The sequence below is a fragment of the Bombina bombina genome, chromosome 7 (genome assembly GCF_027579735.1).
Source record: "Bombina bombina isolate aBomBom1 chromosome 7, aBomBom1.pri, whole genome shotgun sequence".
NCBI lineage: Eukaryota > Metazoa > Chordata > Amphibia > Anura > Bombinatoridae > Bombina > Bombina bombina.
This window is the reverse complement of record NC_069505.1, coordinates 388,348,075-388,790,574: the sequence shown is the minus strand read 5'-3', so window position 1 is coordinate 388,790,574 and position 442,500 is coordinate 388,348,075. Positions and strand designations below refer to the sequence as shown.

Here is a 442,500-nt window from a genome sequence, read left to right as displayed (position 1 = left end):
CGGCATCCATTGTCGATGGCGTCACTTCAGGGTCTGGGCACTTATGGTGACGTCACTTCCGGAACCGCCATTTGAGATCTGGTAACCAAGCGGTAGGATCGTCTCCTCCTACGAGGTCCCCAGGTAAGAGAGGAGTGCCTCGGGGGGGGGGGGATGAGGCCCGCTGGGGGGGGCGCGCGAGGCTCAGGGGCTCTGTGCTCGCTGGCAGATGAATTTCTTGCAATGCCTGGGGGGGCATGATGTAGGAGCGCACGGGAGCATTTGTAGGCCAGAGGTTGTGGTTCATGTGATAAGGAGGGCATTTATGAGTAGGCCGCAGGCCTGATCGGGGGTTCCTTTTGTTTATCAACCAATGGCTTTAGATAGTCAGCCTTTTATTTGGCAGTCAGTCAGTGAGGATCGGGCGCAAGGCCCTAATGTTAGCGGCCAATTGAGGCCTAGTAGGAATTACGCCGTGCATGTTGCGGTGCATGAGAAACGCATCACATAGGGCATGCAGGCGTTCACCTGGGGTATCCCCCTGTGGGACGCATTTGGGGTAACATTTAACGTTTCGACCAGGAAAGGCCCAGGTGTTTTGCTTAGTTTATGCTCAGCAATGGAGATAGCACAGAACAGGGCTTCTCCAGAAAGATTGCAGTGTCTGAATCACAAGAGAGTGGCATGTCTGATTGTATGGAACAGTGTGTGGCGCAGTGCGCAATGTTCTTGGTCAAGGGAAGCTAGATTCTACTTTGACTGTGGCTGGGGGGTCCTTGTCCTCTCCTCGTGGTACTCCTCTCTCGCAATTCTCATTTCAGGAGAGCATGGAATCGCAAGAAGTGGTGAATCTCATGGAGCCACAGAATGCTTTGGTGCCAGTGCAGTCCAGTCCAGGTGATCGTGGCAAGGAAAAGCACAGCCGGGAGCAACCTTCAACTTCCTTGGATCCTTTGCCGGTGCAGAATCCCCTGGAAGCTGGTAAGCCCGTTTTGTCTACTGGGCATAGGGGTTTTTAGTTCATCCTCTAATAACTCTGGGTCCGAAAGTGATAGATCACTGGGGTTGGAGGCCAAGGGTCAGAAGAGAATGTATAGAACGGTGAAATGGTTAGTTGAGGAAAGGAAGGCCATGGGTTTGCCCCCCCTCCCACTGGTTCATCCTGCATGGAGCCCCATGTTCCTTTGCCGACACTTCCCGCACCAACGGGAGTTGCTAGCCCTGAGGCAACTAGTAAGCGGAAGGCGGCTATGTATGGGGACTCGGATCCGGGGGCCTGCATTTAGCATGCACGAGCATCTTAAAAAAAATAATAATTTTGCTTGGTGGATTCAGGAAGGGTAATATGTGCACGTTCGAATTCTTGGCCGAGGCCTTCCATCTGAAGGAAATGGCAGAGGTCGGTATTGGCCCCAAGAAGTTCAAAAGGCCAGATTCGTATGATGAGTGGCGCAAATATTTTCGGGTATATGCGTCGTGTTATATAACTAAATTTCCGATCATGCATTGGATATCCTGAAATATCAGGATTCCATTGAAACCATGTACGAGCAATGCAAAGAAGGGGCGTGGCGGGTATACGATGTAGCGTTTCGCAGGAAGGTTGGTAACCCTCTCCTTTCTTGGGGATATAGATTTGCGGCTGTGGGCACAATTGGGGCCTGGAAAGCAGGTTGTACCTGGACAGGCTCCCGCTGGTCTCTCGGCACTCGTGCCTCCCAGCGTTCTCGATGGCGGCCTTCAGGCGTATGCTGGCGATTCCAGGATAAGCTCTGTGCTAGGGGAACGCCGTGCGCGTTCAGCCATGCCTGTAAGCCACTTGGGTTCCGAGTGTACCAGGTCCCACGAGGCAGGTCGGTTCCAGGAGTGGCCGGGTGTTGGTTCCAAGCCTTTCACTTCTGGAAAGGGCGGCCACCCCACTGAGGGTAGCTGTAACTGAGAAATGGCTGCTTCTTTATCCTGATAAAGAGGCCACCGATTTACTTTGTGACGGTCTACTGTGGGGATTTATTATCCCTGTCAGTTCTACTGTTGTGGGTTCTCCGGGTCACAGGAATCTGAAGTCCGCATATCAATTTCCCAGCGTAGTAAGGGAGAAATTGAACAAAGAAATTGCATTGGGTCGCATGGCTGGCCCGTTTTGAGAGATTCCCATTCCGGGGTTGGTTGTCTCTCCTTTGGGGGTTGTCCCAAAGAAGGAGCCGGGTAAGTTCGGCTTATTCAGCATCTGTCCTTTCCAAAAGGTTGATCGGTTAACGATGCTATACCTCCCGAGCTTAGCTCAGTTAATTTTCAGTCCTTCAATGACGTGCTTGCGCTGGTCCAAAGGGCTGGGGTTGGGGCTTGTTTAGCGAAATTGAAGTGGAATCCGCGTTTCGGCTCCTACCAGTTCACCCCTCCTCCTTTCGGATTATGGGGTGTTGGTTTGAGGGCAAGTGCTTTGTGGATAAATGCTTGCCTATGGGTTGCTCTATTTTTTGAAGCTTTAAGTAGTTTCTTGCACTGGCTGGTGCACTATTTGGACAAATTTTTGCTCGTAGGGTGTGCAGGTTCTTCCAAATGCGCTTTCTTGATGAAAGTCACTAGACTTCTGCTGACCAGAATGGGAGTTCCTCTGGCTGAGGACAAGGCCCAGGGTCCTTGTACGTGCCTCACTTTTCTGGGCATTGAAATTGACTCTGCGGCAAGACAGGGTCATTTTGCTGCAAGATAAGATTGTCCACATGCTGGGGGCTGTACGGGCCATGAAATCGGAGCCTTATGGGTTAGTGAAAGACCTTCAGACTTTATTAATTTTGCCGGCAGGATTATTCCTATGGGTAGGATTTTCCTTCGACTGCTCGAATGACAATTGTGCGGTGAGCGGTCGCAGACGCACAAGTTTTGCGTGTCGCCTGAAATGGTGGATGACCTTATTGTATGGGAGCAATTTTTTAAGCCACTTTAAGGGTATTTGCCTGTGGCCGAAAGGCTGTTCCTTCCAATGCAGTGATTCAATTACTCACGGATGCGGCAGGGTCCCACGGGTACGGTGCTTACTTGTCCGGGCAATGAGGCGCCGGCCCGTGGCCTCACTCCTGGGTCGAGGAGGGGCTGGTTCGGAATCCGTGCTTTGGAGTTTTCCCATCATAGTGTCCCTTGAGGTTTGGGGTGACCTGCTTCGGGACCGTGAAGTGGTATTCTGGACAGATAATATGAACGTTGTTTTTGCTATTAACAAGCTCTTGTCTGGATCTCCTCCTGTGGTGCGATACTTAAGGCTGTTGGTGCTGAGGTGTCTGCACCTGAATATTGTGTTCCGTGATAGGCTTGTCCCGGGCGTCCAGAATAGGATTGCGGATGCGCTTTCCCGTTTTCAATGGGAAGCCGTCTATGCGTTAGTTCCTCATGTCAACCAAGAAGGGTGAGGAGCTTGGATATCTTTGCTGGCCCACGAAGGCTCAGCTTGTTGCCAAGGCATCAGGGCCTCCATGGGTGGGCGTCCGCAGGGTTCGTCACAGTTCCTTGTTCATGGGGATGGTTCCCCGTTGACAAGATTACAATTTCGGAGAGTTCTGGGCTGGGCAGCATCTCGAGTGGGCCTTGACCCGAAGGCCATTGTTCCTCACTCATTCATGGTTGGAGCGGCTACCACCTGCTGACCTGATCAGAGCACTGGGGAGATGGAGGTCTAAGAGGTTTTTGTTGTATGTTAGGCCTGGTTAACTCTGGTTTCTTTTCAGGGCCGAGGGACGGTCCGTTGAGAGTGTGGATCACGGGTCACTCCTACATTCACTGGGCAGAGCTGCGAGTGATCGCGAGACCTGATGGGCATCAGCTGGGGTTCCCCTCATCTAGAGTCACCATTATATGGTTGGGGCATAGGGGCCTGACTTGGCAGGGTCTGCCTGAGTTGCTGCATGGGGCGTTAAAAATAAATAAATAAATAAATAAAACAAAAAAGGGTCCAACATCATCCCCAGAATTGAGTGGCGACATATGCAGTCCCACAGGGCAGCCTTCCAGGTCCGAAAGAATATTAACAGGGAGGTTAGGATCTTCTTAGACCAGAAAGGAGGTTTTGTTGTGGAACACGGGAACATTACAACGACTGAGAGGAGCCTCTACAGGAGGGACGGGGTGCACCTCTTTGAGAGGGGCATTGACCTGTTCCTATGTAATTTGAGGAGTGCTATTTTGTTACACCTATGAGTGTGGCGGCAAGAGCTGTGCCTGTTGGGCTGTCTCTTGTGGCGGTTTGCCATCAGAGGTAGAGTAACGGCTATGCAGGGGAGGGTGGTCTCTGCAGGCGCGCGCCTGGGGCCCCTCTCCCATTCTAAAGATGCAGAGAACTCCCTAAGCCTTTTGCGTGTAGCTAAGCTCTGCTTGTGTAGGCATTCACGGGTGCGGCCCTTCTTCCAAGCAGGTGGTTGATTACTCTCCTAGCTAGATTGCCGCCACCTGTTATAGTTGGCCTCATTGCCTCAGCCGGTTCTCTTGTTCTACAATAAACGTGACCCACGGGTCTTTTCCCACACTCTGTGTTTGTGTTTTATTTATTGAAAGTTATAAATAAGTTATTATTGTTATATAGTTATGGTTGAGTCAGTTTTATGGCTCCTATGTTATTACAGCAAGCCAGGAGGATAGGGCATTTAATTACTTAAGACAGTGGAGGGCAGCATAGCCCGGAACAAACATAAGAATTAAGGCCCTTAGGAGTGTGCTGCTGTGAAGTGGCAACAATGTTGCATTAGTGAGGGTGGGGTTTAGCTTACCTTTAAGAAGTCAGGTTGAAGGCCCCAAACCCTCTTTCCAGCTCGTCTTCACAGCTTCCCTCCCTCCCTTCAATTTGATACTGCGGCAATCTTTAGGCTTGGCATCACTATGGTGTTTTCAGCAGGGTGTCTGAGGCAGGATGAGAGCTACGCGGCTCGTTTCCTTAAGTCTAAGGACGGTAGTTTTTGACTCCCCAGGTAGTGGCATGCACACGCGCCTAGTCACACCTGGTCCTACTGGTTCGGAGTTCTTTGTCTTTACACCCTGGTTAGGCGGTTGGCCCGCGCCCGGTTTGCCATCAGAGGTAGAGTGACGGCTGCGCAGGGGAGAGTGGTCTCTGCAGGCGTGCGCCTGGGGCCCCTTCCCCATTCTAAAGATGCCGAGAACTCCCTAAGCCTTTTGCGTGTAGCTAAGCTCCGCTTGTGTAGGCATTCACGGGCGTGGCCCTTCTTCCTAGCAGGGGGTTGCTTACTCTCCTAGCTAGATTGCCGCCACCTGTTATAGTTGGCCTTGTTACCTCAGCCGGTTCTCTTGTTCTACAATAAACGTGACCCGCGGATCTTTTCCCACACTCTGTGTCTGTGTTTTATTTATTGAAAGTTATAAATAAGTTATTATTGTTATATAGTTATGGTTGAGTTAGTTTTATGGCTCTTATGTTATTATAGCAAGCCAGGAGGATAGGGCATTTAATTACTTATGTCAAAAAAGGAGCTTTACAAAACAAAATATGGAATTCTGATTATCTTTTTGTCAAGGAAGATGACAACTATATGATGACAACAGCATGCAGTGACTAAAAGGAAGGGCCTTGAACTGCCTAAACAATATTTTAAAGGTTAAGTGGTGGATTGGTGACTTCCAGAAAGGTTTAATTAGTCTCAAAGTCTGTAGAAAGATGTGAATAATCAGTAGTAAGGTCAAAATGTCCTAAAAAGGAACAGACAATGGACACACACACACACACAAACACAAACTTGCACATACACCCAAGAAAACACCCACAAAGACAGCCTCAGAAAACACAGAAAGACATACACACTCACAGACACCCACAGAAAACACACAAAGACATACAAACACACAGACACCCACAGAAAACACACAAAGACATACACACACAGAGACACCCATAGAAAACATGCAAAGACATACATACACACACACCTTCACAGAGACATTCACTGAAAATGCACAAAGACAGACACACAAACCCTCACAGAGAGATCCACAGAAAAAAATACATACACGCTCATAGAGACATCAACAAAAGTACAAAGACATAAACAGACACCCACAGAAACACTCACAGGAGGTAAAATGTCTGCACATTGCCATCCCCTAAATCAACAGTGTGTGACATGCAGGATAAAAAAAATTAGCAGAAATGAAGAGATCACTTTTTAAAGAATCATAATGTAAATGTGCAAACAAAAATACTTCTGTGAATTCAAAATTGTACATTATTGATCTGTCAGAATGGGTAGATGAAGAAACGTACTTTTGAAAGGTTAACATGTGTTTGGGGTCCCCCCATTTCGCCCAGCCAAGAGTACCACTTCAAATCTGGTGTACAAATGTTCCCATCTATCAGCTGTACTTATGGATTTTGAAAATGCTGTACTCTATATGGTCTTGGTGGAGCCATAAGCTGTGGCACTAGGTCTCATACCATTAAATCTGGTTAAATGCATGATTTAGGCTTGTTTGTATGTATTTCAAAATTAAGTCAGCTGTAGTGTAAACTGAACAGTGTTAAGCTAACCTGTCTCATTTCAAACACTGAGCAATCTTAATCTGAGAGTATAACATTTTAGGCAGATTTAAAAATCTTAGATAAATGCCTCCTGGCATCGGGAAAGTCCTTGCATAAAGGAGCAGTAAACTGGAATGTAATTTATATATACTGTATATAAATATATATATTTATTTATATTTTTATGTATTTCATTTCTGGTTATAGGGTACTTATATACATCACTATTTACAATGAATTAGTCATTTTATTTTTAGTGTTATTTTTTAGCGCTGAGGTATTTGAACAGTTACCCCTTCCTTCACAATATATATATATATATATATATATATATATAGTGAACAATCAGAAAGAGAGCACTCGCCGTGTTGAATAATTCATATTTATTTAGACGTGTAAACGTTTTCAGGGAGTGACCCAGTCATTAGACAAGTGACAAAACACTTGTTTAGTCACTTGTCTGATAATGTTTACACGTCTAAATTAATATGGATTATTCAACACGGCGAGTGCTCTCTTTCTGATTGTTCACTGGATATACTTGGGATGCACCCCGGATTATAAATATAAGTGAGTGCTGGACTTTTGCATTACTATATATATATATATATATATATATATATATATATATATATATATATATATATATAAAATGTGTGTGTAAATATATTATATATATACATATATATATAGATACATAGAAATGCAACTGAGCGCACAACGGGACCGCAATAAGGTAACTGTATATAGAAACTTGTTACCTGTAAGAAGGCTGTGAGTCGGTATATCCGTAGCAATGGAGGTGTGGATGATTTCTTCTTCCCGGAGACCTGCTGCTGATTGCACTCCAAGCCCTGGTCTGTGAACCAGGTCACATGTAACTAGGTATCCAATGGTAGGCGGAGTGTAAGAGAAGCGCAAGGTACTCCTTGTTAAATTAAAAATTCCATTTATTAGTAAGTACAGGGTAAAAACATATAACAGCCACAGTGGCTGTGTAACTTAGCACTATAGATAAAACAAGACACAATGTTGCAAAGATCAGGACCTCATGCAGACATGTTTCGTGCGTTTGCACACTTGGTCACTGCAGCGACCAAGTGTGCAAACGCACGAAACATGTCTGCATGAGGTCCTGATCTTTGCAACATTGTGTCTTGTTTTATCTATAGTGCTAAGTTACACAGCCACTGTGGCTGTTATATGTTTTTACCCTGTACTTACTAATAAATGGAATTTTTAATTTAACAAGGAGTACCTTGCGCTTCTCTTACACTCCGCCTACCATTGGATACCTACATATATATATATATATATATATATATATATGTGTGTGTGTGTATATATATATATATTTACATACAGTATATATATATATATATATATATAAATGTGATAGTGCGCAAAATGATATGTTTAAAATGTCCCAAAACTGGCAATCACTGTGGGTCTTTCCAGGTGAACCTCAGGGAAAAAAGAAAACACATATAGTGAAGTCCTGTGACTGTAACTTATTCAAAAGCAGGCAAAGAATGGTCCTCACATACTCTAGAGCCTGGTTTCTCAACAGCCGGGCCGTGGCCCAGTACCGGGCCGTGATAGCCCTGCTGGTGGGCCCTGACCTGTCATGCCCCCACTGCACACTCTTACCCCACTGCACACAAGGGGCAGACTGAGACCAATCAAGGCCCCAGGAAAACTGTCTCACACTGACCCAAATGTATTCAAATTTATGCAAATGAACATGGTAGCCTCCCTGCCCTAACCCCAACAGGCCCATCAACCTCCAGAGCCAGGACCCCCAACATTAAGGGCCAAAGAAAAGGCCCCCAACCTCCAGGGCCAGACCTCACACTCCATGGCCCTCACAGCGACAGACCCTCGGCAGGACCCCCACACTCCAGGGCCCCCACTAAACCCACACTGAACTGCTTAGTTACTGATAGGGCAAATCCATGCTGCTTACTATATATATATATATATATATAAAACTACCGGGCCCTGGACATGTCCAGCTAAAATTTACCGGGCCTTGAGGCCACTTTGGTTGAGAACCACTGCTCTAGAGCTTCAAAATCAAGCTCTAGATTTTCAGGCACAGGAATACTCAAAAGTAGGAGACTCAGGCAAAGATTGAGATCCCAAATGGGTTAGAACTCCGTATGGAAATAACTCAGAAGTGGATAAAAGAATAAAACAATTTATTATAAAATCAGGAGGTCACGTAGGAACGGTGTGACGTCACATGAAAGGCAGAGTCTTGCACCATACTGAACAGATAAAAGCATTCATTAGACATTGTGAAAACACGGTTTTTGTTTGCAGTGGTTTTTTTATTTGGGACAGTCTCATATATATGCCTTGTGATCTCCTGATTTAATAATAAATTGTTATATTCTTTTATCCACTTCTGAGTTATTTCCATATGGAGTTCTAACCCATTTGGGATCTCAGTCTTTGCCTGAGTCTCCTACTTTGGAGTATTCCTCAAATAAGTTACAGTCACAGGACCTCACTATATGTGTTTTCTTTTTTCCCTGAGGTTCACCTGGAAAGTTTTGGGACATTTTAAACATATCCCTTTGCACACTATCACATTTTTGTTTTGTTTTGTATTTTATTGGATTGTGATTTGAGCAAGTTTATATTTTGTTTTGGTTTATATATATATATATATATATATAGAAAAAAAGTCTTATGTTCTGCGCCAATTTTCTTATGAACAATAATAATATATTTGCAGGGATTGGAACTCCCCTATATCTAAACACTTACTTTAAAATACCTCAATCGATATGAGGTAAGTAATCACCCTTAAAAAAGAATCCTTATAGGCATCTGCAGCTCCGTTGTCCTGATTTGTTAGACTGGCAACCTGAAGCTGTATTCACAAAGTGCTGTATATTGAGGCAGCATAAACGATCCTCACTGGAACAGTCGTTGGCTCATAATATGTGAAAGGAGACAAAAGCAAAAACAAGGGTCCCAGAATAGTGAAGTATGTCTTTTATTAATATCCCCACATATCAGGACCCCCAAAGTCAGCCCACTCACACAAAAAAAACTCAATCGATATGAGGTAAGTAAAAGCTCATAAACAACAACAGTGACAAAGGATCATATAAACTGGCCTCAGTAACCCAGAATGTATCCGCACATATATATATGTGTGTGTATAAATATATTTTATATATATATATATATATATATATATATATATATATATATATTGCACATGATACAAAGTGGTGTAAGGTCATTAGGTCAGTGCAAGATGAAACTGCTTTACAACGGGATTTACAAAAGGTTGAAGAATGGGCAGGTAAATGGAAAATGAGATTTAACACTGGAAAATGCAAGGTTCTACATTTTGGAAGTAAAAATAAGCAGGCAATTTAAATGGGTATAGCCAAATAGAGGAGGAAAGGACTTTGGGAGTACTTATAGATAACAAGCTAAAGATGGGCGCACAAAAGCAGGGCAGCGGCTACAAAGGCTAATAAGACACTAGCATGTATTAAAGAGGCATTGATGCAAGGGAGGAAATCATAATTCTGTCAGTGATGTAACCATTTGAGCCAGTAACGCACATCAATTTTTTTCTTTCAGGATTCAGATAGAGCATGTGGGGCGCGATCACATATACGGCGCATGTTTTGGCGCAAGCGTGGGAACCCGCGCCACCCGTAATTTCACCTTGCACATCGGGGTATTACATATATTGCGCCGTTATATGCTAAACTGGAGTAAGTAGGACAAACTGGCGATCATCGGAAATGTGCGCAAATACACATTTTAGTCGTCACAAGTAACTTACGCCAGTATTTTGTCCACGGAAAGTGTCAATAAAGAGTAGATTTATGCAAATTAGGCTAACACTCGTAAAAATGAACCTCGATTTCATATAAAAATGCAACACGTAATTACGCTATTCAAAATTCATATATAAACCCATGCGCAGCCGCCATTTTGCATACATACATATACAAATACACCACACTTTTTTTTTCTAACACCTCACACATTTTATTTGAATTTCATAGTGTGATAGGCTGAGTGTTTGGTTTTGATTGTGTGTGATTGAACTGGGAGTGAGTGTGAGTGTGTGTAGTGTGATTTAGTGTGAGGATGGCAGGGAGAGGTAGGCAGGAGGGGAGGAGGGGAGAGGAGTGGCAGGGAGAGAAGTATTGGAGAGGGCAGGAGGAGCAGTGGGGTCCCCGTCAGGGAGTATGTGGAGTGGGGAGAGGGAGAGCTAGAAGGGATGATGGGAGGGGAGATGCCCGAGAGCCCCAGAGAGCAGGCACATCTAGAAGAGGGACAGAGGGTGCACATGTGGACAGAAGGGGGGAGGAGGGAGAGGATAGGGAGGAACCCACACCAGGGACATCACAGGGAGGAAGCCAGGTGTCCATGGAGGATGAGAGGCTGAGATGTCCCAACTTCTCATTTGAGGAAAATGTTGCCCTAGTCCAGGCCATCATGGACAATTACAGTGCCCTCTTCGGGCAGGAGAAGGGCAAAGGCATTGCCAAAAGGACAAAAACAGCATGGTTGGCAGTAGAGGATGCCGTCAACAGTGTGGCCCCGCAGAGGAGGACTGTTGAGGGCCTGAAAAAGCGGTGGAATGACTGCAAGAGGCGGGTCAAAGAAAAGATGGGGCAGGAAGCTATGCCCAGAGGGGAACAGGCGGTGGTCCATCCCTGGATATTGAGTATAACACCTGGCAGGAGATGATACGCAGGTCCCTTAGTATCACAGCAGTCCGTGGACTTCCAGGGGCTCGTGACTCAGGGGCTGCACCCACAGCACATCATGCTGGTGAGTAACATCACACACACCAGTATTATATGTATTGGAGATATAACATTCTTTAATATCACACATTCATGTACACAATGAGGAGCATGGTATTTGGCCTACTAACAAAAACATTGACAATTATACTTGACATTACAGCTACATAACACAATGCACCTCATTCATGATATGAGGTGGAATAGTGCAATACTAACATGTCTCAGAGTAACACAGGCCACAAGCCACATGTAGAGTTTTCAGTAAATGGACACTATAGCCATCACAATACTTTTAGCTCAATAAAGCAGGCTCTGTGCCTACATCAGGCTAAAGTGAATTGTGTGACCATAGTGTCACTTAAAGAACACATTTTTTCCATCATCGACATGTACACATAACTATTGTATGAAACACATACCTGTATACTGTGCATATTCAAATCCCTCATAGAACAAATCACAATGTGAACATGCATGTTATAGAGTTTGACATGAGAATCAGTATAGGCCCTAGCATGTATCAATGTACATTGTATGCCCACATGGACATATATCTGACTGAACTAATCCCTCTCATCATTTGACTCCTCCACAGAGCCTCCTGTCACGAGGATACAAACAGGCATGCCGCCACCACCACCACCAGTCTTCAGGCAACCACATGAACAGTATGCTCCCAGGCATGAGCATGGTTGGATGGCTTCAGTTGAGGACCCGGGAGTGATGCCACCACCATTGCCATATGACCCCTGGCAAGATTCCTGGCCAGAGGAATATTCTTCTTTTGGCTTTGAGGGGGAGCCAAGACAGCCACAAAGGGTCCATGTATTTACCCCCCCCCCAACACAATCTCATGGCAGTCATGGCTTTTACCCACAGACTATGTCACAAGAAGTGCCAAATGGACAGGCTGAGTGGTCACACACTGGTCATCAGTGGGACTATCAATCAACCATGAGAGCTCCACCATCCTCATCACTTGGGCGAGTTCCACCATCCTCATCACTTGGGCGAGTTCCACCATCCTCATCACTTGGGCGAGCTCCACCATCTGCAGATGAAAATATAGCAGAAACTACTCAAGCACCAGCAAATGCAGCTGAACCTGCCCCACCAGAAACATCAGATGCAGCTGAACCTGCCCCACCAGAAACATCAGATGCAGCTGAACCTGCCCCACCAGAAACATCAGATGCAGCTGAACCTTTCCCACCAGAAACATCAGATGCAGCTGAACCTGCCCCACCAGAAACATCAGATGCAGCTGAACCTGCACCTCAAGCAACTAGAAGCCCTGCTGCTCAAGAGCCTGTGAATGCATTGTATTCTCCCCTTGGTGAGGAATACATTGCACTCCAGAAGAGGCTCATAACAAGCTCCGAGAGCATACAAAGAGGCCAAGAGAGGTTCCACAGGAGCCAATAGAGTTTCTTCAGGAGCCAAGAGAGGTTACACAAACGTAGCATAGAGCTGCAGAGGGACATGGCAGCATCATTAAGTGGAAGTGTTCAAAACCAGTCACAGATGATGCGAATTCTGTCTGATATACAGCTACAGATGGACAATAGATGGCGAGAACAAAATCAACTCTTGGGTGTGTTGGTTGAGCACTTTACACACCAGCAGGACACTACCTCCAGTCTATCATCTGTTGCCAGCACACCAGCAGAAATACCAGAATCTGCAAGAACAAAGAGAACAAGGCAATCCACTACAGGCACCTCAGCTCCCTTAGCCAAAAAGCCCAAGAAAAATAAATAATGTTATAGTTCACCCTAAACATTGTCCTTTGTTATTTACCATGTAATTGTCATACATATCAATGTGATGTGTGTTTTTTACACTAATACTGTTAAAACATGATAATATGACCTGTGTTGAAATAGCCAAACAAAACAGGTGAGATTATCATGTTTATGACATATTCATGTTCTCTAAACCACATCACATAGTTGTGTATGAAGGGTACATATAGTAATATTCACTTATAAGATGTAAATCAAGGTTTCTCAAATCCAATATAAATTGACACATGGGTATATATATAAATAAAAATGTATTTACAGAAGGTGTAAACATAAGGTATAAACATCCATTTTCATTTTTCTTAATGATAGTCAATAAATCATAGTGACCTAAACATGAATTAAACAAATGAGAAATTTTCAGTAATTAGGGTGGTTAATGGAAGGGGGGTGGGATGTAGTAGTTTCACTTACATGCAGTGGAAATCCGCAGTATGTAATTCTACAAGACATGATATATACACATTCAATGGTTGGTGAGGTACAGTCAAACATAATACATGTGAATGTTACGGTTTACTCTACTTCACTTACAGGTGAAGTATTGACGGATGACAAAGTCCCTCACTTTATTCCCCCTCAGTGTCCCCCTGTCCACATACTCAGATGCAGGAACCAGCTGCTGATCTTGGTCTGGTTCTATGTCCCCCAAAATACGTGTGTCCACAGCAATGTTATGTAGAATACAACATGCATTGACAATGGAACGCACTTTGTTGGGGTTATACTGTAAAGCTCCGCCTGTCAAATCCAGACACCTGAATCTGGTTTTGAGTAGGCCAAAGCTCCTTTCTATGACATTTCTGGTACGTATGTGGGCCTCCTGGTACCTGAGTTGTGGCTCTGTAAGGGGGTGTGCCAAGGGGGTTACCCTGCATCATCTGTCATGTAACATATGTATTATGATTACTACAGGTTCATCATGTGCTTAAAGGGACATAACATGGATTTAATTTAAAAGATATATTTTACAAAAACATTAAATTGGTGCATTGTAAACAATATACTTTTATGCCAGGATCAGTCTAGACAAAATTCTATTTTCATGATTCAGATAGAACATGCCATTTTAAGAAAATGTCCTTTTAAGTGAAAAACTATTTATAGTATACTGTCCCTTTAAAGGGACATGAAACACACATTTCTTCTTTCATGAGTTAAAAAGCACCTGCAATTGTATTTAACTTTATAATTTACTTCTATTATGTAATTTGCTCCATTCTATTGATATCATTTGCTGACAAGCATATTAGATATGCTCATTAGCTGCTGATTGGTGGCTGCACATCGATGCCTCATGTGATTGGCTCATCTATGTGCATTGCTATTTCTTAAACAAAGGATATCTAAAGAATTAATCAAATTAGATAATAGAAGTAAATTGTAATGTTGTTTAACATTGTATTCTCTATCTGAAACATGACATAATTATTTTTTGTTTAGTGTCCCTTTAGTAGAAATATACAGACAGAATGAAGGTAGTGCATACTCACCAAGCAGCCAACCTCCCGAGAGTGTTCTAGAATCAAAAAGCTGGAATAAGGAGGTCTGGCGCAGGATGTAGGAATCATGGGCACTCCCTGGAAAGCCGGCATACACATTTGTGAATTTCAGAGTGGTATCACAGACCATCTGGCAATTGAAGGAGTAAAACCCTTTCCTGTTAATATAGAGGAATGGCTCCTCATGTGGGGCCATGATATGCACATGTGTGCAATCATGGCATTGGGAATACCCCCCAGTCGATAGAAGCCTTGTTTAAGACAGTTCCATTCCTGGAGGGTACGGGGGAAATTAATGTATCGCTGTGTCTGGTTATCTAGAGCAGTCAAAACCTCCCCTAGGAGCCTGGAGAAGGTGGACTGCACTAGGCCAGACACAAGGCCCTCTGTTGACTGGAATGAGCCGGATGCCAGGAAGTGTACAACACACAACACCTTCTGCATACCAGTCAGAGCTTGGCTTGAGGGTCAATATCATCCTTCAAGACCTCATATAGGTCAATGAGGCTTGCAGAAGTCAAGCGATACCTTTCCCTGACCTCCCCTTCTGTCATTCCAAACAAGGTGACCCTAACCCTGTGTATCCTTGGTGCCCTTGCTCTTCCCCTCTGCTGATGCCGACGTCTTATAGGCCCTGCTGGCCTATGACCAGCTGCAGCAACAACAGCAGCAGGGGCAGCACCAGGAACAGGGACAGCAGCAGCAGGGACAGCAGCAGCAGGAGCAGGGATGACTACAGCACCATGACCAGGGACCTCAGCAGCAACTATATCATAAGCAGGTATATCCTCCACAGCAGCAGCAGGTATATCCTCCACAACAGGGGCTTGTAAAGCTTCCAGCACCCCTTGTGCCCCACGATGCTGTCTCTCTAGGTATTGGAGATAAAGTAGGGGAAACATGGTGGCTAATGAGGGCGTGCATTGCCAGGTGTTTTAAGGCTGCAGGTGAGAGGTTGTGCTGTTTGTGATTGGTTTGACACACTTGCAGGGGCAGGAATAATAAATGCTTAGAAGAGGTTTAACTGTTTGAGATCAAGCGGCTGATATGTATGTGATTGCGCATTCGTTTGTTAGGCCTTCAGAGAGTTACATTGGTTTTTAAGTCAGTGCAAGGGTTCCTGCGCCTGCTTAGAATAAGAATGGACTAGATTCTCTGAATTCTCTGAATTCTGAGCGCGTAAGTCCTTACGCTGTATATTGGATACCAAATTGCGCGTCTGTTCTATGTTAGTCTATGGGTAAAAAAAAATACGTCCGAAGGGTGAAATATACGCGCGTAACTTGTATGCTACGCCATATATGTAATACCAAAATAGCGTAAAATCTGGCGGCGGAGGATTTTACGGGCGACGCTGCATATGTAATGGAGGCCGTGATTTTAACCCCTTAAGGACCAAGGCCATTTTTCAATTTCTTTCCCTTAAGGACCAGGGCTATTTTTACATTTCTGCGGTGTTTGTGTTTAGCTGTAATTTTCCTCTTACTCATTTACTGTACCCACACATATTATATAACGTTTTTCTTGCCACTAAATGGACTTTCTAAAGATACCATTATTTTCATCATATCTTATAATTTATTATTAAAAATATTATAAAATATGAGGAAAAAATGAAAAAAAAAAAACACTTTTTTGAACTTTGACCCCCAAAATCTGTTACACATCTACAACCACCAAAAAACAACCATGCTAAATAGTTTCTAAATTTTGTCCTGAGTTTAGAAATACCCAATGTTAACATGTTGTTTGCTTTTTTTGCAAGTTATAGGGAAATAAATACAAGAAGCACATTGCTATTTCAAAACCACTTTTTTTTCAAAATGAGCTCTAGTTACATTGGAACCCTGATATCTGTCAGGAATACCTGAATATCCCTTGACATGTATATATTTTTTTTTAGAAGACATCCCAAAGTATTGATCTAGGCCCATTTTGGTATATTTCATGCCACCATTTCACCGCCAAATGCGATCAAATAAAAAAAAATGTTGACTTTTTCACAAACTTTAGGTTTCTCACAGAAATTATTTACAAACAACTTATGCAATTATGGCATAAATGGTTGTAAATGCTTCTCTGGGATCCCCTTTGTTCAGAAATAGCAGACTTATATGGCTTTGGCGTTGCTTTTTGGTAATTAGAAGGCTGCTAAATGCCACTGCGCACCACACGTGTTTTATGCCCAGCAGTGAAGGGGTTAATTAGGGAGCATGTAGGGAGCTTGTAGAGTTAATTTTAGCTTAAGTGTAGTGTAGTAGACAACCCAAAGTTTTGATCAAAGTTTTGTTGACTTTTTCACAAACTTTAGGTTTCTCACAGAAATTATTTACAAACAGCTTGTGCAAATATGGCATAAATGGTTGTAAATGCTTCTCTGGGATCCCCTTTGTTCAGAAATAGCAGACATATATGACTTTGGCGTTGCTTTCTGGTAATTAGAAGGCCGCTAAATGCTGCTGCACATCACACGTGTATTATGGTTAGAAGTGAAGGGGTTAATTAGGTAGTTTGTAGGGAGCTTGCAGGGTTAATTTTAGCTTTAGTGTAGAGCTCAGCCTCCCACCTGACACATCAGACCCCCTGATCCCTCCCAAACAGCTCCCTTCCCTCCCCCACCCCACAATTGTCCCCGCCATCTTAAGTACTGGCAGAAAGTCTGCCAGTATTAAAATAAAAGGTTTTTTTAATTTTTTTTACATATGCTGTGGTGTAGCATCCCCCCTTAGCCCCCAACCTCCCTGATACCCCCCAAAACAGCTCTCTAACCCTCCCCATCTGCCTTATTGGGGGCCATCTTGGGTACTGGCAGCTGTCTGCCAGTACCCAGTTTGCAAAGAAAAAGTAGTTATTTTTGTTTTTTTGGTTTTTTTCTGTAGTGTAGCTCCCCCCCCCCCACAGACCAACGCCCACCACCTGCCTGATCTTTTTTTTACTTTTTTATCATTTTTTTGTAATTTGTACTCCAACTTTTTCTGTAGTGTAGCGGTTCCCACCCGCTCCCTCCCCGTGCACGCGCCCGCCCTCCCATGCACATGCGCGCATCCGTTCGCGCCCCCGGTCATCCCCGCCAACGATCCCGCCCCCCTTGGCCATCTCTCTGCATCGGATGGCCAAGGGGTGTTATTGCAGGATGCCTCGATATCGAGGCATCACTGCAATAACCGGAAAGCGGTTGGAAGTGAGCAGGATCGCTTCCAGCCACTTTAAACCCCTAATGTCGTACAGGGTACGTCGCTGGTCTTTTAAGACCAGGTTGTGTGCGACGTACCCTGTACGAAATGCGTCGTTAAGGGGTTAAACAACTTTCTAATTTACTTCTAATATCAATTTTTCTTTGTTCTCTTGCTATCTATTGCTGAAAAGCAGGTAAATATGCTTAGGAGCCGGACCATTTTTAGAGCACTAGATGGCAGCAGTTTTGCAAGAATATTATCCATTTGAAAGAGCACTAGACGGCAGCACTATTTCGTGCCATATAGAGCTCCAGACGCCTACCTAGGTATCTTTTCAACACAGAATATAATGGGAACAATGCAAATTTTATAATAGAAGTCAAATGGAAACTGCTCAACTGAATCACAAAAGAAAATGTTTGTGTTTCATATCCCTTTAAACAAACCTGGACATATAAGTGTTTTTTTTTTTTTTTTAAATAGATTAAACTGGGCAGCTTGTTGAAATATCTAACAGCCCATTTCAGTACTGGACACCTGGTGCCCCAACCCCACATCATTGTCTCAATGCCTCCTCAATATATTATAAAGTATTTGCTTTATCACCTGTTCCCTTATATATATCATTATTTATTTTGTCCCCTTCTTGTGCAATTTAGCTCTGATAATTGAGCAATTTGTAATTCTCAGAACTTGAAATGCATCCTGCTGACGTCTCAAGGCTAACTCTGCTACATATCTATTCCTAATCAGCTTCATCAGATAACAACTGCAAAACAATGCACTTTATATTAACTTTAGGAAAAGTGACAACCCTTGTTGACTGCAGACTAAAGCCCTGATTGGCCACTACAAATATGGTAAATAGTGGGTGGAGTTTGGGTATGGATAAATAATTGTAGTAAAAAGGATGTTAATTTTGTTTTAAAAACATTAAAGGGACATTATACACTAGATTTTTCTTTGCATAAATGTTTTGTAGATGGTCCATTTATATAGCCCATTTGGGAGTGGTTTTGTAACAATGTATAGTTTTACTTATTTTTCAATAACATTGTGCTGATTTTCAGACTCCTAACCAAGCCCCACAGTGTCAGATGTATATTGATGTCTACAGACTCTTTGTTATGTAATGGGTCTTTTTATATGCAGGGGAGTGGGGGTCTGCTCTGCTTGCTTTCCCAGTCCCTTTCATTGGGTGTCCCAGCCTAACCTCATCAACAGTGCTAAACTAGGAGCTTCTAAGTAAGTTTTTAAAAGGTTTTATTCTGGATTTTACATCAGTATCTGTGTATATTCCTCTTTATAGTAGTGTCTATTACCTGCAGTTGTATGATAAATGGTGTTTACTGTCCCTTTTCAGGTGAGACAAGCCCAGTGCAATCTATCCCTTTAAAACTTGGCTGATATGTTATTCTATAGCAGCACAACAGAAATGTCTTGTAATTACAAGGTATTTACCGTCCCTTTAATCTCTTTGGTTTAGTCTACACCTAGATCCCTTGCTTTGTGCACCCCCTGTGACATTTTGTTCTACGCCTGATTTATGTTTCTCCCATCTACATCGTTAGCTAACATCACTTTCTGTTGCTGTCTGTACCTCCCCCATTGCTCGCACTCCCTGTCTTCTCAGCTGTATACATTTTCCATCTTAGATATTTCGCCCACCACCAACTCTCTCAGTACAGCCAATGCCTGGCTCCCTCACACCCCCACCCCTCTCTGTATATATATTAAGAAAAACAAATTACACATATATATTTTGGAGAGCGTCTCTCAGTATAGATTTATAGCAGAGCTCAAAATATCTAACAGCATAATAACATGATTCTCTCTGCTAATTGCTTGCACACTTCTAAATCTGTATTACAGAAATTACACACTGTTCAGATTAATACCAAACCAAGACAAAAGAAAGGACTTTGCTTTAGAGCATATTGACTATATTTTGCTTTTTTTATTTACACCAATATCTGTTTGAGGATATTCACTCCCGGTATCAGGATCATAGTGGCCCATAAACGGACATTATTATTGGAAAAGTTAAATTAAAGCATGTCCGATTTGCATCACAATATGCCGTTAAAGGGACATTAAACCCACATTTTTCCTTTCATGATTCAGATAGAGAATACCATTTTAAACAACATTTCAATTGACTTCTATTATCTAATTTGCTTAATTCTTTAGATATCCTTTGTTGAAGAAATAGCAATGCACATGGGTGAGCCAATCACATGAGGCATCTATGTATATCTATGTATAGTTACCATACTGTAACCTTACAGGAACATGAAAACAAAAATTAAAGGGGCATGAAACACAAATTTTTATTTAATGGTTCAGATTGAGCATAGAATTTCAAGCAATTTTCCAATTTACTTCTATTATCTATTGCTTTATTTTCTTGGTATCCTTTGTTGTAAATCATACCTAGGTAGACTCAGAAGCAGCTGTGCACTACTGGGAACAAGCTGCTGATTTGTGGTTGCACATATATGCCTTGTCATTGGCTCACCAGATGTGTTCAGCTAGCTCCCAGTTGTGCAATGCTGCTCCTCCAACAAAGGATAACAAGAGAATGAAGCAAATCTGATAATAGAAGTAAATCAGAAATATGTTTAAAATTGTATGTTCTACCTGACTCATGTCCCTTGAAACTTTTATGGCTCAGATAGTGAAAGTAATTATTAGAGACTTTTAATTAACTCCTAATGTTACATTTACTCTTTTCTTTTGTTATCTTGTTGAAAAACATACCTAGGTATCCAAGCAGCAATGCACTAGTGGGAGCAAGCTGCTGATTGGTGTCTACATACATATGCCTCTTGTCTTTGGCTCACCACCAGATGTATTCAGCTAGCTCCCAGCAGTGCATTGCTTCTCTAGAGCTAGCTTTAACTATATGTTTAACTCCTTAATATAGCCACCAACCAGCTTCTGAACCTAAAATGGGCTGACTCCTAAGCTTACATTCTTGTTTTGTCAAATAAAGATACCAAGAGGACAAAGAAAAATTAAAGGGACACTGAACCCAAATTTTTTCTTTTGTAATTCAGAAAGAGCATGCAATTTTAAGCAACTTTCTAATTTACTCATAATATCAATTTTTCTTCGTTCTCTTGCTATCATTATTTGAAAAAGAAGGCATCTAAGCTTTTTTTTGGTTTCAGTACTATGGACAGCACTTTTTTTATTGATGGATGAATTTATTCACCAATCAGCAAGGACAACCCAGGTTGTTCACCAAAAATGGGCCGGCATCTAAACTTACATTCTTGTATTTCAAATAAAGATACCAAGAGAATGAAGAAAATTTGATAATAGGAGTAAATTAGAAAGTTGCTTAAAATTTCATGCTCAATCTGAATCACGAAAGAAAATTTTTGGGTACAGTGTCCCTTTAATAATATGAGTAAATTAGAAAGTTGTTTTAAAGGGACACTGAACCCAAATTTTTTTCTTTTGTGATTCAGATAGAGCATGACATTTTAATCAACTTTCTAATTTACTCCTATTACAAAATTTTCGTCGTTTTCTTGGTATCTTTATTTGAAATGCAAGAATGTAAGTTTAGATGCCAGCCCATTTTTGGTGAACAACCTGAGTTGTTCTTGCTGATTGGTGGATAAATTCATCCACCAATAAAAAAAAGTGCTGTCTTTTCAAATAAAGATAGCAAGAGAACGAAGAAAAAATGATAATAGGAGTAAATTAGAAAGTTGCTTAAAATTGCATGCCCTATCTGAATCACAAAAGAAAAAAAATTGGGTTCAGTGTCCCTGTAAGTTACATGATCTGTAAAACAATGTGGGCTTTGTATCCCTTTAATTCTGTTTATATTTCTATACTAATTGAAGTGTGTAAAGTAGCTTTGGATAGACTTTTATTTGCTTTTTTTTCATAAGGAACATGACACATAAAGGATGACTCATTCACAGGAAAAACCACTGGTTAAACATATTACAATACGTTTGCTAACAGGACATGCTTGTTAGGCGCATACATCCAAATCCAAAAGCATGAAAATTATTTTAAAAAGCTGTCTTATTAAAGGGATAGTCTAGTCAAAATTAAACTTAAATGATTCAGATAGAGCATGCAATTTTAAGCCACTTTCTAATTTACTCCTATTATCAATTTTTCTTTGTTCTCTTGGTATCTTTATTTAAAAAAAGCTGGGATTTAAACTCAGGAGCCAGCCCATTTTTGGTTCAGCACCTGCGCAGTGCTTGCTGATTGGATGGCTACTTTTAGACACCAATCATCAAACACTACCCAGATGTTGAACCAAACATGGGCTGGCTCCTAAGCTTACATTTCAGCTTTTTTAAATAAAGATACCAAGAGAACAAAGAAAAATTGATAATAGGAGTAAATTAGAAAGTTGCTAAAAATTGCTGCTCTATCTGAATCATGAAAGTTTAATTTTTACTAGACTGTCCCTTTAATTTGGAAACATTAAATAAACCAAATAAACGTAACTACCTTTTTTTAGATACAAAGAAAAATGAACATTTAAGGGATATGAAACCCAAAAATTTTCTTTTATGATTCAGACAGAGCATAACATTTTCAATAAGTTTCCAATTTACTTCTATGATCAAATTTGCTTTATTCTCATGATATTCAGTGTTGAAGAGATACCTAGGTAGGCATCTGGAGCACTACATAGCAGGAAATAGTGCTGCCCTCTAGTGCTCTTGCTAATGGATAACACTCTTACAAAACTGCTGCCATATAGTGCTCCAGACATGTGCACACATCCTTGTTTTTCAACAAAAGATACAAGAAGAACAAAGCAAATAGGTAATAGAATTAAATTAGAAAGATGTTTAAAATCACATGTGCTATCTGATTCATGAAAGAAAGGGTTTAATATCCCTTTAATACAGCTCAATGCGGTGGTTGCAGCAGTAGAAATATAGCGATGGGTTTGAACAGTTTATTTGTACGATGCAGCTATGTGACCTCTGCAGAGTTTGCTCTTATTGTCTGGGCACAGCTGGCCTTACATAATCACAAGTTGTTACAATTAATAGATGATAATAAATCTAATTATTTCAGGGTTTTCTGATCAATGTTCTAGTTTCTTTTAACATTTGTGTCTTTTGTGTGTGTTTCTGATAATAAGATTACAAGCATGCTTCTGTACAGTGGTGAGGGAAAATATATTGATTGTATATTGAATAGACTCCAACAGGGGTCGTTAATATTGAGTACTAGTAGCATTTTATTCACAACACATCTGGATACAGGAAACCACCACCTTAAATCAATGGCTTATACATAGACATTATCCCTTGCACCACCTATAACCAAGAACTTACAGGTAGACATTATTAATTGCCCCACCTATAATAAAGAACTTACAGGTAGACATTATCAGTTGCACCACCTATAACCAAGAACTTATAGGTAGACATTATCAGTTGCACCACCTATAACCAAGAACTTATAGGTAGACATTATCCGTTGCACCATCTATAAGCAAGAACTTATAGGTAGACATTATCCGTTGCACCATCTATAAGCAAGAACTTATAGGTAGACATTATCAGTTGCACCAGCTATAAGCAAGAACTTATAGGTAGACATTATCAGTTGCACCACCTATAACCAAGAACTTATAGGTAGACATTATCAGTTGCACCACCTATAATCAAGAACTTACAGGTAGACATTATCAGTTGCACCACCTATAACCAAGAACTTATAGGTAGACATTATCAGTTGCACCACCTATAAGCAAGAACTTATAGGTAGACATTATCCCTTGCACCACCTATAACCAAGAACTTATAGGTAGACATTATCAGTTGCACCACCAATAATCAAGAACTTACAGGTAGACATTATCAGTTGCACCACCTATAACCAAGAACATTATCAGTTGCACCACCTATAACCAAGAACTTATAGGTAGACATTATCAGTTTTTTTTTTTTCTCTCCTTTTTTCTTTCCTCGTCTTTCCCCTCTTTTTTTTTTTCTTCTTCTTCTTTTTTATCTCCATGTATAAAATGTGCTGCCAAGGCTAAAAGAAAAAAATTTTTTTATATGATTTTTTATGGCAAAATGGATAATGTGGATAAATGATGGCTATATATCATGTCATTTTTGTAGGTTTAATATTGTATCCACTAATTTTGTTTTGGAATATCAAAGGCATATTATGTTTTCATCTGGTTTGGTGTTTTTTTCTTTGTAACATGTCTAAATTGTAAGATTGTTTCCATGGCAGCATCAAATAAATAAATATTTAAAAAAAAAAAAAAGGTAGACATTATCAGTTGCACCACCTATAACCAAGAACTTATAGGTAGACATTATCCGTTGCACCATCTATAAGCAAGAACTTATAGGTACACATTATCCGTTGCACCATCTATAAGCAAGAACTTATAGGTAGACATTATCCGTTGCACCATCTATAAGCAAGAACTTATAGGTAGACATCATCAGTTGCACGAGCTATAAGCAAGGACTTATAGGTAGACATTATCAGTTGCACCATATATAAGCAAGAACTTATAGGTAGACATTATCAGTTGCACCAGCTATAAGCAAGAACTTATAGGTAGACATTATCAGTTGCACCACCAATAATCAAGAACTTACAGGTAGACATTATCAGTTGCACCACCTATAACCAAGAACATTATCAGTTGCACCACCTATAACCAAGAACTTATAGGTAGACATTATCAGTTGCACCACCTATAACCAAGAACTTATAGGTAGACATTATCAGTTTTTTTTGTTTGTTTTTTTTTTTTTCTCTCTTTTTTTCTTTCCTCGTCTTTCCCCTCTTTTTTTTTTTCTTCTTCTTCTTTTTTATCTCCATGTATAAAATGTGCTGCCAAGGCTAAAAGAAAATTTATTTTTTTATATGATTTTTTATGGCAAAATGGATAATGTGGCTAAATGATGGCTATATATCATGTCATTTTTGTAGGTTTAATATTGTATCCACTAATTTTGTTTTGGAATATCGAAGGCATATTATGTTTTCATCTGGTTTGGTGTTTTTTTCTTTGTAACATGTCTAAATTGTAAGATTGTTTCCATGGCAGCATCAAATAAATAAATATTTAAAAAAAAAAAAAGGTAGACATTATCAGTTGCACCACCTATAACCAAGAACTTATAGGTAGACATTATCCGTTGCACCATCTATAAGCAAGAACTTATAGGTACACATTATCCGTTGCACCATCTATAAGCAAGAACTTATAGGTAGACATTATCAGTTGCACCATCTATAAGCAAGAACTTATAGGTAGACATCATCAGCTGAACGATCTATAAGCAAGGACTTATAGGTAGACATTATCAGTTGCACCATATATAAGCAAGAACTTATAGGTAGACATTATCAGTTTTTTTTTTTTTTGGTTTTTTTTTTCTCTCCTTTTTTCTTTCCTCGTCTTTCCCCTCTTTTTTTTTTTTTCTTCTTCTTCTTTTTTATCTCCATGTATAAAATGTGCTGCCAAGGCTAAAAGAAAATTTATTTTTTGATATGATTTTTTATGGCAAAATGGATAATGTGGATAAATGATGGCTATATATCATGTCATTTTTGTAGGTTTAATATTGTATCCACTAATTTTGTTTTGGAATATCGAAGGCATATTATGTTTTCATCTGGTTTGGTGTTTTTTTTCTTTGTAACATGTCTAAATTGTAAGATTGTTTCCATGGCAGCATCAAATAAATAAATATTTAAAAAAAAAAAAAGGTAGACATTATCAGTTGCACCACCTATAACCAAGAACTTATAGGTAGACATTATCCGTTGCACCATCTATAAGCAAGAACTTATAGGTACACATTATCCGTTGCACCATCTATAAGCAAGAACTTATAGGTAGACATTATCAGTTGCACCATCTATAAGCAAGAACTTATAGGTAGACATCATCAGCTGAACGATCTATAAGCAAGGACTTATAGGTAGACATTATCAGTTGCACCATATATAAGCAAGAACTTATAGGTAGACATTATCAGTTTTTTTTTTTTTGTTTTTTTTTTTTCTCTCCTTTTTTCTTTCCTCGTCTTTCCCCTCTTTTTTTTTTTTTCTTCTTCTTCTTTTTTATCTCCATGTATAAAATGTGCTGCCAAGGCTAAAAGAAAATTTATTTTTTTATATGATTTTTTATGGCAAAATGGATAATGTGGATAAATGATGGCTATATATCATGTCATTTTTGTAGGTTTAATATTGTATCCACTAATTTTGTTTTGGAATATCGAAGGCATATTATGTTTTCATCTGGTTTGGTGTTTTTTTTCTTTGTAACATGTCTAAATTGTAAGATTGTTTCCATGGCAGCATCAAATAAATAAATATTTAAAAAAAAAAAAAAGGTAGACATCAGTTGCACCACCTATAACCAAGAACTTATAGGTAGACATTATCCGTTGCACCATCTATAAGCAAGAACTTATAGGTACACATTATCCGTTGCACCATCTATAAGCAAGAACTTATAGGTAGACATTATCAGTTGCACCATCTATAAGCAAGAACTTATAGGTAGACATCATCAGCTGAACGATCTATAAGCAAGGACTTATAGGTAGACATTATCAGTTGCACCATATATAAGCAAGAACTTATAGGTAGACATTATCAGTTTTTTTTTTTTTTGGTTTTTTTTTTTCTCTCCTTTTTTCTTTCCTCGTCTTTCCCCTCTTTTTTTTTTTTTCTTCTTCTTCTTTTTTATCTCCATGTATAAAATGTGCTGCCAAGGCTAAAAGAAAATTTATTTTTTGATATGATTTTTTATGGCAAAATGGATAATGTGGATAAATGATGGCTATATATCATGTCATTTTTGTAGGTTTAATATTGTATCCACTAATTTTGTTTTGGAATATCGAAGGCATATTATGTTTTCATCTGGTTTGGTGTTTTTTTCTTTGTAACATGTCTAAATTGTAAGATTGTTTCCATGGCAGCATCAAATAAATATTTAAAAAAAAAAAAAAGGTAGACATTATCAGTTGCACCACCTATAACCAAGAACTTATAGGTAGACATTATCCGTTGCACCATCTATAAGCAAGAACTTATAGGTACACATTATCCGTTGCACCATCTATAAGCAAGAACTTATAGGTAGACATTATCCGTTGCACCATCTATAAGCAAGAACTTATAGGTAGACATCATCAGTTGCACGAGCTATAAGCAAGGACTTATAGGTAGACATTATCAGTTGCACCATATATAAGCAAGAACTTATAGGTAGACATTATCAGTTTTTTTTTTTTTGGTTTTTTTTTTCTCTCCTTTTTTCTTTCCTCGTCTTTCCCCTCTTTTTTTTTTTTTCTTCTTCTTCTTTTTTATCTCCATGTATAAAATGTGCTGCCAAGGCTAAAAGAAAATTTATTTTTTGATATGATTTTTTATGGCAAAATGGATAATGTGGATAAATGATGGCTATATATCATGTCATTTTTGTAGGTTTAATATTGTATCCACTAATTTTGTTTTGGAATATCGAAGGCATATTATGTTTTCATCTGGTTTGGTGTTTTTTTTCTTTGTAACATGTCTAAATTGTAAGATTGTTTCCATGGCAGCATCAAATAAATAAATATTTAAAAAAAAAAAAAAGGTAGACATCAGTTGCACCACCTATAACCAAGAACTTATAGGTAGACATTATCCGTTGCACCATCTATAAGCAAGAACTTATAGGTACACATTATCCGTTGCACCATCTATAAGCAAGAACTTATAGGTAGACATTATCAGTTGCACCATCTATAAGCAAGAACTTATAGGTAGACATCATCAGCTGAACGATCTATAAGCAAGGACTTATAGGTAGACATTATCAGTTGCACCATATATAAGCAAGAACTTATAGGTAGACATTATCAGTTTTTTTTTTTTTGGTTTTTTTTTTCTCTCCTTTTTTCTTTCCTCGTCTTTCCCCTCTTTTTTTTTTTTTCTTCTTCTTCTTTTTTATCTCCATGTATAAAATGTGCTGCCAAGGCTAAAAGAAAATTTATTTTTTGATATGATTTTTTATGGCAAAATGGATAATGTGGATAAATGATGGCTATATATCATGTCATTTTTGTAGGTTTAATATTGTATCCACTAATTTTGTTTTGGAATATCGAAGGCATATTATGTTTTCATCTGGTTTGGTGTTTTTTTCTTTGTAACATGTCTAAATTGTAAGATTGTTTCCATGGCAGCATCAAATAAATATTTAAAAAAAAAAAAAAGGTAGACATTATCAGTTGCACCACCTATAACCAAGAACTTATAGGTAGACATTATCCGTTGCACCATCTATAAGCAAGAACTTATAGGTACACATTATCCGTTGCACCATCTATAAGCAAGAACTTATAGGTAGACATTATCCGTTGCACCATCTATAAGCAAGAACTTATAGGTAGACATCATCAGTTGCACGAGCTATAAGCAAGGACTTATAGGTAGACATTATCAGTTGCACCATATATAAGCAAGAACTTATAAGTAGACATTATCAGTTGCACCACCTATAAGCAAGAACGTATAGGCATACATCCCAACTCTCCCTGAAGTTCAGGGAGCCTCCCTGATTGTAATAGGGGCTCCCTTATGCCAGCAAATGGAATGCAATCTCCCTGAAACTCCAAGTACCATGATCCAATGTGACCCAAATCCGGAAAAGTGTTTCTTTAAGGAATGCCTTTAGTTGCTGGGATGTTATAGAACCCTCAAAGCATGCATCAGTAACCAAAAAGCCCCCACTGATTTTAATAAAATAAAACACAAATACTACCTTATTTACTGCACGTAATTAAACTTCGTATTCTAAAATGTTTATGCATTCAACAAGCGTACGATCACTGGAAAATATATTTGTTGTATGTGGTTGTGCAATAAAGCAACTATAGCGGGAAGCTATTTTAATGATAAGTCTCTATCTTATTTAGGTTTTCAAGGTGTCCAATATATAACTGGGAGTGGGGGGTGGTGGTGCAGTACCGGGTGAAGCCACCTCCCTGAAATGAGTTTTTGCAGGTTGGGATGTCTGTATAGGTAGACATTATCAGTTGCACCACCTATAACCAAGAACTTATAGGTAGACATTATCAGTTGCACCACCTATAACCAAGAACTTATAGGTAGACATTATCAGTTGCACCACCTATAATCAAGAACTTACAGGTAGACATTATCAGTTGCACCACCTATAACCAAGAACTTATAGGTAGACATTATCAGTTGCACCACCTATAAGCAAGAACTTATAGGTAGACATTATCCCTTGCACCACCTATAACCAAGAACTTATAGGTAGACATTATCAGTTGCACCACCAATAATCAAGAACTTACAGGTAGACATTATCAGTTGCACCACCTATAACCAAGAACATTATCAGTTGCACCACCTATAACCAAGAACTTATAGGTAGACATTATCAGTTGCACCACCTATAACCAAGAACTTAAAGGTAGACATTATCAGTTTTTTTTTTTTCTCTCCTTTTTTCTTTCCTCGTCTTTCCCCTCTTTTTTTTTTTCTTCTTCTTTTTTATCTCCATGTATAAAATGTGCTGCCAAGGCTAAAAGAAAATTTATTTTTTGATATGATTTTTTATGGCAAAATGGATAATGTGGATAAATGATGGCTATATATCATGTCATTTTTGTAGGTTTAATATTGTATCCACTAATTTTGTTTTGGAATATCGAAGGCATATTATGTTTTCATCTGGTTTGGTGTTTTTTTCTTTGTAACATGTCTAAATTGTAAGATTGTTTCCATGGCAGCATCAAATAAATAAATATTTAAAAAAAAAAAAAAAAAAGGTAGACATTATCAGTTGCACCACCTATAACCAAGAACTTATAGGTAGACATTATCCGTTGCACCATCTATAAGCAAGAACTTATAGGTACACATTATCCGTTGCACCATCTATAAGCAAGAACTTATAGGTAGACATTATCCGTTGCACCATCTATAAGCAAGAACTTATAGGTAGACATCATCAGTTGCACGAGCTATAAGCAAGGACTTATAGGTAGACATTATCAGTTGCACCATATATAAGCAAGAACTTATAGGTAGACATTATCAGTTGCACCAGCTATAAGCAAGAACTTATAGGTAGACATTATCAGTTGCACCACCAATAATCAAGAACTTACAGGTAGACATTATCAGTTGCACCACCTATAACCAAGAACTTAAAGGTAGACATTATCAGTTTTTTTTTTTTCTCTCCTTTTTTCTTTCCTCGTCTTTCCCCTCTTTTTTTTTTTCTTCTTCTTTTTTATCTCCATGTATAAAATGTGCTGCCAAGGCTAAAAGAAAATTTATTTTTTGATATGATTTTTTATGGCAAAATGGATAATGTGGATAAATGATGGCTATATATCATGTCATTTTTGTAGGTTTAATATTGTATCCACTAATTTTGTTTTGGAATATCGAAAGCATATTATGTTTTCATCTGGTTTGGTGTTTTTTTCTTTGTAACATGTCTAAATTGTAAGATTGTTTCCATGGCAGCATCAAATAAATAAATATTTAAAAAAAAAAAAAGGTAGACATTATCAGTTGCACCACCTATAACCAAGAACTTATAGGTAGACATTATCCGTTGCACCATCTATAAGCAAGAACTTATAGGTAGACATTATCCGTTGCACCATCTATAAGCAAGAACTTATAGGTAGACATCATCAGTTGCACGAGCTATAAGCAAGGACTTATAGGTAGACATTATCAGTTGCACCATATATAAGCAAGAACTTATAGGTAGACATTATCAGTTGCACCAGCTATAAGCAAGAACTTATAGGTAGACATTATCAGTTGCACCACCTATAATCAAGAACTTACAGGTAGACATTATCAGTTGCACCACCTATAACCAAGAACTTATAGGTAGACATTATCAGTTGCACCACCTATAATCAAGAACTTACAGGTAGACATTATCAGTTGCACCACCTATAACCAAGAACATTATCAGTTGCACCACCTATAACCAAGAACTTATAGGTAGACATTATCAGTTTCACCAGTTATAACAAGAACTTATAGGTAGACATTATCCGTTGCACCATCTATAAGCAAGAACTTATAGGTAGACGTTATCGGTTGCACCATCTATAAGCAAGAACTTATAGGTAGACATTATAAGTTGCACCAGCTATAAGCAAGAACTTATAGGTAGACATTATCAGTTGCATCACCTATAAGCAAGAACGTATAGGTAGACATCATCAGTTGCACCAGCTATAAGCAAGAACTTATAAGTAGACATTATCAGTTGCACCACCTATAAGCAAGAACGTATAGGCATACATCCCAACTCTCCCTGAAGTTCAGGGAGCCTCCCTGATTGTAATAGGGGCTCCCTTATGCCAGCAAATGGAATGCAATCTCCCTGAAACTCCAAGTACCATGATCCAATGTGACCCAAATCCGGAAAAGTGTTTCTTTAAGGAATGCCTTTAGTTGCTGGGATGTTATAGCACCCTCAAAGCATGCATCAGTAACCAAAAAGCGCCCACTGATTTTAATAAAATAAAACACAAATACTACCTTATTTACTGCACGTAATTAAACTTCGTATTCTAAAATGTTTATGCATTCAACAAGCGTACGATCACTGGAAAATATATTTGTTGTATGTGGTTGTGCAATAAAGCAACTATAGCGGGAAGCTATTTTAATGATAAGTCTCTATCTTATTTAGGTTTTCAAGGTGTCCAATATATAACTGGGAGTGGGGGGGGTGGCGCAGTACCGGGTGAAGCCACCTCCCTGAAATGAGTTTTTGCAGGTTGGGATGTCTGTATAGGTAGACATTATCAGTTGCACCACCTATAAGCAAGAACTTATAGGTAGACATTATCCCTTGCACCACCTATAACCAAGAACTTATAGGTAGACATTATCAGTTGCACCACCAATAATCAAGAACTTACAGGTAGACATTATCAGTTGCACCACCTATAACCAAGAACATTATCAGTTGCACCACCTATAACCAAGAACTTATAGGTAGACATTATCAGTTGCACCACCTATAACCAAGAACTTATAGGTAGACATTATCAGTTGCACCACCTATAACCAAGAACTTATAGGTAGACATTATCCGTTGCACCATCTATAAGCAAGAACTTATAGGTACACATTATCCGTTGCACCATCTATAAGCAAGAACTTATAGGTAGACATTATCCGTTGCACCATCTATAAGCAAGAACTTATAGGTAGACATCATCAGTTGCACGAGCTATAAGCAAGGACTTATAGGTAGACATTATCAGTTGCACCATATATAAGCATGAACTTATAGGTAGACATTATCAGTTGCACCACCTATAACCAAGAACTTTTAGGTAGACATTATCAGTTGCACCACCTATAACCAAGAACTTATAGGTAGACATTATCAGTTGCACCACCTATAACCAAGAACTTATAGGTAGACATTATCAGTTGCACCAGCTATAAGCAAGAACTTATAGGTAGACATTAGCACAACCTATAACTTAAAGGGACATGAAACCCCAACATTTTCCTTCATGTTTCAGATAGAGCATACAATTTTAAACAGCTTTTCAATTTACTTCTATTATCTAATTAGCAGTGTATTTGTATTATTTATTTTGCCCTATTTTCCTGTAATTTAATTCTAAAGACTATTGAGTGGATCCAGCAACATTCTACACAGTGATTGGTTGACCAGTGCTGGAGCTCATTTATAGCGGTCTGTAATTGGCCACAGCAGAGGAGATAAGATAAACATACTGAAGAGGTTTTACAAAAATTATTTTGTTATTCAAACAGAGCATACATTTTTCAAAAACAAAATGTGCACAGTCTTTTTATATTTACACTTTTGAGTGACCAGCTCCTACTGAGCATGTGCAAGAATTCCCATAATATATGTATATGCATTTGTGATTGGCTGATGGCTGTCACATGATACAGGGGGAGTGGAAATAGAAATATCTTTGAAATGAGACCCATATTTTTTCCTTCATGATTCAGATAGAGCATGTAAATTTAAATAACTTTCCAATTTATTTCTATTATCTAATTTGTTTAGTTCTCTTTCTATCCTTTGTTGAAAGGTATAACTAGGTAAGCTCAGAAGTTGCCAATTGGTGGCTGTACATATATGCCTCTTGTCATTGTCTTTTAGCTAGCTCCCAATAGTGTATTGCTGCGTCTTCAACAAAGTATATAAAGAGAATTAAACAAATTAGATAGAAGTAAATTTGGGAAATTGTTTAGAATTGTATGATATATCTGAATCATGAAAGAAAAATTGGGGGTTTCATGCTTCTTTCAGACTTGTATGTGTGTGTATGTATATGTGCGTGTATGTATCTGTGTGTTTATGTGTGTATATATATGTATGTATTTGTGTATATGGATGTATATATTTGTGTGTATGTGTGTGTGTGTGTTTGTATGTATTTGTGTGTAAGTATTTGTGTATATGTATGTACAGTATGTGTGTGTGTATGTTTGCATGTGTATGTATGTGTGTGTGTATATGTTTGTGTATGTATATATGTGTGTATGTGTATGTATGTAAGTTTGTATGTATTTTTGTTTATGTATGTGTGTGTATGTTTGTATATATGTATTTGTGTGTATATGTGTGTTTACGTGTGTATGTATGTGTATGTATGTATGTATTTATGTGTATGTGTGTATATGTATGTGTGTGCGTATGCATGTATGTATGTGTGTGTATGTATGTATGAATTTATGTGTTTGTGTATGTATGTATGTGTGTGTGTATATATATATATATATATATATATATATATATATATATATATGTGTGTGTGTGTGTGTGTGTGTGTGTGAGAATGTATGTATATGTGTGTGTGTGTATAAATAGTGGATATAAAAAGTCTACACACCCCGTTAAAATGTCAGGTTTTTGTGATGTAAAAAAATGAGACAAAGATAAATCATTTCAGAATTGTTTCCACCTTTAATGTGACCTATAAACTCAATTGAAAAACAAACTGAAATCTTTTTTTTTTTTTTTTTTGATTTTCAAATATGCTTTATTGAAACAAAAATGTCATACAAGGTATTCAATAGCATTTTGTAACAATATACATTCATAGTTATTTTAACATTTATATCATCTAAAGTCTCTCAATTTAACCACACTGGTGACACACACTTTCCAACACAGTGCTTGCTCCATTTCTCTTGCAAAGTCCATTGGAGAGAACATCAAATTAAATGAAATCGATCTAGCAACTAGTATAAATCTCTTTCCCACAATAGGGTAGAAAAAAGGGGTTTTGAGACATAGTACATACTTGTTCCAGGAACACAAAGTGTCACCTATCTATAAGTTACCTGTTTCCCTGACATACCAACCGCACCCAGTCTCTATCGTCTGCATCTGCATCTCTACCCGCCCCAGCTACCAAACATGTGTGTGAGCCTTATAAAGGATACCTAAGCTACTTGTGTTGTGATATCTTATTTTAGTCTACCGAGAAGTGCTGCTTCCATAGGAGTATCATTAGTTTGTGTCGGCTAGATTTGGAGTTTTGTCGGTAAGGACCCGCGTAGCTAACGCGTAGAGCATTTTTAACGCAACTTCAACTCTCGATACCAGAGTTGCTTACGGACGCGGCCAGCCTCAAAAACGTGCTCGTGCACGATTCCCCCATAGGAAACAATGGGGCTGTTTGAGCTGAAAAAAAACCTAACACTTGCAAAAAAGCCGCGTTCAGCTCTTAACGCAGCCCCATTGTTTGCTATGCGTAAACACTTCCTACGTCTGCACCTAACACTCTAACATGTACCCCGAGTCTAAACACCCCTAACCTTACACTTATTAACCCCTATTCTGCCGCCCCCGCTATCGCTGACCCCTGCATATTTTTTTTAACCCCTAATCTGCCGCTCCGTAAACCGCCGCTACTTACATTATCCCTATGTACCCCTAATCTGATGCCCCTAACACCGCCGACCCCTATATTATATTTATTAACCCCTAATCTGCTCCCCACAACGTCGCCTCCACCTGCCTACACTTATTAACCCCTAATCTGCCGACCGGACCTGAGCGCTACTATAATAAAGTTATTAACCCCTAATCCGCCTCACTAACCCTATAATAAATAGTATTAACCCCTAATCTGCCCTCCCTAACATCGCCGACACCTAACTTCAATTATTAACCCCTAATCTGCCGACCGGAGCTCACCGCTATTCTAATAAATGTATTAACCCCTAAAGCTAAGTCTAACCCTAACACTAACACCCCCCTAAGTTAAATATAATTTTAATCTAACGAAATTAATTAACTCTTATTAAATAAATTATTCCTATTTAAAGCTAAATACTTACCTGTAAAATAAATCCTAATATAGCTACAATATAAATTATAATTACATTGTAGCTATTTTAGGATTAATATTTATTTTACAGGTAACTTTGTATTCATTTTAACCAGGTACAATAGCTATTAAATAGTTAAGAACTATTTAATAGTTACCTAGTTAAAATAATTACAACATTACCTGTAAAATAAATCCTAACCTAAGTTACAATTAAACCTAACACTATACTATCATTAAATTAATTAAATAAAATACCTACAATTACCTACAATTAAACCTAACACTACACTATCAATAAATTAATTAAATACAATATCTACAAATAACTACAATGAAATAAACTAACTAAAGTACAAAAAATAAAAAACAACTAAGTTACAAAAAATAAAAAAATATCTACAAACATAAGAAAAATATTACAACAATTTTAAACTAATTACACCTACTCTAAGCCCCCTAATAAAATAACAAAGACCCCCAAAATAAAAAATGCCCTACCCTATTCTAAATTAATAAAGTTCAAAGCTCTTTTACCTTACCAGCCCTGAACAGGGCCCTTTGCGGGGCATGCCCCAAGAAGTTCAGCTCTTTTGCCTGTAAAAAAAAAACATACAATACCCCCCCCCAACATTACAACCCACCACCCACATACCCCTAATCTAACCCAAACCCCCCTTAAATAAACCTAACACTAAGCCCCTGAAGATCATCCTACCTTGTCTTCACCTCACCAGGTATCACTGATCCGTCCTGGCTCCAAATTCTTCATCCAACCCAAGCGGGGGCTGGCGATCCATCATCCGGTGGCTGAAGAGGTCCAGAAGAGGCTCCAAAGTCTTCATCCTATCCGGGAAGAAGAGGCGATCCGGACCGGCAACCATCTTGATCCAAGCGGCATCTTCTATCTTCATCCGATGACGACCAGCTCCATCCTGAAGACCTCCACCGCGGACCCATCTTCTTCCGGCGACGTCCAACTGAAGAATGACGGTTCCTTTAAGGGACGTCATCCAAGATGGCGTCCCTCGAATTCCGATTGGCTGATCCAATCAGCCAATCAGATTGAGCTCGCATTCTATTGGCTGATCGGAACAGCCAATAGAATGCAAGCTCAATCTGATTGGCTGATTGGATCAGCCAATCGGATTGAACTTGATTCTGATTGGCTGATTAAATCAGCCAATCAGAATATTCCTACCTTAATTCCGATTGGCTGATAGAATCCTATCAGCCAATCGGAATTCGAGGGACGCCATCTTGGATGACGTCCCTTAAAGGAACCGTCATTCTTCAGTTGGACGTCGCCGGAAGAAGATGGGTCCACGGTGGAGGTCTTCAGGATGGAGCCGGTCGTCATCGGATGAAGATAGAAGATGCCGCTTGGATCAAGATGGTTGCCGGTCCGGATCGCCTCTTCTTCCCGGATAGGATGAAGACTTTGGAGCCTCTTCTGGACCTCTTCAGCCACCGGATGATGGATCGCCAGCCCCCGCTTGGGTTGGATGAAGATTTTGGAGCCAGGACGGATCGGTGATACCTGGTGAGGTGAAGACAAGGTAGGATGATCTTCAGGGGCTTAGTGTTAGGTTTATTTAAGGGGGGTTTGGGTTAGATTAGGGGTATGTGGGTGGTGGGTTGTAATGTTGGGGGGGGGTATTGTATGGTTTTTTTTTACAGGCAAAAGAGCTGAACTTCTTGGGGCATGCCCCGCAAAGGGCCCTGTTCAGGGCTGGTAAGGTAAAAGAGCTTTGAACTTTATTAATTTAGAATAGGGTAGGGCATTTTTTATTTTGGGGGTCTTTGTTATTTTATTAGGGGGCTTAGAGTAGGTGTAATTAGTTTAAAATTGTTGTAATATTTTTCTTATGTTTGTAGATATTTTTTTATTTTTTGTAACTTAGTTCTTTTTTATTTTTTGTATTTTAGTTAGTTTATTTCATTGTAGTTATTTGTAGATATTGTATTTAATTAATTTATTGATAGTGTAGTGTTAGGTTTAATTGTAGGTAATTATAGGTATTTTATTTAATTAATTTAATGATAGTATAGTGTTAGGTTTAATTGTAACTTAGGTTAGGATTTATTTTACAGGTAATTTTGTAATTATTTTAACTAGGTAGCTATTAAATAGTTCTTAACTATTTAATAGCTATTGTACATGGTTAAAATAATTACAAAGTTGCCTGTAAAATAAATATTAATCCTAAAATAGCTACAATGTAATTATAATTTATATTGTAGCTATATTAGGATTTATTTTACAGGTAAGTATTTATCTTTAAATAGGAATAATTTATTTAATAAGAGTTAATTTATTTTGTTAGATTAAAATTATATTTAATTTAGGGGGGTGTTAGTGTTAGGGTTAGACTTAGCTTTAGGGGTTAATACATTTATTAGAATAGCGGTGAGCTCCGGTCAGCAGATTAGGGGTTAATAATTGAAGATAGGTGTCGGCGATGTTAGGGAGGGCAGATTAGGGGTTAATACTATTTATTATAGGGTTAGTGAGGCGGATTAGGGGTTAATAACTTTATTATAGTAGCGGTGCGGTCCGCTCGGCAGATTAGTGGTTAATAAGTGTAGGCTGGTGGAGGCGACGTTGAGGGGGACAGATTAGGGGTTAATAAATATAATATAGGGGTCGGCGGTGTTAGGGGCAGCAGATTAGGGGTACATAGCTATAATGTAGGTGGCGGCGCTTTGCGGTCGGCAGATTAGGGGTTAATTATTGTAGGTAGCTGGCGGCGACGTTGTGGGGGGCAGATTAGGGGTTAATAAATATAATACAGGGGTCGGCGGTGTTAGGGGCAGCAGATTAGGGGTACATAAGTATAACGTAGGTGGCGGTCGGCAGATTAGGGGTTAAAAAAATTTAATCGAGTGGCGGCGATGTGGGGGGACCTCGGTTTAGGGGTACATAGGTAGTTTATGGGTGTTAGTGTACTTTAGAGTACAGTAGTTAAGAGCTTTATGAACCGGCGTTAGCCCAGAAAGCTCTTAACTACTGACTTTTTTCTGCGGCTGGAGTTTTGTCGTTAGAATTCTAACGCTCACTTCAGACACGACTCTAAATACCGGAGTTAGAAAAATCCCATTGAAAAGATAGGATACGCAATTGACGTAAGGGGATCTGCGGTATGGAAAAGTCGCGGCTGAAAAGTGAGCGTTAGACCCTTTTTTGAGTGACTCCAAATACCGGAGTTAGCCTAAAACCAGCGTTAGGAGCCTCTAACGCTGGTTTTCACGGCTACCGGCAAACTCCAAATCTAGGCCTGTGTTTCTGTGGTGCCTCATTGTAAATGATGGTATCTTTCCAGATGGAGCAGGTTCTCTACCTGTCCTTTCCACTCCTCTACTGTGGGCGGGGTGTCTGATTTCCAGTGTTTCGCAAACTGAAATCTTTTAGGTAAAGGGAAATAAAAATAAAAAACTAAAATAATATGGTTACATAAGTGTGAACACCCTTAAACTAATACTGTATTGAAGCACCTTTTGATTTTATTACAGCACTCAGTCTTTTTGGTTATGAGTCTATCAGCATGGCACATCCTGACTTGGCAAGATTTGCCCACTCTTCTTTGCAAAAACACTAAATCTGTCAGAATGCGAGGGCATCTCCTGTGCACAGCCCTCTTCAGATCACCCCACAGATTTTGAATTGGACTCAGGTCTGGGCTCTGGCTGGGCCATCCCAAAACTTTAATCTTCTTCTGGTGAAACCATTCCTTTGTTGATTTGGATGTATGCTTTGGGTCGTTGTCGTGCTGAAAGATGAAGTTCCTCTTCATGTTCAGCTTTCTAGCAGAAGCCTGAAGGTTTTGTGCCAATATTGTCTGATATTTGGAACTGTTCATAATTCCCTCTACCTTGACTAAGGCCCCAGTTCCAGCTGAAGAAAAACAGCCCCAAAGCATGATGCTGACACCACCATGTTTCACTGTGGGTATGGTGTTCTTTTGGTGATATGCAGTGTTGTTTTTGCGCCAAACATATCTTTTGGAATTATGGTCAAAAAGTTCAACTTTGGTTTCATCAGACCAGAACACCTTTTGCAACATGCTTTTGCGAAACTTCATGGGCTCGATCCGATATATGGCGTAATTTCACCTCGCACATCGGGCTATCCAATATACGGCGCCGTCAGATGCTAAAATAGCATAAGTAGGACAAACTGGCGTTGTTCTGAAAAGTGCACAAATACACATTTTAGTCGTGGCAAATACTTACGCCAGTCTTTTGTTCACGTAAAGTCTCAATAAAGAGTAGTTTTATGCAAATTTGGCTAAGACTCGTAAAAATTACCTGATACTCCATCTAAAACTGCGCCACGTAATTACGCTATTCAAAAGTCATATATAAACCCATGCGCAGCCGCCATTTTCTTTAGTGTGTTTGGATGGTTCATTGAGCTACAGCACACTACAGTGAGTTTAGGATTAGTAAGAGTAGTGAGAGAGGTGCAGCATAATAGTTAAGTCGGATTGTTGTTTGGGTAAGCTTGTACATTTACTTACACTTATTTTCAGATATTGCACACATTTTGCATACATACATATACAAAATACACAACACTTTTTTTTCTAACACCTCACACATTTTATTTCAATTTTACAGTGTGATAGGCTGAGTGTTTGGTTGTGATTGTGTGTGATTGAACTGGGAGTGAGTGTGAGTGTGTGAGTGTGTGTAGTTTGAGCATGTCAGGGAGAGGTAGGGCGGAGGAGAGGAGGGGAGCGGAGTTGCAGGGAGAGGAGTATTCTAGCGGACAGGAGGAGCAGCGGGGTCCCCGTCAGGGAGTTAGTGGAGTGGGGAGAGGGAGAGTTAGAAGGGATGATGGGAGGGGAGATGCCCAGAGACCAGGCACACTTAGAAGAGGGACAGAGGGTGCACAAGGGGACAGAAAGGGGGAGGAGGGAGAGGATAGGGAGGAACCCACACCACGGACATCCCTGGGAGGAAGCCAGGTGGCTACAGAGGAGGAGCGCATGAGATGCCCAAATTTCTCATTTGATGAGAATGTTGCGCTAGTCCAGGCCATCATGGACAACCACAGTGCCCTCTTTGGCCAGGAGAAGGGCAGAGGCGTTGCCCGAAGGCGTAAGGAAGCATGGTTGGGGGTAGAGGAGGCTGTAAACAGTGTGGCCCCGCAGAGGAGGACTGTCGTGGGACTTAAAAAAAGGTGGAGCGATTGCAAGAGGCGGGTGAAAGAGAAGATGGGCCAGGAAGCCATGAACCAGAGGGGAACAGGCGGTGGTCCACCCTTGGAAGCAGAATACAACGTATGGCAGGAGATGATACGCAACTCCCTGAGTATCACAGCAGTCCGTGGACTTCCAGGGGCTTGTGACTCAGGGGTTGCAATCACAGCACCTCATGCTGGTGAGTAACATCCCACACCCCAGTATGATATGTATTTGAGATATAACATCCTTTAATATCACACATTCATGTACACAATGAGGAGCATGGTATTTGGCCTACTAACAAAAACATCTACAATTATATTTGACATTAATGCTACTTAATACAATGCAATTCATGATATGAGGTGGAATAGTGCAATACTAACATGTCTCAGAGTAACACAGGCCACAAGCCACGAGTTGAGTTTTCAGTAAATGGACACTATAGCCATCACAATACTTTTAGCTCAGAAAGCAGGTTCTGTGCCTACATCAGGCTAAAGTAAATTGTGTGACCATAGTGTCACTTAAAGGAACAGTCTAGTCCAAAAAAAACTTTCATGATTCAGATAGGGCATGTAATTTTAAACAATTTTCCAATTTACTTTTATCACCAATTTTTCTTTGTTCTCTTGGTATTCTTAGTTGAAAGCTTAACCTAGGAGGTTCATATGCTAATTTCTTAGACCTTGAAGGCCACCTCTTAAGAATGCATTTTAACAGATTTTTCACCACTAGAGGGTGTTAGTTCATGTTTTTCATATAGATAACACTGTGCTCGTGCACGTGAAGTTACCTGGGAGCCATCACTGATTGGCTAAACTGCAAGTCTGTCAAAAGAACAAATAAAGGGGCAGTCTGCAGAGGCTTAGATAAAAGATAATCACAGAGGTAAAAAATATATAAATATAACTGTGTTGGTTGTGCAAAACTAGGGAATGGGTAAACAAGGGATTATCTATCTTTTAAAACAATAACAATTCTGGTGTAGACTGTCCCTTTAAAGAACACATTTTCTCCATCACTGACATGTACACATAACTACTGTATGAAACACATACCTGTATACTGTGCAGATTAAAATCCCTCATATCACAAATCACATTAAGTACATGCATGTTATAGAGTTTAACATGAAAATGAGTATTGTCCCTAGAATGTATCAATGTATATTGTATGCCCACATGGACATATATCTGACTGTACTAATCCCTATCATCATTTGACTCCTCCTCAGAACCTCCTGTCACCAGGCTGCAAACTGGCATGCCGCCACCTCCACCACCAGTCACAGCCATGCAGCCACCTCCACCACCAGTCTTTAGGCAGCAACATGGACATTATGCTCCCAGGCATCAGCAGAGTTGGATTGCCTCCGTTGAGGACCCAGAAGTGATGCCACTACCATTGGCATACGTCCCATGGCAAGATACCTGGCCTGAGGAATATCCTTTTGGCTTTGAGGGAGAGCCAAGTCAGCCACGAAGGGTCAATGTCTTTACCCCCCCCCCCCCAACACAATATCAGGCCAGTCATGGCTTTTCCACACAGGGGATGTCACAATGTATGCAAACTGGACAGGCTGAGTGGTCACACACTAGTCGTCAATGGGACTACCAACCCAGACTGAGACCTCCACCATCCGCTTCCCTGAAGCACCAGCAGCTGAAGTTATCTATGAAGCACCAGCAGCTGAAGTTATCCATGAGGCACCAGCAGCTGAAGTTATCTATGAAGCACCAGCAGCTGAAGTTATCCATGAGGCACCAGCAGCTGAAGTTATCCATGAGGCACCAGCAGCTGAAGTTATCCATGAGGCACCAGCAGATGAAGTTATCTATGAAGCAGCAGCATCTGAAGTTATCCATGAGGCACCAGCAGCTGAAGTTATCCATGAGGCACCAGCAGCTGAAGTTATCCATGAGGCACCAGCAGCTGAAGTTATCCATGAGGCACCAGCAGCTGAAGTTATCCATGAGGCACCAGCAGATAGAGCAGAACCTGCACCTAGAATCACTGCTGCTCAAGAGCCTGTAGATCCACTGTATTCTACCCTTGGCGAGGAATACATTTCACTCCAGAGGAGGCTGATAAAAAGCTGAGAGAGCATTCAAAGAGGCCAACAGAGGTTTCATAGGAGCCAAGAGAGGTTACTCAAGCGTAGCATCGAGCTGCAGAGGGACATTGCAGCCTCATTAAATGGAATTGTCCAAAATCAGTCTCAGATGATGAGAATCCAGTCTGATATGCAGATGGACAATAGATGGCGGGAACAAAACCAACTCTTGGGTGTGTTGGTTGAGCACTTCACACACCAACAGGACACTGCCTCCAGCCTTTCATCTGTGGCCAACACTCCAGCAGAATCATCTGAAGCTTCCCAAACCAGGAGAACCAGGAAATCCACTCCAGTCACCTCTGCCCCCTCATCCAAGAAGCCAAAAATAAATAAATATTCTTATAGTTCACCATAAATCTTGTCCTCTGTTATTTACCATATAATTGTCATCCACATCCATGTGAGGGGTGTTTTAGTACACTAATATTGTTAAAACATATAATAAGGCCTGTGTGGAAATGGCCCAAAAAAAGGTAATATTATCCTGTTTCTAACATATTCTTGTACTATAACTCTCATCCACAATAGTTGTTTCTGAAGGGTACATATAGTAATATTCACTTGTAAGATGTAAATCATTGTATCTCACATCCAATCTAAATTGACCCATTGGTATATATAGTAGTGATGTTACTGATAGGGTGGGCATTATCAGGTGTTTTAAGTCTGCAGGTGAGAGGTTGTGGTGTGTGTGATTGGTTTAACACAATTGCAAAGAGGCAGCCTTCAAAAAGGTGTTAGAAATGATCATATGAGCCATCCTAGGTTTTGCTTTCAACTAAGAATACCAAAAGAACAAAGCAAGTGTTCAAATTAAATCTAAAAGTAATTTGAAATAACATGCCCTATTTAAAAGAAGAAGGTTTTCTTTGGACTTGACTGTCCCTTTATATATTTTGGCATCAGTGCTAAGTTGTGTTAGCATTAGAATAAATTACACTCCAGTGGGTTCTAAAAAGATGAAGGTAATTCAATTGAAAGTAAATAAGCAAGTATATGTCCACAATGTGATAAAGTACCTACAAGCTCAATCCATTTGACTATTTCAAATACACAAATAAACCATAAAAAAGCAATATCATAGTATACTGTACCTTTAACTTTGAGATGCTGCTTAAATGTATGTGTTTGTTAAGGCTTCCAGGGAGTTACGTTGTTTTTTTAGTCAGTGCAAGGGCTCCTGCGCCTGCAATTTGTGGCAAGATGAGAATGGAGTAGATTTTCTGAAATCTGCGCGCGTAAGTCCTTACGCTGTATATTGGATACCAAACTGCGCGTGTTTTGTATGTCAGTCTATGGGTAAAAATAATACGGGCGAAGGCAGAAATATACGCGCGTAACTTCTAGGTTACGCCGTATATGTGATACCAAACTCACGCGAAATTTGGCGTTGCCGGCTTTTGCGGGCAACGCTGCATATCGGATCTGGCCCCAGATGTGTTTTTGCAAAATTTATCCGGGCTTGGATGGTTTTTTTTGTAAGAAAGGGCTTCCGTCTTGTCACTCTACCCCATAGCCCAGACATATGAAGAATACGTGCGATTGTTGTCACATGTACTACACAGCCAGTACTTGCCAGATATTCCTGCAGCTCCTTTAATGTTGCTGTAGGCCTCTTGGCAGCCTCCCAGACCAGTTTTCTTCTCGTCTTTTCATCAATTTTGGAGGGACATCCAGTTCTTGGTAATGTCACTGTTGTGCCATATTTTCTCCACTTGATGACTGTCTTCACTGTGTTCCATGGTATATCTAATGCCTTGGAAATCCTTTTGTACCCTTCTCCTGACTGATACCTTTTAACAATGAGATCCCTCTGATGCTTTAGAAGCTCTCTGCGGACCATGGCTTTTGCTGTAGGATGCGACTAACAAAATGTCAGGAAAGACCAACTAGAACAGCTGAACTTTAAATGATGACAGGTGTGTACTGACTCCTATTTAACATGATTTTGAATGTGATTGCTTAATTCTGAACACAGCTACATCCCCAGTTATAAAAGGGTGTGCACACTTATGCAACCATATTATTTTAGTTTTTTATTTTTATTTCCCTCCACCTAAAAGATTTCAGTTTGTTTTTCAATTGAGTTGTACAGTTTATAGGTCACATTAAAGGTGGAAAATGTTCTGAATGGATTTATCTTTGTCTCATTTTTTTTACATCACAGAAACCTGACATTTTAACAGGGGTGTGTAGACTTTTTATATCCACTTATATATATATATATATATATATATATATATATATATATATATATATATATATATATATATATATATATATATATATGTATGTGAGAATGTATGTGTGTTTATGTATATGTGTATGTATATATGTATGTGTGTGTGTATGCAGCAAGATTATGCAAGAGCAGGGCTTGTCTATCACCCTGGTCAGATAACTCTGGCGTTGAGATTGGATTTAGGAAGGTGCAGTTAAAACTGTTGCTTCATAAACAGCATAATTGCATTCTTTTTTCTCAAAATGAAGTGCTGTTATCTGTAATAATATTTCTCTTCAGATGAGTAAGTGAAGGCAATTAAGTTATAGCTTACTATCATTTTAAGGGGGTGGTAGAGGAACAGTAAACATTGCCATCACAAGATAAATGTTCTCGTTTATCTAGGGTAGAAGACTTTGGAGGTGTGACAGTGTGCATGCTCATGGCTCCCGTTATGTCAAAGAAATTATGGGCAGCTGCCCAATCCCAGCCATGACCATAACACCTCTGTAGCCATCAGTGATTGGACTTAAATAATGAGTCTCACAGAGGGTTTGGAAATGTTCTAAAATGTATTGCAGATTTACCGGAAACGTAGAATAAAAAGAGAAGTAATTGCAATATTATACTACTACACAAAAAGTTTACATTGCTGTGATATACATTTCTGGGTTTCATGTCCCTTTAAATAAATATTAATCACGTTGTTCCTCCCTCCAGAGGCTTTCCAGGACCAGGACAAGGAGTTGAGGGGAACTTATTGGGAGTGTCAGTACCACGATGAGAACCTAGAAGGGAATGGGTATATTGGGCATATTTTATTGCTGCCCTTCTTCTACAAATGATTGTACCCCTAAATAATATATATGTCATTTGTTGGCATTCTTAGCAATTAAGCTATTGCAGCCCCTCATCTACAAATTATTGCATATTGGGCAGAGTCTGGCATTGTCATGAGCAGAGCTGCAGGAGGCACAGTGGGAAGACAATGCAAAAAGGTAAGAGACGATTAGGAGGGCTAAATTTATAACTGTCTCTAACTGGCCTCAGCAGAGGAAATCAGATAAGATACAACATGGCACCCATTGGTAAAAAAAATTGCACTTATTTCTTCAAAACCTAAACAATTAATCTAATTTTAAAATACATCTGCATTTATTCTCAAGTAACTTTAGCTTTGAATACATTATTATGTTAAGGATTTATTAACTGTGTAATGCCCCTTTAATATTGCATTTAGTTAGGATAAGCTATGTCCAGTTTGCAAAGAGAGTTTCTGTGAATTTTAAGCCCTGAACATTCCATGGATCAAAGCAATTTCCCAGGGACCCATATAGCAGACACACAACAATATCTGATATCACAAACACCCGTGGGCTGCTGATCAGTCACAGACAGTTATCAAAACAGAGAACATGAAAAACAAGCAGACTTCAATAATACTGAATGTATGAGGAAAATAAAAATAGGAAACGTACTCAGTACATTTTCCAGTCTCTCGTTTTGTGCTGGCAACTGTGCCAAACTTCTGTTGCTGACAATTCAAAGTTTAAAACTTAAATCATAAATTAAGCAATAAGAAACGGGTTTTTCACAATGGAAAAAAAGAGACGGTAAAATATATTAATTAATATTTCTTGGCCTAATACACAAGGTTATTTAGGGCCAGATTATAAGTGGAACACAAAATAATGCTTTCGCTAAAGCGATATTTGCGCTCCACTTTGTAATAGCAGCGCACGCAAATGTGAGCTGGTATTATAGGTGAGGTGCAATGCATTTAAGCATTGCGCTTCTCATACCATAAGACACAGCATGAGAACAAGCGCAACAAAGGGGGTAAGTTATACAGTGATGGGCATGAATTGTAAATATATATATGTATATGACTATATATGACTATATATACACATATTAACACATAAATATATATAAGCATATACATATATATTAACAGGGAACACACAGTTCCCATAGACTACAATGTAAAGGCACTTTTCAGTGCCATTTTGATTCCAACACCCCCCACAGCCGTCGACTTTAGCCCCCTAAAACTGCAGTTTTCTTTTGTTTGTTTTTTTAAATGCTAAAAAAATAATAGAAAAAGAAAATTAACACTTACATTTGGGGGCATTTAGAATATTAACCAGAGGTCTGACCTCTTACATTTGGGGGCACTAATTGCTCCCGCGAGCTTGTGGTAGCAATAACCATCCACTTGCAATGGCTAGTTATTTATTGCCTGCCCGCAAACGGACAAATTTGTCCATTTGCGGGCGTGCAATAATTTAGCGCTCCGATTGTAATCTAGCCCTTATTATCTAACTGTTGTTACACAAGGCTGATTTCCTATTGTTATACAATCTGAAGTATGCTAGGAAGCCTGACCGGTATACAGGCGATTTACAGGGGTATTAAACTACAAATGTAATAGTATTTCTTGGGTGCCGCAGAAAACTGATGATCACCAGCGGTAGTTTTACAGCTGGGTCTTGCGACTCCACCTGCTGACTGGGTTAGACAGTGGCAGTGGCAGTGCCAGTTGAGGGCCTTAGGGGGACAAAAGACCCCCAGACTAATGGCTGCACCCTCATGGGGCCCACCAACTGTGATCACCTTTCTTTTTCACAAAACACCAGTGCACCTCCGGGAAGTGCCCCCTTGTATGTATTTTTTCGAGACTCCACTGGGGTCAGACACCAATTCTATGGGTCCTTTTACTATATCACCGATGCTATGGGTCCTTTTACTATATCACAGATGCTATGGGTCCTTTACACTACCGCATACAGAAAGAGAAGCGCTCTACTAGGAATGCACAGCAACTCAGTAGCTTGTTCTATGGTGAGTTACCGCCTAGGAGCAGGCTCTTTTAGCCCTAATGTGGGCATATCAGTTTGATCCCACCGAGTAGGGTCAGTCCAGCACCGAAATACCAGGCAATCCTCTTCTGAACAAGGAACATGACAACCCTAGACAATAATTTCAGCCTTCATTAGGACTCATCAGTAAGGTGCAGCTTATTCCTCTAAGTACATTGGGCAATGGGGTCCATGCCTGATTTCCCCATCACCCTTAAGGATACTTCCCCAGGGTCCTAATACAAATACATACAGAAAGAAAAGTGCTCTACTAGGAACAAACAATCGTCAGCAGCTTGTTCTATGGTGAATTACCACCTGAAAGCAGCCTCTTTTAGCCCTATTGTGCTTTTCACAGAGAGCATGAACATCATTATCCAAAAATATTATTTAAACTGTCTGGGAATGTAAAGTAAATTTCAAAATTCCAAATAGTAGAGTAAATAATAGAAAATATTATAGTATGGAATAACCCATTCCTAACATTTCACGTTTTCACACTGTATCACCAATGCTATAGGCCATTAACACTGCCACTTATGCTATGGGCCTTTTACACTGTATCACAAATGCTATGGGCCCTTTACACTGCCACCAATGCTATGGGCCCTTTACACTGCCACCAATGCTATGGGTCCTTTACACTGTATCATCAATGCTATGGGTCCTTTACACTACCACTAATGTTATGGGGTTTTTACACCACTGCCACTAATGCTATGGATCCTTTACACTACCATTAGTACTATGGACCCTTTACACTACCACTAATACTATTGGTACTTTACACTGCCACTAATGCTATGGGTCCTTTATACTACCAATAATGCTATGAATCCTTTACACTACCACTAATGATATGGGTCCTTTACACTACCACTAATGCTATGTGTTCTCTACACTGCCACAAATGCTATGGCCCCTTTAAACTACCATTAATGCTATGGGTTCTTTACATTACCATTAATGCTATGGGTCGTCTACACTACCACTAATGCTATGGGTCCTTTACAATACCACTATTGCTTTGGGCCCTTTACACTGCCACTAATGCTATAGGTCCTTTACACTTCCACCAATGCTATGGGCCCTTTACACTGCTACCAAGGCTATAGGTTCTCTACACTGCCACCAATGCTATGGGTAATTTATGCTACCACTAATGCTATGGGTTCTTTACGCTACCACTAATTCTATGGGTCATCTACAATACCACTAATGCTATGGGTCCTTTACAATACCACTAATGCTTAGGGCCCTTGACACTGTCACTAATGCTATGGGCCCTTTACACTACCACCAGTGCTATGGGTTCTTTACACTACCATTAAGGCTATGGGTTCTCTACACTGCCACTAATGCTATGGGTCCTTTGCACCACCACTAATGCTATGGGTCCTTTACACCAGCGGTCGCCAACCAGTGGTCCATGGACCATTGGTGGTCCACGAGAATATGTTGGTGGTCCTTGACACCATCAAGCAGGAATTAATCTCCTCTGATGGTGTCACCCCTGCCGCGCCACAACTCCCTACAGTGCCTGGCTGGACATCAGTGAAAATCGACGGAGGAGTTAAATTACAATTTCCCTACGCACATTGCGTAGTACTGCGCAACTTGCGGAGCTAGATTGTATTTTTAACTTCTCCCGCCCAGAGGAAGATGCTTCCATTCTAAAGCCAGCAGAGAGGTTGGTATAGTATCGGCTTGAAATAGTGGAATTAAAGTATATAAAAAAAGAAAATCTTAAAAACAAAAATTCTTATATTTCATTTATTTTCTTCCCTTTACCTGTCTCTTTGTAGTAGTTTTCCTAATTCCTTCAGATGGACTTACATCACTGTTTGTCTTCCTCCCCTCCATCTTTTTTTTTTTTTTTTTTTATTAAATATTAATTATTTTTCATTCTAATAATTTACCAGCGCACAAAGCCATTCCACCTTAATTTCCAGTAATTGCCATCCAGCAGATCAGCCATATCCCACCAGTATTATATTAAGTGTCAGTAACCAGAGGCGTAACTAGAAACCACAGGGCCCAGGTGCAAGAATCTAAGAAGGGACCCCCATCGCCTCTCCCCCCTCCATAAAAAGGTGAATTTAATACATTTTTTTTTTTTACCTTTAACACAGAAAAAAAATGTGAATCAGATTACATGTCTGCAAAAGGAGGTACCCTGTGCTCACAGTCTGTGAGATGGTCTGACCCCCTATTACTGTATATATATATATATATATATATATATATATAGTGACACTATTTAACCCCAGTACTGTATATAGTAAGTTAGCGATATAGTCTGTAATCTGCCGGTGAGATGGCTGGCCTGACCCTACCCACCCAGTACTTTATAAAGTGACCACAGTAGTCAGTGACATGGTCCACCCCCCATACTGTATATAGTGGTACTGTATAGTGAAACTGTTTACCCCCTGCCCCCCATACTGTAGTAATAAGGTCTGTAATTTGCTGGTTCCACAAACATACACAAACACACATACATGCATAAATACACACACAGTCACATACATACACACCCTACACACACACATAAACACAAATGGGTAAAACACTAACCCCTGTAGTCATGTCACACTCACGTGATATCAGTGCAGGCAGTGGTAGGTTAACTTTTTTTATTAAGAAAAAAAAATTATAATTTTTTTTTTTTAAGATGGGTCCCCCACCCTCAGGGGCCCAGTCGCACCTGCAACCTCTGCACCCCCTGTAGTTTCTCCCCTGCCAGTAACATCAGTCGTGGTCAGCTCACATCCATATTGAGAACTTTCTGATATAAATTTAATTTATGACTCCAATGTCTGTCCATGATCATAAGTAGTTTTGAATAATTCCTAACTGGGGAGGTCACTTGGAAGTCTTGTGGTCCATTTAAACATAATTATTTTTTTCCCCAATTTCTGCCTCTCTGTTTCCAGCTCAAAAGTTGGCACTCACCCTTCATCTGTCATTTGGAAGTATTTTCTCAGTTCTGTCATTCATTTAGTTAAAGGGCCATAATACCCAGATGTTTAAACACTTGAAAGTGATGCAGCATAGCTGTAAAAAGCTGACTAGAAAATATCACCTGAACATTTCTATGTAAAATAGAAAGATATTTTACCTAAAAAATTCCTCAGTAGCCACATCCCATTGTAAAGGACTTCTAAGCAGCAAATCAGTATGTCTGTCCCGGGACAGCGGAAGGAGTGAGCTTACGTGCACACTCATCATATTTCCCTATTCAGTGTAAGGAAGTTTACAATGAAATCTCATGATAGTTGTTAAATATCATGAGATCACAGTAAAAGAGTTCATGACCTAAGCACTGCTGATGCTGATTTTTTTTTTTTAATAACTTTATTTATTAATAGTGAGGACAAAATGATTCACCATATACATAACAAGTTGAACAATAAGAAATGCTAAAGCACTTGTAAGATTTGCCAAGTCCATCATAGTTACTGATGATATAAAGGAAGATTTCCTCCTGCAGAGGCAGGGAATCAAACCGTCCACACAATTTTCATTTTTTCCAAGTGAACAACCAAAAATAAAACAAAAACAAAAACAAAGAAAAGAGACAAAAACAGAAATATGAACAGACAATTCGCAAAGAATAACATTAGCACTTACCCGGACCCTCCGATTCGCCCCCCACAGACCAAGCAGCAAGATCCAGTAATTGTACAAATGTCAAGACCTCAAGTATTCACAGATAAGCGAGACAAGTCAGTCAGTCTGTAAGCACCATTTACCTCGGAGGTTCTCATTCAAAATGAAAAGGCTATTTCTAAATGGGTATATAACACTGTCTCTTACTCTAGGTGAAAGAAATAGAAGGTAAGCCTCCCACTTGTGGATAAATTTCCTGACTCTTTTTTCCGGATCCCCCTTTGTATCCGCCTGCTCAGTCAACATTTGGTTGTGTACTCTGCCAAGCAGCTGCCCGAGTGGGGGTGCTCTATTGCTAGCCCACCCCTTCAGAATAACCATCCTAGCCAGCATCAAGACAGTCGTGAGAAAAATGTCAAACTTATAAATTCTGTCTTTGGGTATCAGAAATATAACATGTTGTGCTGTAAGGGTCACCTGTTGATTTGTTACTTTTGTCAACCAATAAGAAACTCTAAACCAAAATCCTCTCAGCTTGGGGCAATCCCACAATAAGTGAATCCAATCTGGGGATGGGTACCTACACCTATTGCAGATATTCTCCGCCCCCGAGACCCATCTGGCTCGAATGCCAGGTGTGATGTAGGACTGGTGGATAAATTTCATATGTGTCTCCCTTAGATTGGCTGAGATTGTACTAGCATGTACCTTCCCGAGGCTCCCTGTAATGAGGTCAGAGTCCACCGTCAGTTCTCTACTGTTTGCGCATTTCGTTACAAGTCCCTGTCTAGTAAGCCCTTCACAATGTTTAAGCAATAGGTCATAAGTGTGCGATATCTTATAAGAGCCCTGCTTAGCTAGAGCACACAATTTATCAATGTTGGAAGGCTCGGTAGTCAACAGCTTGTCCGAGATGAGTTTATACAGATAATGCCTGCATTGAAAATACGCAAACCTATGTGTCCCTGGGAGATCGTGCGAGCTTTGCAATTCAGAAAAGGGTATGATGTCTAAAGTGAGTGGGTTAAAAAGTTGGTGAAGTCTTGTAAGATCCAATTTCACAAAAAGAACAGCACCAACCAAAGATGAGTAAAAGTGTATCTTTATTGGGACATCTCCAAACACAGCACAGAACACGTGTTCTGTGCTGTGTTTGGAGATGTCCCAATAAAGATACACTTTTACTCATCTTTGGTTGGTGCTGTTCTTTTTGTGAAATTGGACATTATTGGAGGTCATTGGCAGGACCTGGGTACGTGCACCTCCCTGCAGATTGATGCTGTTTTCATTCTTCCATATATTTGAAGTCTTGTAAGATGTCGGTGGTGCCATGTAGCAAACACTTCAGTCGTGTAACCAGGGATGAACTGTAGATTGCCCTGAATCGGCAAATATTTAGTCACTAGATGTTGTGTCCCCCATAGCTTACAAATCCCGGACCACGCCCTCAAAGGATCTTTGAATAATATATGAGATTGTATGGATAAAGGAAGCGATTTGAGAGGTGAGTGGGGCAGGAAAGCAAGATGTAAAGGCCTAATAAGACCACCCTCTAACTCAGGGACGGTGAAATATGTATTCCCTACCATCCAGTCCAAGACAATCTTAGACAATGTGGACCAGTTGTACCAGATAATGTTTGGAAGGCGGAGCCCACCCTCACTCGAGGACATAAATAGATACTTTTTACCTATCCTATGCTTTTTCCCTTGCCAGATAAAGCGACCCAATGAGGTCTGGAGAGAGGCAGCATCTTTATGTGTCAATAGAAGAGGCAGCATCTGTAGCGGATAGAGGAGCTTAGGAAGGGCGATCATCTTAAAAAGCTGAACCCTCCCCGAAAGGGACAAGGGGAGCCTTGTCCAACCTGACAATAATTGTTTGATGTTTGCAATGACTCCTGTGAGGTTGAGGTGGTATAGTTTCGTGGGATCAATGTGTAAAAGGATCCCAAGATATTTGAAGGATCCCTCTGTGACCCTGAGGCCACTGCCTGACAGTGTGGTGTCACCGAGGTTCTGCAACCAGGTTACCTCCGATTTATCAACATTGATTTTATACCCCGAAAAGGACCCGAATATCTTGATGGTATCCAGGAGGGGCTGGAGGTTGTTACTGGGGTCACCCACAAACAGGAGTAGGTCATCTGCGTATAATGAGAGATGATATTTATGTCCAAGCACATCAAGTCCTGCACAATGTTGTCTAATGTATGAGGCCAGGGGCTCTATGGCCAGATCAAACAACAGGGGGGAAAGGGGGCAGCCCTGTCTAGTTCCCCTTTGAAGTGTAAAAGAGGGGGAAAGCTCTCCATTGACTATAAGGGATGCCATAGGGACCTGATACAGTGTACGGAGGAAGTCAGCAAAGCAACCCGAAATTCCGAATTGTTCTAGGGAGGTGTGCAAATGATCCCACTCAATCCGATCAAATGCCTTTTCCGCGTCAAGTGCCAAAAGGCACGCATCTGGCAATTTGGATGGGGTTTGAGATGTTGCATTATACCAATAATGTGAAGAGATGGCTAGGACTTTCCGGATATTAAGTACCGAGGACCTCCCTTTTACAAAGCCTGTCTGGTCCATGTGTACGACAGATGGCAAGACCGTCGCTAGACGGTCAGCCAGGATCTTTGTAAGAAGTTTGTAATCCCCATTAAGAAGGGAGATTGGGCGGTATGATGAGGTCTGGGTATGGTCCCTGTCAGGTTTAGGAATCAAGCAAATGTTCGCTTCTGAGAAACGCTTATCTAATCGTGATGCCCCTTCCAGGTATGCTGAGAACAGAGAGGCTAAAGTGGGAGCCATTTCCTCACTCAAAAGCTTGAAATATTCAGATGGCAGCCCATCTGGGCCTGGGGCCTTCCCTAATTTGCTATGTCGTATGGCTTTGATAATCTCTTGTACATGGATCGGGGCATTAAGGGCCGATTTTTGCTCCTCAGAAATAGTGGGTAACTGCACCGAGCCCCAGAATTTCAACTTTGCCTCATGGTCTATTGTCTGGCTAGTGTATAGTTCCTTGTAATACTTAACAAATTCCGACATAATGTCTTTATTATCTGAAGTTAGTTTGGACTGGGAGTTTAAAGCCGCTATATAGGATTTGGGGCGGTAAGAATGAACCAGTTTGGCCAGGAGCTTACCAGATTTATTACCCTGGCGAAAGTATCTACCCTGCCTATGTATGTCAAATTTGAGATGTTGTTGAGTTAAAAACGTGTCCCTGGCCTGCTTAAGCTCGTAGTACTTTTTTTGAGATGCGAGGGAGGGGTCAGAAAGGTAGTCATTGTACGCCGCGGTTAACTGCGCCAGAAAGTCACCATCAATTCGTCTGTTGTTTTTGTTGTATTGGGCCGTAAAGGCCGTGATACAGCCCCTCATTACCGCCTTAGAGGCATGCCAGAATAGGTCGGGGGTATCTTTATGTGTATTATTGTCTGATGTATAGTGTACCCATGAGGACTTTAGGTGATTGCGAAAATTTATGTTGTTATAGAGATACGTGGGGAATCTCCAAGATTTCTTAGGGGGGGTCCTTGGTGTAGGTTGCAATAGTAGTATGATAGGGGCATGGTCCGAGATTGTAATCTGTGCTATGGTACTAGTGTGAACTTGAGGTGTTAATGTTGAAGAGGTAAGGAAATAGTCTATCCTTGACATTGTGTGGTGTGTCTTAGATAGGCAAGTAAAGTCTCTTTCCTCTGGATTTTTTGTTCTCCAGACATCTACCAAGTCTAGTGTCTCTTTGAAAGAGCTAATTAGAGTTACCTCTCTACTATGTGGGGCACGTTGTGTCATGTGACCTAGCACTGATGGATCTTTAAATCTATCTAGAGGAACAGCCTGGGCCAGGTTAAAATCCCCTCCCATAATCATCGGGGCATTGTAGGTTAATAATTTTGCCAGTAAAGTTGACCAGAAATTAGGGTTAACCTCGTTCGGGCCATAAATATTACAAATGGTGTAGGTAAATTGATGAATTTGCAACAGAGCTATAATATACCTGCCTTTCTGATCAATGTCAACCTGCGAGAAGGAAATTGGGAGACCTTTCCTCACCAAAATAGCTACCCCTCTCTTTCTGCCCTCTGTTGGAGAGTATAGTGCCTGACCTACCCAACGCCTCTTTAGCTTATCGTGTTCGTCTGCCGTCAGTCTAGTCTCCTGAAGCAAAGCTATGTCAGCCTGTAGTGAATTTAAATGTTGCAGGATAGTACCTCTCTTTGCAGGTGATGTAATGCCTCCCACATTCCAAGAAACTATTCTAACAGGTACTGCCATAGAAATAGTGTAAGAATGCTAATATTAGGCAAAGAGTTACCTTATGGTCGTGTGTTAGACTGTAAAGAGAGTGTGCTCTATTGTCGTCTTGAGTGGGGAAGGCAGCGTGTAGTGCGTTCCTGTAAAGAAGAAGGAATAGCAGCCCCCAAGCACCATATTGTACCCAAGGTGACTCACTGTGATAAGCCGTTAGTTGTAAGAGTATGTCAGAAGTCCTGATGAAGTGGTCTGCGGAGGGCAAGCCCAGAGGGGCCCGGGACTCCCCATGATAGAAGCTGGAAGGGAGACAAAAAAGAGGCACATGTAAGCAGTACAGTGACATTTCTGGCATAAACATTTTAGTATGAAACAGTAACCATATCGCATGAAGAACATGACAACCAAGATAAAAAGACATTAACAGGGTATGCCCTAAGTAGGGTATGGGGCATTTAGGATGCTGAGCCAGAGGGTGGCAGTGGCTCCAATGAACTATAACATGGGATAGTAATTCTAAATGGGCAATAAAAAGGAACTGGGGTATGTTAACCAGCATGCCTACCAGGCAGAGAGGAGAAGCCCTGTTCAGGCAACACAGAACTATTAGGTGCCCAAAGCTAGAGGGGGGGACCAAAGGGGAATTAGCGTGCAGAAAAGGGCACCCCGGGTATTCTCCAGGAAATGGGTTCAGCCAAGGTAGATAGGAGAGTTCAGGCTGGCAACTTTGGGCTGAGAAACCTAAGCCAAAATTTGGTATTAGAGCATGGATTTGATCTCCCTTGTCTATAATAACAAGGGGAAAAAGAAAAAGCAATACCTGAAAAAGAAAAGTACACATCATGTAAAGACACACGAATTATGTTTCACAGATACAAAATACAAACTATCATTAGAGAATATTTCAGCCATTGTCCTGTCTTCGTTCAGACGATAAATAGGCCTGTACCGCTGCAGGGGAATGGAAAATCTTAGGCCCAGAAGACGTCTGCAACCTAAGCTTAGCTGGGTACAGGAGAGCAAACCGACGACCCTTTTCATGAAGGAGAGAGCAGAGTGGTGCAAAGTCTTTGCGTCTTCTAGTGACTTCCACAGAGAAGTCTTGAAAAAGTAAGAGACGATGATCCTCATATTTGACTTCTTTTGTACCTCTATAAGCGCGTAGTATCGTGATCTTGTCTTGGTAGTTTAAACACTTGAAAATCACCTGACGCGGCCTTTCTTTAGAGTTCTCCAGATGTCTGTCAGGACCAATGCGGTGGGCTCTCTCTATGTCAAGGGGCAGGCAATCTTGAGGCATGCCAAGAAGTGCGGGGAGGGTGGAGGCAGTAAAATCCAGCAGGTCTTTATCTTTAATCGTTTCTGGTACCCCTACTATGCGCAGATTATTTCGCCTGCTGCGATTCTCTAGGTCCTCGACCTTGTCTTGTAAGTATTGGTTTTGCTTCAGAAGATTCTTCAGAGACACTTCGGATTCCTGTTGCCTGTCCTCCACCTCAGAAATTCTTTGCTCCGCATTATTCAAGCGAGTAGAAAAGGCACGCACTTCAGTAGTAAGCGTGTCTACCCCTGCCTGTAGGTTGTCCATTTTAGGTAAGAAAAAAGCCTTCAACTCTTGCAATAAGGCAGCATGGTCACTTGATGAGCTCCCCTCACCCTCCTGTTGGGAGTTATGAATGATGGTTTCAGCAACCTGTTTCAGCCGCTTTTCTTGTGTTTTTGACCTGCAACTCATATTGTCTGTCCCAGATTGGGGAATTCTGTGGAAATAGTCGTCAACTTTCATAGAATAGAGCGCTGGCAAGCTGTGTGTGCAACAGGAGGTCTCAATGAGCCCAATTTAGGAAGGGCGAGGTATAGGGCCCACACAGAGTGAGATACGATTAAGGTCTAAGTCCTTGTGTCTAAAACAATGATGTTTAGTAAGATTGTAGTATTTGTCCACTGTTGTAGGTAGAGGATGTGAGGTTAAGCCACTAGATGGTGTCTGATGCTTGCATAAATGAGTTGTTATAATAAATTTAAAACAGCCATGTGCGCCAGCAAGTGGTAAACGGACAAATGCAAACTTCGTTATCTCTCCAAATTCCTCTGTCTCACTCCCTCCCTTTAAGTTAGCAAGGAAAAAGACAAAAGGGGGAAGAGGCATACAGTGCTACTAAGTCGCACCCAACACAGTGGTATATATATGAGGCAAGTCTCTAGGCAGGTGATGTGTGCATTTAACTCCAATGATGCAAAGAAGGAAAAACAAACAAGCTGTTGGCAGGGTTATTAGAGTGGTCAAAATTAGCAGATCAGTCCCATCTCCTTAGCTCCTGAGTGTTTACCTATCTTCAGTAGTTTGTGTTTGAGACAAGGTAGCCTGCAGTGTATTATGTGCGTACTCACAATTATCCTCTGGCTCCGAGGCCCACAAAACTTGGGAGCAAAGTTCTGAGCCCTAGGGCCATTCACCTCCGCCTGCGGTGCCTGTCTGTATTCAATTCTAGAAGGATTGATGTTGCCCAGGGGAGAGGAGCTCTCTGCTGCACTGCCAAAGGCCGAGGTGTCAAGATAGTTGAGCAGGGATCAGGAACCAGACAGCTCTGTGACCCCCGCAGTGATGGCGTCTGTTCGCGCCCTTTTCTTTTTTCTTTAAATTTGCCCCCGGGGACCAGGACCGGATGACAAGTCCTGCGTGTGGGAGATCAGCCAAGGCACTAATAGTCAGCCCGGCAAGAAAAGAAGTCACGGGGAGTGGAATATCAGCAGCGGAGACACTTATTATAGCTGTGTGTATACGGAGCTCTTTACCGCTGCTGCTACTCGGTCGTCCCGCCCACCGGAAGTCCGCTGATGCTGATTTTTACCTGCAGCTGAGTATAACTTTTTACACAGAACTTACTCTGCTGAACTGAGGAAATTGTGAGGTAAAATATCTTCCTTTTTTACATAGAGATGCTCAGGTGATATTTTCCTGTCAGTTTTTTACAGTTATACTGCAAGTGATTTAGCATATGAGTATTATGTCCCTTTAATTCCAAAAAATAATTCTTAAAAATATGTAAATATATACATAATGTAAACTTAGCTATGGTTATACTAGTTATGTACAGTATGTGTGTGTGTGTGTATGTATATATACACATTATAGAGGTTTGCACCGTTTAAAAAAAAAAAAAAATCATGTTAGTGGTCCACGGGATTCAAAATTGTTAGTTTACTGGTCCCTGAGGTCCGAAAGGTTGGCAAACCCTGCGTTACACTACCACTAATGCTATGGGTTCTTTACACTGCCACTAATGCTAAGGGTCCTTTACACTGTATCACTAATGCTATGGGTTCTCTACACTGCCACTAATGCTATGGGTTATCTACACTGCCACTAATGCTATACAGGGCCGCCATCAGGGGGTGACAGGGGTGACTCCTGTCAGGGGCCCAATTGGCCAGGGGGGCCCCATGAGGCAAAAACTAAAAAAAAAAAATGTTGGCAGCCACTAGTGGGTACTACGGCAGAGTGCTAGGAGTAAAATATTAGCATTTGAGAGGATTTCTGATAACTTTCATTTGCAGAGGAGGTAGGACTTACTTAGCAAATGTTTTTTATTTCTTTGCGCAATTTCGGATTGTAACTTCAGTGTGGTAGTAGTTGTATGGTGGGGCCAGGGGTCCATAAAAACATTTTTTTTAGCAGCAGTGTATTTATGATTACTTGACAATGCTGTAGAAATTACATATTTAAAACCATGCAGAAATGTTTCCTCCTCAATACACAAATTGTAGGTGCCCTTTTGGCAGATATGCATTTTATATATATATATATATATATATATATATATATATATATATATATATATATATTACATTTCAGTTTACTGCCCCTTTATGCAAGGACTTTCCAGATGTAAGGAGGCATTTTATCTAAGATTTTTACATCTGCATAAAATGTTATACTCTCAGACTAAGATTGCTCACTGTTTGAAATTATACAAGTTAACTTAAAACTGTTCAGTTTACTTTACAGCTGACTTAATTTTGAAATACATACCAACAAGCCTAAATCCTGCATTTAACCAGATCTAATGGTATGAGTACCACAGCTTATGGTTCCACCAAGACCATATAGAGTACAGCATTTTCAAAATCCATAAGTACAGCTGACAGATGGGAACATTTGTACACTATATTTGAAGTGGTGCTCTTGGTTGGGGAAAATAGGGAAAAAACAAACAAACATATGTCAACCTTTTAAAAGTACTTTTCTTCATCTAGCCATCTACCCAGATCATTAATGTACAATTTCAAATTCACTGAATTATTTTTGTTTACACATTTACAAATATGATTCTTCAAAAAGTGATCTCTTAATTTCTGCAATATTTTTATCATGCATGTCACACACTGTTGATTTAGGGGATGCAAGGTGCATAAATGTTTCCTCCTGTGAGTGTTTCTGTGGGTGTCTGTGTTTTGTCTTTGTGCTTTGGTTTGTGTCTCTATGAGTGTGTATGTATTTTTTCTGTGGGTCTCTCTGTGAGGGTGTGTGCATATGTCTTTGAGCTTTTTCTATAGGTGTCTCTGCGAGGGTGTGTGTATGTTTGCCTTTGTGTATTTTCTCTGGATGCCTCTGTGAGGGTGGATGTGTATGTCTGTGTTTTCTGTGGATGTCGCTGTGAGGGTGTGTGTGTGTGTATGTATGTATGTCTGTGTTTTCTGTGAATGTCTCTGTGAGCGTGTGTGTTTTCTGTGGGTGTCTTTTTGAGGGTGTGTCTATGTCTTTGTGTGTTTTCTGTGGATGTCTCGGTGAGGGTGTGTGTTTTCTGTGGATGTCTCTGTGAGGGAGGGTGGGTGTGTATGTCTTTGAGCTTTTTCTATGGGTGTCTCTGCGAGGGTGTGTGTATGTTTGCCTTTGCGTATTTTCTCTGGATGCCTCTGTGAGGGTGTGTATGTCTGTGTTTTCCGTGGATGTCTCTGTCAGGGTGTGTGTGTGTATATGTATGTATGTCTGTGTTTTCTGTGGATGTCTCTGTGAGGGTGTGTGTTTTCTGTGGGTGTCTCTGTGAGGGTGTGTGTATGTCTTTGTGTGTTCTCTGTGGATGTCTCAGTGAGGGTGTGTGTATGCATGTCTTTCTGTGTTTTATGTGGTTGCCTCTCTGTGTGTGTATGTCTTTGTGTGTTTTCTGTGGGTGTCTCTGTGTGTGTGTTTGTATGTCTTTGTGTGTTTTCTGAGGCTGTCTCTGTCGGTGTTTCCTTGGGTGTATGTGCAAGTTTGAGTTTGTGTGTGTGTGTGTGTGTGTGTCCATGGTCTGTTCCTTTTTAGGACATTTTGACCTTACTACTGATTATTCACATCTTTCTACAGACTTTGAGACTAATGAGACCTTTATGGAAGTCACCAATACACCATTTAACCTTTAAATTATTGTTTAGGCAGTTCAGGGCCCTTACTTTCAGCCACTGCATGCTGTTGTCATCATTTAGTTGACATCTTCCTTTACAAAAAGATAACAAAACATATTTTGTTTTCTAAATCTACTTTTTTACAAAACTGTAGTCTACCTCATTACTTGTCAGGTCAATGTAATCAAGTGCTGAGTGTCTGTGTGGGTGTCTGTGTCTGAGTGTGTTTGTGTGTTTCTTTGTGTGTCTGCTAGAGTGTCTATATGTGAATCCTTATGTGTGAGTGTGTGTGTCAGTGTATGAGTGTGTCTGTGTGTTTGTATGTTACTACCTTTACAACATTTCCAAGTTTAAATAGACACTTAAGAATAAAGTGCATATATATTTTAGTCACTTGGTCAAAAATTGCACATGTCAAGGGGGGGGGGGGGGCCGGATCAATGGTTAAGTCAGGGGCCCAAAAATTTCTAGTGGCGGCCCTGATGCTATAGGTCCTTTACACTACCACTATTGCTATGGGTTCTCTACACTGCCACTAATGCTAAGGGTCCTTTACACTGTATCACTAATGCTATGGGTTCTCTAGACTACCACTAATCCTATGGGTCCTTTACAATACCACTAATGCAATGGGTCTTTTACACTACCACTAATGCTATGGGTTCCCTACAATACCTCTAATGCTATGGGTCCTTTACAATACCACTAATGCTATGGGTCTTTTACACTACCACTAATGCTATGGGTTCCCTACACTACCGCTAATGCTTTGGGTCCTCTACCACTAAAGCAATGGGTTCTTTACAATACCACTAATGCTATGGGTCATCTACACTACCACTAATGCTATGGGTCCTTTAAACTACCACTAATGCTATGGGTCCTCTATACTACCACTAATGCTATGGGTCCCCTATACTACCACTAATGCTTTGGGTCCTTTACACTACCACTAATGCTTTGGGTCCTTTACACTACCACTAATGCTATGGGTTCCCTACACTACCGCTAATGCTATGAGTCCTTTACAATACCACTAATGCTATGGGTCTTTTACACTACCACTAATGCAATGGGTTCCCTACTCTACCGCTAATGCTTTGGGTCCTCTACCACTAAAGCTATGGGTTCTTTACACTGCCACTAATGCTATGGGTCATCTACACTACCACTAATGCTATGGGTCCTCTACGCTACCACTAATGCTATGGGTCCTTTAAACTAACACTAATGCTATGGGTTCTCCACACTACCACTAATGCTATGGGTCCTCTATACTACCACTAATAGTATGGGTCCTTTAAACTAACACTAATGCTATGGGTTCTCTACACTACCACTAATGCTTTGGGTCCTTTACACTAACACTAATGCTATGGGTTCTCTACACTACCACTAATGCTATGGGCCCTCTACACTACCACTAATGCTATGGGTCCTCTACACTACCACTAATGCTATGGGTCCTTTAAACTAACACTAATGCTATGGGTCTTTTACACTAATGCTTTGGGTCCTTTACACTACCACTAATGCCTTGGGTCCTCTACACTGCCACTAATGCTATGGGACCTCTACACTAGCACTAATGCTATGGGTCCCCTACACTGCCACTAATTCTATGAATCCTTTACACTACCACTAATGCTATGGGTTCTCTACACTGCCACTAATGCTATGGGTTCTCTACACTGCCACTAATGATATGGGTCCCTTACACTACCACTAATGCTATGAATCCTTTACATTACCACTAATGCTATGGGTTCTCTACACTGCTACTAATGCTATCGGTTCTCTACACTGCCACTAATGCTATAGGTTCTTTAAACTACCACTAATGCTGTGGGTCCTTTACACTATCATTAATGCTATGGGTCCTTTACACTACCACTAATGCTATGGGTCCTTTACACTATCACTAATGCTATGGGTCCTTTACACTACCACTAATGCTATGGGTCCTTTGCACTACCACTAATGCTATAGGTTCTTTACACTACCACTAATGCTATGGGTCCTTTACACTACCACTAATACTATAGGTTCTTTACACTACCACTAAAGCTATGGGTCCTTTACACTATCACTAATGCTATGGGTCCTTTACACTACCACTAATGCTATGGGTTCTTTACACTACCACTAATGCTATGGGTCCTTTACACTGCCACTAATACTATGGGTCCTTTACACTATCACTAATGCTATGGGTCCTTTACACTATCACTAATGCTATGGGTCCTTTACACTACCAATAATGCTATGGGTTCTTTACAATACCACTAACGCTATGGGTCCTTTACACTATCACTAATTCTATGGGTCCTTTACACTATCACTAATGCTATGGGTCCTTTACACTATCACTAATGCTATGGGTCCTTTACACTACCACTAATGCTATGGGTTCTTTACACTACCAGTAATGCTATGGGTCCTTTACACTGCCACTAATGCTATGGGTCATTTACACTATCACTAATGCTATGGGTCCTTTACACTACCACTAATGCTATGGGTACTCTTCACTACCAAAAATCGTATGGGCCTGATTATGCTACCACTAGTGCTATATGTCCTTTTGCACTGTAACCAGTGATATCTGTACTATTTGTGCACTCTCTGCTCCCTGAGCAGGCATTGTGATGCAATCCTGACCCTCTTGTTACACAAAGGATATGTGCGTATGCCGCTGAAACTGTAATAACTTTTTGCCAGAAGCCTTTTTGCTAATGGAAATATATTACAAAATTTTTGCTATTTAAAAATTAAATGTATTTATGCACAGTTCAATGATGACCTTTATATCCCTTTAACTAGGGAAGCGCCTAGGGCAGTGGAATTTAGGGGGTGGGCAGTAAATGTTAAGAAGTAGTTCCATGGCATTATGCATTCCTGCTGCTATGCCCTCCAGTACCTTACCAGTGCCTAGGGCAGCACAAACAGTAAATACATTACTGTTACTTCTCTTTATATCCATACAAATACCCAATATATATTCTGTTCTTTAGTTCTGCAGCATCATATAAGGAAGCATTAAAAGAATCAGGAATGTTGAGTGCAACAAAAGACACAATTATAGTGAGATAACGCAAACTCCCCCAGCATTATATGAGCAGAGCGATGGGAAGGCGATTTTCCTAGTGTGTCCCCCTGCCTCTGTAAAAGTGTCATTCATGAGTGACAACGCGCAGAGACACGCTGCACAGTAATCTCTGTTTTTTCACGCCACAAATCAAATTTAGAATAACGCTGGCTTTGAGCCTTTGCAATACAATTATGTTTATCATATTTTGCAATATTCCTGCTCCATAACCAAGTTACTGTATCTATTGCTAGTGACATTGTTCTATCCTGGCAGTGGTTTATAATATACTCAGCAGAAGGGGACAATACAAGTCTACTTTGACATATATATATGTGTGTGTGTGTGAGAGAGTTAGTGAGTGAGTCAGTTTATGTGTTTAGGCATATATATATATATATATATATATATATATATATATATATATATATGTATATATATATATATATATATATATATATATATATATATATATATATATATATTTATATATATATATATACAGGTATATATATATATATATATATGTGTGTGTGAGAGAGAGAGTTCGTGAGTGAGTCAGTTTGTGTGTTTACGGTGTATATATATATATATATATATATATATATATATATATATATATATATATATATATACAGAGAAAAGACGATATTCATTTAAAGGGACACTGAACCCAAAATTTTTCTTTCATGATTCAGATAGAGCATGCAACTTTAAGCAACTTTCTAATTTACTCCTATTATCAGTTTTTCTTCTTTCTCTTGCTATCTTTATTTGAAAAAGAAGGCATTTAAGCTTTTTTTTGTTCAGAACTCTGGACAGCACTTTTTTATTGGTGGATGAATTTATCCACCAATCAGCAAGGACAACCCAGGTTGTTCACCAAAAATGGGCCGGCATCTAAACTTACATTCTTGCATTTTAAATAAAGATACCAAGAGAATAAAAAAAAAATGATAATAGGAGTAAATTAGAAAGTTGCTTAAAATTTCATGCTCTATCTGATTTACAAAAGAAAAAATTTGGGTTCAGTGACCCTTTAAGTTATGGTGGAGATAAAAGCATGAAATTAAAATCCTCCATTTCATAAAGGTAAGAGCCATAGAATTATTGTATAGACAATTAGCACATCTAGGTAAGTATCCCTGCTTGCTTTCCCCCATTGTGGGCCAGATTACAAGTGGAGCACTAATTAATACTCCCACTCGAGCGTTAATTGCGCTAGAAGTAAGCTTTCTGTGCGCAACAAGTTAGTTCGTATTATGAGTTGAAAGTAAACTGTTTTCGCTCACGAGCTAACCCGACAAACGCTAAAAATGTAACTTAAAAAATTGCATGCACGTTCATGTATTCCCCCGTAGAAGTCAATGGGGGGAAAAATTAAATAAAACCAAACACTCTCGCGCAAACCCTATCGCATATTCTCATATCAGCTAACCCAACATGAAAATATTTCTCTCTCTGTCCAGGTGACCCCATACTGTCTCTTTAATATTCAGGTCGGGACTCTGTGGAGGCCAGTCCAAGACTGTCATTGTTTTAGGAACTTTTTTACACTATGGGGTATATTACATTCTAATTGAAGTCCTGTGTGAATTGCCTTGTGTGGAATTTTGCAGGGAAACCATTTCAATTAATTACCTTTTCCAACTTCCCCACATAGGGTCAGATTACGAATGAGTGCATGAGCAATATTACCCGGGATGTTTGCAAGCTGAAAGTAAGCACCTTTGCTTGAGCACAATTGAATTTAAAGGGACATGCCACCCACATTTTTTCTTTTATGATTTAGAAAGAGAATGCAATTTTAAACATCTTTCTAATTTACTTATATTATCTAATTTGTTATATTCTCTTGATATTCTTTGATGAAAAGCATATCTAGATATGCTCACTTGCTGCTGATTGGTTGCTGCACATAGAAGCCTGGTGTGATTGGCTCACCATGTGCATTACTTTTTTTTTTCCAAATAAGGATATTTAAAAAATGAAGCAAAATAAATAATGGAAGTAAATTGTAATGTTTAAATTTCTATTCTCTATCTGAATCATGAAAGAAAGATTTTGGCTTTAGTGGCCCTTTAACGTGTGTTGGGTTCGCACGACTTTAGAGCTCTTGAATAAAAAGTGTCACAAAAAACATCAAAAATACATTTAAGAGTACAGTTATACTTATAATAACACTGTCTGATAAAAATTATTTTAAAAATTACAATAAAAAGTTACATGTCTAAATACTTATATGTATGTGTATATATGTATATATGTATATGTTTGAGTACAGGGCCAGTGCTTCAATAAGGCCAGCTAGGTAAACACCTTACGGCACCCCAGCAGGGAGGATGCAAACTCAGTTGTTGTTTTTTCATGTTTTTTTACTTTTTAACTCTCAGAGGTCATTGGTGCAGCACAATTAAAATTGGGAGGCAGGCATTGCATTAGTGCACACTGCACACATTGCGAGCCCCCCCCCCCCCCCCCCCCCGCCTATGCTGGCTCCTCCACATCATGCTGAAACACTACCCAATCACAGCCCAGTTGAGCCCGGTCACCACTATGATTAGGTGAGCCCCAAATGTGGGTAATAGTTGGGCTTTACACATACAGTCAGTATATACTCTCACAGAATGAATTACCACAATTATTATCACAAAAAGGTTCAAGCGCTACAGACTTACTCCGGATGGATATGAATCAAATATAACAAAATTAAAGTGCACACAAATTATTCAGACATACCTCAGCAACCAATCGGTTAGATTACGAGTTTTTGTCGGTAATGGTGTGCGGTGCTAGCGCACAGTTTTTCCTTACCGCTCACCTACAGTAACGCTGGTATTACGGGTTTTTAGAAACCCGGCGTCAGCTGCAAAAAAGTGAGCGTAGAGCAGAATTTAGCTCCACATCTCACCTCAATACCAGCGCTGCTTACGGTAGCGGTAAACTGGCAAAACGTGCTCGTGCACGATTTCCCCATAGGAATCAATGGGGCAGATTTGGCTGAAAAAAGTCTAACACCTGCAAAAAAGCAGCGTTCAGCTCCTAACGCAGCCCCATTGACTCCTATGGGGAAATAATTTTTATGTCTACACCTAACATCCTAACATGAACCCCGAGTCTAAACACCCCTAAGCTTACACTTATTAACCCCTAATATGCCGCCCCCGACATCGCTGACACCTGCATTATATTATTAACCCCTAATATGCTGCTCCGTACACCGCCGCCACCTACATTATACTAATGAACCCCTAATCTGTCGCCCCCAACATCGCCGACACCTACATTATAGTTATTAACCCCTATTCTGCCGCCCCCTATGTTGTTGCAACCTACCTACAATTATTAACCCCTAATCTGCCGCCCCCAACGTCGCTGCCACTATAATAAAGTTATTAACCCCTAAACCTAAGTCTAACCCTAACCCTAACCCCCCCTTACTTAAATATAGTTTAAATAAATCTAAATAAAAATACTATTATGAAATCAATTATTCATTATTAAAACTAAATACTTACCTATAAAATAAACCATAAGATACCTACAATATAACTAATAGTTACATTGTAGCTATCTTAGGATTTATTTTTATTTTACAGGCAACTTTGTTTTTATTTTAACTAGGTACAATAGTTATTAAATAGTTATTAACTATTTAATAACTTCCTAGTTAAAATAAAGACAAATATACCTGTAAAATAAATCCTAACCTAAGTTAAAATTACACCTAACACTACACTATAATTAAATAAATTACCTAAATGAACTACAATTAATTGCAATTAAATTAAATAAACTAAATTACGAGAACCCCCCCACTAAATTACAGAAAATAATAAAATAATTACACATTTTTTAAACTAATTACACATAATCTAATCCCCCTAATAAAATAAAAAAGCCCCCAAAATAATAAAGATCCCTACACTATACTAAATTACAAATAGCCCTTAAAAGGGCTTTTTGCGGGGCATTGCCCCAAAGTAATCAGCTCTTTTACCTGTAAAAAAAAATACAATACCCCCAACATTAAAACCCACCACCCACACACCCATCCCTACTCTAAAACCCACCCAATCCCCCTTAATAAAACCTAACACTACCCCCTTGAAGATCACCCTACCTTGAGACGTCTTCACCCGATTGAAGTTCAATCCTATTGGCTGATTAGAACAGCCAATAGGATTGAGCTTGCATACTATTGGCTGATTGGAACAGCCAATAGAATGTGAGCTCAATCCTATTGGCTGATTGGATCAGCCAATAGGATGTTTTCTACCTTAATTCCGATTGGCTGATAGAATTCTATCAGCCAATCGGAACTGAAGGGACGCCATCTTGGATGACGTCATTTAAAGGACCCGTCGTTGTTCCAGTCGCCGTCGAAAGAAGAGGATGCTCCACATTGGATGTCTTGAAGATGGACCCGCTCTGCTCCGGATGGATGAAGATAGAAGATGTTGCCTGGATGAAGACTTCTGGCCATCTGGAGGACCTCTTCTGTCCGGATAGGATGAAGACTTTGGACCGTCTGGAGGACCACTTCTGCCCGGTTGGGTGAAGACGTCTCAAGGTAGGGTGATCTTCAAGGGGGTAGTGTTAGGTTTTATTAAGGGGGGATTGGGTGGGTTTTAGAGTAGGGTTGGGTGTGTGGGTGGTGGGTTTTAATGTTGGGGGGGTATTGTATTTTTTTTTACAGGTAAAAGAGCTGATAACTTTGGGGCAATGCCCCGCAAAAAGCCCTTTTAAGGGCTATTTGTAATTTAGTAGGGATTTTTATTATTTTGGGGGGCTTTTTTATTTTATTAGGGGGATTAGATTAGGTGTAATTAGTTTAAAAAACTTGTAATTATTTTCTGTAATTTAGTGTTTGTTTTTTTTCGCAATTTAGTTTATTTAATTTAATTGTAATTAATTGTAGTTAATTTAGTTAATTTATTTAATTATAGTGTAGTGTTAGGTGTAATTGTAACTTAGGTTAGGTTTTATTTTACAGGTATATTTGTCTTTATTTTAACTAGGTAGCTACTAAATAATTAATAACTATTTAATAACTATTGTACCTAGTTAAAATAAATACAAACTTGCCTGTAAAATAAAAATAAACCCTAAGCTAGATACAAATGTAACTATTAGTTATATTGTAGCTATTTTAGGGTTTATTTTATAGGTAAGTATTTAGTTGTAAATAGGAATAATTTATATAATTGTAGTAATTTTATTTCGATTTATTTAAATAATATTTAAGTTAGGGGGGTGTTAGAGTTAGGGTTAGACTTAGATTTTGGGGTTAATAAATTTAATATAGTGGCAGCAACGTTGTGGGAGGCAGATTAGGGGTTAATAAAATTTAACTAGTGTTTGCGAGGCGGGAGTGCAGCGGTTTAGAGGTTAATACATTTATTGAAGTGGCGGCAATGTCCGGTTAGGCAGATTAGAGGTTAAAAAATGTAATATAGTGTTTGCGATGTGGGGGGGGGCCTCGGTTTAGGGGTTAATAGGTAGTTTATGGGTGTTCGTGTACTTTTTAGCAGTTTAGTTAAGAGTTTTATGTTACGGCATTAGCCCATAAAACTCTTAACTACTGACTTTTAAATGCGGTATCAGTATTACTCTTGACATGAGAGGGTGTACTGCTCACTTTTTCCAAGACTCGTAATACCGGTGTTAGGAAAATCCCATTGAAAAGATAGGATAAGCAAGTGGATTTGCGGTATGCTCGAGTCGCGGAAAAAAGTGAGCGGTACACCTGTACCTGCCACACTTGTAATACCAGCGGGCGTTAAAAAGCAGCGTTGGGAGCTCTCAACGCTGCTTTTTAAGGCTAGCGCAAGACTCGTAATCTAGGCGAATGTGTTTATAACTAAGGTAAAGTGTTTGATGAAATAAATTTTTTTTTAATATTAATTAATGGTCTTAGAATATTTCTTTCTTTTAAACTCAGATCCCCAGTGAATGTGCAAGCAGCACTTTTAAAATGATTCTTCAATTGAGATGAAAATGCTTCACAAACGTGTTTGTTATACAGACTGCTCAGGGAAAAAAATAAGCTTAGTATCAGGGTATATGAGAATTATGTTGTAATTCTTGTTAGAAGCTGCTATTGTACTATACTTAGACCTTTAGTTCATTTCACCTGCAGCTATAATGGAGTATTTTCACACACTAGGGATTTTTCCTTTTAACTTTTAAATGCTTTGGATAAACCGAGTTTTTTTGTTAATGTAACGCATATTTAGGTATTTGTTATTAAAATAATATATATTATTAATAATAATAATAATAATAATAATAATAAAAGACTGGATTGCTAATAAGTCTCCCTGAAAACTTGTTAAAGTGATGGTAAATCCAAGCATATAACAAACACTAAATAAACTTTAGTTTCTCTCATCATTTGTAGAATTACGATGTTAAAGGGACAGTCAACACCAGAATTTTTTTATTGTTTTAAAAGACAGATAATCCCTTTATTACCCATTCCCCAGTTTTGCATAACCAACACAGTTATATAAATATACTTTTTACCTCTGTAATTACCTTGTATCTAAGCCTCTGCAGACTGCCCCCTTATTTTATTTTGACAGACTTGCATTTTAGCCAGTGCTTACTCCTAGGTAACTTCACGTGCGTGAGCTCAATGTTATCTATATGACACACATGAACTAACAGCCTCTAGTGGTGAAAAACTGTCAAAATCCATTCACATAAGAGGCATCCTTCAAGGGCTTAGGAATTAGAATATGAGCCTACCTAGGGTTAGCTAAAATTGGTGATAAAAGTAAATTGGAAAGTTATTTACAATTGCATGCCCTATTTGAATCATGAAGTTAATTTTGGACTTGACTGTCCCTTTAAACTCACCCTATCTGTAAGGAAAGTAGATCGACAACACAGCGCCTCCTGCCGCCCACGGCAGATAGCGTTTGTTATACGCTTGGGTTTACCATCACCTTAAGGTTTAATACAAATTTTATTAAATTAACTTTCCTATAGAAAAAAAAATAGAATTCCAATATATAATTAATTAGATTGTTATATGTAATATTGTTTAATAATATACACTGTGGATCTATTAATGGATTGGAACGGAGAAAACAAAGCAGAATATAACAATCCATTTTCCTATAGGTGTGAATTTGCACACAAAAAGCATTGTATAGCAGACTGGATGTTTTTTTCTTGACTTCAAAGCAAACTAATTAGTAGTAAAGGGGTCTTTTTAATTTGCAGATAGTGTTGAATTAGCTCTACGAAACAGATGAATCACAGGACTTTCAAGTGGGTTTTTACAACAAATTTTAAAAGACCTTTAAAGAAGCGAACGATATGTAGTCAACGAGAAGGTAACACATGACAGATAACTACAGGTGTGCAATTAATCATTTCATAATATTTAAAGTAAATTATGACACATTTAACCCCCACCACCCCAGGACACTTTATTGCAATAATAAATTACAGCACTGAATAAATACGTGGTCAGTAAATTGTAAATTGATAGTGTCACCGATGCCAGACAGCTAAGGCTACCCCCCACCCCCCTTCTACATGGCTCACTCTCTGATACATTAGATTTGGCCATTTCATGGCTTATGGGATTTCTCAGATGCGTGCTATGTGTTGTTTTGCTGTGTACACTTGGTCATGGAAGAGCTGATCTATGACCGGGACAAACCCTCCTAGGCTGACCGGGCTCCTGGAACTCCTGGTCGGCCACAGAACAGCAGGAAACCCGCTAAATTTACCCCTGGACACTCCAGTGGCCCTTTGCCCCAGAGCTCCGCTCTTTTAGGGTTTGGTAGCCACTAGGGAGGACAAGAGGTGGGGGGATTACCGGAAGAGGAGATTCTTTGGGAACCAGGGTTTTTGGGCACCCCTAACCTGATAACTTCAACGGCTGTATCTTCGGTCCCCAGTAACGAATCATGCCACTTTTTGGACTGTGGCATCTGGGGACCGAGAGCTTTCAAATGACACACTGGAAGTGCTGTCGCTCCCCCGGGATCACCCCAAAACCGTCACACCTGGGTCCTGGGATTCTGTGGGACTATGGCTGCTATGGAGGCACCAGTCTGTCTGGAGGGGTGGGAATGGTGGGAAAATTGTGGTATTGTCCAGTGTCTTATCAAGATGAGCTTTGTGTATAAAAGGAGTGTATGTTTTAAAATAAAATCTGTTATGTATGCTAGTTTGTCTAGTTATTTAGGTGAGCTACTGCTAAAATCACTTTCCTGGGCTACATATCAGCCTGTTCCAGGCAGAGGAAGGACCCTCTAGCAGAGCTATCTAGTCTGGGTAGCCGGAGTCTGCCACAGGGTGGAACCCTGAGGGGTGGCTACAGGCTGTGGTTAGTTGCCAGCTACATAGCTCCAGTCGGCAGGGAGGAAGCAGGACCCATTTGGCGGAGCTACCCAGTCGGGGTAGCCGGGGTATCCGTCACAGATAGTATTACTGGAAGAGTATTGTCATGCTCTGAAGAAACCACACACCGCAGCACTACGCGCCAGAATCGCCAAACCAGAGATGCAGGATATCCTAATGGAAATTACAATACCCAGGGAGCTCGAAGTTTTATAGGTTTTTAAAATTGTAATTTTAACATTATTTCTTAATTTATTCAACCAAAAATATAGTATGTATTACCATGTGAACAAAGCATGAGCAAATCATTTCAATTAAAAAGAAAGTCAAGAAATTCCAGTTGAAACAGGCAAAAATCTGTTTTCAAAATATAGAAAAATAAAAATAAAAAAAGGTGTTTTCTTATTGATTGGAATGCCATGCTGAACCGCCCCAGATAAGATATAGTGGCTCTAATGTCACAAATGTATTAAAAAAGCATAAGAAAATATGTTTTTGTGGGGTCTTCAAATCTGAATTCATTCCAAATCCAAAAGCCATGCTTTGTTCGAGCTGCAATAGGGGTACATTTATATGAACATGAATTCTAATATATTGCACATAGGGCTTACGCTTAGTAACTGACAAATCAATGGTATTCAAAGCAAGGAGATAAAGCGGTTTAGAGGTTAATACATTTATTGAAGTGGCGGCAATGTCCGGTTAGGCAGATTAGAGGTTAAAAAATGTAATATAGTGTTTGCGATGTGGGGGGGGGGGCCTCGGTTTAGGGGTTAATAGGTAGTTTATGGGTGTTCGTGTACTTTTTAGCAGTTTAGTTAAGAGTTTTATGTTACGGCATTAGCCCATAAAACTCTTAACTACTGACTTTTAAATGCGTTATCAGTATTACTCTTGACATGAGAGGGTGTACTGCTCACTTTTTCCAAGACTCGTAATACCGGCGTTAGGAAAATCCCATTGAAAAGATAGGATAAGCAATTTACGTAAGTGGATTTGCGGTATGCTCGAGTCGCGGAAAAAAAGTGAGCGGTACACCTGTACCTGCCACACTTGTAATACCAGCGGGCGTTAAAAAGCAGCGTTGGGAGCTCTCAACGCTGCTTTTTAAGGCTAGCGCAAGACTCGTAATCTAGGCGAATGTGTTTATAACTAAGGTAAAGTGTTTGATGAAATAAAAATTTTTTTAATATTAATTAATGGTCTTAGAATATTTCTTTCTTTTAAACTCAGATTCCCAGTGAATGTGCAAGCAGCACTTTTAAAATGATTCTTCAATTGAGATGAAAATGTATTGTCCAGTGTCTTATCAAGATGAGCTTTGTGTATAAAAGGAGTGTATGTTTTAAAATAAAATCTGTTATGTATGCTAGTTTGTCTAGTTATTTAGGTGAGCTACTGCTAAAATCACTTTCCTGGGCTACATATCAGCCTGTTCCAGGCAGAGGAAGGACCCTCTAGCAGAGCTATCTAGTCTGGGTAGCCGGAGTCTGCCACAGGGTGGAACCCTGAGGGGTGGCTACAGGCTGTGGTTAGTTGCCAGCTACATAGCTCCAGTCGGCAGGGAGGAAGCAGGACCCATTTGGCGGAGCTACCCAGTCGGGGTAGCCGGGGTATCCGTCACAGATAGTATTACTGGAAGAGTATTGTCATGCTCTGAAGAAACCACACACCGCAGCACTACGCGCCAGAATCGCCAAACCAGAGATGCAGGATATCCTAATGGAAATTACAATACCCAGGGAGCTCGAAGTTTTATAGGTTTTTAAAATTGTAATTTTAACATTATTTCTTAATTTATTCAACCAAAAATATAGTATGTATTACCATGTGAACAAAGCATGAGCAAATCATTTCAATTAAAAAGAAAGTCAAGAAATTCCAGTTGAAACAGGCAAAAATCTGTTTTCAAAATATAGAAAAATAAAAATAAAAAAAGGTGTTTTCTTATTGATTGGAATGCCATGCTGAACCGCCCCAGATAAGATATAGTGGCTCTAATGTCACAAATGTATTAAAAAAGCATAAGAAAATATGTTTTTGTGGGGTCTTCAAATCTGAATTCATTCCAAATCCAAAAGCCATGCTTTGTTCGAGCTGCAATAGGGGTACATTTATATGAACATGAATTCTAATATATTGCACATAGGGCTTACGCTTAGTAACTGACAAATCAATGGTATTCAAAGCAAGGAGATAAAGCTGTATGAAAGTTCTAATGCAGAGAAACACGAATATGAGTTCACTTGACCATCTGATCCATATATTTAAAGAACAAGAGGAAATTTAAAGGTACTTGGTTTCTATGGTTTTCTCCTCTTAACAATTTCTGTGAAGAAATTCTTATCTACAAATAATAAAGACTAAGTCATACACTGCACAGCACACAGTGGCTATACTGCAGAACATTCACCTATTACGGGCTAGATTACGAAAGGCGTGCTAACTGTTGCATGCAAGCGATAAGGGTTATTTGGTGGCTCTTTGCGTGTGTTGGAAATAGCGTATATATTACGAGTTGAAAGTGAACACGTTTGCTTGAGAGCAATTAAATGCGCGTCAAATTACGGCGACTTTAGAGCTCTGGTTAACTGTTAAACTAGACAAAAAAGTGGCACAAAAAATACATTTAAAAGTACAATTACACTCATAATAATACTGATAAAATGATCAGTATTTAAATGTGTGTTTTACTGTGTACGTACTGTACATATTTCACATTTTATTGTTCTTCACTTATAGGATAATGTCCTTTTTATTGTAAATACATATTTGTATATATTTCTGTATATACCTACAGGGAGCGCAGAATTATTAGGCAAGTTGTATTTTTGAGGATTAATTTTATTATTGAACAACAACCATGTTCTCAATGAACCCAAAAAACTCATTAATATCAAAGCTGAATATTTTTGGAAGTAGTTTTTAGTTTGTTTTTAGTTTTAGCTATTTTAGGGGGATATCTGTGTGTGCAGGTGACTATTACTGTGCATAATTATTAGGCAACTTAACAAAAAACAAATATATACCCATTTCAATTATTTATTTTTACCAGTGAAACCAATATAACATCTCAACATTCACAAATATACATTTCTGACATTCAAAAACAAAACAAAAACAAAAACAAATCAGTGACCAATATAGCCACCTTTCTTTGCAAGGACACTCAAAAGCCTGCCATCCATGGATTCTGTCAGTGTTTTTATCTGTTCACCATCAACATTGCGAGCAGCAGCAACCACAGCCTCCCAGACACTGTTCAGAGAGGTGTACTGTTTTCCCTCCTTGTAAATCTCACATTTGATGATGGACCACAGGTTCTCAATGGGGTTCAGATCAGGTGAACAAGGAGGCCATGTCATTAGATTTTCTTCTTTTATACCCTTTCTTGCCAGCCACGCTGTGGAGTACTTGGACGCGTGTGATGGAGCATTGTCCTGCATGAAAATCATGTTTTTCTTGAAGGATGCAGACTTCTTCCTGTACCACTGCTTGAAGAAGGTGTCTTCCAGAAACTGGCAATAGGACTGGGAGTTGAGCTTGACTCCATCCTCAACCCGAAAAGGCCCCACAAGTTCATCTTTGATGATACCAGCCCAAACCAGTACTCCACCTCCACCTTGCTGGCGTCTGAGTCGGACTGGAGCTCTCTGCCCTTTACCAATCCAGCCACGGGCCCATCCATCTGGCCCATCAAGACTCACTCTCATTTCATCAGTCCATAAAACCTTAGAAAAATCAGTCTTGAGATATTTCTTGGCCCAGTCTTGACGTTTCAGCTTGTGTGTCTTGTTCAGTGGTGGTCGTCTTTCAGCCTTTCTTACCTTGGCCATGTCTCTGAGTATTGCACACCTTGTGCTTTTGGGCACTCCAGTGATGTTGCAGCTCTGAAATATGGCCAAACTGGTGGCAAGTGGCATCTTGGCAGCTGCACGCTTGACTTTTCTCAGTTCATGGGCAGTTATTTTGCGCCTTGGTTTTTCCACACGCTTCTTGCGACCCTGTTGACTATTTTGAATGAAACACTTGATTGTTCGATGATCACGCTTCCGAAGCTTTGCAATTTTAAGAGTGCTGCATCCCTCTGCAAGATATCTCACTATTTTTGACTTTTCTGAGTCCTTCTTTTGACCCATTTTGCCAAAGGAAAGGAAGTTGCCTAATAATTATGCACACCTGATATAGGGTGTTGATGTCATTAGACCACACCCCTTCTCATTACAGAGATGCACATCACCTAATATGCTTAATTGGTAGTAGGCTTTCGAGCCTATACAGCTTGGAGTAAGACAACATGCATAAAGAGGATGATGTGGTCAAAATACTCATTTGCCTAATAATTCTGCACTGCCTGTATACCTAGACAGTATATCTATTCCTATAGATTTATAGGTAAATATATATATTTTACCTAAACAGTTTCAGATAAATATAGAAATATATATTTAATAATAAAAAGTTCATAATTTTTTTATGTGAAGAACATAGGAATGTAAAATATGCGTTTTGCGCATCGTGTTACGCAATTTAGGTTTTAGCACACATGAAAACGAAGTAATCTTAAGACACGTTATTGAAAAATTAAAAAAACAAGAAAAATTATTAAAAATACTGTAAAATACATAGATATATTCTATGGATTATTTAGAATATTTTACATTATCTTTAATAATATTAATAATAATAATAATTTTTTAATATTTTATATTTAATATTTCAATAATGCACCTAGGATTACTATATTTTCATGTGCTCTAACCCAACTGCATTAAAACTGAAATTGCAAAACACGATGCGAAAACGCACATTTTACATTCCTATGTTCTTCATATAGAAAATAATGTACTTTTTATTATTAAAGGAACAGGAAATTCTAAATTAAACTTGCACGACTCAGATAGAGCTTGTCATTTTAAGACACTTTTAAATTCACTTCTATTTTTAAATGTGCTTTGTTCTCTTAGTATCCCTTGTTTAAAATGAATACGCACATATCATACACTTGTGGGAACTAGCTGCTGATTGGTGCCTGCACAGTGCACATATTTGTCTCTTGTGATTGGCTAACTAGATGTGTTTAGCTAGCTGCCAGTAGTGCAATGCTGTTCCTTCAGGAAAAGATAACAAGAGAATGAAGCAAATTTCATAATAGAAGTAAATTGGAAAGTTGTTTGAAATGGTATGTTTTATCCATGGTGAAAATGTTGGGGTTTCCTGTCCCTTTAAATATATATTTGATACTGTTCATGTAAAATACATTTACACCGTTTCAGAATAACAACCTTTTTTCCAGTCATGTGACTGCTATTGAAAAGCATTGAGAAGCAGTGCATTTATTAAAATAGCCAGTAGTTGGAGCTGCCCGCTTGTGTTGCAGCAAAGCCAAGAAAGCTGAAATTAATCAGTTTAACCAGACCTGAGCTATCGAGCAGATTTCAAAGGAACAAGATCTTCCTGTCTATAACTCAGTCCAGATTGGAATGCATAGAAAGAACTGTTTGCAGAAACATGCAAGTGAAGTCTGTGTTGTGTGATTATTTTATTAGGTTTATAATGATGTTTAGCAAATGTTTTTGTTCATTTAACTTAGTTTAATTATATATTCTGTGTTGTGTGATTATTTTATTAGGTTTATAATGCTGTCTAGCATTTAAAGTCTTCATTTCAAAGCTTTAAAAATAATGTATTAGGTGTTACTTATGACAATTCTGAGAGGGACCTGGAACCTATCTCCCTCACTTCCCATTGACTTACATTATAAACTGGGTTTCAATTTACAACGGTTTCAATTTACAACCATTCATTCTGGAACCTAACCCCGGCGTAAACTGAGGGCTACCTGTATTTAAGAATATGTATTTAAGAATAAATAGAACATATTCTTCTATGTACAGAACATTGGAATGTGAAATAATAATATTTCACGTCAGGTTTAGCGCTCTTGAATATACGTAGTTGGGTTAGCACACGAGTATGAGTGTTAGCTAGTTTAACCAGGTTGCGATAATTTTTTTGTGCACATCGTTTTTTTGCTTGTTCGCAAACTTTTTATTTTCAACCCATAATACCAGTGCAACCCAGCATGCCTAAAAAGCCTCCGTCTAGCGATGTTACCAAATGAGCGGGAGCACTAATTTGCACTCTACTCGTAATCTAGAGCGATGTGTACAAAGCACATCTAGATATGTATACTTTTTTTGTATTGTTCTGCATATTTCTCTCTTATCTTGATTTATATTACTTACTATTTTGTATATCATGATATTTGGTTTACTATCTTTTTTATACTTATCTCACCTTGCTATCTCCATAACTGCTTGCGTGAATGAAATTGTGTTCTCAACTAACAGTTCACGCTATTTGAACATTGTCTAAGTACTATCATATTGTATTTTCATTATAATATACAAGGGTGCCCCTTTCTTTCAGCCTCAAATCACTTACTTTTTGCGTGTCAGTATTTCTTCTGACATTACACAGCTCAAAAGAATGAAACCTAAAGTAACATTCATTGTATACATGACAAGAACTGCACTGGGAAAACTGGTATATGAAAAAATATCAATGGGAGGGGCGTGTCCACGAAGTGACTCTGAGCGGTCGCATTTTTCTAGTGCTCCTGGGAGAAGAGCTAATAATATGCCAGTTATTGCTTGATTTACACAGCATCAAGAGCCCACATGACTGGATTCGTGAATATTACTGAACATTAACAAAAATTATACTTGTTTGCTGTATTAATGACCCCAGGGTCGGAAAAGGACACCTGAGGCCTGTAGTCGTGGCAAACTTACAGGCAGCGCCTCCCCCCCAGCTTCTCTGGGGTGTTTGACCAGAGCTGTTCACACAACTACTTATTGCTGACACACGAGAGTGCTCGTAACTTTATACAACATTGCTGTTGACAGTGGACAACTACGCAAAATATTAGAAAATATAAAGGCTGCCGAACACCATAACTACCATGAGAGGTAATCCCCTTCCAGACAAATGGGACGTATTTCTTATAAGGCTAGAGAGCCTCTTCCAACCTCTCATTGAGAAAGCGCTATCTGAGAGTGAACTGCAGCTTCTTATAGACAGATTACCACAGACTACATCAACGATGAAAACTACGCAGCAAACTATTGCCACACAAACCTGAATCTTACACGAGGCCCATGAAAGTTGAAACATTTAGCACTCAGATAAAGAGGGAGCCTTCTCAACGAGCTGATACTCTACTTTACATATCTCTACCAACAGAGCAGAACGACTGGGCAGACAAAGCTTACCGGGGCTCTCCTGGTGCAAAGCGGCTTTTCCCGGCGCGGAGAGACGGGCTACAACAGCATGGCCTTCAAGTTAAGATGGCGCCTGGTAAAATAGAAGCATCGAGTAGCGGTGGTGGAGGCCGCAAAGAAGGCGCGAAGGAGCCACCTTATTATCGCACGAAGACAGCTCAGCTATTACACCTAAGCGGGCACTGGCTGAGAACGCTGGAGTTGCCTCTGAGCCTGGGGGGTGACCCCGGAAGGTCAGTGACTCCAGAGATCCTAAATCCCTCACTATACGGTGATTCTCCAGAAATCTCCAAGACCTATACCCTGCAAAATGGAGCATCGCACAGCGATCAAAGAACCAGCTACCGAACAGGCCCACTGGGTAAGCATTTCAGCATTGCTCTGGCCGCGCCAGGATCAAGATCAAAGGCAGGACATTTAATAGGGGGTCTAGCTGTTACCTAACAACCTCTGTAAGAGTCAAGCAGGGATAAGACCCCTAGGACTATAGCTAAATATTACGATCTTACTATGCCTTAAGTTAAAGAAAGTTTTGTTCTGTTTGAGAATATGGTTCTCTTTGTAGATGTTTTGTTTAGGAATGTTATTCATTATGCACATAGGGCTCAAATTCGTTCATGTAGCATTGTATGATATAACCAGCATACTTCAACTCTTATGTATATAAACCCTCTATAGCTTCATATGCACAATAATTAGTTAAAGGAAAGTAGAACCACCAATGGGATGTCTGTATCACATATATTTATTTTAATGGGAGTTTTTAAACAGTATGTCGCTGGGTGAAGTGTTATCATCCTTCCTCAAACTAGGTAAATAGGTGTGTGTCATGGGGGTTAAGGGGGGGCCCCTAAGAAGACACTGCTCAAGTCATATAGAAGGAGAGGCACTAGATCCTATGAAAAGCTATGTCATCAGGTAGTGCAGACTCACATAAACTGTCTTGTCGGGCGGTCCGCGGCCGGGACCGCGAGACAGACACAATGTACATAGCATTTGGCATCCATGATAACACTACCAACTTTAGGCATATATATATATTTTAATAGGATAGTAAACCACCCATAGTTAACCACCTTTCTCTTTTTCCTTTAATATTCATTCTCTTCAAATATGGTATCCCAATCTGTACCTCCAGACTGACCCCACAGATAAACTTGCATAAAAGGGAAGTTTTGTTTTTTCCAAAGGGTTTTGTACAACTTTCTTAGGATAAATACAGTAGGCGCAGTTTCTAATTTTTACACTACCAGGTCACAATAGTTTATTGTATTAAATTTATATTGAAGCTGTTCAACGGTTAATAGAATGTGTCAAGATGTTATGCCCATACATTATGTTCAGCTCAGGTCTAAGTATCTGGAATACAACTTGTTAATATCATACTTGTAATGATTTTGTCAATGTAAGATACTTTTTGTTCTTTGCGTAATAATATCCCCTGAAAGGTCCAAGAGTGACCTAATATATTACAGACGGGGAAGGAAAATGAGGACTCTAAAGCAAAATATTCACTCTTGCTATAAAATGTAGATATTATATTGCATACTGTTTATAAATATTGTATGTTTTCTCTCCTCAATAAAAAATAAAAAAAAAAAGAAAAGGAAAAAAAAGAAAAAATATCAATGGGTTTTTCTCAACTTAAGTTAGAAAAAAAAATGTACGGCCTCTTTAGGCTTCCGTCGGGCTGTTATTTTCAGAATTTTGACAATACAGAGACATCCCTTGTTTGTGATTTTTTATTTTTATGTTGCAGTGAAGGGTTGTAGTGGAGGTTTGTGTAGAAAGAGATACACTGAATGGGTTAAGGGGTCATGTTATGGGGTCTTGCCTGCTTGGGTAGCTAGCCGTATATCTGGGGTTGTGGCAGTGTAGATAGGGTTAATGGGGTGGGTAACGGTCACAGCAAGGTAGTGCTTGGTATTAAAGGGACAGTAAAGTCATAATTAGACATTCATGATTTAGACAGAGCATACCATTTTAAACAACTTTCCAATTTACTTCCTTCTCTTGTTATATTTTGCTGAAAGGTTTATCTAGGAAAGCTCAGGAGCAGCAAAGAACCCAGGATCTAGCTGCTGATTGGTGGCTGCACATATATACCGATTGTCATTGTGTCATTTATTGCTGCTCCTTAAATAAATGACACCAAGAGTATGAAGCAAATTTGACAATAAAAGTAAACTGGAAAGTTGTTTAAAATTGTATGTTCTACCTAAATCATGGAAAAAAATTTTTTGGGTGTTATGTCTCTTTAAAGGAACATGAAACAAAAAAAATTATTTGATGAATCGGATAGAACATATCATTTTAAACAATTTTCCAATGTACTTCCATTTTCAAATTGGCTTCATTCTCTTGGTATCCTTTGTTGTAGGAGAAGCAATGCACTACTGGAAGTTAGCTGAAGACATCTGATGAACCAATGAAAAGAGGCTTTTATGTGCAGCCACCAATCAGCATCTAACTCTCAGTAGTGCATTGCTGCTCCTAAGAATACCTAGGTATGCAACCAAAATAATGGAAATACATTAGAAAGTTGTTTAAAATGACCTGCTCTGTCTGAATTATAAGAGTTTAATGTTGACTTTACTGTCCCTTTTAAGGTTTATACTGACTCATTAATAAAATTATATAGGGTTTATCGGCTGCTTATCAACAGATCACAATTAACTACATAATAAAAACAAAATGTATGCTTACCTGATAACTGTATTTCTTTGATGGTGGTGAGAATCCATGATCCATTACTCCTGGGATTTAACTCGTGGCCACTAAAGGTTCCCAAAACTCTAAGAACACTCAATTCCTCCGACACCTCTTTTATGCCATTCCGACATATAGCCAAGCAAGAAGAACTAGAAAGGTAGGAAGGACAAAGCAGGGAAAATGAAGTGCAAACTAGCACTGCCGCCAGGAAAAAAAGTACATTTAATGAAAGTGGGCAGGCCTTGAGGACTCTCAAGCCTTTCTATAAAAGGACTCCAATTTTATGTTCATAGGGTCTTTGCACGATGTACTATCCACTAAAGGAATAGCAGTGTGTTTCCCAAAGCTCTACGATTGAAGATGGTAATGGAAACATCCTTTTAAATTTTGAGGCTGGATTAGAATGGATACCTGGCTTGTACCACTCCTTTACTGGAAAAATATAATCCAATTGATTGATAGATTTTTTCCTCAGGTGGTTTAAGGTCCTGGACACCTAGGGGTAGATTTATCATAGTGCGAGCGGACATGATACGATGTAGTGTACCATGTCCGCTACACATCATACGCTATCGGCATTTATCATTGCACAAGTAGTTCTTGTAAACTGCTGGTGCAATGCAGATTTGCGGCCCATCGGCCATTAGCAGGGGGTGTCAATCAACCCGATCATATTCGATTGGGTTGATTTCTGTCCGTGGCCTCAGAGCAGGAGCACAAGTTATGGAAAAGCGGTCTTTCGCATGGAAACAGGGGCATCAAGCTCCATACGGAGCTTGATCAATCGGCCCCCTAAAGTACATAAAACCACCTTTAGTAGAGTATGAAAATGTTCAAGCTTTAAGATAAAAGAGGAGGATTCTGTGTCTTGATCAGTGACTAACTCCCAGCCATCCAAAATTATTTCACCTTCAAAAGACAAATCTTAGGTGTCAGAGCCTGATTCATTGAGAAGTTGTTAAGCTGATCTGATCTTGTGAGATTCAGAATTGCTAGATAAACTGACTGTAGGTGAAAATCTGACACAATCTTTTTGAGCTTACTTGGAGGAGGCATAGCTACCAACATCTCAGAAATTGTTCAGAGCACAAAATATTTAAATCCTGGAGAAATATCTGAATAAACCCCTTGTACAGACAGTGGGAGGAAAGTCTGGTTAGCATACAAAAAAATGATCCATACATTAACTGCAAAGCTGAGTTGGAGGAGTTTGCAAAAAACATATGCTTACCTGATAAATTAATTTATTTCATGGTGGTGAGAAACCACGATCCATTACTCCTGGGAATTACTCTTCCCTACCATTAGGAGGAGGAAAAGCTTCCCAAATCCTAAGAGCTCTATAAAACCCCTCCCACCTCAAAGGCACCCCAGTCTAATGTATAGCCAAGAAAAATTAGGTAGGGAAAGAAACAAGAGCAAAAAATAAAAGGAGCAAGGAAAAAAGATGTGCATAAGAAAAAAAAATAACACCACCAAAAAAATGCAGGGTGGGGTCTTGTGGACTCTCACCACCATGAAATAAATACATTTAACAGATAAGCATAAATTATGTTTTATTTCATATAGGTGGTGAGAGTCCACAATCCATTACTCCTGGGAACTAATACCCAAGCTGTGGAGTCCACTAGCAATGAGACATAAAGAGCAAGAAACATCTTTTTTCACTGAATAACTAAATCCACAACCCCACAAAAAAACAAAAAAAGGGCATTTTTAAATGCACTTAAAATGTAAACAACAGGCAAAAATAAATCAAGCTGATACAACTCTCTGAAGGACTTCCCTACCAAAGGCTGCCTCAGAAGAAGCAAAGCCTTCAAAATTGCAGAAATTAGTAAGAGTATGCAAAGAAGACCATGTAGCTGCCTTGTAAATTTGGTCAACTGAAGACTCATTCTTGAAAGACAAATAAGTGGCAACTGATCTTGTAGAATGAGCAGTAATCTGTTTAGGTAGAGGCTGACCTGGTGCCTCCAAGTAAGTCGTATGAATCAAAAGTTTGAATCAAGAGACCACACAAACTTTCTGTCCTTTCCTAGTAAACAAACTAGAACTTTGTCTGAAATCCTTAGTAGCATCAATATAATACTTCAATGCTCTACCAACATTATGCAAATATCTCTCTAAAACATTCTTGGAATTAAGGCACAAAGAGGGGACAACAATTTATCTACTGATTGTCTGAAGACAACTTTGGGCAAAAAAAAATTAAATTCCGTCCTTAAGATGAAAGATGAGATAAGGAGGGTCACAAGAAAGAGCAGACAAGTACTTCCAGCAGAAGAGATAGCCAAAAGAAGCAAAACATTTTCCAGAAAGAAGCTTAATATCTCCTCTAGGCAAAGGCTCAAAAGAAGGAACCTGCAACACTTTTAACACCAAGTTAAGACTCCAGGGAGGAGAAACGGGCTTGAACACAGGCTTAATTTGTGTCAAAGCCTGAACAAAACCATGAGGGCCAGGAAGATTATCAATCTTCCTATGAAACAAAAATGAAAGAGCAGAAATCTGCCCTTACACAGAACTGGCAGGAATTCTAAATGTAGCCACCAATCAGAAAGTGATATCCAGGGTGCTGAGCCAAAATGGGCCGGGTCCTAAGTTTACCTTCCCCTTTTTTCAAATAAAGGTACCAAGAGAACAAAGAAAATTTAATAATAGGAGTAATTTAGAAAGTTGCTTAAAACTGCATGCTCTGTCACAAACCAAGCCCCCAGACTAAAAAGAAAAGGTCTTGGAGGCATTCTGCTCAAAAGGGCTGTGCGGGTATTTCAACCTGTGGCTCTGTGCTTACTACTCTGTTTGCTTGTATGTTGAGCCACAGCCAGTGCTAGCAGATTAGGAGTTTCTAATGCAATAGCATGCAACTTAAAAGATCTGTTAAATGAGTATTTGCCTTACTTGTAATTATACCTGTGCAAAACACATGTGCTCTCAATTTTGGATTTACTCAGAACCAATCCTGTGCAAAACCTCCCCATTTAAGGCTGGCTGTTAGGCTGCACATTGTCTTCACATTGTTTCTGTTTTGTCACAAGCCAGAACCTGTTTCCTGTTATATATTTGGAGTAAGACATCACCTTTGCACCTGTTTACAAGGTTGTTTCCTGCTTTGTGCAAATCCTGCACTTCAGATATTACCAGGAGAAAGACTTTTACCTTTAAACCTGTTACCTGTTTACAAGGTTGTTTCCTGCTTTGTGCAAATCCTGCACTTCAGTTATTACCAGGAGAAATACTTTCCTTTTGAATCTGCATCTCTTTCTACTTGTTTGTTCCTTTCCACTCCTGGCGTATGTGGACATAACATACCGGAATAGTATATATTTAAAATACCCTGCAAGTATTTGCTCAATCAAAGTATTTTGTTATTTAAATAAATCTGATATATTTTCAATCTATATGGCTTCTACTAATCTTCATTTAAAGCAACTGTTCCAGACAATGAGGCTCTCACAAAATATCCTGAGACAGAACATGACAGAATGTGAAGACCCTAAAAAAGAGCCCTTTGGGATTATTGCTGTATTGAAGTTTATCAAGGACATACTTTCTAACTTTATGAAGCTGGTGGAAACGTTATGTCTCCCAACCGAAACCTTGTCTTAAGTTACCTCCCGAACAAGGAAAGGTTGTAAAGAACCCTTAACAGAAGAGGAAAAGACTTGGCGAAGACAACTTAACCTCTGTTTCTATTGAGGGGGGAACTAGTCACCCCATCTCAGGGTGTCTAGTAAGACCCCTTAGAGGATCAAGTCGAGATATAGCCAAGTCTTAAAAGGACTCTGATGCTAAGGGAACAAATGATACTTCCACTAGCAAACTAAAAAATTGCCCTGGAGATGACCCAGCTACCGTGAATACTTCTATTCTACAAGCAACCATTTCTAACGCGCTACAAGAAAAGGTACCTGATTTGAAACAAATGGTCATTGGGAGTACAACTCCAACTACAACCACTACTCATGCCACTCCCTCTGTTTCTGCATCTACCACATTGGGGAACTCTGCAGAAATACCTACTGGAAATCCTGCGCATTACCTTGTCTCTGCCCTGGCTAGAGATCCTTCTAATGAAAGTCACTCATCAGACATAAAAGTGAAAAACCTTCCAGATGAATCAGAGTCTGCCAAATCAAAAGATCCACTCCTCCCAGCCCCTCCTTCACCCAGCTACTCATTGACTGAGAAAGAATCTACCACATTGGAGGACTCTGCAGAAATACCTCCTGGAAATCCTGCGCATTACCTTGTCTCTGCCCTGGCTGGAGATCCTTCTAACGAAAGTCACTCATCAGACATAAAAGTGACAAACCTTCCACCTGAATTGGAGTCTGCCAAATCTAAAGATACACTCCTCCCAGCACCTCCTTCACCCAGCTACTCATTGACTGAGAAAGAATTGGATGATATGGTTGATTTAGGTATATATGACACCGATAACAAATTCCTTGACTCTGAAGGAGAGGTCATAGCTTACCCGGAGGTACTCTACCCATCAGCCAGTCCATTGCAAACCTCCAAATCAAACCGATCTCTGTATTTCAACTCTCTCTGTATTTCAAATCTTCTATGGGTTCCCAAACGCAGGCTGCTGTTCCAAGGAAAAAATCAACTTCATCTGAACGTATTAGGGCTTCAAATGGAACACTGGTTCATAAAACCCATCTTCAAATGTTTGAACAGGCTTTGAGCGCCCGGAGTGCGCTCTTTGGAGGGGGCGTCTGTTACGAACCAAGACTCCAGACTAAAAAGAAAAAGTCTGGGAGGCATTCTGCTCGAAAAGGCTGTGCGGGGACCTGAACCTGTGGCTCTGTGATTACTACTCTGTTTGCTTGTATGTTGAGCCACAGCCAGTGCTAGCAGATTAGGAGTTTCTAATGCAATAGCATGCAACTTAAAAGATCTGTTAAATGAGTATTTGCCTTACTTGTAATTACACCTGTGCAAAACACAGGTGCTCTCAATTTAGGATTTACTCAGAACCAATCCTGTGCAAAACCTCCCCATTTAAGGCTGGCTGTTAGGCTGCACATTGTCTTCACATTGTTTCTGTTTTGTCACAAGCCAGAACCTGTTTCCTGTACTTAAGTACATATTTGGCTGAAAACTTCACCTTTGCACCTGTTTACAAGGTTGTTTCCTGCTTTGTGCAAATCCTGCACTTCAGTTATTACCAGAAGAAAGACTTTAAACCTGTTACCTGTTTACAAGGTTGTTTCCTGCTTTGTGCAATTCCTGCACTTCAGTTATTACCAGAAAGACTTTCCTTTTGAATCTGCATCTCTTTCTACTTGTTTGTTCCTTTCCACTCCTGGCGTATGTGGACATAACATACCTGAATAGTATATATTTAAAATACCCTGCAAGTATTTGCTCACTCAAAGTATTTTGTTATTTAAATAAATCTGATATATTTTCAATCTATATGGCTTCTACTAATCTTCATTTAAAGCAACTGTTCCAGACAATGAGGCTCTCACAAAATATCCTGAGACAGAACATGACACTATCTGAATCATGAAAGAATAAATCTGAGTTTAGTATCCCTTTAATATAACCATGTTGGTTATGCAAAACTGGGGAATGGGTAATAAAAGGATTATCTATATTTATAACAACAATAATTCTGGAGTAGATTGTCCCTTTAAAGCTTAGAGTGTCAAGTGGTTATGTCTGTGTCTGACAATGTCCCCTGGCTATAATATAATTTACATAGAAGTTGTACCTGCTAAGAGCCTGTTGGCTATGTGAGTGCAAGAAAATGTCAGTTACTAACGTGAAATGCATCCACTCTACCGTGCTTACCAGTTGCAGCAATGACTGCATCCAGTAGACAGTCCATCCAGTGCTGTGCACACGACAGCAGAGGATCTGAAGGTGGAGTATATCAATGACTCAACAGTAGGAGTCTAAGGGACTAGTGCATGCAACACCTGTAGTAGGCTTGTGACTAACTTCTCACTGGGTGTAATTGTGTCACTGCCCAGTACTCTAAAATTCCACTGTGTCCCAAGTAGCAGCTGTCCTAGAGAGAAATTGGGCCTCAAATTGGTCTGAGGACCCTTCTCAATGAAGAATCTGGAGCACCTCTATTTTTCACCTTCCTCTTGCGGAAGAAGATTGTGGGAAGGATTAAGTGTTCTTGAAACCTTTGCCTCCTCCTAGTGGCCAGGAGATGAATCCCAGGAGTAATGGCTCATGAACTCTTACCACCTTACGAAAGAAAATGGGTTTTGTGGCTCTCTTAAAAAAATACTGGCAACAACAAATAACCACAGTTATCATCATGCAGCTGCTAGGATTTTTCTAAACATCTGGGAAGGCCCATGAAGACAAGTTGATACTGGCAGGGAGATTCATGCTTAATGGATCCCCTGCTATTTATTCCATGCAGATTGTAATTCTGGCCTCTGTGAATTAACTATCTTTGGAGGAAAAAATAAAAAAATATATCTTCAACAAAACTAAAGGACAACATCTGTGTAGGGTAAAAATAATAATATAACAATATTTGGAGAACTAAATTCAACATATATGGAGTAATCAGATTGTTGCAAACAGGACATTGTTTTCCAGACCTTGGAGATCTGTTGAACCGTCATGATCAATGGCAAACTTCCACTGAAACAGAGAAAACTAATACACAAACCTCAATTTCAAACTAGGTGCTTTGCCACACTTTGAAACCAAGGCCTATCCCCATAATACATAATAATATAATGTCTGTGGGTTATAAGCTTCACCTTTTTTAAAGAGGTTAAAGCATTGGCACCATTAAAGGGACAGTCTAGTCTAAAATAAACTTTCATGATTCAGATAGAGAATGCCATTTTAAACAATTTTCCAATTTACTTTTAGCACCAATTTTGCTTTGTTCTCTTAGTATTCTTAGTTGAAAGCTAAACATAGGGGGTTCATATGCTAATGTCTAAGCCCTTGAAGCCTGGCTCTTCTCTCAAGGCATTTTGACAGTTTTTCCTCACTAGAGGGTGTTAGTTCATGTGTGTCATATAGATAACACTGTGCTCACGCACGTGGAGTTCAGGTGAGCCAGATCTGATTGGCTAAAATGGATGTCTGTCAAAACAACTGAAACAAGGGGGCAGTTTGCAGAGGCGTAGATACAAGGTAATCAAAGAGGTAAAAGGTGTATTTATATAACTGTGTTGGTTCTGCAAAACTAGGGAATGGGTAATAAAGGGATTATCTATCTTTTTAAACAATAAAAATTCTTGTGTAGACTGTCCCTTTAATTTATTATTGAAAGAAGCTCACCCTTCATTATAATAAATAAGGGATGACTGTCATAGGTCCCTTGATGGGATTGAAGTATTTGTCAGAATCAACCACATATTAAAGGGACACTGAACCAAAAAAATTCTATCATGATTCAGATAGAGCGTGCAATTTTAAGCAACTTTCTAATTTACTCCTATTATCAAATTCTTTTCATTCTCTTGGTATCTTTATTTGAAATGGAAGAATGTAAGTTTAGATGCTGGCCCATTTTTGGTGAACACACTTTGTTGTTCTTGTTGATTGGTGGGTAAATTCACCTACCAATAAACAAGTGCTTTCCATGGTCCTGAACCAAAAAAATAGCTTAGATGCTTTCTTTTTCAAATTAACGCCTAGATTTAGAGTTTTGCGTTAAAAAGGGGTGCGTTAGCTACACGTGTTTTTTTTCCCCCGCACCTTTTAAACAACGCTGGTATTTAGAGTTCTCAGAAGGGCTGCGTTAGGCTCAAAAAAGGGAGCGTACAGGCATATTTACCGCCACTGCAACTATCAATACCAGCGTTGCTTACGGACGCGGCCAGCTTCAAAAACGTGCTTGTGCACGATTCCCCCATAGGAAACAATGGGGCAGTTTGAGCTGAAAAAAAACCTAACACCTGCAAAAAAGCAGCGTTCAGCTCCTAACGCAGCCCCATTGTTTCCTATGGGGAAACACTTCCTAAGTCTGCACCTAACACCCTAACATGTACCCCGAGTCTAAACACCCCTAACCTTACACTTATTAACCCCTAATCTGCCGCCCCCGCTATCGCTGACCCCTGCATATTATTTTTAACCCCTAATCTGCCTCTCTGTACACCGCTGCAACCTACGTTATCCCTATGTACCCCTAATCTGCTGCCCCTAACACCGCCGACCCCTATATTATATTTATTAAACCCTAATCTGCCGCCCCAAACGTCGCCGCCACCTACCTACAATTATTAACCCCTAATCTGCTGACCGGACCTCACCGCTACTCTAATAAATGTATTAACCTCTAAAGCTAAGTCTAACCCTAACACCCCCCTAAATTAAATATAATTTTATTCTAACAAAATAAAATAATTCTTATTAAATAAATTAATCCTATTTAAAGCTAAATACTTACCTGTAAAATAAACCCTAATATAGCTACAATATAAATAATAATTATATTGTAGCTATTTTAGGATTAATATTTATTTTACATGCAACTTTGTATTTATTTTAACTAGGTACAATAGCTATTAAATAGTTAATAACTATTTAATAGCTACCTATTTAAAATAATTACAAAATTACCTGTAAAATAAATCCTAACCTAAGTTACAATTAAACCTAACACTACAATATCAATAAATTAATTAAACTACCTACAATTATCTACAATTAAATCAACTAAACTAAATTACAAAAAAAACAAACACTAAATTACAAAAAATAAAAAAAGATTACAAGAATTTTAAACTAATTAAACCTACTCTAAGCCCCCTAAAAAAAATAACAAAGCCCCCCAAAATAAAAAAATAAAAATTTAACAGCTCTTTTACCTTACCAGCCCTTAAAAGGGCCTTTTGCGGGGCATGCCCCAAAGAAAACAGCTCTTTTGCATTTAAATAAACGTACAATACCCCCCCCAGCATTACAACCCACCACCTAATCTAACCCAACCCCCCCTTAAAAAACCTAACACTAAGTCCCTGAAGATCTTCTTACCTTATCTTCACCACGCCGGGTATCACCGATCTGTCCAGAAGAGGGTCCGAAGTCTTCATCCTATCCGGCAAGAAGAGGTCCAGAAGAGGCTCCGAAGTCTTCATCCTATCCGGCAAGAAGAGGGCATCCGGACCGGTAGACATCTTCATCCATTCGGCATCTTCTATCTTCTTCCATCCGGTGCGGAGAGGGACCATCTTGAAGCAGCCGACACGGATCCATCCTCTTCTAACGACGTCCTAAGTCCGAATGAAGGTTCCTTTAAATGACGTCATCCAAGATGGCGTCCCTCAAATTCCGATTGGCTGATAGGATTCTATCAGCCAATCGGAATTAAGGTAGGAAAAATCTGATTGGCTGATTGAATCAGCCAATCAGATTCAAGTTCAATCGGATTGTATGATCCAATCAGCCAATCAGATTGAGCTTGCATTCTATTGGCTGATCGGAACAGCCAATAGAATGCGAGCTCAATCTGATTGGCTGATTGGATCAGCCAATCCGATTGAACTTGAATATGATTTGCTGATTCAATCAGGCAATCAGATTTTTCCTACCTTAATTCCGATTGGCTGATAGAATCCAATCAGCCAATCGGAATTCGAGGGACGCCATCTTGGATGACGTCATTTAAAGGAACCTTCATACGGACTTAGGACGTCGTTAGAAGAGGATGGATCCGCGTCGGCTGCTTCAAGATGGTCCCGCTCTGCGCCGGATGGAAGAAGATAGAAGATGCCGCTTGGATGAAGATGTTTGCCGGTCCGGATCTCCTCTTCTTGCCGGATAGGATGAAGACTTCGGAGCCTCTTCTGTACCTCTTCTTGCCGGATAGGATGAAGACTTCGGACCCTCTTCTGGATGGATCAGTGATACCCGGCGTGGTGAAGACAAGGTAGGAAGATCTTCAGGGGCTTAGTGTTAGGTTTTTTAAGGGGGGTTTGGGTTAGATTAGGGGTATGTGGGTGGTGGGTTGTAATGTTGGGGGGGGTATTGTATGTTTTTTTACAGGCAAAAGAGCAGAATTCTTTGGGGCATGCCCCGCAAAAGGCCCTTTTAAAGGCTTGTAAGGTAAAAGAGCTGTAAAATATTTATTTTATAATAGGGTAGGGCATTTTTTTATTTTGGGGGGCTTTGTTATTTTTTTAGGGGGCTTAAAGTAGGTGTAATTAGTTTAAAATTCTTGTAATCTTTTTTTATTTTTTGTAATTTAGTGGGGTTTTTTATGTAATTTAGTGTTTGTTTGTTTTTGTAATTTAGTTTAGTTGATTTAATTGTAGATAATTGTAGGTAGTTTATTTAATTAATTTATTGATAGTGTAGTGTTAGGTTTAATTGTAACTGTTAGGATTTATTTTACAGGTAATTTTGTAATTATTTTAACTAAGTAACTATTAAATAGTTATTAACTATTTAATAGTTATTGTACCTGGTTAAAATAAATACAAAGTTGCCTGTAAAATAAATATTAATCCTAAAATAGCTACAATATAATTATTAATTATATTATAGCTATATTAGGGTTTATTTTACAGGTAAGATTTAATATTTTAGATTTAAATATGAATCATTTATTTAATAAGATTTATTTTATTTTGTTAGATTTAAATTATATTTAATTTAGGGGGTGTTAGGGTTAGACTTAGCTTTAGGGGTTAATACATTTATTAGAGTAGCGGCGAGGTCCGGTCAGCAAATTAGGGGTTAATACTTGAAGTTAGGTGTCGGCGATGTTAGGGAGGGCAGATTAGGGGTTAATACTATTTATTATAGGGTTTTTGAGGCGGGAGTGAGGCGGATTAGGGGTTAATACATTTATTATAGTAGCGGTGAGGTCCGGTCGGCAGATTAGGGGTTAATAATTGTAGGTAGGTAGCGGCGACGTTGGGGGGGGGGCAGATTAGGGGGTAATAAATATTATGTAGGGGTCGGCGATGTTAGGGGCAGCAGATTAGGGGTACATAGGGACAGTGGCGGCTGGTGAATTTTTAGGATGGGGGTGCATAAGACCCTCCCCCTATTAGAAAGACACGCCCCTTTGAAAATCCACGCCCCTTTTTAAAAACCACGCCCCTTTAACAAGCCACACCCATTTTTAAAAGCCACACCCCTTAGTGAAAATCACGCCCCTCAAATGGCCCCACCCATTTGAACCAGCGGTGTTTTTGGTCATCGTCTTCTTGAAATATCCAGCCCCGGCCTGGGGGTAACTTCAACTGAAGTTTGTGACTGATTCCTCAACATTATTCTCAAGTATCTGCTGATATTGAGTGGAATCCATGAGACCCTCAACAATATTCCCAGTAGTACAGGTCTTTGGAGGTGGTCTGTGGGCTGTTTTTGACCGTTCTCACCATCCTTTGCCTTTGCCTCTGGCCCTCTCTGATATTTTACTTGCCCTGCCACTTCTGGCCTTAACAAGAACTGTGCCTGTGGTCTTCCATATCCTCACCATGCATTGCTCACTGTGTTCCTCATAGTGGACACAGAAATCTTAAATCTATGAATGCATACTCTTCAGTACAGCCATGTTCATGTGCGACAGTGCACAAATGGAGGAGCCTACACTACCTGCCCATGTCTAGTCTTAAAATATACATGATGGTGCTCAGTTAAATTATATAATAACATATATATATATTAACCAAATGATTAATTAAAGCTGCAAAATAATAAGAATGTTGAATGTACATTTATGAAAACATATATATTCCTGGATTTAAAGAACCTTCCACTTTATAGAGAAATACAACCACATTTAAATTACTGTTGCCCCAGCCCCCAGTGTTCGATATTAGGCAATGCAGCCAAAGGCCTTGGCAACATGAAGATAAATACACCCACATTTTACTTTCTACAAAAGAAGATTATTTCTATTACACTAGTGCTTAATAATTAACTTCAACAGTAAAGATTAAAACAGAATGTTGATAACTCAAGTACAATTTTTGTAAATTAAGTCAATCCGCCTGTCTTTTTTTGAGGCAAATAAATCAATAACATTTTCGGTGAATGTAGGCATGTCATTGATCAATTGTTTTTCAATTGTGAGCATGGCTAGAGCAGTCAGTCTTTCCTCAGTCATGGTGCTCCTTAGAAATGTCTTAACTCGTTTTAAAGTTGAGAAACATCTCTCAGCCTCAGCAGTTGTCACGGGAATAGTCGAAATAATTTGCAACAGTTTGTAGGTCTCCGAGAAAGTACTGTCCAAGTTATTTTCTATTACAAACTGTAGAAGACTGATGGCACCATTCATATTTCGGAAATCTGGTCTTCTGTAAATTACTCCTAGTTCAGTTTTCAGCCGATCTTTCTGTAATGTGTGATAAACCGCTGATGTTTGTTCAAGAAGCTGATTTGGAAAATTTTTCTCGTAATCTGCAAATTTTTCCGCTTGGAGGAGAGAAACAGCCGAGTAGTGAGTTATAAAAGAAAATCTATCTTTTACTTGATTTGTGATAACATCGCATATCTCTTTAGCTGCCACAGTCTGAGCAATGTGAATATTTTCTCTCTTCCTTTTCCTAGATGTTTCCTCTGTTTCTGATATCGTCATGGTCACTGTGTCCATTCTTTCCCTTTCGTTTTCCATTGTCTGCTGGAAAGTGTTAATATGTTTTCGAATAAGTGCCGCATCTGTTTGTGTTTTCTGAAGTTGGTTGTATAACACATCTACATGTGGCATAATATTGTGAAAAACTGTAAGCCAAAACACGAATACCGAGTCTTGTAACATACGCCGAATAGCCCCCGCTTGATTTATAGCTATTTCTTTTTTCGATGTTGACTCTATTTTTTCCATGCATTCAATTAACTGTTCCCTGTTTTCAAAAACTGTATTGACGGTTCGACTCTTGAAATTCCACCTGGTGGCTGAACCATGAGGTATCCTTCTTCTAACAGTTTCATCTAGAATAGCTATCCTTTGTGGCGAGTTACTAAAAAAGTTAGTAATGTCACTTAGATTTGAAAAAAATACTCGAACTTGTTGATTTTGACTGCGTGCTTGGCTGACAATTAAATTGAGCTGATGTGCATAGCAATGCACAAAATGTGCATTCTTGTAGGTACGTTTAATTATAGCCTGAACACCTGCATGCTGACCACTCATCACGCTTGCACCGTCGTAACTCTGCGATATCAGTTTCTCTGGGTTGTCTATAACTTTTTCCAAAGTAGCTTGAATACACGTAGCTAAAGATTCTGCATCATGTCCAGCTGGATTAGTGAATTCCCAGAATCTCTCAACCGGTTGTCCGTTACCTATAATGTATCTAAAAACAACAACCAATTGGAAGGCAGATGAAACATCAGTAGTTTCATCTGCTATCACTGCTACAAAACTTGCATTTGAGATTTCCTTCTTTATTTGGTTCTGGCAAACAGTAAGCATACAGTCTAATAAATTGTTTTGAATTTCTTTTGACGTTCCTTTAAAAACAGTGGCACTAGCGAGATGTTCTTTTAGAGATGCATCAAGCTCTGCTGAGAAGTTTATAAGACCTCTGAAAATGCCTGGATTTAATGAATCATCGCGTTCGTCATGTCCTCGAAGTGCAAGCTCAAATGCGCCGCAAAATAAAATACAATTAATTATTTTGGAAAGAACATAGCGATTTTTGGTTACTTGCTCATTATGTCTTTTAATATTCAAACGATATGCACTGTCAAGTTGTTGCCGAATATCAACCCTTCCTAGCAAATTAAACTCTAATGTGGAGTTTAAATGTGATTGGGAGCAATTATGTTTATTGGTTTTTTGACTTAAATGTGATAAATCGGCGACCCCATAACTCACCCAGCTTGAATCCCCACTTTGTTTTGCAAACAGGAGACAATAAAAACAAAAGAGCCTGTTAGATAATTCACAACCACAAATCCATGGATATTTATCATATACCTCGGGTTTGAATTCTCTTTTGTAATCTCTAGTTTTACATTTTGTCACCTGGGTAAGGTTAAGCATAGGTGTTGGCCTGAGCATTTTAATTTCCATTTTTCTTTCAATGGGCAACGTTGAAAAATGTAATTGCTTTAGCTCAGATACACTAATTTTACTAAGTGCCATCTTAACTGTTAGTTTACACACAAAGAACAGTCCTTTGCTCTTATCTAATATATAACTTGTAGGTAGGTAGCTCTGCAGCTGTTAGAAAATATACAACTTAATAGTTTAGTAGTTTGACGGTTGTTATGTAATATATAACTTGTAGGTAGGTAGCTCTGCTGCTCTGCAGCTGCTAGAAAATATACAACTCCACTTGAAAAGATAGTTTAATAGTTTGGCGGTTGTTATGTAATATATAACTTGTAGGTAGGTAGCTCTGCAGCTGTTAGAAAATATACAACTTAATAGTTTAATAGTTTGGCGGTTGTTATCTAATATATAACTTGTAGGTAGGTAGCTCTGCAGCTGTTAGAAAATATACAACTTAATAGTTTAATAGTTTGGCGGTTGTTATGTAATATATAACTTGTAGGTAGGTAGCTCTGCAGCTATTAGAAAATATACAACTCAACTTGCAGTAATAGTTTAATAGTTTGGCGGTTGTTATGTAATATATAACTTGTAGGTAGGTAGCTCTGCAACTGTTAGAAAATATACAACTCAACTTGAAGTAATAGTTTAATAGTTTGGCGGTTGTTATGTAATATATAACTTGTAGGTATGTAGCTCTGCAGCTGTTAGAAAATATATTAAAAGTTTAATAGTTTTGTGGTTGTTATGTAATATATAACTTGTAGGTAGGTAGCTCTGCAGCTATTAGAAAATATACAACTCAACTTGCAGTAATAGTTTAATAGTTTGGCGGTTGTTATGTAATATATAACTTGTAGGTAGGTAGCTCTGCAGCTATTAGAAAATATACAACTCAACTTGCAGTAATAGTTTAATAGTTTGGCGGTTGTTATGTAATATATAACTTGTAGGTAGGTAGCTCTGCAGCTATTAGAAAATATACAACTCAACTTGCAGTAATAGTTTAATAGTTTGGCGGTTGTTATGTAATATATAACTTGTAGGTAGGTAGCTCTGCAGCTATTAGAAAATATACAACTCAACTTGCAGTAATATTTTAATAGTTTGGCGGTTGTTATGTAATATATAACTTGTAGGTAGGTAGCTCTGCAACTGTTAGAAAATATACAACTCAACTTGAAGTAATAGTTTAATAGTTTGGCGGTTGTTATGTAATATATAACTTGTAGGTAGGTAGCTCTGCAGCTGTTAGAAAATATATTAAAAGTTTAATAGTTTTGTGGTTGTTATGTAATATATAACTTGTAGGTAGGTAGCTCTGCAGCTATTAGAAAATATACAACTCAACTTGCAGTAATAGTTTAATAGTTTGGCGGTTGTTATGTAATATATAACTTGTAGGTAGGTAGCTCTGCAGCTATTAGAAAATATACAACTCAACTTGCAGTAATAGTTTAATAGTTTGGCGGTTGTTATGTAATATATAACTTGTAGGTAGGTAGCTCTGCAGCTATTAGAAAATATACAACACTAGTAGGCAACGGCAAGTAGTTTTGCGGTGCTGGTTGTTATAAAATATATTGCAGGCAGCTGTTAGAAAATATCAACTACAACTAATAGGTAATATCTTATAATAATTATAATAATATAGCTCACTATATATACAATATCAAATGTTAAATATGCCGGTTTACTGCCTAATTTTAGTATCAGCAGCAGCACAGCAGTTAACTGTTTTTTTTGTGAAAAAAAACTTTGTTCTTTTTTTTCAAAACTTCTAATTGCAATCTGCTAATTAATCTGCTAAAATACTTAAATTAAATGTATTAATGTTTAATGGTAAACCACCGTGACAGCCGTCAACGGTCAAGAACTAGTAGTATCAAAAGCAGCACAGCAGTTAACTGCTTTTATTGTGAAAAAAAACTTTGTTCTTTTTTTTTCAAAACTTCTAATTGCAATCTGCTAATTAATCTGCTAAAATACTTAAATTAAATGTATTAATGTTTAATGGTAAACCACCGTGACAGCCGTCAACGGTCAACAACTAGTAGTATCAAAAGCAGCACAGCAGTTAACTGCTTTTATTGTGAAAAAAAACTTTTTTTTTTTTTTTTTCAAAACTTCTAATTGCAATCTGCTAATTAATCTGCTAAAATACTTAAATTAAATGTATTAATGTTTAATGGTAAACCACCGTGACAGCCGTCAACGGTCAAGAACTAGTAGTATCAAAAGCAGCACAGCAGTTAACTGCTTTTATTGTGAAAAAAAACTTTGTTCTTTTTTTGCAAAACTTTTAATTGCAAAAATCAGCTAATTAATCTGCTAAAATACTTAAATTAAATGTATTAATGTTTAATGGTAAGCAACCGTGACAGCCGTCAACGGTCAACAACTAGTAGTATCAACAGCAGCACAGCATTTAACTGCTTTCTGTATTTGTAAAAAAAAAATAAAAAAAAAATATTTTTTGCAAAACTTCTAATTGCAATCTGCTGACAAAAATATTATTTTATTATTCCCAAATTACTCCACTAAACTTACTGACTAAAGACAATTTTTTTAAGAGAGAAGAACTCTACCTAAGTACTCTAAATGTTAAGTTAAAACACAAAAATAACTTTTTTTTCTCACACACACTGGTGTCTGTCTCACACTCACTCTCTAAGTAATCTCAACTCTGTTGTGTAAGTTTAATTAAGTTAACTAACTACAGTTAGTTTAAAAGTTTAAACTAAACTAATAAGCTCAGCAGCTGCAGGCCTGCAGCAAAATAAGGCCCACTGGCCAGTGCCCACTACTAAGGCAGCTTAAGCTAACTATTGGCAAAATTATCTATTAATAAGTAAGTCTGTCTGTTATGTTATTCAATTAATTTATGTCAGGAGTCCTGGACTCAGTGTCAGCACTCAGCAGCCACCACCAACAACACCACGTCTGCTGCCAGCAAGGGCTAAATCGTTTTTTTAGAGGCAAGTAAAGTTGAACAAAACAGGTCAGAGCTCTGTAAACAAGGCTCCTATCCGCTCAACGGCTATCTCCTCAATGCGATTTTCGCGCCGTTGAGCGGGAGGAGCCTTGTGGGGGCGGTCACGTGACGCTAGTAGCGTATCAGAGGCGAGACTCACCATGACAGGCAGACCGTGGGTGGAGCCAGAGCACAGGCTGAAGTCAGCTCGCACACTTCAGCCTGTGCGAATAGGGCTCTATTACCAGTGCCGGGCTGGGAGGAGCAACGCCTGCACAGTGATGCATAGAGATCACTGTGCAGGATAGGGTTTTGCTTGATCGCACGTGCGATCAGTGTCTGCTCTGCCATGTCTCTGCGCAGTGAGAGCAGCCCGAGGAGGAGACGCTAGTGACTGATGCGGTGACGTCAGCGTCCACCTGGGTCCTAGCTCCCTCCTGCTTCAAATCTAATCTATCCTTGTGTGGTATATAATATTTTTAAATATTACCGGTCCTACAGCAGGCTGAGAGGGCGGCTAGTGGGGTGGCTACAAAAAACAGAGCCTACATTATATTATAATAAATAATAACACACACACACTAATAAAAAAAAAAAATTAAACAAAAAAAATTAAACATTTTTTTTTTTGCTGATTTTTTTTTTTTTTTTTGGCTCATTTTTTTTTTTCCTCCTTGCCCCCTGGGGGGTTCACGTGCGAATGTGCACAACTGGAGGAGCCTCCACTGCATAGGGATAATGTAGGTTGCGGCGGTGTGCGGTCGGCAGATTAGGGGTTAAAAATTTTTAATAGAGTGGCGGCGATGTGGGGGGGCCTCGGTTTAGGGGTACATAGGTAGTTTATGGGTGTTAGTGTACTTTAGAGCACAGTAGTTAAGAGCTTTATGAACCGGCGTTAGCCCAGAAAGCTCTTAACGCCTGGCTTTTTTCTGCGGCTGGAGTCTTGTCATTAGATTTCTAACGCTCACTTCAGCCAAGACTCTAAATACCGGCATTAGAAAGATCCCATTGAAAAGATAGGATACGCAATTGACGTAAGGGGATCTGCGGTATGGAAAAGTCGCGGCTGGAAAGTGAGCGTTTGACCCTTACCTACAACACTCTAAATACCAGAAGTAGGCCAAAACCAGCGTTAGGACCCCCTAACGCTGGTTTTTGACGGTTAACGCAGAACTCTAAATCTAGGCGTAAGAAAGCAAGAGAACAAAGAAAAATTAATAATAGGAGTAAATTAGAAAGTTGTTCAAAATTGCATGCTCTATCTGAATCACAAAAGAAAAAATTGGGTTCAGTGTCCCTTTAAGGAATGAGGGCAGAGTGGTGTCATATTTCAGAGATCTTTAATTATAGGCCATTTGATTTTAACAGGCCATAGAGTTTTGCACTCTGGTATCTGAAACAGATTGCAACACAGTAGCTCAAAAGGCAGCTTTTCTCAAAAGTTGGCCTGAAAGAATTAAAAATGAATTTACAGGGATATTTAAGACACCCTGACATTTGCACCTGTATGGGAGCTAGATATTCTGAGAAACAATATGAGGAGGAAAGCATGATTTTTACTTACAAGCTCACAGTTCAATTGACTCCATGAATTAATAGCCCTCTTGAGACTCCTCTGACTGAAGACGAGCATATGGGTGTAAAGATCGTAAAATTATCAGACACTAAATGTCAACAATGACGACATCTAGGTTTTTGTTTATAGTGTGGTTTGTTGAAATTGCCTTGTGTGTCTGTGAAAAGCTTCTGATTAAAGGGACAGGCAACACCAGAATTTTAATTGTTAACTTGTGGGTAGATTACGAGTTATGCGCGCTATAGGGAAATTAACGAACGCAAGCCTCTGCCGACGTCAGAAATCACCAATCACGGCGTTGCTTTAGGCAATTATTCCCCCGGGGGGGGGGGAAGCAGTCATTGGAGGATGCCGGAATCGTCATTCCTGACGTAAGAAGAGGCTTGCGACGGGCTGGCGAGGCGCTGGAGTGGCTTGCAGAAAGAAAAGGTAAGTATTTTAACAAAAACAGTGTAATTTAAAGTTTGATGAATGAAAGTGCCCCTATTTTTAATAGGATTATTAAAAACCGGGCACTCATTCCTCAAACTTTACATTCACTTTAAGTATAGTAGGGGCGGATGGCAGATTAGGGGTTAATAATATTTAAATAGTGTTTGCAATGCGGGAGGGCGGTGGTTTTTGGGGTTAATAACTTCATGATAGTGGTGCCGATGACGGGAAGCGGTGGAATAGGGGTTAATAATTATCTTTAGTGGCGGCAATGTTGGGAGCGGCAGATTAGGGGTTGATAACTTTAATATAGTATTTGCGATGCGAGAGGGCCTCGGTTTAGGGGTTAATAGGTAGTTTATGGGTGTTTAGTGTACTTTGTAGCAGTTTAGTTATGAGTTTTATGTAACAGTTTTGTGGTGTAAAACTCATAACTACTACTTTTAGATGGCGGTACGGATCGTGTTGTTTTAGGCTGTAACGCCAATTTTTTTAGCCAGAACGCAAAACTCGTAATGGCAGCGCTATGGGAATCCAAATAAAAAACCTTCATTTTTAAGAGTGCAGTACTGACGTTGCGTTACAGGCTAAAAGGCTTGCGGTACACCTATACTGACAAATACCATATTTTTAGCGTTAAGAGACGAACGCACAGACTTGTAATCTAGCTGAAAGATAGATAATCCCTTTATTACGCATTCCCCAGTTTTGCATAACCAACACGGTTATATTAATACACCTCTTTACCTCTGTGATTACCTTGTATATAAGCCTCTGCAGACTACCCCGTATCTCAGTTCTTTTGACAGACTTGAATTTTAGCAAATCAGTGCTGACTCCTAGGTAACTCCACTGGTGTAAGCACAATGTTATATATATGGCACACATGAACTAACACCCTCTAGTTGTGAAAAAATGTAAAAATGCATTCAGATAAGAGATGGCCTTCAAGGGCTAATACATTTGCATATAAGCTTACCTAGGTTTAGCTTTCAACTAAGAATACCAAGAGAACAAAGCAAAATTGATCATAGAAGTAAATTGGAAAGTTGTTTAAAATCACATGCCAAGAAAGTTTATTTTTGACTAGACTGTCCCTTTAACAGGCAAAAGATTAGTCTTGTTAAATCTTTCTAAGTCTGAATCTCCTGCTAATCAACCATTCTTGGTACATCATTTTTTTCTCTTTTGTTTTTATTCTGGAGCTGCAGGAGTTTTTCTGGATAATTTTACCTCAAATATATTTACTATTACAGTACCTCATAATGAATACATATCATTTAACCTAACTGAATATCCAGATGACTCAATTAAATTGTTTTTGCCTTGGCTATGATTACCTTCCAATCTTTCATCTGGTCTACAAGACAACTCTTTCTCTTAGGTTCTAGATGCTTCAAGAAGTGTCAGGGAAGGCCTATCTTAAAGCCTCCTGTTCCATTTGCCGTAGCAGTGCCTGTGGGTGAGAATTCATAAACACATATGATTATTTTGCAGACATATTTTCAAAGAAGGAATCCTAAATGTTAACACTGTGTCGCTTCCACAGCTGTGCAATCAACTTTCTCCCAGCAGTCATAATTCCTTAGGGCAGACTTGCTCTTTATCCCTCCCAAAACAAAAGCCATTTATCCTAAATTCAGCCATCCCTGTTTAGATGAATGCACTTTTAATATGATCACAATAAAGAACCATTTCTATTGATTCCGTAACTTTTTGACTAACTAAATAAATCTGTTTTGTTTTTTGCTTTTTTAACTTGAAGATTGACTATAACCGCATCAAATAAGAGACAGAAACAAATGGAAAAGTGCTTTCAGCGTTATTTAGCAATATAAATCTTAAATGATATTCCTCAGTACCCCACATTGCATTTATTGGTCAACAATGTCTTCAGATATCTATTAAATTGATTTGTCATTGTTTACCTAGACAATAGTAAAATTGAATGTTAAAATAAAGATCTGATCAAGGTGTAGTTTACTGGTTAACAGATCTGATACAAATTTATGATATCATGTGATACACATTATTTATATGTTTGTTGATGTAAGAGTTTGAGATAATTAATACTTGTGTTGTAGTTGGGGTATGTGACGGACTCCCTGATAACCCGACTGGGTATCTCCGCCAGAGAGAACTTCCTCAGCGATGGAACATGTATTAGTGGAACTAGCAAGTGATTATAGCAGTATCTAATGCTAATGACCAGACAGGACAAATATTAAGGTAAAAACAAGAACTGATTTATTAAAGCAACTGCACAGTATTTATACACAAAAGCCTAATCCCATCAAGGAGAACAATGCCCATCCCAGACAACCTGGAGCCTCCATAGAAGCACTAGGAACAGAGATATCCACATCATATGGTTCTTGGTTTTGGGGTGATCCAGAGGGAGCAGCAGCAATTCCAGGGTACTATTTGATAGCCGAGGAACCTCAGATGTTATAGTCCAAAAAGCGACACGATCTGTGGCTGGGGACCGGAGCAACAGCGTGGTAAATGTACCCGGGACCAGTGAGCTCCTTCTAAGTAATCACCCCAGTCCATGCCCCATCAAGAGTACAATAATTCCCCAAAAGAGCGGCATGCTGGAGCAATGGGCTTCTGAAGTGACTTTGGTTAAAGTTCAGCGGCTATCCCTGCTGATCCCAGCCGGCGCACAGTTCCATGAGATTCCAGCTGGGACCCGGTCAAGTGCAGCAGGGTGAAGTGGGGTGAAACAGTCCGGAAGACACAAAAGGGTGGTGATAATGCTCTTCCAGGAAACTGTCAAGCAACTGTAACAACAACAATCCAAATAGAGAGCACAGTAATATCTCCAACCAGGAAGATTACTGCCCTTGCAGCCCGGCATCCGTGACAGGGTACATAGGAAATAAATTTATGCCTACAGGGGAACTTGTATTAGAAAAGTTGAGCTCTACCTCTACCAGTTGTGTTTGCAGCTGTACTGTTTCAGCATGTTCCTGCTATTAGTCAGCTGTTGCTTATTCTCCATTATATGACGTAGGTAACGGTTGGCCTTAACATAATGGAGGCATCTGTTGGAAGGGATGCCAGTTCCCATACTGATCTACACTAGTCATAAACATTGACTTTATCTAAAAACCAATCATTAAATGTCAGCCACACACACACTTGACATTATTATTTAGGTGCTTTAAATTCGTATTAAAATACAACTGGCTCCAAAAAATGGATATCTGACACCTTCACCCCAGACAATTCAAAGAAAATAGAGTCTAATAATCATTTAATATATCCAGAGAAGATCATTACGCAACTTTCTAGTAGAATTCAAGAGTTTAGAAAGCTTAGATCAGTCGTTTTAAAAAACCTGCATTATCCAAGTAATAAACTTCAGTCTACAATGCACTGTTACCTTAGGCACTTAGCAACAAACTATCTGGACATCCTCGCTCAACTTGGACCCTTCAACTCCACGAATCTCATGTGTGGTGTCAGACTATGGCTAGAGATATTGATGGTTACATGAAAGCCTGTGCTTCCTGTGCTGAAAAAAAGGCACCTTCTTCTTGTGAAGGTCTATTTCAACCTTTCTCTATTTAAAAACAATCTTGAGCACCTCCAAGAGTGGGCCTAGCACAAAGAGACCAAAATGAACCCAAACAGGGAAGAAGGCCACGCCTATACCAGGCGAAACCCGGGATAAAACCGGGCACAGAGACCAAAAGATGTCTCCCCAACATCCTACAAGCAAGGAACGCAACTAAAGAGGCAAAATCCTCCCAGCGCCTGCCTAGAATACCTAAGTATTTGACCGTGAAAGAGCGTGTAACAGACCCAGGCGAAACCCCAAGATTGAAAACACAGAGGGGCCTCTAGTTATGAAGCTGATTCAATCAGATTGAGCTCGCAATCAGATTTGTCCTACCTTAATTCCGATTGGCTGATAGAATCCTATCAGCCAATCGGAATTCGAGGGACGCCATCTTGGATGACGTCACTTAAAGGAATATTCATTAGTCGGGTAGTCGGCTCGTTTGAAGATGGCTCCGCTCCGGATGGATGAAGATTGAAGACACCACCTGGATGAAGACTTCTATCAGATGGAAGACCTCTTCAGCGCCCCTTGGATGATGACTTCTATCGGATGGAAGACCTCTTCAGCGCCCCTTGGATGATGACTTCGGCCCGGCTGGGTGAACACGACTCAAGGTAGGGAGATCTTCAGGGGGGTAGTGTTAGGTTTATTTAAGGGAGGTTTGGGTGGGTTAGAGTAGGGGTATGTGGGTGGTGGGTTTTAATGTTGGGGGGGGTTGTATTTTTTTTTACAGGCAAAAGAGCTGATTACTTTGGGGCATGCCCCGCAAAAAGCCCTTTTAAGGGCTGGTAACAGAGCTGATTACTTTGTAATGTAGAATAGGGTAGGGACTTTTATTATTTTTTTTTTTTATTAGGGGGCTTAGATTAGGTGTAATTAATTTAAAATTCTTGTAATATTTTTTTATTTTCTTTAATTTAGTGTTTGTTTTTTTTGTAATTTAGTTTAGTTTATTTAATTGTATTTAATTGTAGGTAATTTATTTAATTAATTTAATGATAGTGTAGCGTTAGGATTAATAGTAACTTAGGTTAGGATTTATTTTACAGGTAATTTTGTATTTATTTTAGCTAGGTAGTTATTAAATAGTTAATAACTATTTAATAGCTATTGTACCTAGTTAAAATAAATACAAAGTTACCTGTAAAATAAATATAAATCCTAAAATAGCTACAATGTAATTATTAATATTATTATATAATATTATAGGTATTTAGTTTTAAATAATTTAGTTAATAAGAATAATATTTATTTAGTTCATATTTAAGTTAGGGGGTGTTAGGGTTAGTGTTAGACTTAGGTTTAGGGGTTAATAATTTGATTATAGGTTGCGGCGGTATGGGGGGCAGGATAGGGGTTAATTAGTTTAATATAGATGGCGACGGTATAGGGAGGGCAGGATAGGGGTTAATAAATTTATTATAGGTGGCAACGGTGTAGGGGGGCAGATTAGGGGTTAATAAGTTTAATATAGGTGGCGGCGAGGTCTGGGAGCGGCGGTTTAGGGGTTAAACAATTTATTTAGTTGCGGCGGGGTACGGGATCTGCAGGATAGGGGTTAATAAATATATTATAGGTGGCGGCGGTATAGGGGGGCAGGATAGGGGTTAATAGGTATTATGTAGGTGGCGGCGGGGTCCGGCAGTGGCAGTTTAGGGGTTAACATATTTATTATAGTTGCGGCGGGGTCCGGGAGTGGCGGTTTAGGGGTTAATAAGTTTATTAGAGTGGCGGTGGGCTCCAGGAGCGGCGGTTTAGGGGTTAACATGTTTAATATAGGTGGCGGCGGTGTAGGGGGGGCAGAATAGGGGTGTTTAGACTCAGGGTACATGTTAGGGTGTTAGGTGCAGACATCTCCATAGGAATCAATGGGATATCGGGCAGCAGCGAACATGAACTTTTGCTATGGTCAGACTCCCATTGATTCCTATGGGATCCTCCACCTCCAGGGCGGCGGATTGAAAACCAGGTACGCTGGGCCGGAAAAGTGCAGAGCGTACCTGCTAGTCATTTGATAACTAGCAAAACTAGTCAGATTGTGCCGAACTTGCGTTCGGAACATCTGGAGTGACGTAAGAATCGATCTGTGTCGGACTGAATCCGGCGGATCGTAGCTTACGTCACAAAATTCTACTTTTGCCAGTGTGTAGGGCTTGATAACTTAGGCGAATCAGCCTCGCCACAAATATGCTGCGGAATTCCAGCATATTTGAGGTTGACAGCTTGATAACTAGAGGCCAGGGTCTCAAGGCGCTGCTCATTTTATAGACCTTGGAAGGATGAAAGGCTGAAAACCTCACCGGGGTTGAACCTGCAACCCTTGGGTTGCTACTGAGCTCTGCCACAGTGCCTTAGCATGCTGAGCTATCTGTCCGGCTTTCAAAAAACAGACCGTACAAATAGCCCCGACAGAGGGCACGCTCCAGGCAACCTAAGCCGCCGGACCTACTCATAGGTCCCTAAAAAAGGGGAACACAAAGCCTTCATCGAGGCCCCCCGAGAAGGAGAGGATACCCTCAGAACCCAAAGGAATAGAAAACCGTCTCCTGTCATAAGGATCAAAATAGACTCAGCAAGCTCACACATCCCAAAGGATACTGTGACCCATAAACCGCTCAGGCATCCTGACCTGCAGACCCAGCAGGGCCACCAATATAAGGGAACAAAAATCCAGAAACTGGTACAGGAACGAGCGTAAAGATGGCAGAGCCATTCCCTCCAGAGTACAGGATGGCTCCAAGTATAACCCTACTCTGAAACCAGACAAGGCCATAGACCTAAGGATCTATCAAACAGACCCCACAGTCTGACATGGTACCAGCAGGGTTCCAGGTGAAACCAAGTCCACCTTCCACTTCCAGACCAGGAGAAACCCCAAGTAAGGACTCCGTCTCCCTAAGAAGAGAATATCCACCTAAAGAAAAAGGGAAGAGGCCGGAAAGGCAATAACTGTCTTCAAGGCCCTAAGCCACCGGCTAAACGGAAAGAGAAAATTCCCCGCAAATGTCCTAGCGAGGACCCCCTCACAAGTAGCTCGCCCAATAGATGCACAGCCAACCCATTTGCCTGCAGAGCAGAGAATCCAAGGGTACACTGGCAAACTAACAGGGGGATGCAACCTGAAGGCGCACCAGAAACTGGAATCCAGCGCCAGCAGCTGAGTAGAAACTGACATTCTTGAGGCGCAAACCACCCAGCTAACCACAGATGACATGGGTTACTCTGTGGCAAGGAGTAATAAATACTCAGATAAACCGGGCCAATCCTGACCTGGTCTGTTAGATGGAGCAAGGACATAACTCCAGTTCCCACCATCGTGGAACATCCTGACCAGCCCTGAGATCCAAAACAACCCAAAACTGGGACTGGAGCGAAGCCCCAGAAGAGGAAGACTCAGGAGAAACACAGGTCTGGGTACCTAACAGTTCAGGCAACTATACCCTGGAACTAAACACCCTGACTGACCAAAAAAACAGAGAAAGGGACTGGAGCATATCCAGAGAATCCGGACAGCAAAGAGAACTCGAAAGCCTCGACCAAAGGAAGGAACTACCCCTAGATAAAGTCCAACTCTCCAAGGAGCAAGGCTAGAAGTCAAATGAAGGGACTTCGCAAGGCCTCAGGACAACAGAAGGGATACCTCAAGATCCCCAAACCCTACTAGCAGGGCTAATCTCCCCATCACCTCCACACAGACAGAGACACAGGGGAGAGAAAAGTGCCAAACCTTCCCAGCTCCGGGAAACCCTGAGCTAAGCAAGTCCCTACAGGGATCAACCAACGTCCGGAACACAGATCCCCCAAAAGGAGATCTAACCACCCTGAGACAATGGATGAAGACCAAAAGGTCTCATAACTCAGACAGACCCTACACGGCCCAGAGTAAACACTAGAAACAGCATATATGCACCCACTTAAGGTGCCAAAATTTGCAACAGGTTTTAAAATAGAAAACCTTCCACAAGCTGTACAGCTATCCATACAAACTGTTGGATAAAGCCCCAATAGGGCCATCCAGAAGCCTAAACTGAAGGCCATACCACTCCTCAGTGGCAACGGGACGTAACGCCGCCAGCCCTCCCCCTATAGAGGAGGAAACGCTAGGTTCAGATGAAATCAGATGTCAAATAAAATTACGCAGCGGAACCACCCCTCCCCGGTCATCTATAACTGAAGGCTATAAGGACTGAAACAATCCTTTCCAGCCACGCAACCCACAGGTCCTCTAGAAGTGCTTAGTTAAACATAAAAACAAGGATAACTTGAGCACTCAGCGCTACTACCGAACCGGTCCGGCAGAACAGCGCCACGTGTGTGAACAGCCACAAAACTAAATGAACCCGACAGGACCAGCCTGTACTCAGGGTCCTAACCGGCAAGCTGTATAAATTCTCCCACATAGGGGAAAATAAAAAAACAGACATTATTAAACATAGGACTAACATGTCCAAACAACTTCCGGAGAAGTAACAAAGAGTATCGATCCCAGATAGTTCCCGAAGGAAAACACAAATAAAAGACATCCCATCGGATACAACATAAAATGTAAGGCAACCCGAAGGTTAACGCCCAAAAGACACAGGTCTACCCGCAGAACCAGCCAAACGGAGCCCTATCTTTAAAAAAAACTGGGAAAGATCTCAAATAAAAGACAAACAGGAGATAACCCCACATGTCTAATGAGGTGCACCATTCGAATTATTAGACTGAAAGTTTCCATATCTGTTAACGATAGGATCATTCAATAACTGAAAAATATGTTGAAGCAACACGCTAAGGCTCGCAATCCTGTAACGAAAGTCACAACACTCCGGAACAGTTACACTCACGGGGAACTGTAGAGGCCCACCCCAAGGCTGAAGACCCAGGACAATAGGGCATGAGCACAATCTCAAATAAACGCCTGGACTCTGCAGACAGACCATCGCTAACATTATCTGGAAGCTAAAACGTGCTGCAACCTCCGGGGGAACACACCACCCCGCATGGAAGAACCATAAACTGGGTTAACCGCATGTGTAGAAGTATGAATAGGTAGGGAACTCACGTCCCGGAAGGCAGGGCCCCCAGAGGCGGATGGCTCAGCAGGCCCCCGATTCCCGAGCCCAAGGAACCAGGTGCTCTAATATGGCATACGGAAAAAGAACTGGTCGACGTGTCAACGAGGCCAATCCGGAGTCATCACTAGACACAGAATCTGAAATCAAAATAGTCTCGGTATCAGAATCCTCAGTAACTGAATCTGAAATGAGCACAGTCTCAGCATCAGAATCCTCCATAGCTGGATAGAGGAAATATCAATATGGACTAAAGTATTAAAACAAAAACGGTACCTGACACCCACAATGGCTGGGGCACTCACCACCTCTTATGATCAGACCCCTGCGGACTAGAATATTCTTCGTCACATGGTCAGGAATGCAAAAATGGGGAACGGAATGGAACCACGCCCAAACACAAGGTGAACCGTACAGTCCAAAAAAGCGCGCCCAACCCGAAAGGCTGTCTCACTTCTGATGGCCTCAAAGTTCCAACCACAAGCCCATAAACATCACACATAAGCAGGTTGAATCACATAAGAAACATCATTATAAAAACCCCTGTTCAATAACCCCCCTCAGCAGATATTAACCCTCGATTCCAAGATACTAACGGAGACTCACTGAGACCCATATGTCATATAGTTAGACTCGCAAGGTGTTGTAGCCTCTCGGGAAAACATTTACTTTACAATACATTGATGATAAAGTAAAATGAAATGATCTTACCGGAATCTACGCTGTGGAACAGGAACACAACCTTTCAAGTGTGATGAATAGTAGCATCTCCTCCGCCATGGACTTGAGAGAAGGAAGCAGGCAGGGGAGTGAAGTTCGACAACGCCGATCGCTTGTGGAGCTGTTAATATGAGTCGGGATGGTTTCGCAGAGAGACTCTCCCTGCATCTCCGGACTCTATAACTTTCATCCAAGCCCTTACGGAGAGACTGACAGGACTACTTAAAACTCCTGTCCCATGCCGAAGAGTACTACTCTCCATAAAAGACAAAAAACAAAAATTAAAAATTCTGACACTTCTCTGCCAACCTCCTGGGTCGAAAGTCAAAGAATGTCTGGGGGGTGAGGGGAGTGGGAGGAGTATTTAAGCCTTTGGCTGTGGTGTCTTTGCCTCCTCCTGGTGGCCAGGTTCTTAATACCCATAAGTAATGAATGCAGCTGTGGACTCTTTCCATTTAAGAAGAAAAGAGGCCCTTGAGATAACATGTCTTGTCTCAGAGCAAGAAGCCATGGAAGTGATGAGGACACCTGCACTAGATCAGCAAATCATGTTCTGCAGGGCTAAGCTAGAGCAATCGATATTACTGAAGCAGATTCCTGTTTGATCAGAGCAATGACTCTTGAAAGAAGAACAAACAGAAGAAACAGGTATGCTAGATTAAATTCTCATGGACATAACAAGGCATCTATCATGTGAGCCTTTGGATCTCTTGATCTTGCACAATACCTTAAGTGAGAGGCCATCAGATCTATGTCTTATAAACCCCATTTTATCACTAAATGATTGAGTTTGATCCATAGGGGCCGATTTATTATCGGTCTGTCCGACATGATCCGCTCAGCGGATCATGTCCGACAGACATTGATGAATGCCGACAGCATACGATGTCGGTATTTATCATTGGGGGTGTCAATCAGCCCGATCGTATGAGATCAGGCGGATTGATGTCCGCCGCCTCAGAGCAGGCGAACCAGTTAAGGAGCTGCGGTCTTAAGACATCTGCTTCATAACTGCTGGAAACAGGGGCATCAGGGGCCATTCGGCCCTTGATAAATCGGCCCCATAGTGTGTAATGGCAGAGTATAAAATGAGACCAGACATACACAGATACAAAATAAAAAAAAGTAGAGAGCCCTCTACACTGAGACCACTAACCCCTCTGACACCTTTACTATAATGTTAGTGAGTGCACACTAAAGCCCCAAGCTCCAGACTGTAGCCCTGGTTACTCCCTGGCAGCTCTTGCATGGGTACTCACCCCCTTCTAGTGACAGGACCAATGATTTGCTGACAAAAGCTGAAAAACTGCAGGCCAAGGGCTCCTGAGCTACTTTCCTGCTCTGCAGTAGATCTGGAGTGAAGAGGAAGGAGCACAAAGCTAAGGGGGCAGGGCTACTGCCAGTTGTGATACCAGTGCCTCAGAGAGGCTTAAAGTGAACAAAAACATAAGATTTGCACCCACACCAAATGTACCCCTAAACTTCAAATAAAGTGCTACCCTGCCAAACCGGATGGTGCCCTAATGAACTGCTAACTGTACAGAGCAGTTAGCGGTTTTCATAAAGGGCCATACACCTAATTTTACTAAGGTGTTAAAAATGGGTCCCCAGAGCTGCCAGATGGCCGTAAACTACACCAGTCTTATCTGTATGTGTCCCTCATAAGGATAGGCCATCTAGATACCTAGAATTTTTTAAAAAAAAACAATGTGTCAGTAGGAAGACAGGCTAAGTCCCCTGGCTATGCTGTACCTTTATTTTAAATAGATTACCTACCAGAGAAAATCAAGTAGTCAATACTTCCATATATGTAAACACTTATTAACCCACTTTAATTTATAATCAAATTATAAATATCTTCAAGTATACTGTGATGGAATCCTTAATTAAATATTTTAAGAACATTTTTAGCCACTTAAAGAAAAAGGAAAGAAAAGCAAGAATATTTGTAGGACTGTCTTAGGACTCCATACCTTCCCTTCACATAGTCCACGTTTGGAGTCCTCTGGCACGTGTTTTGCTTGATTATGATATAGTATTATCCACTTACTGTGACAGCATTCATAGTTGTAACCCCAACTGACCGCTCCCCTTGTGGGAATCACACAATCATATGTGTAGTTGAGTAGGGAAAGTCTCCCCTCCACCGGCTTACTAGGCACCAAGCTGTAGCAGTACCCAGTTGAGAGCCCATTCAGTGCCGGTACGTGTACTGCAAAGGATATCTGAGGAAATACTGTTGTCCCCCAGGGGGAGGCTAAGGACAAGTCCCTGCGATGCCAGAGGGAAGTTATGGCTGACATCCCATAGGGGAATACTGTGCACATAACAGGGTATTCCTATGTCCCTGTACAATTCAGCTGCTGTGAATTATTTCTTCTATCTTCTTTGTGAATAATAAATTCTAGGAATAAAGGGTCTTACATTGGTCTGAGCTCCCAAATATAAATCCATAGGCAAGTAACTTTAACACCTCTATTCTCAACCATCTCCTATTAAGCCAAAACAGAACTGAATAGAGAGTGGTGGTGGGAAGAATTTTAAGCTCTTGCATGGGTTCTTCACCTCCTAATAGTGGAGGGAAATATATCCCATATGTTATGGAGCCCTATGAAACATCATCATTTTAGAAAAGAAAAATGTATGCAATATTCATATTTAAAGGGACAGTCAAGTCCAAAATAAACTTTCATGATTCAGATAGACCATGTAATTTTAAACAACTATCCAAATTACTTTTATCACCAATTTTGCTTTGTTTCTCTCAATATTCTTAGTTGAAAGCTAAACCTAGGAAGACTCATATACTAATTTCTTAGACCATTAAGGCCGCCTTTTATCTGAATGTATTTTGACACTGATTGGCTGAAATGCAAGTCTGTAAAAAGAATTGAAATAAGGGGCCAGTTTGCAGAGGCTTAGATACAGGGTAATCACAGAAGTAAAATGTGTATTATTATAACTGTGTTGGTTATGCAAAACTGGGGAATGGGTAATAAAGGGATTATCTATCTTTTTAAACAACACAAATTCTGGTGTTGACTGTCCCTTTAATAACGTGTGTAACTATGTATTTAGTGTAAATATTTCACATTCCAATGTTCTTCATATAGGGGAATATGTTAGTATTTTTAATAAACAAAAGTAGATAGACCCAGCAAACAGGGATGCGGCCAGTTGGCCAGGTGCACGTAGGATTAGCTAGCGACCACTAGCTCGATATATGTAGTACAAAGAGGCAGTTCCACAGCACCTTAAATAAAATGTCCTTTATTCAACAATCTTGGACAGCATAACATGCAACGTTTCGGGAACGTTATCCCTTAATCATGCATACCTCACTACTTTAATTATTGAATGGCAACTGGCACAATTCAGACATGGGAAACACCCTGTGTTCTTTTCAGTGATAGAGAGTTGGACCTATCTGTCTTCCTATAGATATGTTGTACTTTGTAACAAGTATAGATGTAATATCAACTGAAGGTTGATATATTTAGAAATAATATCTATTTAATATTAGTCTGTAATACAATGAACTAATACAGTTTTTCCTTCTGTACATTAATTAAAGGTAGCAGCTGTATAGTTTCTATGCATATTTATTCATTTTTGTATTAATTAATTTTTGTAATATTAACTCTTATAGTTCTTATGTAATTTTGTATATTATGATTTACCTTCTGTTTTCATTGCTGCGCCACAACAGAGGAATGCAGAATGCGTATTCTCTGTCAAGTATGCCTGGGTTATGTCTGGAGTGAGCAGTCAGTAGTTGATTTAACCTTACCGCTCTCACCGAGTACTGCAATTTTTCTTTTCTTTTGTTTTTCCCCTCACTGTCCGGTTGGTATATATATTCTAAGTGCAGATCTTCATATAGCTGCGGTTTCGATGTCTCTGGTAGGCAGACAAGATGGCGCCCGTTATTTTCTTTAGGAGCGCTTCACATAAGCGGCAATTAGTGTCCCAAATTTAACCAAAATAGTTTCTAACTTACATGCGGCAGATGCGGAGTCGTTAATAAAGGTGCCTATAACTTTTTAAAGTCAAAATAGGGCATTTATTATACCATTAGGTAGGGAATGGCCACGGAGCTTTTTCACTGTGCAACCATGTGCCTGCACGGTTATGCCCCGCCTCCTATGTAATTTTGTATATATTATGTATTGATTTTATTGTTTGAGAAATTTTTGTACATATATTGTGTTTACATAGACACAAAAACGCTATCACACCTATTATATTACTATATATATATCTTTTATATATATATATATAGTATATTATATTATATATATATATTACCAAACAAACATAAGATATATTTAGAAATATATGTTTTTAAGAATAAATAGAACATGTTCTGCTATGTGAAGAACATTGGAATGTGAAATATTCAGATTTCATGTCGAGTTAGCGCACTTGGTTAAATGCGATTGAGTTTACATGTGAGTGTTTTAGTTTTTTTTCCCACTTTTCATGCTCCATTGCAGTCTACAGGGGAATACGTTAACATGGTTGCGACATACGAAGCTCTGCTTTCTACGGGAATCAGGATAGTGCGCAAGCAAAAACCTTTTACTTTCAACTTGTTATACGTGCACTACCTGACACTAGCAAAAAGCCGAACTCTATTATTATAATTATTATCGGTTATTTGTAGAGTGCCAACAGATTCTGCAACTCTAGCATAGTTAATGTGCGAGTAGGAGCGCAAACGAATGCTTCACTCATAATCTAGCCCATAGTAGTTTGGGTTATCGCAGACGACTTATCCAAACTTTCTTACTTTGTAAGATTTTCTCTCCTTACAACTCAAGAATGAGTATCAATATTCATTCAGAAAATCCTACTTCTACAATGACTTCCTAAAGAGATGGTGTCTGATCAATGACCCAAACTCGTATCCACCTTCTGGTGAGTATTTATGTAAACACTTGGAATATCTTTAGCCTTGTTATTATCAGGGCATTATCCTCAAGCTAAATGTCTGTCCAAAGGGATCAACCCTGAAACCAATCACAAAGCAAATATTAATTCCCAACACACCAATTGGAGTGCTCTGCTTTCTCTGGGCAAAAAAACCATCTTCATAGCATTATTCACGGGTCTCAATTCTCCGCACAGGGGGGTCTTTCACACATAGGAAACAGCAGAGCATATTCTTCACCAACCTCCTTTAGTGACAGAGGCAAAGTATGACTGGGGGAGATGGGGAAGTGGGGATACTTATAGCTTTGGCTGTGGTGACTTTGCCTCCTCCTGGTGCTGAATTCCCAACAGTAATTAATGCATTTGTGGACTCTCCATGCCATTGGAAAGAAAACATGTTCAAAGTATTTTTCACATTAGGAAGATATTTATGGTTTGCTGGCTTATAGGGACAAGCTCGCCAAGAAAAGGTGGTTATTCCGTGTAGAAACATTTAAAAATGGTATTGAAATATTATCTTTCAAATAGAACAAATATCTCTTGAACATTTTAGTTGAATATCTATTTAATAAAAAATCTTTACTGCAGTCCAGTTTTACAATAATTTATTGAAGGCAGAAGATATTTAGTATAACAAAGTAAACCTATTTCTGCTCAGTGTGTACAGATATAACCATTGCACTTATGACGCACCATCCTGTTTGCATATTTACAAAATAAACCCAAGATTTTGTTTAAACTAAATAAAAGAGTATACAGATTTATATTTATTATTAATCCAAGTGTTTAGGCTGAGATGATATCCTCCTTGCTGTATATTGAAAGTATTTTGATAAAAAAAAATGAGATATATTTTATATGAGGACATAAAGGTGATTTAATCCTGAGATTTACTTATAAAGTCTATGCATCCTTAGAGTTTTAGACCTGCATAAATAGATTCTTCTCCACTTCACTGGCAGCAATCGTACCACAAAAAAACACCCCAGTAGAAGAAAAAACAAAAACAAAACAAGAATATAAAAAATAAGTCATCTACAGGGAAAATGACTGCAGTGCTATAACAATAAAAAAAGATGTGAAATGAATAGATGGATCTTACAGCTGTATTTATGCTACTGCTCAGGATGGGTCCCTGCATTGGAGAGCAAAGATGGCAGCTGCCACCAAAGGGGACACACTCCAGTTTTCAAGGTTTGGTTCTTGCTTTACTTATTCTTTGTGTCCATTTGACGCTTTGCTCCTGACCCACTGATATCCAAGTCCAGCTCTTCAAAGGAAGAACAACTGGCCCCTGATTCACTAGGGCTCTTTTCACTGTCTGTTTGTTCCTTGGGTTGAGGATCTCCACTCTCTACCTCTTCTCGGCTCTCAGACACCAGTTCTAGGCTTAGCGTACCTTCCAGGGTCAAGGGGTCCAGTTCTGCGTTAGTAAGAGAGAAAGACAATGCATCATATCATGTAACAAGACACTGAACATAGAGACTTAAATGCTAATCCTACATTTGATACACACACACACACACACACACATATACAATACATAACACATATACAATACACACACATATATACAATATACACACACACATATACAATACATAACACATATACAATACACACACATATATACAATATACACACACACATATACAATACATAACACACATATACAATACATAACACATATACAATACATAACACACATATACAATACATAACACATATACAATACACACACATATATACAATATACACACACACATATACAATACATAACACACATATACAATACACACACATATATACAATATACACACACATATACAATACATAACACATATACAATACACACACATATATACAATATACACACACATATACAATACATAACACATATACAATACACACACATATATACAATATACACACACACATATACAATACATAACACATATATACAATACATAACACATATACAATACACACACATATATACAATACATAACACATATACAATACACACACATATATACAATATACACACACACATATACAATACATAACACATATACAATACACACACATATATACAATATACACACACACATATACAATACATAACACATATACAATACACACACATATATACAATATACACACACACATATACAATACATAACACACATATACAATACACACACATATATACAATATACACACACACATATACAATACATAACACATATACAATACATAACACATATACAATACACACACATATATACAATACATAACACATATACAATACACACACATATATACAATATACACACACACATATACAATACATAACACATATACAATACATAACACATATACAATACACACACATATATACAATATACACACACACATATACAATACATAACACATATACAATACATAACACATATACAATACACACACATATATACAATACATAACACATATACAATACACACACATATATACAATATACATACACACATATACAATACATAACACATATACAATACACACACATATATACAATATACACACACACATATACAATACATAACACACATATACAATACATAACACATATACAATACATAACACACATATACAATACATAACACATATACAATACACACACATATATACAATATACACACACACATATACAATACATAACACACATATACAATACACACACATATATACAATATACACACACATATACAATACATAACACATATACAATACACACACATATATACAATATACACACACATATACAATACATAACACATATACAATACACACACATATATACAATATACACACACACATATACAATACATAACACATATATACAATACATAACACATATACAATACACACACATATATACAATACATAACACATATACAATACACACACATATATACAATATACACACACACATATACAATACATAACACATATACAATACACACACATATATACAATATACACACACACATATACAATACATAACACATATACAATACACACACATATATACAATATACACACACACATATACAATACATAACACACATATACAATACACACACATATATACAATATACACACACACATATACAATACATAACACATATACAATACATAACACATATACAATACACACACATATATACAATACATAACACATATACAATACACACACATATATACAATATACACACACACATATACAATACATAACACATATACAATACATAACACATATACAATACACACACATATATACAATATACACACACACATATACAATACATAACACATATACAATACATAACACATATACAATACACACACATATATACAATACATAACACATATACAATACACACACATATATACAATATACATACACACATATACAATACATAACACATATACAATACACACACATATATACAATATACACACACACATATACAATACATAACACACATATACAATACATAACACATATACAATACACACACATATATACAATACATAACACATATACAATACACACACATATATACAATATACACACACACATATACAATACATAACACACATATACAATACATAACACATATACAATACATAACACACATATACAATACATAACACATATACAATACACACACATATATACAATATACACACACACATATACAATACATAACACATATACAATACACACACATATATACAATATACACACACACATATACAATACATAACACACATATACAATACATAACACATATACAATACACACACATATATACAATACATAACACATATACAATACACACACATATATACAATATACACACACACATATACAATACATAACACATATACAATACACACACATATATACAATATACACACACACATATACAATACATAACACACATATACAATACATAACACATATACAATACATAACACACATATACAATACATAACACATATACAATACACACACATATATACAATATACACACACACATATACAATACATAACACATATACAATACACACACATATATACAATATACACACACACATATACAATACATAACACACATATACAATACATAACACATATACAATACACACACATATATACAATATACACACACACATATACAATACATAACACACATATACAATACATAACACATATACAATACACACACATATATACAATACATAACACATATACAATACACACACATATATACAATATACACACACACATATACAATACATAACACATATACAATACACACACATATATACAATATACACACACACATATACAATACATAACACACATATACAATACACACACATATATACAATATACACACACACATATACAATACATAACACACATATACAATACACACACATATATACAATATACACACACACATATACAATACATAACACATATACAATACATAACACATATACAATACACACACATATATACAATATACACACACATATACAATACATAACACACATATACAATACATAACACATATACAATACATAACACATATACAATACATAACACATATACAATACATAACACATATACAAAACATACCCATACTATAAACACACATTTTAATTGATAGTGAAACAAACTGTAAATGCAAATATGAGCACAACTGACAGAAAGGGTGCCAAATTGCAAAACTGGTCAATGGTTTCAGTCAAAATGCATGCACATGCAAAGTAACACTATGGGCTCCATGTACTAACAGGCGGGCGGACAGCTTCCCAAATCGCGAAGCTGTCCGCCCCCCTTCGCTACACACGGGCAGTGGATCTGTTGATCCGCTAGCCGTGTGTATCATTACACACTCATCACAGTGTGTAATGCCCGCCACTTCATTTGTGCTGCTGAAGGGGCTGTCAATCACTGACAGCGAGGTCTCTGTGTTTTTTATTCCTCACCTCAGAGTAGGGTGACCGATGCTTCTTACATTGCCGGAAGCAGGCTTGCATATGCAAACGTGTCCCGCAAAGGCTTCGGAGCAGCTTTCGCTGCTTCGTACACAGAGCCCTACATATATATATACACACATATGCATACTGCATACAGTATATATATATATATATACATATACACACACACTATATATATATATATATATATATATACACACACACATATACAGTATATATATATATATATATATATATATACACATACACAGTATGTACATACACACACATATGCATACTGTGTGTATATATATATATATATACACACACACATATACAGTATATATATATATATATATATACACATACACAGTATGTACATACACACACATATGCATACTGTGTGTATATATATATATATATATATATATATATACACCCTTCCAATTAAGTCAGTCTCATTTTGAAAGCAAAATTCCAGATGTTTTGCAATTTTTATCTGATCATCTCTACTTAGGCCAATTAGAAACAGATATGTGTGTTAGGGTTAGGCTTGTGAGGTCTCCATGTGCACTGCCGTGCCTCAGAATGGTAAAACTCCTCGTTTTCATACTTAAATGACAGGAAATTGGGGCAAACTAAATAATACAAAAGTGTGCTGCAAAGTTGTTTTATTGCGCATTAACATTTTAGATCACAAAAGTTATAAAACCTTAAGGACTTCATTTACATGCACCATTTTGACACAATAGTTCAATTTTGAGAGGTTACCTTTTTCTATGAAAATTTGAATTTCACAGGGATACAAACATATCATGGCAACAAACATCTAATAAAAATACAGAACCGTGCCCACCCAGAGTGTACTGATATTCTCTTGGATAGTTGCATAACGCTACTCTTGCAAAATTAAATATAAAAAAAACACGGGTTCTACAAAATAAATGAATTCCAGAAGATGGACAAAAAAAAAATACTATTGACTTGTTAGCCGTATGCCAGGCTGCAGGAGCTATGCAATAGATCACTCCAAAGCAGAGACCTCGTATGACTTTCAGCTAAAACAAAAACAGCGTTCTCAGCGTGTTCTTAAAAGCAAAAGTGCCTCCAAGCCACACACTGTCAAATGAAATAGTTTAAAACGACTAAATTCTAAAATAGCAAAAAAATAAAAATATATAATCTCAGCTTATCAATGTATCCCTCTTACCCAGAACTCCCCAATGGGAAACATCAATATGAATGACGCTATGAATAGATCATAATACGTTTTTTTGGCATAACATTCCACTCCATATAGAACAGAACACCAGAAGCCACATTAAAAAAACATAATTTATATAAGAACTTACCTGATAAATTAATTTCTTTCATATTGGCAAGAGTCCATGAGCTAGTGACATATGGGATATACAATCCTACCAGGAGGGGCAAAGTTTCCCAAACCTCAAAATGCCTATAAATACACCCCCACCACACCCACAATTCAGTTTAACGAATAGCCAAGCAGTGGGGTGATAAAGAAAGGAGTAGAAAGCACCAACAAAGGAAATTTGGAAATAATTGTGCTTTATACAAAAAATCATAACCACCATAAAAAGGGACTCTTGCCAATATGAAAGAAATGAATTTATCAGGTAAGTTCTTACATAATTTGCATACAAAGAGAGAAGCGCTCTACCAGGAACGAACAACAGCTCAGTGGCTTGTTCTATGGCGATTTACCACCCGGAAGCAGCCTCTTTTAGACCAGTGTGCTTTTCACAGAAGAAAACTTTCCTGAAGTATATCAGTCTGATCCTGCCAAGTAAGGTCAGTCCAGCCCCAAAATACCAGGCAATTCTCCTCTGAACAAGGAACATGACAACCCCAGACGATCGTTTCGGCATTGCCTGGTATTGCCTGGTATTTCGGGGCTGGACTGACCTTACTTGGCAGAATCAGACTGATATACTTCAGGAAAGTTTTCTTCTGTGAAAAGCACACTGGTCTAAAAGAGGCTGCTTCCGGGTGGTAAATCGCCATAGAACAAGCCACTGAGCTGTTGTTCGTTCCTGGTAGAGCGCTTCTCTCTTCGTATGCAAATTATTATGACCCTGGGGAAGTCTCCCTATGGGTGATGGGGGAAACCAGACGTGGACTCCTTGCCCAGTGTGCTTAGAGGAATGTGGCTGCACCTCACTGACGAGGCCCATAGGAGGCCGAAACGATCGTCTGGGGTTGTCATGTTCCTTGTTCAGAGGAGAATTGCTTGGTATTTCGGGGCTGGACTGACCTTACTTGGCAGGATCAGACTGATATACTTCAGGAAAGTTTTCTTCTGTGAAAAGCACACTGGTCTAAAAGAGGCTGCTTCCGGGTGGTAAATCGCCATAGAACAAGCCACTGAGCTGTTGTTCATTCCTGGTAGAGCACTTCTCTCTTCGTATGCAAATTATTATGACCCTGGGGAAGTCTCCCTATGGGTGATGGGGGAAACCAGACGTGGACTCCTTGCCCAGTGTGCTTAGAGGAATGTGGCTGCACCTCACTGACGAGGCCCATAGGAGGCCGAAACGATCGTCTGGGGTTGTCATGTTCCTTGTTCAGAGGAGAATTGCCTGGTATTTCGGGGCTGGACTGACCTTACTTGGCAGGATCAGACTGATATACTTCAGGAAAGTTTTCTTCTGTGAAAAGCACACTGGTCTAAAAGAGGCTGCTTCCGGGTGGTAAATCGCCATAGAACAAGCCACTGAGCTGTTGTTCGTTCCTGGTAGAGCGCTTCTCTCTTCGTATGCAAATAATTATGACCCTGGGGAAGTCTCCCTATGGGTGATGGGGGAAACCAGACGTGGACTCCTTGCCCAGTGTGCTTAGAGGAATGTGGCTGCACCTCACTGACGAGGCCCATAGGAGGCCGAAACGATCGTCTGGGGTTGTCATGTTCCTTGTTCAGAGGAGAATTGCCTGGTATTTCAGGGCTGGACTGACCTTACTTGGCAGGATCAGACTGATATACTTCAGGAAAGTTTTCTTCTGTGAAAAGCACACTGGTCTAAAAGAGGCTGCTTCCGGGTGGTAAATCGCCATAGAACAAGCCACTGAGCTGTCGTTCGTTCCTGGTAGAGCGCTTCTCTCTTCGTATGCAAAGTTCTTACATAAATTATGTTTTCTTTCATGTAATTGGCAAGAGTCCATGAGCTAGTGACATATGGGATATCAATACCCAAGATGTGGAGTCTTCCACTCAAGAGTCACTAGAGAGGGAGGGAATAAAAATAAAAACAGCCAAACTCCGCTGAAAAAAATCAATCCACAACCCAAAAAATAAGTTTATTTTCATTTTTGAAAGAAAAAAATTAAATCAAAAGCAGAAGAATCAAACTGAAACAGCTGCCTGAATAACTTTTCTACCAAAAACTGCTTCCGAAGAGGCAAATACATCAAAACGGTAGAATTTAGTAAATGTATGCAAAGAGGACCAAGTCGCCGCTTTGCAAATCTAATTAACTGAAGCTTCATTCTTAAAAGCCCACGAAGTGGAGACTGATCTAGTAGAATGAGCTGTAATTCTCTGAGGCGGGGCCTGACCCGACTCCAAATAAGCTTGATGATTTAAAAGTTTCAACCAAGAAGCCAAGGAAATATCAGAAGCCTTCTGACCTTTCCTAGGACCAGAAAATAAAACAAATAGACTGGAAGTGTTCCTGAAATCTTTAGTTGCTTCCACATAATATTTCAAAGCTCTTACCACATCCAAAGAATGTAAGGATCTCTCAAAAGAATTCTTAGGATTAATTTCTCTACTAATGTTGTTAGAATTCACAACCTTAGGTAAAAATTGAAAAGAAGTCAGCAAAACTGCCTTATCCTGATGAAAAATCAAAAAAGGAGACTCACAAGAAAGAGCAGATAGCTCAGAAACTCTTCTAGCAGAAGAGATAGCCAAAAGGAACAACACTTTCCAAGAAAGTAGTTTAATGTCCAAAGAATGCATAGGCTCAAATGGAGGAGCCTGTAAAGCCTTCAGAACCAAATTAAGACTCCAAGGAGGAGAAATTGATTTAATGACAGGCTTAATACGAACTAAAGCCTGTACAAAACAGTGAATATCAGGAAGTATAGCAATCTTTCTGTGAAATAAAACAGAAAGAGCGGAGATTTGTCCTTTCAAGGAACTTGCAGACAAATCCTTATCCAAACCATCCTGAAGGAACTGTAAAATTCTAGGAATTCTAAAAGAATGCCAGGAGAATTTATGAGAAGAACACCATGAAATGTAAGTCTTCCAAACTCTATAATAAATCTTCCTAGAGACGGATTTACGAGCTTGTAACATAGTATTAGTCACTGAGTGAGAGAAACCTCTATGACTTAGAACTAAGCGTTCAATTTCCATACCTTCAAATTTAATGATTTGAGATCCTGATGGAAAAACAGACCTTGAGATAGTAGGTCCGACCGTAACTGAAGTGGCCAAGGCAGGCAACTGGACATCCAAACCAGATCCGCATACCAAACCTGTGTGTCCATGCTGGAGCCACCAGCAACACAAAAGACTGTTCCATGATGATTTTGGAGATCACTCTTGGAAGGAGAACTAGAGGCGGGAAAATGTAAGCAGGATGATAACACCAAGGAAGTGTCAGTGCATCCACTGCTTCCGCCTGAACATCCCTGGACCTGGACAGGTATCTGGGAAGTTTCTTGTTTAGATGAGAAGCCATGAGATCTATCTCTGGAAGAACCCACATCTGTACAATCAGAGAAAACACATCTGGATGGAGAGACCACTCCCCTGGATGTAAAGTCTGGTGGCTGAGATAATCCGCCTCCCAATTGTCTACACCTGGGATATCCACCGCAGAGATTAGACAGGAGCTGGATTCCGCCCAAGCAAGTATCCGAGATACTTCTTTCATAGCTTGGGGACTGTGAGTCCCACCCTGATGATTGACATAAGCCACAGTTGTGATATTGTCTGTCTGAAAACAAACGGTTCTCTCTTTAGCAGAGGCCAGAACTGAAGAGCCCTGAAAATTGCACGGAGTTCTAAAATATTTATTGGTAATCTCGCCTCTTGAGATTTCCAAACCCCTTGTGCTGTCAGAGATCCCCAAACAGCTCCCTAACCTGAAAGACTCGCATCTGTTGAGATCACAGTCCAGGTTGGCCGAACAAAAGAAGCCCCTTGAACCAAATGATGGTGATCTATCCACCATGTCAGAGAGTGTTGTACATTGGGATTCAAGGATATTAATTGTGATATCTTTGTATAATCCCTGCACCATTGATTAAGCATGCAAAGCTGTAGAGGTCTCATGTGAAAACGAGCAAAGGGGATTGCGTCTGATGCTGCAGTCATGAGACCTAAAACTTCCATGCACATAGCCACTGAAGGGAATGACTGAGACTGAAGGTGCCGGCATGCTGCAACCAATTTTAAACGTCTCTTGTCTGTTAGAGACAGGGTCATGGACACTGAATCTATCTGGAAGCCTAAAAAGGTGACCCTTGTCTGAGGAATCAAGAAACTTTTTGGTAAATTTATCCTCCAACCATGTTTCCGAAGAAACAACACTAGTTAATTTGTGTGAGATTCTGCATTATGTAAAGACTGAGCTAGTACCAAGATATCGTCCAAATAAGGAAACACTGCAATACCCTGTTCTCTGATTACAGAGAGTAGGGCACCCAGAACCTTTGAAAATATTCTTGGAGCTGTTGCTAGGCCAAATGGAAGAGCAACAAATTGGTAATGCTTGTCTAGAAAAGAGAATCTCAGAAACTGATAGTGTTCTGAATGAATCGAAATATGAAGGTATGCATCCTGCAAGTCTATTGTGGACATATAATGTCCTTGCTGAACAAAAGGCAGAATAGTCCTTATAGTCACCATCTTGAAAGTTGGTACTCTTACATAACGATTCAAAATTTTCAGATCCAGAACTGGTCTGAATAGATTTTCTTTCTTTGGTACAATAAATAGGTTTGAATAAAACCCCAAACCTTGTTCCTGAGGAGGAACTGGCATGATTACCCCTGAAGACTCCAGGTCTGAAACACACTTCAGAAAAGCCTGAGCTTTTACTGGATTTACAGGGATACATGAGAGAAAAAATCTTCTCACAGGAGGTCTTACTTTGAATCCTATTCGATACCCTTGAGAGACAATGCTCTGAATCCAATGATTTTGGACAGATCTTATCCAAAAATCCTTGAAAAACCTCAATCTGCCCCCTACCAGCTGAGCTGGAATGAGGGCCGCACCTTCATGCGGACTTAGAGGCTGACTTTGGTTTCCTAAATGGCTTGGATTTATTCCAATTTGAGGAAGGCTTCCAATTGGAAGCAGATTCCTTGGGAGGAGGATTGAGTTTTTGTTCCTTATTCTGACGAAAGGAACGAAAACGGTTAAAAGCCTTAGATTTACCCTTAGGTTTTTTATCCTGAGGCAGAAAAACTCCTTTTCCTCCAGTGATAGTTGAAATAATAGAATCCAACTGAGAACCAAATAAATTATTACCTTGGAAAGAAAGAGATAGTAATCTAGATTTAGATGTCATATCAGCATTCCAAGATTTAAGCCACAAAGCTCTTCTAGCTAATACAGCTAAAGACATGGATCTAACATCAATTTTGATAATATCAAAAATGGCATCACAAATAAAATGATTAGCATGTTGCAGTAAGCGAGTAATGCTAGATATGTCAGGATCCAATTCTCGTTGCGCTAAATTCTCCAACCAAAAAGTTGAGGCAGCCGCAACATCAGCCAAAGAAATAGCAGATCTGACAAGATGACCTGAATATAAATAGGCCTTCCTTAGATAAGATTCAAGCTTCCTATCTAAAGGATCCTTAAAGGAAGTACTATCTTCCATAGGAATAGTGGTACGTTTAGCAAGAGTAGAAATAGCCCCATCAACTTTGGGGATTTTTTCCCAAAACTCTATAGATTTTGCTGGTAAAGGATACAATTTTTTAAACCTTGAAGAAGGAATAAAAGAAGTACCTGGCTTATTCCATTCCCTAGAAATCATATCAGAAATAGCCTCAGAAATAGGAAAAACCCCTGGGGAAACCACAGGAGGTTTAAAAACAGCATTTAAACGTTTATTAGACTGAACGTCCATAGGACTGGTTACCTCAATATCCAAAGTAATTAACACTTCTGTTAATAAAGAACGCATATACTCTATTTTAAATAAATAAGTAGATTTGTCAATGTCAATGTCTGATCAAGGATCTTCTGAATCAGATAGATCCTCATCAGAAGAGGATAAATTATTATGTTGTTGGTCATTTGAAATGTCATCAGCTATATGTGAAGTTTTAAAAGACCTTTTACGTTTATTAGAAGGTGGAAATGCAGACAAAGCCTTCAAAATAGAATCAGAAACAAATTTTTAAAATTTACAGGTATATCATGCACATTAGAAGTTGAAGGAACTGCAACTGGCAATGTACTATTACTGATAGAAACACTATCTGCATGTAAAAGTTTATCATGACAACTATTACAAATGACATTTGGTGAAATAATTTCTACACTTTTACAATAAATGCACTTAGCTTTGGTAGAACCGATGTCAGGCAGCAATGTTCCAGCAGAATCTTCTGAAACAGGATCAGATTGGGACATCTTGCTCAATGTAAGAGAAAAAACAACATATAAAGCAAAATTATCTATTTCCTTATATGACAGTTTCAGGAATGGAAAAAAATGCAAAAGCATAGGCCTCTGATAGAGAAAAGCAAGAGGCAAACATCAATGGGGTATTGAAATAATGAAAAAAATTTGGCGCCAAGTATGACGCACAGCGTAACGTAAACTTTTTTGGCGCAAAAAATAACCGGAAATGACACACTTGCGTCACTAATGACGCCGCCGTGTGAAAGGTCTCGGCGTCACGTATGACGCCAGAAATGACGAAGTTGCGTCATAAAAATATTTTCGTGCCAAGAATGACGCAATAAAGTTTAGCATTTGACGCACCCGCGGGCCTAATACCCGCAATAGCAAGAAGTAGTCAATTGAAAAAACGACTAAACCCCAGGTAAGAAAAAAATTCTTAAAATGTTTAAATTCCCCAAATATGAAACTGACAGTCTGCTGAAGGAAATACATGAACCTGACTCAAGGCAAATATAAGTACAATACATATATTTAGAACTTTATATAAAACCAGTACTAAAACAGTTATTAGTAGAGGTAATGGTAAATTGAGAGTATATCGTCTATCTGAAAAGGGAGGTAGGAGATGAATCTCTACGACCGATAACAGAGAACCTATGAAATAGACCCCCGTTAGGGAAATCATTGTATTCAAATAAGTGATACTCCCTTCGCGTCCTTCTGACATTCGCTGTAATCAGAGGAATCGGGCTTCAACAATGCTGAGAAGCGCATATCAACGTAGAAATCTTAGCACAAACTTACTTCACCACCTCCATAGGAGGCAAAGTTTGTAAAACTGAATTGTGGGTGTGGTGGGGGGTGTATTTATAGGCATTTTGAGGTTTGGGAAACTTTGCCCCTCCTGGTAGGATTGTATATCCCATATGTCATTAGCTCATGGACTCTTGCCAATTACATGAAAGAAAGCTGCACATATCAATAGACTTCTGAATACTGTGAATTAAAGGGACAGGAAACCCCAAAATTTCCTTTAATACTTTGAATAGAACAAAGTTTTAAACAGCTTTCCATTTCCAATTGTTCTTTATTCTCTTGTTATCCTTTGCTGAAGGAACATCATTGCACTATTGGCAGGTAGATGAACACATCTAGTTAGCCAATCACAAGACACAGATGTATGCAGGCAGCAGTAAGCAACTTGCTCCCACTAGTATAGGATATGTGCGTATTCTTTTTCAATAATGGATACGAAAAGAACGAAGCACATTTGAAAATAGAAGTGAATTTAAAAAGTGCCTTAAAAGAAAAAGCTCTATCTGAATCATGAAAGATTACATTTTGAATGTCCTATCCCTTAATCCCCCTTAGCTAACAAAGGCTGTATTTAGATAGTTGTCAATAATGAATAATTGGCGACCACTACACGTTAATGTTTTTGTTTGTAACACTTAAAGGGACATAAAACATGTTGAGATCTGTGCATATCCTAAAAGGGCTAATTAATATAAAATAGTTTGCATAAATTGTTTAAAAATTGCTGGCAAGTATTTTCAAAAATAAACAAAATGAATTACATAGCTAAGCTGCTTGGAACAGCCAACTCCACCCCCCCCTTATTAGTGTTTAGACACAGGCATTGTATTTAAACTGAGTTCATAGCTTCTAGGCAGCTCCAGCAGGTAATCCCTATACATTTTTGCATTATACAAAACAACAATAGATATAGATACAGCCATAAAGGCCCATTTATCAAGCTCCGTATGGAGCTTGAAGGGCTGTGTTTTTGGCGAGTCTTCAGACTCGCCAGAAACACCAGTTATGAAGCAGCAGTCTAAAGACCGCTGCTCCATAACCCTGTCTGCCTGCTCTGATGAGGCGGACAGGAATCGCCGCAATTCAACCCGATCGAATACGATCAGGTTGATTGACACCTCCCTGCTGGCGGCCAATTGGCCGTGAGTCAGCAGGGTGGCGGTGTTGTGAGCTGCTGGTGCATTGCTGAATACGGAGAGCGTATTGCTCTCCGTATTCAGGAGGTCTTGCGGACCTGATCCGCACTGTCGGATCAGGTCCGCAAGACCTTTCATAAATAGGCGGAGTTAGAGCTTTAGAATTCAGAAACTAAAATGAAAGGGTTAATGGCGAGGCACTGCAGTATAAATTTGCAGGTAAAGTAATTAAAGGACATATTATTATATTTTGTCTCTATCCCAACTTGCTTTATGTCCCTTTAACATCTCTCTGAAGTTTACATAGTACCTTTTTATTTCTAATTAGTTTGTCAATAAACACAAGCATTCCGTGCTGGTTCTTCTTAAACGAATGCTGAATATGGTAGCTGGTCAAGGCATGAAGCCCTTTTTGGAGCTGAATGTATTTATTTAATAGTGCAACACACAAAAATGTGTGCAAATCCAGACCAATATAAAAAAACAAATGCAAGTTTATTCGTCATGCACATGAATGTTGCAGTATTGCTCCTCCGTGGAATTCAGAACCCAGAAATTCCTACATGCTGCACAGTGCTTGGTTACACTGTGAAACAATTTATCTATATTTGTTGCTTATAGCACACAACAAATGACGAACGATAAACAGGCGTGTGCAAATTTTCGTGTTTGGCATTCTTTTATAGAAGGCCACAGGCAGCTCCTGCACCTGGTTATTTTCGGCAATGAATTTATTTGCTTAAAGTGATGGTAAATCCTAGTTCTTTTGAAACACTAGGATTTACCAGTACTACAAATAAAAGGGGACTTTCAGTCATGAAGTATAAAATACTCGCTTTATTGCGGTGGTCTGGAACCGAACACTCAATATCGCAGAGGTACACCTGTATATAAATGCTTAAGAAAACAGGAAAGCTTGACAAGGAAGGAACACGTTCAATCAGACTTACGCGTTTCAGATAACGTTGTTCACAGACTCAGTAATACTATACAGATGTAATTCAATTTATAGTGCTCAATCAACGTTACTGTGACGGATACCCCGGCTACCCCGACTGGGTAGCTCCGCCAAACGGGTCCTGCTTCCTCCCTGCCGACTGCAGCTATGTAGCTGGCAAGTGACCACAGTCTGTAGCCACCCCTGATGCCTGACAGCATCAGTATTCAGGGTCCCACCCTGTGGCAGACTCTGGCTACCCAGACTAGATAGCTCTGCCAGACGGTCCTTCCTCTACCTGGAATAAGCTGCTATGTAGCCCAGGAAAGTGATTTTAGCAGGAGCCTACCCAAATAACTAGACATACTAGCATTCAGCTGAAACAGGAAATAATTTTATTGAAAACACACACTACTTTTATACACAAAGCTCATCTTGATAAGATACTGGACAATCCCACAATTTTCACGCCATTCCCGCCCCTCCAGACAGACCGGCACCTCCATAGCAGCCACAGTCCCACCGAATCCCAGGACACAGGGGTGGCGGTGATCCCGGGGAAGGGTGGCGGTGATCCCCCAAAAAACGGAGCTCTGGGGCAAATGGTCGCTGGAGCGACCAGGGGTAAAGTTAGAGGGTGTCCTGCTGTTCTGTGGCCAACTGGGAGTTCCAGGAGCCGGGCCAGCCTAGGAGGGTTTTCCCGGTCATAGACCAGCTCCTCTCTTAACAAGTTTAGAACAAAAAACAAACAAACAAAAGCTTGCAGAGATTGTGGTTGCTCGAGGAGCCCAAAACCACTGAGAAACAACAGGGGTGAGGTTGTAGGGGGGTAGGGGGTTTAACCCTTGCAGCCCGGTATCCGTGACAACTCCCCCCTTCCAGTTCGGCAGACCCGGCTAGATCCACACGGGTCTACTTGGGGCTGTCCGAGGAGCATTCTATTTCAGTCTGCCTGGAAAGTCCATCGGCATTCCCATTGCTCTTTCCTTTGCTTTTTCATAATTTTATTGAAAACACACACTCCTTTTATACACAAAGCTTATCTTGATAAGATACTGGACAATCCCACAATTTTCCCGCCATTTCCGCCCCTCCAGACAGACCGGCACCTTCATAGCAGCCACAGTCCCACAGAATCCCAGGACACAGGGGTGGCAGTTTCGGGGTGATCCCGGGGAAGCGGTGGCACTTCTAGGGTGTCATTTTAAAGCTGTCGTCCCCAGATACAACAGTCCAAAAAGCGGTGTGATTTGTCACTGGGGACCGGAGATACAGCCCGTTGAAGTTATGGGGTTGTAGGGAGGTAGGGGTTTAACCCTTGCAGCCCGGTATCCATGACAGTTACCACCATTTACCCCCATTTAACCCCTTGTAATACTGAGAATACAATTGATAAAGGTTTTTACTAAAAGCATTTAAAACTATAAGTAAACTATTATATACTCATAATTCATACTTATGGATTCCAAACATATATTACATTATTCTCCAAATTAAAGCCATTAGAAAACTTGGGCTAGATTACAAGTGGATCGCTAAATGATTGCGCTCCCGCAAACGGGTGAATTTGCCTGTTTGTGGGAGTGCAGTAATTAACCAGCCATTACAAGTGGCTGGTTATTGCTACTGAAAGCTTGCGGTAGCAATTAGTGCTTATAAAATTAACCAGATCGGATCTCTGGTTAATTTTATAAATCTGCCCCAAATGCCCCCAAAATACAGTCTAGCGCAGTTTATTAAAAAAAAAAGAAAAAGATGGCAGTATCTTTATTTTTTAAATAAAATTACTGCACTAGGCAGTATTTTAGGGTTAAAGTCGGTGGCAGTGGGATGCCTTTACATTGTGGTCTATGGGAACTGTGTCTTCCCAGTAAATATATATATGTATATGATTATAATATTATATACATAAATATTTATGTGTTAACCTACCTGAATCAAAAAAGAAAATGTTTGGGTTTCATATCCCTTTAAGTTGTTCATCTTATCTAAGAATACCTAAGTAGAGAGAGAGAGTGAGAGAGAGAGGGGAGAAGAGAGAGAGAGAGGGGGGAGGAGAGAGAGAGGGGAGGAGAGAGAAAGAGAGAGGGGAGGAGACAGAAAGAGAGAGGGGAGGAGAGAAAGAGACTATATATATATATATATATATATATATATTTATATATATATACACATAGAGAAAGAGAGAGGGGAGGAGAGAGAAAGAGAGAGGGGAGGAGAGAGAAAGAGAGAGGGGAGGAGAGAGAAAGAGAGAGGGGAGGAGAGAAAGAGGGAGGGGAGGAGAGAGAAAGAGAGAGGGGAGGAGAGAGAAAGAGAGAGGGGGAGGAGAGAGAAAGAGAGAGGGGAGGAGAGAAAGAGGGAGGGGAGGGGGAGGAGAGAGAAAGAGAGAGGGGAGGAGAGAGAAAGAGAGAGGGGAGGAGAGAGAGGAGGAGGAGAGAGAAAGAAAGAAAGAAAGAAAGAGGGGAGGAGAGAGAAAGAGAGAGGGGAGGAGAGAAAGAGACTATATATATATATACATATATACACACACACACACACACACATATATATATATATATATATATATATAGATAGATAGAGAGAGTATATATATATATATATATATATATATATACACACACACATATATATATATATATATATATATATATATATATATATATATATATATATATATATTTCTTCAAAACCTACTGCAACCCACTCCCGATGCTTACCGGGCCCTGGACCAGTCCGGCTAAAACTTACCGGGCCTTGAGGTCACTTAAGTTGAGAACCACTGGTCTAGCATAAAACAAAATTTATGCTTACCTGATAAATTTATTTCTCTTGTGGTGTATCCAGTCCACGGATTCATCCATTACTTGTGGGATATTCTCCTTCCCAACAGGAAGCTGCAAGAGGATCACCCACAGCAGAGCTGTCTATATAGCTCCTCCCCTAACTGCCACCTCCAGTCATTCGACCGAAGACAAGCAAGAGAAAGGAGAAACTATAGGGTGCAGTGGCGACTGTAGTTTAAAAATAAAAAACACCTGCCTTAAAATGACAGGGCGGGCCGTGGACTGGATACACCACAAGAGAAATAAATTTATCAGGTAAGCATAAATTTTGTTTTCTCTTGTAAGGTGTATCCAGTCCACGGATTCATCCATTACTTTTGGGATACCAATACCAAAGCTATAGGACACAGATGAAGGGAGGGACAAGGCAGGCGCTTAAACGGAAGGCACCACTGCCTGTAAGAACTTTCTCCTAAAAATAGCCTCCGAAGAAGGAAAAATATAAAATTTGTAGAATTTAGAAAAAGTATGAAGCGAAGAACAAGTCGCCGCCTTACAAATCTGTTCAACAGAAGCCTCATTTTTAAAAGCCCATGTGGAAGCCACCGCTCTAGTGGAATGAGCTGTAATTCATTCAGGAGGCTGCTGGCCAGCCTCCAGATCTGCATACCAAGTCCTGCGTGGCCACGCAGGTGCTATCAAAATCACCGAAGCTCTCTCCTGCTTGATCTTGGCAATCAGACGAGGGAGCAGAGGAAACGGTGGAAACACATAAGCCAGGTTGAAGGACCAAGGCACTGCTCGCGCATCTATCAGCTCTGCCTTGGGATCCCTGGACCTGGATCCGTAACAAGGAAGCTTGGCGTTCTGACGAGACGCCATGAGATCCAGTTCTGGTTTGCCCCAAAGTTGAATCAACTGTGCAAACACCTATGGATGGAGTTCCCACTCCCCCGGATGAAAAGTCTGTCGACTTAGAAAATCCGCCTCCCAGTTCTCTACTCCTGGGATATGGATAGCTGATAGATGGCAAGAGTGAACCTCTGCCCATAGAATTATTGTTGAAACCTCCAACATTGCTAGGGAACTCCTTGTTCCCCCTTGATGGTTGATGTAGGCTACAGTCGTGATATTGTCCGAATGAAATCTGATGAACCTGATCGCAGCAAGCTGAGGCCAAGCCTGAAGAGCATTGAATATCGCTCTTAGTTCCAGAATGTTTATCGGAAGGAGTGCCTCCTCCTGAGTCCACGAGCCCTGAGCCTTCAGGGAGTTCCAGACTGCACCCCAGCCCAGAAGGCTGGCATCTGTGTTACTATTGTCCAATCTGGCCAGCGGAAGGTCATACCCTTGGACAGATATACCCACCAGAGAAGATAATCTCTGGTCTCTTGATCCAGATTTAGTAGAGGGGACAAATCTGTGTAATCCCCATTCCACTAACTGAGCATGCAGAGTTGCAGCGGTCTGAGATGTAGGCGGGCAAACGGCACTATGTCCATTGCCGCTACCATTAAGCCGATTACTTCCATACACTGAGCCACTGAAGGGCGAGAAGTAGAATAAAGAACACGGCAGGAATTTAGAAGTTTTGACGACCTGGCCTCTGTCAGGTAAATCTTCATTTCTACAGAATCTATCAGAGTTCCTAGGAAGGAAACTCTTGTGAGAGGGGATAGAGAACTCTTTTCTTCGTTCACTTTCCACCCATGAGACCTCAGGAATGCCAGCACAATGTCCATATGGCGATTTGAAAATTCAACGCCTGTATCAGAATGTCGTCTAGGTAAGGGGCTACTGCTATACCCTGCGGCCTTAGGACCGCTAGGAGTGACCCTAGAACCTTCGTAAAGATTCTTGGTGCCGTAGCTAACCCAAAGGGAAGAGCCACAAACTGGTAATGCCTTTCTAGGAAGGCGAACCTGAGAAACCGATGATGATCTCTGTGTATCGGAATGTGAAGATAAGCATCCTTTAAGTCCACGGTAGTCATATATTGACCCTCCTGGATCATAGGTAGGATGGTTCGAATAGTCTCCATCTTGAAGGATGGGACCCTGAGAAATTTGTTTAGGATCTTGAGATCTAAGATTGGTCTGAAAGTTCCCTCTTTCTTGGGAACTACAAACAGATTTGAATATAAGCCTTGCCCCTGTTCCTCCTTTGGAACTGGGTGGATCACTCCCATAACTAGGAGGTCTTGAACACAATGTAAGAATGCCTCTCTCTTTATCTGGTTTGCAGATAATTGTGAGAGATGAAATCTCCCTTTTGGGGAAGAAGCTTTGAAGTCTAGAAGATATCCCTGGGACACATCTCTTGCCCAAGCCTGGGCGAAGAGAGAAAGTCTGCCCCTACTAGATCCGTTTCCGGATTGGGGGCTGATCTTTCATGCTGTCTTAGAGGCAGCAGCAGGTTTTTTGGCCTGCTTAGGTCTCCAGACCGGCTTGGACTGGGCAACATTTCCCTCTTGTTTTGTATTAGAGGAAGTTGAAGCTGCGCCACTCTTGAAATTTCGAAAGGAACGAAAATTAGTCTGTTTGGTCCTTAATTTGTTGGACCTATCCTGAGGAAGGGCGTGACCTTTTCCTCCAGTAATATCAGAAATGATCTCCTTCAGCCCAGGCCCGAATAGGGTCTGCCCCTTGAAGGCAATATTGAGGAGCTTAGACTTTGAAGTAACGTCAGCTGACCAGGATTTAAGCCATAGCGCCCTACGCGCCTGAATAGCAAAACCTGAGTTTTTAGCCATTAGCTTGGTTAAATGAACAACAGCGTCAGAAACAAATGAATTGGCTAGCTTAAGAGCTTTAAGCTTGTCAAGGATATCATCCAATGGGGTTTCTACCTGTAGAGCCTCTTCTAGAGACTCAAACCAGAAGGCCGCAGCAGCAGTGACAGGGGCAATGCATGCAAGGGGCTGGAGAATAAAACCTTGTTGAATAAAAATTTTCTTAAGGTAACCCTTTTAATTTTTTGTCCATTGGATCTAGAAAAACACAACTGTCCTCGACAGGGATAGTTGTACGCTTAGCTAGGGTAGAGACTGCTCCCTCCACCTTAGGGACCGTTTGCCACAAGTCCCGTGTAGCGGCATCTATAGGAAACATCTTTTTAAAAACAGGAGGGGGAGAGAACGGTACACCTGGTCTATCCCATTCCTTATTAATAATTTCTGAAAACCTCTTAGGTATTGGAAAAACATCAGTGTAAACAGGCACTGCATAGTATTTATCCAATTTACACAATTTCTCTGGGACTACAATGGCGTCACAGTCATCCAGAGTTGCTAAAACCTCCCTGAGCAACACGCGGAGGTGTTCAAGCTTAAATTTAAATGTAGACATATCAGAATCAGGTTGAAGTGTCTTCCCTGAGTCAGAAAAATCACCCAAAGATAGAAGCTCTCCTGCTTCGGCTTCTGCACATTGTGAGGGTATATCAGACATAGCTACTAAAGCGTCATAGAGCTCTGTATTTGTTCTAGCCCCAGAGCTGTCTCGCTTTCCTTGTAACCCTGGCAGTTTGGACAATACCTATGTAAGGGTATGATTCATAACTGCCGCCATGTCTTGTAAAGTATACGCAATGGGCGCGCTAGATGTACTTGGCGTCCCTTGAGCGGTAGTTATAGGCTCTGACACGTGGGGAGAGTTAGTCGGCATAACTTCCCCCTTGTCAATTTCCTCTGGTGATAAATCTTTTAAAGCCAGAATATGGTCTTTATAACTTATAGTAAGATCAGTGCATTTGGTACTCATTCTAAGAGGGGGGTTCCACAATGGCTTCTAAACATAATGAACAAGGAGTTTCCTCTATGTCAGACATGTTTAACAGACTAGTAATGAGACCAACAAGCTTGGAAAACACTTTAATTAATGTGAAAAAGCAGAATATAAAAAACGGTACTGTGCCTTTAAGGGAAAAAAACAAACACAAAAACTGCAAAACAGTGAAAAAAGCAGTTAACTCTACGAAATTTTTACAGTGTATATAATAGACTAAAATAGCATTGCACCCACTTGCAAATGGATGATTAACCCCTCAGGCTCAAAAACGAAGCAAAAAAACGGTAAAACCGGTATAACAGTCACAAGCAAACTGCCACAGCTCTACTGTGGCTCCTACCTTCCCATAAAACGACTTTTGTAGGCACAAAAACCCCTTACGAAGGTCCAATATGTCTCCTCCTCCTTCAGGGAAGCTGGATGTCTCAGAATGTAAAAACTACTGCGCAATTAGAGCGCGAAAATAGGCCCCTCTCACCATGCACTCAAAGTGAAAGGGCCATAAATAACTACTCCAAGGAGAAATCTAGTCAGCCATGTGGAAAGCTAGGCCCCAAATAAAGATTTATCACCCTTAGTAAAAAACGTTCTTAATAAATCATGCAAACGTTTAACATACTAAGCTTACCTTAAATATATCAGGTACTGTTAGCGTTTTCTAGACCTTATCATCTCTCTAGAAAAAAATATACTGCACATACCTCAGAGCAGTTAAATCTGCAGGCCGTTCCCCCAGCTGAAGTTTTCCCATACTCTTCAGTTATGTGTGAGAACAGCAGTGGACCTTAGTTACAACCTGCTAAGATCATCAAAAACCTCAGGCAAAACTCTTCTTCTAATTTCTGCCTGAGGTAAAAACAGTACAACGCCGGTACCATTTAAAAATAACAAACTTTTGATTGAAGATAAACTACACTAATTCACCACATCTCTCTTGATACTTCCTTTCTTGTCGAGAGCTGCAAGAGAATGACTGGAGGTGGCAGTTAGGGGAGGAGCTATATAGACAGCTCGGCTGTGGGTGATCCTCTTGCAGCTTCCTGTTGGGAAGGAGAATATCCCACAAGTAATGGATGAATCCGTGGACTGGATACACCTTACAAGAGAAATAAATTTTATGTGGATTATAATAACTTAGTGGTTTATTAATCAATATAAGAGTGCACCTTTTTAGAGGTTAAAGAAAAAAGTATAGAAGCAGGTAATATAATTGCCCTATATGAATTGATATGATAAAGTGAATATATGGAATATTCATTACCTGTTATTTTTTTTATAAATAAATATAAATACCGGAAAATAGGAACACATATACATAATCAAAATTGTGCTAAATAGGAATCAGCAAGTTCTTTGCGCCACCTTATATATTAGATATCTGTTTCTATAAACAAGCGGGATAAGTTTATTAAAGGTGAGCAAGATTCCACCACTGATCAGGACAAGTAATAAACTCTTTTTTACGATCACAAATCATCTTGTGCGAGTAGGAAAACTTATTTACGAGTCAATCATGTTTGGAGAAACTTAACAAACCAAGATATACACACACAATAGGTGGGCGAAACTTTGCAGACATTTTCAGCTCCAAAAAAAACTATGAAGTTTCATGTACTTCTTACAAAACTATAGATGTGGGACCAGTGGCAGGATGCTTCTGTAACAATAAGTAATCAAAATTATGTATTGTGCCTAAACTGTCCCTTTAAAGGGATATGAAACCCAAAAAAGTTTCTTTCATGATTCAGATAGAGCGTGTCATTTTAAACAACATTACAGTTTACTTATATTTTCAAATTTCCTTCATTTTCTTGGTGTCATTTGTTGAAGGAGCAGCAATGCACTACTGGTTGCTAACTCACATGGGTGAGCCAATGACAATCGGTATAAATATGCAGCCACCAATTAGCAGCTAAAGCCTAGGTTCTTTGCTGCTCCTGAGCTTTCCTAGATAAACCTTTCAGCAAAAGATAACAAGAGAAGGAAGCAAATTAAATAATAGAAGTAAATTGGAAAGTTGTTTAAAATGGTGTGCTCTATCTAAATGATGAATGTCTTATGACTGAACTCTCCTTTTAAAGCTTTATTTTTATTAAGTCAACTATCCTGGTCTCTTTTTCCTTTATAAAACGCATCAATCTTGATTTATTTAGCATCACTTTCTCTCTCGCAACCGGTAAACTGACAGTATTTCTGACCATCCCTAACTCCCCCGTTGTCTATTAACAGCCTTACAACCTCTCAAGCTCTACCAATATTGATAATGCCCATTACCCCAGCTTGGCCATCCTGTCTCATTGTCAAATGACTCTACACAAATGATCTCTTAGGGATGATCTCACAGAACTATTGATAATCCATCTATATTAGGTGTGGCCAAAAGATAGACCATGGTCTACCAGTAGATCTCTAAGCGTTTCCTTTTAGATCTCCAAATTGTTTTGCAGCCAGTTATGACCATATGGCCTCAAGCTAAGACCAAACACACTGTTTCAATCAATGCAGGAAAACAGCACACAGTTTCTTATTCAGTAACTTAGTATATAGAAACAAACTTCAGCTCCATCCTCCTTTCCATTAAAGTGATGGTAAATCCAAGCGTAAAACAAACGCTACAATTTACCATCACTAAAAATCAAGTGGAGTTTAAGTGATCATATATGTAAAAAAGGGTGCTAAACTCACCCTGAATGTGCCGTTGTACAGCACTAAACTCAGTAGCTTTGGCCGCCCACGGTACATCGCTCTTCTACCAATGAGGTGACGCTTACTCCTCTAAGCCAACAGCCATGCGTGCATACAGAACACTGTCAGTTGACACGCACGGCTATTGGTTTAGAGGTGCAAATGTCACCTTGCTGAAGGAGAGCGTGGGCGGCTGGAGCCGCTGAGTTTAGTGCTGTGCAACGGCACATTCAGGGTGAGTTTAGCACCCTTTTTAACATATATGATCACTTAAACTCCACTTGATTTTTAGGGATGGTAAATCCTAGGTCTTTAAAACAAGAACTTTATTTTCACATCTGGGTCATCAGCTTGTAAATGACAATGTTTAGTGGCTGCTATAGACCCTTAAACATGAGTAACGGTCTATAGCAGGCCCGAATCGTTGTCATTTACAAGCTGATGACCCAGATATGAAAATAAAGGTCTTGTTTTAAAGGGAAGGAGGCTGGAGCTGAAGTTGGTCTCTATAAGACGAAACACACATCAGTGGGTCAAAGTGACGAAATTTGCAAATCAAGTAGACTCCATTATACAAAAGTGTGGGCACACCTGCTCTACATTATTACAAATCATCATTATGTCCCTTCTCCCGCACCTCCTCTTTTTTCCCCACCTTCCTCTACCTGATTTACAGTGCACCATTTAACCTCTATTCTGTTTCCTTTTCTGCAAATCGCCTTTTTTCTAGAATATGTTTTCTTCATTCTGCCAGTCTCTTTCCAGCACAGTCTTATTTTCACTCTCTCTCTCACACACAGGTGGGCCCCCCTACTCAGTGAAGACTAACGTGCTATTTATTTTGCCCCCAGCCTGGCATGCGTCAGCTCCCAGCTGCTTAATAACACACAAAGATAATAATATAGCGAGGATGAGGGGTGTCAGCCGTGTCCTGCCCCCGCCTGCATGCAGCACTAGATCTGGTACTTGTACACCGCCTGTCTAACAGGACAAGTAATGACCTTGGCTGGCAGAGTGTGCCCGGAGCTGGGGGCAGAGGGCAGCATCACGCGGTAAGGTGACAGTGACAGCTGGTGCAGCCCATGGCTGGTGACACAGCTTCAGGGACTCATTAAGTGTAAAATAATGTTAATTGCAGATGACATAGCTTCAAGGCTGGGCTTGCAAATCTGATGCTGTCCCATTCCAGATCTCCCTTTGCGAGGACAAAAAAAAAAAACAGGGTCTCCAAGCATGAGTTTTGGGAAATAGAAACAGGCCCACAGCACATAGTGCAAAGGCAGAGAGCAAATGACTCCTGTTGTAGAAGAAGAGAGATTAGATTATAGCAAACACGTTGGAAAGGGAAATCAGCTCTGCCAACAACTGTGTATCAAGAGTATATTGGATGAGGTTTCAGAGCCTTTTCACAGGAACATTTAACACTTTGAGATTGTAATAAAAATGTTTAATTATGCGTAGTGAAACAACTATACACTGCAAAGAGACCTGAAAGTAAAACTTAAACCTTCCAGGTATATATTAAGTGTGCAGAATCACGCACTGCAGGAGACAGAAACTAGCAGCATCACGCACTGCAGGAGACAGAAACTAGCAGTATCACACACTGCAGGAGACAGAAACTAGCAGTATCACACACTGCAGGAGACAGAAACTAGCAGCATCACACACTGCAGGAGACAGAAACTAGCAACATCACGCACTGCAGGAGACAGAAACTAGCAGAAGTATGCACTGCAGGAGACAGAAACTAGCAGAAGTACGCACTGCAGGAGACAGAAACTAGCAGAAGTATGCACTGCAGGAGACAGAAACTAGCAGCATCACGCACTGCAGGAGACAGAAATTAGCAGCATTGCGCACTGCAGGAGACAGAAACTAGCAGCATTGCGCACTGCAGGAGACAGAAACTAGCAGCATCACGCACTGCAGGAGACAGAAACTAGCAGCATCACGCACTGCAGGAGACAGAAACTAGCAGCATCACGCACTGCAGGAGACAGAAACTAGCAGCATCACGCACTGCAGGAGACAGAAACAAGCAGTATCACACACTGCAGGAGACAGAAACTAGCAGCATCACACACTGCAGGAGACATTAACTAGCAGAAGTACACACTGCAGGAGACAGAAACTAGCAGAAGTACGCACTGCAGGAGACAGAAACTAGCAACATCACGCACTGCAGGAGACAGAAACTAGCAGAAGTATGCACTGCAGGAGACAGAAACTAGCAGCATCACGCACTGCAGGAGACAGAAACTAGCAGCATCACGCACTGCAGGAGACAGAAACTAGCAGCATCACGCACTGCAGGAGACAGAAACAAGCAGTATCACACACTGCAGGAGACAGAAACTAGCAGCATCACACACTGCAGGAGACATTAACTAGCAGAAGTACACACTGCAGGAGACAGAAACTAGCACAAGTACGCACTGCAGGAGACAGAAACTAGCAACATCACGCACTGCAGGAGACAGAAACTAGCAGAAGTATGCACTGCAGGAGACAGAAACTAGCAGCATCACGCACTGCAGGAGACAGAAATTAGCAGCATCACGCACTGCAGGAGACAGAAACTAGCAGCATCACGCACTGCAGGAGACAGAAACTAGCAGCATCACGCACTGCAGGAGACAGAAACTAGCAGTATCACACACTGCAGGAGACAGAAACTAGCAGCATCACACACTGCAGGAGACAGAAACTAGCAGAAGTACACACTGCAGGAGACAGAAACTAGCAGAAGTACGCACTGCAGGAGACAGAAACTAGCAACATCACGCACTGCAGGAGACAGAAACTAGCAGAAGTATGCACTGCAGGAGACAGAAACTAGCAGCATCACGCACTGCAGGAGACAGAAATTAGCAGCATTGCGCACTGCAGGAGACAGAAACTAGCAGCAGCATGCACTGCAGGAGACAGAAACTAGCAGCGTCACACACTGCAGGAGACAGAAACTAGCAGCAGCATGCACTGCAGGAGATAGAAACTAGCAGCAGCACGCACTGCAGGAGACAGGGAGAAACTAGCAGCAGCATGCACTGCAGGAGACAGAAACTAGCAGCAGCATACACTGCAGGGGGAAGAGATAAACCTTCCCCAGACTACACTACAGTAGGAGAGACAGCAGTCCCTGCTTGCACTGCAGGGGGAGAGAGATTGCTGTCCCAGCATGCACTGCTGGAGAAGAGTCAACAGTCACAGCATGCACTGGAGAAGAGAGTCAGCAGTCATATCATGCACTGGAGAAGAGAGTCAGCAGTCCCAGCATGCACTGGAGAAGAGAGTCAGCAGTCACAGCATGCACTGGAGAAGAGAGTCAGCAGTCACAGCATGCAATTCAAGAGACAGATAGTAAACCAGCCCCAGCATGTACTGCATGAGAGAGGAACCAACCTCAGCATGCACTGCAAAGGGGGAGAGAAAACCCACCACAAGTATGCGCTGAAGAGGAGAAAAAGGGAACCAGACCTGACCCCAGCATGCACTGCAAAGGGGGATAAAGAAACCTAAAAACTCAGCATGCACTGCATATAGGGAGAGAAAACCCAGCCCTAGCATGTACTGCAAAGGGGGATGGAAAACCCAGTCCCAGCATGCACTACAAAAGAAAGAAAGAAAACAGCCCCAGTATACATTGCGAAAGGAGAGTCAAAACCCAGCCGCAGCCTGCAATGTGGAGGGTAGGTGAAACTAGTCCTAGTAGGCACTATGGCAGGGAGTAAGGAACCAGCCCCAGCATACACTATAAGAGGGAAACCAGTCCCAACATGCATTGCAAGATGGAGTGAGGCAAGCTGCTCTGAATATAGGAGGAAAGTTTGCTGCTGCACAAACACACAAGGCGGAATGTGATTGTCCATATATACTGCATAATGTAATGGTCTCTCAGCATGACTAACAACATCTCGGCACACACTGCAGTAGACCATGAGAGACTTCCTTCTAGCATTCATTAAAGCGTCAGAGAGCCTTCCTACTAAGTTTTGCTAAATGTGGATGGGGGAACAACATACAATACAATGAGGGAATATCTTATAGCATGACACATAGTGCCCATTAAAGCACTAAATATATCAGGTAGGCTCTAAGGTACCGTACACACCTGTAGCTTCAGGAAGTTCCGGCTCTCCTCTTTCCTTCCTTAGCAGTTCCTTCATCTCAGGCACGTAAAAGTCATCCTGACGAGACAGTGGGCACATGAAGATGATCTTGTCCCCTTTGTAGATCTCCACGTAGGGGTGAGCTGACAGCTTTCTCTCCTGTTGAAAAAAAGAACCCATAATATTATCATAATATCACAAAAGCTATTTGTCGCCCCCCAAAAAAGTCAAACTCATCTTGCACTTGAACAAGATGATTACAAAAAAATATGTATTGTATTATGTACACAACAACAAAAACATTAGAGATACAAACCTTTCAAGTACATAAGAAAAAAGCACAATACACAGGGATGGTGCACAATACCCAGGAATGGGACATTTTTTAAGTGATAGTCTGAGAGCTATCAGACAACACTGTGTGCACGTGTATAAGTGGGGGATCTTATCCTCCCCTTGAGGCCTGCTCATGGCCTAATTAGAGCCGGCAGCCCCGCTGAGGCCTGTGGTTATGCTAGACGTCTCCCCAGGAGACAAGGAGATTGGTCTTCTCATTAGGAGCACCCCTGCAACCTCTGAATTATGGGAGAGGGGGGGGGGGGCACTGAATTCTGATGGGGGAAGGGGAATGCACAAAGAATTTTAAATAAGGTTTAGAATGGTCTTGCTAAAGGAATATTGTCACTGCTTAAATACGTGAAGAAGGGACTGGCACTGCTATTCCCACTATGTATAAGGAAGGCACACTGTGTGTACGAGAGGCTGCTCTGTGTATGTGGTGATAACAATCTGTGTGTGTGCTGGATACTGGCACTGCCTTTGTGTATAGAACTGTATGATAACTGGCACAATGTGTGTGTGTGTGTTGGATACTGCCACTACTACTGCATGTATAAACAAAAAGTAGCACTGGCACTGCCTTTGTGTATAGAACTGTATGTTAACCGACACCAGCAGAGAAAGTGAGATCAGCACTGCCAATTCATATAATTATCCATAGCAACATTACACCTTGCTGAAGTAAATTTGTTTTGGATTGTGTTGCTAAGGATAATGATTTAAATGAGGTGTTGAAGTGATTTAAATAATGAGCCATTTATTTTATTTTACTATTGTCAGTGTGTGTCTGACACTGTGTGCACCTGTGTGTTATAAACGACAACAGCTACCAGCTGTGTATGTGACGGAAGCTGTCATAGCAACTGTTTGTATGTAAGAGGGAGCCAGCAATGCCACTGCCTATACCATGGATATATGTAGGAGCCCAGCACAGCCACTGTCTGTACCTGCCGAGGAGACTGTCACTACCTGTATGTATGTGAGAGGCCCTACTGACACTACATGCATGTTTGTGAGAGGCCCTACTGTCACTACCTGTGTGTATGTGAGAGGCCCTACTGTCACTACCTGTGTGTATGTGAGAGAGGCCCTACTGACACTACATGCATGTATGTGATAGGCCCTACTGTCACTACCTGTGTGTATGTGAGAGGCCCTACCAACACTACATGCGTGTTTGTGAGAGGCCCTACTGTCACTACCTGTGTGTATGTGAGAGGCCCTACTGTCACTACCTGCATGTATGTGAGAGGCCCTACTGTGACTACCTGCATGTATGTGAGAGGACATACTGTCACTACCTGCATGTATGTGAGAGGACATACTGTCACTACCTGTGTGTATGTGAGAGGCCCTAGTGTCACTACCTGTGTGTATGTGAGAGGCCCTACTGTCACTACCTGCGTGTATGTGAGAGGCCCTACTGTCACTACCTGCATGTATGTGAGAGGCCCTACTGTCACTACCTGCGTGTATGTGAGAGGCCATACTGTCACTACCTGTGTGTATGTGAGAGGCCCTACTGTCACTACCTGCATGTATGTGAGAGGCCCTACTGTCACTACCTGTGTGTATGTGAGAGGCCCTACTGTCACTACCTGTGTGTATGTGAGAGGCCCTACTGTCACTACCTGTGTGTATGTGAGAGGCCCTACTGTCACTACCTGTGTGTATGTGAGAGGCCCTACTGTCACTACCTGTGTGTATGTGAGAGGCCCTACTGTCACTACCTGTGTGTATGTGAGAGGACCTACTGTCACTACCTGTATGTATGTGAGAGGCCCTACTGTCACTACCTGCATGTATGTGAGAGGCCCTACTGTCACTACCTGTGTGTATGTGAGAGGCCCTACTGTCACTACCTGTATGTATGTGAGAGGCCCTACTGTCACTACCTGTGTGTAAGTGAGAGGTCACTACCTGAGTGTAGGAAAGATAACGGTCGCTATCCATATATGAAGAGTGCTGAAATTCTACTGTCTGGAGGTATATGGGGTTTGGCATTTATTATATATTCTGTGTGTAAGCAAGGCTGAAATTTTGCAGTACATGTGTATGAGAGAAGTACTGTGGCTTGTGAAACAGAGGCTGCTATGTGTGTAAAGGTTAGCACTACCACAGCCAGTGTATGTGAGAAGGCTTTGTGTACTTTTTGCACACATATAATACAAGTCACTGCCTCTGTGTGTGTTTTATAGTGAGCATGAGTAGGCTGGCAGATATAAGGGGCAGCCCATGTGAATTATGTGTTAACGATATGCATGGCACTTCCTGTGTGCACAGAATATGCATGTATGTATAATTTATTTATGGAACAGAATTCCAGTACAGGTGGTATGGACACAGACTGTATAAATGCATGGGATATGCAATAGGCTATCCTGAGAATAAATTAAGCATATCATTTTGAAGAAATTAGGGTCAGACTTGAGGGGCATTGTGGTAAATATTTTCTACAAAACTACATTTCTGTGTTTGTCTATATGTGTAGATAAAGGTGCGGCCGACCTGTATGTTGGTCAACGTGGCTGCTGAAGGAGCCCTTGCATGTGTCTGTGTGACAATGGCTGGCTTTATGAGAGATCAGCATTCCTGCTGCCTTTGAGTACAAGAAGGAGTTTCTTTTTATATGGGTGACAAGCAGTGTCACCTTCTTTGTGTGAATGCAATATATTTAGACTTAAATTCATCTCAGCCTTAAATGATTGCACCCTGTTCTGAAAACATCTTGCTGTTGCCCATACACAGCTTGTGATTTTAAATGTAATTATCTAGACAAGACTGTGAGTAGGGGGCTCAAGATGCAGCTGTTTTCTCCCCTGGTGCCGGAGACACCACAAGTCAAAGCAAACTCATTAAAATTACATTCCCAGCTGGATCTGACTCATTAAAATACAAGTTTTATCCTGACAGTCCGAGAGGCGGAGTGCAGAGCCTGTCCAGCGCTGCCTGGGGGAGTCGGAACACAGCCTCAAGAGAGAGGGAGTTTTTGCACAAAGGAGAGACATGGTGGAGAAATGTTCTGCAGAAAGGAGGGGGACTAAACGCTCTGCAGAAGAAAGGTGAAAATAAATTCTGTGCATAAGAAGAAAGAAGCATGATAGGAGGTGGCAGAAATGCTACACAAAATAGAGTATTGCTTTGGAATGCTATCAGGAATAGGGGTACATGGTATGTAGAGGTTATGGGGGACACAATCAGCACAGATGAGCGTGGGCTACACATAGACGCTTTGCAAAAGAAGAGATGGTATGGAGGGTGGAGACAGAGAGCAAAGCTGTGCAGAGCAGGGACTGTACCTTCTCTGCAAAATGAAACTTTACTAGGTACAGAGGTTTGGAGATAATGTTTTCAAGGCACAGTGGGGCAAGAGAGACTGGCAATGAAGAGAATGAGTGACTGATATCAGGGAAGAGAATGGGGATTCTAAACTTATTGGAGTGCAGGACATGTGACTCTGCAGCCTGTCTCTTTTTCTATAGCAGAGTGATCGTGAGAGACAAGGTGTAGTGGAGACTGGTGGTGAGAGAAAACATGCATTGAAGAGTGAGTGAAGAGGGACAAAGAACAGCAGTGATTAGAGATGATGTGCAGACGAGAGAGGTGGCAGGAGAAGACCAGAAGAAGAAATCAACCGTGAAACATGAGGCACAAAGAAGAGCAGTGGTGAAAGACAAGGTCTAGGGGTGACCAGTGGTGAGAGATTAGGTGTAGAGGAGTGTGGGGGTTAGAGATGAAGCACACAGACAAGTGGTTGAGAGAAATAAGGCATAGAGATCATAAGGGAGAGAGAAAGCGTAGAGGAGAGCAGATAGGAGTCATAAGGCACAGAAAAGAGTAGTAGTAAGGGACAATGTGTAGAGGGGATCTGGGAGAGAGTAAGTGCAGAGAAACACAAGATAAAAAGCAGAGCAGTTGAGAGAGATGATGAGCAGAAGAGAAAGGTGCTGAGAGATGAGTCACAGAGGAGGGCAGTAGTGAGATATGAGGCACAAAGAAGACCAGTAGTGAGAGACGAAGTAGAGGTGAACAGTGAGGAGAGATGAGCCACAGAGGAGGGCAGTAGTGAGATATGAGGCACAAAGAAGACCAGTAGTGAGAGATGAAGCAGGGGTGAACAGTGAGGAGAGATAAGTCACAGAGGAGGGCAGTAGTGAGATATGAGGCACAAAGAAGACCAGTAGTGAGAGATGAAGCAGGGGTGAACAGTGAGGAGAGATAAGTCACAGAGGAGCGCAGTAGTGAGATATGAGGCACAAAGAAGACCAGTAGTGAGAGATGAAGTAGAGGTGAACAGTGAGGAGAGATAAGCCACAGAGGAGGGCAGTAGTGAGATATGAGGCACAAAGAAGACCAGTAGTGAGAGATGAAGCAGGGGTGAACAGTGAGGAGAGATAAGTCACAGAGGAGGGCAGTAGTGAGATATGAGGCACAAAGAAGACCAGTAGTGAGAGATGAAGCAGGGGTGAACAGTGAGGAGAGATAAGTCACAGAGGAGGGCAGTAGTGAGATATGAGGCACAAAGAAGACCAGCAGTGAGAGATGAAGTAGAGGTGAACAGTGAGGAGAGATAAGTCACAGAGGAGGGCAGTAGTGAGATATGAGGCACAAAGAAGACCAGTAGTGAGAGATGAAGTAGAGGTGAACAGTGAGGAGAGATGAGTCACAGAGGAGGGCAGTAGTGAGATATGAGGCACAAAGAAGACCAGTAGTGAGAGATGAAGTAGAGGTGAACAGTGAGGAGAGATGAGTCACAGAGGAGGGCAGTAATGAGATATGAGGCACAAAGAAGACCAGTAGTGAGAGATGAAGTAGAGGTGAACAGTGAGGAGAGATAAGTCACAGAGGAGGGCAGTAGTGAGATATGAGGCACAAAGAAGACCAGTAGTGAGAGATGAAGTAGAGGTGAACAGTGAGGAGAGATAAGTCACAGAGGAGGGCAGTAGTGAGATATGAGGCACAAAGAAGACCAGTAGTGAGAGACGAAGCAGAGGTGAACAGTGAGGAGAGATAAGTCACAGGAGGGCAGTAGTGAGATATGAGGCACAAAGAAGACCAGTAGTGAGAGATGAAGTAGAGGTGAACAGTGAGGAGAGATGAGTCACAGAGCAGGGCAGTAGTGAGATATGAGGCACAAAGAAGACCAGTAGTGAGAGATGAAGTAGAGGTGAACAGTGAGGAGAGATAAGTCACAGAGGAGGGCAGTAGTGAGATATGAGGCACAAAGAAGACCAGTAGTGAGAGATGAAGTAGAGGTGAACAGTGAGGAGAGATAAGTCACAGAGGAGGGCAGTAGTGAGATATGAGGCACAAAGAAGACCAGTAGTGAGAGACGAAGCAGAGGTGAACAGTGAGGAGAGATAAGTCACAGGAGGGCAGTAGTGAGATATGAGGCACAAAGAAGACCAGTAGTGAGAGATGAAGTAGAGGTGAACAGTGAGGAGAGATGAGTCACAGAGCAGGGCAGTAGTGAGATATGAGGCACAAAGAAGACCAGTAGTGAGAGATGAAGTAGAGGTGAACAGTGAGGCGAGATAAGTCACAGAGGAGGGCAGTAGTGAGATATGAGGCACAAAGAAGACCAGTAGTGAGAGACGAAGCAGAGGTGAACAGTGAGGAGAGATAAGCCACAGAGGAGAGCAGTGTGGAGAGACAACGTGCAAAGGAGAGTGGTGATGAGAGATGTGAAGAAAGCAGCAGTGAGGCAAAAGACTAGGAGTAAGAGATGAGCAGTGGTGAGACACAAGGTGCAGAATAGGGTGGTGGTGAAAGACAATGAGCTAGAGAGGAGCAGTTATGAGACACAGGGTGCAGAATAAAAGTGGTGGTGAAAGACAATGAGCTAGAGAGGAGCAGTGGTGAAACAGGGTGCAGAATATAGTGGTGAAAGAAAAGACATGATAGATGAGCAATGGTGAGACACAAGGTGCAGAATAGGGTGGTGATGAAAAACAATTAGCAAGAGATAAGTAGAGGCAAGGTGTAGAAGAGGTGAGTGGAGAGAGATGACGTGCAGAAGAAAGCCGTAGTGAAACAGTAAGAACCCAGCCACAGGATAACGTTGTGGGGAAAGACAGACTGTGAAGGAGAATAGTGCCAAGAAAAAGAAGAGTAGGGACATAAGAAAACTGAGTTGTGGTGAGTTACAGGCATGGAATAGAATAGGGTGCAGATAAGAAGGAAATAGAGGTAAAACTACACAGGTGGGAGCAGAATCTAAACAGGAAGAGAGAGACAAGTGACATGCATAACAGGGCAGAGGCAAGAGACATGGCACATAGGGGAGCAGAGGCAAGAGACAGGGCACATAGGGGAGCAGAGGCAGGAGACAGGACACATAGGGGAGCAGAGGCAGGAGACAGGGCACATAGGGGAGCAGAAGCAAGAGACAGGGCACATAGGGGAGCAGAGGCAGGAGACAGGACACATAGGGGAGCAGAGGCAGGAGACAGGGCACATAGGGGAGCAGAAGCAAGAGACAGGGCACATAGGGGAGCAGAAGCAAGAGACAGGGCACATAGGGGAGCAGAGGCAGGAGACAGGACACATAGGGGAGCAGAAGCAAGAGACAGGGCACATAGGGGAGCAGAGGCAGGAGACAGGGCACATAGGGGAGCAGAAGCAAGAGACAGGGCACATAGGGGAGCAGAGGCAAGAGACAAAGCACATAGAGCAGAGGCAAGAGACAAGACACATAGAGCAGAGGTAAGAGACAGGGCACATAGAGCAGAGGCAAGAGACAGGGCACATAGAGCAGAGGCAAGAGACAGGGCACATAGAGCAGAGGCAAGAGACAGGGAACATAGGAGAGCAGAGGCACATAGAGCAGAGGCAAGAGACAGGGCACATAAGAGAGTAGAGGCAAGAGACAGGGCACATAAGAGAGCAGAGGCAATAGACAAGGCACATAAGAGAGAAGAGGCAAGAGACAGGGCACATAAGATAGCAGAGGCAAGAGACAGGGCTCATAAGAGAGCAGAGGCAAGAGACAGGGCTCATAAGAGAGCAGAGGCAAGAGACAGGGCACATAAGAGAGCAGAGGCAAGAGACAGGGCTCATAAGAGAGCAGAGGCAAGAGACAGGGCACATAAGAGAGCAGAGGCAAAAGACAAGGCACATAAGAGAGCAGAGGCAAAAGACAAGGCACATAAGAGAGCAGAGGCAAGAGACAAGGCACATAAGAGAACAGAGGCAAGAGACAGGGCACATAGAGCAGAGGCAAGAGACAAGGCACATAAGAGAGCAGAGGCAAGAGACAGGGCACATAGAGCAGAGGCAAGAGACAAGGCATATAAGAGAGCAGAGGCAAGAGACAGGGCACATAGGAGAGCAGAGGCAAGAGACAGGGCACATAAGAGAGCAGAGGCAAGAGACAGGGCACATAAGAGAGCAGAGGCAAGAGACAGGGCACATAAGAGAGCAGAGGCAAGAGACAAGGCACATAGAGCAGAGGCAAGAGGCAAGGCACATAGGAGAGCAGAGGCAAGAGATAGGGCACATAAGAGAGCAGAGGCAAGAGACAAGGCACATAGAGCAGAGGCAAGAGGCAAGGCACATAGGAGAGCAGAGGCAAGAGACAGGGCACATAAGAGAGCAGAGGCAAGAGGCAAGGCACATAGGAGAGCAGAGGCAAGAGACAGGGCACATAAGAGAGCAGAGGCAAGAGACAGGGCACATAAGAGAGCAGAGGCAAGAGACAGGGCACATAAGAGAGCAGAGGCAAGAGACAAGGCACATAGCAGAGCAGAGGCAAGAGACAGGGCACATAAGAGAGCAGAGGCAAGAGACAGGGCACATAGAGCAGAGGCAAGAGACAAGGCACATAAGAGAGCAGAGGCAAGAGACAAAGCACATAGAGCAGAGGCAAGAGACAAGGCACATAAGAGAGCAGAGGAAAGAGACAGGGCACATAAGAGAGCAGAGGCAATAGACAGGGCACATAAGAGAGCAGAGGCAAGAGACAAGGCACATAAGAGAGCAGAGGCAAGAGACAGGGCACATAGAGCAGAGGCAAGAGACAAGGCACATAGGAGAGCAGAGGCAAGAGACAATGCATATAAGAGAGCAGAGGCAAGAGACAAGACACATAGGAGAGCAGAGGCAAGAGACAGGGCACATAAGAGAGCAGAGGCAAGAGACAAGACACATAGGAGAGCAGAGGCAAGAGACAGGGCACATAGAGCAGAGGCAAGAGACAAGGCACATAAGAGAGCAGAGGCAAGAGACAGGGCACATGACAGGGCACATAAGAGAGTAGAGGCAAGAGACAGGGCACATAAGAGAGCAGAGGCAAGAGACAGGGCACATAAGAGAGCAGAGGCAAGAGACAAGGCACATAGCAGAGCAGAGGCAAGAGACAGGGCACATAAGAGAGCAGAGGCAAGAGACAAGGCACATAAGAGAGCAGAGGCAAGAGACAAGGCACATAAGAGAGCAGAGGCAAGAGACAAGGCACATAAGAGAGCAGAGACAAGAGACAGGGCTCATAAGAGAGCAGAGGCAAGAGACAGGGCACATAAGAGAGCAGAGGCAAGAGACAAGGCACATAAGAGAGCAGAGGCAAGAGACAAGGCACATAAGAGAGCAGAGGCAAGAGACAGGGCACATAGAGCAGAGGCAAGAGACAAGGCACATAAGAGAGCAGAGGCAAGAGACAGGGCACATAGGAGAGCAGAGGCAAGAGACAGGGCACATAAGAGAGCAGAGGCAAGAGACAGGGCACATAGCAGAGCAGAGGCAAGAGACAATGCACATAAGAGAGCAGAGGCAAGAGACAGGGCACATAAGAGAGCAGAGGCAAGAGACAGGGCACATAAGAGAGCAGAGGCAAGAGACAGGGCACATAGGAGAGAAGAGGCAAGAGACAAGGCACATAAGAGAGCAGAGGCAAGAGACATGACATAGAGCTGAGGCAGGAGACAAGGCACATAAAAAAGAGCAGAGGCAAGAGACAAGGCACATAGCATAGCAGAGGCAAGACATAGAGCTGAGGCAGGAGACAAGGCACATAAAAGAGAGCAGAGGCAAGAGACAAGGCACATAGCATAGCAGAGGCAAGAGACATGACATAGAGCTGAGGCAGGAGACAGGGCACATAAGAGAGCAGAGGCAAGAGACAGGGCACATAAGAGAGCAGAGGCAAGAGACAGGGCACATAGGAGAGCAGAGGCAAGAGACAGGGCACATAGGAGAGCAGAGGCAAGAGACAAGGCACATAAGAGAGCAGAGGCAAGAGACAAGGCACATAAAAGAGAGCAGAGGCAAGAGACAAGGCACATAGGAGAGCAGAGGCAAGAGACAAGGCACATAGGAGAGCAGAGGCAAGAGACAAGGCACATAGGAGAGCAGAGGCAAGAGACAAGGCACATAAGAGAGCAGAGGCAAGAGACAAGGCACATAAGAGAGCAGAGGCAAGAGACAAGGCACATAGGAGAGCAGAGGCAAGAGACAAGGCACATAGGAGAGCAGAGGCAAGAGACAAGGCACATAGGAGAGCAGAGGCAAGAGACAAGGCACATAGGAGAGCAGAGGCAAGAGACAAGGCACATAAGAGAGCAGAGGCAAGAGACAAGGCACATAAGAGAGCAGAGACAAGAGACAGGGCTCATAAGAGAGCAGAGGCAAGAGACAGGGCACATAAGAGAGCAGAGGCAAGAGACAAGGCACATAAGAGAGCAGAGGCAAGAGACAAGGCACATAAGAGAGCAGAGGCAAGAGACAGGGCACATAGAGCAGAGGCAAGAGACAAGGCACATAAGAGAGCAGAGGCAAGAGACAGGGCACATAGGAGAGCAGAGGCAAGAGACAGGGCACATAAGAGAGCAGAGGCAAGAGACAGGGCACATAGCAGAGCAGAGGCAAGAGACAATGCACATAAGAGAGCAGAGCTAAGAGACAGGGCACATAAGAGAGCAGAGGCAAGAGACAGGGCACATAGCAGAGCAGAGGCAAGAGACAATGCACATAAGAGAGCAGAGGCAAGAGACAGGGCACATAGGAGAGCAGAGGCAAGAGACAGGGCACATAAGAGAGCAGAGGCAAGAGACAGGGCACATAGCAGAGCAGAGGCAAGAGACAATGCACATAAGAGAGCAGAGGCAAGAGACAGGGCACATAAGAGAGCAGAGGCAAGAGACAGGGCACATAAGAGAGCAGAGGCAAGAGACAGGGCACATAGGAGAGAAGAGGCAAGAGACAATGCACATAAGAGAGCAGAGGCAAGAGACAGGGCACATAGGAGAGCAGAGGCAAGAGACAGGGCACATAAGAGAGCAGAGGCAAGAGACAGGGCACATAGCAGAGCAGAGGCAAGAGACAATGCACATAAGAGAGCAGAGGCAAGAGACAGGGCACATAAGAGAGCAGAGGCAAGAGACAGGGCACATAAGAGAGCAGAGGCAAGAGACAGGGCACATAGGAGAGAAGAGGCAAGAGACAAGGCACATAAGAGAGCAGAGGCAAGAGACATGACATAGAGCTGAGGCAGGAGACAAGGCACATAAAAAAGAGCAGAGGCAAGAGACAAGGCACATAGCATAGCAGAGGCAAGACATAGAGCTGAGGCAGGAGACAAGGCACATAAAAGAGAGCAGAGGCAAGAGACAAGGCACATAGCATAGCAGAGGCAAGAGACATGACATAGAGCTGAGGCAGGAGACAGGGCACATAAGAGAGCAGAGGCAAGAGACAGGGCACATAAGAGAGCAGAGGCAAGAGACAGGGCACATAGGAGAGCAGAGGCAAGAGACAGGGCACATAGGAGAGCAGAGGCAAGAGACAAGGCACATAAGAGAGCAGAGGCAAGAGACAAGGCACATAAAAGAGAGCAGAGGCAAGAGACAAGGCACATAGGAGAGCAGAGGCAAGAGACAAGGCACATAGGAGAGCAGAGGCAAGAGACAAGGCACATAAGAGAGCAGAGGCAAGAGACAAGGCACATAAGAGAGCAGAGGCAAGAGACAAGGCACATAAGAGAGCAGAGGCAAGAGACAAGGCACATAGGAGAGCAGAGGCAAGAGACAAGGCACATAGGAGAGCAGAGGCAAGAGACAAGGCACATAGGAGAGCAGAGGCAAGAGACAAGGCACATAGGAGAGCAGAGGCAAGAGACAAGGCACATAAGAGAGCAGAGGCAAGAGACAAGGCACATAAGAGAGCAGAGGCAAGAGACAAGGCACATAAGAGAGCAGAGGCAAGAGACAGGGCACATAGCAGAGCAGAGGCAAGAGACAGGGCACATAAGAGAGCAGAGGCAAGAGACAAGGCACATAAGAGAGCAGAGGCAAGAGACAAGGCACATAAGAGAGCAGAAGCAAGAGACAAGGCACATAAGAGAGCAGAGGCAAGAGACAGGGCACATAAGAGAGCAGAGGCAAGAGACAGGGCACATAAGAGAGCAGAGGCAAGAGACAGGGCACATAGGAGAGAAGAGGCAAGAGACAAGGCACATAAGAGAGCAGAGGCAAGAGACATGACATAGAGCTGAGGCAGGAGACAAGGCACATAAAAAAGAGCAGAGGCAAGAGACAAGGCACATAGCATAGCAGAGGCAAGACATAGAGCTGAGGCAGGAGACAAGGCACATAAAAGAGAGCAGAGGCAAGAGACAAGGCACATAGCATAGCAGAGGCAAGAGACATGACATAGAGCTGAGGCAGGAGACAGGGCACATAAGAGAGCAGAGGCAAGAGACAGGGCACATAAGAGAGCAGAGGCAAGAGACAGGGCACATAGGAGAGCAGAGGCAAGAGACAGGGCACATAGGAGAGCAGAGGCAAGAGACAAGGCACATAAGAGAGCAGAGGCAAGAGACAAGGCACATAAAAGAGAGCAGAGGCAAGAGACAAGGCACATAGGAGAGCAGAGGCAAGAGACAAGGCACATAGGAGAGCAGAGGCAAGAGACAAGGCACATAGGAGAGCAGAGGCAAGAGACAAGGCACATAAGAGAGCAGAGGCAAGAGACAAGGCACATAAGAGAGCAGAGGCAAGAGACAAGGCACATAAGAGAGCAGAGGCAAGAGACAAGGCACATAGGAGAGCAGAGGCAAGAGACAAGGCACATAGGAGAGCAGAGGCAAGAGACAAGGCACATAGGAGAGCAGAGGCAAGAGACAAGGCACATAGGAGAGCAGAGGCAAGAGACAAGGCACATAAGAGAGCAGAGGCAAGAGACAAGGCACATAAGAGAGCAGAGGCAAGAGACAAGGCACATAAGAGAGCAGAGACAAGAGACAGGGCTCATAAGAGAGCAGAGGCAAGAGACAGGGCACATAAGAGAGCAGAGGCAAGAGACAGGGCACATAGGAGAGCAGAGGCAAGAGACAAGGCACATAAGAGAGCAGAGGCAATAGACAAGGCACATAAGAGAGCAGAGGCAAGAGACAAGGCACATAAGAGAGCAGAGGCAAGAGACAGGGCACATAGCAGAGCAGAGGCAAGAGACAGGGCACATAAGAGAGCAGAGGCAAGAGACAAGGCACATAAGAGAGCAGAGGCAAGAGACAAGGCACATAAGAGAGCAGAGGCAAGAGACAGGGCACATAGCAGAGCAGAGGCAAGAGACAGGGCACATAAGAGAGCAGAGGCAAGAGACATGACATAGAGCTGAGGCAGGAGACATGATATAGAGTAGAGCTGATGTAAGACATGTGGCATGAGGACATGAGGAGAGTGGGAATGGACTGGACAGATGAAAGTGGAAGTAAAGTGTGAAGCAGGAGAGAAGTGGATATGCAACAAGATACAGAGAGGAGTATGGATGTGAGTCAGACCACAGAGGACAGTGGGACAGGGCACAGAGGAGATTAGAGTGTCAGGGAATAAAAGTATATATGAGAGACAGAGTTTAGAGCAAAGTGTAGGGCAGCTGACAGAAGACGGTTGAAGCAAGAAGAAGCAGATGACAAGCACTGTGCACAGAGGGGAGTAGAGCTGAGAGGTCGGGGGAGACAGACTGCCCAGACAAGAACAGAAGTAAGAAATAGGTATTAAAAGAGATGAGATATCGCAGGGTGGAGAAGTCATACAACATATTGACAAGACAGCATAGACAGAGGAGGCAGCACAGAGCTGAGAGTGAAGCTGAAAGAACAGGTACAGAAGAGAGCGGAGGCTAGAGGAGGGGATTAGAGGCCAGAAAGTGCACAAACAAGAGTGAAAAAGACTGAGTGCAAAGGAAAATGTATACAAGAGAATGCCAACGAAAATAAGAGAAGGCGACACAGCAGATATTACAGCAGAGATTAGGTAAGAGACTGCAGTGAGCAGAGAAAGCGCAAAGAGAGGAGAGGAAAGAGACTGCACAGGGAATACACAGCAGAGGGTGTAGGTCAGACTGAGGAGAGGGGAAGAGACTGCACAAAGAAGAGAGGAGAGGAAGAGACTGCACAGGGAATACACAGCAGAGGGTGTAGGTCACACTGAGGAGAGGGGAAGAGACTGCACAAACAAGAGAGGAGAGGAAAGAGACAGCACAGGGAATACACAGCAGAGGGTGTAGGTCAGACTGAGGAGAGGGGAAGAGACTGCACAAACAAGAGAGGAGAGGAAGAGACTGCACAAACAAGAGAGGAGAGGAAGAGACTGCACAGGGAATACACAGCAGAGGGTGTAGGTCACACTGAGGAGAGGGGAAGAGACTGCACAAACAAGAGAGGAGAGGAAGAGACTGCACAGGGGATACACAGCAGAGGGTGTAGGTCACACTGAGGAGAGGGGAAGAGACTGCACAAACAAGAGAGGAGAGGAAGAGACTGCACAGGGGATACACAGCAGAGGGTGTAGGTCACACTGAGGAGAGGGGAAGAGACTGCACAAACAAGAGAGGAGAGGAAGAGACTGCACAGGGGATACACAGCAGAGGGTGTAGGTCAGACTGAGGAGAGGGGAAGAGACTGCACAAACAAGAGAGGAGAGGAAGAGACTGCACAGGGGATACACAGCAGAGGGTGTAGGTCACACTGAGGAGAGGGGAAGAGACTGCACAAACAAGAGAGGAGAGGAAGAGACTGCACAGGGGATACACAGCAGAGGGTGTAGGTCAGACTGAGGAGAGGGGAAGAGACTGCACAAACAAGAGAGGAGAGGAAAGAGACAGCACAGGGAATACACAGCAGAGGGTGTAGGTCAGACTGAGGAGAGGGGAAGAGACTGCACAAACAAGAGAGGAGAGGAAAGAGACAGCACAGGGAATACACAGCAGAGGGTGTAGGTCAGACTGAGGAGAGGGGAAGAGACTGCACAAACAAGAGAGGAGAGGAAAGAGACAGCACAGGGAATACACAGCAGAGGGTGTAGGTCAGACTGAGGAGAGGGGAAGAGACTGCACAAAGAAGAGAGGAGAGGAAAGAGACAGCACAGGGAATACACAGTGGAGGGTGTAGGTCAGACTGAGGAGAGGGGAAGAGACTGCACAAACAAGAGAGGAGAGGAAAGAGACAGCACAGGGAATACACAGCGGAAGGTGTAGGTCACACTGAGGAGAGGGGAAGAGACTGCACAAACAAGAGAGGAGAGGAAAGAGACAGCACAGGGAATACACAGCAGAGGGTGTAGGTCACACTGAGGAGAGGGGAAGAGACTGCACAAACAAGAGAGGAGAGGAAGAGACAGCACAGGGAATACACAGCGGAGGGTGTAGGTCACACTGAGGAGAGGGGAAGAGACTGCACAAACAAGAGAGGAGAGGAAAGAGACAGCACAGGGAATACACAGCAGAGGGTGTAAGTCACACTGAGGAGAGGGGAAGAGACTGCACAAACAAGAGAGGAGAGGAAGAGACTGCAAAGGGAATACACAGCGGAGGGTGTAGGTCACACTGAGGAGAGGGGAAGAGACTGCACAAACAAGAGAGGCTGAGCACAAGGCAGATATATTATACACATTTGAGGCTGATGCTTTGCAAGTGTCTACTAGAGAAAACACACAGTCTTGAACTTGGACGTTACACCTCCCTGGGGCAGTGAGGGGGGGGGGGGGGGATTAAGGAAAGATCTATCCCCTCCCTTCTTTTTCCTGAGGGGCTATCTTGCCAATGCATCAAACCTCCCTCTCTTCATCACCGAATGGACACTGCAGGGGAAAATGACGAAAAGCAAATACCAAAACAACGAGAGAGAAAACAAAATGAGAACAGCAAACAAAAAGCCGGGAGAAAAAGAGAATATTAAAGAATTAGTAATTCAATTGTAGGGGGGCAGAGGGGCTGTAGAGCAAACAACGTTATAGGAAATAATAGCAGAAATATAAACCATCTGGTCTGATATTTGTAACAACCTGGCTAATAAATCAAACTCATTTGTTTTTAATACGCGTAGTATATATCAGCAATTAAGCATCGCTTTACAAACCATCCACATTAGTTATTTAGTTACCAAATTAAGCCCTCTGTCCTATTTGGCCACAGCAAATAATCTAAATATCCACGTGCTACTTCACTATTCAAGCAATATGTATCGTGTTGCAGGGTCATCTTTCTTAATCCTCCAATATGAACTAATTTCAGGGATAAATCACAGAAAAAGCAGGGAAATGAAAGAATAAAATGTCATTGGAAGGCGCAATGTCATTAAAGAGAAACTAAACCCAAATTCTTTCTTTAATGATTCAGATGGAGCATGCAATTCTAAGCAACTTTCTAATTTACTCCTATTATCAATTTGTCTTTGTTCTCTTCCTATCTTTATTTAAAAAGCAGGAATGTAAAGCTTAAGAGCCGGCCCATTTTTGGTTGAGAACCTGGGTTATGCTTGCTTATTGGTTTGCTAAATGTAGCCACCAATAATCAAGTGCTATCCAGGGTGCTGAACCTATAATGGGCTGGCTCCTAATTTCTGGTGTAGACTGTCCCTTTAATTTATTATTGAAAGAAGCTCACCCTTCATTATAATAAACAAGGGGTGACTGTCATAGGTCCCTTGATGGGATTGAAGTATTTGTCAGAATCAACCACATATTAAGGAATAAGGGCAAAGTGGTGTCATATTTCAGAGATCTTTAATTATAGGCCATTTGATTTTAACAGGCCATAGAGTTTTGCACTCTGGTATCTGAAACAGATTGCAACACAGTAGCTCAAAATGCAGCTTTTCTCAAAAGTTGGCCTGAAAGAATTAAAAATGAATTTACAGGGATATTTAAGACACCCTGACATTTGCACCTGTATGGGAGCTAGATATTCTGAGAAACAATATGAGGAGGAAAGCATGATTTTTACTTACAAGCTCACAGTTCAATTGACTCCATGAATTAATAGCCCTCTTGAGACTCCTCTGACTGAAGACGAGCATATGGGTGTAAAGATCGTAAAATTATCAGACACTAAATGTCAACAATGACGACATCTAGGTTTTTGTTTATAGTGTGGCTTGTTGAAATTGCCTTGTGTGTCTGTGAAAAGCTTCTGATTAAAGGGACAGGCAACACCAGAATTTTAATTGTTAACTTGTGGGTAGATTACGAGTTATGCGCGCTATAGGGAAATTAATGAATGCAACAAAAGTTGCGTTATTTAATCCCCTATAGCGCAGCCATTACAAGTTTTCAAAAACCTGTCTTGTGCGTGCGCTATGGTGCTTTTACGCTCCATACCCCACCAAAAACAAGCGCTGTTTTGACATGCTCGTGCACGCTTCCCCCATAAACATCAATGGGGAGAGCGGGTCATAAAAAAGTCTTAACACCTGCGATCGCGGAAAGAAAAGCTCCATAACGCAGCCCCATTGATGTCTATGGGGAAAATAAAAGTGAAGTTTAAACCTAACACCCTGACATAAACCCCAAGTCTAAACACCCCTAATCTGCCCCCCACCAACATCATGTTATTAACCCCTAATCTGCCGCCCCCGATATCACTACCACCTAAATCAAACTATTAAAACGGACACTAAACCCAAATTTTAAACATGAAATTTTAAGAAACTTTCTAATTTACTCCTATTATTAATTTTTCTTCGTTCTCTTCCTATCTTTATTTAAAAAGCAGGAATAAAGCTTAAGAGCCGGCCCATTTTTGGTTGAGAACCTAGGTTATGCTTGCTTATTGGTTTGCTAAATGTAGCCACCAATAAGCAAGTGCTATCCAGGGTGCTGAACCTAAAACGGGCTGGCTCCTAAGTTTTAAATTCCTGCTTTTTAAATAAAGATAGCAAGAGAACGAAGAAACATTTATAGTAGGAGTAAATTAGAAAGTTGCTTAAAACTGGATGCTCTATCTGAATCATTAAAGAAAACAATTGGGTTTAGTATCCCTTTAACCAAAATAGGTTAATGGGGTCCATTTATGTGTTTTGCAATTGGATAGAGAGGTGATTCTGATAAGTGTTAAACAATATCGCCTAGACTACGAGTTTTGTGTTCGTGGTCATTTCAGCATTAAAACAACACCGCGGCCATTACAAGTCTTGTCGGTATAGCTGTACCGCAAGCCTTTTAAGCCTGTAACGCAACGTCATTCCTGCACTCATAAAAATTATGTTTTTTCATGGGATTTCCATAGCGCTGCCATTACGAGTTTTGTGGTGAGGCTAAAAAGCTTGCGTTCCAGCCTATACCGACAAGATCCATTTCACAATCTAAAAGCAGTAGTTATGAGTTTTACGCAACAAAACGGTTACATAAAACTCATAACTAAAGTGTCACAAAGTACACTAAACACCCATAAACTACCTATTAACCCCTAAACCGAGGCCCTCCCGCATCGCAAACACTAAATTAAATTTATTAACCACTAATCTGCCACTCCCGACATCGCCGCCACTAATAAAAATGATTAACCCCTATTCCGTCCGCTCCCCGACATCGCCACCACTATACTAAAGTTATTAACCCATAAACCCCCGCCCCCCAAAATAAAAATAATGTAAAACCTAATTTGTATGGTCATTGCCCTTAAAAGAGCATTCAGCTCTTTTTCCTGCCCTTAAAAGGGCATTCCGCACTTTTATGACACGCCCAACCCCTAATCTAAAATTAAAAACCCAACCCAGACATCCCAACCTGCAAAAACTCATTTCAGGGAGGTGGCTTCACCCGTTACTGCGCCGCCACCCCCCACCCCTTCCAGTTATATATTGGACACCTTGAAACCCTAAATAAGATAGAGACATCATTAAAGTAGTTACCCACTAAAGGCACATTAAAAAAGTAAATTTATGCTTACCTGATAAATTAATTTCTTCTACGATATGACGAGTCTACGGATTTCATCCTTACTTCTGGGATTTATCCTCCTGCTAACAGGAAGTGGCAAAGAGCGCCACAGCAGAGCTGTATATATAGCTCCTCCCTTCCTTCCACCCCCAGTCATTCGACCAAAGGTAGGAAGAGAAAGGAAAAGCTAAAGGTGCAGAGGTGACTGAAGTTTACAAAAAATATATATAACCTAAATCTGTCTTAAAATAACAGGGTGGGCCGTGTACTCGTCATATCGTAGAAGAAATTAATTTATCAGGTAAGCATAAATTTACTTTTCTTCTACAAGATATGACAAGTCCACGGATTTCATCCTTACTTGTGGGATACAATACCAAAGCTACAGGACACGGATGAAAGGGAGGGAACAAGACAGGAACCTAAACGGAAGGCACCACTGCTTGAAGAAACTTTCTACCAAAACCAGCCTCAGAAGAAGCAAAAGTATCAAATTTGGAAAATTTGGAAAAAGTGTGAAGAGACGACCAAGTCGCAGCCTTGCAAATCTGTTCAACAGAAGCATGGGTTAAAAGTCCATGAGGAAGCCACAGCCCTAGTAGAATGAGCCGTAATTATTTCAGGAGGCTGCTGTCCAGCAGTCTCATATGCCAGGCGGATTATACTCTTTAGCCAAAAAGATAGAGAGGTAGCCGTAGCTTTCTGACCCCTACGCTTTCCAGAAAAGACAATGAATAATGAAGATGATTGACGGAAATCCTTAGTCGCCTGCAAGTAAAACTTCAAGGCACGGACCACGTCCAAGTTATGCAACAGACGCTCCTTCTTAGAAGAAGGATTAGGACATAAAGAAGGAACAACAATTTCCGGATTAATATTTTTAGTTGAAACAACCTTAGGAAGGAACCCAGGTTTGGTACGTAAAACCGCTTTATCAGAATGAAAAATAAGGTAAGGCGAGTCACATTGAAGTGCTGAAAGCTCAGAAACTCTACGAGCAGAAGAAATAGCAACTAAAAACAAAACTTTCCAAGAAACGTTTGTGAAGCAAAATTGACAAAGCAGAATTTTGTCCCTTTAAGGAACTTGCTGATAACCCTTTCTCCAATCCTTCTTGGAGAAAAGACAGAATCCTAGGAATCTAAACCTTACTCCATGAGTAGCCTTTGGAATCACACCAAAAAAGATATTTACGCAATATCTTATGATAGATCTTTCTAGTGACAGGCTTACGTGCCTGAATCAACGTATCAATGACCGCATCAGAGAATCCCTGCTTAGATAAAATCAAGCGTTCAATCTCCAAGCAGTCAGCTGCAGAGAAATTAGATTTGGATGTTGGAAAGGACCTTGAATGAGAAGGTCCTGTCTCACTGGGAGTTTCCACGGAGGCATGTCCACTAGATCTGCATACCAAGTCCTGCGTGGCCATGCAGGCGCGATTAGAATTACTGAAGCTTTCTCCTGCTTGATCCGAGCAATCACCCGGAGAAGGAGAGGAAACGGTGGAAACACATAAGCCAGGTTGAACGACCAAGGCACTGCCAAGGCATCTATTAGTTCGGCCTGAGGATCTCTCGACCTGGAGCTGTATCTTGGGAGCTTGACATTCTGTCGAGACGCCATCAGATCCAACTCCAGTTTGCCCCATCGAAGAATCAGTGAGGCAAATACCTCCGGATGGAGTTCCCACTCCCCCGGATGAAAAGTCTGTCGGCTTAAATAATCCGCTTCCCAGTTGTCCACTCCTGGGATATAGATTGCTCACAGATAACAAGAGTGGGTCTTCGCCCATTGAATTATCTTGGATACTTCTGACATCGCTAAGGAACTCCTCGTTCCTCCCTGATGATTGATGTAAGCCACAGTCGTGATGTTGTCCGACTGGAACCTGATGAATTTGGCCGATGCCAACTGAGGCCACGCCTGAAGCGCATTGAATATTGCTCTTAATTCCAGAATATTGATTGGAAGTAGAGCCTCCTACTGAGTCCATACACCCTGAGCTTTCAGGGAATTCCAGACTGCACCACAGCCTAGTAGACTGGCGTCCGTTGTCATTATCACCCATGGGTCTGCGGAAACACGTCCCCTGGGACAGATGATCCGGTGACAACCACCAAAGAAGAGAGTTTTTGGTCTCTCGATTCAGATTTATAAGAGGAGACAAATTTGTATAGTCCCCATTCCACTGTCCGAGCATGCACAGTTGCAGTGGTCTGAGATGAAACCGAGCAAATGGAATGATGTCCATTGCCGCCACCATCAATCCAATTACCTCCATACACTGAGCCACTGATGGCCCGAGGATTGGACTGAAGGGCTCGACAAGTAGTTAGAATTTTTGACTTTCTGACCTCCATCAGAAAAATCTTCATTGCTATAGAATCTATCAGAGTTCCCAGGAAGGGAACCCTTGTCTGAGGGATTAGTGAACTCTTTTCTGGATTCACTTTCCAACCGTGAGTTCTCAGAAAGGACAGTACTGTGTCTGTGTGAGACTTTGTTAAATGATAAGTCGACGCCTGAATCAAGATATCGTCCAGATAAGGCACCACTGCTATGCCCCGCGGCCTGAGAACCGCCAGAAGGGACCCTAGAACCTTTGTGAAGATCCTGGGTGCTGTGGCCAACCTGAAGAGAAGAGCCACAAACTGAAAATGTTTGTCCAGGAAGGCAAACCTTAGGAACTGATGATGATCCTTGTGGATAGGAATATGAAGGTATGCATACTTCAAGTCCACGGTAGTCATATATTGACACTCCTGGATCATTGGTAAAATTGTTTGTATGGTCTCCATCTTGAATGATGGAACTCTGAGAAACTTGTTTAGACTCTTGAGATCTAAAATAGGTCTGAACGTTCCCTCTTTTTGGGAACCACGAAAAGATTTGAGTAAAATCCCTGTCCCTGTTCTAGTCTTGGAACGGGACGAATTACTCCCATAGTAGAGAGGTATTTTCACAGCGTAAGAACGCCTCTCTCTTTATCTGGTTTACAGACAATCGCGAAAGAAGAAATCTCCCTCTTGGGAGAAATTTTTTGAATTCCAGTTGATACCCGTGGGTCACGATTTCCAGTGCCCAGGGGTCCTGAACATATCTTGCCCAAGCCTGGGCAAAGAAAGAAAGTCTGCCCCCTCCTAGATCCGGTCCCAGATCGGGGGCCGCCCCTTCATGCTGTCTTTGTAGCAGCAGCAGGCTTCTTGGGTTGTTTACCCTTGTTCCAATGATAAAGGATAAATCCTATGGAGGTGCGCACAGCTGGTAGCCGAGACCCGGCTCAAACTACAGTCTCAGGGAAAGCAAAGTTCCTGAAATAGCCAGCAACCAATATTAACGGCAGCACTCTTGGAGAGGAGTAGTTACAAATATCTGTAAAAGCAGAGAAAAGAGAGGCGCCTTATGGGACAGTATCGTAGTGCAGCGACAGAGACAGGAGACAGCACACACAACGAGTCAGGGTACTCACAAAGATGATGGCATAAACGTATGCCTCACTAGACAGGACGGAACCTTAGTCGCCCGCCAGACAGACCAATGGGAAGATGTATCCGGAACTCCAGGGTCCAATCCGCAGCTACAGGAGGTAGAGGCATCAGAGGAACAAATCGTCCGTGATAGGACCAATTGCTATTAGCTCTCCTTTCACTATCATTCTGAAACAACTGCTCACGGACGATTTGTTCCTCTGACGCCTCTACCTCCTGTAGCTGCGGATTGGACCCTGGAGTTCTGCATACATCTTCCCATTGGTCTGTCTGGCGGGCGACTAAGGTTCCGTCCTGTCTAGTGAGGCATACGTTTATGCCATCATCATTGTGAGTACCCTGACTCGTTGTGTGTGCTGTCTCCTGTCTCTGTCGCTGCACTACGATACTGTCCCATAAGGCGCCTCTCTTTTCTCTGCTTTTACAGATATTTGTACCCTTGTTCCAAGCCTGGTTGGGTCTCCAGGCGGACTTGGCCTGAGCAAAATTCCCTTCCTGCTTTGTGGAGAAAGAGGAAGAAGAGGGTACTCCTTTAAAATTCCGAAAGGAACGAAAATTATTTTGTTTAACCCTCATCTTAACAGACTTATCCTGAGGTAGAGAGTGACCTTTACCTCCAGTAATGTCAGAAATGATTTCCTTCAACGCAGGCCCGAATAGGGTCTTACTCTTGAAAGGAATAGCCAAAAGCTTTGATTTAGATGACACATCAGCAGACCACGATTTTAACCATAACGCTCTTCGCGCTAAAATAGCAAATCCTGCATTTTTAGCCGCTAATTTAGCAATTTGAAAGGCGGCATCTGTTATAAAAGAATTATCTAGCTTGAGAGCCTTAATTCTATCTAAAATATCCTCTAAGGGGGTCTCAACTTTAAGAGACTCTTCCAAGGCATCAAACCAGAAAGCCGCTGCAGTAGTCACTGGAACAATGCAGGCTGTCGGTTGTAAAAGAAAACCCTGATGAATAAATAACTTCTTTAGAAGACCCTCAAATTTTTTATCCATGGGGTCTTTGAAAGCACAACTGTCCTCAATAGGAATAGTTGTATGTTTAGCCAGGGTAGATATAGCTCCCTCCACCTTAGGGATAGTCTGCCAAGAGTCCCGAACGGCGTCTGATATGGGATACATTTTCTTAAAATTAGGAGGGGGAGAAAACGGTATACCCGGTCTGTTCCACTCCTTCTTAATAATCTCAGAAATTCTCTTAGGAACCGAAAAAACATCAGTGTAAGCGGGTACTTCTAGATATTTGTCCATTTTACACAATTTCTCATGTGGTACCATAATAGGGTCACAGTCATCCAGAGTCGCTAATACCTCCCGAAGTAACAGGCAGAGGTGTTCTAGCTTAAATTTAAAGGACATAACGTCTGAATCTGTCTGAGGTAACATACATCCTGGGTCCGAAAGTTCTCCCTCAGACAAAATTTCCCTGACCCCCAACTCAGATCCCTGTGAGGGTACATCGGAAATAGCCAACAAAGCATCAGAGGACTCTGTATTCACATTAATTCCTGTCCTTCTGTGTTTACCCTGTAACATTGGTAACTTAGATAATACCTCTGTATGGGTAGTTGACATAACTGCAGCCATATCCTGCAGAGTAAAATTAGACACATTTGAGGAACTCGGCGTTGCTTGCGTGGGCGTTAATGGTTGTGACACTTGGGGAGAATTAGATGGCATATCCTGATTCTTTTCAGACTGAGAATCATCCTTAGAATCATCCAAGAGGTACACAAAGTAAGAGGGGGTTCCACAATGGCTTCTAAACACAGAGAACAAGGAGTTTCCTCAAGTTCATACATGTTAAAGAGACTAGCAATAGCCACAACAGTCGTAAATCATCTTATTTACGGATTCAAAAAACTTTTTGCAAAAAACGTACTGCGCCTTTAAGTAATAAAAAGCGCAACAATTTTTCTAAACTGCCTTAAAAACGTTCTTATCACTAAACAATTTTATGTAACAGTTCAATTCTTCCAAAAATTATTGCACCCTATAGGAAGAAGGAAAATCACCCTTTAAGGAGACATTTTAATTCAAAAAATATACTTAAACAATGAAAAACAGCCCCTGCACCTCGCCACAGCTCTGCTGTGGCGCCTACCTGCCCTCAGGGTACTGAAAATTGACTCGACAGCGATCTGGTAACTGGAAAACAACTTTAGGACCCACCGGAGTTAAAGCCTGCTGCCTTCTTAGTGAGAGAAAACTGTGCGTCTGAGCGCAGGAAATAGGCCCCGCCCATCATGGACGTCGCATCAACAAACTGTCTAACCGCATGGGAAGCGGTTTAAATTAAGCCATGTGGTCCCCTGTACTTACAAACTTCTAACATATAATTGCAGCCCTACTGACCTTAAATAATAAAGATATACATGTCAAGCTGCCTCTCCCAGTGTCAATATAGCTCCAATATAGATATGCAAACCGTTAATATCAATATGAATAGAAAACAGGCATTTCAGTAACACCCTCAGTTTCATATAGGTCTACTGCTTATCCCTTCCCTTGCAGGGAAAAAATATGTCAGCCAGTTTTGATATAACAAGTCTCCTCAGAAATAAAAGACTGAACATACCTCAATGCTGCTTGAAGCATGACACTGTTCTCCACACTGAAGATTTCTCTTGCACTACCTTCAGAAGTTCTGTGGGAACCAGAATGGATCTTAGTAACGTCTGCTAAGATCATCAACATCAGGGCAGAAAAATCTTCATTCCTTATTCCATTTCTCCCTGAGGAAACTAGTACTCACCGGTACCATTTAAAATAAAAAACTTCTTGACTGAAGAATCTAAAACTAACACCTCACTTTACCTCTTTCTATTACTAACACAGGCAAAGAGAATGACTGGGGGTGGAGGGAAGGGAGGAGCTATATATACATCTCTGCTGTGGCGCTCTTTGCCACTTCCTGTTAGCAGGAGGATAAATCCCACAAGGATGAAATCCGTGGACTCGTCATATCTTGTAGAAGAGAAAAGTAGCTTTATTCCACAACCACATACAACAAACCTATTTTCCAGTGATCGTATGCTTGTTGAATGCTTAAATATTTTAAATACAAAGTTTAATTATGTGAAGTAAATAAGGTAGTATTTGTGTTTTATTTTATTAAAATCAGTGGGGGGCTTTTTGGTTACTGATGCATGCTTTGAGGGTTCTATAACGTCCCAGCAACTAAAGGCATTCCTTAAAGAAACACTTTTCCGGATTTGGGCCACATTGGATCATGGTACTTGGAGTTTCAGGGAGATTGCATTCCATTTGCTGGCATCAGGGAGCCGCTATTACAATCAGGGGACTCGGGATCTCTGCCAACCCAAAACAAAAAACAAACAAACATTGCACAAAATAAAAAACAAATTATCAAAAATAATAAATTATTCCTATTCTAATACCCATTTAAAAAAATAAATAAAAAAACACCCCAAAATAAAAAAACTAAGCTACAATAAACTACCAATAGGGCCTTTTGTAGGGCATTACCCTAAGTTAAACAGCTCTTTAAACTGAAAAAAAAAAATACAAAGTCCCACTAACATCACAAACCCCCCCCCAAAGCCAACAAAATAATAAAAAAAAAACTATCTAAAAAAAACTAAGCTAACCATTGCCCTGAAAAGGGCATTTGTATGGGCATTGCCCTTAAAAGGACATTTAGCTCTTTTGCATTGCCCTGAAAAGGACATTTAGCTCTTTTATGAAAAGCCAAAACCCTAAACTAAAAAAAAAACCCCAAAAAAACCTATCACTAACCCCCAAAGATCCACTTAAAGTTTTTGAAATCTAGTTTGAACAATCTTCATCCAGGCGGCGAAGTCCTCATCCAGGTGGAGAGAAGTCTTCATTCAGGCGGCCTCTTCTAGCTTCATACAGGCTGCATCTTCTATCTTCATCCTGGCTGCGTGGAGCAGGTCCATCCTGAAGACATCCAGTGCGGAGCATCCTCTTCATAAGGTCGCCGCCATATACTGAATCTTCAATGCAAGGTATGCGATTCAAAATGGCGTTGCTTGCATTCCTATTGGCTAATTTGATTTTGGAAATTCAAATCAGCCAATAGGATGAGAGCTACTGAAATCCTATTGGCTGTTCAAATCAGCCAATAGGATGATAGCTACTGAAATCCTATTGGCTGATTTAAACATTTTTTGATAATGTGTTTTTTTATTTTTCGTAATTTAGTGTTTGCTTTTTTTGTAACTTAGTGGTGGTGGGGTTCCTGTAATTTAGTCATATGTAATGAGGTTTAATAGTATATTTAATTAGAGTAGGGTTAGGTTTTTTTTTAATATGTAATTTAGTTAATTTAATTGGTAGTTTAATTTAATTGTAGTATATAAGTTAGGGTAGGTTAATTAATATTTTAATTCTACAGATAAGTTTAAATTTATTTGAAGATAGGGATGTTGTAATTTTTATTTAAAGTTAGCGGGTTGTTAGGTTTATGGGGTTAGTAGCTTAATTTAGTTTATGGCGATGTGGGGGGCTGACGGTTTAGGGGTTAATAGGTTTAGTTAGTGGTAGTGATGTGGGAGGCCAGAGGTTTAGGGGTTAATACTTTTATTTAGGTTACGGCAGGGTCGAGGAGAGGCGGAATAGGGGTTAATAACTTTATTTATGTTGCGGCGGGATAGGGGTTAATACATTTTATTTAGGTTGCGGCGATGTTGGGGGTGGCAGATTAGCAGTGTTTAGACTCGGGGTTTATGTTAATGTGTTAGGTGTAAACGTAACTTGTTTTTAACCATAAAAATCAATGGGATAACTGGCAGCATCAAACATAAGCTTTCGGGGCTTTCAGACTCCCATTGATTTCTATGGCATCCACGGCATCCAGGGTGGCGGTTTGAAAACCAGGTACGCTGGGCCGGAATAGCCGCGAGCGTACCTGTTGATAACTTTAAAAAAGTGTCAGATAGAGCCGAGTGTGTATTTGGAACATCTGTAATGACGTAAGCATCGATCTGCGTCGGATTGAGACTGGCGGATCGTATGTTACGTCACAAACTTCAACTTTTGCCGGTCTGTAGGCTTTGATAACTAGGTTGGATCAATCTCGCAACAACTACGCTGCCAGCGTATTTGCGGTTGACAGCTTGATAGATATCCCCCTTAGGCTTTATGTTCAGGTGTTAGGTTTAAATGTTACTTTTTTTTCCTCCATAGACATCAATGGGGCTGCGTTACGGATCTTTTTATTCCATGATCACAGGTGTTAGTTTTTTTTTCTGACCCGATCTCCCCATTGATATCTATGGGGAAAGCGTGCACAAGCACGTCAAAACAGCGCTTGTATTTTGTGCGGTATGGAGCTTAAAACCATCATATCGCACGCACAAGCCGACTTTTTCAAAACTTGTAATGGCTCCAATATAGAGGGTTTAATTACGCAACTTTTGTTTGTTAATTTCCCTATAGCGCAGTTAACTCGTAATCTAGCTGTAAGTAAGCTATTTATATGTGGCATGATGGGTATACTGAGCAGGATTGTTTTTTTTATTTTAAACTTTTAATATTTTTTTTCTTCTTTTTTAGTAAAGGGATAGGAAAGTCAAAATGAAACGTGCATGATTCGGAAAGATAACGTCATTTTAAGACACTTTTAAATTCACTTCTATTTTCAAATGTACTTTGTTCTTTTGGTATCCGTGGTTGAAAAAGAATATGCACATATCCTGCTCTAGTGGGAGTTTACTTCTATTTTCAAATTTGCTTCATTCCCTTGATATTCTTCTGTTTAAGAGACTGTTAGGTAGGCACCTGCGGCACTGCATGACAGGAAATAGTGCTGCCATCTAGTGCTCTTGTAAATGAATAACATTCTTGCAAACTTGCTGCCATACAGTGCTCCAGAAATGGGCCGGCTTTTAAGCATATGTCCTTCAACAAAAGATAACAACAGAACAAATAAAAATTGCTAATAGAAGTAAATTAGAAAGTTGCTTAAAATTGCCTGCTCTATGTGAATCATTAAAGAAAAAAAATTGGGTTTAGTGTCCCTTTAAACCCCGGGCATAATTTATATGACAGAAAGAACTCATAATGATATAAATAATACATTGTTTAAAACCATGAAGAAAAACATAGGAATCTGACATATACAGATGTAATTTATATAGTTTATTAAATATTTGTTTTAATGTCTAATTGCCTGTTGCAGCTAATTGGATCATGTTGGTCAGATGACGTCTTTTATACCATCGGGTTGCTAAGCAACATAATCCAAGATACACATTTTCTCCAAAAAAGTACCCCGTTACTGAACGTTAAATGAAATGTGGGTAAAGGTTACACTGGACGCGTAACAAAATTTTTTGCCACCTGCAGCAAAATCAAAGCTTAAAACGCCAGCCAAAATGCATAACCCTATTTGTGGCTATAAATGTGCATCAGTGGTGTAAACACACACACAAAAAATTGTACATACACTTTCAAACATCCTGTCCTAGATGCAAGTCATGCAACCAAGGAAAAAATAGATTCTAATGCTACTTTATGAAAGAGAATAAACACTTTTTTTGATATTGCACAGATAAATATAAATAATAAATATATTAGAATTATTTTTGTATGAAAAAAAAAGTTGTTTATTTTGATTATAATGCTAACAGTAAGTACATATCTTTTTTTTTTTTTTACAACTCAACCCTAGGGTCAAATTGCTCATTGGCTGGACAGGAATTTAAAAAAAAAAAAAAAAAAAAAAAAACGATACAAACTTGTCAGCAATAGCTAGACATGACCTCCAGACAAGATATTTCACAAGGCCTTAGGGCATGCGAAAAATTCCAAGCACACTTCTAGAGTGGCCCAAAACGTCCACTATCAGGCCTTGGAGACACCTTTTGTTCTATCCAACAAGACTACTTTACTATAACAAAAGACATGCAAATAAATATAAAAAAATGTATATAACCGTTTTGCAAGAGCTCTTCCTAAGTATTGCTGCTGTTATTGTTATTCCAGATTGCTATTGATTCTCGTTTGATGTCCGAGCTATCATGTGTCTATGATTAAGAGCTTGTAGGGGGCTCAAAATGCGTAAGATCTGGACCCTTCCATGGCGTTTGGAATTTTTAAATGATACAATAAAGGGTTTTGGTTTTATTTATAAATGCGGCTGTATTTTTTTTTTACATATTGGTCTTTTATGTGCCTTGTTCCCACTGCCACAGCATTGCAAAACGCAGCAGTGTGGGTATTTTAGTCCTCACTTTCCTTACAGTATGTGTGGATGACCGGGGCCTTGAGTGGCAGTTTTGTATTGCGGATTATGTATTAGGCACAGCACAAAACTATAGATATTAAATGCAGAAACACCCACTAATAAAGCTATGGAAAAGATCATTAAAGTGATAATCAATGAATTGCGGACATGATCTCACCTTTACAAAATTGCCCACCTGCAAACTCACAAGTGTTTATGAATCTAGGCCAGTAACTTACCTAAGGAGCATAAAAACAAAAACTAAAAAAGAATTCTCAGAATATAAAGAATTGTTTAACAAAAAAACTTTATTTTTGTTTTTACTTTTTAGATGCCACAACAACCAAAAAATGTTTTAATGTTCCTTTAACACTAGAATGGTTATTGTTTTAAAAGATAAATAATCCCTTTATTACCCATTCCCTAGTTTTTCATAACCAACACAGTTATAATAATACACTTTTTACCTCTGTGATTATCTTGTATCTAAGCCTCTGCAAACTGCCCCCTTATTTCAGTTCTTTTGACAGACATGCATTTTAGCCAATCAGTGCTGACTCCTCGGTAACTCCACGTGTGTGAGCACAGTGTTATCTATATGACACACATGAACCAACACCCTCTAGTGGTGACAAAATGTCAAAATGCTTTCATATAAGGAGGTGGCCTTCAAGGTCTAAGAAATGAGCATATGAACCTGCTAAGTTTAGCTTTGAACTAAGAATACCAAGAGAACAAAACAAAATTGGTGATAAAGGTAAATTGGAAAGTTGTTTAAAAAGAGATAGTTTTAAAGGGATATTCCGGTCAAAATCTAAATGCACATAGATAAATTACATATTTGAATAGAAACATGTATATTTGCAATATACATGTATTGGCAAAAGTGCTTCTAGTAAAAGATATCACTGTTTTACTGTTAGCATTTTTCTCTGCATGTGCATGTGAAGCATAGCTACATATTCTCAGTGCAACAGCATTTTATATACTGCAGCTGCTCAGAGGACCAGTGGGGTTTGTATCATGTCAGCAATTAACACATTGAGTCATTACCAGATGGTAGAAGTACCTTAGGCTCTATGAGCAAGTGCTGTGTTTAAAATGCTGGTGCACGGTGCATACTTAAATACACATTTGAAACAGCTATAGCTTTTACTAGAAGCATTTTTGCTAAAACATGTATATTACAAAAATTCTTCTATTCAAAACTAAATTACATCCATTTTGGCATGGAATGTCCCTTTAAGGTTTCAGCTTTTAAGTGAGGAATAGAGATACACAATCAATGGGAGATCAAATTCAAAACTCAATTTAATGAATGGAAGTAAACCAACACTGCAATATACACCCACTGTTTATGTTGCTGGCATTTGGAACAAGCACAATGTTCCAGGGTATTTTACATCACTCTCCCTAAGGAGTATGGCAGACAGATTCTGTACTTAAAGCGACACTGAACGCACATTTTTTTCTTTTGTGATTCAGATAGAGCATGCCAATTTAATCAACTTTCTAATTTACTCCTATTATTACATTTTCTTCATTCTCTTGGTATCTTTATTTGAAATGCAAGAATGTAAGTTTAGATGCCGGCCCATTTTTGGTGAACACACTAAGTTGTTCTTGCTGATTGGTGGATAAATTCATCCACCAATAAAAAACTGCTGTCCTGAGTACTGAACCAAAAAAAGCTTAGATGCCTTCCTTTTCAAATAAAGATAGCAAGAGCACGAAGAAAATTTGATAATAGGAGTAAATTAGAAAGTTGCTTAAAATTGCATGCTCTACCTGAATCATGAAAGAAAAAAATGTGGGTTCAGTGTCCCTTTAATGGACACTTTTATAATTCAGATAGAGCAGAAGTTTTAAGACACTTTCCAATTTACCTCCATTATCAAATTTGTCACAGTCTATTTCTATTCTTTCTGGGAAAGCACAAGCTCACAGGGTATACGGATACTAGTCTGTGATTGGCTGATGTCCGTCACATGATACAATGGGCTAGAAAACGGGAGAAAAAAATAATTTGTCTGGAAAATAAATCTACTGCTTATTTGAATTAAGAGTAGGTGTTAAATCATTGTCTTTTTATTATGCACTTGTTAATTATGCAATTCTACTGCATTGAGTGGTCCTTTAAGAGGGTCACTAAGGTAAAAATGAAAGTTTCATCTTTTAGATAGAACATGCAATTAAAAAAAACAACAACTTTCCAATATACCTCCATTAACAAAACATGCACTTTCTTTTTATATGCACACTTTCTGAGACACCAGCTCCTGAGCATTTGCAAAAGTGCACACTATATATGTATATACATTTTCTGATTGGCTAAGGACTGTCACATGATACAAGAGGAGGGAACATTATATTAACTTTGACATTTGTTAATTTCAAATTCAAAGCAAGTGCTATTTCATTGTCTTTTTATTGAGAATTTGTCAATGATTCAATTGTACTAGACCCTTTAAAAGGGACCATAAATACCTTGTAATTACAATGCATTTCTGTGGTGCTGCTGTACAGTAACATTTCAGCCAAGTCTTAACGTTTTTAAAATAAAACAACATCTTGTTTGCTGCAATTGTTTTGCAGTATGCAAATTACAACCACCATTATTTGGAGTGGCCAATCCAGGCTCGAGTTGCAGCTGACAAGACTGTAATGCTAGTACAGGTACAAGTCCCAAAATCTGTAATTATTACAAAATACAGACTTTTTTTATGAATAAAATTAAACTGGATGTCTCAGTCTGTAATTATAACTGCGCAAAAAAAGCGCTAAAATAGGCCCCTCCCACTTATATTACAACAGTGGAAAGCCTCAGGAAACTGTTTCTAGGCAGAAATACAGCCAGCCATGTGGAAAAAATTAGGCCCCAATAAGTTTTTATCACCAAGCATATATAAAAAACGATTAAACATGCCAGCAAACGTTTTATATAGCATATCTATAAGGGTATTACTCCTGAGAATAAGCATGATACTAGTCGTTATTAAATCACTGTATTCAGGCTTAACTTACATTTATCAGGAATCGGCAGCATTTTCTAGCATTTCCAATCCTAGAAAAAAACATAATTTATGCTTACCTGATAAATTTATTTCTCTTGTAGTGTATCCAGTCCACGGATCATCCATTACTTGTGGGATATTCTCCTTCCCAACAGGAAGTTGCAAGAGGATCACCCACAGCAGAGCTGCTATATAGCTCCTCCCCTCACTGCCATATCCAGTCATTCGACCGAAACAAGACGAGAAAGGAGAAACCATATGTTTTCTCTTGTTAAGTGTATCCAGTCCACGGATCATCCATTACTTGTGGGATACCAATACCAAAGCTAAAGTACACGGATGATGGGAGGGACAAGGCAGGAACTTAAACGGAAGGAACCACTGCCTGTAGAACCTTTCTCCCAAAAACAGCCTCCGAAGAAGCAAAAGTGTCAAATTTGTAAAATTTTGAAAAGGTGTGAAGCGAAGACCAAGTCGCAGCCTTGCAAATCTGTTCAACAGAGGCCTCATTTTTAAAGGCCCAGGTGGAAGCCACAGCTCTAGTAGAATGAGCTGTAATCCTTTCAGGGGGCTGCTGTCCAGCAGTCTCATAGGCTAAGCGTATTATGCTCCGAAGCCAAAAGGAGAGAGAGGTTGTCGAAGCTTTTTGACCTCTCCTCTGTCCAGCGTAAACGACAAACAGGGCAGATGTTTGACGAAAATCTTTAGTAGCCTGTAAGTAAAACTTCAAGGCACGGACTACGTCCAGATTATGCAAAAGACGTTCCTTCTTTGAAGAAGGATTAGGACACAATGATGGAACAACAATCTCTTGATTGATATTCCTGTTAGAAACCACCTTAGGTAAAAACCCAGGTTTGGTACGCAGAACTACCTTGTCTGAATGAAAAATCAGATAAGGAGAATCACAATGTAAGGCAAATAACTCAGAGACTCTTCGAGCCGAGGAAATAGCCATCAAAAACAGAACTTTCCAAGATAAAAGTTTAATATCAATGGAATGAAGGGGTTCAAACGGAACTCCCTGAAGAACTTTAAGAACCAAGTTTAAGCTCCACGGGGGAGCAACAGTTTTAAACACAGGCTTAATCCTAACCAAAGCCTGACAAAATGCCTGGACGTCTGGAACTTCTGCCAGACGCTTGTGCAAAAGAATAGACAGAGCAGAGATCTGTCCTTTTAAAGAACTAGCTGATAAGCCTTTGTCCAAACCCTCTTGGAGAAAGGACAATATCCTAGGAATCCTAACCTTACTCCATGAGTAACTCTTGGATTCACACCAATAAAGACATTTACGCCATATCTTATGGTAGATTTTCCTGGTGACAGGCTTCCGAGCCTGTATTAAGGTATCAATGACTGACTCGGAGAAGCCACGCCTTGATAGAATCAAGCGTTCAATCTCCATGCAGTCAGTCTCAGAGAAATTAGATTTGGATGATTGAAAGGACCTTGTATTAGAAGGTCCTGCCTCAGAGGCAGAGTCCATGGTGGAAGAGATGACATGTCCACTAGGTCTGCATACAAGGTCCTGCGTGGCCACGCAGGCGCTATCAGAATCACCAATGCTCTCTCCTGTTTGATTTTGGCAATCAGTCGAGGGAGCAGAGGAAACGGTGGAAACACATAGGCCAGGTTGAAGAACCAAGGAGCTGCTAGAGCATCTATCAGCGTTGCTCCCGGGTCCCTGGACCTGGATCCGTAACAAGGAAGCTTGGCGTTCTGGCGAGACGCCATGAGATCCAGTTCTGGTTTGCCCCAACGATGGACCAGTTGAGCAAACACCTCCGGATGGAGTTCCCACTCCCCCGGATGAAAAGTCTGACGACTTAGAAAATCCGCCTCCCAGTTCTCTACGCCTGGGATAGAAACATAGAATTTGACGGTAGATAAGAACCAAAAAGGCCCATCAAGTCTACCCATATTACATGTTACTTTTTCCTTAGGATAGCCTTATGCATGTCCCAGGCATTTTTAAATTCCTTTACAGTCTTTGTGTTTACCACCTCAAATGGAAGTTTATTCCATGAATCCACCACCCTTTCTGTAAAAAAATGCTTCCTCAAATTTCTCCTGAATCTACTACCCTCTAACTTTAGATTGTGACCCCTTGTTTTGGCATTTATGTTTTTGTGAAAAATGCTTTCAGCTTCTATTTTATTAAGTCCCTTCATATATTTGAAGGTTTCTATCATGTCACCTCTTTCCCTTCTATCCTCTAAACTATACATATTTAGATCATAGAGTCTTTCTTTGTACGTTTTATATTTTAGACCATGTACGATTTTAGTAGCCCTCCTTTGGACAGCTTCTAGTTTATTTATATCTGTCTGAAGATATGGTCTCCAGAACTGTACACAGTATTCCATATTTGGTCTAACTAATGATCTGTAAAGTGGCATAAGAACCTTGCTATTTCTGCTACTAAAACCTCTTCCAATGCAACCAAGCATTTGACTGGCCTTGCTGGCTGCACTGCGGCATTGTGTACCAAATTTTAAATCATCTGAAATAATAATTCCCAAATCCCTTTCTTCTTTAATTACAATAATCAGTAATGTACCATTGAGACTATAATTGGCCTTTGGGTTTTTGGATCCTGTATGCATAATTTTGCTCTTGGTAATATTAAATTTCAGATCCCATTTATTTGACCAGTCCTCTAGTTTATTAATATCACAGTTCATTTGATCAACTCCTCCTGGAACATCTACCCTGTTACAAATTTTTGTATCATCAGCAAACAAGCAGACCTTCCCCTTAAGCCCACTTCCAATATCACTTATGAACATGTTAAACAAAACAGGCCCAAGAACTGACCCTTGGGGAACACCACTAGTAACTGATGCCTCATTTGAATGTACTCCATTAATTGAAACCCTCTGTCGTCTATCTTTAAGCCAGCATTCTACCCACTTAACAATCTTAGCATCTATTCCAAGGCAATACATTTTGTGAATAAGTTTGTTGTGTGGGACGGTGTCAAATGCTTTGCTAAAGTCTAGATATGCAACATCTACGGCTCCTCCCTGGTCTATTATTTTAGTTACATGGTCAAACAAATCAATTAGATTAGTCAGGCATGATCTTCCAGCAGTGAAACCATGCTGTCCTTTGTCTTCTAAGTTGTTTGTCTGAATGAAAGATACAAGTCTTTCCTTTAAAAGAGTTTCCATTAATTTCCTTGCAATTGAGGTCAAACTGACTGGCCTATAGTTAGCAGAATCTTCCCTACTACCCTTTTTATGAAGAGGGACTACATTGGCAATTTTCCAGTCTTTTGGAACAACTCCTGTTAGAAGTGACTGATTAAATAAATCAGCTAATGGAGTAGCTATTACGGATCGAAGTTCTCTTAGAACTCTTGGATGAATATTATCTGGACCCACCGACTTATTAACTTTTATTTTTGATAAAGCCCTTGAAACCTCTTCCTCTGTAAAAAGAAAAGTACTACTCACATTATTATTTACAGTAACATCCCTTAATAGAATCTCACTATCTTTACCATCTGTTGTAAAGACTGAACAAAAGTAATCATTTAAACAGTTTGCTATTTGCTTATCTTCTTCCAATACTCTATCCTCATTCTTGAGTCTAACTATCCCTCTGTTAGTTTTTCTCTTTTCACTGATATATCTAAAGAAGGTTTTGTCACCGTTTTTTTACAGATTGTGCTATTTTCTCTTCTGCATCAGCTTTAGCCTTTCTGATTAACTGCTTTGTCATCTTTTGATGGGTTCTCCATTTTTCTTTATCCTCTTCTGAGCCAGTGAGTTTGAATTTTTTATAGACTGTCTTTTTTGTCTTAACTGCATGTGCTACTTCTCTTGAAAACCATATTGGTTTTCTTTTTCTTTTACAAACAAGCCTAATACAGTGTTTAGTTGCATCTAGAATAGCATTTTTAAAATATCCCCACTGTTCTTGTACTCCTGTAATCTGTGCCATCCCTTTTAGGGATTCATCTAGGTATCTGCCCATGTAATTAAAATCAGTTGATCTAAAGTCTAAGACTTTTGTTTTACTATGGTTGCTTAGTACCTTTGCCTGAATATTAAACCATACAGACTGATGATCACTAGAGCCTAAGTTCTCACCCACAGACACCTCAGATACTATATCACTGTTTGTAAGTACTAAATCTAATATAGTTCCTTTTCGTGTTGGTTCTTTTACTAGTTGCTCAAGAGATTCCCCTTGTAAAGATTCCAGGATATATTTACTTCTAGTTGATTTGGCAACAGGTACTTCCCAGTCTACATCAGGCATATTAAAGTCCCCCACTACAATAACATTGCCCTTCATTGTAATTTTGGCTATTTCATCAATTAATAAATTGTCTGATGCTTCATCCTGTAATGGTGGTCTATATACTACTCCAATTCTAAACACCTGTTTCCCTTCAGTTTCTATAGTTAACCAAACACTTTCTACATTGTCAGGATGTGGATCGCTGACAGGTGGCAAGAGTGAGATTCTGCCCAGCGAATTATCTTTGAGACTTCTAACATCGCTAGGGAACTCCTGGTTCCCCCTTGATGGTTGATGTAAGCCACAGTCGTGATGTTGTCCGACTGAAATCTGATGAACCTCAGTGTTGCTAACTGAGGCCAAGCTAGAAGAGCATTGAATATTGCTCTTAACTCCAGAATATTTATTGGGAGGAGTTTCTCCTCCTGAGTCCACGATCCCTGAGCCTTCAGGGAGTTCCAGACTGCGCCCCAACCTAGAAGGCTGGCATCTGTTGTTACAATAGTCCAATCTGGCCTGCGAAAGGTCATACCCTTGGACAGATGGACCCGAGAAAGCCACCAGAGAAGAGAATCTCTGGTCTCTTGATCCAGATTTAGTAGAGGGGACAAATCTGAGTAATCCCCATTCCACTGACTTAGCATGCATAATTGCAGCGGTCTGAGATGCAGGCGTGCAAATGGCACTATGTCCATTGCCGCTACCATTAAGCCGATTACTTCCATGCACTGAGCCACTGACGGGCGTGGAATGGAATGAAGGACACGGCAAGCATTTAGAAGTTTTGATAACCTGGACTCCGTCAGGTAAATTTTCATTTCTACAGAATCTATAAGAGTCCCTAGGAAGGAGACTCTTGTGAGTGGTGATAGAGAACTCTTTTCCACGTTCACTTTCCACCCATGCAACCTCAGAAATGCCAGAACTATCTCTGTATGAGACTTGGCAATTTGAAAGCTTGACGCCTGTATCAGGATGTCGTCTAGATACGGAGCCACCGCTATGCCTCGCGGTCTTAGAACCGCCAGAAGTGAGCCCAGAACCTTTGTAAAAATTCTCGGGGCAGTGTCCAACCCGAAGGGAAGAGCTACAAATTGGTAATGCCTGTCTAGAAAGGCAAACCTTAGGAACCGATGATGATCTTTGTGAATCGGTATGTGAAGGTAGGCATCCTTTAAGTCCACTGTGGTCATGTACTGACCCTCTTGGATCATGGGTAGGATGGTCCGAATAGTTTCCATTTTGAATGATGGAACTCTGAGGAATTTGTTTAAGATCTTTAGATCCAAGATTGGTCTGAAGGTTCCCTCTTTCTTGGGAACTACAAACAGATTTGAATAAAATCCCTGTCCTTGTTCCGTCCGCGGAACTGGATGGATTACTCCCATTACGAGGAGGTCTTGCACACAGCTTAGGAATGCCTCTTTCTTTATCTGGTTTGCTGATAACCTTGAAAGATGAAATCTCCCTTGTGGAGGAGAAGCTTTGAAGTCCAGAAGATATCCCTGAGATATGATCTCCAACGCCCAGGGATCCTGAACATCTCTTGCCCACGCCTGGGCGGAGAGAAAGTCTCCCCCCACTAGATCCGTTTCCGGATAGGGGGCCGTTCCTTCATGCTGTCTTGGGGGCAGCAGCAGGCTTTCTGGCCTGCTTGCCCTTGTTCCAGGACTGGTTAGGTTTCCAGGCCTGTCTGGAATGAGCAACAGTTCCCTCTTGTTTTGAAGCGGAGGAAGTTGATGCTGCTCCTGCCTTGAAATTTCGAAAGGCACGAAAATTAGACTGTTTGGCCTTTGATTTGGCCCTGTCCTGGGGAAGGGTATGACCCTTGCCTCCAGTAATGTCAGCAATAATTTCCTTCAAGCCAGGCCCGAATAAGGTCTGCCCCTTGAAAGGAATGTTGAGTAATTTAGACTTTGAAGTCACGTCAGCTGACCAGGATTTAAGCCATAGCGCCCTACGCGCCTGGATGGCGAATCCGGAATTCTTAGCCGTTAGTTTAGTCAAATGAACAATGGCATCAGAAACAAATGAGTTAGCTAGCTTAAGCGTTCTAAGCTTGTCAATAATTTAATTCAATGGAGCTGTCTGGATGGCCTCTTCCAGGGCCTCAAACCAGAATGCTGCCGCAGCAGTGACAGACGCAATGCATGCAAGGGGCTGTAAAATAAAACCTTGTTGAATAAAAATTTTCTTAAGGTAACCCTCCAATTTTTTATCCATTGGATCTGAAAAAGCACAACTGTCCTCAACCGGGATAGTGGTACGCTTTGCTAAAGTAGAAACTGCTCCCTCCACCTTAGGGACCGTCTGCCATAAGTCCCGTGTAGTGGCGTCTATTGGAAACATTTTTCTAAATATAGGAGGTGGGGAAAAGGGCACACCGGGTCTATCCCACTCCTTGCTAATAATTTCTGTAAGCCTTTTAGGTATAGGAAAAACGTCAGTACACACCGGCACCGCATAGTATCTATCCAGCCTACACAATTTCTCTGGAATTGCAACTGTGTTACAGTCATTCAGAGCAGCTAATACCTCCCCAAGCAATACACGGAGGTTCTGAAGCTTAAATTTAAAATTAGAAATCTCTGAATCAGGTTTCCCCGAGTCAGAGATGTCACCCACAGACTGAAGCTCTCCGTCCTCATGTTCTGCATACTGTGACGCAGTATCAGACATGGCTCTAACAGCATTTGCGCGCTCTGTATCTCTCCTAACCCCAGAGCTATCGCGCTTGCCTCTTAATTCAGGCAATCTAGATAATACCTCTGACAGGGTATTATTCATGATTGCAGCCATGTCCTGCAAGGTAATCGCTATGGGCGTCCCTGATGTAATTGGCGCCATATTAGCGTGCGTCCCCTGAGCGGGAGGCGAAGGGTCTGGCACGTGGGGAGAGTTAGTCGGCATAACTTCCCCCTCGACAGAACCCTCTGGTGATAATTCTTTTATAGATAAAGACTGATCTTTACTGTTTAAGGTGAAATCAATACATTTAGTACACATTCTCCTATGGGGCACAACCATGGCTTTCAAACATAATGAACAAGTAGGTTCCTCTGTGTCACACATGTTTAAACAGACTAGCAATGAGACTAGCAAGCTTGGAAAACACTTTAAAACAAGTTTACAAGCAATATAAAAAACGTTACTGCGCCTTTAAGAAACACAAATTTTCCCAAATTTTGAAATAACAGTGAAAAAATGCAGTTACACTAACGAAATTTTTACAGTGTATGTATTAAGTTAGCAGAGCATTGCACCCACTTGCAAATGGATGATTAACCCCTTAATACCAAAAACGGAATAACAAATAACAAAAACGTTTTTTAAACAGTCACAACAACTGCCACAGCTCTACTGTGGCTTTTTACCTCCCTCAATACGACTTTTGAAGCCTTTTGAGCCCTTCAGAGAAGTCCTGGATCATGCAGGAAGAAGCTGGATGTCTGTGTCTGTAATTTTTGCTGTGCAAAAAAAAACGCCAAAATAGGCCCCTCCCACTCATATTACAACAGTGGGAAGCCTCAGGGAACTGTTTCTAAGCAAAATTCAAGCCAGCCATGTGGAAAAAACTAGGCCCCAATAAGTTTTATCACCAAACATATGTAAAAAACGATTAAACATGCCAGCAAACGTTTTAAAATACACTTTTATAAGAGTATGTATCTCTATTAATAAGCCTGATACCAGTCGTTATCACTGTATTTAAGGCTTTACTTACATTACTTCGGTATCAGCAGCATTTTCTAGCAAATTCCATCCCTAGAAAAATATTTTAACTGCACATACCTTATTACAGGAAAACCTGCACGCTATTCCCCCTCTGAAGTTACCTCACTCCTCAGAATATGTGAGAACAGCAAAGGATCTTAGTTACTTCTGCTAAGATCATAGAAAACGCAGGCAGATTCTTCTTCTAAATACTGCCTGAGATAAACAGTACACTCCGGTACCATTTAAAAATACCAAACTTTTGATTGAAGTAATAAAGTAAGTATAAAACACCACAGTCCTCTTACGACCTCCATCTTAGTTGAGAGTTGCAAGAGAATGACTGGATATGGCAGTGAGGGGAGGAGCTATATAGCAGCTCTGCTGTGGGTGATCCTCTTGCAACTTCCTGTTGGGAAGGAGAATATCCCACAAGTAATGGATGATCCGTGGACTGGATACACTTAACAAGAGAAATCATAACTGCACATACCTGATAGCAGAATAAACTGCACGCCATTCTCCCTCTAAAGTTACCTCACTCCTCAGACATGTGTGAGAACAGCAATGGATCTTAGTTACAACCTGCTAAGATCATAGAAAACTCAGGCAAATTCTTCTTCTATCTCTGCCTGAGAACAAATAGCACAACTCCGGTACTATTTAAAATAACAAACTTTTGATTGAAGTTAATAAACTAACTATTTTTCACCACTTTCCTCTTACTACCTCCATGCGCGTTGAGAGTTGCAAGAGAATGACTGGATATGGTAGTGAGGGGAGGAGCTATATAACAGCTTTGCTGTGGGTCCTCTTGCAACTTCCTGTTGGGAGTGAGAATATCCCATAAGTAATGGATGATCCGTGGACTGGATACACCTTACTAGAGAAATCTGTAATTATTACAAAATACAGACTTTTTTTTAAGAATAAAATTAAATTTAAAAAACTACAAATTTTCCCCACCAATAAATCACAATCTTTTCTAAAATGCAAATGCTAATCTATATTAATTTACAGCAACCATTACCTTTCTGATTACAGGGGTCCCATCCACTCTCCACGCTGTCTGATTTTACAGATGGAAATATACAAATATTCAGAAATCCAAGCCATTGCCAGTCCCAAGAAGTTTGGAGAAAGGGTTCTATATCAGCATACAGTTCAGGGACGAAACTACAGGGGGTGCAGAGGACGCAATTGCGACTGGGCCCCCAAGGGTGGGGGCCCAGCTTCAACAAAAAAAAAAAATTAAATTTTTTTTTAATGAAAAAAGTTTGACCTACCACTGCCTGTGTTCTAAAGTAATGTGTCTACCCGTAGGAATGTGTATACCTCATCACTTCCGGTGACGTTTCTCAGCTGGTGGAGGTTTGTGGCGCTCACTGCGCCTGCGCTAGAGGCATAATCCCCTAACAACAGCTGAGCTGAATTTAATTGATGAAAATACGATACGTTATGTGGCACGCGCACGTTACTTATAACTCTGGAGCTAATAATATTATAGACTTAATAAACTGTAATAGGCGTCTCCCTTTTTGGTGAAATGGGTTAGTCCAGATCTGAGCATAGACTTGTGGTCTGCTGAGGATGAATATGTGATGGATACGTAATGATCAGTACTCATCGTGCTGCAAATGCTTACTACACGTGCAAATGTACAGATTTAGGTGACTATTGAAATCCTGGTGATCCATCAAACTGATGTTAGATACTGCTGTATAAAGTCTTCTAATAAATACAACACCCCCACCCCTCCTATGTATACAACTAATATGCACATTAAATCTGTATATTTGCACGTGTAGTAAGCATTTGCAGCACGATGAGTTTATTACGTCTATAATATTATTAGCTCCAGAGTTATAAGTAACGTGCACGTGCCACATAATTGATCGTATTCTTTCTCATCAGCTGTTGTAAGGAGTTTGGGCCTCTAGCGCATGCGCAGTGAGCGCCACAAACCTCCACCAGCTGACTGTACGTCACCGGAAGTGACGTGGTAAACAAATTCCTATGGTAGACGGTTTAATTTAAGACACCTGCACTAATATCATGTGAGTGTGACATGATGCTTCACTAGTGTCTCTGACTACAGGGCTTCGTGTTTCTGTTTTATCCATTGGTGTTTATGTTTGTGTGTGTGTATGTATGTGACTGTGTGTGTGTGTATGTATGTGACTGTGTGTGTATTTATGCATGTATGTGTGTGTATGTATGTGACTGTGTGTGTATTTATGCATGTATGTGTGTGTATGTATGTGACTGTGTGTGTATTTATGCATGTATGTGTGTGTATGTATGTGACTGTGTGTGTATTTATGCATGTATGTGTGTGTATGTATGTATGTATGTATGTGACTGTGTGTGTATTTATGCATGTATGTGTGTGTATGTATGTGACTGTGTGTGTATTTATGCATGTATGTGTGTGTATGTATGTATGTATGTATGTGACTGTGTGTGTATTTATGCATGTATGTGTGTGTATTTATGCATGTATGTGTGTGTGTGTGTATGTATGTATGTATGTGACTGTGTGTATTTATGCATGTATGTGTGTGTATGTATGTGACTGTGTGTGTATTTATGCATGTATGTGTGTGTGTATATATGTATGTATGTGACTGTGTGTATTTATGCATGTATGTGTGTGTATGTATGTGACTGTGTGTGTATTTATGCATGTATGTGTGTGTGTGTATGTATGTATTTATGCATGTATGTGACTGTGTGTGTATTTATGCATGTATGTGTGTGTATGTATGTGACTGTGTGTGTATTTATGCATGTATGTGTGTGTGTATGTATGTATGTATGTGACTGTGTGTATTTATGCATGTATGTGTGTGTATGTATGTGACTGTGTGTGTGTGTATGTATGTATGTATGTATGTATGTATGTGACTGTGTGTGTGTGTATGTATGTATGTATGTATGTATGTGACTGTGTGTGTATTTATGCATGTATGTGTGTGTGTGTGTGACTGTGTGTGTATTTATGCATGTATGTGTGTGTGTATGTGACTGTGTGTGTATTAATGCATGTAGGTGTGTGTGTGCATGTTTGTGTGCGTATGTGTGTGTGTGCCTGTTTGTGGAACCAGCAAATTACAGACCTTGTTACTACAGCATGGGGGGGGCGGGGGTAAACAGTGTCACTATACAGTACCACTATATACAGTACGGGGGGGCTGGACCATGTCACAGACTACTGTGGTCACTTTATAAAGTACAGTACTGGGGCAGGTAGGGTCAGGCCAGCCATTTCACCGGCAGATTACAGACTGTGTCACTGACTCACTATATACAGTACTGGTGGGTTAAACAGTGTCACTATATACAGTAATAGGGTGTCAGACCATCTCACAGACTGTGGGCACAGGGTACCTCCTTTTGCAGACGTGTAATCTGATTAACTTTTTTTTCTGTGTTAAATGTAAAATAAAAATAAAAAATGATATGTATCAAATTCACTTTTTTTGGGGGGGGTGGCCCTTCTTAGATTCTTGCACCTGGGCCCTGTGGTTTCTAGTTACGCCTCTGAGTACATTGCTTTTGCAGTTGTTATCCGTTAAAGCCAATTAGGGAAATGTATGTAGTAGGTTTAGCCTGAAGAGGTCTGCAGGGAGCTTTTTCAGTTCTGATAATAATTAAACGTTATATTAAAATCTATTTAAAGGGAGGCTGAACTCAGTCACACATCACTTTCATGATCCAGATAGAACATACAATTTTAAGCAACTTTCTAATTTAATCCTATTATCATTTTTTTTCATTCTCTTGGTATCTTTATTTGAAAAAGCATGAATGTAAAGCTTACGAGCCGGTCCATCTTTGGTTCAGCACCTGGGTAGCGCTTGCTGATTGGTAGCTAAATGTAACCATCAATCAGCAAGCGCTATCCAGGGTACTGAACCAAAGATGGGCCTAAGCCTACATTCCTGCTTTTTAAAATAAAGATGCCAGGAGAATAAAGAAAAATTGATAATAGGAATAAATTAGAAAGTTGCTTAAAATTGTATGCTCTATGTGAAGCATGAAATAAAAAAATTTGAGTTCAGTGTCCCTTTAAGTATGCTGCACTTTGCCTTTCCTCGCTACATACTACGCAGTGACTGCATAGAGTAGAGCATAAAACACATTTTCAGCCAGCCCTAATTAGTCACAATCAAAGAAGATACGATAAACGTAACAGGGTTTTCAACTGGTCAATTTCTGGTTTGCAAAACTCTGTACATAGTGCTAAATTTTTTTAAAGGGATATTGATTTTTTATATATATGCATTGTATATATCAGCAAATAAGTAATGAACAAATGATCTGTATACAAAACAAACATTTTAGAAGCATTTAATACTGTGATTTTTGTGTGTATCATATCTCTGTTAAATTGTGACCAGCTGTGGCTGGCAGTAAATAAGATTGTGCTGCACTAAGCAATCACTGTCTAGTATGTAGCTGGTTCAGGTCATTTGCAGCATTTTGAAAGAAACATAGGTTATAGAATTTTCTTTTTGGCCTCTCTAAGATAAAGCGCAATATTTAAACATAGGCAAGAGATGTCTAATGTCCCTTTAATATGTATAAAATGTATTTTGCATGCAGATCTTTTCAAAGGCAGCGCTTCATTGCTCATGCATACTACACATAAACGTATACAAAAATTGACTTTAATGAACAACGATAACAGAGAAGATAAAGAAGCAATACTGAGTGTACAGGGAAAAGGAAACAAAAGGGTGAAAAAGGAGGACAAGATAATAAACTAGATCCTTATAATGAGAGCGAGTAACCTGAAAATAAGGAACAGCGAGTCTTTTAAATCCTATGCAATTTTCTCTTATCTCTCTCATGATCGCCCTCTTCTGGCCAGTACCCAGCACTGCTACTTATTCTCTTTTTTTTTTTATCCCCTCGTCTCGGATTTCTCATTTTCACCTGAGATCAAACAACAAGCGCCAATTTACACTTTACAGCTATAGCTGGGGAGTGAGACTCCCTCCCATCATACTAGGATACTAGTTATCGTCGTTCTTCCTCTGGCATTAAGATTGCAATGGTAGACGTAGATAACCTTCCCCACAGACAGGCTATATATAGGGAGAGAGGCTTTTCCTTACGCCGCGTGTTATCACTTCAAAGTAATCAGTAAATGTGTGATCAATATAAAGGGAGCTATAGACTTAAAGGGGCATGGAGAGCTTAAAGATTGCAATATACAATATTTCTTTGTGTTTAAAGACGTTGTACTGTACTTTCATTATTTATTTGCCCCTATATTGTGTACGTTAACTCTGAAAACTGTTGGTTTTCCAGTTTTGAGGGTGGTAAGATAAGACTCCACAAAAATAATGCAGGTTTTGTTAACAAAATGACAGTGGCTTGCTATGTCTTCTCTAGACTGGTCTGGCTTCTGCAATTAAAGGGACAGTAAAGTCACAAAAAATCTTTCATGATTTAAATAGGGCATGTAATTTTAAACAACTTTCCAATTTACTTTTATTACCAATTTTGCTTTGTTCTCTTGGTATTCTTAGTTGAAAGCTAAATCAAGGAGGTTCATGTGCTAATTTCTTAGACCTTGAAGACTGCCTCTAATCGGAAAGCATTTTGACAGTTTTTCACCACTAGAGGGCGTTAGTTCATGTGTTTCACATAGATAACATTGAGCTCAGGCACGTGAAGCTCCTAGGAGTCAGCACTGATTGGGTAAAAATGCAAGTGTCTGTCAAAAGAACTGAAATAAGGGGGCAGTTTGCAGAGGCTTAGATACAAGGTAATCACAGAGGTAAAAAGCATATTATTATAACTGTGTTGGTTATGCAGAATTGGGGAATGGGTAATAAAGGGTTATCTACCTTTTTAAACAACAGAAATTCTGGTGTTTACTGTCCCTTTAAGGGGGTGAGAGTCTGGACATTAAAAAAAACAACTGCAGCAAACAATGAGTTAATATGTTTAAAACACTTTCAAAACCTAAAGACTAAATAAAAACCTTGTAATGTTACGTCCCTTTAAAAAGGGATATGAAACCCAAAACAATTATTTTGTGATTCAGACAGAACATACATTTCCAATTTACTTCTATTATCAAATTTGCTTAGTTCCCATGATATTCTGTGTTAGAGATACCTAGGTAGGCATCTGGAGCACTACATGACAGGAAATAGTGCTCCAGAAATGGGCCGGCTCCTAAGCCCACGTCCCTGCTTTTCAACAAAAAATACCAAGAGAACAAAGAAAAATTAATAATTGAAGTAAATTAGAAAGCTCTTTAAAATTAACTGCTCTGTCTGAGTCATAAAAGACAAAATGTTGGGTTTCATATCCCTTTAAAAGGACCTTAAAAAATAAATATTTGTTGACTCTAAAAGTTGGCATTTTAACCTGTATTACAAAGTAGTTGTTTTATAAAAAGCAGAGGTTCCCTTTACTTAGATTTTTGCAATATACATGTTTTACCAAAAGCTATCACAATTTTGTACAGTATGTGCCCTGTGCCTACTCCGAGAGCCATCACCGATATGATACATGCCACTGGCTCTCTAAAAAGGCACAGAGCTGGAATGCACGTGCACAGAGCATGCACAGCATATGTATATATGCTCCTGAAAAGGTGACGATTTGTGCTAATACAAGTATATATCACAAATAGGTTTCTATGTGCACAGAGCACACACAGCATATGTATATATGCTCCCGCAGAGGTGACGATTTGTGCTAATACAAATATATATCACAAATAGGTTTCTATGTGCACAGAGCACATACAGCATATGTATATATGCTCCCGCAGAGGTGACGATTTGTGCTAATACAAGTATATATCACAAATAGGTTTCTATGTGCACAGAGCACACACAGCATATGTATATATGCTCCCGCAGAGGTGAGGATTTGTGCTAATACAAGTATATATCACAAATAGGTTTCTATGTGCACAGAGCACGCACAGCATATGTATATATGCTCCCGCAGAGGTGACGATTTGTGCTAATACAAGTATATATCACAAATAGGTTTCTATGTGCACAGAGCACGCACAGCATATGTATATATGCTCCCGCAGAGGTGACGATTTGTGCTAATACAAGTATATATCACAAATAGGTCTCTATGTGCACAGAGCACGCACAGCATATGTATATATGCTCCCGCAGAGGTGACAATTTGTGCTAATACAAGTATATATCACAAATAGCTTTCTATGTGCACAGAGCACACACAGCATATGTATATATGCTCCCGCAGAGGTGACGATTTGTGCTAATACAAGTATATATCACAAATAGGTTTCTAGGTGCACAGAGCACGCACAGCATATGTATATATGCTCCCGCAGAGGTGACGATTTGTGCTAATACAAGTATATATCACAAATAGGTTTCTATGTGCACAGAGCACGCACAGCATATGTATATATGCTCCCGCAGAGGTGACGATTTGTGCTAATACAAGTATATATCACAAATAGGTCTCTGTGCACAGAGCACGCACAGCATATGTATATATGCTCCCGCAGAGGTGACGATTTGTGCTAATACAAGTATATATCACAAATAGGTTTCTATGTGCACAGAGCACGCACAGCATATGTATATATGCTCCCACAGAGGTGACGATTTGTGCTAATACAAGTATATATCACAAATAGGTTTCTATGTGCACAGAGCACGCACAGCATATGTATATATGCTCCCGCAGAGGTGACGATTTGTGCTAATACAAGTATATATCACAAATAGGTTTCTAGGTGCACAGAGCACGCACAGCATATGTATATATGCTCCCGCAGAGGTGACGATTTGTGCTAATACAAGTATATATCACAAATAGGTTTCTATGTGCACAGAGCACGCACAGCATATGTATATATGCTCCCGCAGAGGTGACGATTTGTGCTAATACAAGTATATATCACAAATAGGTTTCTATGTGCACAGAGCACGCACAGCATATGTATATATGCTCCCGCAGAGGTGACGATTTGTGCTAATACAAGTATATATCACAAATAGGTTTCTATGTGCACAGAGCACACACAGCATATGTATATATGCTCCCGCAGAGGTGAGGATTTGTGCTAATACAAGTATATGTCACAAATAGGTTTCTATGTGCACAGAGCACACACAGCATATGTATATATGCTCCCGCAGAGGTGACGATTTGTGCTAATACAAGTATATATCACAAATAGGTTTCTATGTGCACAGAGCACGCACAGCATATGTATATATGCTCCCGCAGAGGTGACGATTTGTGCTAATACAAGTATATATCACAAATAGGTTTCTATGTGCACAGAGCACACACAGCATATGTATATATGCTCCCGCAGAGGTGACGATTTGTGCTAATACAAGTATATATCACAAATAGGTTTCTATGTGCACAGAGCACATACAGCATATGTATATATGCTCCCGCAGAGGTGACGATTTGTGCTAATACAAGTATATGTCACAAATAGGTTTCTATGTGCACAGAGCACACACAGCATATGTATATATGCTCCCGCAGAGGTGACGATTTGTGCTAATACAAGTATATATCACAAATAGGTTTCTATGTGCACAGAGGACGTACAGCATATGTATATATGCTCCCGCAGAGGTGACGATTTGTGCTAATACAAGTATATATCACAAATAGGTTTCTATGTGCACAGAGCACACACAGCATATGTATATATGCTCCCGCAGAGGTGACGATTTGTGCTAATACAAGTATATATCACAAATAGGTTTCTATGTGCACAGAGCACGTACAGCATATGTATATATGCTCCCGCAGAGGTGACGATTTGTGCTAATACAAGTATATATCACAAATAGGTTTCTAGGTGCACAGAGCACACACAGCATATGTATATATGCTCCCGCAGAGGTGACGATTTGTGCTAATACAAGTATATATCACAAATAGGTTTCTATGTGCACAGAGCACACACAGCATATGTATATATGCTCCCGCAGAGGTGACGATTTGTGCTAATACAAGTATATATCACAAATAGGTTTCTATGTGCACAGAGCACGCACAGCATATGTATATATGCTCCCGCAGAGGTGACGATTTGTGCTAATACAAGTATATGTCACAAATAGGTTTCTATGTGCACAGAGCACGCACAGCATATGTATATATGCTCCCGCAGAGGTGACGATTTGTGCTAATACAAGTATATGTCACAAATAGGTTTCTATGTGCACAGAGCACGCACAGCATATGTATATATGCTCCCGCAGAGGTGACGATTTGTGCTAATACAAGTATATATCACAAATAGGTTTCTATGTGCACAGAGCACACACAGCATATGTATATATGCTCCCGCAGAGGTGACGATTTGTGCTAATACAAGTATATATCACAAATAGGTTTCTAGGTGCACAGAGCACACACAGCATATGTATATATGCTCCCGCAGAGGTGACGATTTGTGCTAATACAAGTATATATCACAAATAGGTTTCTAGGTGCACAGAGCACACACAGCATATGTATATATGCTCCCGCAGAGGTGACGATTTGTGCTAATACAAGTATATATCACAAATAGGTTTCTAGGTGCACAGAGCACGCACAGCATATGTATATATGCTCCCGCAGAGGTGACGATTTGTGCTAATACAAATATATATCACAAATAGGTTTCTATGTGCACAGAGCACGCACAGCATATGTATATATGCTCCCGCAGAGGTGACGATTTGTGCTAATACAAGTATATGTCACAAATAGGTCTCTATGTGCACAGAGCACGCACAGCATATGTATATATGCTCCCGCAGAGGTGACGATTTGTGCTAATACAAGTATATGTCACAAATAGGTTTCTATGTGCACAGAGCACGCACAGCATATGTATATATGCTCCCGCAGAGGTGAGGATTTGTGCTAATACAAGTATATATCACAAATAGGTTTCTATGTGCACAGAGCATGCACAGCATATGTATATATGCTCCCGCAGAGGTGACGATTTGTGCTAATACAAGTATATATCACAAATAGGTTTCTATGTGCACAGAGCACGCACAGCATATGTATATATGCTCCCGCAGAGGTGACGATTTGTGCTAATACAAGTATATATCACAAATAGGTTTCTATGTGCACAGAGCACGCACAGCATATGTATATATGCTCCCGCAGAGGTGACGATTTGTGCTAATACAAGTATATATCACAAATAGGTTTCTATGTGCACAGAGCACGCACAGCATATGTATATATGCTCCCGCAGAGGTGACGATTTGTGCTAATACAAGTATATATCACAAATAGGTTTCTAGGTGCACAGAGCACGCACAGCATATGTATATATGCTCCCGCAGAGGTGACGATTTGTGCTAATACAAGTATATATCACAAATAGGTTTCTATGTGCACAGAGCACACACAGCATATGTATATATGCTCCCGCAGAGGTGACGATTTGTGCTAATACAAGTATATATCACAAATAGGTTTCTATGTGCACAGAGCACGTACAGCATATGTATATATGCTCCCGCAGAGGTGACGATTTGTGCTAATACAAGTATATATCACAAATAGGTTTCTATGTGCACAGAGCACGCACAGCATATGTATATATGCTCCCGCAGAGGTGACGATTTGTGCTAATACAAGTATATATCACAAATAGGTTTCTAGGTGCACAGAGCACGCACAGCATATGTATATATGCTCCCGCAGAGGTGACGATTTGTGCTAATACAAGTATATATCACAAATAGGTTTCTATGTGCACAGAGCACGCACAGCATATGTATATATGCTCCCGCAGAGGTGACGATTTGTGCTAATACAAGTATATATCACAAATAGGTTTCTATGTGCACAGAGCACACACAGCATATGTATATATGCTCCCGCAGAGGTGAGGATTTGTGCTAATACAAGTATATATCACAAATAGGTTTCTATGTGCACAGAGCACGCACAGCATATGTATATATGCTCCCGCAGAGGTGACGATTTGTGCTAATACAAGTATATATCACAAATAGGTTTCTAGGTGCACAGAGCACACACAGCATATGTATATATGCTCCCGCAGAGGTGACGATTTGTGCTAATACAAGTATATATCACAAATAGGTTTCTATGTGCACAGAGCACGCACAGCATATGTATATATGCTCCCGCAGAGGTGACGATTTGTGCTAATACAAGTATATATCACAAATAGGTTTCTAGGTGCACAGAGCACACACAGCATATGTATATATGCTCCCGCAGAGGTGAGGATTTGTGCTAATACAAGTATATATCACAAATAGGTCTCTATGTGCACAGAGCACGCACAGCATATGTATATATGCTCCCGCAGAGGTGACGATTTGTGCTAATACAAGTATATATCACAAATAGGTTTCTAGGTGCACAGAGCACACACAGCATATGTATATATGCTCCCGCAGAGGTGACGATTTGTGCTAATACAAGTATATATCACAAATAGGTTTCTAGGTGCACAGAGCACACACAGCATATGTATATATGCTCCCGCAGAGGTGACGATTTGTGCTAATACAAGTATATATCACAAATAGGTTTCTATGTGCACAGAGCACGCACAGCATATGTATATATGCTCCTGCAGAGGTGACGATTTGTGCTAATACAAGTATATGTCACAAATAGGTTTCTATGTGCACAGAGCACACACAGCATATGTATATATGCTCCCGCAGAGGTGACGATTTGTGCTAATACAAGTATATATCACAAATAGGTTTCTAGGTGACCACTCTGGTCCTTTGAAAATATTTTAAAAGGCCTTTGTACTTTCATTTTTTTATCCTGCTTTTCCTGTAATTTAATTTTTAAAATTCTAGTATTTCCAGAGTATATAATAGAAGAAAAGTTTACTTCTATTATCAAATTTGCTTTGTTCCTGTGATATTCTTTGTTGAAGAGATACCTATAGGTAGGTGTCTGGAGCTCTACATGGCAGGATAACACTCTAGCAAAACTGCTGCCATATAGTGCTCCAGACACATGCCCCCTATCCTGAACTTATGTTCCTGCTTTTCAACAAAAGATACCACGAAAACAAAGAAAATCAGTAACATTTATACCCCAAGGCAAAACACTAACGGCTAGATAACGAGTTTTCTCAGTAAAAACTTGCGTTGCTAACGAGCCTTTTTTTTCCAGCGCTTACTTTAATCAAGCTGGTATTACGAGTTTTCTGCAAGCCGGCGTTAGCCTCAGAAAAGTGAGCGTTGAACAAATTTAGCTCCACATCTCACCTCAATACCAGCGTTGCTTAAGTCAGCGGTGAGCTGGCTAAACGTGCTCGTGCACGATTTCCCCATAGGATACAATGGGGCTGAGCTGGCTAAAAAAAACCCTAACACCTGCAAAAAAGCAGCGTTCAGCTCCTAACGCAGCCCCATTGTTTCTTATGGGGAAACACTTTCTAAGTCTACACCTAACACCCTAACATGAACCCCGAGTCTAAACACCCCTAATCTTAAACTTATTAACCCCTAATCTGCCGCCCCCGCTATCGCTGACACCTGCATTTTATTATTAACCCCTAATCTGCCGCTCCGGACACCGCCGCAACCTACATTATAGCTATGAACCCCTAATCTGCTGCCCCCAACATCGCCGACACCTACATTATAGTTATTAACCCCTAATCTGCCCCCCCAATGTCGCCGCCACCTACCTACAATTATTAACCCCTAATTTGCCGACCGGACATCACCGTCACTATAATAAATGTATTAACCCCTAAACCGCTGCACTCCCGCCTCGCAAACACTAGTTAAATTTGATTTACCCCTAATCTGCCCCCCCAACGTCGCCGACACCTACCTACAATTATTAACCCCAATCTGCCGACCCCAACGTTGCAGCTACTATAATAAATGTATTAACCCCTAAACCTAAGTCTAACCCTAAGTCTAACCCCCCTAAATTAAATCTATTTTTAATAAATCTAAATAAAATTACTATAATTAAATAAATTATTCCTATTTAAAACTAAATACTTACCTGTAAAATAAACCCTAATATAGCTACAATATTACTAATAATTACATTGTAGCTATTTTAGGGTTTATATTAATTTTACAGGCAACTTTGTATTTATTTTAACTAGGTACAATAGTTATTAAATAGTTAATAACTATTTAATAACTACCTAGTTAAAATAATTACAAAATTACCTGTAAAATAAATCCTAACCTAAGTTACAAATACACCTAACACTACACTATCAATAAATTAATTAAATAAATTAACTACAATTATCTAAAATAAAATACAATTAAATAAACTAAACTATATTACAAAAACAAACACTAAATTACAAAAAATAAAAAAATATTACAAGAAGTTTAATCTAATTACACCTAATCTAATCCCCCTAATAAAATAAAAAAGCCCCCCAAAATAATAAAATTCCCTATCCTAAACTAAATTACAAATAGCCCTTAAAAGGGCCTTTTGCGGGGCATTGCCCCAAAGTAATCAGCTCTTTTACCAGCCCTTAAAAGGGCTTTTTGCTGGGCATTGCCCCAAAGTAATCGGCTCTTTTACCTGTAAAAAAAAGAAATACAATACCCCCTCCAACATTACAACCCACCACCCACACACCCCTACTCTAAAACCCACCTGATCCCCCCTTAAAAAAACCTAACACTACCCCATTGAAGATCACCCTACCTTGAGCCGTCTTCACCCAGCCAGGCACCGATGGGGCAGAAGAGGACATCCGGACCGGCAGACATCTTCATCCAGGCGGCATCTTCTATCTTCATCCTTCCGGAGCGGAGCCATCTTCTATCCAGCCGACGCGGAGCCATCCTCTTCAATCGAAGTCCTAACGAAGAATGAAGGTTCCTTTAAATTACATCATCGAAGATGGCGTCCCTCGAATTCCGATTGGCTGATAGGATTCTATCAGCCAATCGGAATTAAGGTAGGAAAAAAATCTGATTGGTTGATTTAATCAGCCAATCAGATTGAAGTTCAATCCGATTGGCTGATTGAATCAGCCAATAGAATGTGAGGTCAATTCTATTGGCTGATCCAATCAGCCAATCGGATTGAACTTCAATCCGATTGGCTGATTAAATCAACCAATCAGATTTTTCCTACCTTAATTCCGATTGGCTCATAGAATCCTATCAGCCAATCGGAATTCGAGGGACGCCATCTTGGATGACGTCATTTAAAGGAACCTTCATTCTTCGTTAGGACTTCGACTGAAGAGGATGGCTCCGCGTCAGCTGGATAGAAGATGGCTCCGCTCCGGAAGGATAAAGATAGAAGATGCCGCCTGGATGAAGATGTCTGCTGGTCTGGATGTCCTCTTCTGCCCCATCGGTGCCCGGCTGGGTGAAGACGGCTCAAGGTAGGGTGATCTTCAATGGGGTAGTGTTAGTTTTTTTTAAGGGGGGATCGGGTGGGTTTTAGAGTAGGGGTGTGTGGGTGGTGGGTTGTAATGTTGGGGGGGTATTGTATTGCTTTTTTTTTTACAGGTAAAAGAGCTGATTACTTTGGGGCAATGCCCAGCAAAAGGCCATTTTAAGGGCTATTTGTAATTTAGTTTAGGATAGGGAATTTTATTATTTTGGGGGGCTTTTTTATTTTATTAGGGGGATTAGATTAGGAGTAATTAGGTTAAACTTCTTGTAATATTTTTTTTATTTTTTGTAATTTAGTGTTTGTTTTTTTTTGTAATATAGTTTAGTTTATTTAATTGTATTTTAGATAATTGTAGTTATTTATTGATAGTGTAGTGTTGTTGTATTTGTAATTTAGGTTAAGATTTAATTTACAAGTAATTTTGTAATTATTTTAACTAGGTAGCTATTAAATAGTTATTAACTATTTAATAACTATTGTACCTAGTTAAAATAAATACAAATCCTAAAATAGCTACAATGTAATTATTAGTTATATTGTAACTATATTAGGGTTTATTTTACAGGTAAGTATTTAGTTTTAAATAGGAATAATTTATTTAATTATAGTAATTTTATTTAGATTTATTAAAAATAGATTTAAGTTAGGGGGGTGTTAGGGTTAGACTTAGGTTTAGGGGTTAATACATTTATTACAGTAGCGGCGACGTTGGGGGCGGCAGATTAGGGGTTAATAATTGTAGGTAGGTGTCGGCGACGTTGGGGGGGCAGATTAGGGGTTAATCAAATTTAACTAGTGTTTGCGAGGCGAGAGTGCGGTGGTTTAGGGGTTAATACATTTATTATAGTGGCAGCGATGTCCGGTCGGCAGATTAGGGGTTAATAAGTGTAGTTAGGTGGCGGCGACATTGGGGGGGGGGCAGATTAGGGGTTAATAAATATAATGTAGGTGTCTGCGATGTTAGGGGCAGCAGATTAGGGGTTCATAGCTATAATGTAGGTGGCGGCGATGTCCGGTTGGCAGATTAGGGGTTAAATAATTTTATTATAGTGTTTGCGATGTGGGGGGGCCTCGGTTTAGGGGTTAATAGGTAGTTTATGGGTGTTAGTGTACTTTTTAGCACTGTAGTTAAGAGCTTTATGTTCCGGCGTTAGGCCATAAAACTCTTAACTACTGACTTTTATATGCAGTAGGAGTCTTGGAGGTAGAGGCTGTACCGCTCACTTCTTCCAAGACTCGTAATACCAGCGTTAGGCAAATCCCATTAAAAAGATAGGATACACAATTGACGTAAGGGGATTTGCGGTATGGATAAGTCGCAGAAAAAAAGTTAGCGGTACACCTGTACCTGCCAGACTCTTAATACCAGCGGGCGTTAAAAAGCAGCGTTAGGACCCCATAACGCTGCTTTTTAAAGCAAACGCCGAACTCGTAATCTAGCCGACAGTGATCTGAGATATCGCAGAAAATGCAGCAAATCTGCAGAAAGAACAGAACACATGTAGGAACTGTTAGCGCTTTAACTTCGCAGCTCTGCTCCACATCAGACAGTTCACTTCAAACAGAGCTGTGCTCTGGCTGCACTGTGTAAATTTCCCATAACACAGTGCATCCAGAGCAAAGTGCTGTTTGAAGTTAACAGTCAAATATGCAGTAGCGCCACTAAGCAGCAGTACATTGATTATTAAATGGCTCTCAGAGATTTTTTTTCAAAACCTCCCCTAGCCTTTCCCAGTCTGCAAAGCTGTTTGTTCTGAATGTAAGACGTACTTATGAGCATTGCACCTTTTTTATTACTACATTATTATGTTAGACCAATAGAAAAGGAACCAAATTTATTCAAGAAACGTTTTACAATTTTGTTTTATTGCCTGCAGCTAATTTGCAATGCAATTTTCAACGACTGCCCTATATTTTAAAACGTTAAAAATGGTTTTATTTTTTAGCAACAGAAATGAAGTTTCCAGCGCCTTTGGTAAAAATATACCTGCTACACTATAAGGAAGATCCCCTATCAGATCTAAAATGAAGTAACAACGATTCGATATATATAGGAGCGCCACAGAGGGCTAAGGTATATCACAGGACTAATCTAGATCAAATAATTCCAAGAAAACAAACTTGTAAATCTAAGTCCAACAAATATCTGTTAAAATTCCTTTTAATCACTTTGGGTTATATACAATTAAACCCATCACATGTGTTCCATTACAATACAATCTAAAATGCAATGCAAATACAATCAAAAATAGAGAGTACAAAATACAATAAAAATTTATGGGATCTCGAAGTTCTGTCTTTTATATAGTATAAAAACTGAGCTTATAGCTACAAGTCCGGATTTAGACTACTATCAGTCAGCTATGTAATACTGAAGAAGCTTAGAGCTGATGGTGTGAAGTTAAACTAGAAATATTTAAGATTCGAGTAGGGATCCGGGTAACAGCTACCCAATCACAGATTACACTTGCGCAAGTTGAATTAGGGTCACAAATATCCAGTAGTGGAAGTTATAAACAAGTGATGACAGGAAGTATACGATCTAATTTGTGCTCAATATAATATAATCAAATTACAATCCAATTTGTTAAAAATAATAAAATCCTAAACAATTGCACTCCAAACCCACAAGTTACAGAATTCGAAAATTAAAAATGAAAATAAATATAAAATCTGAGTAAAAACTGTGATCCAAAGATAAAGTGACTTTGTGAAAAAAAAAAAAAAATATACAAATTGTGCAAACAAATGATGTGTTATATATAAACCAAATCCAACCTAGCTAGAACAATACCGGTATGTTCTGAACAAATTAAACTAAAATCATCTTAACCTTAGTGGGAGATTTACAAACTTCTTTGTAAAAAATGTACAAACAAATGCAAATAATCCCTAATATAAAAAGTGAATATATGTGCGTGGATCCTTAACTCCCTCAAAAAATACTGGCAATCTCCTAATCGAATAATATCCTAGAGAATCAGATGTAAACAATGAGTCAAATACAGAAATACTAAATTGGAAAAATAAGGAGTATAAAATAAAAATAAAAATAAAAAATAAAGTCTGAATGGTCCTGTGAACAGAGTCCTATTATGGATTTAAAAGTCAGTTAAAAATCCAATTCCTGGTGTCCCTCGATAGGGTCCAATGTAGCTGATGATCCTAACTTTTTAGGGATCCCAGTCGTGATCAATACAAACAATACCCGTCTCAAACTGCCGGCAGCTCTGCTGTGTGGCCTGTACTTTGTTAGAAAGTTCTGTAATCTGTGAATCCAAACTTCTAAGTTCTGTTTCACTCACACTGGGAAACTGTTCCTGATCTGCAAAATAAATTTTTTGTTTGCCATAAACCTTCTCTTTGATCTTCCCTTGCTGAGCCAGTAATTCCACTGCCTTCACCACAGCCGTTTTTCCAAGTCCATGGTCTCGCTGCAGATTTCCAAAAACATCCTGAGTGCTATAGGGTCTGTTTTGATCATTTAGATATTTTAAAATGGCTGGGGGCATCATTTTAAAATATCTAAATGATCAAAACAGACCCTATAGCACTCAGGATGTTTTTGGAAATCTGCAGCGAGACCATGGACTTGGAAAAACGGCTGTGGTGAAGGCAGTGGAATTACTGGCTCAGCAAGGGAAGATCAAAGAGAAGGTTTATGGCAAACAAAAAATTTATTTTGCAGATCAGGAACAGTTTCCCAGTGTGAGTGAAACAGAACTTAGAAGTTTGGATTCACAGATTACAGAACTTTCTAACAAAGTACAGGCCACACAGCAGAGCTGCCGGCAGTTTGAGACGGGTATTGTTTGTATTGATCACGACTGGGATCCCTAAAAAGTTAGGATCATCAGCTACATTGGACCCTATCGAGGGACACCAGGAATTGGATTTTTAACTGACTTTTAAATCCATAATAGGACTCTGTTCACAGGACCATTCAGACTTTATTTTTTATTTTTATTTTTATTTTATACTCCTTATTTTTCCAATTTAGTATTTCTGTATTTGACTCATTGTTTACATCTGATTCTCTAGGATATTATTCGATTAGGAGATTGCCAGTATTTTTTGAGGGAGTTAAGGATCCACGCACATATATTCACTTTTTATATTAGGGATTATTTGCATTTGTTTGTACATTTTTTACAAAGAAGTTTGTAAATCTCCCACTAAGGTTAAGATGATTTTAGTTTAATTTGTTCAGAACATACCGGTATTGTTCTAGCTAGGTTGGATTTGGTTTATATATAACACATCATTTGTTTGCACAATTTGTATATTTTTTTTTTTTTTTCACAAAGTCACTTTATCTTTGGATCACAGTTTTTACTCAGATTTTATATTTATTTTCATTTTTAATTTTCAAATTCTGTAACTTGTGGGTTTGGAGTGCAATTGTTTAGGATTTTATTATTTTTAACAAATTGGATTGTAATTTGATTATATTATATTGAGCACAAATTAGATCGTATACTTCCTGTCATCACTTGTTTATAACTTCCACTACTGGATATTTGTGACCCTAATTCAACTTGCGCAAGTGTAATCTGTGATTGGGTAGCTGTTACCCGGATCCCTACTCGAATCTTAAATATTTCTAGTTTAACTTCACACCATCAGCTCTAAGCTTCTTCAGTATTACATAGCTGACTGATAGTAGTCTAAATCCGGACTTGTAGCTATAAGCTCAGTTTTTATACTATATAAAAGACAGAACTTCGAGATCCCATAAATTTTTATTGTATTTTGTACTCTCTATTTTTGATTGTATTTGCATTGCATTTTAGATTGTATTGTAATGGAACACATGTGATGGGTTTAATTGTATATAACCCAAAGTGATTAAAAGGAATTTTAACAGATATTTGTTGGACTTAGATTTACAAGTTTGTTTTCTTGGAATTATTTGATCTAGATTAGTCCTGTGATATACCTTAGCCCTCTGTGGCGCTCCTATATATATCGAATCGTGGTTTTATTTTTTAGTCAAAGGGACACTAAACCTAAAATTTTTCATTCGTGATTTAGATACAGCATGCAATTTTAAGCAACTTTCTAATTTACTCCTATTATCAATTTTACTTCATTTTCTTGGTATCTTTATTTGAAATGCAAGAATTTAAGTTTAGATGCCGGCCGATTTTTGGTGAACAACCTGGGTTGTTCTTGCTGATTGGTGGATAAATTCATCCACCAATAAAAAAAATTCTGTCCACAGTTCTGAACCAAAAAAAAAGCTTAGATGCCTTCTTTTTCAAATAAAGCTAGCAAGAGAACAAAGAAAAATTGATAATAGGAGTAAATTAGAAAGTTGCTTAAAATTGCATGCTCTATCTGAATCATGAAAGAAAAAAATTGGGTTCAGTGTCCCTTTAACCAACACATTGCAGGTGAACTGGTGCTTTAGTGTAACTGCCTAATTTAAAATTGAATTGTATTTAAAAATGACCTGCAGAAAAATTTTCACTAAAAAACTCTCGTCGCAGAAAGTGAAAAAAGTTCTGCCTCTGGGCATTTATAAAAGGTATAGTATTGGAAATGTTACACTGCTGCCACCCAGCCACTTCATAATGCCACCGAGCTGCCAAAACATTCTGTGGAGAACACTTAAATTTGTACATGAATCTAAAATCTCAATGAAAAAAACTCTTTGCAACTGGGCGACTCAGAAATTCATAAAGATTCTTACTAGCCCCTAACCCCATTGGAACTGCTTGTATCTCGGAACCGCTGCATGGCATGAGTTCTACCGTCAAGGACACTGGCATCACAAAACGGAAAAAGAAAATCCTCTATAAAATAGTCCAGTTTAATATGTACAATGACAAATAGATGTAGGGCCCCATTTATTAATGGACAGACAGACACTGTTTGCTACTGCATGGCCTCGCTACGAGCAGACAGCAAACGTTGACCACATTTAACATTGCACAAGCTGCTGCATGTCTAATGCAGCCCCCTGCTAATGCGCATCCAATTGCACGCGAGCAGGGGCTATCAATCATCCCAATCGCATCTGGGTGATTTCACTCAGCCACATTTTAGTTGGCAGAGAGGTTTAGTAGCAGCGATCTTAAGGGACAGTCTAATCAAAATGAAACTTTCATAATTAATATAGGGCATATAATTTTGAACAACTTTCCAATTTACTTTTATCATCAAATTTGCTTTGTTCACTTGGTATTCTTAGCTGAAAGCTAAACCTGGGTAGGCTCATATCCTAATTTTAAGCCCTGAAGGCCGCCTCTTATCTGAATGCATTTGACAGTTTTTCACAGCAAGATGGCATTAGCTCATGTGTGCCATGGAGATAACATTGTGCTCCCCGTGGAGGTATTTATGAGTCAGCACTGATTGGCTACAATGCAAGTTTGTCAAAAGACCTGAAATAAGGGGGCAGTCTGCAGAGGCTTAGATACAAGGTAATCACAAGGGGAAAAAGTATAACACTGTTGGTTACGCAAAACTGGGGAATGGGAAATAAAGGGATTATCTATATTTTTAAACAATAAAAATTCTGGAGTAGACTGTCCCTTTAACTCATTCACACGAGCCTGAAATGCTGGAGTCGTGAAGCTTCTTTCGCAGCTTGATAAATGGGCCCCATAATCACCAGACAAGATACTTCACAGGGGCAAGCGTGTTTCTAAATCCCGCAAGCTGAGATGTGATTTAGGTAAAAATTACTGACCCTACCTCAAAAACGCCCTGGAGCGCCCACAGTAAGCGGTTTGCATCAGCAAGACTGTAGAGGAAAAATCAGTTCTATCCAGCAACCTTACATTAAAGGGACAATGAACCCAAATGTTTTCTTTCGTGATTCAGATAGAGCATGACATTTTAAGCAACTTTCTAATTAACTCCTATTATTAAATTTTCTTCATTCTCTTGGTATCTTTATTTGAAATGCAAGAATGTAAGTTTAGATGCCGGCCCATTGTTGGTGAACAACCTGGGCTGTTCTTTCTGATTGGTGGATAAATTAATCCACCAATAAAAAAAGTGCTCTCCATAGTTCTGAACCAAAAAAAAAAAAGCTTCGATGCCTTCTTTTTCAAATAAAGATAGCAAGTGAATGAAGAAAAATTGATAATAGGAGTAAATAAGAAAGTTGCTTAAAATGTCATGCTCTATCTGAATCACGAAAGAAAAAATTTGGGTTCAGTGTCCCTTTAACCCCTTAACGACCAAGGACGTACGCCACACGTCCTCAAAAAAAATACACTTAATGACCGAGGACGTGTGGCGTACGTCCTTGGTCTGGAAAGCAGCTGGAAGCGATCCTGCTCGCTTCCAGCTGCTTTCCGGTTATTGCAGTGATGCCTCGATATGAAGGCATCCTGCAATAACCCCCCTTGGCCATCCGATGCAGAGAGAGCCACTCTGTGGCCCTCTCTGCACCGGACATCGATGGCCGGTATCGTTGGTGGGTGGGAGCTTACGTGGGAGGCGGGTGGGCGGCCATCGGTGCTCTGTGTGAAGTGGAGGGGGGCGGGATCGGGGGCGGGATCTACGGGGGCGCGCACGGGAGCGGGTGGGAACCGCTACACTACAGAAAAAAAAAAGTTAAAAGCTAAAAAAAAAATAATAAATGTAACTATTAAAAATGTAATCTAAGGGACCTGGAAGGGGTTGGGGGTTGGTCTTGGTGTGGGGGGGGAAGCTACACTACAGAAAAGGGCATTTAAAAAAAAAAAGGCACATTTTTTTACAAAACTGGGTACTGGCAGACAGCTGCCAGTACCCAAGATGGCGCCCATTAAGAGCAGAGGGGAAGGGTTAGAGAGCTGTTTGGTGGGGGATCAGTGAGGTTGGGGTCTAAGGGGGGATCCTACACATCAGCATATGTAAATATGCTTTTTTTTATTTTTAAAAAAGGGCCAAATACCTTTTATTTTAGTACTGGCAGAGTTTCTGCCAGTACTTAAGATGGCAGGGACAATTGTGGGGTGGGGGAGGGAAGAGAGCTGTTTGGGAGGGATCAGGGGGTCTGATGTTTCAGGTGGGAGGCTGAGCTCTACACTAAAGCTAAAATTAACCCTGCAAGCTCCCTACAAGCTACATAATTAACCCCTTCACTGCTAGCCATAATACACGTGTGATGCGCAGCGGCATTTAGAGGCCTTCTAATTACCAAAAAGCAATGCCAAAGCCATATATGTCTGCTATTTCTGAACAAAGGGGATCCCAGAGAAGCATTTACAACCATTTGTGCCATAATTGCACAAGCTGTTTGTAAATAATTTCAGTGAGAAACCTAAAATTGAGAAAAAATTAACGTTTTTTTTTTAATTTGATCGCATTTGGCGGTGAAATGGTGGCATGAAATATACCAAAATTGGCCTAGATCAATATTTGCGGTTGTCTACTACACTACACTAAAGCTAAAACTACCCCAAAAAGCTCCCTACATGCTCCCTAATTAACCCCTTCACTGCTGGGCATAATACACGTGTGGTGCGCAGTGGCATTTAGCGGCCTTCTAATTACCAAAAAGCAACGCCAAAGTCATATATGTCTGCTATTTCTGAACAAAGGGGATCTCAGAGAAGAATTAACAACCATTTATGCCATAATTGCACAAGCTGTTTGTAAATAATTTAAGTTAGAAACCAAAAGTTTGTGAAAAAAATTGTGAAAAGTGAACGATTTTTTGTATTTGATCGCATTTGGCGGTGAAATGGTGGCATGAAATATACCAAAATGGGCCTAGATCAATACTTTGGGTTGTCTACTAAAAAAAAATATATACATGTCAATGGCTATTCAGAGATTCCTGAAAGATATTAGTGTTCTAATGTAACTAGCGCTAATTTTGAAAAGAAATGGTTTGGAAATAGCAAAGTGCTACTTGTATTTATGGCCCTATAGTTTACAAAAAAAGCAAAGACCATGTAAACATTGGGTATTTCTAAAATCAGGACAAAATTTAGAAACTATTTAGCATGGGTGTTTTTTGGTGGTTGTAGATGTGTAACAGATTTTGGTGGTCAAAGTTAGAAAAAGTGTGTTTTTTTCCATTTTTTCCTCATATTTTATATTTTTTTTATAGTAAATTATAAGATATGATGAAAATAATGGTATCTTTAGAAAGTCCATTTAATGGCGAGAAAAACGGTATATAATATGTGTGGGTACAGTAAATGAGTAAGAGGAAAATTACAGCTAAACACAAACACCTCAAAAATGTAAAAATAGCTTTGGTCCCAAACGGACAGAAAATGGAAAAGTGCTGTGATCATTAAGGGGTTAACATGACACAACAGGCGTGAATATTTAACAATACACACATTTACAAAACCCCTTTTGCTGTATGAGATATCAAAACCCCAAATATTTCTTTCATGATTGAGATAGAGCATACTATAAAAAAACTTTTTAATTTATTTCTTAACTTTTGGTATCCTTTGTTGAAGAAGCAGCAATGCACTACTGGGAGCTAGCTGAACACATCAGATGAGCCAATAATAAGAGAAATATATGTGCAGCCACCAATCAGCAGCTAACTCCCAGTAGTGCACTGCTGCTCGAGCCTACCTAGCTATATTTCTTAATGGCAGGAACGTCCATTAGTGCTCAACTAGAAAAGATTGACATAATAAGTCTCAATGACTTTTGAATATAGGCTGCCGAGGTGCCTCTTCTTTAAAGGGACATGAAACCCAAGCATGTTCTGCCGTGATTCAGATAGAACATACAATTTTAAGCAACTTTCCAATTTACTTCTATTATCAATTTAGCATCATTCTCTTGGTATCCTTAATTGAAGAAGCAGAAATGCCCTACTTTGAGCTTGTTAAACTCATCTGTAAGCCAATGGCAAGAGGCATACATGTGCAGCTACCAATCAGCAGCTAGCTCCCGGGTCCTGAGCATTACCTACTGTAGGTTTTCTTTTCGACAGAGGATATCGAGAGAATGAAGCTAATTAGATAATAAAAGTAAATTGGAAAATTGTTTAAAATTGTATGTTCTATCTGAATCATGTAATACAATTTTTTGGTTTCATGTCCCTTTAAAGGGACAGTCTACAATAGAATTGTTATTGTTTAAAAAGATAGATAATCCCTTTATTACCCATTCCCCAGTTTTGTATAACCAACAGTTATATTAATATACTTTTTACCTCTGTGATTACCTTGTATCTAAGCATCTTCTGACAGCCCCCTGATCACATGACTTTTATTTATTACCTATTGACTTGCATTTAGTACTGTGTTGTGCTAACTCTTAAATAACACGTTATCTATATGACCCACATGAAGTAGCAGTCTCCTGTTGTGAAAAGCAAATAAAAAAAATCATGTGATTAAGAGACTGTCTGTAGTGGCTTAGAAACAGGCAGAAATTTAGAGGTTTAGAGGTTATAAAGTATATTAATATAACAATGTTGGATGTGAAAAGCTGGGGAATGGGTAGTAAAGGCGTTATTTATCTTTTTAAACAATAACAATTTTAGTGTAGACTGTCCCTTTAAGATGAGCTTAACAAGTGTCCATAAATGTATTCAGAATATTTTCACACATTGCTGCTATGTTAATTTACTGTAAGACGACAAAAAAAGTTGTGATTACAAGGTTTTATGTTCCTTAAAGGGAACCCACATTTTTTCATGATTCAAATAGAGCATGCAATTTTAAATAAAACTTTCCAATTTATTTCTATTGTCTAATTTGTTGCATTTTCTTTGTACACTTTGTTACAAAGTATACCTAGGTAGGCTCAGAAGCTGCTGATTGGTGGCTGCACATATATGCCGCTAGTCATTGGCTTTCAGCTAGCTCTCAGTAGTGCATTAAACAAAGGATACCAAGAGAATGAAGCAAATTAAATAATACCACTAAATTGGAAAGTTGTTTAAAATTGTTTGTTCTATCTGAATCATGAAAGAACATTTTTGAGTTTCATGTCCCTTAAAGGGACATTATATTTATATGCTAATATATAAAAACAGAATTTATGCTTACCTGATAAATTACTTTCTCCAACGGTGTGTCCGGTCCACGGCGTCATCCTTACTTGTGGGATATTCTCTTCCGCAACAGGAAATGGCAAAGAGTCCCAGCAAAGCTGGCCATATAGTCCCTCCTAGGCTCCGCCCACCCCAGTCATTCGACCGACGGACAGGAGGAAATATATATAGGAGAAACCATATGGTACCGTGGTGACTGTAGTTAGAGAAAATAATTCATCAGACCTGATTAAAAAACCATGGCGGGCCGTGGACTGGACACACCGTTGGAGAAAGTAATTTATCAGGTAAGCATAAATTCTGTTTTCTCCAACATTGGTGTGTCCGGTCCACGGCGTCATCCTTACTTGTGGGAACCAATACCAAAGCTTTAGGACACGGATGAAGGGAGGGAGCAAATCAGGTTACCTAAACGGAAGGCACCACAGCTTGCAAAACCTTTCTCCCAAAAATAGCCTCCGAAGAAGCAAAAGTATCAAATTTGTAAAATTTGGCAAAAGTGTGCAGTGAAGACCAAGTCGCTGCCTTACATATCTGGTCAACAGAAGCCTCGTTCTTGAAGGCCCATGTGGAAGCCACAGCCCTAGTGGAGTGAGCTGTGATTCTTTCAGGAGGCTGCCGTCCGGCAGTCTCATAAGCCAATCGGATAATGCTTTTAAGCCAAAAGGAAAGAGAGGTAGCAGTCGCTTTTTGACCTCTCCTTTTACCAGAATAAACAACAAACAAGGAAGATGTTTGTCTGAAATCTTTAGTAGCCTCTAAATAGAACTTTAGAGCACGGACAACGTCCAAATTGTGTAACAAACGTTCCTTCTTTGAAACTGGATTCGGACACAAAGAAGGTACAACTATCTCCTGGTTAATATTTTTGTTAGAAACAACTTTCGGAAGAAAACCAGGCTTAGTACGCAAAACCACCTTATCTGCATGGAACACCAGATAGGGCGGAGAACACTGCAGAGCAGATAACTCTGAAACTCTTCTAGCAGAAGAAATAGCAACCAAAAACAAAACTTTCCAAGATAGTAACTTAATATCTATGGAATGTAAAGGTTCAAACGGAACCCCTTGAAGAACTGAAAGAACTAGATTTAGACTCCAGGGAGGAGTCAAAGGTCTGTAAACAGGCTTGATCCTAACCAGAGCCTGAACAAATGCTTGAACATCTGGCACAGCTGCCAGTCTTTTGTGCAGTAAGACAGATAAAGCAGAGATCTGTCCCTTTAGAGAACTTGCAGATAATCCTTTCTCCAAACCTTCTTGTAGAAAGGATAGAATCTTAGGAATTTTTATCTTGTTCCATGGGAATCCTCTGGATTCACACCAACAGATATATTTTTTCCATATTTTATGGTAAATTTTTCTAGTTACAGGCTTTCTAGCCTGAATCAGAGTATCTATTACAGAATCTGAAAACCCACGCTTTGATAAAATCAAGCGTTCAATCTCCAAGCCGTCAGTTGGAGGGAAACCAGATTCGGATGTTCGAATGGACCCTGAACAAGAAGGTCCTGTCTCAAAGGTAGCTTCCATGGTGGAGCCGATGACATATTCACCAGGTCTGCATACCAAGTCCTGCGTGGCCACGCAGGAGCTATCAAGATCACCGAGGCCCTCTCCTGATTGATCCTGGCTACCAGCCTGGGGATGAGAGGAAACGGTGGGAATACATAAGCTAGGTTGAAGGTCCAAGGTGCTACTAGTGCATCTACTAGGGTCGCCTTGGGATCCCTGGATCTGGACCCGTAGCAAGGAACCTTGAAGTTCTGACGAGACGCCATCAGATCCATGTCTGGAATGCCCCATAATTGAGTTATTTGGGCAAAGATTTCCGGATGGAGTTCCCACTCCCCCGGATGGAATGTCTGACGACTCAGAAAATCCGCTTCCCAATTTTCCACTCCTGGGATGTGGATCACAGACAAGTGGCAGGAGTGATCCTCCGCCCATTGAATTATTTTGGTCACTTCTTTCATCGCCAGGGAACTCCTTGTTCCCCCCTGATGATTGATATATGCAACGGTCGTCATGTTGTCTGATTGGAACCTTATGAATTTGGCCTTTGCTAGTTGAGGCCAAGCTCTGAGAGCATTGAATATCGCTCTCAGTTCCAGAATGTTTATCGGGAGAAGAGACTCTTCCCGAGACCATAGACCCTGAGCTTTCAGGGATTCCCAGACCGCGCCCCAGCCCACTAGACTGGCGTCGGTCGTGACAATGACCCACTCTGGTCTGCGGAAGCTCATTCCCTGGGACAGATTGTCCAGGGTCAGCCACCAACGGAGTGAATCTCTGGTCTTTTGATCTACTTGAATCATCGGAGACAAGTCTGTATAATCCCCATTCCACTGTTTGAGCATGCACAGTTGTAATGGTCTTAGATGAATTCGTGCAAAAGGAACTATGTCCATTGTTGCAACCATCAATCCTATTACCTCCATGCACTGCGCTATGGAAGGACGAGGAACAGAATGAAGTACTTGACAAGAGCTTAGAAGTTTTGATTTTCTGACCTCTGTCAGAAAAATCCTCATTTCTAAGGAATCTATTATTGTTCCCAAGAAGGGAACTCTTGTCGACGGGGACAGAGAACTTTTTTCTTTGTTCACATTCCATCCGTGAGATCTGAGAAAGGCTAGGACGATGTCCGTATGAGCCTTTGCTTTTGACAGGGACGACGCTTGTATTAGGATGTCGTCCAAGTAAGGTACTACTGCAATGCCCCTTGGTCTTAGAACCGCTAGAAGGGACCCTAGTACCTTTGTGAAAATCCTTGGAGCAGTGGCTAATCCGAATGGAAGTGCCACAAACTGGTAATGCTTGTCCAGAAAAGCGAACCTTAGGAACTGATGATGTTCCTTGTGGATAGGAATATGTAGGTACGCATCCTTTAAATCCACGGTAGTCATAAATTGACTTTCCTGGATGGTGGGTAGGATCGTTCGAATAGTTTCCATTTTGAACGATGGTACCCTGAGAAATTTGTTTAGGATCTTCAAATCCAAAATTGGTCTGAATGTTCCCTCTTTTTTGGGAACTACGAACAGATTGGAATAAAATCCCATTCCTTGTTCTCTTATTGGAACTGGATGTATCACTCCCATCTTTAACAGGTCTTCTACACAATGTAAGAATGCCTGTCTCTTTATTTGGTTTGAGGATAAGTGAGACCTGTGGAACCTTCCCCTTGGGGGTAGTTCCTTGAATTCCAGGAGATAACCTTGAGAAACTATTTCTAGCGCCCAAGGATCCTGAACATCTCTTGCCCAAGCCTGAGCAAAGAGAGAGAGTCTGCCCCCCACTAGATCCGGTCCCGGATCGGGGGCTATCCCTTCATGCTGTTTTGGTAGCAGTGGTAGGCTTCTTGGCCTGCTTACCCTTGTTCCAGCCTTGCATTGGTTTCCAGGCTGGTTTGGGTTGTGAGGCATTACCCTCTTGCTTAGAGGATGCAGAATTAGAGGCTGGTCCGTTTCTGCGAAAGGGACGAAAATTAGGCTTATTTTTAGCCTTAAAAGACCTATCCTGTGGGAGGGCGTGGCCCTTTCCCCCAGTGATGTCTGAAATAATCTCTTTCAATTCTGGTCCAAATAATGTTTTACCTTTGAAAGGGATGTTAAGCAATTTTGTCTTGGAAGACACATCCGCTGACCAAGACTTTAGCCAAAGCGCTCTGCGCGCCACGATAGCAAACCCTGAATTTTTCGCCGCTAATCTAGCTAATTGCAAAGCGGCATCTAAAACAAAAGAGTTAGCCAATTTAAGTGCGTGAACTCTGTCCATAACCTCCTCATATGGAGTTTCTCTACTGAGCGACTTTTCTAGTTCCTCGAACCAGAAACACGCTGCCGTAGTGACAGGAACAATGCAAGAAATTGGTTGTAGAAGGTAACCTTGCTGTACAAACATCTTTTTAAGATAACACCTCCTTAAGCAGTGCGCGGAGATGTTCTAATTTAAATTTAAATGTCACAACATCAGGTTCAGCTTGATGAGAAATTTTTCCTGAATCTGAGATTTCTCCATCAGACAAAACCTCCCTCATGGCCCCTTCAGATTGGTGTGAGGGTATGTCAGAACAATTATCATCAGCGCCCTCTTGCTCTTCAGTAATTAAAACAGAGCAATCGCGCTTTCTCTGATAAGTAGGCATTTTGGATAAAAGATTTGCTATGGAGTTATCCATTACAGCCGTTAATTGTTGCATGGTAATAAGTATTGGCGCACTAGATGTACTAGGGGCCTCCTGTATGGGCAAAACTGGTGTAGACACAGTAGGGGATGATGTAGTATCATGTTTACTCACCTCATTTGAGGAATCATCTTGGGCAATATCATTATCTGTGGCATTACTGTCCTTACTTTGTTTGGACGCTATGGCACAATTATCACATAAATTTAAATGGGGAGACACATTGGCTTTCATACATATAGAACATAGCTTATCTGAAGGTACAGACATGTTAAACAGGCTTAAACTTGTCAACAAAGCACAAAAAACGTTTTAAAATAAAACCGTTACTGTCTCTTTAAATTTCAAACTGAAAACACTTTATTACTGAATATGTGAAAAAGTATGAAGGAATTGTTCAAAAATTACCAAAATTTCACCACAGTGTCTTAAAGCATTAAAAGTATTGCACACCAATACTATTTGCTGAGACCCAACCAAGCCCAGAGGGGAATACGATACCAAATCACGCCTTCTAGAAGCTTTTTTAGTGATTCTTAGATCCTCACACATGCATCTGCATGCCCTGCTCTCCAAAAACAACTGCGCAGTAATGGCGCGAAAATGAGGCTCAGTCTATAACTAGAAAGGCCCCCAGACTAAAAAAGGTGTCCAACACAGTGCCTGCCGTTTTTTAAACGTTCCCCAAGATTATAAATGCCAATTGTTAGCTAGAATCTGAATAATATGCCCCAATAAAGCAATCGATTTAGCCCTTTTTAAGCCCTTTATTCTTTTATGTTTGACTAAGAAAATGGCTTACCGGTCCCCATGAGGGGAAATGACAGCCTTCCAGCATTACTCAGTCTTGTTAGAAATATGGCTAGTCATACCTTAAGCAGAAAAGTCTGCTAACTGTTTCCCCCAACTGAAGTTACTTCATCTCAACAGTCCTATGTGGAAACAGCAATCGATTTTAGTTACTGTCTGCTAAAATCATCTTCCTCTTACAAACAGAAATCTTCATCCTTTTCTGTTTCAGAGTAAATAGTACATACCAGCACTATTTTAAAATAACAAACACTTGATAGAAGAATAAAAACTACATTAAAACACCAAAAAACTCTTAACCATCTCCGTGGAGATGTTGCCTGTGCAACGGCAAAGAGAATGACTGGGGTGGGCGGAGCCTAGGAGGAACTATATGGCCAGCTTTGCTGGGACTCTTTGCCATTTCCTGTTGGGGAAGAGAATATCCCACAAGTAAGGATGACGCCGTGGACCGGACACACCAATGTTGGAGAAAGTGATGCAGCGCAACTGTAAAAAGCTGACAGGAAACTCCCCTCCACCTTATACTAGTGTACATCACCTGCATGTTTCTGCATTGTTTATGTATGTACATTTTGGGTATGTGCGGTACATCAATGTGTATGCTAGGGGCGAATTACGCCCCCCTCACAAATTTAGTCTCTTTCTTGTTTTTCCTTTTGTTTTGATACGCAAATGACCATATGTGTATTTCTACTGTATAACAAAACCCTTGCTCTTAAAGTGAAGGTAAAGTTTTACCTATTTGTAAACACTATTGTATTAGTCATAGTGTAAATAAATAGATCACTAACTTTTCCCCCAATACATTATCTATTTATATAAAAAAACTTGTTTTATATTTATCTTCCATTACGAACCTGACTCCTCCTAACAGATACTTCCTTATTTTAGAGTGAGTGACGTATAGAGCGGTCTCACCCGCTCTATACTTGTCTACAAAGTGCGTTCACGAGGATCTAAGTTACCTGCGCATGCGCATAGCGGCGACTACTTTTCAAAAATCATTGCTTAATCTAATTAAAATAATGATAATAACATTGTTACTAACTTTCAATAAAATGTGGTGCCCGTCAGGATTGGTGCCATAGATAGAAACAAATGTATTATGCCGGCTATTCAATAATATCAATACGCATGCGCTTAATGGGAGCGCGCTTGTCTTGCAAGCCAAGAAAATATTTCTGAACGCGTGCGCAGATCATCCAGGAGGCGGATGACGTAGATTGACGACCGCCTAACGGCCAGAATTTCAATAGGCTGCTTCAAAAACGTGACCTGACAGAAAAAAATAAATAAAAAAGGACGGGTTGAATTTACAAAGCAAAAAAAAAGTAAGTATAAACAGCGAAAAGTCAGTTTAGACTAATAATTAAAAAAAGTGATGAATGAAACTACTATTCAATTAGGGCAACAATTATAATAAGATATTGAAATCAAGTCAACTTTACCTTCACTTTAAGCATATATGTTTGTATTGACTTGATTAATTCTCAATAAAGCTCTTTGAAAACTAAAAAAACAAAAAAAAAAAGCTGACAGGAAAATATCACCTGAACATCTCTATGTAAAAAAGGAAGATAATTTACCTCCCTATTTCCTCAGCTCACCAGAGTAAGTTCTGTGTAAAAAGTTATCTTTCAGTTACTGCTCAGCTGCAGGTTAAAAAAAAAAAAAAAAAAAAGGAAAAAATGAACAGCAGCCAATCAGCATCAGCAGTGCTGAGGTCATGAACTGTGATGTCATGAGATTTCATAGTAAACCTCCTTAAACTGAATAGGGAAATAACACGAGTGTGCATGAGGCACGCTCCCTTTCAGGTCCCGGAAGAGGCACACTGATTTCTCCTTTACAATGGGGTGTGAATACTAAGGAAATTTTAAAGGTAAAATATCTTTATTTTTTACATAGAGATGTTAAGGTGATATTTCTAGTCTGCTTTTTACAGCTATGCTGCATCATTTTCAAGTGTTTCAACATTTGGGTTTCATGGCCCTTCAAATAAACTAAGAACACTGTCTATTTAAAAGACCTAAATTAGTACTAGCAAAGGAAAGTGATTATCCTCTACACTTATGCACCATTATAAGTTGTCCTTAATTTCCGTACAAGAATTAGATATTTACAAAGTGAACATTTTTTTAACCCTCTACTGAAGAGGAGCAATACAGATGGATGATGTTTTCTGTCTCGCTTACAGGTTGTGGAAGTGAAAGGCAGGAGATGAGAGACAAATCTATGTTCATTGTCGCTAAGCTCTGAAAGCAAGAAATTAATACAGTAAAAGCCTCTACTAGTTTGTAAAACTCAGAACATAAGATGCAACAAAAGATGTGTTGGGGGACTGTTGTGCTAATGTATTAACACTGATACACTTTTTTTAAAACGATTTCCCAATACTCGCTCTAAGCTTAAAGGAACAGTCTAGTCAAAATTAAACTTTCATGATTCAGATAGGGCATGCAATTTGAAACAACTTTCCAATTCACTTTTATCATCAAATTTGCTTTGTTCTCTTGGTATTCTTTGTGGAAAGCTAAACCTAGGTAAGCTCAAATGCTAATTTCTATGCTGTTGATGGTCGCCTCTTATCTCAGTGCATTTTGACTTTTTTTTTACAGTTAGACATTGCTAGTTTACGTGAGTCATATAGTTAAAGGGACAGTCAACACCAAAATTATTGTTGTTTATAAAGACAGATAACGCCTTTACTACCCATTCCCCAGCTTTTTACAACCAACATTGTTATATAATATACTTTATAACATTTAAACCTCTAAATTTCTGCCTGGTTTCTAAGCCATTACAGACATAGTGCAGAATTATATAACATTATATTAGCCTTATCTTTATAAAACATAATATTCCCTTTGATTTTTTTAAAACAATGACAGTTTTTCAGACCCGCTCTCTGTGCTCTTCTGAGCGGGTCTGTTTTTTTTTACACAGCGCATCGGGACAGCTGTATAGTCACAGCCCGGCCCGACAGCGCCTTTATACTCACAGCTCGCTCCTCCTCTGTCTGACAGCAGGAGCGAGCTTGCACTGTGTATAATGGCGCGGTCGGGCCGGGCTGTGACTATACAGCTGGCCCGATGCGCTGTGTAATAAAAACAGACCCGCTCAGAAGAGCACAGAGAGAGGGTCTGAAAAACTGTCAATGTTTTAAAAAAAATCAAAGGGAATATTATGTTTTATAAAGATAAGGCTAATATAATGTTATATAATTCTGCACTATGTGCATAATTATATAACATTATTTTGAGGTTTACTGTCCCTTTAATACAACCATGTTGGTTATGCATAGGGGTGACCATATTGCCACTTTAAAAAGGGACACATATGAAAAATACATATGTCAGGGCTGTTTCCAGGGGCTGTTTAAAGAAATGTTTTATATAAGAACCCTGACACCTTATGGAAAATTGGGGAATGGGTAATAAAGGGATTATCTATATTTTTAAACAATAACATTTTGGAGTTGACTGCCCCTATAACATTGTGCTCACTCCTGTGGAGTTATTAATGAGTCAGCACTGATTGGCTAAAATGCAAGTCTGTCAAAAGAACTGAGATAAGGGGGTGGTCTGCAGATGCTTAGATACAAAGGTAATCACAGAGGTAAAAAGTATATTAATATAGTGTCGGTTACCAATCAGCAGCTCCCAGCAATGCATTTCTTCTACTGAACCTACCTAGGTATGCTTTTTATCAAAAGATACCAAGAAAATAAAGCAAATTAGATCAGTGAATGACAAATATGTTCAAAATCTAGAAACCGGCCCAAAAAATCTATTGCTCAGGTATTTTTTGTTAGGGTGCATCGCAGTCCATTAAAAAGAAAAAATAAAGAAGCAAAAACAAAGAAAATGCACTGGCAGTAGTGAGGATAACGATAATAAAGTTAATGGTATCAAAATAAGGACATTGGACTTTTGCTGCTAACAAATGCGGAAAAAGGCGGCTGCAAGCTTCATTCAGTTCTTTTTGGAGCCCGGATTTGATCTTGTGAAAGTGCAGCACACTACGCTTTGGGCAAATCCAGATCTCAGTGTGTTGCACTTTCACAAGATTATATCCAGCTTTGAAAGGAGCTGAATGAGGCTTGCAGCCCCCTTTTTTTGCATTTGTTCGGAACCCAAAGTGCACAAATGCGCATATCTACTGCATATATAAAAACAAAAATGGCTTTGGCATCAGTGGCAATTACAATTTAAAAACAAATGTGTTGGCTATAGTGAGCATTTAAAAAAACTGCACTATCATCAGTGGGTATGTGTAACTCAAGTGTCCAGGAAAACATGGCCGAGGTGGCAAACCCTAGCAGCCAATCAGAATGCTAGTCCTGAGACTTGCAAGGAAGTGTTCATCTGGCATATGCAGGCACAGTCATGTTATTTCCCTTCTTAGTTTAAAGAAGTTTAATATGAAATTTTGTAAGACTTCAGTGAAATCTCATTAGATCACAGTAAAGTGTGACCTCAGCACTGATGAGGCTGATTTTTTTTCCCCCAAGACGCAGCTGACTGTAGCTAAAAGTATAACTGTTCACAAAGCACTTACTATTGTGAGATGAAGAAATGTTGAGGTAAAATATCTTCCTTTTTTACATAGAGTTCAAGTGATATTTTCATTTCAGCTTTTTACAGCTATGCTGCATCACTTTCATGTGATTTAGCATATGAGTATTATGTCCCTTTAAGCTTAATTATAATCAAAAGGAACTACCTCTATCTTGTAACGGTTCACTTCTCAGCGTATAGGAAATGTTCCACTGTGAAGGATACTGGTATCACAAAAATGCCTTCCAAACCTTACAGAATAAACTCTTTATAAAAACAGTCCACTCTAATACATGCAAATAAAAAACAAAACAAAACTAGATACCTCATCAACATAAAAATAGTGATACATGTCAGTGAGACAAAATACTTAAAGGGACATAATACTCATATGCTAAATCACTTGAAACTGATGCAGTATAACTGTAAAAAGCTGACAGGAAAATATCACCTGAGCATCTCTATGTAAAAAAGGAAGATATTTTACCTCACAATTTCCTCAGCTCAGCAGAGTAAGTTCTGTGTAAAAAGTTATACTCAGCTGTTGCTCAGCTGCAGGTAAAAAAAAAATAAAAAAAATTAAGAAATGAACAGCAGCCAATCAGCATCAGCAGTGCTGAGGTCATGAACTCTTTTACTGTAATCTCATGAGATTTCATAGTAAACCTCCTTAAACTGAATAGGGAAATAAGATGAGTGTGCACGTAAGCTCGCTCCCTTAGCTGTCCCGGGACAGACATACTGATTTGCTGCTTAGAAATCCTTTACAATGGGATGTGGCTACTGAGGTATTTTTGAGGTAAAATATCTTTCTTTTTTACATAGAGATGTTCAGGAGATATTTTCTAGTCAGCTTTTTACAGCTATGCTTCATCACTTTCAAGTGTTTCAACATTTGGGTATCATGGCCCTTTAACAAAGGAGTCCCTGAATTCTGTATGCTGGGCTGAGGTGTAAGTGAAAAATATAGACCACACCTCTAGAGCGGCCTTGAAGAGATATGAAACCCCAAAATTGTCTTTTGTTTCCAGTTTACTTCTATTATCAAAATTGCTCTGTTCCCATTATATTCTGTGCTGAAGTTATACCTAAGTAGGCATCTGGCGCACTACATGACAGGAAATAGTGCTGCTATCTAGTGCAAATAGATACAAATCTAGCAAAACTTCAGTCATATAGTCCACAATACACGTGCACACTCCTGAGCTTACATCCCTGCTTTTCAACAAAAGATGCCAATAGAAAGATTAAAATGTGATAATAGAAGTAAATTAGAAAGTGCTATCAAATTGCATGCTCTATCTGAATCCTGAAAGAAAAATGTGGGGTTTCATGCCCCTTTATATACCTCACAGTAAGCCCTTGGAGACTCCTTTCCTTTTACTTTACCACATAAAACATACATGCACATATTTACTTTACCATATAAAACATACATGCACATATTTTCCTTTACCATACTAAAACATACATGCACATATTTTCCTTTACCATACTAAAACATACATGCACATATTTACTTTACCATATAAAACATACATGCACATATTTTCCTTTACCATATAAAACATACATGCACATATTTACCTTTACCATATAAAACATACATGCACATATTTTACTTTACCATAATAAAACACACATGCACATATTTTACTTTACCATATAAAACACACATGCACATATTTTACTTTACCATATAAAACACACATGCACATATTTTACTTTACCATATAAAACACACATGCACATATTTTATTTTACCATATAAAACACACATGCACATATTTTATTTTACCATATAAAACATACATGCACATATTTTACTTTACCATATAAAACACACATGCACATATTTTACCTTACCATATAAAACACACGTGCACATATTTTACTTTACCATATAAAACACACATGCACATATTTTACTTTACCATATAAAACATACATGCACATATTTTCCTTTTCGATACTAAAACATACATGCACATATTTTCCTTTTCCATACTAAAACATACATGCACATATTTTCCTTTTCCATACTAAAACATACATGCACATATTTTCCTTTTCCATACTAAAACATACATGCACATATTTTCCTTTACCATATAAAACATACATGCACATATTTTCCTTTTCCATACTAAAACATACATGCACATATTTTACATAACTTATTTTGGAAGCACTTTTCCTAAGTAATTGATTTTGCGTGTTGCTGGTGGCTGATTTTGTTGTGCGAGATCTCACATATTGGGCACCTCACTTAGCTATAGATAGATTCTATTAATGTTCACCCCTGACACCCCAATAGATTCTACCCTTGATCCCTTGCCAGGAATGTGGCAATTTCATATCCCTTTAAACTGGTTCTGATTTCAAAACATTTTTGTCCTAGTTTCACCTTGACGTAACGCTCCAACGCTGGATGCACACGGGTTGTTGCAAGCTGTATGGAGAAGGGTGTTGTGTACGGGAAGGTGGCCATGACTGCGTGGCTCACTTCTGGCAAAGCGCAGAACTTATATCCATGTTTGCGGAAGATGCGGACATGATCAGGAAGTGGTTTTTCATCCCCTTCGCAGAGAATACTACCCACGATGTACCTGCAGAACTCCACCGGCACCTAGGGATAGAGACACAAGGATAAGTGAGATTTACCACCATGCACAAGCAATCACAGCTGTCAATAATTGTCTGCAACAAGTGTGAAAACAACTGCAAGAAAAAGCTGGTTAAAGGGACATTAAAGAGAGTCATAAAACCCAGGAGATAGAACATTCAATCATAAGAAACTTTCCACTTTACTTCTATTATCAAATGTTCTTTGTTTTCTGGTTATCCTTTGAAGAAAAGCAGGAAGGTAAGCTCAGGAGTGTGCACGTGTCTGCAGTACTATATAGCAGAACTTTTGCAACAATGTTATACATTAGCAAGAGCACTAGATGGCAGCACTGTTTCCTATCATGTAGTACTAATGTTATACATTAGCAAGAGCACTAGATGACAGCACTATTTCCTGTCATGTAGTACTAAAGTTACACATTAGCAAGAGTACTAGATGCAGCACTATTTCCTGTCATGTAATACTCATGTTATACATTAGCAAGAGCACTAGATGGCAGCACTATTTCCTGTCATGTAGTACTAATGTTATACATTAGCAAGAGCACTAGATGGGCAGCACTGTTTCCTATCATGTAGTACTAATGTTATACATTAGCAAGAGCACTAGAGGGCAGCACTATTTCCTGTCATGTAGTACTAATGTTATACATTATCAAGAGCACTAGATGGCAGCACTATTTCCTGTAATGTAGTACTAATGTTATACATTAGCAAGAGCACTAGATGGCAGCACTGTTTCCTATCATGTAGTACTAGTGTTATACATTAGCAAGAGCACTAGATGGCAGCACTGTTTCCTATCATGTAGTACTAATGTTATACATTAGCAAGAGCACTAGATGGCAGCACTATTTCCTGTTATGTAGATCTCCAGACATGTGCACGTTACCTATCTAGATATCTCTTCAACAAAAGTATAACATGAGAAAAAAACAAATTTAATAATAAAATGGAAACTTTTTTTAAATTGCTTTCTCTATCGGAAAAAAAAAAAGATTAAAAAAAAATTGGGTTCCATGTCCCTTTAAACACTAACAATGTATTATGCATTTAAAAAAAACACACTATTTCACTGTCGGAGGTGGTTATTTTTTTTATGTATTTACACACACAATATATATATAATTAATTGATTGATTGATTAAAGATTGAAATTCCTGCGCTAGGTCCCTAGGTGGTCTATTACAGTGCTATATGACTATAGAAGCTTCTAAATAGGTATAGCAATAAACCAATGTGTGTACCTTCAGAGTAGATAATTAAATACACAAATAAGTAAAATCAATATGGTTAAAGTCCAGAAAGTGGCAGTAGATGAATATCACAAGTAGGGAGTCTCCCCAAGACTCCAAGGAAAGTAATGCAAAGAAAAGATAGAAGTTCAGCGCCAAACTTAAAGGGACAGTCTAGTCAAAATTAAACTTTCATGATTCAGATAGGTCATGCAATTGTAAACAACTTTCCAATTTACTTTTATTATCAAATTCCCTTGGTGGTATTTTTTAAAAGCTAAACCTAGGTAGCCTCAAACTGATTTCTAAACCATTGAAAACTGCCTCCTAGAACAGAGCATTTTGAACATTTTTCACAGTTAGACAGTACTAGTTCATGTGTGTCATATAGATAACATTGTGCTCACTCCTGTGGTGTTATTTAGGAGTCTGTACTGGTTGGCTAAACTGCATGTCTATCAATAGCAGTGAGATAAGGGGGCAGTCTGCAGAGGCTTAGATACAAGGTAATCATAGAGGTAGAAAGTATAAAAGGATTATCTGTCTTTTTAAACAATACAAATTCTGATGTAGACTGTCCCTTTAAGGCAGTTGTATTGAAGTTAAAATGTTAGTAATGAATAAATTCTGGGGTGATGACTCCAACAGGTTTTACCACATATGGATTGAGGTAAAATGTATTAAGTTAAACCTTTTGGGGTCATCACCCCAGCATTTATTAATTACTGACATTTTAACTTTAGTAAAACTGCCTCAAATGGGAAAAGTCCATTTAGTTTGGGTGCTGAACTTCTATATTTTCTTGGTATATCTAGTACTGTGCAAAAGTCTTAGGCCACCATTAGATTTGTTGTTTTAGTAAAGTTTTAATGACCATCCATATTTATTTATTAAAATACAAAATAGAAAATACAAAAATGATGGAAACAAAATTATAGAGAAAAACACAATTTTCAGAACAAAATGGCTTCTTTAGGCAGAAGTCAGTATTTAGTGTGACCTCCCTTGGCACTAAGCACAACTTGAACTCTTTTGGGGAGACTATCCTGAAATATTCTTTTGGTATATTATACCAGACTTCTTTCAGCACTTCCCAGAGTTCTTCTTTAGATTTAGGTTTTCTTTTATTTCTTTCTCTATCCAGGTGATCCCATACTGCCCCTATAATATTCAGGTCTGGACTCTGTGGAGGCCAATCCATGACTGTCAGCCTGACTGCGGTTCTTGTGTTTTGTGAAGAGACTCATTTGGTTAAGAGACCTCCACTCCTATGTATTCTAGAACGCTTACCTGCCACATTAGCCCGATGGACCTACCATATCTATCATAACAGACCGGAGCAATACAGTCTTCGAGCTGGAGTGGGCTGATTTAAAAAAAAGACTACCTAACTGTGCAAAGCCTTGGTATATCCCATGCAAGTTAATAATTATTCTGTTTTTATATGTTAGAAGAGTTTGATATGTGTAATTTGAATTAGTATGCATTATTTATGCATGAGTGGATGTACATAATGCTGCGTGTTTAATTGATACGAGGGGCTGACATGACACATTTACTTTAAAAATCTGCCTTGTTATTTACTATTTTATTGTTAGTCTCACCCAATCTTCAGTCCCCATATTTGTAAGTACAGTCTCCTTAAGTAATTTTACCCTAGCATCTAAATAAGAGCGGCTCCTACCATACATCTTCATATTGAGATTATCATCTATATACATTGAGCGTCTTTTCTCATATATCTTCATATTAACATTATCATATGTTTACATCATATTCTTATATCACTTGCTCTATACTTTTAACGCTAAGGTCCAAGAGAAACCGCGACAAGTAGCTAACGCCCCATACTTTACCAATTTAGGTTTCAGGTAGGTCCAAGAGTGACCCTTTCTGCCATACGGGGAAAACAAGTTAAAAAAAAATTAAAACCGAGGTTTCATTGTTTTATGTTCTAGACATCTATATTTGCTAGAGGATAGTTGTTTACATAGTTATTCTTTTTTCTTATGTCTAGTGCAGTTTAATAGTAACAGAAAATGATATTGCTGTCTACATGATTCATTTTTAGAACATAGCACTGTAGCCTATGAGAACAGATGTTTTCGCATAGCAGGGACTAACCTACTATAGAATTTATATTACCACTCCTTGATATAGTATCACACAGGATACGATATAACGCAAAAACAGTGATTAACCCCTTTTAAACCACTAACCAAAAGACCCATGATTAATCCATCTTCCATTTCTAACAAGTACCCTTAGCACCACCTGGATAGCTGCTGTCTGCTCTTCCACCCATACACAGTGTAGCCTTGGCAGGGCACCATGCACTAAGGAATAGGTAAGAGTTTTGGACCTGACTGCCACATGACCTTACAATGCAAGGAGAAACAGCACAAAGGGGGAGAAGTTGGAAATGAAAAATGCATTTAGCCACTGAGAATACTGTGGCTGGGGAGGTAAGGGAAGCCTGTGATGGCCCTAAGTGATATATACATCAGCCAGGCAGTTTGTTCAAGCAGTGGGACACACTACAAATGGTCGAGGACTAGATATCAAGGTAAGACCCAACACTAACTCTTGCCCAATCTCTTGCCCAATGGACAGCATTCGAGGAGTGAGCACTGGATTATGATTTTCAGTCACTATGGCGACCACCTTCCTCTTTTTATTGAGCCGAATCTTACATAAATATTGCTCTCTTACTATACCTGGTCGTATCTTTTTAATTCTTCTCTAAAGATATAAATGTGTGCAGGACCAGGTAGAGCTAAAGTATTAAGAAGTAAAAGAAAAAGGATGTTTGGGAAAATAAGTCAAGAGGAAGCAGCAGCAGCATAAAATAAGAATTTTTTACTGCACTATTACTTGCTATGTGTTTAAAGAGGTTAAAACCACTGTTAACGTCAGCTTCAGATTAGCAACACACTACTGGTCCTTAGCTGAATTGAGCTAATCTGGGCCATTACATAGGTGTAGCCGCTAATCACTGACCATGTACAGATCAGAAGTTTATTACTGCTCCAGAGCCGACATTAACTATGATTTGTATCTGTTTGTAGGATCACCTGACATCAACCTTGCTATATAATCCCTCATTAGAAAGAGGAGACTCTTCTCTTTCGAGTTAAGGATCACTTTTACCATTTTAAATCACATATGGTGGTGTTAGTGTACGTAACAGAGCCATGTGAAACCCTAAACTTTTGTAGTAGACAGGTGATTGCTATTTCTGTGGCAGTTACATTTCTACTTAAAGGGGCACAAGACCCTTCATTGGAAAGATGGTTATCAGCCTACTTGTGCACTTAGGAGCCACTACTCCCCAAAACCCACTAATGACATGGATTTGAAATCAGTCCTTGGGCTCATGCCCTACCTTGATGACTGTAGGGCGAGATAATCACTTTAAAAAGCCCATACTTAAAACACTCTTGAAATCAGAGGGAAGTGTAACCCCACCACACCCCTGTAAAGATCAAGGGTGCAAGATAGTGCCCACCCTTCATAAAAAAAAAATCTCCAGTGGGGTCAAGACAACTGTGCCCTCATTTGAAAAAGTATATAGACTTAAAAAAAGGAGGAGATTTATGCCCCCTTCCCAATCGTACAAGACTGCATGCATTATTTTTATTTCAAGTGACCACCATATTTGTTGCTTTACAGCAATCTTCTGCATCTTAGAGGGACATGCCTCTTTCAAATGTTCCTCTATGTCATGGCATGACAAACCCAGGTGCCAGGAAGCCACTGACTTCCAAGGCACTCATGGGTATCTTTACTTCCCTCTTGTCAGGGTGTTCTCCCTGTTGTGTTTGCCATGTGCTGCTGGCAATTTTACTCACCTCTCTTCCTGGCTTGGTGCATTGTGGGGGATGCTGCTCATTGCCTGCACTTCCTTTTATGGCCAGACTAATGTGCATCATCCATGTGAGACAGGATGCAGTCTCAGAATTGTGATGTCATCACTTATTATTTAAAGGGCCTCTGTTCAGTATGCTTTGCCTTTGCGTTGTCTCAGACCTGTTTGTGAGAGCTCCTGTGTTTTACCTGGCTGCCTGACGTCCTTCCTGGTTCCTGATCCCTGTCTTGTTCCTGACTCTGCTGTTTTCCTTGCTCCTGATTGCGGCTCGTCTGACTATTCGCTTTGGCTCCTGACTCGGCTCGTCTGACTACCAGCTCTGGTTTTGACTCCTGGCTTGTTATTTGACTTGTGGACTTTTTATTATTTTTTGCTTTTAATAAAGGTGTGATTATTTTTGCACTTCTCGTCTCAGTCTGATTCCTGGCACCCTGACACCCACTGCACCTACAATTTAGTTTGGTGAGGCTGGATCCTTTCTAGGCATCCAAGCTGTGAAATAGAAATCCAACTTTTATTGTGTTATTATATAATGTATGTGTATATGTAAAGATAGTGTGTTTATGTATTTTATGTGTGTGTATACAAGTATATATACACATGATTGTGTGTAATTTTACACGGATTACCAAAAGTTTCTGGCTTCTAAATGCATGTACTGGCACCTTGATTGTGAACAAATTTGGCAAGCCCTGCATGTGGTACAGGGGCCAGGAAATTGCTCCAGAAGATAACTCCCCAACTAGTAGTACAAACAATAAAGGAGTTCCCCTGCCTCTTAGCACTTCCTCACTGCATGTGACATCATTGTGATCTGGGGTGAAACAATGAGGAGGTCCTTTTTCATTCTTCAACTCAACTAAGGAGGAGAAGGGGGTCCCCTAACTCATTAAAAACTCAATTAGTTTTGGTAAATCAAAAAAAGGTAATAAACAAGTAAAACTGATGCAGCTGTAAAACGAATCAGAAAGATTTACAAAATAATACTATTGTTACTGTGTTACGTGGTCATTGACAAAGTTACAGGAGAACAAAGTAGATTCCAGCCACCAAATTTCTTTAAAAGAACCTTTATTTCCACATAGGGTCTTCAGCAACAAACATACAACGTTTCAAGCCTCAACAGGCTCTTAGTTTATATTAGTTTATATTTATATAATGACTAAGAGCCTGTTGAGGCTTGAAACGTTGTATGTTTCTTGTTGAGGACCCTATGTGGAAATAAAGGTTCTTTTAAAGAAATTTGGTGGCTGGAATCTACTTTGTTCTTGGATTGTTTAGGACCGGGCAAGTCCTCTATTCCGTGCCCCATTGAAAAAGAAAAACAAAGGTGTGCTGTTTTCCTAACTCCCTGGTATATATATATATATATATATATTGTAGCCACCAATAAGCAAGTGTAAACCAGGTTCTAAACCAAAAATGCTCTGGCTCCTAAGCTTTACATTCCTGCTTTTTAAATAAAGATAGCAAGAGAAAGAGTACAAATTGATAATAGGAGTATATGAGACACTGAATTTGACACACACCACCCATTTATATTCTATCTATTTTATATATATATATATATATATATATATATATATATATATATATATATATATATATATATGTGTGTGTGTGTGTGTACAGAAATATCACCATGCATGTTACACTAACATTTGACACCTGGGCTTCTGTCCCTGTTCTGTTCCTTAAGCTTCCCTAGGCTCCTTTTCAGCTATAAGCAACAACACTCCCCTGAGGATCCACTCATATCTGCACCCAGGGTTGCCAGGCATCCCTTGTTTTAAGAAACGACTATTTATGTAGAATAGTTATGCTTAAAAAATTACTGATATCCAGGCTAAGACAATTTTTTAAACTTAATAGTGTGTGACCATGTTTTTACGTGGCAGTGAAATCACCCCCTTAATAGCCAAATGTGAACTAACCTTTTGATCATAATTTAACCCTTTAATCATCACACGTGGGCAATTAAAAGGTTAAATACACTGCTTCATAACGTACACAAAGCAGTGATTCAACCACTTGATTGCACCTAGCAGGAATAAAGTGGGTGCTTGCCTGTGATGCTTTCCAATATGGTGGTTAAAATTAGAACTAAAATTTGCATTATGTCACATGCAATTCAAAACATGAGGAAGGAAGCCATTTTGTTTTTAAATCTAAAACAACAAACAGTATGGTAAGAAAACCTTAGGGGTAACTGGTGCCTAACCACCTCACAGCCCTGACACTGTTCCTCTGTGTGTTTGTTACTGGACTCCCCCACCCCCCTCCCTCCCTTTCATTTAAGGACTCGGGTCTGTGGAGGGTGAGCTGGAGGTTCCTGGGGTAACTATGTATTTTTACTGTTCTTCTTATTGTTGTTTGCTTATGGGGGTGTTTTTGTTGTTGTTTTTTTTTTTCCTTCCAAAAAAGTTTGACAATGGATCCTGTATCTTACATGACATATGTATTGCCCGCTGTTGTGTTCAGCTCAATTGCACTATTTTACCTCATATTATGGATATTGATTCCTATGTATATGTATAACACACTGCAACTTGTATCTTGGCTCTTGATTGTTGTGAATGTATTGGATTTTCTTTATAAATAAAGATTTTTAAAAAACAACAGTATGGTGATTAATTAGACAAAAAACACTGGGTTCACAGATTCACGCTTCAGGACCACGTTTTGAGAGGACATGAGCCCTTCATTAACAGATTTTAATCATAATTTTGACCCTTGTTTTTCTTTAAATCTTTAACGTACCTTCCCTTGTCATATTCTTACCTTTGCACACATGAATTTCATTTCAAAGATAACACTTATTGAATCAAAACACTAATATTATTAGATTCACCTGTTTGCTCCAAACTGAATAGATCAACTGCAGTTTCCGGTTAGGTACAGCAGTGATCTGCGGGTCCTAAGCGTAATTCTACTACGTGTTTAACCCCTTAGCAGGGTTTAAACACACAGTGGTGTAAGGTCACTAGTAGGGATGTGCATTTGGCATTCATTAATAGAAACAAATGCCGAGGGGATTGGCTCGTGACGTCAACACGCAATGCAAGCCAGCCAGGAGCGGCCGCGACAGCCGGCGCGCTTACTCTCCGCTGACGGCAAGGCTCACGGCCCAGGTGGAGACCCCGCACAAGGAATGGTCTTCGGTGGAGAGTGGGCAGGTGTAGTCGTTGCCCAGTGGTTTGCAAGTGATCCAGCTGAGGTTGCCACAGGTTGAGCCGCTTGGATAGTCCTAGGTCTTCAGCTGTTACTTCAGACCCGACTGAGTGGAGGTGCCTGAGGGATTTCGGGGGGCAAGGACATTGCTCCATACCCCTGAGCAGGAGGCCTCTCCAAGCCCCCAATAATTGAGGATTACGGCCAGGTATTCTTCTATCAATAAGGTACTATCTAAACACGTATCTTTTTATGAGTGAACTCTCTTTATGTGTAGAAGAGACTGCTATGCTGCTTCATTTGAGTGTGAAGAACTAAGCTTACTCATGGGAGTTTACTAAAGTTAATGCGTTACGGTGGGCTGGTATGAGCAATTCAGCTGAGGAACTTTAAATTGTTATAACTGAACTGGATATGAATTGACATTGCTTAACTCTAATCTGGCTGTATATTCTGGGACTCGCACCCTATTGCTTTGTATGGGCCGGCTTAAAGGGCCACTGTAAGTAAATATTTTCTATGCCTGTTACTAACTAACTACCCTAAATACGCTTTTTATCAATAGCATTTCATTAACATATCTCTACCATATATCAGAAATCTTGTCTGCAAATTTAATTGTTTTCCAAACCCACTCCGTGGGTATCCTGTTGCTCTGTACCAATCCGTTTACAATACCTAGGTTTCAAAATGGCGCTTTAAACACAATTTCATTGGTTTAAGTATTTTGAACACACAGTGCTGAAAAATAGTGGGCAGGATAACGTGACATAATCGGGAAATAAAATATATAACTTTTATAACGTTATGAAACTTTGTTTTGGATAAAATATAGGTCAGTAGGTTTTAATTAATGTTTATTAACTTTAATATGTTAGTTGATTGGCTTAAAAATTATAACAGAAAGTAATCCTTTAAGTAAGTCAGTTGGGGAGTTTTTAAGCAGTTATAATTCCAATGGACACAAATTGATACTGCTTAAAGTTAAAGCTTGTTAATTATGTTGGGGACCACATCCTATTTCTTTAGTAGGCTTAGTACCCGCATGTGCTGAAAACAGTAATTCATTCAGGTTTTAAAAAGCCTACTGTGTGTTTATTAACATTATTGTCACTAAAAGGAAAGCTAAAACCTAGAGGCCTATGGATAAATATCTCCATCAAACAAAAATGTCTCCCAAACTAAAAAATATGGATAAAAAAGTTAATAAGGCCATTAATTCTCCTAATAAATCAACTATAGAAGAAAAAATAATTGATTCCCACTGGTGCACTCTGATATAGCTAACGCAGGTATCAGCTTTGATTATACCAAAAATAGAAGAAATCCATAAAAGATTAGATGTAATCGTGGGAGAAATCAGGGCACAGGTGGATAGAATAAATCAACTGGAACAAAGAGTTTCTAACTGTGATGACCTTCAAAACTCTATGGAATTAAAGCTTGAATTCTTATTAAAGCAAAATACAACTCTATCTAATAGAATAGAGGACATTGAGACAGAGGCAAGACGTAATAACCTACGTTAGATTGGCTTACCCGAATCCCTAAAGTCTCAAGATTTAAAGAAATTTGCAGAAGAGACTCTCCCACAGCTGCTAGGTATACAACAAGAGAAGGATCTTTTCACAGTGGAAAGAATCCATAGAATGGGAAGAGAACCAGAATCTACACCACAGTGGCTGAGGAAACCTCGCCCAGTAATCGCAAAGTTTCTGAACTTTCAGGGAAAGGTGGAGCTTCTTCAAGTTTTTAGGAAACAGCAGAATCTTCAGTTTAATGGAGCAAAGATTCTCTTCTTTACCCAGCTAAGCTAAGAATTAAATCAGGTTCAATTTTTTTCATTTTTGAATCCCCAGAAGCAGCTCAAACTTTTTTGGATAATGAAACAAAACAATAATGTTGGTTTAATGAGAGTCTTTGATTTATTGTATTTTGGCTGTTTTTTCTTTTTTCCTTTCCTTTTTTTGGAAGGAGCCAAGTTAAGTCAAATTTTTTTCTTTTCTTTTTTTGAATTTCCAGAAGCAGTTCAAACTTTTTTGGATAATGAAACAAAACAATAATGTTGGTTTAATTTTTTTTTCTTTTCTTTTCTTCGTCCTTTTGGGCCATGTTTTATTGTCCTTGACTATAGGCACGTATTTATATTTATCACTTGGATGTTATTATTAACTTATTTTTTTAATAAATGTGTGAGGTTCAATGTTTTGTCAATAAGTGTCACAGGGATTGACACTAAACGATTTATTCTTTTTATTAGCAATAATAACACAATTGTATCTTTTTTGTTATTACTAACTTACTTTTTAAGAAAGGTGTGAGGTTCGATGTAGACGTTTCATTATGGGGTACTTAGACCTGTGCAAGGGTGCAGTTTATGTGTTTGTGTATAATAATCATAGGGATCAATATCAAATTATATTTACTGGATTGTTTAATAGTATTTTTGTATGTGAGATAAGAACACAATTGTATTTATTGATTTTTTTTATTATTTATTTATTATTATTTTTTCCCTTTTGTTGTCATGTTTTATTGTCTTGACTATAGCCACGTATTTATATTTATCACTTGGATGTTATTATTAACCTTCTTTTTAAGTAATGTGTGAGATTCGATGTTTATGTATAACATGCACAGGGATTGACAAACCAAATTATTTTATTTTTTCTGTTTGTAATAAGTAATATTTTTGTAAACCCCTTGTTCCCCCTTTTTTTTCCTTTCTCTTCCCCTCTCCCTCCTCTCCCTTCTCAGGGTATATAATTCTTAAAAAGTAGGAGATAGACCAGTGTTTTTCAACCAATGTGCCGTGAGAGATCCTCATGGTGTGCCGCGGCACACTGACAACAGTGCGGGGGTGTTTGTGAATGAATGTCAATATGTCAATGTATAGTTTGTTAGGAGGTATGGCATGACAGCACAGTACAGTAGTGTATATATATATAATATATATATATATATATATAAAATATATATATATATATATATAGTGTATATATATCCTGTATTAGGCTACAATGTGTGATTTTGTAAAATTTTGGGAATGGTGTGTGCCACAGGGATTTTTATAATGTAAAAAAGTGTGCCACGGCAAAAAAAAGGTTGCAAATCACTGAGATAGACAATAAAGTCCTGTCCTTGGAATGTGGGGAGGATTCACTCCCCTGTTCAAAAGAAAAGCTGTTTTGAATTATTGAATAAAAAAGATTTTTGATATAGTCTGTCTCCAGGAGACACCTCTCTGATTTTGAACACAGTAAAATCAAGGTTAGGTTGGCTTGGGCATTCATTTTTTTCCTCATATAACAAAGCATCGAGAGGGGTAATGATTTCGATTCATAAAAATCTTGGGTATAAGATTAATAAAGTTTATAAAAGATAAAGAGGTGCAGATATCTGCTTGTGAGACTCTTGATTCAGGAAGGCAAAACTATTTTAATAATAAATGTGTACGGCCCAAATGTTCCTAATGAAAAGTTTGGAACCACCTGCTGAAGAGAATACGTTAAATTCACAAAGGATAAGATAATACTAACTGGAGATTTTAACATAACCCCTATTCCTTATCTATATAGGGCGTAAATTGGGAGAGCATATGTACAAAAGTTAGCTATACAAGATATCATCTAAACTATGAAAAAAGAGTATTTAAGTTATTCACACAGGCTGTAAATGTAGTGGAAATAATGGAGAATTGTTAAATCCCAATAATCGTGTAGTTTACATGTTGCTCCAAATCCCACAATACTCTTTTGAGATTGGACTTATTTCTTATATCTCAATCCTTAGCACCCAAGGTGTCAAATTGTGACATTCTTGAGTTTACTCTATCGGATCATGCTCCGTAACATTAATAGTTCAGACCAAAAAAAAATTCACATTCAATTCATTTTTTTTTCCCTAAGTATACTTTTAAATTCAGTTAAATTTAAATCCTTTTTGACCAAATCATGGGAAGTAGTTTAGCACTTTTAATAACCATTGTGCAGAAACAATGTTCCGATCTTTTGGGAAACAGCCAAACTTTACCTAAAGGCAGAGATTAACACCTATATGGCCAGTTTAAAAAGAGAGCAAATGTGTAAATTTAAACATTTGTCAAAACAAAGTATAAGAGGCCTATGCTCTCTATTTTGAGCAATCCTGATAGGCTAAATAGAGACAAATATTTTGCATCTAAGAAAAAATTTATTTGGAGGATAATTTCAAGCATCTGAGAATTTTAAAAGGGGCTAACATCATTTGATTCCAAAAAATAACAAAGACCCTTCAGAAGTTTCGGGCGTATAGACCCAATCTCTCTGCTAAATCTTGATTACAAGATTCTGATGAAGGATTTTTGGAAGAGAGGATGAAGGTAATTTTACCTAAAATTATTCATCCCGATCAAGTGGGCTTTGTGAGTGGGAGAGCATTAGAAAGTAATATAAGTAAAATTCTACATGCAATTTGCTTGTATAGTGGCATAAGTCTCTACTCTGCCAGAGGCCTTCCTGCTATCTTTGGATGCAGAGAAGGGGCCTTCGACAGAGTGGAGTGGCCATTTTTGGTGGAAGTTTTTAAAAAGATATGGCTTTAAAGGGTAATTTTGTTAATCTGATTGGCAATATATACTCTCGGATACTAAGGTATCTTTATTAATTAATAATGGCATCTCTTAAATATTTCGTACTTTCAAGGGAACCCGTCAAGGTTTTCCTCTATCTCCGCTTTTATTCGATTTAATACTAGAACATTTGGCCATTAACTTGAGAGGAGATTTTATCGGGAAATTAATATAGGTAAGTTGTGGCATTAAAAACCTCATTGTTTTGCAGATGATCTTCTTCTCTTTGTGGCTAACCCTAAGGATTCTATAACCTTGTTCTGATCTTTTGTGGAAGTACGGTGCCGTTTCCGGTTATAAGACAAACTTTTCGAGAATCCAAAATACTTTGGTTAAAAAAATTGAATAATCTCAATCACACTAGTTTATTCAAACAAATGTTCTGGATTATCTGGGGTTAAAAAATCTCTGCCAATCCTGCTGATTGGTATCAGGATAATATTTCCTACCCCAATTCTTAAGGGATAGTAAAGATAAGATGAAGAGCTGGGCAGCTCTTCCCGTCTCGATCTCCGTAAGATTAACCTCTACAAGATGTTCATAATTCCTAAAATCTTATATACACTCAGATGCTTCCCCCTTGTTGATTAAGAAACTCGATTTATGGCGTTTCAATCAAGCTTTGAGATACTTCATAAGGAGGTGGGGAGGAAAGCTAGAATAAAACTTGAAACTCTGTAACCATACTTATCCTAGAGGGGGATTGGGCCTTACCGATTCTGGGAATGGTACAATCTTGCCACTATCTTGCGATTGCCAATTGACTGTTACTACAGTCGTTTAAATTTTTCTAATAAATATCTAGAAGAGCAAGGTTTGGTTCTCCACACTCTTTAGGCTTGTGGTACATGCTCAATAAAGTTTTAGGGAAAGACAATCTCTAACCATCCTTTATATAAAGATATTTTAGTGGCATGGAGGAAAGCTATGAGGCTCCTGGATATCCAGTCTATTGTTTCTAAGTGGTTACCAGTACAAGGGAATTGTTACTTTCCCTTTGGGAAACACAGTTAATATATTTAACAATTGGTCACCCAATTAAAGCTTTAACTATTAAAGATATTTATGACTCAGACTCTAGGGGAGAGCTGTACAACTTTGTTCAATTTCAAGATAAAATCACTATGGTTCAACTAAACATAAGTCTACTTTCTTCAATTAAAAAGCTACATTTGTAAGCTCTCGAGAAACTTTTCCCAGTATGGTTAGATCATCTCTTACTAGACACTATTAACCCTGGAAAATGGTCCGTTATAATCTATTTATAAAATTTTAAGAACATCAAAGGGGGAATACGCGCATCAGTTGCTAATTTCTTATTGGGCGAATATTTTGGGAATGCCTGATCTTCCCAGTCATTTTTTAGAAGTCTTAAGAAAAACACAGTTTACTTTGCCCCTCAGTATATTTAAGGGTAACTCAATTTAGATTAGTGAAACAGGGACCTAGACTTTCACCACGACGAGTAGCCAAGTGGAATAAGGAAGTTAAAAATCAATGTTTTAAATGCTCTCAAAGTGTCCCAGATTTAGGCCATCTTTTATGGGATTGGTCCAAAAGTGAAACAATTTTGGTTAAAAGTTGGCGTATTTTCTCGTACCAAGTAATAAAAATAAAAATATTTTTATCAATGGGAATCTATCATTCTATTGTCTGCTCGAGACTTATGGGGGAATAAAAGTAACTTTATCCTAACAGCTATATTAATTCTTGTTACTGTTTAGTAACTGGATTAGTTTCGTAGAGTTCCCTCTGTTAACGAGTGCAAGAGAAACTATTGATACATTTCTGCAATAATAGCGGCCTATGACTATAGATCAGAGAGGAAAAAAGGATAACTTTTTTAGGAAGATCTAGAGGGACTTTATTCTTTACCAAGAAGACAAATTTTAATAAATCGAGATAGAGGTCAAGTTATTAATATATAATTGTAACAATGGTGGGGGAGGAGAGGGGGGGATAGTGGAGAGTTTTTTTTTTTTTTTTTGTGTGGTATATTCATTGTCGTTTATTTTTCTTTTTCTGCTTCCATGAAGTTTAATGTTCTTCAGGGCCTAATATAAGGGCCTTGTAATCATTGATTGTTATTTTTATTGGTACCTAGAGCTATTTTCCTTGGTATTTGTTCTTTTTTTCTTCTTTTACTGTGTATATTTATAATGGTATAATAAATAAAATACATAAAACAAAAAAACAAATGCCGAATCTGACTACAGGTAGCGTCACTTGATATGTTTGTGTAATAGTGGCAATACACAAATATCTGGATTTGCACAGGACCTTTGTGTCTTGCACTATTACACAAACATATAGGTTCTCCAAAATGAGCACAATTCCGCAACCTGCGGCCAGATTCAGCATTTGTTTGTATCAATAAATGCTGAAATGCACATCCAATGCACCAGTCTTAAAATGAACTTTCTGACTATAATGGCCCTTTAACATAATAGAGCATCTTATTATTGTTAGTAGGGCTGTGCAATATTGGAAAAAATTAATATTGTGATTTTGGCAATGAAATATTGTGATTGCGCTTTTAATCGTGATTTTTTAAAATAAAATAACTGTTAAACTTACATTTCTTAATAAAAAAATACATTAAACTGTACAGAATCTTAAAGTACATATTGCTCATTGTTCAATAACGGCTGATAGAATTAAAATACAAACAACAAAACTACTTTAAATTAAATTAGCTGCCTGCGCTGAGGTTACATAGTAGACAGTTCTGTCACTTCCAGACCACCACAAAACTTCTGCCAGACAACCGCCATACCAAGGCCTGTTGCTGCCGCCACACTGCACAATAAGGTGCTAAAATGATAGGGATTTTTTTTTTTTAATGACTGCGTTATGTGCTGTGACACAGATTTGTCGCTTCTTGGTCCGACCCCCTGGAGAAGTGATCAATACTACTGCAGGGCTGGAATGGAGCATTTGTGTAACTGACATGACATGTCAAGGAAGAAAATTCAGACTTTTTTGTTGTGGTTTGTTTTGATAAAAAATTGCAGCCTTGTGCGATTTAGATATTGCCTAGCCTCATATAGCGATGAATTGCATCATGTGATTAATTGCACAGCCCTAATTGCTACTGTATGTCCCTTTATGAATAAGACAGAACATTGAGGTGGGGAATATACAGATTTAAGTAGAATAATCCAAAACATTAGGAATCAGGAGAAAAACTTTAAATATTATTGCTTCCTTGAATTTGTCATGACCTAATCTAACCTCATGCTGTAAATGATTTAACAGACTCCTCTTATTCAATATAACTCTTATTATTTCATATAGCAGCCCTCCGTGACACCTCCTCCTGCTTAGCATGCTAGTGCACTCTATTCCTGCTTAACTTGCTCCATATAACATCTCCATAGAACAGCAGTTGTTGAATAGTACAGCCACACAGAAAGTCCAATCCCTGGTTACAATTATATTTCATATTTCTCCACAAAACAAGCTTCCTCCTTCTCCACTCCCCCCTTTCCTGCTAAATCTACTCTCCTATAAACACAATGAGTTCAAACAATGTTGTGGATGCTACATATGAGTTCAAGTTACAGTGTTATCCGATTGGGAAGATGATGTTTGCATTTCACTAATAGAGGCTTTTGCAACAGTTAATTCTTCACTCCATATAAGTTATCCCCGTAACTCTTCCTACTACTGCTCTAATATATTTTCTTATAAATCCATCGACTGCTACATATAACCCTTTACTATATATAGTTTTATATCTTCATTAGGGCTGCATCTAACGATTATTTTCATAATAGATTAATCGGACCGATTATTTTTTCGATTAATCGACTAATCGTATAAAATGTAAATAAATATTTTTTCCTATATTTGAAATAAAATCCATATACTGAGAGGTTATAAATATAAACTATCAGACTAAAACTTAACATTAACACAACTGTTTGGTCCAATTTTTAAGCAGCAGAGCACAGTTTTTATAATTAAGCAAAACACAAATTGTTTGAAAAGAGGTAGAGGCTAGTAATAGAGAGACTACCACTGTTTATAACATTCTGTTAATACACTCTTTCAGAAATTTTACATTGAAATGTTCACATGCTCCTGGCTGAGACGGTCCTCTTCTTTTTGCAAGTTATTTTGCCTGCAGCAGAGAGTAAGGCACTCAGATGGATGTTGAGGTGCCTGAGTTGCGTAAGGTAGGTTATTGCCAATTCACCAAGGTGGGCTATTATCTTTGTTAGCTCTCACCAATGCAAGGGGCCTCTTAACAAAGTAAGCCTGGTCTTCATTCTGACATAAAAATATCTATATGCAATGGTAAAAACAACCAGCTATAAAGGTTAGGGGGAAAAAAGATTCTAGTCCACTCTTAAAATAGCAGATATATATTTAGAGGCTGAATTTGGTACATATTCCAGATAATTAAAAATATTTAAAAAAAAAAAAGAAGGCAAAAGGGCTAAAGACTATACTGTATATCAGTAACAGGACACAGGCCTTGCACATTTATCTATAGCAGTGTTTTTCCAAACTGTGTGTCGTGAGACATTAGTGTGTCAGCAGGCAGTGTGTAGGTGTGTCCCTGCATCAGCACACTTTTTTTTTAAATTTACATTTTTATTTTTTAATTTTTTTTTGGTTTCTGACTTTTCACCTGCCTGCTACGCATATTTTCACATGTTGACACGTGATTTGATACCTAGTGGGTCACAGATCATCTTAACCTATTGGTGCAGCTCAGCGGGAACTGAACTATTCCCAGTGGCGGCACATTGGCTCCCGACTGCACGTGTAGACTCCTCAATCGGATTGTGACTGCATGTGTAGTCAGTGAGTGGGACAGCTGCTTGATAAAATTTGAGTGTCTTTTATCTAATATTCCACCAAATATTCAGAAACTGTGTTCATCCCATCAACCTCATACATCCCATTAAAATAGTAAGTAGGCTATTGGTGTTATTAAACTTTTCTTTTAATTCTTTGCACATACTTACTGTTACTTGTAAATACATTTTGTTATTATATAATGTATGTACTGTATCTCTTAAAACAAGTTAGTTTAACCTCCTGTTTGCTAGTACAACTGAATTACTGTGTCGCAAAATGATGTAGGTCTAAAAAGTGTGTCACCAACATAACAAGTTTGGAAAGCTCTGATCTATAGAGTACATATATCAGCAATAGCAAGCAATCCGATAAAAATGATGCAAACAGGTAATACTGACATAAATTCATATAACAAATGTCATCAATCTAGGGCTAGGTGTAAATAACAAGCTCAGCACTATATCATGCAAAGCACAGTCCCAAATATCCTGATTTAATGTAAAGAATACAAATTATGACTCCTATTTTATTTCTGGGTTGCACATAAGCCAGGAGTAGTTGTAAACTTAAAAATAAAAACTTATACTGTCCTGAAAAAGTGAAAAGTAAACGTCTGTAGACATCCTTTAGGTTAAGGGCATAGCCATAAAACACAATACCATGTGCAGGAGCTCATCGGAGTGAAGCAGCTGGTGCTGTGCACAGACCAACTAATTGCAAACCAACTAATCGATTATGAGATTCGTTGACAACTATTTTCATAATCGATTATTATCGATTATGCCGATTAGTTGTTGCAGCTCTAATCTTCATTTAACCTCATACTATAACTTTTACAACTACTTTACATATTCCCTTACTATAATTCCTACCATTGCACTACATGTTTGCTCCCTATAACTCTTCCGATTAAAGGGACACTCAGGTTAAATTAATTTTTCATGATTCAGATACAGTATGTAATTTTAAACAACTTTCCAATTTACTTCAATTAAACAAAATGTGCACAGTCATTTATATTTACACTTTTTGAGTGACCAGATCCTACTGAGCATGTGCAAGAATTCACAGACTATACGTATATGCATTTGTGATTGGCTGATTGCTATCACATGGTACAAGGGGAGTGGAAATATAAATAACTTTGAAATTTGTTATAAAGAAATCTACTACTCATTTGAAGTTCAGACTAAGTGCTATTGCATTGTCTTGTTATCTTGCATTTGTTGATTATGCAAATCTAATGTGTTGACTGGTCCTTTAACCCATATAGCCAATCCATATAACACCCTCTACTGCTCCATTAGCTCTTCCTATTAATCCATATAAACTTCACTGATAACAATTGATTGCTCCATGTATAAAAGGGGCATTATTTTTGACATCCAAAAGGAGGAACATTTTAAAATGTATTAAAGCTTTTTATTGTATGTGTGTGTGTGATGTGTCACTATACATCAATAAGGTAATGCAGGTGGTCGACAAATCTGTTTTTAAAATTTAGGAGCCAGTAAGAATATTTAGAAGGCAGACATACTTTTAGGAATCAGACAGTGGTATTTGTAAATAGATAAATAGAGAATAATCCTAAAGCGTTAGGAGTTAGTGGAGTTAAATTCCTGGCTCCTGGGTTTGTCGAGCCCTGAAGTAATTGGGTGTCAAATACTTAATGTTAATTTTTAACACGTTGCTCTTATATACAAAAAGATATGGATTTTAAAAGTTACCATACCTTTAACTCATCCTGTACACACGTCCTTGAAAATCTCTCACATAACCTCTTTATAAAACTCTTCTAATTTGCTCTTTAGAGATCTCTCCTGATAAATTATATTTTACCATAGAGTTTTTTTCACCATCCCATTTACATTTAGCACAAACCACAGCTATTTGTACACTATTAGCAATGACAAATTGTTGGGTCTGAAAATGTGCATGAAACATAAGGACCACCTACAATAATAAAGAACTAGATGTACATTTTTTTCTATCAATGGGCCCATGGAATGATATATAGAGATGCATATAGAAGAATGTGAATAAGTTAAGAGTTAGAAGTAAAACTACTTACCCTGGATCCCTGGGAATTGTTAAGCTTTTAAAATCAATAACCACTTAATTTATACACGAAACCAGAAGTGCACATAAAAGATCTGTTTCTATGTTATCACACATTCCAAGAAAGAGGAAGAAAGGACATCTGCCGAAACGTTGTGCTAGGCATGGGCAACATTTTGCCGGCAGCTGCATTCATTTTGGTTGTCGGATATATCGTGTGAAAGAGGAAAACACGGAGATTTGTACAAATCAAGATCTTAGTGTGTCGCACTTCCACACTAATCATAGATGTGTGCATTGCAGAGGTTTCTGATACCTCCAACTGTGGAAGAAGGGCGACCCTTTGTGCTGTTTGGCTATTTTTGGAGGCAATATTTAAAATTTGAAACAACAACAAACTAATTCTGGATTTGCACAGATTTTAGTGTGTTGCTGTTTTCACAAGTATAAATTTGACCCCAAAAATTGCCCTACATCACGAAGGGTCGCCGTCTTCCGCATTGGGAGGTATCTGAAACCTTTGCATGCAGTCGCCTACTGATATATCTTGCGCCAAACCAATGTCGTTGCCTGAAGCTATTTTTGGCATTCATTTAGCAAACAAATGCCTTATCACAAACTTTTGTCAATGGCTAGTGCTAAGTAATGTTGGAATAAATAAATGAGCCACGGCCATGATAAAATTATCTCTGTTGTGGCAGCGCTGCTTTTGTGTATAGACTACACCCTATAGGGTCCTCCTGGAATAATTGATGATACTGAACCATGTGATCACTTCTTTATTACCCAATGAATTACAAACATGATGCTAAATATAAATAGTGTAACCTTCATTTTTGTCCTTTATCCACAATAATTTAAGATATAGTTGCAAGAGTACCTTCTAAACCAATTTTATTGCAATAGAAGTGGACAAAAGTTTTGGATTAACACTTAGTTCAGGTGAATTATCAATTTTCCTCTGGAATAAAAGTGGGTTTAACACAAGAGTCTGGCAACCATATCCTGCTGATCCAACTGCAAATGTAAAGGATATATTGGATGTAGAACATAACAGCTCTATTAGGTGGTACTCAGTGCTGAATAACAACATTCAAGATTGTTACACATAATCCAGAATATTATGGTGCCTCGTGTTCAGCACATTATTATTGCAACATATTGAAGTGATGAACCCTCACGTATTTGCTTAACACAAAAGCTAATAATAATTTCTAGGATTTGATTGACAGACATGAATATTTGGTATGTTTGTGGTGCACAACATTATATACATCTAATTACTACCCAATGTTCTCACCTTCATGGGATTGTCGTAGTACACTCCAATCGATACTAACTTGGGAGCAATGCTGACACTTTCCGTGTATAAGTTCCCACTCTCATCGTAGGGTCCCACTCTGAACTTGTATGCCAACACGGCCCCACGTATGGGAGGTGGACCTGCACGGACTTCCACCTCAGTCAACAGTCCTGAATACACTGCCACCCCAAATAGAGTGAGGAGCAGCAGAGCCACAAGGGCAGCAACCAGGCAGATCAGCACCCACTCTGGTACAGCACCCATGCCACTCTCACACTATGCCTGGCAGGGTGCCTTATTCTGACAACTTCACACCTTTCCAGCCAATGATCAGATTCTGGGCACAGGGTGCAAGTGCTCCCCTATGAAATATCAAGTGGTACCTTCAATCCAGACTACCAATGTGTCATCTAGATCACACCACGGCTAATGTGGGGGAGAATAAGAAGCAAATAAAATCCATTTAAAAAGCGTTGAATTCAAGGTCACCAGAAAAGAATGATTTCAGACATCTCTTTTCTATAAAAGGTCAGCACAGCTCTGGTTTGAGCTGAAATAAGAATGAACAAAAAAATCGCTTCCGGGTGCAAAGCTGGACGAATCTACTACACAATTTTATAGGGGTCGCAAGGAAATTTTAATGTGAGAAAAGCAGAATGGACACAACAGAAACACTTAGCTTGTTAGTTGTTTTTTTTTTATTACAAACCGTGACAGGATATTACCACTAAAACGTGCTGTAATCTCACCAATCCTAATTTATATAATGTGTTGGTACGTCCCTGTTACCATAGAAATGGATGAGACGCTCATGGACGCACACTTCCCCCTGGTTTAGCGATGGGTTGGTTGGCGGACACCGGTGGTTGCTAGACAGGTATTCTGCAGGAATCCTTTTGCTCCTGATGTGCAGCGAGTTGTGGCCCTGCGATCCCGGCCAGGTGCACAAGATCAGGGGACAGGAGCAGGTGCAACACGGAGGCAGAGCTTGAAAAAAAAAAAAAGTGGGGCTTCTGATTGGTCGCCAAAAATAGGCGGGAAACCCAAGGGACAAAAACTCTGGAGAGGGAGCAGCGGACAGCTGATGATGACACTTCACAGCAACAGTGTTGTAATACTGAGCTGCAGCAGTTATAGTGCAATAAACAGCTGTTCCCCTAGCGCCTCACAATATGGCGTATAACCACACAGCACTAATACAGCGTGTAACAATGACCCAGTACAGCTTCTACTACTGATGCTGCCAATAATTATAACCAATAACAGCCTAACCCCCCTATGTGACAGCAATAGTGAGTATAAGCTCACAGTGCCACAATATATTGTGTAGATTAGAATGTGTACAATCCTAATACAGGGGAGCCTTTTATTAGTGCAGATCATTAAGCAGCATGTATATTATTGCTATGACTTACACCGAGTTACCTTTGAGGGGCTCCCCACATTTTTTGCACCAAGGCACTTTATTGAGTAGGTCTGCTACCCTTGAGGAATACAGTCAGGAAGAGACCAACTGCCTCAAGTAATCATGCACCAAGATCTATGAGAAGAATTGCTCAGATTTTAGTTCTTTTTTTGAAAGCAGCCAATGATTTAAAGGGACACTGTACCCAAAAAATTTCTTTAGTGATTTAGATTGAGCATGAAATTTTAAGCAACTTTCTAATTTACTCCTATTATCAAATTTTCTTCATTCTCTTGGTATCTTTATTTGAAATGCAAGAATGTAAGTTTAGATGTCGGCCCATTTTTGGTGAACAACCTGGGTTGTCCTTGCTGATTGGTGGATAAATTCATCCACCAATAAAAAAAAGTGCTGTCCAGAGTACTGAAACCAAAATAAAGCTTAGATGCCTTCTTTTTCAAATAATGATAGCAAGAGAACGAAGAAAAATTGATAATAGGAGTAAATTAGAATGTTGCTTAAAATTGCATGCTCTTTCTGAATTACAAAATAAAAAATTTGGGTTCAGTGTCCCTTTAACAAGGAGATTATTAAACAGAGGATACTATCAGAGGGCATCAAATTATGAGAGAGGTTACAACCCCCCAAAATAAAATGATATGATTTATAACTACATATCCTACCCAATCTGTATTCACCAAATTCTTAACGGGACTGTAAACATTTATCTAAACTCATTAATAATAAGCACTTCATGTTCTTAAATACATTTTTATCTTAAAGGACCAGTCAACACAGTAGATTTACATAACCAACAAATGCAAGATAACAAGACAATGCAATAGCACTTAGTCTCAACTTCAAAAGAGTAGTAGATTTGTTTTCTGATAATTTTAAAAGTTATGTCTTTTTCCACTCCCCCTGTACCATGTGACAGTCATCAGCCAATCACATAAGCATACACACTTATTCTTGCACATGCTCAGTAGGAGCTGGTGACTCAAAAAGTTTAAATATAAAAAGACTGTACACATTTAGTTAATGGAAGTAAATTGGAAAGTTGTTTAAAATGGCATGCTCTATCTGAATAATGAAAGTTTAATTTTAATTGAGTGTCCCTTTAAATTGCAGAGCATAAGCGGTACGGAAGCGTTTTAAAATAAAGCAAAAAACGTACATAATATTTGCTCCACTATCTGCCCATGCAGCCCGGGATTTTTTTTTCCCATAAGTGCTCCAGGTAGGTTATGTCAATCGATTTTTTTTTTTTTTTTTGCCCATTTTCTAAACCGGAGCACGCAATCCCCCATCCTCTGCGCATGCGCAATACTCAGTCGGCTCAATCTCAAACACAGAATCTCAATGCACAAAGCACTGATATTCTGTGTACTGTATATGGCTGTTGGATCGTTTGAGTGTGCATGCGCAGGGCAAGAGGAAATGTGCGCTGTCACAATTAGAGAAGATGGACGTTCACTCCACTATTGGCTGCAGGGGCAATGATGGCAATTGCTGAAAAAAAGCTTCGGATTTGTATGTGGCCAGAATATGCGTTTTTGGGTAAGTATAAAATAAAATTTTGAACGCTTCCACTGCGCTTTTGCTCTGCAAACTTAGACTTATCTATATTTAAAATATTAAACTTTAATCTAGGGGCTGTCATTTGATCCGTATAAAAAGGATCTTTAATTTGAAGGCATATGAAACACAATTTTTTTTCTTTCAGGATTCAGATAGAACATGCAATTCTAAACAATTTGAGATATTAATATAAAATGATAAATCACATATATAAAAAGAAGGCTGCAATATACTTTCATTATTTATTTTGTCCCCTTTCATTCCATTCTGAAATTGTGAGATTTTCAGCTCCTGTTAGAAATGAAAGTGCAGAACATAGTTATATTCCACACAGCTATTGGCTGGACACTCTAGTGACCTATTTATAACTGTCCCTAATTGGCTACAGTAGAGAAGGTAACCTAAGTTACAACATGGCAGCTCCCATTGTTTTTTAGACACTAAAACGTTACACGTATTTTGTCAATGTTTGAACAGCTAATGAAACTTTAAAAAATACATCTACATGTTAGTCTTAGAGTAATCTTTTCTTTGAATGCATCATTCTATCTAACATTTATTTAATGTGTATTGTTCCTTTAGAAACTTTTTTAAAATTAGTATATTCAAATAACAAGGACAGATGTATTTTATTTATTCTAAGATTCATAAAATTCCCCACTTGACATTACAATATATTATATACTGTAAATATGTTAGCCCCTTTTCGTTATTTATATTTCTTAATTTTAAAATATTTTGATCTTTTTGAATTAAAACATAAGGATATTTTAAGCCTAAATTATTAAACATAGAAATGTCTTTGACATATCAAAAAAGTTGTTACATTACAAAGCAATAGAAGGTGCTTATTTGATTGGTCACTTTTAAATTTGAAAATGTAATGGTTAGATAGTACCTGATTGAAAGACTTATTTCTTTATCGTACTCAAAAGAAAACAAACTTTATTTATTTTCAAAATAATATGATTGGACAAAGACCAATCATAGGATTTAACATCTAAATGATCCTATTGGATAGGTATGTTCCAGTCAACTATACCCAAAAAAGAACTATGAATGAAAATTTAAGAAGGTAATAGCTCTGGGGAACTCTTTCATGGCAAATTGTGCGAGTAATCGGATAGAAGCATGCTTATTCTGATTGGTCGCCACCATTATTTAAATTTCATTATCTTTTGTTTATTTTAATTTATTTTCCATTTTTTCAACTTTTTTAGCCACATTCTTAGCACAGAGGGTTTCCCCCACTTGACACAGTTTTATAAAAAAATGATTTGTGCTCCTACATCCCCTAGTTCCTATTTTTTTTTTTATATGCCACTATCAAAGTCCTGGATTGGGTACTCCAAAAGAGGCAAGTGATAGGGGGGAAATAATGACAGCAAAAAAAAGGTGTTAATGCATTCAAAACATTTTCAACTTACCTAGTATGTTAATTTATTGCAAATGGGCAGACACCCCTAGTTTACTACCACTTTCACAATGAAAAATGGAGGTCTTTTCACTACCCTCACAGAAGCTTAATACATTCTGAAGGATCTGGAGATGTGAACCTGAAATATGCCACACAGTTATTGTGTGATCATTGAACCTGTCCTTAACCCCTTAATGACCACAGCACTTTTCCATTTTCTGTCCGTTTGGGACCAAGGCTATTTTTACATTTTCGCTGTGTTTGTGTTTAGCTGTAATTTTCCTCTTACTCATTTACTGTACCCACACATATTATATACCGTTTTTCTCGCCATTAAATGGACTTTCAAAAGATAGCATTATTTTCATCATATCTTATAATTTACTATAATTTTTTTTATAAAATATGAGGAAAAAATGGAAAAAACAACACACTTTTTCTAACTTTGACCCCCAAAATCTGTTACACATCTACAACCACCAAAAAACACCCATGCTAAATAGCTTATAAATTTTGTCCTGAGTTTAGAAATACCCAATGTTTACATGATCTTTGCTTTTTTTTTGCAAGTTATAGGGCCACAAGTACAAGTAGCACTTTGCTATTTCCAAACCACTTTTTTTCAAAATTAACGCTAGTTACATTGGAACACTGATATCTTTCAGGAATCCCTGAATATCCATTGACATGTATATAATTTTTTTAGCAGAAATCCCAAAGTATTGATTTAGGCCCATTTTGCTATATTTCATGCCACCATTTCACCGCCAAATGCGATCAAATAAAAAAAATTGTTCACTTTTTCACAAATTTTTTCACAAACTTTAGGTTTCTCACTGAAATTATTTACAAACAACTTGTGCAATTATAGAATAAATGGTTGTAAATGCTTCTCTGGGATCTCCTTTGTTCAGAAATAGGAGACATATGGCTTTGGCTTTGCTTTTTGGTAATTAGAAGGGTGCTAATTGCCACTGCGCACCACACGTGTATTATGCCCAGCAGTGAAGGGGTTAATTAGGGAGTTTCTAGGGTTAATTTTAGATTTAGTGTAGTGTAGTAGACAACCCCAAGTATTGATCTAGGCCCATTTTGGTATATTTCATGCCACCATTTCACTGCCAAATGCGATCAAATTAAAAAAAAACGCAAATTTTTCACAATTTTAGGTTTCTCACTGAAATTATTTACGAACAGCTTGTGCACAATGGTTGTAAATGCTTCTCTGGGATCCCCTTTGTTCAGAAATAGCAGACCTATAGACTTTGGCGTTGCTATTTGGTAATTAGAAGGCCGCTAAATACTGCTGCGCATCACACGTGTATTATGGCTAGCAGTGAAGGGGTTAATTAGGTAGTTTGTAGGGAGCTTGCAGGGTTAATATTAGCTTTAGTGTAGAGATCAGCCTCCCACCTGACACATCACACCCCCTGATCCCTCTCAAAGAGCTCTCTTCCCTCCCCCACCCCACAATTGTCCCTGCCATCTTAAGTACTGGCAGAAAGTCTGCCAGTACTAAAATAAAAGTTTTTTTTTTAAAAAACTTTTTAAAAATATTTACATATGCTACTGAGTAGGATCCCCCCTTAGCCCCCAACCTCCCTGATCCCCCCCCAAAACAGCTCTCTAACCCTCCCCCTCTGCCTTATTGGGTACTGGCAGCTGCCTGCCAGTACCTAGTTTCCAAAAAAAATAATGTTTTTTTTTTATTTTTTTGCCGTTTTTTCTGTAGTGTAGCTTCCCCCCCCCCCACAGACCAACCCCCACCACCTAACTGATGGGTTTTATTTTATATATAATTTTCCCCATTTTTGTACACTTTTTTTCTGTAGTGTAGCGGTTCCCACCCGCTCCCTCCCAGTGCATGCGTCCGTGCGCGCCCCCGGCCATCCCCGCCCACGATCCCGCCCCCCTCCAGATCAGCAGGGCCATCAATGGCCGCCTCCCATACAGACTCCCACCCAACAACGAAAATAACCACCGATCTCCGGTGCAGAGAGGGCCACAGAGTGACTCTCTCTGCACCGGATGGCTAAAAAATGTTATTGCAGGATGCCTCGATATCGAGGCATCCTGCAATAACCGGAAAAGCAGCTGGAAGTGATCAGGATCGCTTCCAGCTGCTTTCCAGACCGAGGACGTGCACGGTACGTCCTTGGTCGTTAACTGACTTTCTTTTGAGGACGTACCCTGCACGTCCTTGATCGTTAAGGGGTTAAAGGGATATTAAACCCAATTTTTTTTTTCTTTCAAGATTCAGATAGAGCAAGCAATTTTAAGCATCTTTCTAATTTATTCCTATTATCAATTTTTCTTTGTTCTCTTTGTATCTTTATTTGCAAAGCAGGAATGAAATCGTACGAGCCGGCCCATTTTAGGTTCAGCACCTGGGTACCACTTTCTGATTGGTGGCTAAATGTACACTGGGCAAGGAGTCCACGTCTGGTTTCCCCTATCACCCTTAGGGAAAACTTCCCTAGGGTCATTATACAAATGTATACGAAGAGAGAAGCGCTCCCACAGGAACGAACAACAGCTCAGTGGCTTGTTTTATGGCGATTTACCACCTAGGAGCAGCCTCTTTTAGCCCAATTATGCTTTTACAGAGGATAACTTTCCTGAAGTATATCAGTCTGATCCCACTGAGTAAGGTCAATCCAGCCCTGAAATACCAGGCAATGCTCCTCGGAACAAGGGAAGTGGCAACCCCAGAAAATCGTTGCAGCATCCTTTGGCCCTCATCAGTCAGGTGCAGCCATATCCTATTAAGCACTTTACATATGTATTAAAAATGTTGTAGCTAAAGCTGTTAAAATTGAGTGAACGTCCCTGTTGTCATTTCCCGTTATGAGCTGTTAGACAATATAGTATTGCACCTTCCCCACACAGCTCACTATTGGCTACACTCTCTAACCTTCTGTGGTACATGTACAGGGAGTGCAGAATTATTAGGCAAGTTGTATTTTTGAGGATTAATTTTATTATTGAACAACAACCATGTTCTCAATGAACCCAAAAAACTCATTAATATCAAAGCTGAATATTTTTGGAAGTAGTTTTTAGTTTGTTTTTAGTTTTAGCTATTTTAGGGGGATATCTGTGTGTGCAGGTGACTATTACTGTGCATAATTATTGGGCAACTTAACAAAAAACAAATATATACCCATTTCAATTATTTATTTTTACCAGTGAAACCAATATAACATCTCAACATTCACAAATATACATTTCTGACATTCAAAAACAAAACAAAAACAAATCAGTGACCAATATAGCCACCTTTCTTTGCAAGGACAATCAAAAGCCTGCCATCCATGGATTCTGTCAGTGTTTTGATCTGTTCACCATCAACATTGCGTGCAGCAGCAACCACAGCCTCCCAGACACTGTTCAGAGAGGTGTACTGTATTCCCTCCTTGTAAATCTCACATTTGATGATGGACCACAGGTTCTCAATGGGGTTCAGATCAGGTGAACAAGGAGGCCATGTCATTAGATTTTCTTCTTTTATACCCTTTCTTGCCAGCCACGCTGTGGAGTACTTGGACGCGTGTGATGGAGCATTGTCCTGCATGAAAATCATGTTTTTCTTGAAGGATGCAGACTTCTTCCTGTACCACTGCTTGAAGGTGTCTTCCAGAAACTGGCAGTAGGACTGGGAGTTGAGCTTGACTCCATCCTCAACCCGACAAGGCCCCACAAGCTCATCTTTGATGATACCAGCCCAAACCAGTACTCCACCTCCACCTTGCTGGCGTCTGAGTCAGACTGGAGCTCTCTGCCCTTTACCAATCCAGCCACGGGCCCATCCATCTGGCCCATCAAAACTCACTCTCATTTCATCAGTCCATAAAACCTTAGAAAAATCAGTCTTGAGATATTTCTTGGCCCAGTCTTGACGTTTCAGCTTGTGTGTCTTGTTCAGTGGTGGTCGTCTTTCAGCCTTTCTTACCTTGGCCATGTCTCTGAGTATTGCACACCTTGTGCTTTTGGGCACTCCAGTGATGTTGCAGCTCTGAAATATGGCCAAACTGGTGGCAAGTGGCATCTTGGCAGCTGCACGCTTGACTTTTCTCAGTTCATGGGCAGTTATTTTGCGCCTTAGTTTTTCCACACGCTTCTTGCGACCCTGTTGACTATTTTGAATGAAACGCTTGATTGTTCGATGATCACGCTTCAGAAGCTTTGCAATTTTAAGAGTGCTGCATCCCTCTGCAAGATATCTCACTATTTTTGACTTTTCTGAGCCTGTCAAGTCCTTCTTTTGACCCATTTTGCCAAAGGAAAGGAAGTTGCCTAATAATTATGCACACCTGATATAGGGTGTTGATGTCATTAGACCACACCCCTTCTCATTACAGAGATGCACATCACCTAATATGCTTAATTGGTAGTAGGCTTTCGAGCCTATACAGCTTGGAGTAAGACAACATGCATAAAGAGGATGATGTGGTCAAAATACTCATTTGCCTAATAATTCTGCACTCCCTGTATATTGTTCTTTGTTTTCTGACTTTGTGTCCCTTTAACTCTGTACCAGCCTAGACAAATTAAGTTAGATTTCACCTCTTCACCTGAGATCAAATCGAAATGTATCATGTAGCATATTAAGAGGTTAATAAATCATTAATATTATTTCAGTCCCAATCTAGATAATTATTCACTCAACACAGTCCTGGGCTTTAAAGGGATATGAAACCCAATTTTTTTTCTTTAATGATTCAGATAGAGCAGGAAATTTTAAGCAACTTTCTAATTTACTCCTAATATTTTTTTTTCATTCTCTTGATATGCTTTGTTCAATGAGCAGCAATGCACTTCTGCTTGCTGACTGAACACATGCGTGAGCCAATGACAATCTGTATATATGCATCCACCAATCAGCAACTAGAACCTAGATTCTTTGCAGCTCATGAGCTTTCCTAGATAAACATTTCAGCAAAGGATAACAAGAGAAGAAAGCAAATTAAATAATAGAATTGCAAAGTTGTTTAAAATTGTATTCTCTATCAGAATCATGAAATAAACATTTTGGGTTTTATGTCCCTTTAAGGACTGCATTTTCTGCAACCTGAGTCTTGGTGCATCTACAGGAAACCAATCGGTTACCTGCCTATTAATGTGTCACCCCTACATCCTCTAAACCAAATCATGTTCTTAATGTACAAAATACTACTGGGTAGCATACACAAAATTACACCACCCCAGCACAGTGCTCACTGCCAGCCAATGTCACTCAACTTTAAAACTGCATACCCATAACTCCACACACAGCAGCAGTTACAGGTTAATAGAACACAATGTATTGCTTCTTTTGTTGTTTTTAGTGTTGCATTCTCTTTGCCAGAAGATCATTTATTTACTTAAAGACATACAGACAAGTCAAAAGGGGCTTTTGGTTTAGGGAATAATTTTGTGCAATGCATAGAAAATATATAAATATTATAAAGGAAATAGAAAGATGCGTCTCATCTCCAAAGTAGATGGTGAACTTTTAATATTTTATTAACGGTCTTTGAATCTTTCCTTGATATATATAGTTCGGTCTTCTGAAATCCAGCAAAAATGTCAAAGCACCCACAGCGGATGCACCAGGGCTATACACACAGGTTCTCCGTCCAGCAGCTCCTGTGGCCCAGTTCCACTAATCATCTTTATTTTCTTAACACTCAGATGTTCACTTTAAACATACAATGATATTTGGGTCACTGTCCAGTCTCTCGTCTAGCTCCCGGTAACTCATACCTGTGTGTAATAAATGCAAAGATCACAATCTAGGATTAATGCTGTGAACAGTTTATTAAAGGGACAGTATACACAAATTTTCATATAACTGCATGTAATAGACACTACTTTAAAGAAGAATATGCAAAGATACTGATCTAAAAATCAGTATAAAAAAGCACTGTTAATGAGGCTAGGCTGGGACACCCACTGAAAGGGGCTGGGTAAAAAAAAAGAGCAGACCACTCCTCCCACTCTGCATATGAAAAGACATAACATAAACAGGAGCCTGTAAACGCGTGTATACATTTGACACTGTGGGGCTTGGTTAGGAGTCTGAAAATCAGCACAATGTTTTTAAAAAATAAGCAAAACTATACATTTTTATAAAAACACACCCATATGGCCTATATAAATGGGTCATCTACAAAACATTTATGCAAGGAAGAATCTAGTGCACAATGTCCCTTTAAGTGGTGAAAGCGGAGGTCTCCCACCCATGTGGCTAAAAAAACAATGTTATGTAACTTTAGGACTGGGATTAAAGTTGCGGTGAACCAGGGTTTGACCCCTGGCCAATGGTGACAGTGAATACAGACACAGCGTTGCTGCGGCCATGGAAATTCAAACCATGTTATCGCCAGTGGAGTTACACGCCCAGTAAGAACTGTTTACATGGCAATGAAAGGCTGAAAAACATGGGATAAGGTTGAATGAGTAAAGCATTGAGGCAAAAAAAACCTACCAGTCTTACAGCAGATCTCATCATAGCTGTGGCTTCCAGTGTAAAGTCGTGCAGGAGAACATCGCTCATCTCGTGAAATCTTCACTGGGTATTTCTGTAACCTCCGAATAAGCTTCTTCATCAGGCCAAACTGGATGAGTTTCCTGTGTCAACAAACAAGTCCATCTATGTATCAGAAAGCAAATCAAAATGCTCTTAGGTCACCTGACAAAAAAAAGTGTCATCAGGAACTGTACCAAAGCTAGGTAGAAGTGTATCAGTTTATGAGTTGTTACTCTGAATTACAGAACGGAGTTCTCACATATAAATGAAATCCAGCACTAGATTAAATAGATATTAAAAAAGGTAAATTAAAGGGACATTCCAGCCAAAATTGGAATCCACATGGGTTCATTTCAGTTTTGAATAGAAGCATTTTTTTAATATACATGTAATAATAAAAATGCTTCTAATAAAATATATAGCTGTTTCAAATGTGTATTTAAGTATGCACCGTGCACCAGCTTTTTAATCACAGCACTTGCTCAAAGGGCCTAAGATATTTGTACCATCTGGTAATGACTCTATTTGTTAATTGCTGACATGATACAAGTCCCACTGGCGCACTAAACAGCTGCAGTACTTAAAATGAGAATATCTAGCTATGCTTCACATGCACGTGCAGAGAAAAATACTAACACTAAAACAGTGATAAATTTTGCTAGAAGCATTTTTGCCAGTATATTGCAAATATATTTCTATTCAAAGATGTTATTCATCTATGTGCATTTAGATTTTGACCGGAATGCCCCTTTAAACTCTAAATACTTTTTATAAACATAGTAATTAAGTTATTTCCCACCTCCCTCTAGTCACGGCTGCCGCCATGTTGTAATCTATCTTTCACTACATTCTGGTGCTGACCTGTTTGTGCAGTAACTCTCCTTCAGATACCTGCAGTGTAACCTAGATTTCAAAATGGCAGCATCCATGATTTAAGGAGGTGCATGACATTTGTTTAGTGTCCCTTTAAAGTTGCATTATAGTACATCTGCAATCAAACACTATATTGCAAAATAAATAGTTTAAAATGATTTAATACTGTCATGTTGTTAACACAATTTGCAAGGTTTTGAGAGTAGCAGTCCTGGGATACACCCTTTTAAAAGTTTGGTGGAATTCATGCTCCTGGTCTCCTTTGCTGTATCCAGTTGACAATAGTTGTAAATGAGCTTGTGATTTAATCTAAGTAATTAAAGTGTCAAATATTACATTTTTTGTTTAACATTATATTAGTTGTTAAAAGGACATGAACCCCAAAAATGTTCTTTCATGATTTAGATAGAACATACAATTCTAAACAACTTTCCAATTTACTCCTATTAGCAATTTTACTGAATTCTTTGTGTCCTTTGTTGAAGGAGCAGCAATGCACTACTGGGAGCTAGCGGAATACATCGGGTGAGCCAATGACAAGGGGAATATATGTGAAGCCACCAATCAGCAGCTAGATCCCAGTATGCATTGCTGCTCCTGGGACTACCAAGTATGCTTTTCAACAAAGGATACCAGATAAGTGAAACAAATTAGATAACAGGAGAAAATTGGAAAGCTGTTTCAAATTACAAATATAGTATAAATATATGTATGTATATATATATATATATATATATATATATATATATATATATATATATATATATATATATTTAAATATTTTAAGATTGCACTATAAAATATTTAATGAAAGGTTATAAGATATACAGTGGACCCTTCAGGTCCTTAAAGTTTTTGGTTGATTCTACAACTTAAAGTATTTTTGTTACTTGTTCTCAGACATGTTTGTGAATCACCACATTTAAGTGGATCCCTAGAGACCTTCCCATTTTGTTTGAACTTGCTGGACTTAACTCTGGTCTCACATATGTAGTCTCCACATGCTGGACTAATAAAGTAAAAACGAGGTTGCCTAGCGATACTCATCACACCTATCTTCTGGACTCAATACCACATGTACTACATACGATATGTCTATGCATTGTATATTTGAGCCCAAGTGTCTATGTCTGGGTTTATTGTAATGTTCATCTTTGTGGTGTGTCAATAAAGATGATTTAAAAAAAAAAAAAAAATACTTAAAGGGACACTGAACCCAAATTTTTTCTTTTGTGATTCAGATAGAGCATGACATTTTAAAGGGACAGTCTACACCAGAATTTTTATTGTTTTAAAAGATAGATAATCCCTTAATTACCCATTCCCCAGTTTTGCATAACCAACACAGTTATAATAATATACTTTTAACCTCTGTGATTATCTTGTATCTAAGCCTCTGCAAACTGCCCCTTTTTTTCAGTTCTTTTGACAGACTTGCAGTCTAGCCAATCAGTGCCTGCTCCCAGATAACTTCACATGCACGAGCACAGTGTTATCTATATGAAATACGTGAACTAACACCCTCTAGTGGTGAAAAACTGTTAAAATGCAATCTGAAAAGAGGTGGGCTTCAAGGTCTAAGAAATTAGCATATGAACCTCCTAGGTTAAGCTTTCAACTAAGAATACCAACAGAACAAAGTAAAATTGGTTATAAAAGTAAATTGGAAAATTGTTTAAAATTACATGCTCTATCTGAATCATGAAAGTTTATTTTGGCCTAGACTGTCCCTTTAAGCAACTTTCTAATTTACTCCTATTATCAATTTTATTTTCTTCATTCTCTTGGTATCTTTATTTGAAATGCAAGAATATAAGTTTAGATGCCGGCCCATTTTTGATGAACAACCTGGGTTGTCCTTGCTGATTGGTGGATAAATTCACCACCAATAAAAAAGCGCTATCCAGAGTCCTGAACCAAAAAAAGCTTAGATGCCTTTTTCAAATAAAGATAGCAAGAGAATGAAGAAAAAAATGATAATAGGAGTAAATTAGAAAGTTGCTTAAAATTGCATTCTCTATCTGAATCACGAAAGAAAAAAAATTTGGGTTCAGTGTCCCTTTAAAAAGGGACATGAAATCTAAAATTTTCCTTTCACGATTTAGAGTATGCAAAGTTAAACAGATTTTTAATTTTCTTCTATAATCAAATGTTTCTTTGTTCTCTTGTTACCTTTTGCTGGAAAGCAGGGATGTAAGCTCACTATATGGCAGTAAGTTTGCAAGAATGTTATCCATTTGCAAGAGCACTAGATGACAGCACTATTTCCTGCCATGTAGTGCTACAGACACTTACCTAGGTATCTCTTCAACATAGAATACCATGGGAACAAAGCAAATTTGATCATTGGAAGAGTAAATTGGAAAGTTTTTTTTTTCCCTTTTCAAGAATCAGAATGGGCAAGTAAATGGAAAATGAGATTTACTATTGTAAAATGTAAGGTTCTACATTTTGGAAGTAAAAATAAGCAGGCAACGTATTATTAAAATTGTACTAGACTTAGCAAAACAGAGGAGGAAAGGGATTTTGGAGTAGTAATAGATAACAAGCTAAAGATGGGCGCACAATGCAGGGCAGCGGCTTCTAAGGCTAATACGATACTAACATGTATTAAAAGAGGCATTGATGCAAGGGAGGAAAGCATAATTCTGTCACTATATAAATCTCAATAAAAATCACTGCAGAGTAAGAAAAAGTTCAGAGAAGGGCCACAAAACTAATAAGGGGAATAGAGAACTTTAACTATAAGGAGAGTGTGACGACCAAGGTTAACCAACCCTGCGACAGTCACTTGTTTGGCACAGAAAGGGTTATCAGACCCCTTCTACTGTCACTAATATGTTACAATCTTGCCACGTCAGGCAAGCTTATGACTTAGTTCAGTGGGCGCAAGGGTTAACAATACTCTTTAGTCTGTACTAGACGTAAAAGAAATGCCCAAAACTACCCTTTAATGCCACCCACACTAAACTAACTATAATATCTAAGCTGCCACCACTTATGATTTATTAAAGGGAAAATCCTAAGGAAAAACCCAGACTTACACATTAACTCTCAGAATACAATTTAGCCGAAAATAACCTAAAATATACAGTTCTAATACTCCAGTCTCTTTCAGTAACGTGGTTCAAATATTAGACAAAGGCCAAAGCTTAATAAATTATTATGCCAAAAATTATTATGCACAATGCATTATTAACAAAAGGTTGTCACAAATAAAATTACACACAAACAGGTTAAAATAAAAAGAATAAAATAGAAACCTGAAGGGGCGGAGCCAGCCATCGTCTAATATGGCTGCTAAAAGCTGAAGCTCCGGACCAGCAGACTCTTCCTGATCAAACATCTACCCCATAGCAGGCGCAAAAGGGCCACATACAGGAGAATCGAGCACCGGAACACCCAGAGACACCACGGACCCGGTCCTGAACACGCTGCGCGCACGGAAAGTAAAATGACATGAAGAGAGGTGCGTGGACGTGACTCCCGACTAAGCCCAACTGCGTGGCGCACAATATACAGCCCGGTAAGCAAAATGATGGTCGGATCAAGCGAGATAAAATAAAGCTACAAGTGTGCATTATAAAAGGTTAGATGACCCATAACTCTAGCAGAACTCTCAAAACGCCACCTTTTACACAATGTAAAGAAAAGTTAAGGGGGATAAGCAACTAAGCTAAACGATCCTGCAATGCTATGAAAAGATAAGCCTAAAATACATACCGTATTAGCATTGTTAAACCTGAGTATTGTAGGTAACATATGAGGTATCACCTCCCTACACTGCAAGTTCACGGGGACTTCTACTTAAAGCAACAGTGCAGCGCTGCAATAAGAAAAAGAAGTGAGACTAGAAGTAAAAGTCTAAATAACTGGCTCGCTGCACGAACTCATAACCTAATTTAACCTCATTTAAATATATACACTCTACAGAGAGGGAAATAGTTTCTTTACGCATCACACTGCAATGGCTTTAAAAAGGTTGTCCAAGCAAGATAAAATTATGAAAGGCCACACAGCAACAACAACTAAGCTCAACAACTTTTTCAAGGTGCTTGAAGATCCTGAACCAGAATTTCCTGCATCCCAAGACTCAGAAGAAATGCCGATAGTTACAGGGCACAACAACAGGGGAACCTCTCACGAGGGCGGACATTGATAATCTCCCCACAAAAGCAGACTTTGCTTCTCTTATCTCCCAAGTGGGTAAAATGATAAAGGATGGTCTCAAAGAAGTTAAAAAAGATCTCTCTGAATTAGGGGAGAGAGCAGTACACATTGAAGATGAATAGGGTAAGTAGCACTCTTAATTAATCAATCAAAATATACAGGTGCATCCTAGAATGGTAAATGTGTAACAACGTGAAGAAGGGAGTAGAAACCTAAAATACAGGTTACTAAAAGTCTAGGCAAAAAAGAGCACAACTGTATGCAATAAAAGAGGAGACAAAAGGCGAATTCTTGAAATACAAATTAGTTTAATAAAACTACGCTATATGAATTCATACATCCAAACATACAAGTCACATACATACAGGGGATATCAAGGATGCATAAAAACATAATTTATGCTTACCTGATAAATTTATTTCTCTTGTAGTGTATCCAGTCCACGGATCATCCATTACTTATGGGATATTAACTCCTCCCCAACAGGAAGTGCAAGAGGATTCACCCAGCAGAGCTGCTATATAGCTCCTCCCCTAACTGCCATTACCAGTCATTCGACCGAAAACATGCAGAGAAAGGAAAACCATAGGGTACAGTGGTGACTGTAGTTTAATGGAAAAATTACCTGCCTTAAAGTGACAGGGCGGGCCGTGGACTGGATACACTACAAGAGAAATAAATTTATCAGGTAAGCATAAATTATGTTTTCTCTTGTTAAGTGTATCCAGTCCACGGATCATCCATTACTTATGGGTTACCAATACCAAAGCTAAAGTACACGGATGACGGGAGGGACAGGCAGGCTCTTTATACGGAAGGAACCACTGCCTGAAGAACCTTTCTCCCAAAAACAGCCTCCGAAGAAGCAAAAGTGTCAAATTTGTAAAATTTGGAAAAAGTATGAAGAGAAGACCAAGTTGCAGCCTTGCAAATCTGTTCAACAGAAGCCTCATTCTTAAAGGCCCAAGTGGAAGCCACAGCTCTAGTAGAATGTGCTGTAATTCTTTCAGGAGGCTGCTGTCCAGCAGTCTCATAGGCTAACCGTATTATGCTACGAAGCCAAAAGGAGAGAGAGGTAGCCGAAGCTTTTTGACCTCTCCTCTGACCAGAATAAACGACAAACAGGGAAGACGTTTGTCGAAAATCCTTAGTTGCCTGTAGATAAAATTTCAGGGCACGGACTACATCTAGATTGTGTAGCAGACGTTCCTTTTTCGAAGAAGGATTAGGACACAAAGATGGAACCACAATCTCTTGATTGATATTCCTGTTAGTGACCACCTTAGGTAGGAACCCAGGTTTAGTACGCAGAACTACCTTGTCTGAATGAAAAATCAGATAAGGAGAATCACAATGTAAGGCAGATAACTCAGAGACTCTTCGAGCCGAGGAAATCGCCATTAAAAACAGAACTTTCCAAGATAACAACTTGATATCAATGGAATGAAGGGGTTCAAACGGAACCCCCTGTAAAACATTAAGAACTAAGTTCAAACTCCATGGTGGAGCAACAGTTTTAAACACAGGCTTGATCCTAGCTAAAGCCTGACAAAAAGCTTGAACGTCCGGAACTTCTGACAGACGTTTGTGTAAAAGAATGGACAGAGCTGAAATCTGTCCCTTTAAGGAACTAGCGGATAAACCCTTTTCTAAACCTTCTTGTAGAAAAGACAATATCCTCGGAATCCTAACCTTACTCCATGAGTAACTCTTGGATTCGCACCAATATAAGTATTTGCGCCATATCTTATGGTAAATCTTTCTGGTAACAGGCTTCCTAGCCTGTATTAAGGTATCAATAACTGACTCAGAAAAACCACGTTTTGATAAAATCAAGCGTTCAATTTCCAAGCAGTCAGCTTCAGAGAAATTAGATTTTGATGTTTGAAGGGACCCTGGATCAGAAGGTCCTGTTTCAGAGGTAGCGACCAAGGTGGACAGGATGACATGTCCACTAGATCTGCATACCAAGTCCTGCGTGGCCATGCAGGCGCTATTAGAATCACTGATGCTCTCTCCTGTTTGATTCTGGCAATCAATCGAGGAAGCATCGGGAAGGGTGGAAACACATAAGCCATCCCGAAGGTCCAAGGTGCTGTCAAAGCATCTATCAGAACCGCTCCCGGATCCCTGGATCTGGACCCGTAACGAGGAAGCTTGGCGTTCTGTCGAGACGCCATGAGATCTATCTCTGGTTTCCCCAACGTCGAAGTATTTGGGCAAAGACCTCCGGATGAAGTTCCCACTCCCCCGGATGAAAAGTCTGACGACTTAAGAAATCCGCCTCCCAGTTCTCCGGGATGTGGATTGCTGACAGGTGGCAAGAGTGAGACTCTGCCCAGCGAATTATCTTTGATACTTCCATCATTGCTAGGGAGCTTCTTGTCCCTCCCTGATGGTTGATGTAAGCTACAGTCGTGATGTTGTCCGACTGAAACCTGATGAACCCCCGAGTTGTTAACTGGGTCCAAGCCAGAAGGGCATTGAGAACTGCTCTCAATTCCAGAATGTTTATTGGTAGGAGACTCTCCTCCTGATTCCATTGTCCCTGAGCCTTCAGAGAATTCCAGACAGCGCCCCAACCTAGTAGGCTGGCGTCTGTTACAATTGTCCAGTCCGGCCTGCTGAATGGCATCCCCCTGGACAGATGTGGCCGAGAAAGCCACCATAGAAGAGAATTTCTGGTCTCTTGATCCAGATTCAGAGTAGGGGACAAGTCTGAGTAATCCCCATTCCACTGACTTAGCATGCACAATTGCAGCGGTCTGAGATGTAGACGTGCAAAGGGTACTATGTCCATTGCTGCTACCATTAAGCCGATCACCTCCATGCATTGAGCTACTGACGGGTGTTGAATGGAATGAAGGACACGGCATGCATTTTGAAGCTTTGTTAACCTGTCTTCTGTCAGGTAAATCTTCATTTCTACAGAATCTATAAGAGTCCCCAAGAAGGGAACTCTTGTGAGTGGAAAGAGAGAACTCTTCTTTTCGTTCACCTTCCATCCATGCGACCTTAGAAATGCCAGTACTAACTCTGTATGAGACTTGGCAGTTTGAAAGCTTGAAGCTTGTATCAGAATGTCGTCTAGGTACGGAGCTACCGCAATTCCTCGCGGTCTTAGTACCGCCAGAAGAGCACCCAGAACCTTTGTGAAGATTCTCGGAGCCGTAGCCAATCCGAATGGAAGAGCTACAAACTGGTAATGCCTGTCTAGAAAGGCAAACCTTAGATACCGGTAATGATCTTTGTGAATCGGTATGTGAAGGTAAGCATCCTTTAAATCCACTGTGGTCATGTACTGACCCTTTTGGATCATGGGTAAAATTGTCCGAATAGTTTCCATTTTGAACGATGGAACTCTTAGGAATTTGTTTAGGATCTTTAAATCCAAGATTGGCCTGAAAGTTCCCTCTTTTTTGGGAACCACAAACAGATTTGAGTAAAACCCTTGTCCTTGTTCCGACCGCGGAACCGGATGGATCACTCCCATTAATAAAAGATCTTGTACGCAGCGTAGAAACGCCTCTTTCTTTATTTGGTTTGTTGACAACCTTGACAGATGAAATCTCCCTCTTGGGGGAGAGAATTTGAAGTCTAGAAGGTATCCCTGAGATATGATCTCTAACGCCCAGGGATCCTGGACATCTCTTGCCCAAGCCTGGGCGAAGAGAGAAAGTCTGCCCCCCACTAGATCCGTTCCCGGATCGGGGGCCCTCGATTCATGCTGTCTTAGGGGCAGCAGCAGGTTTCCTGGCCTGCTTGCCCTTGTTCCAGGACTGGTTAGGTCTCCAGCCTTGTCTGTAGTGAGCAACAGCTCCTTCCTGTTTTGGTGCAGAGGAAGTTGATGCTGCTCCTGCTTAGAAATTACGAAAGGAACGAAAATTAGACTGTCTAGCCTTAGGTTTGGCTCTGTCTTGAGGCAGGGCATGGCCTTTACCTCCTGTAATGTCAGCGATAATTTCTTTCAACCCGGGCCCGAATAAGGTCTGCCCTTTGAAAGGTATATTAAGCAATTTAGATTTAGAAGTAACGTCAGCTGACCAGGATTTTAGCCACAGTGCTCTGCGTGCCTGAATGGCGAATCCGGAATTCTTAGCCGTAAGTTTAGTTAAATGTACTACGGCATCTGAAATAAATGAGTTGGCTAACTTAAGGGCTTTAAGCTTGTGTGTAATCTCATCTAATGGAGCTGATTCAAGTGTCTCTTCCAGAGACTCAAACCAAAATGCTGCTGCAGCCGTGACAGGCGCAATGCATGCAAGAGGTTGCAATATAAAACCTTGTTGAACAAACATTTTCTTAAGGTAACCCTCTAACTTTTTATCCATTGGATCTGAAAAGGCACAGCTATCCTCCACCGGGATAGTGGTACGCTTAGCTAAAGTAGAAACTGCTCCCTCCACCTTAGGGACCGTTTGCCATAAGTCCCGTGTGGTGGCGTCTATTGGAAACATCTGTCTAAATATCGGAGGGGGTGAGAACGGCACACCGGGTCTATCCCACTCCTTAGTAACAATTTCAGTAAGTCTCTTAGGTATAGGAAAAACGTCAGTACTCGCCGGTACCGCAAAATATTTATCCAACCTACACATTTTCTCTGGTATTGCAACTGTGTTACAATCATTCAGAGCCGCTAACACCTCCCCTAGTAATACACGGAGGTTTTCCAGCTTAAATTTAAAATTTGAAATATCTGAATCCAGTTTGTTTGGATCAGAACCGTCACCCGCAGAATGAAGCTCTCCGTCCTCATGTTCTGCAAATTGTGACGCAGTGTCTGACATGGCCCTAATATTATCAGCGCACTCTGTTCTCACCCCAGAGTGATCACGCTTACCTCTTAGTTCTGGTAATTTAGCCAAAACTTCAGTCATAACAGTAGCCATATCCTGTAATGTGATTTGTAATGGCCGCCCAGATGTACTCGGCGCTACAATATCACGCACCTCCCGAGCGGGAGATGCAGGTACTGACACGTGAGGCGAGTTAGTCGGCATAACTCTCCCCTCGTTGTTTGGTGAAATATGTTCAATTTGTACAGATTGACTTTTATTTAAAGTAGCATCAATACAGTTAGTACATAAATTTCTATTGGGCTCCACTTTGGCTTTAGCACATATAGCACAGATATCTTCCTCTGAATCAGACATGTTTAACACACTAGCAAATAAACTAGCAACTTGGAAATACTTTTCAAGTAATTTACTATAATATGAAAACGTACTGTGCCTATAAGAAGCACAGAAAAAGTTATGACAGTTGAAAATTAATAAACTGAAAAGTTATAGCATCAAATCTTTGTAAAAAACACAATTTTAGCAAAGGATAACTAACCCTGATAGCAGAAAAAAAAAAAATACAGAAATAAACGTTTTTTTTTATCACAGTCAACTACAATCTCACAGCTCTGCTGTGAGTGATTACCTCCCTCAAAACAAGTTTTGAAGACCCCTGAGTTCTGTAGAGATGAACCGGATCATGCAGGGAAGACAATAAACTTCTGACTGAATTAGCAAAAGCACCAAAAAAGGCCCCTCCCCCTCACACATAACACTGAGAGAGATCAGTAAACTGTCATAAATTAAATAAAACGACTGCCAAGTGGAAAAAAAATAGTGCCCAAAACATTTTTTCACCCAGTACCTCAGAAAATTAAACGATTTTACATGCCAGCAAAAAACGTTTAACATTAATAAATTGAGTGTTATTAAAAAGCCTGTTGCTAGTCCCTGCAAATTAGGCTAAAGTTTTATGCATACAGTATAATTCCAGTGAAGTGCCATTCCCCAGAATACTGAAGTGTAAAATATACATACATGACAGCCTGATACCAGTTGCTGCTACTGCATTTAAGGCTGAGTTTACATTATATCGGTATGGCAGAATTTTCTCATCAATTCCATTGTCAGAAAATAATAAGCTGCTACATACCTCTTTGCAGATTAATCTGCCCGCTGTCCCCTGATCTGAAGTTTACCTCTCCTCAGATGGCCGAGAAACAGCAATATGATCTTAACTACTCCGGCTAAAATCATAGAAAAACTCAGGTAGATTCTTCTTCAAATTCTACCAGAGAAGGAATAACACACTCCGGTGCTATTATAAAATAACAAACTTTTGATTGAAGGTATGAAACTAAGTATAATCACCACAGTCCTCTCACACATCCTATCTATTCGTTGGGTGCAAGAGAATGACTGGTAATGGCAGTTAGGGGAGGAGCTATATAGCAGCTCTGCTGGGTGAATCCTCTTGCACTTCCTGTTGGGGAGGAGTTAATATCCCATAAGTAATGGATGATCCGTGGACTGGATACACTTAACAAGAGAAAATAACAGATGGGCCGTGAAGGAGACTGGTGCACCAGTATACAAAAATAGGCAAATGTTCATCACATTAATGCATGTATAGATTGCATATATTTGTAATCCAAAAGTGTAGTGCGTGTCCCCAGAGATACACGGACCAGGTGAATACAGTCTTAACCCCTTCGTGTCTAAATGCAAGTAATAGCGTGAGGTCGTCTGGAGTCGAGGGGAGCTTAGCCTCGCCGCGTCTTTTTCACAGGCATATATATAGTGCAGATAAATAACAGTTCATTTGAATACCTGTCTTTTTCACGCGGTTGCTCTGAAAAAGACGACCTCACGCTATTACTTGCATTTAGACACGAAGGGGTTAAGACTGTATTCACCTGGTCCGTGTATCTCTGGGGACACGCACTACACTTTTGGATTACAAATATATGCAATCTATACATGCATTAATGTGATGAACATTTGCCTATTTTTGTATACTGGTGCACCAGTCTCCTTCACGGCCCATCTGTCTTTTTATGCATCCTTGATATCCCCTGTATGTATGTGACTTGTATGTTTGTATGTATGAATTCATATAGCAAAGTTTTATTAAACTAATTTGTATTTCAAGAATTCGCCTTTTGTCTCCTCTTTTATTGCATACAGTTGTGCTCTTTTTTGCCTAGACTTTTAGTAACCTGTATTTTAGGTTTCTACTCCCTTCTTCACGTTGTTACACACATTGAAGATGATATAGACCAAATACACAATGATACTGATCTGCGTAATAGAACCCTGGAAGTCCAAGATTCATTAATACAGCTTCAATTGGAAGATCTGGATAACCGAGGACAACGCAATAATCTCAGGATAAGGGGAGTATCTGAAAATATAAACACATCCCAAATACCACAGTATTTACAGAGTTTATTTCAATTCCTGTTGAAGAGCACAGAGCCACCAAATATGCCCATAGAAAGGGCCCATAGAGCCCTGAGGCCAAAACCGCAAGAGGGAAAGCCTCCCAGAGATATTGTACTGAAGATGCAACTTTTCACGGACAAAGAAAAAATAATGGAAACCTCTAAGAAATTGGGCCAAATTACATTTGAAGGAGAAAACATCCAGATCTATGCTGATTTGAGCTCTATCACTCTAAATAGAAGGAGAGAGGCAAGATACTTAACACTGCACTTGCAAGAATTAAAAATCCCGTACAGATGGGGGTTCCCGTTTAGCATAAAGGTCTTGCAAGGCTAGAAATCTACAGAACACCAGACGATCTAGAAGGCTTCTGCAAGCAACTCAACATTCCTCAACCCACCTTGCCACTTCTAGATAGAACACCACCTTCGAAAGCAACAAGCTCTACAAATGACCCCAAACCGCAAAGAAGCACTTGGAACAAAATAAACAGGAAAAGACCACAACAGTTCTCTAATTTTGCAGATTCGTACTCCAACACCACTTGAGACTCTGTGTATACCAACGACTGAATAAGCTTGTATTGCACTATCCTTTTTCCCTCCTATAGAATATAGTTTATAAGCAATGTCCGCCTGTACCGGAATATAACCAGGTTGATCACAGAAACGCCTAGACGTGTGAGTATACTCAATCCAATGGTCATACTTTTTATACTTGGAAAGCAGGACTGTCTAAGATTTAAGATGCACCATACTAGAAGTTAAAAAGGAAGTAGCAGATACTCTCATGTTCATATACAATTATGAACGGGGTAGTATCCCCTTAGTTCTCTTATATTGTATATGTATATATGCAATGGTTATGTTTTCCTTTAATGTTATAAGGTTAATTGTTGTTTTAGTTGTTAACACTGGAAATATGGTTGGAAATAATTTAAAGCTCAGAAATGTCCCACAGAGGGTGAGTTTAGACGAATTGTTTTGCACAATGCACCAATCCAGGCACTATACACCCATAAATTGATTAGACGGCAGACAGCTCTACTATACTCCCAAATGAATGCAAGAAAACTTAGCATAATGACACAGAACACTAAAGGTCTTAACTCTCCAACAAAAAGATCGATAGCACTCAATTGGTTCGCTAAACATAAAAATTAGATTGTGTTTATTCAGGAAACCCACTTCAGACATAAAGAGGAACCCAAATTTGCATCAAAACACTACCCGACGAGTCATTTTTGTTCCCACACACATAAAAAAAGAAATGGCGTAGGGATACTATTGCACAAGTCTATTCATATTCATAATATCACCACGCACACAGACCCAGAAGGTAGATATTTAATATTAGTGGGAGACCTCTTCAACAGACCGATAACTCTAGCAAATGTGTACGCACCCAATACGGGCCAAGCGAAATTCTTTAAAAAAATTACAGGGAAGCTGTTGGAGGTAGCTAGGGGAACCACAATTCTGGCAGGAGACTTCAATATTTCACTCAACCCCAAACTCGACTGCTCATTGACCAAAAGCTCACAATCTCAGAGCACTCTTAAAACAGTAACGCATTGCCTTAGAACTGTCTCATTACTAGATGTATGGAGAATCCAACATCCGACACAAAAATCTTATTCCTTCTTCTCTAGCCCCAATAAAACATACTCTAGGCTGGATTATATCTGTATAGATCAGCTAGGGATGACATTGACTAGAGACACAGATATCACACCAACATCATGGTCGGATCATTCATCCGTATCTATGTTCTTTGATTGGCCAGATAGGCTGATAACAGACTTCTGCTGGAGACTTGACGATACCCTCTTGCTACAACCCCAAATTTTAGATAAAGTAACCAAAACATTGTCAGAGTATTTTCAATTCAACAAAACCCCCAGTCTTCCCCAGAAATGGTCTGAGAGGCACACAAAGCGGTGGTAAGAGGGGAACTCATCAAGCAAAAAGCCATCCTTACAAAAACATACAACTTAGAATGCAAACAATTGACGCGTCAACTTAGGGAGGCTGAATGTGCCCACATGCTCACACCAGATTCAATAGATACCCTCACCACTCTTACCAAAGCCAGAACTAACTTAAACAGCCATCTTGCTGGTTAAGTGCATAGGAAGGCTTATTATTTAAGGAAACTATATTTTACTGAAAAAAAAACAACTTGCTAACTACATACACAAAATGCTTGACACGAAAATAAAGAAAGTTATGAATGCAAAGAGATAGCTGATGTAATCAGTAACTATTACCGATCCCTGTACAATATTCCCTCAGAAGACATCACACAAATTTACACACCTATAGACGGATACCCAAGGGAAGCTCATTTACCAACCATAACGGAACCACAGGCTAAGACTATGGAGGAGCCAATCACAGAACAGGAAGTTATTATGGCTATTAAAAATCTCCCTACCCACAAAAGCCCAGGCGGCTTAACAAACACATATAAACAATTCCAACAAATACTAGTGCCCCATTTAACTAATTTATTTAACTCCCTGGACGAGGAGGGTCACTTATCCCCACATCTTCTAGAGGCTCATATTACAGTACTTCATAAAGAGGGTAAACCCACGACAGATCCTAGTAGCTATCGTCCAATTTCTCTATTAAATGGAGATATCAAAATATACGCAAACATTTTAGCAAAAAGAATTAACTCTGTTTTGCCAAGTATAATCCACTTAGACCAAGCAGACTTTGTTCCGCTCAGGGAGACCAGGGACAACACAATCAGAACCTTACACATAATAGATTACGCTAACTTACACAACATCCCTATGTTCGTGGTCTCTACTGATGCGGAAAAGGCCTTTGATAGGGTGACCTGGCCTTTCCTCAGATGTACTTTACAACACTTTGGTTTTAGAAGCAACATGATAAATAGAATTTTTCAGCTCTATTCATGTCCCTCAGCGAGAGTAAAAGTTAATGGTGTGTTATCTAATAGCTTTAAAATAGCAAACGGAACGAGACAAGGATGCCCACTCTCCCCAATCCTATTTGTACTCACCATGGAGGCTCTAGCATCACACATCCGAGCTAACTCAAATATCTCAGGGATAAATATAGGCCCTAACCATTATAAGATATCAATGTTCGCAGATGATGTCTTACTTACATTAACATCCCCCACCCGTTCCCTTCCAGCTCTTATGAAGGAGTTTGATTTCTGCTCATTGATCAAGAAATTGGACAATCGACCAAATGTATCAGAGATCCTAAACATCTCCCTCCCACAAAGGGAATTCCAATCTATTAAGGATCTATGCCCTATAAAGTAAAAAACTCACAATTAAAATATTTGGGAGTCCTGCTAACACCTAAGACGTCACAATTATTTGATGCTAATTATAAAACTTTACAATCCTATACACACCATACCCTGCAAACCTGGCGCGACAAACCACTATCGTGGTGGGGTAGAATCCAGGCTATAAAAATGTCGATCCTCCCAAAGATACTGTACATATTCCAAATGATACCAATATCGCTTCCTAAACTCTACCTCCAGCAGCTTCAGAGAAGCATCAATTCATTCATTTGGGGGAAGACAAAAACCATGTATAAATGCAGCCACATTATTTCGCCCCTTGAGGGGGGGAGGGCTGGGAGTCGTACAGTTAGAAACATACTATCACTCAGTAACACTTCAACACATTTTAGATTGGCACAGTAAGAGTGGAGCCAAAGCCTGGGTGTCCATGGATTCCCAAATATTAAGAGCACCTAAACCAGGTTCAATATGTTGGATCCCCAGGAATCTAAGACCCCCTCTATGCTCCACATCACCCCTTTATAGACATATTTTTGAAACATGGGACCACTTAGTCCAGAAATACCCGAAGTTGTCTTCACCGCAATCACCACTCACCCCAATATACCCAAATATGGAACTTACAGATGGTTATGAACCCTTGCGAAAAACCAAGGTTACATGGGAACTCCCTGACTTGGTACCTATCATCACACTTCTAGATAAACGTACACACTTAAGCCAAGAGATAGTTTGTCCACTATACTGAAAGGGACCTTTACTTCCCAGCTAAACCATTTCATCCACAGCAATCACTTTAGAGAAGATTTAGTGAGGCCCCCCACCCCTTTTGAACAATTATGCCTGTCGGCGATACCCTTTAAAGGAACTTTGTCGTTGGCCAAAAAACGCTCTTGAAAATGCAAAACAGCCTACTCTTCCACTATAAACGACACACTGGCAACGAGATTTAAACATTCATTTAGAGGAGAAGGATTGGAAGATAATTTATAACAATACACGTAAGTCCTCTACCTCCACAAGAATCATTGAAATGAACTTCAAGGTTCTCATGCGCTGGTATTTAACCCCCACACAGATTGCATAAGATATACCCATCCTCTGCGGCGATATGCTGGAGAGGATGTGGAGAAGTGGGTACTATGGCCCACATATGGTGGAAGTGCCCCAAAATCTCACCTTTTTGGAGATCGGTAGAGAGGGTATTACAAATGACAATGGGAGGGGACTTCACACTTTCTCCCGAATTGGTATTATTAAACCAAAACCCAGAAATTCAATGCAAAATACACACAATACTGATAAGGATGTGCATAAACAGAGCTAAATCATTGATTGCGCAACATTGGAAGTCAGCAAAAATTCCAACAACGGTTATCGAAAGTTTCAGATACCATTCCCTTGGAACAATATGGGTATTACAAACGAAACCAATTAAATAAATTTTTAGATGTTAAATTTTATTGGGAGACACTCTTAAAAACACTAGAAAAACCACCTTGATGAATAAACAAGGAGAAAATATTGTTAAGTAAGTGGTTTGTCTATCTTAAAAGCAAGCCAACTATTCAGTGCAAGCAAAATGATGTTGAACTCGCAATACAGCAAATGAATATAGGCTCCAGAATATCACAATATAGCATATATATTTCCAGTTGTTGTTGTTAAGTTTGTTAAATTGCTCATTCCAGTTATGAGTATGATGTTAAACCAATTCCTTCATTCTATAAGAACTCATTGTACTCCTCCTAAGATGGGGTCTCATTTGGATTCCCTAACCAGGAATTGGTTTTAAGAACTGTTGAAAATAGACACGATTGCAAAACCAGAAAGGGAAGCTTCACTCCCAAAGGAACAACCAATGTTATTGAATTGTATTAGCTGTACTGTACTATGCCTTTGAAATATGCCATTTGTACTTGTCTACTTATGATTGAAAAATTAATAAAAATTATTTAAAAAAAAAAAAAAAAAAAAAAAAAAAAAAAAAAGAAACCTGAAATTGTAGAACACATAATTTCTGCTAGATGCATCCATTTTCATATAAGCAGAAAGGCAATCTCTTAGTTGCATTGTGATAATCAATTTGATACCAAATATGACAGGGTTGTCATATTTACCTTCATCTAATGTCATAACATGTTTTCAACACATATCTACCTTATACCCATGTCCCTTTATTGACCGTATCAGTTTCTGTGAAGAGGCACTGTTCTGTGTCTCTAAAACCGACACTTTTACGGCATGAATGCACCAACGCCTATATGATAACATTTATTCAAGTGGAACTCAAGCACCCAGAGGGAACAGACACATTAAAAAAGGCACAGCAGGTTTTGTGAAGGGGGGTCGTGCAGCAGCTCCTTTCCAGGTGGATCCCCCCTTAACAAAGGATTTTCTCCCATTCCCTGGTGACCTGTTGGCTGTGTAAAAATCGGCAAGCTCACCCGCTTCCAATGCGGTTTGGGGTTTATGATCCAGAACCCATTCTTGGACTTCTGCTTGGCACAGCTGCATAAATTGCTTCTTCACCATCAGATCTTCCAGCTCTTCTATAGTGGCAATCTTTAGCCCTCTGATCCACTGTTTAAAGGCTGCCATCAGGTTTCCAACAGCTGTAGTATAGCTCTCTGACGTACCTTTCTGCAGAGAACGGAATTTCTTTCTGTACATCTCAGGAGTAAGATTATACCTCCTCTGCAGTGCAGCTTTAATGGCATCATAGTCCTGATCAAACTCTGGTGGTAGTTCAGCAAAAGCCTCCAGTGCAGGACCTTTCAGACCAGGGGTAAGATACTTAGCCCACTGCTCCCTTGGCAGCAGGAACTGTCTGCAAACTTTCTCAAAGCTACGCTGGAATACATCCACATCTTTCTCCAAAGTGGGAAAATTCTCTGCACGCACACTGGGAACAGGTGGGTCTCTAGGTTCACTAACAACAGGTGAGACCATCCCTCTCTCCAACCGTACAAGCTGTAGCTGATACTCGCCGCCTGTCTCTCAGCTGCTTCCACAGCCGCCTGTCTCTCAGCTGCTTCCACAGCCGCCTGTCTCTCAGCTGCTTCCACAGCCGCCTGTCTCTCAGCTGCTTCCACAGCCGCCTGTCTCTCAGCTGCTTCCACAGCCGCCTGTCTCTCCGCTGCTTCCACAGCCGCCTGTCTCTCAGCTGCTTCCACAGCCGCCTGTCTCTCAGCTGCTTCCACAGCCGCCTGTCTCTCAGCTGCTTCCACAGCCGCCTGTCTCTCAGCTGCTTCCACAGCCGCCTGTCTCTCAGCTGCTTCCACAGCCGCCTGTCTCTCAGCTGCTTCCACAGCCGCCTGTCTCTCAGCTGCTTCCACAGCCGCCTGTCTCTCAGCTGCTTCCACAGCCGCCTGTCTCTCAGCTGCTTCCACAGCCGCCTGTCTCTCAGCTGCTTCCACAGCCGCCTGTCTCTCAGCTGCTTCCACAGCCGCCTGTCTCTCAGCTGCTTCCACAGCCGCCTGTCTCTCAGCTGCTTCCACAGCCGCCTGTCTCTCAGCTGCTTCCACAGCCGCCTGTCTCTCAGCTGCTTCCACAGCCGCCTGTCTCTCAGCTGCTTCCACAGCCGCCTGTCTCTCAGCTGCTTCCACAGCCGCCTGTCTCTCAGCTGCTTCCACAGCCGCCTGTCTCTCAGCTGCTTCCACAGCCGCCTGTCTCTCAGCTGCTTCCACAGCCGCCTGTCTCTCAGCTGCTTCCACAGCCGCCTGTCTCTCAGCTGCTTCCACAGCCGCCTGTCTCTCAGCTGCTTCCACAGCCGCCTGTCTCTCAGCTGCTTCCACAGCCGCCTGTCTCTCAGCTGCTTCCACAGCCGCCTGTCTCTCAGCTGCTTCCACAGCCGCCTGTCTCTCAGCTGCTTCCACAGCCGCCTGTCTCTCAGCTGCTTCCACAGCCGCCTGTCTCTCAGCTGCTTCCACAGCCGCCTGTCTCTCAGCTGCTTCCACAGCCGCCTGTCTCTCAGCTGCTTCCACAGCCGCCTGTCTCTCAGCTGCTTCCACAGCCGCCTGTCTCTCAGCTGCTTCCACAGCCGCCTGTCTCTCAGCTGCTTCCACAGCCGCCTGTCTCTCAGCTGCTTCCACAGCCGCCTGTCTCTCAGCTGCTTCCACAGCCGCCTGTCTCTCAGCTGCTTCCACAGCCGCCTGTCTCTCAGCTGCTTCCACAGCCGCCTGTCTCTCAGCTGCTTCCACAGCCGCCTGTCTCTCAGCTGCTTCCACAGCCGCCTGTCTCTCAGCTGCTTCCACAGCCGCCTGTCTCTCAGCTGCTTCCACAGCCGCCTGTCTCTCAGCTGCTTCCACAGCCGCCTGTCTCTCAGCTGCTTCCACAGCCGCCTGTCTCTCAGCTGCTTCCACAGCCGCCTGTCTCTCAGCTGCTTCCACAGCCGCCTGTCTCTCAGCTGCTTCCACAGCCGCCTGTCTCTCAGCTGCTTCCACAGCCGCCTGTCTCTCAGCTGCTTCCACAGCCGCCTGTCTCTCAGCTGCTTCCACAGCCGCCTGTCTCTCAGCTGCTTCCACAGCCGCCTGTCTCTCAGCTGCTTCCACAGCCGCCTGTCTCTCAGCTGCTTCCACAGCCGCCTGTCTCTCAGCTGCTTCCACAGCCGCCTGTCTCTCAGCTGCTTCCACAGCCGCCTGTCTCTCAGCTGCTTCCACAGCCGCCTGTCTCTCAGCTGCTTCCACAGCCGCCTGTCTCTCAGCTGCTTCCACAGCCGCCTGTCTCTCAGCTGCTTCCACAGCCGCCTGTCTCTCAGCTGCTTCCACAGCCGCCTGTCTCTCAGCTGCTTCCACAGCCGCCTGTCTCTCAGCTGCTTCCACAGCCGCCTGTCTCTCAGCTGCTTCCACAGCCGCCTGTCTCTCAGCTGCTTCCACAGCCGCCTGTCTCTCAGCTGCTTCCACAGCCGCCTGTCTCTCAGCTGCTTCCACAGCCGCCTGTCTCTCAGCTGCTTCCACAGCCGCCTGTCTCTCAGCTGCTTCCACAGCCGCCTGTCTCTCAGCTGCTTCCACAGCCGCCTGTCTCTCAGCTGCTTCCACAGCCGCCTGTCTCTCAGCTGCTTCCACAGCCGCCTGTCTCTCAGCTGCTTCCACAGCCGCCTGTCTCTCAGCTGCTTCCACAGCCGCCTGTCTCTCAGCTGCTTCCACAGCCGCCTGTCTCTCAGCTGCTTCCACAGCCGCCTGTCTCTCAGCTACAGCAGCCTGTATTTCATGAAATTTTGCAATCAGCTCCATGCGCACACTTGCATCCGCTGAGCCCATATGTTTCAGAACAGTTTGCAAATAACAGTCCAATGGATCCCCAGATCCTGATGAATCACTGCCCACAGCTGCAGACACCTCTCCTGAGGCTTCAGCTGGGGTGGCTTGGCTGTTATATTCAAAAAGAGCTTGTATTAGTCCATCTTTGTTCTTTCCACGGGATGGGATATCATACTCCTGGCATAACAGTGCCAGCATTTACTTGGTCTGCTGCTGATATGCCTCCATAGTAAAAATAAAATAGAAAAGAAAAACAGAGAATAGGGAAGGGGACTGTTTGCAATGTGTGACTTTATAATGCACTGAGTTTTATTTAGCCTTTGGAAATTGTGAGAGTCACAATTTCTTTTTAGTACCAGGATTTTCACACTAGCAAATCCACGAGCACTAAAATCTAATAAAAAAAAATTATCTACACCGCTGCCGACTAATTTGTGACTACCAAGGTTAACCAACCCTGCGCCAGTCACTTTTTTGGCACAGAAAGGGTTATCAGACCCCTTCTACTGTCACTAATATGTTACAATCTTTCCACGTCAGGCAAGCTTATGACTTAGTTCAGTGGGCGCAAGGGTTAACAATACTCTTTAGTCTGTACTAGACGTAAAAGAAATGCCCAAAACTACCCTTTAATGCCACCCACACTAAACTAACTATAATATCTAAGCTGCCACCACTTATGATTTATTAAAGGGAAAATCCTAAGGAAAAACCCAGACTTACACATTAACTCTCAGAATACAATTTAGCCGAAAATAACCTAAAATATACAGTTCTAATACTCCAGTCTCTTTCAGTAACATGGTTCAAATATTAGACAAAGGCCAAAGCTTAATAAATGAATTATTTATTATGCCAAAAAGTATTATGCACAATGCATTATTAATAAAAAGTTGTTACAAATAAAATTACACACAAACAGGTTAAAATAAAAAGAAGAAAATGGAAACCATATACTGTACTAGTCTTTGGAATCTGTTGCCATAGAGATGGCATGAAGCAATTGGGTCCTTACTCTGTTTTGTCACAGCCTCCCTTGTAAGAATGAGAACTTTACATGTTAAAACACAAAAACTTTATACAATTTTCAGGAGATCAGGTTGCTTGGCCAACCCTCTTTGCAGGGGCTGAGAAGCCCCTCATCCTTTTACGACCGACAATAGACTATAAGTCTTTGCCTGAAATTATAGAACACATAATTTCTGCTAGATGCATCCATTTTCATATAAGCAGAAAGGCAATCTCTTAGTTGCATCGTGATAATCAATTTGATACTAACAGGCCCATTTATCAAGCTCCGTACGGAGCTTGAAGAGCCGTGTTTCTGGCGAGTCTTCAGACTCGCCAGAAACACAACTTATGAAGCAGCGGTCTAAATACCGCTGCTCCATAACCCTGTCCGCCTGCTCTGAACAGGCGGACAGGAATCGCCGGACATCAACCCGATCGAATACGATCGGGTTGATTGATAGCTCCCTGCTGGCGGCCGATTGGCCGCGAGTCAGCAGGGGGCGGCGTTGCACCAGCAGCTCTTGTGAGCTGCTGGTGCAATGTTAAATGCAGAGAGCGTATTGCTCTCCGCATTTAGCGAGGTCTTGCGGACCTGATCCGCAGTGTCGGATCAGGTCCGCAAGCCCTTTGATAAATGGGCCTGCAAATATGACACCTTCATCTAATGACATAACATGTTTTAAACACATATCTAACTTATACCCATGTCCCTTTATTGACCTTATCAGCTTCTGTGAAGAGGCACTGTTCTGTGTCTCTAAAACCGACACTTTTACAGCCTGAATGCACCAATGCCTATATGATAACATTTATTCAAGTGGAACTCTGAAACAATTTATAATGGGGTCTGGTTTTACCACACAAAACAAACAAACACAGGACACAGTTCTTCTTGAAAAACAAATGTTTTTTAGCTCACAGGCTAAAGAGAATTAACCCCTTGGTAGCTAAATCACAAGTTATTCGTGACAGAGAGGCAAGACAAACTGGTTCTGTTTTCTCTAGTAAAAAGGCGCTTGAGAGGTGACATGATTACTTTAAATAAATATATTCAAGGCCCATATACAGAGATGGCAGAAGCTCTCTTTATTCCAAGGAAATTATTTGTGACAGAAGGTCACAATTTAAAGCTGGAGGAAACATTTTTTCACTGTAAGAACAATAAAATAGCGGAACTCATTAACTAAGGAGGAAGTAAATGCCAATACTTTAGATACATTTAAAAATGGTTTAGATACATTTCTGGCTAGAAACAGAATTCAGGGATATGATTACTTATGTTTAATGGGTCAACTTTTTAACGGGATTAAGCTCAATTAGAGATTTTATTGTTAATCAGGCAGGATCTGTAAAGGTTGAACTTGATGGACTTCTGTCTTCATTCAACCTTCTCTATGTTATGTTACTATGTATATTCTATCTGAATTAAAAAAAAAAAAATTTGGTGGTTCAATTTCCTTTAAGTATGATGGAGGCACTCCATGGAGAGAATGGAACAAGCACGATTTTCAGAGTTTCTTTTTTTACAGCAAAAGCATCCAAAATAAATAGTGTATATTGTTATAATTTGGGATTTAATTTGGAGTTAAATGTCCCTTTTTTATAAACTATGGCAATAAATTCCCATCATTATTTAGAAACGTATTAGATGGCCCAACCTCTCGTCCACTCTCTGCAGCTGCTGTGCATATCGTGCAATCAGATCTCGCACAGTAGTCCCAGGACTCAGGCCACAGTATAACTGGAAAATATCACGAAGGCTAGGGCGCTTGTGACCTGGTTAGAAAAAAGACTGGCACATAAACGTGGGCACATATATTAGCACACGATAGGGCATGCAATCTTACATACATCATGTTAAGGTGGGTTCAGAAAGAATAATTACCTGTCTTGCTGACGTAACACACGCATTCCTCTTGTAAAGCTTTGTCATGTATAAGCTCCTGAACCCGAGGAGTTGTACAATACACGTTGGAATACTACAAGGGTTGTAAAAAAAGGATCATTAAATACTAGAGCATTTAATAATTGTATGATTGCTGGTACAGATCTAGGTTTATATACCCCACAAAGGAGTTTAACACATAAAGTGCTATATTGTGGAGCACAAAATATCGCTTTCGATAAAAATATGCACTGGTATTACAAGTTAGGTGCAATGCGAACGTGACCTTGCATTCACATTGTATGGAAGCATTGCGCTCACGAGATAGCGTTTCCATAGGCTCTAATGGGAGCCTTGTTCTCATGCCGTGTCTGTGAAGGGGTAAGTCGAGCAGCAGATTTAAATATATATGTAAATATACACATATTAACACAAATATATGTATATAAGCATATACATATATATTAAATGAGAACACACAGTCCCTTAGACCACAATGTAAAGGCAAAGTGCCGTTTTTTCCAATAACCCCTCACACCCACCACTTTTAACCCCTAAAAACTGCTTTGTGCAGTTGGTTATTTGAATAAAAAAACTTTATATTGGGGCACTTTTTGAAAATGAACCAGATCCGATCACCAGAGATCTGATCTTAGCGCTAATGGTTGGTTATTTATCGTGTGCCCATAAACAAGCAAATTTCCCCATTTACTGCATGCAATAAATTGGCACTCAACTTGTAATCTTGCCCAAAGTTAGCTCCAGAGCTAAACATGGCCGGTGATTGGTGGCTGAGTACATATGGGCTGATTTGCTCAGCTGCTGTTTCAGAAGTGCATTATATCACCAGAGCTGACTTTAAAGGGACATGAAACTTAAAAATTATCTTTCATGATTCAGAAAGATAATACCGTTTAAAAAAACTTTTAAATTTAATTATTTTATCTAATTTTCTTCTTTCTCTGGTTATCCTTTGTTGAAACAAGGTTTGAGAAATAGAGAGGGCGCTAAAAGCTAAGTTTCCCACCACACTTAGTCAAATATTAACATAGACACAACAAATTTAGAGTTAATAACTTTACTTCACAAAAAATCTAAAGTGCAATATTATAACATTCAATATATCAGAATTGCTGAAAGGGATGTCTCCCTTAACAGTTAAAATAATTAATTAAAAATAATGTAGGAGCTGGAATACCACCTTAAAAACACTTGAAAAAAATGCTTGAAAATATTTAGTATATGTTGTGTTTTGATTCAGCAAATGTTGGTTACAATGTTAATATCAGTCTTAGGATTCAATCTGTCCCAATTATTGATGTGTTGTAACAAAGTTTCTTATGTTGGCTGATCAAGAAGTATTGCAATTTCACAAATCGTGTAAGCGTGGAAAGTGTGTAATTCTGATATTAATATGACCCCCTCAGAAGTGGTAAAACGATGGATATTGAACACCTTAATATCAGATCTTATTCTTACTCACACTTTCTTTTCCGAAGTGGCTTAATGACGATCTTTAGGCTCACAATATTGGAGGTTAACACAGGTAGGCAATATCTCCCAATGTTTTTGCACTCTTGCTAGTGTCGGCTGAACCCGGTCAGCATGATCGGACACTGCTCGTCACTCCAAATTCCTTGTGCGCCAGATGATTCAGAATTCAATGGGGAGAGATGATGTCCACAAACCTGCACTTAGCGTGGAACACGCGCGGGCGAAGATGTAAAAACTAGGTACCTAGATTTTAAAGATAAAGTCCTTAGCAGGATACAACACAAAGCCAATCTACGCGTTTCACCTGTTAGGTAGGGCTTTTTCAAGATACTGGTTGTTCCTGGGACAGGATTTAAATATTCACTGAAGTGTATTCATTGGTTGTAGCTCTTTCCAATTAAAGGTGGAAGTTGATCAGAATTGATTTTGCTTAAGGTGGTTTATTGTGTTCAATTCCATGGGGTCAGTCGCTTGTTCAAAAAAGGCAGACTCCACATAATATATAAATATTTTTGCTGGATAAAAATTATTTTGCACTCAACATAAAATATATATTAAAATTATATTTTGTTAAGGTGGTAAAACCAGAGGTGGTATTCCATAATAAAAATACAGTTTAAAATTATATATTCTATATAGAATAATTAGAAATTCATGAGTTTAATCGACTATTGCTTTAATCAGGATTATATGATAAATTGATTTTCCAAAACTTAGTTATACACTAAACTTATAGCCACTGGCTTCTATGTCAGGAAATAGGAAATAATTTAGATTTATTTCAACAGACTTACATAACTAGTAGTTACAATAAAAGACTTAATAATTCCATCTAAAAAAATAATAGACAATACTCAAATTATAAAATTTTCTAAAAAATTAATCTAAAATTACTGCTATCATATCAGTTCATCATATTAAATTTAAGAGTATTTCAATTTTATAAATTGTTTATTATATCTTAACTCCTAAAAAAGGGGATAGGTCTATCTCTGAATTAAGGCCTCGGGGGAAAAGGGTGTCAAATTTATAAATTAGTTCAGCTTCCTTTTTAAGGAGCTTACCCTCAAAATCACCCCCTCTCCAGTCTCCTCTGACTTTACATATTCCCCAAAATGTTAAATGTTTTAAATTATTTTTATGAATCTCTCTAAAATGCTTGTATAAGTGAGTGTCTAAGTTCCCTTTTTCGATATTGCAGAGATGTTCTCTGATCCTGTCACGTAATAGTCTAGTAGTCTCTCCAATATAAAATAAATCACATGAGCATTTTAAAAGATAATACCCTTACGTGAACATCTTATGGTGTCTTTGATTTTAAAGTCTACACTTGTCCCTGTAATGTGGATAGAACTAGTTTTGCTACTATACCTACAAGCCCTACATGAAAGACAGGGAAAGAAACCTTTTAGATTGTTCCCTCTGAGATCTTGATCTACCATAGTGATACTATCCTTCTTTAATTCACTGGGTGCAAGAATTTGTTTTAAATTTCTGGCTTTTCTAAAAATAATTTTTGGTTTGTATGCTAAAAGGTCTCCTATTAAGGGGTCTTTTTTAACTATATGCCAGTGTCTCATGATTATTTTACGTAATGTTTGATGATCATCATTATAATTTGTTATTAGTGCTACATCATACTCGTTTTTATTGTCTCTAGTGAGTGATGTGAATTTTTCTTTATACTGTAAGAGAGAACTTCTTTCAGTTGTTTTAGCTCTAGTCATAGCTCCTACTAGTTCTTGCTCACTGTAACCTCTTTCATAAAATCTCTGTTGGAGAATATTGACTTGAGTCTCAAAGTCTACATACCTTGAATAATTCTTTCTAATTCTAAGATACTGACCTGTGGGTATATTGCCTTTCCATCTCTCATGGTGGCAACTCTTTTTGTGTACATACCCATTACAGTCCACTTGTTTAAAGAACGTTCTGGTAGCTAGACTGCCCTCATCCACAAATATTTCTAAATCCAAAAAGGAGATGGAAGTATTGCTGTATTGGTAGGTAAATTGAAGACCTTTATCATTATTATTCATAGCTTGAAAGAACAGTTTGAGGTTTTCCTCTGAGCCCTTCCATATGATTAGTATATTGTCTATATACCTCTTGAAGAGCACGAGGTCCGCGCCAAACTCATGTGACCCAAGGAAGTGATCCTCCCAGTCACCCATGAATATGTTAGCATAACTTGGCGCGAACCTCGTGCCCATCGCGGTGCCCTCCAATTGAAGATAATATCTACCATTAAATTCAAAATAATTGTTTTCCAATATAAATTTTATTCCTTTTAGAATGAACTGTCTAAGATGTATATCCATATCTGATTCAAGAGTATTTTCGATGGCCCTTAGGCCCTGCTCATGATCAATGACCGTATAAAGAGATGTGACATCACTAGTGGCAAGGATAAAATTATCTTCCCATTTTATTTTTTCAACTAATTGTAATACCTGTGTGGAGTCTTTTAAATAAGTGTTTAAGTTTTTAACAAATTTCTGAAGAAAGATGTCCACATATCTGGAAAGGTTAGATGTTATAGAACCTATTCCAGATATGATGGGTCTCCCCGGGGGGTTTTCAAGATCCTTATGAATTTTTGGGAGGAAGTAAAAGATAGGGGTTCTCGGAAATTCAGGATACAGATAATTGAATTCGTTGTCATTAATGATACCCCCATCTTTCCCTTCCTCCAAAATAGGTTTTTCTTAATCTTATTGATAGGGTTTAGTTCTAATGTTTTATAAGTTTTGGGATCACTCAATATTCTGTTTGCTTCTGTGATGTAGTTGGTTTTATTCATTATTACAACCCCCCCACCCTTATCTGCTGGCTTTATGATTACATGTTTATCTTTTTGTAGTTTATCTATAATTTCTTTATTTTTTTTGATAAATTAAAATTGGGCCTCGATTTTTTGGGGTTAAATTCTTTTAAGTCTTGTAGGACCATCTTTTCGAAGGTTTCTATGTTAGATCCTTTAGCATATGAAGGGTAGAATTTAGATATGGGTCTAAGATTAGTATATGTTCTCTTTCCATCATTATCAGTTATAGTTTTGGGAAATTTTGATGGATTTATCCGTTTTTCTATGGGATTCCTCAAAAAGTAGCGTTTTAACGTTAACTTCCTGATGAATTGTTTTACATGGATATGGGTGTTAAATTTGTTAAGAGTAGTGGTTGGGGCAAAAGATAAACCTAGTGATAATATCCTTTTTTCATCATTATCCAATTCTTTGTTGCTCAAGTTGAAAATACCTGTATTCCCAGTAGTTATCTCACTCTCTTTGCCTCTCCTTCTATTCTTTCCTCCTCTTTGTCCTCTAGTTGTCTTTTCTTTAGATTTCGTGGGGTGTAGGTTCTCTCTCTTTTTTCTAGAGCTGCAAGGTTCTTTGAGGTGCCCTCCCTTAGAGGGCTGTTGCCTAAAAAAATCTCTCTCGTTATTGATCATCCCGATCTCACATTCATTATCTAACGCTGAGAATCTATTGTTCGTTTCTATATGCCAACTATCCATCCTAGATCTATTTCTCCTATTGTCATAATATTCATCATTTGAGTCGTGATGGAAATTTCTAGATTGTCTTGTATTTTGCCAATAATTATGATTATTATGATTTCTGTTATCATAATATTGAGACCTATACCCATTCCTATATATATCCCTATAATTTTGGGGCATTCTATTACCATGATAATTTTCAGAATTTTCTTGATATGTTCTATTATGATAATTGTGATTGCGACGATATTGTTAAAAGGGAACTTTATATCTATATGTCCCATAATTAGAACGATCTCTCCAGTTTATATTGGACTGATAATGCTCAGGGTATTGTGTATCATAGACATTCTCATGCTGACCACCTTGTATGTTTCAATTTCTATATATCTCAAAATTTCTCTCTTTTGGTGTATTAAGTGGTATATGACCTCTAGATTGTTGTCTATTGATATGTTTATGTTTATCCCAATCATCTGGTTGTGGTAATTCTTTATTTGCATTACCAATTTTATCTTTCAATTCTTTAGTTTGTTCCAATAAATCATTCCTATCCCTTTCTAATTTTTTCAATTTGTTATCTAATAGACCATGTTTGAGTTCTATCAATTTATTTACCAAAATATTCTGCCTTTCTTTAAAGTTGGGATGTTCCCTCTTATTTTCTAATTGGTTTTTCAAATCTGTAATTTTTATATTAATTTCTTCTAGAGTTTCATTACGTGATTTTTTTATAATTTCAATCAAATTTTGTGAAGTTTCTTTTAATACCAAATCCCATTCCTTTTGATGTATTTGGTTTAAAGTGAATGTGCAGGCTTTCTTAAATTTCAAGCCTCTAGGAATTAAATTTAAATTGGTGTATTTATCTAAAAAGACTAATTCCATTTTTTGTTTAATTTCTTTCACCATAAGTTTATCTAATTCATTAACTAGTTGGTGAAAGTCTAAAAAATTGCCTTGTGGACGTTCCTCTGTGATATGTGTATTACTTAATTCAGTTAATAAATTGTCCCTAAATGAAAAAAGTTCAGGTTCCATAATGAATAAAATAAGTGCTCAGTGATATTTACCTAATTAGTAAGAAGGTTAAAGTGTATAGGTGAAAAAAACTCAATAAAATATAAAAATAGATTTAATGACTATAAATGTGTGCAAAAAGCTGCCATACAAAGGGGAAAAGAGAACAAGGTAAATACGAAAATATAGAGCCAATTACTGAAGGAAAAACTAGGCCACTCTAAAACAGTCACCCCAGGACTGTCACAATTAGAACAAGGTTTGAGAAATAGAGAGGGCGCTAAAAGCTAAGTTTCCCATTGGGAGATATTGCCTACCTGTGTTAACCTCCAATATTGTGAGCCTAAAGATCGTCATTAAGCCACTTTGGAAAAGAAAGTGTGAGTAAGAATAAGATCTGATATTAAGGTGTTCAATATCCATCGTTTTACCACTTCTGAGGGGGTCATATTAATATCAGAATTACACACTTTCCGCGCTGACACGATTTGTGAAATTGCAATACTTCTTGATCAGCCAACATAAGAAACTTTGTTACAACACATCAATAATTGGGACAGATTGAATCCTAAGACTGATATTAACATTGTAACCAACATTTGCTGAATCAAAAACACAACGTATACTAAATATTTTCAAGCATTTTTTTCAAGTGTTTTTAAGGTGGTATTCCAGCTCCTACATTATTTTTAATTAATTATTTTAACTGTTAAGGGAGAAGTCCCTTTCAGCAATTCTGATATATTGAATGTTATAATATTGCACTTTAGATTTTTTGTGAAGTAAAGTTATTAACTCTAAATTTGTTGTGTCTATGTTAATATTTGACTAAGTGTGGTGGGAAACTTAGCTTTTAGCGCCCTCTCTATTTCTCAAACCTTGTTCTAATTGTGACAGTCCTGGGGTGACTGTTTTAGAGTGGCCTAGTTTTTCCTTCAGTAATTAGCGCTATATTTTCGTATTTACCTTATCCTTTGTTGAAAAGCATACCTAGGTAGACTCAGGAGCTGGTAGCTAGCTGCTGATTGGTGGCTGCACATATATGCCGCTTTTCATTGGCTTATCGATGTGTTCCGCTAGCTCCCAGTGGAAAATTGCTGCTCCTTCAAGAAAGGATACCAAGAAAATAAAGCAAAATTCCTAATAGAAGTAAATTGGGAACTCATTTACAAAATGTATGTTCTATCTGAATCATGAAAGAATAAGTTTGGGTTTCATGTCCCTTTAAGTTTTTATCGCCTTTAAAGAGGGGGAACAGATAATTACTTAAAGGGACATTAAACCCACATTTTTTCTTTCATGATTCAGATGGAGTATACCATTTTAAACAACTTTCTAATTTACTTCTATTATCTAATTTGCTTCATTAGCTTGATATCCTTTCATGAAAAGCATATCTAGATAGGCTCAGTAGCTTCTGATTGGTGGATGCACATAGATGCCTCATGTAATTGGTTTACCCATGTGCACTGTTATTTCTTTAACAAAACATATCTAAAGAATGAAGCAAATTAGATAATAGAAGTAAACTGGAATGTTGTTGAAAATTGTATTTTCTATCTGAATCATGAAAGAATTTTATTGGGTTTAATGTCCCTTTAACCCCTTGCAGATAAATAGCACAGATCTACGCCATGTGGTACAAAGCCCATCGTACCGCATAACAGATCTACTCCACAGCTTCAGGAAGATCCAGCAGTGTCGGTTGTCAAGTGACACCAGAGAGCTGCTGTTCCTAAACTACAGGCACCTGTCTTTATTCAGTGTTTCGGTACCATATGAAGGCAGATTGCCAGATTGTTACAGACTGTGACGCCATCTGTTTCACTGACTGTAATGATCTCTGTTGGTGCTGACGGGAGGTGTGGGAGGGAAGACGAGAGGCAAAAGGTCGGCCCATCATTAGAAGGGGGAGGGAGTGGCAGGGGCCCTGCACCAAAATAATATTTTGAAGGGAGAGGGAAGGATGGGGTACTGCACTACAGAAAAAGGTTAGAATTGGGAAATGGAGTCCCCGAAAATTGAATACTGGCAGAAAGCTGCCAGTACCAAACATGGCCACCATTTGAGGGGGGAGGTTTAGAGAACTGTTTGGGGGAGACCAGGGAGGGTTGAGGAGGGATGACTACACTGCAGAGAAAAAATAATAAAAAAAAACAATTATAAAAACAAACCCAAAACTGCATACTGTCAGACTGTCTGCCAGTACCTAATATAGTGGGGATGAGTGTTTGGGGAAAGAGAGCGCTTTGGGAGGGATCAGGGAGGAGTCAGGTAGAAGGGAAATACCTACATTACTATACTATTTCCCATACCAGCTAACGAATTAACCCATTCACTGCCAGGAATTTCAGAAGTGCAGTGCCCAGCTGCAATTAGCGGCCTTCTAATTATATTAAACCGTAAATACACGCTAGACATAATGATGTAATCAAATCAAAGGTTAGCCTTAGAATAATATGTAGATATATAAGTATAGTTTCTATAAAGTACACTAGATTCTATAAATCAATGTTTGAAGTAGTAATCTTTCCATCTCTGTCTTCTGCTGAGAACTATTAGGACAAGTTATATAAACCATGTGATAAGAGAAAGTTTGTGTTAACAAGGCTGTTTGGAAACCCTTTCCAATTTACTTCTGTTATCCAATTTGTTTTGTTCTTGTTATCTTGAAAAGGATACCCAAGTAGGCTTTGGGGCTGCAGATTAGTGGCTGTACATACATGGCTCATGTAATTGGCTCACCCAATGTATTCACTAGCTCCCAATAATGCATTGCTGCTTCTTCAACAAAGCATACCAAGAGAATAAAGCAAATTAGATAATAGATGTAAATGGAAAAGCTGTTTAAAATTGTATGGTCTATCTATTCTCTCTTTCTGAATCATGAAAGAAAATGTTTGGGTTTTATGTCCCTTTAAGTTCAAACATGGCAGCGCCCATTACCTTACAGAGGTTCAGTGGAATTTAGAAAACGACAACATTCAGAGTTAAATTACAGGAAAGGGAACAAAATAAATAATGAAAGTATATTGCAAAGCTATTTAAATACACAAACATTTTAAATTACAATCTTATACTGTTTATGTCCCTTTAAGTCTGAGAAAGAGAAGTTTGTCTGAAAGAAAAGTATGGAGGCAGCTGATGTGGTCATGTGATCGGTTGCTATGACAACTGATATAGATTACTACAAATAACTGATAAGTATAATTATATAGATTTAAGCCATGCACAGATGGCATCCTTGTTACTGTGCATGCGTGTGCTAACATATAATTAGAATATGTGATTGGATAGCTTGTGGGGAGAGTTCAATGTTTCATTGATGCTCAGCCTGTTTTCAAGGGCATTCCTACAGCACCAAATGAAGACTTTAAAGAGAAAGCTTAGTAAGACAATGAATGAGACAGGAGAAAGCCAACATGCAAGGCAGAATTATCTATCCATAAAAATAATAAAATAACAGGCAAAACAACTTTACCTGAAATATGGAGACCAAAGTTACCACTCCGTAATACCTAAACAGAACAAAAAACATCTCATAAAACTGTCCTAACATCGTTATAAAATGATTCCCCAACACATTAAAATATATTCGTATCTATAAGAGATTACGAAAATGTTACAACACATTATATGGAACCTGTAAAAAAAAAAAAAAATAATATATATATATATATATATATATATATATATATATATATATATCGGCAGCAGCATTTGTAAAAAGGTTTATGAGAGTGGTGTTTGAACGCACAGCACTGTTTTTCAGCAAAACATTTTTGCAATATATTTGAGTTTGCAAATTTGCTTCAGCAACATTTTTACAGAAAATTTGCCCCCCCCCCCGATACAGTTGTAAGCCTTGTGCATGCACATTTGTCTCATGCTTGTGCCAGGTGCACTATGTCAACGCCACTGGCCTACTGCTGTATGCTAAAGGATAGTAGAATTGAATATTTGACAAACACACAATAATAAGATAATACAATAGCACTTACTTTGAATTTGAAACAAGCAGTAGAATATTTCCTGGCAAATTTCAAAGTTAATCAAATTTTCCCTCCCCTGTATCATGTGACAGCCATCTACCAATCACAAACTGCATATACGTATACACTGTGTAGGATTGCACATGCTCAGTAGGAGCTGGAGACTCCAAAAGTGTGTATATAAAAAATATAAGTATATTTTGCAGTATCTATAATACAATTATTATTTTTACAATATTCCATTTTTAATACTTACATAATGCGCCTTAAGATAACTAATTCTTCATTTGCGCATATATATATATATATATATATATATATATATAGAATAATTTTAAAAAAAACTAATTATTATCATTTATTTGTATGGCGCCACAAAATTCCATAGTGCTGGGTACAGAGATAGGGGCATACAATAAAAAAGATTTGTGATATCATACTAATACATAACAGACTAAACAAAACTAGTACAAGAGGAAGAGGGCGCTGCTCCGAACAGCTTACAGTCTACAGGTTGAGGGCAGAGGGACATAAGGCTTGGAGTGTTTTGCCATGTGGATTGTAGTTGCAGTGAGTCAAGGCAGTTTAAGATTTATGTTGGGTAGGAGAGATGGCAAGCCTCTCTGAATAGCTATGTTTTCAAAAAGCCCCTGAAGTTACACAAGGTTGGAGACAGTCTGATGGAACAGGGGAAGAGACAATAGGAGTGGAGAGACGTAGGTCAGAGGTTGATCAAAGAGGGTGGGTTGGGGAATATTTGGAGATGAGAGAGAGCAAATTTCATTTAAGTTTTGTTGGAGATAAAAGCATGAGATTAAAATACTCCATTTCATAAAAGGAAGAGCCAAAGAATTATCGTATAGACCATTAGCCCATCCAGGCAAGTATTCTTCCCCCAGAAGAATTCTTTGAACATTGTTACCAATGCACAAGAGAACTCTGTGTAAGATATGCAAATTAGATATACAATATCTCATGATTTTTGCTTCCCAAGCAGGGATGCTTGCCTAGATTAGATAATGGCCTCTACAATAATGATATCGCTCTTACTGAGATGAGAGAGGAAATATAGTTGTGAATGAGCCTGCTGAGCTTATAGGTTAGGGTATTGTATAACTGTATTCTAAAGAGTATGGGAAGCCAGTGTAGGGAATGGCAGAGTGGGGCAACTGATGCAGATCAGCGACTTAGGTGGATGAGTCTAGCTGAAGCTTTCATGACAGATTGGAGAGTGGAGAGGTGATGTTTGGGAAGGTCATTAAGAAGTAGCTTGCAGTAGTCCGTGTTTGACAAATCAAGGAAATGAATTAGTAATTTTGTAGTTTCTTGAGTAAGGAAAGGTTGAGTAGGTGTGCACGACGACATGCGCTTGTAGATGTGGAGTAAATATGAGTCACAAAGACAGTGGACCTGGGGTGAGGTGTTGAGAATAGAGTCTCCAACTGCACTAGAGGATTTTTTGTTTTGTTTTTAGTTTTCTGTAGCTTTTCTCCATTTCAGTATGAGTTCAATGCAGATTACCACCTGTTTGGCCATTTTAGGCCAGATAAAACTGTTCACAAAAGTGCTCCATATACAAATGATCTTCTTTACGTTTAAACTATGGACATAACCCAGTTAAAGGGACACTGAACCCAAATATTTTCTTTTGTGATTCAGATAGAGCATGCAAATTTAAGCAACTTTCTAATTTACTCCCATTATCAAGAGAATAGAGTCTTCAACTGCACTAGAGGATTTTTTGTTTTGTTTTTAGTTTTCTGTAGCTTTTCTCCATTTCAGTATGAGTTCAATGCATATTACCACTTGTTTGGCCATTTTAGGCCAGATAAAAGCTGTTCACAAAAGTGCTCCATATACAAATGATCTTCTTTATGTTTAAACTATGGACATAACCCAGTTAAAGGGACATTGAACCCAATTTTTTTCTTTTGTGATTCAAATAGAGCATGCAAACCTAAGCAACTTTCTAATTTACTACTATTATCAATTTTGTTTCGTACTCTTGCTATCTTCTTTATTTGAAAAAGAAGGCATCCAAGCTTTTTTTTTTTTTTTTTTTTTTGGTTCAGGACTCTGGACAGCACTTTTTTTATTGGTGGATGAATTTATCAACCAATCAGCAAGGACAACCCAGGTTGTTCACCACAAATAGGCTGGCATCTAAACTTACATTCTTGCATATCAAATAAAGATACCAAGAGAATGAAGAAAATTTGATAATAGGAGTAAATTAGAAAGTTGCTTAAAATTTCATGATCTATCTGAATCACGAAAGAAAAAATTTGGGTTCAGTGTCCCTTTAAACCTTTAGTTTACAACTGCTGACTGTGGAAGACAAATTCTTAGTGCATAATTTGTTTACAATCTCCCTAACAGCTATAATTTTATTTTGGAGGATAAAAAAGCAAAATTAACATATTTTAAATTTGCATAGACAATCAGATTTTAATACATCTCCACAAAAGGATGGAGCATCCATATAATTTGTAAACCGAAAACCAAGCACTTGCTGGGCATTTTTATAACGTATCTTCTGTGAGTACTTTCCAAATTTTGGTTTCTGAATATTTTATTGAATCTCCTGGTAATATTGTTTGTGCGGAAAATATTCTATGTGTCCAAATTAAATCTACTTATCGCTGCTCCAAACAGACTATACCATTTATTATAAACCCACTGCCATGATCACTCACATCAGGTTTTGAATTGCAATTCGCACAAGGTTCAGCTCCACGTCAGCTTCTGCAGAAATCTTCTGTATGTGCCGAAATCCATCAATATACGGAAGGATCTGCCAGACAAAATAAGAGCATAAGACCAAGTGTCAAAGCAGCCTAAAGAAACCCAGAAAGGCATTGGCAGCAACTTAGTAGATGAGGTAAATGTCCCATGTAAATAATATGTAAAGTTCTTATTTTTGCTTCCACGTTGTAAAAATGTTACATTTACCAATGTTAAACCTAATTTGCCATCTACCAGCCCATTCTTACAGCTTTTTTATATCTCTTTGCAGAGCAGTTCTGTTGTGCTCTGACCAAACCCCCTTTCCCAATCTAGTATCATCTTCCAACAAATGATCAGAATCCTTACCTGCTGAGTTGTTAAATCCCACTGTGCATAACAGAAATCATCTTTGTCTTCTGTGAAAACTGGAACATCATATTCCTGAGCAGTAGGTGGAGAGGCCCGAAGCTCAATCACCTTAAGGTGCATAGTGTTACTTTCATCTGAAACAGGAGGGGCCACATTAAGGATAGAAAGGGAAGGAATCTGGGGGTGGATAAACAGTGTAATACCTACCTATAGGCAGAGAGCATTCGCCTGTAGAGTTCAACCCTTCTAACAATACACTCATGATTGGCACCAGTCTCTGTTTACTGTCCTCATTTGAAATAAAGCCAGATTCTAGCTATAAGCAGAATAAAAAGAGAGAAGGAAAAACATTGATACATGAATCTTGGGTAAAAGGACATTAAAGGGACTAGAATTGTTATTGTTTAAAAAGATAGATAATCCCTTTATTACCCATTCCCCAGTTTTGCATAACCAACACAGTTATATTAATATAGTTTTACCTTGGTGATTACCTTGTATCTAAGCCTCTTCTGACAGCCCCCTTATTTTAGAACTTTTGACAGACTTGCATTTTAGCCAATCAGTGCCCTCTCATAAGTTACTGCACAGGTGTGAGCACAATGTTAACTATATAGCACACATGAACTAACGTCCTCTAGCTGTGAAAAGTGTCAAATGCATTCAGATAAGAGGCGGCCTTCAAGGGCTTATAAATTACCATATAAGCCTACCTAGGTTTAGCTTTCAACTAAGAATACCAAGAACAAAGACAAAATGGTGATAAAAGTAAACTGGAAAGTTGTTTAAAATGACATGCCCTATCTGAATCATGAAAGTTTCATTTTGACTAGACTGTCCCTTTAAACAGCTGTGTACAACTGCAGTAGGATGGTTACCACTCACCACTCTATGGTTTTCTCTTCTGTACCTGCAGCTCTTTTTATAAAGTCATTCTTTTAATTAAACTTAATACAGAAATCAGTTGTTAAAGTTCAGCATTTTATACTGGGCGCTGCCATCTTGTATCACACTTGTTGCATCCCGTGATAGAAGCAGTGCACTTTTACAGATCTGTGACTCTACTGGGTTTGCACTTCAGTTTAGCTCACATAATAGAGAGCAGAAGTGTTACATAACAAATATAGCTCCAAGATGGCGACGCCCAGTGTTAGGATATAGAGCTTCACTAACTAATACTTGTAAAGGGCTAAAATAAGAGAATGACTTTGAAAACAGCTGAAGGCACAGGAGGAACAGCAGTTAAGTAATAACCCTGCTACCGTAGTTGTACTCAGCCGTTTAATGTCCCTTTAAGGGGACAATACAATAATAAAATGCCCGAAAGCATTACAGCATCTCCTTATTGCGCACATGCTTGTGTGTATCTATGTGCATAACCCTCACAAGGAGGTAATGACGTGGTTAATGTGTCTAAGCCAACTTACTCCCGAGCAAGGCAGAGACAATAGTTCAAGGGGTAAGAAAGTCACAATTAAACTTGCATGATTCAGATAGAGCTTGTCATTTTAAAAGACTTTTAAATTCACTACTATTTTCAAATGTGCTTTGTTCTCTTGGTATCCCTTGTTGAAAAAGAATACGCACATATACACTAGTGGGAAGCTAGCTGCTGATTGGTGCCTGCACTCATTTGTCTTTTGTGATTGGCTAACTAGATGTGTTCATCTAGCTGCCCTTAGGGCACTGCTGTCTCTTCAGCAAAGGATAACAAGAGAATGAAGCAAAATTGATAATAGAAGTAAATTGGAAAGTTCTTTAGAATTGTATGTTCTATCCAAATCACGAAAAAGAAAAAAAATTTAGTTTTCTGTCCCTTTAAGGAAATAAATTTGTCCTACATAGTCAATGGCATAAATCATGGCACCTCTAATGTGGTGAGGTATCCTGCGAGCTTCTTCACGATGGGCTCCAGGGCGCACGTCTTCGCTCTGGCATTGCACACAAAGCCAAGGTTAAACAGCAGAGCGTTCCTGCTGTACTTTTTGTGCTCAATACAGACAGGGCAGCCAATCAGCTTCTTATCCATGGCAGTGCTGCAGGCAACAGAATAAAACGAGTTACTATAAAGTCATTTGTATTATAGGCACCTAGAGGCGATATATCAGCAATTAATCACCGTATTGCAATAGATCTGACACTAAATAAATGTTTTAAACAGACATAAAAGTACAAAAGCAATAACAAATACTCTTTTTGTTTAATCCCTGTAACACTACTTAATAAAACTTACTTTAAATTCTAAAAACATCATGAATATGAGAGAGTTAAAGGGACAGATGCAAAATCGGCATGCTCTGATTCATTAAAGGGACATGAAACTCAAAAATATTATTTTGTGATTCAGACAGAGCATACAATTTATAAAAAAAGTTTTGAATTTACTTCTACTTTGAAATGTACTTCTTTCCCATGATATTCTGTGTTGAAAAGATACCTAGGTAGGTATCTAGAGCACTATATGGCAGGAAATAGTGCTGCCCTCTAGTGCTCTTGTTGTATATGGATAACATTCTTGAAAAACTGCTGCCATATAATCCTCCAGACATAGGCCGGCTCCTAAGCATACATCCCTGCTTTTTAACCAAAGATACCAAGTAAACAAAGAAAAAATTTGAATAGAAGTAAATGAGAAACATGTTTAATATTGCATGCGCTGGCTGAATAAAAAAAGAAACATTTGGGGTTTCAGATTCCTTTAAAGCTTTTAAACATACAATAAAAAGAATAATTCTTGCGGTATAGCAACTTGCGAGTGCGACGATGTTGGCATCTGATACTTTTACTTAGTAACAACTCTAGACTTATTTACGCCTTGAGATTGCCATATACTTACACTGTAATAAGCTTGTTCTGGAGCTCCGGCTTGGTAATTATATACACCTGCACCGTGTCAAACAGCTCCCGAGAGATGTATTCCTCGGGGACCTGACAATATACAGTACACAGACACATCGTATCAATACAATTCTTCTGCAAAGGGACTTATGTCAGATGTTCACAATTCTGAAAGAACATGCAATTTTATACAACTTACCAATTTACTTCTATTATCAAAACAACTTAATCCGCTTGTTATTCTTCGTTGAAGAGTAAAGCTATGTAGGTAGGCAGCTCAGGAGTGTGCACGTGCAGTGTTTGATAATTATTATTTTATTATTATACTTTATTTATGAAGCGTCAACATATTCCGCAGCGCCGTCCATGGGTACAATTTGCAACATTGCTTGAAGCAGTGTAATGCATTGTTGCAAACACTACTGCCATAGAGTAACAAGGGTAAGCTGTATAAAATTGCATGCTCTTGTCTAAATCATTGAGAACTTTATTGTCCCTTTAAAGGGACAATATTTATTGTCCCTTTAAAGGGACAATAATATAGATAGATAGATAGATAGATAGATAGTATATTAGCAATTTTGTACTGCATTGCAAAAGACCTATATGAAATGTTTTTCACTTTATTAATGAATGGCAAAACTACGTGAAAACGCTGATGGGTGTGTTTATAGTGCTAGCTGTAAATAAGTTTGTGCACCGCTCTAAGCAATCACTGTCTAGTCTGTAGCTGGTTTAGGCAGTTTGCAGCATTTGTTTTTGTTTTGCTTTTTTCACAAAAGTAAGATATTCTACAGCAAATGCAAGAAAAATAAATAAGTAAATAGCAAAGTTTTTTTTTTTACTGTGCATAAATCTTATAACACAATCTCAAATTATTTTAAGTCCCATTAAAATCCACAATTACCTATAAAACTTATCTTTCCCAAAAACCTTCCCCCACCAATCCATCAGAGATCCTATACAAAAGCATTGTAGGGAAGCACAATTTATTTTAGTTTTCAAACATATTCCAGTCCATTAGAAGAGATATCTCTTCCATTGTGTTTGCTACAGCTCCAACCACTGTTCTCTATCCTAAAGCATCCAGAGTGATTTGCACACAATATCTACAAATTAAATATATTATTTGATCTGTAAACTGCAGGGAACATCCCATACCTCTGGACATTTCTTTGAGGCTTTCTAGGACAGAATGGTGAGGGGTCTTGTGGGCAGTGGCTCACTAGTATTTGGTGGGCAGTGGCTCACTAGTATTTGGTGGGCAGTGGCTCACTAGTATTTGGTGGGTGGGGTCATATGCATGTTATAGATGAGTGGGGCTGTTTCATGGGCATGTTTGGGTTGGCTCAGAGTATGACAATCCTGCAAAATCCAAGATAGATGGGAGGTCTGATATTTCCCTTGTTCAGAGGAGAAAAGTGGAGAAATGCCTGGTATTTCGGGGCTGGACTGACCTTGTTAGGCTGAATCAGACTGATATACTTCAGGAAAGTTTTCCTCAGTGAAAAGCACAATTGGGCTAAAAGAAGCTACTCCCAGGTGGTAACCAGGCCATATAACAAGCCACTTAGCTGTTGTACGTTCCTGCCGGACTGCTTCTCTTTTTGTTTGTTTTTGTATTATGACCCTGGGAATGTCTCCCTAAGGGTGGTAGGGGAAACCAGACGTAGACTCCTTACCCATTGTGCTTAGCGCGATTGCCTGGGGCCGCCATTTCCCATCTATTTCTGCTTATACTGATATATAGATGCCAGTTCACCAAATGAGATATATTTTATTATTCTGGCCTGTAATGTGTAGTGCAGGAGACTCACATGCCACAATATGCAAACAAATGTATACATAAACCCAACGAAGAATCAGACATTCAATGGAAGTCGACACATCATGGCAGATCTTTACTATGTGGCACAAAACCTTGGGACAATTATACCATAGAACAGGATGCCAAAAAAAGTATTGGGGCATATGGGAAGTATGGATATGAGTATTTGCTAAAACTTTAACCGTTAAAATAATGCATGCAAACACTCCTAACAGGTCAAAATGGGTTTCCAATGCAGTAAAATGCGATAAGTCCATAATCATCTAAAAATGATTACAAAAGTATTTCTGACAGAGGGGTCGATCCGATATAAATCGTCGCCCGCAAAAGCCGGCGACGCCAATATTTGCGCGGGTTTGGTATCACATATACGGCGTAACCTAGAAGTTACGCCCGTATATTTCTGCCGTCGCCCGCAGTTTTTTGGGCCATAGGCAGGTATACCAAACCCGCGCAGTTTGGTATCCAATATGCAGCGTAAGGACTTACGTGGCGAAAATGGAGAAAACTTACTCCATTTTCACCTCGCCACAAAAAGCAGCCGTAGTAAGCCTTATGCTGACTATTGGAGCCCCGTAACTTCCTAAACTGGCTGCTAAAATAAACCTAACACCTAACGCATGCGCAATGTCTATCTCCCTGTCAACCGCGATCTGCTAAAATAAACCTAACACCTAACGCATGCGCAATGTCTATCTCCCTGTCAACCGCGAGCCCCCCCCCCCCCCGAAATCCCTAATAAAGTTATTACCCCCTAAACCGCCGCTCCCGGACCCCGCCGCCATCTACATAAACTAACCCCCTACTGTGAGCCTCTAAAACCGCCGCCATCTACCTTATCTATCCCCTAATCTGACCCCTTACACCGCCGCCACCTATATAAAAATTATTAACCCCTAATCTAATCCCCCTATACCGCCGCCAGCTATATTAATATTATTAACCCCTAATGTAAGCCCCTTACACCGCCGCCATCTCTATTAAAATGATTAACCCCTAATTTAATCTACCTACCCCGCCGCCAGCTATATTATCTATATTAACCCTAAGTATATTATAGTTAATATAGTTATTACATTATATATATTAACTATATTAACCCTAATTATATTAGGGTTAATATAGTTACTATAGTATTTATATTAACTATATTAACTCTATCTAACCCTAACTAAATTTATATTAAATTAATCTAATTCATTTATAAACTAAAATATTCCTATTTAAATCTAAATACTTACCTATAAAATAAACCCTAAGATAGCTACAATATAATTAATAATTACATTGTAGCTATGTTAGGGTTAATATTTATTTTACAGGTAAATTGTTAATTATTTTAACTAGGTATAATAGATATTAAATAGTTATTAACTATTTAATATCTACCTAGTTAAAATAATTACCCAATTACCTGTAAAATAAATCCTAACCTAAGTTACAAATACACCTACACTATCAATAAATTTAATAAACTACAAACATCTATCTAAAAATACAATTAAATTAACTAAACTAAATTACAAAAAAAAACAAACACTAAATTACAAAAAATAAAAAAAAGATTATAAGATTTTTAAGCTAATTACACCTATTCTAAGCCCCCTAATAAAATAATAAACCCCCAAAATAAAAAAAATTCCCTGCCCTATTCTAAATTAAACAAATTTCAAAGCTCTTTACCTTACCAGCCCTTAAAAGGGCCTTTTGTGGGGCATGCCCCAAAGAATATCAGCTCTTTTGCATACAACAAATATAATCCCCCCCCCCCCATTACAACCCACCACCCACATACCCCTATTCTAAAACCACCCAAACCCCCCTTAAAAAAGCCTAACACTACCCCCCTGAAGATCTCCCTACCTTGTCTTCACCACACCGGGCCGAACTCCTGATCCGATCCGGGCGATGTCTTCCTCCAAGCGGCAAAGAAGAATTTTTCCTCCGGCGACGTCTTCCTCCAAGCGGCAGCAAAGTCTTCATTCTTCCGGCGGCATCTTCAATCTTCTTTCTTCGCTCCGCCGCCGCGGAGCATCCATCCCGGCCGACTGCTGAACTTGGAATGAGGTACCTTTAAATGACGTCATCCAAGATGGCGTCCGCCGAATTCCGATTGGCTGATAGGATTCTATCAGCCAATCGGAATTAAGTTAAAAAAATCTGATTGGCTGATTGAATCAGCCAATCAGATTCAAGTTCAATCCGATTGGCTGATCCAATCAGCCAATCAGATTGAGCTCGCATTCTATTGGCTGTTCCGATCAGCCAATAGAATGCGAGCTCAATCTGATTGGCTGATTGGATCAGCCAATCGGATTGAACTTGAATCTGATTGGCTGATTCAATCAGCCAATCAGATTTTTTTAACTTAATTCCGATTGGCTGATAGAATCCTATCAGCCAATCGGAATTCGGCGGACGCCATCTTGGATGACGTCATTTAAAGGTACCTCATTCCAAGTTCAGCAGTCGGCCGGGATGGATGCTCCGCGGCGGCAGAGCGAAGAAAGAAGATTGAAGATGCCGCCGGAAGAATGAAGACTTTGCTGCCGCTTGGAGGAAGACGTCGCCGGAGGAAGAATTCTTCTTTGCCGCTTGGAGGAAGACATCGCCCGGATCGGATCAGGAGTTCGGCCCGGTGTGGTGAAGACAAGGTAGGGAGATCTTCAGGGGGGTAGTGTTAGGCTTTTTTAAGGGGGGTTTGGGTGGTTTTAGAATAGGGGTATGTGGGTGGTGGGTTGTAATGGGGGGGGGGATTGTATTTGTTGTATGCAAAAGAGCTGAATTCTTTGGGGCATGCCCCACAAAAGGCCCTTTTAAGGGCTGGTAAGGTAAAGAGCTTTGAAATTTGTTTAATTTAGAATAGGGCAGGGAATTTTTTTTATTTTGGGGGTTTATTATTTTATTAGGGGGCTTAGAATAGGTGTAATTAGCTTAAAAATCTTGTAATCTTTTTTTTATTTTTTGTAATTTAGTGTTTGTTTTTTTTTGTAATTTAGTTTAGTTAATTTAATTGTATTTTTAGATAGATGTTTGTAGTTTATTAAATTTATTGATAGTGTAGGTGTATTTGTAACTTAGGTTAGGATTTATTTTACAGGTAATTGGGTAATTATTTTAACTAGGTAGATATTAAATAGTTAATAACTATTTAATATCTATTATACCTAGTTAAAATAATTAACAATTTACCTGTAAAATAAATATTAACCCTAACATAGCTACAATGTAATTATTAATTATATTGTAGCTATCTTAGGGTTTATTTTATAGGTAAGTATTTAGATTTAAATAGGAATATTTTAGTTTATAAATGAATTAGATTAATTTAATATAAATTTAGTTAGGGTTAGATAGAGTTAATATAGTTAATATAAATACTATAGTAACTATATTAACCCTAATATAATTAGGGTTAATATAGTTAATATATATATAATGTAATACCTATATTAACTATAATATACTTAGGGTTAATATAGATAATATAGCTGGCGGCGGGGTAGGTAGATTAAATTAGGGGTTAATCATTTTAATAGAGATGGCGGCGGTGTAAGGGGCTTACATTAGGGGTTAATAATTTTAATATAGATGGCGGCGGTGTTAGGGGCTCACTTTAGGGGGTTATAGATATAATATAGCTGGCGGCGGGGTACGGGAGCGGCGGTTTAGGGGTTAATAGCTTTTTTATTGTTAGGCTAGTGAGGGGGGATAGCGGATAGAGGGTTAGACGTGTCGGGCTATGTTAGGGAGGCGTGTTAGACAGTGCGGGCTATGTTAGGGAGGCGTGTTAGACAGTGCGGGTGTTTTAAACTTTAGTCAGGTTTTATAGGCGCCGGCAGATTCTAACGTGCCGCAAGTCACTGGCGACGCCAGAAATTTGTACTTGCGCAGATTTCTGGACATCGCTGGTTTGTGAGACTTACGGCACGTTAGCATCTGACGGCGACTTATATGGGATAGCTCGAGTTGCGAGCTGAAACTGCGGGCGACGCCGGTTCCCTCGCTTGCGCCGCAAACTGCGATCTATATCGGATCGCGCCCAGAATGCCAAACTGCTGCCATACGGTTGTGATGCAACATATAACATTCTTTTCACCTTCATTAAGGGCACTTCATTGGGTTACGAATGCTTAGAATTTAAGACCCTGCAAAAGGACTTTTCCACAGGAATTGTGATGGATTGGAATGGGGAACAATATCCTAACTTTGCTCTGTCTTAACCCTGCTGCCCTTGTCTGCTCACCTGGTAGCTGATCTTCGGCCCAAGGGTTGGGTGGAACTCGCTGAAGAAAATGCACTCAATCCGTCGATTGGACATCACTGTGGACATTGATACTAATATTACAATTACATGCAGTATTGCCTTGGCTCCCAGAAAGGGATGCAGTGAATTCACCAGCAATGTGTTCCCTCACTCTTTGCTAGTCAATGAGTTATACTAATATTTACAGCTCAACGGTACATATTCAAATTTGCATTGTTCTCCCCAGGACCTTTTTAAAGCCGTTTTATTCCGTCCTAACCACGCTGGGCGATCACGTGATTTCAATTTTTCTTCATCGGAATGTTGTTCCGTTGTAGACAAATTGACCCGGTCACGAAAGGGTTAATGGGTTCACCACCCAGCTTATTTTACTGACCATCCTGCTAAATTTGAAGCCAATATTAAAGGGATACTGAACCCAAATCTTTCCTGATTCAGATAGAGCGTACAATTTTAAGCAACTTTCTAACTTACTTCTATTATCAATTTTTCTTCATTCTCTTGTGATCTTTATTTTAAAAAGCAGGAATGTAAGCTTAAGAGCCGGCCTATTTTTGGTTTAGAACCCTGGGTAGCACTCGCTGATTGGTGGCTACATTTATCCACCAATCAGCAAGCACTACCCAGTTGCTGAACCAAAGATGAGCGGCTCGTAAGCTTACATTCCTGCTTTTTAAAGTAAAAATACCAGGAGAAATTAGAAAGTTGCTTAAAATTGCATGCACTATCTGAATCATGGAATAAAAACATTGGATTCAGTATCCCTTTAAAGGGACAGTCTAGGCCAAAATAAACTTTCATGATTCAGATAGAGCATGTAATTTTAAACAATTTTCCAATACACTTTTATCACCAATTTTGCTTTGTTCTCTTGGTATTCTTAGTTGAAAGCTTAAACTAGGAGGTTCATATGCTAATTTCTTAGACCTTGAAGCCCACCTCTTTCAGATTGCATTTTAACAGTTTTTCACCACTAGAGGGTGTTAGTTCACGTATTTCATATAGATAACACTGTGCTCGTGAACGAGAAGTTATCTGGGAGCAGGCACTGATTGGCTAGACTGCAAGTCTGTCAAAAGAACTGAAAAAAGGGGCAGTTTGCAGAGGCTTAGATACAAGATAATCACAGAGGTTAAAAGTATATTATTATAACTGTGTTAGTTATGCAAAACTGGGAAATGGGTAATAAAGGGATTATCTATCTTTTAAAACAATAACAATTCTGGTGTAGACTGTCCCTTTAAGCTAAAATTAGATAATTATTTTTAATAAAATTCAGTGCTTATTGCATAGATTATCATTAAATAATTTTGTGTTAAATTATACAGTTCATTTGTGCCTTGGATAGCAGAAAATGCTATAATTTTACAAAGTATTACACTGCCCCTACTTGGCTACATCAGTATGCCACACGGCTGGCAAAATTTCTTGTGGAGAACACAAATTTGCAAAACAATAACACCCAGATACAACAAAATAATGTAAATAATTAGAAAGGAGTTTGCAACAGGCTCATCAGGCAGTATACTGTAAAGTGACCCCATGTGGAACAGGCAAGAAATGACAGTTAAAGGGACATTACGGTCCAAATTGAAATGCACATAAATGAATTACATCTTTGAACAGAAACATATTTACAATATACTGTACATGTATTGGCAAAAATGCTCCTAGTAAAAGATATCACTGTTTTAGTGTTAACATTTTTCTCTGCATGTGCACGCGACACATCGTTTGATATTCTCAGTGCACCAGTATTTTAATTACTGCAGCTGCTCAGACTACCAGTGGGGCTTATAGCATGTAATCTATTATGAAATTGAGTCATTCCTAGATGGTACAAGCACCTTAGGCTCTCTGAGCAAGTGCTGTGTTTAAAATGCTGGTGCACGGTGCATACTTAAAGGGCCATGAAACCCTCATCTTTTCTTTCATGATTTAGAAAGAGAATGCAATTTTAAACATCTTTCTAATTTACTTATATTATCTAATTTGTTTTATTCTCTTGATATTCTTTGCTGAAAAGCATATCTAGATATGCTCAGTAGCTGCTGATTGGTTGCTGCACATAGAAGCCTCGTGTGATTGGCTCACCATGTGCATTGCTTTTTCTTCAACTAAGGATATATAAAAAATTAAGCAAAATAAATAATAGAAGTAAATTCAAATTATGCATATTAGAGGTATATAAACGTGCACAAAAGGCAGAATTATAAACACACACACATAATGGTGCAGGAAAAGCTTTATGGCTTTGTTGTGAAGCCAAAGTGCATTAAAGGGGCAGTAAACACCTTGTAATTACAAGGCATTTCTGTTGTGTTGCTATAAAATAATATATCAGCCAAGTATAACATGTTTTTAAAACAAATTAACATCCTTTTTAATGCGATTAGTTTTCAATTGCCAAACTCCACCATTTGTCTTATTTGGAGAACCTAATCTGAGCTTTTGTCTGCAGAAAACAATGCTAACCACAGTCATAATATTAGTATAAACAACATTGTCTTGCAGTTGATATCTGATAAAGCCAGTTAGGGACACATATGTAGCAGGTTTAGCCTTGAAAAGTGAGCGGGTGCTTTTCATGTTCTGAGAATTAGAAATTGCTGAATTCAGAGCTAAATTACAAGAAACATTTGCAAAAATAACATTTTATATAAAAATCTCAAAGTGTTTATTGACAGCTAGTGTGTCATTCTTATGCAATTATCAGCCCCGACAGCTAGTGTGCCATTCTTAATTAATTATCAGCCCCGACAGCTAGTGTGCCATTCTTATGTAATTATCAGCCCCGACAGCTAGTGTGCCATTCTTAAGTAATTATCAGCCCCGACAGCTAGTGTGCCATTCTTAAGTAATTATCAGCCCATGACAGCTAGTGTGCCATTCTTAAGTAATAATCAGCCCCGACAGCTAGTGTGCCATTCTTAAGTAATAATCAGCCCCGACAGCTAGTGTGCCATTCTTAAGTAATTATCAGCCCCGACAGCTAGTGTGCCATTCTTATGTAATTATCAGCCCCGACAGCTAGTGTGCCATTCTTATGTAATAATCAGCCCCGACAGCTAGTGTGCCATTCTTAAGTAATTATCAGCCCATGACAGCTAGTGTGCCATTCTTAAGTAATAATCAGCCCCGACAGCTAGTGTGCCATTCTTAAGTAATAATCAGCCCCGACAGCTAGTGTGCCATTCTTATGTAATTATCAGCCCCGACAGCTAGTGTGCCATTCTTATGTAATAATCAGCCCCGACAGCTAGTGTGCCATTCTTATGTAATAATCAGCCCCGACAGCTAGTGTGCCATTCTTATGTAATAATCAGCCCCGACAGCTAGTGTGCCATTCTTATGTAATAATCAGCCCCGACAGCTAGTGTGCCATTCTTATGTAATTATCAGCCCCGACAGCTAGTGTGCCATTCTTATGTAATTATCAGCCCCGACAGCTAGTGTGCCATTCTTAAGTAATTATCAGCCCCGACAGCTAGTGTGCCATTCTTAAGTAATTATCAGCCCATGACAGCTAGTGTGCCATTCTTATGTAATAATCAGCCCCGACAGCTAGTGTGCCATTCTCAAGTAATTATCAGCCCCGACAGCTAGTGTGCCATTCTTATGTAATTATCAGCCCCGACAGCTAGTGTGCCATTCTTATGTAATTATCAGCCCCGACAGCTAGTGTGCCATTCTTATGTAATTATCAGCCCCGACAGCTAGTGTGCCATTCTTAAGTAATTATCAGCCCCGACAGCTAGTGTGCCATTCTTAAGTAATTATCAGCCCATGACAGCTAGTGTGCCATTCTTAAGTAATTATCAGCCCATGACAGCTAGTGTGCCATTCTTATGTAATAATCAGCCCCGACAGCTAGTGTGCCATTCTTATGTAATAATCAGCCCCGACAGCTAGTGTGCCATTCTTATGTAATAATCAGCCCCGACAGCTAGTGTGCCATTCTTATGTAATAATCAGCCCCGACAGCTAGTGTGCCATTCTTATGTAATAATCAGCCCCGACAGCTAGTGTGCCATTCTTATGTAATTATCAGCCCCGACAGCTAGTGTGCCATTCTTATGTAATTATCAGCCCCGACAGCTAGTGTGCCATTCTTATGTAATTATCAGCCCCGACAGCTAGTGTGCCATTCTTATGTAATTATCAGCCCCGACAGCTAGTGTGCCATTCTTATGTAATTATCAGCCCCGACAGCTAGTGTGCCATTCTTATGTAATAATCAGCCCCGACAGCTAGTGTGCCATTCTTATGTAATTATCAGCCCCGACAGCTAGTGTGCCATTCTTATGCAATTATCAGTCCCGACAGCTAGTGTGCCATTCTTATGCAATTATCAGTCCTGACAGCTAGTGTGCCATTCTTATGTAATTATCAGCCCTGACAGCTAATGTGCCATTCTTATGTAATTATCAGCCCTGACAGTTAGTGTGCCATTCTTATGTAATTATCAACCCTGACTATCTAGTGTGCCATTCTTATGTAATTATCAGTCCTGACAGCTAGTGTTCAATTCTTATGTAATTATCAGCCCGACAGCTAGTGTGCCATTCTTATGTAATTATCAGCCCTGACAGCTAGTGTGCCATTCTTATGTAATTATCAGTCCTGACAGCTAGTGTTCAATTCTTATGTAATTATCAGCCCGACAGCTAGTGTGCCATTCTTATGTAATTATCAGCCCTGACAGCTAGTGTGCCATTCTTATGTAATTATCAGTCCTGACAGCTAGTGTGCCATTCTTATGTAATTATCAGTCCTGACAGCTAGTGTGCAATTCTTATGTAATTATCAGCCCTGACAGCTAGTGTGCCATTCTTATGTAATTATCAGTCCTGACAGCTAGTGTGCCATTATTATGTAATTATCAGCCCTGACAGCTAGTGTGCCATTCTTAAGTAATAATCAGCCCCGACAGCTAGTGTGCCATTCTTAAGTAATTTTCAGCCCCGACAGCTAGTGTGCCATTCTTATGTAATTATCAGCCCCGACAGCTAGTGTGCCATTATGTAATAATCAGCCCCGACAGCTAGTGTGCCATTCTTATGTAATTATCAGCCCTGACTATCTAGTGTGCCATTCTTATGTAATTATCAGTCCTGACAGCTAGTGTTCAATTCTTATGTAATTATCAGCCCTGACAGCTAGTGTGCCATTCTTATGTAATTATCAGCCCCGACAGCTAGTGTGCCATTCTTATGTAATTATCAGCCCTGACAGCTAGTGTGCCATTCTTATGTAATTATCAGTCCTGACAGCTAGTGTGCCATTCTTATGTAATAATCAGCCCGGACAGCTAGTGTGCCATTCTTATGTAATTATCAGTCCTGACAGCTAGTGTGCAATTCTTATGTCATTATCAGCCCGGACAGCTAGTGTGCCATTCTTATGTAATTATCAGCCCTGACAGCTAGTGTGCCATTCTTATGTAATTATCAGCCCTGACAGCTAGTGTGCCATTCTTATGTAATAATCAGCCCTGACAGCTAGTGTGCCATTCATATGGGATTATTAACTCTGACAGCTAGTGTGCCATTCTTATGTAATTCTCAACTAACTGACCATCACACTAGATGGATATACTGACCCATTTTCTACATCTTGATTAAGCACCAAAGCCTGGCACTTGTGTTATACTGTATCAACTGTACATTATGGATTCACTTTAAAGCCTGCTACGATTTTTTCATAGGTTCACACTGCAGCTTCCTGAGCCATTAAGAGGCCATGACAAGCACACCGCACCACAATGCCCCTGTCACCTGCAAGTGACACGCAATACTCACTTGTATCATCTACCCCCTGCGGGTTTCCCTCTCCAAGAGCCTCAGTCACCTAAAGCTATCACATACCGGAAGTAGAATGAGAGCGTTTCAACCCTCGTTGTAAAGAATAACCACGCCCCTTCCAGTTTATTGGCTGAAGTGCATTATATGAAAACGTATAGCAGGTGTTATAAAATAAATTGTATACCATAAGAATGCGTGCACTACGTCATTTTACAACACCAGTACCTATCAAGCTAAATGACCCGTGATAGTTATGTAACAGTAATAAACATTGTACAGTAGGAAGCAGCACAGAAACTGAAAGGGCTGTGGCTGCTCTTGGATGCTGCACAGGGCTGATTTAGTTTACTAGGTACTTTCAGGAGCGAAACTAAGATTTGGCAGTAGAACAAAACCGGAAACTGAATGCAAGCGGTTCAAACCTCGTTCCAATAGTTAGTCCCGCCCCTAACGATGTATTGGCTGAAGATCTATTATGAAATTGACAGGACCAATACCTTATTATTGACTTTGCCATATTACGCAAACAGCTGGCCTGAGTGGGCGGTCTATTTTGACTGACGGAGTTCCCGTCCAATGAAAAAGAGTGTATGCTAAAAAAATAGGTTTTTGAAGACTTCCTGGGGAGGAAAATATCAAATACCTGAAGAAAGAAGTTGAGAATCTGAAAGGGGTAAGTCACTTAGTGTTGGTGCTTTTGTAAGGGAGAGGGGTAAGTCACTGCGTGTGGTTGTATTGTAAGGGAGAGGGGTAAGTCACTGCTTGTGAGTGGTATTGTAACAAGGTAGAGGGGTAAGTCACTGCTTGTGGGTGGTATTGTAACAAGGTAGAGGGGTAAGTCACTGCTTGTGGGTGGTATTGTAAGGGAGAGGGGTAAGTCACTGCTTGTGAGTGGTTGTATTGTAAGGGAGAGGGGTAAGTCACTGCTTGTGAGTGGTTGTATTGTAAGGGAGAGGGATAAGTCACTGCTTGTGAGTGGTATTGTAAGGGAGAGGGGTAAGTCACTGCTTGTGAGTGGTTGTATTGTAAGGGAGAGGGGTAAGTCACTGCTTGTGAGTGGTTGTATTGTAAGGGAGAGGGGTAAGTCACTGCTTGTGAGTGGTTGTATTGTAAGGGAGAGGGGTAAGTCACTGCTTGTGAGTGGTTATATTGTAAGGGAGAGGGGTAAGTCACTGCTTGTGAGTGGTTGTATTGTAAGGGAGAGGGGTAAGTCACTGCTTGTGAGTGGTTGTATTGTAAGGGAGAGGGGTAAGTCACTGCTTGTGAGTGGTTGTATTGTAAGGGAGAGGGGTAAGTCACTGCTTGTGAGTGGTTGTATTGTAAGGGAGAGGGGTAAGTCACTGCTTGTGAGTGGTTGTATTGTAAGGGAGAGGGGTAAGTCACTGCTTGTGAGTGGTTGTATTGTAAGGGAGAGGGGTAAGTCACTGCTTGTGAGTGGTTGTATTGTAAGGGAGAGGGGTAAGTCACTGCTTGTGAGTGGTTGTATTGTAAGGGAGAGGGGTAAGTCACTGCTTGTGAGTGGTTGTATTGTAAGGGAGAGGGGTAAGTCACTGCTTGTGAGTGGTTGTATTGTAAGGGAGAGGGGTAAGTCACTGCTTGTGAGTGGTTGTATTGTAAGGGAGAGGGGTAAGTCACTGCTTGTGAGTGGTTGTATTGTAAGGGAGAGGGGTAAGTCACTGCTTGTAAGTGGTATTGTAACAAGGTAGAGGGGTAAGTCACTGCTTGTGGGTGGTATTGTAAGGGAGAGGGGTAAGTCACTGCTTGTGAGTGGTTGTATTGTAAGGGAGAGGGGTAAGTCACTGCTTGTGAGTGGTTGTATTGTAAGGGAGAGGGGTAAGTCACTGCTTGTGAGTGGTTGTATTGTAAGGGAGAGGGGTAAGTCACTGCTTGTGAGTGGTTGTATTGTAAGGGAGAGGGGTAAGTCACTGCTTGTAAGTGGTATTGTAACAAGGTAGAGGGGTAAGTCACTGCTTGTGGGTGGTATTGTAAGGGAGAGAGGTAAGTCACTGCTTGTGAGTGGTTGTATTGTAAGGGAGAGGGGTAAGTCACTGCTTGTGAGTGGTTGTATTGTAAGTCACTGCGTGTGAGTGGTTGTATTGTAAGGGAGAGGGGTAAGTCACTGCTTGTGAGTGGTATTGTAAGGGAGAGGGGTAAGTCACTGCTTGTGAGTGGTATTGTAAGGGAGAGGGGTAAGTCACTGCTTGTGAGTGGTTGTATTGTAAGGGAGAGGGGTAAGTCACTGCTTGTGAGTGGTTGTATTGTAAGGGAGAGGGGTAAGTGACAGTTACTGCTTGTGGGTGGTATTGTAAGGTAGAGGGGCAAGTCACTGCTTGTGAGTGGTATTGTAAGGGAGAGGGGCAAGTCACTGCTTGTGAGTGGTATTGTAAGGGAGAGGGGCAAGTCACTGCTTGTGGGTGGTATTGCAAAGGAGAGGGGCAAGTGACTGCTTGTGGGTGGTATTGCAAGGGAGAGGGACAAGTCACTGCTTGTGGGTGGTATTGCAAGGGAGAGGGGCAAGTGACTGCTTGTGGGTGGTATTGCAAGGGAGAGGGGCATGTGACTGCTTGTGGGTGGTATTGCAAGGGAGAGGGGCAAGTGACTGCTTGTGGGTGGTATTGTAAGGGAGAGGGGCAAGTGACTGCTTGTGGGTGGTATTGCAAGGGAGAGGGGCAAGTGACTGCTTGTGGGTGGTATTGCAAGGGAGAGGGGCAAGTGACTGCTTGTGGGTGGTATTGCAAAGGAGAGGGGCAAGTGACTGCTTGTGGGTGGTATTGCAAGGGAGAGGGGCAAGTGACTGCTTGTGGGTGGTATTGCAAGGGAGAGGGGCAAGTGACTGTGGGTGGTATTGCAAGGGAGGGGGGCAAGTGACTGCTTGTGGGTGGTATTGCAAGGGAGGGGGGCAAGTGACTGCTTGTGGGTGGTATTGCAAGGGAGAGGGGCAAGTGACTGCTTGTGAGTGGTATTGCAAGGGAGAGGGGCAAGTGACTGCTTGTGAGTGGTATTGCAAGGGAGAGGGGCAAGTGACTGCTTGTGAGTGGTATTGCAAGGGAGAGGGGTAAGTCACTGCTTGTGGGTGGTTGTATTGTAAGGGAGAGGGGTAAGTCACTGCTTGTGAGTGGTTGTATTGTAAGGGAGAGGGGTAAGTCACTGCTTGTGAGTGGTTGTATTGTAAGGGAGAGGGGTAAGTCACTGCTTGTGAGTGGTTGTATTGTAAGGGAGAGGGGTAAGTGACAGTTACTGCTTGTGAGTGTTATTGTAAGGGAGAGGGGTAAGTCACTGCTTGTGGGTGGTATTGTAAGGTAGAGGGGCAAGTGACTGCTTGTGGGTGGTATTGCAAGGGAGGGGGCAAGTGACTGCTTGTGGGTGGTATTGCAAGGGAGAGGCGCAAGTGACTGCTTGTGGGTGGTATTGCAAGGGAGAGGGGCAAGTGACTGCTTGTGAGTGGTATTGCAAGGGAGAGGGGCAAGTGACTGCTTGTGAGTGGTATTGCAAGGGAGAGGGGCAAGTGACTGCTTGTGGGTGGTATTGCAAGGGAGAGGGGCAAGTGACTGCTTGTGGGTGGTATTGCAAGGGAGAGGGGCAAGTGACTGCTTGTGGGTGGTATTGCAAGGGAGAGGGGCAAGTGACTGCTTGTGGGTGGTATTGCAAGGGAGAGGGGCAAGTGACTGCTTGTGGGTGGTATTGCAAGGGAGAGGGGCAAGTGACTGCTTGTGGGTGGTATTGCAAGGGAGAGGGGCAAGTGACTGCTTGTGGGTGGTATTGCAAGGGAGAGGGGCAAGTGACTGCTTGTGGGTGGTATTGCAAGGGAGAGGGGCAAGTGACTGCTTGTGGGTGGTATTGCAAGGGAGAGGGGCAAGTGACTGCTTGTGAGTGGTATTGCAAGGGAGAGGGGCAAGTGACTGCTTGTGAGTGGTATTGCAAGGGAGAGGGGCAAGTGACTGCTTGTGAGTGGTATTGCAAGGGAGAGGGGCAAGTGACTGCTTGTGGGTGGTATTGCAAGGGAGAGGGGCAAGTGACTGCTTGGTTTTGCCAGGGAGAGGGGTAAGTTGTTATGTTTGACAACCCCAGGCAACAGGGGGCTACTTGCTCCTTAAAATAGTGAGTTCACCCCTCACATTTTTGTAAATATTTTATTATATCTTTTCATGTGACAACACTGAAGAAATGACACTTTGCTACAATGTAAAGTAGTGAGTGTACAGCCTGTGTAACAGTGTAAATTTGCTGTCCCCTCAAAATAACTCAACACACAGCCATTAATGTCTAAACCGTTGGCAACAAAAGTGAGTATACCACTAAGTGGAAATGTCCAAATTGGGCCCAATTAGCCATTTTCCCTCCCCGGTGTCATGTGACTTGTTAGTGTTACAAGGTCTCAGGTGTGAATGGGGAGCAGGTGTGTTAAATTTTGTGTTATCGCTCTCACACTTTCTCATACTGGTCACTGGAAGTTTAACATGGCACCTCATGGCAAAGAACTCTCTGAGGATCTGAAAAAAAGAATTGTTGCTCTACATAAAGATGGCCTAGGCTATAAGAAGATTGTTAATACCCTGAAACTGAGCTGCAGCACGGTGGGCAAGAACATACAGCGGTTTCACAGGACAGGTTCCACTCGGAACAGACCTCGCCATGGTCGACCAAAGCAGTTGAGTGCACGTGCTCAGAGTCATATCCAGAGGTTGCCTTTGGGAAATAGACGTATGAGTGCTGCCAGCATTGCTGCAGAGGTTGAAGGGGTGGGGGGTCAGCCTGTCAGTGCTCAGACCATACGCCGCACACTGCAACAAATTGGTCTGCATGGCTGTCGTCCCAGAAGGAAGCCTCTTCTAAAGATGATGCACAAGAAAGCCTGCAAACAGTTTTCTGAAGACAAGCAGACTAATGACATGGATTACTAGAACCATATCCTGTGGTCCGATGAGACCAAGATAAACTTATTTGGTTCAGATGGTGTCAAGCGTGTGTGGTGGCATCCAGGTTAGGAGTACAAAGAAAAGTGTGTCTTGCCTACAGTCAAGCATGGTGGTGGGAGTGTCATGGTCTGGGCCTGCATGAGTGCTGTCGGTACTGGGGAGCTACAGTTCATTGAGGGAACCATGAATGCCAACATGTACTGTGACATACTGAAGCAGAGCATGATCCTTTCCCTTCGGACACTGGGCCGCAGTGCTGTATTCCAACATAACGACCCCAAACACACCTCCAAGACGACCACTGCATTGCTACAGAAGATGAGTGTAAAGGTGATGAACTGGCCAAGCATGTCTCCAGACCTAAACCCTATTGAGCATCTGTGGGGCATTCTCAAACGGAAGTTGGGGGAGCGCAAGGTCTCGAACATCCACCAGCTCTGTGATGTCGTCATGGAGGAGTGGAATAGGACTCCAGTGGCAACCTGTGAAGCTCTGGTGTACTCCATGCCCAAGAGGGTTAAGGCAGTGCTGGAAAATGTTAGCCACACAAAATATTGACACTTTGGGCCCAATTTGGACATTTCCACTTAGGGGTGTACTCACTTTTGTTGCCAATGTTTTAGACATTAATGGCTGTGTGTTGAGTTATTTTGAGGGGACAGCAAATTTACACTGTTATACAGGCTGTACACTCACTACTTTACATTGTAGCAAAGTGTCATTTCTTCAGTGTTGTCACATGAAAAGATATAATAAAATATTTATATTTTCAAACATTTCTGGCTCCTAGATTTTGAATACATTTGTTGAGCCCTGTTGTAAAGGAGAGGGTTAAGTCACTGCGTTTGATTGGTATGTTAAGGGAGCCCTCTCCCTTAACATACCAATCAAACACAGGCAATGCACGCAGGTGTGAGGTAAAGAGGGATATGTCAGTGCATGTGGGTATTATTGTAAGGAAGAGCAGTAAGTCGCTGCATGTCATTAGTAATGTGAGGGATAGAATTCGATATATCAGAGACCTTTAGATTATCGTGCCCTAAGTGACTAAATGTGGGTGGTACTGTAAGAGAAAAGGAGGAGGGAATCTCACTGTTAACGAGTGACACTTTAAGGGACTGGACTGGTCCACCAATGCAAATAAATTAGGTAGGTACTCTAGATCAGTGAGTGGTATTGCAGGGTACAGGAATGGGGGGGGGGGTAAGGTACTCCAGATGAGTGAGTGGTACTGCAAGGTACAGGAACAGGGGGTAAGGTACTCCAGATGAGTGAGTGGTACTGCAGGGTACAGGAATGGGGGGGGGGTAAGGTACTCCAGATGAGTGAGTGGTACTGCAGGGTACAGGAACACGGGGGTTAGGTACTCCAGATGAGTGAGTGGTACTGCAGGGTACAGGAACGGGGGGTTAGGTACTCCAGATGAGTGAGTGGTACTGCAGGGTACAGGAATGGGGGGGTTAGGTACTCCAGATGAGTGAGTGGTACTGCAGGGTACAGGAACGGGGGGTTAGGTACTGCAGATGAGTGAGTGGTACTGCAGGGTACAGGAACGGGGGGTTAGGTACTGCAGATGAGTGAGTGGTACTGCAGGGTACAGGAACGGGGGGGGTTAGGTACTCCAGATGAGTGAGTGGTACTGCAGGGTACAGGAACGGGGGGTTAGGTACTGCAGATGAGTGAGTGGTACTGCAGGGTACAGGAACGGGGGGGGTTAGGTACTCCAGATGAGTGAGTGGTACTGCAAGGTACAGGTACAGGAGGGGGGTAAGGTACTCTAGATCAGTAAGTGGTACTGTGTAGGACAGGAGGAGGGGAGAGAAAAACTGCAAGAGATTTTCACTTGCTTGGTTGAGCAAAATTTGGAAAGAGTCTACAAATGAGATGAGCAGTGAAATACACAAGAGGTGGGAAAACATGTAAAGGGAACTGCTAAGTGATGAGTGGCAAGGAACCAGGGAGATATAAAATAAGGGCTGCAGAGGTCCTGCAAGGGAAAGCAAAAAACTAGTAGATAGGTGAGATAGGAGCCTAGAAGAGCGAAGGGAAGACTTTACCCGAGAGAGAAGGGGTTTGTGGTAAGATGAAAAGGATAAACACCTAACAATACACATACACAGGCAGCAAGAAGCATCGTTTGTGTCAACAGATTTTTTATTTTTAAATTAAAATGCTGCAATGCTCTGATTTATTAAATACATTAATATACATGAAGGTTTTGATTATGTCACCTCTCTCCCTTCTCTTCGCTAATCTTATTATATTAGGGTCATGATGTCATTCCGTGTTTGTATTTGTGTTTTTAAAAGATCATGTTTACTAGCCCATCCCTGCTTTACATCAGCCAATGAACATTAGCAGGAAATACCGATCAACCAATTTAACATAAATACTGATGTATTCCTTTCAATTTAAATGTTCACAGTTTTTACTTCAAGTTTTTGTTTTCCAGGGAAACAAATCAACACTTTCAAATGCTGCCCTTCCATAAGAATGATAGAACATCCTCTACAGTGTTCTCATTAATTAGGATCTGTAATTATTAATAATACGAATATTATTGATAGCCTTTATTTGTTTAGCGCTACAAAATTCCATAGCGCTGGGTACAGAGATAGGGATATACAATGTCAAAAACATAACGGACTATGTACAGGAGGAGAAGAGGGTTCCGCTCTGGAGTACTTACAGTCTACAGGCTGACGGGTGATGATATTGCTCACATTGTGTACATTAAAGGGACACTGAACCCAATTTTTTTTTCTTTCATGATTCAGATAGAGCATGCAATTTTAAGCAACTTTCTAATTTACTCCTATTTATCATTTTTTCTTCGTTCTCTTGCTATCTTTATTTGAAAAAGAAGGCATCTAAGCTAAGGAGCCAGCAAATTTTTGGTTCAGTACCATGGACAGCACTTGTTTATTGGTACTGTCCAATCAGCAAGGACAACCCAGTTAGTTTACCAAAAATAGGCCGGCATCTAAACTTACATTCTTGCTTTTCAAATAAAGATACCAAGAGAATTAAGAAAATTTGATAATAGGAGTAAATTAGAAAGTTGCTTAAAATTGCATGCTCTATCTGAATCACGAAAGAAACAAAGTTTGGTTCAGTGTCCCTTTAAAACAGGGGGTTGACAGATGTATTTAAAGTAATGGTAAATCCTAGTGTTTTTGAAACGCTAGGCTTTACCAGAGCAACAAATAAAGTATAAAATACACTCGTGCTGAAAGTTCCTTTATGTGCCAGCAGCGTATGTTGTGCTGAGCACCTCAGGCCTCCCACAGCTGAATACTATTTTTTGAATGAGGTGAAGTTTCCACCCCTTAGCCAATAGGTGTGCGGGCCTATCGGCATTATGCCAGGTGGCTAGCATGCTATTGGCTAACATCACCTCAATAATAAAATATCTTTTTACTGTGGGTGGCCTGAGGCGCTCAGCACAACATACACTGCTGGCAAATAAAGCAACTTTCAGTATTAAGTTTTTTGTTGTTGTTTTTGTTTTATACTTCATGACTAAAAGTCCCCTTTATTTGCAGTTTCAAAAACGCTAGGATTTACCATCACTTTAAATACTATGGAGCCAACCGTACATTTTAGCTTTAGGAGGCAATGAGTCTATTTATTTATTTTTAGTGTTTAATGTAAAATAAAGTCTGGAGTGAGACACATAATTATAGAAACCACGAGTCCTTGTTTCCCAACATTTGTCAAGTTCTGCGCTAAAGTCGTTTTTTCTTTTTCCTGACAGGCCACATAATCATGTCTCTGAACACAGACAGCGACACCCTTGTAAATAAAACGCTTCGTGTCCTCTCAGGAGCTACTGCGCATCTCACCGCTGTGACACTCACAGTGTACGTGACCTATGTGTCAAGGCCTGGAACATGTGAGTATCAAGTGTGGGTCTAGAAGCTTTAATTAGCCCTGGACTAGAAACAAAATAAAGTTATCCTATATTTAAAGAGGTGTTTTTTTTGAGGGGGTTTGGCTTAAACTTTTTTGCAGTCCATGAACATACACTTTGAATAACCTAGGGTATTTTTTTTGTTATCTCCTTTGCTTTATCCAACTGGGGCATATATAAATGAGCCCCTGAAATGAATCTGCTCCACACATAATTTACAGAAAAAGTGGGCAAAATAATGAAAATACTTAGCAAAATTTACTTTTCCATTAAAAAAAAATTCCAGAACTTGACCATTTTGCTTAAAATCTAGGAGCCCGTCCCAAAATTTAAGAACAGATCTATATATAATTTAAATTTTATATCTGTGGTTTTCAAACTTGTCATTAGACCTCCCTAACAGGCCAGATTTTCAGGATCACCTTGGGTGAGAGCAAATTAATAGCCATGTTTACTAATCGGCTGCTTATTTCATCTATGCTCCAGTTCAGACATTCTGAAAATGTTACCCGTTAGTGAGGCCTGAGGACAGGTTGACAAAAAGCTTTTATATTATAGTTGTGGAAGTGTTATAAACTCACTAGTTACCACTAGCAGGGTACTGATTCAGCCAGGTGAAGGTAGCATTCATGGTCAGCCAAATGCCAGTGTTATACACAAAGAACAAAAGAAGGGCGCCCCCTAGTGTGAACAATATAAACAAACTCCTTATCTTAAAATTGTGGCATTTACATTCACAATTTGTGAAAGGGACACTGAACCCACATTTTTTATTTTGTGATTCAGATAAAGCGTGCAACTTTCTAATTTACTCCTATTATCTTCGTTCTCTTGCTATCTTTATTTGAAAAAGAAGGCATCTAAGCTTTTTTTTTTTTGGTTCAGTACCTTGGACAGAGCTTGTTTATTGGTGGGTGAATTTATCCACCAATCGGCAAGAACAACCCAGGTTGTTCACCAAAAATGGGCCGGCATCTAAACTTACATTCTTGCATTTCAAATAAAGATACCAAGAGAATTAAGAAAAAATGATAATAGGAGTAAATTAGAAAGTTGCTTAAAATTGCATGCTTTATCTGAATCACACACAAAAAAAATTGGGGTTCAGTGTCCCATGAAGGCATAAAGTATGCCCAAATCCTTCGAACAGGATAAAAACTCTAGATAAGACAACAAACAAAGGGCGCTTCTTGGTGCAGACAGCTGTGACAAAACCTCCCACCAATGTGTTAAGGAAATGAGTATACATTATGTGCTACATAAGAATGCTGGGGTATCAGTGTCCCCGCTCACTGTGCTTGGCAATCTCCTTATGAATGGGCTTGTCAAGTGATAAAAAGACTCCAAAAAGTAAAAACCAATACACTTTTAATGAAAGACACAATGCTATAAAAACAAAAATAGTGACAATATTAAAATATGGCTTTAACAAATGCACCAATGCAACACGTTTCTCAGCGTCTATGTGCCGTTTCCTCAGGCATAAAGTGCTATTTTCATGGAGACTCATTTAAAATACAAATGGACCAATCAGATCCTAAACTCCCCCCCCCCCCCCTGTAATTTGACAACTGTTTTATTCTTATAGTTAAATTACTACACTACATTGATTCACTAAATTAATGAATAATCTATTTACGTATCCTGTAGCATATCAGTCTGACCCTGCCCAATGACAGTCCATCACCGAAATACCAGGCAATTCTTCTCTGTAGAAGAAAAACAACATAACCCAGACGTACGTTTCGGCCTTCTGTGGGCCTCGTCAGTGAGTTGCAGTTGCATCTCTCTAGGGACATGTGTGCTAGGAGTTTACGTCTGGTTTCCCCTTTTACTCTTAAGGAGACCCAAGGGTAATTTTGCATAAATAAGAAAAGAGAGAGACGCACTCAGCTGAGACAGAACAAAAGCTAGAATAACGTCCATGCCTGTTTATTCAGTGCCACTCAGGGAGCATATAAATTATGCATACATATTGCACTCGCCCACACCACAATTTGCGCCATCCAAGCCATGGAACTCTGTTTTTATTCTTACAATTCCTTGTATCTTCTTTTCCAGCTCTCTTCTCCTGGCACCCATTCCTAATGACAGTTGCGGTGAGTATGGCTTAGATATTAGTCATTTTGTTTGGGAATGGGACTTTATATACTTCATAAAAAGTGTTATATCTAGAGATCCCTAAGTAGGCATGGTCACTTGGATGTTTTGTTAGTGTTAGATCTGGATTTGCACAGATCTTAGTATGTTGCACTTTCACAAGAAGAAATCCGGCTCCGAAAAGAGACTGCCATGAGCGGCCGCCTTCTTCCACATATGGATGCTAATAAAGCATCCAAATGTCAATGCCTACTAATAAAGTTTTTTTTAATAATTGACGAGTCCCTCTCAAATAAAAATATTATTTGTGTCTGTCTAGCCAGGTCATTACGGTTGTAACGGTGATCAGCTTGCAAAAAAAGTTCATTTATTTCTGTACTGGTACAAAGGGGTCTCTCTAGTTGATATTACAACCCCCAAAAGCACATATGGGCTCCTATTTCACATTTGGCTACGCTTGGTGACAATGTAGTAAGGTGATCACAGTAACACCAGTGGTCACCTGGTCATTTCCAATATTCTTTACAAAAATCTTGAATATAATTTATTTTTCTTCATTTTTTTTGTTGCAGCTCTCACAAGCAATAAAATATAATAATGGTATATTCTGAATATGCTGGGTTTTCTGAAAACCATATATACCGTATTGTTCCGCATATAGGCCGCACTTTTTTCCCTTGATCTGTAGCTTTAAATTTGCAGTGCGGCCTATATGCCTATATATAATCGGGTGCTTTTCGGCTAAATCGTACATGCGCAGTATGGCCGAACTTCCGGTGCACCCTGTGGCCTTATGGGTAATGTAGTCCGCCGGAGTTGGGTGGTTTTGCGAGAGGGACGATAGTTGGTAGGTTTGGCAGGACACTCATATGCATTAGTCACCGCTGTGAAGATGCAGTAATGCTGAGAACAGACAAATGAATGAGGAGGGAGGAAGTGGGCAGAGCACAAGGGACATGTGAGTCAGTTGCGATACTGATATTTTCTGGTAAGAAACAGTTTTGTTTTTTTTGCCCTCACATCATACCTGCTAAAATAAATAAAAAATTGCTTTAATACAATATGTTAAAATAAAACAAAGGAAACATGCTGTACTCCTTAGTGCTGATGATTTCAAATGTGAAAAAAAGCCTTTATTCAACCATTAAAGCTGTAATGGCTGAATAAAGGTTTTTTTTCACATTTGAAATTACAGTGCTAAGGAGACAGCATCTTTCCTTTGCTATATTCTATACTCTTGGGAAAGTGGAAAAGGATCCCCTGGGAGCTAGCACCCTGCATTGGCCCTCATTGCTTGCACATTTGGGAATCCAGGTCTCACTCACTTGCAAACATTAAAGCTTGTGCAACTAATGTGCATATTTTCTTTAAAATTAAATTTCTTCAAAATGGCACCAAACTTTAAGGGTGCGGCCTATAATCAGGTGCGGCTTATATTCGGCACAATACGGGTAATTTGTGTGGCTCGTTCACTAAAATATGCCTTACAATACTATTATCATGTAAGCAGCAAAATATGCTTAGCAGTGAAGGGGTTAAAGAGAATTACTAAGTGTCATATAAATTTATATAATTATCACTAAACAATAATGTAAACACTAATTTTAATGGAAAAATGGCATTCCTGTGTTTCATCCATTACTAGAAGTAATCAGGATTGCTATGTATATAGTAACATTCACCCACTGTTTGTGATGCAGGAAAGGCTTTCCCTACTGACGTGCTGCACATGCATAGTTCATTCTGCCTGTGCTGTGCACTACTATATACATAACGTGCTAGAGCTCACAATAGGCTGTACTTTTTCAGTTCATTCATCCTCTTCTCATTCTGCCTGTGCTGTGTACTACTATATACATAACGTGGTAGAGCTCACAATAGGCTATACTTTCAGTTCATCCATCCTCTTCTCATTCTGCCTGTGCTGTGCACTACTATATACATAACGTGGTAGAGCTCACAATAGGCTGTACTTTTTCAGTTCATCCATCCTCTTCTCATTCTGCCTGTTCTGTGCACTACTATATACATAACGTAGTAGAGCTCAGAATAGGCTGTACCTTTCAGTTCATTCATCCTCTTCTCATTCTGCCTGTGCTGTGTACTACTATATACATAACGTGGTAGAGCTCACAATAGGCTGTACCTTTTCAGTTCATCCATCCTCTTCTCATTCTGCCTGTGCTGTGCACTACTATATACATAACGTGCTAGAGCTCACAATAGGCTATACTTTCAGTTCATCCATCCTCTTCTCATTCTGCCTGTGCTGTGCACTACTATATACATAACGTGCTAGAGCTCACAATAGGCTGTACCTTTCAGTTCATCCATCCTCTTCTCATTCTGCCTGTGCTGTGCACTACTATATACATAACGTAGTAGAGCTCACAATAGGCTGTACCTTTCGGGTCCTTGATAAAAATAACTCAAATAAAACTAGACAAGAGGTGATTGGCTACTTTTTTTAATTTTTTTTGTTGAGGTTCTTTTCAAAACAAACAATTATTAGTTATCAAAACATACATATAAGAGAAAATAAATTATTACATGGTAAGCTGCCAAAACAGATTAGAGAGTTACACAGTATGATGAGATAACAAATTATACTGTCAATCCATGCAATAAGTTCTGCCCAAACTGTATACCCACCAAAGGATTTGAGTGGCCACTCTTGGACCACAAAGTTGTAGTAAGCATAATATAAGGCGGGTAAATCATAAAGCGAAAGGGCTCATGGACCCTAAGTGAAGAACCTCTTGCTTTTTACGTTTTAATACTATAGTTAGAATTAACATTTTAACAGGGTAGTAGAACTTTAAAAGATTGTAAATAGAACTCTTTGGAACAAAAAGGTGCAACAGCACTACACTAGTGTAGAGGAGATGCCAGTATCAATGGATTAATTTCCTTTAGCTTGAGTGCTTATGCATGAATTAACTTGAGAGACAAAATCAACATAGAAGTTGAAAAAAGTATGCATCTATTAGCACTTCCTTCTCCTTATCTGGAATTATTATTTGGACATCAATTGGGGAATGAGGTTAGGTGATTGTAGTTAAAATTTAACCTTTATTGGTTTGATTAAAAAAACAGAACACAACAACATGAAGTTTTAAAAACACAAAAGAATTTGGACCTGTAGAACGTGTTGTCTAACCACTCCTTGGTGGTATAAGTATTGTAATAGTATACCCCTTGTCCCTTAGTAGAGAAACACTGAGTTAGATTTGAATTGTGGTGTGATAAATATGGAGATAGAATTTTAATGTCTCCTGAGAGGGTAGATTGGTCAAGTGATTGTTCTGAATTGGTATCACAGAGTCGGCAAAATTTGCATAGTTAGGTTATAACTTATTCTTAGAAGTATCAAAATTGCTCAAAGGTCAGTTAAGTGCTTACAGTTGTATCAGATCAGTTAAATAGAGTCGTTTTATCCTCCTCTTTATTATAGTTTTACTGACAATGATAGTTATTTTACTATCAGGGTATTTACACTCTGACTAAAGAACAAATGTATAGAGATAGATGTGGATACAGTAACCACAATTGTATATAATAATACTTATTGTCACACAATGTCTTTTGTCAGTGGCTCATACCGTCCAATGTGCAATAAACTCGCCTAAAATCTTTGTTTATGTTGACAAAGATTTATGATAGATATCTTATTTAGGTGGTTATTATCAAAGATAATATTGGATTGTTAGGTGAGGTTCCACATTTTGGGTAATTATGTCTGATACCTAATAATTTTTATAATAAGATGTCTCAGGTCTGTTACTCTAAATATTCTTTAATTCAATAAGAATCACTCGTATCACACTTATATATAATTAAAATACAGGTTGCTATTGAATGCAGTATTTTAGTTGTGTTTAGATTGTCTTGTAACTGCAATCTTACTTGTATTTGGTTTTTATTCTGATAGTAAGTAACAGCTAACACACACTGATTTTCAGTCTGTTGGTTCACTCAGTGACTTGATATCACTCACGGGGAATAGTAGAAATTTGAATCTTGATAATGTGCGCTAGATTTGTTATACTGAAGCTTAGTTACACCACCATGTTGTGTGGAATATTATCCAAAAAACTCCAATGCGTTATACTTTGTAGCTGAATTGTTGCATAAACATAATGTATCTCAGTGTTTCTCTACTAAGGGACAAGGGGTATACTATTACAATACTTATACCACCAAGGAGTGGTTAGACAACACGTTCTACAGGTCCAAATTCTTTTGTGTTTTTAAAACTTTATGTTGTTGTGTTCTGTTTTTTTAATCAAACCAATAAAGGTTAAATTTTAACTACAATCACCTAACCTCATTCCCCAATTGATGTCCAAATAATAATTCCAGATAAGGAGAATGAAGTGCTAATAGAAGTTGAAAAAAGTATGCATCTATGTTGATTTTGTCTCTCATGTAAATAGAACTCTGCCTGACATATACTTGGAATATAATAGTAATATACTAAACCGGAGGTGAAGCTACTTAAAAACTAGGAGATTATAGCTATATATGTCGTAAAAATTTAAAGAATAAGAGGGAGTTAAAGGTAAGGTTGCCACATAAGAAAAGTCCTCATTATCAAATAAAGTATGAGTTACATACTAATCAGCCAAAGTCTGAACAGTAAGAGATCATGCCTAAAACTTGTTCCAAAGTAAATATCCACCTCCATTGGGATTTTATATATGGTTAGCAAAAACTAAAGTAAAAAAAAAAAAAAAAAAGATATCCCGCTATCCCGGCCGCTGGCAACAAGACACCACCTTAACGTAGTTTGCTAAAACATTATAGGTGTAGGGGGAATTCAAAGGTTATAATATATTTTAGGGCATAACTGGAAAGGAGGCTGAATACGCTTTCTAGAAAGAAGCAATAAAGGAGTATATAAGTAAAACAACTCTTAAGAAGTGGACATGGAACTGTATATATTATTAAGTAATAAATAGGTCATAAGTAGTGCGGAAGGCCTGCAAGTAGTGGATAAAAGGGACCTTAGGTAATGATATGGACATTACAAATAAACAGATTACTCAAGTGAACTAGTTCCCACTATGTTACTGAGCTTGGCGTCCCCATATAGGCAGGAGGCACTGTTATAAAATCACAAGGTTTTCATTGAATAAATCATAAGTAGTTCAAGGAACCTGCAACTATTAGACAAATAGTTCTTAGTGGTGATATGTATGTTTCAAGTGTACACATTGCTCAAATGAGACTTCAGTATCAATATACATAGGATACAGGGTACAATAACTTTAAGGCGCAATGCCTAAATGATAGGCTCCTACTGTGTTACTGAACTTGACATCTCTGTAAATACAATGAGAGGGATTATGGCATCTCTTAGCGAGGAAATGTGTGAAAAAGTAGCCTTAAAGGCAGTAACTGTGTAGATATATGATATAGTAATATGCTATAATAAGACATCATATCATATAGAGCAGAGAATACTATATATAAATAAATGGATGATGGTAGACATTAAGCAGTACACAAGATCTTACTAAAAACAATTAATGTGCCATAGACATTGAAGCTTTAAAAGGTTCACCTTAGAATCCCAAAGTGGTCTTACATGAAATTCTGGTATACATACTATTATAACTAGGGAAACATAACCACACTAACTCGGTTGCCACCTTCATATTAAAATCTTATTTAGGATACTAACTATCAGTCACTGGACATAACCTCATCAACTAAGGGATGTTTTGTTCTATAAGTCTGGTAGTTTTCTTCAGCAACCCCAATCATGCTCACAATAATAAACAGAAAAAGGACTCCAAAGAGCAGAATAACGTCAGTGCTCAAGTCCAGGTGTATCAATAATATGCGGGTGCAGATAATAAATCACCAATACTCTTACTGTAGTAGTCACAAGGAACAAACCAATGCGTTCCGCCGTAGTCCCAGCCAAAGTGCAGCTAAACTACATGGGAGCGGACACTCGGTAAGAAGGGTGTTTGTTAATTTTCGCTGCTCTCAGCTGTATAGGATCAGTGGTTTGGGCATCGTCTCCTGCTAGATTCCCTCTAGAAGTATACTTTGTAGGTAACTGCCGTAGAATAAAAGCTGACCAGCTTTCACCAGCCTCCGTTTCCACTGGAAAGATTGCAGCCCAAGTCAGACCTCCAGGGTCCCATTGCAAATGTTGTGGTGCTGTATGAAGAAGGATGCTAGGCAATATAGAAACCTGAGGACAATGTATTGCTTCCGGCTGCTTGCGCACAATGTTCCAGGTTAGATCACCCTCATAAGCCGCCTCTGGACCCTCAGCTTCAATGTAGAGGTTAGTTGACTCGTCAGTACACCAGAAACGCAACCGCCTGGCTGAGCGATATAACAAGTCACGCTGTCGTCGAGCTGTGTAGCTCCATCCTCCACTTTGCTGGGAACCAGTACTTTTTGAGTGCCTCAACAGTCCATTAGGTCGCGGGCACCAGTGTTCTAGACTGCCATTGAGATTGTCAGCGTTCTGCCGCTCTACCAATGCAGGCTCCCACTGGGGAACTGCATTGGGTAATGCTTTGTGTAGGATGGATTCAAATGCAGCATGATGTTGCGCTAGCAAACGAGTCAGGTCCCTCAGAATATCCGTAGCACAAGCCATAGTCTTTCGTGAAGATCTGTAGTCAGGCAGACTAGAGGTTAGGAGCTTTGAATTCAGTACAGCGTGCTGCCTAACGACAAGGCCCGAATGGACCTCGCCGGGGGGTGGATAAAAGGCCTCAACCTTAGAATGTACACCGGTCAATCAAAGTCATGGCCATCTGAAAATTAATACGCTCATCTAAAGCAGGATCTGTAGCGTTGAAGGAATCAGGCTATGTAGTAAATAGATGACCCGTCTGGGATATTATTGAAAGCATAAATGATGGAAAGGCTAGAGCAGAGTGGAAATGTGCGATCTGTCATGGCTGCATCCCGGAAGTTCCCCCCCCCCCCTTGCTTATTTTAATGTCCTAATTACATAATGTTTTATTAGCTACTGTGTTTATTGCAGGGCTTGACAAATCTAGGAGCGTTGGAGCCACTGGCTCCTGGAATGTTATACCTGGCTCTTAACTTTTTGGGTTATACTCCATATAGCTATATAAATATACCACTGTCTGGCTCCAAAAAGTAGGCCTAACAGTTCTAACAGGTTTTTCAACCCCTGGATTATAGGTCCTTTATATGTTACCAATTACTTGTTATACCAGCTGCAGAGTATTGTAAAATGTGGCTTTATATTTATTTTTGTATTTAAAGGGACATTAAACACAAAAAAGGCTCCAATATACTTTTATTATTTATTTTGTCCCCTTTTCCTGTAAGTCCATTCTGAAATTGTGAGCTTTTCCATTCCTGTTAGAATTGTTCACAGCAGAAAAGGTAACCTAAGTTACAACATCGCAGCTCCCATTGTTTTTTTGTTTGTTTGTTTTTTGATCCCAGCAAATCAATCTGGATACAACAGCAGAAAAATTAAGTACCACATATAAAAAAACAAGCCTTAAGATACAACCTCTCGATTGTAAACATAGATTTCTGTCTCTCACCACCATTTTGTTGGGATTTTCCATTTTAACTCCACTCTGTAATAAACCAAAATGTGTAACATCAAATAAAGAAGAAAAAAAAATGGGAACCCCCTCCATCAGGTTTGAGTATATTAAATTAAAATAGGTTCCTCCCCCCCCCCCCCTCTCTACTCATCAGCTCTGGGATACAGCCATTCGCCCCTTAAATTGGATTCTAATATAAAGACTGAGTTTTTAAAAGGAAGAATGGCTAATTTCTGGACATTAATGTGTAGTGATTTAATATACTGCCCCCATTTTGCAAAGAAGAATATTATTATTATTATTATTATTATTATTATTATTATTAGTTTCCATCTGTATTGAAACTTGTTCTAAGAACATCTGATACAATATTCCACTCTTAAAGGGAACCATAACACCTACTAAAATTTCTTAAAACTAACTTCTACTAAATAATAATAAAAAACAACTAAACATAGATGTCTATGCTGGCTGTTCAGCTTACCGCAAACAATTCAAGTAGAGTGATTTAAATTATAGTGTTGATCCAGAGATTCATGCTGCTATGTATGCCGCCATATTGTACACACAGCAGTCATGTGATGCGCACAGCATATTATTCTGTTATTTATGTTTGCTTAGATAAAATACTCACTGTGATGCAGATGCAGAGCATGTGCTGCAGTGTCTGTTGAGAAAAGTGTACTCTGTGGAAATGCATTAGTTTTCAACATATTATTCAAAATAAAAGGGCCAGTGTAGATACATGATACTATAAGCTCATACAACTTATAATCGGAAATAAGCAATCATCAGTTCTGCCAAAGTGCCTATCTGTGCCATTATTAGCTTTGTAAAACATGGAATTAACAAAAATATAAAGCATTGTACATAAACAAAAACATAATTTATGCTTACCTGATAAATTTATTTCTCTTGTGATGTATCGAGTCCACGGATTCATCCATACTTGTGGGATATTCTCCTTCCCTACAGGAAGTGGCAAAGAGAGCACCCACAGCAGAGCTATCTATATAGCTCCTCCCTTAGCTCCACCCTCCAGTCATTCGACCGAAGGCTAGGAAGAAAAAGGAGAAACTATAGGGTGCAGTGGTGACTGAAGTTTTTTAAATAAAAATATATTGCCTGTCTTAATAAACAGGGCGGGCCGTGGACTCGATACATCACAAGAGAAATAAATTTATCAGGTAAGCATAAATGATGTTTTCTCTTGTAAGATGTATCGAGTCCACGGATTCATCCATACTTGTGGGATACCAATACCAAAGCTTTAGGACACGGATGAAGGGAAGGACAAGACAGGGACCTTAAATGGAAGGCACCGCTGCATGTAGAATTTTTCTCCCAAAAATAGCCTCCGAAGAAGCAAAAGTATCGACTTTGGAAAAAGTATAAAGCGAAGACCAAGTCGCCGCCTTACAAATCTGTTCAACAGAAGCCTCATTTTTAAAATCCCATGTGGAAGCCACTGCTCTAGTAGAATGAGCAGTAATTCTTTCAGGAGACTGCTGTCCAGCAGTCTCATAAGCCAAACGGATGATGCTTTTCAGCCAAAAGGAAAGAGAGGTAGCCGTAGCCTTTTGACCTCTCCGTTTACCAGAATAAACAATGAAGATGTTTGACGGAAATCTTTAGTTGCTTGTAAGTAGAACTTTAAAGCACGAACCACATCAAGATTGTGCAACAGACGTTCCTTCTTTGATGAAGGATTATGACACAGTGAAGGAACAGCAATCTCCTGATTGATATTCCTATTAGAAACAACCTTAGGAAGAAACCTAGGTTTGGTACGCAAAACCACCTTATCTGCATGGAAAACAAGGTAAGGTGAGTCGCACTGTAAAGCAGATAACTCAGAAACTCTTCGAGTCGAAGAGATAGCTACTAAAAACAAAACTTTCCAAGATAGAAGCTTAATATCTATGGAATGCATAGGTTCAAACGGAACCCCTTGAAGAACTTTAAGAACTAAGTTTAGGCTCCATGGTGGAGCAACAGGTTTAAATACAGGCTTGATCCTGACCAAGGCCTGACTAAATGCTTGAATGTCTGGGACATCTGCCAGACATTTGTGTAAAAGAATAGACAAAGCAGATATTTGTCCTTTTAAGGAACTAGCTGATAATCCCTTCTCCAATCCTTCTTGGAGAAAGGACAATATTCTAGGAATCCTAATCTTACTCCATGAGTAACCCTTGGATTCACACCAATAAAAATATTTGCGCCAAATCTTATGATAAATCTTCCTGGTGACAGGCTTTCTAGCTTGAATCAGGGTATCAATGACCGACTCAGAGAAACCACGCTTTGATAGAATCAGGCGTTCAATCTCCAAGCAGTCAGAAGCAGAGAAATTAGATTTGGATGCATGAATGGACCTTGGATTAGAAGGTCCTGCCTCATTGGCAGAGTCCATGGTGGAACCGATGACATGTCCACTAGGTCTGCATACCAAGTCCTGCGTGGCCACGCAGGTGCTATCAGAATCACTGAAGCTCTCTCCTGCTTGATTCTGGCAACCAGACGTGGGAGGAGAGGAAACGGTGGAAATACATAGGCCAGATTGAAGGACCAGGGCACTGCTAGAGCATCTATCAGTACTGCCTGGGGATCCCGGGACCTGGACCCGTAACGAGGAAGTTTGGCATTCTGACGGGACGCCATCAGATCCGATTCTGGTGTGCCCCATAGCTGGGTCAGCTGGGCAAATACCTCCGGATGGAGCTCCCACTCCCCCGGATGAAAAGTCTGACGACTTAGGAGATCCGCCTCCCAGTTCTCTACTCCTGGGATATGGATTGCTGAGAGATGGCAAGAGTGATCCTGTGCCCATCGGATTATTTTGGTTACCTCCATCATCGCTAGAGAACTCCGTGTTCCTCCTTGATGATTGATATAAGCTACAGTTGTGATTTTGTCCGACTGAAATCTGATGAATTTGGCCGCAGCAAGCTGAGCGTTGAATATCGCTCTCAGTTCTAGAATGTTTATCGGGAGGAGAGTTTCCTCCTGAGACCATAAGCCCTGTGCTTTCAGGGAGTTCCAGACTGCACCCCAGCCTAGCAGGCTGGCATCTGTCGTTACTATGAGCCACTCTGGCCTGCGGAAACACATTCCCTGAGACAGGTGGTCCTGAGACAACCACCAGAGAAGAGAATCTCTGGTCTCCTGGTTCAGATGCAGTTGAGGAGATACATCTGCATAATCCCCATTCCACTGTTTGAGCATGCATAGTTGCAGTGGTCTGAGGTGTAGACGGGAAAAAGGAACTATGTCCATTGCCGCTACCATGAGTCCGATTACCTCCATACACTGAGCCACTGATGGCCGAGGAATGGAATGAAGAGCTTGGCAAGTGGTTAAGAGTTTTGATTTTCTGACCTGCGTCAGAAATATTTTCTTTTCTACCGAGTCTATCAGAGTCCCTAGGAAGGAAACTCTTGTGAGAGGGAAGAGAGAACTTTTTTTTTATGTTCACCTTCCACCCGTGAGATTTCAGAAAAGCCAACAAGATGTCCGTGTGAGACTTGGCTAGTTGGTAAGTCGACGCCTGAATTAAGATGTCATCTAGATAAGGCGCCACTGCTATGCCCCGCGGCCTTAGCACCGCCAAAAGGGACCCGAGCGCTTTTGAGAAAATTCTGGGAGCCGTGGCCAACCCGAAGGGAAGGTCCACGAACTGGTAATGCCTGTCCAGAAAGGCAAATCTGAGGAATTGATGATGATCTCTGTGAATAGGAATGTGTAGATAGGCATCCTTTAAGTCCACGGTAGTCATATATTGACCCTTCTGGATCATTGGTAGAATAGTCCGAATAGTCTCCATCTTGAATGATGGTACTCTGAGGAATTTGTTTAGAATTTTGTAAAAAGAAGCCTGCAGCTGTTTTAGAGGCAGCTGCAGGCTTCTTGGCCTGTTTACCCTTGTTCCAAGCCTGGTTAGGTCTCCAGACTGACTTGGATTGGGCAAAATTCCAGTCTTGCTTTGCAGCAGAGGAAGCTGAAGCGGGACCACCCTTAAAGTTCCGAAAGGAATGAAAATTATTTTGTTTGGTCCTCATTTTATTTGTTTTATCCTGAGGGAGGGCATGGCCTTTCCCTCCAGTGATGTCTGAAATAATCTCTTTCAGTTCAGGCCCGAATAGTGTCTTTCCTTTGAAAGGAATGTTCAAAAGTTTAGATTTTTGATGACACATCAGCAGACCAGGACTTAAGCCATAACGCCCTGCATGCTAAATTGGCAAAACCTGAATTCTTTGCCGCTAATTTAGCCAGTTGGAAAGCGGCATCTGTAATGAATGAATTAGCCAACTTAAGGGCCTTAATTCTATCCATAATATCCTCTAATGGAGTCTCCATCTGAAGAGCCTCTTCTAGAGCCTCGAACCAGAAAGCAGCTGCAGTAGTTACAGGAACAATGCACGCAATAGGTTGGAGAAGAAAACCTTGATGAACAAAAATTTTCTTCAGGAGACCCTCTAATTTTTTATCCATAGGATCTTTGAAAGCACAACTGTCTTCGATAGGTATAGTTGTACGCTTAGACAGAGTAGAAATAGCTCCCTCCACCTTAGGGACCGTCTGCCACGAGTCCCGCATGGTGTCGGATATGGGAAACATTTTCTTAAAAACAGGAGGGGGAGCAAACGGAATACCTGGTCTATCCCACTCCTTAGTAACAATATTCACAATCCTCTTAGGGACTGTAAAAAAATCAGTGTAAACAGGAACCTCTAAGTATTTGTCCATTTTACACAATTTCTCTGGGACCACTATAGGGTCACAATCATTTAGAGTCGCTAATACCTCCCTGAGCAATAAGCGGAGGTGTTCAAGCTTAAATTTAAAGGCCGTCATATCAGAATCTGTCTGAGGGAGCGTATTTCCTGAATCAGAAATTTCTCCCTCAGATAACAAATCCCTTACCCCTACTTCAGAACATTGTGAGGGTATATCGGATACGGCTACTAAAGCGTCAGGCGGCTCAGCATTTGTTCTTAACCCAGAGCTGTCACGCTTTCCTTGTAAACCAGGCAGTTTGGATAAAACCTCTGTGAGGGTTGTATTCATAACTGTGGCCATGTCTTGTAAAGTAAATGAATTTGAAGCACTAGAGGTACTAAGCGTCACTTGTTCGGACGTTACTGGTTGTGACACTTGGGGAGAGCTAGATGTTAAACCCTCATTTCCTTCTGTCTGAGAATCATCTATTGCAATATTTTTAAGTGCTAAAATTTGCTCTTTATAATTTATAGACATATCGGTGCAAGTGGGACACATTCTAAGAGGGGGTTCCACAATGGCTTCTAAACACATTGAATAAGGATTTTCCTTAGTATCAGACATGTTAAACATGCTAGTAATGTAACAAGCAAGCTTGGAAAACACTTTAATCAAAGCAAATAACACTTAGAAAAAAATGTTACTGTGCCTTTAAGAGAAAAAAAGCTGCACAAACTCTGCAAAACAGTGTAAAAAAGCAGTAAACTCAATGAAATTTTTACAGTAGCATCATAAAGCCTTAGTAACTTTGCACAGCTATGCAAAAAAAAATTAACCCCTTAATGTAAAAACCGGATTGACAACTTCAAAAGCCGGTAAAAAAACGTTCAGCACCTTGCCATAGCTCTGCTGTGGCGCCTACCTGCCCTTTATAAACGATTTGTGGGGGAAAAAAACTCTTTACAGCCCTCAAACACAGTAGGAACCTCTGGAGAAGTAGCTGGATGTCTCTGAGGAAAAGAAACTGCGCAACTGAGGCGCGAAAATAGGCCCCTCCCACCTCACTCGATGTTATGGGGCCTAAAAGAAACACAACAGAGTGTTTCCTAAACTAGCCATGTGGGTTAATAACCCTTAACCAAGCCACAATGACCCCTTAAAGTCCCTCAAAAAACGTTATATTTGCATTTTTTTAATTAAAAAAACAAAAACGTTTTTTCCTATCAGTGTCACCAATAACTAATGAGCCCTTTATGCAAGCTAGGATTCCTACTAAGTGTCTGAATAAAGCTTACCCTTCCCTCATGGGGATATTGCCAGCCTTTCTAGAATAATCACAGCCTGTCTAGAAAAAAATAGACTGAACATACCTCAATGCAGTTTAGCTTGCAAACTGTTCCCCCAACTGAAGTTTTCCTGTACTCTTCAGGCCTTGTGAGAACAGCAGTGGATCTTAGTTACAAAGTGCTAAGATCATCATCCTCCTTGCAGAAATCTTCATCCCTTTTCTGCCAGAGAGTAAATAGTACACATCGGTACCATTTAAATTAACAAACTTTTGCTTGAAAAAATAAAAACTAACATTTTTGTCACCACACTCACTCTGCCCTTCCTATTACTTAGAGTAGGCAAAGAGAATGAGTGGGGGGTGGAGCTAAGGGAGGAGCTATATAGACAGCTCTGCTGTGGGTGCTCTCTTTGCCACTTCCTGTAGGGAAGGAGAATATCCCACAAGTATGGATGAATCCGTGGACTCAATACATCTTACAAGAGAAAAAATATTTACTTTAAATGTGCAACTTACTATGTTTTTTGTATGTCCATGCAATTTCCAACTGCTCCCTCAATGCAAAAAAAATCTCATCTGAAGTAAAATACTTTTTAAATGAAGTGTTTTAAATTTAATTTTGAATTGTAAATATTATATTGGTTAATATTCAAGGGGGAACCAGATTCTACTATTTATGTAATTACACTGTAAAAAAGCAGCCCTACTCCTTTTTTTTTTTTTTACCTGTTTGCTGCCACTGCAGTGATTTATTTTCATCTGTCACAGACACAAAGCAGAGGTAGAGCCTAAGGAGTTCTAAAACAAATAGCTGTGCACGGGCTTAGATCTGTCCGGAGCAATTCACACTTCAGCTGTAATATCTTTGCCCCTTCCCCCGTAGCATGCACAGTGAGTGCAGAGATCAAAAGAACAAGTGAATCTGAGAGCGAGCAGGAAGCAGTGCAACAAATTTATAACTTTTCACAAACTGGGGCTTGGCTGTATTAAAACGGACACTAAATAATAAAAAAACAAATACAAATATTCTGAAATAGAAAAAAATATCCAGATGGAAAATATGAATTAACATTGTGGAATGAGTAAAAAAAATCCTTTTAGTGTACACACAGGTTTTAAACTTCCTGTCCTGAGCGTGTATGTATGAATGCTCTGAGGAGAGACCGGAAGAGAGGGAGCCAGATTATATGTTTATAATTGTAAACTAACCACAGAAATGATTGCATTTTAAGATATATATTTATCAGATTTGTTTAGGAAGTCTTTAAGACCGTTTTGCACAATACAACTTTTGACATAAGTAACTGTGTACAACTTTCTCATTGGACACAGAGAGAGCACTGCAGAATCAGATGTGTTTCCTCTAAGCATATATAAGAATAATATGCCGTGCACCTCACGTGACTCAGTCTGCTGTGTGGCAACGTGCGTTACAATATGGTAGCATACATATCAGTATCAAGCTCTGGATCACCATTGTAATTGAAATTCTTTATTTGAACAGGTTGGGGTAAGCTGAAAAAACACATAGACATCCATGTTTTCTTGGGGGTTCTTTTGCTCATAAGTTAGTTTTAAGAAGTTTTAGCAGACAGGTGTTATGGGTCCCTTTAAGTTCTGAAAGTTTAGGTTCTTTATGAGACTGCCAGTTTCTCAAAATAATTTTCCTACCCAGTAAAATAACTTAATAGTTAATAATATTATTTCCACCCACTTCCTCCTTGGTTATTAAAAAAGAAATCTACCTATGCGACAAATCTGTATTTGTTAAATTGTACTTTGTGCTTGGAAATAAACAAATGTTTAAAAAAAAAAAAAAAAAAGACATTCTGACTATTTAAACGTATAAATTGGTTTAAAGTTTTAGTGGCCCAGAATGAAATTTTACCACAAAATCTTTGGATAATTGGGCAAGACCAAAACAAATAGACCATATCTGCCGAACTAAATTTACACCTAGTACATACTGGTTTATCCCCTTCCTTAATCCAATATAAGATAATTTTAGGGGTGATAAAAATTTGATACAACATCTTCACTTGCTGCTCCCTATAGTATTACCCCGTCATAGCCTTGGTATTCCTAAACAAAGAACTCATCGTTAACTACACCTCACTCTGATTTACACAAAACTCACTCCATTTTAACTTAAGATATCTAAAATTGCTTTGTTCCTGTGCAAATAGTAAAAACCTGTACGTAGGTGAAATAGAAACTTTCCCTAGCCGAAATAGTACTGTTATCCGTTTCAGATTCATTATTCCAATCTAAGTCCTTCAGTCTCAAACATTGTTCGACATAATGCCGAAGTTGTAAATATGAAAAAAAATTGATAATTAGCAATTCGGAATTCAGACTTACATTCATCAAACGTTTTAATACTGTTATCTTCCCTATTAATTAATTGGACCAAGTATCTAATCCCCACGCTTGACCAAGCCTTGCAGATTCAAAACCTTCAACAAATTCAGGATTCCCTCTAATGGTCAGAAAGGGAGAAACCCTATAGTTAACACCTATTTTTATACAAAATTTGCGTCACACCCGAATAGGTTGTTCTATTACCATTAATCGTTTTTTATTTCTCTTGGGCATATGTACAAGGGCTTTTAATGAAAAAGGGGCGACCAGGGCCTCTTCTAAGTCGTGAATAGAAAAATGCCCTCTCTCAAGGAACCAGTCTAGGACATACTTCATATTTGCAACTATGTTGTAAGATTCAAAATCTGTTATAGCCAGTCCTAAATCCTTTTTTCCCGCAAACATACGTTTGATAGCTATCCTGGGCTTTTTGTTTTTCCAAATAAATTGTGTTTTACTATTAAAAAGAGAGAGTTCTTTAAATATATAAGTGGTAAAGCCTGGAAAATGTAAAGAAATCTGGGCAACAAAACCATCTTAATTAGGTGTATTCTACCTGACAGCGATAGGGGTAGCTTCATCCATTTCTCTATATTTTCTTAAATATCAATTCCCTCCAGGTTCTCCCTAAAGTATATAGCTAATGGTTCTAAGGACAAATTAAAAAGAAGAGAAATAGGACACCCTTGTCTTGTCCCGCGCTTTAGGGTAAATTTATCTGATATAGTTGAATTAATAACTAAGGCTACCAAAGGGGGGGATAAAGTAATAATAAAATGTTAAAAAAATTACCTACGATTCCAAAATTCCTGATAGACTTAAACATGTGATCCCATATCAAGGAATCAAAGGCCTTTTGCGTGTCCCGCCTTCCCTGCTACTTCACAGTGATTTATCACAATTTCCAAATATTATTTACTAATGTCCTTCCTTTAATAAATCCTGTTTGGTCCGGATGAATGAGAGAGCCTATAACCATTTGAAGTCTATTAGCCAAAATATGTGTTAGAATTTTATAGTCCACATTTAAAAGGGAAATAGGCCTATATGAGTCCATTAGTTTTAAATCTTTCCCTTGTTTTGGGGGCGGAGCCGGCAGCTCAACTGGTAGGACGTGTGGAGACAGAGCTCTGGCCACAAAAGTGATATTTTAGCTCATATAACCTGCTAAATACAGCGAAATTGCCCAAAACATATCTAGGGCAGCTAATACAGTCACCCGGCACTGTTTCTTGCTCGTTTTTGCAGAAATTTACAGCCGCAAACAACAACCGCTTGGGAGCTCCAGACCACTTTACAGGAAAGGCCGCGGTCGCGGCCTACACCGGCACACGCAGTTAAGCCTTCACTAGCGGAATTACGCCTGATTACTGCAGGACCATCTCCTTGAGCCACCGGACTACCAAGCACACTGGGAGAGGTGAATATACTGGTTAGCAACCCGATTTTCATGGTAATATAAGCTCAGTACTCCTAACGGCATCCCACGTGGCAGCTTGTAAGTAGTCAGCAACTTGCTTTTTTTTTCTTTCACTAAGAGACATTTAATTCAGGCTCCTTAGATTTGGCTTTATGGCCATTAGTCTACCTTCTGTTGAAGCCTTGTATACAGCTGCTGCCTCACTGCGACTTTATTTGAACAAGCCTTACAACTCTGTGAGTGGCAAATGGACACCATTACTTTAAATCTTCACACAATTTACTATTGCTCTTTATAATGTGAAATTCTCTAATTACAAGTGTGTAGACTGAAATATACCTCATTTATTCTGCTCTATATTGATCCCCCATACGCCTAAATCTGATAACATTAGTTTCTGTGCAGCAAAAGCCCTCTTATTGACATTAAGAAGAACTGTGCCCTTTTTACAAATTACTGTACAGCTGTGTATTTTTTTAAAAAGACCCTCAGCGCCAGAATTGAAGGCGAACATTATTTTAAAGTACTGCTGTAAGACCAGACTTCATTGATCCCTGGGGCCAGATTTGACACCCTCCTCCCTTTCCCGCTATCCTCAGTGGTGACGGGTCATACCCCATCTCCTTTTTCCCGCTTCGCCCAAAAGGGGGCACTCCCTCAGGAGGGTGCCATACATGATCCCTGATCCTGAGTGACAACTATCCCAGCGGAGGTCTGGAAATCATATATTGCACCAACAGCAACATATGTGAAACACAAGAAACACCTTATGAGAATCAACAGCACCCTTCTACCTTAAAATGTGCTGCTAATTGTATTGCCTAAGGGGAGGGGAGGCTCCTCAGGCTCCGGATCCTACTACATATACACATTACTCTGGTTTATTCTGCAACACCAGTTTATAAAATTTTGATCTTCTAGCTGTGTCTTGTGCTCTTAATTATCAGGTGTGCCATTTGAAGACCTGAAGATGGCACAATCCAACAAACGGAAACCAAAGCCGGTAGGTGGCCCTAAAAGGACTGTGGTGGACCACTTCAATCCTATGCTACTATCTACGAATGAAGATTCACAAGACAGCACTAACACCTCAACACATGGATCAGATTTGGTATCCAATACCCTCCAGGCCCTCCAAGATGCAGCCCCAACAACTGTGACACCTTCGTTTATACTATCATCTTTGCAAACTTTGCTTGAGGCACACCACTCCTCTTTTCAGTCCCAAATAACTGCCTCGCTGGCTGAGATGCGGCGAGATCTGACATCTACTTCTGAAAGAGTGGACACAATTGAGAGGAAGCAGGAAGACATGATAGTTGAACAGGGTAATGTCCTAGCATATGCCCAGAGTTTGGCGGAACAGCTTATTATGCTAGAAAACAAAGTGGCGGATGCTGAAGACCGATCCCGCCGGAATAATCTACGCCTCAGGGGGATTCCTGAAAGCATATCCTCTAGTGACTTGGTCACCCACCTTTCTGAATTTTTCAATCTTCTGGCACCACCGGCGAATCCAAATGAGGGACTCATTGATAGGGCACACAGGGCTCTGCGCCCTAGAAGTCTAGCAACTGATAAACCAAGAGATGTCATTGTTCGGCTACACTTCTATACATACAAAGAGCGGCTAGTAAGAGCTTCTATGTCCAAACCTACTTTACCTGAGCAATTTCAGGACATCAACATCTTTGCCGATCTCTCTCACCACACCCTTCAGCAGCGAAAGTCTTTTGGAAGTTTCACCAAGTTTCTTAGGACCAACAACATAAAGTATAGATGGGGTCATCCGACCAGACTTTTTGTTCTCAAGGACAATCAGCAGTATATTGTTACCACTCTTGAACAAAGTCAAAACCTTCTGCAAAAATGGAGTGCCACATCTTCATCTCCACCTGACACTCCATTACAAAGCTCTTTGAACCCTATGGTCCCACAATGGGGTCCTCTACCCCAAAGACCATCCAGAGACTTAGCTTCAACTAATCAGGTCCGAGCAGATGACGATGACTGCACATGAGGTATAGGGGTGGTGGAACATCTCCACCTCCTCACTGCTCACTAACCACCTGTCAATATAATTTACAAGTGACTTTCCATTGCTAAATGTTTTTTTTTTTCCTCCTTAGGTTTGATATATGCAAAGTCTTTTATTTTAAAGTGTATATGTGTCTACTCTCTATTCTACTCACTACCTTCTCGTTCTTTCTTTCTTTCTTTTTTCCCCCTTTTTTTTTTTTTTTCTCTCTTCTTCTTTCTCTTTTTCTTCTCTCTTCTCCCCAAGTCTTATCTCCTACTGGGGATAACTTTTCCTATCTACTATGGGGGCTCGGGAAACACCTGAGCTTTTAAGAACATATCTATACTCTCTTATTGTTAGTATGCTCTGTTTATCTGGAACGTGAGATGGCCGCATAATGGAGATGCACCACTGAATGCACCATTTTGTGGAGACCTCGCTTTCATATGCATTGTTCTCTCAGAAATGTCATTTACTTTCTAATCAACCTAATTTACAGATGGTGTATGCTGTGTTGTATATGCCACTTGTGCTTCATGGTGCCTCTTTCGGTGACATCTCCCCCCATCTATCTTGCAATGGGTTTGGGCACTGTTTACCGCCCGCAACACCGGGAGGTATCGTGCTCTCCAACTGGCATAATAGTTCTTTAGTATTTAATCGCCAGTGCTTGAAGATGCCGTACACTCACTGCAGTGTACAGATTATATGTTGTTCTTATCACAGCTGTTATTGTATTGTTGGGTACTATAAAAGTTTACTCGGTTGGCGGGGTGGATACACTCTGCCAACTGATGGCCAAATTTATCAATACTGTTGATATTTTCTTACATTGTACTACCTTTTATATGTTATATGGTTATGTGGAGCCGCATCTTGGCTGATATATTTTGTAATACCTGGGCCACCCTGTGCTGCATGCTTCCTCCACCATTAGCATACTATCAGGCCCATCTCCTGCTAGATGGGTTGATGAACTACCTGTGATTTTCGGGGTGTGGAGGTGGGGTGCTGAACAGGGGGCTGGTTTGCCCTTTCGATTTAGATTTTCACTGTTATGTCGATGTTTAACAATCACTACTATTGCATTAATAGATCTGGTCCGAAATTGATGTTATTTCTTCCCAGTCTCCCCCTCTTTTCTTCCTTTTTTTTTTTTTTTTTTTTTTTTTTTTTTCTCTCTCTTCCTTTTATCCCATCTTGACTCTCCCCTCTTATTTTCTACCCACTTTGTCAATCTTTCCCCCCTGGATCCGGAGCCTGTGTGTGTACTTATCCCTCCCTCCTCTCCTCCATTCACACTTTATTCTTTCTTTCTCCTGTCAAGCTCTCTCAATGATGTGGATTTAATAACTAAATTGCCAGCTGACACTGGCTACCACTCCCCCCACTTAAAGTACTCTGGAAACGTATTCTAGAGACTGCATACGCGGTTTACCTTGTTTATATACCGCACCTTGTACTCCTATTTGACTGTTTGTACGTTCTATCTTGGATATTGTTTGTACCAGTATTATTTTCTTTTATTTATGAGACTGTGTTGAGTTGTATTTATCCTAAGCACTCCTTTTTCCCCTTTTTTTTTTTTTTTTCTCCCCCCTTCCCTCCTTTGTCTTCCGCCCTATTTGTCCCTTCCCTAACTACCCATCACTGTCTAGTGCACCCTACCTCCTCTTTTTCCTGATAATCCACCCGACCCTAGTCCATAGCGAGAGGACGCACATTTGTAACTATGCCATACTGTTGTGTCACTCACAATGTGAGAGGACTCAACTCTCCGACTAAGCGCAGTCTCTGCCTTAGGTCTTTAGCCAAGTCTCGGGCCCACCTGGTTTTCCTCCAAGAGACCCATTGGGTAAAAGGTACAAAGACACCCATCCAGTCTAAATTGTATCCGATAGTTGAAACTGCCAGTTTCTCTCAGAAATCAAGAGGAACGGCTATCCTCATACATAAAGATGTCTCTTATGAGAAAGTTTTTGTTGACTCTGACCCTCAGGGACGATACTTGATTCTAGTCTGTAAACTGGACGGTACGCTGTATACGCTAGCCTCCTACTATGGACCTAATAAGCAACACATCCGGTTTCTACGCAAATTCCTCCAGAAATTGGAGACTCTGCGTCAGGGCCTTTTGCTTCTCGCCGGGGATTTCAATCTTATATGGGACCCCAATCTGGATAGACGATCGGACACCCCCCGTAAATTCCCTAAGCCAATGGCTGAACTATCGCACCAATTTCGGCATTTAATCTACCGCTTCAACCTATTTGACATCTGGCGTGCCCTTAATTCGACTGCTCGGGATTATACTTATTTCTCTCCAGTACATCGCTCGTATTCGCGGTTAGATTTTTTCTTTTGTGACCCGGGTCTTCTGGATGGTGTGACTCGTACTTGGATTCCTCAATGCTCATGGTCTGACCACGACCCTGTTTATATTAATTTACGATCCTCCATGGAACTTCAACGAGCGTCAACATGGCGCTTGCATCCCCACTTGTTCTCCAATCCTGGAACGGAGGCTTCCATTGCTGAAGACATTACCGAGTTTCTAGCTTTAAATGATAACGGTGAAGTTGACGACTTCACCTTATGGGCTGCACTGAAAGCATATATTCGAGGGTCGTTTATAAAAATAGCAGCAGCCGAGAAAAAACGCAAAGGAGAAACCCTTGCACAGCTTACTATGAGCCTCCGAAAGATTTCTGGGGAACATAAAATGAACCCCACAGATACGCTGTCCAAGCAACTAGTGGATCTTAAGGCCCGTATAGTACAGTTGGAGTCTGAGAGGACAGCCGTGAGACTTCTACGGCTTAAAGAAATATACTACCACAAAGGCAATAAAGCTGATAGATTATTGGCCAATAGGTTACGCCAGAAAACGGCGGCAGCACGTATCCCCATGCTGAAGCTAGATGGACGGTGTGTTATAAAACCCACAGATATTGGCAATGCTTTTGCGGATTACTATGCCGCCCTCTATAATCTAAAACAGGACGGCTCAGTTTGCCCTCCAACATCTGAGAATGTTGGGACGTTTCTAGCCTCGCTGAACCTCCCTTCGGCTCCCCAAGACTGCATTGACTCTTTGCAGAATCCCATTTCACTAATAGAGATTAAAAAAGCTATCAAATCTCTTAAGGCCTTTAAATCACCAGGACCAGACGGCTTCTCTGATCTATTTTATAAAAAGTTTCAAACCCAACTACTTCCCATTCTAGGGCGTTTTTTTACGCTAGCAAGCGAGCGGGGTACCTTCTCGGCCGAATTTTTACAGGCCACTATCATTACTCTCCCGAAACAGGGAAAGGACTTGACCCTTTGTGGCAGCTATAGGCCGATTTCACTGTTGAACCTGGACGTTAAGTTGTATGCTAAGATTTTAGCTTCGCGCCTCAATTCCTTACTACCAGTGCTGGTCAGACCAGATCAGGTGGGCTTTGTCTTACACCGGCAAGGCCCAGATAATACAAGATGTCTCCTGAATGTCTACCTTGAGGCTCATGGTTCCCACTTGCCCTGTGTCACCCTGTCGTTGGATGCTGAGAAGGCCTTCGACAGGGTGAACTGGAAATATATGTTTGCTGTGCTGCGGCGCTTTGGTCTCCCGGAGCCCTTCATCACGGCAATCGCGGCACTTTACTCTACCCCGTCGGCAGTAGTCAGGGGTCTGGGGTTTTGCTCCAGACCTTTTTTAATAACGAACGGCACGAGACAAGGATGTCCAATGTCCCCACTTATTTTTGCCCTCATGATGGAACCCTTAGCCGAGGCCATCCGGTCCTGCCCCTTAATCCAAGGGGTATGTATCCATCGAACGGAGCAGAAGACTGCTTTGTTTGCAGATGACCTAACAGTGCTTGTGTCGGATCCTATTGCTTCTCTTCCCCACCTATTTTCCCTACTGAATAAATTACCCTTAGTCAGTTACTACAAGCTAAATGTCCTCAAGACTGAGGCGTACGCTATTAACATTTCGGACGGGACTCTTAATGAGCTGAAACGCACTTATAAGTTCGTGTGGTCTACGACACACATCAAACATCTCGGGGTTTATCTCTCGCATAGTATTCCGAAGATGATAGAATTAAATTTTAATCCCTTATTGTCAACTATTGAAAAATCGACCGACACTTGGAATGTTCCGTCACTGTCATGGCTGGGTCGTATCGCGGCCTTCAAAATGAGCCTCCTACCAAAGCTTACCTACCTATTCCGCTCTCTACCCATCCCGATTCCTAGATCTACAATTTACAAATTTCAACAGCTATGTAACAAATTCATTTGGCGCAATAAGGTTCCGAGACTTGCTACTAATATTCTACAACAACCTCTTCTGGCTGGTGGGGTGGCTGCCCCCAATATCCTAAAATACCATGAGGCTGCCAGACTCTCTCATGTAACCCAATGGAAGCTGCCATTGGAGAGTCGATGGGCAGAGATTGAACAAGCATCCCTCCCAGCTGGGTTCACCCTACAGGATCTGGTGTGGATCCCCAGACACTCTAGGACGCCAGCCCTTTTGGCTAATCCTATTGTCAAATCGAATTTGCAGTTTTGGGATAAGGTTCGCAACCTTTCTGCCATAGCGCCGCATCCCTCGCCATCGCATTCCCTGAGAGGACTGCTATTGTCATTGCCAGACTCCCATCCCAACTTATGGCTCGCTTTGGGTTTGACTAGAATAGCAGATTTCTATGCAGGGGATAAGTTACTAACTTATCAGGACTTTCTCCGGAAGTTTAATCCGCCTCCTCGACTGCACTTTGAATTCTGGAGACTACGTAGCCTTCTCCTCTCGTGGGGCTTTGGTGCGGGCCCATTGAGGTCTAAAACCGCTTGGGAAGTTCGCTGGGACTCTGACATCTCCCGGTAAACTTTTGTCCATCTAGTATCTCACACTCATGAAGCCTCCAGTTTTCTATAAGTCTCCTCCAATACGGCGATGGGAATCTTCCCTGATGGTTTCAAACGAGCCACAACAATGGCGGATTGCAGTCCAATTAACCAAGAAAGCTATACACTGCATAACTCTGTACAAGTTATTTCTCAAGGTTATGCTACAATGGCATATGACTCCTATCCGTTTGTTTAAAATCTCGGCAGTCAATTCACCCAAATGTTGGAGGGGCTGTGAGGAGTTGGGAACGCCTCATCATATCTGGTGGTCTTGCCGTCAGATTCAGCCGCTTTGGCAAAAATCAATCCGATACTGCTCTTCAGGGAATATTCACTTACCTTTGTCCCCTAGTTCATGCCTGTTTCACATCTTGCCTAGGAAATTGACTCTACCTCAGAAATTATTCTGTATTTACCTATTTCTAGCTGTTAAATTAGCTGTAGCTCGTATGTGGCTGCAACGCATTGTCCCTTCTTGGGAGCAGGTGATGGATATACTGGATTTTGTTAAAAGAATGGAGTCCTATGTCTCCCATGTCCACGGGTCAGCAGACCTTCAGTCCAAAATTTGGGCACTTCGCCCAGAGTAATTCCTCCTACAGACACTTTGGGGACATTAGGTTCCTCGGGTTGGTTGTAGCCGATGCTACTTATATCCTCCTGCCCATTCCCCCTTTCCTTTCCCTTATCTGAACCCTTCCAATCTCCCCCGCTCATATCCCCTGTCGGTGTATACCTTGACACAGTTTCTATTTTTCTCTATATATAATCTGGTTAACACTTCTGATTGTCATATTCTATGTTTAAGCTATAGTTTTGGTATGAACATTTATGATGATGAAACCTCTATACACTACGGAGTTTGCTGATTTATACGGGTTATTAATAATATGGGTCTTTTTTCCACAACAAATGGACTTTAGCACTCTCCCATGGAGAGGTGGGAATAAGATCGTTGACCAACAGACACCGAATATAGACTCAAACATCCAGCATTCTCTCTCTTGTGTTCCTTATTTTATGTGACTATTTTATATATTACTATCTCTGGTTAATCCTGTTATTCCTGATTTATGTACTATTGATATGTATGTACATGCTTTTGATGCTCTTATGTTCATTCATCTTTCAAAATAATAAAAATTATTTATAAAAAAAAAAAAATCTTTCCCTTGTTTTGGGATCAAGATTATTCTGGATTCAGTAAAATATTTAGATGGGGATTTTCCTTCTAAAAAGGAGTTAAATACCTTGTTTAATAAGGGGATAATTTTGTCATTAATAATTTTATATAACTCTCCTGGAAGGTCATCCGGGCCTGGAGCCTTATTAAGCTTCAGTTTTTTTATGGCTATTTTAATCTCATCATCAGAGATTGAGGAAATCAACAAATCTAAATCTTTCTTTCCTATTTGGGGAAGTTTAATTTCCCCCCAGAAGAAATCTTTCTTTTGTTGGTCCACTACTTTCTCCCCATACAATTTTTAAAGTATTGATACAATTCACCATTAATATCTTGGGAGTGACTGAATAATTTATCCTTAACTTTAATGATTGTTATTAATTTGTTTGGCTTCTGATTATTCACCAATCTCGCTAAAGATTTCCCTATTTTATTGCCATAAAGCATAAATTTACTATTTCTCCTAAGCTCACTTTGGGTTTCTTTCGAGATACACCAGGTATCTCTTTGGCTTCTAGATACTTTTCCCAGTTTGTTTTACTATTATTCCTTAAGTAATTTTGGTATTTATTCACTATTTGATTGGTAAGTTGTATCCAATAATTTATTATTTTTCCTCTTCATTCTGACTACAAAGGCTAAAATTTCCCCTCGTATAACTGCCTTGAAGGCTTGCCAAATATTTTCTGTGTTCTCGACTGATTCATTATTTCTATTATAATAATCAACCCATTTGTTAACCAAAAATTCCCGAAACGTCAAATTGTTATATAAATAGCTAGGGACAAAGAATTTGTTATTCGGTGGATTGCCTGGCCTAATTGATAGTGACAGCAATATTGGGGCGTGGTCCGAGATAGTGATTGGGAGAATTTCTGACTTCAGGACTAAAGAGAATACATTCTTACTAATTAAAAACATGTCGATACGAGATAAAGATTTGTGTGCCTTAGAGAGACAGGTGAACTCTTTACTCTCAGGATGGGTGTTCCTCCAAATATCCAACAGCTCCAAGCTAAAACATCTTTAAACATTTTGGTATCCCTATTACCTAACAAATCCTTTTTTCCCATTTGTTTCCTATCCATAAGCCCAGAAGTAACCAAGTTCAAATCATCCCCTAATATAATATTTTTATCAAATTCCTTAACTTTAGATTGAATTGTCTCCCAAAAAGGCCCTTTCTTTTCGTTCGGACCATATTCATTACAGAGTACTAATCTTTTCTTGCCTATTTCCAATTCAAGTACAATAAACCTGCCCAGATGATCCACTTCACGCCTAAGAATTTGATATTGTAAATTTTTCCTAAACACTATGGCGAACCCTTTCTTCTGATGTGCCTCGGCAGCATAAACAGCCTCCCAAACCCAGCCCCATTTTAATTTTTGGCTTTCAATTTTGTCCAAACGTGTTTCCTGCAGTAGACCTATATCTATTTTAAAGGGACACTGTACCCAAAATGTTTCTTTCGTGATTCAGATTGAGCATGAAATTTTAAGCAACTTTCTAATTTACTCCTATTATCAAATTTTCTTCATTCTCTTGGTATCTTTATTTGAAATTCAAGAATGTAAGTTTAGATGCCGGCCCATTTTTGGTGAACAACCTGGGTTGTCCTTGCTGATTGGTGGATAAATTCATCTACCAATAAAAAAGTGCTGTCCAGAGTACTGAAACCAAAAAAAGCTTAGATGCCTTCTTTTTCAAATAATGATAGCAAGAGAACAAAGAAAAATTGATAATATGAGTAAATTAGAAAGTTGCTTAAAATTGTATGCTCTTTCTGAATTACAAAAGAAAAAATTTAGGGAACAGTGTCCCTTTAAGTTTATTTAAATGTTGTTGTAGAACCACCTTCCTCTTAATAGGGGAGGTAAACCCTCCCACATTCCACGAGCCTATCCTGTAAAACCCAGACATTATACTCAGCTACTTTTAATTACTAAAAGAGACAGAGAGAAGAGAAAAACAAAATATATATATTACTACCTACTTCCTCGAGACTGTCCAGTATTTAATCATATTTGAAACAGATTCTCCTAAACCAGTATATCTGGCTTAACCTTAATACTTGTATTCATCCCTTAAAAAATTATCTGCTTCCAGAGGATTGTCAAAAGTTTTAAACCCTTCCTTGGTTTCTATTCTTATTCTGGCTGGGTATAGGAGCTTCACTGAGCTCCCTTCCTGAATCAACCGCGAACATATTGGTGCAAATAATTTCCTCTTATTAAAGGAAAAGAAATCTTGAAATATTAAAAATGTCTTATTTTGATAAAACACATCTTTTTGAAGTCTATATGCCTGTACAATTTTAATCTTATCTTGGAAGTTCAAATATTTTATAAATATGGGTCTAGGTCTTGCCCTTGTCTCATCCTGGTTTCTAAGAGTACCGATCCTATATGCCCGCTCTACTGGGAAGGCTTGATTGACGTCTGAAATTGTTAGTAACAAAGGCAGCTGAACTGCTGAAAAATGTAGTAAATCTTTTTCTAAGAGTGCTTCTGAGATACCAATAACTCTTAAATTATTCCTCTTAGATCTGTTTTCAAGATCCTTAACCTTATCTTTTAAAAATGTAACTTGCTTACGAATACCTGCCAGCTCCCTATCCTTTTCAATATCTCTTTCCTCCAGATCCGAAATACGTTGTTCAGCTCGACCTACTCTGGCAGCAATTTGTTTTATTTCTTGTGAGATTGCATCTACGCTATTTTGTTGTGCATCAAGTTTGGGCATAAATAACTCAGAAATTTGTTTCAAAATTTCAGAGTTGCCTGTTAAATCTGCCCTGGGCTCCAGGGACGAGTCCTGGACAATTTCTGTATTACGTCTAGCCAATTTTTTCTCTTGCTTCCTTCTCCCTGCCATGGTTGAGGTTTTACTGTTAGAGGTGACTGAGAGAAATTTGTCCATAAGGGACGAGGGAGATGACATTTATTTCCCCTATCCGTTCCCCCTAAGTCCCTGCCTTCACCATCTATCCTTCATCTTCTAGGGTAACTTCTATATCCTTCTCTCCATTCCCCCCCCCAGTGCTAATTTGCAATTGACAAATACAAAATAATAGGGAGAGGGGAAACCTCTCATAGCAAACCGAAAAAAAAGAAAGAAAAACTTAACATATTTAAATTACTAATTACCCCCCCTGAACACTCTTATTTAAAAGTTATTTAAATTAACCCTTGCCCACATACTGGATATCATTGGGCCTTACAGATAAACCGAAAAAATAAAAAGGAGGTCCCCAAACAGTAGCAGGAACCTTAATCGAATTTGTAATAAGTCCAGAAAGTGATAAAGTCCCAGTATTTTCCACAGAACCAGGAGTCATGGAGGTGATCCCTTTATTCGGTTGGCTTGTTGAGTATTTAAAGATTGTTCTCCATAGTTCTTTTTTTTCCTTAGGTGCCAGCTTGGTCCATTATTCTAGAAGTAATAAAGAAAGCACCCCATGTGTGGATTGATAGCGAAATAGAAATAAATGACAAAAGTACAAACGGGGTACTCACATATTCCAGCTGCACTCAGTTGTGCCTATGGTTACAGGCTGGACCTTCAACAGCAGCCCAGCTCTCTGGATCCACAGGGGTAGCGTTGTTGATCCTCATACATGTATGAAGAGGGAGATAAGATACAAACATACATGCAAAACATGTGTGAATCTGTCAGACCAGGGATGTTATAGAAAGAAGCAAAGCTGATTGCAGAATATTTACAAAGATAGCAGCACTCCAGCGTGCCAAATGAGGCCGGCTGGGCCTTTCACAGCAGCCCAGCTCACTGTTTATACTTCAGGTGACCGTATTCTAATTTTGAGATAGTATCCCTTTAAGAAAATAGGAGGAAATACTATGTCCTTTTACTTCCCTCCTGTGTGCCGTAAAAGTCCCTTCTGCCAGCCTAATTATAAGTTTCTGTTACATGTTCCACACGATACTACCCTCTGAGAAAAATATATTTGACCATTTAGGAGCAGGTAGTCCCGAAAGCAAGCAGGACAAAGGAAAGGAAAACACAACGTATCCCTTGAGTTCCACAGCCCTTATATACTGGAGGGCTCAGTGACACTAGATGTTTAAGGTGTAACTTGGTGGTTCCTGTGCTACTACACTACCAGTGAGTATAACTCCCGGTAGTAACGCAAGACACGGGGGAGAGAAACAGCAAACAAAACAAAAAAAAAGTGAACCTTAACAGCCGTTATCTAGCAACGGTAAAAATAAGCTGTATCTTGCTTTCAAGAAAATAGCCTTACCTTCCGCTGTTTTCCCCCTCCTGTCTGCGCCTACCTAGGGAGTAAGCTAAGCCGCTTGTGAGTGGCAGGCAATGGAGCTTCCAGCCCGCCGGCTGTGGATCCAGACTGATGCTTCTAACTCCTAATGCCCGGATACCCAGTTCGGTCTCACCCCTTGGGAGATTCGCCTGCAGCAACGGCGTCTCACCGAGACCTTCCCTTGGCGCGAGTCTCAGGCTCCTACGTCAAGCATGCACGTCAGCGCACGGAACCGCCTCCTTTGCAAAAACTCTTAATCAGCTCCCATTGTTTTATAGACACTAAAACTAAACACTTATTTTGTCTATTTAAACAGCTAATGAAACTTTAAAAAATGCATCTACGTTATTCAGACTTATCTATCTAGCATTTATTTAGTATTTAATATTCCTGTAAAGTAGCTAGTTTTGCTCTTTAAAACCATCACCCGTTGTTACCAAAAATGTTAATTCAAATGGTTTGAGCTTGAGGAAGAGCCAACCACATCATATCTGTTTCTTTCTATACACAAAACATACTGACATTTTTATTTTATGTGGATGTTTCAATAAGCAAAACCAAGAACTTCTATTGCAAGAGTAACCATAAAGGAGACATTTCATTACTAAGCTGGTGGTTTAAAAGGGCAATTGAGAACAAATTAAAGGAAATAAATAATCCCTATAATTTACAGGATGATGTCTAATAATGAAAGTATTGCAAAGTTTGTTTAACCCCTTAAAGACCTCAGCACTTTTCCATTTTCTGTCCGTTTGGGACCAAGGCTATTTTTACATTTTTGCGGTGTTTGAGTTTAGCTGTAATTTTCCTCTTACTCATTTACTGTACCCACACATATTATATACCGTTTTTCTCGCCATTAAATGGACTTTCTAAGATACCATTATTTTCATCATATCTTATAATTTACTATAACATTTTTTTATAAAATATGAGGAAAAAATGGAAAATAACGCACTTTTTCTAACTTTGACCCCCAAAATCTGTTACACATCTACAACCACCAAAAAACACCCATGCTAAATAGTTTCTAAATTTTGTCCTGAGTTTAGAAATACCGAATGTTTACATGTTCTTTGCAAGTTATGGGGCAATAAATACAAGTAGCACTTTGCTATTTCCGAACCACTTTTTTTTTCAAAATTAGCGATAGTTACATTGTAACACTGATATCTGTCAGGAATCCCTGAATATTCCTTGACATGTATTTATATTCTTTTCTTTTTTTTTAGAAGACATCCCAAAGTATTGATCTAGGCCCATTTTGGTATATTTCATGCTACCATTTCACTGCCAAATGCGATCAAATATAAAAAATCGTTAACTTTTTCACAAACTTTAGGTTTCTCATGAAAATTATTTACAAACAACTTGTGCAATTATGGCATAAATGGTTGTAAATGCTTCTCTGGGATCCCCGTAGTTCAGAAATAGCAGACATTTATGGCTTTGGCATTGCTTTTTGTTAATTAGAAGGCCGCTAAATGCCACTGCGCACCACATGTGTATTATGCCCAGCAGTGAAGGGGTTAATTAGGGAGCATGTAGGGCGCTTGTAGGGTTGATTTTAGCTTTAGTGTACTGTAGTAAACAACCCCAAGTATTGATCTAGGCCCATTTTGGTATATTTCATGCCACCATTACACCACCAAATGCGATCAAATTAAAAAAAAAAAAACTTTACATTTTTCACAATTTTAGGTTTCTCACTGAAATTATTTACAAACAGCTTGTGCAATTATGGCACAAATAGTTGTAAATACTTCTCTGGGATCCCCTTTGTTCAGAAATAGCAGACATATATGGCTTTGGCGTTGCTTTTTGGTAATTCGAAGGCCGCTGCACACCACACGTGTATTATGTCTAGCAGTGAAGGGGTTAATTAGGTAGCTTATAGGGAGCTTGCAGGGTTAATTTTAGCTTTAGTGTAGAGATCAGCCTCCCACCTGACACATCACACCCCCTAATCCCTCCCAAACAGCTCTCTTCCCTCCCCCACCCCACAATTGTCCCCGCCATCTTAAGTACTGGAAGAAAGTCTGCCAGTACAAAAATAAGTTTGTTTTTTTTAAATAATAATTCTGCTGTGTAGGATCCCCCCCTTCTGCCTTATTGTGCGCCATATTGGGTACTGGCAGCTGTCTGCCAGTACCCAATTTGAAATCAAATATGGGTTTTTTTTGTTTTTTTTATTAAAAAAAACTATTTTCTGTAGTGTAGCTGCCTCCCCTGACTCCCACCAAGTCCCTCCTTACACTTGTTCTATGGTGTAGGGATACCACCCACCCGCCCATCCACCCCCGTGAAAGCACCCACACACGATCCTGCACCCCTCCGCCAGATGGCTGCCCATCCGCCTCCCTGGATCAGCGCCCACCCACCAACCAAAGCCATCGATGGACGATGCAGAGGGCCACAGAGTGGCTCTCTCTGCATCGGACTGCTAAAAACTGTAATTGCAGGATGCCTCAATATCAGGTAACAGGAAAGCGGATGGAAGCAATCAGGATCGCTTCCACCGACGTACAGGGTATGTCCTCGGTCATTAACTGTATATTTTTTGGAGGACGTACTCTGCACGTCGTCGGTCATTAAGGGGTTAATTTAACTATTTTATTTATCAATCTCAATTAGATGTGTTCATTTAAAGTAACAGTAAAGTGAAATTGGGTATGCGTGAGGTTCCACAGGAGTGCTTGTGCACAATGGTAAATGCGGACAGGGGCAAATTTGTTCCCCCCCCCGTTTGATAAATTGAGCCCTATGTGTGGCTCTCATTTCATCTGTCTACAATGACCAATCAGTTCAAAATAGTGACAAACCCCCTATAGTAATTCAGTACCCTCTAGTTTTGTGCAACAATGATTTTGTTAATGTTACATAGTCTGTTTCAATAACTGGCTGACTTGCATTTCTTTTTGTCCCCCCTCAGTTCCTGTTCCTAATGACAGAAGCCATCCTAATATTCTCTCCTGATTCGTCTCTTCTGCGCTCCTTCACTCGTAGAGCAAAAGGTCGTGCTCACTGGATTCTCCAGCTCTTATCAGTAATTTGTGCTGTGATAGGGTTGGTAATAATTTACTCCAATAAAGTCCTACATGAAAAGCCTCACTTCTCTACTTGGCATGGACTCATCGGTGCATTGACACTGTCGTGGGCTCTTCTGCAGAGCGTTGGTGGTCTGACTCTAATGTACCCCAAGTTAATACAGAGATGGAATCTAGCAACACGGAAACTGTATCATGCCACAGCTGGCTTGCTTGGCTACCTCTTAGGTTGTACCAGCCTCTTGCTCGGCATGTGCTCTGTCTGGTTCAGTGCCCATGTAACTGGCATCTCTTGGTACCTGTGCATCATGTGCCCAATTCTCACTGGTCTGGTCATCATGAATCAAGTGAGCAATGCATATTTGTACAGAAAAAGAAGTCAGTCCTGAGCTCATAAAACAGGACATGTTTTGGCATCAGGTGTTCCATGCGGATGTACATATATGGGGTAAAATGTAATGAACAATTGTAAAAATTCTTCCAAAGAAAATGAAACATTGATAATGTTGGTGCCTTTTACTGCTTTTAACCTCTTAAGGACATATGACGGAATTTTTCCGTCATAAAACAATTGAGCAAACTGAAAGCTGTGTCTTTAAAGGAGGTGTCTAATTCCAGAACAGTGTTGGTATAGTCCAAACGACTTACATTTTTGAAAGTGTATATACAGTATATGAAAGGAGTCTTCATACACATCATCATAAATGTTCCTGTTCAAAGCTGGAAATGTTTAGCGAACCATGCTTGTAAATCTTTCAATTCCTGATCCTCTAAATATTTCTAAAAGTATATTGTGCCACAGAGTGCCCATCCTTTATAGCTCTTCCACAAATTTAAGGTAAAAAAGATAAATATGCATATCATGTTCATTCTACTCAATAGATGATTTGCCAGCCATATTAGAGTATGTTGCATAATCAGCTATTGATGCTGTAAGACCGCTTACTTGAGTTTTGTCTACCTATAATCAGAATTTTAACTAAACTGACGTTCAGGCCCCAGCTGGTGTATAAAATAAGTGTTTTATAGAAAATAAAAGTCCTTCTTGAAGGAAAAAAAATCCAACACTGTACACCAGAGAAACCTGAAGAAAAAAAATGGGCAGATGAAAAGTAACAAGCTTGGAAATTTATAGGTTACAATGACTTCTATAACTGTTATGATGCAGATCGAAGAGCAATATTTATGTGTTGCTAATATTTTTGTGTCTGAAAGACAAAGCTAATACAACCGTTCAGATATGTACTTCCTACTACTGGATATCGAATAGGACAATTCTTACGGGTCAGTAGAAATAAAAGTACAGATGTCCGGATGCCTTACAAAAACACGGCCCTGTTCTGCTATTTTTTTTATTGCCTTCATTTAGATGAATGAAAAATGAGTACATGCTTTAAAACGTTTTTTCTTCCTGTTCAAATTCATTTTTGGAACACAGTAGTTTATCAATACAGTAACTCTGGTAATTTTTTTGTTTCTGTTTTTCTTTGCCATTGGTCAGCCTACATTTGTATTTGGTTTTAGAGAATTTGACGTACATTTTAGGTTCATCATGTACCACATCTTGTCATGTTGATGACTGTTAAACACATTTTCTGTCTTAAGCTTGAATGACTTTTATAAATTTAAAAAAATATATATTTCTCCAACATTGGTGTGTCCGGTCCACGGCGTCATCCATTACTTGTGGGATATTCTCCTCCCCTACAGGGAAAGGCAAGGAGAGCACACAGCAAGAGCTGTCCATATAGCTCCCCCTCTGGCTCCGCCCCCCAGTCATTCTCCTTGCCGCTCTGAACAAGTAGCATCTCCACGGGGATGGTGAGGAGTTTGTGGTGTTAGTTGTAGTTTTTTTATTTCTTCTATCAAGAGTTTGTTATTTTAAAATAGTGCTGGTATGTACTATTTACTCTGAAACAGAAAGAGATGAAGAGTTCTGTTTAAAAGAAGAGTATGATTTTAGCAGCAGTAACTAAAATCGATTGCTGTTCCCACACAGGACTGTTGAGATGAGAGAACTTCAGTTGGGGGGAACAGTTTGCAGACTTTTCTGCTCAAGGTATGACTAGCCATTTTCTAACAAGACTGTGTAATGCTGGAAGGCTGTCATTTTTCCCTCATGGGGATCGGTAAGCCATTTTCTTAGACTTAGAAAGAATAAAGGGCTTTTTATGGGCTATTAACTGGTGGACACTCTTAAGGGCTAAATCGATTGTTTATTTAAGTTTTTATTTAAAGTTTGAAGTGGATTTCACACTTTTATTATTTGGGGAACGTTTTTTATCGCCAGGCACTAGTTAAGACACCTTCCCAGTCAGGAAGGGCCTTTCACTGTATTAGGCAGAGCCTCATTTTCGCGCCATTATTGCGCAGTTTCTTTTAAGTACAGTGCATGCAGATGCATGTGAGAGGGTCTGGTGTCCACTGAAAACGTCCCTAGAAGGCTTGAAATACCCCCCTGGGATAGTTGAAGTCACAACAAAGGCTGTGGTTTCCACATTTTAAGGGTTAACAGCTTGGGGTGTAATACTTTGAATGCATTAAGACACCGTGGTGAAAATTTGGTAAAGATTGGATAATTCCTTCATAGTTTTTCACATATTCAGTAATAAAGTGTGCCCTGTTTAACATTTAAAGAGACAGTAACGGTTTTGTTTTAAAACGGTTTTTGTACTTTATTAACCAGTTTAAGCCTGTTTAACATGTCTGTACCTTCAGATAGATCATGTTCTGTATGTATGGAAGCCAATGTGGTTCCCCCTTCAAATATATGTGATAATTGTGCCATAGCGTCCAAACACAGTAAGGACAGTATTGTCACAAATAGTAAGGTTGCCCAGGATGATTCCTCAGATGAAGGAAGTAGAGATAGCTCTACATCTTCTCCTTCTGTGTCTATACCAGTTATGCCCGCGCAGGCGAACCCTAGTACTTCTAGCGTGCCAATGCTTGTTACTATGCAACAATTGACGGCAGTAATGGATAACTCCATAGCTAATATTTTATCCAAATGCCAGCATTTCAGAGAAAGCGCGATTGCCCTGTTTTAAACACTGTGTAGAGCAGGAGGGCGCTGATGATAATTTTTCTGTCATACCCTCACACCAGTCTGAAGTGGCAGTGAGGGAGGGTTTGTCAGATGGAGAAATTTCTGATACAGGAAGAATTTCTCAGCAGGCAGAACCTGATGTTGTGACATTTAAATTTAAATTAGAGCATCTCCGCGCATTACTTAAGGAGGTGCTATCTACTCTGGATGATTGTGATAATCTGGTCATCCCAGAAAAATTGTGCAAGATGGACAAGTTCCTAGTGGTCCCGGTGCACCCTGATGCTTTTCCGATACCTAAACGGGTGGCGGACATAGTGAATAAGGAGTGGGAGAAGCCAGGCATACCTTTTGTCCCTCCTCCTATATTTAAGAAATTGTTCCCTATGGTCGACCCCAGGAAGGACTTATGGCAAACAGTCCCTAAGGTCGAGGGGGCGGTTTCTACACTAGCCAAGCGCACAACCATTCCCATTGAGGACAATTGTGCTTTCAAAGATCCTATGGATAAAAAATTGGAGGGTTTGCTTAAAAAGATTTTTGTACAGCAAGGTTACCTCCTTCAACCTACTTCGTGCATTATTCCTGTCACTACAGCGGCGTGGTTCTGGTTCGAGGAACTGGAAAAGTCACTCAGTAGGGAGACTCTGTATGAGGAAGTCATGGACAGAATTCACACACTTAAGTTAGCTAATTCCTTTATTTTAGACGCCGCTTTGCAGTTAGCGAGATTAGCGGCAAAAAATTCAGGGTTTGCAATTGTGGCGCGCAGAGCGCTCTGGCTAAAGTCTTGGTCGGCGGATGTATCTTCCAAGACAAAATTGCTTAATATCCCTTTCAAAGGTAAGACCCTTTTTGGGCCAGAATTGAAAGAAATTATTTCAGACATCACTGGGGGAAAGGGCCATGCCCTCCCACAGGATAGGCCTTTCAAGGCTAAGAATAAGTCCAATTTTCGATCCTTTCGCAATTTCAGGAACGGACCGGCTTCTAACTCGGCAGCCTCTAGACAAGAGGGTAACTCTTCCCAGACTAAACCAGCTTGGAAACCAATGCAAGGCTGGAATACGGGTAAACAGGCCAAGAAGCCTGCTGCTGCTACCAAGACAGCATGAAGGGGTAGGCCACGATCCGGAACCGGATCTAGTAGGGGGCAGACTCTCTCTTTGCTCAGGCTTAGGCAAGAGATGTTCAGGATCCCTGAACACTAGAAATAGTCTCTCAGGGTTATCTTCTAGAATTCAAGGAACTACCCCCAAGGGGAAGGTTCCACATTTCTCACTTATCTTCAAACCAAATAAGTAGACAGGCATACTTACATTGTGTAGAAGACCTGTTAAAGATGGGAGTGATACACCCATTTCCAACTGTGGAACAAGGTCAGGGGTTTTTACTCAAATCTGTTTGTAGTTCCCAAAAAAGAGGGAACTTTCAGACCAATTCTGGATTTAAAAATTCTAAACAAAATTCTCAGAGTTCCATCGTTCAAAATGGAAACCATTCGAACAATTTTACCTACAATCCAGGAGGGTCAATATATGACTACCGTGGATTTAAAGGATGCGTATCTACATATTCCTATCCACAAAGATCATCATCAGTCCCTAAGGTTCGCCTTTCTGGACAAACATTATCAGTTCGTGGCTCTCCCATTCGGACTAGCCACTGCTCCCAGAATTTTCACAAAGGTGCTCGGGTCCCTTCTAGCGGTTCTAAGACCAAGGGGCATTGCAGTGGCACCTTATCTGGACGACATTCTAATTCAAGCATCGTCTCTTTCCAAGGCAAAGGCTCATACAGACATTGTTCTAGCCTTTCTCAGATCTCACGGGTGGAAGGTGAACGTAGAAAAGAGTTCCCTGTCTCTGTCGACAAGAGTTCCCTTTTTGGGAACAATAATAGATTCTTTTGAAATGAAGATCTTCCTGGCAGAAGTCAGAAAGTCAAAGCTTCTAAACGCTTGTCAAGTTCTTCTCTCTATTCTGCGGCCTTCCATAGCTCAGTGCATGGAAGTAGTAGGGTTGATGGTTGCAGCAATGGACATAGTTCCTTTTGCTCGAATTCATCTAAGACCATTACAACTGTGCATGCTCCAGTAGACAGGATCACCTGTCTCAGGGAATGAGTTTCTGCAGACCAAAGTGGGTCATTGTCACGACCGACGCCAGTCTATCAGGCTGGGGCGCGGTCTGGGATTCCCTGAAAACTCAGGGTTTATGGTCTCGGGAAGAGTCTCTTCTCCTGATCAACATCCTGGAACTGAGAGCGATATACAATGCTCTCCGGGCTTGGCCTCATCTAGCGAAGGCCGGATACATAAGATTCCAGTCAGATAACATGACGACTGTAGCTTACATCAACCATCAGGGAGGAACAAGGAGTTCCTTGGCGATGAGAGAGGTATCCAAGATCATCAAATGGGCGGAGGATCACTCCTGCCACCTATCTGCAATCCACATCCCAGGGGTAGACAACTGGGAGGCGGATTATCTGAGTCGTCAGATTTTCTATCCGGGGGAGTGGGAACTCCACCCGGAGGTGTTTGCCCAGTTGACTCAATTATGGGGCATTCCAGACATGGATCTGATGGCGTCTCGTCAGAACTTCAAGGTTCCTTGCTACGGGTCCAGATCCAGGGATCCCAAGGCCACTCTAGTGGATGCATTAGTGGTGCCTTGGTCGTTCAACCTAGCTTATGCGTTTCCACCGTTCCCTCTCCTTCCCAGGCTTGTAGCCAGGATCAAACAGGAGAAGGCCTCAGTGATTCTGATAGCTCCTGCTTGGCCGCGCAGGACTTGGTATGCAGACCTGGTGAATATGTCATCGGCTCCACCATGGAAGCTACCTTTGAGACAGGATCTTCTAGTACAAGGTCCATTCGAACATCCAAATCTAATTTCTCTGCAGCTGACTGCTTGGAAATTGAACGTTTGATTTTATCCAAGCGTGGGTTTTCAGATTCAGTGATAGATACTTTGGTTCAAGCCAGAAAACCTGTGTCTAGAAAGATTTACCATAAAATATGGAAAAGATATATCTGTTGGTGAGAATCCAAGGGATTCTCCTGGAGTAAGATTAAAATTCCTCAGATCCTCTCCTTTCTCCAAGAAGGTTTGGATAAGGGATTGTCAGCGAGTTCTCTAAAAGGACAGATTTCTGCTTTATCTGTCTTGTTATACGAACGACTGGCAGCTTTGCCAGAGGTACAAGCTTTTGTACAGGCTTTGGTCAGAATCAAACCTGTTTACAGACCCTTGACTCCTCCTTGGAGTCTAAGTTTAGTTCTTTCAGTTTTTCAGGGGGTTCCGTTTGAACCCTTACATTCCATAGATATCAAGTTGCTATCTTGGAAAGTTCTGTTTTTGGTTGCTTTTTCTTCTGCTAGAAGAGTTTCTGAATTATCTGCTTTGCAGTGTGATCCACCCTATCTGGTGTTCCATTCAGATAAGGTTATTTTGCGTACCAAGCCTGGTTTTCTTCCAAAAGTTGTTTCCAACAAGAATATTAACCAGGAAATAGTTGTTCCTTCTCTGTGCCCGAATCCAGTTTCAAAGAAGGAACGTTTGTTACACAATTTAGATGTAGTCCGTGCTTTAAAGTTCTATTTAGAAGCAACAAAGAATTTTAGACAAACCTCATCCTTGTTTGTTGTTTACTCTGGTAAGAGGAGAGGACAAAAAGCTATTGCTACCTCTCTTTCTTTCTGGCTGAAAAGCATTATCCGATTGGCTTATGAGACTGCCGGACGAATCACAGCTCACTCCACTAGGGCTGTGGTTTCCACATGGGCCTTCAAGAACGAGGCTTCTGTTAATCAGATATGTAAGGCAGCGACTTGGTCTTCTCTGCACACTTTTGCCAAATTTTACAAATTTTATATTTTTGCTTCTTCGGAGGCTGTTTTTGGGAGAAAGGTTTTGCAAGCCGTGGTGCCTTCTGTTTAGGTAACCTGATTTGCTCCCTCCCTTCATCCGTGTCCTAAAGCTTTGGTATTGGTTCCCACAAGTAATGGATGACGCCGTGGACCGGACACACCAATGTTGGAGAAAACAGAATTTATGCTTACCTGATAAATTACTTTCTCCAACGGTGTGTCCGGTCCACGGGCCGTCCTGGTTTTTTAATCAGGTTTGAAAATTTTTTCTTTTTCTTTATACACTACAGTCACCACGGCACCCTATAGTTTCTCCTTTTTCTCTAACCGTCGGTCGAATGACTGGGGGCGGAGCCAGAGGGGAAGCTATATGGACAGCTCTTGCTGTGTGCTCTCCTTGCCTTTCCCTGTTGGAGAAAGTAATTTATCAGGTAAGCATAAATTCTGGGGGTTTTTAAAAAAAAGTCTGAAATGTAGCTAAAAAGAAATAAATACAATACTGAATTGATGTAGCAAATGGGCCAGGATGCTATTGCAGTTGTTACCACAGAGTTGTAAAGACAAAAAAATGTTCATTAAATTATACATTTGTGCTGCTACCAGGTTCTGAAGTTTACAGTGACAATAGCAGACAGGCCAATGGGTAATGTGCAAGTGACTGAAGCAATACTAGCGGAATGGAGAATTTAAAGGGGCAGTCTAGTCAAAAATAAACTTATGATTCAGATAGAACATGTAATTTTAAACAACTTTCCAATTTACTTTTATCGCCAATTTTGCTTTGTTCTCTTGTTATTTTTAGTTCAAAGCTAAACCTAGGTAGGCTCATATGCCAATTTCTTAGACCTTGAAGGCCGCCTCTTATCTAAATGCATTTTTACAGTTTTTCACCACTAGAGGGAGTTAGTTCATGTGTGTCATATAGATAACATTGAGCTCACGCACGTGGAGTTACCGAGGAGTCAGCACTGATTGGCTAAAATACAAGTCTGTCAAAATAACTGGAATCAAGGGGGCAGTCTGCAGAGGCTTAGATATAAGGTAAGCAGAGGTAAAAAGTGTATTATTATAACTGTGTTGGTTATGCAAAACTGGGGAATGGGTAATAAAGGGATTATCTATCTTTTTAAACAACAAAAATTCTGGTGTTAACTGTCCCTTTAAGCTATGAGGAGAGCTTAGCCAAACTGGGTCTGTTTTCTCTAGGGGAAAAAAAAGGTGCTTGAGAGGTGACGTGATTACTTTATATAAATATATTCAAGGCCCATATACAGAGATGGCAGAAGCTCTGTTTATTCAAAGAAAATGGTGACAAGAGGTCACAATTTTAAGGCCAGAGGAAAGAAGATTTAATCTCCAGCAACATAAACATTTCTCTTGGTGTATTCAGTCCATGGATTCATCCTTACTTGTGGGATATTCTCAATCCCTACAGGAAGTGGCAAAGAGAGCACACAGCAAAGCTGTCCATATCGCTCCCCTCAGGCTCCGCCCCCCCAGTCATTCTCTTTGCCGCTCTAACAAGTAGCATCTCCACGGGAGGGTAAAGAGTTTGTGGTGTTAGATTTGTAGTTTTTATTTCTTCAATCAAGAGTTTGTTATTTTAAAATAGTGCCGGGGGGGCGGAGCCTAGCAGTGCTCTAAGATGGATGCACTGTTGTAGAGCTCCGTCATCAGAGCAAGCCTAAAGGCATACCATCTCCCCTACAAGTGAGGAAATAACCCCAAAAAAGAGGATGAGGAAGACCCTAAGTACTGGGGACATGTTTTAAATTTTATAAAGACCAGAGCAGACATGCTTTAGCCCACAGGAGAAACAGAAGGGAGGAGACCCGGTAACAAGGGAGAGTGGGGCCCAGGAAACTACATTGACTGTGCATCATTGGTGATCGTGGCAAACAGCAGAGAGACTGAACAAAACAAGGTGAACTACCTTATATACTGGACTGGAGACCTGTTCCATGTGGTGCACAGTGAGTACCTTAGAGGGAGCCTGTATTAATGAGACAACCAAAATTACACCCTCAGAACGATTGTTGACACATGAGGACAATGAACATGATCATGAAATTGTTAGATATTTAAGACATCATGATAAAGCACCAGGGTGTTCATCAATGCAATAATATCTTTACTCTGATATACCCTATTTGTAGCGGTGGATGCTTTCTGAAGTGAAAGTGAAACTAATTTCTCCCACATGGATGATACTGCATGAAACACTAGTTAGAAATAGAGAGATACTGACATCTTGTGGAGGTTAGTGGAATAGCACCTTAAATGAGATAGTTAATATTTATAAGGTCTGGAAATTTTTCTTGGGACTTTTAATAAAAAATCTATACAGTTTCTCTGCTGGGATCTACTACAACACTAGCTTGACCAGCAACAACACTCACAATAATGTCTTTCAAAAAACCTCCCAAAGCTGACAAAGGGAATAAATCCTCTGCCATGAATCAATATTTTAAAGTTAAGGGGGACAAACCTGCAGAACCTTCAGTTCAAGGGGAAACAGAAGATGAAGACATTACCACACAACCACAATCTTCCTCCTCTAACTCCCAGCCACTTACTAGGGAAGATTTTGACCTTCTAGTATCCAAACAAGATATGTCTAAAAGTTTTAATAAATTATGGGATAAAATTGACAACATGCACAAATCAGTTTCTGCGAGCCTGGCAGATATAAAGCAGGATATATCAGACTTGGGCTCCAGAGTGGATGCACTTGAGGAATCCAAAGATACACTAATGGACGATGTTGAAACCACAGTGCATCAAGTATCCCAACAAAACCAAACTATCTCTGATCTCCTGGACAAACTAGAGGACATGGAGAATAGGAGTAGAAGGTGTAATGTTAGAATAAAAGGAATCCCGGAGGAAATTAACACAGAAGAATTACCAGCATATCTTCAACAATTATTTACTACACTAGCAAAAGTCCCACCTGATACAGAAGTAGCTCTTGAAAGGGCTCATAGAGCACTGAAACCTAGACCTAAACCGGGCGCTCCACCACGGGATGTCATAGTAGCATTCTTGAGATTCCCGGAAAAAGAAAAAGTCTTCAAAGCAGCTATGCAACAGTCAACAATCAAGTTTCAAGGAAATGTCTTACAGCTGTACCAAGACCTGAGTGTCAGAACTCTACAGAGAAGAAATGCTCTGCGTCCACTTACATCAGTGCTGCGTAAACAGCAAATCAGATACAGATGGGGGCATCCGTTTGCTCTTATTATAAACCGGGACAATGTCACCTTCACAGTAAAAGAACCAGGGGACATTCCAGATATATGCGAAGCAATGGGCTTGGAGGCCCCAGAAATATCGGCATCACCTGGTAACGAAGGCGCTAGTTCCTCTGCATCCCCTCGGGGAAAATCACAGAGGCCTCGGTGGACTAAGGTTCATAAGAAACCAACTAAGGGCAAATGATGGACGCTGGTTCATGATACGTTTCAACTTCTTTACCCCACAAGAGGGGTACATGGAACACCCACATGATATTGAGACCAGGAAGCTCCCAATAAGCTAGCCTTCACCATTGAGGGTCACTAGGGATAACTGAATGGACCCTACGGGGGGCTGAGACTTATTAGCTACTCAATTATTTTCCTGACCTCTCTCGCACATAGCCAGAAGCTGGAAACTTTTACTTTCTGTATGGAATTATTTGTGCTGGAGGGGAAGAAGGATATATGAGAGACTGATTTACCTGGGGGTTGGTCCTGTTGGCCCTGCCTAGGTTTGAGACCATATAAGGTCCAGTTTTTTGTTAGAGATGTTGTTAAGACTTAAATTTTAAAAGTTCATACATCATGGAAATGTTTAGCAAGTTATAAAACTGTAGTTGATAGGTTATTCACTATAAAGTTAAGAGTTCCTGACTTAACTAATGATTCCAGCTTTATCGTTTGAGGAGGTTGATAGATGTTAACAATAAGCCTCTTTACAGATTTATATTGTTGAGTTTTGGCTAAGGGGGATTTAAAAGACTATAGGGGGGAGATGAGTACCTCTGAACCTTCCCAATTCTATTCTACTCAAATGTATTCATTTATTGTTATTTTGTTTATTGTTATTTCTTTTATCTATAATACTAATTTTTCTCTTTCTTTACATCCAGATGCTATTATTATTAGCCATGTTTCCTCCTTAGTGAGTTTTTTTTTACTCTCTATCGTGAGAGAGCCCTCCTCCCTTGGCCACCAGACCATCATCTTTCTACATCAAGGTAAGACACATATTGACACACAGGATATTGGGATGTCTAATATAAATAATGAAAATAAGAGTATCAATACCTGTAAGAATATTACTCAATTTAACATCACATGCAAAGCTTCCCTAGAACACATCTATGATGTCACCTAATATTGTCTTAATATCTCACAACGTGAGAGGTCTAAACACCGATATAAAACGTAGGAAAGCGTTAACTCAATACCGTCAACTAGGAGCAAATGTTATCTTTTTACAAGAAACACACTTTGAAAGGAGTCACATACCTAAATACTGGTCCCGACAATTCCCCATACATTTCCATGCTTCTACAACTAGCAAGAAAAGAGGGGTATCAATTCTAATTCATTCCTCGCTAAATTTTATAGTAGATGATAAACTGATTGACCCAGAGGGTAGATTCTTAATAATTAGAGGGCGGATGCAGGGAATGGAGGTTATTTTCTGTAATATTTATGCCCCAAATGAAAAACAAGAACGTTTTTTTTCACACATATCAGGCTTATTGACTAACTGGAGCCACATCAGACTAATTATGGCAGGAGACTTTAATGTCTCTCTGCAGATCCAGACAACAGCTACCAACTCAGGTCTCACCCATTCTCAGATTAGAAATAATACTAAAGTTAAAAAGATTTTGGCCACATTAGAGGGGCACAATATACTAGACACATGGAGACTATTATATGGGAATACAGTAGATCATACATTTTACTCGGCAGCACATAACAAATATTTTAAACTGGATTATATATTTTTAAGCCAAGTCTTAGTCCCAAATTTAGTGTCCTCCTCAATAAGCCCCTGTGTCTGGTCAGACCACTCAGTGATATCGATGAGGATGAGGAACCTCAATACATCTCAGGGACAGAAAAGTTGGACTTACGACCCTTCTCTCCTTAACGACCCTAAGCATAAAGAAAATATTTTTCGAGCTCTGCTAGAATACTGGCAAATTAACGTAGATTCCGCCACTAACCCAGTTATGCCTTGGGCGGCTCATAAACCATTCATGAGAGGTCTATTAATCAAATTAAAATCTCATATTAACACCAAAAAAAGAGATACTTTCCATAAACTACAGAATGAGATACAACAATTGGAAAAAAATCACAAAGAGACAGGGTCCACTGCTACTTTGAAAACCTTAACACAAAAACGTCAATCCTTAGACTTGATCCTACAAAAAGAATCTATCTGGGCTAGCCAAAGACTTAGAGCTAATTACTTTATTTATGCCAACAAGCCGGACAGGTTTTTGGCAAATAAGATCAGAGATAAGATTAAAGACATATCAATTCCATCTTTACGCACCCCAAAGGGGGAACTTACTTCTAACCCTGAAGAAATAGTGGCTACTTTCTCCGATTTTTATAGCACCCTATATGATGGGAAAAAGGTCTCAAATACACCAAAAACATCAACCCTTCTCCATAAATTCATAACAGAGGCCAAATGATCAAAAATATCAAAAGAAGATCTAAATACTTTAAATGCTAAGATAGAGGTGCAAGAAGTCTTGGCTGTAATTAAAGAACTAAAAAGAGGTAAGGCGGCGGGTCCGGATGGGCTCCCAGGAGAATATTATAAACTTTTTAATACAACTTTAGCCCCACATTTAACGAAATTTTGTAATGATATATTGCAGGGCAATGAGATTCCCACAGAACTTCTCCATGCAAAGATAGTGGTAATTCCTAAACCAGGAAAAGATAAGACCTTATGTAAAAACTATCGCCCAATCTCATTGATAAATCAAGACATCAAAATATTTACTAAAATCCTAGCCAATAGGTTAAAACATATTCTACCTGGGTTGGTTCATCCGGACCAAGTCGGCTTTGTGAAAAACCGAGAGGCACCAGATAACATAAGACGTATGATTTCTCTAATAGATTATTTGGATTATACGGGCACGCCTTCTTTGCTGCTATCACTGGACGCAGAGAAGGCGTTCGACAGAGTAGATTGGAGGTACATGTGGACAGTGTTGCAGACAATGGGGTTTACGGGCAATTTTGTGACAGCTCTTCGGAAGATATATTCCACGCCATTAGCCTGGGTTAGGGCGATGGGCCATCAATCTCGGGGCTTCCCCGTCCTGAATGGAACTAGACAGGGATGTCCGCTCTCACCATTATTATTTGCTTTATGCATGGAACCCCTAGCCCAACAAATAAGGCAATCCCCGGATGTTACGGGTGTATCTATTGGAGGAGAAGAATATAAATTAGCTCTCTTTGCAGACGATGTAATACTTTCCCTAACAAAACCTATGATATCCCTGCCAAATTTATATTTGATCCTTTCCCAATTCTCTTTAATCTCGGGCTACAAAGTTAACGTTGACAAATGTGAGGCCATGACTATTAAAATGCCAAAACACACCCAAAAACTCCTAGAACTGAATTATGATTTCAATTGGGTTAAAAAATATATAACATACTTGGGAATTAAAATAACAAAGCATTCCTCGGAATTATATAGGGTTAATTATATACCAATTCTCAGAAATATTAAACAAGATCTTCTTAAATGGAGCCAGTACCGCTTCTCGTGGTACGGGCGGATATCAGCAATAAAAATGATGGTCCTACCTAGGATCCTTTATTTATTCCGGGCCTTGCCTATAAAAATAAATTTTAAAGTGCTAGAGGAGATTCAGGCTATAATTCACACATTTCTAAGAAATAATCAGAAAGCTAGGATAGCCAGGAATATCCTAACTAGACATAGACAGTTGGGAGGTCTAGGAATACCCAATTTAAAGAACTATTACCAGGCAGCTCGATTAGCCCAGACAATTTTATTAACGGGAAAGGAGGAGAGGATCAGATGGGTTAGACTAGAGACAGATATTAATGGCTCTACCACCCCAGAAGGGATGATTTGGGGTTTTCCATCAGGGACGATAAAACAAAATAAGGCATGCCCTATAACATCAAACATGATAGCACAGTGGTACAAAATAATGAAAGGATTATCTCTCCTGTCTTCCAATTCCATATATACTCCACTGAAATGTGTAATATTAACTTTACCATTTTCTACATTGACTAAATGGGAAAACAAGGGCCTATACAGGATAGCGGATATACTAGAGGGGGGAAAAATAATGTCTTACAATACAATGAGGGAAAAGGTTTCTCCCTTTGCATTGCATTGGTACCAATATCTTCAGTTCACATCTAATCTTCGCCCATTTCTGGTAAACATTCAGGAAGGAGCCCCAACGGAATTAGAACTCCTTTGTAAACTAGGGACAAGGACAAAAAAAGCGATATCAAAATTATATGTACTTATACAAAGGGCACATACACCGGACACCTCACTCTACAACAAATGGATACAGGATTTAGACACACACATGACTGAGGAGGAGTGGAACCAAATAATGCAAACTTCCTGTAGGGGTCTATTAAGCGCAGACATGATAGAAATTTTTTATAAAACAGTGTCAAGGTGGTATTTGACCCCAGTAATTACCTCTCATGCGACAACTGCAGGATCCAACCTTTGTTATAGGGGTTGTGGGTTGGTGGGAACCTACAAGCATATGTGGTGGGATTGCCCTCACATTAGGGTGACTTGGGAGGATCTTTCCAAACTTCTTAGTGTCATCCTGGATGAACCAATACATTTGTCACTCCCACAGGCTTTATTACACGAACAAAATAAAAAATTTAATAAATATGTAAATCATTTTATTAAAATAACATGTACAGCTACTAGGATCTGCATAGCACGTCATTGGAAGGTAGGTCCACCTACACGAGATGAGATAATTGCAAAAATCACACTTTTCTACAATATGTATGAACAAGCAGCTTATATACAGGATACTCAGACAATCTTTCAGAACACATGGTTCCACTGGATAATGTATAAGGCGCAGGACTAACACACAGACAACAATTTTTGTTGGGGGTGAGGTAGGGAGGTGACAGCAGAGATATATTAGTGATGGAGGATGTACTGGTTCTGGTGGTCCGGGAGTGAGGAGTTAACGTGGAGGAGAAATTTGGAGAAACAGCTAATATGGCTATTATCTTTCTCTTTCTTTGTAAATCACCTTTTTTTTTTTTTCCTTTTTTTTTTTTCTTCTTCCCTTTTAATTACAGGTTTTAATTTCTTTGGTTTATTCCAAAAGATAGGTTGTGACTTGTGCCTTAATGATGCGATATGATTTTGTTATCTTACTTGTGTTCCACGTCTTTTACAATGAAGTATTAACTACATTTACTTTCAGGGACACAAAGGGAGAGATGAATCCAAGAAGGGATTTTTTATGTTATTCTTTTTCTTACTTTCTGTATTTTGAAAAACTTAATAAAGAATTATTTCAACCTTAAAATAGTGCCGGTTTGTACTATTTACTCTGAGGCAGAAAGTGATGAAGATTTCTGCGGAGAGGAAAAAGATTTTAGCATGTTGTAACTAAAATCCATTGCTGTTCCCACACAGGACTGTTGAGTACCGGAGAACTTCAGTTGGGGGGAACAGTTTGCAGGCTTAACTGCTTAAGGTATGCTCAGTCATTTATTTCTAACAAGACCTGGTAATGCTAGAAGACTGACAGAGATCCCCATGAGGGAAGGTAAGCCATTTTCTGAAACACAGTATAGAAGGATGGCTTCAGTTAAGGGCTTAAATATTGGTAGACACTGTGATGGGCTAAATCGATTATTTTATTGATGGAATATTTAAGTGTTTAAAACGTTATAAACACTTTTTGGGGTTTTTATTTCGCCTGGCATATTATCAGACGCCTAGTCTGACTTCGGAAGGCCCCATAACTCTGGACTGAAGGGGGCCTCATTTTCGCGCCTCAGTTGCGCAGTTGATTTGCAAGATAACTCATGCAGCTTCATGTGTAGAGTCCTGAGAGTGCAGGAGGACATCAAGGAGGCTTATATTTCTGCTACAAATAACCCTAAGTGAAGGTAGGGCCGCAGCAAAGACTGTGGCATCGTGCTGTAGTGTGTTAAACCGGTTGTTTACTGCAATTTGCTCCGGTTTGGTCAATAAGGGGTTAATCGATTTAAAAATTTGTGTGCAATCATTTCAAAGCATTGGGATCAGGTGTTGAAATTTTCATAAAGATAGGATGTTTTTTGGTGATTTGGAAAAAAAGTGTGTGCTTTTTATTATTTAAAGACACAGTAAAGTTTTTTCAAAAAGTGATTTTTTTTCTGTATTGTAGTGCTGTATAAGTATGTCAAACATGTCTGAGACTTCAGATAGACCTTGTTCTTTATGTTTGAAAGCCATGGCGGTACCCCCATTGCATTTATGTGTAAAGTGTGCTAAAACATCTAAGCATTTTAAAGACCATCCAATGACACTTAAAAATGTAGCCCAAGATGATTCTTTAACAGAGGGTAATGAGGATAGTCCTTCTTCCTCTCCCCATGTGTCGACACCAGTTACGCCCGCGCAAGCGATGCCTAGTACCTCTAGCGCATTGGCCCCTATTACTTTACAACAATTAGCAGCAGTGATGGATAATTCCCTTGCAGCATTTTTATCCAAACTGCCAGTTTTTCCAAGAAAGCGCGATAGCTCAGTTTTAAATACAGAGGATGAGCAATCTGACGCTGTGGATAATTTATCTGTAGTACCCTCACAAAACTCAGAAGTAGCGGTGAGGGAAGGTCTGTGTGAGGGAGAAATTTCTGATACAGGGAAAGTTTCTCAGCGGGCAGATTCAGATTCCTTAGCGTTTAAATTTAAGCTGGAACACCTCCGCGTACTGCTTAAGGAGGTTTTAGCTACGCTGGATGATTGTGACCCCATGGTGGTCCCAGAAAAATTGTGTAAGATGGACAGGTTTTTAGAGGTCCTCGTATACACTGAGGCATTTCCGATCCCAAAGAGGGTGGCGGATATTGTGACTAGGGAGTGGGAGACCAGGTGTACCCTTTGTTCCCCCCCCCTATCTTTAAGAAAATGTTCCCCATAAATGACCCCAGACGGGACGAGTGGCAGACGGTCCCTAAGGTGGAGGGGGCAGTTTCAACACTTGCTAAGCGTACAACTATACCAATAGAGGACAGTTGTGCTTTCAAAGATCCTATGGATAAAAAATTGGAAGGATTGCTGAAGAAAATTTTTGTTCAGCAAGGTTTTCTACTTCAACCAATTGCCTGCATAATTCCTGTAACTACTGCAGCGGCTTTTTGGTTCAAGGCCCTGGAGGAGTCGCTCCAGAGGGAGACTTCATACGATGAGGTCATGGATAGAATTCATGCTCTGAAGCTGGCTAATTCTTTTATCACTGATGCCGCTTTCCAGCGGCAAAAAACTCAGGCTTTGCCATCATGGCGCGAAGAGCGCTTTGGCTCAAATCATGGTCGGCGGATGTGTCGTCCAAAATAAAACTGTTAAATATTCCCTTCAAGGGGAAGACTCTTTTCGGCCCAGAGCTGAAAGAAATTATTTCAGATATCACTGGGGGCAAGGGTCATGCCCTTCCACAAGATAGGCCGTTTAAGGCTAATTTTCGCTCCTTTCGCAACTTCAGGAGCGGACCAGCTGCAACCTCTGCTGTCGCAAAGCAAGATAACTCTTCCCAGCCCAAAGCAACCTGGAAACCTCTGCAGAGCTGGAATAAGGGTAAACAGGCCAAGAAGCCTGCTCCTGCTACCAAGACAGCATGAAGGGGTAGCCCCCGATCCGGGACTGGATCTAGTAGGGGGCAGACTTTCTCTCTTTGCTCAGGCTTGGGAAAGAGACGTTCCGGATCCCTGGGCATTAGAAATAGTTGCTCAGGGGTACCTTCTAGAATTCAAGGATTCTCCCCCAAGGGGAAGGTTCCACAGTTCTCGTTTGTCTTCAGACCAAACAAAGAAACAGGCGTTCTTACGCTGTGTAGAAGATCTCCTAAGAATGGGAGTAATACACCCAGTTCCAATTGCAGAACAAGGACTAGGTTTTTACTCAAACCTGTTCGTAGTTCCCAAAAAGGAGGGAACTTTCAGGCCAATCCTGGATCTAAAGATTTTAAACAAATTCCTCAGAGTCCCGTCTTTCAAGATGGAAACCATTCGGACAATCTTGCCGATGATCCAGGAAGGTCAATATATGACTACCGTGGATCTAAAGGATGCGTACCTACATATTCCTATCCACAAAGATCACCATCAGTTCCTAAGGTTCCCCTTTCTGGACAAACATTACCAGTTCGTGGCCCTTCCTTTCGGGTTGGCCACCACTCCCAGAATTTTCACAAAGGTGCTAGGGTCCCTTCTGGCGGTGTTAAGACCGCGGGGCATTGCAGTAGCACCTTACCTAAACGACATATTAATACAGGCATCGTCTTTCCACAGAGCCAAGGCTCATACGGACATTGTTCTGGCCTTTCTAAGGTCTCACGGGTGGAAAGTGAACGTAGAAAAAAGTTCTCTGTCCCCGCTTACAAGGGTTCCCTTCCTGGGAAAACTAATAGATTCGGTAGAAATGAAAAATTTTCTGACAGAGGTCAGGAAGTCCAAACTGTCACCTGCCGAGCTCTTCATTCCATTCCTCAGCCTTCCGTGGCTCAGTGCATGGAGGTAATTGGTTTAATGGTGGCGGCAATGGACGTAGTCCCTTTTGCCCGAATTCATCTCAGACCACTGCAACTGTGCATGCTCAAGCAGTGGAATGGGGATTACGCAGATTTATCTCCTCAAATACAAATGGACCAGAAAACCAGAGACTCTCTTCTCTGGTGGTTGTCTCAAGTTCACCTGTCTCAGGGAATGAGTTTCCGCAGACCGGAGTGGATCATTGTCACGACGGACGCCAGTCTGTTAGGCTGGGGTGCGGTCTGGAACTCCCTGAAGGCTCAGGGTACATGGTCTCGGGAAGAATCTCTTCTCCCAATAAACATTTTGGAGCTGAGAGCGATATTCAACACGCTCCAAGCATGGCCTCAACTAGCGGAGGCCAAATTCCTCAGATTTCAGTCAGACAACATCACGACTGTAGCGTACATCAATCATCAGGGAGGAACAAAGAGTTCCCTAGCGATGAAGGAGGTATCCAGGATCATCAAATGGGCGGAGGATCACTCCTGCCATCTATCTGCAATTCACATACCAGGGGTAGACCACTGGGAGGCGGATTTTATAAGTCGTCAGACTTTTCATCCGGGGGAGTGGGAACTCCACCCGGAGGTTTTTGTTCAGCTGACCCAGCTATGGGGTATTCCGGAATTGGATCTGATGGCATCCCGTCAGAACACCAAACTTCCCCTTTACGGATCCAGATCCAGGGATCCCAAGGCGGCATTGATAGATGCTTTAATAGCGCCTTGGTCATTCAGTCTAGCTTATGTCTTTCCACCGTTTCCTCTTCTCCCTCGGCTAATAGCCAGAATCAAACAGGAGAAGGCTTCGGTAATCCTGATAGCGCCTGCGTGGCCACGCAGGACTTGGTATGCAGACCTAGTGGACATGTCATCGGTCCCACCATGGAAACTGCCATCGAGGCAGGATCTTCTAATTCAAGGTCCTTTCAAGCATCCAAATCTAGTTTCTCTGCAACTGACTGCTTGGAGATTGAACGCTTAATCCTAGCTAAGCGTGGTTTCTCTGAATCAGTTATAGTTACTTTGATACAGGCCAGAAAGCCTGTCACAAGGAAAATTTACCATAAGATATGGCGGAAATATCTTAGTTGGTGTGAATCCAAGGGTTACTCGTGGAGTAAGGTTAGGATTCCAAGGATACTGGCTTTTCTCCAAGGAGGATTGGAAAAAGGTCTGTCAGCTAGTTTCTTAAAGGGACAGATATCTGCTCTGTCTATTCTGTTACATAAGCGCCTGACAGCTGTACCAGACGTTCAGGTGTTTGCACAGGCCCTTGTTAGAATCAAGCCTGTTTACAAGCCTGTGGCTCCTCCTTGGAGTCTAAATTTGGTTCTTTCAGTTCTTCAAGGGGTTCCGTTTGAACCTTTACATTCCATAGATATTAAGTTATTATCTTGGAAAGTTTTGTTTTTAGTAGCTATTTCTTCTGCTCGAAGAGTCTCTGAATTGTATGCTTTGCAGTGTGATTCACCCTATCTGGTGTTCCATGCAGATAAGGTTGTTTTGCGTACCAAACCTGGTTTTCTTTAAAAACAGAATTTATGTTTACCTGATAAATTACTTTCTCCAACGGTGTGTCCGGTCCACGGCGTCATCCTTACTTGTGGGATATTCTCTTCCCCAACAGGAAATGGCAAAGAGCCCAGCAAAGCTGGTCACATGATCCCTCCTAGGCTCCGCCTTCCCCAGTCATTCGACCGACGTAAAGGAGGAATATTTGCATAGGAGAAATCATATGATACCGTGGTGACTGTAGTTAAAGAAAATAAATCATCAGACCTGATTAAAAAACCAGGGCGGGCCGTGGACCGGACACACCGTTGGAGAAAGTAATTTATCAGGTAAACATAAATTCTGTTTTCTCCAACATAGGTGTGTCCGGTCCACGGCGTCATCCTTACTTGTGGGAACCAATACCAAAGCTTTAGGACACGGATGATGGGAGGGAGCAAATCAGGTCACCTAGATGGAAGGCACCACGGTTTGCAAAACCTTTCTCCCAAAAATAGCCTCAGAAGAAGCAAAAGTATCAAATTTGTAAAAGTTGGTAAAAGTGTGCAGTGAAGACCAAGTCGCTGCCTTACATATCTGATCAACAGAAGCCTCGTTCTTAAAGGCCCATGTGGAAGCCACGGCCCTAGTGGAATGAGCTGTGATTCTTTCAGGAGGCTGCCGTCCGGCAGTCTCATAAGCCAATCTGATGATGCTTTTAAGCCAAAAAGATAGAGAGGTAGAAGTTGCTTTTTGACCTCTCCTTTTACCAGAATAAACAACAAACAAGGAAGATGTTTGTCTGAAATCCTTTGTAGCATCTAAATAGAATTTTAGAGCACGGACAACGTCCAAATTGTGTAACAAACGTTCCTTCTATGAAACTGGATTCGGACACAAAGAAGGTACAACTATCTCCTGGTTAATATTTTTGTTGGAAACAACCTTCGGAAGAAAACCAGGCTCAGTACGTAAAACCACCTTATCTGCATGGACCAGATAGGGCGGAGAACACTGCAGAGCAGATAACTCAGAAACTCTTCTAGCGGAAGAAATTGCAACCTAAAACAAAACTTTCCAAGATAATAACTTAATATCTACGGAATGTAAGGGTTCAAACGGAACCCCTTGAAGAACTGAAAGAACTAGATTAAGACTCCAGGGAAGAGTCAAAGGTCTGTAAACAGGCTTGCTTCTAACCAGAGCCTGAACAAACGCTTAAACGTCTGGCACAGCTGCCAGCCTTTTGTGAAGTAAAACAGATAAAGCAGAGATCTGTCCCTTCAGAGAACTCGCAGAAAATCCTTTCTCCAAACCTTCTTGTAGAAAGGAAAGAATCTTAGGAATTTTTATCTTGTTCCATGGGAATCCTTTAGATTCACACCAACAGATATATTTTTTCCATATATTATGGTAAATTTTTCTAGTTACAGGCTTTCTAGCCTGAATAAGAGTATCTATTACAGAATCTGAAAACCCACGCTTTGATAAAATCAAGCGTTCAAACTCCAAGCAGTCAGTTGGAGGAAAACCAGATTTGGATGTTCGAATGGACCCTGAATAAGAAGGTCCTGTCTCAAAGGTAGCTTCCATGGTGGAGCCGATGACACATTCACCAGGTCTGCATACCAAGTCCTGCGTGGCCACACAGGAACTATCAAGGTCACCCAAGCCCTCTCCAGATTGATCCTGGCTACCAGCCTGGGAATGAGAGGAAACGGTGGGAATACATAAGCTAGGTTGAAGATCCAAGGTGCTACTATTGTATCCAATAGAGTCGCCTTGGGATCCCTGGATTTGGACCCGTAACAAGGGACCATGAAGTTCTGACGAGAGGCCATCAGAACCATGTCTGGAATGCCCCATAATTGAGTTATTTGGGCAAAGATTTCCAGATGGAGTTCCCACTCCCCCGGATGCTCCTCCATCGCCAGGGAACTCCTTGTTACCCCCTGATGGTTGATATATGTAACAGTCGTCATGATGTCTGATTGAAACCTTATGAATTTGGCCTTTGCTAGTCGAGGCCAAGCCTTGAGAGCATTGAATATCGCTCTCAGTTCCATTATGTTTATCGGGAGAAGAGAGTCTTCCCGAAACCATAGACCCTGAGTTTTCAGGGGTTCCCAGACCGCGCCCCAGCCCACCAGACTGGCGTCGGTCGTGACAATGACCTACTCTGGTCTGCGGAAGCTCATTCCCTGTGACAGGTTGTCCAGGGTCAGCCACCAACGGAGTGAATCTCTGGTTATTTGATCTACTTGTATCGTCGGAGACAAGTCTGTATAATCCCCATTCCACTGTCTGAGCATGCACAGGTGCAATGGTCTTAGATGAATTCGTGCAAAAGGAACTATGTCCATTGCCGCAACCATCAAACCTATTACTTCCATGGACTGCGCTATGGAAGGAAGAAGAACAGAATGAAGTACCTGACAAGAGCTTAGAAGTTTTGATTTTCTGGCCTCTGTCAGAAAAACCTTCATTTCTAAGGAAACTATTATTGTTCCCAAGAAGGGAACTCTTGTTGACGGGGACAGAGAACTTTTTTCTATGTTCACTTTCCACCTGTGAGATCTGAGAAAGGCTAGGACAATGTCCGTATGAGCCCTTGCTTTTGACAGAGACGACACTTGAATCAGGATGTTGTCCAAGTAAGGTACTACTGCAATGCCCCTTGGTCTTAGCACCGCTAGAAGGGACCCTAGTACCCTTGTGAAAATCCTTGGAGCAGTGGCTAATCCGAATGGAAGTGCCACAGGTAATGCTTGTCCAGAAAGGCGAACCTTAGGAACCGAAAATGTTCCTTGTGGATAGGAATACGTAGGTACGCATCCTTTAAGTCCACCGTGGTCATGAATTGACCTTCCTGGATGGTAGGAAGGATCGTTCGAATGGTTTCCATTTTGAATGATGAAACCCTTAGAAACTTGTTTAGAATCTTGAGATCTAAAATATGTCTGAATGTTCCCTCTTTTTTGGGAATTATGAACAGGTTGGAGTAAAAACCCATCCCTTGTTCTCCTAATGGAACAGGATGAATCACTCCCATGCTTAACAGGTCTTCTACACAGTGTAAGAATGCCTGTTTGAAGATAATTGAGACCCGTGGAACCTTCCCCTTGGGGGTAGTTCCCTGAATTCCAGGAGATAACCTTGAGAAACTATTTCTAGCGCGCAAGGATCCTGAACATCTCTTGCCCCAGCCTGAGCAAAGAGAGAAAGTCTGCCCCCCACCAGATCCTTCCCAGATCGGGGGCCAACACTTCATGCTGTTTTGGTAGCAGTGGCAGGTGACTTGGCCTGCTTACCCTTGTTCCAGCCTTGCATCGGCCTCCAGGCTGGCTTGGTTTGAGAAGTATTACCCTCTTGCTTAGAGGGTGTAGAATTTGAGGCTGGTCCGTTTCTGCGAAAGGGACGAAAATTTGGCTTCTTTTTAGCCTTAAAGACCTATCCAGAGGAAGGGCGTGGCCCTTTCCCCCAGTGATGTCTGAAATAATCTCTTTCAAGTCAGGGCCAAACAGTGTTTTACCCTTGAAAGGGATGTTAAGCAAAAGCGCTCTGCGCGCCACGATAGCAAACCCTGAATTATTCGCCGCTAATCTAGCTAATTGCAAAGCGGCATCTAAAATAAAAAAGAGTTAGCCAATTTAAGAGCTTGAACTCTGTCCAAAACCTCCTCGTACGAAGATTCTTTAATGAGCGACTTTTCTAGTTCTTCGAACCAGAAACACGCAGCTGTAGTGACAGGAACAATGCATGAAATTGGTTGTAGAAGGTAACCTTGCTGAACAAACATCTTTTTAAGCAAACCCTCTAACCTTTAATCCATAGGATCTTGAAAGCACAACTATCTTCTATAGGAATAGAAGTGCGTTTGTTTAGAGTAGAAACCGCCCCCTCGACCTTGGGGACTGTATGCTATAAGTCCTTTCTGGGGTCGACTATAGGAACTAATTTCTTAAATATAGGGGGAGGACAAAAGGTATGCCGGGCCTTTCCCACTCCTTATTTACTATGTCCGCCACCCGCTTGGGTATAGGAAAAACATCGGGGGGCACCGGAACCTCTAGGAACTTGTCCATCTTACCTAATTTCTCTGGAATGACCAAATTGTCACAATCATCCAGAGTAGATAATACCTCCTTAAGTAGTGCGTGGAGATGTTGAAATTTAAATTTAAAAGTTACAATATCAGGTTCTGCTTGTTGAGAAATTTTCCCTGAATCTGAAATTTCTCCCTCCTGGCCCCTTCAGATAGGTGTGAGGGTATGTCAGAACAGATATCATCAGCGTCCTCTTGCTCTTCAATGTTTAAAACAGAGCAATCACGCTTTCTCTGATAAGTAGGCATTTTGGAAAAAATGCATGCAATAGAATTATCCATTACAGCCATTAATTGTTGTATGGTAATAAGTATTGGCGCACTAGATGTACTAGGGGCCTCTTGTGTGGGCAAAACTGGTGTAGACACAGAAGGGGATGATGCAGTACCATGCTTACTCCCCTCATTAGAGGAATCATCTTGGGCAATATCATATCTATGGCATTATTATCCCTACTTTGTTTGGACATTATGACACAAATATATCACATATATTTAAATGGGGAGACACATTGGCTTTCATACATATAGAACATCGTTATCTGATGGTTCAGACATGTTAAACAGGCTTAAACTTGTCAACAAAGCACAAAAAACGTTTTACAATAAAACCGTTACTGTCCCTTTAAATTTCAAACTGAACACACTTTATTACTGAATATGTGAAAAAGTATGAAGGAATTGTTCAAATTTCACCAAAATTTCACCACAGTAACTTAAAGCCTTAAAAGTATTGCACACCAAATTTGAAAGCTTTAACCCTTAAAATAACGGAACCGGAGCCGTTTTTACATTTAACCCCTATACAGTCCCAGGTATCTGCTTTGCTGAGACCCAACCAAGCCCAGAGGGGAATACGATACCAAATGATGCCTTCTATAAGCTTTTTCAGTGGTTCTTAGCTCCTCACACATGCATCTGCATGCCATGCTTTCCAAAAACAACTGCGCATTAGAGGCGCGAAAATGAGGCTCTGTCTATGACTAGAAAAGGCCCCCAGTGAAAAAGGTGTCCAATACAGTGCCTGCCGTTTTTATTAAAACAATCCCCAAGATTTAACAACTATTAAAAGTAATAATCTGCCAAATATACTTAGTAAAGTAATCGTTTTAGCCCAGAAAAATGTCTACCAGTTTTTTTAAGCCCTAATGAAGCCCTTTATTCTTTTACTTAAACTAAGAAAATGGCTTACCGGTTCCCATAGGGAAAATGACAGCTTCCAGCATTACCGAGTCTTGTTAGAAATGTGTCATACCTCAAGCAGCAAAAGTCTGCTCACTGTTTCCCCCAACTGAAGTTAATTCCTCTCAACAGTCCTGTGTGGAAACAGCCATCTATTTTAGTAACGGTTGCTAAAATCATTTTCCTCTTACAAACAGAAATCTTCATCTCTTTCCTGTTTCAGAGTAAATAGTACATACCAGCACTATTTTAAAATAACAAACTCTTGATTGAAGAATAAAAACTACATTTAAACACCAAAAAACTCTAAGCCATCTTTTGCCTGTACAACGGCAAAGAGAATGACTGGGGAAGGCGGAGCCTAGGAGGGATCATGTGACCAGCTTTGCTGGGCTCTTTGCCATTTCCTGTTGGGGAAGAGAATATCCCACAAGTAAGGATGACGCCGTGGACCGGACACACCTATGTTGGAGAAAAGTGGTTTCTAATAAGAATATTAACCAGGAAATTATTGTTCCTTCTCTGTGTCCTAATCCAGTTTCTAGAAAGGAACGACTTTTACACAATCTTGACGTGGTTCATGCTTTAAAATTCTATTTAAAAGCAACTAAAGACTTCAGACAAACATCATCCTTGTTTGTTGTCTATTCTGGTAAGAGGAGAGGTCAGAAAGCGACTGCTACCTCTCTTTCCTTTTGGCTGAAAAGCATCATCCGATTGGCTTATGAGACTGCTGGACAGCAGCCTCCTGAACGAATCACAGCTCATTCTACCAGAGCTGTGGCTGCCACATGGGCTTTCAAGAATGAGGCTTCTGTTGAACAGATTTGTAAGGCAGCGACTTGGTCTTTACTGCATACATTTGCCAAATTTTACAAATTCGATACTTTTGCTTCTTCTGAGGCTATTTTTGGGAGAAAGGTTTTGCAAGCAGTGGTGCCTTCCATTTAGGTGACCTGACTTGTTCCCTCCCTTCATCCGTGTCCTATTGCTTTGGTATTGGTATCCCACAAGTAAGGATGAATCCGTGCACTGAATACACCAAGTAAGAGAAAACAGAATTTATGCTTACCTGATAAATTTCTTTCTCTTACGGTGTATTCAGTCCACGGCCCGCCCTGACATTTAAGTCAGGTTCAAATTTTATAACTACAGTCACCACTGCACCCTATGGTTCTCCTTTTTCTCCTAACCGTCGGTCGAATGACTGGGGGGGGCGGAGCCTGAGGGGAGCTATATGGACAGCTTTGCTGTGTGCTCTCTTTGCCACTTCCTGTAGGGATTGAGAATTCCCCACAAGTAAGGATGAATCCGTGGACTGAATACACCGTAAGAGAAAGAAATTTATCAGGTAAGCATAAATTCTGTTTTTTCACTGTAAGAGCAATCAAATTGTGTAACTCATTGCCTAAGGAGGTAGTACATGCCAATATCTTACATACATTTCTGGCTAGAAACAGAATTCAATATTTATTGCTTGTGTCAAATTGGTCACCTTTTCTTAATAGCTTTAATTTTAAATAAATTAAGATTTGTAAAGGTTGAACTCCATGGACTTCTGTCTTTTTTCAAACTCATCTGCTATGTAGATTTGTAGTAGAAATAAGGTCTAGCTCCTATGAAAGTTGCTATGTGTAGTAATAGTTGTTTACCAATGGTGCAGAAATTTAGTTACACAGAGTCTGCTACAACTGTACGAGGCAGCTGGGTAAGAAAAGCTTGTGTTGCAATGCTGTACACGGTTTATGGGAGCTATGAAAACTATAGTCAATGACAGACTGCCACTTCAAGGCGACAGCTGTTTTCTGGTTTTAGCAGCTGTTAATGCTTTGGAGTAAAAAAAAAGAAAAAAAACTCACACAAAGAGTTTCTTTTTAAAAGGGACAATCCAGCCAAAATTGGAATCCACATGGATGCATTTCAGTTTTGAATATACACGTATTAGCAAAAATGCTTCTAATAAAAGCTATAGCTGTTTCAAAAGGGCCGCGCACCAGCATTTTAATCACAACAGAGAGCCTAAGGTGCTTGTACAATCAGGTAATGACTCAATTTGTTAATTGCAGCTGCAGTATTTAAAATGTTGGTGCACTGAGACTATCTAGCTATGCTTCACATGTAGAGAAAAATATAAACACTAAAACAAACAGTGATAACTTTTACTAGAAACATTTTTGCCAATACATGTATAATGCAAATACATTTCTATTCAAAGATGTAATTTATCTATGTGCATTTAAATTTTGACCGGAATGCCCCTTTAAAGGGGACAGTCAAGTCCAAAAAAACTTTCATGTTTCAAATAGGGCATGTAATTTTAAACAATTTTCCAATTTACTTTTATCACCAATTTTGCTTTGTTCTCTTAGTATTCTTAAACCTAGGAGGTTCATATGCTAATTTCTTAGACCTTGAAAGCCACCTCTAATCTAAATGTATTTTGATAGTTTTTCAACACTAGAGGGCATTAGTTCACGTGTTTCATATAGATAACATTGAGCTCATGCATGTGAATTTACCATGGAGACAGCTCTGATTGGCTAAAATGCAAGTCTGTCAAAAGAACTGAAATAAGGGGGCAGTCTGCTGAGGATTAAATACAAGGTAATTACAAAGGTAAAACATGTATAATTATAACTGTGTTTGTTATGCAAAACTGGGGAATTGGTAATTAAGGGATTATCTATCTTTTAAAACAACAATAATTCTGGTGTTGACTGTCCCTTTAAAACAGTAAAATATGTAAAATTATTGAACACAATGGCAGAAAACAGTTCATCTCCAAAAGATTTAATCCAGACAGAAAATCAGCAATAACATTTCGCTAGTCAGAAAATATTCTTTTATACCATAAAAAGAATGAAAATGTCCCTCTTCCTTCCCAATACACAGCTGCATCCCCCCCCCATGCAGAGCAACAAAAGAAATCACGTGAAGAAAAAAAAAAAAAAATACCCCCTATAAAATAAAAAATAAAGGGATGCCCTGAGTTCCACCCCAAATTAGGTGGCGCAGAGTGGGCTCTTCATTTAGAACAGGGAGAAGCGGAACATATACAGCCGCTCAAGAAAGTTTTTTGTGTAGTCCTCCCTGCACTTTTCATTCTCACTGGGATTCTCATCATTTGGCTTCAGTAGATGAAGGAATTGAGACGTTGGGGTTGACGTTGCAACAAGATGGCCCAAGGAGCCCTTGCGGTGAGAGGAGTTGATTGCCGGGGCAGGGCGCAGATACCCCAAGTCCTCTCAGGAATTCTGTGACCCCTACTCTGAGCTGACCCACCGTGTAGATAGATTAATATAAGCAGTTGGCAGCATGGAGGGACCCTGTGGGGTATATTTTCTTAGTGTTTACTTGGGACAATTTTTCCAGTCCCATCACAACACATCTGCAGTCACCTCTCACCATATGGGCGGAGGTGAGCACAAGGCTGGTCACTGACAAGATAGTTCCTAGTAAGCCATTACACATGGGGCATGGCCTCTTGTTGTGGTGCCTTGGCAAGGTCTTGTTCTGGCTTATCTGTACTACTCTCTTCATTGAAAGAGTTTTCTTCTCGACCGCTATCTTCATCCTCCTCCTCCTCCATACTTGGCCAAGAGGTCTGGTCTTCTACACACTTCAAACGCTCATTTAATGCCTTAAGTGCCAGCTGCCTGTATGGGTAAGAGATGATAGACTGTTATTAGTACAGTAACAAATCCGTTATCTGTAGAATGATTTAAAAGCATAAAAGGCACAAAATTGTGTGTATATATATATATATATATATATATATATATATATATATATATATATATATATATATATATATATATATATATATATATATACATACATACACACACACATACAGTGGATATAAAAGTCTACACACCCCTGTTAAAATGTCAGGTTTCTGTGATGTAAAAAAAATGAGAAAGATAAATAATTTCAGAACTTTTCCACCTTTAATGTGACCTATAAACTGTACAACTCAATTGAAAAACAAACTGAAATCTTTTAGGTGGAGGGAAGAAAACAAAAAAAACCCCTAAAATAATGTGGTTCCATAAGTGTCAAAATTGTCATAAGTAACACCTAATACATTATTTTTAAAGCTTTGAAATGAAGACTTTAAATGCTAAACAGCATTATAAACCTAATAATATAGATTGTATCATCAAACTAAGTTTAATGAACAAAAACATTTGCTAACAGCACCTATTTAAATAATCACACAACAGACTGCATCATCATAAAAACAGAATTTATGCTTACCTGATAAATTACTTTCTCTTACGGTGTATCCAGTCCACGGATTCATCCTTACTTGTGGGATATTCTCATTCCCTACAGGAAGTGGCAAAGAGAGCACACAGCAAAGCTGTCCAAATTTGGCAAAAGTATGCAGTGAAGACCAAGTCACTGCCTTACAAATCTGTTCAACAGAAGCCTCATTCTTGAGGAAGCCACAGCTCTGGTGGAATGAGCTGTAATTCGTTCAGGAGGCTGCTGTCCAGCAGTCTCATAAGCCAATCGGATGATGCTTTTCAGCCAGAAGGAAAGAGAGGTAGCAGTTGCTTTCTGACCTCTCCTCTTACCAGAATAGACAACAAACAAGGATGATGTTTGTCTGAAATCCTTAGTTGCTTGTAAATAGAATTTTAAAGCACGAACCACATCAAGATTGTGCAATAGTCGTTCCTTCCTTGAGGATGGATTAGGACCCAGAGAAGGAACAATGATTTCCTGGTTAATATTCTTATTAGAAACCACTACGCAAAACTACCTTATCTGCATGGAACACCAGATAGGGTGAATTACACTGCAAAGCAGATAATTCTGAAACTCTTCGAGCAGAAGATATAGCTACCAAAAACAAAACTTTCCAAGATAATAACTTAATATCTATGGAATGTAAAGGTTCAAACGGAACCCCTTGAAGAACTGAAAGAACAAAATTTAGACTCCATGGAGGAGCCACAGGTTTATAGACAGGCTTGATTCTGACTAAAGCCTGTGCAAACGCTTGAACGTCTGGTAATTCTGCCAGACGCTTGTGTAACAAGATAGACAGAGCAGATATCTGTCCCTTTAATGTACTAGCTGATAACCCTTTCTCCAATCCTTGGAGAAAAGACAATATCCTAGGAATCCTAATCTTACTCCACGAGTAACCCTTGGATTCACACAAACAAAGATATTTCCGCCATATCTTATGGTAAATTTTCCTGGTGACAGGTTTTCTAGCTTGGATCAGAGTATCTATGACTGATTCAAAGCCGCTTGGGGTCCCTGGACCTGGATCCGTAAAGAGGAAGTTTGGTGTTCTGACAGGACGCCATCAGATCCAACTCTGGAATGCCCCAAAGCTGAGTCAGCTGAGCAAATACCTCCGGGTGAAGTTCCCACTCCCCCGGGTGAAAAGTCTGACGACTTAGGAAATCCGCTTCCCAGTTGTCTACTCCTGGGATGTGAATCGCAGATAGGTGGCAAGAGTGACCCTCCGCCCACCTGATTATCTTGGTTACTTCCTTCATCGCTAAGGAACTCTTTGTTCCTCCCTGATGATTGATGTATGCTACAGTCGTGATGTTGTCCGACTGAAATCTGATGAACTTGGCCGTCGCTAGCTGAGGCCAAGCCTGGAGCGTATTGAATATCGCTCTCAGCTCCAAAATGTTTAAATCGGGAGAAGAGACTCTTCCCGAGACCATAGGCCCTGAGCTTTCAGGGAGCCCCAGACCGCGCCCCAGCCTAACAGACTGCCGTCGGTCGTTACAATGATCCACTCCGGTCTGCGGAAGCACATTCCCTGAGACAGGTGATCCTGAGACAACCACCAGAGAAGAGAATCTCTGGTTTCCTGGTCCAGTTGGATTTGAGGAGACAAATCTGCATAATCCCCATTCCACTGTTTGAGCATGCACAATTGCAGTGGTCTGAGATGAATTCGAGCAAAGGGGACTACGTCCATTGCTGCTACCATTAATCCGATAACCTCCATGCACTGAGCTACAGATGGCCGAGGAATTGAGTGAAGAGCTCAGCAAGTATTTAGAAGCTTTAATTTTCTGACCTCCGTCAGAAAGATTTTCATTTCTACTGAGTCTATTAATGTTCCCAGGAAGGGAACCCTTGTGAGTGGGGACAGAGAACTTTTTTCGGTGTTCACCTTCCACCCATGAGACCTTAGAAAGGCCAGAACAATATCCGTATGAGGCTTGGCTCTGGGAAAAGACGACGCCTGAATCAAGATGTCGTCCAGACAGGGTGCTACTGCAATGCCCCGCGGTCTTAGAACCGCTAGAAGGGACCCTAGCACCTTTGTGAAAATTCTTGGAGTGGTGGCCAACCCGAAGGGAAGGGCCACGAACTAGTAATGCTTGTCCAGAAAAGCGAACCTTAGGAACTGATGGTGATCTTTGTGGATAGGAATATGAAGGTACGCATCCTTTAGATCCACGGTAGTCCTATATTGACCTTCCTGGATCATTGGTAAGATTGTCCGAATGGTCTCCATCTTGAAGGATGGAACTCTGAGGAATTTGTTTAGAATTTTTAGATCCAGGATTGGTCTGAGAGTTCCTTCCTTTTTGGGAACCACAAATAGGTTTGAGTAAAAACCCAGTCCTTGTTCTGTAATTGGAACTGGACATATCACTCCCATCTTGATCAGATCTTCTATGCAGCGTAAGAACGCCTCTTTCTTTGTCTGGTCTGAAGACAGACGAGAAATGTGGAACCTCCCCCTTGGAGGAAGGTCATTGAATCCCTAGAAGATATCCCTGAGCAACTATCTCTAATGCCCAGGGATCGGGAACATCTCTTGCCCAAGCCTGAGCAAAAAGAGAGAGTCTGCCCCCTACCAGATCCGGTCCCGGATCGGGGGCTACCCCTTCGTGCTGTCTTAGTAGCATCTGCAGGCTTCTTGGCCTGTTTACCCTTGTTCCAGCCCTGCAAAGGCTTCCAGGTTGCCTTGGGCTGTGAAGTGTTACCCTCCTGCTTTGCGGTTGCAGAGGTTGAAGCAGGACCGCTCCTGAAGTTGCGAAAGGAACGAAAATTAGCCTTGTTTTTAGCCTTAAAAGGCCTATCTTGCGGAAGGGCATGGCCCTTTCCCCCAGTGATATCCGAAATAATCTCTTTCAACTCTGGCCTGAAAAGGGTCTTTCCCTTGAAAGGGATATTCAGTAACTTAGTTTTAGTCGACACATCGGCCGACCATGATTTCAGCCAGAGCGCTCTGCGCGCCATGATGGCAAACCCAGAATTTTTCGCCGCTAACTTGGCTCATTGCAAAGCGACATCTGTTATAAAAGAATTAGCCAGCTTCAGAGCTTTAATTCTATCCATAATTTCGTCATATGAGGTCTCTGTCTGGAGCGACTCCTCCAGCGCCTCAAACCAGAAAGCCGCTGCAGTATTCACATGAATAATGCAGGCAATAGGTTGGAGAAGGAAACCTTGTTGAACAAATATTTTCTTTAGTAAACCTTCCAATTTTTTATCCATAGGATCTTTGAAAGCACAACTGTCTTCAATTGGTATGGTTGGGCGCTTGGCAAGTGTTGAAATTGCCCCCTCTACCTTAGGGATCGTCTGCCATGCGTCCCGCCTGGGATCAGTTATATGGAATTTTCTTAAAGATGGGGGGGGGGACAAAGGGTACCCCTGGTCTCTCCCACTCCCTATCCACAATGTCCGCCACCCTCTTCGGGATCGGAAACGCATCAGTGTATACAGGGACTTCTAAGAATCTGTCCATTTTACACAATTTCTCTGGGACCACCATGGGGTCGCAATCATCCAGCGTAGCCAATACCTCCTTAAGCAGTACGCGGAGGTGTTCCAGCTTAAATTTAAACGCTAAGGAATCTGATTCTGCCCGCTGAGAAATCTTTCCTGTATCTGAAATTTCTCCCTCGGACAGCACATCCCTCACGGTCATTTCAGAGTGTTGTGAGGGTACAACAGATAAACCTTCCAAAGCTTCTGATTGCTCATACTCTGTTCTTAAGACCGAGCTATCACGCTTTTTATGAAAAACTGGCAGTTTGGATAAAAATGCCGCAAGGGAATTATCCATGACTGCTGCTAATTGTTGTAATGTAATAGGGACCATTGCGCTAGAGGTACTAGGCATAGCTTGCGCGGGCGTGACTGGTGTCGACACATGGGGAGAGGAAGGTGGACTATCCTCATTACCTTCTGTTAAAGAATCATCTTGGGCTACATTTTTAAGTGAAACAACGTTATCTTTAAAATGCATAGATACATTAGCACACTTTAAACACAAATGTAAAGGGGGTTCCACCATGGCTACTAAACACATAGAACAACGTCTATCTGTAGGCTCAGACATGTTAAACAGACTTAGACAGCAATTAAAGACTGAAAAATACAATTTGAGAAAAAACGGTACTGTGGCTTTAAATAATAAAAGCGCACTTTTTTACTAAATGTTCAAAAATGATCCAATCTTTCTGAAAATTTCACCACACGATCTTAATGCTTGGTAATGGTTGCACAGCAAATATCAAGTCAATTAACCCCTTAATGCCTGAACCGGAGCAACGTAAAGCTGACAACCGGTTAGCAAACTACAGCACCATGCCACAGCAATCTGCTGTGGCCCTTCCTTGCCCCTGGGGATTAGCTGATGAAAATAAGCCTCTATGAATTCCTCAATGAAGTTTTAGGACCCTCCACTTGAAGCTGCATGAAGCTGTCTGCAAAATGAAGAGCGCAACTGAGGCGCGAAAATTAGGCCCCCTCCCTCTCCACTCCGGAGTTGTGGGGCCTTCAAAACCCTGAATAGGTGTCCAAAATACTGCCATGTGGAATAATAACACTCCAAAAGTGATAAAAACATGTATAGTGATTATATTTTATTAAAAAAATAATTGATTGCCCTTTAACAGTGTCCACCAGTCATTTAGCCCTGTTAAATAAGCCTTCCTTCTATACTGAGTATCAGAATATGGCTTACCTTCCCCACATGGGGATTCTTGTCAGTCTTCTAGCATTACTAAGTCTTGACTAGAAAAAGATGACTGAACATACCTTGTAGCAGTTAAGCCTGCAAACTGTTCCCCCCCAACTGAAGTTTTCTTGGTACTCCTCAGTCCTGCGTGGGAACAGCAGTGGATTTTAGTTGCAACATGCTAAAATCATTTTCCTCTCAGCAGAATTCTTCATCACTTTCTGCTAGAGAGTAAATAGTACAAACCGGCACTATTTCAAAATAACAAACTTTTGATTGAAGATATAAAAAACTACAAACTAACACCACATTCACTTTACCCTCCCGTGGAGATGCTACTTGTTAGAGCGGCAAAGAGAATGACTGGGGGGGAGGAGCCTGAGGGGGAGCTATATAGACAGCTTTGCTGTGTGCTCTCTTTGCCACTTCCTGTAGGGAATGAGAATATCCCACAAGTAAGGATGAATCCATGGACTGGATACACCTTGTAAGAGAAACTAAGTTTAATAAACAAAAACGTTTTTCTACTTGCATTTTTCTGCAATCAGTTCTCTGCATTGTTGGCATGTTAGATAATATTGGGTCTGCACCTATTCTATGCATTTCAATCTGCAGTGATTAATTGGCAGTTAGGCACCCTCACCTCAAGCTGCTGGACAGGAAGATAATAGGAAAGTGGCTGATAAAACTTGTTGCTCGATAGCCAACGTCTGCTCTGTGTACACAGATCAATTTCAGGCTGTTAAAGGGACACTAAACCCAAATTTTTTCTTTCATGATTCAGATAGAGAATACAATTTTAAACAACTTCCCAATTTACTTCTATTATCTAATTTGCTTCATTTTTTAGATATCCTTTGTTAAAGAAAGAGCAATGCACATGGAAGAGCCAATCACAGGAGGCATCTATGTGCAGCAACCAATCAGCAGCTACTGAGCCTATCTAGATATGCTTTTCAGCTAAGAATATTAAGAGAAGGAAGCAAATTAGATAATAGAAGTAAATTAGAAAGTTGTTTAAAACTTCATGCTCTTTCTAAATCATGAAAGAAAAAATGTAGGTTTCATGTCCCTTTAAGTTGCATAACTTTGCTGCAAAACAAGCGGACAGCTCCACCTACTGGCTATTTTAAATTAGTGCACTTTGCTTTCCAAAGCGTTTCAATAGCAGTCACATGACTGAAAAAAAAAGGTTGTTAATCTGAAATGGCGCAAATTAAACAGGCGTAAACCGAGGGCCACCTGTATATATATCTGTATATATATATGTGTGTGTGTGTATATATATATATATATATATATAATATATATATATATATATATATATATATATATATATATATAAAAAGAAGAAGTGATGTTTATCAAACGCTGTCTACTTAAGTGCAAACCCTTTAAGCATAAAATAGTGTATCTTATAACTATGAGATATTGTGTCAATTCCTCTCAGCTGCTGTCCCCCGATTGGTATTCTTGAAACCATTGACAAAAGAAAAAAAAAAAAAAAGAGAAAATGGAAGGGTTAGGAGAAAGAGCTATTTGGAAAAATTAGACCCTGATGTACACAGATAAAAACATAATTTATGCTTACCTGATAATTTATTTCTCTTGTAGTGTATCCAGTCCACGGATCATCCATTACTTATGGGATATTCTCCTTCCCAACAGGAAGTTGCAAGAGTTCACCCACAGCAGAGCTGCTATATAGCTCCTCCCCTAACTGCCATATCCAGTCATTCGACCGAAAACATGCAGAGAAAGGAAAAACCATAGGGTGCAGTGGTGACTGTAGTTTAAATGAAAAAATTACCTGCCTTAAAATGACAGGGCGGGCCGTGGACTGGATACACTACAAGAGAAATAAATGTATCAGGTAAGCATAAATTATGTTTTCTCTTGTTAAGTGTATCCAGTCCACGGATCATCCATTACTTATGGGATACCAATACCAAAGCTAAAGTATACGGATGAAGGGAGGGACAAGGCAGGTACTTAAACATAAGGTACCACTGCCTGAAAAAAATCCTCTCTCCCAAAAATAGCCTCAGAAGAAGCAAAGTATGAAGCGCAGACCAAGACGTCGTCTTGTAAATCTGTTCAACAGAAGCCTCATTTTAAAAAGGCCCAAGTGAAAGCCACAGCTCTAGTAGAATGAGCTGTAATCCCTTCAGGAGGCTGCTGTCCAGCAGTCTCATAAGCTAAACGAATTATGCTTTTAACCAAAAAGAGAGGTTACTGAAGTCTTTTGACCTCTCCTCTGTCCAGAGTAGACAACAAACAAAGTAAATGTTTGATGAAAATCTGAAGTAGCTTGTAAGTAAAACTTTAAAGCACGAACCACGTCCAAATTGTGTAATAGACGTTCCATCTTTGAAGAAGGATTAGAATACAAGAATGGAACAACACTCTCTTGAGTGATATTCTTGTTGGATACCACCTTAGGTAAAAAACCCAGTTTTGATACGCAGGACTACCTTATCCGTACGGAGGACCAGATAAGGAGAATCACATTGTAAAGCAGATAACTCGGAGACTCTACAAGCCGAGGAAATATCTACCAAAAAGGAACTTTCCAAGATAAAAAGTTTGATATCTATAGAATGAAAAGGTTCAAACGGAACTCCTTGAAGAACCTTAATAATCAGGTTTAAGCTCCATGGCGGAGCAACAGGTTTAGACACAGGCTTGGTTCTAACCAAAGCCTGACAAAATGCCTGAACGTCTGGAGTATCTGCCAGACGCTTGTGCAAAAGAATAGACAGAGTAGGAATCTGTCCTTTTAAGGAACTAGCTGACAACCCTTTTCTCAAAATCATTTTGGAGAAAAGATGGAATCCTGACTTTACTCCATGAGTAACCCTTGGATTCATATCAATAAGATATTTATGCTATATCTATGTTAAATTTTGCTAGTGACAGGCTTTCATGCCTGTATTAAGGTATCAATGACTGACTCGGAGAAGCCATGCTTTGAAAACATCAAGCGTTCAGTCTCCAGGCAGTCCATCTCAGAGAAGTTTAATTTAGATGGTTGAAAGGACCCTGAGGTAGAGGGTCCTGTCTCAGAAGCAGAGACCATGATGGAAAGAATAACATGTCCACCAGATCTGCATACCAGGTCCTGCGTGGCCACGCAGGCGCTGTTAAAAACACCAAAGCACTCTCCTGCTTGATCCTGTGCAAAGACCTCCGGAGGGAATTCCCACTTCCCCGGGAGAAAAGTCTGACGACTTAGAAAATCCACCTCCCAGTTCTCAACACCTGGGATATGGAGAGTTGATAGACCAGAGAGAGTCTCTGTCCAGAGAATTATTTAAAGACTTCTAACATCGCTAGGGAACTTCTGTTCCCCCTTGATGGTTGATGTAAGCCACAGTCGTGATATTGTCCGACTGAATCTGATGTACCTCAGAGTTGCTAACTGAGGCCAAGCCTGAAGAGCATGGAATATCGCTCCCAGTTCCAGAATATTTATTAGAAGGAGGGTCTCCTCCTGAGTCCACTATCCCTGAGTCTGCAGGGAGTCCCAGACTGTATCCCAACCTAAAAGGTTGGCATCTGTTGTAACAACTGTCCCATCTGTCCGGCGGAAGGTCATACCCTTGGACAGATGGACCCGAGATAGCCACCAGAGAAGAGAATCTCTGGCCTCTTGGTCCAGATTTAAGAAGGGGACAAATCTGTGTAATCCCCGTTCCATTGACTGAGCATGCATAGTTGCAGCGGTCTGAAATGTAGGCGTGCAAACGGTACTATGTCCCTTGCCGCTACCATTAGGCCGATTACATTCATGTGCCGAGCCACCGAAGGGCGCGGATGGAATGAAAAACACGGCAGTAATTTAGAAACTTTGACAACCTGGACTCCGTCAGGTAAATTTTCATTTCTGCAGAATCTATCAGAGTCCCTAGGAAGGAAACCCTTGAGATTGGGGATAGAGAACTCTTTCCTTGTTCACTTTCCACCCCTGCGATCTCAGAAATGCCAGTACTACATCCGTATGAGACTTTGGCAATTTGGATGTTCGACGCCTAAATAAGGGGCCACTTCTATGCCCCGCAGCCTAAGGACCGCCAAAGCGACCCCAGAACCTCCATAAAGATTCTTGGGGCTGCAGTTAACCCAAAGGAAAGAGCAACAAACTGGTAATGCCTGTCTAGAAAGGCAAACCTGAAAAACGATGGTGATCCTTATGCATCGTTATGTGAGGATAAGTATCCTTCAAATCCATTGTAGTCCTCTATTGACTCTCCTGGATCATAGTTAAGATGGTACGAATAGTTTCCATCTTAAATGATGGAATTCTAAGGAATTTGTTTAAGATCTTTAAATCCAAAATAGGTCTGAAGGTTCCCTCTCCTTGGGAACCACAAACAGATTTGAGAAAAACTCTGTCCCTGTTCCTGTCTTGGAACTGGATGGGTCTCGTACACAATGTAAGAATGACTCTTTCTTTATCTGGCGTGCAGATAATTGTGAAAGGTAAAATCTCCCCTTTTTTCGGAGGGGAAGCTTTGAAATCCAGAAGATATCTCTGGGATATAATTTCCAATGCCCAGGGATCCTGGGCATCTCTTGCCCACGCCTGGGCGAAAAAAGAAAGTCTGCCCCCTACAGGATCCGTTACCGGATAGGGGACCGTTCCTTCATGCTGTCTAAGAGGCAGCAGCAGGCTCCTTGGCCTGCTTATCTTTGTTCCAGGTCCGGTTGTCTCCAGACCGTCATGGGCTGAGCAAAAGTACCCTCTTGATTTGCCTTAGAGGAAGTTGATGCCACACCTGCCTTGAAGTTTCGAAAGGCACGAAAATTAGACCTTTTTTTGGCCCTTGATTTGGACCTGTCCTGAGGAAGGGCATGATCTTTTCCTCCAGTGATATTAGCAATGATCTCCTTCAAACCAGGCCCTAATAGGGTCTGCCCCTTGAAGGGAAGTTAAGTAGCTTATTTATTAAAGTCACAACAGCTGACCATGATATAAGCCATAGCGCTCTGCGCGCCAGTATAGTAAAAACAGAATTCTTAGCCGTTAGTTTAGTCAAATGAACAAAGGCATCAGAAACAAAGGAATTGGCTAGCTTAAGTGCTCTAAGCTTGACAAGTATATTCATCCAATGGAGTCGCTACCTGTAAAGCCTCATCCAGAGACTCCAACCAGAACGCCGCAGCAGCAGTGACAGGAGCAATGCATGCAAGGGCTGCAGGATAAAACCTTGTTGAATAAACATTTTCCTAAGGTAACCCTCTAATTTTTTATCCATTGGATCTAAAAAAGCACAACTGTCCTCGACAGGGATAGTGGTACGCTTAGCTAGAGTAGAAACTCTTCTCTCCACCTTAGGGACTGTCTGCCATAAGTCCTGTGTGGTGGCATCTGTTAGAAACATTTTTCTAAAAATAGGAGGGGAAGAGAACGGCACACCTGGTCTATCCCATTCCTTATTAATAATTTCTGTAAACCTCTTTAGGTATTGGAAAAACATCAGTACACACCGGCACTGCATAGTATTTATTCAGTCTACACAATTTCTCTGGCACTGTGATTGTAACACAGTCATTCAGAGCTGCTAAAATCTCCCTGAGCAACAAGTGGAGGATCTCAAGCATAAACTTTAAATGTAGAAATATCGGAATCAGGTTAAATCATCTTCCCTGAGTCAAAAATATCACCTACAGACTGAAGCTCCCCTCAGCTTCTGCATATTGTGAGGCAGTATCAGACATGGTTCTTGACGCATCTGTATGCTCTGTATCTACCCCCAGAGCTATCTAGCTTTCCTTTAATTTCAGGTAGTCTGACTAATACCGCTGCCAGAGTATTAATCATAACTTTCGCCATGTCTTGTAAAATAAACTCTATGAGCGCCCTTGATGTACTTGGCACCATTTGAGCGTGAGTCCCTGAAGCGGGATTTGAAGAGTCTGACAAGTGGGGAGAGTTAGTCGGCATAACTTTCCCCTTGACAGAATCCTCTGGTAAAATAAACGCTATGGGCGCCCTTGATGTACTTGGCGCCATTTGAGCGTGAGTCCCTGAAGCGGGAGTCAAAGGGTCTGACACGTGGGGAGAGTTAGTCGGCATAACTTCCCCCTCGACAGAATCCTCTGGTGATAATGTTTTTAAAGACAAAAAATGATCTTTATTGCTTAACATGAAATCAGTACATCTGGTACACATTCTAAGATGGGGTTCCACCATGGCTTTTAAACATAATGAACAAGGAGCTTCCTCTATGTCAGACATGTTAGTACAGACTAGTAATGAGACTAGTAAGCTTGGAAAACACTTTAAATCAAGTTAACAAGCAAATATAAAAAAACGTTACTGTGCCTTTAAGAGAAACAAATTTTGTCAAAATTTGAAAAACAGTGAAAAAAGGCAGTAAATCAAACGAAATTTTTACAGTATATGTAATAAGTTAACAGAGCATTGCACCCACTTGCAAATGGATGATTAACCCCTTAATGCAAAAAACAGATAAAAAAAAAACAACAGACGTTTTTTAACAGATACAACAAAACTGCCACAGCTGTGCTGTGGATTACCTTCCCTATAAACGATTTTGGAAGCCTTTTTAGCCCTTTAGAGATGTCCTGTAGTATTCATAGGACTGCTGAGGGAATATGGATGATTCATTTTGTAATTTTAACTGCACAAAAAAAAAATCGCCAAAATAGGCCCCTCCCACTCATATTACAACAGTGGAAAGCCTGAGGAAACTGTTTCTAAGCAAAATTTAAGCCAGCCATGTGGAAAAAACTAGGCCCCAATAAGTTTTATCACCAAACATATATAAAAAACGATTAAACATGCCAGCAAACGTTTTAAATTACACTTTTATAAGAGTATGTATCTCTATTAATAAGCCTGATACCAGTCGCTATCACTGCATTTAAGGCTTTACTTACATTACTCCGGTATCAGCAGTATTTTCTAGCAAATTCCATCCCTAGAAAAATATTAACTGCACATACCTTATTGCAGGAAAACCTGCACGCCATTCCCTCTCTGAAGTTACCTCACTCCTCAGAATATGTGAGAACAGCAATGGATCTTAGTTACTTCTGCTAAGATCATAGAAAACGCAGGCAGATTCTTCTTCTAAATACTGCCTGAGATAAACAGTACACTCCGGTACCATTTAAAAATAAACTTTTGATTGAAGAAATAAACTAAGTATAAAACACCACACTCCTCTTACGACCTCCATCTATGTTGAGAGTTGCAAGAGAATGACTGGATATGGCAGTTAGGGGAGGAGCTATATAGCAGCTCTGCTGTGGGTGAACTCTTGCAACTTCCTGTTGGGAAGGAGAATATCCCATAAGTAATGGATGATCCGTGGACGGGATACACTTAACAAGAGAAATATATATATCACAGAGGCTGCTCGCTGGAAGGGTAGGAGGAACTGAAAATCCTGGAAGCTATGCACTCTATGAAGAGTTGTGTGGTTGTCTGTGCTCCATGAAATGAGAACATTTTCCTGGGTGCAGGGATTCATTTTCTGGGCATTGCTGGCATCCAGGTGGTATACATTTATTTTTTTGTCCAAAACAAGGGAACATGTTAAAGTGAAGGTCAATTTTCATCAATGAGTGCCCGGTTTTTAAAAATACTTTTAAAAACAGGGGCACTTTCATTGATGAAAATTAACATTGCACTGGATTTGAAGAAATACTTACCTTTTACTCCTGCAAAGCCGGATCAACGATCCCCTCCTCCTCCTTCCTGCTGTAGACCACAGCAATTACGAAACCGGCTTCCTCCAATCACAGCTGGGCATCACGAGCTGGACGCTCTGGGGTGCAAGCCATGATTGGAGGAAGCCGGTTTTGTCATTTCTGACGTCAGTACAGAGGAACTGAGGCTGAGATCGGCGATCCGGTTTTGCAGAAGTAAAAAGGTAAGTATCTCTTCAAATCCAGTGCAATGTAAATTTTCATCAATGAAAGTGCCCCTGTTTTTAAAAGTATTTATAAAAACCGGGCACTCATTGATGAAAATTGACCTTCACTTTAATTGGCCAATTGGAATAACTCCCATAGCTGTGTACTGCCTGACATGGATAAACCTTCACAAAGTGAAGTTTACCCACGACAGGAATAACCATATATTTGTTTTCAAACATCTGTCCTATTGTCTAAAATGTCCTCTTTGCTACAAAGAAAAAAAAACACCTTGTATCTCTCGTTAATTTAACTTTCTAATCCTTTAGATTAGTTGATATTTTTCTGCTAAATCAACTACAGCAATAAAGAACTCCAAAGTTAAAATGAAGCACTAATTCACTGAGATATAACCCCTTAACAACACACGTCGTACAAAGACATACCCTGTACGTCGTTAAAGGTTTAAAGGGACTGGAAGCGATCCTGATCGCTTCCAGACGCTTTCACGGTATTGCAGTGATGCCTCAATATTGAGGCATAACTGCAATACCTTTTTTGGCACTCTGTGGCCCTCTCTGCCTTGGCCAGCGATGATGCCGATCGTTGGTGGGTGGGAGCCGTAGCAGGGAGGCGGGTGGGCGGCCCATCGTTGGAGGGACTTCCGGATCAGAGCATGCAAGTGATCGGAAGCGCACGGGGCGCGTGCTTGTGCGCTCCATTAAGTCCGGTGAGGGAGATGTAGAGGGAGTGAGAGGGTGGAAAATAAACTGTTCTAAAGGGTTCTGGGAGGGTAGGGGGCAGCTACATTACAAAAAATTGGGGTTTCACCAAACTTGGCATGAGTTATGAACAAACTGGGTACTGGCAGACAGCTGCCAGTACCCAAGATGGTGGAGAATAGGTAGAGAGGGGAGGGTTAGAGAGCTGTATGGGGGGGGGATCCATGACTGCCGAAATAAATATAAAAAATAAAGTTAAAAAATCCTTTTATTTTAGTACTGGCAGACTTTCTGCCAGTACTTAACATGGCGATGACAGGAAGAGTGCTGTTTGAGGGGTGTCGGAGGGATCAGGGGGTGGGATGTGTCAGGTGGGAGGCTGATCTCAGTGAGAAACCTAAAGTAAGTGAAAAAACATAATTTATGCTTACCTGATAAATTTATTTCTCTTGTAGTGTATACAGTCCACGGATCATCCATTACTTGTGGGATATTCTCCTTCCCAACAGGAAGTTGCAAGAGGATCACCCACAGCAGAGCTGCTATATAGCTCCTCCCCTCACTGCCATACCAAGTCATTCGACTGAAACAAGCCGATAAAAGGAGAAACCATAGGGTGCAGTGGTGACTGTAGTTTAATTAAAATTTAGACCTGCCTGAAAAGGACAGGGCAGGCCGTGGGCTGGATACACTACAAGAGAAATAAATTTATCAGGTAAGCATAAATTATGTTTTCTCTTGTTAAGTGTATCCAGTCCACGGATCATCCATTACTTGTGGGATACCAATACCAAAGCTAAAGTACACGGATGATGGGAGGGACAAGGCAGGAACTTAAACGGATGGAACCACTGCCTGTAGAACCTTTCTCCCAAAAACAGCCTCCGAAGAAGCAAAAGTATCAAATTTGTAAAATTTGGAAAAAGTATGAAGCGAAGACCAAGTTGCAGCCTTGCAAATCTGTTCAACAGAGGCCTCATTTTTAAAGGCCCAGGTGTAAGCCACAGCTCTAATAGAATGAGCTGTAATCCTTTCAGGAGGCTGCTGTCCAGCAGTCTCATAGGCTAAACGGATTATACTCCGAAGCCAAAAAGAAAGAGAGGTTGCCGAGGCCTTCTGACCTCTCCTCTGTCCAGAGTAAACAACAAACAGGTTAGATGTTTGGCGAAAATCTTTAGTAGCCTGTAAGTAAAACTTCAAGGCACGGACTACGTCTAGATTATGCAAAAGACATTCCTTCTTTGAAGAAGGATTAGGACATAATGATGGAACAACAATCCCTTGATTGATATTCTTGTTAGAAACCACCTTAGGTAAAAACCCAGGTTTTGTACGCAGAACAACTTTATCTGAATGAATGAAAGATCAGATAAGGAGAATCACAATGTAAGGCAGATATCTCCGAGACTCTTCGAGCCGAGGAAATAGCCATCAGAAAAAGAACTTTCCATGAAAGAAGTTTGATATCAATAGAATAAAGGGGTTCAAACGGAACCCCTTGAAGAACTTTAAGAACCAAGTTTAAGCTCCATGGAGGAGCAACAGGTTTAAACACAGGCTTAATTCTAACTAAAGCCTGACAAAATGCCTGAACGTCTGGAACTTCTGCCAGACGCTTGTGTAAAAGAATAGACAGAGCAGAAATCTGTCCCTTTAAAGAACTAGCTGATAATCCTTTGTCCAAACCCTCTTGGAGGAAGGACAATATCCTAGGAATCCTAACCCTACTCCATGAGTAATTCTTGGATTCGCACCAATGAAGATATTTACGCCTTATCTTGTGGTAAATTTTCCTGGTGACAGGCTTTTGTGCCTGTATTAAGGTATCAATTACTGACTCGGAGAAGCCACGCTTTGATAGGATCAAGCGTTCAATCTCCATGCAGTCAGTCTCAGAGAAAGTAGATTTGGATGATTGAAAGGACCTTGTATTAGAAGGTCTTGTCTCAGAGGCAGAGTCCAAGGTGGAAAGGATGACATGTCCACTAGGTCTGCATACCAGGTCCTGCATGGCCACGCAGGCGCTATCAATATCACTGATGCTCTTTCCTGTTTGATTTTGGCAATCAGACGAGGGAGCAGAGGAAACGGTGGAAACACATAAGCCAGGTTGAAGAACCAAGGCGCTGCTAGAGCATCTATCAGTGCCGCTTCTGGGTCCCTGTACCTGGATCCGTAACAAGGAAGCTTGGCGTTCTGGCGAGACGCCATGAGATCCAATTCTGGTTTGCCCCAACGGAAAACCAATTGAGCAAACACCTCCGGATGGAGTTCCCATTCCCCCGGATGAAAAGTCTGACGACTTAGAAAATCCGCCTCCCAGTTCTCTACACCTGGGATATGGATCGCTGACAGGTGGCAAGAGTGAGACTCTGCCCAGTGAATTATCTTTGAGACTTCTAACATTGCTAGGGAACTCCTGGTTCCCCCTTGATGGTTGATGTAAGCCACAGTCGTGATGTTGTCCGACTGAAATCTGATGAACCTCAGTGTTGCTAGCTGAGGCCAAGCCAGAAGAGCATTGAATATTGCTCTTATCTCCAGAATATTTATTGGAAGGAGTTTCTCCTCCTCAGTCAATGAACCCTGAGCCTTCAGGGAGTTCCAGACTGCACCCCAACCTAGAAGGCTGGCATCTGTTGTTACAATTGTCCAATCTGGTCTGCGAAAGGTCATACCCTTGGACAGATGGGCCCAAGATAACCACCAGAGAAGAGAATCTCTGGTTTCCTGATCCAGATTTAGTAGAGGGGACAAATCTGTGTAATCCCCATTCCACTGACTGAGCATGCATAATTGCAGCGGTCTGAGATGCAGGCGCGCAATTGGCACTATGTCCATCGCCGCTACCATTAAGCCGATTACTTCCATGCACTGAGCCACCATGGGGCGCGGAATGGAGTGAAGAACACGGCAAGCATTTAGAAGTTTGGATAACCTGGACTCCATCAGGTAAATTTTCATTTCTACAGAATCTATTAGAGTCCCTAGGAAGGAAACCCTTGTGAGAGGAGATAGAGAACTCTTTTCTTCGTTCACTTTCCACCCATGCGACCTCAGGAATGCCAGAACTATCTCTGTATGAGATTTGGCAATTTGAAAGCTTGACGCCTGTATCAGGATATCGTCCAGGTAAGGAGCCACCGCTATGCCTCGCGGTCTTAGGACCACCAGAAGTGAGCCCAGAACCTTTGTAAAAATTCTTGGGGCTGTAGCCAAACTACAAATTGGTAATGCCTGTCTAGAAAGGCAAACCTCAGGAACTGATGATGATTCTTCTGAATCGGAATGTGAAGGTAGGCATCCTTTAAGTCCACTGTGGTCATGTACTGACCCTCTTGGATCATGGGTAAAATGGTTCGAATAGTTTCCATCTTGAATGACGGAACTCTGAGGAATTTGTTTAGGATCTTTAAATCCAAAATTGGTCTGAAAGTTCCCTCTTTTTTGGGAACCACAAACAGATTTGAATAAAACCCCTGTCCTTGTTCCGTCCGCGGAACTGGATGGATCACTCCCATTACAAGGAGATCTTGTACGCAGCTTAGGAATGCCTCTTTCTTTATCTGGTTTGCAGATAATCTTGAAAGGTGAAATCTCCCTTGTGGAGGAGAAGCTTTGAAGTCCAGAAGATATCCCTGAGATATGATCTCCAACGCCCAGGGATCCTGAACATCTCTTGCCCACGCCTGGGCGAAGAGAGAGAGTCTGCCCCCTACTAGATCCGTTGTCGGATAGGGGGCCGCTCTTTCATGCTGTCTTAGAGGCAGCAGCAGGCTTTCTGGCCTGCTTGCCCTTGTTCCAGGACTGGTTAGGTTTCCAGGCCTGCTTGGATTGAGCAAAAGTTCCCTCTTGTTTTGAAGCAGAGGAAGTTGATGCTGCACCTGCCTTGAAATTTCGAAAGGCACGAAAATTAGACTGTTTGGCCTTTGATTTGGCCCTGTCCTGAGGAAGGGTATGACCCTTACCTCCAGTAATGTCAGCAATAATTTCTTTCAAACCAGGCCCGAATAAGGTCTGCCCCTTGAAAGGAATGTTGAGTAATTTAGACTTTGAAGTCACATCAGCTGACCAGGATTTGAGCCATAGCGCCCTACGCGCCTGGATGGCGAATCCGGAATTCTTAGCCGTTAGTTTAGTCAAATGAACAATGGCATCAGAAACAAATGAGTTAGCTAGCTTAAGAGTTCTAAGCTTGTCAACAATTTCAGTCAATGGAGCTGTATGGATGGCCTCTTCCAGGGTTTCAAACCAGAATGCCGCCGCAGCAGTGACAGGCGCAATGCATGCAAGGGGCTGTAAAATAAAACCTTGTTGAATAAACATTTTCTTAAGGTAACCCTCTAATTTTTTATCCATTGGATCTGAAAAAGCACAACTGTCCTCAACCGGGATAGTGGTACGCTTTGCTAAAGTAGAAACTGCTCCCTCCACCTTAGGGACTGTCTGCCATAGGTCCCGTGTAGTGGCATCTATTGGAAACATTTTTCTAAATATAGGTGGTGGGGAAAAGGGCACACCGGGCCTATCCCACTCCTTACTAATAATTTCTGTAAGCCTTTTAGGTATTGGAAAAACATCAGTACTCACCAGCACTGTATAGTATTTATCCAGCCTACACAATTTCTCTGGCACTGCAATTGTGTCACAGTCATTCAGAGCAGCTAATACCTCCTCAAGCAATACACGGAGGTTCTCAAGCTTAAATTTAAAATTAGAAATCTCTGAATCAGGTCTCCCCGATTCAGAGACGTCACCCACAGACTGAAGCTCTCCATCCTCAGGTTCTGCATATTGTGACGCAGTATCAGACATGGCTCTTACAGCATCTACACGCTCTGTATCTCGTCTAACCCCAGAGCTATCGCGCTTGCCTCTCAATTCAGGCAATCTGGATAATACCTCTGACAGGGTATTATTCATGATTGCAGCCATGTCCTGCAAAGTAATCGCTATAGGCGTCCCTGATGTACTTGGCGCCATATTAGCGTGCGTCCCTTGAGCAGGAGGCGAAGGGTCCGACACGTGGGGAGAGTTAGTCGGCATAACTTCCCCCTCGACAGACCCCTCTGGTGACAATTCTTTTATAGATAAAGACTGATCTTTACTGTTTAAGGTGAAATCAATACATTTAGTACACATTCTCCTATGGGGCTCCACCATGGCTTTTAAACATAATGAACAAGTATCCTCTGTTTCAGACATGTTTGTACAGACTAGCAATGAGACTAGCAAGCTTGGAAAACACTTTAAAGCAAGTTAACAAGCAATATAAAAAACGTTACTGTGCCTTTAAGAGAAACAAATTTTGACAAAATTTGAAATAACAGTGAAAAAAGGCAGTTACACTAACGAAATTTTTACAGTGTATGTAACAAGTCAGCAGAGCATTGCACCCACTTGCAAATGGATGATTAACCCCTTAATACCAAAAACGGAATAATAAATGACAAAAACGTTTTTTTTTTTTTTTTTGTTTTTTTTTTAAACACAGTCACAACAACTGCCACAGTCTACTGTGGTTGTTACCCTCCTCAAACACGACTTTGAAGCCTTTGGAGCCCTTCAGAGATGTCCTGTATCATGCAGAAGGAAGCTGAGTGTCTCAGTCTGTAATTCTAATAGGCCGCTCCCACTCATATTACAACAGTGGAAAGCCTCAGGAAACTGTTTCTAGGCAAAAATCAAGCCAGCCATGTGGAAAAAAACTAGGCCCCAATAAGTTTTGTCACCAAATATATATAAAAACGATTAACATGCCAGCAAACGTTTTATATTACACTTTTATAAGAGTATGTATCTCTGTTAATAAGCCTGATACCAGTCGCTATCACTGCATTTAAGGCTTAACTTACATTAATCCGGTATCAGCAGCATTTTTCTAGCAAATTCCATCCCTAGAAATATGTTAACTGCACATACCTTATTGCAGGAAAACCTGCACGCCATTCCCCCTCTGAAGTTACCTCACTCCTCAGAATATGTGAGAACGGCAGTGGATCTTAGTTACTTCTGCTAAGATCATAGAAATCACAGGCAGATTCTTCTTCTAATGCTGCCTGAGATGAAACAGTACACTCCGGTACCATTTAAAAATAAACTTTTGATTGAAGTTAGAAAACTAACTATAATACACCACACTCCTCTTACTACGTCCATCTTTGTTGAGAGTTGCAAGAGAATGACTGGATATGGCAGTGAGGGGAGGAGCTATATAGCAGCTCTGCTGTGGGTGATCCTCTTGCAACTTCCTGTTGGGAAGGAGAACATCCCACAAGTAATGGATGATCCGTGGACTGGATACACTTAACAAGAGAAAGTGTTTTTTTTCCCATTTTTTTCATCATATTTTATATTTTTTTTTATAGTAAATTATAAGATATTATGAAAATAATGGTATCTTTAAAAAGTCCATTTAATGGCGAGAAAAACTGTATATAATATGTATGGGTACAGTAAATTAGGGGAAAAAAAAGAGGAAAATTACAGCTAAACACAAACCGCAGAAATTTAAAAATAGCCATTAAAAGGATAGTCTAGTCAAAAATAAACTTTTATGATTCAGATAGAGCATGCAATTTTAAGCAACTTTCTAATTTACTCCTATTATCAATTTATTTCATGTAATTAGCAAGAGTCCATGAGCTAGTGACGTATGGAATATACATTCCTACCAGGAGGGGCAAAGTTTCCCAAACCTTAAAATGCCTATAAATACACCCCTCACCACACCCACAATTCAGTTGTACAAACTTTGCCTCCCATGGAGGTGGTGAAGTAAGTTTGTGCTAGATTCTACGTTGATATGCGCTTTGCAGCAGGCTGAAGCCCGGTTTTCCTCTCAGAGTGCAGTGAATGTCAGAGGGATGTGAAGAGAGTATTGCCTATTTGAATACAATGGTCTTCCTCTAGGGGATCTATTTAATAGGTTCTCTGTTATCGGTCGTAGAGATTTCTTCTCCTACCTCCCTTTTCAGATCGATGATATACTCTTATATACCATTACCTCTACTAATTCTCGTTTCAGTACTGGTTTGGCTATCTAGTATATGTAGATGAGTGTCTTAGGGTAAGTAAGTCTTATTTTATTTATGACACTCTAAGCTATGGTTGGGCACTTTATATGTAAAGTTCTAAATATATGTTTTAAACTTATATTTGCCATGATTCCGGATATTCAGTATTCCTTCTTTCAGACTGTCTTTCATTTTTTTGGGAAAATGCATATGAATTAATATTTTTTCTTACCTTAAAAATATTCAAATTGACTTTTTTCCTTGCGGGCTGTTAGGCTCGCGGGGGCAGAAAATGCTTTTATTTATTGCGTCATTTTTGGCGCAACATTTTTGTAATTTCCGGCGCCATAGTTGACGCCGGAAGTTTGTTCATGGTTGCGTCATTTTTTGACGCATGTGTGTTAGACTTTTTTTGCGCCAAAAAAATGTGGGCGTCATTCTTGGCGCCAAAAAATGTGGGCGTCATACTTGGCGCAACTTTTTTTCACATTAAGTCTCAATTTTTTGTTGCTTCTGGTTACTAGAGGCTTGTTTGTTTTGCATTTTTTTCCCCTTTCCTGAAACTGTCATTTAAGGAATTTGATAATTTTGCTTTATATGTTGTTTTTTTCTATTACATATTGCAAGATATTTCAAACACTGTTCCTGTATCAAGAAATGCTGAGGGATTCCTGTTGACTGATATCAGTCCTACCAAAGCTAAGTTCATTTATTTTAATGTTATGAATGTTTATCTTTAGCTATGGTTTGTAATAAGTTATCATGATAAACTTTTACATGCAGAATCCATTAGTATTTATGCTTTATATATTGCTATTCTTTTTACATCTTATGTACAAGATATACTTAGAAATCTGATTCTATTTTAAAGGCTTTGTCTGACATCCCGCCTTCTAATAAAATTTTTAGGTCTTTTTCAAACTTCTTTTTTAGTTGATGAAGTTTCAAATGACCAACAACATAATGAATTATCCTTTTCTGATGGTGTTTTTTCTCATCTTCATCAGATACCAACAAATCTACTTTTTTTATTTTTTAAAGGGACAGTATACTGTAAAATAGTTTTTCCCTTAATGTATTTACAATTGCTTTTTTTACCAACTGCAGAGTAAAAAATGTATGAAAATTAGCTTTTTAAGGTTTATTTCTGTATATTAAAGCTCTTATTTTGTGTTTTGAAGCCACAGCCTAGTAAAATAGGTTGAGCTTGTAGATATAATCAGATCTCATTACTGTATCACATTGTGCACATATACCTGCTTCTTTATCTTATATCTGTCCTTAAAACAATCACCAATACTTTGAGAGAACAATGGAAAATCAACATTTTATTACCTTATCTCTGCTTTATCACACTGGGAGTGTAATTTCTTCTGCTGGCTGTGTTTACAAAGCTTATCTATAGCTGGTACGCGCGGCCACAAACTTTCAGAATAGGTGGGGATACCACATGCTAAATTAACAATTTCAAATGCCAATATAAGGGTAAAGGAGCTACTTGTAAACAATTTAATACACTCCAGCAGATAAAGTGGATCATTGGGAACAAATTAAAGGGGAGAAAATTTTTGAGTAAACTGTCACTTTAATAGAGTACATTTGTTTGTTCAAAAGGTGTTGATTATTTTGGATATTGAAGTAACTAGTTCTTTTGATTTTAAAGACTAGCTAACATTTAAATTCTGCTTATTTATCTTCTGTGGTTTCTTCAGAGGTTTTTTTCCAGTTCCTGATACTAGGGAATGGAATAGGCTGAGAATTTTCTTTTAGTCCTTCTTTAAGGTTTTTAAATTGTATTCTTTGCCGGCAGTTAGTTTTCAGTTTTGAGGAAAGATTCCCCAAGTTAATGGGGCTCTCTCTACTCCTGCTAAATATACTATTATTCTTATAGCAAATAGTATTTATTTTTTTCCTTCAGATGGTTGTATCTTATTTAAGGAAAATTATTTTCAGGTACTTTTCTTAAACCTGTAATTTATTTGGCTGATGTTGCAATTGCTTCATCTTTCTGGTTGGATACTTTAAGATCAAGTATCGGATTTTTGATTTGGGTAGTGGATTAATTTTTCAGCGGAATTGGCTGTCTTTATTTTATCCCTCCCTCTCTAGTGACTCTTGCGTGGAAGTTCCACATCTTGGGTATCAGCTATCCCATACGTCACTAGCTCATGGACTCTTGCTAATTACATGAAAGAAAACATAATTTATGTAAGAACTTACCTGATAAATTCATTTCTTTCATATTAGCAAGAGTCCATGAGGCCCACCCTTTTTGTGGTGGTTATGATTTTTTTGTATAAAGCACAATTATTCCAATTCCTTATTTTTGATGCTTTCGCTCCTTTCTTATCACCCCACTTCTTGGCTATTCATTAAACTGAATTGTGGGTGTGGTGAGGGGTGTATTTATAGGCATTTTAAGGTTTGGGAAACTTTGCCCCTCCTGGTAGGAATGTATATCCCATACGTCACTAGCTCATGGACTCTTGCTAATATGAAAGAAATGAATTTATCAGTTAAGTTCTTACATAAATTATGTTTTTCCTTCGTTCTCTTGGTATCTTTATTTAACAAAGCTGGAAAGTAAGCTTAAGAGCCGGCCCATTTTTGGCTCAGTACCTGGGTAGCACTTGTTGATTGGGTGGCTACATTTAGACACCAATCATCAAGCGCTACCCAGGTTCTGAACCAAAAATGGGCTGGCTTCTAAGCTTACATTCCAGTTTTTTTTAAATACAGATACCAAGAGAACAAAGAAAAATTGATAATACGAGTAAATTAGAAAGTTACTTAAAATTGCATTCTCTATCTGAATCATAAAAGTTTAATTTTGACTAGACTATCCCTTTAAGGGTAAGACCATTGAAAAATTAATCCTTAAGGGGTTAAATGACCATAAAAAAAAAAAAACACAAGCAATTTATTCAAACATTTATAAATGACAAGGCCAGTTGCTATATGCTTATGTCTAATGTTGTGAGACACCTACAGACACTCGCATTGCCATCAAGCAAAACACAGGAGGCAAGAACATGCAAGCTCGGGTGTGTGCAGTACATAGGACCCCTCGGCACAATGATTGATCCGTTTTTGCACACGTTGTCTCTCTCCAGTGGAAAAATTATCATCATCATTTTCAGGTGTCTGTCTTCTGTCGATTAATAGTTTCCATTCACTATGCCTGTACTATAAGAATGGCTGAAAGTGAACATTTAAAAAGGGACATAAACCTGAACATCCCTATGGATGTGCATTTGTCTCATTCATAAGCACACAAATGCCGAATATGACTGCCGCCAGCAGCATTAGGCTATTTTCGGAGCCGAATATATTCTTGTGAATGTGCAACACACTAAGTTATGTGCAAATCCAGATCTTAGAGTGTTTCACTTTCACAAGAAGAAATCCGGCTCTGAAAATAGCCTAACGCTGCTGGCGGCAGCGATATTCGGCATTTTGTGTTAATGAACAAGACAATGCACATCCCAATTAAACACTGAGATTCTAATATAAAATACATCATTCTAGCTATCATTTATTCAGTGTTTAATGTCCCAACTGGTAAGCTCTGCATGGACTGTGCAGTGATTACACCTCCAGCTGGTGCCAGTATACAATCAGCATCACATAACTATGTAATATACAACTAATTAATATCAAACATAAGCCATAGCGTTGTGTACAACAAAATTTTGATGCTCACAGTTAACCTTACCAATGAAGGAATAAAACCAAAGCACTCATTTCATATTATTTGTCTTGTTGGTATTTAAAAAATATGCTCATCAGTATCACAAATGATCCAGGTAAGTACATAAGCATCAATAAATTCACTGTTTACGTCCTTCTTTGTGACAGGTTTACCAGGGTTATAGTGGTTGCGCTACATGTCAGACTGCCAAGGATTTTATTGCAGGGAAGCCTAAGCAGGCCTTTATCAATGGTTCAGGCAATACAGCTTCCGATTGGTGGTGACATTCAGGAGGTGGGAGTGCACTCTACTTTTCATCAATAAGGCAAGTGCTACAGCTTCTGATTGGTGGTGACACTCAGGAGGTGGGAGTGCACTCTTCCTTTCATCAATAAGGCAAGTGCATCTTCCTCTTTGTCAGTGAGGCGGGTGCTACAGCTTCTGATTGGTGGTGACACTCAGGAGGTGGAAGTGCACTCTTCCTTTCATCAATAAGGCAAGTGCATCTTCCTCTTTGTCAGTGAGGCGGGTGCTACAGCTTCTGATTGGTGGTAACACTCAGGAGGTGGGAGTGCACTCTTCCTTTCATCAATAAGGCAAGTGCATCTTCCTCTTTGTCAGTGAGGCGGGTGCTACAGCTTCTGATTGGTTGTGCTGCTGTCTGAGCTTTGGAACAGTTATTCTGTATAGGTAAGCTGGCACCCATGGGGGTTTAAAATGCAATTACCTTTGCAATTTTGAAATGGGGGCTAACCTACACATACTGGATTGCACTACAATGTAGGCAATACACTACAAAAGCTCTAGTTTAGTGCCCCATTAAATGAAAAGGAGACAACTTTAAATATGATAGCATATTGCAAACTACTCAAACATCTCATAATTTTATATAGTTTTACATGGCTGTTTATGGTGAGTTTATACCAGTAATATTTTTGGCCTAAATCACTCTAGTAATCTGAAACAGGACACATGGTTATGAATTCCTAGAGGAAATCTGTCTGACATAAAACATCTTCCTGAAATTTGAGTGACAATTTGTCCATTAATAACCTGGATAGCAGGCAGTAAGATTGTCTACTCGCAAATAGACCCTTAGGCTGGTATTTTTCTTCCATTTTTTTGGCCCCTCACTGCTTCCTTTCAAGGTCACTTTTATTCTTCTATCCAGCGGGTGTTCAATCTACGAGTTGCTGTCTCCCCTCCCCTTACAGCACTACTCTCAGACTAGAGCAAAAGTGTGCCGTGGGGGCACTGCCATCTTATTAATCATCTGCTTAATGGCCTCTTCCAAAAGAAAAGATCAGCCGGACCATGAACTAGAGAGACCTTAGGGCTCCCAGAGCAAATGCAAAGATTATGCTCCCTATGCTCTTAAACTGTCAGTTCTGGAGAGCAGAAAAATCTATTCCCTGGCTGAAAGAAGCCTGATCATGTGTATGTAGAATATCCTGTTAAAGGGACAGTCTACACATAAAAATAAAGGTACCCTGTGTACAACTGTTTTAACACTGTAACCCCCCCACCTATCTGCTGGCAAATCATGCAAAGGGAATACAGCATTTTATGTAAACTTTATTGTACTTGGTTGTACTCGCTTCCGGCAGTGCGCATGATGTCACAATGCGCATGCGCGAAACTACGGGCACACGTCATAGCTCTTACAACTGAGTGTCTGCTCCTTTGATGCAGCCGCACAAGGAGCCATGCCTACTTATTCTGTAGGAGTTGTTTTGTAGTCATGTTGTAACGGCTAAATAACAAACTGCATAGTGGCACGGAAAGGTGTGGGGTGTCCACGGTACAACAATTACATTAAGGTACGCGATAATCCTGTTTAGACTGTCCCTTTAGATGAAAGTGTGTCGGCAGAGGCATGCTTTTTTACTTATATATAAGCTTCATAATGTGATTAAAGTGACAGTAAAGTCGAACTCAAAGATTCATGATTCAGCTAGAACATGTGATTTTAAATAACTTTCCAATTTACTTCTATTATCTAATTTGCTTTGTTCTTTTAGTATCCTTTGTTAAAGAGTAAATCTAGGTAGGATCATAGTATCGTGCATGAATCATAGCATTCTATTGCAGTCACATTTGCAATTATGTATAAATTTGCTATAAATTTTGATGCAAACAATGCAGTCATAACTAAATACATTCATGCTCCTAAGCTCACAGAGGACTACGCTTTAACCCCTTGAGTGCTAACGACGGCTCTGAGCCGTCGCAGAGTTTTCCAATTCAGGTGCCAACGACGGCTCAGAGCCGTCGCTAGCACTCTCCCACCTTGAGGGAGATCTGGGGGTTCCCACCTGCTCCTACCCCGGCAATCGGGCCTGCATAGTGACAGGCATCGCCGGGGCTTCAAGTTTTGCATGGTGACGTTACGTGCAATGATGTGATGACGTCACTGCGCAACTTTATTAAAAACAGACAATGACAAGTATAGGGAAAGGGGGCATGCTGCTTAGAAGCCTGTATCTCAGGCATCTAAGCAGCTACAGACCCCCAGGACCCACCGTTGGAAAGGTCATTGCCTAACCTTTTTAACGGTATAAGTCTTGGGGATCTGAAAAAAAAATATTTAAAAAAAATAAAATAAAACCCTCAAATCAGCTTAGCACACAGGTGGGAAAGTGCTTAGCACTCAAAGGGTTAACAAACAAAACCAACAGGACTAAGCAAATCAATTAATGATAGATCAAAGTATTGAAAATGAAACGCTGTAATGAACATCACTTTGCTAGCTTTTGCTGAAAACACCACTGATAAACTGTGCTTGTTTCACATTCCCTAGAGTGACTACGGCTCAGATTCTGTAAACTGAACTGCAACTTGCCAGACCCTGCTACTTATTACACAGTAATTGCTTAGAGCAGTGCACACTTGTTTACACCTAACTGCTCACAATTTAAAAAAATAAAAAGTAAACGACAAGATGAACATACTCACAAATCTGGGGACCAGTAGTAAAAAACAGAATTTATGCTTACCTGATAAATTACTTTCTCCAACGGTGTGTCCGGTCCACGGCGTCATCCTTACTTGTGGGATATTCTCCTCCCCAACAGGAAATGGCAAAGAGCCCAGCAAAGCTGGTCACATGATCCCTCCTAGGCTCCGCCTACCCCAGTCATTCGACCGACGTACAGGAGGAAATATGCATAGGAGAAACCATATGATACCGTGGTGACTGTAGTTAGAGAAAATAATTCATCAGACCTGATTAAAAAAACCAGGGCGGGCCGTGGACCGGACACACCGTTGGAGAAAGTAATTTATCAGGTAAGCATAAATTCTGTTTTCTCCAACATAGGTGTGTCCGGTCCACGGCGTCATCCTTACTTGTGGGAACCAATACCAAAGCTTTAGGACACGGATGAAGGGAGGGAGCAAATCAGGTCACCTAAATGGAAGGCACCACGGCTTGCAAAACCTTTCTCCCAAAAATAGCCTCTGAAGAAGCAAAAGTATCAAATTTGTAAAATTTGGCAAAAGTGTGCAGTGAAGACCAAGTCGCTGCCTTACATATCTGGTCAACAGAAGCCTCGTTCTTGAAGGCCCATGTGGAAGCCACAGCCCTAGTGGAGTGAGCTGTGATTCTTTCAGGAGGCTGCCGTCCGGCAGTCTCATAAGCCAAACGGATAATGCTTTTAAGCCAAAAAGAAAGAGAGGTAGAAGTTGCTTTTTGACCTCTCCTTTTACCAGAATAAACAACAAACAAAGAAGAAGTTTGTCTGAAATCTTTAGTGGCCTCTAAATAGAATTTTAGAGCACGGACTACGTCCAAATTGTGTAACAAACGTTCCTTCTTTGAAACTGGATTCGGGCACAAAGAAGGTACAACTATCTCCTGGTTAATATTCTTGTTGGAAACAACTTTCGGAAGAAAACCAGGCTTAGTACGCAAAACCACCTTATCTGCATGGAACACCAGATAGGGCGGAGAACACTGCAGAGCAGATAACTCTGAAACTCTTCTAGCAGAAGAAATTGCAACCAAAAACAAAACTTTCCAAGATAATAACTTAATATCTACGGAATGTAAGGGTTCAAACGGAACCCCTTGAAGAACTGAAAGAACTAGATTGAGACTCCAGGGAGGAGTCAAAGGTCTGTAAACAGGCTTGATTCTAACCAGAGCCTGAACAAACGCCTGAACGTCTGGCACAGCTGCCAGCCTTTTGTGAAGTAAAACAGATAACGCAGAAATCTGTCCCTTCAGAGAACTTGCAGATAATCCCTTCTCCAAACCCTCTTGTAGAAAGGATAAAATCCTAGGAATTTTTATCTTGTTCCATGGGAATCCTTTAGATTCACACCAATAGATATATTTTTTCCATATCTTATGGTAAATTTTTCTAGTTACAGGCTTTCTAGCCTGAAGAAGAGTATCTATTACAGAATCTGAAAACCCACGCTTTGATAAAATCAAGCGTTCAATCTCCAAGCAGTCAGTTGGAGAGAAACCAGATTCGGATGTTCGAATGGACCTTGAACAAGAAGGTCCTGTCTCAAAGGTAGCTTCCATGGTGGAGCCGATGACATATTCACCAGGTCTGCATACCAAGTCCTGCGTGGCCACGCAGGAGCTATCAAGATCACCGAAGCCCTCTCCTGGTTGATCCTGGCTACCAGCCTGGGAATGAGAGGAAACGGTGGGAAAACATAAGCTAGGTTGAAGGTCCAAGGTGCTACTAGTGCATCTACTAGAGTCGCCTTGGGATCCCTGGATCTGGACCCGTAACAAGGAACCTTGAAGTTCTGACGAGACGCCATCAGATCCATGTCTGGAATGCCCCATAATTGAGTTATTTGGGCAAAGATTTCCGGGTGGAGTTCCCACTCCCCCGGATGGAATGTCTGACGACTCAGAAAATCCGCTTCCCAATTTTCCACTCCTGGGATGTGGATTGCAGACAAGTGGCAGGAGTGATCCTCCGCCCATTGAATTATCTTGGTCACTTCCTCCATCGCCAGGGAACTCCTTGTTCCCCCCTGATGGTTGATATAAGCAACTGTCGTCATGTTGTCTGATTGAAACCTTATGAATTTGGCCTTTGCTAGATGAGGCCAAGCTTTGAGAGCATTGAATATCGCTCTCAGTTCCAGAATGTTTATCGGAGAAGAGATTCTTCCCGAGACCATAGACCCTGAGCTTTCAGGGGTTCCCAGACCGCGCCCCAGCCCACCAGACTGGCGTCGGTCGTGACAATGACCCACTCTGGTCTGCGGAAGCTCATTCCCTGTGACAGATTGTCCAGGATTAGCCACCAACGGAGTGAATCTCTGGTCCTTTGATCTACTTGAATCGTCGGAGACAAGTCTGTATAATCCCCATTCCACTGTCTGAGCATGCACAGTTGTAATGGTCTTAGATGAATTCGTGCAAAAGGAACTATGTCCATTGCTGCAACCATCAATCCTATTACTTCCATGCACTGCGCTATGGAAGGACGAAGAACAGAATGAAGAACTTGACAAGAGCTTAGAAGTTTTGATTTTCTGACCTCTGTCAGAAAAATTCTCATTTCTAAGGAGTCTATTATTGTTCCCAAGAAGGGAACTCTTGTTGACGGGGAAAGAGAACTTTTTTCTATGTTTACTTTCCATCCGTGAGATCTGAGAAAGGCTAGGACGATGTCCGTATGAGCCTTTGCTTTTGACAGAGACGACGCTTGAATCAGGATGTCGTCCAAGTACGGTACTACTGCAATGCCCCTTGGTCTTAGAACCGCTAGAAGGGACCCTAGTACCTTTGTGAAAATTCTCGGAGCAGTGGCTAACCCGAATGGAAGTGCCACAAACTGGTAATGCTTGTCCAGAAAAGCGAACCTTAGGAACTGATGATGTTCCTTGTGGATAGGAATATGGAGGTACGCATCCTTTAAATCCACCGTGGTCATGAATTGACCTTCCTGGATGGTAGGAAGGATCGTTCGAATGGTTTCCATTTTGAACGATGGAACCCTGAGAAATTTGTTTAGGATCTTGAGATCTAGAATTGGTCTGAACGTTCCCTCTTTTTTGGGAACTATGAACAGGTTGGAGTAAAACCCCATCCCTTGTTCTCTTATTGGAACTGGATGAATTACTCCCATCCTTAACAGGTCTTCTACACAATGTAAGAATGCCTGTCTTTTTATTTGGTTTGAAGATAATTGAGACCTGTGGAACCTTCCCCTTGGGGGTAGTTCCTTGAATTCCAGGAGATAACCTTGAGAAACTATTTCTAGTGCCCAAGGATCCTGAACATCTCTTGCCCAGGCCTGAGCAAAGAGAGAAAGTCTGCCCACCACCAGATCCGGTCCCGGATCGGGGGCCATCCCTTCATGCTGTTTTGGTAGCAGTGGCAGGCTTCTTGGCCTGCTTACCCTTGTTCCAGCCTTGCATCGGTCTCCAGGCTGGTTTGGGTTGAGAAGTATTACCCTCTTGCTTAGAGGATGTAGAAGTAGAGGCTGGTCCGTTTCTGCGAAAGGGACGAAAATTAGGCTTATTTCTAGCCTTAAAAGACCTATCCTGAGGAAGGGCGTGGCCCTTTCCTCCGGTGATGTCTGAAATAATCTCTTTCAAATCAGGACCAAACAGTGTTTTGCCCTTGAAAGGGATGTTAAGCAATTTTGTCTTGGAAGACACATCCGCTGACCAAGACTTTAGCCAGAGCGCTCTGCGCGCCACGATAGCAAACCCTGAATTTTTCGCCGCTAATCTCGCTAATTGCAAAGCGGCATCTAGAATAAAAGAGTTAGCCAATTTGAGTGCATGAACTCTGTCCATAATCTCCTCATACGAAGATTCTTTATCGAGCGACTTTTCTAGTTCTTCGAACCAGAAACACGCTGCCGTAGTGACAGGAACAATGCATGAAATTGGTTGAAGAAGGTAACCTTGCTGAACAAACATTTTTTTAAGCAAACCCTCTAATTTTTTATCCATAGGATCTTTAAAAGCACAACTATCTTCTATGGGAATAGTAGTGCGTTTGTTTAGAGTAGAGACCGCCCCCTCGACCTTAGGGACTGTCTGCCATAAGTCCTTTCTGGGGTCGACTATAGGAAATAATTTCTTAAATATAGGGGGAGGCACAAAAGGTATGCCGGGCCTTTCCCATTCCTTGTTTACTATGTCCGCCACCCGCTTGGGTATAGGAAAAACATCGGGGGGCACCGGAACCTCTAGGAACTTGTCCATCTTACATAATTTCTCTGGAATGACCAAATTGTCACAATCATCCAGAGTAGATAATACCTCCTTAAGCAGTGCGCGGAGATGTTCTAATTTAAATTTAAATGTTACAACATCAGGTTCAGCTTGTTGAGAAATTTTCCCTGAATCTGAAATTTCTCCCTCAGACAAAACCTCCCTCCTGGCCCCTTCAGATTGGTGTGAGGGTATGTCAGAAGCGTTATCATCAGCGTCCTCTTGCTCTTCAGTGTTTAAAACAGAGCAATCACGCTTTCTTTGATAAGTAGGCATTTTAGATAAAATATTGTGGCAAACCTAGCCACTTCTGGACTATAATGTAAGAAAGGTTGTCTATAGGCTGTATTGTGTGCTATGTAGATGTGACAGACCCTTCTGGCAGTACTGAAGGAGTTAAATGTGTTTAGCTTTAAGAAGACTATTCTTGAACGACAAGGTTACTAGTCTCAGCTATTGTGTACTTTCATTAAAGCTAGTGATTACCATTCCATTGTTCAATCACATCTAGAGAGACGACGCCTTAGTGATAAGAAGAGCCAAGTGTGTGTCCTGTGGTTAAGTTGTTATCAGCTTGAGCAAGGTATTCTATTGTATCATGTCAAAAGGCGTGTTCCATCCATCTAATCTACAACATTCTTTTCAACCCCCCATCTGGGAGGTCAGACCTGCATAAATACTAGGCATAGCCTTTTTAATAAAGTTGATTCTGTTTTAAACCTGAAAACTGGCTGGGTCGTGAGTTATTGACTCCCAAACTGTGTTTCGTCCGGTTATTGGGAGTATTTTAATATTGCTCTCCGCTACAATTGGTGGCAAGCGTTGGGATCAGACCTTACAGCCGAAAAGCGCAATTCGTGCAATTGTAACTGCCGAATAAGAAAAGGGAATGGCAAGCAGAATACAGTGAAAGAACCGACTACCGAAGTGAATGGAGACGGATTATTCTAAGCTAAAGAGACAAACGTTAAAGGAACTGCTAGAAGCCAGGGGAAAGATAGCCAGCAGCAAACCCAAGGCTATATTAATTGCAGAGCTGATGGAGGGAGACAGAGCTCGCAGCGCTACGCCTCCAGCAGCCATGGAGGAGACCCTATACCAGAGGGAAATGAGGACCAGGCTGGAATTTTTACCCCAACCTGTACCACGGGACATGCTATCCGTGGTAATGGCAGATGTGCAGGAGTACGTGATGGCACACAGTCCGCGGAATGCATCCTCCCGAGCAGAATCCATTTCGGAAGCACTCAGTAACCCAGTAAGACCCAAAATCCCATACCATGCCTTTAAAATGTTTTGTGAGGAGAAGGATGAGATCGATGGGTATTTACAGGATTTTGAGAGACTGTGCGAGTTACATGAGTTGGAGCAGTCCGTATGGGTGCCGGTGCTAGCAGGCAAGCTAGCCGGTAGGGCAGCGGAAGCGTATCGCGCTGTACCCAGGGAGGACAGCAAGGATTACGCTAAAGTGAAGAGCGCAATCTTGGAAAGATATGCCATTACCCCAGAGGCATACCGGCGCAAGTTTAGAGGCCTGCGCAAGCCAGAAAGAGATTCCCATGCAGAGTGGGCCCACAAGCTGGATCAAGCATCTCAGGGGTGGATACAGGCCAGCCAAGCTACCACCATGGAAGAATTGCGACAACTGATGCTGTTGGAGCAATTCTTTAACGGCTTGTCCCCAGAAGCCCAAGAATGGGTGAGAGATCGAAAACCCCTCACGTTAACCGAAGCAGCCAGATTAGCAGACCAGCATTTTGATGCCAGGAGGCACCATGGACTACTACCTAAGACGTACACTCGACCCACAGGACAGCCCAGTCCTCTACAGTCTAACAACCCCACAGCGGCACCGTTTCGTCCAGCCCCAGGGAATCCACCACCCCCCTCACGATACAATGGACGGGCGAATATACAATGCCACACCTGCAAGCAGTGGGGACATATGGCACGTGAGTGCACCCAAAATCGGAGCAGACAAGCTTGGAACCAGGTCAGACAGAACCTGGCCCCAAGGGCGGCTGCTCACCATTACCAAACGGAGCCAGCCGCTCATGAGGGGTTGAGCACCCCAGCCGGGGAACCCCTGGGAATTCTGCATGAGGTGATGTCGGTCCGAGCCACCGATAACCGGCAACATCACCGTCAGCTGGTGACCGTGGAGGGGAAGGAGGTCCAGGGACTTCGGGATTCGGGAGCTACTTTAACCCTGATAGCTCCCCATTTGGTGCCAGATACAGCACACACGGGCGGATCCGTGGCAGTACGAGTGGCAGGGGGAGCAGTATACCGATTGCCTACTGCTAAGATTCATTTGGATTGGGGTGCAGGGGAGGGCATGGTAGAAGTGGGCTTAATGCAAAACCTACCAGCGGATGTTGTACTGGGGAATGACCTGGGTCAGATGACCTCTGCTTTTGTACCTCAGGCTCCACATCAGGAGGTCCACCCAGTAACCACCCGGCAGCAGGCACGCACTACGGCCCCACCAGCTCACCACGAGGCTCAGGTAAGAGACCATGACACCCCCTTGACACATATGACTTGGGATACCCCCACCCAATTTGAGGCGGAGGTGAAAGCTGACCCCACGCTGCAGGCATACCGGGATAAAGGGAACACCGATCAGGCTGGGTTAGAAGGGGAACGGTACGTCTGGGAGAAAGGGTTATTGGACCGCATAGCCGAACGGGGGGTAGGCAGCGCAGTCACCGTGACCACTAAGCAACTGGTAGTACCCCAGAAGTATAGGCAGGAACTGCTCAGGATAGCTCATGACATTCCCCTGTCAGGCCACCTGGGAATGACTCGCACCCGCTACAGATTGACCCACGCCTTTTTCTGGCCTGGGATCTCTAAAGATGTACGGCAATATTGCACCTCCTGTGACGTGTGCCAACGAGTAGGCAAACGAGGTGACCGCCCTAAGGCTAAATTATGCCCGTTACCCATTATTGAGGAACCCTTTAGCAGGGTAGCAGTAGATATCGTAGGGCCTCTACCCAAGCCCAGTCCCTCCGGGAAGAGGTACATTTTAACCGTAGTGGACTATGCCACTAGGTACCCCGAGGCCATTGCGCTCTCCAACATCCATGCAGAGACGGTAGCTGAAGCCTTAATAAAAATATTTTCCCGGGTAGGGTTCCCCCAGGAGATAATATCAGATAGGGGAACCCAGTTTACCGCAGAGGTGACCCAACAACTTTGGAGGGTATGTGGTGTTAGACCCATAATTAACTCAGCCTACCATCCCCAGTCCAATGGGTTATGTGAGAGATTTAATGGGACTTTAAAACAGATGCTCCGTACATTTGGCGAGACTCATAAGGACTGGGAGCGCTACCTACCCCATCTGCTTTTCGCATATAGGGAGGTACCCCAAGAGTCGACAGGTTTTTCCCCCTTCGAATTGCTATTTGGGAGAAGGATGCGGGGGCCATTAAACCTCATTAGGGAGCGAGAGAGTAGCCCCGATGGTAAACCCATTGTATCTTACGTGCTGGAGTTCAGGGACCGACTGGAGGCATTAACCCAGGCTGTACGTACCAACCTCCAGGCGGCTCAACAACGCCAGCGCCGCTGGTACGATAGGGGAGCCAGGGATCGCAGCTTTCAAGTGGGGCAGAAAGTTTTAATTTTAAAACCTGTACGCACCGACAAGCTGCAGGCCGTCTGGCAAGGCCCATACCAGGTCGTAGAGCAGCGATGCGACACTACCTATGTGATTGGCCCCTGCTCAGGGGTAGGGAAGCGACGCATGCTTCATGTGAACATGCTCAAACCCTACCATGAGAGGATGGAGGACGTGGCGGCAATATGCGCCTCGGCCTCTGAGGATCAGGAGAATCTGCCTCTCCCCGACCTATTAGAATCAGAGGACCAGATAGAGCCCTCCAGGGGCGTTCAGCTGGGGGAGCGGCTAAGCCCTTCGGAGCGTGCCCAGGTACAGGAGTTGATAGTAGCTAAAGGGGCTATCTTCTCCCACTTACCTGGGTACACCCCGCTGGCCACTCACCGAGTTGAAACCCCGGGGCAGCTACCTATGCGGCAGACCCCGTATCGTGTCCCTGAAGCAGTCAAGGCACACATGAAGGCAGAAATTGACGAGATGTTGCAACTAGGGGTTATCGAACCTTCCGACAGCCCCTGGGCATCCCCGGTAGTGTTGGTACCCAAGAAAGACGGCACCACACGCTTCTGTGTTGACTACCGGAGGCTAAATGACAAAACGGTGTCTGATGCCTATCCGATGCCCCGGATAGACGAGTTGCTGGATAAAATGGCTAGGGGACAGTATCTTACGACCATAGACTTATGCAAGGGATACTGGCAAATCCCGCTAGCCGATGACGCCGTCCCCAAGTCAGCGTTTGTCACCCCGTTTGGCCTATACCAATTTCGGGTCATGCCTTTCGGGATGAAGAACGCTCCGGCGACCTTTCAAAGGATGGTAGATCGGCTACTGGACGGGTTCCAGGAGTATGCCTGCGCATACCTGGACGATATTGCCATATATAGCCAGAACTGGGCAGAACACCTACAGCATATAGGAGCAGTTATTGACCGTATAGGGGAGGCAGGGCTGACCCTGAAACCTAGTAAATGCCATATCGGGATGGCAGAAGTGCAGTATTTAGGCCACCGGGTGGGGAGCGGGCACCAGAAACCCGAACCGGCCAAAATTGAAGCTGTTGCTAAGTGGCCCACCCCTAGGACCAAGACCCAAGTACTGGCATTTTTAGGCACGGCGGGGTACTACAGAAAGTTCGTGCCCAATTATAGTGCCCTAGCCAAACCCCTGACTGACTTGACACGTAAGAACCTTCCCCGACAAGTTACTTGGGCCCCAGAGTGTGAGCAGGCATTCCAACAACTAAAGACGGCTCTAACTAATGCGCCTGTACTTGCTGCACCCGATCCAACTAAAAGATTTCTTGTTCACACAGACGCTTCGATGTTTGGAGTGGGGGCAGTGCTGAGCCAAGTTGGAGCAGATGGCGGAGAACACCCCGTAGCTTACTTGAGCCGAAAGTTGTTGCCCCGTGAAGTAAGCTACGCCGCCATCGAAAAAGAATGCCTGGCCGTGGTGTGGGCCCTCAAAAAGTTGCAGCCGTACCTGTATGGACAACCTTTTTCCTTACTCACAGATCACAACCCGTTGGTGTGGCTGAACCGTGTGGCCGGGGACAATGCCAGGCTGCTGCGCTGGAGTTTGGCGCTGCAGCCCTTCGACTTTACCATCCATTACCGCCCAGGGAAACAAAACGGTAACGCCGACGGGTTGTCCAGACAAACTGAACTTGAAAAGTGATCTGTGAGTGCTTCCCCGGACATCCCCAAGCCGATCCGTTGGTATCAGACTGTGTATGCCGGCTTGGTTCTGGGGGAGCATTGTGGCAAACCTAGCCACTTCTGGACTATAATGTAAGAAAGGTTGTCTATAGGCTGTATTGTGTGCTATGTAGATGTGACAGACCCTTCTGGCAGTACTGAAGGAGTTAAATGTGTTTAGCTTTAAGAAGACTATTCTTGAACGACAAGGTTACTAGTCTCAGCTATTGTGTACTTTCATTAAAGCTAGTGATTACCATTCCATTGTTCAATCACATCTAGAGAGACGACGCCTTAGTGATAAGAAGAGCCAAGTGTGTGTCCTGTGGTTAAGTTGTTATCAGCTTGAGCAAGGTATTCTATTGTATCATGTCAAAAGGCGTGTTCCATCCATCTAATCTACAACATTCTTTTCAACCCCCCATCTGGGAGGTCAGACCTGCATAAATACTAGGCATAGCCTTTTTAATAAAGTTGATTCTGTTTTAAACCTGAAAACTGGCTGGGTCGTGAGTTATTGACTCCCAAACTGTGTTTCGTCCGGTTATTGGGAGTATTTTAATATTGCTCTCCGCTACAATTATTTGCAATAGAATTATCCATAACAGCCGTTAATTGTTGCATAGTAATAAGTATTGGCGCACTAGATGTACTAGGGGCCTCTTGTGTGGGCAAAACTGGTGTAGACACAGAAGGGGGTGATGCAGTACCATGCTTACTCCCCTCATCTGAAGAATCATCTTGGGCACTATTATTATCTGTGGCATCATTGTCCCTACTTTGTTTGGACACCATGTCACAATTATCACATATATTTAAATGGGGAAACACATTGGCTTTCATACATATAGAACATCGTTTATCTGATGGTTCAGACATGTTAAACACCAAAAAACTCTTAGCCATCTCCGTGGAGATGTTGCCTGTGCAACGGCAAAGAGAATGACTGGGGTAGGCGGAGCCTAGGAGGGATCATGTGACCAGCTTTGCTGGGCTCTTTGCCATTTCCTGTTGGGGAGGAGAATATCCCACAAGTAAGGATGACGCCGTGGACCGGACACACCTATGTTGGAGAAATGGACATTGCAGAATTATAAAAAAGTTCAGAGAAGGACAACAAAACTAATAAGGGGAATGGATGATTTAAACTATGAGAAGAGGTTAGCCAAATTGTCTCTGTTAACTCTAGAAAAAAAAAGGCGCTCAAGAGGTGACATGATTACTTTATATAAATATATTCAAGGCCCATATACAGAGTTGGCAGAAGCTCTGTTTATTCCAAGGCAGGCTGTTGTAACAAGGTCACAATTTAACCCCTTAACGACCAAGGAACGTGCAGGGTACATTCTACAAAAACTGGTAGTTAATGACCAAGGACGTACCCTGCACATCCTCAGGGTTTTCAAGCGCTGCCAGTGATCGTGATCGCTTCCAGGGTATTGCAGTGATGCCTCAATATTGAGACATCCTGCAGTACCCTTTTTTAAGCATCCGATGCAGAGAAAGAGACATTCTGTGGCCCTCTCTGCATCGGCCAGCAATGGTGCCGATCGTTGGTGGGTGGGAGCCATAGCAGGGAGGCGGGTGGGCAGCCCATCACTGGAAGATTTCTGGTGTGTGGTCCGGGAGTGCGCGCATGCGTGTGATGAGGCGGTAGCGGGTGGGACCGCTACACTATGGAACATAGTGGCCAATAACATACCATAATAATAGAGTAAAATAGAGATTTGGGAAAGGGATGTTGGGAGGGGGTAGGGTATTGAGGGGGGGCAGCGTCACTACGGAAAAAACAGAATTTATGTTTACCTGATAAATTACTTTCTCCAACGGTGTGTCCGGTCCACGGCGTCATCCTTACTTGTGGGATATTCTCTTCCCCAACAGGAAATGGCAAAGAGCCCAGCAAAGCTGGTCACATGATCCCTCCTAGGCTCCGCCTACCCCAGTCATTCGACCGACGTTAAGGAGGAATATTTGCATAGGAGAAACCATATGGTACCGTGGTGACTGTAGTTAAAGAAAATAAATTATCAGACCTGATTAAAAAAACCAGGGCGGGCCGTGGACCGGACACACCGTTGGAGAAAGTAATTTATCAGGTAAACATAAATTCTGTTTTCTCCAACATAGGTGTGTCCGGTCCACGGCGTCATCCTTACTTGTGGGAACCAATACCAAAGCTTTAGGACACGGATGAAGGGAGGGAGCAAATCAGGTCACCTAAATGGAAGGCACCACGGCTTGCAAAACCTTTCTCCCAAAAATAGCCTCAGAAGAAGCAAAAGTATCAAACTTGTAAAATTTGGTAAAAGTGTGCAGTGAAGACCAAGTCGCTGCCCTACATATCTGATCAACAGAAGCCTCGTTCTTGAAGGCCCATGTGGAAGCCACAGCCCTAGTGGAATGAGCTGTGATTCTTTCGGGAGGCTGCCGTCCGGCAGTCTCGTAAGCCAATCTGATGATGCTTTTAATCCAAAAAGAGAGAGAGGTAGAAGTTGCTTTTTGACCTCTCCTTTTACCGGAATAAACAACAAACACGGAAGATGTTTGTCTAAAATCCTTTGTAGCATCTAAATAGAATTTTAGAGCGCGAACAACATCCAAATTGTGCAACAAACGTTCCTTCTTTGAAACTGGTTTCGGACACAGAGAAGGTACGATAATCTCCTGGTTAATGTTTTTGTTAGAAACAACTTTTGGAAGAAAACCAGGTTTAGTACGTAAAACCACCTTATCTGCATGGAACACCAGATAAGGAGGAGAACACTGCAGAGCAGATAATTCTGAAACTCTTCTAGCAGAAGAAATTGCAACTAAAAACAAAACTTTCCAAGATAATAACTTAATATCAACGGAATGCAAGGGTTCAAACGGAACCCCCTGAAGAACTGAAAGAACTAAATTGAGACTCCAAGGAGGAGTCAAAGGTTTGTAAACAGGCTTAATTCTAACCAGAGCCTGAACAAAGGCTTGAACATCTGGCACAGCGGCCAGCTTTTTGTGAAGTAACACAGACAAGGCAGAAATCTGTCCCTTCAGGGAACTTGCAGATAATCCTTTTTCCAATCCTTCTTGAAGGAAGGATAGAATCCTAGGAATCTTAACCTTGTCCCAAGGGAATCCTTTAGATTCACACCAACAGATATATTTTTTCCAAATTTTGTGGTAAATCTTTCTAGTTACAGGCTTTCTGGCCTGAACAAGAGTATCGATAACAGAATCTGAGAATCCTCGCTTCGATAAGATCAAGCGATCAATCTCCAAGCAGTCAGCTGGAGTGAAACCAGATTCGGATGTTCGAACGGACCCTGAACAAGAAGGTCTCGTCTCAAAGGTAGCTTCCAAGGAAGAGCCGATGACATATTTACCAGATCTGCGTACCAAGTCCTGCGTGGCCACGCAGGAGCTATCAAGATCACCGACGCCCTCTCCTGATTGATCCTGGCTACCAGCCTGGGGATGAGAGGAAACGGCGGGAACACATAAGCTAGTTTGAAGGTCCAAGGTGCTACTAGTGCATCCACTAGAGCCGCCTTGGGATCCCTGGATCTGGACCCGTAGCAAGGAACTTTGAAGTTCTGACGAGAGGCCATCAGATCCATGTCTGGAATGCCCCACAGCTGAGTGACTTGGGCAAAGATTTCCGGATGGAGTTGCCACTCCCCCGGATGCAATGTCTGACGACTCAGAAAATCCGCTTCCCAATTTTCCACTCCTGGGATGTGGATAGCAGACAGGTGGCAGGAGTGAGACTCCGCCCATAGAATGATTTTGGTCACTTCTTCCATCGCCAGGGAACTCCTTGTTCCCCCCTGATGGTTGATGTACGCAACAGTTGTCATGTTGTCTGATTGAAACCGTATGAACTTGGCCCTCGCTAGCTGAGGCCAAGCCTTGAGAGCATTGAATATCGCTCTCAGTTCCAGAATATTTATCGGTAGAAGAGATTCTTCCCGAGACCAAAGACCCTGAGCTTTCAGGGATCCCCAGACCGCGCCCCAGCCCATCAGACTGGCGTCGGTCGTGACAATGACCCACTCTGGTCTGCGGAATGTCATCCCTCGTGACAGGTTGTCCAGGGACAGCCACCAACGGAGTGAGTCTCTGGTCCTCTGATTTACTTGTATCTTCGGAGACAAGTCTGTATAGTCCCCATTCCACTGACTGAGCATGCACAGTTGTAATGGTCTTAGATGAATGCGTGCAAAAGGAACTATGTCCATTGCCGCTACCATCAACCCGATCACTTCCATGCACTGAGCTATGGAAGGAAGAGGAACGGAATGGAGTATCCGACAAGAGTCTAGAAGTTTTGTTTTTCTGGCCTCTGTCAGAAAAATCCTCATTTCTAAGGAGTCTATTATTGTTCCCAAGAAGGGAACCCTTGTTGACGGAGATAGAGAACTCTTTTCCACGTTCACTTTCCATCCGTGAGATCTGAGAAAGGCCAGGACAATGTCCGTGTGAGCCTTTGCTTGAGGAAGGGACGACGCTTGAATCAAAATGTCGTCCAAGTAAGGTACTACAGCAATGCCCCTTGGTCTTAGCACAGCTAGAAGGGACCCTAGTACCTTTGTGAAAATCCTTGGAGCAGTGGCTAATCCGAAAGGAAGCGCCACGAACTGGTAATGTTTGTCCAGGAATGCGAACCTCAGGAACCGATAATGTTCCTTGTGGATAGGAATATGTAGATACGCATCCTTTAAATCCACCGTGGTCATGAATTGACCTTCCTGGATGGAAGGAAGAATAGTTCGAATGGTTTCCATCTTGAACGATGGAACCTTGAGAAACTTGTTTAAGATCTTGAGATCTAAGATTGGTCTGAACGTTCCCTCTTTTTTGGGAACTATAAACAGATTGGAGTAGAACCCCATCCCTTGTTCTCTTAATGGAACGGGATGAATCACTCCCATTTTTAACAGGTCTTCTACACAATGTAAGAATGCCTGTCTTTTTATGTGGTCTGAAGACAACTGAGACCTGTGGAACCTCCCCCTTGGGGGAAGTCCCTTGAATTCCAGAAGATAACCTTGGGAGACTATTTCTAGCGCCCAAGGATCCAGAACATCTCTTGCCCAAGCCTGAGCGAAGAGAGAGAGTCTGCCCCCCACCAGATCCGGTCCCGGATCGGGGGCCAACATTTCATGCTGTCTTGGTAGCAGTGGCAGGTTTCTTGGCCTGCTTTCCCTTGTTCCAGCCTTGCATTGGTCTCCAAGCTGGCTTGGCTTGAGAAGTATTACCCTCTTGCTTAGAGGACGTAGCACTTTGGGCTGGTCCATTTCTACGAAAGGGACGAAAATTAGGTTTATTTTTTGCCTTGAAAGGCCGATCCTGAGGAAGGGCGTGGCCCTTACCCCCAGTGATATCCGAGATAATCTCTTTCAAGTCAGGGCCAAACAGCGTTTTCCCCTTGAAAGGAATGTTAAGTAGCTTGTTCTTGGAAGACGCATCAGCCGACCAAGATTTCAACCAAAGCGCTCTGCGTGCCACAATAGCAAACCCAGAATTCTTAGCCGCTAACCTAGCCAATTGCAAAGTGGCGTCTAGGGTGAAAGAATTAGCCAATTTGAGAGCATTGATTCTGTCCCTAATCTCCTCATAAGGAGGAGAATCACTGTCGACCGCCTTTATCAGCTCATCGAACCAGAAACATGCGGCTGTAGCGACAGGGACAATGCATGAAATTGGTTGTAGAAGGTAACCCTGCTGAACAAACATCTTTTTAAGCAAACCTTCTAATTTTTTATCCATAGGATCTTTGAAAGCACAACTATCCTCTATGGGTATAGTGGTGCGTTTGTTTAAAGTGGAAACCGCTCCCTCGACCTTGGGGACTGTCTGCCATAAGTCCTTTCTGGGGTCGACCATAGGAAACAATTTTTTAAATATGGGGGGAGGGACGAAAGGAATACCGGGCCTTTCCCATTCTTTATTAACAATGTCCGCCACCCGCTTGGGTATAGGAAAAGCTTCTGGGAGCCCCGGCACCTCTAGGAACTTGTCCATTTTACATAGTTTCTCTGGGATGACCAACTTGTCACAATCATCCAGAGTGGATAATACCTCCTTAAGCAGAATGCGGAGATGTTCCAACTTAAATTTAAATGCAATCACATCAGGTTCAGCTTGTTGAGAAATGTTCCCTGAATCAGTAATTTCTCCCTCAGACAAAACCTCCCTGGCCCCATCAGACTGAGTTAGGGGCCCTTCAGAAATATTAATATCAGCGTCGTCATGCTCTTCAGTATCTAAAACAGAGCAGTCGCGCTTACGCTGATAAGTGTTCATTTTGGCTAAAATGTTTTTGACAGAATTATCCATTACAGCCGTTAATTGTTGCATAGTAAGGAGTATTGGCGCGCTAGATGTACTAGGGGCCTCCTGAGTGGGCAAGACTCGTGTAGAAGAAGGAGGGAATGATGCAGTACCATGCTTACTCCCCTCACTTGAGGAATCATCTTGGGCATCATTGTCATTGTCACATAAATCACATTTATTTAAATGAATAGGAATTCTGGCTTCCCCACATTCAGAACACAGTCTATCTGGTAGTTCAGACATGTTAAACAGGCATAAACTTGATAACAAGTACAAAAAACGTTTCAAAATAAAACCGTTACTGTCACTTTAAATTTTAAACTGAACACACTTTATTACTGCAAATGCGAAAAAACATGAAGGAATTGTTCAAAATTTACTAAATTTTCACCACAGTGTCTTAAAGCCTTAAAAGTATTGCACACCAAATTTGGAAGCTTTAACCCTTAAAATAACGGAACCGGAGCCGTTTTGAACATTAACCCCTTTACAGTCCCTGGTATCTGCTTTGCTGAGACCCAACCAAGCCCCAAGGGGAATACGATACCAAATGACGCCTTCAGAAAGTCTTTTCTAAGTATCAGAGCTCCTCTCACATGCGACTGCATGCCATGCCTCTCAAAAACAAGTGCGCAACACCGGCGCGAAAATGAGACTCTGCCTATGCTTTGGGAAAGCCCCTAAAGAATAAGGTGTCTAAAACAGTGCCTGCCGATATTATTATATCAAAATACCCAGATAAAATGATTCCTCAAGGCTAAATATGTGTTAATAATCAATCGATTTAGCCCAAAAAAAGTCTACAGTCTTAATAAGCCCTTTTTGAAGCCCTTATTTACAATCGTAATAAACATGGCTTACCGGATCCCAGAGGGAAAATGACAGCTTCCAGCATTACATCGTCTTGTTAGAATGTGTCATACCTCAAGCAGCAAGAGACTGCTCACTGTTCCCCCAACTGAAGTTAATTGCTCTCAACAGTCCTGTGTGGAACAGCCATGGATTTTAGTGACGGTTGCTAAAATCATTTTCCTCATACAAACAGAAATCTTCATCTCTTTTCTGTTTCTGAGTAAATAGTACATACCAGCACTATTTCAAAATAACAAACTCTTGATTGAATAATAAAAACTACAGTTAAACACTAAAAAACTCTAAGCCATCTCCGTGGAGATGTTGCCTGTACAACGGCAAAGAGAATGACTGGGGTAGGCGGAGCCTAGGAGGGATCATGTGACCAGCTTTGCTGGGCTCTTTGCCATTTCCTGTTGGGGAAGAGAATATCCCACAAGTAAGGATGACGCCGTGGACCGGACACACCTATGTTGGAGAAAAATGGTTTATTTTTATTTCAAATAAAATAGCCCAATTTTACTGGAAACTGGCAGACAGCTGCCAGTAGCTAAGATGGCTCCTAACAGAGGGGGGAGGGTTAGAGGAATGTTTAGGGGGGTCAGGGAGGTAAGGGGGGATACTACCCTGCATAAAACAGAATTTATGTTTACCTGATAAATTGCTTTCTCCAACGGTGTGTCCGGTCCACGGCGTCATCCTTACTTGTGGGATATTCTCTTCCCCAACAGGAAATGGCAAAGAGCCCAGCAAAGCTGGTCACATGATCCCTCCTAGACTCCGCCTACCCCAGTCATTCGACCGACGTTAAGGAGGAATATTTGCATAGGAGAAACCATATGGTACCGTGGTGACTGTAGTTAAAGAAAATAAAATATCAGACCTGATTAAAAAAACCAGGGCGGGCCGTGGACCGGACACACCGTTGGAGAAAGCAATTTATCAGGTAAACATAAATTCTGTTTTCTCCAACATAGGTGTGTCCGGTCCACGGCGTCATCCTTACTTGTGGGAACCAATACCAAAGCTTTAGGACACGGATGAAGGGAGGGAGCAAATCAGGTCACCTAAATGGAAGGCACCACGGCTTGCAAAACCTTTCTCCCAAAAATAGCCTCAGAAGAAGCAAAAGTATCAAACTTGTAAAATTTGGTAAAAGTGTGCAGTGAAGACCAAGTCGCTGCCCTACATATCTGATCAACAGAAGCCTCGTTCTTGAAGGCCCATGTGGAAGCCACAGCCCTAGTGGAATGAGCTGTGATTCTTTCGGGAGGCTGCCGTCCTGCAGTCTCGTAAGCCAATCTGATGATGCTTTTAATCCAAAAGGAGAGAGAGGTAGAAGTTGCTTTTTGACCTCTCCTTTTACCGGAGTAAACAACAAACAAGGAAGATGTTTGTCTAAAATCCTTCGTAGCATCTAAATAGAATTTTAGAGCGCGAACAACATCCAAATTGTGCAACAAACGTTCCTTCTTTGAAACTGGTTTCGGACACAGAGAAGGTACGATAATCTCCTGGTTAATGTTTTTGTTAGAAACAACTTTTGGAAGAAAACCAGGTTTAGTACGTAAAACCACCTTATCTGCATGGAACACCAGATAAGGAGGAGAACACTGCAGAGCAGATAATTCTGAAACTCTTCTAGCAGAAGAAATTGCAACTAAAAACAAAACTTTCCAAGATAATAACTTAATATCAACGGAATGTAAGGGTTCAAACGGAACCCCCTGAAGAACTGAAAGAACTAAATTGAGACTCCAAGGAGGAGTCAAAGGTTTGTAAACAGGCTTAATTCTAACCAGAGCCTGAACAAAAGCTTGAACATCTGGCACAGCTGCCAGCTTTTTGTGAAGTAACACAGACAAGGCAGAAATCTGTCCCTTCAGGGAACTTGCAGATAATCCTTTTTCTAATCCGTCTTGAAGGAAGGATAAAATCTTAGGAATCTTAACCTTGTCCCAAGGGAATCCTTTAGATTCACACCAACAGATATATTTTTTCCAAATCTTGTGGTAAATCTTTCTAGTTACAGGCTTTCTGGCCTGAACAAGAGTATCAATAACAGAATCTGAGAATCCTCGCTTCGATAGAATCAAGCGTTCAATCTCCAAGCAGTCAGCTGGAGTGAAACCAGATTCGGATGTTCGAACGGACCCTGAACAAGAAGGTCTCGTCTCAAAGGTAGCTTCCAAGGTGGAGCCGATGACATATTCACCAGGTCTGCATACCAAGTCCTGCGTGGCCACGCAGGAGCTATCAAGATCACCGACGCCCTCTCCTGATTGATCCTGGCTACCAGCCTGGGGATGAGAGGAAACGGCGGGAACACATAAGCTAGTTTGAAGGTCCAAGGTGCTACTAGTGCATCCACTAGAGCCGCCTTGGGATCCCTGGATCTGGACCCGTAGCAAGGAACTTTGCAGTTCTGACGAGAGGCCATTAGATCCATGTCTGGAATGCCCCACCGCTGGGTGACTTGGGCAAAGATTTCCGGATGGAGTTCCCACTCCCCCGGATGCAATGTCTGACGACTCAGAAAATCCGCTTCCCAATTTTCCACTCCTGGGATGTGGATAGCAGACAGGTGGCAGGAGTGAGACTCCGCCCATAGAATGATTTTGGTCACTTCTTCCATCGCTAGGGAACTCCTTGTTCCCCCCTGATGGTTGATGTACGCAACAGTCGTCATGTTGTCTGATTGAAACCGTATGAACTTGGTCCTCGCTAGCTGAGGCCAAGCCTTGAGAGCATTGAATATCGCTCTCAGCTCCAGAATATTTATCGGTAGAAGAGATTCTTCCCGAGACCAAAGACCCTGAGCTTTCAGGGATCCCCAGACCGCGCCCCAGCCCATCAGACTGGCGTCGGTCGTGACAATGACCCACTCTGGTCTGCGGAACGTCATCCCTTGTGACAGATTGTCCAGGGACAGCCACCAACGGAGTGAGTCTCTGGTCCTCTGATTTACTTGTATCTTCGGAGACAAGTCTGTATAGTCCCCATTCCACTGACTGAGCATGCACAGTTGTAATGGTCTTAGATGAATGCGCGCAAAAGGAACTATGTCCATTGCCGCTACCATCAACCCGATCACTTCCATGCACTGAGCTATGGAAGGAAGAGGAACGGAATGAAGTATCCGACAAGAGTCTAGAAGTTTTGTTTTTCTGGCCTCTGTTAGAAAGATCCTCATTTCTAAGGAGTCTATAATTGTTCCCAAGAAGGGAACCCTTGTTGACGGGGATAGAGAACTCTTTTCCACGTTCACTTTCCAGCCGTGAGATCTGAGAAAGGCCAGGACGATGTCCGTGTGAGCCTTTGCTTGAGGAAGGGACGACGCTTGAATCAGAATGTCGTCCAGGTAAGGTACTACTGCAATGCCCCTTGGTCTTAGCACCGCTAGAAGGGACCCTAGTACCTTTGTGAAAATCCTTGGAGCAGTGGCTAATCCGAAAGGAAGCGCCACGAACTGGTAATGTTTGTCCAGGAATGCGAACCTTAGGAACCGATGATGTTCCTTGTGGATAGGAATATGTAGATACGCATCCTTTAAATCCACCGTGGTCATGAATTGACCTTCCTGGATGGAAGGAAGAATAGTTCGAATGGTTTCCATCTTGAACGATGGAACCTTGAGAAACTTGTTTAAGATCTTGAGATCTAAGATTGGTCTGAACGTTCCCTCTTTTTTGGGAACTATGAACAGATTGGAGTAGAACCCTATCCCTTGTTCTCTTAGTGGAACAGGATGAATCACTCCCATTTTTAACAGGTCTTCTACACAATGTAAGAACGCCTGTCTTTTTATGTGGTCTGAAGACAACTGAGACCTGTGGAACCTCCCCCTTGGGGGAAGTCCCTTGAATTCCAGAAGATAACCCTGGGAGACTATTTCTAGCGCCCAAGGATCCAGAACATCTCTTGCCCAAGCCTGAGCGAAGAGAGAGAGTCTGCCCCCCACCAGATCCGGTCCCGGATCGGGGGCCAATATTTCATGCTGTCTTGGTAGCAGTGGCAGGTTTCTTGGCCTGCTTTCCCTTATTCCAGCCTTGCATTGGTCTCCAAGCTGGCTTGGCTTGAGAAGTATTACCCTCTTGCTTAGAGGACGTAGCACTTTGGGCTGGTCCGTTTTTACGAAAGGGACGAAAATTAGGTCTATTTTTCGCCTTGAAAGGCCGATCCTGAGGAAGGGCGTGGCCCTTACCCCCAGTGATATCAGAGATAATCTCTTTCAAGTCAGGGCCAAACAGCGTTTTCCCCTTGAAAGGAATGTTTAGTAGCTTGTTCTTGGAAGACGCATCAGCCGACCAAGATTTCAACCAAAGCGCTCTGCGCGCCACAATAGCAAACCCAGAATTCTTAGCCGCTAACCTAGCCAATTGCAAAGTGGCGTCTAGGGTGAAAGAATTAGCCAATTTGAGAGCATTGATTCTGTCCATAATCTCCTCATAAGGAGGAGAATCACTATCGAGCGCCTTTATCAGCTCATCAAACCAGAAACATGCGGCTGTAGTGACAGGGACAATGCATGAAATTGGTTGTAGAAGGTAACCCTGCTGAACAAACATCTTTTTAAGCAAACCTTCTAATTTTTTATCCATAGGATCTTTGAAAGCACAACTATCCTCTATGGGTATAGTGGTGCGTTTGTTTAAAGTAGAAACCGCTCCCTCGACCTTGGGGACTGTCTGCCATAAGTCCTTTCTGGGGTCGACCATAGGAAACAATTTTTTAAATATGGGGGGAGGGACGAAAGGAATACCGGGCCTTTCCCATTCTTTATTAACAATGTCCGCCACCCGCTTGGGTATAGGAAAAGCTTCTGGGAGCCCCGGCACCTCTAGGAACTTGTCCATTTTACATAGTTTCTCTGGGATGACCAACTTTTCACAATCATCCAGAGTGGATAATACCTCCTTAAGCAGAATGCGGAGATGTTCCAACTTAAATTTAAATGCAATTACATCAGGTTCAGCCTGTTGAGAAATGTTCCCTGAATCAGTAATTTCTCCCTCAGACAAAACCTCCCTGGCCCCCTCAGATTGGGTTAGGGGCCCTTCAGAGATATTAATATCAGCGTCGTCATGCTCTTCAGTAACTAAAACAGAGCAGCCACGCTTACGCTGACAAGGGTTCATTTTGGCTAAAATGTTTTTGACAGAATTATCCATTACAGCCGTTAATTGTTGCATAGTAAGGAGTATTGGCGCGCTAGATGTACTAGGGGCCTCCTGAGTGGGCAAGACTCGTGTAGACGAAGGAGGGAATGATGCAGTACCATGCTTACTCCCCTCACTTGAGGAATCATCTTGGGCATCATTGTCATTATCACATAAATCACATTTATTTAAATGAACAGGAATTCTGGCTTCCCCACATTCAGAACACAGTCTATCTGGTAGTTCAGACATGTTAAACAGGCATAAACTTGATAATAAAGTACAAAAAACGTTTTAAAATAAAACCGTTACTGTCACTTTAAATTTTAAACTGAACACACTTTATTACTGCAATTGCGAAAAAACATGAAGGAATTGTACAAAATTCACCAAATTTTCACCACAGTGTCTTAAAGCCTTAAAAGTATTGCACACCAAATTTGGAAGCTTTAACCCTTAAAATAACGGAACCGGAGCCGTTTTAACACTTTAACCCCTTTACAGTCCCTGGTATCTGCTTTGCTGAGACCCAACCAAACCCAAAGGGGAATACGATACCAAATGACGCCTTCAGAAAGTCTTTTCTAAGTATCAGAGCTCCTCTCACATGCGACTGCATGCCATGCTTCTCAAAAACAAGTGCGCCACACCGGCGCGAAAATGAGGCTCTGCTTATGCTTTGGGAAAGCCCCTAAGAAATAAGGTGTCTAATACAGTGCCTGCCGATATTATAATATCAATATACCCAGATAAAATGATTCCTCAAGGCTAAATATGTGTTAATAATGAATCGATTTAGCCCAGAAAAGTCTACAGTCTTAATAAGCCCTTGTGAAGCCCTTATTTACCATCGTAATAAACATGGCTTACCGGATCCCATAGGGAAAATGACAGCTTCCAGCATTACATCGTCTTGTTAGAATGTGTCATACCTCAAGCAGCAAGAGACTGCACACTGTTCCCCCAACTGAAGTTAATTGCTCTCAACAGTCCTGTGTGGAACAGCCATGGATTTTAGTTACGGTTGCTAAAATCATTTTCCTCATACAAACAGAAATCTTCATCTCTTTTCTGTTTCTGAGTAAATAGTACATACCAGCACTATTTCAAAATAACAAACTCTTGATTGAATAATAAAAACTACAGTTAAACACTAAAAAACTCTAAGCCATCTCCGTGGAGATGTTGCCTGTACAACGGCAAAGAGAATGACTGGGGTAGGCGGAGCCTAGGAGGGATCATGTGACCAGCTTTGCTGGGCTCTTTGCCATTTCCTGTTGGGGAAGAGAATATCCCACAAGTAAGGATGACGCCGTGGACCGGACACACCTATGTTGGAGAAATATAAATATATATGTGCAAACAAAGTAGAATACCCCTCCAACAAGTGTAGGTGTAAGCTTTTTGTAGGGTGCACAAAGCTAAGAGAGGCTGTAAAGATTTGTTACTGGCTATGAGAGACCAGAAAGGACTGATGAAAGCTATATATTCTTTGTATGTACTATGTATACAGCAAATAATAAGTGTACCTAAAAATGAAAGAAAGAAACTAATAACCAAAATGGCTGTGAATAGTTATATCTAGTGTACACAATAAATGGGCGGTGTACTTGAAATAGAATGAAAACAGAATTGACAAAATTGTGAATAGATTGTCAATGTTAAATATTAATACCAGCAGCTGAGAATATTAACACCAGAAATGCGGGATATCCTTTTCCAAGAGATCCCTAATAGAAAGATAGTGAAAAGAAGGAACTGGGTTGTATTCAGCGCTAGGTGTTCAACAGTAGATAATCACTAATTAATAATGATATATATATATATATATAGATATAGATATATATATATATATATATATATATATATAGATATATATATATATAGATATAGATAGATATAGATATAGATAGATAGATAGATATAAAATACATAATAAGAATGTCCAAGAGGAGCTGCAAAATTCATAATATATATATTGAATAAATGAGAAACATATATTCAAACGAACAAAAGGATCCCACGGAACTCTTAATATAGACTTAATATAGATCATTATTAATTAGTGATTATCTACTGTTAAACACCTAGTGCTGAATACAACCCAGTTCCTTCTTTTTTAGTTATATATATTTGTATATAACCCCCCCCAAAAAAAAAAAACTACGTATTTTTATACGGTCAGACTTTCTGCCAGTACTTAAGATGGGGGTGACTTTGGGGGGAGGGGGAGGGAAGAGAGCTATTGGAGAGGGGTCAGGGAGGGAATCAGGGGGTGGGATGTGTCAGGTGGGAGGCTGATCTCTACACTAAAGCTAAAATTAACCCTACAAGCTACCTAATTAAGCCCTTCACTGCTGGGCATAATACAAGTGTGGTGCAGCATTTAGCGGCCTTCTTATTACCAAAAAGCAATGCCAAAGCCATATGTCTTTTTCTGAACAAAAGGGATCCCAGAGAAGCATTTACAACCATTTGTGCCATAATTGCACAAGCTGTTTGTAAATAATTTCAGTGAGAAACTTAGTTTGTGAAAAAGTGAACAATTTTTTTTTATTTGATTGCATTTGGCGGTGAATTGGTGGCATGAAAAATACCAAAATGGGCCTAGATCAATACTTTGTGTTGTCTATTAAAATATATATATATATATATATATATATATATATATATATATATATATATATATATATATATATATATATATATACATACATACATATACATATATATACACACACACACACACACACACGTTAAGGGTTTTTCAGGGATTCCTGACAGATATCAGTGTTAAAATGTAACTAGCAATTAAAAAAAAAATAGTTTGGAAATAGCAAAGTGCTACTTGTACTAATTGCCCTATTATAACTTGCAAAAAAAGCAAAGAACATGTAAACTGGGTATTTCTAAACTCAGGACAGAATTTAGAAACTATTTAGTATGGGTGTTTTTTGGTGGTTGTAGATGTGTAACAGATTTTGGGGGTCAAAGTTAGAAAAAAAGTGTTTTTTTCAATTTTTTTATCATATTTTATAAAAAAAATTATAGTTAATTATAAAGATATGATAAAAATAATAGTATCTTTAGAAAGTCAATTTAATGGCCATAAAAACGATATATAATATGTGTGGGAACAGTAAATGAGTAAGAGGAAAATTACAGCTAAACACAAACACCGCAGAAATGTAAAAATAGCCCTGGTCCCTAACGGTAAGAAAATTGAAAAGGGGTCTGGTCACAAAGGGGTTAAAGGGGCACAAAACAAAAACAAAAAGTCTAATTAAGATAGAGCATTCAATTTTTAAACAACTTTCCAATTTACTTCTATTATAAAATTTGCTTAATTCTCTTCATATCCTTTTGTTGAAAGAGCAGCAAGGAACTACTGGGAGCTAGCTGAATACATTGTGGGAGCTAATGATAGGAGGCATATGTGCAGCCACCAATCAGCATCTTACTCCTAATATTGCATTGCTGCGCCTGAGCCTACCTATGTATACTTTTCAACAAGGGATATCAAAAGAAAGAAGTTAATTAGCTAATAGAAGTACATTGGAATGTTGTTGAAAATAGTATGCTCTTCCAATATGCTTTACCATGAAAGAAAATGTTTGGGTTTCATGTCCCTTAAGACTAGATGAAATGAGATTTAATCTCCGTCAATGTTCACGTTTTTCACGATAAGAGCAATCAAATTGTAGAACACCTTGCTTAATGTTTTCAATGATCTATTATGGATTTGAGAAAAAAAAATCTGTACAGTGAGCTAACAAAGTTACAGTCAAGTATTTTGTATTTAGTTCCAACAAACATTTTCTCTTGTCCACTGTGATTTCTTAGGTGTCCGTGACTAGAGGAAATATCCATCACTGCATCTATGTGTCACACACAATATTCATGTGAATGACCGTCTGCGTCTTCCTTGAACAACTGCGCATGCGCAGGAGAGCGGACAGCATCACATATTGGACAAACTACCTAAAAGGCAAAACATATTGCACAATAATAATAATAATCCAAAGGGTTTCCGCATCAGGAGTGTACCCAGGATTGGAAGGAATAACCCCACATTTTGTATTAAGTGGTGTAGTATTCTAAATGAAGCCTCACTGGACTTAATTCTACTTGTTATCCAAGAGGTTGGTGAACAACTTAAAAATTTGGATATTGAAATACAAGCCTTTTGGATAGGTGTACGCTCTCAACTTTCTGAGGACACCAGTGACACCTGGATTGATAAATTACAGCAACAGGTGACCAGCTATGAAAAGGAATTGATAGCATTCAAGGAAAGAAAGTGGGATGCGGTAACATCAGATTACAAGGAGAAAAGGGTCGATAGGTGGCTCCTGGGCCCCCAAGAAAGAGGCTATTACAAGAGAAATCGTCACCAGAGGGTGCTAAAACCCAGAACACTGACTACTGTCAACAGCTCTGACAATAGCTCAGACAATGATGGAACAATGAACCCCATTGTTAACAGCCTGGAACAACAAAGTATGCAAACCCGGTCAAAAAAACTTGCAGGGCAGAGGCCGCAATGGGACAAGACACAAGAGTAAGAAGACGACCACCGAGACAATGGCAGATGTAACAGCACTGAATAGAAGTATTATTATGAACCTCCGCTCATACATTCTATCGGAGACTAAGAAGAGTGTATTAGAAAAAGGTTTTAAATTTGTACCCACAACCTTCTCTGATGACTTCTCTGTACATGTGGATATGTACAAGTTTCAGAGATCTTTACGCCTCAAGGAACATTTTGGCTGTGATAAAAATGAACAACAAATGTTCAGACGGAAGGGTAAGTTTGACCCTAAGAGCAATAATGCAAGTATCAACACCTATACTAGGATGTCTAGGGAGCAGATGCTGCAGGAACAACACTCCCTGAAGGGAAAGATCCGTAATAACCTGACTAGGGTTGAAAGAGTTGCACTTAAAGGGACACTGAACCCAAAAATTTTCTTTCGTGGTTCAGATAGAGCATGCAATTTTAAGCAACTTTTTAATTTACTCCTATTATCAATGTTTCTTCGTTCTCTTGCTATCTTTATATAAAAAGGAAGGCATCTAAGCTTTTTTCTTGGTTCAGACCTCTGGACAGCAGTTTTTGATTGGTGGATGAACCTATCCACCAATCAGCAAGGACAACCTAGGTTGTTCACCAAAAATGGGCTGGCATTTAAACTTACATTCTTGAATTTCAAATAAAGATACCAAGAGAATAAAGAACATTTGATAATAGGAGTAAATTAGAAAGTTGCTTAGAATTTCATGCTCTATCTAAATCACAAAAGAAAAAAATTGGGTTCAGTGTCCCTTTAAGGATCTACAAAAGAACAAGGATCTCGTAATGAGAGGCCGATAAGGATGGTGCCCTAGTACTTCAAGATTACAAGGAGTACAGGGATGAAGTATTGAGCCAACTTTCTGACACCAAGGTGTACAGACTACTACCCCAAGATCTGACAAAGGTGTTTAAAAACAAGATAGATGATTATTTGGAACATTAACTACAATTGAACATAACCCCCAAATCATTGTGGGACTATCTGTGGAGTATCCAATTGTTCCAGTGATCTACACCCTACCCAAGGTACATACGGACCCTATTTCCCCACCAGGCAGACATATTGTATCTGCGAGGGGGTCAATCTTACAACCAATTGAAACCTATGTTGATTCTTTGTTGCAGCCCCTGGTTCATAACACAGCATCATTCCTTTTAGATTCTATGGAATTGATCAAACAATTAAAAACATGGTCCAATTTCAAACCTGATGATATACTGGTCACACTAGATGTGACCAGTTTATATACAATTATACCTCATGAAGAGGGTATGTCTGCAGTGCTCTATCATCTATTGAAATATCCATATATTGGACCTCCTTCTGATGCCATCATACAACTGCTGGAATACTGTCTCAAGTACAATTATTTCAAATTTGAGAAAGACTTACCTACGAGCATCTGGTACGGCGATGGGGTCCAATGTGGCCCCAGCATATGCCAATCTCTTTATGGCTTGTTTTGAGACGGTAGAAACAACATTACTTTATGACCATAGAGTGATCTTTTTCAAGCTCTATATTGACGACTTGCTTGTCATTTGGCGAGGAAATCACAGTGAACTTGATGAATGGTTCAGTGATCCAAACCGGATCAATCCCCAAGTCCAATTTAAGATGAATCACCAGCAACACCAGATTGATTTTCTGGATATTAGAATTTCAAAAGGACCAGAGGGGTTTGGTATTTCCTTATTTCAGAAAGAAACAGATCGCAATTCCCTACTTGAAATCTCCAGCTGTCATCCCCCTAACCTGAAGCGTGCCCTTCCAGTTTTACAACTAAAGAGGGTTGTCCGGAACAACACAGACTTAATTAAGAAGGATGAACAGCTCCTACAGATGCAGCAGAGATTCAGGTTAAGAGGTTATGGGTTGAATCAATTACAACCGGCACTTCAAGCAGTTGATGGCTTGATGCAGGAACAAGCCTTACAGAAAAGGAAGGAGGAGTAAGCAGGATGATCTATACAACTACTTTCACTCCAGAAAGATTGGGTTTTCCAAAGATTTTGAAATAAAACTGGGACATTATCTCTGCCGATAAGGCCTTACCATTGACCCAGTTGGAACCACCTATGGTGGGATTTAAGAGAGGGCAGTCCTTAAAGGATTTGCTCCTACGGCCTGACAATAGGGAAAGTTACACCCAAAAGACATGGTTAAATACCTCCAAAAAAGGTTGCTACCGATGTAGTGGTTGCATTAGCTGTGGAGGATTAACCCAGAGCACACATTTCCTCCATCCATGGACTAACAAGAAGTACCTAATTACTATAGGGTTACCTGTACAACAAGGTTTATTGTGTACTTGTTACACTGTCCACCATGTGGGCGGTTCTATGTGGGTAAGACCCAAGATGATCTGAGGACTCAAATGGCAAACCACCGCTCATCAATAAGAACAGCCATTAAAAATGGTACATCTGATCAGCCGGTAGCCAGGCATTTACTGGAATCTAAGCATACCGTTTCAGACCTCAGATATATCATCATAGATCACATTTTAGCAAAATCTAGGGGTGGTGATAGGGCTAGGAGCCTCTTACAAAGAGAATCCCGTTGGATCTTTAACCTAGATACCCTTGTACCAAAGGGTCTGAATATACACTTGGATTTCCAGTGTTTTTTGTGATGTGCTCCTGGTCATATCCACATAGCTCACCATGTGAAATATTTAGTAATTATCTTTTATGATAGTTGGCTCAACCACTTTAGTTATTTAAGTGCATCTATGTGTGCTTTAGTTATAATTAGATAGTTGGGTTAAGGTACCTTTCTATAGCTGGTAAAGAGGTATTCTTGTACTGTGGTACCTTGTTTTCCAAAATAATGATAATGTAGGATCATTATATTTAACTATTCCCTTGGTATGATGTGTTTTATCTGATTGTCTTTAGATAGGGCCACAAAGTAATATAGTTTTTGCTATACACTAAGTTGGCTTAACAAAAGAGTAGCTATAATTAATTATATTTACCTATTAAAATTACAAGGATGCTTTAATACACGTCTAGTTGTAGTGATTGAAATCTGATACCCACAAATATGTAGCAGCGGAGGCTGTGATTGTTAATAGCTGAAGTATTAAGTTATGCTACGGGTGTTAGAAGTCACGGTGACGTATTGTGCAAAATGTTTTGCCTTTTAGGTAGTTTGTCCAATATGTGATGCCGTCCGCTCTCCTGCGCATGCGCAGTTGTTCCAGGAAGACGCCGACGGTCATTCACATGAATGCGGTGGTGGGAGTACTATTTAGGGGACTGAGGTAAGATTGTTTTTATTCTATTGTGGTCTGAGGACGGGGGAAGACCCCGAAAACTTTCACCATTAAATGGTTATTGCTAAAAAACGGCAAGTGCTTGTCCCTCGGATTATTTATTTATATGTCGAGAAAGATACGGAGGGGACGCAAATGCTACATGAGCTAGAGCCTAAAAGAAATTAGGCATAAAAACCGTATAATACAGTAAACTATGGTGCAGACCCTTAAAGGATATATGTCATGGGAGGTTAAGAGAAGGTACCCGGAATTAAATCCTGGGTTATAAAGACAGGGAATTCAGCACTCTTTTAAATAAAGCTCAAAATTTAAATTTCAAATACAAATATCAGATTTTTATTGTTCATGATAAAGCAGTCCTCCACACCGGGGGAGCACAGCCCAGCATCAAATACTTAGCAACAGAGTTATTACATATATAAGCCAAGTGATAAAAAGATATATAATAAACTGAGAACCTGACCGGTCAGGGGCACACACCAATTAGGCAAAAGGAACAATAATGAGATGTTAGCGCATTTATGTCACTGCTGTTGTCAAAATTATTGTTAAAGCCTGCTACACCCTGCTGCACACAGAACCTCATACGAATACAGTGATGAGGTATACCCTGGGCAGGTTATCAAATGGGATCTAAGAGGCTTTTTACAACCACAGTGAAATAAGTATGGAGAATGAGTCGTATTTTACTTACAATTAATTCAAAAACCACAACATTATGACAGTTACAAAGATTATTTGTATATGCAGAGAGTCCACCTTAAGTCTAAATACACCCGGCTGCACATAGCACCCCTTATAGTAGAGGTATAATGCTAGGCAGGTACACATAGGGATCTAAGTAGACATAGGTGTACAACCTGGATATGTACATAACAAGTCATGCTTGTATAGCTTCAACAAAGACAAATATAGCAACATCCAGTATCAAATATTATGCATAGCCCATGTTAAGAAACATAGATGTATTGCAGAGTCTTAAAGCAAAAGGTAAGTAGCATGCAGTTAGTAGGCATAAGCAACAGACAAGTTCATCTATGTCGGCTCCTATTGCAAGCAAGCATATACTCCTGAATATTGCTCATCCAGCTTATATTAGTAATGCACGACATGTACATATATCAATTACTGTCAAAGAGTTCCAACATCACAAGTAAGAAATATCCCTCGACAGGGAAACCAGTATGATAGCTGGAAACTTCACTCCTTGTATGTTAGCAACAAAAAGTTCATACGACCTTGTTTGTTTTGAAATTTTCCATATAGCCAAGAAACTCCGCTTGTATCTTTGCCACTAGTGCTAACTGTTCCATCCGCTGGATTAATGCAGGTATCGTCCGCTCCAAGCGCGGTTTTCCATAACCGGCATCAGCAAAAAGCAAAACTGGCGTGTGTCACATGACTTGGTCGGCTCAGCCAATGCCGACACGCGTTTCACCCGCTCGTCTGGGATTCAGACTGGGCTTCGTCAGGGCGTGATTCAGCTGTAGTTCATGCGTCCTACTTTATACTTACGTTAATAGCGCCTCTGCTGGAAGGTGAAAAGATGACATAACAGACTACCTAAAAGCCTATTACTATTTCATATATATATATATGAATGTAGTTACTTGTATACAAATGTAAATCAGTAACGACTCGTGTGATTATCTACAATTAACTAAAAAAATAAAACCTAATATCCTCACTTGGTTATAAACTTAAAATAGCATAACTTTATTGTTCTCCTTTCATTAGTCTCAATTTTAAAGACACAAATACATAAAGGTAATTCATAGAAAGCAGGCCATATCCAGCTTATCATTAAGTCCATTAGGGATCTGTGTCTCCAGGATCGAGATCCACCTGCATTCTTTCCTTAAAAGGGCCTTGTCATTATCCCCACCTCTTCCATTCATAATGCCTCTATCTATGCCCACAAATCTAAGAGAATCAGGGTTACAATCATGAACTAGCTCAAAATGTCTGGCCACATTGCTCTTCTGATTTTTGTTTTTTACATCATCCCTGTGTTCAGGGATACGGTCTTTTATGGCTCGCCTAGTTTTTCCCACGTAGAAACATGGGCAACTACAAGAAAGCAAATATGACACCTTTTGTGTCACAATTTACAAAATATTTGAGCTTATAAATTTTTCCCGTATTTGTACTGAACTCTTTTGTTTTTTGCATGTACTTACATGGCACACATTTTCCACAAGGATAATTTCCTGATGATCTATGTTTTGTAAGCCAGTCAGTTTGTTTGTGTTTAGACACATATTGACTTCTTACAAGTTTGTCTTTTAAGTTGGGTGCCCTCCTGGCAGTGATATTAGGAATTTCTCCCACTTCTTGGGATACTCCTGTATCGCTAGTGAGGATATACCAGTTTTTGGCAAGTATATCTCTCAAAGAGCTCCAGTGGCAATTATAGTCGGCAATCAGTCTTATTTTTGAATCATTGTCTTTTTGTTTGGGCACCAGTAAACTTTCTCTATCTGTATGCATAGCATACTTGAAAGCACCTCTTACAACTCTTTTTGAGTATCCCCTGTCCTGAAACCTTTTTTCCATGTCTACTGCATGTTTTTGAAATTTTTCTTTTGTTGAGCAGTTTCTGCGGAGCCTAAGGAATTGTCCTTTGGGTATGCCTCTTTTTAAGTGGCTCGGGTGGTGACTGGAGGCTAGCAAGAGACTGTTAGTTGCTGTGCTTTTACGAAAGTTCTCTGTCACCACCATCCCTTTCTCCACTTTTACCCTTACATCAAGAAATGCAATTTCTTCTCTACTATATTGTAGAGTCAGGGAGATGTTTCTATTATTCACATTGAGAATGCCAACAAATTCCTTGAGGTTTTTCTCAGAGCCCTCCCATATGAGGAAAATATCATCCACATACCTCAACCATATGTGGATGTTTTCCTCAAACAGGGGGCTCTGAAATACCTCCTCCATCTCCCATATGCCCAGATGTAGGCAGGCATACGTAGGGGCACATGTAGCACCCACGGCCGTACCTTGTAGCTGTTTGTATATTTTGTTGTCGAAGATGAATACATTGTTTGTGAGAACAAAAGTGAGTAGTTCCACAACAAAATCTGTATGTTTTTGAACACCTATACCTCTTGTCATGAGGAAGTGTTTACAAGCTGCAATGCCAACTTCGTGAGGGATAGATGAATAGAGTCCCTCTACATCGAGGCATACCAAAATTGCTCCTTTCGGGACTACCAGACCTTCAATTTTCCTAAGGAAATCCGCTGTGTCCAGGACAAAGGAGGGCATAGTGATAAGGAAAGGTTGCAGGAAATGATCAATATAGTTTCCAAGGTTCTCTGTAAGACTACCAATACCTGCTATTATCGGCCGGCCTGGTGGATAAGCAGAGTTCTTAAGTATCTTAGGGATACAATAGAACACCGGCATAACAGGGTATTGAGGATAGAGATACTTAAACTCAGATGTGGTTATGACACAGTTGTCCTTAGCCTTTTTAAGAATATTAAATAGTACAAACTGAATAGAGAAGGTGGGGTTAAAGGAGAGAAGTTGGTATTGCTTTTTATCTAGCAACTGACGTTTCACCTCTATGGTGTACAATTTTTCGTCCCAAAGGACCAAATTACCACCTTTATCGGCCGCCTTTATGACCACACCATTTGCATTCATTAGTTCGTTGAGAGCCTTCCTTTCAGCCCTACTTAAATTATCATCCACCAGACCCGTAAGGGATAAGTTGGATAGGTCCTTTTCTACCTGTTTAACGAATATATTTACAGCAGGTACCATAGAAAGTTGTGGCATATATTTCGATTTTGCTTTTTAAGTTGGAACAAACAGTTTCAGCTGTGGTCAATAGTTCTCCCTGTGAGGGGACATACTGACTTCCTTCAGAGTCAGCAAGGAGACCTTGCAGATCTGAGAGAGTAGACCTGTCTTCTCGAGTTAGTGATACATCATCAATTAGATGTCTGCTTTTGCCCTTCATAATTTGGGACAGGACAATCCGACTCGCAAAAAGATGTAAATCCTTTAGAAAGTTATCTAAAGTATTTGTAGGGCAAAAGGAAAGTCCCCTTTTAAGTACTTCTATGTGTGTGAGATTAAGTTTAAAGGAGGACAGGTTAATCACTTGCAGATCATCATCAGCTAGTTTGAGTATCCCCTGCGGCCCCGGGACCGTCGTGGTCTGCCCTGACGGTAATTCCCCTGGCTCTTACAGCCTCTCTGTCTATGTCAAATCTAGAAGAGAATCAGGATACAAACAATGCACCTGTTAATATCTATGGTGCTTTCAAGAACTATAAGAAACTGTTAGTGAAACAGGTTAAACTTCGGGCAGAGACTTCAAGCCTGGAGAACTATATTAAAACTAAAATTATACCAAGAGGCCTACGTCTTAGATTGGACCCAGGCACTAACTTGAGAGAGGATGAGGGAGGAAATGAGTTCATGGAAGACTGGAATACCAGTCTTTCTGAATGTTCAATTATTTTAATGAACAAAATGGTCAAACGCAATAAAGAAAGGTTGGAGAAGACAATTACTCAGGCTGAGGAGTCTTTAAAAATAGTGAATTCATTTGAATCAAATTTAAACTTTACCAAGTTAAATGAAGAAATAAAGAACAAATTGCAAGATTACAAAATGACATTAAACTTAGGAAAGGAAGGAAGTTTTCCAGAGATAATGATGACTATAAGAATAAAAAGGTTTACAACTATCAGTCAGTGAGAGGAACATATAACTCTGAGACTGATGGCTCTGACATGGAACAAGAGCAACAAAAAAGTAACTTTGACAAAAAACAGTCTTTTTTAGGGGAAGGAGGAGAGGTGGCAGGAAGAGAAGGGGGGGGGGGAACAAATTTAAATTTAGGAGAGAGACGATATCCCTCCAGGCAACGCTATCAGCAGAGCCACGAACAGAGCCAGGGGAATTACCGTCAGGGCAGACCACGACGGTCCTGGGGCCGCAGGGGATACTCAAACTAGCTGATGATGATCTGCAAGTGATTAACCTGTCCTCCTTTAAACTTAATCTCACACACATAGAAGTACTTAAAAGGGGACTTTCCTTTTGCCCTACAAATACTTTAGATAAGTTCAACTTTCTAAAGGATTTACATCTTTTTGCAAGACGGATTGTCCTGTCCCAAATTATGAAGGGCAAAAGCAGATATCTAATTGATGATGTATCACTAACTCGAGAAGACAGGTCTACTCTCTCAGATCTGCAAGGTCTCCTTGCTGACTCTGAAGGAAGTCAGTATGTCCCCTCACAGGGAGAACTATTGACCACAGCTGAAACTGTTTGTTCCAACTTAAAAGCAAAATCGAAATATATGCCACAACTTTCTATGGTACCTGCTGTAAATATATTTGTTAAGCAGGTAGAAAAGGACCTATCCAACTTATCCCTTACGGGTCTGGTGGATGATAATTTAAAGTAGGGCTGAAAGGAAGGCTCTCAACGAACTAATGAATGCAAATGGTGTGGTCATAAAGGCGGACGATAAAGGTAGTAATTTGGTCCTTTGGGATGAAAAATTGTACACCATAGAGGTGAAACGTCAGTTGCTAGATAAAAAGCAATACCAACTTCTCTCCTTTAACCCCACCTCCTCTATTCAGTTTGTACTATTTAATATTCTTAAAAAGGCTAAGGATAACTGTGTCATAACCACATCTGAGTTTAAGTATCTCTATCCTCAATACCCTGTTATGCCGGTGTTCTATTGTATCCCTAAGATACATAAGAACTCTGCTTATCCACCAGGCCGGCCGATAATAGCAGGTATTGGTAGTCTTACAGAGAACCTTGGAAACTATATTGATCATTTCCTGTGACCTTTCCTTATCACTATGCCCTCCTTTGTCCTGGACACAGCGGATTTCCTTAGGAAAATTGAAGGTCTGGTAGTCCCGAAAGGAGCAATTTTGGTATGCCTCGATGTAGAGGGACTCTATTCATCTATCCCTCACGAAGTTGGCATTGCAGCTTGTAAACACTTCCTCATGACAAGAGGTATAGGTGTTCAAAAACATACAGATTTTGTTGTGGAACTACTCACTTTTGTTCTCACAAACAATGTATTCATCTTCGACAACAAAATATACAAACAGCTACAAGGTACGGCCATGGGTGCTACATGTGCCCCTACGTATGCCTGCCTACATCTGGGCATATGGGAGATGGAGGAGGTATTTCAGAGCCCCCTGTTTGAGGAAAACATCCACATATGGTTGAGGTATGTGGATGATATTTTCCTCATATGGGAGGGCTCTGAGAAAAACTTCAAGGAATTTGTTGGCATTCTCAATGTGAATAATAGAAACATCTCCCTGACTCTACAATATAGTAGAGAAGAAATTGCATTTCTTGATGTAAGGGTAAAAGTGGAGAAAGGGATGGTGGTGACAGAGAACTTTCGTAAAAGCACAGCAACTAGCAGTCTCTTGCTAGCCTCCAGTCACCACCCGAGCCACTTAAAAAGAGGCATACCCAAAGGACAATTCCTTAGGCTCCGCAGAAACTGCTCAACAAAAGAAAAATTTCAAAAACATGC

General features: G+C 40.5%; 4 protein-coding genes across 7 annotated transcripts in view; 1 reads left to right on the top strand and 3 right to left on the bottom strand.

Moving 5' to 3' along the window:
* Positions 1–116,056: 116,056 nt before the first annotated feature.
* Positions 116,057–244,149, bottom strand: TEX264 (testis expressed 264, ER-phagy receptor). The gene is made up of 4 exons (XM_053721117.1): positions 243,214–244,149; positions 221,940–222,161; positions 144,407–144,563; positions 116,057–116,891 (listed from the first exon to the last, which is right to left on the bottom strand). Exons 1-4 carry the CDS (start codon positions 243,478–243,480, stop codon positions 116,677–116,679), a joined length of 861 nt encoding a protein of 286 aa, XP_053577092.1. The 5' UTR covers positions 243,481–244,149; the 3' UTR covers positions 116,057–116,676.
* An 8,779-nt stretch (positions 244,150–252,928) lies between these two features.
* NPRL2 (NPR2 like, GATOR1 complex subunit) lies at positions 252,929–305,781 on the bottom strand. 2 transcript variants are annotated; one of them, XM_053721116.1, is made up of 12 exons: positions 305,697–305,781; positions 299,875–299,951; positions 293,799–293,890; positions 292,830–292,998; positions 291,170–291,278; positions 290,960–291,096; positions 290,563–290,660; positions 287,356–287,392; positions 277,857–277,950; positions 277,630–277,747; positions 254,089–254,231; positions 252,929–253,364 (listed from the first exon to the last, which is right to left on the bottom strand). In XM_053721116.1, coding segments are annotated over exons 1-12 (1,143 nt in total). In that variant the 5' UTR covers positions 305,698–305,781; the 3' UTR covers positions 252,929–253,296. The 2 variants fall into 2 exon arrangements, with proteins under 2 accessions (XP_053577091.1, XP_053577090.1); XM_053721115.1 differs by lacking the exon at positions 305,697–305,781 and having other exon boundaries at positions 299,875–299,961.
* A 494-nt stretch (positions 305,782–306,275) lies between these two features.
* On the top strand, positions 306,276–350,884 carry LOC128666488 (transmembrane reductase CYB561D2). Of its 3 annotated transcripts, none has more exons than XM_053721112.1 (4): positions 306,276–306,372; positions 314,373–314,510; positions 316,590–316,627; positions 349,304–350,884. In XM_053721112.1, exons 2-4 carry the CDS (start codon positions 314,384–314,386, stop codon positions 349,805–349,807), a joined length of 669 nt encoding a protein of 222 aa, XP_053577087.1. In that variant the 5' UTR covers positions 306,276–306,372; positions 314,373–314,383; the 3' UTR covers positions 349,808–350,884. The 3 variants fall into 3 exon arrangements, with proteins under 3 accessions (XP_053577087.1, XP_053577088.1, XP_053577089.1); XM_053721113.1 differs by lacking the exon at positions 306,276–306,372 and adding an exon at positions 306,399–306,411; XM_053721114.1 differs by lacking the exon at positions 306,276–306,372 and adding an exon at positions 308,909–308,922.
* Positions 350,885–377,714: 26,830 nt separating this feature from the next.
* Positions 377,715–442,500, bottom strand: part of TMEM115 (transmembrane protein 115) — a 77,971-nt gene continuing 13,185 nt past the window's right edge. Inside the window, exon 2 of the mRNA XM_053721111.1 lies at positions 377,715–378,596. Coding sequence (XP_053577086.1) covers positions 378,404–378,596 — 193 coding nt within the window. The 3' untranslated portion in view covers positions 377,715–378,403. The remainder of the gene's footprint in view (positions 378,597–442,500) is intronic.

Bases quoted from the DNA above. Each gene is read 5' to 3' on its own strand.
- LOC128666488 (XM_053721112.1), top strand. From the start codon at position 314,384: ATGTCTCTGAACACAGACAGCGACACCCTTGTAAATAAAACGCTTCGT. The intron at 314,511-316,589 runs GTGAGTATCAAG...CTTCTTTTCCAG, and splicing joins TGTGTCAAGGCCTGGAACAT to CTCTCTTCTCCTGGCACCCA. The intron at 316,628-349,303 runs GTGAGTATGGCT...GTCCCCCCTCAG, and splicing joins CATTCCTAATGACAGTTGCG to TTCCTGTTCCTAATGACAGA.
- NPRL2 (XM_053721115.1), bottom strand. From the start codon at position 299,961: ATGTCCACAGTGATGTCCAATCGACGGATTGAGTGCATTTTCTTCAGC. The intron at 291,279-292,829 runs GTGCCATGATTT...TTCTGCTTATAG, and splicing joins GATACCTCACCACATTAGAG to CTAGAATCTGGCTTTATTTC. The intron at 287,393-290,562 runs GTGAGTGATCAT...TGTTCTGTTTAG, and splicing joins ATTGCAATTCAAAACCTGAT to GTATTACGGAGTGGTAACTT.
- TEX264 (XM_053721117.1), bottom strand. From the start codon at position 243,480: ATGGGTGCTGTACCAGAGTGGGTGCTGATCTGCCTGGTTGCTGCCCTT. The intron at 144,564-221,939 runs GTGAAACTAGGA...TTTTTTCAACAG, and splicing joins CGTTGGAGCGTTACGTCAAG to GAGAGAAAGCTGTCAGCTCA. The intron at 116,892-144,406 runs GTGTGTACGGTA...TTACTAACGCAG, and splicing joins GGAACTTCCTGAAGCTACAG to AACTGGACCCCTTGACCCTG.